A 410,632-nucleotide genomic window follows, 5' to 3' on the forward strand; every position below is an offset into this window, starting at 1 on the left:
CTTCCCTCCGCCCGGCCGCGGTGGAGAGGGACCGGGGCTTTCTCTTTAATGCAATGCTATGAATACTCAGGCTCTTTCTGCTCGCTGTTTAATGGATTTGAATGTGAAAAGGTGGTGGAATTGGGAAGAGGGGAAGAGAGGGGGGAGGCCAGGCCTCTTTGTTTGGGGATGCTGCTCCAGCCTCGGATTTATTTAGCATTTGGAGGGCTCTGGGGTCTTTCTCTCCTCCCCAGCCCTCCAAAGGCTCGCTCCTTTTTCTGCCTCATGCTTATTAGCATAGCAGCTGCTCGGGAGAGGGGCTAGGCAGGAGAAAAGGATCGAGGCGTCCGGGAAATGAATAGGAGGGGGAAAAAAATAGCTTAAAAGGACAGAGCCTTTGAATGAGGGGGAGCAGTGAGTGGAAAATGGGACGGGGACGGCTCAGAGTTGTCACCGTAGCTGTGAATGTGAGCAGGGTGAAATGTGGGGACCTGGTAGGGACAGGCTCCCCGTCCAGGCGCTGTGCTGGGGGTCAAGGGCCTGATCCTGGCACTGTGGAGTGAGGCCAGGGCTGCCCTGTGCCCCACAGCTAGCGGGCACAGGCTGAGTGAGAGGTGCTGAGCCAGCACCCCCCTGTACCCACAGCCTTGGGCCAACCTGCACCCCTCTTCTTGCAGGGACTGCACCCTGAGGCTGGGGTTGGGATCCCCCATCTGTGACCTCCAAATAGAAGCATCTGGGGAGAGAACCCAGTCAGTGTCACAGCACGGCTCAGTTACCCAAAGGTTTTGAGCTGCTGGAAGACCTGACTCCTCTCAGTGGGGCAGGGTGGGCATGGAATAGGGCATCAGGGGGAGGGGAGCCTCCAGCTCCTCCACCCTGTCCTGGGAAAACCCTCCAGCTACTGGGTGACTGAGCATTTTAGGTGTAACTGAGGTAAATCAGGAGTCCAGGGAGCTGCCACCCCTGTCCAGCTCCTGCCCCAGCTGGCAGAGAGATGACCACACTGAGACATCTCAGTGAGAGCTCCCAAAGCATGCTGGGGGGTGTGTGCAGAGGTCTGGTCCAGAGCAGGAAATCTGAGATGTGGTTGGGCACATTTGGAATCTGTCTGTGAAACTGCAGTGTGTTTGAGAACATTGCTGGGGGCTGGACATAGGTATGAAGGAATTTTTCAGCTGAGAAAACAAGAACTGAGGTTCCAGTGCACTCTTGGGGTGAGAGAAGGCTGCAGAGTTGCCACTTCCAGGCAGAGGCTCTTCTTGACTGCAGAATTCATTCAGAGCCAGGATCTGCTTGCTGTGCAGTCTTGTGTTTCAGAGCACAAACCATCAGTCTCAGGGCTGTGAAGGCTCAGCCTCAGTTGCCCAACAAATGCATCACAGCAGAACCACTAGCCCGTGTCCCTCTGTCCATGTCCCCTCTGGCCAGGTGTGTGCAGGGCTCTGCTTGCTGGGTCCACTCTGTCCCTGCTCTGTGCTGCATGTCTGGGTCCTCCAGGATGGCAGGGCGGGCATGAGAAGGGGTCAGCACAGCCATGACCATCCTGTCTGGGATAAACATGCAGCTGGTTGGGGAATTTTCCCCTTCTGGGGAGCCTCTTCCTAAAAAGTGGCAGGAGACACCACCAGCTCAGCTGGGCCGAGATCTGCCATCGTGTGGCAGTGCTGCTGGACGTGCTGTTCTCTTTGGCCTGTCCACAGGGACTGGTCCCCACCACAGAACACTCTTGAATTCAGGCTGAATGAGGAGTTTCCAATTCAAACAGTTGTCCCAGCCATCCCCCAGTCCATCATCCCTCCAGCCATCCAGTTTTGCCTGTGTCCATTCCTCTACCCGTCCCCTACTCATCCATCCTGTCACACCTCTATTCCCCATCCCTCCCAGACAGCCCTTATCTCCCAATTCCTCCACTCCTCCATGTTCCCAGTGATGCCCCCCAGCCCCTTCCAGCCATCCCTCAGTCCCTCCAGCCACTCAGCCTTCCACCCCTCCAGACCCAAGCCCCATCCACTGTCCTCCCCAAAACAAGCCAAACCAGGATGTTGCCATGCTTGGCCGTTCCCATAGCTCAGGAGGAGAAACCTGTTAAAATGAAGAAGCCAAAAATTCCACTGCACCTGCAGGTCTGTGCCCCACCTGGAGTAAGACCAGAGGTCACCTCTCCCTGGGCACTCCCAGAGGTGGGTGCTTCTGGTGTGTCAGTACAACGTGGCAGCTGAAGAATTTCTGGGAAGAGAAGAAAGATATTTCTCCTTCACGTACCATGGAGCAGTGTCATTTCGCTGGGGACATCCACTGCACCAAGAAATGGGAGCTGCCTGCAATCCCTGTTCTGACACATCCCAGGCCTGGGATCATCCCTGAGGAGACACAGCCCTCTGAGCATTGGAGTCTGTAGAGTGACAGTGGTTTTAGGGCATGGAGGCTGGCACTGAAAACCCCATGCTCACCTCATGGCAGGGTGTGAAGCTCCTGTACACCCCAGGACAAGCCCAAAATGACTCCAAGCTGCAGGAGCAGGGTGACCAGGCCCAGCCTGGGATGGATCTGAGGGACAGGACCAAGTCCCAGCACCAAACACTGTAGCAGCTTTGGGTCAGCAGCAAAACAGGTCGAAACCATGAGTCATCCTGTCCTTCATGAGCCGCTGAGGACCCCCAGGGCCACTGACCACCCTCTCCCACCCACTCACCCAGAGGGATGGAGCCCAGAAAGCCTCAAGAAGGGGAAAAAAAAATATGAAGTCTGGAAATGAGGTCAGGCAGCCCAAGCCACCAGCTCCTCCCCAGCACCCAACAGAGGTTGATTGTGATTTTTTTTTTTTTTTGTTAAAAAAGGTAACTCCTCTTTGGATCTGCCGGGCTATGGCATTATCATAGTCATACAAATGCCCAACAAAGCATCTATTTAAAATGCCCTGAATTTTGATTACAGCCTGTCCCCTCTTGCTCGCCTGCTCACTGTCTTTCTTTCTCATTCATTACTTACTGTGTTAAGCTCCCTGAAATTCAAATAAAATCCCACCTCCTTCCCTACATCCATATGCGAGGACTGATTCAGCGTCACTGGCTGGGCTTGACGGATGAAGGGCAATAGAAGAGAAGACAAAGCTGTCAAACCTCGCCCGGCTCTGTTGACTTCCCATCGCCCACCGGACGGAGGGGAGCCCGATCCATCTGGTTTGGAGTCAGCAGCACAAACAAAAGCAAAAGACAATGGCAGGAAGCACTTGAAAGTTCAAATTCTTGCTTTGGTTTCTCTTGGAACAACAGCACCTACGTAATATGGCCGGCGGACAATAATGCACAGCCAGGGACAGGCAAAAATGCCAGAAGAATGTGCTTACGCCACCAAACCAGCCAATATTTCTGTGTTATTGCAGCAAAAATAGAAAAGGGAAAGAGAAAAGAAGGAAAAAAAAAAATAAAGGCTTTGCAGTTCCTAGATTCCTTGGACAGGGTTTCTGAAGAGGTGAACTACTCAGTGGGGTGGCCAAGGGTGATGTGAGGAGCCTGGCACTGGGGCAGCTGTGCCCTGAGGGGCTCAGCCTTGGGGACTGGGGCTTAGCTGTGCCCATGGAATGGCCCTCCTGCCAGGGCCATCGCACATGGGAGCCAGGGAATACAGGGCAGCTTCAGGGGGGGTGTCCAAATCCCCTGCAAAGGGCCTGCCAGAGACCTCAGCCCACCCCATCCACTGTGGGGAGAGAGAAACCACGCACAAGGATGCAGTGTTTGCTCAGCAAAACCCATCCTTGAGGTGGTGGCCAGGTCAGCCCAGCTGGCTGGTGCCCTGGGACAAGGTGCTGGGCAAGAAGCCACAGGGCTGAGCCGAGCCAGGCTGAGCCCAGCTCTGTGACATCCCAACACAGGCGTCAGGATGAGGTTTTGCAGCATTCCAAGCTGTGAAGGGATGAGTGTGGGATGAGTTGCACCTGCAGGTGTGACCCTGCAGTGCCAGCCCTGGGAGCACAGCGATAGTGGCAGGTTTGGTGGCATGTGCTGGTGTCACAGTGTCACAATGCCATGGTAGGAGAGGGGAGAGGTGCCCACCCCACACACTCTCCCCACAGATCAGCAGCTGCCACAGGACCCCTGGGGAAGGACTCCCAGGCCCACCAGTGGTTGTGCCTGAGGGTTTTGGCATCATCTTTTTTTCCTGCTCAAATCCATCTGGGTCACTCAGTGCCTGTCTTTTCCACACTGAGCTGCTGCCCAGGTAGCACCCCCAGGGCACCTGGGGACACCAGCTCTGTCTGTCCCAGGCACTGTCCTGTGTTGGCAGCAGATGGCACAGGGGCTTGGCCCAGCAGAGTCTGCAAAGGTCATACCAAGCCTTTTATCCCCACGTCTTCCCCACTGTGTTCGAAGGACAGCACTCCTGGAATCCCAGTGATTCTACACTCCAGAGCCAAACTGAGCGTGGCACAAATTTCCCCAGGATTAGGCATTTCCAGAGCTGGCAAAAGTATTGATATAGAAGAAGCCTCATCCAACTTCCAGCACTGCCAACGAGGGAGGTTTGCCTGCATCCTGCCTTCAAAGCCCTGGCCTCGGGCAGGGCCCCATCAGTGCAGGCATGCACTGCCCCTGCTCTTCCCACTTCCCAGAGCAGCTGGATCCTGCCTGGAAAGCCTCCAGAGGAGCAGGGCTCAGCCTGCTCTGGGCACTGATCCGCTCTGAGCCATGTGAGAGGACAGAGATGCCTTTGGTGCTGGAGAGCCCAGGCTGACCCTCACCCTGTGGCTGAAGCCACCACTGACCCCACCCCCACAGCCCGAGGGGCTGCCTCAACCCCTCACTGGGGCCCAGGTTGGAATCAAAAATCCTGGAAAGGTTCACAGGGAGCTGGAGGGTGCTCACCTGCTGAGGCTGGGGCTGCAGCCCCAAAAATGCACCCCAGTGCCAGTCCCAGGATTGGCTGCTGAGCTCTTCCCTCACTCCACTGGGAGGAGTAGCTTCTTTAGGAATGTCTCAAACACCGTGTGCTCATCCAGCATCAGGGTTTGGTCTAAGCCATCACCCCTCCACCAGCCTCCATATGCTGGGCTGGGGCAAAGCAGGACACCCCTTGAGCCCAGGGAGCTTCCTCCAGCCTGTGGGGAGGGTCCACACACTCACACCCCAAATCCATCCCAGCCATCCCCCTGCAGGGATGCATTTAACCACGGAATAGCTGCAGGTTTGACACCAAAAGAGAGACCTGGGGACCCAGCCAGCCACCCCCCAACCCCTGGAACCACCCAGCATCACCCATAACCATGCGGGAAAGAACAAACAGAAAAGCCTTTTTTTTATATAAAAAGATCAATGAAAAATTTATTTATAAATTTCGCACTCTGGGGCTACACGTCTATATCATACACTCAGGAATATGCTGTACTGTACAGACTTTATCCAGTTAGAAATGATCATATAGTGACCCACATACAGCTTCAATATAAGCCTAAGAATTCTTAACATTAATTAACATAATTAAAAAAGGTATTTGCATCTAAAGAAAAATCTACAGAAAAACTCCTTTCTGGAGCAATCTGTGCATCAGCTTCAATGTCTGCTTATTTCACTGACATTATCAATATATTCTTCTTACAAAAATAATAATAATAATTAAAAAGATGACTGCTGGAAGGCAACCAGTCATGCACGAAAGAGCCTCCCCCACCTGCCTCTTTTTTTTTTTTATTGTACTCCCCGTTTTGGCATGAAGGGTCAGCAGCACGATGAGCCAACAAGGGGGGTGGGGGGACCCTCATTTCAATTTGAATCAATCTGCATCCCTTTTACTTCTCAGGATCAAGAGAGACCAGGGGTGTGGGGGTTGCATAGAAAATTGAAACTCTAGGGACTAGGAAGGGCAGCAGCTTTTCAGTAAAATACAAAGGGATGTAAAAATACATCAACTCACAATTTCAGAGCAAACCCCCTTCCCCGACGTACAGTTTCCCAAAAATCTCAGCGTGTCTAAAGCTCCAGGAGGCTGGAAAGGAACAATACTTTTCTTAAACAACTCACCCAGCAATTCACACAGGAGATTCACAGTCTTAATAGGTATTTTATAAAAATATAAATATGGGTTACATCATGTTGTCTTTACAACACTGGACAGAGCTCCCTTTAGACTGGGTTTATAACCAAGACTTCTTTTTAAAAATCCATCTAGAACTTGGCTTTACAATACACTTTTTAATATCATGTCATAAATGTTATGACATGTCATTGTGGCAAATCCATTTACGTAAAAAAAAAAAAAAATGTGCAACCATCTGGTAACGACGACAAAACCTCACTAGAAAAGGTCTTGTTCCCACCCCATAACTATCGCACAGAAGCACCAGTGGAAGTGCTGGACACCCCTTCCATGCTCACAGAAAGACTTCGGCCAAGCAGTTCCTTGCAAATTACAGCATTAACAGTAGATGCTTTTGACAGGGCTTTTTTTCCTCTTTTTCTTCTTTAAATTTGGAGCTTTTGAAATAATCTCAAGTTGTTAAAGTGGAGAAAAACACCAAAAAACCCTCAAACAAAAAACCCCAACTGCAGGTGAAACCATCAGAGACAAAGCAGAATATTCAGTGCAATGGGAAATAATCATGGCAGACTCTAGGTTGGTTTTTTTTTTTTTTAGTTTTAAGACTAGGAAAACAAAAAACAACAACAAAAAAAGCATATTTCCCAAACCATATTTTTGCAACACTCACCACCAGCTTCAAACAAAACCAGGCTCACAATCTTCACCCACAAATATATACAGACATGATAAATAGGTAAAACACAACCCAAATAAACCAGCAGGTAACTCTTTTCTTTTCTCTTTTTTAATGGGAATGGTTTGGATGCAGGGTGTGAGAGAGCGGGGAGACGGCAGTGATACGGATGGCTTTAGTGCAGGCGAGGAGAGGGCTGAAAGACCAGCGGGAGCAAAGAGACTTCTGAAATTTTCCGCATTTTCCAAATGGATGTTCTTGTGCCATAGCAATAAAAAAGCAGCATTTGCGATTATACGTGCAGTCACTTCAAAATGCGCCTTCGGGTGGCTCACTCTGCGTCCTCCCTTTCCTTTATAAAGATATATACTGCGGGATATACATCTCCTATAAAAGGCAGGTGAGTGTACATACGTCAAGTGAATCGTTCTGCATTGAGAAGTGTTATCCAAGTTTCACCACAAGAAAAAAAAAGTTCCCAAACTCTTTTCAGTAGTTTTCCAGCATCTCTGTAGGCAGCAGAGAGCGCTCACGCCCCTTTTCTGTGCAAAAGCAAATCCTCTGCCTCTAGAGTTTTTTTTTTTTTTTTTTTTTTTTTTTTTTTTTTAAGGGGAAAAAAAAAAAAAAGTCCAGGATTTGCTAATCCCCCTTTATACACAAAACCAGAAGGACTCAATGTCTTTTCCTGGGATCTCACGTGTGCTAAACGGATTCATGGAGAGGGTGAGGACACAGACTTTCTTCGGACACCCAAGGAAGAACCAAGGCAGAAAACCCAATGCAAAATCAACCAAAACGATGAGCAATCGGGGTGAGAAAACCACGTCTGTCATATTCCAACGGAGTCGCCTCGACAAAAAAAAAAAAAAAAAAATCAGCGGTGGGAAAACACTGGGTGAACCTCGGAGAGGAGGAGGACTTCCCCGCTCTTCCTCGCCGGGAAGGGCCGCGGGCGACCGGGAGCCCCCAGCCCATCGACGGGGCTTTATGCCCGGAGCCGCGGCCGGCACGGGAGAGGGGACCCCAGCACCAGAGGGGGACGGCGGGGAGGCTTTTGGGTAGCGTTGAAATGAAATCGTTTCTGAGCCAGAATACTTTAAACGGGAGGGTCGGGAGCGAGGGGAGAGGGGAGGGGGATTAAATATTAGCGGGAAGGGACGTGGGGGAGTTAAAGCATCTGCCCAGATGTCAAACTGAAACCGTGAATACTGTGAGTGCAGCCGAGGTAGATGGAGGAAAAAAAACATGTTACAGTAGGAAACAACCCTTGGAAGGAAAAACAAAACAAAACAACAAAAAAACCTTAAAAATGTAAAAGCTGTGGCGTGTTCTGCGTGGGACCCCAAATCTTCGCCAAATTCCCCCAGGGCGGGGGCGGGAGCAGCTCTGGCGGCCGGGGGAGTGGGGAGGTACCCCGGCATCGCCGGGGGAGCGCGGGGTCGGGGGGACCCGGCATCACCGGCGGGGCGGTCCCGGCATCACCGAGGGAGCGGAAGAGGAGCAGCCCCGGCATCACCGGGGGAGCAGCCCCAGCATCACCGTGCGCCGGCGGAGTATTTGGCCTTGGTGATCAGGTAGAGGACGATGTCCTGGTGGCCCCCGAAGGCGGCGATGTGCAGAGCGCTCCAGCCGTCGCGGTTGGCCAGGCGGATATCAGCGCCGAACTTGACCAGGAGCTTGACGAGCTCGAGGTTGCCGTCGATGACGGACTGGTGCAGCGCCGTCTGCCCCTCGGGCCCGAAGGAGTTGACGTTGAACTCGCAGTTCGTCATGTTCTGCAGCAGCGACTGCAGCTCCTTGGTGTTGCCGCGCCGCACCGCCTCCTGGAACACCCGCTGGCTGGGGGGCGGCGGCGGCGCCGCGCACGGCGACACCTCGCTCTGGCTCATGGCGACACCTCGCTCTGGCTCATGCCGCCGCCTCGGCCCCGCCGCCCCGCATGGACGGCGACGGCGGCGCCCGCCCTGGCATGCGGTGGCGGGCGGGCGGTGCTGCGGTGCCGCCGGGGTGGGGGTGCCGCGGGTCCCGCTGGGCTCTGCCGGCCCCGGTGGGCTCTGCCGGCCCCGGTGGGCTCTGCCGGCCCCGGTGGGCTCTGCCGGCCCCGGTGGGCTCTGCCGGCCCCGGTGGGCGCTCCCGGCCCCGGTGGGCGCTCCCGGCCCCGCTGGGCTCTGCCGGCCCCGCTGGGCTCTGCCGGCCCCGCCGCTCCGCGCTCTCGGCCGCGCTGGCCCCGCTCGCGCCCTCTGGAGCCGCCCGGCCCCGCGCGCGCCTTTTACCGCCCTTTTATTTGCATAACAATGGCACGGCCGCGGGGGCGGGGCCGGGTGCCCACAGCCCATTGGCCCCGGGGGCGTGGGGGCGGGGACTCGGGAATGGACACGCCCACCTCTCTGGAGGGTGAGCGGGAGGGGCCCGAGAGCTGCGAGGGCGGAAGGGGGCGGAGGGGGGCGCTGCGGGCCCGGGACAGCCCGGGACAGCATGGAACGGGACAGCATGGAACGGGACAGCATGGAACGGGACAGCATGGAACGGGACAGCATGGAACGGGACAGCCTGGGACAGCATGGAACGGGACAACATGGAACGGGACAGCATGGAATGGGACAGCCCGGGACAGCATGGAACGGGACAGCCCGGGACAGCATGGAACGGGACAGCATGGAACGGGACAGCATGGAACGGGACAGCCTGGGACAGCATGGAACGGGACAACATGGAACGGGACAGCATGGAATGGGACAGCCCGGGACAGCATGGAACGGAACAGCATGGAACGGGACAGTCCGGGACAGCACGGAACAGGATAGCCAGGGACAGCATGGAATGGGACAGCCCAGGATAGCCCGGGACAGCACAGGACAGCCTGGGACAGTCCGGGACAGCATGGAACGGGACAGCCCGGGACAGCACGGAACAGGATAGCCCAGGACAGCATGGAACGGGACAGCCCGGGACAGAACGGGGACAGCATGGAACGGGATAGCCCAGGACAGCCCGGGACAGCATGGAACAGGGACAACATGGAACAGGACAGCCCGGGACAGCCTGGTGAGGGATAGCTCAACTCAGTACATCCCGGCTCAGCACAGCCCGGCTCGGCTTGGTACAGCCCGGGTCAGCACAGCCCAGCTCGGTGGTGGCCTCGGCACTGGGCACGATCGGCCAGCCCGTGTGGGGCCGTGCCGTACCAGGCAGGAGCAGCCGGCCCCGCTGCTCCCTGCAGTGCTGCGCTGGATCTGGGCTGTGCCCATCCCCAAACACCCCTCAGGACCCCGCTGATGGGGGCTTCCGAGGGGCTGCAGTTACCCCCGATTTGGGGGTGACATGGGTTTGCTACAGGTTTGTGTCCTCATACGTCAACCAGGACAGGTCATGGAACAGGATAGGAGGTTCAACCCGTGGGGTCTTGCCGCTCTGGGGGCTCCCATTTGGGGCTGCACTGGGTTTCAGGGACCTAGGGGTGAGATTGATGTGGGGAGGGAAGATGCAGCCGCCCCTGTGTCCCACCAGCCCTGGAGCGACTCAGTTGCCTGGGGCTTTATCTGGGGTCAGACCCACTGCCCAGCCGAGGACACACCAGGACTGTGATCCTCGGCTGGACAGCGGGTCACTCCTGGTGCAGGAGCACTAGGAGCTGTGGACACTGCGGGGAGGTGCAAAAATGGGCAAAAAGGTATCCGAAAACACTGCATCAACCAGAAACGGTGCTGGGGGGCCCCTCCCCTTCCCCCCGCGCCCGTTTGGTCCCCGGGGAGCAAACGGCGGGGCCGGGTGGGAAGCAGCGTTCCCGGGTCAGCTCCCAACGCCCCCGCCGGGCATTTGGTCAGCTGGATTGGGACGGGAGGTGCGGGGAGAGAGGAAGGAGCGTGTCATAAACCGAGGTGACAGCAGCCATGCCGGGGGCAGCTGGGTGGCAAGCTGCTGTCACCTGGCACTGCTGGTGTGTCCTTTTGGGGAGGGAAAGAGAGAAACTGGCCAACTGCTAAATTCGACCCCAGCTGATGAAACGGGCCATCTTGGAGCCGTCTGTCACATGGCTGGAGGACAGTGGCCGTGAGCTAGGAGTGCAATTTGCCCCACGGCCTCTTCCTGTGGCTTTTCCCAGCGGCTGGAGGAGCCGGAGACCCCTCCTGCTCCAGTTGGGTCCTTCTCCTTATCCTGGCCTGCTTTTGGCTGTAAGAAGTTGGTAAAGCAGCTCCTGTTTCTCTTCCCATAAGGGTCTACCTTTCTAAGTCCATTTCTGCAGGTAGTTTTTCTCATCCCTATCCCCACTCCTACCCCATTCCCACCTTCACTCCATCCCTATATCCATGCCCATCTCCCCATCTAGACCCCCATCTCCATCCCATCCCTGTCTCCATCCTCATCCCATGCCCATGCATACACTCATCTCCATCCCCATCTCCATCTAATCCCCGTCCCAATCCACATCCTCATCTCCTTACCCATGCCCATCTCATCCCAACCCCTGTCCCAGTTCCATCTGTCTGGTCTCACTGGCTTCTCCAGGCCAGAGCTCTCCCAGTCACACCTTTCTAATGTGAATGTCGCAGCCCATTGTTCTCACGGAAAAAGGGGGCTGGGACGTGACTGCAGCCAGGAGCTGCAGGCTCCCCTCTGCTCTCCTGTGGCTGTGCAGCTTCTCCCACGATGTCCCTATGCCACTGAGGCGCGGGGCCCCCAGCGAGCTGGCACAGGACACAGAACTGGGCTCAGGGCTTGGAGCCATGGGGGCTGTGCAGGGGCCAGGCTTACCCGAGGAGAGTGAAAAAGAACCACCTCTGCCGGTCCCTCCCCGTGAGGGCCCCGTTCCGGGCAGGAGGTGGTGGCTCTGTCCCCATCACCCTAGCCATGGTGGCCGCGGGGATCGCCAGTGGCTGTCCCTGTCCTGCTGTCCGGTGTCACTCGCCGTGGTGAGCCGTGCCTCTCGGTGACTCACGGCAGCTCCGGCTGTGCCAGGGCCCAGTACAGCCCGGCAGAGCAAACAGTGGGGAGCGCGGAGCCACCGCAGCCCGTGACCGTTCTCTGGCACTAATCCCAGCAAAGCCATCTCGGCAAAGTTGGAAAAGGGAAGGCAGCGGGTCTTACGGCAGCTCTGCCGGAGCTGAGTGAGATGGACTGAGAGTCGGGGCTCTACTCTTCCCGGCTCGCCCTCTCCTTTCCACTCCTAAATATCCCGTGACAGCTGATTTTGTGCATTTACCAGCCATATCCTGCGAGGTGTGGAGCCCTGTGAGCGAGCCGTGGGAGAGTGGGAATTGCTCACACCTCCCCGGTCTGGGGCTTGGCCAGAGTTACATCCTCGCAAGCAAATCTGCATTAGCCAGTGACACTGGTGAGAAAAAGAGCGCGGGCAGGGACCCAGCCATGCAAATGTTCGGGGCTGGCAGGTGGGGGCAGGACTCGGCCTGGGAACGGGGCCAGGGAGGGAGGGAAAAGAGCGAAAAAGCAGAGAGGGAAAAAAAAAAAAAAAAAAAAAAAAAAAAATTTTGAAACGGTGCATTTCAACCCCAGCTTGTACCCAGCTCTGTAACCGGAGAGGAGCCGGGAGCGGTGTGACGGCCGGGCCAGGCTCCTCGCACGGCTCCGGCCGGGAAGGGGCTGCGGAGGGGTCGGAGGCGCTCGGAGGCCCCCCTGTCCTCGCTGCATGGGGCCCTGCAAAGCCAATAGTCCCACCCAGTGATTTATCCACTCTCTTCTAAGACGAGGGGAAGACGTAGCGGGAGGTGGGGAAGGGACCCGGAGTTGCGACGCCTTAAGCGAACGTTCACGCCGAGAGGCGCGGAACAAATTTCCCCTCCTCAGGAGAGGTGACGGCCAAATTTCCCCGCACTCGTGAGAGCCTGCGGGAGGGAGAAGGACCGGCTGCCACCGGCATTGCCGGCGGGGCTCGGAGCCGCCCCGGCGCTGGGTGCGTTGGGCTGGGCACGTCGCAGCCCTCTCCCAAAAATCCCAGCGGGCGGTGCCCGTCCTCAGGCCGGGCGGACACGGCAGCGAGAGTCCAGCCACCACCGGAGGCCTCCTTGAAGGGAGCCGGAGAGCCGGGGGGACGGATCCGGGGCAGGCGGCGAGGGGGCGTGCCCCCACTTAATTCATTAAAATGTGTCGGAGAGCGTGGGAAAGACGGGAGCTTTTCTTCCCAGCGCAGAGCCCCAGCGAAAGGCGTGCGAGAGAGAGCGCCCTGCCCGCTCAGCTCCCCAGAGCTGGAGGAAGCGCGAAGGTTTCCTCCGCCGCTGGCCCGCCGGCGCTTTGCCTCCCGGCTTTTTGGCAAAGCGGCTGCCGGAGCCCCGGCGGGGAAAGGCGGGCTCGGCCGGTGCCGCCCGGCCGGCCGCGGGGATGCGGGGATGCAGGGAGACCACCCGGGCCCGGGGGGCTGCTGTTGCTGTGTGGGAACAATCTCCCTTGTGCAGATTCATCTTTGGCGGGAGGAAAGGGAATGCCTGTCCCGAGTGGGGAAAGGGCTGCGGGGGGGCTTCGGGGGAAAACCTCCCTCCGTGTGGTCTGAGAGCTGCCCTGCTGGCAGTGGGGCACAAGCAGGGACACGGCCGTAGGACTGGCCTCATGCTCCCCCCGTGGACACATCACACACTGTGAGCTTCCAGCAGCACTCGGACAGTGCCCGGGTGGGCTGGGACCTTGCAGCCCCTACCAGCAGAGCTACTGAGCCAGTGGTGAGAATTTATAAGGGAAACCTCATAGTCTTGCAGTGAGGACATGTGTGAGTGCCCCATATCTTCTGCAGGGAGCATGGCATCACTAGCAAAGCTCTTACAAGTTATTTGGGAAGCTCTGTGGACCAGGGGAGGCCCGAGGCATCCTCCTGGGACACCCCCATCAGAGGAGCCACTGCAGGAACATGGGCTGGGGACTGCCACTTTCCATGGATGCCACCATGGATGCTGCTCTGCCTGATCCCTCCTTCTCAGCCTGTGACAAACAGGATTTAAAACCTGAGCAAGACTCAAACACAGTCATAGCCTTACAAGTGGTCCTTTTCCTCCAGGGCAGACACAGGTGGAGGTGTCCCTAGGCTAGAGGATGTAGTGCTGGGCTGTGCAGATTGGGTTGTCTCACTGCAGCTTGGCCTTTAACCACTCCAGTGCCCCATCTTGTCAGTCCTTATCCTGCTGAAAATGCAGCTCTTCTGATGTAGCCTACAACCTCAGCATCTGACAGCATAAATATGCTCCTGGAGCAAAAGGCCACCATGTGCTTGGAGCTGCAGAACTCCCGCCCAGTGCCACAGGCAGGGCTCTCCAGCTGCAGCAGCGTCCCAGTGCTGCCAGGTCATCCTGAGACATCACCTTGACTGACATCACTCTGGCCACTGAGCACATGTGCACCAAACTGCCATGGCTGCAGCCCAGGCTTTGCTAAACTGACACCATCACATGGGGCAGCCACAGCTTCTCTGGGCAACCTGTCTGCATTGTGTGGCCACTCCTTTGTGGTGGCTGCAGGGATGAGGATATGTCACCCCACTGCTCCCACTGCACAGTTACCCCAAAAGACATGTTATAGCCCATCAGGGCTGGCCCGGTGACTGCTCCGTGGGGACATCCCTGGGATCTAAGCAGGCTCAGGGGTAACGTGGCCATACCCCCTGAGGGACATGCCTGGTGAGTGTGTGTAAGCTCATTTGCCTGGGAGCTGTGCTGGGGAAGGGTCCAGTTCCAGGCTATTTCCCAGGGAGCAAACATCTTCCTGGCCAATGCAAATGTCCCTCCTTGTGTGGCACTGACACCTCTCTCCTCTCCCTGCCTCAGTGAGGGGCCAGCAGCAATGACCCCTGGCTCATGGGAGCAGCATTCCCATGGTGTGGGGTAGCAGGAGGGCTTGCAGCCAGGCCAGGGCTCTCAGCCCTGGGTCCGTGCCCAGAAACAAGACGGTTTGTTTGAAAACGGCAGCCAAGCAACTGGGAGCTCGATCGGAGCATCCGGCTGGAAGAGCAGCTCCGTGCTGAGGATGGGCAGCAGTACAGCCCTCATCCTTCTCCTCCTCCCCTGCCTCACCGGCTGCTTTAGGGATTGACCAACCCTAGTTCAAGGCACAAAGTCACGCCAGGGAAAACTGAGCTGATTTCTGTGAGCCGGTCAAATATGCGGCGAGGTTTCCGCTCCAGATTACTGGAGGAAGGAAGTTTGCTCGGAAGGGGATGGGGATAAGGTGGGGGAGAAGGGAGGGAAGTACATTCCTGCCTGATGAGGAACGATGTTGATATATTCATTTGTAAACTAAAGCTGGCCTGGGCTTCAAACACCTTGTCCCCATCAAGCTCCAAAGGATGTGCAGGAATACACAAGGAGAGGAGAGGAACCTTCTGACATCCGACGCAGTGCGTGGTTTCCCAGGGCTGAGAGATGGATGTTGTTCAGTCAAGTCTCATTCATGAGCAACAAAACCCTTCTCCAGTGCTGTTTTATCCCAGAGTCCCCCCACGATCACATCCTGCCATGCAAGGGCAGGAGCTGAGCACAGGTGAAACACCTGGGGGATTGGTGGTCTCCTGGAGCCCACCCAGAGCCCCCATCCCTGCTGGGGCTGCCCTTCCCACACAGGATCAAATGGCTCCATAAAAGCATGGAGGGCTCGTTACTGCCCTGATAAATGTTAAACATTAGTATGACACAGACAATGGGATTTAGTAATTACCTTTTTAAGCAGCCAGATAGGGAAACAATATTGTTGGCTGATTAAAAAGTTCCTTTAATTCCCTTTGATCTGTATCCATCATTCAAAACTGGACAATTTATTACTTCCTGGATGCTCCTCAAGGCTGGTTGGACATGGAATTTGCTGTAGACTGTGTCTATGACTGGAGGTGACCTTGCTGCACAGATCCCACCACGGCATCACCTCCTGCGGGCAGCAGGAAGGGAGAGGTGCTGTGCTGGGTCACAGCTGCTGCCCCTGTCCCCAGGAGCTGGATGGGATCCTCTGGGAGCTGTTTTGTGCCAAGTCCACAGGTACACATGACCTGCTGGTGTCTGTTCTGGGTTGGTCTCTTAAAAAAGTCCCATGTTGGTGACCCTGCCCTAGTACAGCCCTGGCTGTAAACACAAAAGCTCTCCCCCAGACTGATGGAGCTGGCAGGCAGATGAAGTCCTGGAGGTGTCAAGGACATGACCCTACTGTCCCCATGGTTCAGAAGGGAGATGACCCTTCTAGGCAGGTGGCCCCAGGTGAGGGACAGGGCCATGTGTCCCTGTTTCCCACCAGCTCCCTTCCACAGTGAAAGGGGTGGCAGACAGATATGAAACCACAGCTCTGGAAAACCCACAAGCAAAGGCCAGAAGTGCCCATGGGTGGTCAGATGCCCGTGTGACTCAGCAGTTTCCTCCACATGGGGTCTGGACAGGTTCATCCCATTCTGGAGAGGTTCATCTCACTCTGGGTGAACATCCCACAGCAGGACAAAGCACCGCTCACCACACGGGCTCTGCATCATTCCTGCTTTGCCTTATCCCTGGTTCTGCCATGCTAGAGCAACCCCTGAAGAAGCAGGATGCTGACACGTGGCTGAGTCCACGTGGAGCCCAGGGGGCTGGGCAGCTCAGCCTCCTCTGTGGGCAGTCCCACGCTCGCCGCCTGCGGTGACCACACTGGTGCCTCTCACCAGAGGCTCGCACAGAGGGGCTGCTGGCAAAGCACAAGCCTCGTTCACCCCCTGCTCGTAGGACACTCCCCACATACTCCAGGGAGCTGGGGGCTTGGTGGTCCACAAGGACGTGGCAACTCCAGTGGCATCCAGGGAGAAAGTGGCCCATGCACTGGAGGAGCCAATGTCTGGCAGAGCATGGAGGGTGCTGAACCTGAACCTAAGAACATGCTGCTTCCAGGCACTGAACAGGTCACCTGGACACACAGGGGCACCAGCAAAACTCCCACTGCTGAGACTACAGCTGGCACACTGGAAGCAGCTCCATCCAAGCATGTCCATGCTCAAGCAAGGCCACTGTCCTGTCACAGAACCAAATACAGCTCAGGCCAGAGGGACCTCAGCTGCCTGGTGCTGCCATCAGGAATTGGGGACAATTTGTAAACATCTGCCCATGACACAGAGGCAGAAAGCCTGTTATCATGTTTCCCAGTGCCAAAGCTCTGTATTCACACAGGATTCAGCCCTGGAGCTCACCCTGATGGCTCAGGACAAGGTAATTGTGGCCCAGAGGTGCAGGGGTTGGCCCAAGGCCACATAAAACCAGGGTCTGTGCCTCCAGCCAGCTGTAACATCATCAACAAAGCAGAGATTTAGTCCCTCCATGCGCCAGTTTTCCAGGACCAGAAGGTCCACAAGCAGTTGCCAGCACACCAGACCAGGGTACGTGATAGTGCCAGTTTGTCCCCTGTTGTTACTGCCTGGCCCAAAGCTGTTGCACCAGAAACATGATAAAAATGACCTGGGGGTAAAAGTGAAGAGGAAATTTCCATTTTAGATGAAGAGTGAATTAAGAAAAAACACATTAACACCAAGAGCGAGCACAGGCCTGGAAAACCAGGAAGTGAAAGACAATTCCTTCAAGATTATGTGCAAAAAATGTAGACAACTAAGAAGACAAAAAAATGGAAAGAGTGGATGGAACAATGACAGCCATGGAGGACAAGATGAGCAGTAGGCATTTTAATCCCATTAGGAAAAATAATCCCCATGGCTGGAGGTGTCAGTGCACATTCAAGAAGGTGTGCCAGGGTCCAGGAACCTCCAGTCAAGTGGGAGAATCCCTGTTTTTCTTCTGCCCATCTCTAGAAGCAGCAGCCATCTCCAGCATAAACTGAGAGAGATGGGAAAGGAGGGGTGAAGGTGCTGGTGAGGGAAGGTTTTTCTCAAAGACTGGTTTTGTCTGGTGAGCTCCAGTGCTGTGCACCCACTGGACTGGGACAATGGGGCACCCGGGCAGTGCCATGGCAAGGCTGGGCTGTGGGGGCTCCACGGGGCCAGACCCCACCCCAGGGCCAGGGGATCAGAGGGAACAATGGCCTTCCCTGTCTCTGACTGTATGGGGAGAGGAGAAGGAGAGGAGAGTAGATGCAGCCTTTTAAGGAATCCCTCAAACCCAGCACCCCCCCACAGCCAAAGCCTTGGCAGCAGGAGGTGTGGTCTCCATGTCTGTCCCTCCATGGGCAGAGCAGTGGTTGAGGCTGTTGCTGACACACAACCACTCCCTGGCAGACACTGCTGTGATGATGATGGTGATTCTCAGCCATGGAGGAGGCTTCCTCTCCAAGTTCTGCCAGAAAAGTGCAGGGAAAGAGGGAATACCCCCCCCCTCAAATCTCCCGGGAAACACAAATCTTGTGGATGACTCTCACCCTTGTGTGTTCCAATGGAAAGGGGCCAGGCTTAGCATCCCTGCCCTCCAAAATGGGTCCAAACCTTTCAGCATGTGCAGGGCCAGTGGTGCATGCTGAGATGGTAACAGCCACTCTGTCACAGTGACACTGGTGTCCACCTCAACTTTGTTCATCACTGGTGAAGGAGATGCTGTTATTTTATGCTTCCACTGGACAGGGATGCAGCTCCATGGCAGCAATCAAGGGGCAGTGGCAGGGCTGTGAGATAGATGGGGACAGTTGTGTGGGCACAGGGATTATCTACCATTTCTGATGGAAACAGGGACAAAATGACACACTGTGGCCATGGAAAGTGTCACCAGAGGGTCATGTCCGTGGTCAGGACTCACCCAGGACCACCAGGGAGTGAGGATGGGCACAGTGCAGGTACAGTCACATTTTAGGGTCACTTAAAGCTCAGACAGGGTCTTGTGGAAAGAGGGATATTTAAAGTGGAAAAACGATCTTTTTTTTGTTAAAGCGTTGCGCTGGAGGGTGAGATATCCCTAAGGGCGAAAGGAGCCCGTGACACTGTGTGGCCAGGAGCTCTGGAAGAGGGAAAGTGCAGTGCAGGTGCTTCCTTGGCTGAAAAACATCACACCTCAGCCAAGAGCTCCTCGGGCCCTCTCAGGAATAACAGTAGGGTCTGGAAGTTAACCTGGAGTTTTGCAAACACTCCTCAGTTGCAGGGTGAAGTGGTGTGAGCCTGGCCCTGGATCTGGAGGCACCCAACAGAAGTGCCTGGAGCACCCGGACTCCTCGCCTCTCCTGGGATCTCCATGGCTTGTGCAGCCTCCTCTGAGTGCTGGCCAATCCCACCAGTGGCACTGGTTGCTGGAGGTGGTAGGACCACATCCCTCACTGCCAGCCCTGGGCTCTCCACACAGAGCCCCAGGCACAGGGATGTCCTGAGGGATCACCCCAGGGGGGCAGTTGGCTGCAGCTTTGGCCCCACTGGGATCCGCCAGAACCAGCCTGGCCCTGCTGGGACATCCCAGATCCCAGCACAAGTGGATGTGGATGCCAATGGGCATTGTGGTGCACCCAGAGATTTCCCTGAGCCCACAAGGGCTCAGCCCCCCCGGACTCCTGCACCTACCGATGGCCTCTGAGGAGTGCTTGGAGAGCGGGATCAGGGTGAGCAGGATGCTGCTTGTGGTGTGGCACATGTCCCACAGGCTGGGAGCACTCCAGGCTCTGGAGATGCTCCCCCTGTGCTGCTGTTGGGGACTCAGCTCCTGTGTCCCCCTCAGGAGTGACTTGGAGGAGGGGCACTGGGGAGAGGGGTCAGCACTGCTGGGGTGGTGATTTTGGTTTGGAGAGCTCTGCCACCCTCTTGCCATGCCCAGCCTGGAGAGGGGCAGAAATAAAGCAAAGGGTTCATTCCCTGGCCACCTCTGCTTTAATGATCTCATGGAGGACACGTGTTTTTTGGCTGTTGCAAACCACCAGCGCAACTGTGACAGTGCTCCATGGTGGATCCCAAAACAAGAGGCCCTCTGCTTCCAACCTCTTACTGCAAACCCATGGCCCAAAATCCACTCAGGTTCCTTGGGCAGTTCCCTGTCCCACTGCCCAGCCCCTGCATCTCCCCTCAGCTCAGCTCATAGATGCTTTGTGCGTCCCCGGAGGCCACAAGAACATCCTGAAACTGGGAGACGACACGTCCAAAATGGGATCCCTCCCAGAACACCTTCCCACAGCAGGAGCAGCAATAGAAGTCAGTGAGCTCGGTTCTGTCCAGCACCCCGGGGGGGATGGCACCGACCTGCAGGACCGTGCCTCCCCCCAGCACTGCGTCCGCCCCGCGCTGCTCCCGCCCCTCCGGCTGCTCTCCCTGCACGCTGCAGCCGGGCTGGGCTGTGTCACCAGCTGTGACATCGCACATCTGGCTCCCTGGGCAGGCTGTGGAGAGAGGAGACAGCACATAACATCAGCCACTGCTGTGATGAGTGGAGTCTGTGTTCATCCCTGTGAGCGACCCTTGTGAGGGGCCTGTCATACCTGCAGGGGGTGCAGGCTCTGCCCTGCATCCCAAGGAGGAATATCCCATGAATTTGGGGGAAGGTGGTCATCAGCTTCCACCAACTGCCTTGCCCTGAGCGTGGTACCTCTGCCATGTGCTGGGATCTGTTCCAGTCCTGGTAACTGCACCAGTGCTGCTGCTGTACTGGGTGCAGTGGTTTGTCCTCCCTGTCACAGGTCAGGCAGGGCTGTTCTCCAAGCTGGGCTGGGCCCCTACCCACGGCTGTGTTATGAGACAGCCAACAGCAAGGGAAGCCCTTACTGCTGCTTAAATTAAACCACCACCATCATTCCCAGCTGTCTGTGCTGTTCCTGACACCCACGACTCTCCTGACCTGCTCATGGACTCGACGCCTTGGGGTATGTGTGGCCTCATTCCCCATCTCCCATATGTGACCCCCCACCTCCCCCCACAAACACACCACACACACGGGCAAGGGACACGGTGGGGTGCGATGTGGGGCCATGTGAGCTGTTCCCGCACGCCCCCAGCGTGGGGGGGAGGTTATTGCCACCGCACACCGAGTGCCACAACACCCGGCAGTTCTGGCAGCTCGCTGCAGGCTCTCACGCCCGCGGCGGGGGCACGGCAGGTCGCTGGATCCGGGTGGCGGAAGCTGAGGGCTGAGCTGCCTCCCATCCATCAGGATGCCTGGCAGCCGGGGACAGGCTGCAGTTATTGCCGTGGGATGACTCAGTTTCGGCAGGGGCAGACTGTCCCGCCCAGGCACCAATTAAGACAACAAAAGGCATCCCGCATCGCTCCAGCGCCAGCTCTGGGGTGTCCAGCCTGCCCTTTCCAGAATCACAGGGACTGTATCAGGAGCCACCTGGGACAGAGAGGGACACCAGCATTCCCGGCTGGCTCTTCCCTGTGTCTCAAAGCTCTCAGCAGCTTGGGATATGCTGCGGACTATCATGGGGTAAGCAGGGCTGAGGACAACCCTGAAATGGCCACTTCATCTTGGCAGAACCACCCCATGGCTGTCCAGAAGGGTCTGGACCCACCATTCCTGGAGCAGAAAGAGCTGCAGCCCAGGAGGGGTGTGGAAGGCTCAGCTCACACCAGTCCTGGTTCAGGGGTGTTCCCCGGAGCCCCCCAGCCCTTCCACACCTCCCCAGAGGAGATGACAAGATCAGCCTGCTGGGACACAGTCACCCCTGTTTCCCAGGAGACAAACAGCCATCCTCAGGGTCACAGTTGTCACTGGAGATGTTCTCAGGTGGATTTGCACCACCACACCCCCCACGAGTGGCACAAGTTTTTGATCCGCTGCCACAGCACAAGGGAAGCAGCCCCAACCCCATCCCATCCACTGGGTAAGAGTCAGGCTCACCATCCCTGTGGCCTGTGCAAGTGCCCCATGGCCCCACTCGTGGATGGGCCTTTCCTTCATCTCCTGCATCTGCTTCAGACATGAAGTGGCATCCATCCTTAGAGGGAAAACAGGGACCTTGATTTCCCTTTTTCTCCAATTTCTGGCAAATGGTGAAGCACCCAGGCTGCTCTCAGGAGATTCCTGAGACAGCTGGAGCAGGTACTCAGAGGAGGAGCCCATTTCCCAGGAGTTCCTATAGGACAAAGCCCGTCAGTGGATGGCAGATCCCCATGGCAGAGCACGGGTTCTGTCCTCGCCCCGTTCCTGCCTCCCTCTGCTGCATGGTGACACAGGGTGGCCTGTTCCTGGGCACTCTTTTTTCTCATTATCCCCACTCTTGAGCACAAGATCCTGGAGGGAGGGACATCAGCCTTGGGTGGGACTTTTAGATCCAGCCATAACAGAAACGATGCTGCCAACACTAGGCACCCATGGACAACAACTTTCCTCATCATGGAGCCTAAAGAATTCCCTGGCCAGGACACAGCACTGGAACACCAACACTCTGTGTTTCTGCAGGGGTCCTGAGCAATTTGCTCTCCCTTCCAACATGTTCCCTCTACTCCCCTGCTGCTGGTGGGCAAAGCCAATAGCAGACCCCTTCATCCCTGCACGGGGGGGTGAGAAACCTCCAACTCCCCTAAACACCCCAATCCCACTCCCCCTGGGCTCGTGGGAAAAAGGCAGGCAGGGAGGGAAAGTTCATCCCTTAAAAGCCTGGGGAGAGAAAGGCTGTGATGGTCACCCCGTATTCTGCCTTTGCTTGCACCAGCCCCCTCCTAATTGTGGCTCTTCAAAGGGTTGGGAATGCTACATCACTTCAAAGTGACCATTTCTGAATGGGAGCTTGTAAAATCCCTTCTCCCCCTCCCACCAAATTCTTCCCAGGGCTTTTGAAGATGCCTGCACTCCCCTCACCACTGCGGTTAAAGGGCCACCAGGCACAGGATGCCAGCTGGGCACATGGGAAAACTGCACTGGGAAAAGGTTGGATCCCCCAGAAAAACAGGGGTTTCCTGGAGAAAGGGGGGATTTTTTGAAGGAAGTTTTTCTTTCTCCCCTGTGAGACAGGCAGAGCCCTCCCTGGTGGACTTGTGGCTCCCTGGGATTGCAGCCCGGCTCGCCCGTTTGCTGCACAGCCCCGAGTTACGCTGGAGATGGAGCAAAGGGCATGTGTGGGGTGCATGGGGCTGGGGGAGCTCAGTGTGTCCTTCCAGCATGCAGGGAGTTTGTCAGATCCCCGGCTTCCAGAGCTCTCTGAGGTTCAGACCAAAGGCTGGATTCCCACCGCATACCCGTGGAGGAGAAAGGAAAGCGATTCCTTACCAAATCGATTCGAAACACCTCTTGGGAACTAATAATCCCATTATAAAACATCCTGAAAATAAAAACCCCTTTGCCTCTTGCTCACCTCTCCCCCTCTTGCCTGGGTCACCCTGGGGATGACAGAACCCGGATGGGAGGCTGAGCCCTGCAGCACCCCAGCACCCTGGGGCTGAGCACCCAAACGTGTTGGTGCTGCAGAGCTCCACAGGCAGCAAGGATCATCCCTATCCCCGAGCACCGCCTGCAACCAGGCAGACCTGCTCGGCACAAGAGCCATCTCCTCCTGGCCTAGCACGTGCTGCTCACTCACACTGCTACCTCCTGCCCACCCCTGCTCGCCCATGGGAATTAATTCCATTCCTGCATCAGGGGCACACAGTATTTCTGCGTCAGGGACGAGCAAGGGCCACCCATCCTGGGCTAAGCAAGGCCTCCTTCAGCAGTGGGATTTCACCTCTGCAGCAGCTTGCTTTGTGCCCCAGAGCTCCACAACGTGGGGTGCAGCAGGAGCCCTCCAGCCTGGAATGGATCCCCTTCCTTCAACCCCCAGCCCCCAGCATCGAGACAGTGGGAGCTGCATCTCACACCCTGGGAGCTGCATGGGCTCTGGGGCCTGGGAACCCACAGTCCCTTCACCCCAAGGGACAGAGAGCCCCAAGGGCACAGCAGCACCCAGGACCCCATAGCTGCAGGCCGTCACTCTGGTGGTCCCACATGAGCCCTGAACTACTGCCACAGGCAGGCTGTGAGGGGCAAGGTGAATTGTCCCAAGGCAGGGACAGGGCAGGAGTCACAGCTCCACGTGCCCCACCGCAAGGTCCTGCCCATGGATGGGGGGCTGGGACCAATGGGAGGGACATGGAAGGAACAGGGGGATGCACACCCCCACCCACAGAGGGGCCCTTAGACTGTGGTGGTCACACTGAAAGGTGGCTGTGATGGTGACATGGTGACCTGGCGTCCCTACAGCCTATTCTGTTGGTTGCAATACTGGAGTGCTGGGTCAGCACTGGGACCCCCCATGGTAGGATGGGGGGGGGGGCACAGTAGAGCCTGGAAAGCTGGGACAGAGCAGGATCAGGGCAAACCTTTGAACCAGTACCCATTCCCTTTTCCCAGCCCACACAGCCCTGATTTGGCTGGAAACAACCCCACATGTGTGAGCCCTGGACACCCCCAGGGGTTCAGTGTCAGGGTGCTGGCTGGTAAGCCCAACTTCCCGGGGGTGCCAGGTACTTCTGCCCAAAATCCTGCTCCTCAGGTCCTGTTTCTTGCCCAGGTCCCAGCTTGTGTCAACCCAGCCTGAACCAAGGCCTTGGGACCAGGAGCCAGGTGCCTGTCCCAGTTGGCTCAGGTGAGGACCTGACAGTTCCAGCTGCCTCTGGAGAGGCCTTGGGTCAGGCAGGCCTGTGCCAGCACCGAGCCCTGTGCCAGCACCGAGCCCTGTGCCAGCACCGAGCCCTGTGCCCACCACACCCAGTGCCATCACAACCTCATGCGGGGGCTCAGCCTCAGCCTGGGCTGGGGTGTTTGGGAGAAAGCTCACAGCGTCCAGGCTCTGCACAGGGCTGAAGCAGACCTGTGAGCATTCTTGGAGTACAAAGGTGCATGGGAAACCTCAGTGGTGGTGAGAGATCAGCCTGATAAGAGGAGTTACGAGCCTGAGAAATGTGCTGATTGCAGGGCACTGAAGATGCCTGGTTATCTTTTCCTCCTCCATAAGACAGATAAACAAAGGACAAAGGACCCGGGATTGTGCAACCTGGGCTGCAGCAGCCTGGCCATGATCTTAAGATGTTCCCAGGGTGGAGGAGGGAGGATGAGCTCAAGCAAGAGGCACCTTCAGTTGCTCTCATCTCTCTGTGCCGCTGTGGGAGAGAACCCTGCCAGCTCCCGCATCCAGTGCCAAGCAGCAGCAACGGTCCTGCTCCAAATGGCTCCCAACTCCTTCCCAGGGCATGCTGGGCACAGTGCCCCTGTCAGCAGGCACAGCAGAGCTCTGCAAACCTGCAGTCATGACAGTGTCACCAGGTCTCCAGCTCAGCTGTGGCTTTCCACATGAGTAAATGAAATTCTGCTGAAGAGGGGAAGCTGGCAGAGCACAACCCAGCTGGGGGGTGTTTCTGGCTGGTCGTGACACTGCACCTCCCAGTTCCATCCCTGCCCCAACTGGGAATGTGAGGATGCTCCCATTGTCCTGCTGTGCCCCAGAGAAAAGACGGCTTAATTGTATGGGGTTGCCTGGTCTGAGGGTGAAAGGGCTGGGGACTCCCTGGGATCCAGCAGTGCAACCCTTCAGGAATCTATCCCTTTCCCTTCAGAAGTGTTCACAGTAACCTGAGACATTGGGGGTGCCTTGGCCTCTCCTTCACTCTGGGTCTGGTATAAGGCAATAAGGCTCCATGGGTGTGAGAATGCTCCTGGGAAAGCACAGGGACCTCCTGCCTTTCCCACATGGCAATAAGGTGAATGTGATGCTCACAGCTAAGCCAAATGTTGTAGATGAGGGAATCATGGCAGGAAAAAAACTGCACCCAGTCTTAAGGCTGTGGACATGTACTGGGCTCTTCCTGCTGGCTAAGGGCAGCAGGTCCCACCAGCCCTCAGATGGCCCGGTGTGGTGGCTGTAGAGGGACTTGGCACTGTCCTGGTGTCACCCTGGCTGGGACCTGCTGCACAGCCTTTCCCACACCGTGTTCTGCAACTCTCCCTCCTGCCTGCCCTGTGCTGTCTCTGCTGGCTTTTTCCCAGGCTGGTGGTGGAGCTGAGGGTGACACGGGAAAGAAACCCCAAGTCACTGCTTAGGCTGGCAGGGGCAAGGTGAATGCTGGAGCTGCCCAACACCATCCTGGCACCCAGTGAAGGGACACCCTGGCTGCTCCTGCAGCCACCCAGTTGGGTTGTCTGGGACATATCCTGCACGTGCAGGTGTTGGAGGAGAAGCTGGGCAGTGCAGATCTCACTGGTCTGCAGAACTAGCTCTGGCAGCTGCTCAGGGAGGGTGCTCACCCAGCATGGGTGAGGGTCCCTGAGCACCCCCAGCCACTCTCCAGGAGGGAGCAGAGGCTCTGACACGCCTGCTCAGCAGCACAGACCCAAGGGAAGCAGGACCAATTGTTTTCATCTTTTGCAGCACGTTTTAGATGGCAAGGGGTGGATTTTACAACTAAAGCAGCCTCCTCTGGTGAATCCCAACCCGATGCAATGTGCTACATCCTTGCCTTTCCCAGGGACCAGATTTCATCTGTCAGAGCACCCAGAGCACGGGGGCCTTGATCCAGTTGGTTTTACAGCACTTTCTCAGCAAGAAGCTTCCCCATGCCAGACAAGAGCCTGTGACACAGCCCATCCCCCATGTCATTGACATGCTGTCAATGCCTCCAGAAAGGTCTTGCCTGTGCCCTGTGGTGACACACAGCCCTGCTCCTCTCTCTATCCCAGCTCCAGTCTGCTCCAGGCACTCAGGGTGCTCAGAGCATCCCACTGGGAAAAAGGCATCACATGGCAAAGCTCTCAGGGCCTGAAACTAATTTCTAGCACTTCCATCAAAGCCCTCATGCAGGGAAACTGTGGCTGTGTAAGAGAAAATGTTCCCTCAAACCTCTGAAAGCCCTAGGTTCAAGTAAAAGTGAGCTATTACAGGATGAATAATTGGCCCTTCATCATTTGGAAGCCCTGTTATAAAAATCCAGGAGCCTAAGGAGCAGCACTGGCCTGAGGTTGGCTGCAGATGGACCCCATGACTCGGGAGCATCCGGGTCAGCTGCAGGCTTGTGTTGAGGGGTGGTCTTGCAGGATCCATCCCTGTCACCCACCTGTCCCAGGACCCATAGGCTCCTCCCCATGCGAGAAGGATCCCTTCTTGCCTGGAAGCAGGAGCAGGGAAAAGGCATTTTCTTACCTTTCAAGCATCAGCACCTGCCCATGTCTGGGGGTTAATCCATGTGCAGCGATGTGATGGAGATGACATGGCCTAGGCTGGACTCATGGGACAGGGGCCAGCTCTGATGTGGGCTGTGGGTGCTGAATTCCCCACACCATGTGTTGAGCCATGACTGGGGGCAGAGCAGGTCCCTGCCACCAACCCCTCCAGAAGGAAAATGTAAAGGAAATCAGGGAACAACTGAGATTTTCCTTATGGTCTTCTGTGGCTGCCCAGGCTGTCCCACTGCCACCACTGTCCCTACCAAGTGATAGCAGGACACTGTCAGCACAACCTTCTCTTTCACAAAATTTGACCCAAAGTGGGACATCTGGGGACAACCTAGTCAAGTTCACACTGATGCTCATCATCCCAGCAGCTCTGAGTAAAATCCCAATAGAAATGGAGACCCCTGGGTGGCAAGAGCGCTGGGGCACAGCAGACCCTGCTGGCAAGTCCCAGGGGGTCTCACTTTTGGTGGGTGCCACTGTTCCACTGTGCCCACCTGCCCAGGAATCACAGCTTCTGTTTTCTGTCTCCACGAACCCCCTGGGGATGCTGTGGCACCTTCTGTCCCTGTCCCTGTCCCTGACTGCTCCAGGGTGGAGGATGCTCCCTGATAAGGTCATGTTGGACATGGCCAGCACACGTGTCCTACCTGGTCTTTCCTCATGAGGCTCTCCCAGGGACATGAGGATCCAGCAAGAGGCTGCATGGCCTGATGGGGACATGGAGTGTTGCAGAGCAGGTATAAAGGGTAGAGCCAGGCAGTCCCTGAAGAGTCTGCGTGGAGCAGCCATTGTGCTGTGTGAGACTATCCCAGCTCCATTATCCCCATCCAGAATGGGGAAGGGGAAACGACTCACACGCTGAACACAAACCACAGTATTTCTATTTGCCATACTCTAAAACTGGCTGAACTGGCCCAGCTGGTCTCTGGGTACACACACGGTGAGTGCCCTCACCAGAGGAACCACCAGGGAGGATGTCCCGGCCTCTGGGGAGGCACAGCGCTCCCAGGCTGCTGGCACCATGAGAAAAGCTGCCCCACCACGTCCCTCACCCCCAGAGCCACACATGCAGCTTCCAGCAAAGCCACAGCTGGCCAGGAGTGCCCGGCAGCCGCTGCTTCCCACTGCTCTCTGCTGTCAGCAGATGGGGAAGCTGAAGCACGGCAAGCGGTGCACACAATGGCTGGTGCCAGAGCCCAGGCTGGGCTGAAGCAGCAACAGGGGCATGTTCCCATTCTGGTGTGCTGAGGTGGGTGTCATTCACCACCAAAATGTGTGTCCCTTTGGGAAGGAGTGTGTGTGGGTCAGCATAGCTCAGGGCACACATGGAGGAGCCTTCCCTCCCCTGAGCCCGCCGGAGTGCAGCTGTGCAGGCAGCACTGACTCACCTCCCTGCAGCCTGACCTAGTTTAGGAGGCACTGGGCAGGCCAGGAAGGCACCTGACAGGCCCAGCCAAGAGGCATTTTACCACCCAAGCTGACTTTTACACAGTCAGGTAGCGATGGCCTCAGGCTGTCACCTGAGCTACTGTTGAATGTCATCACCCCCCCCGGCTGGGCGATCCTATACATGACCCTGTGCCTCATGGGGCAGGACAGGGCAGCAAGGGTAGAGACATGAACTGGGCTTGGAAGAGCTCTGTGGGTCTGCACTCAGTGGCAGATGGGTGGCAGGGGACCTGATCACACTCTGAGAAACCTCCAGCCCCAGGGGAGTGGTCCTGCTCTGCCCAGGGCAGTGAGTCCCAGGCAAGGGCTCAGGGAGGGGGTTGGGGTCAGAGTATCACTCCCAGCTTACCTGCACTGTGCTCCTGCAATGCCTGCCTACTGCCCTCCACCAGCTGCCTCATCCTCTCCCGGGACACCTTCAGGTACTTGTCACAGTTGCACACCTGAGAGAAGAGAGAGATGATCAGTGAGATGGCAACTGTGCTCCCCAGGCACTGCCTGCCTGCCCCGAGCACAAACCCACACTGGGCACCACCAGCACAGGTTGGGCAGCCCCAGCACATTCCACAGGGGAAAACAGGGCAAGGCCTGTCCTGCTGAGCAGGGACAGGCACCAGGCACAAGCCCCAGGAACCTCCTCTCCAGAGCCACTCCACCTGTATGGTGCTCAGCCACGTCCCCATGCCAGGCAGCCAGAACTGCTGCCTACCCTCACTCCCTGGCCAGAAAACACCAGCAACTGAGGCTGCCTTAGAGCATCAAGCAGACACTCAAAAGTCTGGGCTGTGGTTTCAAGATTGGTTCTCACTTGTCTGACAGAAGATGGGAAGGATGGCTGTGGACCCTGACACACACTGGGCTCTTGGCTGGCTCCATGCTGGGCTCAGCCTGGCTCTGCTGCAGCCTGTGAGCACCGAGTCACATTTTCTACCCCACCTTTGTCTTGCCAAAAGGTATCTAGAGAGGTCTGGACATGCTGGGTGCTGGACCCCAAGGAGTTCTCCAAATCCCACTGCTGAGGAGCACCCACAGATGGTGCCTTGGGCTGAGCACAGGGTGTAGTTGAACACACTCACCCAGAGTGATGAGCTAAATCTCCCCGGGAGCATCCCAGCCAGCTCCCTGACACTTTCCCTTTCCTTTTCCATCCCTGCTGGGCCAGGACCTGCATGCTGGGATGTGCCACAACTCCTTTCATCAGTTGTTTGTTTTTAGGGGCTGTTTTTTGCTGGCAGAGCAGTCCCAGCACTCTGCACTCAAGGTAAGCCAGGAGAGAGGTGCAGAGCTTTGACGACCAGAACAAATCAGTTCCCTGCCTGGGGCTTTGCTCTAGAGCCTGTTGAAAGTAGGAAGGTTTTTGCAGCTCCCAAGTGGGCCCCAGCATGGGCTCTGCTGGTTTGCAGCTGGAGCAGCACTGGGTTCAGCACATGGGGCAGAGATGGTCCTGCTCCCACACAGCCTGGGGGACCATGAGGGCAGCATGTTTTGTTTGGAAATAAACTCGCCCCCATATCCCAGCTCTGCCCTGCAGCAGGAGATGATTCCCACTGGCAGCCTCCACAAAACCAGCACATGCTCCCCATCCTTTTTGACCATAAAGGATGCCTGGCTTGGGTCCCTGAGGTCCCGCTGCTCCAGGCCAGGAAATCATCCTGAAGGATGGCTGAGAAATAGGGAAGAAGAGCACAGGGAGATCCAAGGATGAGCAAGGAAAGAGAGAGACAGACTGACTCCTTTTAGCACAGTTGTCATCTACAGCCATGGGACAGACCCTGATGATGCTGTCATGTTCCAGTCCCTGCCACCTTCAGTGGTGGAGTCAGTGCTGGTGCTGTGGGACAGGTGGTCCCTTTGAGGCTTGAGGACACCCCAGCTTGCACAGGCTGGACCTGGAGCCATGGTGTCACCCCCAAACAGGCACCCAAACCCTTGTGGGGCTCACAGGGACCTGTGGGATTGCAACAGGCAGGCAGAGGTGGTGGGCAGCTCCTGGGGTCATGTGCTGGCCCCACAGGATGGCATATCCTGACATGGCAGCAGCACTGAGGAGTGAGAGGTTCCCAGAGAGCTCCCAAACCACCTGGCCATGGAGCTGCCAGCCAGGATGGCACAGCAAGGGCAAACAGCCCCCTCCTCCCCAGCCCCCCCTGCTCGGCACAGACGTGCAGGGGCTCCTCTGCCCTCTGTCACACACACCAAATCCCCCAGGATGCCCAGCCCTGGCAGCTTGGAGCCTGCCAGGGGTTTGAGCAGCAGTGCCAGCATACCAGGCATGGGCTCCTGGTTCCCACTTGGGTGCACAGAGTGACCTCAGACAAATTTCTCTGCTTCTCAAAAATTCATTACTGTTATGAACTGGCCCACCTCCCTGGGCCAGAGATGCCTGGAGCCCAAGGGTAGCCTGGCATTCCCCCTTTGCCAGGGCTGCCAGGCCCTTGCCGCCAGGCTCCAGCCCCATGCCATCTTCCAGCCTCTGGGCATTCACTCTCCTCAGCTTCCCAAAAACATGGGGTGAGCTCAGGAGCCAGATAAGCCACTTAGTAGCAGCACCAATTAGCCGTAATAAAAAAAAAATTGCAGTTACAATTTTTTAATGTCTTGCCAAAATGAGCCAAAAGAGATGAAGTGAGTGGGGCAGTATGCCATCTCCATAGGCTGGGCTGAGCTCCTCTTCCCATTTCCCTGCCTGGCCTTGCAGGGACCAGTAGTGGCTTCAGGCTTGATGCTTGGCTCCTGCCCAGGGACACAGCTCCCCACAGCCTTCTGTGTCTCCGTGTCACCACCTGGGGATGGGGAGCAGTTTTTTGTGCCTATCTTTTGTTTTCAGGGTAGGGAAGTGGGGATCCTCCCCATGGGGAAGGATGGTTGTTCCTCCTCAGGAATGTTTGGTTTCCACACATTTCCCATGGCAGGATTAGTTGTGGCCTCCAAAAATCTTCATGAGGTGAGTCAGCAGGGGCTGGTGGCACCTCGGAACACTGCCTGGGGGTGCAACTGCTGTGAGCAGGGGCCACGACCTGACAGACAAGGGTTTGGCTTCTCTGACACGTCTCAGGGTCCCTCCAGCCCCTGTACCTGGCCCAGGGTGGGGGTGGCAGCTTCTGCCCCTGCCCCAGCCCTGCCCTGGGGACGATGTGCTGAGCAAGGTGAACGCCAGGTGCTCTGCTCACACCATCCTGCCCGGCCACGTGGCCAGTGTAGGTGCTGGGCCATGGGCAGAGAAAGGGCTGAGTCCAGCTTGGTATGAGGAGACTGGGGGGCTGCAGCCCCCCCTGAACTCAGAACGCTGCCTGGTCTGCTGACACCAGTGGCCCTGAGGCACAGCAGGGTGCTTGGTGCCCCTGCCATGGTGGGTGCCCGGTGTCCCTGCCCGGTGGGTGCCTGGTGTGTGGGTGCTCAGTGTCCCTGCCCAGTGGGTGCTCAGTGTCCCTGCCCGGTGGGTGCTCAGTGTCCCTGCCCGGTGGGTGCTCAGTGTCCCTGCCCGGTGGGTGCCTGGTGTGTGGGTGCTCAGTGTCCCTGCCCAGTGGGTGCTCAGTGTCCCTGCCCGGTGGGTGCTCAGTGTCCCTGCCCGGTGGGTGCCCGGGGCCCCGGGGCGGCGGGTCCGGGACAGCAGCAGCAGGCACACCTCGGAGGAGGAGCAGCCCTGCCTTTCTCACGCTGGGGCAGCCCGTGCCAGCACATGCTTAGTCACTGGTAAATCCCAGCCGAGATCTGCTCTGCCCTCTGTGAAATGGGTCTTGGCTGCACCCCCGCTGAAGCAATCTCGGCGCTCGGGAGCCCTGGCGGGCGCGCTTTCCCACGGCAGCCCGGCCCCCAGCGCCCCGTGTGAATCAGCCCCTCGCCGGGCAGCGCTCGGTGCCCTGCTCAGCACCCGTGAGCGCGGCCAGGCGAGCTCGTCCCCGCTCTGACACCCTCAGCATGAGAGGCGGAGAGCCTGGGGCCGAATTCAGGTTCCCTGGGCAGAGGGGCGCGGCAGTGACACCTCCCCTGCCTCCCGGGGCTCTGCTTGCCGTGTCCACGGCAAGGAAGAGGAGCAGGTGCAACTCAGCTCAGATCAAGCCGTGGTACCTACTGCAGCCCCTCACTGTTGTCCCCTCTCCCTGCGCCTGTCTGTCCATCCTGACCAAGGTGCTGCACCCCAGCGTGGTGCACCATCCCCCCCCCCCCTCCACATGCTCCTGCTACAGGACCTCAGGCCAGCATCCAGAGGGACACAGCAGCCCAGCCTGCCCTGTGCTGTCACCACCAAGAGCTGTGACAGGGGATTAGGAGTGATGTCATTGCACTGGGACTGTGGTGCTGTCACAGCAGGAGACCTGGTGTGGATCTGTGGTCCCTGAGCCCAGCAAGGTGCTTGTCACCAGCCCCAGCAACCTGAACCCCCCCGCAGTGAGGCTCTCCCTGCCTGGGCTGCCGAGGAGGACGAGGCAGGTGAGATGTCCTTTTGCAATGCTGGCAGCCCAGCCGGCGCCTTGTTTTTGTTTAGGATGATCCCTGCCTCTCCCAGCCCTCCTGGGTGGGGATTTCACCAGTAGTGACGCACGAAACTCCCAGGACTCGAGGGACTGGATGCTTCAGCCTGGAGCTCTGGAGCCATCTCAGCATCCCATCCTCTTTCTGAGCCTCCACCCAGGGAGCTGAGCAGCTCAGAGAAAAGTCAAATCCAGTACATAACAGGAGCCAAACCTTCTGGGACCCTAAAGGGCTGCAGGAGCCAGCGTGAGCTTGGCTGAAGCCGGGGCTGTGAGTTCAGGTGGACATCCATGGGCTGGTACCCAAAACACGTGTAAGATGAGCAGTTCAGACAACCCTGGAGTCAGTTTTGCTCCTTCCTCTGATATCCCTGAAAGCTGCATCTCCAAAGTTCAATCAAGAGCCACCTTGGTGATGCTGAGCTCTGCCCAGAGGAGCCACCCCTGAAATGGCCCTTGGGCCCGAGGGCTCCTTTCTCCTGCTCTGCTGACAAACGTCATAGGCCAACGTCACCAAGGGATCTCCTTGGCAGGGAGAGACACAACCCTCTGCCTGGAGAGCTCCTGACTTGGGAAATCCTCAGTGTATCAAACCTGCTTTAAAGGACAACAGTGCCCGGTGTGAACTCTTTGGGGCAACTCAGGGCAGCTCATGTCAGGACAATTCCTTGGGCGTCTTCTGCTCGCCATATCACAGGACTACTCAACAGCCACCTGCAGTGGTATCTCTTTTCCTACTCACCGCCTACCCTCTCCTCTTTCTCTCTCTCTGAGATGGATATCATCTGGTGAAAGGGCCACTCCTCCGGATGGAGGTTGCAACTCTCACTTTGGTTGTGAAAGCACAGCCCTGGAGCATCCAAGAGTTTCTTGCTGGGACGCATTGGGACTAGAAACATCCCCAGACTGCAGGATGCCCAGGCTCAGCACAGACTGCCCACAAGCAGCCTCCAAGCCCAGGAGTCATGGGTAGATGGATCTGCCTTTGTAGACCTCCTGCCTACCATCCAAAGCAGAGAGTGCCTAGAAAGGTGGGAGATGGCGGGCAGTGAAAGAAAACCAGGTAACAACTTAGCAGATGCCAAGTACAGGTCTGGAACTGATCATGCTCATCTGCCCACGTGTCTGTTTTCTCACACTTTTCCCAAGCGTCTCCAGCTCCTCCTCTCGGCATGCACAGCTTTGACCTTCAGACACTCTCCTCTTCCTCCAACAACACTCTGCCCTGTAGCACCTTCAAGGTCCTTTCATAAAGAGCAGAAACTCAGCAATTATACCCCGTGGAGCTTCCCCACACCCTCTGGGTGCAAAGGCCACCTCTGGGTGTAGCTCTGGGGACAGTCACCCCTCCGAAGGGATTTTCAGAGAGCAACTGGCTGGGCTGTTTCCTTTCCCCTTATGCCAAGAGCTTTTCTCCCTGATCTTCTGATTACCAGTACCTGGGAATCATAAAGGCAGACATTGCTGCTCCTGTTCTGCTGCAAGCGGTCCCATGTCTGTCCTTGGATATCAGCAAACTCACTGCAGCAGCACAGGGGATGCTCGGGTGTGTTAGCCTGGTCCTTCCATGAGCAAAGGCTCTCAGTGCACACGACAGCCTTGAGTGACCACCAGCACCAGGGCAGCCCTGTCTGTCAGCAGTGTGAGAGACATGCTGGGAGGTGGACTGTGATGCTCCCACGTGGGAATGCACCTTGGGCATCCTCCACCAGGCCTGCCTGCACATCCAGCGCTGGGATTTTTACAGCCATCTGAGCTCAGTAACAGTAGAGCCAGTAAAAACAGAGCTGCTGGTGGGATCCTGGCATCATCCAGGGGCACTTTGGTTCACAGAGAGGGAAGGGCTCTGTTTATTGAATCATTAACATCACTTCCCTCATTGTCAGCCAGGTACTCTGAGAGGTCTCTTAGGCAAGTGCTGACCTAGCCCAACCCTGCTAAGCTGGTAAGATGACATGGATCCCATGCCAGCCTGGTACTGCGTTCCCACTGCTTTCTCTGCTCCCGCTTTGCTATTAGTCATCCGTTTCTGGAAGGTTTCTCATGCATAATAAAGTGTTTCAACACTTGCATAAGCCAATTCTTCTCATCAGAAGTGACCTGCTACATTTCCCAACGCTTTCCCTAGGCAGTCCTTCCAACTGCCACGAAATACGGAGTTAAAACATGAAGTTTTCTATTCCCCTTGAGGCAAAAGGTGTGGGAAATCGAACAGATAAGAATGCTTTTAATTAGTATCATTTGCATAAGCTCTGGGAAAGGCTCACCTGACAGCTACAATGGCCTTGCTTGTCTGGGAGCACCAACCACAGGCTGAAACGGGCAGATTAGTGGAGCTCCTCTGACAGGGGAGATAGTGAGAGCAGGAGGTCAGGGTGATGGAGCCCCGAGGCTCCATGGGTACTCCAACTCCTGCTGGCTCCTCATTGGGACACCCCAGCTCCCACTGGCTCCCTTTCAGGACACCCCAGCTCCCACTGGCTTCTTGTCACCTCCCAGTTTGCAGCTGCTCTGAGCAAAGATACAACTTTCGGGTTGTGGGGGGTGTCCATCAGCTCCCCTGGAGAAGGGCAGGGATGGGAAGAGAGGAGAGGAAGCACAAGCACATCCCTGGATAACACATGGAGGCTGTCAGAGCAGGCACGTGCTGGGCCAAGGCTGTGTGATCTCTGGTTTTTGCTCCCCTCGGTGCACTTGTTCTCCCTCAAGTGCAGACGCTGCAGGTCCCCAACCACAAACCCCATCCCGCCGCCGCCTTGCCATCGCCGCCGTGGGTAGTCAGTGACACTGAAAGCCCTTTTCAGTACCTCAAGGCCTTTGCAGTGATGAGAATCTCACCCGATGTTGCATCTAAACCCACATGCAAAGCTGAATTTCCCAGGGGAAAAAAAATGATGCTCAACCCCCCTCCCACCACACACATCCCCCTGCGGATCCCTCCAGCTGCCTCTCAGTCATCTCAAGTCTCACTTGCTCATTTTGCCTCCCAGCTGGGCTGTGAGCTGCAGAGATGGGGGCTGAGCCCCTCCGAGAAGCTGAAGCTGCCAAAGCACCCTTGACCCAACCTTCACTGTAGCCGCGAGCCCTGTTTATCCAGCACCCAGCACGGCCGGGTCTGCTCCGGGACAGGCTCCCAGCGCTCACTGCAAGTTTAATAACAAAGCCAAACCAGTAATAACTGCCTCATAACAAGGTTACACAGCATCCCTGAAGCCTTGGCTTTAGGGTGAGCTCTGTGCCAGGAGCTGCCGGGGCCAGGGTGTGAGCTGTCCCTTCCCACCCTCCTGACTGTGGTGCCTCTGCTCCTCCAGCCCTGTGCCAGCACCTTCCTGTCTTATAAATGTGCTTTATATCTAACCCTGGGGTGAGGGTTAACCCCTCCTGAGTGTGCAAACATGTGCTGTGCTGCTCCAGGGCACACACCTCCTGCTCCAGTCTGCTCCTGAGCCATGCCAAGGGAGCCTGTGTCAGAGCAGGAGAAGGGTTAACTCGCCCAGCTCCCTGCAATGCAGCTCACTGCTGCTCCTCTTTATCGAGCTACTTTGCTTTACCCAGCTGGAGGTGAGAGCTCTCCTCTTGGACAGAGGATGCTGGAGGCTGATGAACCTGAGGGCTGCAAAAAACAACCCAACCCAAGCTCTGGCATCACCCAGCACTGGAAACAGAGCAAAGGGCCACTTCCTGCCAGCTCATGTTCCAAAGGGTCTCACCCCAAAACTAAAATGTAGGTGGAATTCTGGCTACCAAGCAACCCCAGACCTTCAGGAGCATATCATTTTGGCACCAGAAATGGAAAAGGTCATGGAAATACACTTTCTGCCTGTGAGAGTGAGAGCCCTGGAAACTGCAAAGGGATGACGCTTTTGTCCCCACAGAGGAGCCCAGCTCAGGTGGTTAACAGCCAGGCACTGCTCCTCCTCCCTCGGGTGCTCGGTGGTCGTGCTGTAAGCTGGGTTCCTGCCTCAGCCAGGTCCCATGAACCCCCAGTGTCCCCAGTGCAGCACGTGCAGCCTCAGCTCCGCTGCTGCACCTTCTCCCAGCCGTGCTGGGGGCTCCGTCCTTGGCTCCCAGGGCTGAACAAGCTTTAGGAAAATGTCTTTAATGTCCATATTAAACCAACAGCTACTCTTATTCCCATTCCTGGCTTCCCCTGGCAGCTGAGATCCTGGGACCAGCTGTATAATGCATGTCAGGGGTTCTCCCCACCCCCCGCCCCATGCTCAGACCTGTGCCTGGCTGGAATCTGTGCCCTCAGCTCTCTGCTTTTCCTCAGAATAGTCTTCAGCCCTGTACAAGTGGCCAGGTGGCCGCCTGGCTCTGCTCCTCCATGGCCATCTGGTCCCCAGGCATCCTACTGCTCCCTCCTCCACCTTCCCTGGGAAGCCCTGCGGATGCCCTGGGCTCGTGCCCCGGGCCAGTGCAGCCCAAGGGGACGTGGGGGTGCAGGCAGAGGCAGAACCAGGGAAGTTGGGCTCATGTTTCAGCTTCTATTTTTATCTGGGAACCCAAGTCTGCCTGGGGTGCTATGCAGAGGCCCCCGGGGGAACACTGCCTTCCCCAGCTGGAGCCAGATACCATCAGAGCACTACTTGCCCTTCCCTGTCAGCATGCCAGACCTCCGGGTAGAGGACAGCATCACCTGAGTCACCGGGACATCCTGCCTGGCTCATGGTGTGGTGTGGCAGGAGGGAAGAGCCGGGGAGCAGCTCTGCAGGCCAGGCTCTCCTCGCCTCCAGCTGCTTAGGGGCCAGGAACACACACATATCACAGTTAATCCTTGGAGCTGCAGAACAGCCCTCTCACACTGTCACCAGGTCACCACCCAGGTGAGCTGCCAGGTGCTGGGGTCCCTTCTCAAGCCTGGCCTTAAATCTGTGCCAGGGGAGCAGGATGCTCCACACCTGGGATCACCCCCGACCCACTGAGTGCTCTGCAGGAGCCAGTGCTGAGGATGTGGGGCTGTACCAGCTCCATTACTTTTTATTTGTTAAAGAAAAAAACCTGATTTAGCAGACAGAGCTGCAGAAAAATGGAAAGATGAACTGCCTGAGCCCGAGAAGTCTGTGTGTAGCTGCAGGTTGGCCAGGGCAGGAACTGCCCTTACTGACATGAAAGCTGTCTCCCTGGCAAGGGGACGTGGGTTTGAAGCCCACTTCATCATCCTGGACAATGACAGAGAGCAAGGGGGCACAGTCGGCAGGAGGCGAACCCCCCAGCCCGGCAGGCAGCGCCTGCTGCTTTAACTGGGGCGAGAATAGGAGGGGCAGAAAACGGGAATATTAAAAAAAGAAAAAAAAAAAAAGCGTGAGAAAGGAAATCTGAGCGAGGCCTGGAGCAATCTACCCAATCCAGCGGAAACAATGGCCCAGGAAGAAAAACCAGTTCCTACACATAAGGTAGAATAGGCTGGGAACGCTGGAGGAGGGGCGGGAGGCTCCACTCCCAGTGCAGAACAAGCCGGGCATTATGCGGCTGCGCTGCCCGGGGCACGGTGCCCCTTCCCAGGGGGACCCCTAATCCTGGTGTGCTGAGCTGGGCTGGCACCCACCCCCAGGGATGAACAGCCAGCAACAGCAGCTCACTCCCGCTCACGGCTGATGGTGCTCAGCACCCAGGCGGGGCTGGGCTGGGTTTACCACCAGAACTGGGCTCAGCTCCCCAGTTTAACGCAGTTGGGCTCAGCACCCAGGCTGGGCTCAGCAACTGGTCTGAGATTAGACCTGAAAATGGGATTAGACCTCAGGCTGGGGTTAACCCACACTTTGAGATTAGCTCCCAGGCTGGGTTCACCCCAATGTGGGCTCATTCCCAGGCTGGGCTCACTTCCAGGCAAGGTTTATTCCCAGGATGGGCCCATCTCCAAGCTAGGCTCACCCCCGGGATGGGTTGATCCCCAGACTGAGCTCAGCTTCAGGATGAGATGATCCCCAGGTTGAGCTCACCTCCAAGATGGGATCACCCCCAGGCTGAGCTTACCCTCCGAATGGGCTCCTCCTTAGGCTGAGCCTCTCCCCAGACAGGGCTCACCCCCAGGCAGAGCTCACCCCCAGAGGGCTGCAAAGCTGGGCTGAACTGCCAGCTGGGCTCCCCCGGGCTGGTGGGAGGCAGGTCCCAGATAGGTGCCCGCCAGGAAAGTGGTATTGCTGCTGCCAGCATGGCCACCTCCTCACCCCCCAGCTCCCACCGTGGGTTGCTCACTGTCCCCCTGGGCAGCACCCCTGGCAGGCAAACCCTCAGCTCTGGAATGGGGAAAGTCCAGATGGATAAACCAGTTACAGCACAGTTCAGTGGCTTGTCCCCTGCCCTGGCCACAGACACAGGTTCTGGACCCATTCCCCTGGCTCTGTATCAACAGTTGGGAGTGCCAGGGGGTAGCACTCCCCACAGCTGGGAGGACCAGAGAGTTTCATTTTGAAGCAGAATCTTAAACTCTACTAAAATCAAACCCACCATCACGCTCCTCACCATGAGCTGCAGGCACTTCTCTGTGCCTGAGGATTTGAATTCCCTCCAGCCCTGTCTCTGCAGATGAGTCTGACTGCACCCAGAGCTGCTCCCACAGCTCCCCACTCCGGGGACAAGCCCCAGCCTCCTGGAGGGCTGAGTAGGATCCATCCCCGCCATACCCACTGTGGGGGAGCAGTCAGGGCTCCCTGACAGCCTGACCCAACCAGAAGCCACTGCCAGTGCCAAGTAACCCTGACCACGTGCTGGCTGACAGCCCTGCAACTTCCAAAGCCCCTCCAAATGCAGACTCCAGCCCCTCCAAACCCATGTTCAACCCCTAGGACGCTGGGGAGAGTGCTGGGGCCACAGCCCAAGACTGTCAGATCCTTCCCTCACATGAGCAGAGCTGACACACGCCCTGGAGCACTGGGTGCTCTTGCAGGTTCAGCTCACATCATGGACATCTCCAGCCCATGCAGGCTCCCAGCTGGGGCACCAGGGCTGCTCTCTGTCAGCCTTGCAGACCCCCAGCAGCACTTCTTTCCTTGGTTCCAGCCCCAACATGGAAACACAGTGGGGGTAGCAGCTGCCCAGATGTTCCAGATGTGAAAGGCCACCAGGTCACTGGAGGCCCCAGGTCAGGAGCAGAGCCATCTGTGAGCCATCGGTTCACAGTGTCATGGAATTCAGAATATCTTGAGCTGGAAGGGACCCATAAGGATCATCCCGTCCAATCCCTGGCCCTTCACAGACACCCCAACAATCCCACCCTGTCCCTCAGAGTGTTGTTCGAACACTCCTGGAGCTCTGGCAGCCTTGGGGCTGTGCCCACTGCCCTGGGGAGCCTGTTCAGTGCCAACCACCCTCTGGGGGAAGGACCTTTTCCCAATAGCCAGCCTAAAGCTCCTCTGACACAGCTTCCCCTGATCCTGTCACTGGTCAGCAGGGAGCAGAGATCAGTGCCTGCTCCCAACAGCCTCTGCCTCTGCCGATGAGACCCCCCAGCCTCCCCGGGCTCTGTTGTCCTTGCACCTCAAGATCTAACTTGAATCCTCCCTGCTGTGGATTGAGAATTGTCCTCATCCTCATGAAGAGCTCAAGAATCCCACTGTCACCTGCACCAGCTCAGGCCAGGGCTGTTGGAAGAGAGTTGCTTTTGATGCAGATCCTGCACATCTCATAGGGCCATGGGGGCTGGGGAAGCTTCCTGGGAAATGGAGCAGCAATGGAGAGCAGCATTCCCAGTAGAGGGGCTCACAGGGACCACCACCTCCTTTGAGGACAGCCATCTGCACCTCAGCCTGAGGGAAAACACCAGCTCTTCTAGAACTCCAAAAGGCTCCCCCCAAAAGTCTCAGAAAGGCGCCACATGAGCTGCAACCTGGGACTCACAAGAGCAAGTCCCCGGAGCAGTGTGGGGGAAGAGCTGCTGTGCCTGAGCAAGGACAAACCCCAGGAGACCTCGGGCACCTATTCCCCATGTTCCCAGACTGACAGCTCCCAGATATGCTAACATGACCCCAGCCTGTTGGTGACATGTGGGTCACCACAGTGTGACAGCAGGACCCAGCACTCCCACGGCTCCTCACCCCAGCAGGAGGACTGAGAGTGATTTGGAGCATCACATGCTTTTGTCAACACACAAAAAAGGTAAAAAGGGGTAATAATGTACAAATGTGGCATTTTTTTAGGCTCCTGCTGGACCCGAGGGAGTTGCTCTCTACTGTTTCAGTGGCCAACTGGAGGAGGCAAAGCTGAGCTAGATGACAGGAAGAGGGATCTGACCCCACCACACATGGGTTTGCCCTTTTGCTGATGGGGAGGACGTGGGCAGGTGAGTGATGCCAAAACTGTAATTTTACCCCGCAGAAAAAAATACCTGTGAGTGGAAAATGCTGATGGGCAATTTGTGGAGGTGAAGTCGGGGGAGAAAGGTGTGTGCTCCATTCCTTGCATTCCTCCCCAGCTTCCTTGGGGCGGCAGCTGTGCTCCCCAGGGCCCACCAGGTGCCCAGGGGGTGATGGAGAGGGCTGAGGATCCTGTCCTGCCACCTCGCTGCCTCCACCAGCTGGGCAGGGCTGAGCATCTTCCCTTCCCAGTGTGGGGGCAGAGGAAGGGGACTGAGGTCTGAATCCTGCCGGGACTTGAGAAATGAAATCTTTGATCTATGTGGGCAGCACTTTCAGAAGCACTTGGGTGAGGGACACTCACAGGTAACGCTGTGTCCCAGGTACCATCCCATGGAACCCCCGTGTCCTGCCACGCTCACCGTGGTCACACTGCATCCCCGTGGCCCTACCAACCTCGGGCTCACCCAAACATCCAAGCACAGCTGGAGGGATGTCCCCTCCTCCAGACACCTCACACTGCCCTCTGTCCTACAGCCCCAACCTGCCTAGCAGAGGAGGAGCCGTAGCGTGGCTGCTCCGTCCCGCGGCGTCCCGGCTCCCTCCCGGGCACCGCGCGAGGGCACCGCGCCAGCAGCTAATGGGAAAGTTCAGGGTCGGGGCGAGCCGTGGGGAGAGGCTCATAAAGGGCCCTTTGTGCCGCGGGTCTCCCCCGGCCCCGCGCGTACGGGCGCGCGGCTCAACAGCAAAATGCACTCCAGAAATATGACGAGACATCTTTTTCCCAGGCTGCTGTTAAACTCTAATTAAACATTTCAGCACACTCAAGCGAGGGAATGTCTGCTTCTCAGGCCCGGGTCATCTCAGCTGGAAAACATCCCCTCCGGTGTGAATGGGCCAGTGCAGGTTGACCCAGAAAGATGCTCCTTGGGCGTAGGGATGACGTGAACCCACACCCCAGAGTGGACAACCTGCTCCTATCCACCACCCTCCAAGCCAGCAAGGCTCCACCGGTGCCACCCTCTCCTGAGAAGGGGTTCAGGCTGGACAGCTGGAGAAGGGGCTCTGCAAACAGGTCCACCCCAGGCAGCAGCACTGCTGGCACTTCTGCCGCTCCCCACCACGGGAGCTGGGGCAGCAGCCCAGGGCACATAGCCTGCAGGGGCAGGAGGCAGTGTCTGTTCCTGCATCAGCCCAGTGTTAAGGGAAGCCAGGGAACAGCTGCTCCATGAGCCCAAATCCAGGCTTTCTAACCCAGGAATTGCCCACTGATGGAGACAGACCACGACTCTGCCTTGCCCACATGTATGTGCAGCACTTTAGGAAAGGTCAGTGCCCCTCCAAAAAGTTGTATAAGTATTTGACATTATGCCTCACAGAGCCAAAGAGCACTGTGTCTCCAGACTTGGTGGGGTTTGGGACCTCAAAGTTTCACTAAAGCAGATTCTTCCCAAAATTCATGACTCTCACAGCCAGTCCCTGGGGTGCTGGTTGCTTCCCCCCAGGCCTGGACCATGGTTTGGCTGTGCCAGGGCCTCACCACCCCCACAGAAGAATTTCTTCCCAATATCCCATCTAACCCTGCCCTCTGCTAGTGGGAAGCCATTCCCCCTTGCACTGACACTTGATAGGCCCTTGTCCAAAGTCTCTCTCCAGCTCTCTTAGAGTCCTTTTAGGCAATGGAAGGGGCTCTCAGGTCTCTCCGGAGCCTTTTCTTCTCCAGGCTGAACACCCCAAGCTTTCCCAGCCTGTCTCCACAGCAAAGGTGCTCCAGCCTCCATGGCCTCCTCTGGACTTGCTCCAGCAGCTCCACGTCCTCATGCTGAGGACCTCAGAGCTGGAGGCAGCACTGCAGGTGGGGTCTCACCTGGGAGAAGCAGAGGGGCAGAATCCCTCCCTCACCTGCTGACCCCACACTGTGGGATGAGCCCAAGACGTGGGGGGGTTCTGGGATGCCAGTGCTTGTGGCCAGAGCATGTGTTGAGCTTCTCATCCACCCACAACCCCAAGTCTTTCTCCCCTGCTGCTCTCAACCCCTTCTCAACCCAGCCTGTCTCTGCGCCTGAGGTCACCCCAAACCAGGTGCAGGAATTTACCTTTGCTTGCCTCTGGGATTTGTGGGACAGAGGACAGCCCAGCCCCTGAGCAGCCTGGAGCCTGGCCCTGCTCCCAGGAGAGGGGTTTGCTGCATGCTGGGCAACTTGTGGGACTGTGCCCCACTGGAGAGGACAGGGAGGCACTGCCACTGGCTTCCTGTCCCTGTGGGAAGCAGAGCACACACCCCTCAAGTGATGCTGTCAGAAAATCTAGTGAGACTGGCATTGTCATCCTGCTACTTAAAGAATGAAGGAGAAAGAAAAGAGCATGAAAGAGCTGAGCAGTGAAGCCAGGTGCTGCTGGTAGCAAGGAGGCAGCACACTGGGGCACAATGGCCTGGACATCCCCCCTCTGATCACCTGGATGCCCAGGATGGGTCTGATGACACTGAGCTGGCACAGCGCTGTGAGCCCTGCAGGAGCTAGCCCTCCACACTTTTGGCCATTATTGGCAGTAAATTCCCCAGCACCTTGTTTTTAGCAGGCACAGACCATACTCTCAAAAAATTCCACCCCTGATGCCCTGGTGTCTGACTTAGTCTTGTATAGGGGACATGGTGGCCCTGAACTGCTGCTTTGCAGCCTCCCTTGTCCCACCTGAGCACAGCCCAGTAGGAACCACGCACCAAGGACAGGAGGTGCTGGGGACTGGGAAGCTCCTGGTTTCCCACAGGCAACCTCAGCGTCAGAACCAGGTCACCTAGGAAAGGGTTACTTAAAAAATGTGCCATTTCTGAGATCAGTAAGTAGTGGGAAGTGGAGTGACAGGCAAGCAATGACACTTGTAATTTGGCATCCCATGGGGTGGAATTTGGCAGAACTGGTCTCTCCTGCTCTGAGGACATTCCAGCTCCTGCATGGGCAGCCTGAATTGAACTCCCTCAATATATACAGAACCCATGGATTTAATCCAGCAGCAGCTCCTGGGGGAGGCTTCATCCAGCCTCCAGCCACTGCCAGCACCACAGCTCCTGCCACTCTGCAGGCAATCACCCTGTGCCCCCTCACCCTGGTGCTGGGGCTGCCCTTGCTGGATGCTGTGACCCCTAAGAAAACAGCAACACCAGCCTATATCTGACCCCTCCCTGGGATGGCATGTGGCTGCAGATGCCTGGCAGCCCCGGAGGGGGTCACAGCCACCTGCAGGGCTGTCTGTGGGTGGCACGAGCCCACAGGGTTTGTCCTCCTCCTTCACTGCAGTGGGATGGTGGGTGTGAGGCTGGACTTAGAAAGAAATCTTGAGTTTTCTGGGAAAAGAAGGCAGGCAGTAGGGCCCTTAAATCCTCCCTGTGCAGCACCTGGGCTGTGCTTCATTGCCTGGGCTTTGTGGGACATATCTGTCCCTGAATCCTGATCCACTGAGGATGCCCCAGGTGGCACCGTGAGCCCCAGCCCTGGCACAGACACGGCGAGGGAGGTGACAGCCCTGGAGACGCAGCCTGAGGGCACCCACCATGCAGGGGGCTCACGCCCACAGCCCCACACAACCGCCCCGGGGCCCCGTCCCCACCAGACACCACGACCTGCAGGCTCCCCACGGTGCCCGTAGCTGGGGACACTGTGACACCGTGAGCCAGTGACAGGGAGCCAGGCCCTGAATTATCGCCCGACTGTTTCCCAGGCTTTTCCGCCGGCTGCGAGGACGCGTGTGCCGACGGGATGGGATCGGGGTGCGAGAGGGAAGCGAGGACAAAGGCGTTGCACCGCGCTCCTCCTCCTCTTCCTCCTCCTCCTCCCTGCTCTTGGCAAGGCGGGGGACTCCGGCTGGGAAGGGAAAAGGTTCCCAAGGCGAAGGTGTTAAATACCCTTCTCCCGTGCTGCTGTCACCTCGCAGTCTCCGGGGTGTGAGAATCAGACTCTATTATCCCCTCATTAGGAACTAACATACTGTACTAACCTTTTCACATGAAAGCTACGCTCTGTTCGCCAACAAAAGCCGACGCTTGGTTCCCAGGAGTGGGAAAAACCCAACCCCACTGCACTTAGCGGGGGCTCCGGGGTCAGCCCTCCCCGCCGCTCCCAGACCCTGCCAGTGCTGGGGGGGCTCTGTGAGTGGGGGGTCAGCCGGGCACGCTGCCCTGGTGGGGTGGAGTTGGAGAACCATGCCCAGGGTGAGGGGTCCTTCTTCCAGACCCCGAGATGGTTGAGATGGCCCTTGCCTGCCCCTCCTTGCAGAGGGGGGGACGGGGTTGTAGCTGGGGGTGAAAGGGGGTCTCCCTCCCCTGGGGTTTGTGCTGCAGGGAGCCCGTCTCCATAAAGGCATGCTGCCCTGGCCGTTCCCTGGACAGGGGGCCCCAGGCTGACAGACCCTCACCAGCTCCCCCCAGGCTCCCCTTGAGCAGTCTGTGGGGCTCAGGCTGCTTCTTCCCTCACCACTGACCAAAGCAGGTTGGGATTTGAAACGTGTGAAACTCCCACTCTCCTTCAGACTACTCTGAAAGGTGGGAAGCAAGACTGGGAAAGCATCACAGGCCATGGAAAAGCCCATCTGCACAACAGCCGAGGCCCAGGTCAGCATCCAGAGTGGCCAGATGAGCAATGGGCACAGGCCTCCCTGGAACATGGCAGCAGCAGGGGTGGGACATGCCTCATCTGGGACCATGACTCCCTGCCCCAGACATTGGCAGACATCGTCTGAGAAGAGGAACAGCTGGAGTAGCATCCTCCTCACTCAGGTTTTTAATTAAATGAGACCTGTCTGGGGCAGCAGCTTGAGCTTCTGCCCATCACAGCTGCTTGATGTTGAGATAAAGAAGGGGCCACAGGAGAAGTCTTGAAATGAAAAGTTTTCCTGGTTTCTTCACATTAACAATACCTGCTCTGCCCCATTATTGTTTGGAGACCCCTGACAACTTGGGGGAGTGGGTTTGAGAGGTGCCCAAAGCCACAGCAGGTGACCCACACCTGGGGACACATCCCTGCAAGATCCCTCAGATTCCAGATTCACATGTTGCTTTGGAGCCTCGACCAGCTCCCTGCTCCTAATGAGGAAAGCAGGAGGAAGGAGGGATGTGTGCCCAGGTTTTTCCTTTTTCCCTCCTCCCTATTGCTTCCTTCTATGCCTGCATTGCCTTCCTTCCTCTACCTGCATTTGGCTCTGAAGGCATCTCCCTCCCTGACCTCACAACCTGCCCGTCCTCAAGGGCTGGGAGGCTTTGCCAGGCCCCCCAGCTACTGGCCAACTCCCCCGAATGGGGTGCCCATGTGCCCCCCCAGCTCCATCGGCGGGTCCCGTTGCAGAGAGGCAGGTGGTTTCTCATGGCTCACACGTGTTTATTGGCTCCTGGCCCCAGCCCACTCAGCTGTTTTGCACAGGCTGTCCCACTGCTGTGGATGCTGTGGAGGTGCTCTGCAAAGTAATTGAACTAAACCTGGTGAGTGGTTTTGGTGCTGCCTGGCTCCTCTGTGGATGGGTGCAGCAGCCTGAGGTGGCCTGGAGCACATGCAGGGGCTCTCTAGGCTGCTCTTTTTAGAGGGTGATTTCTCCACTCAGTTGCTGCAGTCAGATCTGGGTCATCAGGTTTGATCTAAACGTGTCAGAGGGCTGGAATTCAGGAGAAAGCAAAGGTACAATAATGCAGGCTCTGTCCTAGTGCAATTCTGGGCTGATTTCAAAAACTCTTGGTTCACTCCTGGGCAGGTTTAGTTCCTCACCTGACACGGGTGCTGTGGTGCTTGAGAAGTGAGGGCAAAGCCTGCCCTGCACTCACACATGTCCATGTGATGGAGATGAACACGTGGGTGAGCTGTCGCTGCCTGTGCGTGGTTCAGAAGCACCTTTGAGCCAGGAGTTGAGACAAGGCCACGGGGGTGAAGCTTCGGGCAAGGTGAGCAGCAATCCTTACCCAGCACCTGGGGTGGCAGAGGCAGGAGGAGAGAGAGCTGGTGCAGAGGGGAGGCACAGAGCTGAGCTGGGACCTTTGTTCCTCAGGACATTGTCCCCAGACTTCCCAGTGCCAGCTGAACCTCACAGGTCCCGAAAGGGTTGGTGTTTTCCAGGGAGGAGCAGGCAGAGCACGGTCAGAGTTGTTACAGCTGGGAGAGAGAAGCCGGGAGGGTTTGTCCGGTGCCTTCATTCCAGCCCAGCTCCCTGGAGCAGCTCCCCAGCTCCAGGTGCCCAGCGGATGCAGTGTGAGGGGTGCACAGCGTGGTCCCCAGGGTGGGTGGCAGCCCTGGACCTGCTGGGAGAGCAGCCAGGAGACACAAACGGAGAGCTGGTTTAGAAGGGGCTTCAGATTGTCCACTTCCCCACCTAAGGTCTGCCTGGACCCAATCAAAGAGGTCTAGGACCAGCCAAGCCACCCTGAGGGAATGAAAATTAACTGCAAACACAGCATTTTAAGCTGAAATAAGTGATTTCCACAATTTCTCAGGTCAGTCCATGCAGGGATGAGCACATTGCAGTCTGGGTCATGCAGAAGCCAAACTGGAGACCTCTCTGGCTCCATCACCAACTCCCTGCGGATCCCTGAAGCCTTTCTGGTCCTCCCCTGCCATATCAGGGGTCCTCACTGCCCTTTATTGTGGTAATAGCCAGTCAGGGACCCTGGTCACCAGAAGGTCCTACAGCCTGGCAGAGCTCTGAGACACACAGGGACAGGGCTGGAGGATAAAACTGCTGGGGTGAGCAGACTCAGGGTTCACCCTGGAGGAGCTGGAGGGAGCAGCTGGGTGGGAGCTGTACGTGATCAGCCCCGTTTCAGTCATACCCGCAAGGTTGCGGCACTTCAAAGCAACAGCCCAGGCCCTTGCACAAGTTCTCGTATCCAAAAATGATACACAGGATGGACCTTCATCAGCTCCCTGGGGAGAATTTTTTAGGGGATGCAGCTTGACATTTGGTCTTGGAGACTCAATCTCAAAGCACATCAAAATCCAAACCTCCAAGTCCTAAAGAAAGTGTGGGTGCCCGTCTGCCAGAGCACCAGGCTCTGCTGTCACTGCTCTGCAGGAGCCACCAGGGACACACCACTCCAAGACAGGAGGTTACAGGGACCTCTGGAGCAGAACATCCTCAGCAGCTCAGGGAACACCTGCTTGGCTCAGGGCGACTTTGACTGCCCCTGGCATTCCTGCTCTCACAGCTTCTGTCTCAGGCAAAGGAGAGGTTATCTATTTGCTATGATACAATTATTAAAGGAGAGGTTACTATCCCTTCTACGCTCCTCCTACAACAAACAGCCCCAGAGCCTCCCTTCCTCCATGCAACATCCTGACGGATGCTCAGTGGGTTCTGCCTCCGCTTCGGCATCCCAGTCTGGATCCGGGAGGGGACCCCGGCGCTGCTGCGGCCCTGGGAAAGCCTGGCACTGGCTGCCGCTGTCCCGCTGCGCGGCACAGATGAGAAGAAAAACAACTCCCGGGGCTTCCCCTCACCTCCGTCCTCGCTCGCCGCGGCCCCGCCGGCTCTTTCATCTGCCGGCCCAGCGGCTCTTTCATCTCCCGCCGAGGTGCGAATCGGGCCCCTCGCCCCCCGCCCCTGCACCGCGCCGGCACCGCCAGCGGACCGAGCCTGCCGCGAACAAATGGCCCTGCCCTTGGGAGAGGGGTGGGGGGTGAGCTCCGGTCACCTCCACCACCGCTGCACTCACCAGCAAACTGCTCAGAACCCCCAAAATTTGGCTGCTTTCAGGTGCCTGCTCTCCCTCACACGGGCTCAAACTCGGCTCGCGTCTGTGAACTTGTGCCCGTGCAGAACCAGCCGGGCCGGGGCCGCGTGTCCCAGCCGGCAGATGTCCCTGTGCCTGGCACTCCTGACCGTGGGTGACAAGCTGGATCCCAAAGGAACCATCCCAGCCACCCTGCCCAGCCTCCAGCCCAGGAGGGAGGGAAGCTCCATGTCATACTGGCAAACAGCCTGCAGCTCACGGTCCAGACGTGGTTTATCTCTGGGTTCTGGTAAAAAGGTGACAAGACTTCACTGTCACCACACAGGTCAGGGTGTCAGGGCATGGGGGCACCTCTGCCGAAGGGGAGTGAGACTTTGTAAAGCAGCACAGAACAAAGTGCCTGATGGGTGTGAACTGCAAAGGGAGTGCAGCTGGGTAATGGGAACAGCCAGGAGACAAGGAGAACAAGAGAGAGAAAGAGAAAAATAGAAAGAAAATTAAGAAGAGAAGGAAAAAGAATAACAAGGGAAAAAAAGGAAAAGGAAGAGGAAGGGAAAGCAAGAGGCTCATGTGAAGCATTTCTAATTCTGGGACTCCTACATGAGCCCTGGCCAAGCACTGCCCCGTGGCAGTCATGTGCCACCAGTGTTGGCGGCACCTGGGGCAAGCTCTGCCCCAAGCTGTCACTGGGAAACACACACCCACAGCTGGCATCCCAGTGGCATTCCCATGGGGAAGGGCCGTGGTCTGGGCTGGGATCCTGCCAGGCGGTGTCACTGCTGGGAGCAGCAATGGGGCCGTCAGTGAGTGTGCCCTGGGACAGGCCGTGTGGTGTCAGGACACGGCATCCCCACAGCACAGAACTGCACCCAAACAGCCAGGAATTAACACCAAAGAGTTTTCACACCTGAAAACAGCTCTTCCTCAGAGAGCCAAAGGGATGAGCTGTGGGAATGGAGACACTCGCGGGCCAGGGGGCTCAGAAGTGAGGGAGTCACCACAGCTCCTGGCACACAGGGCTGTCCCCAGTGAGCGACACAAGCTCAAACCTGGGTGAGGTGCTGGGGGAAGGGAAGCCCTGGCAGGTCTGCCCTCAGTCTGACCCGGTCCATGCCTGAGCAGGACCCACCTGTGTTGTCTGTCCTGGCTGATGTGTCCCACACAAGGATGGTTAGAAGGGCCGGGAGCTGGCCCCATGCACCTCCATGAGTCCCAGTGAGGTGACCCACAGAGCCTGGTGTTCCAGGCTGCTTTCTGGCTGCTCAGATCATAGAACTACAGAATCACAGACTGGTTGGAGTTGGAAGGGAACTTTAGGATCATCCAGTTCCACCCCCTGCTATGGGCAGGGACACCTTCCACTATCCCAAGCCCTTTCCAACCTGCCCTTGAACACTCCCAGGGACGGGGCAGTCACAGTTTCTCTGGGCAGCCTCTGCCAGGGCCTCACTACCCTCACAGGGAAGAACTTTTTCCTAATATAAGGAAGCAATTAGCACCTGTTGTTAATTCTTTTCCATAACTGCAGCAACCCAAATTCCATTTAACAACCATAAAGCTCAGCCCAGCAAAACCTTAGAGTCCATGTTAACACCCTTAATGTTCCCAGCCTGCTTCCCCTGCTGAACCCAAACATCCTGGTGACTTGCCTTTCTCACATTTATTATTTATCCTTCTAACTAATCCCAGACAGATTGACCAAGGGGATTTTTTCTCCTCTGGTACACATGCACCTCAGGTTTACAGAGCTGTGGAGGGGCACAGGGGCTTAACATCCTCCTGATGGAAAGGAGAGGTCTGATCCTCTGATTTCCCAGGCAAAAGTCTTAAATATTCCAGTCAGATAAATGTGCTCTTTTGGGACAACTGGACAATTTTCCTTGGCCCTCTCCCAGCACTGGAATAAAGGAATCAAAGCAGTCTCCATCAGCACCTCCACAAGCACCTTCTCCAGCTGTCCCTGCCCTGTCTCAGTGGCAGAGGGGAACCCAGGGGGGCAGAGGAGGACTGAAGGCTTGGGGAGGCAGTGGAGGCACTGGTGGGGCACCGGGGGTTGAGGCTGGAGCAGTTCAGGCATCCAGCACTGTTTGTTTTGCTCCGGAAATCCGGGTCTTACCTATTTAAATAGATGGGCTGGAGCGTCAGGGTTGTTGTGGAGCACAGGAAACAGCTGTATTGGATTAGGCAGGGCCAAGGTGGGGACTTGGAGAGCTGGGAATAACAAAAATGAGGATAAAATCCTCTCCTGCTGCAGAACTATTTATTTTCTATAGAAGATTGCAACAGCAGGCAGGGATCAGCTGGGTCCCTTCAGCAGGGGGAGCCATGGTGGGAGAGGCTGGAGATAATGGTGGTAGCTCCTCCAAGCACTCCAGAGGAGCTCAGCCTGGCCAGTGGTGGGTGATGCTGCACCCTGGGGGAGTTTGGAGGCACGTGGGTGGCGCTGAGCTGATGGAGAATGCAGAAGATGATTTGAGTCAGGCACCCAAAGGGCAGTAGCTGGAAGGAGTATCCTCACCCAGAGCACCATCCCCTTCCTCGTGCTGGGGAGTTGCCCCTCTGTGCCCATGGAATGTGCCACAGCCACATCCACCAGGACCACACTGTGACACCCAGGACTTGGCTGTCTCAGGCTGTTCCCAACCCAGCTCCCTCCAATCCTGTAGGTCCAGAGACCCACAAGAGAGGAGGAGGAGTAAGTGGGCAGGTGGGATGAGGGACAGAGGAGCCTGGGCAACACAGCTGGGCTTGTGCAAGAGTGATATGTCTGAAAGCATCCCATCTGCTTTGAGCAGGAGAGCATCTCTGTCCCATCCTCATCCTCACAGAACGTGTTGGGTTGGAAGTGGCCTTAATGACCACTCAGTTCCCCTCCTCCTGCCATGGGCAGGGACTCCTTCCACTATCCCAGGTTGCACCAAGCCCTGTCTAACCTGGCATTGAACACTTGCAGGGATGGGGCAGCCACAACTTCTCTGAGCAACCTGTGCCACTCTTAATGTAAAAAACCCTCTTCCTTATGTTTAATCTTAATCTCTTCTCTTTTAGTTTAAAACCATCACCCCTTGTCCTGTTGCAACAGGCCCTGCTAAAAAGACTCATCCTAGTCCCCATTCCCATTCCAATCCTAATCCTCAGTCTTATTCCCATCCTCATCCTCATTCCCATCCGTGCATGCTCCCAGGCTCACCAGGGACACTGTGGCTTGCCAAGTGCTGACTCAGCAATGGGGTACAGGTGGGCAGCAGCACAGTGGGTCCCTGCCCTCAGACACACACATGGTCAGGGAGGCACTTTGGGCAAGGCCCCAAAAATGCAGCCAGGTGGTGAATTGTTTCTTCCACCCACCAGGAAGGACCCAGACCAGGTGAAAATCCAGCTTCTTGGAAGCCATTCCTGCTTTTTTTCACAGCTGTTTCAAAAAACCCCTGGCTGCTGCCCAGCCCTAGCAGAGCCATGCTGCCCCTGCAGCTCCCAAGTGACCTCTGTGAATATTTCCACAGCTGCCTACACAGATTTCCCAGGAAGGGCAATGTGCATCCTCAACAGCAAAGCAGTCACAGTCCCTCTGTCCCCTTGAGCTGTCCCATTTCTCTGGGGTAATCTCAGCTCACAGAAGAGGCTTCTGTTTTCCCTTGCAGTGTGGCAGAATGCAGCCACAGGACCCTCTGGCAGCACATATTTGTCACTCTCCCCCTTTGCCTCCCTGCTGGACACAAAGCCTGTTGGTGCACATCTATATACGCTTGGATATGGCTGTTTTTACCATTTGGCTTCGGCTCATTTGAGCTTTCAGAGCCAGCTCTGGAGTGTCCTTCATCCTGGTGATCCCTGCTAGGACCCTGGAGAATGTGGTGATCGAGCCTTTGGTAGCAAAATTGGGCTTCAGAGGAGGAGGGAGCACTGGGAGCAAGTCCCATCCTTGGTGCTCAGCTCCTTTCTTGAGCCTGGAGCTGGAGGATGAACTGTGCAGAGCCCAGCCAGGACCAGTGGGAGGGTTCAAGGTCACCTGCAGCTCCTCGCTGTCAGGTCACAAGGGGAGGAGGCAGGGGCGGGCTGGAGTGACTTTCCCAGCAGGCTCCCTCCCTGGCACTCGGCCTGTCCCCAGATGCTCTGCTGTGCTGCTCAAACCCAGCGCCAGATGCAAAGCAGCTGAGCCTCATTTGGCTGCCCCCGGCAGCTTCACTGCACAAGCCCGCAGTGCTTGTCGGGGAAATTCCCTTCCTGGCCTCTTCCCGAAAAGAGGCCAGAGCAGCAGCTGGACCAAGGAGTGAGTCAGACCCGTCCCAGGCCCTTCTCCCACCTCTCTTGGGGTCTCCAGGTGGAGATTAAAACTGTCAGGATGACAGATGCTCAACCCATCGGCAGGTGTGAGGTGAGGCCAGAGTGGATGCCACAGACACCCCTGGGACTTGCAGGCTGGGCAGCCATCCTCTCATCCAGCAAACATTCCCCAGCAGGAATTTTTTGGCAGGATCACCACTCCCTCTGGGAAATTTCCCTGATAATGCTGGGGTTGAGATAAAGAAGAACACTCTGCATGTTCCCACCCAGTTGTCTGCTGGAGGATCCACCCCACCTGGCTGTGGCTCTCCCAGCACTGCCGGGATGGTTTGCACAGGGAAGGCAGAGCTCTGGCCCCACAGGCATCGCTCAGCTCCCTGGGACCCCCTGGGCATCCCTGCTGGCCTGGGCAGACACGGAGCATGGCTGGGACCACTGGGCCTGCTCTGGGCTGGCTGGTCGGGTTCCCATGTACCGCCTTGACGTCACCCCGAAAGCGCCACGGTGAAAGGGGGGCCCTCGGGCACCGGACAATAGCGCTTTCCTTCCCCGTCAATAGCAGCGAGAGACACGCTGGGCTGACACGGAACTGTGCACAACAAAAGCCAGTGTCCGAACAAATCTTCTCAGGCGCTGGGTCCCCCGGGTGACCCGGGGTTAGCCCGGACTTTTGCTCCCGCCCGGCCCTCCGGAGCAGGAATGTCCCTCCGTGCTGCGCCATGGCTGGTTCCCACGCTTCCAACCTGCTTTCCTATTTATCAGCAACCGGCCCCTAATCCCCTTTGTGAAGGCCCGATTCAAGCTCAGCACAATGTGGAGAAAAGGGAGGGGGCGGGCGGGAGATGAGGGAGGGGAAAACAGTCCCAGAGAATGAAAATCGAACCCTTTACCTTTTCCCCCCACCCTGACGATGATTCCCTAGGGACTCTTTAGGCTGTCACCTCCCTGGGCAGTGCCAGGCTATGGTGGGGGGCCAAGGCTGAGCCCACTGGAAGGGGTTCCAGTGGTGGGATGTGGTGGTGGCTAAGGATTACACACACTTAAAAAAATCCACTTGTGTCCCCTCACAGGTTACTTTGGCTTTGAAGCCCACTGCTCTTTCATGACTACATATTAGCAAGTTTTTTTTCACAGAAACAGTGGTCAAGCCCTGTAACAGGCTGCCCTGGGCAGTGGTGGAGTCATTACTCTGGAAATGTTCAAAAAACACGTGGATGTGGCACCTGTGAACATGGTTTAGTGGTGAAGATGCAGGTGGTCACAGTTGGACTTAATGATCTTAAAGGTCTTTTCCAACCTTAACAATTCCATGATTCTGTGATTCTATGACTGTATGACCCTCTCCTGCCATGGCTTCATCCATCACCTCCACGTGCCTGCACTCCCCATGTGTTCCCAACAGGACAGAGGGTGCCTATGGGGAACAGGGAACATTTCAATTCACTCCTGTTCCAACCACCCCACCACAGCCTCTCCCTGCTACCATGACCCCCTCTTCTCACAAACTTCCTTGGGGGGAATAACCTGCTGGAATTTCCCCAGTGCTGGGCACGATGCCTTGTGCTGGGCTCCATCCTCCCTGTGGCTGAGCCCCTTGTCCAGCTCCTGTTTGCTTTAGGAGAGGACTCACAAGCCCTTCCCCAGATAACTTTGGAACAAAACAGTTTCCAAAGTCTGCACTACTTACAAATGAGGGGTTTCAGGCTTTTGTCCCAAATCCAATGCTGTTTTCTTTGCAAACGGCGGGGGAAAAATGTAAAAGCAGAAGAGCTGACCCTGAATGCTAATCTTGTTAGGTTAAACTGTTCACTAAACAGATGGAGGTGCAAGGCAATGAGATTTTTGTCTTTCCAAGGAAGAGGTTAGGTTTGGAGGGCACAGAGGTCATTCCGGGCAAACTGGCAGCTTTGCTCTTTGTGTCACGAGACCAGGGAGAAAGTGAAGGGGCAGAAATGCTCCAGGCTGAGCTGGTATGGTGGGGTTTAACCCCCTGTTAATCCAGTGATCACACAGGATGAAGGCCCCAAGCCTCAATCTTAGTCGCTCAGAGCCAGCACGAGGCCAAGGCACCCCAAAAAGGACACACTGCCAAAGACTCCACTGCTCAAAGGCCACAGTATCTCAGCATTCCCCATGGAAGATCCTCCAAAGACCCACCCTGTGGTTCCTCCTCAACCCTTCTGAGGAGAACAACAGGGATAGCAGCATTCACTGGCACCCAGGTTGGCTTCACACAAGGATTGTCAGGCTGCCAGGAAGTTTTGTGCCCTGGGTATGAAGGGAAGCAGTGCCCCTAAATCCCTTGGGAGATAGAAACTGCTGCAGACAGAGGGTCTGGACCTGAAACCCCAGCATGGCCCCTCTCAGGCTTGGCCACAGCACTGGAGAGGCCAAGCAGGGTTAGTGCTGTTGCTTCTGCTTGGGATCAAGAACAGACAAATTGTCACTGGGGCACCCAGGTTTGGATTAACCCAAACCTTCCTGCTGATGTCGAGCCCAAGGTCCAGACAGGGCTGAGGAGGGCACGACGTGGCAGGGCTGCTGTCACTCCCCAGCCTTGCATCCCTTCCTGACACTTGCCTTTCACACTCACAGTGCCAGAAATACCCTTCGACCTGGCCAGGCTGGGTTTGGTTTGGGTCTGGCAGGGCACAGCACCCACGTTGTAGCTGTCCTGCACCCCACAGGTGCCAGCAGTGAGGGAGTTTGCCCCAAAGCAGGGCACTGCCACCTAATTAGGGATTAGAATCACAGACTAGTTTGGGTTGGAAGGGACCTCTAAAGTCATCTCGTTTCAACTCTGGGCCACGGGCAGGGACATCTTCCACTATCCCAGGTTGCTCCAAGCCCCATCTGACCTTGAACACTTCCAGGGATGGGGCAGCCACAGCTTCTCTGGGTTAGGAGGATCCAGAGGGATATGGTGAGGTGCTGTCAGACCCCTGGGACACCACAGAGAGCACTGAGTAGCTGATGGCTTTACCCTAAATCACTCGAGATTTTCCTCAGCTCTACCAGGGCTGTTGTTATTTTCCTCCAAGTTCCACCAAATCCAATAAAATCCTTTTCTAGCCTTACCTTTGCTATATCCTGACCTCATCCCTCTGCCCCTCAATTCAGTTAAGAGATGCTGCCAGGATGTGACCCCATCCTGCTGTCCCTGTGCTCCTCACCAGGCAGAGATGGCAGGGAGTGTGGGCCCCTCTCTGCCAGCCCAGGGCCAAAGGCTCCACTCGTGCTGTGCTGCAGGGCAGTGTTTGCTCCTGGCTTCCTGCCCCTCCTGCCCCTCCTGCCCTTCCTGCACATGCGAGCACATACTCAGCCTGCCTTTACCCTGGCGCATCCCTGGGCTGTTCTGGAGGGCACCTGAGGTGGAGCAACAACAAAAAGAGAAACATAAAAGTATGAAGAATTGGTAAAAAAACGCCAGTGACGCTGCCCGGATCTGACAAACTGGCAGACAGAGAGAAGGAACCACCCTGTGGGCAAAGCCCTCAGGGATCCACCAGAAACAGGATCTGCTCCCAAACAGCAGCAGATGATGTGGGAAGGAAAGGGAGGAGGTCCTGAGTGTGGTCAAGGAGAGGCCAGCTGTGAGAGGTGGGATCACTGATACGCTGAAGCTGGCGGAATGTGAGGAGATCCCCTCTGGCAGCACATCCAGCCTCAGTGACCTTGGAGGCTGAGGGCAAAGCCAGACAACCACCCAAAACACTCAGAAAGGCTCCAGTTATTAGGCCTGGACCCAGAGGACTCAGCACTGCTGCCAAGACACAGGACAACCATGTGCTGGAGCTGCTGAGATGGGCATGACACTCCTTGCTTTAAAATAAAGGCTAATGAGAAGATGCTGGTGGAGCATCCTGGTGGATCCCTGAGCACTATCAGCATTGCTGAGCATCACCCAGAACCGGAGCCCAGCAAAATCCCATGGGAAGATTCATCAGGACAGATGAATCCCTGCTCAAGTGGCTGCTTCCAGCTGGCATCTGCAGCAGCACAGCCAGCAGTGCTGGCAGATGAGCCCCTGCCACCCCAGTCCAGCCCAATGCCACCCTGTGAGCTAGAGCTGGGGCTTGCTGGGGACAAGGGCCCCCTCCCCTGCTCAGACCTGACCCCCACCAGGGGGGTTTGCTGGTATTGAACCACAGGGACTGGGTAGCCCCGGAGCCACTGGGAGGAAACTTCAAATAAAATCAGGCCAAGAGCAGGATAATGCACCATCCTGGGTGGGGGGAACTCCCTCAGCCACTCCCACCTCCCTCCTCCCTGACTCCCTTCGGGTGAAGCCCTTTCTCCCTCCCTGTGCTGCAGTGCTGAGCCCAGCTCAGCATCCTCCTGGAACGTGGTGCTGGGTCCCGCTGGCTCCTGCCCACACGTGTCAGGGGGGGGCTCTGTGTTCCTCCCCTGGGTGCCACAGGCTCAGTGACCACATGAGGAGTGGGATGGCTGCAGGCAGCTGCTGTCACTGCTGCAACATGACCACGCTCTCAGCAGGCGCTTTCACACCCCTGGCCCCGTGTTGCACCACTGGTGGACACAGCGTGGTCCAGGCTGGGAATTCACTGCTGTGTGTCTGTCTGCCCCAGCATTCAAAACAAACAGCGTCCAGAAAAACGTGTGAAGATGGAAACAAAGAGACGAAGTGGCTGGAGAGCTCAGAGGCTCAAGCGGGTCCCCACAAGGCTGTGACAGTAAATAAAGAACAGTCCTGGTGTCCGGGGATTTGCCACCTCACCGTGTCCCACTGCCCAGGCACTGGGGAGAGACGCGGTGGCAGCAGGGCCACACCAGAACCAGCAAAGGGACAGAAGGCGAGAGAGGCAGCGAGAGTGCTGCATGGCAGGGGCTCAGATGTCTCACACACCCAGCTGTGGGGTGGGCTCTGTCAGACCAGGCACCCCACGCTGAGGGCTGGCACCAGCACCAGCACCAGCACTGGAGCAAGCTGCAGTGCCATCCATTCTGACCCTGGGTGAGAACACGTGGGTATTCCTGCTGTGGCTGCCACACTGAAGCCCTGCCAGGAGCGAAAGCCAAAGGGTACAGTGTGCCCCCAGGTCTGCAGGGAGGTTTGCTGGGCGAGTGGGGGGGAGCAGGGGCCGGGGCCCAATGGTGTCCCTGCTGCTCCTCCAGTGGGAGGGCATGTGAGGGGTCTGCCTTTATGCCAAGGTCAGAAATGACCAATTTGCCCCTTCTTTCCCCGGATTCCACTCAGGGAAGCAGCCTGGCAGCAGGCAAGAGGAGCAGGGGTTTGCACATGCGGACTCAGCTCTCTGCCTCCTTTGCCTGACTCCCTACCACAGAATGCACAGCAGAGACCCCAGGGACAGGACTCAGACTGCCCTGAGTTGGGTGTTCAGCTGCATCCTGCCCTTGGGACCCCTTCCTTGCCTGTGGGGAGCAACACCAGCCAAGGACAATGCTTCCTATCAGCATTTAGGGATATCAGGATCAGACCTGTTCCTCTCCAAGCTACCAATGAGGGTGAATAGCCCAGACTGAAGCACCAGGCAGTTTTAAGTGTCCAGGAAGCTGAGTGAACCCTCCTGATCACGCAGATCTGCCAGGGGCAGATTCCCTGTGAGCAGGGCCCATGGTGGGACCGTGGTACCACGCAGAGCTGACATGGTGCTGGCACCTGCCAGCCACTGTGGGTCCCACTGGTGTATAGGGGATTCTTTGGGGTGCCCCTAGCCCCAGAATACAGACCCAGCACATGAGTTTCCTGCTCTGCAGTGTCTTCAGCCCTCCATTCATATCCAATTAATTTTAGCTGTGTTTTTCCAGCTTTAGGTACTCTGCAACCGTGCTGAAGCTGGGACACATGATCAGGCAGGGAAGGGGAAGTTTCTGCTCTGGGAGAGGCAGGGGCAGCCCAAAGCTCCCTGCTGCCCAAAGGGAATGGTCCAGGACCAGCCAGATCAGAAGTCAGAGGCACCACAGGCTTAGGATTTGTGCTGAGCCCATTTCTGAGCCCTATTTCCAGAGTTTCTCTCATGCCATGGGAATTGTTGGAGGCCTTGGAGATGATGGATTTGAGATCAAACCAGGCATGGTTTCCTCCACAGAGTGAACATTCATCTCTCCACTATCTGCAACAAACAGAGCACTAACTTCTCAAAACTAGAAAAAGAAACTACTGTGTCTTTTAAAATTTATTTTTTGTTCTCTGAACATTTTCCCAGAGGAGAAAGGAGAAATGAGGAATCTCCTGTGTCAGACAGCACCATAAATGTCTCCTGCTACTCTGCAAAGTCTGAAAGGAAAATGCCATCACTTGAGCCCCTGGGGACATCACGTGTACCCCAGTACAAAAAGCCAGGCCCCAGGCCAAACCTGCTGTTCTGGGAAGCTGTGACACCCAGCTCTGACAGGCAGGGCTGGAGTCTCCTGAGGACATGAGTAATGGAAAGCTGCTGGATGAGAATCCTCTGCTTTGGCAGTCTTAAATGTAATTCCTACCTGAGCATCCCTGTGCTGTGCAAGTGGCACCCAGTGCTGTTCCCACCCATCAGGCCCTGCTGCCCTGCACCCAGCACAGCACCTCTGATCCACAGAGCTGTGGCTGCAGCAGGAGACTCAAAGCTCACCAGGCTCCAGGTACATCTCCAGTGCCTCCAAGGCTGCCATGCCTGGTGCCAGGGTTCCCAGATCATCCTTACGGTGTGCCAGGGCTCAGCGAGGGTGGAGCTCCCCAGGGGATGGGAGCTGAGAGGGGTCTCAGGGCTGGCCTCACCCCCAGGAGCACCCCACTGCCCCACAGGAGGTGAGTGGGCAGAGCTCTGCCAGGCTCCACCAGGCCAGCTCCTCAGTGCCCAATTACCAGTGCCCATCCAACACACAGCCATGGCCTCTTGCTCAGCCTGCACCTCCCCTGCCTTGGAACACCCTGATGGGGATGGGCCAGGATCGGATCCTCCCCAAGGCTTTCCTCCCCCAGGGAAATGTAAATATGAGATGCCAAAAGATTTACTGAAACATGGAGGCTGGAAGAGGTTTTCCATTGGATTAAGATGGGGTGACCATCCCATTGCAAACAGACAGATGAAGAGAGGGACACCAGGCCAATCTGAACCAGAGGAGACTGTAAAATAAGGTGAGAAATCCTCACATGCCATGAGCAACCATCCTCATCTGTCATGTAAGGGGAAACTTGCTGGGTGGGAATAACATCTGACTGTCAGCAGGGGAGAGAAATATTGGAAAGAACCTCCTGCAATTGATGACAACCATAAACATTCCAGTAGAGTCAACAAACAAAACACCAAAGCTGGTGGCTCATTCTGCACTGTCCAAACTCCAAACTGCAAAAACCTTCCTGAGCAGGAAGAAAATCTCTGCTTCTGTGTTCCCCACAGCCCCGTCACTAACCTCACCCATGTAAAGGTAATGGAGATAAAATGGTCCTGGATGACCATCACAGTCCAGGGCAGCCCCTGCCCAGATGAATCAATCTGGACAGCTACTGCTATTGCCAAAGAAAGGGTTTTGCTCCACATTTTATGACTTACAACAGCTCACAACCTCCTGGATAATGTTTCTTTCAGCTCCATCAGTTCCTCATTGACTTTTCCACTTTATCTCTGCGAGGGCATCACACAGACTTTCGTGCACCAGTGGTCGCATGTGATAGTTTTGATTGAGGAAGTCTGAGGGAGCCTGCAGCATCAGCCAAGGCTGTGCTTTTCCCATGCAGGGCCAGATTTTCCTCACAGAAGCAGAAAGACCATTTTGGCAGACGCAGACATCTCCCACAGCCCACCTCTGAGAAGCAATTCCCCAGGGCGGAGAACGCGACCCTTCCCCACCAAGTCCACTGTAATTGGAGACCCTCAGATGAGGCATACTGGGGGCACTTTAAATAGTAATTTTTAAAGGAATTCCCTGGCCTTGACTCCCTATGAAGGTAATTTTCATTGGGCAGATCGAGCTTCCAGAAGCTCTGCAAAGTGACTGCAGAGGTGAGAGCTCACGGGTGCGATGCAGAAGTGGCTGAGACAGTGACCTGCGTGGGAGTGACACGCTCTGACTTCACCCAGCCTACAAAACACTCCCTCTCCTTCCTGTCAGGCACAACTTCTTATTTTTGACTGTGGAAAAGGGCATGTAAGGGGCTTTCTGACCATGGCTGAGGAGTGACAAACAGGAGGTTTAACCGCCCTGCAACGCTGCCTGGATTTTCTGCTCCAGGTCACTTGAGCTCTGTAAGGTGGTCAGTCCCACAGTCTTGCTGCATTTTGCCACCTCCTGAGGGGATGGTGGAGTGACCCCTCCTGTGGACAGCTGTGGGCACCAGTGTGTGTGGGGTTTCAGCAGCACTCCTGGATGTCCCAATTCCACCCTCAGTGTCTTGGTAAGAGCCAAGAGCAATGCTGAGGACTTTGCCAGATCTCTCCCCACCACGGCAGTGACATGAGATGGACACAGGGATGGATGCAACTGTCATGTGCTCTTAAGTGCCAGCAAAACCTGCTCCATAAACATGAGTGTCAAAGGCAGAAGAGGAAAAAAAGGAGAAATATCTTACACAGTAAAAACACAAAGCAAAAAGGCAGGGACTGAACTGAAAAAGCTGGGGCAGAGAGAAGTCCATGGGGACCTTATGCTGATTGCACCCATGGGAAAGGAGCCAAAAAGCAGAATATTGCACAGGAAGGCAGAGATGCCCATTCAGTGTCTCCTCACATGGGCTGAAGCCAGCAGACAGTGAAAACACGTTATGGGAAGGGCTGCAGCTCTCCTCAGAATCATGGAATCATTCAGGCTGGAGAAGCCCTCTGAGGTCACTGAACCCAACTGTTCCCCCAGCACTGCCAAAGCTCACCACTAACCCATGGCCCAAGTGCCACATCCACACGGCTTTTGAACAATTCCAGGGATGGGGAGTCCACCACTGCCCTGGGCTGCCTGCGCCAGTGCCTGACCACCCTCTCCATGAAGAAAGCTGTGGCTGCCCAGCTCGGGCTGCCCAGCCCCTCTTCCTAAGCCCCTAAGGAAGTCCACTAGGCCCCTTCTTTCTGCTGACCCTGTTGAGCTCCTACAGGGACATTTGCTGACCTGGTGCCTGCAGCCACAGGCAGCCACAACCCTTTGCTATCATCAGAACCCCTTCAGGTCCCTAAATTCTGGTGGAAGCAAGTTGTCAAGGGGGCAGGACTGGAGGACACCCCATGGTGACCCCACTGCCCTGTCCCTGTGGAGGGGATCTCCAGGAGCCCTCACTACACACCAGAGAGCAAAAACCCAACCAGCCCAGAGACACGAGCCTGTCACTCCTGCTTTTAATGCAGTGCAACAAAATCTCCCCGGGTCAGGGCGCAAGGGGGGCTCAAAGTCTCTGCCCAGCCATGAGGGGTGGGGGGTGCCCACTCTGCTCCCCTAGGAGGCCCCCCAGCAGGCAGGCTCCCTCCTGAGATAAGGGCAGAAAACAGCTGAAAACAAACAAACAGTTGGAGTTAATGGGGCGGCAGTTATTTTTGGCCTAGAGGGAGTTCACACACTCTCTGTTGTTTTAGCAAATAACTGTAAATGGAGCTTGTGGTGCGGGAGCGGGCTGGGAACCGGCTGGCTTCGGGCAGCGGGAAGAGCTGGGGCTTGTTGCACTGGTGCTAACAGGAAACAAGCGCCTCACCTCCCTTAGCACCTCTCTGGCCTCACACTTTTATTGTCACCACATCCTTCAGAGGCCACATCAGAGAGGAGCCGAGGGGGCAGGGCCGGGCCAGGCGGTATTGCCCCGTGGGAAGGTAGCTCGGGGGACTGTCACCCAGGGGGAGAGCCCCTGCAGCCCAGCACGGGCAGGAGAGGCTGCGGCTTGAGTGGCCACCACGATGTGGACAACACAAAAGCCACATTGCCATTGCTGGTGTCATCCTAGGACTGGGTGAGGGGATGCAGGACAGGCTCCAGACCCAATCACCACTGCACCCAGTGCTGACCAAGGCTCTCTGCTCTGCCCATCACCCCACAGCAGCACGCCCAGCTGGCCCCGGGGCTCCTCAACAGCGTCAGCATCACTCTGGGCCAACAAGTCTTGGGAAGAAGGCACTTTCCTACGGAGATGCATCCTGCAGGAGACCCAAGGCTGCCTAATGTCCTGGCCAGGACACTGGGGCCTTTGCATGTGCTGAGATGCAAAATCCAACATTTTCTTCACTGTTTTTGTTTGTTTTTTTTTTTTTTTTTTTTAAAGAGTGATTCCACTCCTGGGTGTCTGCGATAAGGATGCCAGGTGCTTGTGGAGGATTTAAGTGGCACTGGCTGAACTGGCCTGACTCCATGAACCAGATGCAAGGCTTTGCACTGGCAAAAAGCAAAAGCCATCAAGAAAACACACATAAAATCAAGCGACACATCATCTCAGTAAGAAAAGGATAGTTAGAAACACCCCCCTTGTAGGGCCTGTAATCTCAGAGCAATAAAACTTGAAAATAAAAGCCAGATAGCAGCTGCTGCCAGAGCGGGGGACTGGGACACAGGGGCTGAGTGGTGACATCAGGCTCATGTCAGAATTTCTGCACCACTGTCAGTTTAAATCAGGCTGCTGGTGACATTCCCTTGGGGACCTGCTCCCCAGTCCCACAGCACCAGGAAGCTCCAGTGCAGCTGTGGAGGCAGAGGCCACGGTGATGGAAGGATGGGGAAGGGTCTGAAGCACAAGTCTGATGAGGAGCAGATCAGGGAGTTGGAAAAAGGAGGCTCAGGGGGGACCTTCTCACACTCTCCAGCTCCCAGACAGGACGGTGGAGCCAGGTGGGTGTCCATCAGGGAGCAAGTGATGCGACACAGCCCCATGCTGTGACAGCAGGGATCTAGACTGGATATTAGGGAGCTTCTTCATGGAAAAGGTGATCAGGCATTGGAAAAGGCTGCCCAGGGCAGTGGTGGATTCACCATCCCTGCAGGGATTTAAAAGAAGTGTAGATGTGGCACTTGGGTACATGAATTAATGGTGGCCTTGGCAGTGCTGAGAGAAAGTTGAACTCAGTGATCTCAGAGGGCTTTTCCACCTTGAATGATTCTATGATTCTAAGACTGTTGGGCTCCCAGCCCAGCATGGCTGCATGCTGGGACATCAAGAGCCACTCAGCTGCTTGTCCTGTGCCCGAAAACAGGAGGTGGTTTGGTTAAGAAGGAAAGATCTCTTGAGCTTGGGGTCATCATTTAATCCCAGCCTCTGTGTCACCAGAATGAGACCCCAGTGAGGATAACACCTTCCTGCAATGAGCACATGAAGCTGAATGCTGGTAATCCAGGTGCTAGCTGCAAAACAGGCTGTGGACTCAGGCAAAGCTGGCATTTGGAGAGGAGCACAGCATAGCCAGGCAATGGGGGTGCCAGTGCCAGCATCCCCCTGCCAGCTCCTGCCCAGGCTCCCTCAGATGGGAGCAAGCAGTGCAGGGCTGAGGAGAGCTGGCCGTGGTTGCAGGAGGGGAAGCAGGAAGTTGTGATGATGGAAGTGCTGAGTGGAGAAGGCAACGCCTGGCACTATGGCAGGAAGCAGCCCTGCACCAGCAGCTCTCAGCCTAAAACACCTCTTGCATGATTTCAGGGTTTCAGGGGGGGTTTGCCAGTGGGTAAATGCCCATAATGGGTGGTTGGGTATGATCCTCCTGGAAGTTTTTGATATGTACTCACAGAATTGAAGCTCTAGGTGGAATGGTTCTTCCATCTGGGCTCTGCCCAGTCCTTCCAGCATGGCCAAGGCAAGCCCCATGCCCAGCCCTTTGTGGGCAAATAGAATCACAGACTGGTTTGGGTTGGAAGGGACCTGAAAGCTCATCTTGTTTCCAACCCCCTGCCATGGGCAGGGACACCTTTCATTAGACCAGGTTGCTCCAAACCCCATCTAACCTGTCATGCAGCCAGTGCAGGAGCCCCAGTGGTTGCAAGCAGGCTCGTCTTGTGCTCAAACGCTTTCAGTGCCAGGAAAAGGTGTCTGTAGTAGCTGGGGCTGATCCTCAGCACCCATTCAGCATCCATGCAGCCCCCCAGGAGGCCTGGCAGTGGCTCCTGGAGACATGGGACAAGAGCTGCCAGTCCCACCAATCCTTGGGGCTTCATCTGCCTCCCCAGGGAGGAAGGACCTGCTCTCTCTGCTGCTGCCACGGGGAACAGGGGGTCACTTTTGTTGGATGATCTCATCAAACTTCAATTATATCTGCAATACAAATCCTAAAACCACTGTTTGTAGACCCATAAAAGGCTTCCCCAGGGGGAGATAAGAATTGAAGACAACTGACCTTAATGGCGTTGGAGAGATTTATGGGATCACCTTAAAAGAATTTATTGGAGAGCTTTTTTAATGAGCAAATAATTAGTAGATTTATCTGCTTTTAGCTGCCTTGCTGTTTTATGGTCTTAATGAAACTGCTTTCTAGGGTTTTTAATAAAGCCTGATTTTGCTCTTCTTCCCAAGGTCCCTCCCAGCGTTCCCTGCCCTGGGTACTCTGAGCTGGGGAAAGCAGCTCAATAGGAGCTGGAAGGCAGGGCTGGTAGGGCCATCCTTATTTTAAGGGACAAATCATACAGAAAAGGAGCAGAAAAGGAGGAACAAGCCAGGAAAAGGCATTGGTGAAAGGCAGGGCTCTGAGAAATTCATGCACAACTCTGGTGAAGCCCAGAGCCCTGGAGGGAACACAGGGCAAGAACTCCCCCGGTCAGGGCCCTTTTCCAGGGAGAGCAGCTCATCCATTTCTACAGGGAAAACGTCCCTGACAGATGTTTTTTCCAAGCAATCCCCTTCCCCAGGCAGCTGCTAGCACTCCCCATTGCCAGGATAACTCCTGCATTCTGGGGATCCCTCCAGCTCCTTGGCAGCAGGGACTTCAGCATGGCCACAGCACTTGGGTGGCCACCAAGGAACAGACCCCCCCAAACCCCAGCAGCCCCTCTACAGCTCCTCAGGCCCCTTCCCCACAGCCAAACTGCACTGAGCCAGTGGTTCTGTTCCTGGGTGAGACCCAGTCCACTCACCACGTCACTGAACTCAGACATAAGCTGTACAGGGACCAGCTCTGCCCCCAATTCCATGAGAAGGGAGCTCCAGGCAAGGGACATCCCAGGGGAACCGGGGTCCCTGGGGCTGGCAGGGCTAGCTTATGGCTTGATACACAGTGATGCACAGGAAGGGGCAGGCATTGCCAAGATCACAGCCGAGGCTGTGCCAGAGCTGCACATTCGTCCCTCACATGGGAAGCACCAACTGGGAACATCCCTGGGAAGGACAGGGAGAGGGAGTCGTTTACAGATGCTCTGCCCAGGACCAGCCCCCTGAAGAAGCAGTGGCACAAATCTATCATCAGGGTCATTAATCACCCAGAAAGGGGCTATAGGGGGACGTAACTGCTTGTGGGAAAAGCCAAATCCCGAGCAGTTGTGTCAGGAGCTGGGCCCAGCCTGGTGATGCTGTGCCCCAGCCCCCACCCCAAACAGGGTGTTCATTCATGGACAGGGACCCTTCCAGGAGCTGGTGGCATCAGCCCAGCCCTGAACAGAGCCACAGTGAGACTCTCAGTGGGAACTCTGGTATTTTCCTGAGGTTTAGGGCTCCCAGTGAGCCAGCAGTGGTACCAGGGGCCCTGCAGCCATGTGTGGTTCCCCAAGGAGAGGTGAGCAGCCAGCCAGTGCTGCTCCAGTGCCGGAGAACAGCTGGGCTCCCCAAAAAGCAGCCCTCTACTCCTCAGCTCCTGGGCTGCTCCGTGAAGGAAAACCTCATTTCCAGGCCTGGGGTTGTCCTTTGGTTTGTTTTACTTAAGCATGAATGCTACCAAAGTCTCCAGTAAAATTCCACTGCCTCAGCACATTACAGTGGAATCTAATACACACACATACATATATGCAACGTATATAAAATGGACTAATACATATCTATTAACAATTTTAATACACTTTCACACAATAGAGACTGAGTGATGTAATAGGGAGGGAAGGGGATTTTCAGAACAGCCCCCCCAGTACTCAGAAACCACTACTTTTCCCCCAAATCGGCTCAGGCTCCAGCAGAGTTGATTTCTCCCAGGACAGACCATCCAGTGCATAGATTTTGCTGGCAAAGGGTGGCTGAAAAGAAAATAGTCCCAGAGTTCACAAGGTCTGTGAGAAGAGTCGGGGGCCAGAGCTGCACATGCTGCGTCGTTAGTGGCTTTTGCTGCTAATTGGGTGTGGGCTGCCAAGCTGGACTTATTCCAGCGGAAAAAGGAATCTCTTTCCTGCTTTTTTCCCTGACAAGTCAAAGGTCAGACACCTTAAAAGCACATACAACTACTTAAAGCTTTCGATGTTGCACCTAAAAGCTTTGTTGAGGAGTCCCCGTCCCACCACTGCGTTTCCTCCTGCTGTGAAATTCCCTCTGGCTTAAAAATTCCCAGAGTTTGTCCCAGTCCTGCTCCACCCCTGCTGCCAGACCCAGTCCAGGCCAAACCCCTGCTGAGATGCTCTTTTGTTCTTAATAGCATATTGGGCAACACTGAATTTTTTTATGTCCATGTCCCTGACTTCTCCTGGAAACTTTGAGATGTGGCTTCAACAGGCAGCCGTCCTACTTGATAAAATTCATCCAGACCAGTAGCACCTACATTTTCCCCATTATTTCCATGGAAAGAGGATAGAATCATAAATCATACATGTCTCCAGAAGCAGGTAATGCAAACTGGGTAATGTAGAGAAGAAGCACCCATTGTATTGGACAGGCTGGTGCAGAAATACCCCATGGCAGGGGGTGGAATGAGATGAGCTTTATGGGTCCCTTCCAGCCTAAACCAGTCTATGATTCTAAAAAATAAGTTGCCCTTTAATGCAGGTAATAAATTAGAGAGCTCACATTTCAAAACCTCACTGAACTCCATAAAATAATGAGCAGGTATTACAAACTCCCAACATTTGCTCTGGAGAACTGCAAGTGTTGCCCATCTGAAGATGGGGCTCCTGAGTGCCAAGGCTTACAGAGAGACCCAGCTCATCCCTCCCGGGACAGGGATCCTGCCAGGGGCTTCAATGTGGGGTTCCCACCTCCAGAGCATGGCACAACTGCATTTCCCTCCGTGGTGGTCGCCAAGGAGCTTTTGGGGATCGGATTGGTGGGACTCTATAACATCCAGGTCCCTGCAGAGCTGCAAACTCTGCTGTGAGGACATGCTGCTGGCTGGAGCCATCCCATAGGACACAGAGGGGACATGCAGAGTCCTTCCTGCCAAGGGGGGACAGCAAACCTCTATGGGGCTGATGTCTCATAGGGAAGCTGATCCTAGAGCCTGGGCATCCTCCTACAGAGATGGGAGCCACCGGAAAAGAAATGCTGATGAGTCCTCGCTGCAGTGTGGGAATCAGCCTCCCTGGCTCCCTGGGTTTTATTTGCAGTACTGAAGACAAGAAACTCAGGGTGTTGTGGGAAACAGGAAGACCTTATCTTCCACCCCAAGGCACTTCTCCTGCCACAGACTCATTTTTTTTTCCCACTCAGTCCTGATATTAAATGATTCAGGTCAGCAGAGAGGGCTGTGTGCTGCAGCTCCATGAGCAGCCTCATTGCAGCCCTTGGCAGCACCACTGAGCACCTGAATGGCAGCAGGAGGTTTAGTTTATTACCAGGACCATAGAATCATGTAACAGTTTGGGTTGGAAGGGACCTTTAAAGTTCATCTAGTCCAACCCCCCTGCAGTGACCACAGATCTTCCACTAGACCAGGTTCCTCAGAGCAATGTCCAATCTGGCCTTAAATGTTTCCAGGGATGGGGCATCCACCACCTCTCTGGGCAACCTGTGCCAGTGTTTCACCACCCTCACTGTAAAAAAACCTGCAGATTAACCTACAGGCACGTCCTCAGGGGCCTCCAGAAGCAGGGCAGGTGCCACAGTCACTGGCAGGACTCTCTGCTCGGGTAACCCCCTGCTTTGCAGGTACCAGAGAAAAGTCCTGAAATAGGAGATTTTGGAGCAACCAACACATCTGTAGGTAAGGATCATGTGACAAAGTAATAGGACTAGAAATAGTGAAATCCCAGACAAAAAGGACTCATTACTCCTGAGGGGCAGTGGCACTTGCAAAAACAGCTACAAAAAGGGATGGCTCTGCAATCTGCAGGCACCACAGCAGACAAGCAGTGTACAGGTCTTTGCAAATCCTTCAGCCCTCCAACTCCCTACCAAGCCTGGAAATGTGGATGCTGCTGTTGGATTTCCAATAAAAACACAACTACTGACTCCCTCCACTTTGGTGTCTGTCGAGCACTTCAATCCCATTGCTGTAGTACGGGCTGGAACCGACGGCATCAGGCAGTTAAGTAGAGAACACCCTGGTGTGTCGGTGTTAGAGCCAAGTCTCTCACAAATCAGGACCTAAAGTCAGACCCTGAATCTCCACTCAGACTCTGAGTAAAGCCCTTAAGGACACATGACCCTGGTGATGCTGTGCTAAGCCTGGCAGTGGGGATGTCCACTGAGGGTGCTTCACAGCAGAGCCTGGCAGGGACCACACTGCCAGGGCAGGGTTGAGGGCTCTGCCAGACTCTCAGACCCAGGAGCAAACCCAAGAGTGAAGTATTGCCCTGGGACCCATGGGAACACAGGGTTTCAGCCCTATGTGTCCTTCATCCACCTGGAAAAGGGGTCCTGGTGGTTTCAGCTCCCACTTGGGGATTTACCAGGAGGCAGGACCTGGGCTCGTGATCCACCTCCGAGTGACTTCTCTTACACTTCACGTTCAGCTGAGCAAAGGCAGAGCAAGGCAGCACCTCCACCTTCCTTCAACCCCTGTTTTGGCCCCTGCCTGTCAGCGAGATGCAGCAGGTGTGTGATGGAGGCATCTCAGCTTGGATCTGGGTTTATCGGCAGCGACCGCGATGGAGCTGCCGGGGAAGGAGGGAGACAAGAAAGCACCCTGACCCGGGCAAGGAGAGGAGAAGGGGATTAGAGGGAGGGATTAGCAGGGAGAAACCTGAAGGTCATCCTCAGTGAGAACAAAACGAGGCAGCAGCAGCAGAGCCAGCTCTGCCCGGTCGCCCCTCCTGCCCCCTGGCTCCCAGCAGCGGCACCTCCTTTGTGTCTCCCGTGACCCGGGGATTATGAGTGTGGGAACGGGGCCGGGTACCCTGCGCGCTGCCGCGGCCGGGCGCTCACAAAGGACGGGGCAGGAGGAAAAGCAGGGAGAGATGGATGGCTCCTGCTGGGGCTCTTCGCTGGGAGGCTGGTGAGGTGTGGGGCTGGGGCAGCTGATCTGCTCTGCTCGCTCTGCACTTGCCTCTCCGTTGGAAGAGCACCGCGGTGCTGCCAGGACCAAGGCAGAGCCAGCACACAGGGTCATCCCCCGACATGCCCTGATCTGCTCCCATCACAGTGCAGTAGATGAGAAAACCTGGTAAGGCAGAGTTCACTGAGTGCAGCCCCAGCAGGGGCTTCAGCAGGAATGTCCCCAGTGGGATCCTGGTGTTGCTCCTCACTGCAGTGGGGCTGTTCAGTCTGGGCGAGGCTCAGCGTCCTGACACGGGCGCTTCATCCTCACCCACTGGGCACTTGAGATCTCCAAGACTCAAAATACCCTTCCAAACCCTACCTCTCCTTTCCCCCCCACCCTCTAGGCAGTAGTCAGACCCCATCAGTGCAGCTCCAGCTCTTGTCCTGGGGGATCCCTCACTGCTTGGCCCTGCACAAGGCCTTTCCCACAGGGAGGAGACCCTGGTTCTGCCTCCTGAATCCCCTCCCAGGATACATTCCCTTGGGCACCTCTGCCCACTGCCAGTCTCTAGTTCAGAGGCTCCTGCCATGGAGCATCTCCTTGTGTACATGGACCATCCCAGAGTCCCTCCTGGGGCATGGCCCAGCCATGGAGACCACTGCTTAAGGAGCAGGTTTGGCAGAGAATCAGCTCTCAGAACATGTCAGAAAGGCCAGCTCATGATTAACAACTAATTAGGAAATTATCCTAATGATCCTGGTAAGAAAGGCACCTTTCCTAAGGAAAAAAATAGATGTTGGCTCCAACAGTCCCCAAACATAACAGCCCCCTACGGGAATCTCCAGACTGTAGTAAAAACAAATAGTCTCGAGTGTGCACATGAGATTTTATTTTTAAATAAGCCAAAGCCAAACGAGCAATTTTTCAGGGAGCTCTGGAACCCGTGGGCTGGTTAGGCCAAGGGGGAGGCACAAGGGGGGTGCTCTGCCAGGGGTGGCCACTGTCTGTATCTGGGAACAGGGCTCTGTGTCCCGGCCCAGCTGAATTCCCCCATCACTCAGGCTCCTTCTTGGAGCAGTAACGGCCAAACCCCATCGCAAATCTTCCATGGAAACAATCAAATGAAACATAAAGCTGTGGAAGGGGACTAGTACCATGGCATCAGGTGATCCTATTCATCCTCTTTGGACTCAACACCAATCTACAGCAAAACTGCAGACAGGAGTGATGCTGGTAAGGGGGTTCAGTGGTCAGTGTCTTGGCTGCATATTCAGATGTTTAATTGAGTTTTGCAATTTCATGGGATCATTGTTAATCAGATAGACACAGAAACAGATACAGAGATTAATAAGAAGTAAAATTTTGAACATATAAAAAGTTGCCTGGAAAGATATTCCCAAGTAATATAATGACCAGGAATTATTCAACTCCAGCTCTAAAGTCATTCACCTAAAGATTCCTCCCTAGGCTTTCCAATAACTCCCATCAGCTTCAGGAGCTCAGCCCAAAGGATTAGGAAATAGATTAGCTAAAGTCTGCAAAATGGAAAGCTCTCTAATTGAGCTGTGTTGTTACAGGGGTAACCACAGGGATCTTCCTCTGTGGATCAAGGAAAAGGAGATTTCTCACTTAGATGGATGAGTTAGATTTTCCAACTATGACATCATCCAAATACCACCCCTTTTTTTTCAATAAGTCACTGAGCACAGCTGTACCCACACAACTGGAAATGCAAGAAATTAGTAGTGCCCTGAGTTAAAGACATTGAAAAAACAAGTAACAAGGGTTCAAGGAGCACTGGACAATGCTCTCAGACACATGGTGGGATTGTTGGGATTGGCCTCAGGAGGGATGTCAAGCCCATACCTGTATCAGGCTCTCAGCCAGGGTTTCTCCAGCTCGTTAAGTGCACAGTTAGAAGTAATCAAAATTAAAGTACTGAGCAGTGGGGACAGACCCCACCTACTTTCCCCTCTAAATATCTCTGGAAGTGTTCAAGGCCAGGTTGGACAGGGTTTGGAGAAACCTGGTCTAATGGAAGGTGTCACTGCCTGTGGCAGGGCTGTAGAACAAGATGAGGTTTAAAGTCAACCCAAACCGTTCTGTGGTTCTCTTATGCTGGCGATTCCATGGGAAGCACCTTCTCTAAAGAGACACATAAAAGAGTGTCTGACACAGGCACTGTGAGCCCTTGCAGCAGAGCCACAGCACCACCACATCCCAGCCCTCCTTTGGGTGCCACTGTCCCAAACACACCCAACCGAGCACAGTCCTGGTGCCACCAGGTCACCCATGGCTGGTGGCAGATCCCTTGGCATTGGCCCATCGTGGCTCTTCTGTCCCCTAGGAGAGTTCAGATGATATCAGTTGTTATGGTTTAGCTACTGGTCAATAAACCAAGACATCACTGGAAACCACGAGCTCAGCCTGTACTTCATCTCAGAGATGGTGACTAATTCCATCCTTCACAGAGCCGACAATGATGAAAACAAGTGGAGTGATCAGGAAGGAAATTAAAAATAGCCCCGATGTGGCACAGTGTCAAGTGCTCATGTTTAGATTTTAATTTTATTTTTTTATTCCGAGTTTCTTTGATAAAATATTTTCCCATGCTGAATACACTTGGAACGTCCCCTCCATCACGGCATTCCTGATGGATGAGCCAGGCTGTTACAGATCCTATGCCAGAGCTGTACTGCCTCCACTCCATGATTCTCACTCCCACATCCACACCTTTGGGACCTGGAAGTCATTAATCATCGTGTACCAGCTGGGAAGGTACCTCTGAAGGCAGAAACATCACATTGGACACAGCATGGGAAGGAAATCACAGAATTATGGAACATTAGGGTTGGAAAAGACCTTTAAGATCATCAAGTCCAACCGTCAACCCAGCACCATCACCATGTTCACCACCAAACTGTGTTCTCACGTGCCCCAGCCACATGTGTTTTTAACATTTCCAGGGATGAAGATTCCACCACTGCCCTGGGCAGCCTGTTCCAATGCTTTACAACCCTTTCCATGAAGAAATTTATCCTAATACCCAACCTAAACCTCTCCTGGCACAGCTTGAGGCTGTTTCCTCTCCTCCTGTCCCTGTTCCCTGGGAGCAGAGCCCAACCCCCTCCGGCTCCCCCTCCTGTCAGGGATTGCAGAGCCAGAAGGTCCCCCCTGAGCCTCCTTTTCTCCAGGCTGAGCCCCCCCAGCTCCCTCAGCCCCTCCTGCTGCTCCAGACCCTTCCCCAGCTCCGTTCCCTTCCCTGCACACGCTCCAGCCCCTCAGTGTCTCTCTTGTTAGGGCTGCAGAAATGGAGCCTCTGGCCTCCAGCACGAGGCACCACAGCTCTGCCTGGCTCCTGGGCTGCATAGCTGTAGGTAAGATTTCAGCAGGGAGGTTTTCTGGACATGAGACTCAATGGTAGAAATTAGCTGCTTTGCTGTCCCACTGGTTGATGCAAACTTGGCAGAGACCCTGGGGGTCCATCTCACATGGCCACTCTGGAGGTACCAACAGCTGGGCTTGGCACTGTGACTCAGCTGAGGAATGGGGTGGTTCCTCTCACCCAAAGCAGGTAGCTGCTCAAGGCTACAGCAAACTCTGCCCCAGGTGTCACTGGGGTGAAAGGTGTTGCAAAAGAGAGTGCCCACACTGCACCCAGGCCACCCAGAGCCCAACCAGGGCCCACCCAGCCACCAGGCGTGAGTGCTCACCATAAACCTCCCTACTCTTCCCAAGCTCTGCATTCCCCAGAAACATCTGCAGGAAAACAATAGTCTCCTTTCAACATCTTTGAACAAAAATGGTTTTTCTGGCTTTAAAACTGCAAATCTAAATTACATTTTTTAATTGCCTTTCTCATCATGAGCAATTATTGGCCTTTGGGGTTTTTTTTCAATTTTTTGCTTCTTTCCCTTTCAGACCCCTGACTGCAGGCACAGGTTCCAGGCACAACCTGCCAAGGTCCCATCGTCCAAAATTACTGAGTTGCAAAAATAGGAATCGCCTCTGTCCCCAGCCCTCCACCACCCATTTATCAGCTGCACTCACAGCCTCTTGACTGAGGGGGAGGCATTAAAATCCCATTTGTTAAAAATTGTTTAAAGAAATCCAGCAGTGGAGGGAATCCTGCAAACAGCATTTACAAGGAAAAAGGTATGTCAGGCTGTTTTGGGTAATTCCGTGGAGGCCCAGAGGTGTGACTGATGCTGATGATGCACTGAAGGAGGGTGGTGCCAGCCTGTGCCAGGATTCTGCAGAGAGAAGAAGATCAGCTCCAAGCAGGGCAGGAGGATGCAGCAGCCACAGGCACCCAAAGTACTTAAATCTTCTCTAGCCATGGTAGGCAGAGAAGTGATGACCAGTGCTTTCTGGGAAGGTTTTATGGATCAATTACTGAAAGACGACAGATCTGCCTTCCCAAAGGAGTGGGAAAAGCCCACAGTCATGAATATCTTTAAGAGGTTCCTGCAGCAGGTACAGCCTCTCTGCTGCTGTGGGATTCAGCCCGAGGATGCTCATCCAGAGGCCAAAGTAGCCACTTCCAATTAAACACTTATACCTGGACCAGATGCTTCTGCTGATGGAAGCAGGCTGGTGGTTTGGATTGAGATGGTCTTTTCCTGCCTGTAAGCCCATCAGCCCTTGCTTTGAGTGGGGAAGTATCACAGTTTGGGGTTTCGGGGTCTTCTCAGACCAGCAGGTTCACAGCTGAGCTGCAGTTTCTCTCATTGTGCCCGGTGGGCCGAGCTCAGGAGTCAAGTCACACAGAGACACCAGCTGTGGGTGCTAAGGCTGATCTCACTTTATTTTACAAAATGGAGGGGTTTATATGCAGATAAGGAAGGTTCTGGAAAAAGGGGATAGGTATATATAAACTTGGACTGGGCATTGGATAGGATTTGCTATACTTAACAGAGGGAGTACATGCATCTTCAGATAACTACTAAGTTCTTAATTGGGAAAACTACAAGTCTCTAACTGGACATTGGCCAATCAGAGGGAGAGCTAACAATCTAACAAACTGTATGTCTGATGCTGTCTGGCTTATATTACCAGAATTCATTTCTTTCCACCTTCTAAACTCCTCATCCTCCTCCAGGTTACCCCCAACAGGGAAGGAAGGGTAACTCCTCACCCATCATTCCTACAGTCAGTGGAGAGAAACATTTTGGGCTCCTGCTCTGCTTTGGATATTGGATTTAGAGTCCCAGCAGGGATGTCATCTCCCTGTGGGCGGCAGAGGGGCCTGAACAACCCACTCTCATGGAATCACAGAACTGTTTGGGTTGGAATAGACCTTAAAGACCATCTTGTTCTACCTCCCTGCCATGGGCAGGGACACCCTCCACTAGCCCAGGTTGCTCCAAGCCCTGTCCAACCTGGCCTTGGACACTTCCAGGGATGGGGCAGCCACAGCTTCTCTGGGCAACCTGTGCCAGGGCCTGCCCACCCTCACAAAGAAGAATTTCCTTTTAATATCTGATCTAAATCTCTCCTTTTTTAGTTTAGAAACATTCCTCCTTGTCCTATCACTATCTCCTCATGTGAAGAGGTGCTCTCCATCTTTTCCAGCATGGAAACATCTCCAGTGCGAATGTCTGAAGCTCAGCCACAAGACCTCCAGCCTGATTCTCTTGGGCACATTACTGTTCTCCCCTCCATATTACCCTATTCCCACCCACTAGTGTTGACCCTCATGTCTGGCTTTCACCAAAGACAAAAAGAGTCCAGCCTGACCATCCCAGAGGCACCTCAGTGTGATGGAGTGATGGCCCTCAGGGCCCTGGAGAAAGACTCTCCCTTTAAGGAGAAAGGCAAAGCCCTCTGTGCAGGGATCTGTGCTTGTTTTGTCATGGGACACATTACCCTGAACCCAAAAGAGGAAGGAAAAAGGGGGGTGGGGGGAGCTTTTGCCTTTCTGATGGGAACAGTGTTTGAACTAACTTTGTTTCCCTTGGGGAAAGGCACCAAAATAACAGAGGAAGGGGGGTGTAGTGGGGGGATGGAGCTAAAAAGGCTGTGTAATCTGCCTGGGAAAAAACACGCTCCCAACAGTGCTCGTGAGCCCGTCCGGCCAGCGTGGTGCCAGAGTAGAGAAGGATACAGCTCCTGGGGCGAGCCCCGTGCCCCTGGGGGGTCCCACAGGCACTGTCTGCCCTGTCTGAGTCTCTCCAAAGTCACCATGCAGAGGGCACACCTCTCACTGGGGAACCTGGGCTCTGGAGAGGTGACCTGCTCAAAGCGCTGGGATGGCAGCCCACGGTCCAGCTGCCCACGGCCACCCCGCTGCACCACAGCCTCCCTGCCTGCTCCTCCCTGAGGGCTCTTTGCTGCAGTGCCAGATCCTGTTTGAGACAAGGTAGGCAGGTCCTCCATGAGGTCCCTTACGTGGGGAGGTGGATCCCACCACCATCCCAATGCTCTTCACCTTCCACGATGGAGCATTCCCTTGGGGCAGATGGCACAGGCAGGATGCACAGGCACTTGTGTCAGGCTTTATTCCAAAGCATAAAGCTGTGCAGACCAGCAGAGTGCTAAAGCTTTCTGGTAGTCACACTGGTAGCAGCGTTTTTTCTCACCGTGATGTTATTTTCCTTCAGGAATATGCAGCATGCCATGCCCAACTGGTATTCCCAAGAAAAAATAGAGATTTTCAATCTATCTTTCTGTGTCATGTCTTGAACCTAGCAGAGAGTGGGTTAAGTACCACATCAGCTCTCACTGGCAAAGCCAGAGAGCCATCCCTGGGATAGCACAGCACCTCACTGCACCTGCACCCAGCAACACCAAAACCGTGACACCAGAGCACGGCACCCTGGGAGGGTGAGAAACACAGTCCTTGGAAACAGAATCTCATAGGATCACCACAGGGAAGAGAAGTTGATGATGCAACCTCCAGGAGGCCAAGCTGCCCTGTGCCCATGGACACACCCCCATGTGAGAGCAGAGCAGCCCCCTTATCTCAGAGAGTGCAACCTCCTCTGCACACCAGGGACAAAGTCCCCGATCTGCTCCAAACTCACCCTGCTCTGACACCCACAATGAGTAATTCACCGTCAGTAACATCATTTCCAGGCACCAACCGTTTCTCCCCCAGCTCTGATGCAGTGCTGGACACTGAGGACCAGAGCTCACCCCCCACCCAGGAGCTCCTCTGCCTGCCACAGCCAGGCAGGTTCATCGGCTCCACCACAATCACAACCTCCATTCCCCTCTGTGCTGTGCAGGGAAGCCTGCAGGTCACTGCTTCAGCTCCTGTGTGGGGAGAAGAGACTCTCAAGCCCTCTGCCTGTCATCCCAGAATCCAACAGTGGTTTGGGTTGGCTCATCTCGTTCCCACCCCCTGCCATGGGAAGGACACCTTCCACTAGACCAGACTGCTCCAAGCCCCATCCAACATGGCCTTGCTCTATTACCCTCTGCATTTCGTCACCTTCAGATCTGTGCCGGACAGGTGGAGAGAAGCTCTTATGGGCACTCAAACCGCCCCTGTTCCGAGTGAAACCAGATCCATTTTCTCCTTTAACTTTACTACCTTCAGCAAACCAGTTTATTGAACATCTTCCCAAGTCCTTGGTACAACAAATAACAACAGTAGCAATGCAAACAAGTCCAAACCCACATGGGTTCAGGATGTAACACTCTCTTTGACCTGGGGCATCCCTCTTCATGAATATAGGCTGGAAGATAATCCCAAACCTACCAACTCACACCTGACATCTGTCCTCTTCAGAGCTGAAATTAGACATACACTAAAAAACCAGTTCTACCTAAGGTCTGCAGCCCTCTCCTTTGTTGTCTTGAGAGAAATGAGAGCTGTAAGGGTTTTAGTGACTACTGACATTTCTCCAGCAGCTTCTCTTCCACAAGTGAATCATCTGCATCCTTAATGAGTGGATTGCTAAGTATGTCATCAAAGGGCACAGGAGGCCTGGGCCAGAAGCTGCCAGTGGCTCTCCAGAGCACAGGGCACATGACAGATGCCACCTGATGAGGACAGGATGAAGAGTGGTGTCCTCTCAGGCCTCTGCAGAGGGATTTGCTGCCACCCAAAAGCCTAGCACAGCCCATTGCAACCACACCTAGTGAAGTTTATTTGCAAGTTTCATGCCGTATCCAACAAGTCCCTCAGATAATGGAACGGAGATGGGACTTGTGTGAGGAGCTCACCCTGGACCAGTTTCCAGTGCCTGATTTGTCTCCTAGTGTTGTTTTCTGGGCTCTTACAAACTGACTTGCAATGAACCAGGTTAGTTTCTTCCTGGGGACTAATTAAAGATTCAGTATTTTGCCACAGGCCTTTGGATAAACAGCCCATTAGATTTTTGCTTTCTGCCTTTGATGAAGTCCTTAAGTCGCTGTTTCCAGCACATTTCCTTAAAAAGCACATAAAATATCCTCCCAGTTGCTTTATTTCACATGTGTGTTTGCATCAGCTTGGCTTGTGCTCCTCCTTCCTCCCATTCCAAAGCCTCGGCTGGAAGTGTCAGGCTCTCCACCTGTGCAGGTACTACTGTTGTGAGTGAACAGAGCAGCTGTGTCATCACCTGAATGGGGAAAACCCTTCTGCTTTTAGGAGGTGTTGGGAGGCAGCAGGAGAGACCAAGGCTTGGAGGTGGGAAGGATCCCTGAATCTCTTGGATTGGTTTGGTTCTGACCTGCCCTTGGCTTGCACAGCCCGTGGAGATGGCCCAGCCCTGCTCCCAGGAGAGCTCTCTCACCATGCCATGGGTGCTGCCTGCTTGCCCCCCTCCCTGCTCCTCCTCCTTCCATGAGCTTTCCCACTCGCTGGCACTTTGTTCCCTTGCAAAGCCTTGTCGCTAAGAGGCTGGGAGGTGACAGCTGGCAGTGACAAGTGACATAGCAAAGGCAAGGCCAGTGCCTGGGCACTGTCGTGTCACATTCACTGTGTTCCCTGCCCTGTGTCCTGTCCCTGGCCGGATATCCGCCCTCCTGCTGCACCCCCTGTCCCGCTGTCCCAGCTGTCTGCACACGCTGCCCTGGGACAGGAGGGCTCCTTGGTGGCTATTTTTGTCCGTGAGGATGAACACTTCCCTCTCATGTGCACAGCAAAGCAGAGGGCTGGTGCTGGACTGGGAACAGACAGGGAACAGCTGGGGCACATCCCTGTTTCTGCCTTGCTGTGTGAGCCCAGCACCTAAGATGTTAAAAATTCAGCTGGATTTGGGTGCAGGTGGGGAATTCAGGGACCACATCTGCACCCCAAACTGTCCTTGCACTGTCCTGTGGAGATGGAGAGAGCTGGAGCCTTGTCCCATTTCTTTCCTGCGGACATGGATCTGGTCAGCTCATGGATTTAGATTCATCATCGTCATGGAGGGAGAGAGAAGAAACAGGGAATCTCCTTCCTGTGCTGTGCTTGGAAAGCACAGGGCCCGTTTGGCCCCGGCACTTGGTCACAGCCATGCTGGCACATCCCTGGCTCTGGCACATCCCCTGTGCTGGCACATCCCTGGTTCATCCATGTCCCCAGTTCTGGCACATCCCTGGCTCTGGCACGTCCCCTGTTCTGGCACATTCCTGGTTCATCCATGTCTCCATTCTGGCACATCCCCGGCTCATCCATGTCCCCTGTTCTGGCACGTCACTGGCTCTGGCTGCCACCGCTGCCCCGAGGTCCCCAGCTCTGGAACACCACGTCACTGTCACTGCTGCCCCGAGGTCCCCCAGAGCTGTGCTCTGATAAAGAGTTAAGGCGCTCTCGGAGGCGGTTCTGTGAGAACATTTCTCAGAGGGCAGTGCACTTTTATTTGAAATAATTTTCCATTCCATTTATATCTATATCATAGGAGGTGGCTGCGGGGTCTGAATTTTCCATCGCCCCAGACCTCATTTCCCTGCCTGGGCCTGACCCCTGCTCAGCTTCCCCAAGAATAACAGGGAAAAGTTCAACAGGAGCAAAAGGGCCGTGGGGCTGAGCTCCTGCTGCTGCAGGCACCCAGTGAGGTTCCCTTGTTAACAGCAGACATTATATATACAGAACATATACATTTACATGCATATGTTACACATGTATTATGTGTAACAGAACATATACATTTACATGTATATGGGAAAGGCCTGGGAAGAAGTGTACCTGGAAAGGGATTTCCAAGCAAAGAGGGCAAGACTGGAGTTCAGGGCATGCTGCAGTCTGATCCAGGTACTATCATTGCCTGTTTCCATACCTTCATACTTGAATTTCAGTAGCAAGGTGACAAAGATGAAAGTAGGAGATGTGGACAGAGAACCCTGTCCCAGGTGTCAATCAGACATTTTAGTGGTTCTGAGTGAAAATGCTTGATAACAGAGATATTAGAGTTTGCTACCTTGACAGTGGTGAAATTATTCTTTGGGCTAAAAACACTTTGATGGTAAAAAATAATTCTTATTAAAACATTTTTAGTTAAAAACGTTGGAAAGCATCCTGTTGTTTGCTTGTGTTGTTTGGGAGTGAGGGGATCCTTCCTGACCAAAAATATAGTGTCCAGGTCAGGAGTCTGAACGAGGTGAGGAGTAAAACACACGTCTGGGAGGCAGCAGGGCACGTTCTGACCAGCCAGAACAGGGCTGGCCCCAACACACTGCACATGCTATCATAGAATCATAGACTGGTTTGGGTTGGAAGGGACCTGAAAGCTCATCTGTCCCACCTCCTGCCACTAGACCAGGTTGCTCAGGGACCCATCCAACCTGGCCTGGAACACTTCCAGGAATGTGGCACTTCCAGGGATGGGACTGCTGGACACCAGAGTGTGGTATCTTCTCTCAATCCACTCTCTGCTTTCACTGGAGAGGGAATGCCATATCCCTAACCCTAATCTCGATAAATGCACTGAGGTTCTTCACCTGACAGACCCAGAGACACAGCAATTCCCCACGATGGGACCCAGGGATGTGCTCCTGGAAGATGTCAATAGGGACCATGGTTTGGTGGATTTCCCCTCCAAGGAGACCACTGTCCAGCAGCACCAACTCCCTTATCACAGGAGGAGAGAGGAAATGTGTCAGAAAAATAACTAGTGTATAAAAATGCCAGCTTAATCAGACGAACTTCCGTGAAAGTCTGGTGGAAGGCAGCATCTAATGAAAACCCTGGCTGGTTTTGCTGCATCACCACTCTCAGCTGATGGAGTTCTAACCACGGATGGCTGTGTCTAGCGTGCACCTTTGAAAGCACCACAGGTGATTTTCAGTTCGCTGCAGCGCTGCAGCTTTAGGAAGTCTCAGTTACCTGTTTCTCTCCTTTCCTTCCCACACAGTTGCCTCCTGCCTCCTCCCAAAGGCTCCAGGCACTGGAAGTACTCAAGCTCTTATGAACAGCATTGGGTGCCAGGGACTGGCACAGGACAGAAAGGTCCTTCCCTCGACACCTATTCAGTCAGGCACGTGTCACCTGTGGGGGATTTTACAGCTCAGCTTTCTCAGCAGGAGCTGCAGGAGTTCACCCCACTGGGCAACTCGAACCTGCTGCATTCAGCAATCCAGTTGCACACTTTGTGAACAACCACGTCCCACTTCCCCAACTCCATCAGGATCCTCCTCCCTTCGCTGTGCCAGGAAGGAATTGCTCCAGCATTGGGTCTTCATGAAACAGAGGCTTTAATTAAGGAATTATCTGATGTCATATTTAGCTTCTGCACCTGCCTGTTCAACACAAATCTCCTGCAACGTCACGGCTATCGATCCACTCAGGTACCAAACCTGTCAGTTAAAGTACAGATGGAGCCCGAGGCTGTTCAGGAGGTGCTGAAACAAAGAGTAAGTGGAAAAGAAACTGCAAGGAATGAGTATGGAAAACTAGTGAGCAAAAGCAGGGGAAGGGAAAAAGTGAAGAGCTGCCTGGAAGGGATGCTCTACACCCTGCTGTGATGGGAGCACTCCTCTCCACGGGAACACTTTGTGGGCTCAACAGCTCCTGGCAGCCCAGCATGGGCCACTCCTCTGGTTAAATCAGAAACAAAATATCGAGAAACAAAAGATACAGAATTGAGAGTTTAACACATCTCCCATCCCCACATCATGAACTGGACTGTGGCTAAAAGGGACAGACCTGAAGGCGCAGAGGACTGAGCATCTGTCCTGTGGTGAGCAGTGTGATCGTGGGAAGGAACACTGCCTAAGATGGCACCTGATGAGCTCCTGAATCCTGAGTGAAGCCTGCTGCCAGGACACAAGTATGCCCACAGCCCTGCACATCTCCACATCACCACAAACCCTGAAGAGCTAGGCAGCTCTCCTATGGAAATAGGAGCTAACGGTGAGCTGAGGTGGGTGTATCCAAACCAGAGACCCTTTCTGAGGAGCCAGGCAAGTGATAACAGGTGCTGACAACATTTCAGTGTCAGCTCACATCCAGATTCTCACTTACAGCCTCAAAGGACCCCCAGTAGAGAATTTAAGCTGGACCAGAAACGGCTAAACTTGTAAATTCCTCCCCAGGCTGCCAAAGGCATTTAAACGGATACTTGCAGAGCTGTCTCAGTCTGCTCTCGCTCCAGAACAAGTTGTTTCTGTGATGAAAGTGCTCTGAGCATGCTGGTCACTGCCAGCAGAAACAGCCCCACAATTCAGATGGATCACAGACTGGTTTGGGTTGGGAGAGACCTGAAAGTTCATCTCATTCTACCTCCCTGCCCTTCCACTAGACCAGGTGCAACTCATGCAACTCTACTGCTGCACAGATCCCACCACGTGCCACAGGGCCCACACAAATCATCCTGTACTACCCAAACAAGACTTTTGGGATGGCTGTAGGTGCATCCTTGCAGCTGGCTGCTTCCTGAGCCCCCTGATTCTTTACATGGCTGCAGCTGCCTGTGGGCTGCACCTCCCAGGTGCTGAAGTGATGGGAAGTCAGTGGGCACATTGCTGTGCTTGGTAGAGTTTTATATTTCAGAGTTTTTCAGTAACTCCACAAGATTCATGAAGTGGAAGCAAAACCCAAGTGTGTTACTGAGTGCAGAGGGATCGGGGGACACAAGGACTCCCCAGCTTGTAAAGCTGACAGTGCCTGTAACCATGAACACCCTCGGCTCTGCTTTGGGTTTCAATCTATCCCCAGAGGACATGTTTTTTTCTGTCAGGTGCCTGGTTGGATGTCAGCCCAGGTGTGTCTGAAGGATATCCTGAGCCATGCTTACTCCCCAGGGCAGGACCCTCTCGTCTGCAGCTCCATGTGCAGCTCTGCAGCCAGCACAGGAGCTGAACAAATCACAGCCAGTGCTGTCACCCCAAATATCAATAGCAGAAGGAAGGGGGAACAACCCAAACCCAGCTGCAGCTGCTCATTTTCCTAACTCAAACCAGCTCAAACCCTCCACTCTTCTCCGTAAGGAACTGTTGAGGTAGGGATGGGAGCCCTAGACATCTCCTCCCTTCATCACACTGGTTGTCAAGCTGGCAGGGAAATACTAAACACTTCTCTAGACTTCCTAAATGTCAAGAAAATATTTACAGGGCCCACTTGTGCTGAGCAGAGCCACCAGCCCCAAGGGCAGACCCGCACCCTCGCCGGGCGCTGCCTGGCATGCTCAGGGCAATCAGTTTTATTAAACATTTGTGGTTTTCCTGCTGAAAAACCCAGTGAAAGATTAATGCCAAGAAGTGACTCCTCTGGGGTTGAAACTGTCAGGGAGCCAGGACACAGGGAAGGATGAAGCCTGCTTGTCCACTCCTTCCCTGCTATTTCACAGCCAGAGAGATCAGCCCCAGTCTGGCCAGGGCTGGAGCAGGGTTGGGGGGATCTGGGCTAATGCTGACCATGCCCTGGGGACACAAGAAACTTCAGGCTCTCACTTGTGAACATTTCTCCAGCAAATACATTCATGTAAAACCTTTTCCCATGTATGTTTTTTTTTTCCTTTAAAACGGGATCGCTCTGGTCTCCAGTTTTCTCCGGGCTGCAATCACAGCTTTGCAGTGCCTCCAGCTGCTGAAATCCTGTGCTAGGCATGGAAATGGGCTGAGCACAGAGCTCTCAGCTCCTGGGAGGCTTCCAGCAGGGCTGGAGCCACGCAGTGATGCAAGCAGAGCAGGCAGGCTGGCAGCAGGACAAGTGACATCCCCGGCTCTGCTGTGTGCCGTGGTCGGTCCGGGGGGGAACGAGCAGAGCTCCCCTGCAGCCCCCGGGCAGAGCGTGGGCGGGCAGCGCTTCGCCGCAGCATCAGCCTTCCCTTCTCTCCAGCTTCAGCCATTACACGTTAATGAAGGTTTTCTAATGAGCTGTTTAAATAGTAATTAGAGGCCAGCACTGGAGAGGGAGATAAGTCTTGTGGGTATCTCGCCCTGCAAGAAAGGACCTGATAAGAAAGAAGTGAATGATTTTCTTCTGGGATCAATTCCAAGGAGCAATTATCCCCTTGATACCACGCTGCTTAATCAGGAGCAGGCTGAAAAAACACTTGACAGTGGCAGGCGATGAATGGGCCACTTTCCCAGCGTTTTCCAAGGGAAGGCTGGAGGCTTTATGCCAGTACCTGAGATAGGAGATGATCCAGAAAATGCTGAGACCTCATTTGATTTACATAAAATAATCATCAATGTTTCTTTTAAAAAAGCTTCACACAGACAGAAGAATCATCAGCTTCGTTTCCTGATGGGTTCCTATCACAGCTATTCAAGGGGTTTAAGTTTTATTTCATTCCAGGTGCTGACCAGGAACCCATCCTTCGCTGCTTTGGGCAGGACAACGGTGCTTGGCTGGAGCAGTTCTCCCCCAGCAATTACAGAACAGATGAGCTGAGCAGTAACAGTTGTGCAGGACAAGATGACTCAGAGACTTGGCTAAAAACTGTCTACTTATCCTCTGATGTTGTCGGAGAGTTAAGTAAGCTTGAAACATTTTAATAGGCTTATTTTCTCACCATTCTACTGCCTCAGGTGATCCTTTGTGTTGCAACACAAAATACTGTATCATGGGATTATTAAAAAAAACAAAGGGACGTGCTCAAATCATCATTTTTTTCTGACACCCTCTGCCAGTGCCAGGTGACGCTGGCACAGGTTGCACACAACAAATGATGCAAAAAGGTTTGGCAAACAGCAGAACTAACAGCCAGGAGGGATTTTTTTAAGGCTATTATTCATTCTCTGCAGCAGTGTAGCCAGGAGAGATAACTGTACAGCAGGACACGGGGACAGAGCCTGGTGCTCATGTGGGTGTGTGGAGCACAGCGAGGGCACCTCGAGGGGTGCAGCCCTGGCAGCAGGAGCACGTGGCCCTGGCAAAGGCAAAAGAAAACCTGCAAACATGTCCTGCCTAGGCACAGCTTGGTGATGGGAGATCACACACATGAGGAGCCCCAAGTGTGGGGTGGAAGGGACTGTGTTACCCAGGCTGGGCTTTGCTCCCACAGTGTCTCCTAGTCCAAACAGGAGCTGAGGTGGGGTTTTTTTGCATGGCAACATGGTGTGGAAAACTGTTTTCTGGGGGCTTTAGAGCCTCCTTCTAAGTTCCAGCCTGGCTTCACTCCTGGCTCTTTGCACCTTCAGCCTGTGCACTGTTGGCTCAGCTCCAGTCTCTCCTCCCTCCCCCGTGCACATCCCCCCTCGCAGGCAGTGAGCAGAGGGAGAGCCCCTCACAGCCAGCCTCTCTCCACAGCCCCCACCCCAAGGTCTCCTCTGGCATGACAGCATCCTAATTTCCCTGATCTGCCCACAGATTTCCCTGCAGCTACCACCTCACTGTTGGGACCAGCACTGATCACTCTCATGACACACGGATAAATCAGAGCAGAGACCCTTCCAGCCCAGGAACCTGTCTGGGACACTCACTGGGCACTGATGCTTGGGGTACAGCTTCATGGAATAGGAGAGTCAGCTTTAAAGCTCCCTGGTGCCAAGAAGGGGCATCTCAGGAGCTCCCCTTCCCTGAATCCCTTCCTAGTGCCTGCTCACACCCTTGGACTGGTCCTGGCACAACCTCAGATCCCACAGGAGCCATTTCCCCTGCAAAAATGGAAAGACCCCCTCCTTTTTATTTTTTTTTGTCAGGTCTGTTTTCTGCTGTGTCAGAGCACTGAAGTGGCTCCCTGGCTGGTCAGAAGAGCTCAGGGCTGCTCAGGCTCAGCAGAGCACAGCAGGGAGGAGCAGGACCTTCAGCAGCAGCAGCGATGAGTTAGTCAGGTCACCCATGACATCACATCCTGCCAGATGCAGAGGAGAGCAGGGAAATGGAAGAGTGAATCCCTCACAGCTTTCAAGAACAAACACGCTCAGGACACAGACAGCCCCATCACAACATTCCACAGCCAAAAGTGGGGCCTCTGCCCCACAGGTTTGCTTCCTACATGATCACACTGCCACGGGCCCCCGACGCAGCCACACATCACACAGTGCAGGTAGCACAGCTTCCCCTCCTCTCTTCCCTCTGCCCAGTTCCACTGACACCAGGTCTGACTCCTGCTCTGGGGTCTTTCATGTTGCTGGATTTGTTGGCTCCACACTGGAGCAGAAATCCAACTGCACATCCTCCCAGGTATCACTCCTGGACTCCATCATTTCATCATATTGCTTGTGTTCCTATCCTGAAGGGCATCCTGTTCTTTGTGTGGAATTTCCCCCTACTCCTTTGTTTTGATGATGATTACCAATTACAGGTAACCACCAAATTTTATTAGAAATTTCTATATTTTGTGCCAAGGCCATTAAAAATGTGAAACAACATAATTTCCAAGGCCAATTTTTGAGAAACCTATCTAAGCACGGTCCTCACAGCCCAGCACTTTCCTCTCCCAATGGATTTAATATTCTCCTTTACTGCAGACCAGACAACTTAGATGTATCTTGTCTGCTTTGTCGAGAAGTTCAGGTTTTTTATCTACTCTGGCATCATTTACTTTCAGAAAATCCATATCTCATCTTATCCATTTTCCATGTTCTTAATTATTCTCTATTTTAATCTTTATTCTGAAGCTTTGCATACTCACCAGCTCAGACTAACAGACACTTATGTGCCAAGAACACCTTTTCCCTGCTCCAGTCCACAGGCCCTGTTTGCTGTTCTCCAGCCAAACGACCCAACCCCTGTGCTTTGACAGATTTATTACAAACCCTTCTTCCATGACTTCAGCTTTGTGTGAGCCCTTGCTCATTCCTGGAGGAGCAGCTAGCTGCTCCTGCCTGTTTCCATGCTCAAAGATCCTTGCCTGCTGAGTCCATGTTGGTTGTGGTACTTCCCACTCCCCTGCACTCAGCACTTGTCTCTCTCCCCTTTGTCCTCAGTGCTGCCACAAACCTGGGCAAAGTTTTCATGGGGTTTTTTTGGGACTATACATAGATTATCCTATGTCTCTGTCCCATCCTCAGCACATACAAGCCCCACTTCTCCTTTCCTGCTTCCCCTTTCATTTATACATCTAGACAGTTTCCAAGAGTTGTGCAACCCATCCTTTGCTGTTTCCTTTAATAACCTTGGCAAGGTTGGATTTTGCCGTACTTTCAGACTTGCTTGCTTTACAAAAATTGCAAAAATTCCTTTTTAGTACTGTTTTTCTTTCTCTTGGCTGTGGACTGCTGGATCTCCCTCAGCAGCACCTTCTCCTCCCACCCACCAGCCCCGGAGCCCATTCCTTGTCCTTGCAGACTCTCCAGACCCTGCCTCGCCATCACGGGAGGCAGCCAGGTCCTGCTGTCAGCAGGAGGGAGCTGCTGCTGACTCACAGCCTTCCTGGCTGCAAGGCCATGGTCATTCTGTTCGTGTCATGCCAGGGGAGTGGGAGCCTTTGCAGGTGAGGCTTTATCCCACCTCGGACCTGGCAGGTGGGCAGAGATGTCTCGACAGAGGGAACGGTGAGCCACAAAACCTGCTCATCAGCTAAAAGCCCTCCATACCACACCTGGCTGTCAGAGGAGCAACTTGGGCCCGTGCTTGTGTCCCTCCCAGCTGGTCTTGTGCAGCTCCAGGATCTGGGGCAGATTCTTGGAATCCCATGGAACTCGATAACCATCGCTATTATTTTTAGATCTCTCGTTTCAGCCCCTCTCCAAAGCAGGCTGAGGCTCCATGAGCCATGCAGCACAGAGTGCCTGCAGTGCAAACCCACAAATATCCACAAAATTGGAGGAAAGAGGTAGGCGGGAGGAGGGAAACCCTAGGAACTCGCCCTGGGAAACAGCTCTGTGCCAGCATTCCTGCCTGCAGGAAGAGTGCCCCGGTCACCACCAGAGGCTTTCCGAGCCTGCCAGAAGGTCCTGCCCACACACCAGCTCGTGGGTACCTGTGTCTCCCCAGGCAGGGAGCAAATCCCCTGAGAGCAGGACTCTAAACCTGTACTTCTGCATAAAGTCACTCCTCTGGAGCACCTTTCCTGGGACAGGTCTCCCCTCTGGTGGGAAGAGACACAGGAGCCTCAGTCGGCTGCGTGCTCCAGCCACGGGCTGCTCGTGCACCAGGCTCGGGGCTTTGCTACCTGAGGACGTTTTTTACTGGAGAGGAGCAGAGGAAACTGCTTCAAAAGAGGATGAGAAACATTGCAGTTCTTGGAATGGCTCCAGCCTTGGCTGGGAAGTTGAGACATGCCTTGGAGGGGATGGGAGTCCCCTTGGAAGATAATCAGAGATTTCAAGTCTCTCTTACTTCCTCCTATACAAAGTCAGGGAAACCAGGAAGTTGGTTCTCCATCCCCACCTCACACACGACAGCCTCTGCTCATGGCAGGACTGAGGGACACCTCGATGGGAGGCTCCAGATGCTCCTTGGAAACTGCTGCTGGGGGAGGAGGGGGTTGTGCTGCAGGGAAGTTTCCAAACCCCCTCTGTGGCCAAGAGCAGGACAGTGAGATGCAGTGCTAGAGGGATCTCCCTTGCTAAGGGTTCATCCCCACCATGAGCATGCAGGGTGCTGGGGCAATGCCAGCCCTTGGAGCATGAGGAAAGACCCCTCTGACATCTGTTCAACCAGAGCTGCCCAGGGTGTGCTCAGCACTGCTGAGCTCCCCTCTCAGCCTCACACTGGCCCCTCGTCACACCACAGTGACCTCCCCATATCTGCCACTCTCTGAGCCACCACGGTGCTCCACAGGCACAGCCTCACTGGTTGGGAGGGCTCATCCAGACCAACAAGTCCTGTGTCCATGGATCACTGGCCACTGGTAGTGAGGGGCTGTGCAGCCTGGCTGCACTACAGCTCATAAAATCAGAGTATCCTGGGCTGGAAGGGACCCACAAGGATCATCAAGCCAACCCCTGGCCCTGCCCAGGACACCCCAGCAATCCCCCCTGTCCCTCAGATTGTTGTCCAAACCCTCCTGGAGCTCTGTCAGCCTTGGGGCTGTGCCCACTGCCCTGGGGAGCCTGTTCAGTGCCAAGCACCCTCTGGGGGAAGAACCTTTTCCTGAATCCAACCTGACACAGCTTAATGCTGTTCCCTCAGGTCTGAAGCTGCAGACCATGGTGAGGTCTCCCCTCAGTCTCCCCTTCCCCATGCTGAACAAACCGAGTGACCCCAGCTGCTCCTTGTATGACTTCCCCTGTGATCCTGCAACAGGCAAACTGCACCCAGGGATATTCTCCAGGGAGGGAATTTAACAGCCACAGTTAATACCTGTCTGCCCTCCCCTCTGTGCATGCCTGGAGGACATCCCTCCTTCTCCATACAGTTCCCTTCACTACCTTAATGGAAGAAGAAATCCCAAACACAGGCTCAAGCTCCTGCAACTCTGCACTTGGCAAATGGAGTTAAGTTTAACACAGAACTTCTCCACACCCATCAGCAGAGGAGATAAACCCCCGTGGGATGCAGGTGGCCATGCCCCCTCCATGCTTTAATGGGACCAGAACAACACCTTTCTCTGAAAGATGCCGAGGAATCCCAGGAAGAGCTCTTGGATGAAGAAATCCAAGCAAACCCCCCAAAGCAGCTTAGGGGCCTGGGATGTTTGCACAGAGGCTGACATTTCCTCCTAGTTAGAACCTCACACTGCATTTTGTAGACATCAAAACCTCTCCATTCACAAAGTCCCAGGGCCTTTGGGCTATGCCCATGTTGGACAGAAAAACAGAATCAGATTCCTCAGGAGAAGTCAGGCACAAGCTCAGAGAATAACTGGAGCCTGGTGACATATTATAGACACGGTGATGTTTATACAGAGAAGTAAAGGTCAACCACTGACTAAATAACTTGGGTCTAAGGGCAGCCAAGAGACACACACAGTCTCCCTGGCACCTTACAGGGTTCACAGCCATTGCCTGAACTTCATGTGCTTCAGTTTCTCTATTTCTACAAGCAGCTATAGGAAACTGGTTATATTTCACAGCACAGAGAGAGATCATTAGCCAGGCAAGAAAGTGTCCTGAGAGCCTCCAAGGGCTCAAGTGACACCAGAGGTTACTGCAGCCTAAGCTGCACTAGCCAGCCAAGCACTCAGCCAAGAGGGAAAGTTCAATCCCTGCTGCCAACACTTGGCAGACCAATAAGGCACTGGCTGACACTGCTCAGCCCAGCTGTGTTGCCTTGGACCTCCCCCAGCTCCCACAAACAGGACTGTGAAAGGAGGCAGAGAGGCTTGAAGTGCTGCAGATTCCCCTGGCACTGCCGTGGGAAGCTTCCAGCTCTCTTCGCTGCTCCTACCAAGAACTCTTTTCTGGCCAGCAGGCTCTTTCAGCACTGGTGCACAGAGACAGGGATCCATGGCAAGGCAGGAAAACAAGCACACAGGCTAAAAGAGGCTTGGACACTCATTTTCCCATCAAAGGAAGCACATCATCCTCCCTTCACCCAAACATGCAGATACACACTGTCACGTTGCTCCCCTGCATCGCAGGCTGCCCATCCCTGTCCTGTTCCCAGGCGGTGCTGTGCCTCTCCGAGGGCTGAGTAAGGACTCAGACATGCAAATCCACAGGCAAGTGTGTGCGTGTTGCGACACGGAGGAGGCTGCTCAGCCCAGGGACTTGGCTCCTCCTGCAAACAGTCAGGGAACAGGCTCATGAACAACCTAAGTCTCCAAATATTTTATTTTGATCCACGAGCCTGGCAAGATCTCCTGTGAACATCCATTCGGCTGGGGCTACGTGGGCCTCGGAGGAAGAAGGGGGAGTGGTAGGAAGTCAGAGACAGACTCGAGCACAGCTCAGGCTTGGGTTTGGGAGGACTTTCACTCTTTCTAAATAAACACAGAAGCCTTGATGTTTAAGGACAAAAAGCTTTTCTACTTGTGGCTCTTGGTTTGTGTGTTTGAGCAAAGGCTTCTTGGGCATCTGCCAGCATGACTGAACGACTCAGAGTCAGTAACAAGGTGAGAGGAACCTGTTTGGCACAGATCAGAGTGGGACAAGAGGTACCAGCATCCAGCTGGTAAGATGTGAGGGAGCAAGACACAGCCAATTTTGTCTAAAAAACTTCAAAGAACCATAGAATGCCCCATCCTTGGGAGTGTCCAAGGCCAGGTTGGACGGGGCTTGGAGCAACCTGGTCTAGTGGAAGGTGCCCCTGCCCACAGCAGGGTGTGGAATGAGATGGCCTTTGAGGTCCCTTCCAAACCAAACCAGCCTGTAATTCTGTGATTCTTTGAGTGACAACTGGAGATAGAGTGCTCAGCTCAGTAGCCAGCACATCACCTGAATGGGACATGGTTTTCAAACAGCCTTCTTGGCTCATGTGCCAGAGATTCTGATGCCACTGATGGCTGGTGTCGGTGACCCTTGGGACAGCCCGTGGCACCTGCAATAGCTCACGTGAGTGCAGCACCTTTGTCTCCAGGCTGCCAGCACATTCACACTAAAATGTGAACTGGCTGTTCATACATCCAGGGGTTGGATGAAACAGAAATGGGGTGTCAGAAAAGGGAAAGTAGTGGGTCAGAGTCTGGGAAAATCCAGGAAAGTCCATGGATGTAAAGAGCTGAGAAGAGTTGAGAGAGTGGGAACATGAAATCAGCCAACTGCCCTTCTGCACGGAGATATGAAATCCAAAGGAGGCCCCGGTGGGAATGTGAGGTGAGCTCATGCCAGGATAGCAGCTGCCATCCGTCCGTCTGTCTGTCCATCCGTCCATGTGGCCAGAGTGACCACGCTGCAAACCAGAGAAGTCCCAGCTCCAGAGGCTCAGAATAGGCCTGTGATGTGGAAGGTACCGTGACTGGGATCCCACTACCTCCGGATTGGTGCATTTTGTGATTACCGACCTTACAGAGGGAAACTCAGGCTCAGGAAATAGGCTCCTTTATTCCATGCCTCTGTAAGAAACTCCGTGTATTTCTGCTCTCCTTCTCTGCCCAGAGCAGAGTGAAGCTGGGAGCCATGTCCAGACCCCAAGCCTCAGCTATGGCTCCATGGGATGGATTATTAATTTCTGCAGCTGAACACTAGATCTATCATCAACACAGAGACAATAAGATGAGCCTCAAAATCTCTCTCTTTATTCTTCTTTCCCCCTTTTTTTTCAGGTGTACAGGACTGTAGCAACAGGCAAATGGTTTTGTTCTTTGGGAAACCCTCCTGGCAGATACACTCAGCAGGGTGGACTCAAGCAACCTCCCATTCCTTACTCTATGTTGGACATTTCTGTAGCTGTCTCATATCTGGAAGAAAAATCTTTGTTCTCGTGTCAACCTTGGAGTTTGGACAGAGTCTTGCTCTCCCTGCCTGGTCACCTGGGGGAGAGCCAAGTTCTCTCCAATGACTGAGTTCTGAGTTGCTCAAAATGATGTTTTCCTACCTGACTCCAGAGAGGCAGGGATCTAGAGACAGGTTTCATAGAATCACAGACTGGTTTGGTTTGGTTTGGTTTGGTTTGGTTTGGTTTGGTTTGGTTTGGTTTGGTTTGGAAGGGACCCTAAAGATCATCTCGTTCCACCCCCTGCCATGGGCAGGGACACCTTCTACTAGCCCAGCTTGCTCAAAGCCCCATCCAACCTGGCCTTGGACACACCCAGGGATGGGACAGACATAGCTACTCTGGGCAACTTGTGCCAGGGCTTCACTGCCCTCACAGAGAAGAATTTCTTCCTAATGTTTCTTTCATTCATTCTAGGAAACCCCAGGACATGCTCAAACACACTCTGGTCCAAAGGAGAAAGGTGAAAGTGTAGAAATCAGGACTCTTCAGCAATGAAAATCTCCAACCACTCCCCCAGCAGGAGCAGCTGCACACCCAAGGTGGAACAGCCTGAAGGTATGAGAGGACTTGATAGCAGGTGTCCAACGCAGCAGCTCTCCCTGCCCCTGCCCTGTTCTGATGGATGCGGCTGTTGCTGCTCCAGTGCCGATCAATACTTTCAGTTAGTACAGCCTGTGATTTTGTGGAGCTCACAAAGCTCAAACCTCACAAAGCTCAAAACCACTTCAAGTCCCCGATCCATGTGAGTGTCTGGACATCCCCACGGGAGGCAGAGCCCCGCTGCAGCTGGGGCTGGACACCACGCTGTGCCATACTGGGAGAAGGGGCCGGGACAGCCACCGTGCCTCGCAGTGTGTGCTGGCCCTGGCAGGAAGCCGTTTGTCGGCAAGGCAAGGAAACAAGGAGGTTTTGGAGATGGCAATCCCATGTAGCTTCTCACTGCTTTTCCCAGCTACTGATCCAAGAGTGCCTGTGTTTACTTCCAGCCTTCCTCTCTGCTCCGCTGCCAAGCAGCCTCACTGACCGGATGCAAACCACTCCACCAGGAAACACGCTGGGCCCTATCAGATAGAAGGGCCACTGCACAGAGACACTGTGGTGGCATTAACCCTGCTCTACCTGGTCCCAGGACTAGGGCAGTAGAGCTGACCCCATGCCTGTCTCTGCTCCCAGAGCCCAAGTTGTTGTATTGGGGCTGCTCCTCAACGTGACGGTGCCGCAGCTGGAATCCTGCCCACTGAGATACTCACACACAGGGAGGATGGACGTGCCACTGTGCGTGGCTGTGGCTCTGGGTTCAGACCCCACACACTGACTGCAGCGGCTCCATCACAGCAGGGTGACAGTGGGACATGTGAGTTGGCGCTGTGGGAACTGGCAGTGCGGCCAGACCGACTTCACCAGTGATCCACTGGTCTGAGAATGCCTTCAAGGAGTAAATGAGATGGGACTGCCCCATGGGTCATGGTGGCTTATCAGACACTGACCATGGCCTGATAGGTCCTGGCTCAGCATCTCCTCTGTGGCAAAAGCAAGGGCAGTGCTGCCTCCTTGCACTGTCTGGGCACAGCGGCCCCTGGGCACGGCTGCAAGCGCCCACTCAAGACCTGCCAGGACCTTCCCCCAAAGGCATAACCCTCAGGAGCAGCATGAGGTAAAGCAGGGCTCAGAACACCAGGACTGCCTCTGGCACAGCTGCTCCTGTCAACCTGGATGTGTCATATCCCCCATTTCCTATCACTCCCTGCAGGCTCACGTGAGGGCACCACCACCCATGGGATCTCAGACTCCACTTGGCAGGAGAGGGGAGGCAGGGAAGCAAACAGTGATTAAAGAAAAAAATGCCTTCAGCTGTCAGAAAAAGTTTCTTCTGCAATTCTCTGCAGAAGATCACGGAATTATGGAATCATTAAAGTTGGAAAAGCCCTCTGAGATCATGAGTCCAACCAGTGACTCAGCATTGCCAAGTCCACCACTAAACCATGTCCCCACTTGCTGCATTCACACATTTTTTAAACATTTCCAGGGATAGTGACCACCCTGGGCAGCCTATTTCAATGCCTGACCATCCTTTCTGTGAAGAAACTTTCCCCAATATCCAATCTAAATCTCCCCTGGCACAACTTGAGGCCATTTCCTCTTGTCCTGTCCCTTGTTCCCTGGGAGCAGAGCCTGACCCCCACTGGCTCCCCATCCTGTCAGGGAGTTGTAGAGAGTGAGAAGGTCCCCCCTGAGCGTCCTTTTCTCCAGGCTGAGCCCCCCCAGCTCCCTCTGCTACTCCTGGTACTCCAGCCCCTTCCCAGCTCGTTCCCTTCCCTGCTCCAGCCTCTCAGTGTGTGTTGTGCAGTGAGGGGCCCAGAACTGAGCACAGGATTTGAGAGGCCTCAGCAGTGCCCAGCACAGGGGATGGTCCCTGCCCTGGCCCTGCTGCCACACCATGGCTGGTACAGGCCAGATACCATTGGCCTCCTTGGCCACCTGGGCACACCTGGGCTCATGTTCAGCTGCTACAACCAGCACCCCCAGGGTTTTATGCCCAGCAGAAATATTTGTATTTTCCACACATTTGCCACTCCCTGACCCTGCACATGGGTATGGGGCTGGGCTGTCTGTGTTCCACCACACTGTCAACTGCTGCTGCCATGGCTGAGGGCTGACAGCTCAACACTTCTCCTTTAGCAAGAGGATGACAGTGCACAATTGTGACCCTCCTGTTCAGCTGAGGCAGCTGAGAAATAATCCCATGAGTTTGGTGACACTGAGGTGAAAGTCTAATAGAGCTTGAAAGGAAATCTCTGAGCAATCCCTTCTCCCCACCTAACCCACTGTCTTTATTTAGTTATCCCAAATCATCATCATCATCATGGCTAGGCTTGAGAAGGGCTCTACCCACGCTTGTTACAAAGTTATCCCAAATATTCCAGTATTATACACACACACACATATGTATATATGTAAATACACACACAATTCCTTAAACCACAGCTCTCCTGTCTCCTCTTCCTCTGATGAGGCATACTGGCTGGTCCCAGCACTCTGGTCATCAGAGGACAGAGGGAGGGGAGAAAACCTCTGCTCTTCCTGAGCTCCATTCCCAAACCAAGCTCCATTTTTATTGAGAAACTCCAGCATTTCCATTATGGGAGAAAGGAAAAGAAACTCTACAAACACCTGAATCCCCAGCAAAGCCAGTGTCCCTGGAGCAGTAGCAGCAGGCTGAGCAGGAAGTGACAAACAGCCACCAATAAATCCTTGTGGCCATGTCTGCCCATGTTCAGATCCCCTTGGTCTTCCCTGTGTTTTAAGCAGGATAAAGGTTATTTTACAGTGCCCTTCCATCACATCCCTTCCTTCCCCATTGCTGTACTGTCTGTCTGGGGCAGCAGCTCACCTCATCTTGCTTGTAACTCCTACAAGGACCAACCACGGCATTAAGCCAGTGCATCCAGCACACAAATCCTGCCTGGGCTTGAGGACTGGAGCAGGAGAAGGGCCAAAATCAAGGGCTGAGTAGAAACCCCAGTGACCCCTCCTGTGTCCTTGGTTTCAAGCAAGCTCTGAAAAATTACCCAAATTCACCCCAACCCAGTGAGCAGCAGAGTTACTGGTGGGGCAGAACTGCACAGCAGAACCCATCCAGGTAGAGGCAGGAGGCTCCCTTTTTCTGAAGAATACCCGAGGAAAAAAAAAATCTCTTGACCAGCTTTGCCTGACTACTAGTCCTGCTCTGCTAATCCCTCCCAGTGCTCCTGCACGCCTGCCTGGGCCTGCAGGGAAGGGATCCTGTGTTCGACATCCGTGTTATTGTGCCTTGCTCGCTCTCACGCTCGCTGGCCCAGGGCCAGCAGCAGAAGGACACAACCTTGAGCCAGGCTGGACCCTGCCTTTCCCAGCGATTGAAATGGGAGAGGGACTGGAGCAGGAAAAACAAGGAGGCAGCTTTTCCCTTTCTTTGGGTGGCGATCCCCCACCCTGCCCAGCACGGACATTCCTGACACGGTGCCAGAGTGGACGGGCAGCCCGCGGGCAGCGAGTCCCGGAGGCTCCGTCGAGGCCAGGAGGAAACCTGCAGCTCCCTGCTAGGGGAGATACCAGGCTCTGACTCACCCGGCCAGCACAGCTCACACAGGCCCAGCAGGGGAACTGTCCTCAGCAGAACCATCCCTGAACTCCACACGGAGCCGCCCTGGGAACGGCTCGGCACCGGGGCTGCTCTGCCGTTGGTGTTCTGCATTTCCCCCAGTCCTTAACCCGCACTAAACTCACAGCAGCTGACGCTGCAGCTCCACTCACAGTGACAGAGCATCCAACCCACACCTCACAGATGTGCATCTCCTCTCCAGGCTCTCCTGCTTGCTGCCCCACAGTGCCCATGCACGGTGCTGTCCCTCCCCACAGCCCTCACCGCTGGGGGACGGCAGGGAGCCATGGGGACACAGAATCACGGAATCATTAAGATTGGTAAAAACATCTAAAACCAAGTTCAACAGTTCCCCCAGCGCTGCCAAGCCCACTGCTAACTCATGTCCCCAGGTGCCACATCCACACAGCTTTTAACTCTTTCTGAGGATGGTGCAGACACAGTGTCCACCTACCATGCTCCAGAGACAGATCTGCCAGAAAATGCCCAAGATTCCACCTGTTTCTAACAGGAATGGCTTCACAGAGATGGTCCTAACCAGCTTCAAATCAGCTGAGACGGTGGCAGTGGCAAACATCATCCATTCCTCACTTGGTACTGCAGCATGAGGCAGGCACCCTGAGCAGGGCAGAGACCCCGGGCAGGGCAGGGACCCCGGGCAGGGCAGACACCCTGGGCAGGCTCTGTCTCCCAGCCCAGGGCTGCCCCTGGCAGATCTGGCTGCTCCACTGGGGCAGCCAGGCTCTGCTGGCCTGAGGGCACAGAAGTGCTTGGGAATAGGGACCCAGGGTCCCGGGAACAGCAACCAGGGGAGGAAGCACCAGGCCCGGGACTCTTGCAGATGAGACAGGAAGGGATTACACACATCCCACCGCTCCAAACATGCGTCCCACTTGAACAAAGCCGTTCCTGCCTCTGTGTGCAGCCGGGGCTGGGAACGGGCTCCCAGCTGCTCTGGGAACGCCATGGATCACTTTCCTTTCCCACTGTCAGCACCTGCTTAGAGGTTACATCCTACGACCTTAAGGGTAATGCTGTATCACAATTTTATTGCCCTGAGAAAGAGATGGGGATGATAAACCAGGGTGAAGCCGAGGAGCCCCATCCCCTCCTTCCCCCCGCCATCCCTCCGTCCCCAGTGGACGCGCAGCCCGGGGTCTGTGCCGGGGAGCCGCGTCCCTTGAGGGCAGCCTGCGTGCACTCTCTCCCATCAAGCTGCAGACCAAGGCAGGAATAATATGAACATATATTTTTAGCAGCAGCAAATTATTTCTCTTACAGAAGGAATATTTCCATGCTGGGCTTTTTCCCTTCCCTTATCACAGATTGTATATTTAGAGCGTGAGAACTCTACCTCGCACAAACAAGGGCTGCCAGGCCCCATGCTCAGGCAGGGAGCCACTGCTGGCCTCCTGGGCCTGCCCCTTTTTGGGACCAAAGCCCCCATCTTCTCTCCACAAGTGGGAACTGCCAAAGAGAGAGCTGCTTTTGGGATATGATGTGAGAAGGAAGGGAAAAGGCACTCCAGAGAGTTATCAGTCAGCACGTTTGTGATCTCGGAGCTGCTGAGCTGTTGGAAACACGGGGCAGACCGTGAGCTCTGACACAGCCACCAGCAGCAGCACAGGCTTCACCGCTTCCCCCCTGGCTGCAGGTGCACAAGAGATCCCAAGGGACAGTTGGAACTGTTGGGGACATCCCCAGGGCCATCTGGCTGCTAAAACACATTGCACTTGCCAGCAGAGTGTCTCACCCAAAGAGTGGCTTTACAGCCCGCCCTGAACAGAGCCTATGAATGGAAGGCCTTGGGTCTTCAAATTGCCACACAGAGTGGGGAGACAAATCACTGCAGCCTCTGTTTTCACTCTGCTTTCCAATCCCTCTGCTGGAGGTTGGGCAGCCCTGCCTGCCTCCCTGCCTTTCTTCCTGCCTCCCTGCCTGCTTTCCTGCCTGCTTCCCTGCTTGCCAGGCTCTGCTGGGAGTTTCTCTCTGGAAGGGAAGCCGCAGCCAGCCGGCAGCCCTGGACTGCAGCTAGGGAGGCTTCTCATTCCTAGAGAGGAGGCTGATTTCACAGCCCAGCCGTGGCAAACATCTCTGCGATTTCTGGAGTTTGTCATGGATGAGCCGTCAGGAACTGCTGGATCCTCATGCCCTGCTCCACCAGGGACTGAGACAGCACAGTTCCTCCTGGCCCATGGACCCAAACCCTCCCCGTGGCCCCTCTAACGCAGATTTAACGCATTTCAAACAAAAATGCATCAAATACCATATTTCCACACCAAACATGGGGATTTCATGGTCTGGGTGACTTTCATGACATCAAGATTGATACAGACTCTTAATCATAGGTAACAGTTGCTGGATGCAGCCCCAGGATGAGGGCTGGGTGTCTTGGATGCCCGTCTGGCTTTGCCCCTCTCATCTTGACCCTGTTTATTTTCCTCACATCTCGGCTTGGGCATCGCCCTCCCACTGAGAACAACATGTCAAGTCATTGGGCTTCTTGCAAAGCACAGCCTTGTGCCTTCTGACCTGCCCTGAGACAACTCCAAGAGCAGCATGGGAACAGAAGCAGATCTGACTGCTCCAACACTGATCACTCGTGGGCAGTGGCTGCGGAGTGGATGCAAAGCCCTCAGTGAGCTGTTCCACCAATAAATAGGGATTTTCCCAGCCATGAGTTATTCCATTGCTGCAAATGTGTCACCTCCAAACTCATCCCCTTAACCCACGTGTCCTTGCTGTGGGAGCTGTCTCCAGAGATGTTCCCATCTACTTGACACCCAGGCTGGCAGGATAGGCATGCCTCTGCTCTGTGCATCACCATGGCTCTCCAATCAGGTCTCCTACCAGCTCTTTCATTTCTGTTAATGATCTCTGAGTGCAGTTTAGAAAGCATCAGAGGGATTTCCACTCTTGGCAGATGAGCTGGGGCTATGGAAAGGCTCTGAGTCTCTCCCATTCCTAATCTGGAGGAGAGAAAGAGCAAGTAGAGCCAACACGGCCAGCTCAGGAACTCAGGTTTCTCTCAGTCACCTCTAAGGGTTAACATGGGCTCAGTCCTCAAGAGACCACATGGATTCCTCTCCAGTTTTCCTCTCAGTAACCTGATCACAGCTCCTGAGCAGGGATATCACAGGCACTGTCCAGAGGAGGTGGGCTGGAACCCTGTCCCTAAGCCAACTCCATCACAGAATTAAGGAATCATTAAAACTCCATACCCATAGCACAACTCTCCTCACCATGGCCTGAGCCACCTCTGCTCCCTTCACCTGGGGAGGGTCCAGCAGAGAAAACCTCCTTGAAGAGCCGAGTCTCACCTTGTCTGTCCAGTGCCTCCACAGAGCCAAAACCCTGTGGGGTGGGGGAGACCAACAGCTCACAGTGCAAGCCCCTCACCCCCAAAGAAAGGAGGAGGAAGCTCCCACGTCTGAGCTGGGACAAACCTTCCTCAGTTACCTCCTCCACACCCTCTGCAGGCTGCAGGCAGAAGAGAGAGATCAGCCCGGACACAGGAGATACTCTGTGAGGAACTGGTCACTCACTGCAAGGTCTGATAAGGCAAGAGCTCAGATGCAGGAGGTGGCATCTCCAGCTCCTTCCCAAAACGAGCTCAAACTTCTGCCCTGGCTCATGTACAGACTTGGGTATCTCTGGGAAGATGACAGATGAGTCTGGGGCTCGGGGGAGCTCCGATGACAGTGATCAGAAGGAACAGGCTATAGTGGTGACCAGAGGGCTCGTCAGGAGGTCCCTCCATTAGCCCCAGAAGCCACCCAGTATGGGGAGCCAGTTCCTCTGGGAGAGGGTCAGCAGGCAGGAGGAAAAGCGAGCAGCACAGGCAGCTCTGTGCCAAGACTCGTTTCTCCCACGGATGGGGCCAAGATCAGTTGCAGCGATATCAACCCCACTTGTGTGTGCAGTTGGCTCATCTCTGCAGCTCTGAGCTCTCTGGCAGGGAGCTGTGCTGGGCTGAGCCCGGGAGCTGAGCTGCTCCATGTGAACCACCACGAGCTGGAATCCCACTGAAATCAGAGCACATTCGACACAGTGTTCAGAGCACAGCCGTCCTGCAGCCGAGCTGGCAGCGGGGAGAACCAGCACTGGTGTCTCTCACATGCTTACCAAACACACAGGAAATGGTGCTCGGTGGCTCTTCCCAAAGAGAGGCTCTCAGACAACCCAGGAAACAAAGGACGGGCAGAGATAGCACTGCCTGCTGCTGAAAGCCTGAGGTTAACAGGGGAAAGTAGGAGGCTGGAAAGCATTTAAATGTTTCTTATGACCTGGATTTCCAAGAAAAGTGGCTTGGAAAGGACCAACAGGCTAAAACTCAACCGCTGGGTTCATCCTGGAACAGAAATCTGGACAGTTGGGGCTCCCTACAAGCAGCGAGTGACCGGGCTGAGCCAGCAGGCAGGACTGGGGATGTGGGACTGGTGCCTGGCAGAGCAGTCCAGCACCAGGCAGGCATTTCAGGAACCAAGGAACCCTAGCTATTCTTGCCTCAACACTTCCATCCAGAAAAATGCTTCAAACAGGGGCAGGGGGCCAAGAAAAAAGTGATAGCCAAAAAAATGGACAGGAAAGCAGATGCATGTTTGGGGCAGGGTTTGAATTGAAAACTCAGGCAGTGGGAGTGTGAAAACGAGATTTCCAGGCAGATGCCTTCTCTCCTGTGTGACCAGGAACAAACCATCCCACACAGGAGATGCATGTCCACACACATCTCTCATCTGGTGTTTCCAAACCTGCTTTCTGCCCAGCCCCTGTATGGAGGGAGGGTCCATTCCACTCACACTGCTCTTCCCTTGTTATCTTCTCACTGTGGTGTTATCAGCCCAAGAACATTTTAGGTGCCTGGGAAGGCAATCCCTGGGCATGTGCTCCAAGAGCCAGGAGGAGCAGCAAGTTTTTCCCTATGTTGCTGTGGTTACTACTGAGAGGCTCAAATGTGAGAGACCTGAAACACCCAGAATCCCCCAAAGACTAAGCCTGAAGGCTTCACCCACTGAGAAATAAAGAGAATATTTTTGCTGTCCAAGCCCCCCGTGCAGGCAGAGCTGGTGTGAAAATTCCTGGTGTGAAGGTGAAGACCCCGACCCATCCTGCCACCCCTGGTAGTGAGCTGTCACCTGTGGAGCGGTGGCACTGAGGAGGGGGCAGAGGCAGGCTGGGCACAGTGCTGAGGGAGGGGGATGAGGGCAGGGCTCATCCAGTCCAGGGCTCTGCGATGCAGCTGCAGTGACAGCTGCAACACAAACCATCTGCCTGTGCTGTGCTGGACAGGAGGGAGGGCAGCAGGAAGGGTTTCCAGGATGAGAGGCCGAGAGGGAGGCAGGGTCTCCCATGAGACAGAGGAGCTGAGTCTGGGGGAGGTCCTTCTGTGATAACCATCAGTGCAAGGCTGGGCTTACCCGGGCTGTGGAGGGAGGGGTCAAGTCCTCTGTGAAGGGTGTTCAGAAAGGATCAAGACAGAGAAATGGAGGCGTTAAGAGATAAGACACAGTTCCTGTAAAAAGAATCCTCAGGAGGTTGGGGGTGGGTTCCTTCTGCCCCCCAGCCCACAGGAGCCTCCAGGCAGCTCTGAAGAGAGGGAAAAGCTTAATTCAACCTAAACCAAACAACTGTGGGCAGCAGCACCTCACACTGTGGATCTGGGGTTCATTTATAGACCACTTAATTGCTCTGCATACAAGGATCTTTCTTTGCTCAGGATCTGTTGTTTCACTTGTCCTGCCATGGCAGCAGTTTGATGGATGAATTTAAAGGTCATATGCAGTAGTTCACTCTGGATTCCCCCTGCTGCACCACTAGATCCTTGCTGACATGCAAGTTAGGAAAATCCCATGCAGCCTCCAGCACATGAGACCCCACAGGGCAGGCACCGAGGGACTATTCTCTTTCTGGAAGGATGAGAAACTCATTACCACCACAGATGGCCTGGCTCTTCCAGGCCTCTTGCCTCAAATGCCAGCCCAGCCAAGGCCACGGGCTTTATGAGATTACAGCTACTCGGAGTTTATGAGGTTACATAAAACATTTACGGTGGGTGCATTAGTAACACAGTGGCCTGTATTTATGGCTGGTGCCTGAGCAGGGCTGACCCCCAGGCCGAGCTGGAGCCCATGTGCTGGTATTTGGATGCCTTCCCTCGGCACAAACAGCTGGGCTGTGCCGAGCAGCCAAGGGCGGCTCAGATGTCGCCTCTCTGCTCCAGCACCACCCACGGGCTGCGAGGGCCCAGCACCGCCAGCATGAGGGACTGGTCCCACCAGGATGGGCCCTGATGGCTTTGGGGGAGGTGAGACCTCGGAGCCAGCGTGCCTGGCTGTGGCTTTCTGAGCTCTCTGCTCCTCACTGCTGCTCCCACCACTGCATCTGTGGCCTCCAGCACCTCGCTTCACAAGGGACCTCCTTCAAACAGAATTAAAATCAAAGAGTGTGACGGGTAACAAGAGACATTTCCAAAGGCAAGGACCAGCTGCACGTTTGGGAGTGGGGAGGGGGGTGACATCAGGAGTCCCCAAGCACGGGGCAGGGTGTCTGCACAGTCCCTGTTCCCCTAAGGAAGGAGGAACAACAACAGGAAGAGAGGAAAACTTGCTCAGACAAAAGATAAACAGACCATCGAGATAGTGAAGCCAGGGGTTGCTAAATAACCTCAAATTGCTTCGGAAAGAACTCCAATGGAGCACTCCCTCTGGAAGGCGAGCAGGCAGAGCTTTCCCAGCACATCTGCTGCTGTGGCCCTGCTCTGCTCCCACACCACAGCCGGGGCTCCTGCGGCTCTTTTCCTCTCGGGAAAGCCCTGGGCTGTCCTGGGTGTGAAAGCAGGAGTCAGCAACACAAAAAGGAGAAGCACTTGCTCTTCCCTCAGACCAAGCCTTGTTTGGGCTGGAGCCCTTGATGCCTCCCAGCAGCAGCAGGAACCCTCTCCCCGCGCTCCCACCGGCACCACACTGGGTGCTGCAGGAGATGTGTGCATCCCACTGAGCTCACTGGGAGCAGCAACACACCCCAAGCAAACCCCTCGTGCTGCAGCACTGCCAAACCCAGCAGAGCCCAGTCCCCATATCCAACCCCTGCCCCTGCGGAGAGCGTTTCCTATGGCGCGATCCGGAGATTTACGCAAGGGGCTGAAGTTCCCACAGGCCAAGGAAATAAATGAGGGAGAAAAATTAAAGCGATTGCTCAAACCCAAGGGCCAGTAAGGAACAATCTGGGCTCTGTAGAGCAGGAAATGACACTCACTGAGCATCTGGGTGCACGTCAGGACAGATTAGGAGCCTGTCAGGAGCTTGACATTGGCTCTACAGGACGATTATGTGTGAGAAGTCTGCAGTGGGCTCTGGACACCAGAAGCACCATTCCAGGCACTGCAGCCCCAGAGCAGCTGCCACTGCCCTGCATTGCACTGTTTCTTCCCTCTCCACTGAATGTCCTCAGAAAATCACTCCAGCACAGATATCAGGTTCGGTTGTAAACCAGGGAAGGTTTTCGAGTGCAGCACCTGGTGAAGGCCAGGGATGTGACCTCCCTGCTTGACCCATAAGGTGCCAGGTTGCCTCTGCTGAGCCAGATCCAGCTGAGTTTGCAGGGTTGAGGGGTAATCATCCTGCAGTACTCAATCAGAGGTTTTGCCACCAGCTTTAATGGCTCTAACACTTCCTGAGTCTGGTGATCTAGACATGCAAACACCAGATTCAGTGCTGTCCCAGTATTTTTGAGAGGTTTACAAATAAACCCTTCACCTGCAGATAGGTACCTGAGCCCTCACCTTTCAGCACGCAGGGATACAGGTATGTAGGAAGGTAATGCTGAGGCAGCCACTTGCTCTGGAAGCCCAGAACCCCCCTGTCCTGGGCTCATCCCACAGCGTGGGCAGCAAGAGAGGGGGGGATTCTGCCCCTCTGCCCCACTCAGGTGAGACCCCACCTGCAGAGCTGCCTCCAGCTCTGGGATCCTCAGCACAGGAAAGATGTGGAGCTGTTGGAACAAGTCCAGAGGAGGCCACAGAGATGCTCCCAGGGCTGGAGCCCCTCTGCTCTGGAGCCAGGTTGGGAGAGCTGGGGGGGTTCAGCGAGAAGAGAAGGATCCAGGGAGACCTCAGAGCCCCTTCCAGGGCCTAAAGGGGCTCCAGGAGAGCTGGAGAGGGACTGGGGACAAGGGATGGAGGGACAGGACAAGGGGAAATGGTTTCCCACTGCCAGAGGATAGACTGAAGTTGGATATAAGCAAAAAATTCCTCCCTGTGAGGGTGGGGAGGCCCTGGCACAGGTTACCCAGAGAAGCTGTGGCTGCTCCATCCCTGGAAGTGTCCAAGGCCAGGTTGGACGGGGCTTGGAGCAACCTGGGCTGGTGGAAGGTGTCCCTGCCCATGGCAGGGGGTGGAATGGGATGAACTTTAAGTTCCATTCCAATCCAAACCAGCCTTGGGTTCTATGATTACTTCTACTGTTCTGTACTGTGGGGGGTGGACACTGCCTGCAAAAGGGTAGGAGTCTCAGAAAGTTCAACCCAGCTGCTCTCCACTGCTGTGATCTCTCTTCATGGTGTATCACAGATACTGCCCCCCCATTTTCTGTGTGGAATTCCCTGCAAACTCCCAAATTCTTGCCCATAAACACATTTTGAGAGTAAGTAAGTCCACATTATGGTAACACTCTAACACTTTCAACTTCTGGGCTTCAATCCTGGTTTCTGGCTGAGCTCTTTGCTCACAGTCCAGCAGTTCAGCAGAAGTCTAACATCAGGAAAACCCTCCTGGGGAGATGTCACTTGGGTGCTGAGCCTTGGCAAATCCTGAAGAGCTGTGGTAGACTTGCAAGTTGTTTATCACAGACTAAAATCTCTCTTAACAAACATTTTGTCTGAAATGTAAGAACATATGAACTGATTTCAGCACAGAGTCAGGCACCTGGACCTTCTCACCAAGGTAAAGGACCCTCTTACCCAAACATCTCAAAGCACTGAGTGGGTCACAGAGGCTCTCCAAAAACCTGGTGGAGAGAGACAGGGACCTGCAGCAGGTCACTCCCATCCCCGTGTGCCTCAGGGCTGGTGGAAGTGGCCCTGGAGACATCTGTGTCTCTTCCAGGAGCTTACACCACTTGTCTAGTTATTTGGAGTCCAAAACTGGGGGACATAAATGTCACCACACAGATCCTCAAGTTTACACTCAATGTCAAAGCCTCTGCACTGACTTCAAAAGAATCTCAGATGGACCACAGGAGAGAAACGTTTCATGTAAGCACTCACAGCCATTTTCTTATTCAGATCAAACTCACATCAATCCTATATTGATTCCAGGGGTGCCCCAAAGTCCTTTCTAACCTCTGCTGTTGAAGGACTCCAATTAGTTTTCCTCTTTTAGTTGTTCAAGCCTTTTGAGGACAAGTACGTTGAGGCCCTCAGTAAAACAGGGAAATGTTTTACACCTTTCTGTGGGTTGAGCTGCGTTCCTGGGGTGGGACTCCCTACTGGGGTGGCCGTGGGCTGCAGGAGCTGTGCTTGGCCCCAGTGGCAGCAGCACCAGGAGCCTGTGAGGGGCAATGTGAGCCCTTTGTCTCCTCTGCCAGTGCACAGTGCTGAGGTATCTGGTGGGACACCACAAAAACCCAAAGGGTCAATTCAGATAAGGACAGGGAAGTGACAGATAATGGGGAGAAACCCCAACTTGCAGTGACCTCAGAGCACAATCTGCCTATAAAAGTGCCATGACTGAACACCCCAACTGTTCTGATTTATAATAAACAGAGGCTATCAAAAGCCTGTCCAATTTTAAGTGCTCTAAAAATATTTTAAAGCTTTCTATGATAGTGTAAACTCTCCCCTGGAAACACCCACTCTCTGTGCCAGCCTGCTCTCTCCTGTCCCACCCTGAAACCAGGGTGGCCCATTTGCCTCTCCCAGTGAGGAGATCCACTCACAAACCCATTCTCAGCAATGCAGTGGCCAGCACACGGATTTAAGGATGTACTGAGGTAGGTCCCTAAAAGCCTCCCTGAGCTGGGGAGGGATCTGCCCCACCTCCTGGGGTACACCACAGCTCTGCTGAAACATTACCCTGCACTTGATAAGCTTCCAAATAAAAAAAAAAAAAACCAGTAAGAAAATAAGGAAGCATCCCAATATCTGTCATAAAGCAATAATTGATTGTGCAATCAATGGATGAAGCTCGGGGAAACAACTTGGGTATGTGACAACTACAGAGGAGAAAAGTTTGGATGTGAACAGTCCCACTGGCTGAGAACATTCTCGCGCCTGAGCAGGGATGGGAATGAGACTCAGCACAGCTCACAACTGCCATCACTGCTTTGCTTCCTAAACTTCACTTTCTTTTATTTGGAAAAATGACTACAAAATTAAAGCAAGCAAATAAAACAAACAAACCATCCTTGTCTTAGAGAAATCCCAACGTCATGCTGCAGTGAGATAAGAAATGGTGAAGAAGTTACTGCACTGCTGTGGAGCTGCAAGGATTACACAGCAAGAAAAACAAACGTTCCCTTGGATGGGAAAAAATGTTTCTTCTCAGTTGGAGAAAGAAAAACACAAAGCGGCTCAACTGCATCCACAAAATTGTGCAATTTACTTTGCATATTTGGCAGCAAAAGTAGAAGAAGCAGTTTATAATCCAGGGTTTTCATGCAAATGACAGGTTCTTGGTTCTTGAAGGAGCACTTCATTTTGGTACGCTTTTTTTAATTAACACTCTCACAGTATGTTAGAATTAAAGGAACACCACCAGCAAAAAACTCACTGAGTGAGCATTTTCCATGCCTGGTGCCCCGGCAATCCTGGACTGTCTGTAATTGAGGCAGATCAGGGAACCAGCAACTCCCTGGATGGCTCGGTGTTTATATGGATAACTGCAGCATTTTCTAACAGCCATTTCCCCATGTACCTTGGCTGGGCAGTTCCTCCCTTCACAGAACAACAGGAGACAAGACTTGAACGATCCACAATCCATCTGAAGGCTTTGGATGTGCAATATCTGGGATTTGCTTTTTTTAACCATTTCTTTGGAAAGATGGAAATTTCTGTACATTTCATTATTTTTAAATGTTAATCCAAATTGCAATAAGGTGGAAATTATGTATAAAACAACCCAAAAAGCTCCTTTTTCTGCCTCAAGAGTTGGTTCTGTGCTTCAAGATATAGAACAGCTGGTGTGAAAAACATCTAGAGAGACTGAAAAGAGCTCTGCCTGCCTTCAAAAACAGTTCAAAATTCGTGAGACTATCCCAAAGAAGGTAGTTTTTCAGGAAGGAGCCATACAAGGGCAGGTCCCCAGGCATCTATCAGGACAGCAAAGGGAACCAACTCCACTGCCGCCGGAAAGGAAGGGGGAAAAAACCACAACGGAAGTGAAACTGTGACAATCTTTAGTCCTGGGGACAGAGTCCTATGACTGGGCAGAGTCCTGTGTCACATGAAAGGTGTGGGAAAGTGCTGAAGCGTTGGTTACACTTACATTGCTGGCTTCAAAAATAGCCTGAGAACCAAACCATGACTTCAGAGCTAAGACAGCGCCCGTGTGAGCCCTGCCAGGAGGGTCTGTGGCCCCGACCCCGCACGCCCGGCCAGGGCACCAGGGCTGCCCCTGCTCCTGCCCACGGAGCTGCCCTGAGGGCACTCAGGCTCAAACCCCGGGCTCAAGAGCCTGGCTGGAATGACATGTGAATTTAAGCTTAGAGTTAAACCTTGGAGCCATCCCGGTGAGTGAGGCATTTTCCAATTACCTCATCCAGCGTATCCAGTCGCTGCACTGACTTTATAAATTAAATGAAACCGCACACAAATTACACTGACACTAAGAACAACATTGCACGGGGCTGCCCTTTGCTGTGCTCTCCAGGTTTGTTCTGTTTATGGTTCTGCTTACAGCCCTCATCTCCCCACATTACTCAGGCTCCAACATGAGATGTAAACAGGCAAAAATTTGGCTATTGGTTCTGAGGGCACGATTTTTTTTTATGAGTTCTGATGGGGATAATGAGAACAAATCAGATTATTTTTGAGAGTTGCCTGAGCTGCTGGAGCAGCATGTGCCCTGTCAGAGAACAGCCCAAGTATCTCGGGAGGTGCTGCATGTCCCTCTGTCCCAGCGCAGCACGCGTTCAGTCTGGCTGAGCTCATGGCTCTCTGCCATGGGAGGACACAGGTTTTCAACCCATAGAGCTTTTCTACCTGCATGGCTGGAGCTCACCAATGTCCCACCTGGATGGCTCACCAGAGCATCATCATGCACAGCGTGGGGGGAAGCAGGACCTTGCCAGGCACAGCCCTCGCTCCTGGTGGGACCCCTCTCCATCTCCCCTCTGGACAGAGCTCGGCTCAGCCACAAGCACAGGAGACACCTTGTACCAAACAAGAGCCACACCTGTGCCAGGCCAGCACAGGCTGCAGTGAACAGCAGCTATCACCAAAGGAAAGATTGGAAATCTCAAAAAAACATAGCAAATGTCACAACTCCCTGCACAAACCAGCTGGGCTGAGACCCCCTGTGCTCACTGTCAGAATCATGGAATTCCAGAATGGTTTGGGTTGGAAGGACCTTAAAGATCATTTTGTTCCAACTCCCCTGTCATGGGCAGGGGCAACTTCCACTAGACCAGGCTGCTCAAAGCCCCAGAGCCCTGTCCAACCTGGTCTTGGACATTTCCAGGGATGGGGCAGCCACAGCTTCTCTGGGAAACCTGTGCCAGGGCCTCCCCACCCTCACAGGGAAGAGTTTCTTCCCCATATCCCATCTGACCCTGCCCTTTGTCAGTTTGAAGCCATTCCCCCTTGTCCTGTCACTCCATGCCTTTACCCAGTGTCCCTCTCCAGTTCTCCTGTAGGCACCATGGAGACACAAGAAACCTCTTCAGCAGCACTGGCTTCGTGCTGTGGTGGAAGGAAGGTGGAAGGAAGGGAGTCCCATCCATTCAGCAGCAATGCCTGTTGCACCCTTGTGTCCCACTCACCCTGACAGAGCAGTCCCTTGCAGGTGGCCACACTACACTCCTGGGTCACAGCAGCTCCTCTCCCCATGGTCCTGCTGGCAGAGCATGCTGCCCACTGCTGTTTTAATGCTCCATGGGCTCACCAGCCCTGGGGAGGCTTTACCTGCCCTGCAGCCGTGGCAGTGAGAGCTGCACAGCACCCCAGGGGCAAATGGAGAGAGACAATCCCCAAAACACCAAGTTCATATGGCCCTGTTCCCATCTCCTGGGTGCCATCCTGGCCACAGGTGCAGGAGATGATCCACACTGACCAGGCACAGTAACACTGCAAACTGGGCATCCCAGTAGCACTGGCACTTTGTCACCTACATGTCACCACTTGCACTGGCTCCTACACTCACAGTGGACTGCAAGTGGAGGGGGGCTTAACAGACAGCAAGAATATCCATAAACGCATGCAAAAAATGACAAGAAAATGTCAAACCAGACGCATCCATCAGCTTCAGATATTGCCATGCAGTTCAGCTACACCGTGTCACTGTCAGGTCAAACCCAATGTCCCCAGGCTGTTTCTACATAAGCAAAGTGACAATTACACTTCAGAAAAGGGAATAGTGAAGGAACTATTTGCTCTGCCCCTGAGGTTTCTCTGCTCTCTGAAGGCCCAGGTTCATGTCAATCCTTGTCCCCTTTTGTGTCAGCTCAGGGTGTTCTTCCCCCCCAGCCCAGCACACCCTGCTCCCACATTTCTGCTGACACAGCTCTTTGTTGGCTGACGTGGTAAGTGAGCTGTTTGTGTTGCATGCAGGACTACAAAAAGACAAACTATTTGCACTCCATGTCTTTTTTTTTTAAAGCTTTTCTTTGCATGCCTTAAGTAGCTAAATGCAGTTTGACTTGTTCCCATGGCTTTGGCTGCCGGGTGGCAGTGAGCACCTGCTCATCACACACCACCTGCCAAAGTACGTTTCTAAAACAGTTTTGAAAACATAAGTCTTTAAAAGCTCCAAAACAAGCAACAGCATTTCCTCTTCAGAAGAGAACAGTGATAACTGAAAAGGTGACTCCTGCTAGAGAAGAGCAGCACAGACATCACTGATGCTAAATGCAACCACTTGGGGACTGGAACAACAGTGAAATGGGAAATGCAGGGCAAGGACTGGGCTCTCTGTGGCCTTGTACTGACCATCCTTGTGGCTTCTGGGGCCACCGTGGCTTCACAGGTATTTTCAAGCTGCACCTGAAAGCAGTAAGTGCTGATGCTCCCCATGACACGTGAATTCACAGCCAGACAGCTCAAGGCTGGCCAGCAGCATGTGCTCAGGTTCTGGGGGCCACAGAGGTCAATGGCCTTTGGTCTCCCTCTGTCTGAAAGGGACAGAAGATGCCCATACCGGTGTCATCTGAACCCCAGGGGTCAGAGCCCCACGGGGATGGCACAGGGGTCTGGTGAGCACAGACATGACTGGACAGCTCTCACAGTGCTTTCAGCATTTCAGTGTTTCAGGCTTCACCTGCTGCTGCTGGTGACAGTCTGGGTGACATGAAGAGGAACAATTGTCCTTCCCAGAATGACATCTCCATCCCTTGGGTCTGGAGGCTCCTGGAGCTCAGGACCTGGATGCTGTATTTTTCCTGGTATGTAAGAGATGGCTCTACAGGTTGTACCTTCATCTCTGGATCTTGCTTTCCCAAGATATCCAAACCTGGAACCGAGCACTGCCTGACGTTTAGCACAGGGCACTCAGAATGAGGAAGGGGGATGAACAGCAGGTCATTCTTTTTCCAGTGGTCTCATCACTACGGTTAAAAAGGGGGAACTCGGAGAAGCTTTGTGGTCTAAATCACAGAAATCCCTACATTCCTTAGAAACAGGGTTTCAAAATTCATGTGCAGTGGTACACATCATTTACCTGCACAGATACCATGACTTGTTGCTCAAATCAGGTCTCTGCATTCAGAAATTCTTTGCTAATCAGGGTGTCTGTTCATGCGTGTATTTGAATTCCCAGTGCGTGTTTGCACTTGCCACAGTAACTACCTGCAGGAACCAGGCACACCTTGTTTGTGCACCCCTACCCGGACAGTCGCATATTTGGCATGACTGTGCAGTCCAGACAGCATTTATGAATGAATTAAATCACTGAGCAGAATCAAATGCTTGGGGAAAGGATAGGCAAGAAGCAGCTCTGCTTTGTATCACTTCGGATTGAAAACACAGAGGATTGACATCTTCCAGCCTTGCCTCAGCACATGCTGTTTAGCCTTTTTCCCTAAGGATGCTAAACGGACTCCTGTCCCTCCAGAGCTGCCAGAACACACTACCTGCAGTGCAGGAATGAAATGGGAAACTGCCTGCAATGCACTGACCTAAACTGGCCCAACTAATTCTGGTGTGATAATTGTCACAGCTAACTATTGCCAGCATTACTTCCACCTATCCAGCTCATTCCAACAGGCTGCTCCGCCTTCTCAGCCAGCAATCCTTCCCAGAGTCACTCACTGAAATACCAGATCATTTAATTTCAAAACCAATTAAATGTAATTAGAGGAATTTCTACAACAGGATGTACAGGAATGATCTGTAATTCATCACCACTGATGGTGCCCCTGAAAAGGATGTGAAGAACTTTTTAAGAGGGAAAAAAGTTCCATCAAGATAAATCTGCTTCCTTTTTTCCTTCTTTTATCTAGGGAAAACACCTAGCACAAACACAGGGTCTTGAGCTGAGTGCAGGGGAATTTAGAGTGTATTTCCAGCTTCGTGTCAGACAAAAGGCTGGGAACCTTTCAGCCACTGCCAGTGAAAGTCTCCGTGGTGACACAACAAAGGCAGTTTGAGAGCTGTTGGTGGCACAGGAGGAGCCCAGTTTGTGTCCCAGATGGCTCGATGGAAGCAGATTTGTTCCTATGGCCAACAGTGAGCCTTGGGCAGAGGGCAGGATTTTTCACAAAGTACTTCTTAAGAACTCAGACCCACATGTCTCACTTTCCTGAGCACCACAGCTCACATAGAGCTCACCTGCATCCCCCAAACTCCAGTGCCTCTGGGTTGCCCCCTCAGCCCTGCTCCAGAGCTCTACTGGAATTCAAACCTGATGAATTCAGCCCAAATATTTTGGATTTTCAAAAGCAACCAGGAAAGCTTCATGATCTGGTGAGAGCTGACTTATATCCACTGTCCTAAAGTCTGGTTGCCTTGCTAAATCTCACCCTGGTTCCAGAGGAAGGTGGCCTCTTCCCAAAAGAGAGTCTGGACCTGGGCCAGTGCCAAGGATGGAGGTCAGATAGTGTTGTGATGAGGGTTTCCAGCTCCTCTCCTGCAGAAAGGTGTTGGAAAGGGTGAGAGAGAATTGATGGCAAGACAGAGCAGGGCCTTATGTGGTGGGTTTGGGGCAGCTCTTCCTGCTGCAGCATTGGCATTCGCACCTGTGAGACCTGGGAATTGTGCTTTGGCCTGTAGTGGTGCAGCAGCACTTTGAGCTTTCCTGGGTGGGCAGGGGACAAATGTCTATGGATTGTTTAACTTAGATGATCAAATGCACTTCACATAGTATTTTCCATATTCCCCATGTGAATTCTCTTGCCATTAGTGGCAGACAACTTCTGAGAAAACAGATTTTAAACTTTAGGAAAACTCTAATTTCAGAGCTAATACAGTTTACCTGGAGTTTAGCCCTATCCAGGAGGACAGGTTTTTTTCACACTGGTTTTACACAAGCACAGCAGGGACCTGTGCTATGGAGTCAGCCTTACGCTCAGTGAGAAGAGCCTAAATCCAGTATTTGTGTCCACAGGCAGTTTGGTTTTTCTGTGTAACACAGAGAGCTACTGCCACATGCCTGCGCTTTCATGCAGATTTTTCCTGAATGTTTTGCAGTCCTCTTTCCTATTTTGATAGAAGAAAGTTACTTTCAAAAGTAAAGGCTTCTAATTTCTGGTGATCTAAACAGATGTGACTTGACAAAGGGGTCCATTGTAGGGCCATGTTAGTGCTTTATTTTTTAACGATGAAGGCTTTGGTTGTTTGTTATGGTGAGAAATAGTTTCCCCTCCAGATAGCCCCTTGAGAAATTCATGAGAGAAAATCCAGACTGTGAAAAGTATGGCTTGTGAGGAATTTGAAACAACACGGCAAGGGAAGCAAATCATCGTGAAAATCCTATTAGAGAGAGCCTGGGCTCACGACCACCTCCAGCCCCCCTCCAGGTGAGCTGTCTGGCTGTCGTCTGCACCACAACTGCCCCCAGGAATCACAGCCATCATCCAGCCTTTCTGTCTTTCTGGAGACCCACAAAGCAAGGTTGAACTTGCCCAGAGGAGGCTGGTCTGAGTCAAAGACAAAACAACACGTGAAAGAGTGAAACCACGGGTCAAGGTAAGGAGGGAAGGGCTGGCAGCAAACCTGCTGCCATTGCGCAACTGCGGCTAATCAGACACAGATCCAGCCTCACGCCACCCCTGAACGCTGCAGAGGAGTTTACATTTCAGCTGGGTTTCAGAGCTGCTGGGTCGGCTTCGCTTGCGGAGCCGATTTCTCCAGGGTGCAGCTCCAGAGAGGGGTAACCCGTGCAGAGCCTCTGAAAAGCTCCAGTCAAACCTGAGCCTCGGTCAGGTTTGTTCCCCTTCCTCCCAGGCTTCTCTCCATGCACATGTTGAAGCACTCTGGTCTACTGTAATTCAAATACAGTTCAATAAATTTCGGTTCTCATTTAAGACTTCGTGTTTGAAGATAGCAGAATAGCTTGGGCTCATGTCAGAACAGTTTAAGGCCTCCAGCATCAAAAATAATCTGTCGTAAATCTAAAAATACCAGCTTTTCAGAGAGGGATGTGAGGTGCCAAGAGATTTCACACATACAAACAATTGGGAGATTGGGCTTCAAGCTCCATTTGCATTTTTTCCATGGTTACCTAATGCTGAACCCAGCAATCCGAGCTGAATCACCTCGAGGGGTTTTTACCAACTCTCCTGCTGAAGCAGGGTCTCACATCCCTCAGTGGAGCCCACGTTTCCCTGCCTAATGCAGAGCTAGGATCACCATCCAGAACACTACACTCCAGGTTCTTCCATGGTACCTTTCAGGAGCTGCCCCACAGCCACGCCTGGGTCTGGCTCCACACTGCACCGGAGAGATGATCTCGGCACACAGCAAGGAAAGATAAGCATGGGCACAATGAATCCACAAAACTGCCAGAGTGCAGGAAATTGGCCAATTATCCAGCCCTGACTTTTGGCAGAAACCATACAAAGGGATTTTTATGGATGAGAAGATTGCAGGAAAGGAGGGAGAGGCGACTCTCAGGGAAAATGAACATTGAGGTGAACTACAGTCGAGTATTTATGACTGTCCTCTGAAAGATTGTTCCTAGTACAGCTTATAAATAGTGACTGAATGTCAGGATTGTTTAGGAGAATTTGTTAAAATAAGCAAAAAAATAGTTGGTGGGTAAAGCTGACAGTGCTCCTACATCACAGCAGCTTTGCATGGTGTAAGGACTTGTGTCCTTGCACACCACAGAGCCATGTCAGGGAGGAGGACAGGAGTGGTGGGCTCACCTCCAGGCACCAGCTTGTCCCCCTCACCCACATTCCTTTAGGACCACTGGCCATGGGATTCAGTGTCCATCAAACCTCAACACACGGATTTAGAGTGGAGTAGAATGTGTCAAAATCACACAAAAGGGATGGAGAGGAGGAGGGGAAGCCCCGGCAGCCACCAAAGATACCCCGGCCCTGTGCAGACAGGCCCTCATTTACACTGCTGCTGGGCTGAAAAAATTATCAAAAAATACCCATTGAAAAATTCCTTTTCCTGTCTGATATTGTAAACACAAGTTCAGCACAGGAGACTCCATGGGATAAGATGGTTTTGATGACTTCCAGCCACATATACACTCTGCAGACTCGCTTCCCAAACAGCCCATTATCACTGTCCAGGCAGTTCATTTATTTGCTGAGAATTCTCATTTAAAAAAACTAATCAGGCAGGATTTATTTCCCTCTGATAAGGCTCAGGAGGGCACTGTGAGGGGTCTAGCTCCTGCTGGTTGTCAGGCTCCTCGTGTAGCGGTTAATGTCACACTGACAGAGCAGCGGGGCCCCGACACATCCCGCAGCCCCTGGAGCGCTGTCTCTGCAGAGTGGGGCTCTGCCATAGGCGTTCCCACAGGACATGGGACTGACCATTTCACTGCCTTGGTTTCTCTGGGAGTAAAAGTGGGATCTTCCAGCCAGGCAGTCAAAAGGATGCAAAGGTGAGAGTCCACTGCTGTGAGGAACTGTCAGAGGCCTTAACCGAACGCAGCATCACGTCTGCCCAGAGCATCTGGAGCTGCCATAGGAGACAGGATTTTGGGACAGGAGATTAGGGTTTGTACAGCCAAACTACAGCCCTTGTTCCCCGTGCTGTCCCAATGGTGCTGTCACCCTGCAGGAAGCGGGTCCAGGACCCCACTGCAGGGCTCAGCCCTCTCTTGCTTGGGAAGGAGCAGCAGCGAGGGAGGCAGAGCTCCCCAACACAGGGCCCAGATTCACAGGGAGTAGAGATCATCATTGGCAGATGTACCTTCCCCAGGGCTCCAAAATCTCTGTCAGTAAACAGAAAGCAACTGGAAAGGGGAAAAAAAAAAGGCTAAAAGAAAGTCTGCATTTGAAATATGCTTTGTTTTCTTTTAAAAAATCCAGGATCCCATCCAGCTTGAAAGAGGGGGCGAGCACTGAAACAAGGTCTTTGGTTTTTGCATTAGTTCAAGAAGAAAACACTTTTTAAAATATATTCCTCTGAGGTTCTGATACCGTCTAAAAGCCCCACTTCTGGCAGGCAGGGAGCAGGTCACAGGTACTGCTCTCATCCCTGGCCCACAGCCCCTCTCCTTAACCCTTCCCAGCCTGCACGGGGGTCTTCCCCCACCATACCCTGTGGGGTTCTCCATCTGGCATTACAGCCCTGCCAACCTCACCTGGGAGACACCTCTCTCTGCCTAAGGGGTTGGGAGCCCCTCTGTCCTCCCAGGGAACTGGGGCCCTTTGAACACACAGAAATAATGGTCTCACAGGGAGGTCAGGGTGAACCGGGGCTTTGTGGGGTAATGACACCCCATTACCACCAGGAAGGACATGAGAGTGGAGTCCTGCAGAGGCTTTGACACTGAGGCTTTTTGTGGCACGGGGACAGGGTCCTGGTGTGCCCACAGCCCTCAGAGCAGAGCATGGCAGTGATGGCCAGGTGGGACAACAGCTCAAGTCTTCCTCTCCTTCCACTGCCCCCCAAGCAGAGCCAGCCAGCACCCAGCCCATGCCAGGTCTCCAGGGTGGAGCTCAGGGGAGTCCATGAATGGTGGAGGCTCCATCAGCACCCTCAGTGCCCCTGGCAGCTCTCTCCTCATATCTGCAGCTCTCTGAAAACAGGGAGGAGTCCCCCAGACTCAGAGAACAACCAGAGAGGTTGTTCACAGAAGCTGTGGCTGCCCCATCTCTGGAAGTGTCCAAGGCCAGGTTGGACAGGGCTTGGAGCAACTTGGGCTAGTGGAAGGGGGTGGAACAAGATCATCTTTAAGGTCCCTTCCAACCCAAACCATTCTGTCGTTCTGTGAAAGAGCAGTTGAGAACTTTCCTCAGTCCTGACAGGGTCTGAAGCCCCTCAAGTGAAGTGCTACCTTTTACCAGCCTGGGCTTCCAGCGCTCCCCAAAAATGCCCAAGTGGTTAATTCCCATCTGTGGACCACCCAGGGCTGGTGCTCTCTGTCCAGAGCACAAGGATGCTGGTTTCACTGCCATCATGCAGACAGGGTAGGTGGCTGTGCCAGTGAAGGGCTCACTGCTGTAATTCCTCGAGACACAAACTCACTCCCCATTTTCTCTTGGCTTCACTGGCTGTGCAGGTTGAAGTGGGGAAGGGTGAGTGCCAAGTGTTATGGTGTGAAGCCATTTTCCATTTAAAGCTCTTGTTTTTCATGGCATATAAATTCCCACTCCCCGCCTCCATTCCTTTGGGTTGGGATTTGTCATGCTTGTTCTTAACCCAGGGGAGAATTTCTTTAGGAAAGTTCAATGGTATAAGTAGCAGCAATTCCTCATCTGGCTTTCGTCATGGAAGATAACAGATATTCACAGAAACTCGCTGTCTCTGCAGCAGCAGAGAGGACTTCTGCCCTCAGCCCAACACAAGCCCAATCCCACATGCTCCAGGGTTTTCCAGGAGCAAATCCAGCAGCAATTCCCATACTCAGACACAGACAAACACCCACCCAAGCACAAGCATGGACTGCAGGTCTGTTTTGCAGATGGCTGAGCATGAGGGTGTGATCATCAGCAGCTGATTGAGACATTTTCCAGATGCATTTGGGGTGCAAGCGTGAATTCTAAACCTGCAAAGCCCCAATTCCTGTACCTGCCCAGGGAATGTCCTGGGAGTGTTTGTGGATGAAAAGCTCAGCATGCCCCCAGCCATGGGCATTGGCAGCCCCAGAACCACCCTGTCCTGGGCTCATCCCACAGTGTGGGCAGCAGGAGAGGGGGGTGTTCTGCACCTCTGTCCCACTCAGGTCAGACCCCACCTGCAGAGCTGCCTCCAACTCTGGGATCCTCAGCACAGGAAAGATGTGGAGCTTTGGATGTTGGAACAAGTCCAGAGGAGGCCACAGAGATGCTCCCAGGGCTGGAGCCCCTCTGCTCTGGAGCCAGGCTGGGAGAGCTGGGGGGGTTCAGCTGGAGAAGAGAAGGATCCAGGGACACCTCAGAGCACCTTCTAGGGCCTAAAGGGGCTCCAGGAGAGCTGGAGAGGGACTGGGGACAAGGGATGGAGGGACAGGACAAGGGGGAATGGCTTCTCACTGCCAGAGGGCAGGGTTAGATGGGATATTGGGAAAGAATTGTTCCCTGTGAGGGTGGGGAGGCCCTGGCACAGGTTGCTCAGAGAAGCTTTGGCTGCCCCTGGATCCCTGGAAGTGTCCAAGGCCAGGTTGGATGGGGCTTGGAGAAACCTGGGCTAGTGGAAGGTGTCCCATGGTAGGATCTTTAACATCTCTTCTAACCCAAACCAGTCTGGGATTCAACAATTTACAACCAGAGCCAGCTCCACTCTCCACACTGATACCAACTCTGCATCCCTCTTCAGCAGCAGAAGAAATAAAATACCTTGCTTTTTAATTAAGAAAAAAAAAGGGGGGCGGAACTTATATGCAAGAAACTGATGTGTCATGACTGAAATTTCAAATGAGCAAACACCAAATGCACCAAGCACAGAGTTCCACTGTGTCCCATCCTCACCCCATGTGTCCTACTTTCCAGACTGCTGTAAAGTGAGGTAGGAAGGGGTTTCATCAGCTTCCATGGAAAATCCAGCTTTGAACATCACAATTTTGTTTAGTTTAAATCTCAACCATAATATTTATATTAATGCTATTTATTCTAATTTATTTTCATTTAAACACATGCACAGCAGTAAAATAAAATGAAGTCGTGTTAGGCTATTTTAAAAACAAAAACCACAGAGCAGATAAGGAAGACAGATGACAGCTTTCCTGTGGGGAGATGGCTGAGGGTGACCAGCCACTGACACAAGAAACAGAAATTGGTTTCTCCACCAAGGAACAGTGAAAAGGCCTTTAAACACTGTGATGAGGAGTTGTGAAGGCAGAGCAGGCTGAACTCCACAAGAAGGAACTCTTCCACTTGAGCACGAAAAAGAAACATAAAAACCCACAACTCTGTCTCGGTTCTGTAGGAAAAAGTGTTTTTCATGACTTGAAAGAGGATATTGCTTTTTCAGATCCTTTAATTTATTTACCAAACACTGAATTTCCCCCAGATTTAAGGTTAATCACGCCATTTTGCTGGGAGAAGTCCTCGTTCTGCTGTCACACACCAAAGTGACAGTAAATCCCCAGGAGTTGGAGGATGTATCATGTTGGTACCTGAGCTGTCCCAGTGTGTCATTCCCCAGCCCCTGACTCTTCCCAAGTGGAGCTGAAAGGGCTGATCTCAGATGAAGCAGACAAAAACAAGCGCCCATGGCTGCCAACAGCAGTAACTCAAACCTTGTGAGGGCTGTGCCAGCCCTGGTGGGGCTGAGGGGAAACACAACCAGGGTTCCCAGCAGCAGCAGCCTCACGGCACTGCCAGGTCAGGTAAAGCAGAGAACGAATGGGAAATGGTCCAATATTGGGTAAAATGGTCCTTTTTAAAGAAAACGTCAAATCACTGTCAAAAGGCAAGTTTCACTTTGTGTCCTCTTACACAAACCTCCTCCTGCCTTGATGCTTCCAGCTCCAGCCAGCACTGGGTGCACATGGCAGGTCACCCAGGGTGAGGGTGAGGGGGCTCAGTGCACCCCATCCCAGCCAGGGTGGCTTCATCCCACACTCCCCCTGGGCTGCCAGGGATGGGTGGGAAGACAAAGCTGGGGGGTGTTCTGCTCTGGAGGAAGTGTCCAGAATACCAACACAATTGGTAAATGCTTTTAAAACACTACCATGCTCCTATAATGACTATGGCACCCACATGGAAATGACCTTCCTCCTCAGGAGGAGAATTACCCTGGCCATGGACAGAAGCTCCCTGCTTTGAGCCCCCCAGTGAGCTGAGGTCCTTGCAGAGAGCAGCCTTGGCTATCATGGCTGAATCACTACAAACCAATGCCAGAAACAAGCTCTGGCCTCTTCAGTCTGCATGTCCCACAGCAACATCCTGAACAGAGAAAAACTGAGGCGTAAATGGAACTCAAAAGTTCGTGGCAAATAAAAATGTTATTATTTAACAGCTCAAAATGCATGTTCACAGGCTGCAAAGACAAAGGACACACTCAGCCTCATGGTCATGGACACAGGGCCACTGTCACCCAGCCCCAGGTGCTGGGTTGATGGTGAGCCCAGGCTCACCCCACAGGGCACTGCAGTCCCCAGGCACAGCCCAACCCTCTGCTCTGGCCACATTTCAGTGTCTCAGCTCCCACCTGCTGCTCTCAGAGAGGGACACAGCCAAGAGGGTACCTGAAATCATGATCAGAGCAGCACTCTGTAAAGCACATCCTTTCCTCCCAAGGAGCTCAGAACACTGAGAGGGCTCATAGCTCCAGGTGGGGAGAGCTCACGTTTCAGGATACGCCACAGACAGCCAGGGGAGATGGTGGAGATGCATCACCTGCCCCTGAACAGGTGGCCATGAGAGGTGAGGGACACCAGAACAGGCTTATGGTGCTGCCCCCAGCTCCCTCTCCTCCTTTCAGCCTCACATTCCTGCCTTTCCCCACCCTGCTGGCACCAGGTGGTGGCACTTCCCCATCCCAAATTCCCTGACCTTCCTGCAGCCCTGCCTCCCCTCCTGCCCCTCAGGAGCAGCAGTTGCTCCATGCTCGTGGTGCCTGCATTCCCAGGCTGGCTTCAGGGAGACAGCTCTGGCTCCTGAGACACTGCCAGGGAACTCCAGCCCTGGTGCCGAGGGAGGGGAGACCTGTGGCGTGGGAGAAGGATGGGAATAAAGTGTTACTCAACCTTGACTGAGCTCCATCTGTTAGTCCCAATACACCCAGCATAGGAAGAGCTCTGCAGTGCCAGTGTGGCCCCAGGTGAGCTGACAGCCCCCCACAGGGCACCCCAGCTCCTCCAGCATCCAGGGGGTCTTTGCAGCAGGTCTTGCTGAGACCACACTTTCCTCACAAGGGGCAGCACAGGGGCAGCTCTGATCTCTGTCCCCTGTGACCAGGACAGGACCTGAGGAAATATCTGAAACTGTGTCAGGGCAGGCTCAGGTTGGATCTCAGGGAAAGGTTCTTCCCCCAGAGGGTGGTTGGCACTGAACAGGCTCTCCAGGGCAGTGGGCACAGCCCCAAGGCTGACATTGCTGCAGGAGGGTTTGGACAACGCTCTGAGGGACAGGGTGGGATTGTTGGAATGTCTTGGGCAGGGAAAGGGATTGGACTGGATGGTCTTTGTGGGTGCCTTCCAACTCAGGATACTCTGGTTCTATGAATCTATGATACCCTTTCCCAAACCTCCACCAAAATTCCCACTTTCTGGCCAGCAGCAAGCTGACTGTCTGTTGGCTGTGGCTTTTTTTGCCACAAACTGATGCATGGGTGTGAGCTACCCCAAGCCTGTGGCACTGAGACCAGGAGGTCCTGCAAGGCTCCCACCACCTCCTTGCAGCTCCCGCTCCACCTTTTCCTCCAGTCTCAGCAAATGCCCTTTGGTTCTACTCACAGTCCCTGCAGTGTTGCTGCAACCAGCTTTTCCCCTCCATGCCACGGCCGCTCACCCCTCTGTCCCAGCCCTCAAACCCAACGTCCCCTGCTTCTCTGGCCTCTCCTGCTCACACCCATCACTTCTCACTCAGTGCTCAGGGGCAAGTTTCACTTCTGGTCCAGTCATATCATGACATTCAACTGCCTCTTACTGTCAGAGAAGCACTTCTATATTCTCACCCTCTCAGGGACGTCAGGGCCTCTCCCCAGGAAAGGTGAGAGGGAGAGAAGAGCAGGAACAGCTCAGAGGATACAGGGCTGTTCCCAGTCTTTGGAGCTCCACTTCCAGTCTCAGCTGCTGGACTGCTGGGACTCAGAGATAGTTTGAGCTTTCATGAGAAAAGGAAACATTTCTGACTTTTCCTGGTTGCTTACAAATGAAAGATGGTTTAGTACTTAAAGCAAAAGCCGAAGTTGCTTTCCTGCCTCAACTCAGTATCAGATATTAAACTCCCAGTTTTCACTTTTTACCTCACTATTTTTCACTGTTTGGTGTAAACCACATGAAACCTTTCAGCCATGGCTCTGACCAGAGCAGAGTAAATGCACTCTGTGTTAGAGGAAACAAAAGGCCAGGTTAAAGATTTGCAGCCACTCCAGATAAAAGAAGAGGGATATTTAATTAGAGTGGCCCTTCTCCTGATTAGGTCCAAACCACATCAAATACATACAAATACTGACTGCAGGAAATTGAAGTTGGAGACTTAAAAACATGAATAAATCATGGAATTCTCACGCTTAACTTTGTCCTCTTGACCCCCAGTGTCTCCTTTCCTGATCCACTTTCCTAACACAAACAGAACAGTGAGTCCATCTGCCAAACCAGCCCGTGTGCTCATCTCCACATGCCCACACAGCCCATCAGCAGTGGGTTCCCTGTCTGCATCACTGCCTGTTGGGATGTGCAGTACCACAGTTATTTCTCTGGGCACAACTCAAAAAGCCTTGGCTCAAAAGTCTCGCTGGGGTTTGGGTGAATGATGCCTCCTCCAGTCTCAGGGACACACCAAGCTGCTCACAGCTGCAGGGCACCTCAGGGGATCTGAGGAGGGAAGTGTTCAAAAAATATGTAGATGTGGCCCTTGGGGACATGGCTTTGTGCTGGGCTTGGCAGTGCTGGGGGAATGGCTGGGCTCACTGATCTTGGAGAGCTTTTCCAACCCTAACGATTCTATGATTCTATGAAAATATTCAGAGATAAAAATCAGTGCAGAATTAGGAGACTGCAGTGAAATGAGAACAAACTAAATAATTCTGGATTGTCAATTGTTCGTCTAATGCCATTCACATCAGAAAAGTCACGCTCCGGTTGTACTGTGACAGTGATGGAGGGATATGGCATTTACACACTGCAGAGGCAAAGGGTGAAGATGGGGAAGGTGTCAAGTGAAAGGACACCACAATCAAGCGGCTTGGGGCAATAACTTCATGTTTTTCCTATCAACACCCACCCTGCTTATCTTTGCTGAGCACGAAACAGAGGTGCTGGCCCAGCTGATGATCACTGACTGGCTCCAACACAATAGAGCAGGCACTGCTGCTCTTCCAAGGGGGAGATAAACTGTCAAGTGAATTGGAGATTAACTATCCAGATGTAAATGAATTCATTGCTATGCAACTGATAGGGCTCAGGCCTAGTTTAGTGCAGGATGGAGTCAGGTTTGGAGAGCTCTCTCAATGGCCAAAGAATTTATAACCTGTATTCATGGCCCTCTGTAAAGGGCCGCCTGACAATGCCAGAGCTGGCAGCATTGTTCCTTTTGAAGGGCTTCACCACTCCACCCCCACTCCTCTGCCCCCAGTTTACTCCCCTCCTCCCTGGATCCCCCACAACCCGCTCAGCACCCTTCCCTCCTCCTGATCACACAGGAAGAAAGCTGGGGGGAGGTGACCTCCGCAGCAGAATTTGCTATTCATGTTCCGTTCCCCCTCACAAATCCTTAACTTCTTGTCTCTTTTTAATCTTTTTTCTCTTGAGAAAGAAAAGATCAAAGGGCTCAGGGCTGATGCTTTCTGAACTAGGCACTTCTTGCCATGGGAAAACAGCGATGGGGAAGGGCTACACAAAGATGCTTGTGACTGGGGGTGGGGTAGAGACCAGGAGATGGGACTTTCTTGCATGGAAATGCTTTCTGGAAGCCTTTACCAAGCAGTCCTGGAAGGAAGATGAAACTCTCCAGCATCAACCCAGCCCATCAGGCGGCAACGAGAGCGTGTTTTGTTTCGGGGTCACACATGAACAGTTTTCAGGTCTTCCATCACTGAGGAGGGAGATCTGCAGTGCAGCGTGTCCTGAATTGGACAGCCCACAGTCATCACCAGCAGGTCCCTCTGATGGTGACTGCAGCACGGGACCAATGTGGACCTTCTCCTGAGGCCACTCGTTTCTCCTGGAGCCCTCAGGAATGCACTGAGAGAAGGAGAGGGAGATAACACTCACCAACTGCTCCATGCACAGGGAAAAAACTGCTGATGGGAGCGTGTCCCTGATTCCAAACAGACAAAGGATTCTACTCTGTTTCCACATCAGGGTATTCCATACTCACTGACAAGAAAGGGGAGTGATGTAAAACACTCCCATCACCCCCCTGGCTGGGATGAGTGTTTATCTCAAGGCAGGACTTTGAGGTCCCCAAGTATCTTTCCAGGGAATACAGATTTTTCCCTCATTAAGTAATCCAGTTTGTCACCAGCTGGATGTCTCCTGCCAAGGTAGATGAGCCACAAAGCAGAATCCAAACACAAATAAGAGATTTGTACCAAAGCATTGATACCAAGTATTTCAGGGAAAAAATTGCTCTTGGCCCAAAGGTTTGTGTGAGTTTCCAGCTGGAGATGGAACTTCAAAGCAGAGGCTCAACTCCCCAGTGAGGGAACAAGCCTCCTGAGGAACCTTTAATCATTGTTGCTTGGACAAGCTACACACAAACCATCTCCCATTTGGAGGTCTCCTTCTGGGAAGTAGCTGTTCTGCACTTTTATGTTTTGGAAAAATGTTACCTAGGCTGGAAAGACTGATCTGAATGACATTTTTTACTTCAAACCCAAATTCATGGTTTGCTGGCACAGAAGTGAGAATCTGCAAAGACTATTTAATCTCCCAGCTTCAGCCAACCATCTCCTTTTCTAACAGAAATCCCTCATTTCAATTCCTGCTAATCCACCCCAAGGGCTGTGACACCTCCTGGACCCCAGAGGGGGAGGCTGGGTCACCAGGGCCTGGTTTTTCTCTGACACTTCTGCTCTGGTCCCTGCTTTGCATTTGGCTTGTGCACGAGCTCTCATGGGCTTTGCAGTCCTCTCATGTGCCACTGTCCTCTTCAGCAGGTCCTGGCACCTTTGTATTCCACACCAAATAAATCATCCTTATCCAAATCTTACTCCCTCCTTAACTGCCAAAATTCTGATCTCACCAGGAAATGCCTCTCCAGAGCCTTCAAGCTCACTACCAGGACCCCAAAATCATGGAATACCCTGAGCTGGAAGGGACCCACAAGGACCATCCAGTCCAATCCCTGGCCCTTCACAGACACCCCAACAATTCCACCCTGTCCCTCAGGGTGTTGTCCAAACCCTCCTGGAGCTCTGGTAGCCTTGGGGCTGTGCCCACTGCCCTGGGGAGCCTGTTCAGTGCCAACCACCATCTGGGGGAAGAAGCTTTTCCTGAAATTCAAACTGACCCTGCCCTGACACAGAACTGAGCAACTCAGGCACAACTGTCTCACTGTTCCTCCAGTTCTGGGATGCACAGGACAGGGCAGCATCTGGGGTTTGCTTCACACACTTAGTATTAAATTATTTTAGGAACAGCCTTACTTGTATGGCATTGATAACAACTCATTTCTTGGCCAGGTTACACTCAAACCCACAGGTCTGAACTGAGGTCAGGAGTCCATCTCTGTGCACTAATAATCACATGACCACTTTTCCTTCTCATACAGCAACTCCTGACTCAACTCTGCTGGATGTGTTGCATTGTAGATCCCGTGAGGGTTTCACCAACACGCACCACAAATGCCCTGCAGCATCCCCAGTGCTGTAACAAACACAGGTCTTACAGCAACCCTGACAATTCACACGGCTTTTCTGCCTTCCAAGTTGGGCTCCTGACACAGACTTTAAGAATGTGTTTCCTCTGTAGGCTCAACAAATGCCTGAAAGCTGCTGGCGAGCCAAGGAGAACAGCTGCCTCCCTTCAGAGCTGAACTGCTTCCACCACCACCCCCGAAACCAAGCACAGGAGTGTTCTCATTACTAGAGAGGATAAGTGTTTGTGCTGAAAGAAAAATGTAAATTGCTTTAAGAAATGCCAAATTAGCACAAGTGACCCACAACCAGCAGTGCAAAAATTCTCCAGTGGAGATTTAAAGGCAGTTGAATGTCTCAGCAAATTAGCTCCCAGGCTGCCCCGATGACAAGCCTCTTCTTGCACTCAGGCTGTGATCCCTATAAACCAGTTGTCGTTCCAAAGCGTTTCTGATTAATTTTGCTCTACTGCTGAGGAAAAAAAATGCAAAATGTCACCATCATAAAACTGCCAGATGTGTGTTTGCTCAAATCACACAGACCCTTCAGGGGACAAATGTCTCCCTCGTGCTCCCAGCTTTGCCCGTGTGCTGCAAACAAGGTCCTTGGCATTTCTGTTGAGCCCTGAGTGGCTTTTGAGCCAAAATCACAACCCTCAGATGAGGTTCTGTAACATGTGTTATTGCCCCAGAGAGGTGAGTGAGAGAACCTGGCTGTGGTGTGACTGTACAGCAAACCCCACAGCGAAGTTTCTGCTCCAGGACTCAAGGTAGGGCAGGGAGGTGACACAAAGTAGTCCCCCAGTGCCAGGCCAGGGAGTCAGTGCTTATGTCTAGAAAAAGACATTAGAAATTTCAAACTCCCCTGTCCCAGCTGGCTTTGGGCTGGATGGGTGTTGTCTACCAGTGCTTCTGACACATCAGTCACCTGCTGTCCCCTTTGAGCTGGCACTGGGATAAGTGACCCTGCCTGTCACACCAATGGACAGAACACAACCACACACCCAGCCTGACCCAGCTGACCACACAGCCACTGTCCTGCAGCAGGGATGGTGCTAATGACCTGCACCCAGGCCCATGAGGAGGAAAAACCTGAGTGTCATCACAAACATCTCCGCAAGTGCCAAGCCCTCTTGGTTTTCCTATCTCTGGTCAGTCGGGACTCACTGTTTTTTCCCACGTACACTCAGACAGAAACCCAGCAACTCAAAAAAAACCTGTGCTTAGATGGAATACTATTCACCTACAGTGTCTGAAGTGTGGGCAGCAGGTTGTGGGCAGCCCCTCTGTTCTGCTCTAGTGAGACCCCACTTGAACTGCTGCCTCCAGCTTTGGGGTCCTCAGCACAGGAAAGGTGTGGAGTTGTTGGAACAAATCCAGAGGAGACCACAGAGATGCTCCCAGGGCTGGAGCCCCTCTGCTCTGGAGCCAGGTTGGGAGAGCTGGGGGGGTTCCCCTGGAGAAGAGAAGGCTCCAGGGAGACCTGAGAGCCCCTTCCAGGGCCTAAGGGGGCTGGAGAGGGACTTTGGACAAGGGATGAAGGGACAGGACACAGGGAATGGCTTCCTATAGCCAGAGGGTAGGGTTAGATGGGACATTGGGAAGGAATTCTTGGCTGTGAGGGTGGTGAGGCCCTGGCACAGGTTGCCCAGAGAAGCTGTGGCTGCCCCATCCCTGGAAGTGTCCAAGGCCAGGTTGGACAGGGCTTGGAGCAACCTGGTCTAGTGCAAGGTGTCCCTGCCCATGGCAGGGACAAGGAGATAAGTTTTAAGGTCCCTTTGAACCCAAACCAGTCTATGATTCCGTGATTCTATGATTATCAATCTGTCATGACACCAGTGCTAAAAGCACACTGTGCACACATCAGGAAGCACAGAAAGGCTGCAGTAACAAGCACAGTGTAGGAACACGGGACGCACAGACACAGAGGTGCCTTGGTGGCACTGACTGCAAGGAAGGCTCTTTGGGAACTTCACTGTATGTCTCCATAAGCTGAAAAATGACACATGTTCCCATTATTAAAATACTCCCTATAAGGAGAAAAGCAGAGCCAAAGCTCCAAAGAGACATGCATGCAGCCTCATTCCCTTTCTAAAAATGAATCCTGATGAATACATGACCTTCTGATGACTCCCTTCCTACTAACAAACTGGCTTCACAGAAAGAATGTGAATATACATTCAAAGCATATCCTAGCAGAAACAGAATTGGGAAGATGTAAACTTCAGAATCTGCACCAGAAACCTGCATTTATCAGTTGTTTTCATCCAGGCAGGGGACAGCAATAAATTGATAAATTCAGACACAAGAAAGATGTGGACCTGCTGAAATGAGTCCAGGGGAGGCCATGAAGTTGCTCCAAGGGCTGAAAATCCCCTGCTCTGGAGACAGGCTGGGAGACCTGGGGTGTTCACCTGGAGAAGAGAAGGCTCCAGGGCAACCTTATTTCCGCCTTTCAGTGCCTAAAGAGAGCTTATAAAACAGAGAGAGAATGACTTTTTACAGTGGCACACAGTGGCAGGACAAGGGGGAACACTTTTAAACTGAGAGAGATTTACATTTGAAACTCTTCCCTGTGAGGGTGGGCAGGTCCTGGCACAGGTTGCCCAGAGAAGCTGTGGCTGCCCCATCCCTGGAAGTGTCCAAGGCCAGGTTGGATGGGGCTTGAAGGATATTGGGCTAGTGGAAGGTGTCCCTGCCCATGGCAGGGAGTGGGACTGGATGAGCTTTAAGTTCCCTTCCAACCCAAACCTGTCTGTGATTCTGTGCATTCAACCTTTCAAACTCTCCAAGTCTCCGACGAACACCCTGATGAACTCTAATGAAAGTGTAGAAGATTTGTTGGCTAAGTCTGAATTCTTCTCAGCTGCCCAGAGGAGAGGGATATGTGAGTCCCACTAAACTCACTGAGAGTTGGGTTCCTCACGTCTAAGACACCACCAAAACATCCACATCTTGAGTTCCTCAACAAGCAAGCTTGAACCCAACACAATGAACCACCACAACAGAGCCATGAGCTGTCTTAGGGTAACTTCTGTACAGAAATAGAATTCCTATTAGTAAGAGGTTTCAGGGGAAAGTCCTAAAGGACTTGCAGCAGGTCCCTGCAATGCCTGGGTGACCTGCTGTGGAGCAGCTCTCTTCTCAAGCAGCAACTCCCTCTTGGGATCAGCCTGGAGGTGGCACTGCCAATGTGCCACCTGGAATGCACATCTGGAACACTGCCCAGCTGCCCTCCATTGGCATTCCAAGTGTGGGCAGGAGGATTGCTCATACTGTCCCACTACATGGGAGCAGAAAGCAGAGCAATGGAGACTGGGTAAGAACCGGAGCTGCTCTCAATACATCGGTCCTGACTCCCGACAGAACGGGCCACCCCACATCCCTCTGTGCTCTCACCAGGCACCCAGAGGACAGTCCTGCTTAGTGTCTCTGGTGCCCTGAGCTCTGACATGTGAAGAACACCTTCTCTGGCTTTTTCTCCTCATTCCTGTCTTGTCTTTACTTTCTCACTCCCTGTTAGGTGATGTGTTTACAGCAGCATCCATCACTGCAGCGTCCAAGGAAGACAGAAAGCTCCTGAAGGCCAAATTTTCTTCCCACCTTTGTCACTTTGCTTTTGCATTTCAATTATATTCCCAACAAGAGGCTGGGAAGGCACAAAGATCACTGTAGCAGGCACTGAGCAGAGGGTAGAGCTGCTGTTACTCGCATTCACTGCTCTCCAACAGCAGCTTGGAAAAGTACTGACTCGCAGTTCTTGTCCCAGTGTGCTTTCAGCCTGCCATTAGCCATGAGGAAATAGTTTCCCATAAAAGCCCAAGGGCCTGTAAAAGAGCCTGACAGAATCTTATTCCCTCTTTAACTTCCAAAACCCATTAACTTCTCCCTCTTTATAGCTGCCCTGGCTGGTAAGGATTTTGAGAACAAAACTCTTGAGCAGAGGAACAGGAGTCAGGGGAACCCCGGGCAGTATCCCCGTGCCCTGCCAGCTCTGCAGTGTGGGACCTGCCGTGGTGGCTGCTCCTGAGCCCGTGGGCAGGTGAGCCCAGCCGGAGAGCAGAGGCTTTCCACAGCTACAGGGAATTTCCTGGAAGAGCAGCGCGGCGAGCCCAGTCCTGGATGGCGCCTCACTGCAGGACTCCCTCTCCTTGGCTGGAACTCCTCCATCCAACAGCAAGTTCAAAAAATAACGTAATGAAAACAGACTTTTTCATTTTATTTTTTTCTTCTTTTTTTTCCATTGCTCATTTTGCTGTACTGAGCTACTGCATACGGAGCTGAGTCTTTATTTTGGCTCCTGTCCTCCTGCAATATCATTACCCGCGCGCAGAGGAAAAGCCCTCTGGAGATTTCCAATCCAAACAGGCCCTTGTTTTATCTACAACTATTTGAGTACATGACCTCAGATAACCCCATGGCCAACTGTGTGCCAAATTCAAACTGCAGCCATGGGAACTTTAAATACAGAGGAGGTTTTCCAGCTTCCCTCCGAAGGGAAGACGCTGAGTTTCTTGCTGTCCTTGGGACTGATGGAGGTGGGAAGCCAGGCTGTGCTCACGGGAGTGTGTCCATGGAGCCGCGGTGGCACCACTGTGCCACGGAGTTCACCTCTGCCACAGGAAGCTGAACACACGACTGACCTCTGCTACACACACACAGTCACTGTCCTCTCTGCCTCTCAGGGTTCTGCTCTGGCTTCAGATTACTGGAAAGACAAACAGCTGCACTTGGGCCAGCAGACTCATCTGTAAGGCTGTGTTTGGATTCCTCCAGACAGGGAAGGTTTTTCATCTTCATTAGCTGCTGTTCACAGCCATATCCGCTGGTTTTCGCTGGGTCAGAGCCTCCTGCTCTCTACTGCTGGTTGTGAATCTAAACAAAATAATTAATCTGGTATTTGAATGAAATTCAGAAGACTTTGGCAGCTGGTGTTTCACAGACAAGCAACTCATGCGGCTGCCTCACTGCAAGTCCTTGGAAACACCAGCACAGAGAATTTAGGCACCAGAATCTGGAATGAGTATTTTTAACAGCCGTGCCCAACTTGTCTCTTCTCCCCAGATCAACACTTCGTCATGTTGCCACGAATGCATTAATATGAAGGAGGAGAAACAGAATCACACACTGGTTTGGGTTGGAAGAGACCTTAAAGATCATCTTGTTCCAACCCCCTGCCATGGGCAGGGACACTTCAGGGATGGGGCAGCCACAGCTTCTCTGGGTACCCTGTGCCAGGGTCTCACCATCCTCACAAGGAAGAATTCCTTCCTAATATCCCATCTAACCCTGACCTCCTTCAACTTAAGGCCATTTCCCATTGTTCTATCACTACGTGCCCTTGTGAAAAGTCCCCCTCCGGGGCACGAATCCTAGAGCCAAATAAAAGCCCAGACAAAAAAAATCTAAAGCTCTAGGAACAGCCCAGGAATTCGGTCTTGACAGTCTCTGGATCAGTTTCTGACACTGTCACACTGAACACATGCCCACACTATTTCCCACTGGGAAGCAGCCCCTGCGAGCAGGGCACAGCCCCGGGACCCTCGGGAGCAGCTCTGCTTCTCCTCACTGGGATTGCCATGTCTGTGGTGGGGCACCGGCCCCGCAGAGCCAGGCTGAGGACACCAGCTCACTTCACAAGCAGCTGTGCCAGCCTCACACTCGCTTCCCAGAACACTACCAACTTCCTGGGACACACCAGGCTTCCCGGGGCACCCAGGACTGCCGGGGCACCCAGGATTGCCGGGGCTCAGCACAGAAACACTGAGCTTCAGATGAGCTGCAGAGGCAGCGTCTCTCATCCTCAAGGTGGAAGGCAGGAGGAGACCCCAGGCATTCCTTTGGCCCCGGGCACACCCAGCTCCCAGAGCAAGCCCAGGTCCGGAATCCTGCTGCCAGGCAGGCTGGTCACACCAACCCGGGGCAGTTTTCGGCTGTATGCAACATACATTCACATGCATTATCCAGAGACCTTTGCATTTCAAGGCTGTTGTTATTTTGATCTTTACAACCCCTGGAAAAAATGAGTTCAATTAAGTCTCATCATTAGGAATTTGCATAAGGTCACTTCAAGGCTTTGTGCATTTCCTCTGGTTCAGATCTCAGTGCTCTTGGTGTTTCCCCTCCTCATTTATAACCCTGTTGCTGTAGGGCATTTCAAGTAAATCATCCACCACTGGCTTCCTCTCTTCAGCAACTCGCATGGAGTTTTTCATTCAGACTAAATGAAGCTTCAACTGCTCTGTACAGCAGCAGCCCAGTTAAAGGCACAGCATCACTTGCAGAGAGGGCAGCTTTCCCCTCAATAAAAAAAAACACAACAAATTATTTTAATAAGAAGAGAATGTATTAATTTGGATTCCATTAGTGGGAGAAAAAGGTTCAACTGCATTTGGCAGCACAAGTGCGAGAAATGAAACAATTCTTACATATTCTCTGGGAAATGCATTTGCTAAGCACAGAGAAGAGTCCTTTTCACTTGGAGTAATGGAGAAACACTCTTGGAAACTGGGAGCTGCGGTCAGCAAGACCCAGAGCTGCCCAAGGGGCACAATAGCTCTGTGCTGCCCGACACGTTGCAGTGTCTGGACACAGAGACAAGCACACACCTCGCTTTGAGCTGCAGCTCAAATTTCAACCTGAAAACCAGAGCTGGAACTGTCAGAAGGGTCCAAACTGAATGGATGTTGCCAGAGTAGGGCTGACAGGCTGAGGCTCCATCTCCAGAGCCAAGAGTGGGCAGCCCTGGAGCACAGGGGCTCCTGGTGAGCCCCCCATGGCTGGGCTGGGCTGTGGGATTGCCGGCCTGAGCTCGTCCAGCTGTGGCTCACAGGGTTTTGGCCAGCACAAGCCTGTGCTGACCCAGCAGAGGCAGAGCCCCCCTGCCTCCCTCCCTGCGGCCGCACATCTGGGCAGCTGCAGAGGGAATCAGACTGGGGAGCTGAGTGGGGATAAAATTAACCATCTGCTTTTGACAGGTCCGTTTCAACTGGGATCAGTTCCCTGATCCAGCGGCCCTGCAGTTAAACAAGCACTTGTGCTGGGAAGAGGGGGGGTGAAAGTGGGACTGGGGCAGGGGAGAGGAGAGAGTAGAGGTCTGGCTTCATCCGACCGCAGTGTCTGCCTACACAGACCTGAAACTCCCATGAAATCCTGGCAGAAATGTCCCCAGTCCCATTCCCAGCAGATCCTCAGGGATCCTCCAGTGTTATTCTGTCTCTCCTCTGCAAATGGCAGGTAGGAGCCCAACCCATGGAGACGCCATTCACACTCCTGATTGCACCCACTGCACCCCCACTGCACACCAGGCACGGATGAGTCTCGTCCTACCTCAGACACAGACCCCGGCTTAGTTTCTCAAAGTCTTTCATATTTTTCTGCACTTTTCCAAAAGGGTATTTTCAACGTTAAAACACAATAACGCATCAAACTAGTGGTGATCTCCCCACCTAACCTTTTCCCTCTATTTATTCCATGTCCTGTACTGACACAGCTATTTCTCTCCTGCTAAGCAACCGGCTCTGCACGCATGGATGACTCTTTGCAACCGAAAAAATAACTCGGCTGATGCAGCTTAGGTAGGAGAATCTGAGTGTGTGCATTCCTCCTGCGGCTGGCCCCAGGAAAAGGACACCCTGCCACTTCCAAACCTGGGAGGTCTTTGAGAGCTTGGCAGCAATCCCCTGGGAGGCCCGTCATTAGCCATTTCAAACTGGCTATAGTGCAGGGCTGAATGGAAGCCCCGGACAAAGCCCCCGCGGAGCTATCCGTCAGGAAAGGCTCCCGATCCTGGTAGGGGCTGTTAACAGTAACAATGATGACAATATAGCTGGGATTTTCAGGGGTGGGGACTTCAAAGAAGCCCTAAAGAGGTATTTTTCATTAAGGAGTAAGAAAGCAGCTGAGTATTGTTTTTGGCACTGAAGCTGAATATGAATGTTACTGCGGTAAGTCACAGATCAGCGACAGCATAAATTGACACTGATTTAAATATGCATGTGCTGCCTTTCTGTGTTTCTTCCATTCCACTGGGCCTGCAACCCTTGGACCATCCCTCATGGATCTTGGCATATTCCAATGTTCCATGCTTATGAACACCAACAAGCAGCCAGCAAGCCCCTTCCAGCAGCTGTGATGTGCCACCGCTGTGACCTTACAGACAGCACAGTGCCACACTGGTGTGCTGGCTCAGGGCTCCAGCCTGAGCCCCATGCCACATGCAGCCTCCCCACACCAGCTCAAACTGGGAGTGAGGCTGGGTCTCTCTGGGTGGGAATGTCAGGGAAACCATGGCTGCCAGCAGGACAGTCACGAGGGGCTGTTGATGCACAGGGACTATTCTGCAGTGAAACTCCAAATCTGTGATTCTATTGGGGGAAAAGGAAGACAATCATAAAAAAGGTATTAGAAGGACACCATGAAATACTCCTGCAACAGCAAGTCCTTCTTGTAACTGTGAGAATTTACTGCTTACACTGTTGTTTACTGTGTGAACCAAGAGCATGGGCAGAACAGGAGTGCACCAAATTGTGCCAGACGAGGTTTAGAGTCAGTATTAGGCAGAATGGTCAGGCATTGGAACAGGCAGCACAGCCTGGAGGGATTTAAAAGCTGTGCGGATGTGGCACTTGGGGACATGGTGGCCTTGGCAGTCCTGGGGAACTGGCTGGATTTGATGATCTTAGATGACTTTTTCAACTTAAATGATTCTGTGATTCTATGGCAAAACCATAACAAGAATATTCCATCAGCAGCCGTGGCCTGCCCTCACCAGCCTTCTCCTGGCTGAGATGACCAAAGGGCTCCCTAAGCCCAGCCAGACCCAAACCTCACGGGCAACCCTCTGGCTTTGCCAGGCCGGGTTCAGACGCACCGTGTGGCTCTCGGTGTCCCATCATAACCTCCTGTGGTTTGTGTCCCTCTGAGCCCAGCCCAGAGCCCAGGGACAGTCGACAGCCAGACCCCGGAGCTATCATCCCAGCCAGCATAGAGAAAGTGCCCGCAGCGTTTGCGGCGCAGATTGACTTTCACACCTCGCTGGCCACACAGAAGAAACCCAATCTAAACAGCGTAACTTTGCATAACTGATTATTTTCACTGGGGTAATCTGAGCCCGCCAGTAAATGCCAGTAAATGTGGTTGATCCAGGGAAGGCCCCGCTCAGGGGAGGAATGGCCCTATGGCCGCGGGCAGCCGGAGCGAGGGCCGGCCAGGGCTGGTCCCGGCTGCACTGAGGGTTTGGTCCTGGGAGCCAAGGCTCAATCCTTCGGCACAGGGCAGTGTCTGCACAGAGGGAACAACTTCTCAGTGCCCAAATCACACAGTCGGGAACTGGAGAGTGCAAAGCCATGCCGAGGGAAGCAGCGCAGCCAGAGCCGTGAGCTGGGCTGGGGGCAAGAGCTGTCTAGCTTTACTTGATGTCTTCTTAACTTTCTTTTCCACCACGTCCTAGATATTTTGAGAGGCTTCAGCTTTCAGGCTGACTCCCTGCACATCAATCACTCCATCCTGTCACCAAACAGCCATTCACATGACCTTGTTTGTAGGGAACCATATTCCTCCTCTAACTCCTCTGTCACCAACTTCCTTCTCCAACTACCAGCTCATTTCCTCCTGCAGGACCAAGCTGAGTGATCTCCCCTTCTTTAAAGTCCATGAAATTAGACTGCCAAATTAAAACCCCAACAGAGGTGACTGGTCCACCCACACCTCTGCAGGACACCTGTCCTTGCTGCCAAGCCCCAGGATCAGGCTGCCAGAGGTGAAACAGTCCATGCCACTGGTGCACCTGAGATGTAACTTGTTCCTGCAATCCATTGTGACTAAAAAGTACTGATTCAACTGCAGATGGGAACTCCCATTTCAGCTACATCAGGCTGCCCACATGCCCCCTCCCCTAACATGAGCTGCAAACATGAGGAATGGATAGGTAGGTAGGGGACGTGGGGTGTGGGACACCCTGCAGGACAGACATTTTAAGGGGAAGTAAGGAAAATAAACTTTGCTGTGCTCATCTCAGACATCAGATACTCTCCCACTTTACTAAAATACCCCAGAAGGAGCAGCTCCCCCAGAAACCAACAAGAGAAAAGCTGAGGCGGGGATGGGAATGGAGAAGCGTCTGGGGATGAGACAAAAAGAGGCCTTCACTTGCATCCTGCCCCAGCACTTCCCTGAATAAAAGGGTGATCAACTCAGACTATGTGTCTTAAGACAAGTAAATCATCCAAATCCCCTTGTCCAGAGAAAAGACAATGACTCACAAGAAGCATGTCCTGAATGTTATGTTTTCCACCTTTGCCCAAACCCCTGCGCTGCCATTTGTCCCTCTAAGCTAGCTAAGTCAGATCCTACCTTGAGCTTGCAGCATGCAGCATAGCTGCATTTCATCACAATAACTGAAAAATGTCATCTTCATCAAGACTGACACAATGAGTGAATTGTGAAACTCATTTAAAAGCTTTCTGTTTCTCTTCTCACCAGGAAACTGCTGTACCTGGCCCTGTTTCTGTGTGGCCCCTGGATGAGAGGGTTCACACAAACACAAAATGGTCTGTTCCATCAAGTCATTAAAACCATATGCACCTTACAGGGCACAAGATCTTTCTCCCTGAAAAGCCAAAAACCCCTACATATGTTGCTGACCATCTTCATTATCAGCTGGAAATGCCTTTGCAGCAGTAGATGCCAAAGACAATGAGGTACCACATGTGACCAGGATCCATGGACATGTGGTTTTGGTATAGGGGGTCACCTCGTCCAGTTATGCTAGTCAGAAGTTACACAGTTTAATGCCTAAAGGTCTTCAGATAAATGTTGCTGAGCAATTACAGATCTGGTAAATTCTACACTGAAGCCAAGTATGTGTTGCCCAGCATATAGTGCTGACTCCAAGGAAAGCTCCAAACACACCTGGGGATCCCACATCCCTCCAGAGGAACAAAGGTCTGCTGCCAGCACTGATGCTGCTCTGGTAAACACTGCAGAGCTGGGATGACTGCAGAACTGTGCTCCCCACAGTGCACACAGCAGGAGTTAATGGCATTTGCAACAACAGGACAATGGTTTTGTACAGATTCTCAGCAGGACTTGGGAACAAATTGCCTTAAATTGATCAGAGGGCTGGAGCCCCTCTGCTCTGGAGCCAGGCTGGGAGAGCTGGGTCCGTTCACCTGGAGAAGAGAAGGCTCCAGGGAGACCTGAGAGCCCCTTCCAGGGCCTAAAGGGGCTCCAGGAGAGCTGGAGAGGGACTGGAGACAAGGGATGGAGGGACAGGGAATGGCTTCCCACTGCCAGAGGGCAGGGTTAGATGGGACATTGGGAAGGAATTGTTCCCTGTGAGGGTGGAGAGGCCCTGGCACAGGTTGCCCAGAGAAGCTGTGGCTGCCCCTGGATCCCTGGAAGTGTCCAAGGCCAGGTTGGACGGGGCTTGGAGTAACCTGGGCTGGTGGAAGGTGTCCCTGCCCATGGCAGTGGGTGGAATGAGATTTAAGGTCCTTTGAACTCAAACCATTCTGTGATTCTGTGATACTGCCTGTGCCCACACTGAGATGTTTAGAAGGATCCTACCTGCCACTATTCAATCCTCTTGATCTGTGGAAGAAAATAAAGGCCTGGAGGTCTTCTGGATGGGTTCAAACCAATCCACTGCCCCTGAGCTGCTAATGGAGCTGGTCTCTCCATTGGGAAAACAGGAACTTCGCCATGACAATATTGAACTTTTGATGTACCAGGTCTCTCAAATAATGAGACCCACTGGTTGCACTGCTGATTTATACACAAGCTATTCATCCTGGGAACCCCCTGGTATAAATATACAGCCATTCAAACACCACGACCTGGCCAACCCATCCTCACCATGACATACAAACAAAGAACATTATAAGGGCACCAATGTCAAAAAGGAGGAGAAACTCCACAGTGTATAGAACATGGGAATTTTGACTTCTTGACACAGTCAATACACTGAACTATGACCTCAGGAGGCACAGGGGACTGGAAACCAACAGAACTTAAATTGGCTACAAATCTCTTGTTTTCTCATGACATTTGAGAGAAACCATGGGGACGGTTTCCTCAGGACACATGGGAGTTAGAGCTGTGTCACTGCCTTCTCCAGAGAGTTCCTCGCCTTCCTTACAGTCACTCCATCACTGTCACCCGCTGACCTTTCATTACTTTCTCCCAGTGCACCAGCATCTCTGCTGACCAACGCACTTCACAGTCTGTCCAAACCCACGAGAGGAAGAAAAAGCCTTGTACAGGCTGTATAAAAGGGCATTTACTCTGCACTACATTGTGTCTTCTTTTCTATGCTAGTCTAAATACAAGTGCTGTTTTCACTGCCAATCGTTGTTTGCTTGTACTGTTTCCACTGGCTAAACCCAGCATTTTTCCAGCTTGTGTTGCCCTCCAGGAAAAACCACACATTCATACCTTTCTTGCATTTAGCACAGGAGAACAAAACTGGTTCCCAGGAATAAGGATGACTTCCTCAAAAGAGAACATTTTCTGTCAGCTGAGGTTTGACCTCTAATGGCTAATTTGGCATCATCATTTTGAGCACTGGAATTCATAACACCGTGAAAAATGAACAGCTTCCCCCTCCCCCCCTTGCCCAAGTTTAATATCCGCCTGCAGCTTTGCAAGTGAAAATAAAAGAAAGGAAATAAACACCCAAACCGAAACCTCGGGTATGGTCTCTCACATACATCCATAAAAAGAACCTCAAGACAAAGATCTCTAAAGGATATTCCACTGGAAACCAAGCTTTTGCAGACACTGAGAAAGAAAGTCTGCAACATGAGACCGTCTTCCTTGAAGAAACACAGCTGATCTGCTGCATTCCCAGCTCCGACTGCCACTGGGCTGTGTAAAACATAAACTTCACGCTAACCCTATGAAAACAGTCAACATGAGAGAGAGACAACAGTCTGCTCCGAGCTGCTGAAAGGGGAAAAAAAACTCTCAGGCTGTCATTCTCCCCTTGCTGTGACCTTCATGCTCCACTGAATTTCTGAAGATACTGAAATCTTGGCAGGGAAGTGTACAGTCTGTGGGAACCAGGCAGCGCCGGCCGCGCTCGCTGCTGAGAATTAGGCCCAGTCGAGCCCTTTTTTTGGGGGACTCTGAGTTATACGTGGTCAGGAGCACAGGGCTAAGCCAGATGCAGGCTGGGAATTTTACAGGACTGGTGCTCTATGCACTCAAGTACCGTGTGACAGAGCTGTCATGGACAGTGTGCTGCTCACCCGCCTGCCTGGTACCCACAAATGGCACCTTGCTCGGTGTCCACTGAGATCTCCAGGGCCTAAAGGGGCTCCAGGAGTGCTGGAGAGGGACTGGGGACAAGGGATGGAGGGACAGGACAAGGGGGAATGGTTTCCCACTGCCAGAGGGCAGGGTGAGATGGGATATTGGGAAGGAATTGTTCCCTGTGAGGGTGGGAAGGCCCTGGCACAGGTTGCCCAGAGAAACTGTGGCTGCTCCATCCCTGGAAGTGTCCAAGGCCAGGTTGGACAGGGCTTGGAGCACCTTGGGCTAGTGGAAGGTGTCCCTGCCCGTGGCAGGGAGGTTAGAACTGGACGAGATCCCTTCCAACCCAAACCATTCTGTGATCTTTGTGCTGCTTTGGTGTGTCCCCACAGCCCTGCACGTAACAGCAACCACTCACTGCGAGCTCTCCCCATGGTTTATAAAGCCTTAGAGATTGGCAAATAAAAATCCCGACCAGAGGCTCGAAAGCAGCAGAGTTGGCCATGACAAGCTATCCCAGAGCCCGATGGTATTTAAGGACCGTCCTGCAGAGCCACTGCACACCAAGGGCTCAGCGAATGGGGCGCGGTGCCAGGGCGAGGGGCTCTCACCACTCACACTCACATAGCCCCAGACAAGCACCTTTAGAGGGCAATTCTCTCCCTCAGCAGTGTCTGCTGAGGGAGAATAATACCAGCTGTGCTTCCTGGCCGGAGCCTCTGCAGCACAAGCTGCAGATTACATCGGAATTGCCAAGCCCAGGATAAACAGAAAGATTAAGAGGGCCTTAGCCTTTGTGTTGAACAATCGAACTCTGAAGCAAGAAATCACAGCCCACGTCATGGGCAGGCACAGGGCTGAGCCCTGGGTTTGGGTGATGAGTTGGGGAGGAGTAAGCAGCTCACTCACACATCTGGGTAAACCACAGATGCTCTTAATCACAGGTTTTCCTGACCTGTAGGCGCTGACAAATTGCATCCTATGGATGAACCTTTTATTAAACCACAGAGGGTTTCCAAATGATATTCCCTTTCTCAGCATTCCCAAGTCATCGAAATCCAACGCACATGACCCTTCCAATTCTTCATTTAGATGGTGACACAGCCCTTTCCAAAGAGATTTCAGGGCTGAAAGGAAGTAAATGGGGATGTGATATTACATCAGCTGAAAGCAGCTCAAAAGCTGAATCGGGGGCTTCGAGAACTGACATTTTTGAACTTTTTGATGATCACCTCAGCCCTGCTTGAGCTGAAGATGCTTTTTTTCCTAAGTGACTCCTGAAACAAACGCCTCGCTGTCTGCTGGGGCAGAAACATCTCACAAAATATGCAACCTTTAAAATCTACTGGTTTTTCTCTGTGCATGAGGAAGGACAACTGGTACTTTTAAATGGATAAAATGACTTGTTCGGGCCACGAAAGGTGACCACAAAACAAAATTGCCCTGGTTCCACTTCCATGCCACTCTAGAGCAGGAGATAGCTGCTCTGCTCTCAAGTGAGTGAGAAAGACGATGTCTGGCAGTTCTCATCATCGTCTGGACCAACAGAGCAACCCACATAAAAGAGAAAAAGAAGCCTGCTGATCAGATTGGTGTGACAGAGGCTCATGAGAGACATGCACATTTTCAATCTAAACGACAGCTTGAGGGATCTATATTACTAATTATCGACTAATATTGCCAGAGTTCCCAGGCTGGCTTCAAAGGTTCTCGCAAAGTGCCTCAAGCACAGGGTTTCCATCTCATCATAAGGCCTTTTTCTTTGTCCCTGCTAAATGGATTGCTCCATCCCAGGCTCCCTGTGCGTAAATCAGCTTGCACATGATGAGCTTTGCAGCAACGAAATTCGTTACCTCAACCACAAAACCCCAGAAACATTTGCTGCAACTGTTAGAATGCTTTTGCACCTAATTTAAAAAAAAAAAAAAAAAAGAAAAAAAAAAAAAGGTGGTTTCCTCTCTTCCTCCCCCCTCTTCCCCACCTACTCCTAATCCCTTGCTAACACCTTTGTAAAGGCTGGGATGAGTGGTTTGGAAACTGAAAGAGCAGGGAAGGTGTGGGGGGGAAGGGGGGAAGGAGAAAAATATATCAGATCTCCAGACAATGAAATCGAGCAGCTATCTCTCACATCCTGCAGCACTCAGGCTGAGGTCATAAGTTAAACAGGACATCAGAATAGGTGATGTAATTTGCTTATTTAGGATCAGAGAATTCAGTGAAGTGAAAGAGACAACGTATTTGAATCTGCAGATAATCCCACCGTCAATGTAGGGCTGTTCAGATGCACAAACTGCAGCTGGAGCCCGAGATCTTTTCTCCCCCACACATTTATTTTTGCAGGGGATATAATTGCAATCATTTTTCCTTGCAGGAAAGCCTTGAAACCTCACCTGGGATCAGCCTCCCGTGGAGTTAGGTATTGTTCAAGCAGGGTCCCTGCCCCGGCCAGCTTAAAGGCTAAAGGGTCAAGTCAAACAGAGGGTGGGAAAGGAAAGAGAGGCCCAGGGGAGGTGGGGGTGGCACAGCCGCCCTGCAGGACCCGGGTCCCCCAGCTAAGCTTCGGACTCAGAACTGAGCTGAGCAGCAGCTTCACCTCTGAGGAAAGGCAGCTTTTCTGCAGACAGACAGGCCTTCCTGGCCCCAAATGTGGCTGCAGAGCCTCACCCCAGCAAGGGTTTTACAGCACAGTTAGAATCCTTGAACCACAAGACTCTCCCAGAGCAGGAGGAATTTCTCAGCGAGCCCATACAACACTGAGCACCCTGTTCTCCCTTCCAATCATCGTGATATAAAGATTTCAAGCTAACAACTTGCAGTGTTTATCTCCTCAGTTTATCACCACTCAAACCGTGATTTCACCCTGTCAGTGTGTGTGAGGAGTGGCGTTGCCAGCCCTGCACCCCTGGTCTGCGTGCACACAAGTGTTTTGTCACTGACAAGAACGTGGCAGGGCCAGACACCTCACCCCAGCCATGTGGAGTGAAACGTCCTGAGACCTGGGGCTCACCCAGCAGTCAGTGAAGAGGCACTGGCAGGTCCACAGACACAGCCCACACTTGCTTTGGGTGGACCTTCAATCAGACAGCATGGAAAAGCAGGATGGCAAAGGCCACACCACTCACCCAGGTAATATCTGCCAAAGCATGTCTGTCTTCAAGAGTTTCTTTATGAGACTGGAATGTCCTCCTGCTGTCCTGACAGGCAGGACATACCCAAGTGTCACAGTAGGATGTCCCCAAGCAGGGACATCCCACCTGCAGCACCAGGAGGGGTGGGAGACAACAACCTCCATGAATGGAGGGACCTGGGAGAGGAGCCAAATTTCCCTCTGTGAAATGACCCAGCTGGTGGTTGCTCATACCCATGACTGTAGCCACCCAGTAGCCACCTTCCTTAGCAAGTTTTGGTATTTATTTCTTTCCTAAATGCTACTTCTGCATTAGAACTCCCTCCAAGCTGGGGAGAGCAGAGGATCGCTGACCTCCCATGTGAGCCAGGCTGTGAGCTGACCCTAAGGCTGTCCACAACAGCCCCTGACAACTCCAGAGAGACTTTCCTGACTACTGTAAGGACTCATTGTGCTGACCTGATCATGTCAGAACTCCCCAAGCATCATTTCACATCACCCCTTCCTGAAAGAGGTACTTCAGATATGTGAAACACAAGATACTTGCATACAAGATATTCAAATGTGTGCAGAGGGGACAGGCACAGGACATTTGCATTTCAAATAGAGGGAATGGGTTTCAAATATTTTAAGGCTGTGAAAAGTAGAACTTCTCAGGGGTTTTTTGCCTGTCACCAAAAGACAGAATTAATCTTATTTTCACTCAGCTCCCCATAAAACATTCCTCACCAAAGGCAGTACCAGGCCTGGCTACAGCTGCTGTGCAGAGCTGGTTTCTCCATGACTATCACCAAGTCCTTACAACGCAGCACTTGAGAGGTGCATGGAAAAAGAAGGCCATTCCTGTGCCACCACTGACACCTTTGGCTGCAGTCCCCACTCCTGGAATCTTTAACTGGAGCGACCAAGTCAAAGCCCAGCTCAAGAGGGAACAGAAATGCTGAGAAGCCTCTGGGTGACATTCCCTGTGCACTTGCTGCTCTAAGTCAGACAGAGGTAACCAGTATTGGCCATTGTTTTAACAGAAAAAGCAGCAGTATTTTGGCAGGATGACAAAGCAATCCCATTCTTTATGTCTGCAAAAGAGAGCCCCTCCATCCCTGCTGAGGGAGATGACAGAGAAAACATATTTTCCAGCAATCTTGGGTACAACATTGAATTGGAACCTATTTTTACCGTGGGCTCTGCACTACACGCATTAATTGTTATGACAACAATATTTGCTGACATATTCACTCCAATCATTTACAGAACAGAAGCCCAAGAGACAAAACAAGCCCTTGCTCTATGAGACAGAGGGAGGCAGGCAGGATGCCACATTGCTTCCTGTGACACACAGCAAAGGCTTATCTGTGATGGCTGATGGTGTCGATAACCCAGCCCTGCACCGGCAGACCAGCTCTGTGGAGATGCAGGAGGAGAGTGGCCCAGGTTATGGATCAGTATTCCTCATCCTCTTCCCTCTGCCCAGCATGGGCACAGCAGCACTCAGGTGTTTCTGGAGTCCCACTCATGTGCCCAACCTGCTCCCCACTTCAGGGACAGCCAAACCCTCTGTCACCCCTCTGCAAGGAGGGGGCAGGGCCAGGGCAGTTTGGGAGCCCTGGGCTCTGTAATCTGGCCCCAGAGCAGCACGGGCAGGCTGGCAGGCACAGCTCAGCAGTTTCAGCATCCAGACTCCATCCTAATTAAGCCCAATTAGGTTTGCAGAGAAGGAGGAAAGAATACACAAAAGAACTGCTGAGGTCTCTGTTGGCCACTGAGGCCCCAGAGCACCCTCTTCAAGGCAGAAATCTGCCACTTTTGACGAGGGCTGCCAGTATTCCACAGTGCAGGAGGATGATCCATTTCCATGGGCTGCCCACAGCCCCCCTCACACACAGTCCACAGAGCACTGCAGTGCCTGGGCATGTGCAGCTGGAAGAGCTTGTGTTCTCCTCCAGAGCATCAGTAACATATCAGCCAGACTTGAGCTGTCTGCAAGGACAGCTGAACAAAATCAGCTCCAAAAGCCTTGAATGTAGGTAAATACATGATTCAGAACATGGAGAGGTTTGACAAATCAGCATCTTCCCATGCCGAGGGGTATAAAACATGCAGCTGTTCCACCACCACAATTTACAGGGAAGGCATTTCTCCTGGAAGTAAGGGAACACTTAGTATATACTCCTAGCCAGATTGATTACCCCTATTTATATCGTAAACCAAGACAGCATGTACTAAACCCATAGAGTTAACCAGTTCCAGACCCCAGATCCTGGGTGAGGGGTCAGTTTCCATCAGTGGCTGCACAGTCTTGTGCATTTATTACAGACAGCACAGGGTTTCCTGCAGCACGGTTTTGTGTGTGTGTGCTGATTCTCATGGTATTTCAACAACCATCAGGAGGAACACTGCTATTTTATGGGATGTCAGGGAATTGGAGAATCCACAAAGTTTTCTAAAGTTTTGTTTGAAATCCCCAAGAAGCCAGCGTGCCACTACAAATACATGTATGTATAACAACTGCAATCTGCTCTGGGACAATAAAACCCCGGGACTGAAGGCAGTTTGCTATACCTGAGGACACACATTTATCCTGCAGTAAGATCGACCTGTACTCTGTCGGTCCCACCTGCAGGGTGTTCCATCAGTCTCCTCTCACAGACAACCTGCCCAGCCGGGCAACTCTCACTTCCTCTCTAAGTTACAGATCCAGTTTCAACATCCAACAGCAGATATAAGCGGAGGTCTAGGACATGCTCTCTGGTGTGTCTGCTCAGGAGTCAGTGCTGCTCCTCCACTGCCTGTGCAGCTCCACTGGGCCAGGAGACCCCGGAGCTCAACCACGAGGCACTGAGCCAGACTCACGGGCTTGTTTATCCCTAAGAGAACGCTCCTTTTCTAGCCAATTTCCAGTTTCTCCTTTTTCTCTCTTAAAACACTGATAAGATGAGAGATGCTGGAGCTGCCCCTTGGTTTATATTACAGTTTTTGGAGGGATAGGTTTCAGCGTGTTGCTGTAACAAATACGAGAGTGAAATTGGAAGAGATGGTGATTTGAGCTAACACAATTAAAATTTATTCTTAACAACAATCCACAGATATACAGTGCCAAACACAATCTAGAGTCATCAACTAGCATGGACATGAATTAACCTAATAGCTTCTGAAAGAAAAAGAAGTCCCATGAAAAAATCCTCCTATTAAAGTAATTAAGTGTTATCAGAATCACAGAGACATAATTAAACATAGTTTATAATTAAAACAGCATGTGTCCTAGACAGAGAACACAGCAACAAAGGGCCTATAACCATGACAGTCGATGCCAAAACACATGCCAAGCACCAAAAATCAGAAGAACAGGCGAGTTTCTAGCAAAGCTGCAGATTCTGAGCCTCTGCTGCCACGACTGAGCCATCGCCACTCTGAGGGACGTGAGCGCACTCAGAACTCCCCAGGGCTTTACAAGGGGCTGCCAGAGTCGAAGCAGAACTCTTGGGAACCAGGAAAACACTGAAGGCAAGGCCCAAAATCCCAAAGCAGCGCCTGCTGTGCAGGGAACAGCGAGCGAGAGGGCCCCGGGGCTCAAACCAGCCTCGTCCTACCTGGCAGCGGCTGAAGATATCGCTCAGGGACACCTGGACGTTGAAGTGCTTCAGCACCTGCAGGGCCTGTTCTTTCGCCTTTTCCGAGCAGTTCACAGAGAAACACCTTCCTTCTCCCACCTGGGACTGCAGCTTCAAACCAAAAAGACACTCAGTGAGGCACATCATGGGATGTGGGGATTTTCCTGATACACTTGCTGTGGTTTGAATCACAAATAATGTTTGGAGTCAGAATGTGTTTACAGTCTGAATTTTGATCTAACCAGCACAGCTGGTAATTTAACAGGCAGTCACTGCTGCAGTAGCTCTGACTCCTGAAGCGCTGCAGTATTTTATAAATATGAAACATGATTTAGCCTGAAGAAAAGGAGGCTCAGGGGGACCCTTCTCACTCTCTCCAGCTCCTTGACAGGAGGTTGGATCCAGGTCAGGGTCGGGCTCTGCTCCCAGGTAACAAGAGCAAACGACCTCAAATTGTGCCAGGGGACATTTAGGTTGGATATTAAGGAAAGTTTCTTCACTGAAAAGGTTGTCCAGCCCTGGCACAGCTGCCCAGGACAGGGTGGAGTCCCCATCCCTGGAGGGATTCAAAAAACATGTGGATGGGGTACTGGAGGACACAGGTTAGTGGTGGCCTTGGTGGTGGTGCTGGGTTAACAGTTGGACTTGATGCTCTTAAAGTCTTTTCCAACCTTAATGATTCCATGATTCTAGTCTACAGAATATGCCCAAATCCTGTCAGTTTATAAGTCGGTGGAGTGGTGCTGAGAGGGGTAGCAGGAGGAAACTGAATCAAATGCCAGCTTTCAGATGAAACCTGGCCAGATCAGTGTGCCAAAGCACGATGATGGAAATGGTGTCCAGTGACCACTCCAACCCTTCTCCTTCACACAAATGTTTAAGTTCCCTTATAGTCAAGAAATTTGAAGGGATTGAGGTGGACACTCCCTCAACGTTTTTTCCATATTTAGTATCTGGGAACAGGCTCTGGGAAGTTCCAGACACATTTTTATGACCATGCTGAGTACTCACAAGGTGGGATAGCTACACACCAGTAAAGGAGCCTGGCAGAGCCATCCTGTCCTTGCAGAGGGCATCCAAAGCTAAGGAGCAAAGGGACCCAGACATTTCCCAGCTCAGTGCCATACACTGGAAGCATTATTTTCCTTCTGCAATTCCTACCCAGAACTCTGAAGTTTAAGCTTTGCCAAACAAGATTATGCTGGATGCTGAATTACCTATAACATCAGCTGTAGGCTCAAGGAACCACAGTCTGGATGAAGAACCTGCAGGGTGGCACAACTGCACTTGCCTCTGTGTCTCATCATGGGGGGAGTTTTCTTTCACACTCAGCTATGACACAGGAAATTAACAACCCGTATTCTGCAAATACTCCAACTGGTTGCTTGAGTAGTTGTGGGCTTTTATACTGACAGTTTGTGACAGAGAAGTCCTGCACCCTGGCTCACGTGAACAGAACTCTGGCTCATCCAGAACACTTTCCCTCCTCCAAATGAATTTTTGGCCAGTAAAAACTTGCCACCTGGAGCAGGTCATCACAACATTGTAACCACTGACTTGGAAGGCTCAGCAGATTCCCACCAACACTGTCTGTGAAGGGCTCTGAACAGCTGGTGTTGAGGGTAAGGTTGGGTTTTGCTTTGACTTTTTTATCTATAAGAACACAAAACCTCTACAGTTTCCATCAGGACCCTTGGGGACTTCCAATCTCTGCCTTCCAAGCCTGAAGAAATGGCTTTAAGTGCTGAAACTCTGTCAGTGTGGAGCCAGTCAGTAAACAAGAATCTCTGGGATGAAAAGCACAGGAATGGAGCTGCATTTCACCTGCCAGTGAGGTCAAACAGAAACATTTTGTTCTGGATTGCTTGGCTTGACTTCCACCCCTGCCCCAGAGGAGAGCAATCGCTCTCCCCACTGATGCAGGACTGAGAGTAGATACAAAAGAACATTTCACCCCAGGCTTTGGGGGTTGAGAACAGCAAACCTCTCAAGGCCCTTAACATAGCTTTTAGTGCAGAAAACATGAAAAAGCCAAGCCAGTTGTTGCATTCACATCAGGCTTTTCCTCTTCTCTCCCCTGCACACCCCAGACCACGCAGTGATACAGACCCAGAAACACAACACTTACAGTCTGATACGGGAGGCCAGAGGTTAAAATGACTCTTCCTTCCTGTCGGGCAATCTGGAAAAAACAGCAAAAATCCAAGTGAACAGGGGTTGAAGTTACAGTGCCTTCAAGCTTTACTGGCAGTCACAAGAGAGAAGGTGGACTGGAGATCTTGAGTGTTTCTCTTCAGTGTCAGCCCACACTAGGCCAAGAGCTCTTGCCAGACTCAGTAGTGCAAGTTATGGCTCATCCCATGTCCCCTCCCTGCCAATCCCTGCTATGTCTCTCATGTGCTGGAACAAGCTGCATCTGCACTGCAGATGGCCCAGGGAACCATCCCACCTTGAAACAATTCTATGCAAAACCTATCTTTTATTTTTTCCCCTTAGCCCAGACTATTCCTATTTCCTCAGTCTGGGTTACAAAGAAGCAAACAGTTCTGTTACACAGGGGAGAAAGGAAAAAGTAGCCTAAGCAGGTAATTACAGCAAAAAAATGTACCATGAAATGTGTCTGCAAACTTCATATCATTAACAGAAAATGCTCCTAAAAGAAAGAGGGTGTTATTGTCCCAGCAATCCAACACACAGGAATTATGCACCTCTCTGGGCTTCGAGGAATATCTCCCTTAGAGTTTATCACATCCTGACTCGTAGTCCTGAGCTTTAACCAGAGATCTGGTCCTTCAAGTGGAAGGTCTGCACTGAATTACCAGGGGGCTCATCACCCGCACTGCTGACCTTCACACGGAGCCAGACACGCTGCAAATGGGTTGGTGCCAAAAGGAGACACTAAATCTGGAGCTGCGAGGATGGAAGTGTGACTGACCTTATGACTGAACGACATTCCTCCCTCCCTCCCTCCCCTCCCCCTCCTGCAGGAGGGAAAGAGCTTCATGGTCATGGTGACAGGAGGATTTCGAAGGATTCCCATGTGAACCAGGACTCAGCTCCGATCCTGCTGACAAGAGATCAGTGCTGTGAGGTAGGCATGAGGTTATCTTTCTTCACTGGCTTGCATACTGTTGGAAGCCCTCGTGGTTTTCACTGATTTCCAGCTGTGTGTTGTGGAGGTCTCTCATCTGGTTCAGGGTTCAGCAGCTCTCTCTGGATCACTCTCTAACCTTGGCAGGAGGGCACATTTGGGATCAAAGCCCTGCTGCCCTTTCCAGACAGATGACACCACCAAGCATAGCCAGGGAACAGCAGAAAACCCAGCCATGACTTTTAAACTCTTTCTTAGAGAACCATTTTTTTAAGACCCCACTGGATCTATGGCAACATGAAACAAGGGGAGAAGGCTCTGAAGGTCCCATGCAGGAGCTAAGTAACTTTTTTTCCCCTTTTTTCCCTTCTTGACCTTTTAGGTAGCTACTTCCCTCCTTTTTTTGTGAAGTCACTCTTTGGCTGCCAGTTCTGCCCTGAGAAAGCAATTGGTAACAACTTCTAAAGCACCTTCCTACAGGTAAAATTACTGGATTTCTTTCAAAATCAATCCTCTCTGTCTTGATGAAGGAAAAAAAAACCTGTAAGAACAGGAACCTGGAAGCTGAGCAGCAGAGGCACCCCATGGAATCCTGCTTCACACAGTTTGGGTACTGAGCAGCCAACACAGCACCCTCATGGCACATTACTGAGAGAAGTCTGGTAAGGCAACAGCAGAAGTTCACCACAGCAATTTGCCAGCAAGGGAAAAGAGATGTGAAATTCCTTCAACCCATGTGTGCTTCAGGGTAAGGCTGAGGATTTCAGAGCTGGAACCCTCCATTCTAACTTCCTGCATCCAGGGTTAATTAGTTCAAGCTTGATAAATCCTCTTATCTAAATGACTCTGCAGAGACAGGCAAAGAACATCAAATAAAAAGGAGAAAAGCAATAACTCTTCCAGCATGTTTTTCTGCCTCTGGAACAGGGACTGGGAGAAGCACGCAGAGCCAGAAGGGCCATGTGACAGCACACATCTGACTGGGACCAGAGAGGGCTCATGCTGGAGAAAGAGGCACAATTCCTTGGATTTGTCCAAAGCAGCAGGGGAAGGTAGCGCTGGGACCATCGGGAGATGTGTGCTCAGGGTTGCAAACAAGAGGAAAGGAAGGCCCAGGGCAGCATTTTGGAGTGGGTGTCAGCGAACTGTGCTCCAGCCCAAGTGCTGCAGAGAGGGCATTGGCCTCAGTTTCACAATCTACTACAAAGATAATATCAACTTCCTCTGGAAAAGGCTCAGACCTTCTGGACAGAAAGCACTCCCGAATGTCTTGCTGTTACTGTTTAGCCCCTGATGTGCCTGTCTGTTTAGCCAACTTCCATCCTGCAGAGATGAGTGAACCCAAAGGAACTGCTGTCAGAGAGACCTGGAAGGACAATGACTGAGGAGAGAGGGCAGAGAGCCCCTTTGCTTCGAAGCCAGCACCAGGATGATTCGTGACAACCTGAAAGATCCTGAAGTAAGGCCAAAAGAAGGTTCAAGAAACAGCAGCACAAGGCTCTGGATTTGTAAGTTAAACTTTGCCAAGTCTGTGCAAGACACATGCTGGGCAATGCCACACGCCCTTGAAGAAGCAAATTGCAGTCGAGGAAAAGCTGTGACCCCCTTGCAGTGATCCTGAACTTGGGCCAGCAAAATCCCAGTTCAGATGAAGAGGGAGTGGACAGACAGTGCACACATCCCCCACGATGTGTGGTGGGAAAGTACTCAGACAAGGATCTACCAGAGAAGTGGATCCCAAAACTCAGTCCAACCCTTGGGGAGTTATCCCAGGCTCCTTTAAAACAGACAGTAAACCAAGAGCTCAACAGCTCTGAGAACCCTCAGTCCAGCCCCACTGACACTGCAACCCTAAACTTCTCTTCAGCATTCCTGAATACTATGAACTGTACAGAGTTATCACATGGTTTTATCATGTGGCCTTAAGTATCACACCAAAACCATTCACCCAGTTTTGTTTCTTAATGCAGACTTGTTGGTATCAAGGTCTCCAATAAAACACCTCCTCCTCCTGCTGACCAAACATTACAAGCCAAGTGCTGATCTTGAAAGCAACACAGTTCTTCATCCGCCCTCTGTGAATTTAGCTCCCTGACAGTCTGTGCAGTAAAAAGGCCAGCAACCTGAAGAATGTCATCTACATCAAAAATATGGAAAAAGCCTTCAAAGCTGAGACAAGATCTGAGATTAGATTCCCCCATTATGTCATCCTCTGCTCACTGCAGTATTAAAGTCCCCTTTGTGTCCCCTGGCTCCAAATCAATCCAGGGCAATTAGATCTGGGTGCACAGTGCTCTGTCTGGCTCCTGAGATCACCCAGCCTGACCCTCCTCTCCAACTCACTGGTTCACCTGGAGTTTTGGGGGGTAGGTGTAACCTTGCAAGGGAACCTTCCACAGCATGGGAGCTGCAGGAAGCCAGTTTTACCTGCCTTCTGGTTATTATCACACTTCAAAAGGTACCAGGTTTGTCTTAGTGTCAAAGTGTTCTTAGAGATGAGGATGATTTTGAAGACCAATAGCAAAGTCCATTAAAAAAATCAAACAAACTAAGCCTCAACTCAACTGAAGCAGCTTTGAGATTCCACTAAGTCTCTTATTAGAAACCTAAGAGAATACCAAAATCTTCTTAAAAACTTCTTCTCTACTCCTGATGTACAACATTGCAGGATCTACTGTAGTCACTTCAGGCTGACGGGTGATCCTTTGAGTTCAGTGTGAGAAGCATCTGCCTGATCTACAAAACTGCAGAGAAAACAGGAACACCCACTAAAACTTTCCTATCTTCTTCCAATTATCCACCTGGAAAACTCAAAACATAGGTTTAAGATTCTCTGAAAGGAGAAGTTTGCAGAAGACAATCTGGAATCATAAAATAGTTTGGGTCGGAAGGGATCTTTTAAAGGCCATCTTGTACCAAATCCCCTTCAGTGAGCAGGGACATCTTCAAGTGGATCAGTTTGCTCAGAGCCTCCCTCCAACCTGACCTGGAATGTTTCCCAGGGATGGGGCATGGAAGACCTGGGTAGGAACACAGCAGGCACAGGACATGATTTAAGTAAAGAAACTTGTATTGATTGGAAATAACACGTTGTTTATGGAATAAATGCAAAGGGTGGCTCACCAAAACATGGCCCCTGCACACCCAGAATGTGCTGCATCAAAGAGATGGAATCTCTGCATTCTGTACCTGAGGGGTTACCCTGGGCTGGAGTGCCTGGGGAGGAATGGCTGGATGCACACAGCCCTTCTTCAGAGCAGCCACACAGCACAAGCCAGGCTTGGGCCAGCCTGGGCCACTGCCCAAAGTCCTGCAGAAGAACCTCCCCAAGGTGCAGGACCAGAGCAGTGCTGGCAGGCAGGAGTGTGTCACGGAAAGCATGTGCTGGGTCCCATCTCTCACTGTACAGGCTACTAATGTCAGGTAAAGGAGCTCATCCAGCACATCTGGAACAAATTTCATCCCCCAGCTGCATTCCTGCTGTGCCAAACATGTGTGTGCAAGTGCTACAGCAGGTAGAGTGGTGGTAAAACCAGCACTGGGTGAGAGGGCTTGGGAAAGGACACCTGTAACTGCCCAAGAGGTTGATGTTCGTGGACAGAGGCTAAAATGTTTCTGTAAGGATGGCCTGTGAGCTCTGTGCCTTTCACACAAGAACAGATTTCACCACAGACATTTTCAGTATGAGTTTCTCATATTTTTCCATTTTTAAAGATTTTCTGTGTATAACAGGCAACTTTAATCAGTCGCTTCTCCAGTCAAGTCCTGATTAGATAGCACCATTAAATCACAGACTGCAAGCTGGTGGCACCTCACAGGAGATAAACAGAACCATAGAATCACAGAATCAACAAGGTTGGGAAAGACCTCTAAGATCATCGAGTCTAGCTGTTAAACCAGCACTGCCACCACTACATATGGACAGCCAGGAGGGGTCCAGTGGCTCATGGTGTCAGAGGTCCTGCTCTCACATGCCTGCACATCTGAGATGGCAGATCTGGCACAATAAACTCGCCACGACAACTGATGTCCAAGATAAAACATTTAGCCAATAACAACAGCACAACATAGAGCAGAACACAGGACATGGATTTCATGTCCATGGAACAGAGACCTCCTGGAACGGGGGTTCTCAAACTAATTCCTGCCACAGGTACTAGTCTAAAATAAAACATAAATCAATTCCAGAGCTGCCAAGCACAGATGATGAAGTTCACAAGCTTTTAAGTTTGATCCCAAATAATAGAGGGTGATGGACCAGACCTACCTGCCTACCAACACTTGAAGCCACTTTACCAAGCCACAGGAATGAGAACAATACAGAGCAAATGCCAGGTGGTGCAGGAGTTCTTGGCACAACGTGTAATATGACTGATAAATCATTTGAGTGAAAAGACTTTCGTGATGAACAAACACTAACTCTGTACACACTCACATATTCCTGGTGACACTAGTTTGACACTGTGCTGGGACAACACCCAAACTGTCTGTCTTGTACTCAGTGACCTGGATCCAAACCCCCTCCTGGCCCTTGCAGTAACATTTCCAAGTTTTTGGGCGTAGGGTGGTCAACATTCAACTTTGATTAAATCAGGACAAGCCAGATATAAAGCAGGGTGGGAGGAGTCTATTTTTATCTTTGATTATCCAAGCCCAGATCAAAGGCTCTGCAATACAGTAACACTCCAAGGGCTTTTGATAGTGAAAGGATGTTTGTCCGGTCACCATAGAGAAAGCAATGCCAAACATCCTGTCCGTGGCACGATAAGGTATCAGGATGAGAAGCGGAGTCGGGGCTCTGGGGGGAAGCAGTGAGAACTGGTTTGTTTAAATGACTTGTGCGAGTTTGGCGGGGAGGAGATATTAATTATTTCTGCAGAAGTTAGAGCCTGCCCCGGATCCAGGCCAAGCAGACATCTGAAGAGGAAACATCCTGCACACCAAGCCGGGTGATTCGTGCACATTTGATAGCACACAGTGTGTGGGCTGGATATCTCCAGTTCTGGCATAGCAGAAACATGGCTGAAATGAAGCAGCACGTGTCTCTCCTCTGGGAAGCAGAGGATCAGAGTTCTTATGGGAGCCCAAATCAATGTCCACTGCCCCCATGTGTGTTAGAGACTCTTCCAATTAAGTCATAGCAAGTTGTGGCTGATCACCTCTGAGTCACCTCACAAGTTGGTGGCCAGCCAGGACATTACATGGCCACTGATTACGGACATTTTCCCTTCCATACTGAACAGCCATCTTTGGATTATGGTTCTGTCCAACCAGACAGAAGGACCTGGACCCAAGGCAAACAATTACCTTTCCTGTAAGTCCAAACTGGAGTTCATTAGAACTCTAAGTGAATTTTGGGTTCCTTTCAGTGACTTTTGTCTTGTTGCAAACACACAGCCTCCCCAAAGACACTTTGGTCCCTCCCAACCCAAACCATTCTCTGATTCTATGATCTTTACACTCTGTTTGTGTTCTTCTCATGACTTCAACTGCTCCAGCTGTTGATGACACAAACAGATACAAATAAGAGTGAGATCACAGCAGTCTCTGCTCAGCTCCTCTCTACTGGAAGCAGAGAACCAAGCCCACACACCACTGCAGGGACCAGCTGCCACCAGCTGCCAGGTGGCACAGCTTCTCAGACTGACCCAGAGAGCTGGGACTCAGCACAGGGACAGGGGAGGCACCTGCAGGGCAGCTCCTGCACCCGCTGCCTGTCTGGCCCAGTGATGCCCAGTGCAGCTCCACAGCAGGAGCAGCCATCCCCAGGGAGCACAGTGGCAGCTGTGAACATGCACATGTGTGTGCCTGACTCACCTCAGCAGCTTTCCTGTGGTCGTCCTCGTTGTCCAGCATGCGGACATCGACGCCCAGGCAGCGCAGGTAGCGGCCCAGGCCCTGCAGCATGTTATCACACACCACGCTGAACTCCCTGGGGGACACAGGGGCAGGGCCACGGGGGGTCTCCATCTGGGATCCTTGGCACTGCTAGAGAAAGGCAAGAGATCTGTGAACAGCAGAAGGCTGATTTCCAGTGCATTCGTGTTTCACCTCCCTGCATTCACCCACCGCACAACAAATCCATTGTCTCCTTCCACCTGTATCACACCATGCTCTGCAGCACCTCTACATCCTCCTTCCCTCTTTCCACATTGCCCACTCCCACGTGGGCAGGAGGCAGCACGTGATGGGGCTAAATCTGAATTAGTCATTGTCTCACTGGCCAGCTGGCCACCCAGTCCAGGGACCTGCAGCCTTTCCCTGGAGAAATGCCAGCCTGGCCTTCAGTGCCCTACACAGACATCTGCATGAAGTCACAGAAACATCGTCAAGGCTGCTGTTCCCCTACTGAATTAGTGTGCAATTAATAAAGGTGTGCCAAAGCTATGATTTGGGAAGGGGATCACACAGACAGAGGGAGAACCAGGTAGACAAAGCAACCACGTCAGCTTTGTTATCTTTGGAAGGTTAAAAATAGGCAGAGCCTGAATTCTGTTTGTTTTATTTCGAATATCTGCTGCTGGGGGAGTTCCTGTACTTGGAGGACTTCAGTGCTGGGAGGTTCCCAAAAGTACAATAGCTAAATTCATGGAGAAGGGAAGTTATTAAGGAACTTCCAGTGTTCAGCTTTTGACTCCAGGAACTTGAATCAGCTGGGATGGCTGAAGGACACAGCCAGCACCTATGCAGGGAGTCCGCACTGCAGGAGCTGGCTCAAGGCTGGGAATGCTGTGGCACATCATGCAGTTCCACCTGGCCTGACCCTGGGAACCAGCTCAGATGCAGGAGCTCCACTGGTGTGAGGCTGCACCTCCCAGAAGCTGGTCCACGAGCTCAGGGCTCTGCAGCACGGGGCACACTGCACTGTCACCAGCTCCTGCAGGATCCTGACCTGGGACAGGGCTGTGACAAGGGATGGAGCTGCCCTGCAGTGCTGAGGCAGTTGGAAGACCCTGGCTGCTGCTGCTGCTGCTCAAACAGATGTGCAGGAGCAGCAGCTGGCCCTCACCAGTGTTTATCCAGTGGCCAGCACTGTCATATGTAGCTTTTTTCTCACGTTTCATGCCAGCAGAGAGCAAAAAACTTTATAAAGGAGAACAGAGTCATTAGCCCCACTTCAGATAGTGGACCAGGAAATACTGGGAAAAAGAGTCTGGAGTCCTGCAGGATGCAGTCAGGAGAAGTCTGCTTTTCTTGTTGTCCCAGTCCAGGTTTTACCAACTGCCTTTCAGTTCATGGATCTGACTGTACAGAGCACAAAGATGACCCGTGGGTTCCCAAGGTAATTCAAGCCTGAAGTACTCACTTTTCCCATCTCTGCAGCAGCCAGTCAGCTCTGCTGTAACACAGCATTCCCATGAGCAGAGTGCTTAGGGAGCTACTGAGCAGCTCCATGTTTTACTGCCTGCTGAGGACTAAGGGGATGCTGTTCTTCTACACACACCTGACAAGGTGGATACAGCTCAGCCCAACCATGGAAGGTGGCATTGACTTCGGGAACTCGGCACACATTTGGGGCTCCTCAGAAGGATACACAGTTACAGTGAGTCTTCTCAGGTAATAAACAAAATGGGGTTTCTGCTGAGGTTTCCAAAGGTGCATAACCACTGGACGGGTTCCATTTTGAAAGTAAAACTTTATTATTGAGAGGAACCAGTCATATTCCAGGATACTTAAGCAGAGTCACACAGCTCCAAGTTATGGCCAGTGGAGTTTTAAGGTTCTGCCACAACACAGTCTACTGGGAAAGGCCAGTCCTGGATTGTGGTGCTGTGCAGGGAGGCAGAGACAAATCTTTAGCAGAAAGGCATTTTTGATGGATCGTTTGCTTTCAACTTTGCACACCTGTACTCCAGACACAACTGAGGAGACATTCCAAGTGTGAAACTAAGGTGTGGAAGCTTAGTAAAATCAAAAGTAAGAAGGTCAGAGTTTTGAAACCTCATGGATGCAACACCTTGGTCACAGAATCCAAACCCACAGCGCCGAGGAACTGTGGAAATAGATTTCCACCAGCAAGGCTCACTGGACTCTGCACACAGATCTGCACCAACGCTGTGTGAAGACAAATGAGCCTCACAGTGCAGGGAAATCAGCCCAGGCCAAGGAGAAAGCACATCATTCCAAGGAGGGAGGGACAAGAAGGATGTTTGCTGCAATAGTCCTGAGAACAGGCTGCAAACGGGTCCACCGTGCAGAGCTCATGGTATGACTGAGAACGAGTAGGGTATGATTTACAGGGGTCTTGAGCAACAAGCAGCTCTTTGAAGATGTTTACAAACCTGTCCAGAAGGTGACAGTGCTTCTTGTTTATTCAGCTGCTTCTTTGCCCTGGGTTTTATGCTCCGTTTTCCCACCAGACTGTCCATCAGGTCCGAGCTCAGCCCAAAGCTCTCTGGGTCCTTGCAGAGCCTCTCGTAGATCTCCAGCAAACAGTACGCGTCAGAGGCTGAAAGAAAGGGGATATGAACCTCAGCTGGGTCCATGCAAAGGTAAACCAGAGGCTTTCCTGGTGCCAGGGAGAGCCCCTACCTTTGTAAAAGCCCCTGTGAACAACCTGTGAAGCTCCAACTCACTCACGTCATACCCTGCGCTCCGTGAGAGGTTCAAGAAGCCTCATAACTGAACACACAGTCACAGAGGGTCAAGGCAGGATCTCCAAAAGTGACAGGCTCTGCCCTCTCCACTCTAACACAACCCAGACTGTAGTGTGGCTGTTCCAACCACCACCTGATAGCTCCAGACAGCCCCTGTTCCTCACCACTGTCCCTCAGCCTGCCCACGGTTCCTCACCACATCTCCCAATGGGAAGGGAACTTCCCCACTTAGATGTAATATCTGAAAAGGCATTAACTGAGCTGTTTGCAATCACCTGCCCACACGCATTGTTGTGTGGCTCTGCTCCCTGCAACGGGAACTGCCAGAGTCTCCCAGCCAGTTTGACAAGTCCTAGTGATTAACTTTTGTGGGAACTGTGTCAGCTTCAAGGATAGTTGAATTTAACAAAGGGCTGGTTTGCTTCAGCAAAGAATGTCCTTTGATGCCCCAGGAAAAGATTTAGACCCAGACTTCTGACTCTGGGATAATCAGCAATAAACTCCACTGGTCCCTCCACAGTCCTGGTTCTGTGCTGCAGTTTCTGACACCACGTCTGCCCAATTCTAACCCGGCTCTAACAAGCACTTCACTGTGACAAATGAACACAGCATTTGTTTCCCAGGAAGGCTGTGAAATGAGGCAGAAGGAAGTGGACTTTCTTCCTTTCAGTTACTGAGAAGAGTTTCCACTGAGGTGATGTTTCATCAGACAAAATCTGCAAAGCACAGGAATTCCTTCATAAGGGAAATAATGAATCACTGGACAGTTTAAACTTCAACCATTAAAGCCATGTCCGCAAAAGGACAAACAAAACATGTGCTGACTCCTTTGAACAGGAACTAATCTGCAAAGCCATTCTCTTCCTTTGCTACTTAACGACCTTCCTGGTGACAGAACAGCCAAACACAACCTGTCCTGGACACCTGGAGGTGTAGGTGCCCCCTCCGTGTCACTGAGCAGGGACCAGACCTGCATAGAGGATCTGCTCCTCCCGGAGAGGCCGTTTCTCCCAGTTTGACAGCTGCTCTGTTTTATCCAGAGGTTTTCCCAGCACATGTTGCACCAGCAGGCTGAGTCCCTTCTCCTGCTGCCTGACCCCTCTCTCCTCGTGGCTGTGCTCCGGGGACAGTCCATCAACCTTCCGGCCGTCCTTCCTCCACTCACTGCAGCCCTTCTGCAGCTGATGGAAACAAAGAGATAGAAAACACCTGGTTGTAAAACAGCTTCACCACCTCGTGTCCCAGCGGGTGGGGCCAGGCACAGCCCTATCACGTCCATCTGCCTGGCATATCGAACCCCGTTGTCTCAGACAAGGGCTGGGATGGCATTAGATATAAACGGCGTCGGGTTATTTGTTTAACAAACACGCTCGCTGGAGAGAAATCTGTTTCGTAGCCAAGGAAGGAGAAAAAAGGGCATTGTTGTACAGCGTTGTACCAGAGCTGCAGGGACGGACTGGGGCTCCTCAGAGGGCTCTGGGTGCTCAGCAGTGCTGGAGGCTGCTAGGCACCCACTCAATAAAAGACCAGCATCTTCCTCCTCCTTGTCCCAGTGAGAAAAGGCATTGCTGTGCCACCCTGGGCTGCAACCCTTTCTGAAGCTGCCATTTCTCAGGTTAAACTGAGGCAATAGCTGTTGGCAGGTACGTCAGCCCCTGCAGCACTTCCCAGGTTAAGCTATCAGTCCCAAAGATCTGCTTCACCCCAACCCACAGCCTTAAACACACTCTGTACATTTGTACATTTTACCCATTAAAATTATTATGCTCAACATTTCTGCAGACTGCTGAAAGCTCCTGTGTGCAAACCCAGGGACAGCTGTGCTTCAGCTGACCAGAAATTCCTGTGCTGAACCCACCAGCAGCCCTCCAAGGAACATTAGAGTTCTGTACAAATCATTAACTCCATCATATCTGCTTCAATCCTGCATGGTCCTGGGATAGCAGAATTCCTACAAGAACTTAGTCTTCTTAAGTTCAAGCATAACTTGTGCTCAGAAACCTTGCCCTGGCTGAATGGAGCTTTCATAAAGGCTGGGAAAAAGCTGTCAGTATTGCAAGCTTTAATCTTTTAGCTGATGGAAACAAAATGCTTCTGTCTTCCTTTACAGAATCCCAACACCTCAAACACACTAGAGGAAATGGTCTATTTACTCATGTAGCTGTATCCCTGCCAATCCAGGATACAAACAGACAGTGCTGTGGATTCAGGACAGTTATCCACCAGTGCACACAGGAGACACAATTTCCCACATCTTGATGTGTTCATCCTTACTTGTTTATCCACTGTGAGTAGATCCACCACACCATGCAGTTGCTTCTCCGCGTCTTTCAGAGCAGAACATGTGGCTGCAAGGCTGCTGAGGTCTCCAGACATCCCATAACCTGGAGATAAAAACAGCCCAAATCACACAGGTGAGAGAACTCAGGCTAAAGCACCGCAGCTTCTTCGACTTCAGAGTCAAAATGCTGACAAAAGACACACAGACATTGGTGGGAAGACTGTTCAAACAGGGCTCCCAACTCTCCTGTTCCCAAGAGACACTCCTGGAGATCCAGGGAGAGAAGAGGTGGATGAAAAATTCTGAGTTTAAGACCAACTTATTTAAAATCTGGGAAGGTAATTATGAATTTGTCCTCGAAATCCAGGCTTTGCAAATCTTGCCAAAAGCCCCCAGAAACCAGGTATGGTAATTCAGAGAGCTCTGGTGTCCAGCACAACAGCTCAGGGACAGGGACATCCAGAAAGCTCTGGCTGCCAGACTTCCCTAAACCACTGAGGTTTGGGTGTCAGTTGGAGCTTAGTATGGAATTAGGATAATCCCAAATCTAAGAGTGTAAGCTAAATAGAAATCTTTGCTCTGATCTGAAATGGGGTAATATAATGGCATGAAGCTGTGTCAGGGCAGGGTCAGGTTGGATCTCAGGGAAAGGTTCTTCCCCCAGAGGGTGGTTGGCACTGAACAGGCTCCCCAGGGCAGTGGGCACAGCCCCAAGGCTGCCAGAGCTGCAGGAGAGTTTGGACAACGCTCTGAGGGCCAGGGTGGGATTGTTGGGGTGTCTGTGCAGGGCCAGGGGTTGGACTCGATGATCCTTGTGGGTCCCTCCCAGCTCAGGATATGCTACTGTTCTGTGATTCCCCTGGTCACCCTACTTCCTGGTCTGGCAGTGACTGAACACCCAGGGCTACAAAAGCTGGTTCCATGGCAAGTGGATTTGGAGAATGACAACTCCAAGATGATCTAGGAATGACAAAAATGACACAGTAGGCTGTGTGAAGCCCCAGGGTAGGGAGAAGAGAGGTGTGTTACCTAGCTTAGTGATGGCAGCATCCGAATAGAGCCTCTGGATGAATCGGGGGAGCTTCTCCTTCTCCTCTTCCTCCTCAGCTTGCTCGAGGAGCCGTGGCAGGTCCAATAGGAACACCTCATCCTTCACTGCCATCTGGAGGAGGGCGACACGGGGCTTCCCCACCATGCCAAAGGAAGGCTTCCACTCCATGTCAACACCAACAACCTGCCCAGGCTGCAACACAGACACCTCCCGCACTCAGACACTTGCTGGGATTGAGAGGGGCCCGGGCAGTGTGTCCAGGGCACAAGAATCTCCTTTCCAACCACGGCAGCTCTTTGTGCAAACTGCTACAGAGCCAGGTGACTCCCACAGCACCTGAGTACCCCTGCAGGGACCTCTCCTGGCACAATGCCTGACACGTTCCCCCAGTCAAACAAACCTAAAGGAGCAGCTATTCTTGGCTTCAGGAGGCAGACACTGCTCCCTGACCTGCAAAGTCAATCCCAGGTAACACTCACCTGCAGCACCTTCTCCCAGCACTGCAGTGTCTCTTCCCATGTCTGCAGGAAGTGAATATTTTCCCGTGGAATAGGAAGCTGGTAATAGTCCTTCTTCTTACTGTCTTCATAATTATCTGCTTTTGTGGCCTCTTCTACCCTGCACAAAATCAGATACAACAGTTTTGAGCCATGCAATGGGAGGAAATCCTGGATTTGAGGAAGAGTGGGAAGTCTCATGCTGTTTATTTTACCCCAGCCCTCCCTTTTCCCATGCCACTTTCTCTTACCCACTGTTTCCTCACTTTCCCTGTAATCTCAGCCTTTCATCTTGGAATAACAGAATCACAGATTGGTTTGGATTGGAAGGGACTTTAACAACCATATCATTCCACCCCCTGCCATGGGCAGAAACACCTTCCACTATCCCAGGTTGCTCCAAGCCCCATCCAACCTGGCCTTGGACACTTCCAGGGATCCAGGGGCAGCCACAGCTTCTCTGGCCAACCTGTGCCAGGGCCTGCCCCCCTCACAAGGAAGGATTTCTCCCCACTATCCCATCTAACCCTGCCCTCTGCCAGTGGGAAACCATCCCCCATTGCCCCGTAACTCCAGGCCCTTGTGAAAAGTCCCACTCCAGCCTTCTTGTAGGCCCAGCCTCTCTTTCCATTCCTTTCCCAGAAGTCTCTGTATCCAAGAACTCATCATGCACACACTCTGTATCCACTGAAGAGAACACCCACACCACTTGCTGGAGTCAGAGCCCAAGCCTGTCCTCAGTGCTCATCCCTCCTGCCCAGAACCTGGATAACAAAGTTGGGCAGCTCTTTCCACATTCAGGGATAACACATTTTAGATCTAGTGATTCTTGCCTCTGAGCTAACACAGGAGCCTGCTGGTGTGACACCAAGTGGAGAGCCAGCTCTGAGCAGCACTGTGTCCAAACAGGAGCCTCACTCTGCCCCACTCACACACAGCCTCTCACACTGCTCCACACTCAGATCCCCATCATCTGGGAACAGGGGAATCTGCCTCATCACTTCATAGTGCAATGGCTTGGGAAGGCTTCACAGACCTCCCTGAAGCCATCCAGCTTCTCCTCCTCCATCCTCTTCCCTGTAAAATGGTCACAAAGGGTGCACAAGGACATTTGTCCTACATTGCACAGGAATGAAATGATAAAAGTTCAGAAATAAAGATTCAAACCCTTCTCTGTTTTGGGGAAGGCAGCAACTGAACCCACAGAGTGTGTGCCCTGCTTGTGCTACTCCCTCCATGTGGGTTTCTGATGGTACCATACAGAGAAACTCAGTCTCTGTGAATTAATTCCCTGGGAATGTTGGAAGATGTCTGCAGAAATGAGTTAAGTGATTGCCTACAACAGGATCTTACACAGCACGTTTTCTGTTCCAAATGCAGCAGAGTCTCGTGAAATGCCCTCAGAAGCGAAGGTCAGTGTGTTACTCAAGAGGCTCAGCCAGATGATGCAACCAGAGAAAAGAAACTAATCAAAAAGATCCAGCTATTTTGGACATATCACACATTTCTGGATAGTCTCTTTCCCAGAGAAACTTGAAATGGTTCATTATTTGAGAAACTATTTACTAACCTTGTGTTTGGGAGCCTGCGTGACTGATTTTGTAGCAGAGCAGCTCTCCTTGCACAAACACTCTTTTCCAGGGTTTGTGTGCATGGGGAAGTCAATATTTGTGTAAAATATTTAATGAAGGTGTGTAGGCTCAGGTCTCCAGGAATATTCTCACCTGTAGAGCTCAGGAGCCCCGTGTGGTGTGACCAGAGACAGATGATGTCATTTATATGCTGGTGCCACCTTGTTCTCTGCAGTGTGAACTCCCTCTCTGGGAACCTGGGGCTTTGTTGGCTCAATAAACAAGGCAGTCAGACTGTTTTATGGGGTTCCCTGGCTCTGCTGACTTTATAGCAGCCACTACAGTAGGTATCATGACTGGATGAGTAAACTGCAGGACAAAGGCTTGTATTCATCTGTCCCAACTCCTCATGCACATCCTCCCTGCCTTGCCTTCCCTCCACCCGGCACAGCACAGGAGTCCCACAGCACAGAGATGCAGTGATGAGTTTTATCTCTAGATGCACAGTCTGTGGCTCAGCCACACTCCTCTAACCATCCCTTTGTGTTTTGAGGACTTATCCCTCATGCAAAAACCTCCTGGCTCCCAACTGGTGGCTGATGTGGCTTTAGAAGGGAGGAGAAGCAGGAGGAGGAGCAGGAGGGCAGCTCCAGCAGTGCATCAGAGCGAGGTAGGACCACGTCCTAGACAGACAAGAGTTTCCTGTGCTCCAGAAACGCCACAGACCCTCTGGAGTTGTTCTTTGCAGAGAGTGTTTCAATCTGTGTCGTGTTTCCTGAGGTGACATGGGGCTTGAACAAGAACCAGACCTGCACTAGTAGAAACAACAGATCCACAAAGCCATGATCCATGAACATGAACAGTTCAAAGCCATCTGTGAGACCTTCCCAAAACCACCAGCATTAAAAAAATAGTAATACACCATGGTCTCATTCACCTTCAGATGAGTCCAAGCTGTGCTCCAAAAGTATCAATTTAGTTATGAAAGCTTAAGTACCTCTTTGCAGGAGACTGAAACAGGCTGTAATATTGAGGACAGCAAACCTGATGATAAATCCACTGGAGCAGACAGTCCTGCTCAGTCTCAGGTTTGGTCTTCTTAAAATGGTCTCCTCATCCCACAGAGAGGTGTTGGCACTAACCAGGCAGCCATTGACTGATCCTAGCTGTTACCTGGAGTTCAGAATTTGGACATATGACCCCAGCAGGAGAGTCCTGATGTAAGAACACCAGGTAAAAGGACTCTCCCAAATCACCTGCACACAACTGTGTAACCAGAGCCCACACAACTGCATGTTTGCAGCGACAGGAGGAAGCCCCAGCCCACACAAGGTGTCTGTGGGTGTGCAGACTCGTGCACCACTCGTGCCAAGAGGGCTCTGCCTCTTCTTCTCATCACAGGCATGGTGCTGGAACCCCCAGCTTGCTGCCCATGAAGTAGTGACCTTTGACTTTCTGATGGTTTTATTCCTCCCCAAACAGGCAATGTCTGAGGTCATCACAGCTCCTCCTGGACACACAGTTCATTACAACCCAGATTCACACTTCCATCACATACACTGAGAAGTTCAGCTCCACTGGGAAGTTACTCCCTCATATTACAGCCTTCAAGGGCCATGTTTGCAGGTTGCTGAAGGTACAGGCTCTCAGCTTGCACAAAGATGTCAATGGTTACTTCTTGGGAGTGGTCAGAATTTTCCCATAAACTTTCCTCTAATCCCAGGTCCCTTCTGAACCAGATACATCAATCTCCATGTCAAAAAACCCAACATGTTTCACCAGTGAGGGTTAAGAGAGAGATGTGTGGAAGGCAGAGCCAATTCCAGTCAAGCATAACACCCTGGAATAAAGTGGTTGATGTGTTCAACAACTGAAGAGTTGTAAGGAACCTACTGCTTCCTCTCTTTGGTTTGTGAAAAAAGCCTTGACTCTACCTGGAAACACGTTATTGCTCCTGGAATGACAGCAAAGCTCTGAGCTCTGCTGCACCACAACCACAGCCCACAGCTCCTGCATTTGCATGAGCACTCAGGGATAAGTCCTCTTCCCTGCACAGAATCCAATTAGATGAATTCCTGCACATGAATGAGCAGACACCAGCAAGGTGGCTGGGTAATGACTCTGACCCCAGGGGCTGTGGTGCCTGCAGCCTCGCAGGGGTTTGGCTCAGGAACTCTGTGGGCACAGAGTTCTGGCTCTGTGTTGATGGGCCTCATCCAGCCTGAGGCTCCAGATCTCCTCCACAGCCCTGGGTGAGATCCTAACAGGACCCTTGTGCAGCATCCACTGCCAGCTCTGCAGGTTTCCCAAGACTTTCAGTAGCCTGAATATCTGCAGGGGAAAAAGGGTAAAAAAAAGGGTGGCGAACATGGCTGTCTCTGAAAAACTTGATTAAACATAGAATCAGAGAATCACAGACTGGTTTGGGTTGAGATGGACCTCAAACATCATCCAGCTTCTCCCCCATTGCCACAGACAGGGACACCTTCCACCTGACCAGGCTCCATGGGGTCCCACCCAGCCTGGTCTGGGGTGGGGCAGCCACAGCTTCTGTGGGAACACCCCATGGACACAGTCACTGAACATGGCAGGTCACCAGTGCTCACAGGACTGTAACAGTGAACTGGGGCTCAGCAAATCATTTGCATTGAGTCACTTCTTCACACAGAGCCTGTCCCCCTGGTACAGCTCAGCTGGGCAACTGTGAAATGGGGACACTGCTGCCTGAAGAGGATGATCTTGGCACATTTTCTCAGAGAGACGCAGCACAGAATACTCAGAAACAGAACTTCAAAGCCCTGCTATTCCTCCAGATCCAGCTTGCCCAGGAGATCACACATCTCCTGACACTTCAGGGGGTACATGGGCCTTCCTAAGTTTTGAGCCTCTTCTCAGCTTGGCACAGCTTTGCCTACACACAGTGTGGAACCTGCCACCCTCACCTCTCCATCCTTCCCCTCTGCTCCTTCTGCACCAGCAGGTTCACAGAGATCCTTGACTGGGGCTGTTTGCACAGTTCTAAACACTTGAAATCAAGGAGTTGTAAGAACCCTTCTTAGTATAAGGACTTTTCAAATCTTTTGAACCTCTGCTTCCAGGGCATGAAAAAGAACGGAGATCCTGTTGGGGGAGGAACTGTGGCTACTGCAGGTTCATCTGCTGCACACAACATGGGGGTCCCAAAGCAGGATGAGAACGTGGCACTGGGTTATTGGGATTGCCTCAGAGGAACAAAAGAGGACAGAGACTAATGAGGGGGCTAATAGCTTCTCAAGCTCACTTATTCAATTCATGTGTCTCTTCTGGGATCTGACCCCAAATGTCAAAAATTCTCAATACTTCTGAAAACTTTGGATGAGGCCAACATTACAGACTGGGAAGAAAGCTGGCTTATGAACTGTAAAAGAAGGAAAAAAATAAATACAATTAAAAAATCTAAGGAACTTTACAATTAGTCTCTTGGTCATAAGCCTCCTGAAAGGCATTAAACCAGGTTACAGTCCAGTGGGGGTGCAGAGCATATGGAAAACTCTGACAGATGTGTAATAACCTCAGAGTTCAGGTTCTACTCCCATGATTTCATTTGCACTGTTGATCTGGCAGAGGAAACCTAAGAACCCTCTGCAGCATAAAGCAGTCTCACAGAGCTTCTGTGACAAACTCAGGATGAGTTTAAAATGCTCCTTTCACAGACATTTCCAGGCTTATGACAAACAAATGCAGAGTGCACAGGGCCACAGCGGGATCTGAGCACGCAAAATTTTCTTGCCAGGGAAGCGTTATGGCAGATGATTTCAAGCAGACAAACACAGTCTTTGTAGGACAAGTAGTGTACAGTGGAAAGGGTATTTACCTCTCTTGGGTGTGGAGCTCTGGAGGCTCCTCGGGCAGGCCAGGAGGCAGCAGGTCCGTGGGCAGCCCCCAGCGCCGCGCCCACCGCGCCGCCGCGCGCCCCTCGCAGTGACGGAGCAGCAGCTGCACCAGGTGCCCCTGCAGGCAGCGCCTGTCCCCCACGGTGCTCTGGAAGGGGAAGCAGAGGGAAGGAACACGGTCAGTGCAATTCCCATCACGGCTCTTTCTCCCCCCTCTCTGGCCCTGGGCAAGGGCAGGGAGCAGCAGGAGCTGCCCCACTGCCAGAGCAGGGCTCATCCCTGGAGGAGTGGGTTTCCAGTGAGTGCTGCACTTCTCTACCAGGAGAGGAAGAGCTCACACTTGAACTGGGAGCTCACTGGGATACTTGTGTCCCCTTGCCAGCATGGCTGTTTGTCCAGGGAAGGCCACTTTGCAGGTACATCACAGAGAGGCTACACCACCACCACTGAACCTGACTGGTGATCTGTGTATTACTTACTTAGACACTGATTACATTAAGCAAGATCACAACCAGTGACTAACCAGAGAGCAGAGGTCTCTGGAATTAAACAGGTAATTATGGAGGGGTAAGAGTTTGGATTGTTTTCATCCCATGTTGTACCTGTTCATAGCCCTGAAGTGATGCTGTGACCTGACAACCTGTGAGAGGCAACAGAATAACAGAATCACAGAATAGGCTGGGTTGGAAGTGACTTTTCAAGGTCATCTAGTCCAAACCCCCTGCCATGAGCAGGGACACCTTCCACTATTCCAGAGTGCTCCAAGCCCTGTCCAACCTGGCCTTGGACACTTCCAGGGCTGGGGCAGCCACAGCTTCTCTGGGTAACCTGTGCCAGGGCCTCCCCACCCTTGCTGTAAAAAACTTCATCCTTATATCAAGCCTGAATGTCCCCTCTTTTAGTTTAAAACCATCACCCCTCATCCTGTTGCAACAGGTCCTGCTAAAAACTCTGTTCCCATCATTCTTATAAGCCTTCTCTAAGTACTGAAAGGCTGCATTGAGATATTCCTGGTGTCTTCCCTTCTCCAGATAAATACCCCTGGCTCCCTCAGCCTGTCTCCAGAGCAGAGGGGCTCCAGGCCCTGGAGCATCTTCGTAGGATGGCTTAGTGTCTCTCAGGGCAGACAGTGGAGTGGGGCCTCATCCATCCTTGGAAGTATTTTCACAGATAATTAGGATTGCCAGTCTCCCATGGGTGACAGGGAAGGCACATCAGCAAACCCTTCCTGAGGGACAGCTCTGGTGTTCACAGCCAGGGAAAGGCTGATGTCAGCCTACAGCTCCCCTGCAGCCACTGCTGTGAAATGGGGGCACCAGGTCCCTCCTCCAGCCCCAGGCACAGCCCCCTGTACCAACAGACCCCCCTGCACCCAGCACAGGGCCTGGGGCAGGGTGGGGCCCAAGGGGAGAGTGGTGTCATCCTGCACTGGAAATGGGCTGCATGAAATGTGCTCTGAAAGTCCTCCTTCATCCCCACTGACAGTGAGAGGAACCCAGAGCAGTCACTCCAGCTGGCAGTGAACCAGGGTTGGGTGAAGGAACTCCTCCCTTTGTGTCTGTTGGAGACCTCTGGGGATGTGACAGCTGGATCATTGCACCAGCGCAGGGACAAACACTCTCAGGTGTCACTGTGTTTGCACCTGCAAACAGGGAGGGCAGTTTAGGACACTGCCTGCTCCCAGCTGTTCTCTGGAGGAAGGGAAGGCATGCCTTGGCACACTGCAGAGCCTGGGGGCACCAGCACAGACTCACACTGCCCCTGATTTAAGACCAAATCCTCGCTGTGAGCCAGCGTGGCTGGAGCATGGCAGGCTGCCCACCCTGGCATGGGCAAGGGGCAGGGCAGGGACACAGGGCTGTGACAGCCCCCACGGGGACAGCTGGGTGCACCAGAGCTCTTCTGACTTGTCCACCTCTTGGCAGGTGCGGTTGTAAGAGGAAATCCAAACACAGTGACACCAAGAGTCACAGCAGTTCCATGGGGGTGGGAGTGCCCCTTGTCCCCCACAGGCACCTGCAAATATCCCAGAGCCATCACAGCCAGGTTGGTAACTTGCTCCTCTCTGATTTACTCATGCATCTGCCTTAGAAGTTAATATTGTCTACAAAACTGCTAAAGCAAGCTGAAAATCTACACGGGGGCTCAGGACCTGTAGCTCTGGGACTGCTGGCACTACTGATAAGTATTTTCAGAGGACTGAAATGCTCAGATCTGCACTCAAAGTCCATCCTCACGCTGCACATGTCACTGCCATCTCCCCTGTGCTGCCCACCAGCAGTGCCCAAGGGTCTGAACCTGCTCCCAGGGATGGCAGCACCTTGCTCCTTGTCCCCAGCACGTAGGAACACCTCCCAGCTGGGTGGGAGGCTGGCTCCATGGGGCCTCATTCCTCACATTCCTTCAGTAACTAAAAGGTGAGAAGTTGTCTTCAAAGCAGACATAGAGATCAGGAAACAGATCTGCTGATGGCCCCAAGGTAAAAGGGAAGGGAAAAAGAAAGCCAAGAAGTAAAAAAGGAATGACCCCCCCCCCCCCCCCCCGGAGGAGCAGGAGGGGGCAGAGGCTCCAGAGAACAGTCTGGAGGAATCTGGAACCCCAGGTAGCACCAGGCTGCTCCCAAAAACTGCTGCCTCAGCACTACATCTGCACCCCTGAGACTCTGCCAAATGCCAAACCACAGCTCTTCTCATGGATATGTGGAGGAATAGTTTTACTGCTGTTCCCAAGAGGCTGGGGCACAGCAGGAGCCAGGGGCAGTGGGATGGAGGTGCAGCAGCTCACCAGGGGCTCAGGGACAGCAGGGAAGGAGGGAAGGGGCAGGGTAGGAAAGGACAGGACAAGCTCTCCTGCTCACACTTTTTCCCTTCTACATTTCCTCCTGAATTCTTCCCCTGGCCGTGCCAGCCCTGACCTTTGTACATCTCTCCCATTTCTGCCTCCTGCAACTGAGCCCAGGCAAGCACTGAACATATGGAGAGGGGCTGAGTAACCCCTCCTGCCGTGTCTGCCAAGCCACTTCTCAGAGTCCTTCCCAAAAAGAACATATTTTCTTTTTAACATCACAGAGCAATTCCCTCTTCTTGTTTCCCCTGTGTCCATCCTATTGTCTTCCTGCCTTTTTAATAAAACACAAACTCTTCGGGGTTGGAGCTCTTCAGTTCACCCCGAGTCAATTCTTAATAAATCTAATCATGGCAGCTTTATTTCTGGAAATAATGAGGTGCAGATTTTTTTTTTTATTATTTTAACGATAACAGATTTTTTTTTCAACCACAAAAAACAACTCTGTAAAGAAGGTTAATCTCTCCAGAGATATCCCATCTTGCATTCTGAAACAGAAAATAGCTTTGTTTGTCTTTTTACTGAAAAAAACCTCAACATTGCTCTAAAGGGGAAAGGCTTCCACCGCAACAGCTCTGCGAGAGGCAAGAATGTGGAAAGTTTGGCCCCAGAAGATGTGGGCACAGATGCAGAGAGCAATGTTTCACCAGGGATGACATTTCATGTGCTTTGCTGTCAGTAAACGAACACTTCTCAAGAGGAAACTGGCACAGCATTCTGACCAACATCAGCGACACCTCCGAGCAGGAACAGACTCTATAGAACATGAGGCTTGTTTACATCCCTCTCGGAATTCTAGACATATCATACATTCTTTAATCCATAGGCGCACACAGAAACCCCTGACACAACAACAACCCATGATTAAAGCTTCCCAAAGCGACGGCTGCAGATTTCCTACCCGTAAATCCTGTTCTCACTGCCAGCGCTCCACAGAGCTCACACCAACCATGCAGGGCAAGCTCAGGAATGCCCTGACCTTAACCCATTAACAATTCCTCCTTTGGTACCAAAAAGTTTGAATCCAAATACCCAGTATCTCCTTTGGAAGTCACCCTGTCCAACCCTAGATTACTTTATCTGTATGTGTTAAGCTGTGTCTCACTCTGATCCAATTCCCCCATTTCCCTCAACATCTTTTCCCGGAGAGGGACATTATTCACACCACTGACACTGGCTATTTGCAGAGTCAGATTTTAATTTAACTTTTGAATGTCTTGGCCAATTTCCCCTGTTTTCAAGTGCTTCCAGAATCAACAAAAAAACCCCTCCTGCTAGTGTAGAGAAAATGTCAAGGAGAAGATTTTAGAGTCAGCAACTTTAAAAGGGGAAAAAGAAACCTGGACTTGTAATGGACAAAGGCCCTGTCAGCAGTGGAGGGTACTGACAGTACTGCTCAGTTCCCTGTGGTGCAGCAGGTATTGCACATTCACCTGTGCTTGAAGGTTCCCTGAACATCCCACTGTGGTTCTGTCATTGCTACTTTGTTGTATCTGTGCTTGTTCTGAAGTTACCACCATTCATGATGCATGGGGAGGTGCTGCAGTGTCATTAGACATTAGATGTCATTGAAGGGAACTCCTTGATGCACAAGATTGGAGTTGGTACCCTCAGTGCCAGCCTAGACCAGGCCACAGCCTGTTCCCAGAGAGAAGGGGGAGCCTGGCTTCTGGAGATCCTGAGCAGATCACAGAATCCCAGAATGGTTTGGGTGGAAAGGGATCTTAAGGATCATCTCATTCCAACCCCCTTCCACTAGCCCTGGGTGCTCCAAGTCCCATCCAGCCTGGCCTTGGACACTTCCAGGTATCCAGGGGCAGCCAAAGCTTCTCTGGGCAACCTGTGCCAGGGCCTCCCCACCCTCACAGGGAAGAATTTCTTCCCAATATCCCATCTAACCCTGCGCTCTTTCACTTGAGGTCATTCCCCCTTGTCCTGTCACTATCTGCCCATGGGAAGTCCTTCTCCCTCTATCCTGCAGGCCCCCTTTAAGTACCAAAAAGCCACAATAAGGTTTCCCCAGAGCCTTCTCTTCTCCAGGTGAACCTCCCCAGCTCTCCCAGCCTAGCTCCAGGGCAGCAGGACTCCAGCCCTTGGAGCCTCTCTGTGGCCTCCTCTGGACTCACTCCAGCAGATCCCTGCCTTTGCTGTGCTGAGGACCCCAGAGCTGGACACAGTGCTCAGTGTGGGGTCTCATAAAGGCACAGTAGAGCAGCAACATCTCCTCCCTTGGATACAAGTGCCAACTTTACCCCCACTCCCTTCTGAGCAGAGTTTGCTGTGAAAGCAGCAGCCACTCATCCGCAGCCACTGCCCACAGCCAGAGCCTGAGAACACACTGCTTTCTCACCACTTGAGCTGCTCTCTCACTCACAGGCACTGGCTACTCAGATGCACTAATTTATGAACTGAAGAAGTACAAAATAGCCTTCATTCATATCCCAGAAGGGTGGCTTTCAGATAGCGATCAGTGCGTCACTGACAGAGCCACACTCCAGTGTTCTGGAGGCCATTACCACATCAATGCCAGGGAAGTGGGCTTTCTTCTCTCTTTCAACAAAGCTTTGGCACTGTGGCTCCCTGGGGCATGTTCACACTACCTGCTCCAGCTTTGTGAATCAGGAGACTCAACTTCCTGATGCAATCGCCTCTTCCAAAAGGCAATTCAGAGGAGTCTAACTTAGGATATCACCAGAAGGGATCAAGGCAAAGGCAACTGTTAAAGCCAACTTGCCTTTGTACCGGGGTCCTCACAGGGAGCTTATTGTTCCTGGGCAACCTGGAGGAAGCTGCTGGCATGTGGTGAGGAGCTGGGACACTACTGTGGGACAGGACATGTTTGCTCCATTTTTCTCTCTGCAGCTCACACAACCTCACCAAGGCAATGTCTGCTTCAGAAGTCCAGACACCATGGCCACACAGCAGCCAGAAAAATCAAACCATACAGCTTGTCTGCTTATCCCCCAAGGAGCTGGGCTAGATGGCCTTCAAAGGTCCCTTCCAACTCAAAGCATTCTGTGATTCCACGAGGTGGTGAGTGGGTTGAAGCACATGGTGCAGGAGCACAATGGAGAGGCTGAGGGAGCAGGGCTTGTTCAGCATGGGGAGGGCTCAGCTGGGGGATGTGGGGGAATACAATCATCCCATCCATTGTATCGCGGGAATCATAGAGAGGATGGAGTCAGATCCCTCCAGGAATTCCAGCCAGGCCTAAAAGTAAAAAAAGGTGACAGTGAAAATGGCTAAACATTGCAACAGGCCCAGAGGGGCAGTGGAACCAGGCAGGGTTCAGCAACACCTAGTCCAACTAAGTTGGCCCTGCTTTGAGCAGCAGAGCAGAGATGAGCTCCCAGAGAAGAGCTAATTCCAAGCTGAAATTAGGCTCTGATTGTGTGATTAGCAGGGCTGTGCATTCCCCAGACTCATCTCCACACAGACAGGCGGCTTCTTGCAGCAACTGCTGCTTTCAAGTCCCAAGCACCTCCCGGGCGAAGAACACCCAAGATCTCATTTACCTGGAACATAGGATGGTCCTGATCATGCTCAACAATACTACACAGAGATCCAAATACATTTCCTGCATTGGGATTCCTTCCAAATTTCTGTCAGGCAGCCCTGAGGGAAGTAATTAATCTTTAACAGATGAAGTCATCATGTTTCCAAAATCTGCTTCTCCTGCCACAGATGTGAGCAGGTAGAGAGCAGACGGAAAGAATGAACACTGCTTTCAAAGGCAGATCTGAAGAAAGAGTATTTTCAAATAACACTGAGCAAGAGGTGGAGACATTTCCTTCAGCACAGTGTTTGACATCTGTCATATGCCTTCACCCAGCTCACAGAGCCATGGAACATATGAACCATCTGCTGGCAGTGGCTCCACAGCACAGGACATGGACGCTTCCCTCCACAGAGATGGAAGGCTCCACACAGGATGTTTCACTGAAGTGAATCCAACATGACCATTCCCAGATTTCACTTCAGTAGCTGACCAGAACACAGAGAGGAATTTGTGCTGGCTGGACAAAGCACAAGCCCGAACAGAAATGGAGAATCACAGAAAAATGGAATGTTCAGAGCTGGAAGGGACCCACAAGGATCATCCAGTCCAACTCCTGGCCCTGCACAGACACTTCAACAATCCCACCCTGGCCCTCAGAGCGTTGTCCAAACCCTCCTGCAGCTCTGGCAGCCTTGGGGCTGTGCCCACTGCCCTGGGGAGCCTGTTCAGTGCCAACCACCCTCTGGGGGAAGAACCTTTCCCTGAGATCCAACCTAAACCTCTGCAACAGATATTTAACAGGTTTAAGAGGGAAGGTGCAATACCCTGCAGTGACATTGCTCCCATGTGCCCAAGGGCCTGTCTGGCACTCAACCCCCCAGGTGCCTCAGGACACGGCAGGATTTGGTACAGAGGGCACCACGGTACATCTGTGAGATGGCAAAGCTCGGCCCTGACATTGCATCCCACTCCCCACTGGCACATAAACACAGCCTGAAAAAGTGTCCTAAAAGATCAGCTTTTACTGCCTGATTTGCCACTGCTGCTGCACCCACAGAACATATTAGGGAAGGGATCCCTGTGCTCCTGTCACTGTGGACTTCAGACAGATGCCCCAGGAGGAAAGGCAGCCCAAGGCCATGCTGGAACCAGTCAGCCAGTGTTGCTTGTCTCTGGGTTCACTGATCAGTTCCTGGTCTCGTTCAGCAGTGTGTGCATAGTGACACTTCGGGAACTTTCCCAGGGGGAAAATCAGAACTTTTTATTTTAACTCACAATTAACTCATTTTCCTCAGCTACATCCCACAACTCTAGGTATGCTGATACACAAAATCACAGTGCATCCACCTGCAGTACTTGTTCTCCCCTCCACTACCTGGCCAGGGAATGGCACAGGTGTAGCTCTGTAATGAGCTGTAGTGTCAGGTTGACCCCACTAAAATAGCCTTTATTTGGAGAGAGAAATAACTGCATGCCATCCATAAAAAACAAATACTACAGCTCCATAACAAACACTCTGAGGTAACTTTAGCCTACTTGTTTTTCCAGATATAATCTTTTTCCTTCCCTTCAGTGTGAAGTCTGTCCTGAGGGTCTGTTCTTCCCCCGAAATCCGTTTCTCACAACCACTGCAGAGGCACCTTCTGAATTCCAACCTAGCCCTGGGGCCCCAGGGCTGGTGAATATTATTCATCCCAGGGATCAGTAAAGGACCATGGACTTGGTCTGAATACATAAGCCACAGAGTTTTGATATGCTTCCAGATTTCTCACACCTCTCGGTCCCACGATGGCAGGCTGGAGATATTTTCTGGGAGCATTCCAGCACTTGGCAAGATTGAAGATGAATGAGGATGGGGAAATTGGCCAAACTCTTTCAGAGCAGAGTAGTGGGTTACTTATCACAGTAGATGCTTTGTCTAAGCCCAATGACACAGCGCATTGAAGACAAACTGGCAACTCTTATCTCCCCAGTGTATTTTGAAGTAGCATTTATCTCCCCGCCTTTTGTCATCGTGTCACACACACACGAACAAAGTGTCGCTGTGGCCAGTGGCAAATCCTGCTCTCCAGCTGGAGGGAGGGAAGGCTCCCATCATATACTGCACCCTGGGTGACCTGCACTGTTGCTGAGCCTCACTGAGCCTGGGCCTCATGTGACCCACCATCGCTGCCCTGGTCTCTCAAGCCTCAGAAGGTTTATACAATCGACCACAAATGTTCTACAGAAGTCACAGCACAGAACTCGGGTTTGTATCCCAAGGCACGGAAGCCCTCACGAGAGAAATACTGTGCTGAGCTCTGGGTCTGCCTGAAGGATGACTATCCAACTTGAGGATTCCAAAATCCAACTGAGCAGAGGTGTGTGACATCCACTCATCCTACAGGATCTGTCTGCAGGAACAGTGAGGGCTGCCTGGAGCCTGACCCCACTGCAGGGACAGGGACAGGGCACTGCAGCTCCACATCACTGCAGGGCTGCCAGAGCTGCAGGCGTGTAAAGGAATGAAACCACTGACACTGTGTTTCCACTGCTGCTGGGAACTGAACTCACAGGATTACACCTCAGCAGTCTGTCGGGGTGTGCAGCAGCTGAAGCCACCCTGACGCCTTCCCAGTTGCTTTGGACAGTCCTAATATTAACCCTAACGAGCTAAACCAGCAGGCAACTAACCCAACCAACCACTCCATTAAGAGTTCCCATACCCAGTCACACACATAATGAGAATCCATAAACTCCATCTTCCTTTCCAGAGAGACATGGAATTCCAGCACATTTACTGCCCAGTGGGATTTCCTGCTCGAGTCCAGCCTGTGTCCACTCCACAGACGTCACAGGAGGAAGCACTTGCAAGATGGGAGAAGAGCCCCAGAAACCTGTTTCTTGTTCTCTCCTGACTCCATTCTCCCTGCTCAGGTGAAATTCTAAGTTATGATACTGAGCAACAAAGCAGGAATCTCCTTTTCCTTGGTCCTGGCTGTGGATTGTTTTAACAGCTCTCTAGAGGGGCCCTCCAGGGCCAGGATGCAGGGGGTTGGAACTAGAAGATCTTTAAGGTCCCTTGCAAAGCAAACCATTCCATGATTCTAGGATTCTATGGTCATGACTCTGCCACACGTTCCTGATGCACAGCAACTCCCCTCAGATCTGCACTTTTCCTGTGCAAACAGATGCATCAAAGACTGGTTGTCAAAGAGCTCTGGGTTCTCACCTGTATCACTGCCTGAACTAAAAGCCCTGTAAGGTTTGAGGTGGAAAGAACTTCACATCTCCCATGTCAGCTGCCAAAGAACAGGGGCCACGAGCTAATTTTTTTTGCTTTCTTTTTAACCCAGCCCCGGGGTTCACTGACATCAGACTTCTTAAGTCTCCTCTCTGCTGCTGCCTTCACTTCCAGCAGGTTTGGGAGATGATTTTTTTCAAGACCTGCCCTTCTCCAGACCAGGCTGAAACTCGGAGCAACGCTCCCCAGGGGCTCTGTCACTCATGGTCCCCAGCCTTGCTGTGCCCTGTAATCACCCCTGGTGCTCTCCCTGACTCCACTCTGCTCATGGGTCTGCTCCAGCCCTGCTTCACAACAGGGAGGAACTCGGGTTTAGGTTTCTTTTCTCTCTAAGAACATTCTAATGTGCCAATGTCTTCAAAGTAAATAAGCAAAAATCCTGACGATGGAAGTACTTGCTCAGGAGCACAAACTCTTCCCATCATTAGTCTATGGAAATAGATGCCCACAGGACAAACATGGGTTACCACTGATTTCTATTTACCATGCCCAAACCTCCCCGGCTCAGAGCCAAAGCAATAATCAGTATCTGTGCAGGATCTTTCCCAAAAGCAAAGCTTGGCAGTAAATTTTTCTCTCCTTTAATCTCTTTTGGTACACTTCAGCTCCTGGTGGTTTTTGTTCTGGAGGAGAAATGCTTGAGAGGGTTGACTGAATGAACTCTGAAATTCACACCCTGGCAAATTGGACTGATTTCCTAAATCCATAATTACAACATTCCTCAGAGATATGCATTCTTTCAGAGCGAACAAGGGAAGATTAGTTTCCTGTTTCTTCCCATTTACATGACTTCTCCGTCAAGAGGAACTTTTTTTGTTTCCAAACAATCCTCTGTTTATGTGGTTCTCTTCTTGGCAGGGAACCGGGGAACTAATCTTGACTAGAAGGATAATACAGCCAAAATATCAATTGCCAGCAGTCTGATTATCTGTGTGCAAGGCAGTTGATTTGCACAGGCTTTAGAATCCAATATCTATCAGAGGAGCACTCAGACAGGGACCGATCGATTACAGAGGGTTTAAATAATCTGGGATGATTACTGAATGACTGGATAGTTTTACTGGGGGCTGGACAGGAAGGGCAGAGCAGGTCTGTGTGTGTGTGATTATGTGCAAGGCTTAAAACTTTAGTGACACTGGGCAAATGTAGCCCCTCCACCTGCACAGCCCCAAGCTCTCAGCAATTCCCACCACACGGTCTCACACCATGGAGCTGCAGGTAAGAGCTGTCTCCCACCTGCAAAGAGAACACATGCAGAGCCCTGGTGTTTGTCAGGTTTTTTTTTTTTTAAATTAGTGAATCTATCCTCTCCTTCTGTGCTACACCAGGAAGCTCTATGTCCCAGCCTCCCCTTTGTCTTTCCCTGTTTCTGCTGCAGAGGCCAATGTCAGTGCTCTTGACAGGGTTCCCCTTGTCCTGGAGCAAAAGGAACATGAGGATTTGCCTATTTGAAGTGAGCCTGTCCTCATTTTTACCCTGTGGAGCACAAACAGAACCTGGGGATGTTCTGTCTGGAGAAGAGAAGGTTCTGGGGAGACCTTGCTGTGGCCTTTCAGTACTTGAAGGGGGTTTACAGGAAAGACAGACAGTGACTTTTTACAAGAGCACACAGTGACAGAACAAGGAGGAGTGCTTTTAAACTGACAGAAGGGAGATTTAGATTAGATATTGGGAAGAAATTGCCCCCTATGAGGGTGGGGAGGCCCTGTCACATAGAAGCTGTGGCTGCCCCGTCCCTGGAAGTGTCCCAGGCCAGGTTGGACAGGGCTTGGAGCACCCTGGGCTAGTGCAAGGTGTCCCTGGCCATGGCAGAGGGTGGAATGAGAGGAGCTTTAAGGTCCTTCCCAACCCTTCCAACCCACAGAAGTCTGGGATTCTGTGACTCTAACCCTACTGCTGCTGCAGTTTGGAGTCACTAACAGGTGTGCTGGACACTATCTATTGACTGACATAGATTTTAAGGACCTGGTATGTTCCACACGTTCCTGTAAGGTTTTGGATGCTTGTCCTTCCTATAGAGTTTCCTGCTCCTAAGATGCTTTTCCCATATGGCAGAACTCAACCTCCCCCAGCACACCCCGGTGGAGTCGAACAGCTCGCTGATGCTCTTAACTCCTTAATCTAACACTGACCTCTCAACCTACAGCCATAAGCCAATTAGCTCTTTTTTATACCATACCAAATCTCCTTCTGATGAAGCTGTGCTTTCCAATGAATGCCTGTTAGTGACAGAAATGTAATTACAGTGCTTAGCAGCATGCTGGCCCTGGCTGGTGGCAGGGGTTAAGGTCAGAATGCATCTCTAACATACCAAAACAATTTAAACGAGATTTTTTTTTCCAGTTTCTTCTCTTCACTCTCCAGTACTTACTACGTCTGCATATAAAGGCTATTCAGCCATCAGTTTTAAAGCTGAGATCCTGAGCTTTCCAAGGAATTCCTCAACAATCCCTCACTGAATCAGAATCACAGATACCTACCTCCCATCAATCCCCAGAGCTTGGCCCTGTGGAGCCACCCTTCAGTAAATGGGGGCTGATTTTATGAAGTTATTGAGCAAACAAATCTTCCATCACTCCAGAGAAATTTTAAGCTGAGTTTTAAAGTTATTTTGGACATTTTTGACAACAGCAATTTGTCTTGGCTTCTTTGCACCTACTGCAAAAATTACATCAGAATTCATCAGTATCTCTGTGCTTAGCAATGGCTGGATTTGTTATAAATAAAACTATCATAATTATCATTGACACTACAGCCCTTCAGGTCTTACAGAAAATTAACCCAGTCTAGGTCGCACAGGAGGTACCTGGAGGTATTTACATTTAACTGGATGTGACAGTCTCTTCTTTAGGCAGGAAGCCACAGAACACGCTGCATATTTGGCTTTTCTCATATATTTCTCCCACAGCAGCTGTGGGTTTGTTCAATGAGAAGTTCCCATGTCTTTTAGCCCAACAGTGCTGACTTTATTAGTACAGGTGCCCATCTTCCTGCTCTCCAGCCCCAGAGCAGAACAGAGGCACAGAACTGAATCACAGTCACAGAATCACAGAACATCCTGGGCTGGAAGGGAACCACAAGGATCATCGGGTCCAGCTCCTGGAATTACAGGATGCTGTTCCTGAGACAGTCACACATGTGCCTGTTCCCTGCATCAGCCCCATCAGTCAGTCCTTCTGCTTTGCAGGAACTGGTGTTCTTCCAGCTATCAATAAATACATGACCCCATTGCCAAACTGAAGTAAAAAACAGAAGGAAATCTATACTTGGCCTCCTACTTTAATTGTCCAGTTTGCCCATGGTTTAATATGCCCTTAGGAATAATATACTTTTACATCATGTCATAGTTGTATGTTCTCCACAGAAACCTTCAAAAGGAATAGGGAATCCAAAGAAAATGGCACAGGGCAAAAGCAGCGGGATTGGCAAAACACTGTCACCCCACTGAGCTCCTGTCAGTCCCTGAACAGGACACAGAATCCATGGAGAGGGGTGGAAGGAGCAATGGGAGCAAGAGGTGGACTCTGGGGGAAGCAAGGCTGCCAGTTCTCTGCTGACACCAAGCCATTCCCCCAGTCCCGACTTCCCACAGCAGACCCTAAAACTGTCACTGCTCAGCTCTAGATACCAGCTACTCTGCAAGAGGGAAATGGAAAAGAAAAACCAAATCTTCTCCTTTTATAAACAGCATCTGTTAGAGAGCTGCTTAAAGCTGTGGCAAGATAAATGCAATTCTGTAAGATGGCTTAACAGGCAGACTGCAGGCAAAACCAGAGCAGGAGCAGCTCCTACATATTCATACACACCCCCATACTGGGAGCTCCTGGGCTCCAGCAGCCCAGCACCTCAGAAAAAGCACCATGTGCAGCAACACTGGTGGAACCAGGAAAATTTATTTCAGTTGATGATTGCTCCCTGAGATTTTTAAGGCCAGAAGGAACAAAACTAATCACCCACTGGTTCTAATTTCCTGCTAAAAAAGAGCCCAGAAGTACTAACGGGGGACTCTGCACATCAGCTGGTTAAACTAGTTCGGGTTTCCACCTTCCAGGAAAGCAGCCAGTCTGGATTTGATGTTTGAGTGATGAAATCCATCCCATCCCTGAATAAACACTCAAACACAGAGGGAAGGATAATTTGACATGCAGTCTTATACTGAGAGACAAGTTGTTCATTAACCACCTCCCAAGCATCATTCCCATTTGCATTGCATAGATTGCTTCATTCCCTGTGGATATTCAGTTCCTCACACCATGGGGATGTTGCTGACCTCAAAATAATCTTGAGTCGGTTGAAAAGTTTCCCTAAACCTTTGGAAAAATAATTGCATTCTGCCCTTTAAATTCCCCTTAAAAATCCCCTCCTTGAGTGTAACAGCTATTGTATTTCATTCCAGAGGTAGTTGTGTTTTAATTGAGGTCAAAATGGTCCTGTACAAAAAGAATCTTACCATCAGCCACTGCCATTTATAAATTAATTGATTAAATAAGTAAGATTACATCAACTCCTTGCTGCAGTGTAAGGTAATTTACACCTATTAAGAAGCAAGAATTGTCCAAGTTTTTCCAATCTATTGCACAGAAGGGAGGGCTCTTTAACCTTCTGCCTTCTATTGGGGGAGATTTCAGAATATTGTCTGAAAGCAGCAGACCAACCCTGGAACTGCAGTGGAGCTGGAGCTCTGCATTTCCTAGGAATTACCAGCATCTCACCCCTGGTCACCCAGAGAACGAGCTGGCACAGTGCTTGATTGCCGTGGTCAGGAATTTTAAAATAAGTTATCTCACTGTCCCAGCTGAAGGAGGAGAGAGATCAGCTGCAGGCTCTCCCCACGCTGAACACAGGGAACAGCTGGCTCCAGGATTCACCTGGCATTCCCATGGAAGACCAGAGCAGGCCGAAGAGCTGCGAGACAGGGGGCTGAGGGAAAACAAGGGCCACTTTCCTGAGTGGTGTGTCCCTGTGTCCCCACGCCCTTCTCTCACCCCACACAGGCCAAAGTGAAGGCCAGAGTGGTTCCACCCAGCGCAGAATCAGAGAATCATGGAATCGTTCCAGTTGGAAAAAACCTTTAGGATCATCCAGTCCAACCATCAATGTTCACCACTAAACCACGTCCTCAGCTGCCACATCCACATGTTTTTTGAACTCTTCCAGGGGTGGTGACTCCACACTGCCCTGGGCAGCTGTGCCAAAGCTTTACAACTCTTTCCATTAAAAATTTTTTTCTGATACCTAATCTAGACCTTCCCTGGTGCAACTTGAGGCTGTTTCCTCTCCTCCTGTGCAGGAGGGCTGGCTGGTGGGCCCCTGCTCCCAGGAGCACCCGAGGAACACCTGACACCTCTCCAAACAGCAGCGTTTTCTCAGCTACAGTTTTGGAAGGGTTTAAGATTTTGATATTTGAGAGGCTAAGGGACAGTTTCCCTGTGCAGACTTCAGCACAGAATTGTTTGGGATTTAGCAGCAAAAGGCCCTTTGGCTCAAGGTCTGTAAAAATGAAAATCCCATTTCTAACCATCCCCTTTCTCCATGCTCACAGTTATTATAACACTGGCAGTCCCAAATGAACCCATGTGTTTTATCCCTGCCCAATCCTGACTGTAGTCAGTGCCCCAAACAAGAGCTGTGCAGTGTCACCCCGTTCTGCTCCAGGGGAGAAGGAGTTTCATAGCAGGAAAGCCAAATAAACACACAGACTTCTTGGCATGTTTGAGACAACACTTCAGACTGATTTGGCACTGATCAACCCAGCTGAGCCTAGAAGGGCCCAGTTACAAGATCCCCCTGAAACACTGGTGAGAACAGGGTACACCAAGAGTGGGGCAGCAGAACACCAGACCCTCCCACTCCCAGTCCTCTGGTAAACTGGGAGAATTTCAAGTCCCCAGAACACAAGTGTCTGGTGCTATTTGAGACATCCTGGGGCTCCAGGTGCCACCTGAGATGGGAGTGCTCCTCAGAAGGGCCCATGTCATGTTGCCAACCTCACATAAGTATCTCAGACACAATCTGACACTTAAACACTGGCAGAGGTGACACCTCCCATCAGTCCCTTCCCTACTGTGCTCCTCATCATTGTCACAGTTCTGTGTGTGTTCACTTTCCGAAAGCCTGGCAGATCCTGAGCCTCCTGTCTGCTCAAGTGATGGGCATGGGAGGTGTCCCCACACTCCACCATCGACAGAAAGCCCTTCACCTCACACACCAAAGCACATCCAGAAGATAGAATCAGAGAAACATGGAATCTGAGCTGGAAAAAACCCACAAGGATCATCGTGTCCAACGCCTGGCCCTGCACAGACACCCCAACAATCCCATCACTTTGCTGGTGCCAAAAATGCCTTCCGCGCTTTTTAGTCTCAAAGTGATTTTGTGCTGCAGAATTTCCAGGGGAACATCAGCATTCCACAGCCCCTCCTGCCACTGGCCACATGCTCTCTGCAGTCACTGGAGGGACAACCCTGAACCCCTCTGAGCAGTCTCAGACTGGCTGTTCTGTGCTTGCTTTGCCCAATTTCACCCTCTTTTTGCAGCTGTTGGAGCCATGAACAACACAAAGGACATGAAAATGGAAGCAGAAGGGCACACAGAAAGCAGACAGGAGCCTCATGCCCTGCCTCTTTTTCCCTATCTCCCATCAATATCCTACACACCTTCCCCTGTGCTTGTGAGGACAGGCACTCCTGTGTGTTTCCAGCAGCCTGGAATCAGTCAGGCACGGGAATGAAGAGCTGGCACTGGGCACAGGGAGCCTCTTCCCCTCCCTCTGCCCTCCAGGCATCTCCACTTGGAGAAGATGCTACAAGTGGCAGCTCTCCTGGCTCACCAGGTCTGCAGCAGGCAGGGGGGATGAGGGCAGCTTCCCTAAGGTATGAAGAGGTTTTGATCCCTCTCCTTCCCCTCCTGCCTCCTCTGCCATCCCTGCCTGGACACCAGCTCAGCCACTGGGTCCTGGCAGGCACAAGGGGCAAAACCAGTTTGCTACAGGGCTGGAAACAAGCTCTGTTGGCCCCACAATTAACTCCTGGGTTTCTGTCTTTTGTAGGAGCAGTCAGGATCACACTTTGGATTCATCCCACAAAAAAATCTGTACTTGCAATGCTCAGGGTGAACAAAAAGAAATCCCAGCCCTGAAATGTCTCTGGCCTGCCATGGTGAGCGTGCCATGGCCAGCAGGGACAGACCTGCTTTCATCAGGGCTCCTGAAATCTCTGTAATTCACCTGCCCTCTCTATAATTCCTGATATTATATAACCACAAGGGCTCCTGATAGGTCATTTGTTATGGCTGCAGCACAGAATTAAACAAAAATGAGCTTTAATCCCAGCAATACCTCTTTGAAATTAAAATTGAAAAAGATATCCAAAAATTACCCACTAATTCGGAGAGTTTGTCATTGTGGAGTCTTTTGGGTGTTCTGGTTCCCATCCCCCAGGTGACCAGAGGTCACACTGAGTCCCATCATCTGCCTCCTGTCTTTAATAGTGCCTGGACAGGCAGAGCTTGGGAGATCCAAACTGCCTCTGAGCCTCAACTAAACACAGGGATGGGACACACAACACAAACAATGGCTTTGCTCAGCTCCACAAGGAACTTACGGAGTTTTTTTGATCAAAACACGTCAAGTCACAGATGAAGCTGTTGCCCAGAGAAGCTGTGGCTGCCCCATCCCTGGAAGTGTCCAAGGCCAGGTTGGACAGGGCTTGGAGCAACCTGGGCTGGTGGAAGGTGTCCCTGCCCATGGCAGGGGGTGGAACAAGATGAGCTTTTAAGGTCCCTCCCAACCCAAACCAGTCTGGGATCCTGATTCTATGAAACTCTGAGTGGATGTTGAGTCATTCCCCCTGTAAAGCCCCATCTTTCAAAACCTATAAAGTCCCAGACAACCTTAGTTCTTGCACCAAAAAGCACAACTTGCTCTGAGATCCCTCCTTTGTTCCCTCCTTTCCCTGCCAGCAGCAGCAGCAGCAGCAGCAGCAGGGGCCTGCACAGGTGATTATTTCAGTTTCCTGCAGATGCACAGGCACAGATTCCGATCACTTTCAAGTGATGCCAAAGACAGATCTCTGATAGCTCTGAGTCAGGCTGATAACAGGCAAGTTTCAGCACCGCTCAGCTCATAATTACATAGTTGTGAAAAACAGATCAGTTGGCAACACACAGGAAAAAAAAGATTGGAATCCTTTGGGAAAGCAAAGACAACCCTCTGCCACAGTCCATCATGCTCTCTGCTCTCTAGGGAGGTGGCTTTGCCAGGCACCACACATGCACTTCCCAGGGAGTATCCCGAGCCTCCTGTCTGCACAAGTGATGGGCATGGGAGGTGTCCCCACACTCCACCATCAACAGAAAGCCCTTCACCTCACACACCAAAGCATATCCAGAAGTTAGAATCACAGAATCATGGAATCTGAGCCCTGCACAGACACCCCAACAATCCCATCACTTTGCTGGTGTGTCCAAACAGTGTGAAGCCCTCAAATCCCTGAGATCATCAGTCACCAGGCTGGCCTGGGAGCCCATGCTGGCCCTTCAAATGGGTTTTCAGAAATCCCTAATGGCTGCAGAACTCAACTGAGAGGGGTTACAGAGCAGGAGCAAACACCATGAAGCTGCAGTTCCACAGGGACACCATGGACACATAAGTAACCACATGGAATTTTGTGCTATTTCATTGTCACATTTGTATTCATTGTAGGATCAGGCCAAACCATGATTGCCTGAACTCTCTTGTTTATACACCAAGACAAATCCACATTGCTCCCTTCTCCCCGTGACATTAAAATTACTTGTGTCCTACAGCACAAAGTGGAGAGGTCACAACATGAGTCACCTGATAAACCCATTGACAGTGATCAGAGTGGAGCATGCAGGGGGAATCTAACATTTATCCCAATTTCCTCACACATCTTGTTAGCTGCTGAAGAGAACTCTCTTATTCCCTCTCCTTGACATTAACCAACATAAATACTTGAAGTACTCACTTACAAATAAGTGCAGGAAAGTAAAAGAATGTACTTGATGTTATTTAAATCATAGAACTGCAGAACCATTGAGTGTCCTAAGAAGGAAGGGACCCACAAGGGTCATCAAGTCCAACTTCTGGCCCTTCAGTGGCCACCCCAACAATCCCTCCATGTGCCTGAGTGCTGTCCCAACATTCTAGTTTGGCTCCAGCCAAAACTCCAGTGAAATGAGAGCATTTTCAAAGACATAACAGAAATTAAAGTATAAATGTTCTCCTTTGCCCCTCCCTGCATGTACAGTTTTGCTGTATGCTTTCAAAGTGATGAGAAAGTGCAGAGCTGTAATAGCAGGAGAACAGTATCCACAGCTGGATACTCTGAACAGTTTAAAATAATCTCCAAGCAAATAACCCTGAGAAAAAGGGAGAGGAAAATCCATACTCACCTGAACGTGATCTGCCCAATTCTCCTCAGTCATGGTTTTCTGAAAAGACAAAATTACTCCTGAGACATCCCAGAAAAGGGAGGGTGTTCCACACAGCAAACTAGAAATGAACACCATGTGGTACCCACTGGCATCACCTGTGGTCAAGGAATGCACTCGGGAGCACACGGGACACCTCAGCTGCCAGGGCACAGCAGAATGACACAGCGTGGGGGAAGCAACTCAGAAAACTGTTACATGACAGCATGTGAGACATAAAAATTCATGTGCAATATGTCCTCAGACTGCTCAGCTCTCCAGCCAGCCCATGGAGAGCCATTCCACGGGCTCCAGGAAAAGGAGAGATCTCAGGGATCCTCTGCAAGGCTGAGCATTCAGAATATTAAAATACAAACTTTTCTCAACAGCCAAATAATGAAAAATCCTCTGGAGTCATGAGGTCTGGGAAAGGAAACTGATAAGTTAATATTCCCATTCTAATGTAGTTCAGAGGCAAACTTGGGGAGAAATATGGGACTGGACCTAGGATTGGACCTACTCTCCACTCTGCCAAGAGCAGAGGCTGCGTGAGACTGACCGTGAGCCTCCGCCTTGGTGCTGGCACAGGGAACAGGGAGTGCTAGTGCCACTTTTATGGAAAGGTACAAGAGCAAACAGGGAGTAAGAGCCTCAAAGAAAACAGCTCTGAGATATACAAGCATGTAATTTAAATACTAGTGAGATAAAGGGGCCATTTAACCAGAGCTCAGACACAGCTGAGAATGGTAAACAGAGAGCACCAAAGAGCTCTCAGAAGAAGGGACTGTGTCCAGAAACAGCTGCCAAATGTACCTTAATGGAAGTAACTGGCCAGCTTGAATACTTTAAATCAAGCAAATGCTCCAAAACAAAGGAAATGGAAGGCCAGAGAGAGCAGAACCCCAGATCACGAATCCATTCCACTCTGCTAAATAAATACACCTGGATAAACGCTCTCTGCTCACTCACAGTGGATGACCAAGCTTGTTACAGTGATGTCATCCACACTAAAGATCTGAGATGCAGGAGGCTGAAATGCTCAGTCCTCCCCTGCTCTCCTGGCAGTGGGGCTGGCAGGCAGCAGAGACAGCTCAGAGCCTTCACTGATGGATCAGGAGGTCTTGGGAGTAGAAGTTGCTGTGCCAGAACGGTGTCATTGAATCAGCACCATTCAAACCCATCCTTGTGTTCCAAGTACTGAGCCTGGGGGGTCAGAAAATATGGCTGGATCTGCCTCTGCTGCCAGAGCAAAAAGGAACCCTCCTCTGAACACAGAACAGGCACTCTGGGAGAGGTGGCTCATTCCCTGGACTCTGGCTCTCTGGAGGCTGGATCACTAGTCCTGTAGGAACATTTGAGAAACCTACTGGGCTCAGATTCTGCTAAAAGCCTCCTGTATCTACAAGGAGAAAATCTTTTATGAACTGCAGATGAAAACCTGCTCTAAGCTTGGCAAATACAGTTTGGGAATTCAAAATTAAAAAAATGGAAACATTTCACTGTGATCTTCAGCCTCTTGTGGTCCTTGTCCTTCACAGTTCAGTGGATACACCTGGACACAAGTGAGAGCTGTTTTTTCCAGAAGAGGCAGAAAAAAATAAATCTGATTCTCAACTGGCATGATCTGTCCCCAGGCACAGGGTCATGCTGAAAGCCAGACCATGAGGAGAAGCACTAAACCCACCCTGTTAAGGAGATAAATGTGTTCCCAGTGCAGGAGCTCTGGAGCATCCAAAGGGAGTGACTTGGCTCAGTGCACTCACGAGTGGGGAGGAGAAACCACACTCAAGTCATTCTGCAGACAGTCAAACTCCAAGCTGCCTCCTAGAAAACTGCTTCTCAGAAAGAATTAGGGGCATTTTCCTATTCCTTCAAACCCTCAGTGCCAGCACAAGCACCAGTGGATTTGGAACAAGAATTTGGAGGCTGGACAGCAGTAAAGTCTGTTCAAAGAGTGGCTCAGGAGCTGAAAATAGGACCATTTTGTTCCACAGTAACAAGGCTGGCAGCACAAAAACACCCCTGTGGCAGGTTTGGGCCATACCTGTCCCAGCCAGGTCACAGGCAGCAAAGTGAAGTGCCTACAGAGCACCCAGACATGAGGAATGTCTAGAATCTGGTGTTCTTAAAAAAAAACGAAACAAAAACCCCACACAAATGCCCCCAAAACTCTTTATCCAGTGTGTTCCTGCTTCTTTGAGATGGCTGAGAGAAGCTGAACACTGGAGAGCCGACCCTGACCCAGAGCACTGCTGAGGGAGCTGAGGGGAAGAAGCTCCAGCCCTGAGCAACCAGGACACCCAGGCATTGGAACATGAATGGACTCACAAACTATTCACTCACAGAACAAACAGATCCAATGGCAGACCCGGGGCATCTTTATATCACCGTACTCACAGCGAAAACTTGCTCATACACATTTCAGTTATCTCAATTGTGTTACTCAAAATGCAAATGGAATGAAAATCCTCATTCAGCCCCCACACAACACAGCACATACCTCAACAAATCTCTTGTAAAAGAGGTAGTTCAGGGTTCTCAAGTGCCGCTGGTTTACGACATTAGGGCAGAGGGCTGGAAGAAGGAAAAAGACATTTAAGTACCCAACATCTCTGAATTTCCTGGAAGTTTTACTGTCTAGACATGATGCTTTTCCTTCCCCAATGTCAGACTGGGGCTGGGGAAGGCAGGATGCCCTCACACTTGGAACAGTGAGGAACAGAGCAGAACACTGTCAGCTTATCTCAACTATAAACTGTTATTTACACTTTCAACTGTGATTAGCAATGCTAATCCTCGGGTCTGATATCTCTGGCTCCACCACCCCTGAGTGATAAGATCCACCCTGTGGTTCAATATGCTCCACAGTCAATGACTTCACACCTTTAATTAGGCAGCATCCCCACATGGGCACCACGTCAGTCTCTAGAGGCTGCATTCTTCTGGGTTTAATTGGAACCTGTGCTGTTAATTCATTGAAGCCATTGTGAACAACTGACTCAGGATGTAAACTTGTGGCTAAAGTTTATCGGGTAAAACACAGATCCATGGAAGAGACTCCACATCCGCACAAAGAGGGTGGGGACTATTGTTTTGCTGAGCTAGCAAGCCACACTTGTTGATAATATATTTATTGCTGTCATCTTCATTAGATATGGCTCATTACAACTGCAAAACCCGAGATCTTCACACAGTGCCTGGTTTTGAAATCCAGTGCAAGGAGAGATAAAGGCAGGAGATAAAATACATGAAGTGGATTAGCATAGGTATCTGTTCCTGTTGGATGCTGGGATGGATGAACAGGGAAAGGCTTAACCAAAGCCTTCCATGGGGCTTCAGTGGCTAAAACCATCCCACTGGGAGCCAGCAAAAGCAGAAGTGGTCACAAAGAGCAGGAAAGTGAAAATTTTCTGCAGCTTCCCTTGAATCAGAGTCCACAGGGAGAAACCAATTCCTTATCCCTCTCCGTGTCCCACACAGGGCATGCCCAAGGATTATAAACCAGCAGAACAAAGAAAGATCTCTGGATACCAGACCCTGGGATCAGAGGGTGATGGGTTGATGTCCCACTAGATACAGCAACTCCTCAGAGTCCCCTGAAGCATCACCTCAGAACGTGAACATTTCCATCTCAAACATAAAAAGTTAAAGCTGTTATTTTTAAGTTTATCTTCCACAGTGTGACAACCGATCCTTACCCTCCAAGGATCTGAGGAAATTATTGCAACTATCACACAGGATATTGTCCCAGTAAATATGGTGATCTTTCCTCTGGATATTATCCCAATATCTGGAGGAAAAATCACCAGCTCATGGAAAGCAACACTCTCTAAAGAACATAAGATCAAGGTAAAAATTAGTAACATTACCATCTAACTCAGGGACTTCAAAGCACTTCAGAAAGAACCATGGCATCACTGCTCCAGGCCACCCAAAAGATCCACTGAATATTTTTTTCTTTGAGCTTCTAGAGGAAATATCCAAAGCAGAAGCTCTGGCAGAACTGGGGGTTGCAATGGCCAGCTATCTGTGTGGGAGGGACAGAGGAACACAGGTGCACTGGAAGCATGTTTGAAGGCACTAGTGACACATTTTATTCTGATGAAGCAAGTGAATTGAGTTTGACTCTGGTTTTCTGTACTTTATTACAAAATATAGAGAAGGACTAATAAAGAATACAAGTACAGGCTGGATAGAGAAGGGATTGAGAAAAATCCTGGGGAGAAGGATTTGGGTGTGTGGGTGGATGAGAAGCTCAACATGCCCTGACCATGTGTGTTGGCAGCCCAGAAACCCTCCTGTCCTGGGCTCATTCCCCAGTGTGGGCAGCAGGTGAGGGGGGATTCTGCCCCTCTGCCCCCTCAGGTGAGACCCCCCTGCAGAGCTGCCCCAGCCCTGGGGCACCAAGACAAGAAGGATGTGGAGCTGCTCTGGAGTCCAGAGGAGGCCACAGAGATTCTCCAAGGGCTGGAGCCCCTCTGCTCTGGAGCCAGGCTGGGAGAGCTGGGGGGGGTTCAGCTGGAGAAGAGAAGGATCCAGGGAGACCTGAGAGCCCCTTCCAGGGCCTAAAGGGGCTCCAGGAGAGCTGGAGAGGGACTGGGGACAAGGGATGGAGGGACAGGACAAGGGGGAATGGCTTCCCACTGGCAGAGGGCAGGGAGAGATGGGATATTGGGAAGGAATTCTTGGCTGTGAGGGTGGGCAGGCCCTGGCACAGGTTGCCCAGAGAAGCTGTGGCTGCCCCTGGATCCCTGGAAGTGTCCAAGGCCAGGTTGGATGGGGCTTGGAGCAACCTGGGCTAGTGGAAGGTGTCCCTGCCCGTGGTAGAAGGGGATGAACTTTAAGGTCCCTTCCAACCCAAACCAGTCTGGGATTCTATGGAAAATACAAGGGTGAATGGTAACTTGCTAAGAGAGACAATAAAATGAAGAGATCAAAGCTCTTAAGGAAAGGAAGAACAACAAAATAAACCCAATAAAATGGACTTCAATAAACTCAGAAAACTGGATTTCATGTGGAAATCATTTATGAGGGAAAAAGGAGTTAAGAGCTGACAAAGGAAAAATTGGAAGTGAAGAGACTTAACTGCTAAAGCAAAAGCTTTTATGGACCTCAGTCACAAGGAGGTTAAAAGAACATGAAAAATGGATCACACACATACAAGTCAACAGCAGAAACACAAAAAATCACAAAACCCAAAGTAAAACACAGAATGTTTCAATCAAAAGCTACAAAGTCAAGAGAAATTCCACACAGCCTTTTGGAGGAAAAAAACAACCACAACCCAGCAAAATCTAATGCAAGGGAAGAACATATGGCACAGGTGGCACTGCAGAGCCTTTGCCAGACCTTGCCCTGAGCTTTCATGATCACCTGCAGAAATCAAAGTGCTTCAGGACACAGCACCTTCCTCAAGGTCAACCCCCCAGCTGGGGAAGCAGGAGTCTGAGCCCAGGTCTCCTGCACCCCAATCAATGTCCTGCTGGTCAGAGCAAAGACCTTGTGCTAAGCTTTCCAGAACAGGGACCATCCTCTTAGTCAGTGTCTGTCCAACGGGGTCATGACTGGCTTGTGGAGCACTGGTGAAATATAAATGGTTTAACACCATGAAAGCAACTATTTGGACATATTAACTCTTAACCTGGTAGCTGCACCACAACCATGTTCATCTGAGATACATTTCACACCTGGGCCTGACTCAGAGGCCAAAGCCCCAGTCTGCTCTCAGCCCTTGGCAGAGTTAATGGTCATGAGCAACCCAGACAGAGCAAAAATGAAATCTCTTTGTCCCACAGGTCAGACCCACAGCCCACACTGATAGCAGTCGTGCAAGATGGGTAAGATGTGTCTACTGTAGACATGGTGCAATATATTTTTAGGTGTGGTGGGTGGTATCACTCCCAGGAGATACCAATGCCTCCTGAGCTGGGACAGGGACCCAATCCTCTCTGTCCACAGCCCCGAGAGCTTCCATTCACAACGAGACTCCTTCTCCCTGTCCTGGCAGAACAGCAGGTCCCACACACAGTGTACTTGGTTTGGGGGCAAACTAAAGGAGCCTTCAGGATAAAATCAGGGTATCTGATATCCCTGGTATTGCTAAGGATTGCTGGGGAATCTGAGGAGCAGCAGTCAGTGCACTGGGCTCTCGCTGTGTTATGAGATTAATCCCTAAATGAGAATTAGGGGAGGACAGGGCTGCAGTCAAGAAAACGTCTTCTTGTTGTAGCCTGAAAGAAGCATCAGGGTCTCATCAAATGCTCAGTGGCACCATAGCTCAGGGCCCACGGCCCTCATAAAGGGGGTGACATGGCAGAAGCCCCAAACTCCCTCTCAGATCCCTGAGCTACCTGCTGGCTGTGCTGCCTGGAGCGAGAACAGAGCACAGTACAGGGGTGTGATCCACACCTAAAGGAAAATATGCCCTAGTGTACCCTGAGACACCATGTGGATATGAGGAATTCATGCTCAGAATAGCCAGGATGGGGATAGCTTTTCCACAAAAAAGCTTGGAGCTCCTGGTCAGCATGTCAGGGCCTAGAGCAGGTCATATCCTACTGCCTGCTCTTCAGTCTGAGGGCCTTAGAAAAGACTGGGGCACATTCCATCCCCTCCTCCTTCAGCACCTTGGCCCTGCAGCCTCGGGAATGGGGCTCCTGCCTGCCAATGTCCCAGCCTGGAGGTTCTCCTCGGGCACAGGGTGTGCAGAGTTGGGCTGGTGTTGAACACCTGAGTTAAAACACTCCAGAACAGCACATGGAAGTCAGGGAAAAAAAGAGAGGGAGGGGAGAGGAAGGGAGCAGAGGAGAGGAGAGGAGAGGAAAAACCTTCTGCTCTGTTTTAGCGAGGGAAAGGTAAAACGTTGAAATTTCATCCTTCCAAAGGCATTCCTGTTGAATTGCATGAGTCATTCCCTTTTTTCTAACTCAGCATCTTTGGAAAGTGCCCCCCTGGTGACTGCCCTGCCACGTGTGTGCAGGTCCCCAAGCCCTGAGGAGGTGTGAGCTGCGGCTCACCTGGGCACATGTGGGGCTGTGAATTCCCAGTCCTGCCTCACCTGGGCACACGTGGGGCTGTGAATTCCCAGCCCTGCCTCACCTGGGCACGTGTGGGGCTGTGCACAGCCCTCTCCTGCCCTCTGCTGCCCCGGCCCCGCCTGGAGCGCGGCAGCCCCGGTGGGGGGTGTGTGTGTGTGTGTGGGGAGGGGGGGAAGGGGGTCACACAAACGGAAATCACTTGTTGAAACAAACGGATAACCCAGTGCTCAAGTAAAAGAAACATTTCTCTTGGTTTATACTAAAAAATCTTTTAAAGACTGTGGTAAAAGCACAGAGCATTCAAACCTTGAGGCGCTCAGCTCACCTCTCACGCTGCTACAGCACAAGCACTTCCATTAACTGGGCACTCAGTCCCCATCTGTCTCCTCTCTGTCACACTGCTGTTATTTGCTTCATTGGCACAGAGGCATCAAGCCCAGTATCTGAGATTATCACACTTCTCAGAGCAGGATCATTTCTACTTCAAACCCCAGGAACTGTCAGTGAAAAACATCCCTGAACTCTCTGCATGTCCCAGTTGTGCAAAACCACAGCAGAGAACAGATTCGACCATGTCAGCCCTGGGAAGGGGCTGCTCCCTCACCTCTGAGATCTGTTTTGACTGAAACTTGTGTTTGTGAAGTCAACCTCACAGGGTCTCCAAAGAGTATTCTGCAATTAGCTTGAAAAAGCTACAGGCTCGTTAAACCAGAGCACGCTGACCCAGGTGTGAGGAAAGACTCTATAAACCTCAATTTCCTCAATCACATACCACTTCTGCCCAACTCCTTCCTTCCCCAATAAGGGTAATTAAATGGAATCCACACACATTTTATTGGGACACCTTTGGGACTCGGCAGAAAATCTCCCACTTACCACACCCTGTTTGTGAGTTAACAGGAACATAGCTCTGAAAAAGCAGAGGAGGACTAATCAAGGAGGATTCCACATCTTTTTTTTATATTGGGCCACCTCCTGTCCAGCTCTGGAATGTAAGGCTGGCAGTTCCCAGGAGTGTTTCAGATCCCACTGGCTGATGGACACCTCAGCCTGGCACTCAGTGTGATTTACAGGGAGTGGGCAAGAGCGAGCTCGGAGAGTGAAATCTGAAAGTCAATTTGGAACTGCAAGAACTGAGTCACACACAAGTCTGCCTCCTCATACCCAGAAACACCATCCTCCAGCTCTTCTCACCAAAGCCACTTCCCTCTCTGCTACTGCTCCTCTCAGGCTCCCACAGCCAGGAGTCACAGTGAGGAGGAGACTGAAAACAGCAGCAGGAGCTGCGGCACCAAACGAGCCCCCAGTCAGGTGAGGTGACAAGAGGTGACAAGAATTGTGAGTTCTACCTCACTGCAAGCTTTTGGGGAAGCTGCTTAGAACAAGAGTCACGAGGGGTTCTTTCATCTGTATGTTTTGCCCAGCCTGCTGCCTTCTTGCACACTATTTCATCACAGTCAGACCTGCTTCCACCAGAGAACAGAGAAAGAACACTCAGAAATTCAGTAGAGGGGAGGGGAGAGGTGGGAAGACAAGGAAAGCCACATTGTTCCAGCCAGCATTTCCCAATTCAGTTCCAGCATGACCAGTACTAAGGCAGCAATTCCTCTGCAGGGCATTCATCCCTTTCCAAAGCACTTCAAAGGAGACTGACAGCCACAGCTCAGCAAAGTGTGAATTGTTGCTCATAACTGCATGTGATATTATGCAAAAAATAAACACCAACTTTCACATATCGCACTATGACAGTTATCCAGTGCTGCTTTTACCTGCCCAAAGTCCAAACCAATTATCCACATCCCCTCTCACTTCAGAAGGGGTGGGCAGGGACTGACCCTGCCCTGCAGACACTGCAGTTTGCATGGGATAAACGTCTGGAAGGGCAGGCAGGAATGGGATCTGTATCTGCCTCGAGGAACCTCCTCACCAGTGAATGGTTGGGGAGGACCAGCAAGATTTGGCCATTATTATCAGCAGCTACAACATCTGGAAACCACCAGCAGGTTGAAGCAGACTGCATCCCACAGAGTGCACCTGAGACCCATACCTACATGCTCCTCTCCTGATTTTTCTTTTCTTTAATTATTATTTCTCAGGATTTTACATGTGAACAGTTATATTATTTAACCTCTACTGTTATATCATACCCTTGGCAGACCTTTCATAAGGAAAGGGGAACAACTCAACTCCCTTTACAGATCATCAAAGACAACACAGTTGACTGAATGCCCAACCTTGTCAAGGAGGAAAAATTACTGAAGACTAGTGAGCTCCTGGGAAGGTTTTAATTTCTAAATAAATCCCCCTCATATGTCTCAGCTTTCACAGCAATGTGCTATGTTTAATTATATACACTTCTACTCCAATGAAGGTTTGCAAGGTTTAACGTGTTAACTTCTGAACACCATTCTGAAGATGGGAAGATTAATATGCAATAGTGTTGCTGACAGGTGTAATAAGCCCACAATTTGTGGTTAGAGAACACTTTCAGTGCAAGAAAAGAGAAGTGCATATCTTGGTTTGATGATGGAGACTCTGCAGGGTAAAAGCTAAGGGTGCACCTAAAGGGGTCTGATGCAAGGTCCTAAAGGGAAGGAAAAATCAACAGTCCCTGCTAACAACCAAAGCAAAGCAGATTTTGTGAGGGAACTGATATCTGCAGGTGAAGCAGATCTGTTCAGTGACAGAGAATGTGCTACTTTCAAGGCTGCAGGAGCCTTAAAATTCCCTACCACCAACCCTAGTTTATACAAAGAATACAAAGGGCTCTGAGGCTCCTGCTTCCCAAGGGTTATCTCCTCCCAGCTGACGGACCCGGAGCTCAAGAAAACAGATCCCCAGTGAATAATGACTTGCCTCTTATGTGAGAGGAATGGAGTCATAACTCAGAGCTGACCATGGTGTGTTTATGCAGAGCCATGCTGAGGGCAGGATTTATTTCATATCATGGCAGAAACAGTTTATTAGTCACCAGCACTTCATTCTTAGACAGCACAAAGTGATAATTCCCATAACTTACCAGCTTTGTTTCTCAGGATCATTAATTAAACCCTGAAACTCCCCAAGATAAATGGCAGCAGAAATTCCTTGATGAACACGGAAGAAGACAAATTGACTTTGTGTGTTCTTTATTGCTGACATAACTCCACAACATGTTGCAATATCCCGTACCTGGATCTACGTGGAATCGGTCCAGGAGCCTGAAGACCAGCTTGCTGAGTGTTCTGTGGTTAAATTTTTCTGGTTTGTATCTGGACAGGCCTTGATATGGTCTGTAACAACATCAGAAATACATACCTGTGGCATCACCTAAAGGATGTTTCCCAAATAGCAGATATATAACAGCAGAGGGATTGGGGTTTGCTGGTGTTGGTAAGGCCAAGGCACAGCAAAAGGCCAACAGTATTACCACACAAATTTCAGTCAGTGACTGAAGCAAGTCCATAGGTTCATTTTAAAGAAAGCGAGCAATTCCTTCTAATCTCTTTTTCAGAGCTAAGCCTGCAACTATTGCAGCTACACCATGACTCTGACTGTGCTGCTGGCTCTGTGACTGACAGGAGTTATTCTAGTGAGAGGCAGGTCAGAAATTAAAACACACACCACCATTTGACAAGCACATGAATGTTAACCACTTGCATCTCTTGTTTTTCTGCCACTTCATCACAGCATTATCTTCCTTGCCAAACCTGTACAACCGATACTGACTCACCCTTGTCTGCAGCAAGGCACAAGAGGCTGATTGCTCCAGCCTCCCTGTGATCTGTTCTGTTCCTGTGATGTGCTGCACAGCTTTCACTGCACTCCTGCTCCTGCAGGAATGGAGCATCTGTCAAGAGCAACAACTCCTCTGTCCTGGGCCGGGGCACTTGAGAAGGCTCTGGCACAGACACCACAATTTCCCCTTTCTCAGCTAAAGGTCAGGATTTTGCACTGCCTTATGCTGGGACATGACTGCAGACAGACAAGCAGGGAGCACACAGTGCTCTGGCAGCACCTTGGCCCCTGCTCAGAAACACAAGTGTTTCTACCTTGTGACGTCTCTGATGTTGACACCAGGATCACACCATGAGTCCAGGATCTGCAAGAGCTTCCTCTGGAGCTCAGGATATTCTCCCACATAATCTTCCACCACATTAGCTTTATCCTGGAGCAGCAGTGGGATGCACATCTAGGAGAAGAAATGACCTCTGATCGCCACAGAGCCACAGAAGGCACGGAGAGGGTCCATGACTAAATCCTGTCCCATTCCCTGCATCCCACACACAGGGAGCAAGTCCCAACCCCCTGCTTAGCCCCCCAGTGCTGCCTATGAGAGTGCTCTGATGTTTTCAACACAAATATTAGCAAAGCTTCAATGTAGTAAAAGCACTGACCTCCATCCCAGTGCTGAACACAGCAAGGATTTGTTGTAACAGAGGCTGCAGCCAGAAACACAGGGCAGGAGGCCAGAATGAGGTCTAACAAAATACACTCTGTGCCTAACCTGGATGTAAAGGTACATCATCAGTGCAACTGTTACTTCTTGGGAATGAAGTAAAGCCTCAACTGAAAGGCAGCATGACTTGGAGGGCCCTGATGGATGTCCTGCTGAACAAAAGGTAGATCTGATGATAGAGGAGCCTGCAGAGGAAATGACTCACCTTTTCCACATCTTGATCTGGCTGTAATTGCAGCTTAATACTCAGTATGGCTGCCTAGAAAATATAAATAAAAAAAGGTGTGTATTTAGAAGAACCTCACAGTGGATAAATGGGCTATTATACACATTTTTAATGTGTTAATTATTTCTGTTACATTGTCAAGAACAAATCCTGCAAACATTTGGTCACTTCCAAATGTACAAGAGCACTCCTGGCAGAGCTGCATATCATGATTAGCAACATCTCCTGGAGCAAAAATTAAAGATCACGTTGTCAGGCAGGCAGAGAGAAAGTGAAGCACTTGGACAAAACCAGCTGAGATGGCTACTTCCCATCAAAACACCTGACCCAGTACACCTTTCTGAGCCTTTGAAATTCTGTAAAATAGTTGGATTTTGTGAAAGCAACTCAAGATTTCAAACACCCTGAAATCAAGAGGTTTCAGTTTTCCCAATTCCTGTGTCGCCCCACACCCCTGAAAACACCAAGGGTCACCACAGGCAGCAAGATGGGAAGAACTGTATTTCTCCCTTTGGTGGGATTTCCAAATCTTTCATAAGCCAAGACCTACCACATTCACAAATTGCATCCAAATCAGGATCTTCTGCAGCAAGGAACCTGCTGGGGTGAACTGCAGGAACTCAGGCTCAGGAGAACTGGTTCAGCCTGTCCCATCCCAGCTGGGGATTAGGGGAGTGGATGAAGCTCTAACTGTGCACTGCTTGGGAGCCACAGACACCAATTAGGATTTACAGTAGTTAATACTGTCTAATTTCTGAAGTGTGTAAGAACACCTGGATCTCAAATACACAAAAGCACATAGTGGGTTGCTTTAACACAGTGCACTGTGCCAGTAACTGGAGCAATAAGGGCAAGGAGCCTTTGACACTCTGTGTGTGTCTCAGTGCTGAACTGGGAACAAGGCAATGAGGAGGATTTACAGAAGTGTCCTTCTGCTTTGCAAAGTGAGGCTGTATTTCCCAAACGGTTCTAAGCAGTGTTGAAAACACTAACCCTGCCCCCTGAGTTCACAAATGCCTGTTTATTCAAATATGGATAAAACCAGTGTGGTAGGGCTTGGAGGAAAAGCTCTTCTCTTCCACAGATTTCTCTGCTCTCTGTGATGGATTTTGATTTGAGAGAAAGATCAGGAAACTTATGCATTTGTCAAAATATTTGCATTTTAGAACTGTGTTATTTGTTCAAGTGTAGAATCATAGAATGGTTTGGGTTGGAAGGGGTCTCTAAAGACCATTTAGTTCCAACCCCCCTGCAGTGAGTAGGGACAACTTCATCTGGATCAGGGTGCTCAGAGCCTCCATCCAGCCTGACCTGGAATTCTTCCAGGAGTGGAGTATCCACAGCTTCTCTGGGCAACCTGTGCCAGTGCTCCACCACAGTCACTGTAAAAAAATCCCTTATATCCCTTATATCTAATCTAAATCACCTCTCTATTAGTTAAAAACCATCACCCCTTGTCCTACCACTGCAGGCCCTGCTAAAATGTTTGTCCCCATCTTTCTTATAGGCCCCCTAACATGTGAGCAAACATAATGCAGTAACAGATGTGCCTTTCCCCAAGGAAACACAACCCCCACCATTACACATCACATGCATGAAACCTTTCTAGAAAGATTTAACCAAAGAAAGTACCCCGAGTTGGGGCAGGCACACACCTTGAAATCCATTTTCTGTGATCCCTCCCAGCATTTGAGTGACACCTGAACTCAGCCCACCACTGGCAGCACATGCTCTGCAGAGCCAGCCAAGCCCCAGACACCTCACAGCTCATCTGAGCCTTGCTCACGGCACAAGCCATGGATTATGTCACTTTCTGGGGAATTCATGCTTGTATTTCATCCACTGCACCACAGACCAGGAGTGTGCAAAAGCAGAGAACCACTACACATCATGGAAGTCCAGCTGTTAAATCCTTCTGTCCCAGTCAGCAGCTGGAAAACATTAGTTTTTTATGTTGGATTTGGGTTTGGTTTTGGGGGGTTTTAGGGGAGTTTTGGTTTTTTGAACACTGAAAGTCCAGGCTTCATCCCCAAAAGAGAAATCAACAGAGGAGCTTTAAGTGACAAAAGCAGGAACCACCATTAATGCAGAGACTGCTACAAACACTGAACAGAAAGGTACATGAGCATCGCTCAGCCCAACTAAACCTCAGCCAAATTTTTTACTCCAGACTATTCCACCTCTTAGAGACCAACAGCTCCTCTGCTCCACAAGCACCAAGTTCCTTTTCTCAACTTATCAGAGTAACATCCCAAAGTTCAAAGTTCATTCTCCACTGTAGACTGATTATTCTCCACTTGTAGACAAGGTGAAGGGTGCTACTTCTGGTTTGGACCTGAAGAAGGGGCTTGGGTCTCCAAAGCTTTGGCAGCTGGTTTTGTTCCCCCCCTTCCCCCTCAGAGCTCCTCAGTTTGCTGAAATAAAAGAAATAATTTTAAAAAAAAAGACTTGCAACTCTCCAAACCTTGTTGAATTCACCATCTGATCTCCTGAGCACCTTTACTGTGCCATTACCTTTAATGTGCAATATCCAGCGGTTCCCTAATGGCTCTTTAATGTTCAGATTAACCTAATTGCAGCCCTGTTATCTAAATGGCAGAGCTTTATCTCCAGCTCTATTAACTGTACAGGTGACTTAATCAGATGAACATGCACGGTGTCAAGTTGGGCTTTCCTCTTTTCCTGGTTGGATATTCCAGCCTGTACCAAAGGGTGGAGATGTAGGTGTAGATGTTGATTTGTCCAGAGCATGGAGAGCCCTCACCTTCCCACCCCAGGGCTGGCACACCCAGCCCCACCACGCCGGGGCTGGAGGACAGAGGAACTTCAAGCAGAGCATGCACAGATTCATGGAATCCCTAAGGTTGGAAAAGACATTTAAGTTTACCAAGTTCAACCATCAATCCCTCACCACCACCATGTTCACCACTGAACCACGTCCCCAGGTGCCACATCCAGATGTTCTTTGAACAGTTCCGGGGATGGCGACTCCACCACTGCTCTGGCAGCTGTTCCAAAGCTTATATAAAACTGCTTTTTAACAGCAATTTAACATCCTCCAGCTCAAGGCAGGGATGGAGTAGCCAGACCAGTTGTGCTGCTGGTAGAACCTTCCCTCAGCAGGGAACACCAGCAGCCTTGTCCACGCCTGGAACTGAACGTGGAGGAAGCAGCATGACCTGGGCCCCGGGAACAAGCACCAGGCTGGATCGCAGGGTGCAGTTACACGGGCTGGCGGCCCAACAGGGAGGACGGGAGAGATAACATCAGCGTGTTTACAATGGGAATAGTAAGAGAAGAGATATGAGTAACTGTAATAAAGATGAAAGCGCTTGGCAGCTGTGTCAGTGGTCTCAACTTCGAGCTATTTTAGGATTTTGTTTTGTTATTATCGTGTTTTGAATTGTTGCACTCCACAAACAAGTTTTGTGTAAAACGACCCTATTTTTAACAGTCTGTTTATAGCTGATAAGATCTCCTGCAAAGCAACACCTCATTCGCAGGCTCATTTTGTAGTCAGAAAACAAACACTTCAACGAGGCTGCAATGAAGGGGTGAGAATCCCCCTCCCCACCCAGACCCAGCATTCCCCACCTGCAGTGCTGCACTCCAGGCTGGGCTGGAAGGTGAGCCAGGGCAGCTGGAAGGTGGCAATCCCATTCACCCAAGTGTAGACCCTCAGGCTGCATCAGCGGGGCGACACAAATCCTGAGCAGCGACACAAATCCTGGGCGACACAAATCCCTCCCCTCTGCACCAGCTGACCATTAGGAGCAAAGAATCGAGCTAGGATGCAGGAAAGTGGGGAAGCTCTGGGAATGCTGAGATACTGGCAGCTTATCAGGGTCTACTCACCCCCTCAAGCTCCACAGAGAATGTGTTACTGTCGTGGCTGGTGGTACAGGGAGCCCTCTCACAAAAATACATTTCATACACAGAGAGTTATAGCAGGTAATCTAATAACAGCAATAATTAGAGTTATTGCTGCACCTAACAATATTCAACCTGTACTAAAACCCCTGGTGACAACAAACATGGGGAAGGCTGATCCCTCTCCTGCCTTGAACCCCCAGGTGTACACAGGAGAGGTACATGATGAAGCCACTGCTTAGTACAGGAGGAAAGCTGATGGCCCGATGCCTGATCCAGATTCCTGTCAAAGCTCCCAAGTCTTCTCATTTTGGGTCATTCTTTCACTTAATGATGGTGAAAGCAAAAATCCTGTTTGGACACTTTGCAATAGTTTAGTCTCCCAAGGACAGACACCTAAAATACAGCAGAGGGCTGGCTGAGGCCGGGGGAGATTCACAGCTACACTGAATTCTACCTAACCCGTGTGTAGGTGCAGTGACCAAAGGAGGGGGGAAGTTTCCCAAACCTGACATGTCGAGGCCCAGTCATGAGCACCAGCCCACTCCTCCTGTCACGCGATTGCAACACCAAGAGAATGGGAAAGTGGGGAGTGTTCTGGGCTGAATGCAGGGCCCAGAGCACCCTGCACCAACAGCTGATCCTCTCGGCTTGTTTTGAATGCAATTGGCTCTGTCTCATCTAAAAATGACTATTTTTCCACGTACAGCACGAGGTGCAGGAAGCCACACAAGATCTTATCTGCAAGGGCATGTGCGTTTGGGTGGTGTCTACACTGACAATTTAGGCAATTTTCCCACAGTGGGGTTCACATCAGAAGAACAACCTCTTCAGTAGAACTGCTTGGAGTGGTGATGCACGACAGATACCAGTGGTTTCTGATGACTCCTGTGTTACTTAGCTCTGCTTGCAAGCTGGGACAGCACAAGGGTCAGTAAGTCTGTGCCTGACTTAGTGCACTATTTCTGAACCAACGGCAAATGAATTTCTGAAAACCCATAGAATAAACCAAACAACAGAACCAGACTTTGCAGAGGAGGATCCAACCACCAGGAAAATCACAGTGATCAAAGCTCGGATAATGGCAGAAATAACTGAGTAAAAGGCACACCAGGTATTAATCATCGGGCACATCTGGTTTGTGTTTTGGAATCACTCATTTCAAACTTGTGCCTCATCAGCTTTGCTGGAGTTCTGAGTGCATCCCTGCACAGTGTATGACATCAGGTTTGATGGCTGATTGCTTCCTGCTCAAAGGGCACTCGACACACACAGCTGGCTGAGGTGAAGGTCTGCAGAAACGAAGAAAACACAAGATTTCTCAGGTCCGCTCTCAAGGGACCATGAAGGAGCGAGACCATGAAGCAGGGACAACTAACTCCTAACTAAAGAATTTGAGGTGGAGAAGTAAAAGTCAAGGTTGGAATACACCTGTGCACAGATGAGGGGAATAGGCAACTGAGACCAACACTTCTATGATTTGTCTTCCTCAGGTCACTCAGCACTTTTAAACAGGGTTTAACTGGTCAGCACCCCCTCGAGCACTCCTTTGGAGCACTGCTCAAGGCTCCTGTGGGCTCAGGCCCCTCACCTTCCCCAGATCCACACTCCCTGCACGGCTGGATCTGCTGCTCATCCTCCCAACTTCTCCCAGAGCCCAGAAATGCTGGTGGGAGGAGCAGAGCACTACCATCTCAGTTACCATTTCCCAGCATCGTTCAGGTTCCTTCCCCACCACTCCCCAGGCACAGGCCACCAGCAGAGCCTCTCCCAAAGCTGCAAGGTCGGGACCAGGTGGCAGTGGCCCCTGCATGGCCAGGGTTTGGCTGCTCTGCTCTGGAGGGGAATCATCTGGCAGGAAACATGCCAGTAAAGCTGTCCTTGAGCAGCAGAGCAAGTTAATACGAGAAAAAGGTTGAGACTAACGTTGTCATCTCTACGTGAGAAACAACTGCTGTAACATTTCCTCTGTTTTCCTCTCCATTATGGTTCTTAATTTAAAAGAAACAAGGAAACTCAAATGCACAGGCCTTAAAACACAGCAAAAGTTGAACAAGCCTTTGTATAACTGAGGTGGTGAATGGAGGGAAGCAGCAGTATCAGAGACGTTTCCCTGGCCTGAGAACAGCTCAAAAAAACTCAGAGTGAAGGAATCCAGAATCTGATCAATGCTAACACTGATCTCTACTGACAGATCTGCAAAGATGCATCGTGTGCACTCCAGCACTATGTATGAAGGAGGAGTACAAACACCAGCACCCCTAACCTGGTGTTCAAAGCATCATAGCACTGAAAGTGAAGGTCATGGTGGGGATTGAACTGGTCATTGTTACACCTTTGAGTATTTGAGTTTAACTCTGATCAACCACCCTTTCTATTACATCTGCAGGAGTATGTATTGCTGACAAAAACATGAAATTCTGTGTCTTAACAGCTTTTTCCCTGGGTACATATTTTATGGCAAATTTTAACAACTGAACTCTAATAGATAACCCAGGTTATCTTAATTGAAAGAGCAAACGAATCAAATTTAACATATGGAATGATCCTTCCTTATATGTAGAAATTAATGGATGAAACACTAGTAAAGAAAATATACTCTATTTTTAAAAACAGAGAAATCTGAATGGGCAGCAACCAAAAGCCTGTTAAAAATAAAATGCTACTAGCTTCATCCAGTATTCTTGTTTAAGAAGCAAAGTGATGAAGGGGAGAGAATGCTGCGAATCACCGACACAGAGAGGCTGGAGTGGGAGGTCTCTCAGGCCCAAGAATATTTCTGGTTGTCAGAGGCTAAAAAGATTATTTATTGTTTCCTTCCTAAACCCAGCTCCACTGCCACCTGTTCAGAATTTACTATAAAGCTGTTAAACAAGACGAGAACTTTGATGCTGACTGTGAAAACAAGTTTCACTGTATCTGACCTGAGCAGCGCACACTGCTGATCCAGAAGCAAAGGAATTTGATTTTTTTCTTTAAGCACAGCTATCTTTTTACCTTTATAAGCTGTTTAAAAAAATGTAAATAAAATAACTCAGTGGACAATAGAGGGCATTCATCCCCCAGAAAGACAGCCGCCACCCTTAGACATGAAATATCGCAGCACATTAAGTCATGAGACCCCGCTAATCAAAGCTGACAGGGCCCTGAATGTGATTTCTGCTGAGACTTAGCGATATCATGGGGCACTGAAGCATGCACAGCCTGCCAGACTGCCCCTGTTCATGTGACAATGGCTTTTATTCCCCAAAGGGGCCTGCGAGTGACAAGAGTCCCCTTTGTCTCTGGGCTCCCGCATTCGCAGTGCAAGAGAGGTTCATTCAACCAGCCCCAGACACTCTTTGAAAGGCTGAAGTGTAACATAAGATGACCATGAAACACTAGCTTGCCTTCTGCCTACCCCTCATTCTTCTCCAGCACAGCCTGGCCTATTCAGGGCCTCTCGCAGCCCCGCTCGCGCTGCATTACCCCCGGTCTGCTGAATCCCCGCATTGTCCCGGCCCCGGCACCCAGAGCCCTTCCCACACCACAGCCCCGGCACCCAGAGCCCTTCCCACACCACATCTGGGTCCCCCAGAGCCCTTCCCACACAGCCCCGGCACCCAGAGCCCTTCCCACACTGGGTTCCCCAGAACTCTTCCCACACCACATCGGCCTGGCAGCATGGCTGGGCTCTGGCACCACTGGCACAGCCCAGGCTGAGGGCAGCACGGAGCCATGGCTGGTTTTGGAGGGATTCTGGGAAGGGGACAAAGCTGCTACACTTCAGCTGGAACTCCCTGAGTGGGAATGTTAAAGCCTCCCATCTCCCCACACTGTGGGGGCCATGATGGCAGAGCTGGGAGCCCCTCACCCTGCTCCCAGTGCCCAGGGCTCCTCCAGCAGCTGCACACTCCATTCACAACAGGATGGATAAACCCCCAAAAGCCCGGACACCTCAACCCCCCAGTCACATGTCCCTGCATTCTCCCAGGCCGCTGTACCCGTGGTTTCCCTGCATCCCGGGAGCGCTAGTGCCATCCGCTGGCAGCGCTACCAGCGGGACCTGCTCACCACAGCCTGTGCTGCCAAACCAGCCCCGAGCACCTGCACCGTGCCAGGCCACGACAGGGATCTCCTGAGCCCTGTGCCCTCCCACAGTGCCCTCAACCCGCTCAGCCTCCCACCAGCTTCACTAAAACCAGGCACAAAGGAGAGTTGGATTCACTTCAGAAACAAATAACGACCATGGCCATGCCCAGGGAGCTCTGGGATCTCATTTGCCAAAGGGAACTTTCTCCAAAACCTCCATGAGGGAAAGGAGCCTTAACCTGCTGGGCAGAGGTGTGGAAATCCATGGCTGGCAAACCACAGACACAGGGAATAATCTGCTCTACAATAAATCCTGGAATCACAGACTGGTTTGGTTTGGAAGCTCATCCCATCCCATCCCCTGCCATGGGCAGGGACACCTTCCACCAGCCCAGGTTGTTCCAAGCCCCGTCCAACCTGGCCTTGGGACACTTCCAGGGATGGGGCAGCCACAGCTTCTCTGGCCAACCTGTGCCAGGGCCTCCCCACCCTCATAGGGAAGAATTTCCTCCTAATAACTGATTTCTCCCTTTTAGTTTAAAACATTGCCCCTTGTCCTATCACTTTCTGCTCATGTAAAGGTCTGGAGCCCCTGGTGGTCTAGTGGTAAGGGCACGGTCACCGCCGAGACCAGGGTTCGATTCCCGGTCAGGGCCACTCCCGGGCAGGTGGAGCTCATTAGCCCTTAAAGGCAACCCATCTACGTCCTAAGGACCTCGCTGCCACCGTCCAAGCTCGCTTGGCCCCGGCAGATGAACCTTAGGATTAAAGGGTGGGCTCAGTTCTGCGCACACTGTGTCTCACCTAAAAAAAAAAATCCAATGCGCAGGCTGGAAGGTGTAAAGACCTTCCCTGGATCTTCGCTCGCGAAGACTGGCCATTATATATGTAAAGGTCTCTCTTACTCATTTTTATAAGCCCCTTTAAGTACTGAACTGTAAAACACCTGGTGTCTTATTGCAAACACAGCAAGAAAATAATAATGGTAGCCAGGATTTGCATTGGTTTCTGTCCTTTCAGGTGAGAGACTGAAGAGCCAAAAATCCTACATGTGAATCTGCTCCACTGCTCCAGCCGAGAGATGGGGAATAGCAGGATGGACAGACACCCTCAGCCCACTGCAGTGCTCAGAGCCTGAGCTCCAGGTTGTTTGGGGTTATTTGCTGTGAACTGAGGTATGTTCAGTCCCCAAGGGCAGTAAAAGATTTCCTGTTATTTTTGAAGATATTTCTATTCATCCGTCTGGTAACAAAACAAAACTAGAAGAAAGTTATGGCTGAGAGTGAGAAGCTGTTGAGGTTTCCTGTTCTTCACACTGGGAATGAGCAGTAAGTGAGCTCTGCTGAGGAAGAAAGAACAGAAAAACAATTCCACAAAAAAAAATTTACAGCTTTCCAAAACCAGATCTAGAAAGAACTGTATTTCTCATGAAAACAACAAATATCTTTGGAGCCATGAACTTAAAAAATCCCACTTGAATATAGTCAAATAGGACATTTCTGTTACAACTGTCAAACACATTCAAAACCTTTCTGAGCAAAAGAGTGAGTATCCAGCAGCTACCTGGGAATTTTGAGCCAAATACAAAATATCTTTGTTTGAGTGAAGAAATCAACAAGAATGGAATTCCAGGATCTCACTCGGGAATCCAGCTTTACAGAACAGGATTTTTAATGCTGCTACTTGAGATTTTCCTTTGGCTAAACAAGGTCAAGTTGTTCTACACCATCCAAGTGAACCACCTTCATGGGAGAAAAAGAAACCTATAGTTTTTGTCTTTAAAACAGAAAGATCATAGAATGGTTGGGAGGGTCCTTCAAGACCACCCAGTTCCACCCCCTGCCATGGGCAGGGACACCTTCCACTAGACCAGGTTGCTCCAAGCCCTGTCCAACCTGGCCTTGGACACTTCCAGGGATGGGGCAGCCATAGCTGCTCTGGACAACCTGTGCCAGGGCCTCCCCACCCTCACAGGGAGAATTCCTCCCTAATATCTCATCTAAAGCACTGGCACTATTGTAGTTTGCTCATGAGAAGATGAGAACTCCCAAGGCCACCAGGGTATGTCCGTGATGCCAGAGGTGCTGCGGTGCTGTAACCCCAGGGTAAAACACACTCCTGGGTGTGGGGAACTCCTGTCTGTATCAGCCACCAGGCTCAGATACAGGAGCAGTTACACAGTTTGAACATGAGCCTCAATGGTAAAGAGGCTTCAAAACTCCTCCAGCTGAGAACTGAGGTTGGGGCAATCACTGAGTTTTCCAAGCCCTCTAGCTGCAGGCAGGCTGGAGACAGGACAGCAGGTCTATGACCGGCTACTAAAATCCCTTCGTTTCTTGCTACAGACAGGGAAAACAAAAAAGAACACAACCATCCCCTTAAATTCTCCAAATTAAACCCTATTAACCTATTACTTTCCAATGTCAGAGAAGGAGTGGAGGGAGGATTCCCTGGCATTCTGTACTCAGCCAGCAGAACAGCCGAGGCTGGACACAGCTCCTGTACAGGGAAAGAGCCTGCTAAGCTGCAGCATTCACAGCCTGCAGCTGCTGGGATGAAATGGAATTCGCATTGAAATGCATCCAAAAAAAAGGACACGGACATTCACAGAGAGCTGGGAAGGTAAATTTATTTGAAAGACATGACCCACCTCTTTGTAATTGCCCTTGAGATAAAGATGACTGACATGTTCAAGCAAATAGTTCCGGTCTGCTGTGTGGAGCTGGTAAATGCTGATCAGGGGGTCAAGCAGATTAGCTGGGCACTGGGAGAGGATTCTGAGCACACGGGCCTGCAGCTTCTTCAGCTGGATGCCAGACTTGAGAAAACGAAAACAAAAATCAAACACAGGTTTAGTAAAGATGGCTGTGGTTCAATGGCAGTGGGAAATGCAGCTTGTTTAAAGAGAATGAGCCAATTCCTTTGGAAGGGATTCTCCGATTTCCCCATGGAGTCTGCAAGCAGAAATCAGAACAATATGATACATGTTTTTTTCACAGCATCCAATTCAAAAACATGAAAAGTTTGTGGGATAATTCTGGAGAAGGGATATGGCCTTGTGCAAAAGTAAAATCTGAAACTGGAAACATGCCCTCTGAACTAGCACAGCTCTTCAGAAATTCTCCTCTCTAGTTCCCAACAGAAAATCTTTGAATCCAGCGACTCCCCTCCAGGGAGATCTCACCTGTCAGGCATGAGAATTCCATTTCACTCCCAGGCTTGCTCCTGGGTGCAAGAAGGGCAGGAAAAGGAAAAGCACCATCAAAAGATGCACAGACACAGGAATTAATCCTTGTGTTTCCCACATGATCAAGCATGACACAGGAATTTCCCACACTCATGACACAGGAATTTCAGTGCCAGTAGCACTTCACTGCATTTTGCAGATCCTGTAATGGCAGAGCTCAACATCTAACCAGAGCCATTTGGAAAAATGTGAAAGGAAGCAACACAAATATAAAAATATCCTGCAGTTAGAGCCAAAAGCTTACAAAAAAGAGAAAACCTTTTTTCTGTATAGGTCAGAACATGGGAAGGCAGAAGGAATGGTAAACATTAGGAAGTATAATCTGATGACCCAACATTACAGAACTAATCATTCGGCTGCTGAAAAGGCAGACTGTTCCCATTTTCTGCATTCCCACCATATGGCAGGAGTTAAGCAATCCTACAGTAACTGGCTTCTATTTGCAGAGCTGGAAGAACACACAGAGCAGATTACTGCAACTGGGTTTATCCTGACAGCAGGGATGAGAGTTGCAGTGGGAGAGCCTCCAGCCTGGAAAGGCTGCAAGATCCACGCTCCATCACAGTGGTTTGATCTGGAGAGATGGAAATCCCAACTTGGGATGGGAAACAGAGCTCTGGCATCACAGCTTCCAATATGATTTCATTTTCAGACCAGCATGCCACAGGTAACATCTCAGTAAGAGTTTCACACCTTGTCACACTGTGTATAAGGCTACAGAGAAGATGTTGGACTGTGGAATAAAGTGAAATTGGAGATATTTGAGGCACATTAAAAACAATCGCTCTCTCCTGTCCCCCGACTCTCTTCTAACCTGTGGAACAGCAGGATGCTCTTTTATCCAAAGCTGCAGCTCCGTGGTGATGTAATACCCCAGGGAATGCCCTTTCCCTTTCCAATCACTGCTGTTCTCCAGCATGGCCAGGAGTGCTGCCAGAGGGTCCTCCAGTCCGGCAAAGCCCCGCCTGATTTCTTCCTTGAGCTGCTGAGATACAAAACCACATTGTCACGTACAAAAAGATTAGTGAATCCTCCCTTCCCCCGGCTGAACACAAAGCTTTATTTTTTTTAATTTAATCTATTCAGAGAGGTAACTGTTGCTATTCAGCCACCATCCGCGCCTCCAGTGACTTTTCATGTCATTACAGATTCCTTCATGGCTCACTGCACCTCAAACCCAATGGGAAAAGCAGCAATTGTCCACACTAATTATCCCATAAAGACAGAGAAGTTGTTCTGTGGGGCAGACAAAGGGGCTTGGGATTTGGGGGAGGGGGAGAAAAGAAGTGAGCTGGAGAAAGGGGTGTTATTAGGAAAATGGCAATATTGAAGGTAGAGAATTGGGCTCAAAAACCTGCTCGTCTTCTGAGAAACCTACACGAGCACAGCGTATGAACCTCCTCGTTCCCGCACCACAAACTTGCACGTTTGACCTTATCCCCACTTCAGCCACAATGGCTCCTCACCGTAACTGGAATATTTGGGAGTCTCAGAATAGTCTGGATTTTGCACATAGGGCCAAAATGAATGAAATACCTGATTTCAAACTCTGTCAGACTGCCATTCTCCAAATCTGTGCTCCTTTCCCCAGAGCTCCCTGAGCAGGGTACTCTCTGCTGACCACCTACAGCCCCCCTGCACGTCAGGCACCTCTGAGAGCCTAAAGGCCCCGCAAAGGGGCTTGGAACATGGGAAAACTCCATGCCATAAATCTTAGGAATCCCAGGGTGATGTGTTTAGAAATGTGAAGGAATTGGACCCTCACTTTGTGAATGTTAATAGGCTACTTACTACCCATCTGGTAGAAGTGATAAATTAGCAGTACTGAGCAATATCTCTATAATGTTTACATTAGAAGTAGTTTCCAAGGAGCTGGGAGGGTTGGCAAGGTGAGGAAGTGGCATCCTCAGTACCCACACAGGACCTCTCACTGCATGGTACATGCACCAGTGTGGAGCAGGGCAGAGAACGAAAACAAGCAATCACTGAGAGCAGCTGCTCTCTTTCTTCTCTGGCTAGAGAGCCAAATCCAAAAGATGCTCATTCCTGCTGCAGCCAGCACTTGTAATTTACTGTATATCGTGGCCCCAGTCGGAGCTTCCAATGGAAACAAAGTTTGAAGAATGACATGGAAAACAAAAGAAAATCTACAGAAAATCTGCCAGTGAATTTGTTCTTTTTTATTCATCGACAATATTTACTGGAAGAGTCATTTTCAAGAGTGTCTTTCATGTCTGGAAAAACCACAGAACCTATCGTTTACGACAGAAACTGTTTCTTTCTCACTAGACTATCAAAGGCAGCATGAAAAAGCTGATGACTAACAAAGATGTGACTTCAGATAAGAGATTTCTCCCTGTAAGTAATTTTCCCTGTGGCAAGAGTTTGCGATGTTAAACACAGGGCTCCATCTTCACTGGGAGATGCAGCAGCAGGCAAAGCTGAGCTCTTATCCAACCACAAACATCCAATACAACAGCCAAAGGAAAACAAAGCAACTTGCCAACTCAACTGCACTGCTTAGAAATGGCTCTTTTCCCCCCAAAGCCCCACTTCAGCACATTCAGAGCTTCCACCGCCCTGCTCAGCTCCTCCTTGGGCTGCAGTCCGAGCCTGCACTTTGGCAGGCTGGGTTCCAGCAGACACCACGTCCTGCTGGCAGGGGCAGAGCAGCTCCCAGCACTGACCCCACTGCCAGTAGCATGAACTGTGCTCATCTGGACAGAGTCTGGCCTTGGTACCAGCCAGACCAGGGCAAACTGGCAAAAAGCCTCCCTGCAGCCCTCGGAGCCAGCTGAAGCCTTCAGCCATGATGTGTGCAGTCTGAGGGGAAAAAGCAAAACCAGAAAGGGCATGAGACACCTAAACCAGAGAGGAAAGAGTGCTGTGCTGCCTCGCTCATTCCTCTGCCAGAGAAGGATTCCTCTCAGACAGAACTGCCATTTCCATTTCAATTGATTCCCATGGCAGGGAATGCTCCTTGGGGGATTTCTACAGCCTGACAGATCATGGGAATAGGAAAATGTTGCTGATGCTCAAACTGCACACTTCTTCATTCAGCTCTGGTCCCTTATTTCCAGTCACACAGCTCCAGGCAGTCTGCTGATGCTTCCTGGTTATTCCAGAACTGTCTTTCCTATGTAGGAAATGACCATTTCTTATGCCCATGTTCCAGAACTGAGGTCATGCCATGGCACTCTCCTGCCAACGGCCCCTGATTTGAGACCAAGGGCTGATTCTTCCAAGATCACAGACAATATCCACTCACAGGCACACACAGTGAGAGGCAGAGAAGCTCCTGCCATTTTCCTGGCAGTGGAGCAGACTGAGCTGTATTTAAACCAACTTCCCTCAGTTATTTGGGCTGGACATTGGGGTGGCAGCAGCAGCAGCAGCACAACACTCCTGAGCTGCAGCCCTTCCCCTCAAGAGTCTACACTTGCTGTGGGTGCCTGGTCCTGGGCAGGGATCAGCCCATCTCAGTCACAGCATGACCAGCACAGGTCAGAACCCACTGGGACACTCCTGCTGAGCTCCCCTCACTGGTTGGTCCCACCATGGGCCCCGAAAAGGGTTCACTAAGGGTCAGAAATGCACCCCCCAGGTGGAGAAACACACTCCTGCCTGTGCCAGCACCCCACAGCACTGCCTGGAGGGTGGGACCAGGGGACCTGCACACACCACTGGGGAGCTGCATTCCACTGTAATGACCAACACAAGAAAGACATAGACCTGCTGGAATGAATCCAGAGGAGGCCACTAAGTTGGTCACGGGGCTGGAGCCCCTCTGCCAGGCTGGGAGAGCTGAGGGAGTTCACCTGGAGAAGAGAAGGATCCAGGGACACCTCAGAGCCCCTTGCAGGGCCTAAAGGGGCTCCAGCAGAGCTGGAGAGGAATTGGGGACAAGTGATGGAGGGACATGATTCTATGATTCTATGACAGGGCAAGAGGGAATGATTTCAAACTGCCAGAGGGCAGGGATAGATGGGATATTGGGAAGGAATTCCTGGCTGTGAGGGTGGGCAGGCCCTGGCACAGGTTGCCCAGAGAAGCTGTGGCTGCCCCTGGATCCCTGGAAGTGTCCAAGGCCAGGTTGGATGGGGCTTGGAGAAACCTGGGCTAGTGGAAGGTGTCCCTGCCCATGGCAAGGGGGTGGAACGAGATGAGCTTTAAGGTCCCTTCCAACCCAAACCTTCTGTGATTCTGTGACCATTAGAGAAACAAACCAACTGAACACATGGAGCTGCAAGTGTGAGTCCTGGGGATCCTCCAGCTGTTCCACCTCCTGCAGGAATCCTCTGGTGCTTCCTGGCCAGTGACACATATATGGGAGGCTTTGTCATTTCCAGAGTATTTTTCTTCCCAATCCACACACAGATCCCAGGGTACTCAGAGCAAAGAATTTTGATGATTACCCTTTCCTACTGTTGTTTTGTGGGATTAACTACCCTCAAGACCTAAAGGATAATATTTTTTTTCCTCCAACTGTAACAAAACTTGATGGAAAGCTCAAGGCTTTAGAGTTGCTGAGCTCAAGTGTCCCTTGGTGAGTGACCATTTGGAAAGACACCTCTCACACTGGGTTTCCAGTTTTTAATAATTCCAGCTGGGAACCACAGACTACCAGTAATGGAAAGTCTAAGTGCAGCAGCTCAGGACAATGACTAAACACTGCAGACACCCAGAATGGAGCACGTCCACCAGGTCCTCAGCACGCTGGCCATTCCACACAGGACATACTCCACGGGGTTGTGTGGGGAGAGGCAGGGTCCTGGGTCTTTCAGAAAAGAAACCATCTCAGCTGTGAACCTGCCTGAACAGCGGAGAGTTAAACATGGGAAACCCACCACTCAGCTGATTCACCTACTGTTTTTGTTAGTTTTCAAGCTCCAAGATTTAGATGAAATATATTTTACTCCCTAAGAGAAATCTCCATGTAGAGCCCATAGGTTGCTGTATAAAATTACAGCACTAATTTTAGCCAAGCAGTGTAAACTCACCACTCTAAAAGCCAAAGACAAACCAAATCAGAAAAAAAAATACTTTGAATACAAAAGCTTTGATATCATTCCACTTGGCAAAGAACACTTCTCTGCCGACTTCAACCCTCATTTTTTTCAGCTACTAGAAATATTCTTCCCCCTCCCCTCCCCCAAGATCCTCCATTTAATGGACAAAAAAGTGTTTAAAACAAAACAAAAGTAACTTTGATTTTTTTCCCTCTGTAACTCAGCCCTGTAAACTCCAGCTCTTTTACAGGAGCCCCTGAGCTGCTCCACATCACACAGAGTACCTTTTCTTTTCACTTGTAGCTGCAAATGCACAGGCTCTTCCCCTGTGTGCTGGAGTGAAAGAGTCGTGAAGGACTGCGGGTCTGACCTGTGCCTGGACATGCTCTGCATGTCACCCAGGGGGCTCAGCCTTACCTTCCTCAGCTCTTGCTTTGTCCAGAGAAGCTGAAGGGTTTTCAGCAATACGAGTGGGTCCTGGCCTGGAGGAGGGGGAAGAGAGAGAGAAAAGGAGGGAGAAAACCAAAACAAAACAGATTTATTGGCTTTGTGGAGGCAGCCCAGACACACTGGGGCATTGTTTCACCCGGGAGAAATCAGCTACTCCGTGCACTGTGTTGGAAACCACCAACCTTCCCACTGCCAGTCAGGATTAGAGTGCTAAGCCCCTGCACTCCAAACCCCAGCCGAATCCCACCATCACCCATGCACGGCTTTATCAGCACCCCCGGGGGCTCCAACGCTCCCGAGCTGTCCTGGTGCAGTTACAGCTCAGTCCTGCTCTGCTCCTCCCCCCGGCCACCCCCACCGCCCTCTGCACATGGAACAGAACCGTCCTGCAAGAGTGAACACCTTGCACAGGTCGGGAAGGATGATCAGCACAAGGATGTTGAAGGAATGGCCCTGAAGTGTAACCTCACGGCAACCTGGGGATGGAGGAGGGAGCGGGTGAATTTGGGAGCAGTTCAGCCCCGTGTGCTGGAGGGGAGAGTCTGTCCTTGACAGGCTGGGCTGGACACAGGCTGAGCGATCTGGGCAAAGGTGTCTGAGGAAGAGGGAAGATGAAATGCTGCTGTGATTAGTGGCAATGCTAAACAAAGAGGGACCCAGTATTTCAAAAGAATGTTATTTGGAATTTTCCTCTTACTTTTCACCTAGTTATTGCAGAACTTGAAGTCAGTTGTTCTTTTGTGTCTATTATCATTCATCATACTGTTACTCATCCTGCCAGTATTTCTGAACCAATGTTTCAGGAATAACTCATTTTAAAAGCAGTAATGATATTTGGTTCTATTTAATGCACAATCCTTTACTTATGAAACCATGACTCAGAATATTCTGAATGAAAATCCTCTACGGCATGAACAGTTTAAATGTGAAGAATGAATTTAAAAATCTGAATGAGCTCTCCAAAAACACTCCTTCTCGTGCACCTCCTCTTATGTTTTCATACAGCCAAAAGAAAATGTTAAACTGAAAAGGAAGCCTTCTTTCAATCACCTTTTGTGTTTTACAATTCCTAAAGAGCTCATTTCCAAATGCCAGATTTCATGCATAGTATCCCATCACACTTCATATTTCAGGTCACAAAAAACTTCCTCAGCTGTGAAATGCTCTACCTCATCCAACTGAACTCTGAGGCACGGCATTTATAAAATATCTGAAGTAGCAAGCTGATTACTGGTCGAGCCAAGAGCATGATAATATTCCCATTATCCACTAACCTCTGGGAAACACCAGCCAAATTAAAAATGCCACATTTACAATTCATAAGATAATATTTTCTCTCATCTCTGGTTGTTCTGAAATGTTGAACTCTCTAAACACTGGCAGTTCTCAGCTACTGCTCCTCCTCTGGAAAAAGAAAAGGCTCTTTTTACACCAAAACAGAAGAAAAGCCAGATCCCTACTCCCCACTAAATTAGCAAATTACAGTCAAATTCAGCCCATGTGTGTGGGTGCATATCTGCACACTCTCCTTTTGGCCTGACTCCCAAAGAAATTTATACACACACAGGAAAAAAAATTAGAATGCAACACAGTGTGTAACCAAATACACTGTAAATCTGAGCTGTAATTAATGCAGGGAACAAGCTGGAATGATACAGGAAATGAGAGCAGTTAGGAGAGCAGTGTTTCACTTCAGATACAGCCAATAATTCAACTTGTTAAAAAGCTTTCTAAACCTCAATCAACAAACCCAGCCCTTTTCTGACTGACTTTTTCCTGCCTTACCTCCCTGCAACTGAAACCCGAACTCACTGGTTTGACACACACAGAGACCGATGGAAAGGTCTCTCCAGTCGGTTTTAACCAGCTCAGTGTGGTGCCCACAAGGCCCTGAGCAGCCACACGTACATGGGGAGCACCTTCCCCTCCCCAGCCCCTGGCACTGAACGCACCCAGAACTCAGTTATTTGCACAGACCCCACCTGGAGCACTGTCCAGCTCCAGGGGCCTCAGCACAGGAAGGACATGGACCTGTTGGAGCAAGTCCAGAGGAGGCCACAGAGATGCTCCCAGGGCTGGAGCCCCTCTGCTCTGAAGCCAGGCTGGGAGAGCTGGGGGGGTTCACCTGGAGAAGAGAAGGATCCAGGGACACCTCAGAGACCCTTGCAGGGCCTAAAGGGGCTCCAGGAGAGCTGGAGAGGGACTGGGGACAAGGGATGGAGGGACAGGACAAGGGGGAATGGCTTCCCACTGCCAGAGGGCAGGGGTTGAACAACAAGAGAAACTCTGAGAAATCACCCGTTGGTGGTCAGAGGGCTGCCCCCTTCCTTACCTGGTAAGGCTTGTAAGGATCTAAGGATGAAATACAGTCAGAGGCTAAACATAACAAAATAACCCACATGCAATAGCACCAGAGCCAAATAAGAACAGGACAGCAAAGCCACATCATGGCCTTGTCTCATCCCACCAGAGAGGAGGGATGCTGCAGTTCATGCTGGATTTTGAGCTATTGCATCCAGTTACTCTCCAGCTGGGACAGAAGATGGAAATGTGAAGGTTCACATAATTTTGTCTTCTGAAAGAAATGAACAATTCATCTGTTCTGTGTCCTGCAGGACCTCTTTGGAGGACTGGCCTCCTCATGGTTCCCCTGGCACCCAAAAATGAAAAACGAATGTCTTTGGCATTGATGAAGAACTAATAACTAATGCTATATTCCCACTGGAATACCAGACAGGTTCCTGCTCACCCACATCGCAGAAGGAAGGAGAGAAGCAGCAATAAACTGATGCCAGGATATCCAAGGAAAAACAACAGGACCTTACAGGGAGTTTCATAAGCCTTCCAGAGAAATCTGGAGAGCAGACAACTGCTCCACTCACAAGGGAGCGAGGAAGAAATACAAGGAAAGGAGGAAAAAAGCAAAGTGGCTGAAAACCAAGTGGTCAGAACTGAACCACAAGTGCATCTGGGCTTGACTCAGGACAAGAACAAGGCATGGCCAGCAAAGCACCTTCATATGTCCCACGAAGAACACCCAGAATAGCCACTGCTGAAGAGAAGTTAAATCCTGCTGAGATTCCTACATCCTGAAGAGATATGCAGCTGTTAGCAAGGGACATTCAATGAGCAAAATCAACAAAACAAGGATGCAAACCAGCAAAAAAACCCAGTGTGGCAAGTCAGAGAGATCAGCTGTCCCTGCTCCAGCTGTGAGCAGCAGGGATGGCCAGCTCTGCCACACTGCAGCAGCTGAGATGTGTGGAGCCAAAAAGGGGCTTGCAGACCATAAAACACCTGGCTAACCCTCACCAGAACAAGGTTATAGAACGTTGGTGGAGATCTCAAAAAGACACATCTGTGCCCACTCCATCCAGACACAAATAACTCTGAGTCATTCCTCTGACAGTTTCTCCCAATAGCATGTTCCTGTTTTAAACATTTTGACATTAATATATTTCCTCTCAACATTTTTCATTCTGAAAAGAAATGCCCTGAATCTGATACCAAAATTGGAAGAGCTGGTAAATCAAATGTCTTCCAGTTCTCAAGATCTGTGGTTACATTTCAAAACCATATAAACCACAAGGCTTATATTTCTGAGTTAGAAAAGTGCCTTTGAGGAAAACCATAAACTACTTTCTGTTCATTCTCTCCTTTTCCTTTGTGCCTCCAGCACTCAGAATCTGCTGTGATCACAACAAAAGCGGTGCTCAGGGGCTGCTGAGGTAGCACTGGCTTTGCTGGTGAGGTTTGCAGGGCATCCTTGCCAAATTCTGTTGCTTTACCACCAGTGCTGCTGAAATGCCCTGGCAAGAAAACCCCATGTCCTGACTGAGGCTCCTGGTGTCTCTTGCCTGAGGCAAGTGAGGTATCCAACCCCAGAGGAGGAACTTCCCAAGGACAAAACCTCCTGAGACTTTCTCTTTGTGTCAAAGCCATTAAATGCCCCCAGATGTTGAGACCTGAAAGAGTTACAGTCAGCGAAAGAAAAGATACAGAATGAAAACAAAAGCAACTCCCAAAAAGAAGGCTCAAGTGACTGAAATGCAGGATCAGAGCCCCCAAAGTGTCACTTAGAGCTGAAAGTCAGGAAAGGTCAAGAACAAAAACTAATTATAGAATCACGGATTCATAGAATCTTCTGGGTTGGAAGGGACCCACAAGGACTATCCAGTCCAACCCCTGGCCCTGCACAGACACCCCAACAATCCCACCCTGTCCCTCAGAGCGTTGTCCAAACCCTCCTGCAGCTCTGGCAGCCTTGGGGCTGTGCCCACTGCCCTGGGGAGCCTGTTCAGTGCCAACCACCCTCTGGGGGAAGAACCTTTCCCTGAGATCCAACCTGAGCCTGCCCTGACACAGCTCCAGCCATTCCCTGGGGGCTGTCACTGCTCACAGGGAGCAAAGATTGGAGCTGCCCCTACAGTGATTATGTTTTCTTTAGGCAGCCAGATTACCCCTGTGCCCTGCAAGTTGGTGGGATTTTAATAAATGTTTAATGGAATATCCAACAAATCCAACCCACCCAGTAAACAATCAGTGAATTTTTACTATTACTTATTGTCTTGTGTGCCCTCTGCCCCAATAAATTCCTGAGTTATGTTCTCTGTGAAAATTCCTCTTCATCTCTGATATATCTGAGATATTTTTCAGAGAGGAAAACAAAAATTTGAGATATCTGTGTGTGTCCCCCCAAGGACTTAAAAACTCCAACATATCAATGTACAGGCAGTGCACAGGCTGAGTTTGGGTGAGCAGAGTCATTCAGCCAGCTCGTGTTCCTGTAGCACGGTGGGTCCCCCCACACTGTGCCCCTTAAATCACAGCTGGGAATCAACAAATATGGAAGAGTTAATCAAAGTCTCTTATCAAAACCTACTTGGTCTCAGTTTTGTTCAGAAGTGGCTGCAGCTCACAGGTCTGTGCTGGTTTTGCAGAACAACAGGCTGAGAGGGCACAGAAATAACATCACTTTGATGATGCAAAAATGAACAGACACATTTTCTAGGGGACCAAATTTGAATGTTTAAGGACAAGCTGATTTAACTAAATAGGCACAAAATTCCTCCACAGAAATCCACAGATTGTGACATCTTCCAGGTGTTCTCACTGTGCCTCCTTTTAAAGGGCACACATAATATAAATAAACCTTCCAGTCTTGTTTAAGCAGTTTTGAGCTTGATAAAATGATTCCACATAGAACACCTAACAACATGAAACAACATCTAAAAGACGCAAAACCAATTCTAGAATATGCAGGTATGTGCTCATGCCTTGTAAAAGTCTGGGTTGGAATTAAAAAACAGACAATAAAGAAACAAAAGCAAAGGGCTATGTGACTTTAAAGTAAGTAGGAAGACTTGAGGAAAAGCAAGTATATGTGAATATGTGGGTGTTAGCAGAGCACGGCAGTGCCATTCTCCTTTTGCTTTGTGGGAGGCTTCTTCAGTGATTTTTGCTTACTTGGATTTATCCCAGGGCCTGGGAGTGATACCAAACATGCCACATGTCCATGGATGGGTAAGATGTCCCACACACCAGAATTAATGGTCACCAATCAAAATAGGTATGACACAGATTAATCCCTTTTAATCTCAGAGTGAGGAATACACTCTCACAGCAGTTCCTGGTCCTGCCACATCATCCCTCTCTTGTGCTGAAGAATCACCTTTAAGAACCCTCTATTAAGTCTGAGGCTTCCAGCAAACCTGGGAGTGAAATGGGGAAATCCCTTTGGAAACAAATGACAGTGGTAGAACCCCTCACTGATGCTCCAGAGTATCCCTGGGAAGCCTCTTCCTGCCACCGGGCAACATCCTGCTTATTCCTGTATCTTTTGGAGTAACTCCTGGTCTATCCAGGGTCTATCCAGTAAAAGCCTGTATTCACATGTACATAGAACGCTTCGTGTTGGGAGGGACCTTAAAACTCATCCAGTTCCACTCCCTGCCATGGGCAGGGACACCTTGCCCTGGACCAGGTTGCTCCAAGCCCCATAAGCAATTCTCTTCCCTGGTTTCACAAGGAGGAAAGAGCACAGGGCCATTAGTGCATCAGGAAGTGCAGAGGTGGGACGTGGGGTTTCTTGGAAATGTTCTTTTGGGACACATTTTTCTCAGCTGGTCAGAACCTGATGGCTGCAATACCCCAGCAGTGGGTTTGTCAGCATTGCTGCTTCATCCCCTTCAACCTCCTTCCCCGTTTCTGATTGAGAACAAGGGTTCTAAATGACATTTAATGCCACTGCTGGAAGTTGCCTGTATTTCTGCAGCAGTGCCAAGGTTCATATTGCTTCCTTCACCCACAATGAAAAAGCAAAACCTCTGCCTGCTTTGCACCCTCATCAGCACAAGGGACAGGGGGGACAGCCAGTGCTCCCTGCAAAACCATGGCACTGAACCCATGAGTTATAGCTGGGAGCGCAGGGAAGGGGGAAATAACAGAGTATTTCCCCCATAAAGAATTAAAAACCAAACAACTTAGCAAGCAGACAAGAGGCAGAGCTCCAAACTACAGTGGAATCAAGGTAAGAACTTGGGTGGTGAACTCAGGAACTCAGAGGGTGGGAAGGCCCTGGCACAGGTTGCCCGGAGAAGCTGTGGCTGCCCCATCCCTGGAAGTGTCCCAGGCCAGGTTGGAAGGGGCTTGGAGCAACCTGGGCTAAGAAGGTGTCCCTGCCCATGGCAGGGGGTGGCACTGGATGGGCTTTAAGGTCCCTCCCAACCCAAAGCATTCTGGAATGCTATTCTACGAAGATCAGTGCCAAGGCAAGGGCTTTATCAACCCTCTGGGAATGGCTGTGTTCCCCTGCACCCCCAGAGCACAGGCTGCTTCAGCAAGGGCTGGCTGTGCTGTGGGGCTGGGCTGTGCCCCCACTGTGGGAGCAGGTGTCTGTGGATGCTTCTGGGGCACCCAGGACCCACTGCCCACAGCCCTGTGCCCAAATCAGCACCCAACAGACGTGCTTTGAGAGCGGGGGAAGCGAACACAGACCTGGGCAGGCAACGCATCTGAGCAGTGTCCACCTCAGCTTAACAGTCATGGAATCACAGGCTGGTTTGGGTTGGAAGGGACCTTAAAGCTCAGCTTATTTTACTCCCTGCCATGGGCAGGGACACCTTCCACTAGCACAGGTTGCTCCAAGCCCCGTCCAGCCTGGCCTTGGACACTTCCAGGGATCCAGGGGCAGCCACAGCTTCTCTGGCCAACCTGTGCCAGGGCCTGCCCACCCTCACAGCCAAGAATTCCTTCCCAATATCCCATCTAACCCTGCCCTCTGGCAGTAGGAAGCCATTCCCCCTTGTCCTGTCCCTCCATCCCTTGTTCCCAGTCCCTCTCCAGCTCTGCTGGAGCTCCTTTAGGCCGTGGAAGGGGCTGTGGGGAGTTCTGATCAGACCTGACAGTTCACACAAACTGAGGGAGTTGATGGCTCCTGGACACCTCATTACCAGTGAAATTGCTGGCTGTTGTCTTAAGGGAGGTTGATTTGTTTTTTTTTTAGGGATATCACCCACATTCCATGTGGGTGTAACACCATGACCAGGAAGAACTTCCAAGGCACCTTTCTCCACTCCTGCATGTTACTTTTGAATCTAAATCAGCACTGTCCTGGGGATGGGGAGGATTTTCCCTCATAAGTGTCCAGTCCTATTTCAGATGCACCTGCACCAATTGGGGCAAAGGCTCTTCGACACCTTCTTATGGCAGAATCTGTTTCCTAGGGAAAACAGTTATTTCCAGGAATGATAGCCCTTTACTCCCAAGAACACTTTGGTTAAGGAGTAATCACTTGGTGATTCATCCCGATCTCCACTGACTGCAGTGATGAGTCTCCCACTAAGGATAAAAGGTCCCAGAGGTATTCCTGGTAGAACAATGGCTCAGGTATCAGTGTCTGCAGGGGCAGAGGATCTGCCAGGAGAGCCTGATCCATTTCAGTGCTAATTACACCCACCACTGAATCCTCCAGTGCCATATTTACAAGAGGATCAGATGTCACAAAACTATGCCATTTCAGAAACAATACATTGCTCTCCTGTAGCAGCATTTCCAGAGCTCCAAAACTCCCTCAACATCCCATCCACTTCCATCCCATTCCTTCCCTGCCTCCCACAAAATGCAAATATGCTTTAGAACATCTAACTGTGGGTTTAGCTTAATTCACACAGCAAGGAAATGAAGCAAGAAGGCGGGGAGAGTCCTTCTTGATGCATGTCTGGCTTGCTCCAGCCTTGGCTCCATCTGCAGTCCCAGCTGCCGCCTTCTCCTCGGCAGCGCTTTGAACTCCACCACACCGAGCCCTTCCCATCTGGGAAGGGGAGGAACCACACCAGCTACCACACTCTTACAGTCCTCACACCACACACCTCCCCTGTAATTTGAACATTAAAGATAGAGCCTTTTGGGAGGTCTGTGAGTTTAGGTTCACCAAAGCAAAGGTATTTATTACTTGTTCCTCCTGCTCTTCATTCACACATCTGGATTCCCCTTCTGCACTAAGGCAGCCAGTGGGAGGATCTGCAACAGACAGGAGGGCAGAAACATCCCCTAATGCATTAAGTTCCTCACTTGTTATCACCTGACTATGAACATCAGCTTGTTCTCAGTCACCAGAAACCTCCTTTAGGATGAATGGTTCCTTACTTCTCCATTCATCAGCTTGCTCTGATGGGTTCCTCCCAGCCCTGAGATGCTCTTTATGTGACAGTCATTGACTGCTGCTTGCCAAGAGAGACCTGGACACCCCTGCAGCATCTACAAAAGATGGAATTCCCCACAGCTGGAATGGGTACTGAAATAAAGGGGCTCACATCACCTAATGCACTGCCATGAGCTGGTCCAGACACCACTGGCAGCTGCAGAACCAGGTTTGGTTTTGTTCATAGGCCAGATGGAAAAGTCAGCTCAGCCCAAAGCGATTCCCCCTAGCCCAGCTCTCTGCCTGTATCGAAAGCAGGGGCAAAGCTTCATCCCAATCCAACTGAGACAGTTGCTTCACTGAGCAGGAAATATTTGCCTTCACTTTAGGGGGAGATCAGTATCTAGAAGCTTATCTTCTGAGGGTTTTTCACCATCTTTCAGACAGACTGGGTTTAACAGAAACTTCTAATAGAAACTTCTAATTCAATGATGCATCTTCCATGTAGGAATAGCAAGGTACAGTCCAGCAGTTCCTCAGCTGAGTCTCTGGTTTGGATGTACTCTATTAAGGAAGCAATTACATATCATAGAATTAGTCCTACCAATTGTATGTTCTCTAATATCCTTGCAAAAGCTTATCACAAAGCAGGGAAGCTCAGAATGGTTAGGGCTGCAGATGGCCCTGCAAGCAATGCTTATTTCATGTTTCTCATTCTTCTTCCAGAGAAAAGCCAGGATTCCTCAGGTGCCATCAGTGAGCCTACACTTTCCTGGGATCACTCTGTGAAGCCACACCTTGGTCTGTGCTGCTGACCACAGTGTTACTGAAAAGTCAGAATTAGGAGCTCAAACAGACATATGGTGGAGAATGAGCTGCACAGGGAGAACACTGAGAAACTGCTGGAGAGGAGGAAGGGAAATGAGGGACAGTGGGGAGAGCAACAGTGTATTGAAAGCAAGGCAAGTTTTTCTAGAAAAAGAACCCAGCCTTTCTCAATGGCAGCAAAAGTCATTCTGTAACTAAGGGCACGAGAGATCCCTTCCATTCTGAGAAATCTGAGTTATGAAAACAGAATAGGAACCCTCAGCATTTGGCTCAGGCACGCTCGGTTTCTCAGTGAGTCAGAAGTTCACATTCTTCTACTGCAGCCTCCCAACTGAAAACAATCCCCACACTTCAAGCACAAGAATAATACAGCACACATATGCTTCTTATAAAACAATCCTTACAAATAACCAAGGCTTTTGTTTTCATAATGGCTAAAATTCATCATTTCCCCCCCAAAAAGCACAGATCAAACAGAATGCACTCTCATTAAAAGAGAAGGTTCGCTTGGCTGAGCACCACAGGCAGTAACATTACCCTCTGATTTTCTCAGTGCTTTTTGTCAATGAAGAGACAGGAGAGCTGCTCCCCAGGCTCTGCGGGGCAGGACAGGCACAGAGCAACCCCATCCCAGTGCTCCAAACAAGGACCTTCCTCCCCCACCTCACATCAGACCTGAGGACACTCACAATCTTCTCCCACCCAGCACATACACAAACATCACAGAATCCCAGACTGGTTTGGGTTGGAAGGGACCTTAAAGCTCAGCTCATCCCACCCCCTGCCATGGGCAGGGACACCTTCCACTAGCCCAGGTTGCTCCAAGCCCCGTCCAACCTGGCCTTGGACACTTCCAGGGATCCAGGGGCAGCCACAGCTTCTCTGGGCAACCTGTGCCAGGGCCTGCCCACCCTCACAGCCAAGAATTCCTTCCCAATATCCCATCTAACCCTGCCCTCTGGCAATGGGAAGCCATTCCCCTTGTTCTGTCCCTCCATCCCTTGTCCTCAGTCCCTCTCCAGCTCTCCTGGAGCCCCTTTAGGCCCTGGAAGGGGCTCTGAGGTGTCCCTGGATCCTTCTCTTCTCCAGCTGAACCCCCCCAGCTCTCCCAGCCTGGCTCCAGAGCAGAGGGGCTCCAGCCCTGGGAGCATCCCCGGGGACTCCTCTGGACTTGCTCCAGCAGCTCCACGTTCTTCCTGTGCTGGGACTCCAGAGCTGGGGGCAGCTCTTTGGTGGGATATCTCCTCAGCAGGGGGGTAAAATCAGCTCCCTTACAGCACCTGGGCACCACACAAGGCACAGGAGTAGAGGATGCCCTTCAGAGCTGGTGCCAACTGAAGAGATAAAAATGAAATCCCACCAAAGAGCTCTCCAGCTCTGGGACATCCCCACAGTGCCTGAGGTGACGCAGTCTGGGGGTCACTGCACAGCAGTGAAGGAGCCCATCCAACACTGTCACCCTGAACACCATGTGTGTCATCACGTCACACAAACAGAGGTCATCTGGGGACACTTTCCATGTGCCCTGGATGGACAAGAAGGACAAGAGTAGCTATTTTTACATAAGTGACATAAGTGGCAATTTAAAAATAACACCAAGAAATTGCTTTCTAGGCAGTTAATGAAATCCAACTTCACAAAAGCCTAAAAATGTAACCGCTGTAAACCTTTTGCAAGCAGTTGGCAACACTGTCAGATGGTTTCCTCATCTCTCACGGGCTGTAACCTCCGTGTCAAGGGCTCTTGAGCACCAAGATCTCTGGCACAGGGCTGCTGGCAGTCTGGGCACACACTAGAGGGAAGGACAGCACTGCACTCCCTCCCTCCCTTCCATCTCCACACCCTCTCCCTCCACCCAGCTGAAGGCCCTGAGCTCCGTGGATCTCCATCCTGCCCAGCCCAGGGTTTGGATTCAAACAGTTCAAAACTGTTTAAACAAACCCCACAGTTTCATCACACAGTATTCCTTTCCCTCCAAAAAATCAGCCAAGCTATTTTTACCCCTTTTAGCCACCAGCTCCACACATTTTTTCAGTGATGAAGAGAATTGGTTTCTGTTCCCATAAACTATCTCAGTGTTGAGGGAAGGGTGAGGAGTAAGTCACCAGATTCCCAGAAGGAGGACAACAATCAGTGCCGTGGAATGAACCATTCCTCACATCCCACTGTCTTACCAACCTCCTCAGCCCAGGAACAGGAGGATCTGGCACAGCCAGAGTGCAAGTCAATGCCCCTACACTGAGTTAATGGTACTTCCATGGAACTGAAATTCAGGAGTTTAAAAACAACATCTAAAACATCACTCCAGACAACTAACCATTTCTTCTTTCAAGTTTACCAAACCTGCAAAGGGGAAGAAAGCCAATATTGTCCAGGATAAAAGGGGGAACTTCTTACTTACATAAGAGACTGAGACTGCCAGGAACAGCAGCAGCCCCAGTGGACTGAAGTGCAGAATGGGAAAGAAGCATCAGATCTATCAGAGTACTACCACAAAGCTAAAAGGAGACCTATTTTTTCTCCTCCAGACATCTCTGGAAGTCCCCAAGTTCTCAATCTAACAATCTTTAGCTGTCTCTCCTTAGTAGTTTTACATGAAAAAAACTCGACTGGTAAAAAGCTGTAGTACATGTCTTGAAGTATCCAACTTTCTTTTTAGATCAGTAACAATAGTCTGATTCTTGTTCAAATGACATTTGCACGTTTTCTTATGTCACTTCTACATCCACAGATCCTTTCTGAGGCTGGTGTGTGTGGTCATGGTGCTGATCTCCTCCAGTGCAGACCAGGGGCCAGGCCCTGAACAGAACCAAAAGTGCTGCAGCTTCATCCTGCCCAGGGCAGTGGCAAAGTCACCACCCTTGGAAGTGTTCAAAAAATGTGCAGATGTGGCACCTGGGGACACAGGGACATGTTTACTCAAGTAAACATAATGGAGAAGACTGATCAGTCCAGGCTGAGTCAATCTCTCCACAGGCAGAGGGAAATTGCTACTTTGCTTATGTTGAAGAAAATAATGGTAAAATTCCTATGTTAAAAGAATTCCTTCTTCTTCCAATAGCTAATGACACCTCAGAGTGGAGGTTAAAATTCTGCCTCCAGTAGAGTCACAGGTTGGTTTGTTGGAAGGGCCCTTAAAGATCGTCTCGATCCAACTCCCCTGCCATGGGCAGGGACACCTTCCACTAGACCAGCACTGATACTCAACATTATCAGAGAAAGCAAGAATCTTCAAATAACGTGCTCCTCACCCATATCTCTGCTGCTGCTTTTGAAAATCCCACCCTGAGGTGCCAGGAACTGCTCCCACATGAGCCTCAAATCCTGAATCTGCTCCCTCTACACACAAAGCTCTCCAGGTCTCCCTTAAGCGATTGTAAAACAGCCAAATGCTTTTCCCTGAGCTGGCTGGCACAAACCATTCCCTCCAGGACACGGCACAGGCATCACACACTGGCTCAGGTAAAATCTTGCCCAGTACCTCACAGGATGCTCCTACTGACCACAGAGCTGCCTTGGAGCTCTTCCAGTTTCTAGCACTAAAAACACAGCCAAACAAAAGATCTCACGGCTGCTTAACATAAAAGCAGCGATAGCTGTTCACTCCCAAAATTTATAGCTGCACCCTCTCACACAAAACAAACCCCCCTATTTTTGAGAGGTCCTGCACACTGAAGTTCCAGCTGTGGGAGGGTTAAGTGGAAAGGCCAGGATACCTGTCAGCCCAGCACTAGTGTGTTTGAAGCAATCTGGAGGTTTCCATGGTGATGGGCAGGGTAAGGGGCTGCCTGGTTCCCGCTCTGGCTGACGCACATCTCAAACAATCGCTCTCTTCCTGTTCGTATGGTGCAAGAAAAACAGGATGCTGAGAGGTGTTTATCTGAGAGGGCGAGATAAGCAAGCGCACTGCGAGTTGGGAGAGTATAGGAGGTCACCAGCAAGATGTTATAGATTTTCTGGGGGAAAAAAATCCCACTGCTGCCGTGCTGAATGGGATTAAATTATGCATGGAAAGATCCTTTCCCTTGGAACCCGCAGGAAACCCTGAGGAGCTGTTATATGAGCCCTGAATACCAATGGAAAGGCTTTTTAGTGTGTGGTACCGAGTTCCATCGCTGAACAAAACAGAGGAACAGCTCCACGGGCAGCATCTGCCCCTCCCAGCCCAGGGCCTGTTGGTGGGGTGGGCTCCAGAAAGGACCCTGTGGCTGCACAGGGAGGCCAGGCTGCACCAGCTCACAGGTCTGTCACCCAACCTGAGTAACCCCTCAGGCACTTTGCAGCATTTTAAACATCCACCAGGGCCTGAGGGGGAACTTCCCCACTCCTCAGCCCAGCTCCATCAGTGACAGAACCTGCACTGTGCCCAGGTGTCACAGCACAGAGTGGTGCTGCAGTCACTGCTGGTCATTAACTCCCTGCCCACTAATCACCATGAGCTGGTACGGCCCAGCAGCACACTGGGGTTCAAAGCTGAAAACCAGCCCCTGTCCAAAAAGCATGACAGCATTGTCCAGGAGTGGTTCTGGAGTAGGGGAAGGCACGTTCACACCCCTGCTCCTGTCACCCGTGTGCACCCAACCAGAAATGTCCAGCTGCAGGACAAAGCCATGGCACTCAATCCAGGAGCTGGCTGGACACACTGGAGGTGACCCAGGGTCACAGTGGCTTCAATCCTGTTCATTTAGGAGAAGAGAAGAACACCCACAAGCAGAGAGAAAGGACACAGGTATATTAGAAAAACCTAAAAAAGTACAGCTCAGCAAGTTAATTCCAGAGTCTGCCTTGCTGTGGTGGCAGGAAGAGTGGGGTGTTCAGCAACAAAGCTGGAATGGAACAGTGAGAGGCTCTAAGTGGGACATCCCTCTGTGTTTCAGGGGATATTTGGAAGATACATGGGACATTTAGGTTGGATATTAGGAAAAATTTCTTCACCGAAAGAATGGTCAGGCATTGGCACAGGCTGCCCAGGGTGGAGTCACCATCCCTGGAGGGACTGAAAAGCCATATGGCACCTGGGACATGGGTTAGTGGTGGCCTTGGCAGTGCTGGGAAATGTTGACTCAGTGATCTTTGAGGGCTTTTCCACCTTAAATAGTTCTGTGATTCTACATAGACCACTCAGAGCAGGTTTAGATGGAACTAAACAGAACGTGAAGGAGAAGGACAGCACGTTTCAGCCTGGCTTCCCACGGCCTCACTCCTGTTTAGGAGCTACGAAGGACTGGACTTAAAGTCTTCTTGGTCTTCAGCCTCACAGGAAAATCAGTACTGATAAATATTGATTATTATCCAAGAATTAGCTGTCAACTGAAAAACAGGGAAGCTGAGCCATCTTTCACATACTTATTTGTTCATCAATTGGCCTATTTAAATGCATATGTAATTTAAAATAAAATATTCTTTAAGGCCTTTTGCATGTCATCACACCCCATGGAAGACCCAGCCCACTCACCACAGTGCAACCCATCCTTCACAGGGCACATTGTGCCAGACACAGGACCTGCCACCACAGACCTGCTGGGAACAACACCGGGGTTTCGAGGACCTCAGCCACCACAGAGCCATGTGGGCACAAGGTTAGGATAAGAATGGTGTAATAAAGAGTGCAAAAACTCTTAAAAATGAGCACAATCAGATATTGAAGTGAAGGATAATAAATATGTGGAGTCAGTAATCGTTTAAACAAGTGAGCAGCAAGGAAGAGAGCAGGAGGAAGGGTGTGGGAACACCTCTCCAAGGAGAGCACCAAGCACTGCACGGCATTAAGGATCAAAGTGCCTGTGCAGTGTCACACAGCCCCAGTCCAAGGAGGGAACACACAGTGAGAGATGTGTGCACTGCACTGCCCACCTTCAGCAATTCTCTGTGCTACCTGGAGTATCTGAGTCAGGAGCTGCACACACTGCATAGAATCAGAGAATCTTGGAATTGTTAAGGTTGGAAAACATCTTTAAGACCATCAAGTCCACCTCCAGCCCAGCACCACCAACATGTTCACCACTAAACCATGTCCCCAGGTGCCAAATCCATATGTTTTTTGAACACTTCTAGGGATGGTGACTCCACCACTGCCCTGGGCAGCCTGTGCCAGTGCTTCACAACCCTTTCTGGGAAAACTTTTCCCTAATATTGAACCTAAACCTTCCCTGGTAGAACCTGAGGCCGTTTCATGAGCCATTCTAGCTTGCAGCTGGTTCAGCAGGGAAGGAACTGGCTTTGGACCCCTGGGAGCACTGAAGCAAACCCATTAGGAAGGCTGTACTGGCTCCATTGGCAACACAAAATCATCACCCCATTTAACACAAAGCCACATGCACAACCTGACCCTGTCCATGAGTGAGTGAGCTGCAGTTACCTAAAACCCTTCCCAAGTGGTTCCTCCCCTCCACTGCCACTTTCTTTATTTCAAAGACATTCGAAATGGAGATCTTTGAAATCTCCCTGTGGGACTTACATGCAGCCAAGGATATCCTGATCCCCCAAATGCAATCCCCTTACAGTCCTCACTGGGACCACTCCAACATTTTCTTGCAAGTCAACAACTCCAGCAAGACCTTTCAAAGCAGCACCTCAGGCTCTCCATTACAGGGCAGGAAGGTGATGCACTTCTCCCAGGCAGGGAAGTGGAGCAGTTCACCCAAAGTGTCCCAGCAGAATCCCCGAGGAAGCAAGAACGGGTGCCCAATTCTGACTTCCCTCATTTTCCTATCACTACAGATCCATCTGTTTTAACAAATACTTCTCATTTATTCCAGCCCAGTATCAGCCCCTCTGGAAAGCCAGTGCCCAGTCCCCAGCTAAAGGTACAGGTCCTCTGGGTGTCAGGGGACACAGGGACTCTCCAATGAGCTGTGCCTGAGCCACTACAGTTTGTGCAGCCTCCTCTCACCCCCTGGGGTTCCAGCTGCACCAGTCTCTTCTCAGGGCTACCAAAAATATCCCATCACAATCAGGAATCAGTTCTCCAAGAACAGGTCTGATTCCCAAAGCCCTCTGGGAAACAACAGACAAGCTTTGCTACCTGTGTTATCCCCACTGGCAGACACAGGGTAGAGCAAATCCGTATGAGAAAGTGCATTCCTACTTACTTGATGTAAATTTTGTTTTCCCAGTTGGTGCACATATTTAAGTCAGTATCAAAGGAACAAAATGGGAACCCAATCATTGTCTCTGGCTTGGCTGGCTTACAGATCAACTCCCAGCCTTTAATTCTAGGAAGTGAGTGACCGCGAAGCCTCCTGACAGCCAAGGGCCCCCCTCTTTCCATCTGACTCCCTGTTTGTCTTGGAAGTAGCCAGGTTAAGGCTGTCCCATTCAGCCTGCAGCGGAATGTAAGGCAGATGGAAAGAGGAAAAGACAGACACTGCAAAGACCAAGAGACAAAGCCTGGTGGCGGGATGAAAGAGCATGGAACGAAGGCAGGACCCAGCCAAGCCAAACAAAGTTTTCCTTGAGTGATTACATCTGCTGGAGAGTCCCCAGCTTGCACTCTCCTCGCTGAGAAATTCCTTTAATTGTGTCTAGGACATTTTAAAAATCCCAAGAAAAGCTCCTCTGTAATCATGAGAGCTCTGAACTGTGTGAACTTTTGTCATGCTGCATTGCTGATAGCTCCCTGCATACTTCTGCAACTGAAACGTGGCCCTGCAGAAGATATTGCTGAGGTAGAGCCCTGGGGAGGGAAAACCGATAATAAATCTTCATTTCTTTTTCCCCAAGAAAAAACAAACAATTTAGACAAATTCTTCTCCCTCCCGATGTCTGTGTGGCTCTGTGCAAAGTGCATCCAGCAGAAAATGAAAATGAACAGAGATGTGTCCTCAGATTAGCCCAAATTAAACGAGGTTAAATGAGCGATGTGCAGAGCCAAAGCCCACAGCTCTGGGGAACAGGCACCTACCTCCCTGGGGACAGCAGGGACAGGGGCTCTGCCACAGCCAACAGAGCTGAGCTGAGGGTGCAGGGGGGCAGAGGGGCACAACTGGACCTCCAGCACCTGCACCAGACAGGCTGCCAGGGGCACTGCCTTGTGGATACAAAAATCAGTACTTGGAAGCCAGAAAGAAACAGAAGTATTAAGCAGCTTTCAAGAGCTGTGAGCCTGCGTTGAGCAGACACACTCCTGGGTTCAGCTGAATGCCTCTGTCCCGTGGCTTCACATCGTGGGTCCAAAGTCCCACATTTCTGAGTAGCAGAAAAGCTACTCAGCCCAAACATGGATCTGTTCTTGCTGGACCAGGGAATTGAAGCAACTGAGTGAAGGGCCCGAGGTACCAGGAAAGAGGTGACTCATGTTCCAGGATTGGGTACCAGGGCACAAGAGAGAAGGGCAGGAGCAAGACCCTCCCTCTCAGTCAGCACTTCCATTTGCTCCATTCTGCCGAAACACACATCTCTCCTTACAACACACAGAGATGCACTTTACTGACAGGGTAAGAGGTAGGGATACCTATTCTTTGATGACCTGCAGAAGACAAGGCTCAAACTTAAAATAAAACTCACACATCAGCCACAGGACAGTGTGGCCATGGGCTGATCAGCACCCTGAGCTCCTGGAGCAGGAGTCACCAGCACTGCTGGAGGATGTCAATGCACAGACAGATGACAGCATCACCCAGATTTAGTTTTAAAACAGCATGTCTTACAGTAACTTTAAAACAGAATTTATCCTAAAGATGGGCAGCCTTTCCAGACAGAACTGCCTCCTCTGGTCCCAGACCCAGCTCAGCACTTCAAGAAGCACAGCATAGCCAGGATCATGCCCTGTGGAAACACCACCTCAGTATCTGCTGAATGACACCTCAACAACAAGGCTGCAGGAAACCTCAGTGGAGAGAAACACCAGACGCTGCTGAGGGAAGGGGTGACAGCGAGACCAGGTGGCACCTCTGAGACACAGAGTCTGAACTGACCCATGAGCAAAGGGACCGGTGTCTGTGCAGCCCCCAGGTACAGGGAATAAAGAGTCTGAGGGCCAAGGAGCTCCACTTGAGAACATCCACTGCAATAATCCCAATCCTCAAAACTGTGGAAGGTTCCCTAAAAACCTGCAGTTTGCTGGGGGGGAGGTTGGGCTTTTGGTTTATGTTTATTTGCCTTTTTGTCCTCATGGATAACATTCACTTCCAGTAACTCCTGACCAAAGTGGAAAAGGAGAATTTAACAATAAGTCCATCACAAGTAATGGCAACCCATGTGCTCTTATGAAACAATAACACACCAACATAAAATAAATCAGTGCCCTTTAATTCAACAATGTAAATTACCCTCCCACCTGCTGTGACTCTCCATAAGGAGAAAAAGCTGGAGGCATATTTACCAAGCTGTCTATCCCAGTCCCATTCTGAACTGGCCTCCTGCCCTGGGGTTAGACTGTAGGACTCTGTCATCTCTTGCACTCGTATGACCTAAGAAAGGGAATGTGGCCTTTTTCCCACAAGCCCAGAGTGAGAACATCATAAAAGCTGAACTTTAGCCCCCTTTTTGGGCAGGCAGCACAATAGCAAGGAGGATGCTGTTACTCCCCAGAGGCTCTGCTGCTGAAAAACATCACCAAGCTCAAGTAAAAGGTCAGTAGTTAGGATTGCATCTCTTGTTTTCTTCAGTTTTCCTCCTCCGTCAAAGGCAGTTCAACATTCTTTGCACACCCCCCTCCCTCCTTCTGAGAAATGCAGGAAGGAAGTGCTTGCAAAATAGTTTAATTTAAAAGAACGCACAATCACACAGAGCAGACCCTGCTCCAGCCTCCGAGCAGGACGTTTGCACTGCCTCCCAGTTCCCACTGCAGCACAACCCAACCCCTGCAGGGGCAGAGCCATCCCTCTCTCTGCAGCGACAGACACCTCGGGGGCAGAGCTGTGGCTGTGTCCTGCAGGCAGCCCCCTGCTCCCCCTCAACACTCACCACCCCTCAGGGGACATCTGCCCAGGGAGCCAGGGCTGTGGAGCAGGGGAAGAAGGATGCAGGGAATCCTGTAACCTCTCAGGGCACTGCATGGGAACATGGGAGAGGCAGGACCATAGTCCTGGGATGTAGGACACAGTCACCTCCTGTCTCTCTCAGGACTTGTTTGATTTCACAGGATATTCTTCCTTCAGTGTTTGTTACCTGGACCTTGCTAGAATTTGGGAAGGTGTTTGGGACTGCTGGATTTAACTTGATCCTTGTCTTCACTAGATTTATGTGAAAGAACCAGAGTGGGAGGAAACAACTATTATACTCCATCCCCTTTTTGCAAAGAGGAATGTTGAGAACAGCAGGCAATGCTTGGAAAACTCCTTCATTATCCATCAGTTTCTGTTGTATGACCACACATCCAATCTAAACATCACTCTCCCCAGACACGCAGTGCTCTTGTATCCCTGGGCAAACAGCACTTATTATCACAAGCCCATTTCTCTGTCTTTTCAAAGCCTTTGGCAGCCCCAAGGACCATGAACCATGACAGCCACTAGCACATATCAGAACAGGCTGGCAGTCCCTGCCTGCTTTCCCTTCTTTGAGAATTCTCAGTCCTCCCACCCTGAACGCCCCAGCACTCGCAGCCTCTCCCGCACTCGGTGCTCCTGTTATGGTTCCTCACTTGCTCCCGGCATCATTCCTGGCTGGAACTCTTGGACTTGAAAGGGACACTGTCAACAAATCACAGTCCTGTCTCTTTTTTTAACCCATTGCTGTCACAGTGCATAATCAGATTAATAAAATAACTAAGAGAGCGGTGCCTGGAGGAACCAAACAGAATCACACCCACTGCCTGTTCCAGTGATGTCTCACAGAGTCACAGAATGTGCAGAGCTGGAAGGGACCCACAAGGATCATTGAATCCAACTCCTGGCCCTGCACAGGCCCATCCCCAAGGATCACCCCCTGTGCCCCAGAGGATCATCCAAACCCTCCTGCAGCTCTGGCAGCCTTGGGGCTGTGCCCACTGCCCTGGGGAGCCTGTTCAGTGCCAACCACCCTCTGGGGGAAGAACCTTTCCCTGAGATCCACCCTGAGCCTGCCCTGACACAGCTCCAGCCATTCCCTGGGGGCTGTCCCTGGTGCCCCCAGAGCAGAGCTCAGTCCTGCCCCTCCTCTGCCCCTGCCCAGGCAGTTGGAACTGCAGTGAGGTCTCCCCTCAGTCTCCTCTACTCTTCTCATCAGGATGGTCAGAACAAGCAAAGACACAATCAATTATTGTCTAGAAGGAAATTAAGAAATTTTGCATGCTGTTAACATGAGCACTTTCCCATGTACAGTCAAACAGCTTCACAAAGGGGAAGATTAACACTGTCCCAAAGAGGGAAACGAGAGTGTCAAATGCCCTGAACGGGCTTGGGACTGCGGGGCTGCAGCAGGACCTGAAACCGGGTTGTTGTGTTTTGCCTTTTTAACTTTAAAGTTGACAGCTTCCACTGCCAGCACCTACACTCAGTGCTGAGCAGTGGGGAAACCTGCCATTCCCCTGCTCTAGGCCAGATGGGTGAGTTTTTGGGGGAATGTTTTCATGACCACGCAGCCTTTAGTACTGTTTATTATCCATCCCATTCCCAGTAACTTCTTACCTTCCCTTCTTTTTCAATTGCTGTTGTTCATGTGCATTTCTGGTGGACTTAAAAATAATTGTTAGCATTGCAGACATGCCTTCAGTTTTTAAATGAGGGCTCCATAATCCTGCATTCTGTAAAGATCTTAAATAAGAAATAATTTCTGTCCCACAGGGTATTGTAAAGGCATTTAAGGAGCTTACTGCCCTCCCCACGCCTGGTGCAAGCCCAGACAAAGGACAGTAAAAATGTGAAACGGGGGAATGAATGAAAGAATCCCAGAAAGGCACATCTGGCTGGGCAGAGAAGGTGCTCCTGCAGGTAGCCAGCACAGAGCTGGGGATTTTCTTTGCTTATCAAGACTGTTAAGAGTTACACACGGCAAAAAAAGTATAGAAAGCATAAACTGTGCAGAAAGAATGTGTTACAAATGCCCCACCCCACAGTCAGTGTGCATGCAGGGGCAGAATGGGCAGGCAGATTCCAGGAGCATACAATTTGCTTCTGAGAAGCCTTTACCAATTACTTCCGCAACTCCAGCCTAAAAACCTTCTCAATAAACAACACACTCTGTCCTTAATTCAAGAGCTTACACTCATAGTCAAGTTTCATCCCAGTTTTGCCAAAACAAAGCCTTAACTAAGTACTTTTTGACCCTGAGCACACTGGACACACTGCTAAGGTGGTCATGCTGCAGGAATTACTAACAGGCTTTTTCAGGGAGAAAACTCCAAGGAAAGGTTGATGGAATCCTCTAGCATCAGTTAATTCAGGAAAAAAGCAACCCCACAAAATATTTTCTTACACTATGAGCAATTGCTGAAGTTTCAGGGGAAATTCCAAATTTACCATTACGCTGGACTCTTAACTTGAATTATATCCCCCAGTGGCCCAAATGGAGAAATCCACTCTTTGTGGAGGTGTTTTATCTCTGCACTAATTCACCAGCTGATGTGCTTGGCTGAGCCTGAGCTTGAGCTTGTGCTCAGACTCAGAGCTCCATTCAGCCACGGCAGCAGCAGTGTGACACAAGGAGGGCAGGCACAAGGGCTTTGCTGGTTCACAGCCTCTCCCTCTCCCTCCTTCCATTCCCACGTACAAGCCAGTCCTCCTGCTATTGGACAACTACTGGGAGGGAGCTTTGGAGCATCTCAGGCCCAGGAACAATCAATGGTTCCAAAACAGTGAGAACATGGCAATGATAGCAGGCTCTGTGCTCACACCTGGACAGAGCAATCCAGGTATCAGCTTACCCACAGAGCATTCTGGACAGGTGTGTGAGGAGAACTATGCCTCAAATATTGAGTCACAGAATCATGGAGTCATTAAGGCGGAAAAATTCCTTTAAGATCAAGTCCAACTGTCAACCAGCATCACCACCACGTTCAACACTGAACTGGGACCCCAAGTGCCACATCCAGGCTCCTCTTGAACACTTCCAGAGACAGTGACTCCACCACCTCTCTGGGCAACTCACTCCAATACCTGAACACCGTTTCAATGAAAAAATATTTTCCAGTATCTAATCTGAATCTGTCCTGGCACAACCTAAGGCCATTTCTTCTCGTCCTGTATTGTGGGACACGACCAAAGAGACCAACCACTATCTCACTATAACCTCCTTAAGGTAGGTGTAGGGAGAAATTCCCAGCTCAAAGTTTGTGAGGATACTAAAACCATAATGAGAAAAAAAAATAAACCCAAACACTTGTTTCAAGTTAAAAAAAGAGTACAGAGCAGACAGATATGAAAATATTACCAAAATATTGTAATGCAGAGTTTAAACAAAAGCAGTGATCCAGGGAAAAAGATCCCAGCTCAGTTCTGAGTATCTTCTTGGAGAGAATCCTATTCAGCAAAGGTGACTCAGTTAAAGGTCAGGCTTCCACCCTACTTGGTTCCCCCTTCTTTGAGGCATCACAGATGGCCTTTGCCTCAGCACTGCCCTGCCCTGAAGACCTGACAGAAAGCTCTGCCTCCATCCCAGTTACTCACACATCACCCCAGCGTGCTCTGCACCTGGGAGCATCCCCGGTCACCTCCTTGGCTCCAGGCTCCACAACCTGCCAGTGTTGTAAAGAGTGCCTCCACAACCTCTTTACAAAACATCAGCCCTTCTCCTCCTTTCCCCCTCCATTTCCTTTGTTAAGCTGCTTCTTCTGAAGGGGGATTTGGATGATGAAGCTCCTGGGCATGGCAGGGGTGCCCTGCTGTCAGCCCCAGCCACGGCAGGAGCTGGCCCGTGCCCCGCTCCCAGGGAGCAGCTCCTGCTCCTCCCTGCTGTTTATCCCAGCCGGGTGTTTTTCCCTGGCGCTGCCACGATTGTTTGGCCGGGCTGGGTGATGGATGGTGGAGAAGGCTGTGTCTGGAAATGTGCTCCTGAGTCGACAGGAAGCCCAGGGGGCCTTTGCCAGCACTTCCTTCCTGTATACAAGGGGAGGACAGAAAGGAAAAACCTTGGCTGTCTCCTACCCTGAGAAAAGTGCTCCCCTTCCAGCTGGATTACAGTAACAATATTTTAATCTTTCACAAGATTATAATATCCTTCCTCTCTAAGTATAGCTCCAGCGGCAGCTCAGAATGAAGTGAACTGACAATGTCAAACTCAATAGGTGGTGCTGGAAGCTGAACAAATGGAGGCCCGAAGTGGAAGATCCCTATCTTCAGCCAAGACATAAATCACCAGGGGATCACACCTGTCCAACCCAGGACTTGACTCCAAGAGCACTTCAACAGAAGGTATAAAATGCACACATTGGAAATGTGTCCCTCTGGACAGCTTGGCTCCTCTGCCTGTTTTAGAGAGTGGATCTAAACTCAAACCACGAGGTTTATTGCCCCTACAAAACACAAGGCTGCAGTGAGCAATCTGTGAACACTCTGACTGCACATTTCTCACGAGCACCCAGGATGTCTTATAGAGATTTGCCTTGAAAGTCTTTTTCCAAAAACCCAGCCCCAATGTCCTTTTGTGGATGATTCATGAATCTCCACGCATCCTGATGTGCAATCATCACCTGTTCACAGTAATAAAAACACATGCTGAGTATTACAGAATACATACTTTCCCCTACCACAGGAATTTTTCTAAAATTTTCCATTCTTGAGCTCCCAGATTCAAACCCATAGACAACAGCAAGGGCTTTAGTGCAGGCAGGTGCTCAGAACCCCAAACTCATGAACTTGCTCTGCCTACAGCCACGTGGCCTGTGACAGCCAGAGCAGGGCACTCGGGGTGTGGTTCTGAGGACCGCTCTCCTGGCTGTCCCAGCAAGGGGGTATCCCAGCAATCCCCTCAGGCACATATTGTCTGGGCCAGTTTGCCCAAGCAACTCTGAAAAAGGAAGGAAGAAATTCTCAGGACTCTTGACAACAAAAGAAAGCTCCCCAAACCTGTGAGCAGACAGCCCTCCTAACAGCCTGTATTTCTGACAAAGGCCTCAGACAAAAAGACCTCACCCACGAACAAAGAGTGCGGAACAATGGGAACTGTCAAAAAATAGCCCTCACGTCAGAGCTAAGAATGCCCCTTGACACTTCCAAAAAAGCCCAGGCCGAGCTGAGCCTGGGAGGCCACAGGCACTGCCTCTGGCACCCGCCTCTCCCAGGCCCTGCCCCAGGGCAGAAACTGCCAGCAGCACTCAGTGAGGCTGAATTCCAACAACCAAAGATGGGGATGGAAGAGGAGAGGAAATACATGGTAGGTCTGAGCCAGAAGAAGTAACAAATTCCTGTCCATTCAATCTCTCCAGCAAGGATCCCACATTGAGACTCCATGGGACACATGTGAAAATGGTGTGTGTGCAGGTGTTCCCTTTCTGCACAGGGAAACCAACTACCAAAGCAACTACTGAGAAAACTAAACTGTGGCTAAAAGCTGAATGAGTTGTGTAACACAGCAATAAAACCCTGTGTGCTTCTGAACTGGTGAGAAGTTATAAAAACAATTGCTAGCAAACTTTTCAACCTGGACTAGAATTCTAAGAATTCCAAAATCCAGATGTGGACAGGAAACCCCAAAGATCCAATAACCTTCAGGGCATGCAATTTAGCACTGATTCACAGGTTTTGCTTTATTTGTGACTCAGCATTCTCTTCCAACAGCACTGAGAAAATAAATGGAAAGCAATTCATGCTGAATGAAGAGGCAAACACTTGGCGAAGCAGAAAACTCACCCGTGGGCTGATCACTTGAGTCACTGCCCTGATTCATCCTCCCGAAGGCGGCACCAGATCAGGATGCTGAGGTAGGAGGTCTAAGCTCAGAGATGGCACTCCAACCTCTTGCTTCTGAAAAGAAAAAAGAGTTACTGTCCAATTGTAGGAACTTCACCCTCTATGACAAAGGGAGAAACTCGTGTGGGGTCTGCTGTCCATGAATCTAATAAGAGAGTGGAGAATCTACGTGCAAGTACAACTTGGTGTAGGAGCCACAGTTAACACTGCCTGAAGATCAGAGAATTCAATGGTGAAGTGAATTAAGTCAACCAAGAAACACTGAAAAGTGGCATCTGAGATCTCACGCACGTTAAAGCAACGTGCAGTTAAACCCACATCTGGATTCCTGGAATAGGTCAAGATGAGCTTTCAGATTTGCACTGTACAAACAAGAGTCCTAATGCTGTTTACTTGAGTAGCCAAACAAAACTCCTGCCCAGGGCCAGCAGTTAACTTGATGATCCTGATGGGTCCCTTCCAACTCAGCACATTCCATGATCCTGTGAAAACCCCAGACCTATCTAACCCCAACCAGACAAGCAGGCCACGTGAAAGTATGATTTTGCCACAGCTTAACAGCTCCTTCTCTTTGTTTGCTTGCCCTTCCACTCATCACATCTTGACTGTGGTAGAGTTGGAAACACAACCCATGTCTCCCAAATCCCAGTCCAGTGCCTTAACCACCACATCCTTCCTGCTGAATCACACTACAGGATTGTTTATCAGGAAGGAAATTCCCCCTCGAGAATACTCACTCTGAGTGTGTTGGTGGAACACAAATGCTTAAAAAAATACAAACAGGCAATAACAACAAGTGATTTAAGTCCCTGTGCAGCAGGCTGGAGGCACAGCAGCAGGCTGGGTTTGTTGTTTGTAGCAGTGTAAGTGAGGCACATGGAGCAGGACATGACACAGAACAAGCAGTGCATCCGTGTGGCCTCACAGTAACAGCCTCCTGGTCTCAACGGATGACACAAGACTCTGAAAGCATCTCCTCCACATTTACCATGAGGTGTACCTCACTCAGGGGCACTCAGGAGGTTTAATTCTTACCAGGCGCCATGAAAGTCACCTTTGGCAGCATCTCATGCCAAGCTCCGAAGTGCAAGCAGTTTGTATGGGATCCAGTGGGTCAGAATTAACCTCAACATGTTGTATCAACAAAGGGCCTTCGCTTCCTTTAAGGTCTTTAGCCCAAAACTAAAAAAAAAAAGCAGGGTGTATGTGGAGGAAGATACCAAAAGTGCAACAAATAGGTTTTAGCCTAAACACACTTTACCCCATTGGTCTCCTAGAAACAAAAAGGGCTGTAACTCATCCATGACCTGTCCAAAGACACAGACCCACTGAAACAGCAAATTCATGGTCCAGGACTGAAGAATTTGGCTCTCCTCAGCAGTTGGGCAAAGGAGAAGAATTTCCCCACTCACAAGCAGTGGCTTCCCAGGTTGTGCCCTGTGAGACCCCACCACAGTAACCAACAAACACGCCCAGAACTCGGACACCATTTCTGAGCATGTCATTGTATGGACATTCCAGTAGGACCTGGGGCAGGGAACCAAACCCTCCCAGTGTCCTGGGGTCACACTCGTACCTAGAGCAGCTTTAACAAGCCCAGCCACGAGGCAGCTCCTCCAGAGAGCCAAGGGAGACTCCAGAGCCTCAGGGGCCACGGCACAGCCGAGGGCTGCACCCACCCACGGACACGGGCAGGGCCCCGGGCTCTGCTGGACACACCAGCCCCACGGGAAGGCACATCTGGTCTGTGGCACCCCTGTGAACACCTGCAACTGTTCCCCCTTGCCCCGTGTGCACTTCAGACTGCAAGACTGATCCATGCTGATCCCCAGTCAGTCCAGAAGCACCTCTCAGAGCAGTGCAGGGAGTACAGGAGCTGCTCTGGTGACACAAAGCCCCTCCAAGTGCACTTGGTGTGAGATTCATCCATCGTATTCAGCACCTGCATCTCCTCTGAGCACCTGGGCTCTCCTCCTGCCCGGAGGAGACACAGAGGCACCTCTGGGGAGCTCATCCCAACAGGAGTGATGGGAAGGTGACATCAGTGGAGTCACATGTTGCTCTCTGGTAGAGTCCAGGGAGTCTTGGTGGCCATCTCAGATGAAGGCAGCCATGTGCCACAGGCTGAATCCCACCCTCTACCATTACTTTAACCCGAGCTGAACATCTTGGCTTTGCTGTCCCACAGCACATAAAGGAACACACCAGGGAAAGGCAGGCACAGCACTGCCATCAAACAGCATCAAACACCACAGCTCTTAGGTGCTGCCCCTCTGTCCTGCTCAGGTGGGACCCATCCTCCAATGTTGCCTCCAACTCTGCATTCCTCAACACAAGAAGGACGTGGAGCTGCTGGAACAAGTTCAGAGGAGGCCACAGAGATGCTCCCAGGGCTGGAGCCCCTTTGCTCTGGAGCCAGGCTGGGGGAGCTGGGGGGGGTTCTCCTGGAGAAGAGAAGGATCCAGGGACACCTCAGAGCCCCTTCCAGGGCCTAAAGGGGCTCCAGGAGAGTTGGAGAGGGACTGGGAACAAGGGATTGAGGGGTAGGGCAAGGGGGAATGGCTTCCCACTGCCAGAGGGCAGGGATAGATGGGATATTGAGAAGAAATTGTTCCCTGTGAGGGTGGGGAGGCCCTGGCACAGGTTTCCCAGAGAAGCTGTGGCTGTCCCATCCCTGGAAGTGTCCAAGGCCAGGTTGGACGGGGCTTGGAGCAACCTGGGCAGGTGGAAGGTGTCCCTGCCCATGGCAGGGGGTAGAATGAGATGATTCTGTCCCCAGTCTGTTCCCCATTCTTCACCCCCTGGCAGTCCCTGTTTGCTGCAGAGTGTACCTGCCTCAGCTTTGTTCTGCACCTCTATGCAGCTTTTCGCACCACTGGCATCAGACATATCCCAAAACTTGCTAAGTGACAGTTTCTCGCCAGAAGACACTTTAAAGCAACACTTTCCACTCTTTTGAACAGTAAACAGAAAGAGTTACAATTTCTCCTCAAGGCTTCTTTCAAACTTTACAATGTCTGAAAACCCTTTTTGACATCATATGAGAGTAGTTCAAGTACTAAGGTGAAATGAAATTCCATTGTTCCCCACTCCAAAGGCTATTCTCCCATTCCCTGCCTGCTATTTTTGGGGTCAGGATCAAATTTGTAGCTTTTTCTATAAAGTGAGCCCCACTTAGGTCTAAATCAAGTGTGTCCAGAGGGAGAACACAACTGTACACCTTCAGTCCTGCAGGGTGCTGTGGTGAAGGATGTCCCAATTGCTCGTACAGGTGCTTTCTGCTTGGTTCACACATTCCCCACATGGAGACCCAGCATGGAGCAGCTAAAGAGAAATGCTGTGGAAAGAGCTTCCAGCCTGCTTCTCCAAGAGCTGCTGGCATTCCTCCAGGGCAGTGTGGGCACTGTCAGACTCTTGATTTGAGGACTAGTGCCATGCAGGTGTTTTGCTTCGTGTTTAAGCCAAACAAGCTACTGGTGCACACAGTCAGTGACTGGCACAGGGCTGGGGCAAAAGGGATGGACGGAGGGAGGGATGGAGGGGTACAGGGATGGATGGAGGGAGGGATGGATGGATGGCCAGATGGATGGGTGGTGTCTGACACCTGCCCTGCCCACAGGTCACACCTGCCCTAAGGGCAAAGTAACCTCCCTGTGGATGGGGATGGTGTGGACAGAGCTCAGGTCCTGCTTCCTCACTAACAGCTGAGGCCACAGCCACTACCAGACAGGGAACTGGAGCCCACTGGTTTCCTCCTGAGTGATTTCAGTTCAAGCAGGGCCATCACTGGGCTGGAGTGAACAAGGGGCTCCTGGCCCTCAGCTCTGGAGCTGTGCAGAGAAAAGCAGCAAACGTCCCTCCTGACCATTTGTTAACCCCCTATGGGATCAGCTCCTGTGCTGGTACCTCAAGCCCTGCCAGAGCTGGTGCTTTCCTCCAAGTGTGAAAAACTGTAAAAAAATCTTATCTCTCTTTAGAAAATGTCCCCAAAACAAAAAAAGTGGGTTTCTATTCCGCCTGGGTATGGAAAAAGATTTGAAAATGTGAAGTGAGAGAAACTTAAATCTTTAGAAACAAGAAAACAAATGCTACAAAGCAATGCTTATTTGTAAGCCTCTCCATACTGAGATTTTTAAGCCAATCTCACATTTTTGCAACCTGCCTTTTGCTGCTTTATTGTCACAGAACATAAAGGCACATGTAGAAAAAGATATCACTGAATCACAGAATACCCTGAGCTGGAAGGGACCCACAAGGACTATCCAGCCCAGCTCCTGACCCTGCACAGACACCCCAACAATCCCACCCTGTCCCTCAGAGCGTTGTCCAAACCCTCCTGGAGCTCTGGCAGCCTTGGGGCTGTGCCCACTGCCCTGGGGAGCCTGTTCAGTGCCAACCACCCTCTGGGGGAAGAACCTTTCCCTGAGATCCAACTTAACCCCCCTTGACACAGCTCCAGCTGTTCCCTGGGCGCTGTCCCTGTTCACACAGAGCAGAGATCGGAGCTGCCCCTCCACTGCCCCTCAGGAGGCAGCAGCAGAGCACTCTGGGGTCTCCAGCATTACCAACCCCTCTGCAAAAAAAAACAACCTGAGTCAGGAGATGGGTGAAGGAAACTGTAGTCCCAGGAGTGCACGCAAAAACAACCTGTGAAGAACATTAACTTCATTAACTTTACAGACTTTGGATCCTGTACTTACACCCAGTTAAGCTTCAATTCATCTCCCATCAGTAACAAACCCAACACTTCATTCTTCAGAATGCCCCTGTTAAGCTACACCACCCAAAATCTCTGCTTGAATTAAGGCATCTCAGACTCCAGTGTGCAACAAATGACCTGCATCCTGAGCCCCTTCACAAGCCAGCTCTGTAATATATGTTATTTCAGAGTGGGAAGAAGTGATGAAGAGCCCTGTGGCCTCTTAGCACCTCAGACTGAAATGCAAACAGCAGTTCCATCTATTTTTACAGACTTTCCTTTATCATGTAAATCTTCCACTACTCAGAAATAGAAACTTCACTTCGCTGTGATAAGGATATAGAATAAAAACCACTGACACCAGCACCCCAAAGCCAGCAGGGCTCCACGGGATCTCCCAACCATCCATGGGCTGCTCAGCACCACCAGGACCGTTGGCACAGCAGAAGCCAAGGGGCCAGGACACAGCCCTGCAGCTGAAAGCTGCCTCCTATATCCACGGATTTTACTGGAGCTCGCTCTAAGGAGATCTCTCTTTACCCACTTCACTTTAATGGAACTTTTATTAAATGATTATTGACTTTTGACCATTTATGGCTGTGATTTAACAATTTCACACCATTATTACCGTAACAAGATTCACCGGAACTGCTGAAGGCTCAGACCAGAACACATACAGCAGAAGGCAGCACAGCCACACTGCTCCAGTGAGCACCCTCTGCCTCATTAGCTCGGACACTGTAACTAGAAAACAGCTGCCCAAACATCAACAGATGTCTATCAAAGTCTGTTGGATCTCAAGGCCATCCCCTCAGCCTGGTGAAACCTGCCAGCTTGACAAGAATGCATTTTTAATGGAAATTCTGCACAAGTTCCTAACATCAGTAAGCAAATTGTTGTGACACCAAGGGTGTAAACAAAACCTGAACCGCTGGAGAAAGCCCTGGACACCAGAGAACTTGTCTCCCTGCATGCCTGCAGAGTTCCATACAACCAGATCTCCCTGCTCATTTCACTCTCCTTACACATCAATCTCCTCCAGCCTCTTGGAAAACTCACCCTGGAAACAACCAGCACAACTGCAGATTCTGTTGCACTCAGGACAAGTGCGAGGGTCTGTGCCGGTGCTGGAGGTGGCTACCGCCGTGCCCAGCCCCGGGAAAGCTGTGCTGGCTCCAGAACGGGTGCTGGTCTCACCTGTGTTCCCTGTGCGGCTGAAGGACGGGGAGGAGCGCTGGTCTCTGGCACCCTCTGCTGACAAACCCCCCGGCCCGGCCAGTGCCCGGGGCACCGGCACACGGTCAGGCTGTGAACGGGATCCACTGCCCTTTGCTAGATGAACAGTCCAGAACTTAAATCTTCTTTTATTTGTCTGTACAATTACACTAATCACAGCTGGCCCTTCTCCCCCTTGGTTTGCTCGGGCAACCACGCACACCCCGTACAGGGGGGTGTCCTACTCTCCTGCCTCTGGGGTCACTGAAGACCCCTGGGATTCATCATCCCTTCCACCCACCAGTGCCCCCAGCACTCTGCACACAGCATCTATCTCCTGCTTCCTAAGGAGGTGATCAGGGAGGTGATTTACACTCCAGCACTAACGTGGAGAATGAAAAGGGCAATAATCCAAAGCACAGTGTTCTGGCTCAGGTGTCAGCCAGGGACACTTGAGGGAATCATCCCTGCAAGGCAACTGTCCAAACCCTCCCAGTCCCACCCTTTTGATGCATGATTCCCTCAACATCTCACACCACACTCACCACACAGCAGCTGTGACCCCGTGATCATCCCTGTCCCCGAGTGGGGCAGGAGGATGAGCGGCAGAGCAGGAGCAGCACGTGGCAGCCGGGGCTGTGCCTGGCAGGGGGGCTCTGTGCCACCCCCTCCACCAGTGCCACACCTTTGTCACAAGTCCAATGTGCCCAACCTGCAGTGTCTCACACAGAGACACCCCGAGGTGTCTGACTGTGACTGGTGACACTCAACCTGCCAAACCAAACCGCGTCCTGACGCTGCCATGCCGCAAGTGGAGATTCCTGGGGAACAGAGAACGTTCTCTGTAAAGGCACTGGTGAAACAGAAACCCGATAGTCTGGGATGTATTAACTTCAGAGATTGATTTTCAGCTCTGTTATTGTCTGTATTTTTCTGATTCTTGCCTTTTCTTTGCTGGTGTGAAGGGGAGGCCGGGAGGATATGCCAGCACGGGCTGGGTAAGCCTCAGACAGCTCACAGGCTGAACAGAGCCTACCCTGGCACTTTGTAAGGGCTATTTCAAACCCATGCAGCTGTGCTTGACCTATCAAAGGGTCTCCATTTCAGGGGAAAGAATCCCAAAGGATTATTCCACCTCCAAAACAGCACCTTAAAAAACCCCTAAGGAACAACTTCGGGAATAGGGAGTGAAGGATTTAAACAAGAATCAATGTGTAAACAAAAATTCTCAGCAAACAGAAAAACAGGTCAGGTGAACACACTTCACAAATTTCATTCCAATTTTTGGCCACTACTGAAAACCACTATAATGTAAAAAAACTGGAAAACTATAAAATGTCAAGGCATTAAATAATCAAGATGATTGAATAGTAACATGCAAATCCTTATGAGGAGATCCAGCATAGTTACTTTGAATGCTGACAACTCAGTCTCTCTTAAGCTCTCTCACATTAAAAGAGCTTACTTGGCTTTCTTTTTTTCCAGTCCTAGAACAGCTTTGTTAACACTTGTCAGCACAACATCGCTGAGGACTCAATATGGGACTCCACCACTTCCCAAACCAGAGTCAGGGCTGTTTCAGTGTGAGTCCCTCAGACACTGTGACTGCTTCCCAGCACTTGGATTTCATGTTCAGGCAGTGGTGTTAACCCAGCACTATTAACCTGTGTCCAGTGCTCTGTGACAGAGTGTTTGAACATTTCCTCCTGGATTGCTGAGGAACCTTTATTATCTCTCATAAGCATATTCACCTTCTGCTTTTATTTGAAGCATGGAGCATCCTCCAGAGTCTGACACTTCTGAAAGGCTTGGCAGCTGAAGACCCTGCTCTCACCAGAGGTTTGTCCCACCTGGCTCTGCCAGGACAGCACAGCTGGCTGGGTGCCTGCATGTTCAGTCCCTCAGCTCACACGTCTGGCATCTTAATGAGAACAGGGGTGAAAGGGTTTGTACAGAACTGCTGGGCCTGGGCTGGAGAAGCTGAGCTATGAGGCCACATTCCTTGTGCTGCACTAACACACAGCAGGGGACTGGGATGTCCAAATGCAGCTGCTTGGCAGGGTCAGAGCTCTGACACAGCTCAGCAGTGCCTGCAGGAGCACGGGCTGAACTCCTGCCTCTGCTGAACCCCTCACCCCAAGGGATCTCCCAGAGAGACTCTGCAGCCACCTCTCCACTGCACAGTTTTGGGAGTACAGTTATGCTGGTAAAAGTGCAGTAAATGCAAATCCCTCCTGTGTGACAGATGCTCCAGCAAACTCCCAGGCAAAACAGAGAGAATTTTATGAATCATGGCATTTACAGGAGGAGGGAGGGAGGAAGGTTTGTCTTTGGCAAAACCACCTTTTCCCCCCCCCCTTTTTTTTTTATTTTATAAAAAGTGTTGAAGCTTTTCTTCTCCAGAGAGTTTTGGTTGAATACCTCTAGCTATAGATACAACTCTAAACAAAAAGCTTTTACAGGACAGATGAGTAAGTTTAGAAATCCACTACATTTTCACCATCTTGATCAGCTTCTCTGCCCAATCTTCCCTTCCATTCACCCACAGGAGCTGAAGCTCCGCTGTGTGGATTTCTGCTTGATTACTTTCACTCCAGACCACGTCTAAATGTGAATCAAAGCAGAATAATCCAAGGATTTCCTCTCAAATCACGATTTCCTCTGTTTTCCCCGTTACTAGCAAATCCCTCAGATCCCAACTGTCTGCAGCTCCTCATTTTCCGTCCTGGCCCAAGTTCCTACAGGGCTGCCCGCAGCCGGAGCGGAGCCAGCAGCTCTGGGCCTGCCCAGCCCAGGCCACGCTCAGGTCTGTGGGCAGCTCCCTGCCTGTGTCCCAGAGATGCTGCTGCTACCCCTTGGAAACCTTTCCACATTCAGAACTTCCACGAGCTATTGGCATTTTCACTTCCAGGTTCTTATCAGCCTCGACCAAGATTTCCTTTGCAGTTTTTTCTCACCTGAGATCTGATATACCGTGTCAACAAGCAGCTACTTGTTATAGTGAGGTTTGCCTCTTATTTCTGTTTGTCTTTTGCCCACATCATTGCCTATGAGTCCTTCCACCTCCTGCAGGGAGTATCCTCGTTGTTGAAGGCAGCAAGGAGGGGAACATGGGAGGACGTGGAGGATGGAGAGGCAGGAGCTGCAGCACAGATCAGCTGCAGCACCTGGTCATGGCTGAAAAGCTGCAGGAGACACTGGCTTTGCTGCGGCTGAAGATCCTGACTGCTGCTTGGAATATAAATTAAGGGATTACTGATTGCTGGCCTGAGACCTTGACCAGTAGATCTCTTTATAAGATCAAAGCTTACAATGCACTGGTGGCCTGGTTTGTCACTCTCTGGGAAGTCCTGTGCAATTCCACACGCTGGCATCTGACAGATCGGCACCCCCAGATCAACCCACCAATGTCTGTGTTCTCCCTCTGTTTCTTCTTGTAGAAGTTTCAATTTCACCATCATCACCAGAGGACCTCAAGGGCAATTAAGGCTGCTTATCAAATTCAGTGAAGTCTTTGTCAAGCATGAAGCCAGTAACTCCACCATGTTCTCCGTGAACACTTCCCCACATCCACAGTGCTCTGCTGGAGCACAGGGAGAGTGTCAAATCCCACCAAGTCCAGTCATGTTATTCACCACATACTGTGTGTTGAATTTTTATCTCTTCCCAAGCTGTATCACTGTTATCTCCACTATGCCTGATAACAAATATTTTTCAAAACCCTTTCATGGAGAGTTGTTCTTCAGCTTTTACCTCCTGAATAAGCTTAGAGACCTCCTAAGCTTAGGTCTAGAGACCTTCTCTAAGTTTATTCAGGAGGTAAAGGGGGAGGGAATGCAGTGATGAAGCCATCAGTGAGATTCCAGGTCACCTCTGGCAGCATAAATGGCTTTTGCAAGGGACACTGATTTGTAAACAGGTTTGTAGAAGATGATTCTGTACAAAAGAACAAGAGTTTTGAAGTTGGGGTTTTGTTCTCCTCACAGCACTCCTGGAAGGCCAGCACAGAGAAAGCACTCCTGAAACTCCTGGGTAGGGAGCCAGGTTTATCCATGACAGCCTCCTTCAACAGCCTCCTCCTTGAGCTTTGGTTCTCATTCTGATACACCAGCAAAGGCTTTACCTTCTAGCTCCTGCTGCCTCCCTCCCAGCATGTGGGGCAGACTGTCTGGGGAACAGAGCACTCCAGTTCAAAGGCTCAGGTTAATCTCCAGGAGCGTTTTGAGCAGCGACGTGCACAGTCAGGGTGAAACCATCTGCTCAGATCAGGAGATCTCAATACCTACACACCTCTCCATCACTGTCTTTGGAAGAAGTTTAGAAAAAATGCAGCATTACCCAGCCTTTGGATTGGGTAATCCACAAACAGTGGAAACAGACAGGAGAGAGTCCAGTTTATGGAGTGGCATCCATAAACAATATTATTAACCTGAAAGGCATGTGTTTTTCTCAGTATAATTTATTAGCTGTAGTTAAGAGCTGCAATAATCAGGGTCTAATTTTTCAGAAAGTACTACAGTTTATGCATAGTTTTAACCACCTTTTGAAGGACCTTTAAGTAATGATGAATCGACCCATAAAATAATGCAAATGTTAGAACCAACATATTCTCCTTTAGGCATGGGCAGGAGTATCTGATTTTCTTCAGCTGCCAAATGATTTGGCATCTGAACAACTGGCAAGAAATTCAAAGTGAAACAGCAAAGCTGTGGGCAACCACTGGAAAGATTGGGATTCCTCCCCTTTGCATTTGAAGATGAGATGCCACGTCTGCTCTGGGATGTTACAGTCCAATTCACTTGTTCACAGGGCAGCAAGTCGGCTCCATCAAGATAGTGTGTGTCTGCACTGCTCTGCCACAAGCCATAAGCACCTCTGCTGTAAAGCACCACGCACACACAAGTCCTCACTTGATCAAAGGAACCACTGGAGATCTCACCCTGTGCTGCTCCCCCTCAACACTCCCCACTCTGAGTCTGCTGATGCCTACCAGAAACTGCAGGGTCTGAAAAGCAAACCAAAGGGAACCCTGATGTCTCCTCTGCTGTCACCAACCCTCTGCTGCACCTGCTCCTGGCGGGCAGTAAAGGACCGGACTTCCACGTGCTGGTATCAGCAGAGCTGATGCAATCTCAGTCGTGTGAGATCAGCTCCTTGGGTTTCCTCGTAGAACACAAAGAGGCTGCACCCTGTGCAGGACCCCAGAGGATGCAGGATGACAGCACTGCAGGGTGCTCTGGCAGAAGGTGCCCCACTGCACCTGCCTGGCTCCACACTGCTTGCACCACTCACTTTCCATGGCCACAAACTGTATCTTGGAAGTTTTTAAACCTGTGCTGAAAGTTCCTCATTGGACTTCATTATCATCCCTTCCTCCATGTCTGTGCCTCAGCAGCCCTGCACACTGGGGTGCCAGGCAGGGATATTATTTAACTCTTTGTGCTGGGTTATTTTTGCTGCTTGCTATCTTAGGAAAGGTGCTCAGCAGTGAGAGTGCATTAGCTCAGAGGAAAAGTCCCCTCACTCCCTTTCACAGGGGAGTCTGTCTCAGTCTCTCTGCAGACACCAAGTCCTGGAGTTCACAGGTCAGGATTTAAGGAAAATAAATGAGGCAGATGTACAGAACCCCACTGCTGCCATCACAGCCAGGGGGCTGCAGCGGCAACACCCAACAAGACAATAAATAACCCAGGCACTGAACAGCTCTGAGAGCTGCTGTCACAGCGCTCCAGGGAGCTGGAAATGCGCAGGAATACTCACACTCACAGAACTATACAATACCCTGAGCTGGAAGGGACACACCAGGACCATCCAGTCCAACTCCTGGCCCTGCACAGACACCCCAACAATCCCCCCTGTCCCTCAGAGCGTTGTCCAAACCCTCCTGGAGCTCTGGCAGCCTTGGGGCTGTGCCCACTGCCCTGGGGAGCCTGTTCAGTGCCAACCACCCTCTGGGGGAAGAACCTTTCCCTGATCTCTCACCTAACCCTGACACATCTTCATCCCCTCGATTCTTAATGTGAACAGCAGAGCAATGTCCCTCCTGTCTGGTTTCCATGCAAGAGGTGAAGCACAGAGCAGGGCAGGGAGCCCAGCACAGCTCTCTCTGCACAGTCCATCAGTGAGGAGAGACCCCAGAAAACAGGCAAGAAACAAGTAAGGCCTGAGCTGAAAACACAGCCAGCACTGATGCTTGTCCTGTGTGTTCCTTGTCTTGTCTGAGGTGCCTTTGGACTCAGTGATGACCGGACTGCAGCTCTGCAAGGGATCATTTCTCCAGGCTGTGTATAACCCTGAGCTGCTCCAGTCCCTCTTCAGGGATTTTTCTCAGGCTAACAATGGAAACAAGGTGCAGGAAAGTTATTTAAACTCAGTATCAGAGAGGAAATTTCTCACAGCCTGATGGCAATTAAGGAGAACATTATTTGGTGGCTGAGGAAGCCACTGACTTGGTTCTCAAATAGGACTGGATGAGGAAGAACTGCAGCTTTCCTTGCTCTGTGCAGGTAAGCCTGGTCACACAATCATTCCTCACCTTGGCCCTCAGCTTCTCCAAAGCTTCTGGAGCATGACAAGGAAATCAGAGGCAACATGCTGAAAATGGAAAACTGTAACCTCCTAAAAATTATTAATCACTTCAAATGCTGAAACAATACCCTTTGTCAAAGTGTGGGTGGTGAAGTTGGCACAGTTCCTACCAAAGAGAAACTTGATCTTCGCTGGTATGAAAGCATGAAGCAGCATCCTGTGCTGATGAGACATTCAACCTGAATTTCTTTCAAGGGGTTTTTGCCAACTCTTTTAGCTTAAGTTTGTGGAAAAGAGGAAGAGAGAAGCAGCCTGGGGCAGCAGTGACCTGAACCAGAGACAGCACAGGGGTGCAGCAGGAGGAAAGCTGCTCATTGACAGGAATTGAAGGCTGCTTGTATTTATTGGCAGGAAAAAACACCTTAGTGAACACTGTGCATCGCTCTAGGAAGGGAATTTAGAATCATGGAATGATTTGGGTTGGAAGGGACTATAAAGCTCATCTCATTCTACCCCCCTGCCATGGGCAGGGACACCTTCCACTAGCCCAGGTTGCTCCAAGCCCTGTCCAGCCTGGCCTGGGACACTTCCAGGGATGGGGAGTCCACAACCTCTCTGGGCAACAAGTGATGCACCAACATGGGAGTCCACAAACTTGTGTGAGATTTGCAGGTAGCAGAGGTCAGCTCTAAAGGCCCTGCTTGGCTCCCCTGCAGCATCAAGCCCCACTCTGAGGGATAAAGAACAAGCAGAAGGAGGCCCCAAAAGCAGCGTCTGTGTCCCCATAACATCTTTGAAGCTCCAGGCTGCAGCCACATTTGTACATTTTAGTTAACCTAAAGAAAGGCAGTAACAGCTCGTTTTCTTGAGAGCTGGGACACACTTGCATCCCTTTCAAGGCAGGAGCACTGAGACAATAAATCTCGGTGTCTGAGAGGGAGGAATTCCGACCTCCACTTCCATCAGCACCTGCAGCTTCATCACTGTCCCCTGTCGCTGAGGGCATTGTTGTCCCCTGCCAGGGAGGAAGGACGCTGACACATGGCACAGCCTCCCCACTCTGCCCCTCTCAACACAAAGAGGAAGCTTGCAAAGAACAGATCAATAAGTGGAAGCCACAGCGACAGTTTGCAGTTTGTCCCCAACACTGGACAGTTAATCCTGAGGCACAATCCCCTTGGGAATTGAAAAGGCTTGATACAGAGCATCTCTGGCTGTGGTTAAACAGCTGATGACACACGCTCTGACAGAGCAGGAGGATTTGTGCTGGGGCCACAAAACACTACAAAGAATGAAAAGTCTCCAAGAAAAAAACACAAAACAACAGGAGGTTTGATACAGCAACAAAACATTTTAGGTAGAGTCCACAAAAAGAGCTGCATTTTCTACAACATTATTTCTTATTACCCAGAATGTGTTGTGTGTAATTATTTGTCAGTTTTAAGGTACAAAGGCAGATGCAAATTTAAACCCAAGCAAACCATTGCAAGTGCAGCAGGATGTTAAACATAAATTATTTCATGGCTGAGCTGGAACACTTTCTGAAGTAGTGAATATTCATTTTAATTCTGTATACTCCTTGCTTTTGAGAAGCTCCACAGACTAGAATCACCAACTCTGCAATGTGGTAATCAAATCCAATCCCTACTCATAACTTCTGTATTTCAGATTGGATTTCGTGGTCAAATTCAGAAGCAAGGTGAAGCCAGTGTAAAACTGTACTTACAGCCACTGCAACACGCATTTGGAATTCCTCTGCTTCACACCCACTTGCCTGTGCCAATATATTTAATTACCTCTTCCCACAGATTCTTGTTCTAGTCCAGTTCAGAGTCTGGAATTTAACCTGGTAGTGCTTGTCATAGATTAAAATTAAGAAGAAAGGAGCAAGGAAAAAGCTATAATAGATAAGAGGACTGACAGTACCAGAATACACTGATGAAAAAACTCATCCTTCCAAGTATAACTCACATCACCTCGCCCTTTCTGAATGCTCAGAACTAGTTCTAAATTATAACAGGCAGCTAAATTATAATTTTGCTTCTCAGATAACAGAAACCCAATTTAACATGTTCAAAGTAAGCAGCTCTGAGACTTGGAACAGAGCTCTGGACACCTCCGGCGCTCCTCGGGAGAAAGGACAAGCCCAGGGCTCACAGGGAGGACGTGCCTGCTGTACTAAAAGGCAGATGCCTTCAGTGCACTGTGTGTTCAGTCATCTCTTTATCAAACCCTTAACTAATTAAACAATCCTCTTGTCAGAGAGGACAGTCATTGTCTGTGTGACCGATGCCCTGTAAACATGACGGAATAATCTGCCTTTCTCCTTTCCTCCTGCCTCAGCTCTCTCAAACAGCTGGGGGATGCGCTGCCCTCGCGGGAAGCCCCCGCTCATCTGTCATGCTCCGCACTCGCTGCCGCACGCAGCATCAGAAGCCACGCTTAGGACAATAACGCCTCAGACACACCAACAATCCATCTGACACCGTGCCATCAGAGTCCCCAGGCTGCGGCAGGGCTGGGCAAACAATCGGGAAGGCAAACAGAAGTCATTCCTGGATGGAGCTGACAATGCAATTGTATTGATCTACAACGGCAAAAGATGCTCGGCCAAAAGCATTTCCAGTGCCCTCTTTTGACTACGGTCCCAGGAAAGAAAGAGCCTGCAAACACCAAAGCTTTGGTCAGATGGCAGCAGGCTTGCTCTCACAGCTGCACAGCTACAGCAGCAAAAGCTGTTCCCCAACCGTTGGAAACTCAGAAAGTCACACGTTCAGAGGCGGCTCCAGCCCGGGGTACCCGGGGGAACAGCTCAGCTCTCAGTAACTCCATCTGTGGATGGTCACAATTAACAGCAGTTACAGAAGGCAACTATCTTCTCATGTGAAACAAGGACAGTGTTTGAGCAGGTTGCACAATCCAAAGGTTTGCCAGCATGGCCCCTCGCTGTATTCCTGATGTGGGGAATGTCTTCCCCACAGCCTACTCCAGTCACCCCTGTCAGCAGAGCTGCACAGCTCTGTCACCCCAAGACAACCAGGACAAAAGCCATTACCTGCCCCAGCTTTCCTTCATCAAAGTGTCTCTTTTTCTACTCACACCACCAGCAGCAGCCTCAACTGATTTACTGTAGGAAATTCAGACTACCCAGTACTTGAAATTTTTAATCAAAATGCAGTACCTGAAACCAAAATTAATCACTTTTACAACATGTAGACTTCACAGGGCTTTCATTCCCAGGAGAGAAGCAGAGAGCAGTGGTGGGTGAGCAGCCCTCACTCCCCTCCCAGGTATGGCCCCCAAGCTCTGGGGACACTGGCTGGGACTGTCTGGCACTCCCCTCAGTGTGCTCTGGTGGCAATGGCCACACACGGCTCCACAAACCTCAACTGGTGATGACAGATCCTGTCACTGACCTCAGGAGGGTATCACCCCTGTGCTGGTTTGGGTAAGGAGGAAAGGTGGTATTTCTGTGTAAGAGCTGAGGAGGAGGAGGGTGGTGGGAAAGGAGGGCTGAATAATACCCAAATGTGAAAACCCTTCTGTGCCCATCAAACATGTGAAGTGGTCACGGCCCCAAGGCTGCCAGAGCTCAAAGAGCATTTGGACAACACTCAGCACAGGGTGGGATTGTTGGGGTGTCTGCACCCTAAACCATTCTGTGGGTGCAGCAGCAGTGGCAAATCAGGCAGTAAAAGCTGATCTTTTAGGACACTTTTTCAGGCTGTGTTTATGTGCCAGTGGGGAGTGGGATGCAGTGTCAGGGCCGAGCTTTGCCATCTCACAGATGTACCGTGGCGCCCTCTGTACCAAATCCTGCCGTGTCCTGAGGCACCTGGGGCATTGAGTGCCAGACAGGCCCTTGGGCACATGGGAGCAATGTCACTGCAGGGTATTGCACCTTCCCTCTTAAACCTGTTAAATATCTGTTGCAGAGGTTTAGGTTGGATCTCAGGGAAAGGTTCTTCCCCCAGAGGGTGCTTGGCACTGAACAAGCTCCCCAGGGCAGTGGGCACAGCCCCAAGGCTGCCAGAGCTCCAGGAGGGTTTGGACAACGCTCTGAGGGACAGGATGGGATTGTTGGGGCGTCTGTGCAGGGCCAGGATTTAGACTGATGACCCTGGTGTGTCCCTTCCAGCTCAGGGTTTTCTGTGCTTCTCAAAGAAAGCTCAAAGCCCTTCACAGACAAATCCATCCTTGGTTGTATTGTCAGAATCCCCTGATTACCCAAACCTTTGCTAACCCCACAGGCAGTACCTGACAGTGCAGAGAGCAGTGAGGACAAAGGGCTCAGCACAAGCAGGACAACTCAGATATTCTCCTGAGCAACATTCCCCATCACAGCCCAGCTTTGGAGGTGTGCTTCTCCACAGAATACCCAACACCCACTTCAGGCACTGATTCAACAACACCACACTCCTGGCTAAGAGGGAGAATGAAACAACCCCACTCATCCCTGATCCACAGAGACTGGCACAGAGGGAGTGTGATACTCTTCATCCACGTGCACACCCTTCCAAGGAACCCTGCAGCTGTCCCGGTGTCCCGACTTCCCTCAGCCCTACCTTGAACAAGGTGCCAGTTGGCTTAAAGCTCCTCCAAAGGAGACACAACAGGGATGTGCCCTGTGCTCAGGGTAGAGCGAAACCCAGGAGACAGCACGTACAATGCAAAGGCTCTTTCATTTTGCACCTCATCTAGGCCATAGCAGGGAAAATATAATGTAAAACTGCTCTATTTTTAACCTACCACCAGGGAGACCTCATAGAGCCGTGCTCAAATCTGAACAAGTTCCTCATCTCAATCCAAGTTAAACTCAGCAAGTGTAAAGCAAACATCCCAAATGGAATATATCAAAGCCAAATGATGTTATCCTAGCAAAATTGCAACATTTTCCATATCTGTAACCAAAAAATAGCAGTATCAGCCTTAAAGCTCTTTTTCTTGCTCTCTCCTTTTTTTTTTGTGGGTTTTTTTTTTCCCCTCCCCACCTCATCACTGCATCCAAGTTTTAAACAATATCTATGAAAACAGCAGCTTTCAATCTGTTCCTGGAGTAGCCAAGTTAATGAGGCCACGCAGCATCCCAGGGCACTCCGGAGGGAAGGGTTCCCACTGCTTGTTAGTGCAGCCTGTGCTGCTCTCAAAAATGTAAAACATTTCAAACTGGCCAGCACTTCCCTTCCCTTCTCCCCCTGCTCTCCAAGTAAAAGAGCATTCAGACTTCCAAACACACATTGTGGAAAGAATGAAGCACTTCTGGAAAAAGTGAAACACCAGTTTGCCTTTCTATATGTAAAGGTTTATAAATCAGTGCAAATCTTTAAAAAAAAAAAAAAAGGCAAACAGAACACTCCTGCCAGTTCTACCACAGCCAGAGACAGTTGTTGTAGAAACAAGTACCTGTTTTTCCTGACCTACATTTGCAGGTTGGCAGGAAATCAAAGTTCGTGTCAAATTACAGCAGATTTTGAACAGACTTGCATGTGCCCTCCAATCTAAGCTATTAAATCTGTTTGGGCCCAGCGAGTGCATTTTTGTTACAAAGAAGGTGCCACTTGCACAAATGGCACATGTTGGGCATTACACGAACGCAGGCAGCTTGTCTTTTGGTTGTAATCCTAAAAAGGGGAACTGACTTTCCTTAGGATTTGGTTCAACTAGAGACATTTTCCTCTCCTTGAGCTGCTCTATACATCCTCTACTATAAATATCACACGAGCCATGTGGTTAAGCAGACACAACCACAAAAAGCAAGCGGGTGGAGTTTTGTCCTGAAGGCCTGGCTGGAAACGGCTCGGCAGGCAAGAGTCGCCTGCGTGGGCCTGGTGTTGGTGTCAACAACAGCAAACAGGCATTTGGGGGGCTCAGGACGAGACAGGCACCCACAGCCAGCACCAACAGACAAGTGACAGCCTTTACCCTGCGCCACTCCTCACCCCAGCACAGGCAGCAGCTCACTGTTCTCAGGGGTTGTGCTTCCTCTGTTTGAGAGTGCAGCCCATCCCTGGATTCGGAATTTTGGAAGGAGTCTCACCCATGCCAGGTGAAGGAAAAGGCTGCAGAGGTGGGAGGGTGGCTCTGCAGAACTTGCCACCATCACAGAATGTTCTGAGTTGGAAAGGACCCACAAGGATCATCAAGACCAACTCAAAGTGAAGGGCCCATATAGCAGATTGAACCTGTGACCTTGGCATTATCAAGTTTTAACCAGCTGAGGGTTTCTAGGGGCCCAAACTGGTTTGGGGGTCCCCAAACCCCGAGCTCAGAGGAGCAGAGCAGAGACAGGGGTCTGGCAGGGGGACACCTCACATCTGGCACAGCAACAGCCACGCCAGACTCATCTCGTGCCCTGGGACACCTTCCCTGCTCTGGGAATACTTGGACTCACAGAGGGAGACCAAACAGTGTTTCTGGTCCTGACTCCACACACTGTGAATGATGGCTGCAGTGATTCCAGCTCTCAGCCAGCACAACATTGCACAAGTGAATAATGACAGCAAAGCAAGATTCTCTCTGAACCTACGGCATTAATAATAGTGATCTGGCTGTATCACCAAACCTTCTTCCCTGTTATTTAGGGTCACAGAGATGCTCCCAGGGCTGGAGCCCCTCTGCTCTGGAGCCAGGCTGGCAGAGCTGGGGGGGTTCACCTGGAGAAGAGAAGGATCCAGGGACACCTCAGAGCCCCTTCCAGGGCCTAAAGGGGCTCCAGGAGAGCTGGAGAGGGACTGGGGACAGGGGATGGAGGGACAGGACACAGGGAATGGCTTCCCCCTGCCCATGCAGGGTTAGATGGGATATTGGGAAGGAATTCTTGGCTGTGAGGGTGGGCAGGCCCTGGCACAGGTTGGCCAGAGAAGCTGTGGCTGCCCCTGGATCCCTGGAAGTGTCCAAGGCCAGGTTGGAGCAACTTGGTCTAGTGGAAGGTGTCCCTGCCCATGGCAGGGGATGAAATGAGATGATCTTTCAGGTCCCTTTCCACCCAAATCAGTCTCTGATTCTGTGCTCTATTCTATGATTTGCCTCATTCATTGCTGTACTCACAGTAAATGAGACTGTGCGGGGGGACCCCAGATCACACCCTGCTCTTCTCCTTTGGGATTTGCAGCTCAGCAACAGAAAATCGGTTGATCAAGAAGAAACAGATGCTGAGGGGGCAGCAATGTTGGGACAGGCCAAAGAAAAGCTCATGTGCATGAGGACTCAACTGCAGACACAGCACCACAACCTTGGAAATAAATCCAAACTTCCTATTACAGCAGAATTTTTTTCCCTCAAGACCACTAAAGCTGTTATGGGGAGCTGGGAAATGAGGCTGCTACTGATATAATTCATGTTTGATACAATTGCCAGGCCCTTTTTCTTACAGAAGGTGACTAATCACCTGTCCCATAAAACCAGGGTCTGCAGTGAAGATGGTGACTTCTTCCAGTTTCCAACTGGTTAAAAAACACACCAGGAAAAGAAGACCAAATAATCCAGACTTTCCAAATATCCAGGGAAGACTTAACTCTGTGGAATGAAAAGGAATGGGCATCTCAGCCAGTTACATGAACCCTCACTCTCTGTGCTTATGACAATCTGGTTTAACATAATCTTGCAAAAACTGTGTGTGATGGAAACACATTGAAAGTTTCCTTTATTTTCATGCCCGCTTTCAGATCTGGAGTTTCACAATGTCCATATTTCATTAAAATTAAAATCGCCGTGTTGCAAAACACATTCGAGACAAGAAGTTTCAATTAAGCCTTTTAAAAGCTGTTTTTCACAATCATGGCAGAAATTCTTTAAAACTGCATCTTCCTCAGGCCAAGCCAAACGTGCTCAAAGAGGCTGCAGATGCAAAGCCCCAGGAATGTGCTGGGGAGCAGAATCCCCACCTATCCACATCCCTGTGAGCCAGAAATTACCGACACTAACCAGCCCAAGCCTAACAACCTGAATTATAATCACAGACTGACATGAAGTACAGGGAGCCAAACATCCACTAGCAGGAATCTGAACCGCCTTGTGCTTTGGGAACTGCTGGTTTCGCTTATGTTTTTTGATTTATACGTCATAACTGTACAACTAATGAGACTCTAATGAAAGGTGGGACATTATTCATTTGGCTCAGCCCTAGGGGGGTTCAGTTCATTTCCAGCCATACTACTGATTAAGACAAGGGGTGATGGTTTTAAGGAGCTGCAACATAAACCTGTTCCCAAACGGGCATGGTCTGATTTCTGTAGTTTACAATTTTACCACCTTTATCTAAGTTATTTTGTTCAAATAGATACATTTTTTCTTTTACTGGTCACTTCTCCATAAATAACACACATCTCATCTGTATATCAAGCAATTGCACTGAAATCACCGACCCTCTGTGAATTTTGCTTCTTTGCTGCCCCCAAAAAATCACTCAAACAGAAATACTGAGTAAAATCTAAAACTGTTTGCAACTGGTTTTTACAAATTGAATAGTACTTAATATTGAGAAACTAAATAGTGCATAAATCATTAACAATATGGATCTATATTGTTCTCCTTGAAGAAGCTGGAAGCACCACCTCAGTTATCAGACACTTTTCAAAGTGTACCCACTAAATACCAGCACCAGACTAAGGCACCCCTTTGAAGTAGGCACCCCTACTGACACACAGGACTGTGGCACAGTGGTTAAGCTTCATATCTGTAAAGCTCTCCAAAATAATTGTTACTCAGCCATATCCTTCACATTCCCTAATCTCCAGTGGACCTCACACAATTTGCATGGAACCAAGAGGGGTTTTCCATCGCTGCCTCCCACGGCCGGTGCAGTTCAGACAGTGCAGTGCTCCAAACCCCTGTGACACAGCCTGAAGGACTCTGATCTGAAACTCAGACCCTCCATACAACACTGAGACATTAAACACTGAACCAGAGCTTTCAAACAGCCACTGAAATTAGGCAACCAGCTCACTAAACAAAAAGCATCTCCCTGCCCGTTCGTTATGGATAAGGCCCCCCTTTAATGAAATCAGAGACTGCAGGTTGGCAGCACTGGCTTTCCAACATCACACCAACCCCGACTCCACCAGGCAGGAATTTAACTCCTCCAGATACAAACCAGAAATGAAGCAATAACAAATTAGGGAGTGACAATTTTAATACTTCATTCATTAAAGCACATTCAGTTCCTGCCTCGTGGCTACATTGCACAATGCAAATGTAAAGGATTTTGATTCCAGAGGGAAGCTTCTCTGGAGCTTAGGTTTGCCCAGTCCCTTCCCTCCAGTTTCTTCCAGTCTCTCCTAAGGAACCAGGCTAGGAGAGCTGGGGGGGTTCTCCTGGAGAAGAGAAGGATCCAGGGAGACCTCAGAGCCCTTCCAGGGCCTAAAGGGGCTCCAGGAGAGCTGGAGAGGGACTGGGGACAAGGGATGGAGGGACAGGACACAGGGAACGGCTTCCCACTGACAGAAGGCAGGGTTAGATGGGATATTGGGAAGGAATTTGTTGGCTGTGAGGGTGGGGAGGCCCTGGCACAGGTTGCCCAGAGAAGCTGTGGCTGCCCCTGGATCCCTGGAAGTGTCCAAGGCCAGGTTGGACGGGGCTTGGAGCAATATGGGATGGTGGAAGGTGTCCCTGCCCATGGCAGGAGGGTGGGACGGGATGAGCTTTAAGGTCCCTTCCAACCCAAACCAGTCTGGGATTCTATGATTCTTCTTTTCCTATATGTTAAAGTTGAGCACTAAAACACCTCTGTGTCCTTCAAGCACTGCACCCTAGCAAACAGGATCACCTGGAGGTTTTAGGGGAGCAGCCAATTCAATCTGCTAAATCTTTTTGGAGGCGATAAATAATTCAGTAAGTGATCCTGCAGCATTCACTGAAGATGAATGTCCCACAAAGCAAGCACAAGAAAGATAAGTTGTTCCACCCATTTGAACAAACATTTCCTCCCAGTCACACCCTCCGCACATAAAAGCAGGAATCTTTCTAAACTCACAATGAACAATTCTAGTGGAAGGTCACAAACAATAACAATGGATAATTAAAACAATAATCAGGCTTAGTAAGACAAAAATTAAAAGTAAATTGCTCATTAGGTTTTTTTCAAACTGCCCAAACCTCAGTAAGAACATGTTTTGGACAGAAGAGAATTTTAACTCAAAAGATTGCAACAAGCTGCTGTTCACCACCAAAAAAGTCTCCCCTGCTTTTGATGCCGTGGGATTCACTGTGGAGCAAAGGAATTTTGTGGGACAAAGGAGGACAGAATATAACAGTCTTGCTGAAGAGGTAATATGCTCAAGTATTTGGGAATCACACACATTCTTATGCTGCTAAGTAATTATCCATCCCCAAATCCAACAAATTTACAAAATTATTACAAATGAGGAAATCATAGTTTTTGCAACAGCTAACAAGAGTTTTTGCAACAGTTTTAAGAGCTTTAAATGAACCACCCTATTGGATTTTCCTTTTTAAAAGTATATTGACCCTGACAAAATACTTCTCATTCTTAGCTGTTGCATTTACTAAGCTCTAAACATCAGGTGAAGCAGGTACAGCTGAGGATGCAGCACACCAAGGTGGCGCAAGGAGGTGATGGAAATTGAGAACCAACCAAACTAAAAGCATTGCCAAAAATCCTGGAAACGTGCAATCCTCTTCCAACCTTACATCTGTGGGGTTTGGGTTCTTTTGGTCCTTTGAAAATATTTAATTTAAAACAGTACAGAAACATGGCATAAAATACAGTGTTATAAATACCAACTTTATCTGTGGTAATTGCAGGGCTGTGTTAGCTGTGATTCCAGAGGCAGTGCCAGGGAGGGGACAGAAACACTGGGAATAACTTCGAACCCACCAGTGAGGCAACCTGCACCAACACTCAGCACCTGCCCAGCTCAGAGAGCAGGACTGGATTCTTGGGATAAAAGCATCCTCTTTTAAAGGTTTGGTTAATCATCATTTCACAGAATCACGGACTGGTTTGGGTTGGAAGGGACCTTAAAGCTCATCTCATTCCACTCCCTGCCATGGGCAGGGACACCTTCCACTAGCACAGGCTGCTCCAAGCCCTGTCCAACCTGGCCTGGGACACTTTCAGGGATCCAGGGGCAGCCACAGCTTCTCTGGGCAACCTGTGCCAGGGCCTCCCCACCCTCACAGGGAAGAATTTCTTTTCAATATCCATCTAACCCTGCCCTCTGGCAGTGAGAAGCCATTCCCCCTTGTCCTGTCCCTCCATGCCTTGTCCCCAGTCCCTCTCCAGCTCTCCTGGAGCCCCTTTAGGCCCTGGGAGGGGCTCTCAGGTCTCCCTGGATCCTTCTCTTCTCCAGCTGAACACCCTCAGCTGTCTCAGCCTTCCTAAACTGACCTTTAGACAAAGAGAGCTGTTCCAGATCTCTGCCACCTCCCAGCCTGTGCAGAGGAGGAACCTCCAGGCTGAACACATCCCCAGCTCTGCTACCAGCCAGCTCCTGGCTCATCCCACCAGCAGCACTGCCCTGCTGTGCTCTCAGAGCTTCTACCTTGAAGATACAGGAATGGGAGTGGTGGTGGGAGTGCAATTAGGACAAATGAAAAAAGAACATTAAGCAGGATAATTGTTCTTGAAAATAGAACTCCATTTGGAGTTTTCTGTAAGGAATGAAATCAGATGAAGAACAGCTACAATTCTGCAGAATTGCACCTGAATTGTAGAATTGGAGCCTCCTTCTCCAGTGTTACCACCTTCAAAACAGAGGGGGATGCACCAAAACACAGCACACTGAGACTGGAAGCCGTGGATGAGAAAGTGAGTGAACCAGGCAGTGTTTGCTCTGTTAGCAGATGAAACTGAAACACAGAGGGAGAGGTTTCCACTGTCATGAGGTGCACACACACCTTGAGGGCTCAGGAACTGGGGGTTAGTTTTTCTTTCTTTTTTAAGCATGCAGCCTGACCACCCAAGGGGTGCTGTTACAGGTGTGTTGCTCTGTTTGTCAGTGAGTATCTTTACTGAACTACCCCAACCAGATTGGTGGGAAAAACTGTGAAACATTTTAGGCAAGCAGCACATTGTAGGTAACAGAGCTGAATGAATTTTGTGTCATTTAAACCTCCCCCTCTATCCACTGATGTTCTACAGGTTATAAACTATTGACAAAAGAGGATCACCTCATCACAGCTCTCCTTCACCAATCCCACTCCCTGACACTCCCCTTACTCTTCCCTATTCTACAAGTCCCATTGCTTTTCCTTTCAGGGACAATTTAATTGACACTCTGAACAATTGCTCTGAGTGTGCTCAGCTTCCAGACAGCTGTCTCTGTCTGAGAGCTCTATGGAGGAAATCAGAATAGAAGCCAGGTTTTTGTAGGAGTGCAGAATTCCCTTTTCTCCTGGAATGCGCTGCTCTGTGCCCTCTGCACCCCCTGGCTGGGGTGGCAAGCAAGCCAGAGCTGTGACAGACAAGAACTTTCTTAACCACCCACTCCAGAGCACATCCATCTTCAACACTGGGAAAAGCAACAGTTCTTGGGTGAAAAAAAGTTGGTATGTGGTCGTGTAATTAAAGCCTGTCATAACTCACACCCACATTGTGGTAGGTTGGTGGTGTGCAGGCATCCTTAGCTCTGGCATTTCCTCAGTTTAGGTTCCTTGCATCAGAAATCTAAATACTGTTTTTATCATACCGCACAGTAAATTAATTGGGAAAAAAAAGCAACATCCCCAAGAAACAATTCTTCAGCACGAAAGCCCTGCTCAATCCCTTGCTAGAATCAAGCCACAATCCCTGGCTTCTCATTCACACCCCGGCCCTGGGACACAAACACATCTGTGAACAAGCCCGAGCACATGAGCACTCTCACTGTGCCTGAAACGCAGCACATGATGGAGCACCACAAACCACAGCCCGGAGAGAGCACACGGGCTGAGATCAAAGAGAGAGACTGGGCAGTAACTGGATTCCGAAAGGACCGGGGTGACAAGGCCGGCATTCAGGGCAGTACAGACCCCAACGGCCTTTTCTTTCTCCTTCTTACAGCAGACAAATGAAGAACAATATTGACACCATCGGCAGGGAGGGGAGATAATGGCATTGTTCCCTGCGCCGGTGCCTGCGGCCGGCCCGGGGCAGCGCGGGCAGTAACTGCGGAGCTGCATCAAGGGTGGTTGTTACGGGAACAGGCAGGAAAGGTGAAACAATGGCTGCGATAAGAAGCATCTCAACAAATACGCACCAGGCTTTGGGATTATGCTGCAAGAGGCAGGAGTTCGGCCCCCGCCCCGGGAGCCGTCACTGCCAAGGCCGAGCTGAGATCAAAGGGAGCTGCGGCCCCGCAGGACCCGGCCCGGCTCGGGGAGGAGGGCTGGGGGCGGCCGGAGCCCACCCGGGGCAGGGCAGGGCAGGGCAGGGCAGGGCAGGGCTGCACGCCGAGGGCCCCGCTGCCAGCCAGGATGGGGCTGACCGGACAGAACCTGGGCGAAGAGGGGCCCAGCAGCCTCCAAATCAGAAAGAGGAGAAAGGGTGAATCACAGAATCCCAGAATGTCTTGGGTTGGAAGGGACCTTAAAGCTCCTCTCATTCCACTCCCTGCCATGGGCAGGGACACCTTCCACCAGCCCAGGTTGCTCCAAGCCCCATCCAACCTGGCCTTGGACACTTCCAGGGATCCAGGGGCAGCCACAGCTGCTCTGGGCAGCCTGTGCCAGGGCCTCCCCACCCTCACAGGGAACAATTCCTTCCCAATATCCCATCTAACCCTGCCCTCTGGCAGTGAGAAGCCATTCCCCCTTGTTCTGTCCCTCCAGGCCCCTGTCCTAAGTCCCTCTCCAGCTCTCTTGGAGCCCCTTTAGGCCCTGGAAGGCGCTCTGAGGTCTCCCTGAAGCTTTCTTTGCTCCAGAATTAATCCCAATTCTCCCACCCTTTCCTCCTACAAGAGGTGCTCCAGCCTTCTATATAAAACTCTTCCTATCTCAGATCTCCATATACCGACTTTTCCCAGCCTTTGCTTCATGTCCTCGTGGTAATCAGCTCCATTAAAGGAAAAAACTTCAAGATCTGGAAGGAGCTCATTAAAGCCCTCTTTACAGAGCAAGATTTCTTGGAAGCAGCCAATTTCTCTGTCACAAGATCCTGTCTAGCGACCTTCACCCCAAATCTCCTTCTTTCTAGGAATTACTGACAAACACTTCTGCCCTTGCTCACACTGGTTCCCTCTCAGCTCTGTGCACAGGGTGCATTCGGCAGCAGATCATCTGCTCCCGCAAGTCATGAGCTACAAATTGCAGAAACACACCAGGAGCTAAAATGAGTTTCCGAGAACAAAAACAGCTGGTAAAGAAACAAAAGCCAAATATTCTCCTGGCTGCTGGATGCATTTTTTTTTAATTTTGCTTAAAACAAAATTAAAAAAATCTGCTTGGAACCCAAACAGTCTCTAGCTGAAAATGTGGTGTCTAGCCTGAAAAACAGAGGCTTGTGGACACGATGCCAACAGCACAGGATTCCCATGGACCTGGTGTTTCTCAAGCCCTTAATGTGGTTCAACTTAGGCAAGCAGTTTTAGGATTCCCAGTTTAAAATCTACAACACACATCTGCAATTCATTCCAGTTTCTTATTTTATTCCTTACGTCTCCAACCAACTCCAAATCATTTTACGAGTTCTCGCAATCCGGTTCTAATCAGCCCCTCCTGGCGCAGGAGCTCCTCAGAAGGGCTCCCTTTGCACAGGGAGCCAAAGCTGAGCATTTCGTCAGCTGGAACTCGCCAGAAACAACAGCAACTACCTGATAAAATAACACTGTTTGCAGTGTTTAATGCATGATTACAAGGCACAGAAAACTTCTAACAGGCAGCACTAAGCATTTCCTACACCTCTCCTCCTCCCCCAGCTTGCCACATGGTGGTGACTCCTCTACTAACAGGACTAATTTCCCACTTTGGAGAAGGGCATTTCAAGTGGCTTTGGGGAAAACTGGGAGAAATCTTCATCCAGCTATATGGAAGGAATTCCCATTTGAGAAACACCACTGAGTTAAAACCTTTAATGGAAGTTTGCCAAAAATTGGACCGTTGGTATTTGGCCCCTGGACATCATGTCTGTGGGATGAAATGCTGCAGACAGGGCAGGTGAGGGCCACCACTCTCAGCAGTTTTTGGGAAATGCACACAACACAATCATCTACTTCCCTGTTATCCTGTTTGAAACACAGCTGGCCTGAATTGAGACCCCTCTGCAGCACCGACACCGAGACACTCTGAAAGAAGCAGCACAACCACACATTGTCTCACACTGGGGACACTGCAGGGACAGCACATCACAAGTGGGAGGCTGAAGCAGACTCAACTTCTTCCTCTCTCCAGCGCAGATCAACCCACAGGTGTAGGGTAATTCCTGCTCTTGGCTTTCACAACAAGGTTTGCTGTATAATGTAATAGAGAACTCCAGTCACGCAAACACAATGAAGTTCCCAGGGTTGCAGTTAGCCTGTCATCACCCACCCTGGAACAGCCTCCAGCTCCCTGCCATTTCCTTCAATGTTGGTGGTGAGCTGCAGACCTGAGGAGAAGGAAATTAGAAGGGTTTTGCTCATAAATGTTCTCCCGCTGCTGGTGGATGCAAATGAAACTTTGCTGGCATCACTACACACCCTGGCATCATCAGCCAGAGGATCCAAGGCTGACCAGGGCAGGGACAGGGCTGCTTTCTTCAGCTTTTAATCTTTTGGTTTGAAAATCTCAATTGTTTGTCTTCCCAAAGTGCACCCATAGTGAAGCCTGTGCAAAGATAAAAAAAAATTTCAAACTGGAAAATTCTGCTTAGATGTTAGGGAAAATAAGATTCCCAGGAGTAGCCAAACAGTGGAACAGGTGCCTGGCGAGACTGTGGCATCAGCATCCATCCTTACAGATCCAAGGGGGAACGAGGCCCCAAGGAACCTGGTGTAACTCAAGTTGGTCCAGCCTTGAGAAGGCAAGGCAAGGGTAATCTCCAGGTCCCCTCCTGTGTAAATCATTATCCTAATTTCTGACTCCCCACACTTCCCACAAGGGCTCACTGGATGGGCAGGACGCGGTATTAGCCACACACAGAGTATTAACACCCAACAGCTCGGCCCCATTTTGAGCTGAGCTCCAGCCAAGGGAAGGTGGCCAAACTCACGCCAGGTAAGACAAAGAGGAAAACTGCAGGTTTAAAGACAGAGAGGAGATGTTGGTGAGGGTTGCACTGCCATCCCTCGTGGTGGACTGGATCTCCACTGGTCAATTCCAAAGTAACTATAATCTCCCAACAGTAGGTTCCTCACTCGCCTCGGCTCAGAGTGATCCTTGTACCTATGTGTCTGGTACAGGTGGACTCAGAGAAATCCCTCTTTCCACAGCTTTAAGGAGCAGTTATCAGTCCACAACTCTCCTTTGTGTGGCCTCTCCTCTCCTCAGCTGGGACTGTTCAGTTTGGTGTTAAAGCCATTTTGGCCACCTAAAATGCAACTCAATCCTTTTCTTGAGTGGCAGAAAATAAACACTGAGCACATCACAAAATACCCTCTCAGTGGGACCCAGCACACAGATATCTGCACCTGGGTTCAAAGGATGCCATTGTTGTTTTACAGAACTCCCTGCTTCTCATAAAACACAGCCTGCATATAGAGGCTGTCCAAAGCCAACACAGACTGCACAACTCATGAAGCCTCTGACTTCTCTGTGTGCAACAGAAACACAGCGCTAAGAGCAGGCAAAAAAGTTAATTTTGGTCCGAGAGGGCTATAAAGATCATTTGCAGCTTTGATTTATTTGATTGCTGAGCCTCAGGAACTACAATCCATTATTATTATTTAGGGTTATAAGCTTATTTTGCATTTTTTATTTTAGTTGCCCATGAAGCATTCTTGGTTGTAAGCCCTGTAGGTTTTAGGCTTACCCAGGTGGTTTTAAATGCTCCTCAAAGGTGAAGCACCAGGAGATGTATTCTTCACCAGGAATTCTCCTCCAAGGAGTCCTCTTCAAGGAAATCATCTCCCCTGTGTCTCCAGATGCTCATCCCTTCACCTAAGCCAAAATCTCCCTGAAATCTCTACGAAAGAGTTTTCTCTCCATTATCCAAATGTCAGGTCCTACCAAGACCTGAAGGCACTGAGGGAACACTATTGTCATTCCAAAGGCTCAGACAGAAGGAGAAACAACAAAGCCATCATCAGTGTGGCATTAAAAGACTCTGGAAAAAAAACAGAGTATAAAATAATAACAACAACAATCATGGCAGCATTGGATTGAAGTACTTCAGTGATGGAATCTTTCCCAAGAAGAAGAAAGGAGAAATCACTTGTAAGGCAGGATGTATGGTAGCAAAACAAGTAAGTGTAAGTCATCAGGAGGAAAGAACATCATTCTTTTATATTCACATCATCTTCCCAAGCAAAATGGTTCCAACTCATTTGACCTTTTTGCAAATACACATTTCCCCATGCCAAAGGGTAAGCAAATGGACAGAAACAGCCAATGTTTGCCATCTAATGCACTGGGGGTTTTATTGTGTCTTCATGGTTATTAAATAGATTGAAATTTGCTGCAATTGGGTTGGAACAGAATTTTCTGACTCTTCTAAAATTATTTTGATTTTTTAATAATATTTATAATGGCTTTTCACACTGATACTCAAAACTTATCATCCTAAAATGGCATCTCTCTGTACAGGAACATCCCCCTTGTCAAATGAATTAACAATGGTTCGATGACCCACTGCCCAAGATAAAGGGAAGTAGGAGCAAGAAGTGGGGAGACCCATGAGTGGGAGTCCATGTACTGCATGACTCTGGTGAGCAAAAGGGTCAGAGCCCACCGCAAATGCCAGTGAGATTGTGCCTGAGATCGTGATAGAGGTGCCACCACTGTTAGGAATTCTCATTCTTTACTGCCTTCAGAAGCAAGGAGTCCCCTTCAAAGCTTCCGGCAGAAGTGCTCAGGCTTTCAGGGCAGAAGTAGTTTTAATCAGAGCTAAATATTCACATTTCCAGCACACTCTCAGCACCACAGCAGAAAGTTCAGCTCCTCCAATCAGCCACAGTTCTGCACATCTTCCAGCATAGAAGGCCCAGCAGCCCGGCAGGCCCCGGTGCAGGGGGAGCAGCCAGAGCTGCAGAACAAGTCCAGGGGGGTGAGCACCCAGCCTCACACCAGGGAGGGATCAGTTCAGTCACAGGGGCTGGTGCTGAGGGTGAGGTGGTGTTCAGCTCCCTGAAGGACCCTGGTCCCTCACTCCAGGAGGAGGAATGCCCAGACCCTCAGCTGCCCACCAGGATCACAGTGCTCACGGGCAGGTCCCTTTAAACACCCTGTCCTGTTGTGACACCAGAAAATCCTGCTGGGCAGGGCACTGAGGTTCAGAAAGGTGCAAACCAGCAATAACTGTTAACACATCACTCCACAGTAAATCTCTCTGGGTAGGAGAAACAGGTCCCTCTCTGGGGACTCCATCCCAGAGCATTGCAGGGCAGGGCTACAACCTCACTCCTCCTCCCCATCCACCCTGAGTTAGAACATCTTCCACCTCAGAGCAGACCCCTCTTTCACCCACTGTCTCCAGAAAAGGCTGGATGTCTCCCACTCACCAGCTCTCATCCAACTCTATCTGCAAGAGGAAGCAAAGGCCGTTCAGCCCTACTGCAGCACACCCCCAAATTCAAGGGAGCAGAAGAGGGGAAAGACACTGTGGGACCATTCCTACAGAGTGGGAATAGGAACAGGGTTCATGCTGGATACACCACAAAGGCATCAATGCGTAGCAGTGTTGATACAACCTATACAACATAAATGCTGCACCAGGGAGCTGTTGGTCCACCCCTCATCACAACTGCTCAGGAACCCCCAGAGCTCAGGCAGAGAAATGAGAACACCAGCAAGAAAGTGGATGAAGATTGTTGGGGGCAAAACAGCCAAAGACTAACATTCTGTTTCTGCCTTTATGAGTTTCTACTCAATTCTATTCAAGCTTTTACAATTAAGAGACCTCTGGAAAAAAACCAGCCAGAACCTCCTGTTTCTCTGTACAGCCCAGACAACTGATACTGCGTCACCACTGGGCATCTGTTATTGCTGGCTTTGTTGACTTCCTCAAGTCACATCTGGCTCTGATGAGGAGATCCATCAGCCCAAATGGTAAAGATTTCCCTTTCTTGGAACTGGAGTACAGGTTGCCTTTCAGGCTTCACGAGACCAAAGCAGTGGTTGAGATGTGGTCCTACGGGACCAGACAGGAGAGTGGGCAGGAGAGAGAGAAGTGGCACTGCCGAGGGAACACAAACTGTGTGTTTGTGGTTCTTATTGACTGTCCCAGGAATGGCAAAACTGTAGCCGAGGACAAATGTCTCCTCCTTATCAGCCCAGCCTAATGATTAGCTGATAATGGAAAGACAGCCACTGGAGGAAGGTCCCTCCAATTTCCTGTTTGACTAATGCAATCCTGACTGATCTCAGCCTGCACCCAGGCCAGTGTTAGTGTTTCTTTCATGCTGTACTGTTTACATCCTGCCTTCACCCTCCACATGTTTCTTATCTACAGCTCCTGAAGGTAAATTAAGAGCTTTAGCTGTTGCACAATGCAACATCCCCAGGGACCTTTGATGTTCTCCTTCAGATGGCTGGGTGGACAATAACCTTCTTTCCACATCCTTTACACACTTCAAATTCTGACAAATTCAAGTTTGACCAATTTTAAAATGAAATACAGATATAATTGCTTGCTCTAGCTTCTTGGGGTTTTTTGGGGTTTGTTTTTTTTATGCTGGAGAAGTTGGAAGATTTTGACAACAAGCTATTGTTGAGTATACAGTGTGTCACTTAATTGGGAGGGCAGTGCTGGTACAGTGGCCCATTTTCAGGGAGCTGCACTTGTGAGGACAGTAATGAGAACATAGAGCTGCGTTAGAGGATTGGAGAAGAGCAGAGCTGCAAGGGCTCATCTAGTCTTTCTCTCTTGCCTCGAGGCAGAGTCAACTGTAGCTCCTCCATTTTCAACAGACTTACCTCAATCCAAGTCTCCAAACCTTTCCAACACTGAGGCTCAGCAGCTCACCAAGGGACTCTATCCCAGTCTTCCACTGGGCAGGGTCTGGAGCAGAGCTCTGATGAGGAGCAGCTCAGGGAGCTGGGAGTGTATTTTTAGAGTGATAGGGAAAAAGGTACAAGACACAGTTTCCAAAACACTTCAGAAGACTTAGTTGGCAGTTTGGAGTAACTTTATCATCCTGTGTGCTTCACTAGCAGTGGTGTGGTAAATTAATTTCCAATTCACTTCAGAGCAAAGCTTAGTGCAATGATCCTGCCTGAAAAAGGTCTCTCGTGGCTTGTGACAAATTTTACCCCTGTGGTTTATCAGATGATAGAGTTTAGTTGCCCATGATTAAATCAGTTATGGCACTGAAGGTGCAAAACGGCTCCACAGAGCTGGGATCACAGAGGTATTGGGGCAAAATTCACCAAAGAAAAAATCAGTATGTAAAGCAATTACAAGATTTATCAAGACCCTCTTTGCATTAAAGAGCCATTCTGCCTAATTCTTAATTTCTCCAAGAACACAGAGGCAGAATACTTTGCTAAATAAAGCATGGCTCAGAACCTACTTGAGGTCATGTTATTAATGGGATAGGAATAGAAACAAAGTAATGAGAAATAAAATTAAAGAAAAATTTAATTGAGAATAATGAGAAATAAAATTAAAGAAAAAACAAACAGGAAACCCAGAAGCTGCCACCCAGCAGCAAATGCTTCTAAGAGATCACCATAAATACAGAATCTGTTATATTAGTTCACAGAATCATATATAATAATAGAATCTCCTGAGCTCGAAGGGACCCACAAGGACCATCCAGCCCAGCTCCTGGCCCTGCACAGACACCTCAACAATCCCACCCTGTCCCTCAGAGTGTTGTCCAAACAATCCTGGTGTTCTGGCAGCCTTGGGCCCTCCTTTTTTTGCCAACTGGACTTAACAATATAAATAATCATTAATGAAGGCAAAAATGGATACACCACCCATGCCCTGTGAGGATGGATGGTGTATCAGCAATGTGGAACATCTGAAAGCAGCACAGAGCACTCAGCCAGCCTGGATCCCATGGAATGCAGTGAGGCTGCAGTCAGTGGAGCACTGAGAACCTATGCCCTGTGCAGGTCCCAGTCAACCCCAGCATCACACCTCCAGAGCCCAGAGGTGGATAAGCAGGAAGCATCTGCAAAATGGTGCCAATCAGAGGAAGAGGTTTCTGCTGGTGTCCACGGGGCAATAAAGCCAGTCAGGTTACCAAAAGCAAGGATAAAAGTTTTAGCAACAGGCAAAGCATGGAAATATGTGGTGACTGACCTTTTTATTTATCCTTCAGTAAGAAGGGCCACATATCAGAAATGCAAAACATGACATTTATGTGCTTTGTAACAATTGTGGATTCCCCATCCCTGGAAGTGTCCAAGGCCAGGTTGGACGGGGCTTGGAGCAACCTGGGCTAGTGGAAGGTGTCCCTGCCCATGGCAGGGGGTGGGACTGGGTGAGCTTTAAGGTCCCTTCCCACCCAAACCATTCTGTGACTCTACAATGCTGTAATTAAGCAGTATGCAGTTGGTAACGTTTTCTTGCATGTAACTGAAGCAGTGGTTCTCAAACATTTGAAAAGCCTCAGGAGGCTGTTGATGATCACTGAGGAAAGCACCAATTGTGACAGTTCCCTATTGCACCAGGCCAGCATTACACCTACTCCTACAGAATTTCAATTTAAAAGAGCCTAAAAGCTTAAAGAAAGATTGAGTAGATACATATCCAATTCCAAATTCAAATGGATCTGCAGCAACAAGATGGTGTTACGTTACTGTCCTGTTCAGTCTGGAAACCAGCACAAAACCAGCCATCGTTCTTCACCTTTATAAATGAACAGAAAAGTCACAATAACACAACAGTTGTTTTTTTGGCCAAGAATAAGAGATTACTTGTGTGCTTAGAGCAAAAATTGGAGGGGGAGAACAACCCCTGGGAAACAGGGAGGTCATACCAGCAAAACATTCATGCATCTGTCACTCCCTTGGGTTGCTACAGACTGGTTTATAAATCATAACTCAACCCCACTTATTATTATCAGACCAACACCCAGAGGTAAATAAAAGCATCTCTGTCCAGAGTTCCTCATCCTTACCAAGTGGTTTGGGCTGGAAGGGACCTTAATGTTCACCTAGTTCTAAGCCTTTACCAAACTGGTCAATAGGGTGTTGTCTTGCCCTTCTCCTCAGCAAACACTCAGGGTCCTGAGCACTAGAGATGCACAGAGTAAGTGAAGAAAGTAAAGCATTAAGTGAAGGCATTAAGGTAATCCGAACATGCAGAAGATTGTCATGGTAATTGAGAGGAGGAAATAGTCAATAATCATCTGAGAATTTATAGTGCCAACCTAAAACCCTCTGAATTAAACTGGATGGCCAAACTTGTTTTCATAAATTAAAGACAGACTCTGTTTGAAAGCTTAGAAGATTTTTTTTAAAGTATATTACAAAAGGATTCCCAAGGAATCATCTGCATATAGTGTGAGCTCCCAGACTGCTTCCCTCCTCCCCAGGTACATCACCTGGGAGTGCACATGCTCACACACTTTCTTCCCAAGTTTCCATTCAACTTGATCTGGGAGAAGAAAGAAAAGCTCCAAGGGAGCAGAATTCTGTCAGCAACAGCTGCTATTGCCCCACACGTGGAAACGGGCAGGAGTTTGTCACCCACCTTCTGCCAGGGCCAGCTCTGACCCCTGGCTGATTATCACACCAGGGCTGCAAGTGCCAGTGCCCACTACTCAATAACCCACACTGGGGCTGAGAGGAGGAAGAGTTTTTAGGCCAAACCCCCTGACTCCAGAGCAAAGGTGGCTGCAAAAAGCAAAGGTGTTAAGTTGGTCTGCAAGTCCCGTGGGGTTTTTGTGCTGCCTGTGTGCACTGACTGTAACTACAAGACTGCACACTGATGTGAAGGAGTTTAGACCACAGCTTAATTAGAAGAAAAAACCCTAACCAACGACAACCTCCCCTTCTGATCTATTTGCAGCTGCACAGCACGGTCTGAGCTCTGCAGTGCTGGGGCACAGCTGTGCTTTAAGTGCCCTCCTTCTGAAGAGAACATCATGTTCCTCCAGCAGGAGCCAGGAGTTTTGCCCCTGCTGAAACCACATGCATGTATAGCCCCCTTCCAGGCTACAACTTTTATGTATCCTGAAATGACTTCCCAGAGCATTCTTTGAAAAGCCTTCAGTTAACATGAACGTTTCAGCCAAGAATGGACTTTTCTGGATCTCACTCACAGACTGTTGCTAAAAACTGCAGCAACACATTTTTCCAGCCCCTAGGAATACTGCATGTGACTGGCTTTTATTTCTGAAAAGACTGTGTCTCAGGATCATTCTAAAAAACTACTTCCAGACTTGGGGAGCATCTCACATGTAGCACTTTTCCAAAATTCTAATATTAGATAATCACTGCTCACAGAGAGTAAAACCTGAGACTCCTAGAAAAATCCTTACAAACCTGTGCTTGGGAGGATTACAGAAACTACAACATGATGGAAACCTGATCAACACAACTCCACTGAAAGTGAACTCTGATACCTTTCTAAAAACGATGTCTTTTCCCTGAGCATGCACATCAGACTCATCTGAGCACAAATCCAGTGAGGATGAGCCCCTGTACCACCCTGAGCAGGGTGACTCCCAGGACAGAGCAGGGTTAACCTTCCTCACCCCCCCCCATCTGCTCCATATGCCTCCCCTCCCTCGCAGAGGGTACCTGTTCTCAGGTGATGAGCATCCTCCTCACACGCTTTAGCAGTGAGGACATGGACTGAATTGTCTTGCTTCCCGCTGTTTCTTTCAAGACCTTTTACAGGGGCAAAATTTTAGCTCCACAGAGTAGTAAATTTAATTTCAGTTCCCATCTGCCACACAGCTTATGCTGATAACTCAGCCAACCATTATCACTTATGAAGGAATATTTTGTATAAAGAGGAAATAAAACAGACCAGTAAAAATAAAATAAACTGAAAGGGAAAAACTACTTCACTATTTCACCTTGTTGGAAAAGTGGAAGAAATATTCTGGAGGCAGCTAAAGGCCCCATGTCTCAAGGCTCAGACAACACCAATGCTCTTGCTGAAAGCTAAATGTTCTTTGCTAAAAACTAAGTTGGGATATTTTTTCTTAGCAAGCATTTGCTGGCTGCTTCTGTCCACACGTGTGGGCAGAAACACTCTGATGGAGACATACAAATAACTGACTTACACACTCACCTCCTCCATATCCCCCAGTAATCTGCTTTTAGATGTCAGTGTAACACTGGGGTGTCAAAAGTAACACTTCTTTTTAATCCTGAAACACGCTTCATACTAAGTTTGTGCTATAACATTTTCTTTCATAATTTTTCTTGGTATTAACAAGAGATTTACATTATAAACTGGATGCTGAGAAAAACTAAAATGGCATGAACAACTTAATTCTTTATAGTCTGTGATTGTCTCCAGTAAGTTTAGAATTTTTTTTTTTAAGTGATAAGTGAACCATAGACAGGTTCCTGAAAAATAAACCTTAGTGGACTAACTGAGAGGACTACCTTGGATTTTTGATAAAACTGCAAATTCAGGTAAAAGACACAACACCATCATCATACAAAATCTTGTAGTTAATATTTATTTAGATTCCTTTGGAAAGATGCTTTTGTTTGGCTCCATCTTTCTTGGACAACTCTAAATAACTGTATGTTAAAAAAATTGAGCAGACGATCCTTATTCAAATGTTTTGGCAGAAGGTCACCAAAGAAACCCTGTGTAACCTCAAGCTTGTGAATGAAAAATAAAGGAAGGCTGAGGAAAAAGTAAACTAAATGTGCTGCAGAGAAATATTCTTAAATAAGTGGATAACCAAGAGCATGGCAATGTACCAGCATCCAGGGGAGCTCCCAGAACATGGGGTGATCAGGATCCACGAAAACCTGTGCTCTGGGCTGACATGCACAAGATCCAGAAGCAGATCAGCTCTGTGTTGCAGTTCACTGCCCTACACAATAATGCATCTCCTGAAATCCTGGCATCTCCCCAGGTAAACACTGCTGCACAGTGTGCTTGAGCCAACACTGCCACAGAACCACAGAGTGTCCTGAGCTGGAAGGGACCCACAAGGACCATCCAGTCCAACCCCTGGCCCTGCACAGACACCCCAACAATCCCACCCTGGCCCTCAGAGCGTTGTCCAAACCCTCCTGGAGCTCTGGCAGCCTTGGGGTTGTGCCCACTGCCCTGGGGAGCCTGTTCAGTGCCAACCACCCTCTGGGGGAAGAACCTTTCCCTGAGATCCACCCTGAGCCTGCCCTGACACAGCTCCAGCCACTCCCTGGGTGCTGTCCCTGCTCACAGGAGCAGAGATTGGAGCTGCCCCTCGGGAGGAAGCTGCAGGTCACTACAGGATTGGGAGACAAGGTGGAAGCAGCATCTGAGCTCAGTCACAGCAATGGGACACCCATCTGAACAGTGAAAGCCTCAGGAGTAGAAGAATTTCCAGGCTACACCAAGGACCACAGCAGCAGGCACAGCAGCACGGAAATGAAGGAAGAGCAAAAGGTAGGCTGAGTATCTGGAAAAAAAACAAACTGAGAGAGTGAGAATCAGTCTAAGGAATTAGTCCTCAGGGAAACAGTGGAAGCGCTTTTGCGTGGGTATTTTATGAGAGACTGGGCATTCCACCAACAAATGTACTGCAGGAAAGAATCAGACAATGGCAAGGAAATGGATTAAACGTGTTAGCAAGACAATTTCCAGATCCGATTTCTGTGAAAAGAAGACCATGACCTCACTGCTGGATCTGTGGTGTTGCCATTAGTACTGCCCCATTCACGAGCCCCAAGTCCCTCACTACCATGGCTATGGTCTTAAGAAAGACCACACCAAAGACTGAAAGGGATCTGGGAGTGCCTCTTCATTGTTACTTTATTTTCCTATTAATGATGGGTCAATTTATGTCCACAGATTTTGTAAGGCAGAATTCACCAGGGATACTGAGGAGGGGAAAACAGAGACACAGAATAAAGCTTTTGGGGAAAACAAGAGGTCTGAACTTGATTAAAATTAAAAAAAAAAGCCAGAAGAACATAATATTTAGACACATATGTGGGAGAAGCGACTCTTTTCCAAGGACAGATGGCAGCAGCGGAAACATGGAAAATGGCTGGCTGGCCAAACTGCTTCTCTGTGTTTGCTTCATCCTTTCCAGTTCACTCCAGTTAACTGGAGCACAGCAGGAATGCCAGCAGCTTTTCCTTGGGGAGGGCTCCCACCACTGTAACCAGCACAGAATCCACTGCACCTACCATGATCCCATCAGGTCTCTGTGCACCCTCCATCTGCACACCCAAATCAGAGCAAGCCACTTCAGATGCAGCTGTGGAAGAAACCAACAGCCAGAGCTTCCCTTTCCCTGACTGACTAATGGGGGTTGGCCACAACATCCAAATTAACAGGCACTTACCAAAGGGATAAACTGTTTAATCCAGGGACTCGTCAGCTGTAAACACACACTGTCCCATTAAAAATCCTTCCCCTCTTGTATGAAGGAATTGTCCCCCCCGGGCACCTTTACATGTTGAGTTTATTGGCATCTCAGTGAAGCATCCCAGAAAAGTATCTCCTTTCAATAGAGCTAGAAAGATCTAGACCTTTCCATTGTTATTTTGAAGCTCCACAACTCTGGTATTAGAAGAGATTGTTCTCAATCTCTCCCATCTCCCGTTCTTTATTTCACTAATAATCAACTCTATACAGAGTGCAGATGGGAGCCTCGGTATCAAACCCAGCCCCTGAATTGTCTCAAAGAGTTGGAAAGCAGCTGAGAACAAAGAAACAAAATATAGAATTAAATGCTGAGAATGAACAGGCCTCTAAATTTGAGCCATTTTTCAGAGGAACAAAGTTTTGATCAGCAGATATTTCAGGAACACTGAAAGATCAGGTTTTAGAAATGTAAGGCTCGAGGGAAGTTTCCTTTCTTTTCTTTTGGCTGTTACATCAGATGAAAAACTGCAGCGATTTCTTTTGGTTTTATGTTTTCACAAAAAGAACTGGATACAAGCACACCAAATTAATCCACTTCTGTGATTAAGCAGAATTTGAACACAGATCATTCTAGAAAACTTTGGGAAGCACATGAATTTCCAGTATCCCAGGCACACAGCTCACCACAGTTATCAGTACCTCTGAAGGACTTTGAGAATGAATGCTGAGTTCTGCTGGGGACTGTAAGACAGTTCTTGCTCTCCTTTCCATGAATTTCAGCAGTAGGTAGTGAGACAATGGGATAAATCCTCATATCATTAAGGCAGTAGAATCATCAGGCATTAATTGTAGCATCTGCTAATAAACTTCTCTAGGTCGTCTGCTCAAAGGCAGAAAAGAGTAAGGATTCAGATAAATAAATCTGCTGAGGCCCTCAATGCCTTTTTACCAGTATTTTAACCTGTTGCCCAAAATGATGGAAAAGGAGTCCTCAGGTTGGAGAAACAGAACAGGGCACATTCCTCTTCATTTAATGCTGCTGTTTCTCAAGGAGTTAATAAATATCAAATGAACAGAAGAGCTTCGAGTCTGCCACCAGCATGGATTGTCATTTAAATCCTTTCCAATTACAAGAACAATGAGAGCATGTGCCTGGAAAGGACTTCAGGGAGTCCATATCCTTTTAACCTCCCCCAGTTATTTGGTCAAGGGCTCTCCTGGGAGCTGGGGGGTCGGCAGGTTGGCTGCACCCGCCACACCGGGGAGAGAGGCGGGAACGCTTCCAGAAATCACAGACAGGCCTCATTCCAAGAATGTGCTTAATCTGCAGCAACAGGGAGTTAAGAAAGGAGGATTGTGGTCTCCATTTTAGCCTGTATTAACCAGACACAGCAGCTTTCCAGTATTGCCTGTGCAACTGTCACTGAGTGAGAAAAGAAAGTCACACAAACCCTTTAAACAATTTCCAAGCCCCACTGATTCCAATATGCTCCTTAAGGCCCCAGCAAAGCACCTCACATCAATCTGCAAAATTTACTTCTAAAGTCTGAAGGTAAGAAATACCTGAAATGAAGCACAGGTTTAGAGGCACTATTACATCAGGCTCAAATCTAGCTGATATTCCACCTTAAAAATAAAGAGTTCACTAAAACATCGTGTTTTCCTTTCCTTTTGCTCTGTTCAATAGAACTGGGTATTTGAAGAATGCACCTTATTTCTATCCTGCATTTACTCCATACTCCAATCATTACACGAAGCAATGGAATGATTTAGAAGCCCTGGTGTTGCTGCACTCTGACAGCTGTGCCTACAGCTCCAAAAGACAGGATGCACTCAGGAACACTTGGGAAGACAAGCAACACTTCTCTTACCAGTCAGAGACCAATGGAAGGGGGACTTTATACCACTCTCATATTTTTATGCTTCACATTCCTTAATATTTTTTATATTCGTGAATTCCCCATAATCCAAGGCTGCATTTTATGAATGCTTATAAATGACACAAATGTTTCCCAGTAATGTGAAGAATCTGGACAGACTAACAGGCAATAGAAGACATCCATCTTCCAGAGTATGAAATGGAGTTTCCATCTCCAGATGGTTCAATGGCACTTGGATACCTGCCAGCTCCTTTTTGGCAGTAAGAGGAGCAGTAAGAATAAAGGAAGCTTTAGGAGCACTGGTGTACATCTCCTTACTCCATTATCTTTGCAAAGGATGGGTCCAAAACTCTCAAGAAATGCCAGTTCACTAACACAGAGCACTTCAGCCATCATTTCCACAACACAGGCACGGTCAGGTCTTGAACATCCCGCTGACACATTCACTGGTGACCAGGGAAAGATGTTCCCTTTGGCTCAAAACCCACCGTGCACCCATTGAAACACATCCAGGATATGCATCTACTGAACCATTTCTGCCAAGTGTTGGCTAAAAGATAATGCACATTTGGTGAGCTGGAACAGACTCCCTGCAGCGTCCTGCTGTACTGCACAGCCCCCAGCCCTCCCCCAGGGCAGCAGAGTCACCCATCGAGCTCCTGCTGTCCAGGGTTATCCAACTGCACCCCTGTGGAGTTTGGTGTGAGCACACACGGGAGACAGAAGTTAAAATGAAGCTCATTTTGCTTTGTGCCCCGCTGTGTCTGGGGGGTCCCAGCAAATTTCTGCACGTGTGTCAGGGCCTGTCCATGGTTAAAGCACAGCAGCTCCTTGACAAGGGCTGCCACAAGGATACAGGGCAGGAAACCAACACAAGACAGACGGGGAAAGGGGAAAGTGCTCTCCAGGATTTTACTCTGAAAGCAATTTCCTATTGATTACTCAACAGCAACATTTGAATTGACTAATTTGGGTTTAACCAGGCTCCTTTTTTGGCAGGGTATGTTACCTTGTTTTCTCCTCTAGTTCTCTCCTCTGTCACTGTGAGATCCCAGCTGCAGGTCCTGTGTCACCTCCTGCAAGAGATCTGTATCCCTTACAGTTAGTCCTGTTGTCAAGGGACACACAGTTCTAGGAGATCACTCATTTTAGGAAAAAATTCATGCCCTTTTAGACTCACGCCTAGACACTTCTCCCCACTGACTGTCCAGATCCTGAGGTGACCAGCCCTGCAGGGCACAGAGCCACAGCAGATGTCAACACTCAGTCCCTCTCAGGGACTTCTCACCCCCCTTAATCCGAAATATATTGCCAGGTCTCACTCCAGGCAATGGGAAGAGATGCAGGACTCAGGGCACCACTGAACTCACCAGGGAAGCCCAGAAGCACTGAAGTTCTCCTGGATGGGAACACCCAGGAGAGGGGTGTCATCTAAAACAGGAGCCAAAAGAGACTAAAAAACCAATGAAACACCACAGCATACACACAGCACAACAGCACAAGGCTAATAATGAAACATGTCTGGGCACACAACTAGTTGATCTCAAGCTATTTTCCATTCTAGAAAAGGCATAAATCATTACAGACCAGATACAGAACCCCAACAACAGCACTGTAATGTCCTTTTAATTTGAAAGTGCTCATAATTTTAAAAAACTTTATTTGGATGGACATTTCCTTGATGGAAATTGCAGACTGAATTACTTGAGAAAATTCCTTCATAAGTATTTCCTCCATCTCTGAAACATGCATGGTTTCCATACCCGGATGTGCCTTTGCCATTCTCATTAAAATCTCTGCAAATCAGGCCAAGGTGAGAGCCCCAGAAAAACCTTCATTTGCAAATGCTCAGTGAAGAACAGCTAGAAGGACAAACTCAAAATTCTTTAAGAGTCCTAAATTTCTCTTGCAGCCACAACTATTCTGTCACAAGGTACTGACCAGGAAATGTCCTTCATTGCCTCGATGTTACAACCCATAGGATTGTTAAGGTGGGAGAAGAACCTCTGAGACTGTTTCAATTCTTGACCATCCTTCCCATGAAAATTTTTTTCCTAATACCCAATGTAAACCTCCCCTGGCACAACTTGAGTTTCCCCTGTCCTGTCACTTTTTACCTGGGAGAAGAGACTGAGCCCCACTTGGCTCCACCCTCTTTTCAAGGAGTTGTAGAGAGCAGTAAAAGACAAGCAAAGCCTCATCTCCACCCTGCTTTCAGCACTTCACACTAAGGAGATGATGGCCAACTTTAGCCAGGATTGATCAGCAGGCTTCTGGAGCATCTCAAGTTTCTTCCCACACTCTGCAGGATTCTAGAATTGATTTCTTCTTGTACATAAAGGCCAAAGACTTTGCCTCAATACTGGGCTCCTGTGACCTCATCCCCCTGTTCCTGTTTCATTCCATTCTATCAGTGATGCAAAAGCTGGGAACCAGAAAGTAGACAAAATTAGACCCACCCCAATTTTCATTCCCACATAAGCATGTTTTCACATTGAAGACAAGGAGTGAATATGCTCCATGTCAGAACTCCCATTAACTTCTTCCTGCAGTGATAAATGGTTCAGTTCCACAGACAGAATCAAAATAGGAGGCAGAGTTTTACCTGCTCCAGGGGTAGAGGTGGGGGGCCATGGACTGACCCAGGAGACAGAGGTGGCTACTCCTTTCTGCCACTTACCCCTTCGCCCAGACTTTTATCTGTCTCAAGTTTACAAGTGACTAAATCAGCAGATAGCACATGTCCTCAAACCTGGCTGCTTCAGCTTCAAGTGTGAAATAAAAACCATCCATGAGCAGGCCATCTGTGCAAGGCAGCCTATGAGAAATGGAGCTGACACAGATGGGACATATCACACACTCCCTCGTGTCATATCAACACACCAGCTCTGCAAATCTGCCCTAAATAAACCAAAATTGACAACACATTCTGTTTGAGGCCAGCAGGGCTGTGTAAGCCTAGCATGTACTTGGCAGGGTCTGGATTGTTCTCTTCCCTTTTAACAAGCAACTCACTCATAAATGGAAAACTTGTGAGCATTCGAGCCTTGTGTTGTGTTCAGATGTCTGCAGGACTGTATTCAGCAGAGTCTCCTGAAGGGATCAACTAATTGGCCTTCAAATTCATAGACATGAAGCTGTAGGTTGCTCAAAAACTAGCAGGACACAACAGGGTTTTACAATCCACAGCAGGGACAAACACTGGTCTGGAACATTTTCTGGTTCCATTAACTCTTCACCAACACATAAAAATAACACTTTAAAGATGTTTATTTTTACAAGTTACATTAGGTGAAGAATATAGCTGAACAATATGGCTGAACACATATGGAAATGCTTAAGCAGCAGCTCTATTTTCCATCCAAGAAGTCTGCAGAGAAACACAATAAACTGAAGTTACACACATGACAACTCAATGTACTACACACACACACAAAAAGACAAAAAAGCATGTTTTCAGAAAAAACAAACTTTGGGGTTTTTTGTAGGAGGAGCATCTGATACAGGAGGGAGTAGCTGGAACAGGCAAGTACAGAAATAGCAAAATACAATTCAAGAGAATAAGGCCCCAAAGACGAGCGTTACCAGGTCCAATCACACCTTGTCCTGGCCAGTGCCCAGGACTGGGCAGCTCTATCCCCAGCACTTCCCTGACTCTACAACAACCTGCAGTTTAAGATTCTCAAATGCCAGGTCTCCTGTATGGGTACAAAACAGACTTTGTTATCTTTCTTCCAAGCATGATCCCAACCACTTTCCTGAAAACTCTCAGCCCCAGAGTCTTGTTGCACCAGCTGCCACATTGTACTCAGCAGGCAAAGCAGTGTTTCCTTTTTACTCAACTTCCTACATCCTTCTGACGTCCCTACTTTTTGTTAGGGAAGCAAAGGGAAATGGGGGCTGACTGCTTATCTTCTGTCCCACTCCCTTCTGCAGGCCCAGATGTTCTGCATTTGCAAACAGTTCCAGGATCTGTTACTGGGGCAGTACCTGCTTTAACCTCCCCACAGCTTCCTCACATTACTGTACATTTACTGATGTAAAGTTTAACCTGCTGGTTTATTTTCCACTCACATGGGACCAAAAAGGAGGTACTTTTGCAGCTTTAGAGTTGACCAAGCCCAAGTGCTTGGAATTCCCTTGGACTTTGTTATTCCTCCATCCACTGCCTCCCTCAGGTCACTGATCTCCTAAGGCTCCTGTGTCACTCTCGTGGTAACCACTTTCTGTTACACCAACCATCACTGTTACACATCTTCTCACTCTTTAACCACTCACTGGTTTAGTAGAGAACATTCTCTTATGCCCAGGAAGATCAGCTGCTCTAAGATGCTGTGATAAAGGCTGTTTGAAAATCTGAGGATACCACACACCCGAACACCCGAAGCCAGATGCTTGTCCTTGAAGATTCCTCAAGTGCAAGTCCTTTCACAAAAGACATGCAGACTCCTTCACACTCACATAAAATCCTGTGCCAACTAATTCTAATCTAGATTATTCTTTTGATGATGTTGCACAACACAAAGCCAGATTTCTGTCTCTGCTCCCCAGGCTCCCTGGAATTCTCTTGCAAGTTGGCATCGTATCAACCCTGTCTATTCTCTAATAGGAGTGAGCAGGTTTTAATTGAAAGGTGATACAAGTGATATATAAGTGTTAATTATTCAACAGTTTCTCTCAAAAATCATAGAATCATAGAATGTTAAGGGTTGAAAGGGACTTTAAAGATCATCTAGTCCTAACCTGCCCTGCCATGGGCAAAGACAACTTCCACTAGACCAGGCTGCTCGAGGTCTTATCCAACCTGGCCTTGAACACTGCCAGGGTTGGGGCATTCACAGCCTCCCTGTGCAGTGTCTAGCCACCCTCACAGTAAAGAATTCTTGCTAATACCTAACCTAAATCTCCCCTCTTTCAGTCTGTACCCATTACTCCTTGTCCTATCACTACAGTTCCTGATGAAGAGCCCCTCCCTGGCTTCCCTGTAAGCCCCAGAAGGTTGCTAATCCCTCCTGGGCTCTACCATCCTGGTCCCTGCAGGCAGGTATTGTTCCCTGCATTCCTAAATTCTCCCATTAACAGTTGGGTTTGACATGGGTTCTGGTAAGGAAACCAGGAGGAGTGTAGATGCCTCAGAAATTCAATGTTTCTTTCTGCTTCACCTTCTGCAAGTGATTTTTCACACCCTGTTATTTGAAGGGCTTTTGAAAACTTTTAGACAAGCTTCTTAATCCCAACATATTTGGAGAAGAAGTGTTACTTTTTACACTTTCTGACAGCTGTTCCTCTAAGTTTTTTGCCTTTGAAAGTGTTTGTTCTTTTCTATCTTCCTGGCTTGGTCATGACTTCAGCTTTTGGAAGGATGCTGCTGCCTCTCCAGCCTTCTCTCCCTGTTGCTTCACATCAGAACTCTGCTGTCTCACACAGCCTTTGACAGAGTCAGGGCACCTGCTCTGCAGCTCAGTGCCTTTAAATCAGCTTCACCTACCTGCAACATCCCCCCCCTTGTCACTGCTCCTTTCAGCTTCTTTTTATCCTGCTGCCTCGTTCTGATGTACTTTCCCTTTGGAAACCAAGGGATTTGGCTTCACTGAAGGTTTTGGCTTGGGTTCGTTCTGTGGGATCTGTAAGTGCACTTGTGGTCACACTGACAGAGCAATTCCCAGGAGGAAGCCAAAAGTATCTTCCCCTTTCTGGATTCCTTCACCAGATGTTTCCCAAGGATGTCATTCTTGGACTGGGGTGCCAGTTTTCTCCCGTTGTGTTTCCTACATTAAAGCTCCCTACTCAGTATTTTCTATACTTTTCCTATCTGCAAGTCCCAAGAATTTCTAATCTGAAGGACTCTGTTATTAATACAGTTGTTTTCCTGATGTGATGTTTAGCATTACCACACCACACCACTCCCCTGTGGGCACGAACCACTCTCATTTTTATGTAACCTTTAACTCAGTACCCGGGTTTTCCAATTGAAGTTTGCCTTCCACCAACTTTCTTACAGCCCTATTCAAGTCTCACAAGCTCCCCAGGTCATCCACCTTATTTCTTAAGGTTTCAGAGTCTGTCTAGAAATAGACACAATTGGTCCAATTTGCTTCCTTCTCTCGTGTTCTGTCAGTGCCAACGCAGGGGGAAAACCTGTGTGTTGTACGCACAGTGTGTACACTGTGTGAAAATCCTCAATGACAAAGTGAACAAGGTGGATTTAAGGCTCAGAGACAGACCAAAACATCTCTGTTCAAGAGGAGCTGGGAAGTGTTGCTTGATCAATTATCTAATAAATTCTTGCATTGAGCATTTTAGTGTCTCCTGGACTTCTACAGCTTTTCTGCTATTATTTGCCAAAAACAGAAGAAAAAGAACCATCAAGAGTATTTTCCACTAGTCACTACAGACAAGAGACTAAACCTCTACTAATCAAGCCAGCAACCTCAGTGGGAGGAGGGAAATCTTCTAGCGTCTTGATTTTGGGGTTAAACAATGTACTGTGAAATTCTTCCATATTTATTATCATTTCAGCGTGCACAAGAACAGACCTGACTGTCAGTGCTTCTTAAGTCTCTTAAATGGAAAAGAAACCAAGAAGATCCAATTTATCCTACAGAGCTGGATGGAGACTCAGGGGGCAAAAAGCCAGAGAAATCACAAGAGAGAGGCTGTTGGGCTGCATAACTTATTTGGATACTGAGAAAGAGAGGAGCCAATGTACTTACAAACTGCTGTTGCATTTTGTTTCCTCTCACCCAAAACCTGCCATTGAAAAGCAGGTATTTCAGCTCATTTCTTAGTTTATCATGTTGAGTTTTCTCTGTTTGTTCTACAGAAGATGTGAAAGTTAATTATGCTTCAAGAAAGGTAATCCGTATTTAGCTGTTATTTGTCATGCAAGTAAAGAATAACTGTTTGCATTGCCTCTGTTATGTTGGCATTAATAAATGCACAAACATCCCAAAAGATAAATCCACAGGACAGATACACTTCTGCTCATACCAAGAAATTGAAAATAATTGCTCTCTTTGGAAGTTCAGAATCAAATGCATCACTGAACCAAACATTTTCTTTAGAACCTCAAAGAAAACCAAGAAATTACAGGACCTTGCAAGCAGTTTATTTTCATTGCTCACTGAAAAATAACCATGACAGTTTTTTAACCCTCACTCAGCTCTTCCTGTTGGTGTTGATGCTGATTGTGTTTGACACCTCGAACCAGCATGTCAGTAAGAAAATAAGCTATAGCTGAAAGCGCCTCATTAAGTACAATTTTGCTTTTCAAACATCTGTTATGTGAATAACACTGCCTTTTACTGAAGTGGGAAATGAGCAAGGGACAGAAATTGCTGAGGACCCGAATGCTGCCCAGAGTGGTACAGCCACATTTTTAGGCTAAATCCTCACAGAAGGAAAGACAAAGTTACGGGAGAGAGACTAAAAAGCATCAGCCCTAATATTGCACACACTGATTTAACGTGTCCGGTGACTGTAGAGAGAGGTATGAACTGGCATTTAGGCACTGAGCAGTATTTCAGTGCTACCTCAGTGCTCCTTCAGCTGAGCCCCATTTCCCTGCCTCTGTTCCTGAAGCTGCTGAGGCAGAGACCCCATTATCAAACTGTATTTTAAATTGTCACAAGTCAGAACTACTACCTGCTCCTCTAAATCACCGCCAGAGAAGCCACAGAACCTGCCAGGCAGTTGTTCAGCATTGACTCAGCACCAGGAGGAAAAGTCTGGGGCCTGCAGCTACACATTGTTCAGGGTTTTAGAGTACAATCTGCAACCATGAGAACACAGAGAGGCAGATCCCAGCAACCCAGACCCAGCAGTCTGTTCCTCAGAGCAGTAACAGTAATCCCACGGACCTTCCATCACAGCTGTGAGCTGGGGCTGCAGGGACAGGGCAGGACCCGCCCCACGCTCACACAGAGCTGTCCTGCCCATGGCTGAGCTGGATGTCTGAGCTCACACTGTCACTTACCAGGATCATCAGACCTACCAGGAGGATCACAAATACCAAAGGCAGCAAATGAACATCAAAACAGAACAACGTCCAAGACACCGTGAGAACAGGTTTGAGGGGGAGGGGAAATGTTTTCCATCATCTTCCAGAGCAGGCTGAAGGAATTCCCGATGCTTGGGACAATATGGCCCAAGGGAGATGGTAATGGGAGAGAGAGAAATTCTTTCACCTCTGAGCTGAAATCCAAGTCAGGCTGGTAGTAGCCAAGAGCCATTAGCTGAACATCTGCGAGCTGTTTGGCAGCCCATGTGAAGTGAGTTATATCCCTCCGTGTCCGCAGCCCAGTCCCACTAATTGGCACCACGTTGGCAATCCAAACACAGGGGTTAAGGTCTGAGCACACAGCAGGCACCAACTACAAGATTAGGCAGCCTCAGTTTTGAGGACATATGTGATAAATTAAGCATTTGGTATATGTAACTCCATTTAATTGCCCCGCCATCCTTTCCTGCCCTCAGAATAAAATCGTAAATCCAAGCAAGGCAGCAAACTGCCAGCATTCCCTTGTCCAGCACACGGTTCCTGAAGCAGTAAGACACATTATTAAGTCCATTACTAGTCAAAGCAACTTAAACAACTGCTTGTATTTTAAGTTTATGCTGTACAGTATTTTGCTTAAGTATGAGCTAAAGTGTTTGGTTAATAGGTACCAATATCCATAAAAACAGTATCTTTCTCTTAACTCCAGTTTTTAACTCAAAAATGCAACGCTCCCTCAAAAGGCAGTAACGATATAGTCTTATAAACCCCAAATAACAAGGCTCTTTTCTCTTTGTGTTTCCTTCTTCTGCAGCTTCCCAACAAAGAGTACACAGGACCAAAGCTGACCCAGGAACAAGACCCATTAACTTGTAGAGAGTTACCCTTTGTGCTGCCTCATGGTAAAATGTTTCTGTTTGAGGACAAAAATAAACCAGTTGTTAGCTCTCAATATATATCAATAAGGGAGAATTGATTTTTCATATCATCTGAATATGACAGAATAAAAAAGTATAAACTATGAAGGAAGGAAACTCATGTCACAGTTTAGAAACCGTTTACACATCAGTTTAAAGAACTGTTTATGATGCGAACATGATGAAAGCTGTTGGGCATGAGGTGAGATAGAAATGAAGCCAAAAGAAGCATCTTCGCCATAACTCTACCAGAAAACAGAATCACAGTCAGTTAGTTTGGGAGGTACCACTGGAGGCTTCCAATCCAATCAGCTGCCCAAAGAATGGCCAACTTCAAAGTGGGATGAGGTTGCCTGAGGATATTTTAGATGGAAGAACAACATAGCGCAGTGCCCTACAAAATCCACCTATAAAGAAATTGTTCTTGCAAGCCAAATCCCCCCTTCATTTACCACTGCTCTGGAAATGATTCAGTTCCAAGCTGTTTTGAGAAGCAATATGGCCAGCTGCCACCAAGAACAGTGAGAATGAAAAGGAAACAAACCTAATCTAAGTATCCATTAGGACCAATGTTTGGAGAACTTCAACTGGTAGAATGCAGACCTGAGCACAGGAGACTGCCTGGGAGAGCTTGGAAAGTCCAATCCTCCCAAGGTCCATGTTTATCTCCCATTGGAAAGGTATGCTCAGCTTGTGAGAAAAAGGCAGCAGTGACATGAGGCCAGTCTGCATGAGAACAAACCCAAACCCCCAGCCCGTCTGCATCCGCAGCCACGCTCACAGGGCTGGCTTCTTCCTCCCTGTGCTGGGAACAGACTCAGAGTTACCATCCATGCGCTGGAGCCAGGCTGGGAGAGCTCGGGGGGTTCACCTGGAGAAGAGAAGGCTCCAGGGAGATCTGAGAGCCCCTTCCAGGGCCTAAAGGAGCTTTCAAAAAGGAGGGAGAGGGACTTTTTATACAGACAGGTATGGACAAGATGAGGGAATGGCTTCCCACTGCCAGAGGGCAGGGTTAAATGGGATACTGGGAAGAAATCCTTTCTTGTGAGGGGGTGAGGCCCTGGCACAGGTTGGCCAGAGCAGCTGTGGCTGCCCCATCCCTGGAAGTGTCCAAGGCCAGACTGGATGGGGCTTGGAGCAACCTGGGCTGGTGGAAGGTGTCCCTGCCCATGGCAGGGGGTGGGAAGGGATGAACTGTAAGGTCCCTTCCAACTCAAGCCAGTCTGGGATTCTGTGATTCAAGAGCTTGGTGGACCAAGGGATAGAGCAAGACCCCTCCTTCCCCAGAGCTCAATATCCCTGCCAGGCTATCCCTGTATCTGCCTCAGGCAGCAAGGACACAACCTTCTTTTTCCCATAACTATTTAAGCCTTTAAGGTGAATCTTTTCTTACTCTCTTCTGTAACTTTGAGAAGTAGAACAGGATCATGCCCATTTTTTAAATGCCAGACAAATTCCTGCTGCTTGAAGACACGTAATTAGCAGCTTCTTTTAAAATCACACCACTGAAAATAACTACATGGACACTGGAGGTGGGAACTGCTGTGCTGACATCTGAAAGAGAATGACAGGAGGCTGTGATGACTGGCCAGCAGTCCAGCACAAGCTGCAAGAAAGCAGGTTGGCACCAAAGACATCAACAGGGTAACTGCTCTGCCCTTGGCTGCATTCAGCCCCCGAGCTGCCCGGTCAGGAGGTGCTGAGGGGACTCTGCAGCACTAATTCCTGATGCTGCAGGAGTCACTGGGGTTACAAGGGCCAAGAAGAGGTTATAACCAAACGATGCAATGAGTTGCTCTATTGAGCAGCTCTCACAGGCACTTCTGAACCCTCATGCAGGTATCAAGTAAGCATTTATACTCAAAATAAAGGTTTTCTCACAAAACCAAGGATAGAAATAATACCAAACTCATGAGTTTCCTGAGAGTAATTCCCTTCCATTTAGAAAACAGGAGGGGTCCAAGAAAGAACTCCTTCTCTGCAGGGGAGGAAGGCAGGAAGGAAGGAAATGTGAATTACATACACCTCTGGATAAGTTCTCCTTAAGAAAAAGAAAAAGGAAGGAAATTAGAGTTAACTAAAAAGAGCATGTTTAGCATCACTGCACAAGCTGGGGGAAAAAACCTCGGAAATCCTGGCTAAAGATAATGCTGCCTCCTCTTGTCACTGCTGGCCTTCCACAGTCCCTGCCCAGGCAGAGGGGAAAGGGCCATTTTTCACCCTTTTATAAGCAGCATCACTTTGAAGTTACTTACAAATCAGAGTCACCACTTGACGGTCACCTCTCCCTATGTCATCCCATGTTTCTTTGTAATAGGGCTGTTAAAAAACATGTGTTTTCCCTTTTTTTTTATTATTGTTATTAAAAAAGGATAACTCATAACTGAGCAGAGACAAAGGCTCTGTTGATACAACATGTGGATTAAATCTGAAAGGAGAAAGAAGGTTGTTCTAGTAAACTGACAATCCTGCTCAGAGGGCTTATATCTAAATTAGTGTAATAAATCACAAGGAAAGATTTCTCTTTGACTGAAACAACCATTTATTTAGGCATGCAAAAAGAGCATTTTAAAATCACTCTGGACACTGTATACCAAAGACTTTCTTTGGTTTTGTTCTTTTTTTGTTTTTGTTTTCTTTTGTGTTTTAAGCATATCCCCAAAGTTTTGCCTTTGCTTGACATAAAAATATTTACTTTCTGATGCTTAAACCTATGACAAGTCAGCCAGACAGCACCACTGGGCTCTTAGCTAAACCGCTCCTACTGAAACAAGAGAAAAAAAGGAAGGGAAAAATGGTGCTTGCTCCATTACATCATCACATCAGGCAGAAGACTGCCCTAAATTTAAGCTTTCCCTATTATGCTCCTCTCCACTGTTTTTATAAACACAGCTGTACTTCTTCCCTTAACCTCTGTTAGCAGTGGCTTTTCCACGGCTTTTTAAAGCAGGAAACACTCTGCAGCTCTGGCTGCCTCCTCCCATCACACAGCAATTTGGCCCAGCAAAAGAACCTGCCCTGTGAGAACGTCAGTCTGAGGGGAGGTGAACAGCAGGAAGGGGCTCAAGAAAGCTCAGCCACATCACCAGCCTCAAAACAACTGGCCAGCAGCAGCACTGGGCCCCCAGGTCCCACAGACACTGCTGCTGAGGGGGAACCAGGGCTGGGCAGAACCTTCTCAGTACAACACTGACTGTAACCAGAGGTGGGACCAAGAACTGCAACCAGCTTCTTTAATGAAGATTAGATTGCACCTGGGACTGATCTGAGAGCTAAAGCAGAGCTGACACCAGCATGTCTTTTATTGCACCCTTTGGTACACTGTGCTGGGGAGATGGCGTCGGCTAACCCAGGCAAACCCATCAGCACAGAACACCAGCTGCTCTTCAAACACTGACAAAGACCAAACCAGCATCAACTGAACCTTTCAGCTCCACAGAAAAGTTCTAGGAGGAAATATTTCCAGATGTTACTCAGAACTGGAGGAAGGTGTTTTATACAAGCAGGCTGCAGCTCCTCTGGAGTATGCTCTGTAATGTCACGAGCTCCTGGATTACCAGCCTTTTGTAGAACACCCAGACTGTGGTAAAACGTGAGAGTGAGCTGGATATGGGATGGAGAACAACACCAAGGAGACGAAGATTTTGGCTGAAGCCTCTCTCATTCACAGTGTCAATCCCAGTGTCATTAACTGAAATCACAAGAGTACAAGAAACACTCCTGAAAACCATGAAAAACACAATCCCCAGCCCCACAGATGAAATGCTTTAAGCTCAGTAATTGTTTTTGCTCTGCCAAAGGAGTCCTATATATTCCATTCCACCTTAAAATCCATTTGCCAGGCAGACAAATAAAAGGTTCCTCAGAAACTCCAGATGATGCAGTCACTGGGAAGCCATCCCAGCCTGCCTTGTTCGCTGCCGTATTCCCAACTCCCTGAAACAATCCAGGGGCCACACAACAGCCCCGGGTCAGGTCGGGGCTGCTCCCTCTCCCTGGCCCACTCCCTCTGCCCAGAGAAGCTGTCGCCACCCTCCCAGGAGAGTGGTGGGAGCTGGGAATCACACAAGTGCCTGCATTTATCCCAAGGGCTGGTTTGCCAGGATACCTCACCCAGACCTGACTGTAAGGGCTGCTCACCCTGTGCCATCAGCTGCCTCCCAGGCTGCAGGAGTGTCTCCACAGCGCTGCTTCCCACACACCTGCAGCCACCCACACGGCCCCACTCAGCCCAGCTGCCACCGCCTCCTCCTGCATCTCCAGCTGGGACAGACGCTGGTGAACCCCGGAGCAGGAACATCTCAGCTTTCCTTCTACTGCAGGCAACCCCTCTCTGCCAAAGAGCTAAGGAGCTGTTCTAGTGGGACAGAAAGGGAAGGTGCAAGAGGAGATTAAAAACTAGGAGAGGAAAAAGATGGCCTGACTGGTACTTTTTCTTATTATTCTGCTTTGATTGTGGAAAATGGAGTCTCGTGGCCAATAGTTCACAGAAGCCCCACAGAGTGATTCAGAAATGCAAGCAGAGTGCTGTCCCCTGGTTGAGCACAGAACCTCCTGTTGTCAGTGTCTGTTGTCCTCACCCCACAGATAACAAAGCTGCACCTCGGAGTGAAGCTCCCTGGCAAGGCAGACGTGCCAGTCTCAGCTGGAAGGAATCATTCCCAGCAAGGAGCTGGCCCTGGCTGGCCCTGCCACATCATGTCCTGTGCCTCCTCTCCCACCTTGGAGAGGCACAGGAGCACCCCAAGGAGCGGTGAGCAGAGCCCAGCTCATACCTGCCCTGCTGTGGCAGAGGGGAATTAAGAGGCTGAGTAAAGCCATACCTCAAAGCTGAGGTTTATGCCCTGGAGGGATGGCTCCAGCCTAGGAAACATGCCCTGGGATCTGCCAAGCCTCCCCAGTGTGGCTGTGAGTCAGTGCTAATTGCTCAGAAAACCTTTCAGGTCCCACCGGTTTGGTTTGGTTTTGTGAAAGCAAAACAAGGTAATGTTTGGACAAAGGTAAGATTGTGTTTATGTTTACAGACAATCTGACTCCTGCATATGAAAAATGCTTCTGCTTGGACAAAAAACTAAAAACACCAAGAAATCAAAAGTCATGCAAATGATTTGGCTCTATAATCTTGCCAGAACAGAAGCACCACCAAAGCAGTTGAGCCATAACCATGGTCTTAAATTTGACTTCTCTGACTCCTGCTTTGTTCAATATTTTAATTATATTTTTAAAAAATTCTAAACCACTTCAGATTTCAAAGCACATTTATATACTTGATTAATTCTTCCAAGTTAAAAATCATTATCCTGTTTTTTACAGAAGGAAAGTGAAAGGAGATATGACAAGCTATTTGTCAAAGGCACAGAAGGAACTGGTGTAAGGGCTGGTATTAAAACCCAAGAGTTTCTGAAGCAACTTGTTTCTTATAAAAGATTTACTTTTTTGAAGTTGATAGCAACCCAAAGAAATTCCAAAATTAATATACATTTAAGATCAGAGCAGTTTATGGGTAAAGGCCACAAGAAAAGTAATTTACTCTAATTAATTCCCATTTAGAAAACTACAGAGAACTCTCTAACAGATTGTTGCCATGTTCCACATAGAGCACAAGCATGAAATCAGCCCACAGCACAGGCACTCTTGCCTTGGATCATTCGTACCCGGGGCACTCCAGCTTGGGCTTCTCTTGATGCTCTGGGGGGCAAAGGACTTTTGCACCAGGCCTTTTCCCCAGAGCTGGTTTGGGAACGTGGCTGCTCAGCCTCCCCGTGGATGAGTCCAGAGTGCCCTCTAACGAGGCTGGGCTGCATTTCACACACACACACACACACACACGGGAGAGCAGGAAAACCCAAAAGGAGCCTTTCCAGAAGCTTCTCGTTAAACACCAATTTTTGTTTCCATTTGAAAGGGAAAAGCAGATGACACACCCTGACTGGAGACTGCTCCTGCACAGACATTTCATAGTGCCCTGTATTATGTAAACCATCACTGAGGAATATCAGCACTAAAGATAGGAAAATTCACAGTTCTCCCATTCCATGAGGAGATTCAGACAACAGATAACCCACTACAGCTTTTTAAAGAGTTCTGCACAATCTACTTTACCTGTAAGGAACTGCTGCTTAACTTTTCAACATAGGATGTAGCTACATCAATCTTTACAAAAATAAGTGAATTATCATGAATGAAGTTCACAAAGCAAAATGGAATCCTCATAAATCTATTCTGTAATACATCACTGTACCATAAAATATTGATTATTTGAAGGATGTCTGCACCTAAGAGTGGTCACACAAGCTGCAGTGATGAAACAGGATGTTTGTATGACAGGCACTTGGTTTATTGTCCACTCCTTGGTTTATAGTGCAGTTCCCTTTCTCCCACCTATGTGAACCATCGTGCAAAAGAGGGAAGTTCATATTGCTTTGAGAAACAAACCCCACACTGATCCTCAGAATAGACATGCATTTTAATAATCTCAGCATCACACTGTCAGAATAGGGCCATTCCTTCCCCTACACACAGATATGCCAAGAGAGCTGCTCAGTGTGGGCTCAGAACAGCCAGAGCAGCTCCTGCCCCTCCCTCCTGCTCTGTCCCGCTCCAAGGACACCCTCAGCCATCCCCCAACACCCGAGCTGGGAGCACAAGGTAGAAACGATCCTTTCCCAAGCTCCTGCAAGACAGAAAAGGGGCAGGAGTTCCTGAGGCTGTGCTGCCCCAATCCTGCCAGATGTGGGAAGTGCCCCCAGATGGTCAGAAGCCTCTGAGCAGACTCAGCAAACTCACCCCAGAGGACGGTGAAGGCGTTACCTGCTGAGGGATGTCTGGGGGGTCCCGCTGCCACCTCGGAGCTGCAGGGAAGCAAAGAGGCCTGTGAGCACATTGTTTGTGCACCTGCCCCCACAACACCACAGCCCCACGGCCCCAACCAGCACCTGGGGCAGTGCAAACTGGAGAAGGCAGACTGGTAGGCAGCAAATGCTTCCTTTAACCCATTTTACACACTCGCCAACATTTTTACATCTTGCTAAACATCTTTACAGTAATGTTCGGATCATGAGGTGCTCTGAGGGGAGACTCCAGAGCAGTCTACAACTTGCTACTGAGGGCAGCTCCGATCTCTGCTCTCTGTGACCAGACACAGGACCCAAAGGAACGGCTGGAGCTGTGTCAGGGCAGGCTGAGGTTGGATCTCAGGGAAAAGTTCTTCCCCCAGAGGGTGCTTGGCACTGAACAGGCTCCCCAGGGCAGTGGGCACAGCCCCAAGGCTGCCAGAGCTCCAGGAGGGTTTGGACAACGCTCTGAGGGACAGGATGGGATTGCTGGGGTGTCTGTGCAGGGACAGGGATTGGACTGGATGGTCCTTGTGGGTCCCTTCAGCTCAGGGTATTCTGTGATTTTATGTGGGTAAGAGTCACCGAAGCCTAGGCAGAGCACCGTGTGATGGGATGAACCATTCACAGAACCAGCATCCTGAGCCATGCAGGTTCTCCAATTCTACAAACACAGCCCCACCAGGACACCTGCACTCCCTCCATCCACTGACCCAGTGGCCACCACTGCTCACAAAGAGCCCAGAGAGTGACAAAACCTGCCCTGCCCCAGCTGACACAGCAGCTTTGGCCTGTCCAGCACAGCTGCACTGCCCTCCTCAAACACCTAAGCCCATCTCCCTTAAGTTTGTAACAGTGGGAGATTTTAGTCCCCAGGGAGTATTTTCCAAAAATGTACAGGCAATTATACAACCCAAGAAAAGCCACGAGGAGCAGTTTGGTACAGCCAGGACTTCCCAGCAGTGCAGATCCCCTCCTGTGGGGATCCGTGTTCAAACACTCCTCACAGCACTGCCATGTTCCAGCCAGCTCTTTTCCTGACACTGCAGATTATTCCTTGAGGAGGTCCAGGTAGAGTTTGACATTACAAAGATCAGCAGTGGACAGTGTCCTGGCCATTTTAAAAATGAGACTTTTCCTCCATGGACATGTAACCCAAACATGGCTCAGTGAATTCCTGTGAAAATCAAGAAGTACCAGAAAGTGTCTTTTGAACTACAGAACAGGAAGTTTCAGCACAGATTAAAAAGTGTGGAAAAATGCAAGAGCAAATAAATCTCTGAAATGAGTAACTGAAGTGTAAAAATTAGCAACGCGAGTTTTTTTCTGCTATAGAAATGTCTTTGGCAGTAGCAATGGCCTCAACCCTCAAACCCTCCTCAGAGCCAGCACCAGGGGCTGTGCCCAGAGCAGCAGCCCAAGCCAGTGGTAACGCTGAGAATAAGTAAGTTGTTAATGACATGTGCAGGGTTTATTGCTTGATTTTGACCTGCAGTCCACCAAGCACTATCTGTCCCAAACCACCCAGCAGGCAGTGAGAACAGCTGGGAAAGGACTCCCTACTCCTGAGCTAAAACACCTGGACAAGACTCTCACCTTCCAGGCCCAAATTAAGGCCATTTGGTCACAGTGCAACTAAACCTCCACATGGATTCCAAAAGAATGAAGACTTTTATTCTCTGGGGAAACAGCCTTCCAGACTTCTGACATCCCACATATACAGACTCCCCTTTCATTTTTCTGCAAGACTTTTTCAGACTTTTATCACTGACATCTACCATAGCTCCTCCAACACTCTATCAATTTATTACACATTCATTCAATTAAAAGGTGAAAATGTGAACCAGCAGGATGTTCAGCCCCCAGCACATGTCCTGTTTCTGTTCATGTATTTCTGTTGCTCACACATTGCTCAGTTCCTCTGTGGCCAACCAGTGTCCCTGTTTACCAAGGGAGCTGCTGAGGAGGCTGCAGAGCACCACAAATCCTCAGAGAGCTACAAGAAAATTTTTACCTGGAGACATATTATATATACAAACTCAGTAATTTGGTTTTCAATGAAATGATTAAAACTTGGTTCAGAAAAACACCCTCAATTCAAATGAAATGTCTCTGTCATTAGCCCAGAGGTGGCTGTGCCCCCTCATTCCCTCTCCTCCCAGGCTACATCACACATCAGCAAGTTATTTAGTGCATGTTTGGATAAATTATTTATTCACAGGAGCAAATACTTTGGTTGTCTGAGTGCACAGACCTGATCTCTGTGAACTGGGATCTCCCTGTGCACGAGCACCCCAGCTGTCCCACCACAGGGCTGACAACTCACCACACAGGGCCCACTCCCTGCTGGCCCTCACCTCTCTCCAAGCTGCCTTGGGAGAACAACAGGAATTACCCTTGTTGCAGCTCTGTCAATTTGTGTTTGCCATGGAAAGAAGCACTCTGAAGTCTTCAGTTGAGCCCTGACCCTCTGCACGTGCCCCGGGCACTGGTCTGATGTGGTTTCAGGTGAGCAGCGTGTTCGACACCACAAAGAAAGATGAGAAGTTTCCTGCACCTGCTGAACTGTCACCACCCCAAAACTGTGCAGGGCAGTGTCAGGATTTCTCCCAGAGAGCTTTCCTGCCTTAGACACTCCAGACAGAGCTTTACTGAGGGAGCATTTACATTCCAGAAGATGCATTTTGTTGGCTCTGCTCCACATGCTAAAATTTGATTACTCCTGCTCTATTGCTTGCAGACACCATGAGCAAAACCATGATATCAGGAGTCCTGGCTATCAGTGATGGCTGTGCCAAAAGGCTGCCCCAGCCATGGGCAGATGCCTGTTTCCGTGTAAAACCAGGGAGGCAGCAAGTCCTCAGAGAGCACCACAGTGCACAGTGCTGTGCAAGAGGCAGTTTCACTGCCCATGGGAGCACAGGGAGATTTATTGGTTTATTTTAACTAAAAAGTAATAATTTCAAAGTGAGTCAGTGGATCCTCTAGCTGACCCTGTCATCCAACACCTTTTATAAATCCTCCTGCCCTTAAAGCATCCTTGTCCTTCTGAAGTACATGGAGCCTGATCCAGCTGGACATGTCCCTGCTCACTGCAGAGGGCTGGAACAGATGGGCTTTAAAGGTCCTTCCCACTCAAACCATTCCAAGTTTGAGACAAACTCCCGAAATCCCTTTACAAGAACCTGATGAGGTAAACAATAACAGCAGAAAGTCCCAGCAGGAAAACTCTGCTTTTGCTAAGCATGAAACACTTGTAGGTGACTTAAAAAGCAGCCATTGCTGGGAATCCCTTCCTGACCTCCCACCTGGATCAACTGCAAACACACAGGGATGAGAGTAAATGCGGGAGGGGATTCCCTGCACTGGGGTAGCTCAGCTCTCTGCCCACCTCAGTGTCTGCTCTCTGTGCCCGAACTCTGATTTAAACAACAGGAGAGGAGAAACACTCCCTTAATCTCACTTTCCTCTGGAAGAAGAGCCTGTGGAATTCCCCCCTGAAGAGCTTCATCCAAAAGCCTAAGATTGCTTAAACCTGTCTTAATTTAGACCACCAGCCCTTCAGCAACATTAAACAAACCCCCCTGCTATTTCTGCAGCCCAGCAGAGCCCAGGAGGTGCCTCAGTGAGGATCCCCCGAGCTCCCCACAGCCCTGGCCCGGCCTGGCCCCGGGGACCTGCCCAAGGTTCTGCTTCAAACATCCTGAGCTGAAGAGCCCCAGACACTTCCAGGCCTTTAACCTCCCCCTGAACCATTCCTGTAAGGAACCTCCAGCACTGCTGGGAAATTGGGTCACATTTAAAATAATTTGTGCAGCTTTGCCTCTCAGTTACCGGATCCCTTTGTTGGAAAGGCTGACAGGACCCAGCACTGGGAGAACTTTCCCATAGGCATGGATTTCCAGAGTGGCTGAGTCACTCCTGAACTCCCTTCTCTTGGATGTGCCTGAATAAACTGAGCTCATTAAGGGTTTGTTTTCCAGAACAGGAGCATTTTTGTGGCCTCCTCTGAGCTCTCCAGCATTTTCCTATCTCACTGGAGAGCTCCTGTAACTGGAGATGCTCTGGCAGCCTGATCTAACAACCACATGCACACACATGATCACTGCAGCTCCATTTCCTCTAGAAAAAGAAAAAAAAACACACAGCAGTGAATTCCAACTGTGCCACTGGTGCACCTCCACCCTGGCAGTCCCTCTGTCTGCGGTGGAAGCTGTTGTGGGCTGCAGCCTTTATGTGGTACCAAGATCCTTCTGCCACTTGGAACCACCCACCCAGGCACAGCAGGAACATCTCTCACTGCCCACCTGCCTCTGTGTCAGCAGAGGGGACAAACCTGCTCTGGGCTCAGTCCCCACCTGAACACGGATCAGGGAAGTGGAGGAGCTGAATCCCACTCATTTATTATTATCCCGCTCACAATTAACAACTGATGTGGGATTTGCTCTTAAGGTAATACTTAAACTTCACCTTGCCACACCACCTTTGTTTAATTAAACCGTCAGGTCACATTAGAGTACAATTCCTCAGAAAAAATTCCAAGTATATGACACGAAGTGTGTCATCAGCTGACTTAGCCAGATGCTGCAATCCCCTCTCAAGAGGGGACACCAGGGGGGGAATCTCTTTTCCAAGCACATGTTGTCCAGCTTTTAACCTCTACGTTTGCTGCATTTGCAGCACCTAACCCTTTGCAAGGTTTCACCTGCTCCTTTTATTTTATTCTGACGTAAGTTCAGCAAACTGCATTTTCCTAAAACACACGTGTCGTCTTTCCATAGTGGTGCGGACTTCCAACCCCTCAAGGGCAAGAGGGCCTTGAGCTGCCCCAGGGGAGGTTTGGGAAGAAGTTCTTTGCAGAAAGAGTGCTCAGACAGGGAGGGGTTGGACTCCCCGTCCCCTGGAGGTGTTTAAAGGACACACTCGGAGGTGGCATCACTGCCGTGGGCTGGGTGACAAGGGCTTGCTGTGGGGTCCCGGGCCGGACTCGGCGACCTCAGAGCTCTTTTCCAACCTCGCCGATTCCCGACTTCACTTTCCCCGTTGTTTTCCCACAACATTTAAAAATCGATGGGGGGAATCAACCAATTCGTCCAAATCTGAGCTGCCTGAACACCATCCCCCCTCAACCCGGCCGTGCGAGGCTTCCCCGTGCGGGACCGGCCCCGGCAACGCGCCGGGAGCGGGACAGCGGGACCGTACGGTCCCGCTGTCCCGCTCCCGGCGCGTTGCCGGGGCCGGTCCCGCCGGGGCCATCCCGGGACTCACCTGAACCGCCCGGAAGCTCCCTCAGAAACCCGGCCGGCCCCGGAACATCCCGCGCCCCACACCGGCCTCCCTTTTCCGGGAGGCGCCGGCGAGCAGCGCCAGCAGAGGGCGCTGCCGCCCGCGGCACGGCGAGGGCTACCGTAATTACCGGAGCGCCTACCGTGCTTACTGTAGTTGGCGCGCACCCTATCTGTGGGTGTAAGAATGTTCAGTGTAAACAGCCCCAAAATCGGCGCTCGGGCCGCGACGCGGGCCGGGATCGCTTCTGCTGGCTCTTCAGGTGCCCTCCGCTGCCCTCAGCGAGAGCGGCATCCCACCGCTGCCCGCTTAGGTGTAGCCGCCGCCCTCGCCGCTCTGCCCCGACGGCTCCCCGGGGTCCGTGTCCCTGGGTCCATGTCCCTTCCCGGGGTCCGTGTCCCCTCTCTGGGTCCGTGTCCTATCCCTGGGTCCGTGTCCTATCCCTGGGTCCGTGTCCCTTCCCGGGTCCGTGTCCCTTCCCGGGGTCCCTGTCCCATCCCTGTGTCCGTGTCTCCTCCCGGGGCCCGTATGCCCCTCCCAGGATCACTGTCCCTTCTGTGTCCCCAGTTCTGTGTCCTCTCCTGGAGTCCATGACCCATTGCGGGGGCCGTTTTCCTTCATGGGGTTCATGTCCCCACCGTGTCCGTGTCACCTCCTGGGGTCCGTGTCCCTTCCCGGGGTCTGTGACAACTCCCGGAGTCTATGTCCCCCCATGGGATCCGTGTCCCCTCCTGGGGTCCGTATCCCATCCCTGGGTCCATGTCCCTTCCCGGGGTCCCTGTCCCATCCCTGTGTCCGTGACAACTCCCGGAGTCTACGTCCCCCCATGGGATCCGTGTCCCCTCCTGGGGTCCGTATCCCATCCCTGGGTCCATGTCCCTTCCCGGGGTCCCTGTCCCATCCCTGTGTCCGTGTCTCCTCCCGGGGCCCGTGTCCCCTCCCAGGGCCACTCTCTCTTCTGTGTCCCCAGTTCTGTGTCCCCTCCTGGAGTCCATGGCCCATTCTGGGGACCGTTTTCCTTCACGATTTTCGTGTCCCATCCCTGGGTCCGTTTCCCTTCCTGGGGTCCGTGACCACTCCTGGGGTCCAAGTCCCCCCATGGGATCCGTGTCCCCCCATGGGGTCCGTGTCCCATTCCCTTGTCCTTCTCCCCTCCGTGTCCGTGTCCCCGGGCACGGGCGGGCTCCGCCGCCCGGGGGAGGAGCGGAGCGGGCAGAGGGGCCGCCCGTCCCCGCCCCGCCCGGCAGGTGAGGCAGGTGAGCCCCAGGTGAGCTCCAGGCGGGGCTCAGGTGCGCGGGGCTCAGGTGAGCGGGGCTCGGGGGAGCCCCGGAATCCCCGTCCATGGCGTACCGGGAGCTGGTGCGGCGCTGGCACGAGGGGGTGCGGGCGGCGGACCGCGGGCACTGGGACGCGGCCCTGGAGAGCTTCGGCGCCATCCCCGACCCTCCGGCGCGGATCTGCTTCAACATGGGCTGCGTGCAGCTGCTGGCCCGGCGACCAGAGGCGGCTCTGAGGGTGAGCGACCGGTCCGGGGCATCCCCGGGGCCAGGGGGCACGGGCAGGGGGACAGGCGGTCACAGCGATGGGCAGCGCGGCTGCCCCAGGGGGCCATGCTGCAACTCGGGTTAAAATCCAGCATTCCATGCCCTGCACGCCCGAAAGGAATGCGGATGGTGAGGGTTTAAGGTTTAAGATGAGTTTGAGATGAGTGGTTTAAGGTTTGAGATGAGTGGTTTAAGGAAAAGATTTTGCAGAGTGAATCGTATAAAAGTGAGAAAGATTGAAGTTAGAAACGTTGTGGTACTTGGGGATGTAGATTAGTTGTGAGCCCGTGGTGCTGGGTTAATGGTTGGACTCGATGAGCTTTGTGGTCTTTTCCAACCTTAATGATTCAGTAATTCTGTGGTTCTATAGATATTATGAAAGCCCAGGTAAGTGAGAAATTCAAGGTGTTGCTGAATAGTTTTGGAACAAGTGAAGAGATAATAGGAACACAGAAACCTTGAATTAGATACTGGAAACCACATTTGGCAATGTACCTAAAGTTTTACTCAAGCTAAATCAGTTTTAGGTGAGCTTAGCTCATTATGATGTGAAAACCACACCTCTGCTGCATTGTAGCTTAAATCAAAGTAAGCAGAAGGTGCCCAATAGCTGTTACGTAGGCATGGATTTAGAAATGAAGTAGGTGTATTTTGAAAAAATAAATGTGCTGCTTGTTGGTGGAGATGGACAAAATGAAGCTGCTGTGTTGGAAAACTGCTGCCTTTGGGAAGCGAGAGCAGCTGCCCTGAGGAAAAGCCTTTCTGTGACAGCACCTGGCACGTCTGCACATCCATCTGTCTGTGTGTCTGTCTGTCAGGGCCCAGTAAGGAGGTGCAGAAAAGCCTCTCCTTACACAGCAGAAAGAGGAGCTGAGTCTGTGCTGGAGGGGCCGGGGCAGAGCCTGGGGCCCCAGGCAGGGCAGTTGCTACTGGGGACACACCGAGCACGTCACAGGGGTCCCAAGAGAGACTTTTCAGCTCCAGTCAGTGGGCACTGCCTGGGAAGAGGCTCAGCTCTACTTCCGTGTAGCTCAGTGGTTGGTTGTTGGTTGTTTCATTTACAGCACAGTCAGGCAGACAGTGCCAGTAAGGTGTGCTCTGGAGTCACCTCAACAGGAGACACAGTCACTCCCTGGCCTCCTGCTGAATATCTTCACCCTGCAGTGCTGTTGCTGTCCAGGCAGTGTCAGGGAAGTCTGGGATTCAGGAGCTGTTATCTCCATGCAGTCTCTGCAGTGATAAGGGGAGGAGGACCCCTCCTCATTGTCTCAGGATGACACTCACACAGCTTTCCCAGCTCAGAGTTACTCTGAACCAGCAGCCACGAGCTGCTGCCAGCTCTGCTAGTGCTTGCCTGTATTTAGGTGTGGAACTGAACCAGAAGTACTGACTTAGAGGCCGCTGTGTGCAGCCCTGCAGCTCCATCCCTATCGTGCACTCCCACCGCGTGCTCCACACAGCCTGACCTGTCCCATTGCTCCCCTGTCCCAGCAAACTGCTCAGGCTGCACAGCCTCCCCCTTACAAGATGCCAGGTGGCCAGTGTAGTTCACGAATGGCCAGTCCATCATAGCAAGGAGGTAAAAACCTGAGGCTCAGCTGGTTCAGAGCCAAGCCCTGAAAGAGGGCTCAGGGCTGTGTCCGGCCCTTGGAGCTGGCACAGGCACTGCCTCTGCCAGGGCAGCTGGGGCAGGGCTGGCTGGGGGGTGTGCCCAGGCACGGATGGGGGGGATCCCAGCTGAGCCTGAGGATGTGCCTTTGTTTTCCTGCTTAGGCCTTCGACCAGACCGTAGCAAAGGACAATTCCCTGGCTGTGGGCTACTTCCAGAGAGGGCTGGTCCACCTGCAGCTGGAAATGTGAGTGAGGTGCACAACCAGGGCAGTGTTTGGTTCTTTCCTTTCAGCCATGTTTTATTACCAAACCTAAATGATCTGTGATTCTAAAATTCACTTCTTCCAACAATCTTAAATAGTTCACAGGGTCTGCTTTGGCCTTGCAAACCATGTCACAGGCCAGCAAGTCCTATCTCTGGTAAGAGCTGCACAACTCCAGGGCCCCAGGGGTGGCTAACACATGACATTGCTGTCCTGTACACACAGAGGCTCCTGGGGCTGCCAGGATGTTATATTGCCATTCAGATTTTCTTCAGGAATTAAAAAAATATAATTGGGCTGCTTGGTGTGTCTTGACATGACACACGTGAGTCTGGCCTTCCTAAAAATGTAGTCTGCCCACAGTGTCTGACTGCCACTCTCTGCTGACAGCTGATAAAAGACTGAGATTGCTCCAGCAGTGTCATGGGATTGATTACTCATTGTTTCCATGGTTAAATCACAGTGGCATCCTGCTCAGAGAGGTGGGTGAAGTATTTTCTTCAGGTTTGAAGATCTCTTCTTACCTTTGAGCTTCAGTTATTTTCTTTCCTGTTATTTCCCCTGTATTTTCCAGACCTTAATTTCTGGGAGGGAGTTAAAGCGAGCAGTTCTGCACTCACAGCTGTGCTGTCAGGCAGCTCCAGACTCTGTGCCTCTGCCCACAGAGCCCCAGGCCACACTAGTGGAGCCCTGTCTGGCTCCCTGGAGCTGCTCTACTCCTTATCCTCAGAGCTTTTCTAAATTTGTGCTCTTACTTCTCTGGCCATGCCCTCACTGCTCACCATCAGTGGGGTTCCCACAGCATTCCCACAGCCCTCGCTCCTCCCAGCCACATGTTGGGACAGCACTGCCAGCAGCATCCCGGGCAAGGAGCTCACAGCAGTGGCTTAATCTTTGTTCTTTATGTTTTCTCCTCCTTGGAATTGTGACTGTTCCAGTGGTCAAAGCCTCCTGTTCATCCCTGTCAGGAAAGCAGTGCAGGTAATCCCAGGGGAGAGACACACCATGTTCACTGTGTGCTGTCTCCCAGCAGGCAGAGGACAGTGCTCGCACGAGGACACAGCTCTGGTGCAGCTCTCCTCACCCAGGCTTACAGGGCAGAAGACATGTTATCTGCTTGACTTCTGAACTCCTTAAACAGTCTTCAGCTTTTCTAGCCTCAGTTTTTGTGTCACCTCTGCGCTGCAGGTTTGAGGAGGCTCTCTCTGACTATCACATGGCCTTCCGTCACCTGAGGCAGAACCCCTTCATCGACTACAAGCAGTTGGGGCTGAGGCACATCCTCTATGCCTGGGAGGTAAGAGCCAGCCTGTCCCAGCAATCCTGCCCTTCTGCTGGGGGATTCAGCTGTAGGCACTGGTGACCCAAGAGTTTTTTAAGACTGCACTTTAGAACAGTAAAAAATTTCTGCTTACACTTTTTTTTTTTTTTAAGTAGCTTAATCATAGAAGTCGTGAAACAGTGTCATCTCTGGAGATTTTGGCAAAATTACACAGTTCGGAAAATGAAATTGTTCAGAGCAAGTGCACAAGAATTTGTATACTGAGCTTTTTTATCTTCTCTATACACAGACAAAGTGGTGGCTGCCCCATCCCTGGAAGTGTCCAAGGCCAGGTTGGATGGGGTTTGGAGCATTCTGGGATAGTGGAAGGTGCCCCTGCCCATGGCAGAGGGTGGGAGATTAAGGTCCCTCCCAACCCAAATCGGTCTGGATTCTGTGTAATATTTACAGTCAGTTTGGTGAACTCCTCAACTCAAAGAGCTAAATAGGTTGAAACATAGACAGATGAGAACAAACTTGTCATAATGCAGAAATCCAGATGCATCAAAGCCTGACTTTCCAACTGCAGCAACTGATTTTAATATTCCCTCTGTGCCTGGACTTACCCGTGGGCTGCAGGCTGAGTTTGCTTCTGTGACACTTCACCCTGCAGCTCTTACTGTTACAGAGAGTCAACCTGCCCCATCCTGTTCCAGAGAGCTCTAAGTCTGAACTGACTGTAAATGTTTGTAATATTTGGAAAGTAAAGGACTCCCAGAAACTGTGCTTTACTGCGAGAGCTCGTTTTGTCTTCTGCCCTGAGTCCACACACAGAGGTTGAAAAGCAGATACAGGAAAGGGTATTTAACTCCTTACTTCCGTGGGAGTGAGGAGTTATTGTGTAACTCCAGTCAAGCATATCAGCAATTTTCATGCATCTTATACCTGGCAGGAAGAAGCTCTCCTTGGCATCTGTGAGATTACCCAAACCACCCTGGTTTTAACAGTTTCAGTGCCAGCACTGCCTTCTCTGAGCTGACTTAGAGGTGACAGGTTCCCTTTGAAAGGGCCAGGGCTGCAGGAGTGCCCTGAGGCCATCCAGGGCAGGTTTGTGCCCTTCCTGGTGTGATCACACAGTCCCTCACTCCAGGCATCATCAGGACATGTGCTGGTCCCCCAGACTCAGGATCAGCATCCTGATTCAAGTCTGTCTGGCTCCTACATCTACCTGCAGCTCATTTTTCAAACTACACAGACATAATCCTCCAGCAGAGCTGTGCCATCAACTTTCCCTGTGCACGGCCTCTCACAAAGCTGCAGCCTCTCTTCTCGTGGGAGATACACATAAGCTGTGAAAATCCAAAAATATTTGCCTCTTGCAAGGCTGTGACACCTCTGACTGAGTGAGAACTGCTGCCTTGCCTCTCCAAGAGGGAGCACCTCTGCAGCTCAGGATTGTCGTTTCCCACACCCCCAAACAGCCCCTGCTGTGGTGATTAAGGAGTGAAGAACAGCTCTGTCCCGAGCAGGGCTTGCAGCCAGTACCACAGAGCAGCTCACCAGCTGATAGCCCTGTCACAGAAGATAACCAGCTGTGGCTCCTGGGGCCTCTCTTCTGCTGTAGCCCAGCAGGTTTCCCACACACTGAGTGCTGGCCAGTGACAGGGAGAGATCTCCCACTCCTAATTCAGCACATAGACCAAGGCTCCCCAACACCTTGTCTGCAAGACTCCCACACCCTGCACTTCAGCACTGAACATACTGACATGCTGCTGAAGGGTAACGAGCGACAATCTGCACATTCACAGCCCACTACAACATGAAGTAGTGTCAGTTAAATTATTTTGCAATGACAGGCAGTCAGAATTACAAAAAAATGTCACCTAGTTTCATGCAGAAAGAAACACAGGAAAAGCTTCCTGACCGAAAGGAAGGATCGGATTTAAACTGTGTGGCACCAGAGTCTTCACCTGGTGCCCCCATGTCTCTCCTTGCCTTTACCAGAGCCAGCAGCTCCAACACACACAAACCTCTATCTTTTTCCACTCTGATTATGGTGTTTTTTTCAGCTGTGCTGCTTGGGGTGCCTTTCTTGTTGCTGGATTTGGGGTGTTTCAGTGCCTGGTCCCTGTTTCTTGGCTGAGTTCAGTAGGTCACGTTGGGTGTCCAGCCCTCTGAGCCCTCGCCCTGTGCCCACTGCAGGTGCTGTACAGCACTGCAGCAGTGCAGTGCCACCTGCAGCAGTGGCAGGAGGCCACAGTCACTCTCGAGAAGGCTGTTGTGTGGAGACCTGAGAGAAGAACAGCAGTCCTGGACCTGGCCCTCGAGCGGGTGCAGGTAAGACCACCTCTGAGTTCCTGGGTACATGCTTTGGGCTTCAGCAAAGAACTGTGAGACAGGAGTGTGCTGATCCTTGTGTGTTTGGGTGTTCCTGTCTATCCACCTGCTGACAGAGTCTCAGCCATTTGCTGGGGATGCTCTGCCAAAGGAGTGTTTCAGCTGATCGAGGAACTCCATCACCCCCAGGTGCTTCATGGCCCAGAAACACCATAGTGGAGACTTCTGGGGTGACCTCTCAGGCTGTGGAGGTTTCTTCCTGGTCCCTACTATTCAGGAGCTCAGTTCTGGTCATACTTGTGCCTTGTGCAGTGTTTTAAGTGCAGAACCCCTACAAGTGCAGATCTGGAGAGTCTCCCTTTAGGTGACAGTGTCTTTCTGTGCCTTTGGCCTCAGGAACAGCTGCCTCAGGTGGCAGCTCAGATATTAATGCCAATCTCATTTAGAGCTTAAGTAGGGTGTGGAAGGGTTTCTAGGGCTGCCTCTAAGTAATAGTTTCCTGTCAGACTCCTTTATGATCAGGGAACATTTGCAGATCTCTGATTTAACTCTTCCTGGGCAGTTCATTAGTTTGCTACCTTCATGCTTCCTTATTTGCATACTTTTCAAGAGATGATCACTTTGTTTTTAAGCTAGTCATCTCTTTAGCAACATATTTGTACTTTACAACAGAGTATTACTTATATTTGCTATTAGCATTCTACTCAGTGGCTGAACAGAGAAACCATTTGAAGTCAAGCAGAAAAACTGTCTAGGAAATTGTTTAATGAACCTTCCGGCACTGCCCCCCTTCCCACCCATCCCATGGGCAGAGTCAGTCCTTGACTCCACAGCAGGGAGTGGCTGCTGAGCTCTCAGTTTGCACGTGCCTATTGAGTGCCTTTGGCAAGTTCACAGCTGTAATTTTTGCCCCAGTGTCTTCCTGGAGCTGCTCTTGCACACCTGGGGAACTGCATTGGCTTTTCACTGCTCTGATGTTTCATTTAATATCAACTGATGGCTTTTCCCTTATCTGTTTTCCCTGCCCTAGGACCACCTGCTTTTAGAGCCCATGCAGGTTCCTCTCGGGGAACTTTTTAGACCACGGAAGAAGGAAGTTGAACAGTTGGATTCCAAAGATTTCCTGGGTAAACCCAAGGTAACAGGCCTATAATCATTAAGATTAACAGCAGCAGATTAAAATCCCACCTCTGCAGACTCCAGAGAGCAGTGCTAAGGGCCACTGTGCTGGAGGTGACCCAGGAGTAGAGTGGTCAGTGCTTGCAGCCAGTCCAGGCATCTGGGACACAGAAGCCAAAATTTGCTAGGATTGCTGCCTCTTCTATCAAAAATGCACTTTGGGACTAAAACCCCTTTCTAATCTTGGTCACTTTGAAGTCTGAAAGGGCCAAGCAGGTACTCAGGGAACTTGTGGTTCCCCTCTTTTCAAAAAAGAGGAGCACATTCCAGCTCAGTCCTTCATTCCCAGTGCGACAGCTGGGCATTTGGGAGACAGATGCTTTGTCACATCCCTTAACACAAGCCAGCTGAGAATTTCTCTGATCCCTTCTGTGACCAGTGCAGTCAGCAGAAGTGTCACAGGCCAAAGAGCTCTAACAGGAATAAAGGAAAGGGAAAGTAATTCCTTCCATGTACTTTTAAAGAAAGCTTAGAAAGACTTAAAAAAACGAGGTCTGTTGTGGGAATCCAGCTCTGCCTTTTCTGCCGTGTACATTGCTCTGTTAACCTTAGGATGTGAGAAGGAAATGAGTCTGAGTAGGTAATCTTGGATGAAGTTTGGGAGTCTCTTCATCCAGCCTGGATTCACTCGTTACCTTGTCCTCCAACAGGTGATCTCGTCCATCATTCCCAATGATGAGTACATTGGCTTTGAGCCTCTCAGGCCTCAGGTGAGCAGGACACAGCTGTGGATGGGGGAATGAAACTGTCCTGGAGCTCCAGGCAGGGGCTCAGTTCCTAACACAGCAGGGCAAGAGTGGATTGTTGGAGGAACCAGTGCACTGTCAGCCTGGCTCCACGGGGATGTTCAGAGCCAGGCTCAGCACTGGCTGGAAGGGACTCGGTGATAGGAGTCTCCAGCCCCTTGAAGATGCATTTTTGGCCCTTCACCAGCAGTGGAGACTTTGCTGTGCTCAACATGCCTTCACCCAGCACTTCAGTAATCTGTGAGCATGAGCACGGCTGCCTTGCACTGTAACAGGAGTTCCCTGAACCAGGGGAAGAGGGTTTGTTACTTGCCTCCTGAAGAGGTAAAGAGGGAGGGGAAGAAACAGAGGGTACATCCTGCTAAGGTGTGGAGCAGCAGACTTCTGTCTGGGTGGTGTGGAGTGACAAAAGGGGTCAAGAGTAAAGACAAAACACCTCAGTGTGGTGTTCAGAGGGGCAGGGGATAAGGTGGCACTGCTGCCACATGAGGCACTGTTATAAACACATGCTGTTGTTTCTCCCCCAGAAACAGGGCTTTTATGAACCCAGCACTGATGCTCTGCGGTGAGTGTTGTCCACCTTGATCTAACTTTCCTCTTGCTATTTCTGTTCAGAAAGTCATGCTTTGTTCTCTGGTGTCTTGGGGTGGAGACTGAGGGATCCACATGCGCTTCTCACCAAGGGTGGGGTGAACGACAAGCATGCAAAGGCTTGTGTGGATGCAAAGGGCACTGTGGGTCCCTGGATTCTCTCATGCAAGAATCTCTGGGCAGTTTGCAGGGGTTGATTCAGCAGCCTTGGGAGACAGGCATGGATCATGCTGAGCAATGAAAGAGAGAGGTTGTGGGACCTGCCCAGGTCTGTGACAGAGGATGCTCAGCTGTCCCATCCTGGTTCCAAGGTCAAGGCTTCCAAATACTCCCAGCCCTGCTGTGCTGAGCCAAAATCAGGTTCAAAACCCATGAAAGCAATTTGTTTTGGTGATATTGCACCAGCAGTACTTCGGGCCCGAGTTTAATAATTGTTTTGATCTGGAGAATGTTTATCAGTACAATGAAAATCAGTGCTTTCCAAGCTCCTTTGGTTCGCAGTTGGACCAAAGTGTAGCAATGGAAATAATGAATTCCCAACACCTGAAACTCATGGCACAGGGCAGTTGAGGTTGGTGCAGTGCTCTGGATCAAAGCCATCAGCACCAGCACTCTGGGGTTGGTAAAGGTGCTCTCCCTCGTTCTCCACAGGGACAGTGAGGCAGGATACCATCGAGTCTTGTCCCAGTACTGCCCCGAGCAGGCGCAGGAGCCGGTGGTGAAGGGCGGCAGTTTGGTGTTTGTGCTGAGCAGGGGAGCAGATGGCTGGGCCACAGCCATCCACGATGGACAGGTGAGCAGAACAGGGGGCTGCACAGCCCAGCTCCCAGCAGAGCCCACAGCCCTCAGGGTCACCTGCAGCCCTGCAGGGCAGGGGTGAGTTCAGGAGCTCATTTCCACACAGCAGAGGTTTCCTGACACTTGGCTCCCACCAGCCTGTGCCATTCACCTCTGCACTTCCATGTGGGCATCCCTTGTGCTCTCCATCATCCAGGATCCTACTGCTGAATCATGTGGGACACCAGACCTCACCAAGGACCACCAACTAGAGCAGTTTCTGTCACCTGAGAGCTCTAAGGGAGCTGAGGAGATGGCTCAGTCCTTACCCTGATGCCTCTGTTAAATTAACTTTGGGAAGGCTTGGGGACAGTTTCAGCTGTGCAGGCAGGTTTTATAAAGGGCTCTAGAGAAGAACTAAGGAACTAAAGCCCAGCAAATATGATATTTTCCTGCATTCTGGGGAACTGTGGTGTAAACAGATTGAATAGAAACAGATAAATACAACAACATGGAAAATCTTTTGTTGGCAGAAGCCATTTCTCACATGTCTACTTCAGTTCTTTGAAAAAGCCATTGCATCCCTGGATTAGGTTCAGCCAGTGAATGTATTACCTGCCTATCTTTCCAAAACAGTCAAAAGATTCTTCACAAGACTACTGTAAAGTGAGGTGTCTGAGCAAGGGACACCCTCAGGCTGGTAACAGGTTAAAATACAGAATAAATAGTGGCTATAAATGAACAGTTGATTTTTTCTTTTCTTTTTTTTTTTTTCCCCAAGTAATTATGTACCCACGGTGAATCTGCTGTGACATAAACATTTAGCAAATTCCTAAGTGATACAGTAACAGGGGTAGTAATATCGTGCTTCTCAAGCTGGCCATGTTCCATGACAGACAATCAATCCATTCAGCAGAGCCTTGGGCATCTGCAGCTAAGAGTGAAAAGTCACACAAGTATTTGGATGTGCTGGTTCCCATTCAGCGAAGTGTCAGGTGAAATTCAAAGTCAAAAAAAAAGTAAAATAATAGACTCTGGACCAAAAAAAAAAAAAAAAGGCATTTTAAGCAAAAAATTACTCATAATGATCAATTGAAATTATTAGCAGTGATTGTCAGAAGACACAGAAATGCTGCTGGACTGGTATCCCTGGGCATCCTTGCTGCTCTCTCTGCCTGAGCATCTGTCCTGGGAGCAAGGGCTGTGGCTTGGTGAGTGTCTGATGTGTTACAGCCACTCCATCAGCAGTGCTGCTTCCAGCAGGGAAAGCTGCAAAAGGACCCTTGGGTTTTGTTCAGCAGTGTCAGAGCATGAGGCACAGGGGGGCTGTGTGTGCCCCCAGGACGTTTGGGTGGCTGTAGGGGGACAGGCAGTGACAGGGGCTGGGGGGGTTGGGGCTGCCACAGCAGCAGCTCCTGTTTCACCCTGCTCTGCTCTGTGTCCCACAGAAGCTGCACATCCCAAGCTCTCTCCTGGAGCCTGTCTCAAGGATGGATAAATGGGTAAGCTGGCAACCTTGCAATAGGGGTGAGGGAGGGACCAAGAGATACATTTGGGACATTTATCTGTAAATTAATCACAGGATAGGACAACTGTGTAAGAGAAAGGTAGGGTGTGAAACACTGAGACCCTTGACTGAAGACCAAGTTTTCTTAAACAGGAAAAACAGAAGAGTCAAGAGCAAGGGAATATGCCTTTTTTTTTTTTTTTTTAATACATTGCATCTCTTTGCAGCAAAATCTGTGGGCTTGGACATGCAGCCAAGCTTGTATCACAACCTGCTCTAGGTGTTGTTCTCCCTTCCCTGCCGCGGGCTGAGGAGAACAAAAGGAGCTGCCCCAGCTCTCCTGCCCCACTGTAATTTGTTCAGCCACTGGAACAGGCTGAGGAATTTGAGGGCCTGAGGCACAGGTGTATCCAGCCTGCTCCCAAGATGGCTACAGCCCCAGAGGTGGCAGGGACGAGGGTGGTGAGTGCTCACATGTTCCAGTTCACCAGCACAGTGAGAGCAGGTGAATCTCCTGCAGTGGGACAGGAATGCCTTAAGCAGGCCCTGCATTCTGCCCTGAGATCATGTGCCTGACCTTTGACTTGGGAAGACTTCATCTCCCATCTCCACCACAGGCACATCCACACCTTTTCCCAGTCGTTTTCCGTCTGAATCCAGGGTGGGAAGGTGCAATTCAGACCCATGTTTCCTGTGAGGGATTTTTGAAGCACATGGTTGTTCAGATGTTGCTATGGGGTTTTTTTACTATTATTTTTTCCCCTCCAAATGAATCCCTGACCACAGCACACTCTTGGGCATTTGCTGCATGGATGACTCACTGTGAACCAGCCCAAGCTGGGGAGAGCCCTCAGCACAGTGTGAGCAGCCCCCGTGTGCTCCAGCACCCACCCAGGCAGGGCCAGGGGGCCAAGGAAGTGTCCCACAAACCTCTTCTCATGCCCACAAGAGCCTGAGTGACCCACATCATGCAGCTGTTCAGTGGACTGGTCTCCCTGGGATTGCACCCACAAACTGTACCTGGCTGCAGCCATCACACCCCAGCCTTGTCCGGCTCCAGTGTCTTCTCACTCCTTTCTGATGTTGTTCTGTTGCAGAAGATCAGCAGTGGGATCCCCCTTCCTCCTGCCCAGGTGCCTCCCAGCCGCCTGCATGTGAAGCAGAAGCGAGGTAGTCCCTGGGCCACCTCAGTGGGTGAAGCTGTGCCCAAACCCGCTCTTCTGGGGGTCGTGGGGAGGCTGGGGGCCCACTGTGTGTGTGCTTGAGCTTCCAGCAGCCTCTGCTGACTGCAGGGCTGTTCCTCTGCTCTTGTTCTGTTCTGCAGAGTCTCCTGGGGGAGAAAATGCCTTTTCCAGTGATGCCAGTGCCCAGATGGACTCCAAGGTGAGTTGTTCCACCAGCTGAAGCTGGTACAGCCTCAAGACACTAGGGCTGTGAAAAGGGCAAGATTCCTGCCCAGATCCTCCAAAATTCCTGAGCTGCTCCAAAATCATGGAAAAAATCTCCTTCCTCTGACCTCTTTTTCATTCTAAAGGGAGACTCCCATGTGGGAGTCTTTGTGAGACAGTCCAGGGCTGAGATTCACAAGGCACTGACCTGTTGCCACCCTCCAAGGTGCCAAGAGCCCCAGACACATCACTGTTGTCATACACACTCTTTAGAGCCCACTTTGCAAGGGAGAGCTGTCTTTGAACTCCCTGCTGTCTCTTCCCCCTTCTCTCGTGTGCCATTCTCTGTCCCTGTCAGTCTGGGTACCACAGTTCATTCATATTTGCATTCTGGGATGATGTTCTCTGAGGCACCTCCATGTCATTGCCAACCTCTGTGTGTGTGATGGCCCTGGAATCGCTCTTGTGTCCACCTGGGGGCAGAACCTCTGTCCTCCAGCTGCAGGTCAGCTCTGCCACCCCTCTCTGCAGGGCATTTGGAGTAGCTTTGTCAGGTGTACCTCAACCAGAAGGCAGCACAGCATGGGAACGTGGCTGCTTCCCTCCAGCTGGCTGGAGGAATTGGGATCCTACTCACGTAATTTTCGGGTTGGGAGATACCTGCACAAATCAGACCCAGGAAGAGGTTTCCTGAGTTGTGGGAGGAACGTTTGATTCCGGGCTTTGAATCCGTAGTTCCCCCTCTGAAGTTCAGGTCTGCATTTTGATGATGCTCTACCGTGACACGGCAGCACAGAGAGGAGAGGTTGTGTCTGTGTCACCTCTCTTGGATACAAGAGCCAACATAGTCAGCTGAGGTTCTTAGTCCATGAACTTCGTAGTCCAGGCTCTTCCAGAGGGTGGTTGGCACTGAACAGGCTCCCCAGGGCAGTGGGCACAGCCCCAAGGCTGCCAGAGCTCCAGGAGGGTTTGGACCACGCTCCGAGGGACAGGGCGGGATGGTTGGGGTGTCTGTGCAGGGCCAGGGGTTGGACTTGAATGATCCTTTTGCGTCCCTGTCCCAGCAGGTCCCCGGGAGCCGCGGAGAGGCCCGGCCAGTGGTGCTGCGGGCGCGCTGCGAGTGCACTCTGGTGCTGCGGGCGGGGGAGCTGCCGGCCCTGCCCGCCCTGCGGGCGCTGCTGCGGGAGCGCTTCGGGCAGCAGGCACAGCGGGGCACTCTGAGGTAAAAGGAGGGGTTTGTGCGTGTGAGAGAGAGAGATGGAACAGCAGCCATCCCTCCCCCTGAGCACACAGCCACACTGCGTGTGGCTGTGTGCTCAGGGGGAGGGATGGCTGCTGGGGCATCGCACTCGGGGCTGAGGAATTCCAGCCTGAGGGAGCTGAAAAAGGGGGTTGGAGCTTGGGGGGGGGGGGGGTTTGGAAGTGAATGATCTTTAAGGTCCCTTCCAACCCAAACCATTCTATGACTCTCAGGGCTTTGAACACCCAAAAGGATCTTTCCCAGAAAACAGTACATATCAAGAGAAAGGGGGAACAGAAGGAAGAACTCTGTGTGGATGCAGCTGCTGTTTATCGGATTTTCTCCTGCTCGGCTCAGCCTTTGCAGTAACTGGGATCAGTGCAGAGCAATTTGGGAGTCAGGTCCTAGAGTGTGATATCCCTGACTGGGACACTCCTGGGACACAGTCACTGGAGCCAGGAGAGTTTAGGATCTTGCCCTCAAGTCAGTGTGAGAGGAGGTGACAGTGTCACTCCTCACAGTGCCATTTCTGCTGAGCATGTGGGGTGGCCCCATGTCACTGTGCAGGGTGATAAGCTCAGAGCTGGCCTGCATGGGGGACTGTGAAGGCTGAGGGTGGCAGAGGGCTGGGCTTTTCTCAAAGTTTGGATTTAAATGAGATGATTTGTGCTGCATTAACAAACCCTTGCAGCTACAGGCACCCGGATGGCACTGAGCTGGGCACAGTCTCGGGAGAGGAGGATCTGGGGAGGATGTGGCAGCAGCTGACAGATGGCAGGGTGACACTCTGCTGCCAGGTACAGGAGCTGTGACAAGTGTCTCTGCTGTGCTGGGCTCCAGTCTGTGCTTTGTCTTGCAAGCTCCATGGCTTTTCCTGCAGGACTCGGACTCTCACTCGGGCAGACCTGTCCTGTACCAGATGCTGGCTCAACACTCTTACCTGGCACAGGGACCAGGAGACCTGGAGTTCAGCAAGGGAGATGTGCTGGATATCCTCTCTGAAGGTAGCTCTCCAGTCCTGCTGCAGGTTGTGCTGGGACAGGCTTTTGGAGTCTGCTGTGGGGAGGGACTGGGAATGCAGGGCCTGTCCCGTGCTGCCTCAGGTCCATACTCTCAGGAGTGACAGGCTTGCACTGGGCTTTGTCCAGAGTTAAATTCCAGCCATGAAAACTCTCACTAACCCCACTGATAAGGTCCAGGACTCATCCTGCTCCTCTGTGTTTTCTCAGTGAACGAGGACTGGCTGGAAGGATGCTGCAATGGCAAGACTGGCATCTTCCCCAAGTGCTTTGCCACCCAGACCGGCTGTGGTGCTGCCTTCCTATAGCAAACAGGAGCCTTTTCCTGCCTGACTGCACTCCCAGGAATGGGAGATACCGATCCCAGCTCACTCAGGCCCCAGCCAGCCCAGCCAGGAGCTCTGCTGAACCTGGACAGGGGTATCTCCTGCTCACAGATCCCACGGGGTCAGTCCAGCAGTCTGACAGCATTTCCCACAGCCTGTCCCCAGACCCTGTGATTACACTGCCAAAGATGTGTCTGTGCAGAGCAGAGGGAGGGATCTGGTATTTGGCTGTGGGAATTGTCCATGTGGCAGCCCAGACCTCTGGGTTGGGAAGATGTTCCTCTGGGTGGGAAGAGGTTCCGCTGGGTGAAGGTCTTCATCCCCTCTCCCTTGTTGCTCACATTCAGGCTGGGAAGGCTGAGCCTCACTCTAACAAAGCCAAGGATGGCTGCCTGGGAGCAGGAGGCAGAGCCCTCAGGTGACATAACCTTATCTCCACCAGCAGAGATGCAGCAGAGATGCTGCTCCTTCAGAAGGCTTTGGGGACCAGTTTGCAGTGGGGTTAATGGGATAACACCATGGGTTAGGATCACCATGCTTCCACAGCAAATACCTTATGATCTGAGCATTCTTCAGCCCAGGTGCCTTCGGTTCTTTTCTTAAGCCCCCAGTCCAAGGTGGGGCATTGCAGCCCAGAGGAGAGGGAATTGCAGAGACCTGCCCTGCTCAGAGCAGCTCCAGGCTATGGGAGAGCCCTGGAGGCCCTGGGGAGAGGGCTGGGAAGTGCAGCCGTGGGCTGGTGCTGCAGGGACCGAAAGGGCTGCCAAGTTCCTGCAGCTGAGCTGGGCTGGGCTTTGCTGATCTAAATAAAACACTCAAGTGTCTGGAGCTGGAACCCATTCTGGATTTGGAGTCTGACAAAGCTGGGCTATGCAACTTGAATATAAAATAAACCCCGAGCCAGAGTTGGCAACTCTTAAATCAACTTCCACTTGTGATTTTCTGCTGAGATATGCCAGTAAATATTTTTAAAGACAGCTGACAGTGTCTTTGGAGATGATCATCTGTCACACACTACAAAAATATTGCACATCTTGCACAGGGCAGGATACAGATGATGTCATCCCTCTCCTCAGAGTTAGATGCCCACCATGGCTCTCCATCTCTTGCCTCCCAGGGCTGTTGGGAGAGCAGCCCAGCAGGACTGACAGTGCCAAGGAACCTGTGCTAGGCTGGGCAGTGACATTCGTATTTAAAAACAAAATGGATTTTATTTCTAGTTCGAATTTATCTGGCTTCATCCAGCCACCAAGTCTCAGTCAGCTTTTGGCAGTCAGATTAGAGGAATCTTTTCCTCTTGGAGGTTCAGAGAGATCAAGACAACTTTGTAACCTTAGACATTCACAGAGATGACCCAGTCAGGTCTCCTGAGCAACGGAGATGGGTCTAATGCCCTCATTCTTCTCCCCCTTCCACCTCTTCCGCACCACTTCCTTGCCTGGGTTAGTGGGCAGGATGCCTGGAATCAGGAGGCTGGGAGCTACTTGGTTTTCCAGAAACACAGGAGGAGAGCAGCCACCAGGCCTGTCACAAGGGCCAGCACAATGAAGGAGACAGCCCCTGCCCACAGCCCGGGCTGGTGGCCCTTGACGAGTTCCAGAGGCTCCGCGGGGATCATGTTGGTGAAGTTCAGCATGAAGCCCAGCGTCCACCCGATGTCCGTGTTTGCTGCCTGCAGGGACAGAGCAGAGGGGACACCCTAAAGTACCTGTGCCAGGCACCAGTAGCGCCGGTGCAGGATGACATCCTTCCATCCTTCCAGCCCTGGTAGAGCTGCCGTTTTATGGCTGGACCTGCCCGTGGTGAACCCAATCCTGCCAGCAGCTTCCCTGTCCCACTTCCCCAGTGACAAGGGACAGCTGAACACAGATGATGGCTCTGATCCAGGTGTGCCTCTGTGACCTGCACGTGATGTTGGATCTGAGCCATCCTCCTTCCCCATCATCCTCCTGATCTGGCCACAGTATTGTTAAGGTTGGAAAAGACCTTTAAGGTCATTGAGTCCAACCATCCAAACATCAACCCAGCACCACCACCACGTTCACCACTAAGCCATGACTCCAAGAGCTACATCACAAGTTTTTTTAACACTTCCAGGGATGGTGACTCCACCACTGCCCTGCGCAGCTATGTCAGTGCCTGACCACCCTTTCTGAGAAAAAAAAATTCCCAATATCTAACATAAGCCTTCCCTGGCACAACCTGAGGCTGTTTTCTCTCATCCTGGAAATATTGTGGCCTGGCCATACTCTGTTCAAATGGGTCATGGGGCCACCATCACCTCTGTGATGATAACATCAGAGACCAAAGTGGGCAAATCCTGCCCTGCATTTCCCTGACCCCCTTACAATCAGTTAAGTTCACACCAGAGAAAGTGAGAAGGGAGTGGGGTCAGAGATTTGGGAGCAGTAAGAAGGAATGGAGCTCTGCTGGGATCACTGGGGAGCGGCCATGAAACAGGGACACATTTCTGGTGCAGGAGACTCCAGGGAGGCTGCTCTTGGACATACCCAGGGCAAGGCTGAGGCTGCAGCTGCCCACAGGTGTGTTTACCTGCCGGCTGAAGTGGATGTTGCTCCAGGTGTGCTCACTGAACTTGAAGCCATCAAGCAGCAGTGTCAGGATGTAAATGCCCACCGAGCAGTAGGTGTGCAGGTACTTCTTGGCCTCTGGGAAGGTCTGCTCCAACTGTGGGGCCACAGGGCAACAGGGAATGAAACGTGCTCAGAAACCTTCCCCAGCCCTGGGAACAGCAGGACATGTGTTCCCCAGGCACAGATTTAGGACAGGACAAGCACAGGGCTCCTGGCTGCCCTGCACAGGGCTCTCACCTCTGACCAGTTCCTCTTGCAGAAGGCCAGGATTGTAGCGTTGACATCATTCAGAGACTTCTGGGTGGTCAGGTTCAGGAAGCTGAAGGTGTAGTAGAACCCAGCAAAGGCCTGGGGGGTAAGGGGAGCTGGTAAAAAACACATCTCCTTCCTCACCAGAAAAAAGACCCAGGGGCCCTCTTGCCTAGGGACAGAGTTCCATGTAACTCCCAGGGTTCTGCATCCAGCACCCACTTGATGGTCTACCAGAAAGTCTTGGAGCTGGCTGACAAGACCTGCAGCTGCTGCTTGCACTCTGAGCTAGCTCAGACTTGCCCCCTCAGACGAGGCCTTCCCACTGCCCTCAGGAGGCAAAATCCACCTCCTGGTATAGGAGCAGAGGTTTGCAGAAGGGACCAGCTCTGAGGTCTGCCCTCTCCCCACCCATTCCCACAACCAGGGGCAGAGGAGGTTCCAACCCTCGCTCTTCCCCCTTCTCCCCCAAAGACAGGGAGGGAGGCTCCTTACGAAGAACTGTCCCCGCACGGGGGGCTGGTACACCCCGTTGAACCCGCACGGCCTCGGGGCCCCGCAGCTGAAGTTGAAGAGTTTCTGGACGGCCGTGCTGCACCTGGCTGGGTCCCCTGTGCCCGTCACCGTCAGCACCTGGGCAGGGCTGGCTGTGCTGGGGGCACGCACACACGGACTGTCATAGAGCTCTGCCACGGTGACGTTCTCCTGGTACCCCCGGGGGTAGCAGGGGTGGGAGATCTGGGCAGTCACGTTTTCCTGCAGACAGAGGGAGACAGCAATGGGGTGGGGGGTGCCAGGGAGACCCCACCCACAGCCCAGCCCAAACAGCAGCACCTGGACCCCAGGAGGATTTGAGGAGAAGCAGGATCCGTCCAGTGCACGTCCAACCTGCCCACGGCTCTCCCTGTCCCCCCCCCACTGAGCCGTGCTGGGGTGACAATGGCACTGCCAGCTCCACGAGTGGCACCTGCTCCCCAGGGCAGTGCTGGTGCTCTGCCTGCACCCACAGCTTGGTGCTCGGGGCACTCGCTCCATCCCCACCGCGCCCTGCAGGCCCTGGCCCAGGAAGGACCAAGGATGGATCCCGACTCTGCTTCCTGAGCATCCCTGGAGCCCGGGGCACGGAGAGCTCTGGCCCAGGGCAGGCAGGAGGACACTGCACAGTGGTGGAGCAGTGTGGGGATTGTGCTGGGAATCCTCTCTCTGGGCACAAATGGAGCAAGGGGGAGAGAATATGGACAAGGAACATCTACAGATACAGCTGGGCTTGGGAAATGACAAAAAGTGCTGTTACACATCAAGGTCTGGGGAGAAGGGCAGGAACCACCCCCATTTGCCACCCAAAGGAGGGAATTTTTGGTTCCATAGACAAAATCTCCAGCTTCCCCAGTTCCCTGACACTTCATCCACAGCATGCCCAAGGTTTCTGGGAGACGCCGTTCGTGGCAAGGGGGGTGGGCTGAGGAGATGCCGAGCCCCGAGGCTGTGGTACCTGGTGCAGAGCTGCCAGCAGCATCTTCAGGGCCTGTGTCTGCCCGTAGCACAGGTAGCTGTGGCTGTAGAGAGAGTAGTTGGTGCCGTACAGGCGGAAGAAGACCGAGGTGTTCGTGTCCTCCACGGGCACTCCGGGCTGGAAGGTGATTTGTGTCGAGGCACCTCCAAGGTCCAGAGCTCCCAGAACCTCGGTGTCCTCTGGATGTTCCCACCTCTCTGCAAAGGAAAACTGGCCCAAGAGGCAGCAAGCGTTAGTCTGAAGGCAAGGCACTCCCAGGCCCTGGGAAAACCCTCACAGCTTTTGGGGCTCAGAAGCCCCAGAGGGACCTCCCCTGCCCTGTCCCCCAGCTCACACCTTGACCAGTGTCTCCAGCAGGTAGTTGACGGTGATCCAGCCAAAGGAGCCCTCCTCTCTGCCCGTCAGGATCCGAGCTCCACGGAAATCCACAGGGTACTCCCCAATGGCCTTGGCCACCTCGGCAAAGACCCGCTCGGCCTTGCTGCTGTTCTGCTCCCTGGCAGGGAAGGCACCAACACGGCTGGGGCACGAGGCCTCCGCTGGCAGCTGTGGCAGCTGGGCTGGCAGCGACAGGCTGCTGTGCCCTGCCAGGGAGCGGGGCTGCCCACAGACACCTCATCCCCCATCACTGCCCTGTCTGTGCCGGCTCCTGTGAGCCCCAAACCCCTCACCTGGCCCACTGCCAATCTGCTACCCCCACAGCACTGGGGAGGCGAGTGCCAGTCTGCCAAAGGGGCTTCATCCACCCCTGGGGCTGCAGGGGGCTGGGGGGATCCCCCGGGCACGGCCAGGGCCTGTCCTGGACAGCCCAGGCACTGCAGACAGGGATGCTCTGCCCACCCGCACTGCCCGGGCTGTGCCCGCCCTGCCCCGGCCCCGGCCCAGCCCGGCCCCGGCCCCCCCGGTACCTCAGCAGCCGCATGCCGGCCGTGGCCCCCAGGTAGGTGGGGGTGTCCCGCTGCTGCTCTGCCGGCACCATCTGCATGGCCTTGTCCAGGCAGGGCCTCAGGCTGGCGCCAGCCCCCGCGGGGTCGTCTGCGTAGCTGGAGATGCCGGGTCCTGCCAGAGGGCACCAGTGATGGCAGAGCCCAGAGCACCCCGAGGGACAGCACAGCAGGGCTCGTGTCCACCCAGAAAGCTCCCAGGAGTTTTTGGTTGCATAGGCAGGCTATTCCCAGCCTTGCCAGGGTGTCCCTGAAGTGGGTGCTCCTAGCTGGCCTGCCAGGAGACAACACCGGTGTCACAGCCACACATCCCACGGCGAGCGGAGCTCCAGCTCTGGATGCTGATCATGCACTTAAGCCCGGGTAGGCTGAACTGTTTGGACACGGCCAGGCAGTCCTGCAGGACTGGGTGACAAACAGCCGTTCCCCATGTCCCCGAGGAAGGGGCAGGTTCTCCTGCCTCCTGCTGCAATGGCATGCGGAGCTGATACGAACACAGAGGTGCCCTCTGCACAGCCTGCCTGAGCTCCTGTTTTCAGAGGCTGGCACAGGATCTGAGCGCTCGGCACGGTCCTGCCGGTCCTGCCGTCGGCAGGGACGGGCTCCGGGGCACAAATATCACTATTTACCTTCCTGGGAGCTTTGCACACAATCCCCGCCGTTAGCCCATGCACCCCCTGTTACACTTTGCCCTCAGCCAGACCTTTGCAGTTAACCAGTAACTGCCCCCACCACTGAGCGGGACAGGAGGTTGGGGTGAGCCCTGAACCCTCTTGCCCCCTGCCCAGACACCTCTGCCCTGGCCTGGGGGCCTTTGCCAGCCCCAACCTAGCTTCATGTACCATTTATCTGACCCCACATCCCTGCTCTATCCTGGTCCTTTCCTCTGGAGAAATTTGTCCTTGTGCCAAAGCCTGACAGCACCTTTACAATAGGAATAAACACCCCTGTGGGTGTTTAAAAATGCCCAATAAATAAATATACCATTTACCATGCCTGATGTGAAACAGCTTTGCCATGTGGAAAAGCCACCCTGGCAAGCACCAGGGCTGGGCAGCCACAGCATCCCCCAGGTGAGCTGGGCAGGGACAGGGACAGGCACATCCCAGCACACTCACCGGACACGGTGCAAACATCCACCTGGGACACAATGCCGGTGCCGTTCTCCTTGTCCGCGGGCCAGCGGTAGGTGTAGAGGGACGTGTGTGTGGAGCCGGCGTCAAACACCAGCCCATACTGGGGGAGAGAGAGGGGACAGGGTGTCAGGGGGTGCAGACCAGCACCACCCACCAGCATCACCCCCACAGAGAGAGTAAAGCTCCAGAAGAGCCAGCAGAGCTGCTGGTGAGCAGGGGGACCTCGAGTGGCCAAGCCAAGACTGTCACCAGGACAGAGAAATTCTGGTGGCATTGCAGTCACCAGCTGTGCTGGGGACAAGGATCCATCCCAAGCCTTTGGAGCAGGCAATGCTTTGTGATGAAAAGGCTGTGTGCACTCACAGCGACCAAACTCAGCCAGATCCACCCAGCCTGTGTGGGGCTCTGCTCCACACCAGTGACAAACAGCACAGCCTGCCTGAAACCTGGGCACAGTCTGATACCCAATGGGAGCCAGCACCCAAGGGAGGGTGGGTGGCTGTGCTCCTCCCGAGGACTCACTTTGGTGCTGGGGGGCAGAAACACATCCTTCACGTTCACGACACTCAGAATGAGGGCGATGATGCTGCAGACACAGGTGGCTGCCAGGAGACCTGCAACAGCCTTGGCTTTGGAGTCCATTCCTCCTCCAACCTGCAAGGACAACCCCAGCCCCGAGCTCACATCTCAGCATTTACAACGATAGTTTTGAAATGCAAACCTCATGAATGGATATGGGACCTATCAAGATGGGCCTTTCCCCTTCCCCAACAATGAAGCCATCCTGCGGGGCACAGCTACTCTTATCATGGAATCATGAAATACATGTGTCAGAAGGGACCTTTAAAACCCATCCAGTCCAAACCCCCTGCCATGGGCAGGGACACCTTCCACTAGCCCGGGTTGCTCCAAGCCCCGTCCAACCTGGCCTTGGACACTTCCAGGGATGGGGCAGCCACAGCTGCTCTGGGCAACCTGTGCCAGGGCCTCCCCACCCTCATTGCAAAACCATCACCCCTTGTCCTGTCACTAGAGGCTCCTCTGAAAAGTTTGTCCCTATCTTTCTTGTAAGCACCCTTTAAGCACTGAAAAGCCACAGTAAGCTCTCTCTGGAGCCTTCTTTTCTCCAGGTTGAACACCCTCAGCTCTCTCAGCCTGTCTCCATAGCAGAGGTGCTCCAGCCCTCAGAGCATCTCTGTGGTCTCCTCTGGACCTGCTCCAACAGGGCTCCTGGCAGTCTCAGGGCTGGAACTCCCTGTCCTTCTGAGCACTCCTTCCTCAGAGGATTTTCAGCACATTTTTTTCAGCCCTGCCTTCTCACTTGCAGCCCCTCAGACTCCTCTGTGCCTGGACCACAGCCCTCTGCCCTGCTCAAACTGCCAGCTGGGTGGCAGGTCAGCATCTTCCTTCCCAGCAGAAGCACTAAGGGGAAGCATGGCCATGTCTGGCTGGAGTCCCAGGCTGGGAGGAGGACCATGCCCTGCCAGGTTCCCAGTGTGGCCAGAGCTGCACATCTCCAGCACCCACACACTTGGACCATCAGGCCACATCCACTGTCCAGCAGGCCCAGACTGTCCCTGAGGTCCTCTCTGCTCCAGGCAGGGGATCAGTATCTCCAGCCATGTGCCTCCTGCCTGGTCCAGCTCTTCTCCACTCTTGCTGATGCCAGAGCAGGTAAGAGGCACACAGGGACAGTGTGCATCCTGAGGTGATCCCCAAGCCTCTCCTGCAGCCCTAAGGCAGATAGCAGGGCAGAGGCAGGAAGCTCCTGCCAATCTGGGCACTCAGCCCATAGCCAGGCTGGCATGGCCACAGCAATGGCCCCTGGGGACAGGAGCAGGGCCTGCATCTCCTGCTTGTCTGGCCAGAGCTCAGCTCCAGCAGAACCAGCCCCAAGACATTGCAGCAGAGAAGCAAGACCAAAGTGGTTCTCTGCGACAGGCTCAGCACAGGGACAATGACACGTCCACATGCTCAGCACCCCACAGCTGGTCCAGATGGGCTTTTCTAAATGCACAGCTCTCCCTCCTGCCCTGCCCCATGCCACGAGCTGCACAGGCAGGATGGCTGTGGGGAGCCAGGCTTACCTCTCTTCACACTCTGGCTGAATGTCCTGAGAGCCCTGAGCACAACCCCACCACTGTGACTTGGCTACACAATTCTCTACAAAACTCCTGAGAAATATCCCTGTCTTCTTCCCAGGTCAGCAGAAAGGAAAGACCTTTGGCAAGGTCAAAGGAGATGCTGATTCCTGTTTTGGAGCCAGCATCTCCAGTGATGAAGGTGACCAATCTCCCGTGTGTGGCATATGCACAATGATGAACAGTAGCCTCAAGGGACACGGGACTACTGAAATCCCTTGTCAGCCCTTATCTTACAGCCAGGAGCCCCTCCCTCTACAGAAGCAATGGCCAGAAGAGTTTCTATGGAAGCAGCTGATGAACCCCTATCACAGAAACAGGAAATCATTAAGGTTGGAAAAGACATCTTTGAGTCATCGGAATGGTTATTGATTCAAAGTGATAGAGTCCAATCATTAGGCCAGCACCACCATGATCACCAATAAACCATGTCCCCACTTGACACATCTCCAGTCCTATCAGCCCTGCTAGAGTGTGCCCAGATATAACTGTGCTGTTGGGATGTGATTCATCTGCTCCAGGTAACAAACAAAGCAATGGCAAAAGTCCCCAGCCCAGCCCATATCCTGGAAAATTCTGTCCCAGGCACTGTGTGATGGAATTGGTGATAAACTGCATCATCTTGCACAGGGGAGTGGTGGGAAATGGACTCCCCCTGCTCTGGTAGGGACTCATTCCCATTTTGACTGGGCAGGATGCAACATCCAAAAGCAGCACAGAGCCAGCACTTCCAGGGAGGAGAGCAGGGCATGGGGAAGGAGCCCATCGAGAGGCGTATGAGAAGCTGATTGATCTGCCCAGCCTTTCCGTGGCACCCCGGGGCTGGCCAGCTCCAACACCTGCTCCCACCCCTGCGGTTCAGCGAGCAGCAGGGGTGGGAAGGTGGTAGTGGTGCCTCCAGAGCTGCAGACGAGGCACGATGCAGTGCCTGCCTACTTCCACGTGTGGAAAGCTCCCAGCTGTGCCCAGCACCTGGGCCAGGGCTGCGCTTGTTTATGTACGACAGAGGGCTTGACAAACACCGGCGGGACATCCCTCGTCTGCAGCGCCCCTCGTGCTCAGGGAACAGGGCTTCAGCATTTGGGAGGGAAGGCTCAGAGACGCTGCTGGATCTAAACCCCCTGTTGCTCACAGCTGACTTCCCCACCAGGCACGTTTGGGGTTTGAAAGGCAGAAGGGCTCTGAAGGCTCAAAGAGGGTGGATGTGGATGCCGGGAGCATCTTTGCCAGGCAGAGCGGAACCCCTGCCCTCCGTGCCCTGCCATGTCCTCTCCGTGCCCCTCTGCCCCCTGCACCTGGGCACCACGAGTGGCCTCCCCAGCCCTCTCCTCCTGCGCCTCCAGCCCTCGGAGCATGTTTCCCCTCAGCACCGGCCCCGCTGCTGCCCAGGGCCCGCTCCCAGCCCAGCTCCATCGCGGGGCACCAGTCCCCGGACCCCGCTGCCTGCCCCGGCTCACCCCGCCGGCTCCGGCCGCCGCTCCGGCCCCGCCGCGCTCCTCCCGGAGTCAGCGCGTACCTGGAGCCGGGAGCCCGCTCCTGGGACAAAGGCTGCCCCGCCGGCGTGGCCCTCCCCTTGGCCCCGGACCAGCAACCTGCCCAGGAGAGCGCTTGTCCGGGAGGCAGCGGGGCTGGGGCTGGAGAGCCGGGGTGGAAGCGGCATCCGGGGTTAACCACTTCGCTGCCGGAGGAGCCGGACGGCCCGAAATGCTCAGCCCGGGCGGGGCTGCGCAGCCCGGGAGAGAGAAGATCCCCAGGGAGCCTGTCCCCTGGCCCCGTGACGGGGAAGAGTCTGAGCTCCGGGAGCCCCACAGACATCCCTGCCCAGCCCTGCTGCACACACCGCGAGGGGCAGAGCCTGTCCTGTCACCCTGCTGTCACCCTGCTGTCACCTGGCTCTGCTGGACGTCCACTACCCCGCGGCAGGCAGAGCCAGGCTGGCAGCGGAGCCCGGGACGAAAATAGTAGGGACCTGTCAAGTGAAGACCTGTCCCCACAGCCATCCACATGAGATCCCTCCCCATAGGCAGGGACCGAACCGTCCCCACGGCCAGGGGGCCACCCCCATGGCCACGGTTCTGTCTGTCCCCATGGCCTTGGGGCAGTGCAGGCAGAGGGCAGGCAGGGTACAGGCAGAGGTGCAGGCAGAGGTACGGTAGCATAATGCAAGCAGGGAGCAGGCAAGGAACAGGAAGAGGTACAGGCAGGGTGCAGGCAGAGGTGCAGGCAGAGGTGCAGGCAGAGGTGCAGGCAGAGGTACAGGCAGGCCGGGTGCCCGGTGCAGGCAGCCGCTGCCCCGAGCTCGCCGCTCTCTCCGCCCGCGGCAGCGCCCAGAGCCCGCCCCGGCCGGGGCCGGACCCGGACGTCCGAGAGCGGCTCAGCTCCACTTTCGCTTCCCCGCAGGGCCCGGGGGCCAGCGGGGATCGGGCTGTGCCCCCATCGCCCCACACGCTCGCGGACCGAGGGGGCTCCCGGAACAGGTACGGGGGGCGGCCGGGACCGCGGCAGGACGGAGTTTCGCCCCTGCCCCTGCCCGGCGGGTCGGGGCCAGACAAGTTCACGGTCTCCCCACCCGTCCGCCTCGTGTCCCCGGGGGTCACTCAGGTCACTTAGGGGGTGGGGGATCCCGAGCTGCTGGGAAAAGGGGACCCCAGGAGGGGCTCAAGGTTCGGGGCCGGGGCAACCGGGCTTGGACTGCCTTGGCAAAGTCCCTCCCTCTCCGCACACCCTCCCAAAGATCACCCCTCCCGCAGATCCTCCCAGAAACCAAAGACCAGCCATTCCCACAGACCCTCCCAAAGATCCTCCCTCCCGCAGACCCTCCCAGAGACCATCCCGGCCCACAGACCCTCCTCCCAAAGACCATTCCACCCTGCAAACTCTCCGCCTAAAGACCCTCCCTCCCCGCAGACCCTCCCAAAGACCCTCCCTCCCCACAGACCCTACTCCTAAAGACCCTCCCTCCCCACAGACCCTCCCAAGGACCCTCCCCTCCCGCAGACCCTCCTCCTAAAAGCCATCCCTGCCCATAGTCCCTCCCTGTAGACCCTCCTCCTAACGACTCCGCCTCCTCGCAAACCGTCCCCAAAAAGACCATCCCCCCAAACGATCCCTCGCGAATCCAGCTCTCCCCAACCACCCCTCCCAAATCCATCGCTTCCCACAGACTCTCCCAAAGATCATCCCTCCCCAATGACCCTCCTGAAGATCACCCCTCCCCGCAGACCCTCCCAAAGGCCGTCCCTCCCCCCAGATTCTCCCAAAGACCCTCCCAAAGACCCTCCTTCCCCACAGACCGTCGATGCCGCCGCGCCTGCTCAGGGCGGTGGGCTGGAGCTTGGCGGCCCTGCTGGGAGTGCTGGGGGTGGCCGTCTTCCTCCTGATCCTGACCCCGGTAAAGGATGCTGCCCTTCCTATGAGGAACAAAGTAGGTGCCCAGTGGGACCTGGGGGAGCCTGGGAGTGACTATCAACCCCTTTTCCACCTCTCGTTCTTCCATCAGCCCTGCCTTCCTCTCCACTTGCAAGTTTTCCCATAACCAGCCCAGCTTTTCAGGGCTTAACCTCATCAAGGTGGGCACTGGGCTGACCAATCACCCCCAAACTATGGTCCTGGCTCCTTGCTAAGGATGGGAAAGAGAAGCACAGCCCTCTCCCTGTGACTGCACCCCTTTCCCCTGCTTTCAGACATTCAGTTCACCTGTTCGGTTTACACCTCTCTCCCCTGCTGCTTTCTGCTGCCAGTCTGCTAAAAAATGTCAGGTTTTCTGAGATTTGCCAAAGGTCTGGGAGCAGCCTGAGCCCTTTGGGTCATGCCTGGATGCCTCCCTGCCCTGCGAATCCCCCTGCTGACCTTCGTGTCCTTCCTTCCTGAGCTGTAACTCGCTGGAATGGCGAAACCGGGGGTGTTAGAGGTGGAGCAGGGCTGCTGTGGGGAGGCTGGACGTGCAAACCTCTGCTGCTCACGTTCAGCTCTCAGAAACCCCCGTGACACTTGGTGCAGCCCCGGGAGAGATGTGACCCCATGTCCCCTCTGTCTCCCCCAGTATGGGCTGGTGTTTGACGCCGGCTCCACACACACATCCCTCTACACCTACCGCTGGCCCGCGGACAAGGAGAACGGCACCGGCATCGTGTCCCAGGTGGATGTTTGCACCGTGTCCGGTGAGTGTGCTGGGATGTGCCTGTCCCTGTCTCCTGGATCGCTATCACACAACATCCTTGCTGATCCAAGTCTTTCGGTCTGCTCTGGGTTGAAGGGAGATGACCTGGTAAAGAACCACAGGAGAGTGTTAGGGGCTGGTGTGCACCTGAGGGAGCCCTACAGTAGTTGGGGGATGTAGAGGTGCGTAAGGAATTTGGCCCCCAGTTAGCACAGGTCTTGCAGCCAGTCCTGTCCCGTTGTGCATCACATCAGAGCTTGGGATGCTAGATGTGCAGCTTCCTCCTTTTCCTGAGCCTCTGCTTCCTTCATCCTTCTTCCCACAACACCTGTTCACACCTTCTTTCATAATGTACACCTCCAAAAGCCTCCCAGGCCTCCCAAAAGCCCTGCATAAGTCCCTGAGCAATCCAGTGGCTTGGCTTGTTTGTCATACATGGTTCCTGACTCCTCCTTGGGTCAGCAGTTTGTATTTTGGTGTCTGTACAGCACGAACCACAGCAGGATTTTGGGCATGACTGGGACATTTAGGTATTGCTGAGGAAGTCCAATAGAGCTCCCTGGGCCTGGGGAATGGGTGGACACGAGCCCTGCTGTGCTGTCCCTCGGGGTGCTCTGGGCTCTGCCATCACTGGTGCCCTCTGGCAGGACCCGGCATCTCCAGCTACGCAGATGACCCTGCGGGGGCTGGCGCCAGCCTGAGGCCCTGCCTGGACAAGGCCATGCAGATGGTGCCGGCAGAGCAGCAGCGGGACACCCCCACCTACCTGGGGGCCACGGCCGGCATGCGGCTGCTGAGGTACCGGGGGGGCCGGGGCCGGGCTGGGCCGGGGCCGGGGCAGGGCGGGCACAGCCCGGGCAGTGCGGGTGGGCAGAGCATCCCTGTCTGCAGTGCCTGGGCTGTCCAGGACAGGCCCTGGCCGTGCCCGGGGGATCCCCCCAGCCCCCTGCAGCCCCAGGGGTGGATGAAGCCCCTTTGGCAGACTGGCACTCGCCTCCCCAGTGCTGTGGGGGTAGCAGATTGGCAGTGGGCCAGGTGAGGGGTTTGGGGCTCACAGGAGCCGGCACAGACAGGGCAGTGATGGGGGATGAGGTGTCTGTGGGCAGCCCCGCTCCCTGGCAGGGCACAGCAGCCTGTCGCTGCCAGCCCAGCTGCCACAGCTGCCAGCGGAGGCCTCGTGCCCCAGCCGTGTTGGTGCCTTCCCTGCCAGGGAGCAGAACAGCAGCAAGGCCGAGCGGGTCTTTGCCGAGGTGGCCAAGGCCATCGGGGAGTACCCTGTGGATTTCCGTGGAGCTCGGATCCTGACGGGCAGAGAGGAGGGCTCCTTTGGCTGGATCACCGTCAACTACCTGCTGGAGACACTGGTCAAGGTGTGAGCTGGGGGACAGGGCAGGGGAGGTCCCTCTGGGGCTTCTGAGCCCCAAAAGCCGTGAGGGTTTTCCCAGGGCCTGGGAGTGCCTCGCCTTCAGACTAACGCTTGCTGCCTCTTGGGCCAGTTTTCCTTTGCAGAGAGGTGGGAACATCCAGAGGACACCGAGGTTCTGGGAGCTCTGGACCTTGGAGGTGCCTCGACACAAATCACCTTCCAGCCCGGAGTGCCCGTGGAGGACACGAACACCTCGGTCTTCTTCCGCCTGTACGGCACCAACTACTCTCTCTACAGCCACAGCTACCTGTGCTACGGGCAGACACAGGCCCTGAAGATGCTGCTGGCAGCTCTGCACCAGGTACCACAGCCTCGGGGCTCGGCATCTCCTCAGCCCTCCCCCCTTGCCACGAACGGCGTCTCCCAGAAACCTTGGGCATGCTGTGGATGAAGTGTCAGGGAACTGGGGAAGCTGGAGATTTTGTCTATGGAACCAAAAAATTCCCTCCTTTGGGTGGCAAATGGGGGTGGTTCCCTGCCCTTCTCCCCAGACCTTGATGTGTAACAGCATTTTTTGTCATTTCCCAAGCCCAGCTGTATCCGTAGATGTTCCTTGTCCATATTCTCTCCCCCTTGCTCCATTTGTGCCCAGAGAGAGGATTCCCAGCACAATCCCCACACTGCTCCACCACTGTGCAGTGTCCTCCTGCCTGCCCTGGGCCAGAGCTCTCCGTGCCCCGGGCTCCAGGGATGCTCAGGAAGCAGAGTTGGGATCCATCCTTGGTCCTTCCTGGGCCAGGGCCTGCAGGGCGCGGTGGGGATGGAGCGAGTGCCCCGAGCACCAAGCTGTGGGTGCAGGCAGAGCACCAGCACTGCCCTGGGGAGCAGGTGCCACTCGTGGAGCTGGCAGTGCCATTGTCACCCCAGCACGGCTCGGTGGGGGGGGGACAGGGAGAGCCGTGGGCAGGTTGGACGTGCACTGGACGGATCCTGCTTCTCCTCAAATCCTCCTGGGGTCCAGGTGCTGCTGTTTGGGCTGGGCTGTGGGTGGGGTCTCCCTGGCACCCCCCACCCCATTGCTGTCTCCCTCTGTCTGCAGGAAAACGTGACTGCCCAGATCTCCCACCCCTGCTACCCCCGGGGGTACCAGGAGAACGTCACCGTGGCAGAGCTCTATGACAGTCCGTGTGTGCGTGCCCCCAGCACAGCCAGCCCTGCCCAGGTGCTGACGGTGACGGGCACAGGGGACCCAGCCAGGTGCAGCACGGCCGTCCAGAAACTCTTCAACTTCAGCTGCGGGGCCCCGAGGCCGTGCGGGTTCAACGGGGTGTACCAGCCCCCCGTGCGGGGACAGTTCTTCGTAAGGAGCCTCCCTCCCTGTCTTTGGGGGGCAGTTGGGTTTTGGGCCACAACCCCAGTAAAACCTCTGTAGGAAAGTCTGGATAGTGCCAGTCCTGGGAGCTGGGATGTCCCTGACTCCTAGAGACATGCAGCGTGCTCACCCATGTGCCAGGGAGCTCCAGAGCTCTGCTGTGCCAACTACAATCCCTGTTGTTGTGGAGAACATTCCCAGCTCCCTCCCAGCCACTCAGCTGCCTTTCAGGGACCCCTCTAGAGGGACACTGGGGGGTGTCAGTGGCTCAGGTGCTTCACCAGCCTGTCACCTTTGGTCTCAAACACCTACAGGCCTTTTCGGGGTTTTATCGCGCCTTTCTCCTGCTGAACCTGACGGGAGGGCAGTCCCTGGCCTCGGTCAATGCCACCATCAGGCAGTTCTGCACCAGGACCTGGGACAAGGTGAGATCATGCCCGGGAGGTGCTACCCCCTACCCACATTTCTTCTGGGTGCTGGGCAGCCTGAAAGCTCATCCACAGTCCATTCTCTGCTGGGGACAGCTGGAGGAGCACAAAGGTCTCTGGACCTGGGGAGAGATGGGAGAGCAGGCTGTGGCCTCCCAGGTCCTCCTTGCTCTGCTGGTATTTGGTCCCAGCTGCACTGAGGGGCTGTTCCCCAGCGTGGGCACACCGAGCACTGCTCCCTGCTGGCAGCCCACCCCTCTTTTCCCACCTCTGCAGGTGCAGAAGTTGTTCCCCACGACAAGCAGGACCTACCTCCGTGATGCCTGCGCAGTCAACTCCTACATCCTCACCCTTCTCGTGCAGGGCTACAAATTCGACCAAAAAACATGGCTAAACATCCACTTTGTCCGGCAGGTAGGAGAGTGCAGCCCCCAGCCAGGAAAGGGCTCGTGCCTACCCTGCTGCTGCCCCTGCCTGACTGGGGACAAGGGATACCAGGTCAGCACAGCCCACTGCCCATACCCAGAGCCACATCAGGCACCTGCTGGGACATCTGGCCTGGCCCCTTAAGCTCTCCCCCAGTTTATCTCACTATCAGGGCCTCTGCAGCCCAAGGTGGGCACAGATATGGTGGCTGTGGAGCAGGACCTGGGGCTGCAGCAGCAGAGGTCTTCTCTAGATCTCCAGTTTGCCTGGTACTTTGCAGCCTTTCACATTCCTCTTCCTGCTCTGTCTGCACAGGTTGCTGACGTAGATGTGGGCTGGACTCTGGGCTACATGCTCAATCTCACCAACATGATTCCCTCAGAGCCTCCTCCAGGAGTAATAGTGCTCCAGAGAAACAGCTGGATAGCAGTCACAGTTTTACTGGCCATCATGCTCATCCTCACCTTCTGCCTGCTCACAGTCATGTGCCTCCAGAGGAATTCCTCAGGCTATGAGCATATCTAGCACTGGAGGCTGCCGAGGCCACCAAGTCCCACTGCCACACCTGTGCAAGGAGCTGCTGCCCAGGGAATCACCCCGGTGTGCCCTGGGGCCATGGCTGTGTCATGGGGGGCCCTGAGCCCTGGCCTGGTGAGCTGGAACTGGCACATGCTGTAAGACATCCTCCCCGTGGCTCTGTGCTCTCTGGTTGTCCTTTCCCCGCCCTGCTGATTGGAGAAGCTCCAGGAGGGAGGGCATGGCCATGTGGGGCAGGGGCTCAGCACAGGGGCATGGGGACCACAGTGATGTGGGATGGCTGGAAATGGGGGTCAGGGAGGAGAGAAGGAGGGTCTGGCAGCAGGGGGGCCATCACAGGGCTGGTGACAGCCCACAGCACTGACCCTGTGTGGGGCAGACCTGTCCTGCCCCATCCCAGGGTGAGGGTCTGCCCATGGCCAGTGCCATCCTGAGGGGCTGTGGGGACACCAGCCTGGACTCTGCCCAGGACTGGGAAGCCTCGTGAGGTGGGGGATGGCACCACCCTCTGCTCTCCTGTGTGAGGTTCCTCCCTGCTCCAGCTGCACCCTGTGCCCTGTGCCTGGCACACAGCTCATCCTGCCTCTCCAGCACGGGGTGATTTGGGAACGCTGCTGGGACGTGTCAGGGGCAGCTACCAGGGCCCCCCTTGCATTTCTGGGGAGTCCCACTGACAGCCAGTGATGGGTGAGGTGAGACACTCTCTTCCCAGAAGGAAAAGGCCTGTCCTCGTGCCCTGCTGGCTCCTCTCCAAGGTCTGGCAGACACCTCAGTGTCTCCAGGGATGTCTCCCATAGACCAGAGCAATGTTGCCTCTCCCCTGAGTTCCCGTTGTCATCACCTGCCCTTACCCAGGAGACAGAAGCAATAAAATCAAAACTTTCCCCATGTGCTGCCTTTTATGATCTTCATGTGGGTTACAAGAGCTATGAGGTGTCTGACACTCCACAGGGACACCAAAGGTCAGCACCTCGCTGTGGGAACACAACAACATGAGTCATCCACAGGGCAGATAAAAACAAGCAGAACCAAAGGCAGGGGCACAGCCTGGGCAGGACCCACAGCCTGCTGGAGTCTCAGCCCGACACCCACAGAGCCCAGGCCTGCTGCTGGTGGGGCAGTGTTGCCTCCACTGAGGCACTCAGGAACATCAATCCCTTTATCCCAGACACGAAGATAGATGAGATGAGATGAGATGAGATGAGATGAGATGAGATGAGATGAGATGAGATGAGATGAGATGAGATGAGATGAGATGAGATGAGATGAGATGAGATGGTGAGATGGGATGAGATGACATGTCATGATGGGGAGATGAGATGGACCCTCTGGATGGGCAGGGACCGCGCTTCTGACTCTGGATGCTCAGTTTTCCTTTTCTCTTCAAGGCCATCTCCACGTAAGCCCAAGCAACAGACCCTCAGCAGGTCCCAGCTGGGTCCTGCAGAGCCCTGCATGCCCTCACACACTCAGCAGGGCCAGCTGGGTCCTGCAGAGCCCTGCATGCCCTCACCCTGGCACACCTGGCAGGGACCTGCCTGGCTGTTGGTGACTGAGGTCATACCCGGAATGGCTCAGAGCACCCCGTCACCAGGAGCCTGCAGCTGTGCACCAACAGTCTGGCACTGGGGAGCTCTTCCAGAGCCAGGCTGGCTCTCATGGGCCCACATTCCAGTGGGATGGAGCTGTATCTGTAACAGGCAGCAACATGAGAAGGCAGACAGGCATGGCTGAGGCTTCTGTAGGCTGATCCCATCAGGTGTCCACGGGAGCAGAGCTCCTCTGGAAACCTCACATAGTGCCTGTCTGCACGTTGGGGGTCCCATGGGAGCCCAGACCCCAGTTGTTTGGTGCCAGTCCTGCAGGCAGGAGCACAGAGGCCCCAGCACAGTTCGTACCTCCTGAGCTCCGAAGCACAGCCAGGCCTCTACACCCACAGGAGCAGGAGCAGGGCAGTGAGCCCCAAGACAAGGGTGAGGATGATGAAGGTGATGGCTGCAGCCCACAGAGAAGGCATGTGCCCCTTCACCCTGGCTGGAGCCTCCGCTGGGATCATGTTGGTGAGGTTCAGCATGTACCCCAGTGTCCAGCCAATGTCAGCACTTCCTGCCTGCCCAGGGACAGAGAGGACAGTGTTACCCTGCAGTAATGCCACTGATATCACAGGGCCACCTACTCCTGCTCAGCCCAAACGGGGTGCAGCAGCTGTCCCCACACCAGAGCAGGGACAGGGAGGGTTCTCTGGACCATGGCTACCCCTGAACCCCAAACACAGGGGCTGGATCTCCCCCAGCACCACCTCTGCTCCCCCCACAGGCTGGGAGTGCTGCCCACCTTCATCTGGAAGAAGATGTTGTTCCAGCTGGTCTCGTTGAACTTGTAGGCGTCGAGGAGGAGCGTGAGGATGTAGTTGGCATTGGCACAGTATTTAGGCAGTCGCTTGGGATCCTCTTTAGGGTAGCTGGAAGACAGCTGGGGTGGGGAACGTTTGGGGATAAAGGGAAGTGGTTCACAGGCAATTTCTGTGCAGAGACAATGCCCAGAAAAAGACTTCTGGACCAGGCAGTGATTTTGGACCTGTCTACACAGGACAAATCCTTTGGGGAGGATTTACATTCCACTTGGAAACAGAGAGACATATTGGAGCTCCTCCTGCCCCAGATTCTCCCATGTCTCTGCCCCATGGTGGTGCCACATCTCTGGGTCTTATCCATCCCCATTTGTTGCCCAGAGAAGCTGTGGTTGTCCCATCCCTGGAAGTGTCCAAGGCCAGGCTGGATGGGGCTTGGAGCAACCTGGGCTGGTGGAAGGTGTCCATGCTCATGTCAGAGGAATGGAACAAGATGAGCTTGAAGGTCCTTCCAAACAAACCAGTCTGGGATTCTGCGATTCTATGATTTGACTTGTCTGCAGAGTGGTGCCATCAGCTATCTCTGCTCTCACCATCCTGCCGTGCCACAGATCCACCTCCATCCCCATCCCCACCTCCAATCCCAGTTGCTGTGCTGCCCTTGCCTGCCCTGGCTGTCCTTTCCCAAGGGTGCATGAACACCCTTGAATGGATGCAGGACAGTCCTGGCTCTACACAGAGTTCAGGGACGGCTCAGCTGTGTAGGGCACAGCTCAGAGCTGGGAAGCCTTTCCCTGGATGGGTCCCTGCTGCTCTCCCCCCACCCCAGAACCCCTTTGCTTGTGAAGCTCCCACCCAACCTCTGTCATGGGGAGCTTACTTACATCTTCCCAGCTCCTTGTGCAGAGCTGCTCAATGGCCTCCTTGGCTGTGGCCAGCGGCTGCCCCTCTGTCAGGTTCAGGAACTTGAAGTTGTAGTAAAAAGCGGAGAAGGCCTGAAAGGAAGAGGCAGAAATGCTGGTGAGCTACAGTGGGGAGCCCCTGCAGCTGCCCCATCTCCCCTGGATCAGGAGGTCCTTCAGAGGATTTGCCCCCCCCCCCCAGGGTAGTCCCAGGGCAGTGCTGTCCCTGTGCCAGCAGATGATGGGCTGGGAGGTCAGTGCCTGCTGGAGACAGCGAGGGGACAGCCAGCAAAGGCAGAGCCTTGCCTGAAGGCTGCTGGCTAAACTCCTGGGGTGTTACCAAAAACTTGGGGTTTGACGAACACCTATTTTATTAACACAACCTTGGAAGTGTTCAAGGCCAGGCTGGACAGGGCCCTGAGCAACCAGATATAAGGGGATGGGGCATGGAACGAGATGGTCCCTTCCAACCCAAACCATTCTGTGGCTCTGTGATTGTTCACACAAATTTGGAGATTTGGCTGAAGAACCAGGCAGCAGCAATCTTTGGCGTGTCCAGGGACAGGGTTAACTTGAGAACTCCTTGCCCCGGTTCACTGCAGGGAGGTGACAGTGCCCTGGGGCACGTGGGGACACCACAGCACTCAGGGACATGCCCTGCCCTGGGGACGGGAGGGCGGATCTGCCTTACAATGAACTGCCCCCGGAGCGGGGGCTGGTACACGCCGTCGAAGGTGCAGTCCCGGCTCTGGCCGCAGGCCGAGAAGTTGAACAGCTCCCGGAGGGCTGCCCGGCACCCGCTGGCACTGCCCCTGCCCTCCAGGGTCACCGTGCTGTCACCGAGGGGCAGGCGGGCATCGCTCCGGCTGGTGCAGGGGCTGGTGCGGAACGAAGATGGATGGACCGTTTCACTGTAGCCTTTTGGGTAGCAGGGGTGCTGGACCAGCGTGCTGGGGGCCGACTCCTGGGGACAGCAAAACAAACACAGGCTGCAGCCTCCTCCAGACCCTCCTGGCAGGCAGGCCGGGGCCAGGACTCACCCAGCATCCCCCAGGGCCATGGGCACTGGCATCTCCCACCTCCTCAGCAGGGAAAGATCCTCCTGCTCTTCAATCCTGCTCTTGTTTGGTCGTCTTTGTCCCAGCCTGGGCCCAGCACTAATTCTTACTCTGCTTTGTCTCATCCCCTCTTCCACTGAGGGAGTCCTGTTTCAGAGTCCCAGAGTGTCTCTCCCCTGGCCAGCAGGATCATTTTGGGGGCATGCAAAGCCCTCTACACCCTGTCTCTAGCTCTGGCTCTAGCTCCAGTCCCAGCCGGGGGCACCACCTGGGATCTTCCTGGCTGTACAGCAGGAGCAAACCCCTCTGGGTCACCAAGGCTGCTCTGCTGGCAAAGTGCAGCTCCAAGAAGACACATTTCACCTCTGACCTTCCAAAAAACAGTCCAATAAAGGTCTTCAGTTCACTTTTATCAGGTTCTTGCAGTCACAGAGTAGCTGAGTTTCAGGGGGACCTATAGGGTCCCTGTGCCAACCCCCTCCTTAAAGCATGGTCAGCTAGGACAGGTCACTCAGAGCCTTGTCCCATCAGGTTCTGAGCAGAGTATATGAGTATCTCCAAGGATGGCAACTCCACACACTTTTGGGTTCTATTCTGATATCTGACCATTCTTACTGGGGCAAACGTTTCCACCTGGTGTGAAACTCAGATGTTCCAGCTTGTGCCTGTTGCCTCTCTTCCTGGCACTTTGCACCTCTGAGAAGAGCCTGGTCCCACATTTTTTTTGCACCCTGTGTACAGCCAGATCTCTCCTGAACTGCCCTTTTGACTTCCCTCATCCCTGGAACCGTTCAAGGCCAGGTTGGATGGGACTTGGAATAATCTGGGCTGGTGGAAGGTGGAACAAAATGGTCTTTAAGGTCTGCTCCAGGGATGTGATTCTACAATTCCCGTGCTCCTCTCCACATTTGCCCTGCCATGCTCCGAGGAGCCTGTACTTGCTCTCAGTCCTTACTAACACCTCTCTGGAAGAGCCTTGCCAGGTCTTATTTTATTTTTAACAATGCTGTGGTTGGTATCATGAGACCAGAGGCCAATTACCCCTCAGTTCCCTCTCACCACAATTAATTCCTTCGCCAGCCGCTTCAGCGCCTCGTTCTGCCCGTAGCAGAGGTAGCTGTGGGTGTAGATGTTGTAGTTGTACCCATACAGGGTGAACTTGGAGGCTTCATTCTGGTCCATCACTGAACCTTCAGGCATAAAGCTGATTTGAGTGGATGCTCCTCCAAGATCCAGCGCCCCAAAAACGTTGGCTGCCTCTGGACGAAGCCACGTGTGTGCTTTGGGAGAGAACTGCCAAGGAGAGACAGGGAAGGAAGAGGAGTAGTGCTGGGCTGGGCTTACTTGCTCTCAGAAGAATTCCCATCCCATTGAACTCAACATGATTCTGTTGCTCAATTCAGTGGGTATTTGGTTATTTCTGTGTGTGAGGCCCCACCACCTCCCTGCCCAGCCAGCCCGGTCCTTTACCAGAGAGATGGAACTGTCTGATGGTCAGGATGTGCCAACATTCTGTGGCCTCACCTGGCTCTGAGTCACCTGTCCCCAGAACAAAGTGCTGGTGGGCACCTGGCCTGGGGGCCTGCCCTTCCCAAGGCCCAGGCTGCAGAGGGCTGGTGCAAGGGCAGGGATTTTCTGTGTCTGAGAGCTCACACAGGAGCCCAGCGGTGCCAGCACTGCACTGAGCTGTGGCAGGGCTGGGGTGGAGGGTGGCAGGACAGAGTTTTGGTCCAAGCTGCCTTCAGACTGGCATACTAAACCAAAGCTGGTGTCTTCCAGTGCCACAGGGAGATGGAGCTTCCCACGGCAGTGAGACAAAGCCCAGCAGGAGCAAACGGTCCCCGCTGGGCTGTGCAGCCAACCTCGCTGTCCCCAAGAGACCCTCCATCCACACGGTGTGGAGATTGCCCTGAGCTCGTAACAGACACCCCCATTCCTGAGTTCTCCCCCATTCACTGGGGGCAAGCCAGAGGATAAGTGCCCCCTTCCCCTGGGATATCCCCAACAGCCTCTAACCCATCAGACAAGCTTTATTAGCAGAGGAGTGGGTGTTCAGCCCTTCTCCCACCTTAGTGAAGGAGTCCAGCAGGTAGTTGATGGTGATCCAGCCATAAGCCCCCTCCTCCTCTCCCGTAAGGATTCGGGCCCCCCTGAAATCCACAGGGTACTCCTGCATGGTTTTAGTGACTTCAGCCAGGACTTGATCTGCTGCTGAACTGTTCTGTTCCCTGGGAAGGACTCAAAGGTCAGGACACATACCCAGCTAAAACCAGTACTTACAGAGGAAATCTCACAGTTCCACACACTGCCAGCCCTTGCAACAAGCAGTCTTTGTGAAAGGAAATTTCCTGCTGCATGAAGCTGCTCGTAGGGTGTAAATCCCAGCTGTCCAGGCTTGGCATCACACATCCAGGAGCAAGAGCAACCTCACCCCTCCAGTGCAGCTTGATCCCAGTCACGCAGAGGTTTCCCAGGACACCCTTCCCTGCCTGAGTACCACCACAGTGCTGGGGGCCAGAGGGGGCTGTGCTGCAAGACCCAGATTTGAATGTCACCCACTGACTGCACCCAAGGCAGGGCTGGTAGCTGAGCTCCAGGGGATGTTTCAGGAAGGTTCCAGCCTGGTTTCAGACCTCTGAGTGGGGAAGATATCTCGGGGCTGTTGGCATGTGCTCACTCTCTGAAGCGAGGAACCTTCAGGCTATGGCCCAGCTCCTTCCCAGGGACAGAAATAACGTGGCATGTCTGCAGCCATAAAACCAAGAGCCATGAAATGAAGGCTGACATTTGGAGAGAGCTAATATGGGCTGGTGAAAGGTAAGGACAGGTCCTGCAGCACCTCATTGCCTCTCAGCCCTGCTCCCCCACCAGCACCCATCCACCTGGGCAGGTGGCACATCCCCTGGTGGCATCTCAACTCCCTTGTGCTTAAGGAATCACAAAGAGCAAACAGAGCTCTGAGAAGCATTTCTTGCTTGGAACTGGGCATACAGCACCCCAGGAGGTGGGCCCCTCTGAGCAGATAGTGGCTCAGGAGAGCTCAGTCACACCCCTGTCTCCACAGGGCTGCCTCCTCCCCTTCTCCCCATTCACCCATCCCTTGCTCATGGCAGCGTGGGATCTGGGACCCTGGCCCAAGCAGGACAGTGGCAGTGGCTTTCTGCAGCTCTGTCACTGCTGTCAGCCCCGTGCCCCACAGCGGTACCTCAGCAGCCTCATGCCAGCTGTTGCTCCAAGATAAGCTGGGACATCCCTGTGTTTCGAAGCAGGAACAACCTTCAGGGCTTTATCCAGGCATTCCCGTAGGGAATCTCCGGCTTTAGGGGGATCGTGGGCATAGCTTGATATGCCGGGCCCTAGAAGAGAGTCAGGCTGGGACAGGCTGATCCCAGCACTGGGGAAGGTGATGAGGGAGGGCCCAGGGCAGTGAGTCTGTCACCTCAGCAACAGAGGTGCTTTTCCAGGGTCACCTGGAGATCTGACTGACCCACATTTATCTCCTCTCCTGTGTATTCCTGACATCTCCTGTACTGTCAGCGGTGTCCCCAGCTCCATGGGTGACACCTTTCTCAGCCAGGACAACAGCTGGGGACATTCCAAGGTAGAGGAATGAAAATTCATTCACCACCCAGGTGTTTCAGTCCCACCCAATAGGCCCAGGACTCAGGGACACCCTGCCTGCAGCCAGGGCTCCCCACTATGCCTGCAGTGCCAGCCCAAGGGACAGAGCTGCCCAGGAGGGAGGGCCAGGTCATCCCACCCACCACTCGAGCACACAGGGCAGCACAGAGCCCAGGGCAGGGGGATACTGACCCTGGACATCACAGGACAAGGTCTGGCTGACCACACCAGTGTCGTTCTCCTTGTCTGAATCCCACTCGTAGACAAACAGAGAGGTGTGGGATGAGCCTGCATCGAACACCAGCCCATACTGGAGGGGAAAATCAAGACATCATGAGAGTGGAGGAGCAGCAGCAGCCTGCCCCTGACCCCACCATGGCCCTGCCAGGGTGGTGGGGCTAGAGTATGCCCTGAAACCCATCTCTCTGAGGCACAACCGTGTCAGAGCAGAGTGGTGACCTCAGGCATTTCTCACGGCAGCTGAGGGACTTTGTCATTCCCTCTCCCGAGGTCTGTGCAGCAATGCCAGCTCACACAAACATTTCCTTCATTGTTTCCTCATGCTTTTTCATTTTCCTTCATAGTCACATACCTTTTGTGTCTACACTGGCCCCACCTCGGGGCCAGCAATTCACCAGCTCCAGTGCTCTCTGCAACCCTTGGCTGCACCCACCCTGGGCAGGGACTGGCAGGGCCATACCAGCCCAGTCCAGGAGCCCCCTGCCTGTCCCCCATAGAGCCTCCACCTCACCCTAAACCCATGACAACCCTCTTCCAGCAGCTGGAGTGGGATGCCAAGCTGCAGGGGGTGACAGGGGGGATGATCCTCATGCCGTGGTGTGAGCAGGTCGGGACAGGCTGGTGGGAGCTGGCAGGAGCAAAGGGCCTGTGGGGCTCTATCACCCTGCCCTGGGAGAGCAGAGGGAGCAGGTCAGGGCTCCACCCTACCTATCTGCCCCAAGGTAATCTCCAAACACAGCAAGTGCATGGCACAGTGGCTCGTTCCAGAGGAGGCTTCCCCCTTGGACTTCGAGGTGGCCAGGCTGTGTTTCTTCTGCCTGCACTTTGAGGTGGGAACAGAACACCCACCCTGCTACTGTAAGACAGTTCCCAGTGGCCCCCCTTGCCCTGAAGATGAGCTGCTGTCTCTGAGCACCTGCCCCAGGTGACAGATCTCTCCAGTGGTGCTCAGGGACCTTCTTTTGGGCTCACCTTGACCGTGGGTGGCAGTGTCACATCTTCAACCTTCACCAGGCTGAGAACAAGGGTGATGATGGAGAGTGCCACCAGTGCCCCAATGATGGCACTGGTGAAGGGCTTCTTGTTAGCCATCATTCAGGGGAAAGGTCCTGTGAACACCAACACGGGAGAAAGGTGATTAGACACCTGGGAACATGCTGTCAATGAGATCCACCCCAAAAGATCACACTGTCTCAAGCTGTGCCACTCAGAAGTCCTGGTGGATAGTCAGATTTTTTCCTGAGAAAAGCAGTAGTAGGTTAAAATAGGAGGAGCAAAGGAAAGAGGGATTGGTTGCCCAGCAGCCTGGGACAGCTGTGATGGGATCGTGACAATCTTCCATGTCCCACACCCACTCCTGCTCAGCTCCCTCCTACTGGGAAGGGTCAGGTCTGGGAGGAACAAGAGGAACACTGCAAGGAACAGAGGAGAGCATGAGGAAACAGCAAAAACCCTCAGAGGGAGGGGAGAGGGGAGTGGTTGGTTGCATTTTACAAGCTGTAAGTAAGGTCAGCTCACCTGTGCACTCAGGGCTGGCTCAGAGTCCTTGCCCTGGCTCTGTGCTCCTTCGAGGGCAGCAAACCCACTTGGACTTGCTTTTTATATCCTTTGGAAGTGGATACTGCTGGAAGATCTTTCCCTCTTTATTTTCCCCGGAGATCATCAGCCTTAGGCAAAACTCTTGCAGTTGTATTCATGACCCAGCTTGGCATCTTCCTTATCTTCAGCCTATTAGTCCCTCCTCCTCCTCCTCATTTGAATGGAATCACATGAAGGACACATCTCTCCATTTAACCCTTGTCCCTCTGCCTCTCTGTGTTCCACAATCCCCCCACATTTCTGTTCTTTTGTTGCTTTCACCAGCCTTAACCTTCCTGTTATGAGTCTCTACGAGGTCTGTAAGAGATGAGAGTGATTTTTTCAGTATCCAGTGCCCTGGAATCTCACGTAGATTGGTAGGTGCCTTGATAATAAGTTTTATTAGAATGAGATCACATCAGAGGGGGAGGATGGCCCTATGAGGGTGGTCTCAGCAATGCTGTCTGGGCTTTGCCAGGGGACACAGGAGAGGCCCAAATGACACTTTCATAGCCCAGCTGGGACTGTGGTTGCCCCTTCCCTGGGAGTGACCCAGCCTTGTGCTGCTCCTGGGCTGGGGGTCCCTACAGGCCCCAAGGGGACCTGAGGGAGTGGGAATGTCCCCAGCTCTGCCAGGAGCCTCCCACTGCTCTGGGCAGCTTAGAGGCTCAGCAGGGCAGGCAGGGAATCCCACAGGCCAGGTGTCCCATGGGCAGGGTATCAGATGGGTAGGGAATTCCATGGGGAGGGAATCCCACAGGCAGGGAATGCCACAAGGAGGATATCAGATGGGCAGGGAATCCCACAGGCAGGGAATCCCACAGGTAGGGTATCCCACAGGTAGGGTATCCCACAGGTAGGGAATCCCAGCTCAGCACAGATCCCAGCACCCTGCCCTGGGAGCGGCAGGGCTGGGGAGCACAGATCAGTTCTCTTTGGGCCACACAGCCAAGGTGCTTCCTGCTGATTCAGCCCTGATAAGAGGCTGGCGGGGCCATCACAAGGGCAATCTCCTGGAAAGACTCAGTTCCAGCTGCCTGGACTGAGCTGAGTCACCCAGGGCAGCGCTGGGGGCAAAATGCTGTGCTGGGGAGCCCTCACCCTCACCGTGCCTGACCTTCCCAAGTACCTTCCCCGGTGCTTTCAGAGCTCTGGCTCTGTGCTCTGGCAGTGCCACACTGTGACATCGGGCTGCAGCAGTCCCGGGGTGCTCCCTGTCCCTCCCCAGGCTGGGGGCTGTGCCAGCCCCTGCTGTTGGCCAGTCCCAGACCCCCAGGCCAGTCCCTCTTCCTTTTGCCCCAGATCAGGGCTCTTTCACCCTGTGTGCAAGAAGCTGATCCACACACAGAGATGGTTTTATTTCATACCTTCGCAGAGATGGGTGCTGGGTGGGGACTCCACAAAGCTGGCACACCCTCAACATGTCAGGTGCCCAGTTTTATACACTCAGATCAATAGAAACCAGCATTTCCCTGTAGGTCATGACCTAAAGCTGCAGCCGTTGGCTTTGCATTCTCTCATCTCCATTTAAGGATACCTTGCACACTTACTTTACTACTCACGTTCTGTGGGGAAGGGGCCTGTGTGAGTAAGGGGTGGTCACAGCCTGTGGGTGGGGATTTTACAATGCTAATGAGCACAAAGATCATACAAAGTTGGTCTTTGGCTTTGTAATTTGATTTGTAGTGTCCTCCTGCTCTGTGCTTCTCAGGTCACGGCTCTCAGTTCCTGCAGGTTTGGTTATTCTCTCATCTTTCATAAGTTCTTTTGTTTGTCCTGTCCTGCACTTCAGTGAATTTTTAACCTTCTCATGGCACTTCCTTTCAAGAAATCCCCACTTTGGGACTTAGGGGTATGTCCATAGTACATTTCCCATAAGTCTCACCTTAGTGGAGTGGAAAAGCATAGTTGACTCTTACCTGAAAGAACAAAATCAACATACACTCTTTCATTTTGTGATGTGATGGTGTGTCAATACAGTCCTTACAGGTCATGGCACTTCATTTCAGCATCCCCATGGCAGTCTCCTTTGGAGTGGCTCCTGGACTGGTGGTGTGGATGTCTGGAGCCCAGAGGATGCCACCACCCCTGCATTCCCATCTCCACACAACACATAACCTTTGGATTCACATGGATTCCAGGGAAGTGAGTGATGAGTGTCCACTGCCTTCCCTGCTCTGGAAAAGCCCCTTTGACTGCACAGGGCTGTTCTGAGCATGGGGTCTCATCTCCACCCAGGACAGCCCACTGCCACTGCACCCAGAGCTGACCAAACCCCCCAGCTCCCAGTCCAAGCATGGGATGAACAACTCCTCACTTGACTTTTCCTGATCCTTCTTGTAGCAAAGAAACAGTCCCAGAGGTTTTGCTGAGGGGCTGTTCCCCCTCTTGCCCCTCGTGCAGCCCTTCACCTCTGCCAGGTGATGCTGCCCTGACTGGCCTCTGGCAGGGTGATGACACCCCAGCTCTGTGACACACCCAGCCCTCCGTTTTCTTCAGATAGTCCCACCCAAAGGGGTGTCTGCTGAAACACCGACTCTCAGGGTGATGTGGTGTCCGAGCACTGCAGGACTGGGAAGGGCCATGGGCTGCCTGGCCCCCAGGGGCACCTGTTCTCACGTGGCCCCCCCATGGGTCCCTGGGGCCCATCAGCCCCAGCCCTGTTTGCCTTCAGGGCTGTGCTCTGGTGAGAGTGAAATGTGCTATTTGCTCTACATTGAAAAAGGGACCAAATGTCTCATTCTGACTTCAGATAGACAAATCTGCTGTGGAGAAGGGTGGCTAGAGTACACACACACCCCTGTTTGATCTGCTTTTGACATGTATTTGTTTGCCTGTGGCCTTTGAAGTGACTCTGGGACCCAGAAGGGAGTTGCCAGGCTGGTGCAGGGACTCAGTGGGGCTCGAGCCCAGCCATCAGTGCCCGTCACTGGGATGACTGGTGTTTGTGAAATGAGATCACCCCCATCACTAACATCTTCCTGGTGCCTTCTGAAAGGAAACCACCCTGACTCAGGTCAAAAGGGAGTCTCTCATTTCCCCACCACTCAATTTCTGCACCATGAGGTCACCCCATTCCCGGGGGTGGGTGGGAGGTGGAGGCAGTGGCTCAGTGCACGTCCCATGTCTGCAAGTGAGCTGCACCACTTGCTTCTGCCCCACATCCCCCTTCCAGACATACCCTTGGTCTTGCTGTGACTTGTCCCAGCAGGGGCCAGCTCCAGCCCTACCTTCCAGTCTGATTCCAGCAAAACTGGCGGAGTTGGGGCCATTTAAAGCTCCCTTTTGGGTGCCCACACCTGCTGTTCCTGGCTGGCAAATAGCACACCAGACCTTCCCTACTTCCAGCTGCCTTTTCCAATGTGAATCCTGATTAAACATGGTCTGCCCATCCTGACTGTGACTGTCCTGGTGCCACCTCCCAGCTGGGGGTGCTCTGGGTCAGCCCCTGTGCCACCCACGGGCACCCCAGTCCATCCAACACTGCAGGGCCGGGTCTGGGAGCAGGCCCATCCCCCACAGTGCTCAGATGGGACTTAGCACAGCACCTGCCTCCTTGTGAGAGCCCCAAAATGCTATCAGTGCCAATATTTGGCCCCTGGCAGTGCTGAGCCCTGCAGGGCAGGGTGCCTGGGCAGGGGCACCAGCTCCCTGCTGGGGGGTTGTGCTCCCCAGCACTGCTGTGGTGGGCTCAGACTCTGCTGGGAGGCAGAGGGGTGCTCCAGGAGGTTGAGGCTCCTCCTCCCTCACCAGCTGTGTTGCCTGGGGGTGAGAGCACCAAGGTCACGGTGTCTGGGATCTGACTCTCAAGGGTCCCAGGTAGGGGCTCTCCTCTGGCTCTGGACATCCTGAAGGGTTTTTCTCCCCAGCACAGGGAAAACAGGATGAAGCACCCTCAGGGCACGATTTGCCTTTCCACTAATGTCACAGTGAATGCTTGGGGACAGCATGGGAGGGAGACTGAGGTGAGCAGCAGCTCTGGAGGTGATTGATTGCCTCCAACACAACCAATGGGACCCCAGGAAAACAAGGCAGAAGGTGAAAGGATGATGTGATGGAGGTGTCTGTCCCTTAGCAGACACTGGAGAGTATTTGCAGGAGGTCATGAAACCTCTGGATGTGAGAGGTCTGCTTTGAACTTCCAAACTGGTCTGGAGAAGGGCAGCTGGGGCTGTGGTGGAGGCAGCTGCCCTGCCACGGGGGTGGGTGTGGATAGCAGATGTCCCGTGTCACCTCCCTGTACCTTATGTCACCAGGCTGTGCCCATCTGTAACACCCTGGGCTGTAACCCCAGAACTGGACACAGGACACAAGGTGTGGGGTGGCCTCTGTTCCCACGAGCTTGGGAAGGGCAGGACACTGCTCAAAGTACAACCTAAGGGTCCTTCCAGGAAGCAGCTCCAGCTCCTGACCAGAGCCACCCACCACACCAGGATGTTAAAGCCACCACTGCACTGAGGAGGTCACACAGTCCCCAGGTGCTGCCCATGTCTGGATGCAGGGAGGGATGGAGGTCCCTTGGGCCACCCATTCCCAGGTGCGTCCTTTGGGAGCCCTCTGGATGCTCAGGTCATGCTGGACCTCTGTCCTCCTAGTGCATGGAGCCCATCTGTGCTGTCCCAGGCAGGCTCTGCTCTGGAGATGCCACATGGACACGGCAGCACTGGCTTTTCTCCTTCCAGCGTTCCCATCCCGTATTTCAGCTGTCTCTCCAAGAGCTGCTCCTGTCCTTGCAGGAACTGGGACACACAGAGCAGGGTGGTACTGCTGGTGCTGCCCCTCTGCCAGGGGATGCTGCTTTGGCACCCAGGCTGGGCTGTGCAGAGGTTTCTTCCCCACTGGCCCGGGGGTTTGGAGGGGCTCAGGGCTGGGGTCCACAGCACCAGCCTAGGGAAGCTGAGCTGCTCCCCCAGAGTGCCCACATGGACAGAGTTCCGGGCTGGGAGCTGAGGCACTGACACTTGCTCTTGGGTTTGGGAAAGGCCCAGCTGGCAGCAACACCCAACACCCAACAGCAACGCCTCAGCACAAGAATAAACCCAGAGGGGAGATTTTCATCTTTGCTAGAGCGTGTCCCAGCATGGAAGAGCGTTGGTCTGAGATCTGAGGAGCCTCTGGCCTCATGCCAGGCAATGGCAGGGCCCCCATGGCACACACTGGGCGTGGCACAGGTGTCAGGGTCTGTCCACTCAAGCCCTGTCAGCAGGTGGAGGATCCAGCAGGATTTCTCCAAGGGGAGTGCTCCAGAAGGAGTTGTGTGGCCACAGGCTGGTGTGCCAGAGCTGCACACTGCTGGCTGCCAGGGCAAAGGCCCCAGGAAGGTTTGTTCCAGGACTCGGTGGCCCTGGGCACTGCAGGAGACTCCTCTACACCAGGCGCTAGTCCTGGCAGGGGCATGGCTGGTCCTGGCTGACAGCAATCCCCCCCTGCCCTGGCACCCCCACCAAGGCAGCACCCCAAGTGCCATTGTGCCACTCCTGTGTCCCCAGATGCCCTGGCAGGGTAATGCCTTACCTTGGAGGAGCAGAGCTGGGACACGTCAACCGCTGGCTCTTCGCAGGGCAGCTGCAAAGTGCTGTAAGAGCTGCTTGCAGGGGAGCTGGGCAGCACAGGGGGGACGTGGCACTGTGCCCCCATGTCAGGCTGACAGGGCTGGTGTTACTTTGGGGCTGATGATCCTGCCGGGGTTGGGCAGCGGGAAACATCCCTGTTCCTGGGCAGCGTCACAGCGAGGCTGAGGGATGTGTTCATCTGTTTGATCTTCTTTGGTTTTGATGAGCCCCTTCCTTAGTTTATTAATTAGCTGGTGGTTGGGAGCTGCGGGAGTGTCCAAAGGCCCCATTGGTCCCCAGGGCCACTCAGTGAGTGTCCCCTCCTGACTCAGAGCTTTGCTGCTCCTCCTGCTCCTCTCTGTGTCCCCCACCAGCTGCAGCTCCTGTTCCTCAGCCCTGGCAGCAGACACTGTACCCCCCAGCCCCAGCTGTGCTCCCCTCCCACCTCCGTGGCCCCCACCCGGCCCTGCCCTTCCCCAGACCCACAGCAGTGCCCCTGGGGCTGCTCTGACACAGCTCTTGTGATGGCAGGGGATGGAACACCCATGGCCTGGGCACATTGTGGGCACAGCCACGTCACGGGGACACTGAGTGTGGGTGAACTCACACTGGTGTGAGGTGGAGGTGACAAGGAGCAGTTGGGCACCTCCTCCCAGGTGACATGGACATGGCCTTGTGAGCAAACAGATCCCAGTGGAGTGACCTGAGCACTTGGGGCCATTTTGGCTCGGCCTTGGTGACACCGAGCCCTGGGAAATCACATCACAGGGGAAGGAGGAGCTCCTGTGAGGCAGGTCCTTATTCCCAGGGCCCAGTGCCACCTCAGGGTGTCATGGAATCACAGAACATCCTGAGCTGGAAGGGACCCACAAGGACCATCCAGCCCAGCTCCTGGCCCTGCACAGACACCCCAACAATCCCACCCTGGCCCTCAGAGCGTTGTCCAAACCCTCCTGGAGCTCTGGCAGCCTTGGGGTTGTGCCCACTGCCCTGGGGAGCCTGTTCAGTGCCAACCACCCTCTGGGGGAAGAACCTTTCCCTGAGATCCAACCTGAGCCTGCCCTGACACAGCTCCAGCCATTCCCTGGGTGCTGTCCCTGCTCACAGGGAGCAGAGATCGGAGCTGCCCCTGCACTGGATCTTGTGAGGAAGCTGCAAACCCCAAGGAGTCTCCCCTCAGTCTCCTCTTCTCGATGCTGAACAAGCCAAGTCACCTCAGCTGCTCCTTGTATGGCCCCTCAAGGCCCCTTTCCCATCCCTGTGTCCCTCCTTTGGACACTCTCTAACACCTTCACATTTCTCATATTACAGTGTCCAAACTGCCCCCAGCACTGGAGGTGAGGCTGCCCCAGACCAGAGCAGATCACGGCAATCCCCTTCCTCCACCGAGGGAGGGCTGAGCAAAAGGGGGGTGCTCCTGTCCTGCACCCACCCATGCCCTGCAGCCAGCCCAGGATGGGCCACCTGGAGTCACTGGAGACATGGAGCCAGGTGCCACCTGAATAGAGGTGAGTGGGAGCAGGTCACACTGAGCATCTAACCCCAGAATGGGCCAGTCTGGGCTAAACATGAGTCAGTTTATGGATCCTGCTGGCCCAGGCTCCTGGTTGTCCCACAGCCAGGATGAGCCAGCACCAAGGGACAGCCTCTGTCACTGACAGGAACCTCCTCAGTTCCCACCCACCTTCCAGAGGAAAGAGGAGCAGCCACTGGTCCTCGCTGTCACGAGAGGATCTCCTGGGGAGATCAGCCCCACCAATACACCCCTGGTGCCCCTCAGGCCTCCGAGCTGACAGAGCAGTGACAACAGCTGTTTATAGGGCAGTTCCTGCCCCTGATCCCACCTGCACACACCCCAGGGCAGAGGGGAGAGAGGGGACACTGGGGGGGCCAGGGAGGCTTCCCCTCCAGCCCTGGCTGCCAGGAGATGTTCTGTCAGAGGGAACATCAGTGGAACACACAGGTCTGACACACGAGACACACTGACACGCGCTGGCCTGCGTATGAGGGGCTCATCAGCCGTTCCCAACACCCTTGTGGTGGGAGCTGGACACCAGGGGTGCCAGGGTGTCCCCGGCACTGGGACCTCCTTGTGACACTGGCATTTGACACCGTGACCCACACTTCCACAAGGAATACAGAACACAGTGTTCCACGGCAAAGGCAGGTTCAGTGACATCCCCTTCACAATCAGCATCAGCAGTGTGTGCCCCTGCCCTTTGCCCTGTCCTCCCCAGCCCCTACGTAGGGAATAGAAGCAAAATACAAAAAACATCTGCTAAAACCCACACATATCAGTGTTCTCTGGCTCACAGCACGGCCCCACACAACCCTGACAGAGCACCCAAGGGATGAAGTGCTCAGGCAAGTGAGGGGACAGATGGAAAGGAGTGAGCTTGGCTGCAGTGTGGCCTCAGGCAGGGCAGGGCAGAGGTCTGGGGGGTACGAAGGGATCCACAGCACCCACCCCCCCTCCAGGCAATTCCTGCCCTCGAAGCGGTAGTTTTAGGTACAACTGCTTCCCACGGAAAAAGCTTTAAATAAACCCCAATCCTTCAACGCATCTTTATTTTACAGTAGAACAACTGGCACACCCAGCGGCGCTCGCGGGGCAGGACAGCACGGGGGCCGGGGGGGCTGGAACAGGAACGCGGCACGGCGGGGAATTTTGGAGGAATGTGGTGCTCAGGGATAACGCCGGGAGCAGCCCGAGGGCCCGGCCCCGCGGGCACCCTCAGTTCACTCGGCAGGCCCGGATCATGAGCAGCTGGAGCAGGATGAAGACGGGCGACATGATGAGCCCGTACCAGAGCTCCCGCGTGTGCTCCACCAGCTTCTGGCACAGCAGCATCTCGAACACGAACTTGAGGCTGAGGATGGTGAGGATCCAGAAGAGCCGCAGCACCGCCAGGCGCTTCTCGCCGTCCTGGAACAGCCGCACGGACACGATGGTGGTGAAGTAGGTGCTGAGCCCGTCGGCGGCGAAGAAGGGCACGAACACGACCCACCAGGAGAGCGCGGCGGCCGCGCCGTCCACCTTGAGCACGAGCAGCACCGTGAAGGCGAGCAGGGCCAGCCCGTGCAGCAGCAGCTCGAACGTGGCGAAGCCCAACCACTGCACGAGCTCCCGCAGCGAGAACAGCATGGTCCGGGGTACCGGCCCTGTCCCGGGGGGTACCGGGCCTGTCCGGGGATACCGGGCCCTGTCCGGGTCACCCCCCCTATCTGGGGGCACCGGGCCCTGTCCCGGGTACCGGGCCCTGTCCGGGGGTGTCCGGGGGTACCGGGCCTGTCCCGGGGGGTACCGAGCCCTGTCCGGGTCACCCCCCCTGTCCCGGGTACCGGGCCCGGCCCGCCCGGCGCGGGCGGCGCGCGGCGATGGCGTCACAGGGTGCGCGGCGGGGATGACGTCATCGGGAGTGCGGGCCGGGCACGGGCAGCCCCATTCATCCACCGCGTGACGTCACGGGGAGCGGTCGCGCTGCGGTGACGTCACGAAGGGATGGGCCGGCCCGTGGTGAGTCCGAGGAGCCGGGGGGGTCCCCGGGGGTTCCGATCCGTGCGGGCCCTCTGCCCTGGGCACGGGCCGGGCCAGCTCACCGGGAGAAGGGAAGCCTCCAGGGACACCTGAGAGCCCTTCCAGGGCCTAAAGGGGCTCCAGGAGAGCTGGAGAGGGACTGGGGACAAGGGGTGGAGGAACAGGACAGGTGTCCCTGCCCATGGCAGGGGGTGGGGCGGGATGAACATGAAGGTCCCTCCCAACCCAGACCAGTCAGTGATTCTGTGATTTTGTTTTTTGTTATTGTCATATAATTCATTGTCAGCATTCTATGGGCACACGGGGACAGCAGCCACTGGCAGCTCAGACGTCCCTCTGGGCCGGATTCCCTGCAGGATTCCCTGTCACACACAGGGCCCTGCTCCCCTGGGCAGTGTGGCTGAGGGCAGTGTGTGTCTGCTCACACCTTTCTCTGTCTCTGAGCTCCAGGCTCTTCCCCAGGCCCCTCAGGTGAGGGGGATTCGTAGGGCAGTTGAAACCATCAGTGGGGAACAGCCGATCCCAGGGCTGCCCTTACCCTGTGGGGACGAGGGCAGTTAAACGATCCAGGACGTGCATTTTGGTCCCTCCATGTGCTGGCAGTGGGGACAAGGAGCACAGCGTGTCCCTGCTGCTCCTGCAGGCCAGTGCTGGGTCCCAGCCCCCTTTCCCCTCCGGGTGGTGGCTCTGGTTTGTCTTTGCAGATGGCAGAACGGAGGCTCCTCGTTCTCTTTGGCAGCCAGACGGGGACGGCCCAGGACACAGCAGAGAGGGTCGGGAGAGAGGCCGCGCGCCGGCACCTGCAGTGCAGGGTGGAAGCCCTGGACAGCTGTGACCTGGTGAGAGGGGACACACGGGGGGCTCTGGGTGCTGCTGCTCCTGCTCCATCCCCACCAGCCCCATTTCTGCCACTTGGGCATCCTCCACCTTTGCAGTGACCTGCTGTGTGTCACCAGGGCCTGGCTCTGTGCCCTCCCTGGGGGCAGCTTGTGCTTAACTCAGCTGGAAGGGTGGGCAGAGGGAGCAGGGACTGCTGGGATGGAGGACAGACACTCAGCATTCCCTGCCAGGTAGAGGGGCTGGTGCTGCAGGGACTTGATGGGCAGCAGGGGCTGCTGCAGGGGCTGTGGGGGATCTCGTGTCACACAGGGCTGTGGGGTTTATTCGAGGTGTGGTCAGTCTGGGAGCTCACTGTGGTGTGGGCAGCCATGTGGGGACAGCTAGAACACGTGTTTCATAGAATGACACAAGGGTTTGGGCTGGGAGGGACCTTAAAGATCATCCAATTCCACCCCCTACCATGGGCAAGGACACCTTCCACTATCCCAGGTTGCTCCAAGTCCTGTCTAACCTGGCTTTGGACAGTTCCAGGGATGGGGCAGCCACAGCTTCTCTGGGCAACCTGTGCCAGGGGCTCCCCACCCTCACAGGGAACAATTCCTTCCCAATATCCCATCTATCCCTGCCCTCTGGCAGTGGGAAGCCATTCTCCCTTGTCCTATCCCTCCATCCGTTATCCCAAGTCCCTCTCCAGCTCTCCTGGAGCCCCTTTAGGCCCTGGAAGGAGCTCTCAGGTCTCCCTGGAGGCTTCCCTTCTCCAGGTGAACCCCCCCCAGCTCTCCCAGAGCAGTTTGTAGGCTGACCTGGACATGCCTCTGTGCCCACAGGCCAACCTCATCCATGAGCCACTGGTGGTGTTTGTGTGTGCCACCACCGGCCAGGGAGACCCACCTGATAACATGAAGGTAGGACGTATTCCTGTCCATGCTGCTTTTATGTTCCTGATCCAGGGAATTCTCTCTAGGAGCAGCTTGAGCAGTGGCTGTTTTTGGGGGGCACCAGTCCCCTGTTTTTGGAGGGGGGAGCAGGTGAGGGAGCTTTCAGAGGCCCCCCTGCAGGAGGCCGTGCTCTGTGCTGTGCTGGGGTTGAGGATGGGCCTGCTGGAGGGCAGAGCAGGGCTCTGGGGCTGGCAGGCAGGGCAGGCTGTCCGTGCTGCAGCAGCTCTGTGTGCTCCGCAGGTGTTCTGGCGGTTCCTGTTCCGGAAGAACCTGCCCCCCGGCTCCCTGTGCCAGCTGGACTACGCCGTGCTGGGCCTTGGAGACTCCTCCTACCCCAAGTAAGCACCTCTGCAGCTCCTGGACGGCTGCTCCTCCCAGCTCTGGCTGCGAGAGGGACCACAGTGGCTGGAGAACAGGGGGGGTGGGGGAGAGAGAGCCCGACTCCAGGTGAAATGTAGTTCCCACCAGCCTTAAAAATCCTTGCCCTACCAGGCTGTGTCCTTCCCAAATCCCAGGAATTAGGCTTCTGCCTGTTTCTCCTCCCCCAGCCTCTCCAAGCAGGTGATTTGGTGCAGTGGGTCAGACATCAGATGTCAGTCATTTATTGCAGCCCTTCAGTTTTCCTTCTGAACTGCAGGGAAGCAACTCTGTGCCACAGCACAGCCTGTGCCACTTGCCAGTGGGCCGAGGCAACGGGAGACATCTCAGATGGCAGCCAGCCCTGTTGGTACCAGTTCTATCCCAAAAGATTGTTCCCACATGCCTGAAGGAGCTGTAATGGGAAGGGTAGGTGTGCCTGAGCTCCATGGGGCAGTGAGGGACTGGAGTGAAGGAAGTGTTCTGTGTCCCTGAAGGGAAGCTGGACCTCCATAAGTCCCTTCTGGGAGCTGGGCACAGCCTGTGAGGCCCAGCAAGTGGCAGCCAGCTGCTTCTGTGAGCTGCCCCAGGTTGGGGCACAGACTGGGCAGGGCACAGGCCAGGTTGTCGTGCTGCCTCTGTGCTGCTCCGCTGGTCCTGGCAGCAAGGGCTGGCTTGTGTGGGCAGTGCCTGGCTGTGCTGCTGGAGCAGCCCTGCCTTCACAGCTGTGTTATTCTGTGCTCAGGTTTAATTTTGTTGCAAAGAAGCTGCACAAACGGCTGCTACAGCTCGGGGGCAACCCACTGCTGCCAGTGGCCCTGGGAGACGACCAGCATGATCTGGGGTAAGAGTGTGTGTGGTGAGGGGAGCCCCTGAGTGCACTGCAGCTCTGTCCTGGGGAACAGCAGCGTGCTGCTCCCACCACGGGGCTGTGAACGTGCTGATCTCTGCTCAGAACCCTGCTGTGCCAGGACCTGGGTCACCTGCTTCTGCGGGGTGCCCCACGACCCCCAGGATGTACCAGCATCTCCTGGCTCAGCCCCAGTCCTGTTCAGAGCTGTGCCACACAGCCCCGTACCTGCAGCAGCCTGAGCTGTGCTCACCTGGCATGGGGCAGAGGCTTTGAGTGGCTCAGGGAGTTGGTGACGGCCACAGGTTGTGCTCAGGGGGCCTGTGGTTCTGTTCAGGGGTCAGTGGTTGGGCCCCAGAGAGTCTGAGACGTTTCCTCCCAGACCTGAAGCTGGAAGGGAACAGCCTGGGGTGACTGTGCAAGGGGAGCAGGGCTGCCCCAGCATTGGGCAGGTGCCGGGGGAGCAGGGCTTGGGCCCTAAGGGATGATGTTGTTCTGCTGCAGCCTGCATTTCCCTCTTGCAGGCCGGATGCAGTGGTTGATCCGTGGCTTGTGGCCTTATGGGACAAGATCCTCGCCTTGTATCCTCTCCCTCCTGGCCTTGAGATCATCAGCCCAGACACACGGTGGGTGCAGAGGGTGGGCAGGGTGGGCCCCAGCAGGGACTGGCTGATGCCACACTTCCTTGGCTGTTCTCCAGAGTGGAGATGTGCTCTGCTTTGACCAGGAACCCTCCCCACAGAGCTACTGGTGTCCCAAGCGTTCCTTGTTCTTTGGCCCTGGTGGCCCATTCCTCTCTGGATGGTGTGTCCCCTTGGGTGTGTGTCAGCTGCCTCAACCAGGTTGTGCCCATCTTGCCATCCTGATGTGCCTCTGCCCCTGGCAGAGTGTGTGTGCCCAGCCAGCCTCCCTCTGCCTGTTCTGGAGCCTTTGGAATTTCCCAGCAGTCTGCATTGCATTCCCTTAAAAATGGGCAGGGGACAGGGATGATGGGTGGTGGATGCAGTGGGAGACTCTAGGCCTCTTCCTGGAGCAGCAGAGGAGCTGTGGCATGGAGTAACCACTGCACTGCTCTCCTCCCCACAGCCTGCCCCCAAAATACACCCTGCACTACCTGCCTGAGGACTCCCTGCCCCCCGAGGGTGACCTTCTCCAGCCGACAGCGCCCAGGGCTGTTCCCTGTGAGCTCCATCCCTTCGCTGCCCCCGTGGTGTCCAACCGGCGGCTCACGGCACAGTGCCACTTCCAGGACGTGCGGCTCATCGAGTTCGACATCGCGGGCTCGGGCATCACGTGAGCATTTTCCTGACTCCCCAAGCTTTGTCCCGTGGTGTCCTTTAGCCTGCCCTCCTCTACCACTCCCTGTCTCCACTAATATCTGAGGTTGCAGCCCTGGGGACGTGGTCCCTGCTGCGTGGTCCCCCTCCATGACAGTCAGGGGTGTGTGGCAGTGGGGGTGCTGCCCAAGGACCAGTTCTCCTTGTCTGTCAGTTAGAGAGTACATTGGTGACACTGGTAATTTGCCTCCCCTGGTGTGGTTGCTGGTGGGTGGAAGGGTGGAAGTGCCATGGCTGTGGCTGTGCCCCGTGGCTGTGCTCAGCAGCTCCTGCTGCATCCACAGGTTCAGTGCAGGGGACGTGGTGATGATCCAGCCCCAGAACTGCCCCGAGGATGTGCAGCAGTTCTGCCAGCTCCTGCGCCTGGATCCGGACAAGCGCTTTGTGCTGAAGCCCACGGAGCCTGGTAGGTCCTGCTCGCTGCTCCTTCCCCTCCCTGCTGGGACAGGGCAGCCCCTGAGCTCTGGCCCAGCCTGCAGCTCTGCTCTTCCTTTGCTGTAGTCCTGGTTCATGGAGTTGGGAGTGTCAGACGGATACAGGACACCTGCCTGTCTGGCAGTATGGGGACTGTCCCTCTCTCCCAGTGCTGTGATTGTGTGGATCCTGCACAGGTTCATGACTGTGAGAGGGATCCAGCAGTGCCAGGTTCCACCTGGGCCTTGTGCCTTGGCACTGCCCAGCACAGGGTGGAGAGGATCCTGCAGCCTCCTCAGCCCCAGCCCAGGTCAGGAAACCTGTGCTTCCTTGTGAGGGAAGTGCAGGTCTCCCCACTCTACTTTCACCCCAGGGACCTCCTGCAGGTGCTTCTGCAGCCACAAATGAGCTCCAACAAACAGAGAAACCCCTTGGAGGCCACTGAGAGCCCTTGGAGGCTCTGCAGTCTCCAGGGAATTGGGACAGTTTTCTTTCCTGGCTCCTGAGCACCTATTCACCCTCCATTTTTCCTGTGTCTGTCCGTGCTGGAATTTTTGCCTGGCAGGCAAACCCAAGAGAAATTCAGGCTGCTCCTGACACCCTTGGGACGTACAAAGGAAACAAGGACAGGCTGACACATATGACACTATTGGTTATTTCCACTGCATTGTGTGCAGGATGGGTGGGAGCCATATGGATAAGGCATTATCCCAAAGCACTTCCCAAAAGCAAGGGACAGCTGAACACCACTGACTTGCTCTGTTGCCAAACCTCTGTGGGCTTGAAAAGCAAACGGGAGAGCAGGAGGGAGTGGAGACCCATGGTGGGAGCAGTGGGAGCTGAAGTTGGCTCCTCTGGCACATTGGTGCTATGTGTGGGCACCCACAGGCAACAGGGCTGCCCTGTGTGGGGACAGGCAGTGCCAATCATCCAGCCCCAGGGCTGATCCTGAGCTCTCCCTGCTGCCTTGCCTTGCAGGCACATCCCTCCCTCCCCTTTTGCCACAGCCCTGCACCATCCGGCACCTGGTCACCCACTACCTGGACATCTCCTGCGTGCCACGGCGCTCCTTCTTCGAGCTCCTGTCCCACTTCTCCACCAACGAGCTGGAGCGGGAGAAGCTGCAGGAGTTCAGCTCTGCTCAGGGCCAGGAGGAGCTGTACAGCTACTGCAACCGGCCCCGCAGGACCACGCTGGAGGTGAGGCTGGGCAGCAGGGCACACCTGCTCCACGAGGGCTGTGCCATGGCAGAAAGCACCCAGGCAGATGATCAGACACCATTTCATGGCTGCGGAATTTAATCTACTTCACCCACTTTCTGAAGGGCCTGTGGATTTCCACTGGCAGTTAAGACCAGCTCTAGATCCTTCTGGGCTCTGAGGTGGGCTCTGTGCTGCAGCCTGGGAGGCAGAAGGCAATGAACACAGTAGGGTGGTTGGTGCTCAGAGGTGCCTGGTGAGGTACCTTTGGTCGAGGGCAGCGTGGCACAGCCATGTGGGACAGCCTCTGGCATGCTGAGAACAGGCAGGCTGCCTTCTGGGGGGATGCAGATTGTCTTCTGGGGTGCAGCAGACCTCACCCCTCTTGTCTTTGCAGGCCCTGTGGGACTTCCCTCATACCACGTGTGCCATTCCAGCCGATTACCTGCTGGACCTCATCCCCCGCATCAGACCCCGCGCCTTCTCCATCGCCTCCTCCATGCTGGTAAGAGCTCAGCCCTTTTGGTCTCATGTCAGGCTCTGAGCTGGGGGTATGGCAGGGCCTGGGCTGGCTGTTCATGCTGTACATGCCTTGGTTGTCCAAGCTCTACTCCCAGGCCCCCAAACACCCACAGCCCACCCAAACTGCTGCTCTGCGCTGAGTCCACAGCAGCCGGACCTGCTGGGTGCAAACCTCAGGGCTGTGCCAGCCTCCAGGTTAGGGCACTTGCTCTCCTGCAGCCCAATAAGTGCCATCTCACTGCTCCTCAGAGGTCTGGTGTCCTTGTCACCAGGAGCAGGGGGATGTGGTGCTGTGAAGGCTGGGAGTGCCCCGAGTGGCTGTGGGGAGCAGGAGCGCTGCTCCCTGTGCTGCCGGGAGGTGGCAGTGGGACCCGGCCCGGTGCTGGCAGACATCGGCCCAGTGCATGGCTGGATGTGTCCTCCATGGGGGCCTCTTGGCTTGGACAGTCACTGTCACTGCTGACAACTGTGCAGAGCATTCCTGCAGCAGTGCTGCTCTGGGAAAAAACATTGGAAAGGCTTTGGGCAAGGGTGTGCTCCATTCTAAGTGGATGTTTTGGGCTAGGATGAGTGTTGCAGGCACCCTGGCAGGAGCTGGGCACAGGTTTTGTCCCTGGAGGAGGTGCTGGGCCCTTCCTGTGAAGTTGTTCTGGGTATCTCCTCATTTCTCATGGCTCCTGTCTGGACACAGGCTCACCCTGACAGGATCCAGATCCTCATGGCAGTGGTGCAGTACAAGACACGGCTCAGCAAACCCCGCCGTGGGCTCTGCTCTACCTGGCTAGCTTCTCTCAATCCAGAGCAAGGTAATTGCTTGGACTCTGTGCCTGTCACAGCACCCAGCAGTGATCCCTTGGGACCTTGGTGGAGCTGTGTGTGCTGGCCATGTGCTGGAGCTGCCTGGGCCCTGGCTGGAGCACCATCTCCCTGTGGGGCTGGAGCACACTGGCTTGGCAGGATGAGCTGAACTCACAGCTAGCTGCTCTTCCTCGCTGCTCCCATCCTCTTCAGAGCATGGTGTGCTCCTCCTGCTTCCCTTGAGCTCCTGGTTTTCTCCCAACTGCTTGACCCTCCTGCTGTCCGCTGTGCCCTGCTGTCCCCCTGAGGGCTGCTCTGGTGTCCTGGAGCTCGTAGTATTCTGACTGCTGGACACCTCCAGCCCCATAGCCCCAGCTCTGGAAAGGCTGGTCCTTCCTTTGAGCACATCCACCCTGTCCTGCAAAGCCTGTGTGTGCTGCTCATCTTCTCTAACCACAAACCAACTCCAGTGGGTCCCCCCACAAATGTGACAAGCTCATAGGGTCTCCCAGCTGCAGAGTGGTAGAGAATTCCTCTGTGTGACTCCAGGGCAAGACGGGCTTCTCAGGGTACCTCCATGGAGCTCTTCACCCAGATGAGTTGTGTGGCCTCCCTTCCACCCAGCCAGGTTGGGGGCTCTGCCTGCCTTCACCGCTGTCCTCCCTGGCACAGGTTGTGTGAGGAGAAGGCTGTCCCACAGCCTGGGTGCTGAGGGGCTCTTCCCCTGCTCTGGGGTTCACTCAGGCTCTTTGCAGAGGACGTGCTGAGACGGCTGAAGCACTTTTCACACACACAGAGCGTGCCCTTGGTGCTTGGGGTGGTGAGCCAGGTGCTGTTCATGTCTTTGGAGCATCCTGGCAGAGCCTGGCTCACCCTCTGCAGGCTGTGCCAGGGCAGGGCTGGTGGGGTGATGCTGTTCAGTCTGTTTGTTTGCAGGTGATGTCCGGGTGCCTCTTTGGGTGAAGAAAGGAGGATTGAAGTTCCCAGCTGACCCTGCCACCCCTGTGATCATGATTGGCCCTGGCACAGGGGTGGCACCGTTCCGAGCAGCGATACAGGAGCGGGTGGCACAGGGACGTACAGGTGAGGGGTGGTCCTGGGAGGGATTTGGGGTTCCCCTCACTGCAGACAGGTCTGTGTCAGGGACTGGGGGCTCCTGAGGGTTTGGAGGGGTGCAGGGTTCGCTGTGTTTGAGGGGGAGCAAGCTGGGCTCAGGGCAGTGAGGACCAGAGCCTGTGTGTGCAGCCTTGTGTGGTTATTCACAGGCTGTGCTACAGGGCAGCTCCTTGGGTCAGGGTAGGGCTTTGCAGAGGCTTCCTTGGCTCTCTGAGAGTGAAGATGGGTTACTGAGCTTATCTGCTCCTGCACAAGGAGTTGTGCCTCTGCCGTTGTCCCATGCTCATTCCCCCGGCTCAGCCATGAGTCTCAGCAGGAACCTGAGGCTGGTGGAGGGGAACAGGCAGCCCTGGGGGACACTTTTTGCCCTACCTGGCCCCCACCTCCTGCTTTTCCAGTACACAGGTTGCCACTGGTCACTTGACTTCATGCTCACGTGGCTCCTGGCTCTCCCAGGCCAGGGCTGCCAGCCAGGTGCAGCAGAGAGGAGGGAGCCTCTGATCTCAGCCCCAGGTCCCGTGGGCACCAGCAGTGCCCAGCACTCACAGGGCATTCAGTCCTCCCAGCACAGCCCCTGTGCTCTGCCCTCTGCAGGGAACTGCCTCTTCTTTGGCTGTCGACAGAAATCCAAGGACTTCTACTGCCAGGCAGAGTGGGAAGAGCTGGTGGCAAAGGGCTTCCTGACACTCTTCACAGCCTTCTCCAGGGACCAGGTTAGTTCCCAGAGGAGGAGGGTGGATACAGAAGCATCTCAGCCAGCACTGATGAGACTCTGTCAGTGTGTCTGTCCCCTGTAGCTGTTGGCATGGGCTGTGAGGAATTCAGTGGGGTGGCACAATGTCACCTCACTCCCCCACGCCCCTGGGTGCTGGCCCCCCAGCTCTGCAGTGCCAGGGCCCTGCCGGGACGTGTGTGACTGGAAAGGCTGCTGGGACGGGGCTGGAGAGCACTGGAGCAGATAAGGCATTAGCCAGCTTTGCTTGGCTGGACCACGTGAGTGATAAAAGGCTCCCAAGCCTCTCTGGGGGTTACCAGGCAATAACTTTCCTTGGTTAAGTAGCACCCTTGTCACTGTGTCCCTCTGAGCACTGGCTGAGCCCAGGGAGCTTGGCCTCTGTGCCAGCTCTCCCCAGGTCTCAGCCATACAGGAGACAGTTCCCTGCAGGTACAAGCATCCCCACAACCCAGCCCCTCACTTTGCTCCCTGTTTTCCTAGACTGTCTGTGGTGAGCAGCTCTCATCCCCCCTCAGGGCTGCAGGGCTTTTTATGCTGCCAGAGAGGCTCCCTGAGCTGGGGTTCTGTTTCACTGCCTTGCCCTGTCCCTTGATGGCACTGAAAGCTCAGCCTGGCTTTGGAACAGAGATCTGATAAAAAGGGAATGGAGATCTTTCAGTAGCTCAGCTGCACCAGCCCTTTCTCCTGGCTGTGTGCATGTGTTGACATGAATCCAGCATCTTTTATCCACTCACTTGTAAGGCATGAGCTGGATGCTCCTGTGAAGGCTTTCCAAGTCTGCGATGAACGGGAGCAGCACTGCAGAGGGTTGCTGGATGACCAGCGAAGGGGGGCCCTGCTGCTCCCAGAATCTGGAGAGCTGCCAGAGTCACCTCCTGCCCTCACAGACTCTGGAGGGACAGGACTCCCATGGGAGTCCTTCCTGCTCCACAGGCCAAAGCACTTTGTCCTGACGGTCTCTTGCCCCTGAGTTGTGCCAGGGGGTGAGCGGGAGCACAGCCAGGTGGGATGAGCTGCATTGGGCCGTTGTACCTTGGGCTTCAGGAGAGACCACAGCCCTTAACTCATCAAAATCTTTGTTGTCAAAGAGCCTGGCAGGGGCTGGGATGCTCCACAGGGGAGCAGGATTTCCCTCTGCTCTCTTAAGGTGCCCTTTGCAGTGACCTGCTGTCACATCACGCTGCAGACTGATCCCAGCCTGACGTGGCTGCCTCTAACTCTGAGCAGGATGCCCCGGGGTTTAGCTGAGACTCTGTGACCCCAGTTTGTCACTGGAGTACTCTGGTTTCTGGGCAGTTGCAGGTCCTTAAATGACCCCCTGGGAGCCCCAGCCTGGCTGGCAGGGCCACTGGCAGCGCTCAGCTCGTTACTGCTAATGATGTGAGGCTGAGCTGAGGTGCTCCTGACGGGCATCACCAGTCAGAGCTGCGGAGCCGTGCCCAGGTCGGCCTGGCACTCCAGTGCAGTCAGCCCGTGGGGCTGTGGGACCTGCTGCCCACGTGGTGAGTGGCTCCTGTGCCAGCCAGGGCTGGTGCTGCTCGGGGCTGTTCCCACACACACCTCCAGCCGGCAGCACACAGAGCCCTGAGCCACAGCAAGAGCCGTGCCGGCTTTGGGGCTGGACATGGGGAGGGGGTGTGGGGAGGGGGCTGTGCCTGTGGCTCAGCTCACTGCTGGGCAGAGCCTGGCGTAGTGGGATGCCCAGCACAGGACCTGGCGTTCATCACAGTGTCACCTTTGTCACAGGAGCCCTCTGGGCCAGCGGTGAGTTCAGGCACGTTAGCAATGGTGTTCTCTTGGGCAGGAGCCAGGGCAGTAGGCAGTTGCTTGGATTCTTGAAGTCTTGTGGATTAACCCTTTGGGAACTCTCCTTGGTTGGGCTGTACTGTGCCAAAAGCCAGTCCCTAAGCACAGTGGAGAGGCAGGGAATGGGACCAAGGCCATCCCTCCAAGCTTTCTGCCCTTCCAAGCTGTTTCAGGTCTCCAGCAGCCAGGGGTGTGGGGAAGGGTCCTTGTCCTGCAACAAATTTGACACAGGGAGGCCACAGAGCCTCCTCTGCCTGTGCTGGGAGAAAAGGGCAGAAGGCAGGAAGGAAATCCTCATGGGGCCTCCCCACCTCATGGTCCTGGAGGCAAGTGGACACCCAAAGAGTTGGGAGGGCTACTTTGTCCTCACTGAAGCTGCTGCTGCTGCTCCCATTTCCCCGCAGTTCGTCTCAGTGCACTGACATCAGATGTGGGGTTCCCCTTCTCTGGGTGGTCACTGATCCAACTGTGCCCCTGCCCTGGGGGGCTGTGCTGTCCTGAGCCCTCGCAAGCAGCCCCTGAGAACAGTGCTGAGGCAGGAGCTGTGGCTGCTGCCAGGGCTGGCGGGCTCAGTGCCCTGTTCACCCGCAGGAGGAGAAGGTTTATGTTCAGCACCGCATCCGGGAGAACCGCGGGCTGCTCTGGGAGCTGCTGAGCCGTGGGAATGCTCACGTCTACCTGGCTGGGTGAGTGAGGGGTCTGTACAGGTACTAGGGGAGCGGGGCTGCATGTTGCTGCTTCTGCAGCTGCTTGGAGACATTCCCTGGGCTCAGCCCCTGGAGTGAGCACAGCCCCTACCCTGACAGGACCCTGGGGGCTGCAGTGGGACAGCTCGTTCCTGCTCCGTGTCCTGCTCTGTATACCCTGGGCTCAGAGGGTCGTTTCTCACCTGAAACTGGAGAAAAGGGTTATGTGGTGCCCGTGGCCACTTGTGGACAGAAGGCTTTGAAAGCATAATATACCAGGGCTCCAGAGCAACAGCTTTGGGACCCCTGGCACATTCTGTCTGGCTCTTCACACCAAAAACTGCTTCCCGGAGCAGGGACAAGCCCTGTTGCACCACAGCCATTCTCCTGTGACAGCACAGTCAGTCTCCAGGTGGTTGTCTTGGGCTGGTTGGACATCTTGAACTGCTGGCCAGAGCAGGGATCTGGTCTTTGGAGGCAGAGCATTGGCAGCTCTAATCTGAGCTCTGTGCCTCTTTTCCTGGGCAGAGCCCTTGACCTGCCTGCCCCTGCACAACTCCCTGCACAACAGGGAGGAGAGGAGGCTGCTCCCCATTGCCCAGGGCGAGGGTTGTGAAATGCTTTGGGCTCTTGAGCTGGCAAGAGGCTGGTAATGGTGTTTGTGGTGCACCCCATGACCTGGAAAGGACTGTGCAAGCCTGGGCCTTGCTGTCCCCACGAGCAGCAATTGCAGGAGGCTCCTTCCTGCCTGTCCTGTGCAACAGCAGGAACTTCCCCGGCACCTGCAGGGCCAGACTGGCCTCGCTGCATTCCTGGGAGAGGGGGATTCTTGTTTACTGCCCGGGAAGTGGAGGCCAGGCCTCCCACCACACTGTCCCTCACTGCTGCCTGCTCTGCTGCCTGCACTGCTGCCTGTGCTGCTGGGCCTTGCTGCACTGTGGGGCTTCCTGGGCCCTTACCCCAAACTGCTGGGTTCTTCTTCCATCCCCTTTCCTACTGTTCTTCTTTGATCCTGTTCGCTACTTTCTGGTGCTGATGGAGATACCCTGGATCAATGTCTTGGAAAGAGGATCAGTGTCTTGGAAAGAACAGGGCTTGCACAAGTGTCCCCATGGCAGGATTGTGAGTGGCCGTGAGGGTGGTGTTTTGGATGTCGGGGTTGCTCTGAGACTGAGGGCTTTGTCCCTGGCATGGGGTGTCCCTCAGCCCCCATCAGGCAGGTGGGATCCTTGTCCTGCCTGTACAAGTGTCCACTTGCAGAGGGCAGTGCCCCTCCCCTACTGAACAACCCACACCATGTGGAAAGATTCCCAGGATCACCCTGCCCTTTCCTGGCCCACAGACTCTGAACTGCCTGTGGGGTGCCAGGCAGGAAGATGCCAGTGGGCAAGCCTGAAAATGACCTTTTTCCCCCTAAAAACAGTATTGAGAGTTTCAGCCAGACTAAGAAAGTGAGTCCTGAGCTATGTGTCCCTGAGCAGTGTCCCTGGGGCACATCTGCCTTCAGCCAGGCCAGCTCTGGGGAGCCAGGGCTGTATCTGTTACAGAATTGTTCCCAGCTTGCCTTGCCCAGGGGCAGAAAGGTTGAAAATGTCTCTTTTTCTGAAAAAAATAGCTATTTGACATGTTTTCCATCACAAAGCCCAGCTCCATTATCTTGTACTTGCATATCACTGCCTGACTCAGAAACAATACGACTCTTCCAAAAAAAGAAGACCTCCTTTCTGGGTATTTTGGGATGTTAATCAGCTTCAAACGCAAGTCAGAATTCTGCCTTGTTCTTGGGAAACAGCAAGGACGTTGCCAGATGCTCGTGCCAATTGGAGCAGCCTGGGAAATTTTTTATTAGATGTTTTTTTTGTCGCACAGGCAGTTCATCAAATGAAACTCTATCCAGGAAAAAAAGTCTGAATTTCTGATTTCCCCTAAGAAATAATTGTGCTTGAAGGCACTGAATTCTATTTGGGTATTTTTTGCATAGGGGCTTGTGTTTTCTCCTGCATTTCTCTTATTTTGAGGTTTGAACTGGCTTACAGTTCCAAATGTCACCATCACACCAATCATCTTGGATTTCCTGAGAGCAGGCAGCAGCAGGACGGGAGTGGCTGCTCCTTCCCAGCAGTGTCTTACCCAGCTCAGGATCAGACATGTTTGACTTTGAGTGATTCCTGAGATGAAAGGACAGTTTCCTGCCCTCCTGCCGATAAATTCCATCTCTCTGCATATTCCTTGTGTCCCTCTAATGAGGATGCTGACAAGTGGAGCCATGTGGGGCTGCAGTTCAGGCTGCCGAGCTGTGATGCTCCTTCCCTGAGGTCTGGGTACTGCAGCCACGGCTCTTCCTGCAAATGCCTGCACTGGGAATGCCCCACTGGGAAGCCCTGTGGATAATGGGGCTGCTCTGGAGGGAGGGGTAGGATGACAAGCCTGTCATTTATCCCGTGGCAGGCAGCCCATGTGGCAGGGTGAGACAGGTTCCCACTGCCCTGCTGCCTCCTGATCCCAGAGCACTGGGGCTGCTGCCCCTGGTTTTCCTTTCTCCCTCCACTGTGGCCCTGCTCTCTCCCCCAGGAATGCCAAGCAGATGCCAGTGGCGGTGGCCGAGGCCCTGCGGTCGGTGCTGGAGCTGGAGGGTGGGCTGTCACCCTCGGAAGCAGAGGAGCATTTAACAGCCCTGGAACGGTCCCAGCGCTTCCAGTCTGAAACCTGGTCCTAAGCCTGGCTCCCTGCCCCCCCCTTCCCCACAAACTGCCTCAATAAAGGAGCCAGCACAATGATCTGCCTCTGGCATCTTCCTTGGGCTGGGATTACCCCAGTCTGGGCAGGGGCCCGACCAGGGGGTGGATTTACCCAACCAGCCCTTCCTGGTGGTAACAGGGCCAGGTGGGAGGGGAGGACCTGTCTCCTGGCGGGATGTGTTTGGCTCCCCATGCCCACTCCCTGCTGGAGCAGAGGGCAGGGGTCTCTGGTCTCTGATCTGCTGTCCCAGGTGCTCCAGCCTCGGGGGTCTCCATGCAGGGTGGGCAGCACCGATGGGCATTGCTGGAGCCACAGCAATGGCAGTGGCCACTGTTAGAGGCAGAGCCCAGAGGAAGTGAACTGTTGGGAGTCTCTCCACCCTGGCATTAGTCAGCAGCGTTTGCTGCAGGAGGAGGCTGCCTGGACAGACCTGTTCCCCCTGTCTCCAGTGGCCGAGGCCAGCAGGGACAGGCACAGGAGGAAACCTCGATCCTCTGTCTCTGCTGCCAGTTCATCATCCTGAGCCTGCTTAATGCTGAGGTGTGAGCTCTGTGTGCCAGCTCCTGCTGAGTTATTGCCTTCCCTGAGCACCTGCTCTGCTCCATCCGTCCTCCACCCCATCCTGGGAGCCGCTTCCAGCCCTTTCCCTACAGCCTCGGGGTTGTGCACCCTGCTGGCCCTGCCACTGCCCCAGTGGGACCAGTGCCACCACCTTCCTCCCTCAGTTCAGCAAACTGGGTGCCATCACGTAAATAGCAATTAGGACCCAGGGCATGAATCAGCCAGGGACAGTCCCTGGGAGCAGGCTGGGACAGGAAGGGACAGCGGTGCCACACCACACCTGTGACCCAGCCACCCTCCCACGCTCCGAGTCATGGGGTCCTGCAGGGGTGAGCGGAGCCCCGGGGCATTGCTCGAGCTGTGGCACCACAGTGAGGGGGAACAGGGTGGTTTTGGGGCTCCCCACCTCTCTGCTTTGCCCTGAGGAGCTCTTGCACTTGCAGCCCCTGGCTGGGCTGAGTGTCCCCATGGCCCAGGGACAGCCAGGGGGACAGTGCAGAGCTACTGCATGGCAGTCATCATGCTGGTGACACCATCCCCTAATGTGGGGCACTATCCAGGCAGGATACTTCCTTCCAAGCCCTGCAAACTGCTTGTGGGATATGGCAGGGAGAGATGGCCCAGCACAGGGACTGACCTGGGAGCTGGACTGGAGCAGCACAGGGCCCGTGCTGGGGGGCTGTACTGGAGGGGCCCAGGCTGCCGTGCCCAGGGGCAGAGGTGTGGGCAGCGCTGGCCACAGAGGTGTCTCCCCTGGTGCTGGGCCAGGCGAGGAGGCGGCCGTGGGCCCAGCTCCTCCCCGGCTGCGGCGGGAGCTGATTGGCGCGGGCATGGCTTCCTGCCCCGGGCTGCCGCATTTGAGCGGCTTCCAGAAGCTGACAAACCAGACTGGTTAGAGCCAGGCTCGGCCCCAGCCCTGCCTGGCCCACAGCAGGAGGCAGCTGCCTGTGCGGGTGCCCGGCACGCCTGCACCCCTTCTGGCACGGCAGGCAGCGCCCAGCGCTCCCCTCCGGACCGTGGCGGGTCAGTACTGCGTTGGTGCTGGGGAGGAGGAAGAGGAGGAGGAAGAGGCTGTTGGATGCTCGTGGTGATGCCCCTCTTGGGGTGTTCTGTCGGTGAGGATGATGGGGGTACACCCTGCTTCGAAGGCTCCTGACCCGTTGGTCTGGGAGGGTGCCACAAACTGTGCCAGAGGGATGATGGGACTCTGTGCACATGCTGCTGCCTTCAAACCCTTCTGGCAGCCGTGCTGAAGACTGCCTGCTGCCCTGGAGCAGCACCCACGTCCCACACCCAGCCCCAAGGGGCCTCGGGGGGTGGTGGGTGAGGGGGGCGGCCGTGGAGCTGCCGTTCTCATGGAGGCAGCAGCAGGCGAGGAGGCAGAGCCTGGGCCCCAGCCTGTGCGGACAGCTGGTGGGGAAGGCTGTGCCAGGCAGAGGGGTGAGAGCGAGACTGTGGGGTCAGGGGACCCTGGGGAGCCACCCCAGCTCTGTGGAGAGGCGTCTACTGCTGCCTGGGGACACTGGAACCCGCCGTCAGCGGAGGATGCAACAGAGCCGCTCCTGCCTGGGCGCGATGAGCCGCCTGCCCACGGTGCCTCCCTGCCTGCAGGGCAGGACCCTCCTGCTGCCACCACCACTACCCCCATCCTGCCCCGCAGGGAGAGCCCAGTGCCATGGGGGGTGTCTCCCAGCATGGACAGCGCCTCCAGCTCCATCCTGAGCGTCTTCGGAGAGGAAGAGGCGACGTCGAGCGATGCGGTGGTGGCGGCGGCGGCAGAGCCGTGCCGCGTGCTGGCTGGCGGCGAGGACGAGTGCCCCATCTGCACGGAGCCCTACGACGAGCAGCGGCACAGGCCGGCCCTGCTGAACTGCAGCCACGGGCTGTGCCGTGCCTGCCTGCGCACCATCATGGACACGGCCGCCGGCTCCGACTTCGGCCGCGTGCGCTGCCCCATCTGCCGCCAGAAGACGCCCATGCTGGAGTGGGAGATCTGCAAGCTGCAGGAGGAGCTGCTCCTGCTGCACGCCCAGCCCGGCTCCCCCGGCACCCTGGCCACCCCCCGGCCCCCCGCCCTGCCGCCCCGGCGGCCCGGGCTGGCCGGTGCCCTGGAGCATCGCTTCCAGGTGCGCTTCCACACCAGCCGCATGTTCGGGTGCCTGCCCTGTGTGCGGTACCCGCCCTGCCTCATCCAGGGGCTGGCGCGGCTGGAGCGCCGCTGCCGCTGCTGCTACCTCCTGCTGCTGGCGCTGCTGCTGGCGGCAGAGATGCTCAGCCTGCTCCTCATCTTCCTCCCCATCGTCCTCATGGTGATTCTCTTCCTCATCCTCGATAAATAGCGCTGTGTCAGTGCCCACAGGCTGAGCTGCACAGGGGGAGAGGAGCCCTTCTCCCGCTCTGCCCCTGGGGCTGCAGTTGTGCTGTGGTGCCAGCTGGGAGCAGGCCTGTGACCCTGACCTGGTGCTGCCAGTGAGCCCAGAGCGGTTGAGGCAGCAGAGGAGCTGGAGCAGCAGCCAAGGGAGGCAACCCTGGAGCTGGGCAGTGCCTGTGTCGCACTGGGCACCAGGTGACACAGCCTGGAGCAGCGAAGGGCAGATGGAGTGGGACTCCTTCCTGCACCGGGGCACATCCCTGGCACAGGGCTGGGAACCAAAGGGGCTCTGCAGGCAGAGCAGGACTGTGCCATGGGCTGTGCCACCCACTCCCATGGCAGACAGCCTGGGATTCCCCAGTATGGACTGGAAATACAACCTGCATTTGTACCACAGCCATGTCCAGCTGAGTTCAGTGCGTGGTCCAGGCTGAGCATTATCCCTTTGGGGCCCAGTGGTGACACAAGGAGGGGACAGGCACATCCAGTGGTCCCCAGGCACCCTGAGAGGAGTGCCCGCCCCACCCAGCACCTCCCAGCCCCCTCTGGGCCGTGCCAGCCGGTGCTCAGGCCGTGCCCTTCGGGCAGATAAGAGAGCAAACACAGCTCTGTCCCTGCAGCACACAGGTGGAGGAGCCTGTGGTGAGCAGCACTGGAGCTGTGCCCATGTGGCACCTGCCCGTGGCTGCCGTGGAGCAGGAGTGTCCCAGGGCTGAGCAGGGGCTGGTTCTGCCTCTGCCGGTCTCGGATGGGGGCCCTGTCCCAGCCAGGCAGTGCCTGGGTCACAGTGCAGCTCCTCTGCACCCTTGCCCCTCAACACTCCTTGGGGGCACCTGTACCCTGAGTGGACAGGGATGGGGATGCCTCCAGGCTTTCAGCCACCTTTGGGCTGGTAGTGGGTGGCAGGGAGTTATCAGACCCTCAAGATCCCCCCAGGATAGAATTTGGGGGATGCTGACACCCATGGTTGCAGCCTGGGATGTGCTGCTCTCTATTTATCACTGCTGGCCTGCTCTGGGTGCCCTGCCAAGGCTCTGCACAGACCCTGGGCCAAATCACCCCCCTGTGCTGTCACCCCTCTCTGTCCCCCCCTGCCCATCCCTGCTGAGGGACTGGTGATATTGCTGTGCCCTGTCCTCCTGCCCAGCCATGCCAGGCTTGTGCAACTGTCCACATGTCCCAACTTTACTCTTCTCCCTTGGGAACACACCAAGGGCACCTCTCCCGGGCTGTGGCTGTGGGGGACCACACAGAGCCCCCCATCCCCTTCCCCTTCCTCCTGCACAGGGAACCAGCTCAGTGTGGAGTGAGCACTGCCCTGCCCACACAGCCCTGCAGGAAACACATGTCCTTGTGCCCGTGGGGGCAGAAATTTGGGCTTGGGCTTTCCCGGGGCACTCATGCCACTCCCAGCATCAGCCCTACCATGTGTTGCTCTGGCAAAGTACCTCACAGGACAGGAGCAGGGCACCCCAAAACAGGTCAGGCCAGGAGGTAGAGGCAGGTGGGTCCCCCCCAACTCCTGTGGCACCAAGGAATATTTATTTATACCAAGTGGAACAGCTCCATTAGGAGAAGCACTGGCTCAGCCCTGGCTGGGGGCATTTTGGGCTGGCTGGAGCCTGCAGGGAGGGGAGGCTCAAACACCCGGGGGGGCCCTGTCACTGCCTGGGCCCCTGCACGTGTCCCTGCTCTACATTGCATGGGGGTGTGACGGGCATGTGGTGAACCAGGCCAGAGCTGCTCCAGGGGACGTGCAGAGCACAACGCACCCTCCCCTCGCCACTGCCCGCACCTCGGGGTGCTGAGCGCTGAACGGCACCTCCATCGCCCCGGGGAGGGGTCCCTGGGGGGCTGTGGCACAGGATGGACCCCCAGGGTGATGCAGAGCCCGGCTGCAGTGTCTGCTCCCAGGGACTGGGTTATAGTTAGAGCTCCGAGGTGGCAGCGGGTGCTGCAGCACGGGGAGCAGGGCTGGGGCCCACAGGGCTGACCTAGGGCTCCTGCTGGGGGCGCAGCCCCACATGGGCACCCTCTGATGCCCTGCTGTCCCCTGGCACCCCATGGAGCACTGTGCCTCCCCCAGCACCCTGTGTCCCTGTGCACACCCCCCTGCAGCCCCCAGCCCCCGCCCACAGCTCCTCCAACTCCACCATCTCACCACATGCAGCCCCGTGCAGCCCTCACCCACCTCCTCACCAACCCCCCAGCTCTTCACTGCCATCCCCCCATTGCCTCACTGCAGCTCCCCTACCCCTCTTCCTTCACCATGGACTCCAGCACTGTCCCCCAGAACCCCCCCATCCCTCCACTCTCAGCCCTCTTTGTCCCCTCCCTCAAGCCCCTAACACCCCATTGCACCCCAGTCACATCCCCCAGGTGCTGGGATATGTCCCCATCCCATGCCTGTGAGAGCATGGCCGGAGGGCCAGCCACGGCGCTGGCATGGTGAGGCACTGGGGGCCACTCCCATGCCAGGACGTGGAGCTGGGCAGCGAGCAGGAGTGGGAATCCAAGACTGTGGGCAGACCTCGCCTGGATTTGACCCCAAGAAACCCTGAGCTCAGCAGTCCCTCCCCATCCCCAGGGCCAGCACTGCCCTGGGGATCTGTCACAGCCTCTCGGGCTCTGTGCCAGCACCCATTATCCTCTCCCTTTGGGTTGCACCCCGTTGTGAAAGCAGGGTGCTGGCACACGCCGTTGCAAGCAGCTTCCTCTCTGCTGAAACAGCGGTTTTGGGTGTGTGACTGCCCTGGGTCGAGGTTGGAGGCTGCATGTCCCCAAAGAAAGCACAGCCCCAGTACTCCAACCATCTCCTTCCAGCCTGGCACGCTGGTCCTGCCTCACCCAGCACAGCCCCAGCCCAGCACTGGGGCTGATCCTCCCTCTGCCCATGGCCCTGGGGAGCTGCTCCTATTGTGCAACCCCGGGGGCAGGATGGGGCTGGTGGGACCATGTGCATGGGGACTGGCCTCAGCAGTGCCCAGGGTGGCCACCACCATCACCTGCTGGAGCAGAGCTGCCCCAGCCCTGTGACCCCTGGCACCAACCAGGCAGGCTGCAGGAGATGGTTTTCATAGAATCACAGAATACGCTGGGTTGGAAGGGACCCATCAGGATCATCGAGGCCCAACTCCTGCCCCTGTGCAGAACACCCCAAGAATCACACCATGTGCCTGAGAGCATTGTCCAAACACTTCTTGAACTTCGAGGAGAATGGTTGGGAAACATCACGCCCTGAACTCATGCCAGAGGATGAGCCTGGCCCTTCCCACATCTGAGGACATTTGGGAAAGGGTGATCCCCAGGAGCAATTTAACCCCCCCAAGTCCCCTCCCCCATTATGGGCCAAACTGGACACTGGGAGAGCCCAGAGCTCCATCCCAGCCTGGGACAGATGTTACAACGATGAGGAGATTTTGCAGCTACTTCATCTGGGAACATTTTGGGGGCATCGTTGCTCACATATGGCCAAACCTGCTCCTAAGCAGCTGGAGGGACTTGGAGCTCTACGAAAACCCTTGTTGGAGGCACGGAGCTCAGTGTGGCCATGGGAGCATTTAAAGTCTTGGGATGTGACTTTGAAAGACTTTTGATTCACCTGCAGCTGTGACACTGGCACTGCCCCGTGTCCCTATCCCTCACAGCACACTCGGCCTCTCTTCCAATGAGTGCTTATTCGAGGTTAATAGGGCTGGAGAAATGGGCTCTCACCCATCACTTGCTCCTGAAAAGCCCCATTTCTTCCTTAATTGCAACTCAAAATTAAATTAGCAGTTTTAAATTTACTCTGTGCCCAAGAGGTGCCACGAGGGTGGGGAAGGACATGCTGTACCCTTCATCCTTATGTAACAGAAAGGTCAAATTCCAGCTTTGAGGGCAAAATTGCTGCCACCTCTGCCCTGCCTGGCCCTGCTTTGGTGTCTTTGGGGACAGAGATGCTCAGCCTGGATTTGATATGAGCCTTTGGGGTGCTGAAGACATTTTTCCTGGGTTTGGGATGAGCCTTTGGGGTGAGGCAGATGCATATTCTGGACGTCAGGCTGCCCCAACTTCCCCAGGCAGCCACATCAGACTGATGGGGATGTTGCTGAGACCACCAGGAGACACCTGCACTATGCCAGGGCTGCATTTGACCCCACACCCAGGAAGGATGGCAGGAATGTGGGTGCAGGATGGGGATGTGATTGCAGGGACAGAGAGACAGGCAGCAGTGTGCTCTGGGATGGGGATGGCACCAGCTTCATTACTGATGCTGTAATTCAGCAACCGTGGACTGGGATGGGGTTTTGTTTTCCAGGCATAGAAACCTCCCCTAGGATAGGAACCATCAGCCAAGGACAAGGGGTCTGCAGCCACCCCACAGCCCCTGCACCCACTGGGGTGGGGCCTGTGGGACGTGCTGGTGCTTTGGGAGCAGCTGCTCCACCGTGGCCCATAGCAGGGGGCAGAGACAGTTGCTGCTTCTGGAGAAGGGAAATTAGGGGGCCTTTACTGGGCCAGAAGGGCTGTGCCTGCACAGAGACCCTCACTGTGCACATGCACGTGCACACACCAGCCCGTGTGCTCAGCTCACACCTTGGGGAGCTGCAGCGTCCTGGGAATGTCCTTCCCGCTGCTCCTGCTGCAGATTCCTGCCTTTTCTAGACAGGGAGCTGCCATCACGGTGATCCTGGGGTCCACTGGGGGCAGGCAGCAGGTGTTCCCCACTAATGCCATTGGCCAGTGCTGCGGAGTGCACACCAGCCCCCAGGGCAGTCCCTGTGTGCCCCCAGAGAGGGGCTGAGACAGCCCAGCACTGCCTGTGTCCCTGCCCGGCTCCCTCCGACACCATGTGCCACCTGGCACCCCCTCCCCCCAGTATCCCACATCACTGGGGGCGGAAGGGGCATCCAGCGGGTGTTTGAGAGCCCCTGGTGTGGCTGGGGACCACTTGCCGAGGTGGGCAGGGTCCCCCACAGTGCCCATCTATCCACGTGCGGTGGGACCAGGGACTGGGCAGGGCAGGGACGCAACTGCACCAGAGCCGAGAGCCAGATTTGAGGAGGAGGTGTCGGCCCAGGGGAAAGCCCTAACCCTGGGTATCTCCCCCAGCTTGCCCGAGATGGATCAGGGCAGGGTGCAGCGTCCCGGTGTGTCCCCCAGTGCTGCCCGCAGCGACGCTGTCCCGAGACGCCGGCTCGCTGTTCGTTCCAATATAATCTTTATTGGGGAGACTGATGGGGGTCAGAACAAGGCCGGGTATAAAACATGATCATGGTCACAACCAGTAGCGGGAGGCATTGGCAGAGCAACACAGAGACGGTACCGGCCCCGTTGTGCACCAGGGGGTGGTCCCGGGGCTGTGCCGGCAGCACGGCCGCTCCCTCGGGGCGGGCAGGGGGATGGGCTGGCCTCTCTCCCTGGGTGGGTGCTGGGCTTCGGCCAGTGCCAGGGGCTGCTCTTTCCTCCAGGATAAAAGGTTCTGGGACCCCTGTGGCTTGCTCAGTCCCGGTGCTCTGGGACTGGCTGGCATGTGCCCCTGGTGTGCCGGGTTGTGGTGCTCAGCCCCGTGGGAGCAACTGCAAATTATGGCTTTTTCTTTATTTTTTTTTGCTTTTTTGGCAGCAAACTTACTCCTCCGGGTGCTCTGGAGAAAGCAAGACTGTGCACAGGGGGCTGCTGCCCTGCCAGCCCCTCCGCACAGGGGTCACAGCAGAGATGCTGCTCCAGGGAAGGGACTGCGGGCAGGAGCCAGACCTCAGTCCCCCTGCCCAGCCAAATCCCCTCACTGGACCCAGCAATTTGGGGTACCGGACCCCATGCTACCCCCAGGAGCCATCCCACGGGGCATCGGTGCGGGTCCCAGGTGGAGCAGCAGAGAACGGGCACAGCTCAATGCCTTTGTGAACACATAATGGCCTGGGATGGGGCGGCTGGGGATGGATGGGGAAGAAACAAGAATCCTCCAAAATGAGGACAAAGTGGAGCTTTCCTCAAGGGCCTGTGGAGGAAATGGGCCGTGTGTCTGCTGGCATCCGAGGGGCCGGTGTGGTGGCTTGGCGTGGCTACTGAGACTCGGCGCTGGGCGGCGTGGCCACTGAGATGAAAGCTTTGGCAAATAACTTACAGAGACGGGGGGAGGAGGGGGCAACTGGGGACCTGTCCTCGCTTCCTGTGCTGGGAGGGTGACCCAGTGTGGCATCGTGCACCTCCAGGGCTCCTTGTGCTGCTGCTGCCGGCCGTGGGGCGATGGGGAGGGTGTCACCCTGGGTGGGACCCAGCGTCCACTCTCGGGAGAGCCGGGAGAGAGGAGGGAGAGGCGCCTGGGGAAGGAGCACGGCGAGGTGCTCGATGCACAGCAGGGGCACCCACTGCAGAGCCGGGGGGAGCTGGAGCCCCTGGATGCGCTGGTAGATGTGCTCCCCATCCCAGTGTCCCTCGCCCTGGGCACCACCGGTGTGTCGGGGGCTGCTGCCGGGTCCCAGCATCCCCGTCACCTCCCGACAGTGCTGGCGAGGACGCTGGTCCCATGTCCTTGGCTGTGGTGAGTGTCAGAGCTTTCCCTGGCTGTGCCACTGGCAAAGAGGGGACCGGGGGCCGGTCGTGGTGCTGCGCCGTGCTCTCCCACCTGCTGTGTGCCGGGAGGTGCGGGCAGGGCGCAGGGCTCACATGATGGTGCAGGAGGACAGCGGGTTCCGGATGTGGCAGGTGCAGGCAGCCCCACAGTACTGGCGGAAGGTCTGGTAGCAGCTGCGGTCGGTGTCGCTGCTCCACTGGACGGGGTTGGCGGCCAGGGCCTCGGCCGGCAGTCTGTTCAGGATACTGGTGTTGACAGCCAGCGCTGCCAGCCCGTAGTCGGTGAAGAGGACGGTCTCCCGCTTGCAGGTGGGGCAGGAGATGAACTTGTACTTGGGGCAGGACTCGTAGAGGATCTGCAGGCACTCCTCGCACACCGAGTGCAGGCAGGAGAGGATGCGGGGCCGCTTGTTGGTGAAGTTGTACATGTGGCCGCAGGTGGGGCACTCGAGGGGCTCGCAGGGCGTTGAGGGGTGCAGCACGTACTGGTTGACGATCACCTCGTCCGACGGCGGCTGCCGGTGGTAGCAGACCTCGGAGCTGCCCTTCCGCTGGCCCTGGTACCCGCGCTCGCGCCGCGGCAGGGGGGGAGTCCGGGGCAGCGGCAGGGGGCCAGGGGTGGCATCCAGGGCGGGGATGTCCCCGCACGCCTGATTGACAATGATCTCGGACTCGGAGGGCCAGGCGCGTTTGGCCACGAGGGGCGGCTCGCGGCGCGGGGCCGGCGTGTAGCGCGGCTGCGACGCCTGCAGCTCCGAAAACTTCTCCGGGTGGATGATTTTCATCGCCTCCATTTTAATGATGACCTGTTGCCCTTTCAGACACGACATGAGTATCGTTTTCACATTACTGTCCACTGCTCTGGGGTCTCCGAGGGGCGCCTGCATGAGGCTAAAACATGCTGGCAGCCTGCTGAGCTTTCAACCTCGGTCTGGCAGCGGAGCAGAAGCACGGGGAGCAGCCGCTGGCGCGGGAGAGCATCCTGGGGACACGGGGCAGCGCCAGCGGGCCCCGCGCCCCTCTTCTCCAGCCAGCCCTGAGGGTGCCAGGTGTGAGGCAGGCAGGGGAAGGCAGGGCTCACAGTGGCATCCTGCCTGCCTTGCAGGATGCTCTTGGGTGGGCGATCAAAGCGTCGACTCCCTGCAGCCTCTCTGGGATGTTATGGTGACATTGGCAGTCACTCAGCAGCCTTCCTCAGTCACTCAGCAGCCCTCCTCAGTCACACAGTAGCCCTCCTCAGTCACACAGCAGCCTTCCTCTTCGCCTTCCCTGCCACTTCCCACCGGATCAGTTGCAGTCAGGAACAGTAATCTTGGGATGGTGCTGCCGGGCACTGCCCGGGACAGGTGAGTTCAGGGAGCGTCTCACAGGAACTGGAGGCAGCTCTCAGTTTGCCCCAGCCCAGCCTTTATTCCTGTTTACTCGCGGTGGGATCCTCGTGGCGCTGAGGAATGTGTTTGCAAATTCCTTTGCTCTGACTTCCCGGCTCTCCCACTTAACGTCACCGGCAGCTCCCACAGGGCAGGGGCTCAGGGTGCATCCCCTGCCGGAGGGCAGCTCACCTTGGCTGCTGCGAGGCCACCAGGCACCTTGTCCCTTCCGTCCCTGGTACCTCTGTCCCCAGCTCAGCTTCGTGCTCGCTGGAAATGAAAAGCGAGAGGGGGTTGGATCCAAGGCTCTTCAGGGATCTACCGGCTGCCAGCACTCCCCCGGGATGCCTGCCTGCCTTGCAGCCCGGCAATTTGGCAACTGAGCCCTGCAGGTCCTGTCCATCCGCCCGCGTGCTTGGGCTGCGGAAATGGGAGCAGGCAGGTATTTCCCCACAGGCATCCCCTCAGTGGCCCCGAGTGAGGGGTCCTGGAACCCCCCTCTGCCCTGGAGATGGGAGGGCAGGTCCCCCTGTGTTCCACTGGGACGCAGGGCCCCTCCCGAAGGGGCTCCTCCACCGACCTGCCTCTGCTCAGGGTTTTCTCTCACGTTTAGCCCCTCCTCTGCTCAGTGGATCTATTTTTACCTCCATCGCTTGCTCCTGATCTGTCCCTGCTATTATCCCTCCCTCCAGCTTCCTCTCCCCCTTCCCATCTCCCTGCCCTTGTCCCGGGGCTTCTGGAGAGGACACTCCACACTTGGGGGCAGGAGATGGAGAACAGGCACCCAGCCCGTGGCCATTTTCTCCCTCAGCAGCCCCTGCACCAGCCCGGCTCTCCTCGAGAAGGGCGAAGGCGCTTTCCTCCATCACACTGCAAATCCTGTTAGAGGGATGCCTGCTCCTGCTGAGCGCTGCCAGGCCTGAAGGAGGGGGCCCGAGGGGGCCATCTGGTTGCAGCAGCAGACTTTGGGCACGAAGAGAGGCCATGGGGGTTCAACCCCAAGTGCCTGAAAGCTGGGGAGGGGTGCTGGATCCCTGCCCAACCCCAGTTGGGGTGTCCCAGGGGCCATGCCCTGGTAGCACCGGGGTCCTTCAAGCATCTGGCCCTGAGGAGGGAGGCCTCATGTCCTGCATCCCCCATCATGGGCCCACATACTGCACCCCTCATCCTGCACCCTGCAAGCTCCAAATGTTCCCCAACCCCCACCCTGCAGACAGCAGCAGCCCCGGGGGCTCTGCCTGCAGCTCTCACAGAGACACTCACCCACAGCACCCATGGGCACAGCGATCCGGGTGGTCAGCAGTGCCACACACTGTCACCACGTTCCCACACTCCTGCTGTCACACCCCTCCAGACACAGCCCTGAAGCAGCACCCTGCACCCCATCCCTCCTGGGGTGAAATACAGCCCCCCCCTGTACCCCACACCTCCATCATCCTGGGGTAACACAACCCCCTCACCATACCCTGCACCCCATCACACCTGGGATGAAACACAACCCCCCACCATACCCTGCACCCCATCACTCTGGGGTGAAACAAAACCCCCCACCATACCCTGCACCCCATCATCTGTAGGGCAACATCCCCCCACACACATAACCTGCACCCCTATCACCCATGGGGTGACACAGCCCCCAGCTGTACCTCACAGCCCATCACCCTTGGGGTGACATCCTCACTTCTGGGATGACATGGCCCCCCAGCTTACCCCGTAGTCCCATCACTTCCATGGTGACACAGCTCGCCCCAGCACCCTCCCCCCCACGACACGCATCAGCCCCCTCCTCCCCCGACCTCCCACCGCAGTCCCCAGCCCCACACACCCCTGCCCCACGCTTGCAGCCCTGCGGTGCACATGCATGTGCACATACAAGTGCACCCCGCACACACACTCACACACACACTCTCACACACACACACACACACACACACACACACACACACACACACACTCACTCACACACACACACACACTCACACACACACACACACGTGCAATCCCGCACGCCCGCACCGTGACCACCCCGGGTCGCTGCCCGCCGTTACCTGCGCTGGCCCCGGGCAGGGGGTCCCAGTTCAGCCGCCAGCCCCCGCTCGGTGCCCGGTGCGGGTCCGCAGGCCCGGCCGGCGGAGGTTATCTGAAAGGCAGAGGGATGCGGCGCTGCCCCGGCCAGGCGCGGCTCTCCGGGGATGCCGGCGGGTCCGAGGCGCGGCTCCCACGGATGGTCCCCGCCGGCCGGGCCGCCCCCGCCCCGCTCCCCCGACCCTCCGGCCCCTCCGGCCGCGGCCCCGGCGGCGTGGGGAGGGCACCGGGCACAGAGGCCGGGCTGGCGGCGCCGGGCTCCTCCGGATGCTCCGCGGGGACCGGCGGCCGGGGAGGCGGCGGTAGCGCCGCTGCCGCTCCGGGGGCCCTTCGCCCCCTCCCGGCTCCCCACCGCCCCCGGCCGCGGACCCCGAGTCGGCGCGGGGCTGATGCAACACCCCCGTCGGGCAGCGCAGGCTGCGGGGGGCTGAGCCCGGTTCCTCCGGTGCCCCTCGGCAGGTGCAGGCAGCGGCGGGCAGCAGCGGGCAGGCAGCGGCGGCTCCGTGCCCGCCGTCCCCGGGGCCCGGCGGCGCGGGCGCTGCTGCGCGCTCCGCCGCCGCCCGCAGTGCCGCCGCAGTGGTGCAGCCGCCTCACATTTCTCTCGCTCAGCAGCGCCGGGGCCCACCGGCCGCAGCGCCTGACGCCCCGCACACCTCCCTCCCGCCCCGCACCCCCACCTCCCCGCACCCCCTCCCCGCCCCGCACCCCCTTTGCCCCGCACCCTCCCTCCCCGCAACACCCTCGCTGCCCGCGCGCCCCCTCCCCGCACATCCCCCTTGTCCCGCACATCCCCCTTGTCCGCACACCCCCATCTCTCCCACACCCCCTTCCCCGCACCCACCCGCCCCGCCGCGGCCCCGCTCCTTCCCCCGCCGCCGCCGGCCGGGCCCCCGCGAGTCGCTCCGAGGGGCCCGCGGTGACTCAGCATCCAGCGCCTCTGGAAGCGGCTCCGCGGCGATGCCAGCGGGCGATGCTGCTCCGGGGCCGCAGCTGTGGGGCAACACCGGGATCCCGCCAGCAGCCCCTGCAGCTCCCGGGCTGGGGAGAGGCCGGACCGCCAGGAGTGCCCCCATCACTGCTTTTTCCCCACTGTCGAATCCGCCGTGCACCCCACCGTGTCCCAGGGGAGCCACGGCCACCCCCACGGGACCAGGGCAGAGGGGCTCCCCTGACAGCCCCCTAGTCCTGACTGAGCTCCAGGGCAGGCAGGCACAGCGTCTCGCTGGTCCCTGGGGACATGGTGGGCTCAGAGTGGTGGGTGGGGGGTCACACCAGCGCTGGGTCCCAGCAGTGGTGCCGGGTCCATCAGAGCTCTGGGCAGCATAGCTCACTGCCATGGCCTTGCTGGTTTGACACCCATCAGTGGCACAGGCAGACATGAGCCTGTAGGCTGGGGACAGGTGCCCTGGGAGGGGGACTCCTGGTCTGTGTTTCCTGGCTCCTGCCAGGCTCTGGCAGATATTAGAGGGGCCAGGTTGCCCTCTCCCCCCACACTGTGGGTGCCTCCAGCACAGGGAGTCCCCAGACAGTCAGTCAAAATGAGCAGGCAGCCCCACAGAGAGCCCCCCATCTCCCATCCCCAGACCCCAAGCTCACAGCCAAACCCCCCAGTGACAGCAACCCAGGCACAGGGGCACCAGAATCCAAACCTGCTCCATCCCTCCATCCCACTCTGGCTGGGACAAGGTGCTGGTGGGCACTCACTGGGCTCTTCTGGGTGCTGCTGGAGTTTCCCTGCTCATGTCACACATTGCCATTCTCAAGCTTTTTATACTCCTTCAGGATTTTGCCTGGATTTTGAGGCCTGAAGGTTACCCTGCCCAGACCTGCTTGCTGACCCTCCATCCCCACTGCAGCAAAGACCCAGCCCAACAAGGGGTCATCCTGGGGCACACCCACACTGTGCTCACACCATCCCTGTTCCCTGGCCCCTCCGTCAGTGGGATGAACACAAAAAACAGATTTCATATATTTCACAGCTCCATTGGGCCTTATGCAGCCCACAGATGATCTGCTCACCCAGGCAAGGATGCTAAAAGCTTCACCCATGTGCCTGGCCTGGAAGAGATGACCAAACCTGGGCAGAGTGGTGCCCCAGGGCCTGAGGGCTCAGCTGTGCTTCAACCTCAGGCTGGACTGACCCCAGAGAGTGGTACCCCTGAGACCATGCAGTGTCACCCACCAGCTGCCTCTGCCTGGAAATCCTCATTTGCTTGTTGACAGTGTTTACTGGTTATGTTTGTAATCTTCAAGTTTCTCTCCCTGGATAAGGGATTTTCTAATGACTTTGCCTCCAGTCCCTCTAAGTGCCATTCTTTGATCTGCTCACCTGCCGAAATCTGTGAGGTTGCTGCTATCTGGCACCCTAACACTGCTAAACAGGGATTCCCTTAATCTTCCCTATCCTCCCTGTGTCAGTTTTTCCTGACTTCCCTGCTAACGTGCCTGGATGCAGATAGCAAGAGCCAATATCTTACGCTTGAGCTCACTGAGCAAAGGAAATTGCAGGAAGTGAGCACGAGCCATTTTCTGTTATTAATTCATATGGCATCCCCGTGCTGACCCAGCTACACGGTGTTATTATGCTGCTACTCCGTGAGTTAAGCAACAGCTCTATTTAAAAATAATCATAAATTACATCGGGCATCTTTTCTGCTGAATAGGAGTGTGTTTGTGCCAAGGTGCTGGGATCTTCCTATTGCCCCAATGGCTCTGCCTCTGCTTTGTGTGCTCAATGCAGATCTTTCCTTTTCTCTGCTAAGTTCATTCACCAGTATCTCTGCTTTCTACCCAAACTGAAAATAATCTCATTCTTCAAAACTCAGACCCTTCATCTCTGGTTGGGCCTGGATGGCTGTGGACTTGAGTGATATCCCTACAAAATATCAGCCTCTGTGGCCAAGCTCTAACATTTGTCTCTGGGTCTTGTCTCTTGCTCCTGAGTTTAACACCTCACTTTGTTATATACACATATATACAGCATTATTTTTATAAAAATCTACTGTATTGTGTGTTGTGATAAATGTACATATTTTGGCTGCACGTGAATATCCTCAGAATGCCTTCTGAGCTGTGCTGATGTGATCTGGCATCCTCTCCTGGCTTTTACAAGCAGCACTGATGTATTTTACCATTTTCAGAGACTTTCTCAGCAGGCCAAGCACATCTCTGGGTTCAGAGGGAGCTCCTCAGTTCTAGTGTACCTGCTGTCCTCAGATCCTGTGTAGAGCTCTCCTTGGGCAGACACACAGGAGCAGCTTTGCCTGTGGGTTCACTTCACGTGTCCCAAATGAACAAAAGTTTTGTTCTTTATAATCAAGAGGTTATTTTTGTAATTATGTTGGTCTTGGGACCACCCTGCATGAAACCACAGTTTCTTTATGCCAAACTCATGCATTTCCAGTGTCACAAATGGATCAGTTCCAAACCTTTGCTTTACAGATGTGCTGGGAACTGTAACACCATTGGCCAGTCCCTGCTGAGATGAACGATGATGCCAGAAAATTATTTGACCCTAAATTTCTTCCTCCTCATCTGCATCAGCCATCATCTACTCAGTCATCCAGCTGTATGCTCGGGATTTTATTGCCCTATTCTGACAGGATGGCCCTGTCCTTGTTTGGTGTTGACCCTGTGCTGTGATGACACCTGTGTCTTTGCTTTCCACTCAACCCCAGTGAGCTGATGGCTCTGTGTGTGCCCAACCTTCCTGCCCCCCATCCTGGATCCTATCCAGGCTGTCTGTGCTCCTGGCAGCTCCTGGGGTGCCCTTTGCAGTGACTCACACCACCTTTATTTACTCCTTGCTGCTCTCATTAACGAATTCCTTTGTCCAGGTCCTACACGCATAAACAGCTCTTTCCAAAATCCAGCCTGTTTCTCACACCAATCTTGTTTTGCACTGGTGAATCACTCATCACATAGATAATTCACCCACCAAAAAATGAGCTCATCCTCAGCTTTCCAGAGAGCAGCTTTACCAGCAGGTCTGTGCGGGGCAGCACTGGCGCCTGCCCGGCTGCTCCGCGTGCCGGAGGGACAGCCCGGCCTGCCACGGCTGGGAGACGTGGCTGCAGTGCCCATGCTCCACAGTTCCATCCTTCGTGCTCCGTCCCCTCAGAACTCTCTCCTTCCCAGGGAGCAGCATCAGGAGAAGGAACCCCAAGTGCCACAGTCATCTCTGTCCCAGGCTGAGACCCTCCAGGCCTGTGTGAGGTGGCATCAGCAGCCCAGCCGAAGAGGAAAGCATGGCAGCTCTCATCTGCCAAGCTACTCCACCAAAACCAACACAGGAGCTGTCTGTGCAGCGTGCCCAGGCAGAGCAAACACCATTTTGAGGGAAGGATGCTATGAAAATATCTGCCAAGAAACCAGCGGAGTCGCTCATTGTCAGCTGGTTGCTGGAGGATGCCACAGCTGCTGCAGAGCTGGTTCTCTGGTTGCTGTTTGAAGCAGTGTGTGGGTTGCTGGTGGTCATTGATGCTCTTGCAGCACAGTCCTAACACGCTGGTGGGGGGTTGGATGTAGTAGTTTCTAGGCTTGCAGTTGTCTATGGAGACTCCAGAATGAGAAAAATGGTGCTCAGGAGATCGCCAAGGTGGCTGAAGCCTAAACACACAAGCCTCAAGATTCTGGGAATTATGAACACCCTGACACACACGGTACTCTGCCCAGCTTGAAGGTTACAGATGTTCCTAAAGCCCCAGTAGATTTCAAGGGGTATAATCATTATTTTTACTCTTAGTGATTTATTAGTTTAGTGATTAATAGTGGCCACTTCTGTGAGCCCTTGGTGTGAAGTGGGGACCCACCTTGCTGAGGTTGCACTGAGCAGGAGAGCAGGGGGGAGGAGGGTGACCAAGGCAGCAGGGCCAGAGGGACCACCTCCTCTCTCCTTGGATGTGGTGACCTTCATTCCCCTCCCCAGCAGCTCCCTACCTGCAGACATGAGGTTTCTCAGCTGCCAGGAAAGAACATTCATGGAAAATTTATTGCTTTCCACAGTTATCTCCTGAGAGGAGTGGGAGAATGAGGTTCTAAAGCCACAAGCCAGGACATGGGAAATTCCAGCTGTATTTCCCTATAGCTAATCAGGGAAAAGATTTTTCACTCTAAGGGTCAAAGAGTAGACTAGGGCACAGAGAGGTGGTGAGATCTCCAGCCCTGGAGATGTCCAGAGCCACATGCTGGCCACGCTCTGAGCAGGGCTTGGGCTGTTGTAATGAGACTAGCCACAGTCCTCATGGGGCAAGTGGGATCCCCTGTGCCTGTTAGAACTCCCTGCTTCATCTGGGGCTGCATCTTCCCCAGCCCTGTGTATGTACAGTCCCATGGACTCCTCGGGAAAGGAGGATTTCATGCCTTGTTGGTGATCCCACAGCAGCAGTCACCTCAGAAACTCCCTCCCTGTCCTGCAGTGCCACTGGGGGCTGACAGGGAGGTCTGCAGCCCCCCAGGAGCTGCTGGCCCAGGCAGAGGGTGACCACAAAGACCCAGAGCCACATTTCAGGCGTGAGAAGGTGCAAGGAAGACCCATTTCCTTCAGAAAACACCTTGTGCCCAAGCAAAACAGGACAGGGCTGGCCCAGAAATAAAAATGGCAGTTTTACAGAAACCTTCCCCCTGCCCATGCAGCCCAGCTGATGCTGGGTTTAACAGAACCCGAGGGATCTGAGGCTCAGAAGAAACCAGAGCATGTGCCAGAGCCGGGCTCGGGCCGCTCTGCCGTCCCTCCTGCGCGGGTGCAGGGCTGGTGGAGCAGCTCCTGTGCCGGGGCTGCGGCAGCGCCTCGTAACTGTGGTGACATTTAGCGTTTGCTTTGCTGGCTCCCTGGGAGAGCCCGGCGCTGCCCGCGCGTGTTCGCTGGCAGCGCTGCTCGCGTGGATGCCGCGCCGGGACACGAAGTGGGGCAGGGAGGAGGCGGCACAGCGGCCAGGGCCGGTGGGACAGGGTGGTCCAGGCACGGGGGATTGGGTGCACAAGGTCCTGCTCCTCCCTCTCGGCTGCTACCTCGGCTGGGACACTGGTCCGGAGAGCAGCTCGGACTGAAGCAGCGATTTGTTTTTGCAGCGTAATTTCAGCTTTGGCAGGAAAACTTCCCTCAAGGCGGCGGATGGGACCCACCGAGTCCTGCCTGGCTCCTGGCTCCTGCCCCCCTCGCTCTGGATGCAGCCCCACACACGAGGTTGTGGCCATGCTTGCACAGGGTGGGATCCAGCAGGACCTGAGGGCACCATGTGCTCCCCCATCCCTGCTCCCAGCAGCTGGCAACACTCCCTGGGTCTTCTGCCACCCCTTCTGCTCAGCTTGGGCAACCAATGCTCTTGTCTGGAGCACCACAGTTGCATTTCTAGGTCAGAATTTGAGCGCTGAGCTGAGGATTTTGTTTTCCCTGCATGCCTGTAACCCTCCCTGGGGAGCTGTGATGGGAGCTGCCCTGGTTCAGCTCCTGCTCAGTGGTTGTGGGGCACAGTGGGGCTGCCAGAACAGGCACTGATGCTGTGGTTTGAGCTCAACAAACTGAGCCAACGCTTGCTCTGAGCAGCTGGGGGAGGCGGGGTGGCTCACAGACCTGGGGATGGGACGTGTCAGGGGGGAGGTGTGGAGCAGGCATGAGGAATTGCAGGAGCTGGTGAACTCCCCAGCACCACCCTGGGAAGAAGCTGGGGGCTGTGTAGAGCCTGTGGCAGAGGGTGCCTGGAAGAGGCTGCATCCCATGGGCTGACAGCATCATCTGGCCTTGGGGTTTCCATTACCTTTCTTCTCACTGATTCCTTCAGTTCTCCAAGGGCCTGGCCCAATATGTTTGGTGCCAGGAGCCATCTGGGTTGCTACTCAGGACCTCCTGGTCTGTCTTTCTCCTCTGGTCTCTCCAGAGAAACCTGGGCCAATGTGAGCCATGTGCCTCTCTGCTGGGGGCACGTGTGTGTTTGGGGGTGAATGGGAAGCTGTGCAGGGCACCAGGTACCCACACAGCCCCCTACCTGCTCTGGAGCCCTCATGGTCCTATAGATGGGGGAGAAGGTGCAGTTTTGGGTGCAGGCTCGAGGCTGAGGGATGTCCCCCAGCAAGGCAGGTGGGGTCTCTGGGAGTGCCCCACCTGCCAGGGCTCATCCAGCCCTGGCTTTCTGCAGGACCCCGATCTACATGCGGGGTTTGGGGCTGGCAGAGCTGCGGAGGAGGCTCTGCAGCAGGGCAGGGGCTGCCTGCCCAGCGGCTGCCTGCGTGCCAGCACGGAGCTGCCAGGCTGTGCCAGCCCTGCACTCGCATCCCTCCCTCAGCAGACACAAATGGGAGCAGACAGGCCGGCTCGAGCGCTAAAGATCAAACCCCCAGAGCCCGGGGCTGCTGTCAGCGTGGGCAGGGCGCTCGGAGCCAGCCCAGGAGTGGCAGCCCCAGTGATGGCCCTGCCTGATGATGCCCCTGCCAAAGTGCTGTGTCCCCACATGGCTGCAGCACAGGAATGCTGGTAGGGGCGGCCAGGGTGCTGCCCATGCTGCTGCCATGATCACCATGTGATGGTGATCACAGCAAGGGCTGGCTGTGACTGTGGGCAGAGGATACAGGGGTTTGCCTGCCCTGGATTTCTGATCTGAGGGGATGTACAAGCCCCTGCCAGGATGCAGGAATAATGCAGCTCCTCTCCCTGGGCTCCATCAACAGGGATGTCCAGCCCTTTCTCAGGGATTCTGCCCTGGCTTTTCCATGGGCCCAGAGGGCAGAGGGGAAGGTGGCTCTGAAACACAGCACTGCCAGGAACTGCTGTGGGAAGGCCCCTGTGCTACCCCAGCCTGTGTTGGTGGGTGCAAACTTCAACTGCCCACCCCAGGCTCCTGCTGAGCCAGTGGCTGTGGGACAAGGAGGATGGTGCAGCCACGGTGGGTCACAACTTCCAGGAAGCTGGATGGTTGTACCCACACACCTGAGGAGTGAGGCAGGATGGGGGGAGCACGCTGCCTGTCTGGGGCAGGACAGGCAGCACCCTCCAGGGTGATGCAGAGGAACAGAGGCAGATGCCAGTGGCACAGGGCTGTCACCCCAGGAGCTGCTGTCCTAGGCACAGCTTCCTCATTCTCCTCCAGCACCAAAGAGGTTTGAAGAGAGCCCTGGAACACAGCATGGGCCACAAACACATGGATTCTGCACAGCCAGAGTGTTTCCCAGCCGGGAAGCTGGCAGTCCCTGCCCCAGTGCCCACACCCCCAGCCCGGAGGTGGCCCCGTCTGGACAGAGGCGCTGCTGCCACCGGTGCAGAACAGGAGGGCCGAGGGTCCGCGGTGCAGCTGGGGAGCAAGGAGAGGGCACAGCTAATTGGGATAATTGCTAAAGCAGGCGAGGAGCGGGTGGGGAGGGAGGCGGTGAACAAGGAGCCGTTGTGCACAGGCGGCCCAGGCACGCGGCCCCGGCCCCAGCCGGCAGCGAGAGCCAAACAAACGGGGACTGTTCGGAGCGAGGGAGGACAAGCAGACGGCAGGACAGAAACCAGACCTCCGCTGGGAGAGAGCCGGAGCCAAGGGCTTAGCTGGGAGCTGGGTGCTGCACAGGGTCTGCCTGCTCCCCGTGTGGAGATCTCTGCCAGACTGCCACGGCAAAGCATTCACTGGGGCAGGATGGTGCCATCACCAATCCATCCCTGGGGCACAGGCCAAGGGAGAGGATGGCAAGGTGCGGGGGGTGCTCCAGGCCAGGAGATGAGTGACAGCCGTTCTGCTACAGCCATCCCCTGGACTGGAAACTCTGAATCACAGAAATACGGCAGGAAGTCAGCTCCTCATCCTAAAAAAGTCATCGCCAGGTGAAGCTGCTGCACAAGGTCTCCACGTGGTTGGGGCACATCGGAAGCTGCGGCATCGCCCACACGGCTGTTCACAGAGAAAGAAACACGGAGACTGCAGGAGCCTCCGAGGGTGGGAACCAGCAGCTGCCCCCGCCTCGGCAGGGCTGCTCCCTCCGCAGGAAGGAGGTGACATTTGAGGAGGAAAGACCGTGGCCGTGTACGTGACCTGCCCAACCCCGTGTACCCAGCTGGGGCTCTTACAGCCCGTTCTCCAGGTGCCCGTGAGGGAGTGTTTAGCTTTGGAAGACATCCCGGGCTGTTTGGTGCTGCCTGGCTCTGCGCGGGGAGCTGCAGGTTATGGCCCAGGGACACAAACCCCACAGCACCGACCTGCCATGGGGCTGGGCTGAGGATGGCAATGGAGGAATTGCCCTTCCTAAAGTCCCTGTGCGAATGGCACAAGGCCACCCCACTGCCCCTGTCCTCATGTCACACTGCGGGTGAGGGTGCACAAGCACCCAGAGGGACATCTCCATGCTGGCCAGAGGCTCTGCTCGAGCTGGGATTTTGCATATGGGTAGGACAGAACTGAGGGTAAGATTCTGGCACTAGAGGATGGCGCCAAGCAAAGTGCCTGGCTCAGTGCTTGCCTGCTGCTTCCTTGCGCATTCAGCAGCAGCTCCATGCAGGGACAGCAACTGGCTGCTGATCCAAAGCCCACCGGGAGCAGCCCACCCTCAGCCCCAAAGCACTCGGCAGCTGGGAGGAGACGGGAAGGACTTGCTCCAGGCCAGGAAATCCTTGCTTTCTCCTCCAGCCGGGCCGCAGTGGGCAGCCACAATGCACGTTTCCCCCGCGCCGCTGCCAAGCCCTGGCGTGACCCGGGGGCGGCTGAGCCGGGGAGCCACGGGGGAGAGCGGCGGAGGGTGACTGCGGGAGGGCGATAAGGAAACCGGCTCCTCTGCCGGTTCCGGCGGCCGCGGAGCCCGGGGAGAGGCAGGCAGCAGGCCAGGCACCGGCTGACTCCTGAAATGCTTGTATGGCCATGCCAGCCTGGACGCTGGGTTATGTATCCAACTCATCACCCTCGGGGCACGCAGCATCCCCCTGCCAGGGGGTGGGCATGAAGCTAGAAAGGCTTTGGGCTCTGCAGCTCGAGCATCCCCGTGTAGGTGCTTGACACTTTGCTCAGAGGAGCCTCGACATTCCAGGCACTGTGAAGGTGCCTCTGCACCCTCCTCCTCCTCCACGGGCACCGGGCAGGTGCCACATGTGCACGTGTGCCCCTGCACAGCACACTCCGTGTCCTCACTGTGCTCCTGGTGTCCCTGGCCCCACTTAGAGCCTGCAGGGTGGCTGAGATGTCACATCAGGAGAGTGCAGCACGAGCAGGACGGAGCAGGCAGCGGATCCTGTTGGATCTGGGTTGCTGCCAGCCCTTTCAGGGATGTGCTCTGGCTGCAGGGTGAACACCAGAGCCTCAGGAGGGTTTTGCAGAGAAACCTGTGCTGCCCCTCAGTACTGAGCTGAACCCCAGGAGCTGGTATTGAGAGCAGGATTGGGCCTGCTGCAGGGTGGGTGCAAGCTCCAGGGCCCCGGTGTGTGTGCCCATGTGCTGACACAAGTGACGGGACACATGCTGGTCCTGCAGGCAATCCCTCCCGTGAGCAGCTTTGCAGGGCACTTCCAGACTCCATTCTGGCTTTCAAAGCTGCTGCCCTCCTTTGGAACACATGGCTTTCCCTGAGAGAGAGCCAAGTTGTGAAAACTCATTGCATGCCATGGGCAGACCTGGAGACCAGCAGGGCAGGGACTCTGCACGTGGGATGTGAGCACAGGCCTGGGGACACCAGCTGAATTCTGTGCTGGGGTTTCCCACCCTGGGGTGTTGGTGAGGGACTGTGATGCTGAGGGGAATAGAGCACCAACTCCTGCAGCTTCCATGAGCCCTCAGCCCCTCTATCGCTGTCAGATGTATCCCTGCTCTCTGCTCCCTACATCACCCTTCAGACACGCATCAGCAGGGTTCCCTCCATGGCAGCCTTGTGCCCACAGCCCCCAGAGCCCTCTCCCCACTTGTTGAGTGTCCAGCTGAGCCCTTGTGCTGGTGACACCCATCCTTGGGGTTGCCCTTAGGGATGCTCACCCCACTGATGCCTCCTGCCCCCTGGGCCACCCCATGGTCCTTCCTTCTATAATCCCTGGCCTCGCTCTGCTCTGTAATGAAGAGGCAGTTGAGAATTAACACAAAGACCTTGAAGAAAACCTCTCACAGCTGCATTCCACTGAGAGAGACTTGTGGTGTCCCCAAGGGGATCATCCCACATGTGTTTCACACAGCTCAAATTTGGGGTTTGCCTTCCCATCACTGCACCAGCCCAACCCACGCCGTGTCCTTTCCACACCCCGGCCACTCCTGAGCTTCAGTGAAGCCTTCAGCCCCCCAGGGTTTGCTGAGCAGCCTCCATCTGCGTGGGGGGCTCACCGAGCTGCCCCCCAGCTGGTGGCAAATCCTCTCCCTCTAGGAAGCGTCACCCTGCATCATCCCCCGTTCCTGACGGGCTGGAAAGAGCATCACCACCCTCATGTGCCGGCGCCACGGTACTGCAGTTCCCACGAGCCCCTGGGAAATGTTTACCAAAAGCGTCCTGTCCGTGAGGATTCCATTCCTGGTGACTGCGAGAGCCCTGGGAGGAGCTGGGACTGCGGAAGCTCCGCCGCCGGGATGCCGCACATACCTGACCCCAGCAGAGGAATGCCCGGGAGCAGAATGTACTTTCTGGTTTGTTTGGTTTTGAGGGGTTTTTTTTAACAAAGAAATGTCCCTTTTGCTGTGTTTGAAACACCAGTGGGCTGAGGCATCCCGTGGGATCCCTGCAGTTACTGGTATCCTGGAAAAACTCCCAACAGCTTGTGCTGGGTCACACAGGGTCTGGGGCTGTGGGTCCCCTGCTGTGGCATGGCTGAAGGATCTGTGACTTTTTATGGACGGCTACTGAGGAATTGCTGAGATAGCCTTTCCTCCTGGCTGCACGTCCCGTGGCTGGGGATGCTTCTGCCCCTGAGTACATGAAGCACACGCTGGGAACCCAGGTCCTTGGCCCCTCCGCAGGGATGCCCCTTCATTTTTGGGCTTCAAATGAGCTCATGGACCAGTCAAAAAAACAAAACCAAAACCAAAACCAAACAAACAAAAACAAAGGTTGATTTTTTTCCCCCTTTCTCCTGGTTTTCCCAGGCTCCTCCTCAAATCACCAAGGTTGTCTCCTGGGCTGCATGGAGCCCAAGCACATTCTTCTGGAAGCAGCATCTCTGACAACATCCCTCTCCATCATATCTCTGGGTTTTGGTTGTTCTTTGGTCTGTAGATTCCTTTCCCCCTGCAAACAATTTCAGGAAATCAGGTTGGTTTTAGGCAACAAAGAGCCTCACATTAGTTCAGCTCCTCCATTTACTCAAGGAGGAGTAGCACCTGCTGGCTCCCAGCTTTGTGAATCCCACGTGGGACAACTCCAAACCAGCAGCTTGACCTTCAATGCAGCAACTTTTCCAACCTGAGGATCCTCCATCACGTCCAAACCCTCCAAGGATCCACATGAGACCGCTGGATGTCGTTCTTGGAGATCAGTTTGGAGAATTTCTTGCCAAGAAATGAAATGTTTGAACGTCAGGCTCCAGACTGGGGGTTGCTGCTCCTGGTTGGTGATAACTGTGCTGTGCTGGGGCTGCAGTGCTGCAGATCTGCCCATCATGGGCACTGGACAGACACTGAACCACTCTGCTGTGCCAGATCTTCTCTGCTTGGCTCTCTCAGGATGGGGAGACAAGAAGCAAGGAATGATGCTTTTCAATGCTCAAAAGGACAGGTTTTGGCTTCCACCACTGAATCTCCCTCCTGGGGAACAACATTGTATTTAAATGACTTATTTACCTCCACCTGGGGAACTGGAGCACTCCTGGAGAGGGGGCTGGGGCACATCATCCCCCACCAGTGGGGACATGAGCTCTGAGTCACCTCCTGCCCACAGGACTGTCTCTCCTGTCCATCCAGGGGACAATGGGGTGATCCTGAGAGCTCTGGAGCTGCATGAATTCAGGTCTGCCTGATGCTGCAATGCTCTGCAAATGCGAGGGATGGTGATGGGCACAGCTCCAGGGGCACTGGCAAAAAAGCCAGGGCATCCAGTCCCACCATCTTAATCTCCCCAGGTGTTAACCGACCTCCTCTCTCCAGCTCCTGTTACAAACAAACCCACATTTCCGAGGTGCCCCATTTTTGAAGGAGGGACCCCAGGGGGGCCAACTGCCCCGCAAGTGGCAGAGGCTGGGCTGGATGTGTCCCCTGTCTGACAGCAGCACCTAAACAACCAGTGCCAATGACCCAAGGGACGAGGGTCCCTTCTCCAGATGCCGTGGTGGCCACTTTGGCCTGGCAGGGACCTTATAAGGTCCACAGATGACGCAGCCACTCCTGTTCCCGTTCCTTGCCAGAGATCTGGGTTAACTCCATCCCCACCAGCGGGGCTGTCAAGTGTGTTCCAGGAATGGCACCACCGCATGCACAGCCAAGAGGAAAGGAGCTATTAGAGACACTGTTGGCACAGGAACAAATTTGCCATCAGAAAATTGAGGCTTGAAATGAGAAGATGGCCAGATCCAGAGAAGGAGAGCAGCAGCAGAGACTGGAAGGGCTTTCCCAAGACAAGACTGAGCCAGCCCAGCCGTGCAGAACTGGAGCCGGAGCCCGAGTCTGCGAGGAACGAGAGTGTCCAGAAGGTGTCTGTGAGATGGGAGCTACCACGGCTGGATGCCGAGAGACACATCACGGGGGGAGGCACTTCAGACTGCAGCTGACACTCTGCTCCAAGGGGCCGTGTAGGGTCTGCAGCCCCGGGCAGTGGCATGTGGGATGTCCCCACCCAAAAATACTCCGAGGTTCTAATGAGGTGAGCTTCTCTTCGGGGCCGCTTCGGCAGAGGGAAGGCACTGAGGACACAGGGTTGCAGGGTCTCAGGGTCCCCCCCAGACCCGACCTGTGCCTGATGTGCAGCCTTGCAGCTCCCTGCAAGCAGAGCCGCTTAGGAACAGGGCTGCGCATGGAAATCTGGGGCTGGAAGCCAGAATGAGCAAGTCCTGAGGCCCTGAGAGGACAGGAACTGTGCTGCTGGAGAGCACCACAGCGACATCCCCCGCGCGAGCAGGGACACGCCGGGCACGGACAGGCGGGGCGGGCTGGGGTTACGGCAGGACACCTGGGCGGAGGATATCTCTTCTACGCCTGCTTAGTCAAACAGATGAGTGTTTCTCTGGAGACAGCAGCGAGGTCCGGCAAAGGGACAGGGGTTGCTGGTGGGTCTCCTGCAGGGGACCCTGTGGAGGCAGAGAGGCCCTGAGGGGTCTGTGCAGAAGTTCTACAGCTTTGAAACCCAAGAGCTGTGTGCTGTGATGATGATTTTCCCTTTGCAAATTGCTGTGGGAAATGGAATTCAGTCTCAGGAGGATTCAGCTGCAATTTGGGGCACCCTCTGCCCAGCGCCCATCCCCAGGCTGTCCAGGAGGACGCTGTCCTGGCATCCCCGAGGCTCCTGGGAAGGACAGGGTTCTGCACAGAACTTGTGGGAAGGTGTTGGGGCTCTGCACAAGCCAGCCTGAGGGGTCTGGTGGTGGGAAGAGTGACAGTGCAGAGTCAGGCAGAACTGTCACATGGCAGGGACAGGGTGGAGTAGGGTGGAGGGTGCTGAAAGTTGCATTTTTTCTCCTGCAGCACTTCTGGTCCCAGGAACTGGCACATGTGCCAGCATCCCCCTCTTTGCCCCAGCACCAGCTGTGTCCCTCCCTCCATCCAACCTTGTGTGTCACCCTCCAGTGGTGCCCTGGGGGCAGGCGCAGGGTAACCCCCAGAACCTATCCTGGAAAAGGCTGTGTTGGTGGACACGAGGTCACCACAGCCAAGATCCACTCGAGGGATGAGGACCCCACTGGAGACCTGGCACTGTGGGGTCTCAGGACTGGAGAGGTCACAGAGCCAGGCAGGGTGTGTGGGACCACTGGGCTGCAGGGACCTGGGTGCCCATGGGGACAAGTAGAGCCTGGCAAGGAGTCTGGGGGCTGCCAGAGGGTGCAGTGGCTGCAGGTGCCTGGTGTCCCCTGCCCGGGGCTCAGGACCTGTGTGTGCTCGATGCCCTCTGCCCAGTGCCTGGTGCTGGTTCCTATAGACCCCTGATGCAGGGTGCCCCCTCCCACCCCTGCCCAGTACCATCACCCAGGTGGTACCAGTGCTGGAGCTCAGTGCCTGGTGCCAGTGGCTAGTGCTGGTGATGGTGCACGACGTTCAGTACTGGTGGCCTTGCCTGGTGCCCAGTGCCTCTTTCCAGTCTCCAACTCCCATTGTCCAGTGCCCAGTGCCCCCTGACCAATGTCCCTGTCCTGCGCCCAGTGTCCAGTGCCTGGTATTGGTGCCCAGATGCGTGTGGCCCTTGCCCAGTGTGTAGTTTCGGTGTGGGCCGGGCTGATGGGTGGATGCCTGGGCGGGGGTGTCAGTGGGTGGGTGTCGATCACTCGGGGCTGGGCGGAGGGTGCCGGGTGTTGGGTGGCGGTCGCTCGGGGCCGATCGGTTTGTCTGTCTGTCTGTCTGTCGGTCGGGGCGGCGCCGCTCGGGGCGGTCCGTGCAGGAGGAAGCGCAGCCGGGGCAGAGCGGCCCCGCAGCGGCCGGAGCCGTGCGGTCGGTGAGTGCCGGGGGCGACCGCTGCCCCCCACCCCTGCCCGCACTCTACCTGTGTCCTGCCTGCTCCCTGCCTGCTCCCCCTTCCCCTGCCTGCCCCTCTTCTTCCCTTGCCCCCGCCCCGCCCCGGCTCCCCATCTCCCTCCGCCTGTCCCGTCCCCAGCTCCACTCTCTACTCCTCCAGCCCTGTCGCCTTTCTTCCGTCTTTGCCTCTCCACCCTCCTGCACCCCCTTTCTCCTCTCTCCTCGCCCCACTGCGTTACCTCCATCTCTGAGACTTGCCTCCGCCCCCCCGCCCCAATTTCTTACCTCACTCCACTGCCCTACCTGCTGAGTGTCTCCCACCCAGCACCCCTTCTGCCCCCCAGCACCCTGCTCACCCCCCTGTCTCCCTGCTCCACTCTCTCCTGCTTCCCCTCTCAGCTTTTCCAGCCGGGCCATTTGGCCCAAGTGCTGCACGTCGGGGTCCTCTGGGGCTGGGGAGGAAGGGGGAGCAGAGTCTGCACCCCAGCCACCAGGGTCTGCCAGGGGTCCCTGCCCCACACCGCGGGTTAACGGGGTCTCTGCCTCGCAGGGGGTGGGCAGTGCCAGACAAGCCACGTGTGCTGATGAGGAGCAGGGAGATGGATCGAGGCATCAGCGTGGAGAACCCCTACGCCAGTGTCAACATCCCACGGGAGCAGTTCCAGCAAAGCTTCATCACTCGTTACCTGAAGGATGAGCCCACCATCATTGCCAACCCCGCAGCCGTGCCCACCTACGGCACGGAGGAGAAGGCAGACTCTGCTAATGGCTGGAACAGCCCAACCATCTCCACAGATAAGTCCTGGTCCCGTCCCTACAATCCCTATGCCAGCCTGAGGATGCCCAATGGGGAATCGTCTGCCTCCTTCTACACTGTCACCCTGGACAAGCCCCCCAAGGCTCAGGAGCAGGGCACTGGCAGGCGATGTGGCTGCTGGAGCTGGTGCCCCTGCTGCCCAAAGTGCTGCTGTGTCATCTCCTAAGGGCTTTCCCTGCACTATGGGACATGCTGACCATGGGATGGGGCCTGGTGATCCCACAGGGACGAGGCTGCTGGACTGGGTACCCCGGGGATCTGCCCCTGGCACCTGGCAGAGCTGGCAGCTGGGAGCTGGCACTGGTTGGACTCTGACATTGCTTTTCACCAGTGAGCTCTTCAGCCAGATAACCTGGTAATGGGCACCTGCCAGGTCCTGAGAGCCCAGTGTGGGGCCCAGGAGCCCTGAGGATGATGTGTGCCAGGACAGACGCCACCAAGAAGTGCCTGCAGTGGGGACAGGGCAGCACTTTGAGCCTGCAATCCTGTACACTGCCCCTGCCAGTCTCCCCTGGCTGGGAAATCTCCACTTCTGGGAAGGTGCATGCGCTGCCTGCATGCCAGTGGATAGGTTTGGATGATGGCAGTCCTGTGTGCATGGCAGAGGAGGACATCGTGACTACCTTGGAGCAGCAGAAAGGAGCCAGGGACATGGCTCCAGGTGGTAGGGGGACCCACCTTCCCAGAACTGAGTCATCTCTCCAGCACCCAGCATCATGGGGATGCTGCAGCACCCTGTGCCAAGCTCCAGCTCCAGCTCCATCTGGGTCCTGCTCAGGGCAGCACCTCATGGCTCAGCATGGATTAGGCATTAACATCCCAGTGCCAGGAAACCCCCAACCCCATTCGGTTCCTCCTGCCAGGCTTGAGAGCACTGGACACAGCCTCTCACTCCATCTGCATCCCGGAGCATTGGGACTGGGTCCAGTGCAGAGGCCTGGCCCAGCTCCAGCAGCAGGGTGGCACTGGGGGGCACCTTACTGGGCATGCAGATCCCCAGCTTTTGCCTTCTGCAGCCCACTGAGCATGGAGGAAGGTGAGCGAGGAGCTGTCTGGCTCTTCTCAGCACCCTGGGGCGGCTCCAGGCTGGGATTCATCTGGGTCTGGCACCATCGACCTGGAACAAGCCTGCCATTGTGCTGACATCCCGCCATGGTGTTGACGTCCCTCGATGGTGCTGGAATCCCTCCATGGTGCTGGAATCCCTCCATGGTGCTGGAATCCCTCCATGGTGTTGGCATCCCAGGGGCAGTGGTGCTGCTAGCTGGCAGCTGCTCAAGCACCGTGGCTGCTGCAGAACTGCCTGGTCTGCGGGAGCAGGGGCTTGGGAAGGGTGCCTATGTTAGCAGATGACTTCAGGGTGCTGCAAATAAAATTACAGCCATCTCCTCCCCTGACAAAGCATACCTCTTCCCTCCACCCTGGATTTTCCGGGATTCCTGTGTTACTTCTTGCTTATCCTGGCAGGTTGTGTCAGGGCAGTGCAAAAGCCTCCAAACCAGGCTTAACTGTTGCACTGCTGACTCGTGGCAGCAGCAGTGTCAGGCTGAGCTCTTTGGCTGGCTGCTGTCCTGCTGCCAGCCTGGATCCAACACTGCTCAGGGGCAGCCTGCCCCTGCCTGCCCAGGGACACTGGCTGCTGCTCAACCCAGCCCTGCTAAGCTGGATGGTTGTCCTGTCCTTTGGAAAGGCTGCAGGAATCTTTGGGAGGGACTCGGGGAGGGGTAAGTTCCTGGCTGGGGCAGCTAGGTGGGCTTTGGGGCACTGCTCTGGCTGGCTGTGACCCCGTGGGAGTCCACTAGCACTGGGAGCCCCCACTGCTTGGAATCACCACTGCTTGGAGCCCACCTCCACTGAGATCCCACCAGCACAGCCAGGAGCACACCACTGCCTGGAAGCCCACAAGCCTTGGGATATTCTGGGCTGGGGTGGCAGTGGCTTGGCAGAGGTTTGGCCCTGCCAGTTTGCCCCCCCTGCCCTGGCCGCCCTGCTTGGCCCAGATCCCACTCGGGTGTGTGGCCGGGGGGGTTGTGGCTCGCAAGGGGAGGCTGGCAGGGACACGGCCCCGCAGTGCCAGCCCTGCACAAGGAGCTCTCTTGTTCAGGCTGCCCAGACCGCGGCAGATCCACCCCTTGTTTGCTTTCGTGTCCCCGCCGCCAGCCCTGCCCTGCTCTGGAGCCCACCCAGGCGTGGCTGGGCAGGGACCACGTCACGGCCGCGGCTTGCTGAGCCCGCAGAGGCTACCCGGGCTCCCGGGGCTCCGACGTGCTCAACACGCACAGTCTGGGGAGGGAAAACTGTCCCCGAGGGATGCGGGGAGCCTCGGGCAGAGCCCCGGGGCTGGGGGGCGGTGTGAGCAGGGGGGCCGAGGGGTGAGGGCCCGGGCAGGGCACTGGCAGGGCGCAGCATCTGCCGTGTGTGTCATCGCTGCCCTTCGCTCTGCCTAACCCCGGGGCGATGGCAAACACGCCGGGAGAGGCCGGGCAGAGCCTGCCAGACGGGCGGGCAATGATTAAGCCGGAGGCAGCAGGAGAAGCGGGGGGGTGAGCAGGGGAGGGGCTGCTGCCCCAGACCTCGGCAGGGCTCTGTGTGACCCGGGCAGCTGCGTGCAGAGTCCCAGGGGTGTTCCCTGGGTGCCTTTTGTCTTTGGAAGGTGCTCAGGGGGGCAGAGGGTTGTGCTGGGTGACAACCACCTTCTGCCTCTGTAGCGTGGGCGGTGGTGCGGGGCTCTGGCTCACCTGGATCTCACCTTTGCTCTCCCTCAGGGTGCCGCTCCCCACCCCGCGGGGCCGAAGGTCCCTGCAGACCTCGGAGATGAGACCTGGGAACAGGAAAAGACCTTTCCCACCCATGAGTGTCGCTGCTGATTGGAGATCTGCCTTCCCTGAGGGGACACCTTATCGCTCCCTACAGCTCCCTGAAAAGAGGTTGTACTGAGGTGGGGATTGGTCTCTTTTCTCGGGTAACAAGTGACAAGAACGACAGAAAATAACCTCAAGTTGTGCCAGGGGAGGTTTAGATTGGATATTAGGAAAAAAATAAATCATGGAAGGAGTTGTAAAGCATTGGAACAGGCTGCCCAGGGAAGTGGTGGAGTCTCCATCCCCAGAAGTGTTCAAAAAATGTTTGGATGTGGTTTAATGGTAAACATGGTGGTGGTGTAGGGTTGATGGCTGGACTCAATGATCTTAAAGTCTTTTCCAGCCTTAACGATTCCATGATTCTCTGTGCCTGGATCCAGGTGCTTTGGCAGGGCTCACGGTGCCCTCAGTGCCAGCATGGCAGAGGCACAGCCCATGTCACCAAGGGCTCCCTGTGGGGTGCAGCAGTGGGCAGGAGTGGCCAAGGGCAACTGGGCACAGCCCCTGGTGGGACATGGCTCTGCTGGCACCTGGGAGGGGACACGAGGACTGATGGGCAGGGGACAGGCAGGGGCTGGAGTGGGGCAGGAGGGCAGGCAGGATGTGTGTGTGTGTGTGTGTGTGAGAGGGAGAGGCAAACAGAGGGGTCACTGCCTCTGAGCAGTGCCAGGGGCACTCTCAGGTGTACACAGAGCCAAACCCACCCCTCTCACCCTTTTTGGGCAGGGTTTCCTATGGCCTAAGGGACTGACACCTGCCTGTGCCATACCTGTCCCTGCAGCTGGTGAGCCAGGCCCCCACTGTGCTTTAGGTGAGTCAGGGACACCCTACCAGCCTTGGGACATTCCTGGGCATAGCCAGCATGTCCTTGGGCACATGGTCATGGAGGCAGCATGCTGTGCCCATTGGGAGCCAGCTCTGCCCTGGCTGCACCCAGGGGCTGCCAACCCCCTGCAGGCAGGCAGGGTGGCACCCTGAGGTGCCAGGGCACAGTAGCAATGCCACACAGATGGTTCCTGACCTGCCCAGGGTACATGGCTCTTGCCCCCACCTCGACCCATGGGTTTGGTCAAAACTGATGTCCCTGGCACAGCCCTGCCCCAAGCTGGCCCCGCTGTCCCGTGCCTGCCACCAGCCTGGCAAGAAGAGGGCAAAGTCGCCATGGGTGCCACCCCCGTTCCTGGGGATCCACATACACACCATGTGCACTGCCTGGGGAAGCCTGTGGCTGAGGATGGATCAGGATCAGGATATGTGCCCCAAAGGTGCTGTGCTGCCGGTGCTGGTGCCTCACTTCCAGGCACTGGGGCCAGTCTTTCTGCAGAGCCCAGCGATCCTGTGGGGCTCTCAGTTTCCAAAACCCCCAATTCTTTCTGCGGGGAGCGCTGGAAATGTGGCCCGAGGGCTGCTGAGGTGTTTGGTGAGGAGGCAGCACAGGAGAGTGCTGCCTGTCTCCCTGCCTTCACTGCTGCCTGCTCGTGCCTGCAGCGGGAGCTGCTGCCCTCTCCTGCTCCCACGCAGGACTGCTCTCAGGTGTCCTTGCAGTCCTGCCCTGCCTCCAGGATAGGTTTTTCTCCTCCAGGATCTTGTGCCCAGGATCTACCCCACTACCACCCTCTATTTTCAATTTGGAGCATCCTCTGTGCTGAGGCTGGAGATGCTGGACCCCCGGGCAGGGGGTTGGCAGCTCTGGGGACAGTCTACCACCTCCCTGGTGCTGCTGCCTGCCCTGGGTCATGCAGGTGTCCCCGTGGGATGCTGGGCTCCTCTCAGCCTGATGATGAGCATCAGTAACTCACCCCCAGAGCCAGACCCTGCAGCTCCAGCTGGGACAGCAGGGGCAGGTCCTGGGCACGTCACCCCCAGACACCGGAGGAGGAGCACCACCCCATGGGTGGGCACTGCCAGCTCAGAGCAGGCTGGAGCCCCAGTGTCCCTGTGCCAGCCCCAGCCCTGCCACCCCTGCCAGCCTGGAGCCTCTCCGTGCCCTCCCACCCCGGTCACCGCCGCCCCCCAGCCCCGACCACCTGCTGATGTGTGGGCTGGAGTGCGATGGGGCGTCCCCGCTTCCAACATCTGCCAACATCTGTTCCTGGCCAGGAAGGGTGGCCTGGGATGTGGAAGGCTCCGTTGCTGCTGCCCGGTCCAAGCCCTCTGCCCACGGTGCAGCCCAGAGCTCCTCGGCCTCACAGGGATGGTTCCCTCTGCTACCGAAGCACAGATGGACAGTTAATGCCCACTCCTGGGGCTTACATTTCAGAGGTCTTTGTTATCTGGTGTTTGTAACCCAATCTGCCAGGCTTGGCTTCCTGGCAGCAGATCCGATAGCGCCTGTTCCTGAAAGGTGAGCCCTTCCAACTACGGGCCACCAGCAGCTGCAGGGACGTGCGGGAAGCTGCAGCAGCTCAGCCCCCTGATGCTCCCCACGGGACTGCCACAGCCCCCCGGGACAGCACAGCCCTTCTACAAGCAACTCTGAGGCCCTGGGAAGCACCTCAAGACAGGTAGGGATGGGGGAATAGGGAGAAAGGGAGGACATATGCACCAAAGTGCTTGAGGTTGCCCAAGGAGAGGGAATGGGGTCCTGGGGGCCTCTGGGAGAGGTTCATTAATATGCTGGTGATACCAGACCCCAACTGGATGCTGAGATGAGCTGGAACTCTCAACTCCTCCCCACCAGCCTGCATGCCCATCCCCTGCTGCTGACAGCCATGCTGTGGTGGCCTGGCACAGCCCAGGGATGGGGAGGAGCAGGGCTGAGCATTGCCTGATCCTCTAAGTGCTGTTTCCCAACCCACCCAGCCACCCCACTCCTGCTCCCCCCATGTCCCCCCCGGACACGGGGTCCAGGCAGCCCTGAGCAGGCTGCTGGGGTCTGGCCAGACCATATTCCCGTGGGCTGGCACATTTCCCACTGAGGGTGGGAAAACACATCCCCCATGGGTGCAGGGACAACCCAGTGCAGTGACAGGGTCCTGCTCTTCCAGGCAGGGCTGGCCGTGGGACAGGCAGGCAGCAGGCAGGGATGTTGGGCAGGGAGCATGGTGCCCTCCCGGGAACCCACCCATCTCTCCCACAACTCGGGTGCACCCAGAGGTTCTATCCCAGCCCTTGACTCCCTCCCCAGCCACGGACGGGCCTGACCACTCCTCTAAACCCCACGTCCCCCTCCCAGCATGTCGCAGGCCGGCGGCAGCCCCCGGGCAGAGGACGCGGGGCCGTGTTTCGGGGCGCACTCGCGCACCCCGAGCCGGGGCAGCCAGCGGGTCGAGTGCATCATCTGCTACTCCTCCTACGACCTGAGTGCGCGGCTGCCGCGGCGGCTCTACTGCGGCCACACCTTCTGCCAGGCCTGCCTGAAGCGCCTCGACGCCGTCACCAACGAGCAGCGCTGGATCCCCTGCCCGCAGTGCCGCCAAAACACGCCCACGCCGCGCGGAGGGGTCACCATGCTCGACCTCGACCTGGCCACCTTCCTCGCCGTCAAGGCTGACAAGGAGCATCCCCGCGTGACTGGCAGGTCCCAGCCCGACTCGCCCACCAAGGGCTCTTGCAAGGAGAAGGCGGTGACCCAGCAGCCGGCGGGGCTGTGCCAAGACTCGGTGCCTCCGGCACTGTTCCCCCGCCGCGGCTGCTGCCGGCTGTGCCTGTGCTGCGGGGTGACCGCAGCCTTCGAGAGCTGAGCCCCAGGAGGGGGTTGCCAGCGGTGCGTGGGCAGCTGAGCTCCCAGGGTGCGGCCTGGGACCGTTTTTAGGGACCCCACACCACGCCTCAGACCCACACGTGGACACAGCGGTGGGGCTGTGCTGGCTCCCTTCAGCCCATCCTGTCAGGATCTGGGGTGCAGCAGGGCAGACGAGGATGCTCCAACCCCCTCATCCTGACCACCTGCTCCTCTCACAGCTCAGAAACCTGGTCCAGCCACGGACATTCCCTGGTCCCAGCACAAGGACTGGTTTGTGCTCTGTTTCTCCGTGCATGTGGCTCTGCAGCAGGGGTAGCAGTGCTGAGCATCCCCCAGGCAGGGCACGTGGAGCCTGGCCCAGCGATGCTGCGGGGAGCACGTCCAGCACCCTGAAAGCTCCACACCTATTAAAGACACTCTGTTGGCCCTGCTGGGCTGCATGTCTTGGCCATATTTGACAGTAACCTGTGGTTGGGCTGGGGCAAACCCTGCCTATGGCGGGTGTGGGGAGAAGTGACCTGCTCTGCCAGATTGCTGTTCCGTGAGTGTTTGCTCTGTTGGCAATTTGCATATGAAATTTGGACATTGGGGTAGCCGGAAGGTTGAAGTTGAGGATGATAGAGTTGTTAGGAAGCCACAGTACATTGCTCCAGTTACTTTGCTCTGGTGTGGGAGTAGAGCTCACGGGAGCTCCTGCTTGGCCCCAGGCTCTGTGGCCCATGCCAGATTTGGCTTTTCCTGCCTGATCCTCTCCCCACAAACAGACACGCACAAACCCCACTGTTTTTCCAGCTGTGCCTTGCTGCCTGCATGGATTTCCCTGCCTCCCCTGCCTGACCCCACACCAGGGTGCAAGGAAAAGAGCCCAAGCAGCTGATTTGGGTTAACAGAGGCCAAACAGGGAGCACTGTGGTGACACTGAAACAGCTCTTGGGCAGGGCTTGGTGTTGCTTGGGCAGCTCTTGTGGTCCTTCCTCAAAGCCCATTTTCTGCATCAGTTTTCCACATGGTTTATGAGGTCTTGAAATAAATACCCCAGCATGAGGACCCACTGGTTGCCCCTCGGGGCTCAGCAGAGGGCCCCAGCCTGTGCCTCCCTGGGGATGGCAGGGATCTCGTGCCCCCTGGGCAGTCCTGGTGCTTGGCTGTTCCCTGTGCTGGGTGCCAGGGCTGCAGTCAGAGGAGTCCATCAGTCCTCCCCTGCACAGCACCCACCCCCATGCACAGCACCCACCCCCTGCACAGCACCCAGGCTGTGAATGACACCCACACTGTTCAGGGTACCCACACTGTGCACGGCACCCACGCACGATTCTGCCACTTGGTGTCACAGATGAGGTGTTCCCAGCAGAGCTCAGCCTGGGGAGCTCCAGGGGAGACAGAAGTGTGTGTGGTGTGGTTCAGAGGCTTCATGGAAGTCCTGCCTTGGACCTTTAATTACATGGGGACACAACAGAAATTAAAGCCTTCAGGGAATGGGTAAGAGCTATCACTGAGTCTCAGTGCACCTTCTCCTCTGTCTTCATTTTGCCCCAAGTACGCAATGGTGGGTGGTGGGAAGGGCCCATCCCTACCCCAGGCATGGTTCTGTGCAAAGGTACCAGCAAGGCTCTGTGCTCAGCCCAGCACCTTGGGTGACCTTGGGTGACCAAGCCCATGGCTTTCTGTCCCACACCCCTTTTTCTTGCCTCTGCACTCCCACTCCTGCTCCCCTTCATCCCCCCAGCACCAGAACCGCTCTGTGGGGCTTGACCCTTGCCATGTGCAAGGGTCCTCCATCAGCACAGGCCACCCAAGCTGTCCTTGCAGAGCAGGTGCTCTGGGCAGCCTGTCCTGGTGCTGGCCCTGGGACCAGGCTGTGCTGTTCCATTTGGAGCCCAAAGCCTCAGGAAGAGGCATCATGGAGGGAGAGCAGGACACCAGAGAATACTGCTCTGGCTGGGAACAGGGATCTGGGCTCTTCTGCAGGTGCTGGGTCCCCCTGCTCCAGAGAAGGGACAGGGACAGACCCTGCTCTGCCAAGCACTGGCAGAGTGTGTGAAGGGACAGTGGTGGCACTGCTGGGGTACAGGACCCCAACCTGCCACTGCAGTGGGGTGCAGCCACCGTATGGACAACAGGAGTGGGGCCAGGCAGGAGCACAGGATGATGTCTGGACATGGCTCTGGCAGGGACATCTCCCCTGCCATGTGCCATTAGGGTGACAGCAAGGGGCTGGCAGAGGAGCTGAGAGGGGTTTTCAGCCTCCTGGACTCTCAACACAAAACCTGGAAATTATTTTGCTTTAAATAGTGGTTTGGGCTATTTTTTCAGTGATTTTTGCACTTCTCACCTGATTCCAGGTGGATGTAGGCAGTGGGCAATGCAGTCCCTGGGGAGGAAGAATGTTTTGGGACAGGACTCCCTAAAAATTCAGGTCTCCGTACAGTCCATAGCTGTGGGTGAGATGAGCTGGGCCTGCAGCTCCACGTGGCAGTGGGTTTGTGCCCTTACTTCGGGGCTGGGCTGGGCAGGAGGATTCCTCTGAATTATTTCCAGATGGGGATTAATGCAGCAAACTGAGTTTGCTGCAGGATAGATAAACAAACCAAAGCTCCTCGGGAAGCTATTAATAAACCATCTGCCTGCTGTTTCTGCCCCAGATCTGGGAACATCCTGGTCTTGGCCTGGGGTGCAGCTGTGCCCTGCCCTGCTGCCCTTCCAGCCCCTTGGCCGTGGGGCAGAGGTGACAGGGATTCCTCCAGGTCTGGCATAGGCAGGGTCCTAGCGGGCCAGGGGGTGTGAGGGTGTGAGTGGGGGCTGTGGCTCTGCTACTGGCCCCTACTCTGGACTGTAAGTGGGATAAACTGCTACCAGCTGTGTCCCCTTGGCTCCCCATCCCTGCTGAGCTCTACCAGGGACAGTGGCACTGGGAGGTGAGACCTCTCCTCTTCAGCCTTCTGCTGCAGGGCTTCAGGCAGCTTTGAACTGGAGCAGGTGTAAACAGGGTGGGGGCAGACTTTGAGCCCTCTCAAACTGGCACTGCCGTGCCAGGGTGAGGGAAAACCAGTTTTGGGTAGCTACAGCCCAGCAAGCTCACCTCTCCCATGCCTTGTCATCGGGGGGCTCCTGGGTGACCCTCCATCTGCACACAGACTATGACCCTGTGGGGGAGGAGAAGAGTGGCCCGTGGGACTCTCATGCCAGCCCTCATTTTGACATGGCTGGTGATGTCCTGCCAGGGGCAAACAGAGCCTGGACGGGGGCTGGGCTCGCTGGGGTAGCCCTTGTGTCCCAGCAGAGCTTCCTGCTGAGGACCCCAGGGCATGGTGGGACAGCACAGAGGATGGGCTTAGACCTGTGGATGGTGTGATTTTGCCTTATCCAGACAGTTCCAGGGGTCCTGGGCCCACACACCCCTCTGTACATGGCTGGTGAGGCAGCAGCCCGTGGGGGCTGCCCCTGGAGAGGATGAAGGCCAAGAGATGGATCTGGCTTTGTTTATTGACAGCTCTCCAGCCTGCAGCACACACAAGCAGTTAATCCCAGGCTATGCAGAGCTGGCTGCTTACCTGGCTGGAGCAGTGCCTGGCAGAGGGAGGGACGAGGGCACGGCTCCACACCTTGCCAGGACAAGCATCACTGTAAAAATATTTGCTGAAAAAAGTTCAGCTCCACCCCGAGCAAAGCCGGGTCCGGGAGCAGAGGCCGATCCAGGTTTGCTGGGAGTGCAGGTTTGGGTGGCTGCGGGAGCTGAGCACGGCACTGCCAAGCAGCTCCACCGGCACCGCGGCGCTCAGCGGAGGGACAGGGCGCTGGGCAGGGCATCGGGCACCGGGGAACCCGTCCGCGGGGTAACGGCAGGTCGGGGAGCCCTCTCTGCTCTCTGCCATGGGCTGCTGGAGGGTTCCCGGCCCCGTGCTGTCCCTCCTGCTGCTCCTGCACCCACCGCCCTCTCCCGCCTGCCCGGCCGCCTGCCGCTGCTCCCCGGGCCAGGTGGACTGCAGCGAGCGGGGCCTCCGCCAGGTGCCGTGGAGCCTGTCGACCAACACCAGCACCCTGCGGCTCGGCTACAACTTCATCACCGTGCTGGGGCCGCGCTCCTTCCCTCCTCTGCCGGGGCTGCGGCTGCTCAGCCTGCCCCACAACCGCCTGGAGCTGATCCACGGCCGGGCGCTGCTGGGGCTCGGGGCGCTGCAGGAGCTCGACCTCAGCCACAACTACCTGAGCGTGCTGAGCCCAGAGACCTTCCTGCCCCTCGCCAGCCTGGCCACGCTCAACCTGGGCAGCAACAGGCTGGGAGAGCTGGAGCCTGTGGTGCTGAGCGCCCTGCCCCAGCTCCAAGCCCTTCTCCTGCAGGACAACCCCTGGGTGTGCAGCTGTGACATCTTGCCCCTCTGGCGCTGGCTCAGCCTCAACAGGGAGAAAGTGCGAGGTGAGTGCCAGGAGCGTCCCCGAGCCCCCCACCTGCTCCAGGCTGGCTGGGCACCCCAGAGGGGCTGAGGCAGGACCTCACCTGGCTCCCGAGGGCGTGGGTGGTCAGTGCCCACCCCACTGTACCCTTGGGGTACAGCGACCTTCCCCAGAATCTGTCCTCAGGCCATGACAGCTCCTGTGCCTGCTTAGGTAGACACAGCCTTGGGTCTTGTACCTGGTGCCCACCCCTTGACCTTGGTCACCAGCAGGGATTGCCTGGAGGGGAGGGCTGGGCAATGTCCCTGTGACAGCCACCCAGTGCTGTCCCCAGCAGTGGCACCAGTACTGTCACAGGGCACCTGAGGGGCGAGAGGAGCCTGTGTGTCAGGCTGCTGACCCAGCCAGGCTGCAGTGCTTTCAGCCCCTTCCCCAAAACCTTCATGAACCTAGTTCTGATTCTACATTTCTTTCCCCATGAGCTCCAGTGAAAGACAAAGACATTTATGACAGCAAGCTTTCGCTGCCACCTCTTCCTGCTTGATTCCAGCTCGGGTGTGTGCCTGCACTTATGCTGGCTGGGACAGTCTGTGACACCTCCAGCCTGGCTGCTCAATGCTCCCCACATTTGCCTCCTGGGAACCAGCCCCTCCACCTTGTCTGCCCCATCTGCCATCCTGCCCCAAACCCATTTTCCTGTGCCCACCTCCCTATCCATCCCACTCTCTGGGGTTCTGGACACAGATGATCCCTGAATCCCACAGCTCCCTTTCTTTGTACCCTGACCCCAGCTTTTCCCAACTGCTCAATGTGCCCACCAGCACTGCTTTTCTCTTCCAGAGAAGAGTCTGCTCCTCTGCAGAGTCCCGGAGCAGCTGAACAAGTACCCGATCATGGCCTTCGGGGATGAGTCCTTCAGGCAATGCCAGGAGACCTCACTGTCCTCCCAGCACTACATCACCCTCTTCATCATTGGACCGTTCTCCTTCATTGCCAGCATCTTCTTCTGCACCTTCATGGGCTCGGTCGTCGTTTTCTACCACAACCTGCGCAGGGAGTCCCAGTGCTGGAGGAGACCCCGCATCTGCAGGGTCCACTGAGGCAGGAGGGCCAGGCTATAGCCCTGGGCAGGCTGTGTTCCACGCCCTTCTCCAGCTGGCTGCACCCACCTGTTGCAAACATGTCCCTGCAGACCAGTGAGAGGAAGATCCATCCCTGGAACTGCTTTGGTTTTTCTCAGAGTCCCCGGGACGATTCCAAGCTCCCTCCGCACCTCTGCTGGGAGAGCAGCCTGCAGCTCTGCACCCTGCAGGGCACGGGCTGACTGTAGATGCTCTCAGTGTTTTGGGAGCTTCCCCAGACTGCCCTCAGACCCTTCCTGGTGATCCTTCTCCCCCTGTCCTGCCCCTTGTGGTGCGTGGTGGCCTCAGTGTGCATTTTGGGATGCACCATGTGCCTCACTGTGCCTCTGGGTGCAGCCTGGGAGCCCCGTGCACACCTCAGAACACACTGTATTCCTCCAGGCACCCCAGGAGTCACCATTTGCCTTTTTGTGCAGCCCAGGAGCCTCTGTGTGCCTTCAGTTTGCCCTTAATCCCTCCTTGGGCCTTTTGGTGCCCCCAGCACTCTCTGTCTGCCTCCAATGACCCCATCAGCCTCAGGAAACCTTTCTGTGCCCTCCAAACTCCTTGGCTTGGCCTTTCAAGCACCCAAATGCCATTTGTTTGGCTTCTGTGTCCTGACAAGCATTGGTTTGCCTTTTGGTGAACTGCAGAGCTCCCCACGTGCCTTTTGGTGCACCTGAAAATCTCTGTGTCTTTTTGGAGCATTCCAGAGTCTTCATGAGGCTTTCAGACTACCTGTGCTGGCCAAGGACAGGGCTGGTTACAAAACATTTCTTTTGATAGGTTTTTTTCATTGAGTCAGGAACACTGGAACTGAGAAGGCTCAACCAACAGCCAGGATATAGAGTGAGGCTGAAGGTTGTGGTGAGGGTTGGGAAGAGCCTTGAGCTCCCACTGTTGTGGTTCAGCAGAGGAACTGCCAAAGGATGGGCTAGTTCCTCCCTCAGTAGTTTTCCCTAGGCTAAAGCTCGTCCCAGGCCAAGGTCTCTGTGATGGTAGTGGGGGCAAACAAACCCATGTGGGTTTACACCAGGCCTTAATGCTGCCTCACCTTCCACTGCCCACAAAACAGCACTGGAACCCCTGCACCTCCCTGCCCTGCCACCTCCTGCCCTTCCCTGCAGAAATGCTTCTGGACATGCTTCTTGTGCATACTGGGAGACGGCCTGGAAGGATCTGGAGCTGTGCTCCAGGGGAAAGCACAAACTGGGTGACAAAAACAAGCTTTCAAGGAGAAGAAACAGCCCTTTTTGCCTGATCTTGTACTGACTGCGAGATGGTCAGAGCCACAGTGAGATGGCTGTGACCATCAGCCTCCCCTGTTCACTCAGTCTCAGCAGGAGCTGTGGACCAGCCTGGGATGTGGCAGGTCAGTGCATCCCTCAACAAATTCTTGGTAAGGGTTCAGTAAATCGCACAGAGAATAAACCAAATGTCACTTCAGCTCTGGCTTGCTCCCATTTTTATTTTCAAGAGAGAAACCAACCCAGTGAGCTGCCACAGCACCAGATTCCTGCTCCCTTCTCTGTCGTGGGCTGTAGGGGCTGCAGGGAGCAGCTCCTCCGCTGCCACCAGCCCTGCACTGGGGAGCTCTGCAGACCTCTGCCAGGATTATCCTCTTGCCTTTCCCAGGAGCAATCCCAGTTCTCCCAGACCCTCTCTAGTGACAGCATTCAGTCCTTCCCCAGTAGGCTTGGGCTTTCCATTTGGAGGTAAGACCTCACTTGTCATCCTGCTTGGCCACCGGAGCCCTGCTCCTCCTCCCAGACCACCCTGAGGCTGAGCCCACCATGAAGGCTGGGCTGGTGGTCTCAGCACGGGGGGATCATGCTGTCAGTGGGTGATGCTGCTGCAGTTCAGCCCAAGGCAGCTGCCTTTCTGCTTTGCAAATCCCTCGATGGAGCCTCCCTATGGGTGAGCTGCTGTGTGAGGACTCTCCCAGCTGCTTCACCCCTGCAGTCCATCCTCTGTTCCCAAAGGCTGGCCCCACTGGCAGTGCCCCATGCTGGCTGCCAGGA

General features: G+C 53.0%; 12 protein-coding genes across 30 annotated transcripts; 6 read left to right on the forward strand and 6 right to left on the reverse strand.

Moving 5' to 3' along the window:
• Nucleotides 1-5,278: 5,278 nt before the first annotated feature.
• NRARP (NOTCH regulated ankyrin repeat protein) lies at nucleotides 5,279-10,951 on the reverse strand. Of its 3 annotated transcripts, none has more exons than XM_050319856.1 (2): nucleotides 9,319-10,951; nucleotides 5,279-9,238 (listed from the first exon to the last, which is right to left on the reverse strand). In XM_050319856.1, exons 1-2 carry the CDS (start codon nucleotides 9,705-9,707, stop codon nucleotides 8,224-8,226), a joined length of 1,404 nt encoding a protein of 467 aa, XP_050175813.1. In that variant the 5' UTR covers nucleotides 9,708-10,951; the 3' UTR covers nucleotides 5,279-8,223. The 3 variants fall into 3 exon arrangements, with proteins under 3 accessions (XP_050175813.1, XP_050175811.1, XP_050175812.1); XM_050319854.1 differs by having other exon boundaries at nucleotides 9,304-10,951; XM_050319855.1 differs by having other exon boundaries at nucleotides 9,294-10,951.
• An 8,132-nt stretch (nucleotides 10,952-19,083) lies between these two features.
• On the reverse strand, nucleotides 19,084-301,514 carry EXD3 (exonuclease 3'-5' domain containing 3). Of its 14 annotated transcripts, none has more exons than XM_050319850.1 (22): nucleotides 301,421-301,514; nucleotides 296,106-296,170; nucleotides 239,510-239,623; nucleotides 214,301-214,365; nucleotides 209,689-209,859; nucleotides 208,278-208,445; nucleotides 197,666-197,719; nucleotides 197,054-197,193; nucleotides 196,194-196,294; nucleotides 188,486-188,559; nucleotides 185,968-186,006; nucleotides 166,909-167,075; nucleotides 161,467-161,605; nucleotides 160,966-161,179; nucleotides 159,930-160,039; nucleotides 158,626-158,836; nucleotides 157,341-157,507; nucleotides 154,876-155,046; nucleotides 148,096-148,149; nucleotides 145,947-146,078; nucleotides 28,478-28,571; nucleotides 19,096-19,921 (listed from the first exon to the last, which is right to left on the reverse strand). In XM_050319850.1, exons 3-22 carry the CDS (start codon nucleotides 239,544-239,546, stop codon nucleotides 19,611-19,613), a joined length of 2,619 nt encoding a protein of 872 aa, XP_050175807.1. In that variant the 5' UTR covers nucleotides 239,547-239,623; nucleotides 296,106-296,170; nucleotides 301,421-301,514; the 3' UTR covers nucleotides 19,096-19,610. The 14 variants fall into 14 exon arrangements, 3 of the variants coding, with proteins under 3 accessions (XP_050175808.1, XP_050175807.1, XP_050175809.1); XM_050319852.1 differs by having other exon boundaries at nucleotides 19,099-19,921; nucleotides 209,689-209,856; XR_007629431.1 differs by having other exon boundaries at nucleotides 19,785-19,921; nucleotides 27,327-28,571.
• Nucleotides 301,515-302,779: 1,265 nt separating this feature from the next.
• NOXA1 (NADPH oxidase activator 1) lies at nucleotides 302,780-318,122 on the forward strand. The gene is made up of 15 exons (XM_050320144.1): nucleotides 302,780-302,953; nucleotides 304,756-304,838; nucleotides 306,045-306,153; nucleotides 308,320-308,454; nucleotides 309,485-309,592; nucleotides 310,284-310,343; nucleotides 310,907-310,944; nucleotides 311,622-311,763; nucleotides 313,196-313,249; nucleotides 314,352-314,424; nucleotides 314,579-314,637; nucleotides 315,710-315,864; nucleotides 316,574-316,679; nucleotides 316,763-316,886; nucleotides 317,112-318,122. Exons 1-15 carry the CDS (start codon nucleotides 302,780-302,782, stop codon nucleotides 317,207-317,209), a joined length of 1,518 nt encoding a protein of 505 aa, XP_050176101.1. The 3' UTR covers nucleotides 317,210-318,122.
• Nucleotides 318,123-318,418: 296 nt separating this feature from the next.
• On the reverse strand, nucleotides 318,419-327,712 carry ENTPD8 (ectonucleoside triphosphate diphosphohydrolase 8). 2 transcript variants are annotated; one of them, XM_050320142.1, is made up of 10 exons: nucleotides 327,694-327,712; nucleotides 324,186-324,317; nucleotides 323,646-323,763; nucleotides 322,492-322,642; nucleotides 321,920-322,079; nucleotides 321,563-321,793; nucleotides 320,566-320,826; nucleotides 320,059-320,169; nucleotides 319,781-319,915; nucleotides 318,419-318,899 (listed from the first exon to the last, which is right to left on the reverse strand). In XM_050320142.1, exons 2-10 carry the CDS (start codon nucleotides 324,303-324,305, stop codon nucleotides 318,708-318,710), a joined length of 1,479 nt encoding a protein of 492 aa, XP_050176099.1. In that variant the 5' UTR covers nucleotides 324,306-324,317; nucleotides 327,694-327,712; the 3' UTR covers nucleotides 318,419-318,707. The 2 variants fall into 2 exon arrangements, with proteins under 2 accessions (XP_050176099.1, XP_050176100.1); XM_050320143.1 differs by lacking the exon at nucleotides 327,694-327,712 and adding an exon at nucleotides 327,262-327,356.
• A 441-nt stretch (nucleotides 327,713-328,153) lies between these two features.
• Nucleotides 328,154-334,980, forward strand: LOC126642492 (ectonucleoside triphosphate diphosphohydrolase 8-like). The gene is made up of 10 exons (XM_050320169.1): nucleotides 328,154-328,281; nucleotides 329,096-329,228; nucleotides 329,847-329,964; nucleotides 330,611-330,761; nucleotides 331,174-331,333; nucleotides 331,460-331,690; nucleotides 332,429-332,689; nucleotides 333,016-333,126; nucleotides 333,406-333,543; nucleotides 333,871-334,980. Exons 2-10 carry the CDS (start codon nucleotides 329,103-329,105, stop codon nucleotides 334,078-334,080), a joined length of 1,506 nt encoding a protein of 501 aa, XP_050176126.1. The 5' UTR covers nucleotides 328,154-328,281; nucleotides 329,096-329,102; the 3' UTR covers nucleotides 334,081-334,980.
• A 1,039-nt stretch (nucleotides 334,981-336,019) lies between these two features.
• On the reverse strand, nucleotides 336,020-343,358 carry LOC126642381 (ectonucleoside triphosphate diphosphohydrolase 8-like). Its single transcript, XM_050319956.1, has 9 exons — nucleotides 343,236-343,358; nucleotides 342,216-342,333; nucleotides 341,608-341,758; nucleotides 340,471-340,630; nucleotides 339,462-339,695; nucleotides 338,036-338,308; nucleotides 337,327-337,437; nucleotides 336,427-336,564; nucleotides 336,020-336,202 (listed from the first exon to the last, which is right to left on the reverse strand). Exons 1-9 carry the CDS (start codon nucleotides 343,356-343,358, stop codon nucleotides 336,020-336,022), a joined length of 1,491 nt encoding a protein of 496 aa, XP_050175913.1.
• Nucleotides 343,359-351,944: 8,586 nt separating this feature from the next.
• TMEM203 (transmembrane protein 203) lies at nucleotides 351,945-352,809 on the reverse strand. The gene has a single exon (XM_050320049.1). It carries the CDS (start codon nucleotides 352,536-352,538, stop codon nucleotides 352,128-352,130), a length of 411 nt encoding a protein of 136 aa, XP_050176006.1. The 5' UTR covers nucleotides 352,539-352,809; the 3' UTR covers nucleotides 351,945-352,127.
• Nucleotides 352,799-367,307, forward strand: NDOR1 (NADPH dependent diflavin oxidoreductase 1). 3 transcript variants are annotated; one of them, XM_050320046.1, is made up of 15 exons: nucleotides 352,799-352,910; nucleotides 353,636-353,770; nucleotides 354,599-354,676; nucleotides 354,950-355,047; nucleotides 355,812-355,910; nucleotides 356,441-356,542; nucleotides 357,003-357,209; nucleotides 357,538-357,659; nucleotides 358,646-358,866; nucleotides 359,264-359,371; nucleotides 360,080-360,194; nucleotides 361,123-361,269; nucleotides 361,897-362,015; nucleotides 364,436-364,530; nucleotides 367,102-367,307. In XM_050320046.1, the coding sequence occupies exons 1-15, from the start codon at nucleotides 352,896-352,898 to the stop codon at nucleotides 367,244-367,246; spliced, it is 1,806 nt and encodes a 601-aa protein (XP_050176003.1). In that variant the 5' UTR covers nucleotides 352,799-352,895; the 3' UTR covers nucleotides 367,247-367,307. The 3 variants fall into 3 exon arrangements, with proteins under 3 accessions (XP_050176003.1, XP_050176004.1, XP_050176005.1); XM_050320048.1 differs by having other exon boundaries at nucleotides 352,886-352,910; nucleotides 353,671-353,770; XM_050320047.1 differs by lacking the exon at nucleotides 361,897-362,015.
• An 8,080-nt stretch (nucleotides 367,308-375,387) lies between these two features.
• On the reverse strand, nucleotides 375,388-380,374 carry RNF208 (ring finger protein 208). Its single transcript, XM_050320099.1, has 2 exons — nucleotides 380,178-380,374; nucleotides 375,388-378,399 (listed from the first exon to the last, which is right to left on the reverse strand). The coding sequence occupies exon 2, from the start codon at nucleotides 377,644-377,646 to the stop codon at nucleotides 376,849-376,851; it is 798 nt and encodes a 265-aa protein (XP_050176056.1). The 5' UTR covers nucleotides 377,647-378,399; nucleotides 380,178-380,374; the 3' UTR covers nucleotides 375,388-376,848.
• Nucleotides 380,375-395,664: 15,290 nt separating this feature from the next.
• Nucleotides 395,665-397,932, forward strand: CYSRT1 (cysteine rich tail 1). The gene is made up of 2 exons (XM_050320009.1): nucleotides 395,665-395,715; nucleotides 396,286-397,932. The coding sequence occupies exon 2, from the start codon at nucleotides 396,320-396,322 to the stop codon at nucleotides 396,716-396,718; it is 399 nt and encodes a 132-aa protein (XP_050175966.1). The 5' UTR covers nucleotides 395,665-395,715; nucleotides 396,286-396,319; the 3' UTR covers nucleotides 396,719-397,932.
• Nucleotides 397,933-402,589: 4,657 nt separating this feature from the next.
• Nucleotides 402,590-403,096, forward strand: LOC126642500 (RING finger protein 224-like). Its single transcript, XM_050320180.1, has one exon. The coding sequence runs from the start codon at nucleotides 402,590-402,592 to the stop codon at nucleotides 403,094-403,096; it is 507 nt and encodes a 168-aa protein (XP_050176137.1).
• A 3,872-nt stretch (nucleotides 403,097-406,968) lies between these two features.
• LRRC26 (leucine rich repeat containing 26) lies at nucleotides 406,969-408,590 on the forward strand. Its single transcript, XM_050320112.1, has 2 exons — nucleotides 406,969-407,512; nucleotides 408,331-408,590. Exons 1-2 carry the CDS (start codon nucleotides 406,969-406,971, stop codon nucleotides 408,588-408,590), a joined length of 804 nt encoding a protein of 267 aa, XP_050176069.1.
• The last annotated feature ends 2,042 nt before the right edge of the window (nucleotides 408,591-410,632 follow it).

This window comes from Myiozetetes cayanensis, unplaced genomic scaffold (genome assembly GCF_022539395.1).
Source record: "Myiozetetes cayanensis isolate MyiCay16 unplaced genomic scaffold, myiCay2020 scf23, whole genome shotgun sequence".
Taxonomy (NCBI): Eukaryota; Metazoa; Chordata; class Aves; order Passeriformes; family Tyrannidae; genus Myiozetetes; species Myiozetetes cayanensis.

What these genes read in the sequence shown, in the direction of transcription:
- NRARP (XM_050319854.1), bottom strand. Translation starts at nt 9,707, where the DNA reads ATGTTGTCCCTGTTCCATGCTGTCCCGGGCTGTCCTGGGCTATCCCGT. An exon ending in CCCGGGCTGTCCCGTTCCAT is followed by an intron (nt 9,239 to 9,303) that starts GCTGTCCCGGGC and finishes ATGCTGTCCCAG; the next exon opens with GCTGTCCCGTTCCATGCTGT.
- LRRC26 (XM_050320112.1), top strand. Translation starts at nt 406,969, where the DNA reads ATGGGCTGCTGGAGGGTTCCCGGCCCCGTGCTGTCCCTCCTGCTGCTC. An exon ending in CAACAGGGAGAAAGTGCGAG is followed by an intron (nt 407,513 to 408,330) that starts GTGAGTGCCAGG and finishes TTTCTCTTCCAG; the next exon opens with AGAAGAGTCTGCTCCTCTGC.
- TMEM203 (XM_050320049.1), bottom strand. Translation starts at nt 352,538, where the DNA reads ATGCTGTTCTCGCTGCGGGAGCTCGTGCAGTGGTTGGGCTTCGCCACG.
- LOC126642500 (XM_050320180.1), top strand. Translation starts at nt 402,590, where the DNA reads ATGTCGCAGGCCGGCGGCAGCCCCCGGGCAGAGGACGCGGGGCCGTGT.
- RNF208 (XM_050320099.1), bottom strand. Translation starts at nt 377,646, where the DNA reads ATGCAGGCGCCCCTCGGAGACCCCAGAGCAGTGGACAGTAATGTGAAA.
- ENTPD8 (XM_050320142.1), bottom strand. Translation starts at nt 324,305, where the DNA reads ATGGACTCCAAAGCCAAGGCTGTTGCAGGTCTCCTGGCAGCCACCTGT. An exon ending in GGATGTTTGCACCGTGTCCG is followed by an intron (nt 322,643 to 323,645) that starts GTGAGTGTGCTG and finishes GCCCTCTGGCAG; the next exon opens with GACCCGGCATCTCCAGCTAC. An exon ending in CCGTGCGGGGACAGTTCTTC is followed by an intron (nt 320,170 to 320,565) that starts GTAAGGAGCCTC and finishes CTTACCCCCCAG; the next exon opens with GCCTTTGCTGGGTTCTACTA.
- NDOR1 (XM_050320046.1), top strand. An exon ending in ACCCACCTGATAACATGAAG is followed by an intron (nt 354,677 to 354,949) that starts GTAGGACGTATT and finishes TGTGCTCCGCAG; the next exon opens with GTGTTCTGGCGGTTCCTGTT. An exon ending in GCTCACGTCTACCTGGCTGG is followed by an intron (nt 364,531 to 367,101) that starts GTGAGTGAGGGG and finishes TCTCTCCCCCAG; the next exon opens with GAATGCCAAGCAGATGCCAG.
- NOXA1 (XM_050320144.1), top strand. Translation starts at nt 302,780, where the DNA reads ATGGCGTACCGGGAGCTGGTGCGGCGCTGGCACGAGGGGGTGCGGGCG. An exon ending in ACATCCTCTATGCCTGGGAG is followed by an intron (nt 306,154 to 308,319) that starts GTAAGAGCCAGC and finishes TGCCCACTGCAG; the next exon opens with GTGCTGTACAGCACTGCAGC. An exon ending in GCTGGATATCCTCTCTGAAG is followed by an intron (nt 316,887 to 317,111) that starts GTAGCTCTCCAG and finishes GTGTTTTCTCAG; the next exon opens with TGAACGAGGACTGGCTGGAA.
- LOC126642492 (XM_050320169.1), top strand. Translation starts at nt 329,103, where the DNA reads ATGCCGCCGCGCCTGCTCAGGGCGGTGGGCTGGAGCTTGGCGGCCCTG. An exon ending in GCCGGCATGCGGCTGCTGAG is followed by an intron (nt 330,762 to 331,173) that starts GTACCGGGGGGG and finishes CTTCCCTGCCAG; the next exon opens with GGAGCAGAACAGCAGCAAGG. An exon ending in TGCTGGAGACACTGGTCAAG is followed by an intron (nt 331,334 to 331,459) that starts GTGTGAGCTGGG and finishes CTCTTGGGCCAG; the next exon opens with TTTTCCTTTGCAGAGAGGTG.
- LOC126642381 (XM_050319956.1), bottom strand. Translation starts at nt 343,358, where the DNA reads ATGATGGCTAACAAGAAGCCCTTCACCAGTGCCATCATTGGGGCACTG. An exon ending in TGGCGAAGGAATTAATTGTG is followed by an intron (nt 338,309 to 339,461) that starts GTGAGAGGGAAC and finishes TGCTGTCCCCAG; the next exon opens with GAGTCGGCCCCCAGCACGCT. An exon ending in CGCTCCGGGGGCAGTTCATT is followed by an intron (nt 337,438 to 338,035) that starts GTAAGGCAGATC and finishes TCTTCCTTTCAG; the next exon opens with GCCTTCTCCGCTTTTTACTA.
- CYSRT1 (XM_050320009.1), top strand. Translation starts at nt 396,320, where the DNA reads ATGAGGAGCAGGGAGATGGATCGAGGCATCAGCGTGGAGAACCCCTAC.
- EXD3 (XM_050319850.1), bottom strand. Translation starts at nt 239,546, where the DNA reads ATGAATCAGGGCAGTGACTCAAGTGATCAGCCCACGG. An exon ending in TCAAGGGCAATTACAAAGAG is followed by an intron (nt 197,720 to 208,277) that starts GTGGGTCATGTC and finishes TATATTTTCTAG; the next exon opens with GCAGCCATACTGAGTATTAA. An exon ending in ATTGCAGGAGCACAGTGCAG is followed by an intron (nt 19,922 to 28,477) that starts GTAAGCTGGGAG and finishes CTCTCTCCACAG; the next exon opens with CCTGCCCAGGGAGCCAGATG.